The following is a 552,179-nucleotide window of genomic DNA, read 5'->3' as shown; positions in this document are numbered from 1 at the left end:
AGTGAATTCACCATCATTTTGATATGAAAACCACTAATCCACATGGAATATTATTTATTTATTTGCAACATTTATATCCTGCTCTTCTCACCCCGAAGGGGGACTCAGGGCGGTTTACAAGTATATATACATACAATATATTTTATTACATGACTATATTGCAATATTATTAATAATATTGCATGTAATATAAATATACAATTATAATAGTGAATTATAATTATTACATTGTATTACATCATAATATTATTATTAATATTACATGTATATACAATATATTATAATATTAGTATAGTATAATATTGTTATATATTATTATATCATTAATAGAATTTGAAAATACTGTTATGGCAAACTAATTGGACTTAGATACTTGTAAAGAAGGACTTTTCATATATGTTGTCAAAGGATTTCATGGCCAGAATCACTGGGTTGCTGTGAGTTTTCTGGCCAGTGTGAATGTTGCAATCGGCCAGCCTGATTAGCCTGGCAGCTTTAAAGCCTGGCTGCTTCCTGCCTGGGGGAATTCTTTGCTGGGAGATGTTAACTGCCTGGCCAGTTGCAACATTCACACTTGCCTCAGGCAGACAAGAGTTATTTCTCCCACCCTGAACATAACACAGATATATAAACCCCACTTGCCTAGTTTCCAACAGACCTCACAACGTCCTGAGGATGCCTGCCATAGATGTGGGAGAAACATCAGGAGAGAATGCTTCTGGAACACGGCCATACAGCCTGGAAAACTCACAGCAACTCAGACTTCTCATATACTTACAAAAAAAGTTGAACATTTACTTAACGGCCTCGTGACATCAGGTTTCCTCTGATGTTTCCATTTAGGTTTTAGTTTGTCTTTTTAAAAAAATAAAAAAAATAAACACTATATAAAGAAAGATGAATTGCGGTCAATTACTTTATAACTCCTTCTGGCAGCAGTACAGAACAGATGAATAGATAAGGCATGTAGCAGTCAGCATGGTACACAGAACACAAATCACAGCAGCTAGCACATGGTAAATATAAGAGAATATATTTTCAGGCATATGTACACTCTTAAGACCAAGCATAGTGCAGTGTTTGTAAAACTGGACTGAGTTCTAGGAGATCCAATTCACTTTCCCACTCAGACAAGAAACTCTCTATGTGACCATGAATCTGCCCTTTCTCCCCTGGCTTACCTCATAGGATTGCTATAGGGATGGGAACCAAGTATACTACTCTGATCTAATGGAAAGTTAGATATATATATTTGGGTAGTGGTTTGAGCATGGGACTACAACTCTAGATACCAGGATTTGGATTGCGTCCCGGCCACAGAAAGCTACTGGGTGACCTTAGACAAGTGACAAAACCACAGAAAATCCCATTATACGATTGCCATAAATTAGAAACTGCTTAAAAGCACACAACAGCAACAAAAGACTTTCCTGTGAGATTCATGGGGTCACAATAAAACAAGCAATTTGAACATGCGTAATATGGATGAAAATTGGGTATATGTCTGTTACACTCCTTTTTGTCTGTTGTTAATTATTGCTTTAAGGCTCCATTCTGCCTGGAATCTTATCTTATCTCTGTTGTAGCTCCTATCCTACACACATTTTTAATAGCAGGGGACATTTGTGTACAAACATAGAATCATAGAATCGTAGAATCGTAGAATCATAGAATAGTAGAGTTGGAAGAGACCTCATGGGCCATCCAGTCCAACCCCCTGCCAAGAAGCAGGAAATCGCATTCAAAGCACCCCCGACAGATGGCCATCCAGCCTCTGTTTAAAAGCCTCCAAAGAAGGAGCCTCCACCACAGTCCGGGGGAGAGAGTTCCACTGCCGAACAGCCCTCATAGTGAGGAAGTTCTTCCTAATGTTCAGGTGGAATCTTCTTTCCTGTAGTTTGAAGCCATACTCATATTCACAAATCTTTTCAGCCAAGTGATGACCTCTACATTTTCTCTAAGTGCGTATCTTTCAGTATTTCGCAGATGAAAACTGGGACATATAGGGCCAAGCAACATCAGATTGTGATCTACCTGACAAAAGTTTCAAGTGAAGAACTCATAAGTTAAGAGAGTCCGCAGCAGTTTGCTATTGCTTGAACCTAGAAGAAAGATACCTCGCTCCCTCCCTCTTCCTATCTCCTCTACTGAATTCATTGAGTGGAAGCTAATGTTGTACTTTGAATCATGTTGCAGAAGTTGAACTAAATTGAGGTTGAAAGAAGAAAGCAGAATGAGGCGAGAGAAATGGGAGCTTTTCAAAAACAATGGAAATGTGGGAACACAGAGGAGTCATAAAAACTGTGCCAAAAACTTTGGGAGAGTTCGACAGTATGCAAGCATTTCAAAGGCTGTTTTTAATTTTCTTTAAATGCAGCTTTGTGCAATTTTCTATTTTGGTGCACTTTTTACATTGGTTTCATATGCCACAATGCCTTTACTCTTCTTGTGCTGGTTTTATTTTGGTTTTGATACATGAACTCTCTGGTCATTGTTTCATTGTTTGCATTGTATACATCCTTTTCTTTCCAATATATTGTGTGCTGGCCAGAGAGCTCAGGTTGTTAGACAACCTGAAACAAAAACAAAATACACAACAAAAATAAACAGCCTTGTCCTACAATATGTTTTCCCAACAAAATAAGTTTTCTCAAAGCCTGGTGGTTGGAACAAGTTCTTATAAAATTGGAGGAAACAGCTAAATGTGTGTTGTTGTAGTTGTATATTTCCAAGTAAGTTCTGGCTAGTAGCAACGCAAGGTAAATTATCACAGGGTTTTCTGGAGCTGAGAGTTTATGATTCACCCAAGGTTACTCAGTGTTTCCATGTCTGAACGGGGATTTAAACCTCAGCCTTCAGAGCCCAGTGTTCAAACTACTACATCACACTGGCTAAAAGGCAGAATGCAGAGAAGTATTTAGAGGATCATGTCTGAAACAACCAGGATGCCTGGAAATGCTGATACTGGTATGAAACCAGTACAGGCTGAGTATTGTCTTATCTGTATTTGCACATAAATATATTAAAATCTTAGTGTGTCCCTGTTAGTTCTGCTGGACCTCTCAGTAGCCTTCGATACCATAGACCACAATATCTGTCACAGACAGAACGCCACCAAATAAGGTTCAACACAGTTTATTAAAGTTACAGAACCAAAAATGCCCGTAAGAAACAAGGGGCTAGGCAAACACTTGCCTTCGATGTGAAAAGATACAAAAAGACTTTGCTGGAACTAAAAAACGGTTCTAAAGATAAACCGGATTAAACAGGAGTTTAATCCGGGTTAAATAAAAAATGCTTACTTCAGCCTGGCACTTTAAACAAACAAAAGTTGATAAACAAAGATTCAATGAAACACAAATAACTGGTAGCAGATTCCTCTCTGCTACTCAAAAGCTACGATTGAGTAACTAAGTTGTTACTCCTCCGTGCAACGAGCGAACTCCGGGTCCAAACACATCAATCAGGGTAGCAGCGGTCAGCAGGGTCCCAATCTGGTCCAAAGTCGAAAGCCAGGTACAGAAGTCTTTAGTTCACCAGTTCCACCGATAGCCACAGAAGGGATAGTCCGAGGTCGAAGTCAGTCCAGCGTCAATCCAGAGTAGGCAATTAATGTCCGTCAAAAAGACGACGGAGGTCCAAGCTATCAAGATTAAACACAGGTTGCACAACAAAAGCCCACACAGTTCCTCCCGCCGTCTATGCCCAGTGTCCTTGGTAACTTACGTATTCAGCAAACGAATCACACCCGTCTTCAGGAATTTCCCCAACAAGAGCCCAAGCGTTCGTCCAGATTACCTTGCCCAACGCAATTAGCCATTGATTCTAAACCCCATTTTATGCCAGTTCATAACTCCTCATCACTATCAGCTGCTATCCTAATTCCAGGTGCCTCATCATCATCTTCCTCATCTGTGATGAGTCATGGGCCATGTAGTCCCGTTTCTGGCACTGTTGTGCCAGATGAGGAGGAGAACTTGGGTTTTTCGCCGTTTCAGTCAGAATTGGAACTTTCCCAGCCAGATTTGGAAACCTTGCACCTGCAAGAGATTTGTCTTCCAGAAGTCTGTCAAACAAGCCCTGAGCCTAAATCTCCTACGTTTTCTCGCCATGATTTTTGTAAACAACAGAGAGGAGTCGATCAGGCGTCTCGCAGGAGTGCTAGGATAGCTGCTAAGCATTCAGCTGATTAAGCCTGCTTCCCATGGGAAATTTTAGGGAGTCATGCATCTGGACTCAGAAAATAGCTTTCGTTTCTGGTTCTCCAGAGAACTGCTCTTGGGCGGGAAAACGGGACCCTATTTAGGTGTTTTACCCACAAAGGGATCTTGCGGAGTCAATTCGTCAGCAACCGGAGTAGCGTGTGTGGACAGCTACTCCGTTTCCAAGCCTCCGTTCCTGTCGCCAAGCCTTCGTTCCCAGCTTTGTTTACTCCACGATTCCTGCCTTGCTTTCTAAGACTCAGCCTCGTCTTGTTTCCTGGATTTTGCCAAGAAATTACCACGGATCTTGTTCTTGTTCCTTGTTTCCTTGTTGCCTTGAATCAAGCCTCGTTTTTCCAAGAATCAAGTTACTTCCTAGCCTCGCTCAAGTTTCATGGACTAAAAGACCTTGTCATCTCCCCTCACTTTGCCTGGCAAAGTGAGTGTTTCGGTTATTGGATTACAACTTTGGACCTTAATATTTCATATTGGACATTGTTTCTTTGGACTAATTTTGACCTTTCCTGAAAGGTCTATTTCTGGACTATTTCATACACTTGCTTTTATTAACTTTATATATTCCTTCAATAAAGATATTAGTTAGATTCTGGCCTCTGTGTATGGTTATTGGTGCTCTGCAGCCTGGGTCGTGACATCATCAGAGCTAAAACACCTTTGACTACGCCCCACAGCATCCCCAGCTGTGGATCCCGTTCCATCCCTCCAGCCCATCCACGGGTCTGATCCTGCAACCCGCCAGTCGCCTCCCATGCTATCATTGCCGGTGACACCCAAATCCTCCCTCACACGAGTCCATTCCATGTCATCCTCCTCTGAGCTAACCATCTCTTCCTCCATTCTCTCAGTAAAACCCTCAAAGGAGTCTTCGTCTGTTGGTTCTGCAAATAAGTCTCGGAGCCGTTTCCTTTCGCGCTCCTCAAGAGAGTCTGACTCTCGAGGAGTCTTACGACCTCGTCTCCCAGTATCGTAGCCATAAGGCTCAACCATAACACTATCCTTCTGAGATGCCTCTTGGGAATGGGGCTTGCAGGTACTGTCTTGCAGTGGTTCTGGTCCTCAGAAGGTGTTGCTGGGGGGCACTTGCTCGGCCCTGCAGCTATTGTCCTGTGGGGTCCCGCAGGGTTCAGTATTGCCCCCCATGTTGTTTAACATCTACATGAAGCTGCTGGGAGAGATCATCTGGAGTTTTGGAGTTTGATGTCATCTATATGCAGATGACATCCAACTCTATCACTTCTTTCCACCTGCTACTAAGGAGGCTGTTCAGGTCCTGAACCCGTGCTTGGCCACTGTGATGGTCTGAATGAGGACAAATAAATTGAAATTGAATCCAGACAAGATGGAGGTCCTCCTGGTCATTCATAAGACTGAGCAGGGTACAGGGTTACAGCCTGTGTTGGATGGGGTTCCATTCCCCCTGAAGATATAGGTTCACAGCTTGGGAGTTCTCCTGGGCTCATCATTGAGTCTGGAACCTCAGGTTTCAGCAGTGGCGAGGGGAGCTTTTGCACAATTAGAACTTGTGCACCAATTGTCCCCATACCTTGGGAAGTCTGACTTGGCCATGGTGGTCCACGCTCTTGTTACATCTCATATAGACTATTGTAACGCGTTCTATGTGGAATTGCCTTTGAAGACAGTCCGGAAGCTTCAATTAGTCCAATGTGTGGCAGCCAGATGTCTAACTGGGGTGGCATACAGGGAGCATGCTATTCCTCTGTTATGTCAGCTCCACTGGCTGCCAGTCTGCTACCAAGCCCAACTCAAAAGTGCTGGTCTTGGCCTATAAAGCCCTATATGGTTCAAGTCCAACTTACATGTCCGAACATATCTTTCTCTATAAGCCTACAAGAGCTTTAAGATCAGCTGGGGAGGCCCCGCTCTCTGTCCCAACCTCTTTGCAAGCACAATTGGCTGGGATAAGAGAAAGGACCTTCTCAATGGTGGCTCCTTGGTTGTGGAACTCCCTCCCTGGTTACATCAGGCAGGCCCCATCCCTCCTGGTTTTTAGGGGGGGGGGAAACCCTGGCTTTTTATGCAGGCATTTTGTGAATGGGAATAGGAAACTACGGAATGAGACTTTGACAGCTTGAATAATGGATTATGGATTTTGGAAAACAATTTGGACATGAGATCATGACTCGGCATTTTATATGGTTTTAATTCTGTTAAATGATTTATATGTGTTTTAATTGCTTATATATTTAGATTGTTTATATTTTGATGAGATGTGTTTTATTGTTTACCTATGCAACACTGAATTTTTGCCGGATATGTAAGCTGCCTTGAGTCCCCTCTGGGGTTGAGAAAGGTGGAGTAAAAATGAAGTAGATAAATAAATAAATAAATAAAGAATGAATTATCTAAACATGAAATTCATTGATATTTCATATACACTGTATACATATAGCATGAAAATAATTTCATAAAATCTTTTTAATAATTTGGGGCATGAAGCCTGTTGTGATGGAGTCTTCAAATAGAGATCCTACTACAGTAGAGTCTCACTTATCCAACATAAACGGGCCAGCAGAACGTTGGATAAGCGAATATGTTGGATAATAAGGAGAGATTAAGAAAAAGCCTATTAAACATAAAAATAGGTTATGATTTTACAAATTAAGCACCAAAACATCATGTTATACAACAAATTTGACAGAAAAAGTAGTTCAATACGCAGTAATGTTATGTTGTAATTACTGTATTTATGAAATTAGCACCAAAATATCACGTTATATTGAAAACATTGACTACAAAAATGTGTTGGATAATCCAGAACGTTGGATAAGCGAGTGTTGGATAAGTGAGACTCTACTGTAGTTGTATTAGAAGAGGCAGGAAAACTGCTCATGAGCAAGAATCTGATGAGGAGCAACAAAGGAAGAGAATCCGGGAAATACTTATGGAACCCACTGATGATGATACCTTTGAGGGTTTTGAAGGGGATTGTGGGACTGGGAGTCAGGAGGATGGGATGTCAGACTCTGGGAGTGAGGTGATGGATTGGACTAGGGTTCAGGAGATCTGGGAGATTCTTGAGGAGCCCACAAGCAGTGGTACATTTGAGGGATGGCACGGAGAAGATACAGATGGATCCTGGGGAGTTATGGGTTCGGATAGAAGGTGGTCTGGCTGGAGAGATCGTAGAAAGGCTGCAGCTGGAGGTGGGGCATTGGGTGAGTCCAGCTCTGATGAGGATTTGCAGCAACCAGCTGTGGATGGGGCATTGGCTGGCTCAAGTTCAGAGGAGGACTTGTAGATAAAATATGTTTGTTGCTAATGTAACTTTGCAATTGGCAAGGTGTTTTGTTGAGCGCTTTTCGGGATCTCTGTTTCAGAAGACATGTTTGGAAGACTGCTTTGGGATGTAAGTGTTAACCTGGGATTTTAGTGGCAACGGGGGCTGGCATTGTGTGGGTTAGCGCTGGATTGTCTTGTGTTGGTTTTATGCATTAGCTGCCGGCTTGCCTCTGTCGCTTTGGCTCTTTGTGTTTACCTTGGACTGGAATTCGGTGACTGTGACTTCTTCCTGACAACCTGGACTGGAATTCGGTGACTGTGATTTCTTCCTGACAACTTGGACTGGAACTCGACGCCTGTGACTTCTCCCTAACGACGCGGACCGGATGTGGCAGCTGTGACTTCTCCTTTACAATGTGGTTTTGCTTTAGCAACGTTTTGGGGGCATTGTGTGGCTGTTGGTCACTGTGGGTTACTGCTGGTAGCTTTCATGTGTTTGTTTAGCTCCAACCAGCAGGTGGAGCGAGTTTCCAGCCTTTTCAACTAAGTTTGTTTTAATCTGGATTATTTCCCAGGATAATCCAGATTATATCCCAAGTTTGGGTCTTTTGAGTTCTTCTTGGACATTGTTACCTCACACTGAAGAGAAAATGTTTTGAGCCTCCTTTTGGTTGTTTCTTAGGCTCTTTTGTGTTGTTTTTGCAATAAACTGAGTTGTTTATATTGGCTGGCGTCTGACTCGTAACAAAGCCCATTCCTATAGATGAGATCTTCACTAACACTATTGACTGAAGCTTTTCCCATTTATACATTTCTATTTAATTGATATATTTCCTCCTGACATTGAGACGTTCTTTTGGCTTTCGCTGATATCCACTGATGAACATCAGTGCACAAGTAGTGGCTGAGGTTTCATCCATTGTGCTGTTTATCACTCATAATTGCTCATTGTCTTTACTGGAGCCCCTCTTTTGTGTATACCCAAGCTGAATTGTTTAGTCGACCAAGAACTCATTTGCATGTTGCCACACCATATTCCTAATGACTGTTAAAATGAATAAATATGCTCTGTATTTCCCAGTGAGGCATGTCCAAAAATGTCAGAATAGTCAGAATAGAGTCTGTGCTCTTAAGGATCTGACATATTTTGGGGCCTGAAAAAATAAGCCTCTGTTCTTTTGCCTTCAACCCAGTTTGTGTCCTGATTTGGCCTTTGGTGTAGTGTAGTGCTCTCGGCTCCAGACCCACAATCTTAGCAGATATTGAAATCACTCAACAGGGAGGTTTCTGAATTTGTTGCTATAGTATATCCTCCAACTGGGACATTTGCAGCTGGACAAAATCCGGGTGTGGTTAGAATGGCAAATGTTATGAATGAGGAAGAACACATAAGCTAGGAGGGGCTGCAGGAGTTTTTCTTTATCTACTCCTCTCCCTCTTGCTGAGCTGACTTGAGCACAAACAACTTTTACAAACAGTTGAAAAACATAATCCACAAAGAAGAGTAGAATTAAGGGAGGGGAATTGGCTTAAGGCATTGTTTAATAACTTATAGGGCAATAGGTTGCTGAACTTTGTAAACTTGCCCATTGCAATGTTAAAGATTTCTGCATCTGGCTGTTTTGCAAATATGTTAAGTTAAATACCCTGCATATGTACATTCCTTCACGTTTCCTACTGACGTAAGATGACCCATGAGTTGCAGAATATTTAAAGGAAAAAAATATTAAGAGGTGGTTTTGCCAGTTCCTTCCCCTGAGATATAACCCACAGCACCTGGGATTCCTTAATAGTCTCCCATCCAAGTGGTAATCAGGGCTGCCTCTGCCTCAGACAAGTTATGGTGCCTTTAGATTATTTAGGCTCTGTGTTATATACCTTAACACTATCCAATGACCATGCTGACTGTGGTAAATGGAAATGGTTGTTTGAGACATGGAGAAGACTCAAATGGGCTACTATGTTGGTTGGCTTACATTGCTTGAATGGCTTATGAGTTCACTACACTATTGAGATTAAAATAGTAAAGGATAGCATGGAGAAGAACAGTGAGGAGAATTCACCTTACTGAATTAGTAAGAGTCAAAACAAAGCACAGCCACAGGAGAGGTTGAACAAGTGTATAAACAAGAATGATCTATCATAGTGGTTCTGAACCTTGGGTCTGGGGATCCCCTGCAACATCCTCACAAGGGGTCCAGATAGGACTAAATTATTACATTATTAACTATTATTAGTGTTGATACTACAATTTTACATTTTTATGGAATCATTATAATCAAAATATTACATTAAAATAGGAGTGGGTGCATAAATGATGTTCAGTACACCCTTATGTGGTATTTTCAACCCTGTGATAAGAGTGAGTCCTGACAATTTTCCAGAAGATTCAAGTGATGGAATAGGCTGAAAATCTCAGAATCAGTTGATCAGAGACCTTCTAAACAAAATAATCTAGATCTTAAATTTGTACAAATTATTTTAAGTTCTGTTGGTATTTCTGACTAGGGCAGACCCACTGAATCAATGGCATTTACCTATGTGTTGATTTTGCATTTAATGATTGACTGAATTAGACTTGTTAAGTGGGGACTGATCAAGAAGTTGCCTGGCACAGAAACTAAGGGCCCTTCCACACAGCTATATAACCCAGAATATCAGAAAATCCCACAATATCTGCTCTTAACTGGGTTATCTGAGTCCACACTGCCTTATATTCCAGTTCAAAGTGGGATTTTCTGCCTTGATATGGCTGTGAGGAAGGGCCTAGTTCTGGTAAATCAGTGGTTCCCAACCTTTTCTTCGCCACAAAAACCCTTTTAAATGCTTTTGTGGCCATGGACCTCAAGACTTCATTGAAGGACTCAGTGCATTGTAATTTCTATCATGTTTGGAGCATGTGGGCAATTCAGTTGTATTGTTTGCTAACCGTTAAGGACAAATGCATTATAGTGTAGTTTGGGGGGCAGTGGATACCAGTCTGTGGTTGTTGTTGTTGTTGTTGTTGTTGTTGTGTCTTCAAGACATTTCTGACTGAACATTGACCCTAAGGTGAACCTATCACAGGGTTCTCTTGACAAGATTTTTGGAGTGCGTGCTTGCCTTTGCCGTCCTCTGAGTTTGAGAGTGCGACTTACCCAAGATCACCTCGTGGGTTTCCATGGCCAAGCAGGGATTCAAACCATCAACTCCAGAGTCATGGACCAATGCTCAAATCACTACACAATGCTGGCTCTACAAACTATTATACAAGTAATCAATAAAATGGATTCATAACTCTTTTCATTTGTGATCTAGATGTCTCTCCCTGTGACCAAGCATTGAATAGTTCATTTCTGGGACCACAGCTCCCACAATCTATCAGGCTGGCCATGCTTCAATAGTCTTGGAGCCTTCCATTCAAATCAAAGGAAGTCCCACCATCTCTGATCACAGGCAGTGTTCTCTAGGTCTGATAGGAGTTTCAGTCCATCAATAGATGGAGTCATGTACTGGCTTTCCACTTGTTTAGGATCTTAAGATATGACTGATGGCTGGAATAGAGTGGAAGCCAAAACATAACTAGAGGAGTTGCAGGAAACAAAATCTCTTACGAAAGAGAATGGAGACAGAAAATCTAGTTCTATTTCTAAGCACACAATGCATCACTCTATATGAATGCAACACAGCAAGAGTATTAACAAATTAATCTGGGTGTGGGGAAAGACACAATAAACCTTAAGAGAAGAAGGAATGGACTGAGCGGATGCAGTTGAAACCGGTTCTAAAGTTTATGTATTCATTTATTTGAAGATTGGTATCTTCTACTTTCCAACTGAGACAAGTTCTCCAAAGAAAGGAGAACAAAATGTTTTTTTTAAAAAAACAGGGAGAAAGCATATGGAATGTCTAGGATAAATTAAATTAGCAATATTATTTCACTGGAAGGGAATATAATACACAACCTAAAGAAACACCATCATATTTAACAAACAGCTTTGCTATACCTTAAGAATCATGACATAAACCTACCAGGGCCTTAGCTGCCTTCATCAGCGACATGGAAGATTTTGCTATTGCCATCAGACAGATATGTTTATGCATCTGAGGACAATATTTCATGTTTGAAGGTGGTGTACTCTAAACTGTGAAAACTCAAGATGCAAAATTTTGGTCCTCAGATACTAACTGGTGGAGCCTCCAGTAGGGCAGCAGGTTAAACTGCTGAGCTGCTAAACTTCCTGACCAAAAGGTTGGCAGTTCGAATCTGGGGATCGGGGTGAGCTCCCACTGTTAGCCCCAACTTCTGCCAACCTAGCAGTTCGAAAACATGCAAATGTGAGTATATCAATAGGCACCGCTCCGGCAGGAAGATAATGGCGCTACATGCAGTCATGCTGGTCACATGACCTTGGAGACGTCTACGGACAATGCCAGCTCTTTGGCTTAGAAATGGAGATTACCACCAACCCCCAGAGTTGGACACAACTAGACTTAATGTCAGGGGGAAACCAAAAAAGCAGGGACCATAAGAAAATACCAGAAAAATGCCAGTGATAAAAAAGGAGGAAGTTTGTGAATAGCGCTTTTTGACATGGAAGAAGGAGCAACAGAACCTCTCTGTGGCAGGCATCGAGGACAACCTCCAGGACGCTGAAGATGGGAAATGCCTATGTAGTTCTATCTATACTGTTGTCTGTCCTTGTTTGTGTATAACGGCATTGAAAGTTTGCTGTATATGTGTTCTGTGATCTGCCTTGAGTCCCCTTTGAGGTGAGAAGGGTGAAATATAAATGCTATAAAAATAAATATCCTGGCTTTCCTGCAAGTTATTGAATAGAGTTTCACTCCTTGTAAAACGTTGGAAGATACGCTAGTCAGAGAGATGTTGACTGGCTCAAGATCAGCTTAAAAGTTTCATGTCTCAGTGAGAAGTTAAAGATGGATTTCCAACCTCCCAGCCAAACCAGTGGTCAAACTACTATACCAAACCAAATGGACAAAGCCATACTGGAACAATTTTACCCAGGTGTAAGCTGTGTGTAAACATCACCCACAATGAAAGTTCATGAACTGAGTCATCAGCTAGAGCTGAACTTCAGCAAGTTCTTGCAAGGATTACCAAGGTGTGTACAGAACAGCAATAACAATACTTAACATGTTTAATGCACATCTAAGAACACTTTGCTAACCTCAGTGATGTGGATCCTGTGGCTGTCTAGGTTTGGATGACTTCCAGCCTCATCAGTCACATAGTCAAACACTGTGGAGGTTGTATTCCTTTGACATCTCCACAGCTGGACACTCTGATCATGAATCTTTGCAATCGTGCCACATTATTAAGTGGTTTCATGTTGCAGACAGGAAACTGGAAATTTTGCCCAGCTACAGTCCATGCCGTATTGGTAGATCACAATTCCCACTATCCTTGACCTTTGATCCCATTGGCTGGGTGGTAGTGCAGCTGTACCAAGTTATGGAAACCCACGGTTGAGAAAGGTTATGACAGTAGTAGCTTAAGAATGGAAAAAGTGCCATGCTGTGTCAGACTGAAGGCCTAACTGGTGACCCATTTTTCTGTTTCACACAGTGGTCAACCTGATAGGAAAGCCCACAAAAAGGGCTATGAATGCTACTCCTAACTGTTACTCCGAAGCTGCCCAGATCTACTTTCTACCTGCTCCTTCCATGGAGTTCCCATCTCTGCTGAGTTTCAGTCCAAAGGCATGTGTGTGTATGTATGTGTTTGAGGATCCAGTTACTGACAAGGCTGGGGAGGGGACATATTTCTCACAAAACAGGTGAATTAGGCACTCAGGAAAGTCAATAGGATGGTGGAGAGAGTGGCCACAAAGAGCAAGGTGAGGTGAGTTCTTGAAGCAGCGTAGAATCTAGACATGCCGTTGTTGCAGTAATTGGTGTTGCAGCAGGAATAGGTGACCCGAAATGGGTTGCTGGAATGAATAATCTTCTCATCGCTGCTGCATTTTGTCTCTGTGACACAGCCCATTCCAAAGATAGGCTCATGGACTTTGGACTCTGCAAACCACAAGAGTGCGGGAAGTTAGGATGGAGTGAACACAAAACTGGGTACGTGTGCATATGAAGCATCACATCTTTCCATCTCTCTCTCTCTCTCCCCCACCCCTCTCTCACACACACATACCTGGTTTCTGTGGCTTCTCTTCAGATCATGTAAATCTTACGCCTTTTACACACCTTTCTATTTAATACATTTTTATCTCACTTTTCTTTAGCACAGCATTCAAGACATACATGATGGAGATGTTTGCACAGAATAATGCAGGTCCATATCCAGAACTTTTGTCTGGTATTGGAGGGGAGGGGAGGGAAGTAAAGAAGCTGAACATTACAGTGGAACAGCCCAATTGGGTGTAGATAACTAGAGAGCCTCCTATGTACCCCAATATGCTCAGAAGTCACACAGTATCACTGGTTCTAGAAACTCTCAATGTGGCTGACTATTTAATGGAGTTCGAAACTAGCTTCAGATTGTGGTGGCCAGAGAACAATAGATTCTCACAAACATGTGCAAAACAAAGCCCTTAGAGTATAACAGTGCTTTGTGGTTTGTGTAATCACCATCCAGGCTTCAAACTGGTTATAGGATTTTCTATGCAATTGTCTGGAGTCCCGGTGATGCAGTGGGTTAAACCGCTGAGCTGCTGAACTTCCTGACTGAAGGGTCGAATCTGGGAAGTGGGGTGTTAGCCAACCTAGCAACCATGCCAATGTGAGTAGATCAATAGTTACCGCTCCAGTGGGAAGGTAATGCACTTTATGCAGTCATACCCGCCACATGACCTTGGAGGTGTCTACAGACAACGGCAGCTGTTTGGCTTAAAAATGGAGATGAGCACCAACCCCCAGAGTCAGGCACGACTAGACGTAATGTCAGGGGAAAACCTTTATCTTTACCCTATGCAATTGTCTGCATATCAAACCCACTTTTTTCAATGATAGTTTGAAACTGCATTAAATGTTCAGTGTAGATGGGGCCTTGGAACCAACATCAGTTGTGAGATCAATACTATTGATCTATTATTTTATACACATGGGACAAGTGGCCCACATTTAGTGCCCGCCACCTCCAGTTTCTAATGAACCAGTACACTTCAATCTTCTGCTCCTTCCCTTTCCATTCTCTCTCTTGTAAGACCAAACCCTGTAATTAATAACAACATATTTGTTAAGCTTTATTAATTAGGAGGACTTTTACTAGGCAGGTTTTATTGATTTTTTAAAAAATTGATTTCAAGCTGTATTATGACATTATTTTAATTAAAAAATAAATTGTATGGTAGATATTTTCAACACATTGTTGTTGGAAAATGCCTTAGGCCCCATTGTGGGAGAAAGGTATCATATAAACAAATCAATAGTTACATCTTTGTCATTCTTTCCAAACTCTGTAAGTGAGTACTGCTTAGGTTAACTAACAAAATCAACATGCCATGTTTCCTTAAGTGGAGGGACTAGTAATTCCCAAACTAGTTATGTTTTCTTAGGGCCCTTTCACACAGCCATATAATTCGGAATATCAAGGCAGATAATCCACAGTAGCTGCTTTAAACTAGATTATCTGAGTCCACACTGCCAGATAATCCAGTTCAATGTGGATTTTATACAGTTTTGTGGAAGGACCCTTAATTCTTTCCCAGCTCTGGGTTTACCTAATAATTGCAAAGGGATAGAGATGTTTTCCTATTAATAGAAAGAGACTTCAGAGTAGGGACTGGAATACCAAAGGGGGGGGGGGGGGGGAGAGAGACAGAGTCAGTCAATTAAAACAAACCTGAGTTTCCCTTTATGAAGCCACAAACTTCTCCTTCTTGACAGTTCACCACAGATGATGCATCTGAGCAGGGCTGGTCGAACTTACATTTGTAACACTGGAGGCCTGTTTGCTGGCACAAAGCTGAAGGATGCAATGAGAAAAGGTCCCAGAATGAGCCCATGGAATTCTGTTAGGAGATCTTACTGCTGGAGTGGATGTCATAGAATTATAGAATTGAGAGAGACCCCAAGGACCATTCAGTTCAATCCCATCTTGCCATGAATGCACAATCAAAACACTCCTAACAGGTGGCCATCCAGCCTCTGCTTTAAAACCTCCAAAGAAGGAGGCCCCACCACCCTCTGAGGAAGACTATTTCCACTGTTGAACACCTCTTACCATCAGGAATTTCTTAACATTTAGGTAGAATATCTTTTCCTGTTGTTTGAGTATTAAAGCATTAGAACAGAGCCCGGTTCCACAAACAAGATGGGTATCAAGTATAATGCCAAATTTTTTTGCAATGTCAGGGGATTGGGTTTTAATCTTCAAAAGAACTAGCCAAGGGCTCAAATATTTGGCAGAGAGGGTTCAGCACCTTGAACAGTTCCTTTAAAATTCAGACTTGGAGTACACCTGCACTGTAGAATTAATGTTTTTGATATCATTTTAACTGCTGTGGCTCAATGCAATGAAGTTCTGAGAGTTGTAGTTATACAAGAAATGTAACTTTCTCTGCCAGAGGGCTGGTGTCTCACCAAACTACAATTCCCAAGATCACAAAGCAGTGAGCCACGGCAGTTAATCTGGACCAATTTACTGGACCAAATTTGGCACAAATACCCGATAGATATGCCCAAATTTAAATACTGGTGAGGATGATTTTGTCATTTGGGAGTTGGAATTGCTGGGATTTATAGTTAACATATGATCAAAGCACATTCTGAACTCCACCAACAATGGAACTGAACCAAACTTGGCACACAGAACTCCCATGACCAACAGAAAATACTGGAAGGGTTTGGTGGGCGTTGACCTTGAGTTTGGGAGTTTTAGTTCACCTACATCCAGAGAGCACTGTGGATTCCAACAAAAATAGATTTGGACCAAACTTGGCACAAATACTCATTATGCCCAAATGTGAACACTGCTGGAGTTTGGGGGAAATAGATCTTGACATTTGGGAGTTGTAGTTGTTGGGATTTATAGTTCACCTACAATCAAAGAGCCCTTTGAACCCCACCAATGATAGAATTGGGCCAAACTTCCCACATAGAACCCTCATAACCAACAGAAAATAATGTTGGCGACCCCTCTGACACCCAGGTTGAGAAACACTGATCTAGATTCTGACATACCAATGCAGCGAGTTTGGGCGGGTGCGCCAGACTGGTCTCAGATTTACCCACCAATGTCGATGTGGTCTATCTCCTTCATTCCCCTTTTGACTGTGAGTAATATGCATGTCAATTGATATCACAATCTTGTACATGTCTATTCATATTTAAGCCCCAACATTCCCTTTTTGGCTGTGAGTATGCATGCTAATTGATATCACAATCATGTAAATATCTACCCATATGTAAGCTCCAGTAAGATCCATGGATCTTACTCTCATAACTGAGCATAGCCAATGGTGAGGAATGCTGGGAATTGGCATTTAGCAATATCTGGAGGGCTGCATCAACTTCCATCCTTGGCATATAGGATTTAACTCCATAGAAGTGTAATGCCAGAGTTTGCAGTTCACAAATACAGTAGAGTCTCACTTATCCAAGCCTCGCTTATCCAAGCCTCTGGATAATCCAAGCCATTTTTGTAGTCAATGTTTTTTGTATATCATGATATTTTGGTGCTAAATTCGTAAATAATTACAACATAACATTACTGCGTATTGAACTACTTTTTCTGTCAAATTTGTTGTATAACATGATGTTTTGGTACTTAATTTGTAAAATCATAGCTTAATTTGATGTTTAATAGGCTTTTCCTTAATCCCTCCTTATTATCCAACATATTCACTTGTCCAAGCTTCTGCCGGCCCGTTTAGCTTGGATAAGTGACACTCTACTGTAATAGTAGATGTTTCAGACCAAGAGAAAGTTCAGCAAGCCAAAGACACACCCTTTCCCAAATCAATCCTTACCTATTTGAAAAAAAGACAATGTGAAGAACAGGGTGGCAGCAGCTTTTTTGTCCATATCTTGAGTTCTGAAATACGAGGACATCAGGCGTTGGAATAGAGAAAGATGACACCTTCCAAGACACTAAGCGAAGGAGTAGCGGCAGCTCTGCTGGAACACCTATCAGAGATTAACCAATGATTAATAGTACCACCTCTATATATTGCTGCTTGACTCAGCAGTCATGTGTCAAAACCTGCTGCCATCAAGCTGAGAATGGGAGGTGATCAGGTTGTTGTTCCAAGCACACCCATTTCAGTCTAAACTTGAGATGTCTCAACGACAGATGGGGAAAGCACGGTGCTGAAGTCATAGAATAATAGAGTTGAAAGAGACCCCAAGGGCCACCCAGCTCAACCCCATCCTGCCATGCCGGATGACACAATTAAAGCACTCCAGTTAAAGCAAACCAATCACCCTTTGTTTAAAGACTTTCAAAGGTTTTTGGAGAAGAATCTTTCAAACCCATGTCTTATTAAGGTTCGGGGGAAATTCAGTGGCTCTGGTGCCTTTGAGGCAATAAATTTGCTCCAGGTTTTAATTACCAGAGGAGTTGGACAGTCATTACCACACTGGTAAATTCAGCACCTTGGACTTTACAATTCAGACTAAAACCTTGAGTTGTTTCACTCCCTCCTCCATTGACTGAACTCGGTGACCTTGAGATCTAGTTTTGGGAGACTGTGGAGCAAGAGGGGGAGGGGAAGAAGGCTGGGGGTGAGGACTGAAAGAGAAATAATGATTTGCTGAGGCAATGAATTCTCCAGTTTGTGTTTCTGGGCAGGGTTAATAACAGTTTCCCACACCTCTCATTGTTTTGGAACTTGAAGCAACAAGTATCCAGGTGCTGATACATTATTGCATGAGTAAAGTGACACCCATTGGGATGGGAGCTGCTTCCCAGGTATAATAATAATAATAATAATAATAATCATCATCATCATCATCATCATCATCACCCCCCCCCCACCCCCCCACCCCCGGCAGGTGCACAACTACGTGGCCCAAATGATTCATTGGAACTTATGCCTCAAGTACCACCTCCCAGCAGCAAAGAACTGGTGGGATCACAAACCTGCAAAAGAATTGGAAAATGAGCACGCAAAAATACTGTGGGACTTCCGAATCCAGACTGACAAAGTTTTGGAAAACAACACACCAGACATCACAGTTGTGGAAAAGAAAAAAGTTTGGATCATTGTTGTTGCCATCCCAGGTGACAGTTGCATTGACGAAAAACAACAGGAAAAACTCAGCCGCTATCAGGACCTCAAGATTGAACTTCAAAGACTCTGGCAGAAACCAGTGCAGGTGGTCCCGGTGGTGATGGGCACACTGGGTGCCGTGCCAAAAGAACTCAGCCGGCATTTGGAAACAATAGACATTGACAAAATTACGATCTGCCAACTGCAAAAGGCCACCCTGCTGGGATCTGCACGTATCATCTGAAAATACATCACACAGTCCTAGACACTTGGGAAGTGTTCAACTTGTGATTTTGTGATACGAAATTCAGCATATCTATCTTGTTTGCTGTGTCATAATAAAATAATGATGATGATGATGTGACAGCAGGATTGATGAAAAGCAACTGGAAAACCTTACACGATACTAGGATTTAAGGATCGAACTGCAAAGACTCTGGCACAAGCCAGTAAAGGTGGTCCCAGTAGTGATTGGCGCACTGGGTGCAGTGCCTAAAGACTTTGGCCAGCACTTGTAAATAACTGGCGCTGACAAAATTACCATCTGTGTGTTGCTGGACAGAATTTCTCACACTGGGTAATGATGGTAGGAGCCGAAGTCTGGAGACCCATCAGTCACCCACCATCCTTGATGTAGATATTACATCTTTTAGGGAGGTATGTGTTGGAACTAGATATAAATACCCTGTCTGATCTTAGAAGCTATTGAGTATTGTTTGGGTATGTAGAAGAGACCTAAAACAGTGTAAAGGCATCAGAACTTGGCTGATCTTGGAAGCTAAGCAGGGTCAACTATGGTTAGCACTTGGATGGGAGACTGCCAATGAACAGCAGATACTGTAACCTTTGGTTCAGAAAAAGGCTCTGGCAAAACCACCTTTACTTGAGAAAAAATGATAACTGATTTGAAGGCTTGAACACACACATGATGGAACTCTTTCCCATCTATATCATTAATTCTCAAAAGTAAATGGAATCTTCTAGCATTATCATTGGAAATAAATCCACAAATATTAATCAGACATCTAGAATTCAGTGCTTCTCAGTTCTGTTCCAGAAGGCATAGCTTGTGATCCCAAAGGCTATCGACAGATTCAGAAGATGTAGAAGATACTGCTTGTCCTAGCTTTCTCCTGTAAAGACCACCCACAAGGACAACCAGAAGCTCAATAGCTGAAGTTAGTCTAGATCAGTAGGGATGTTACGAGATGAAACTTGGTGGTAGCTGGTTAAAACTGGCTTTTTTGCTAATTTCATGCTGTGTTGGGTTAGAATTAGTAGTATGTTTATAGCGAGGCAACATGTTATAGTGGTTTAAATGCTGAACTGGGACTCTAGAAGACCAATGTTCAGATCTCTGTTCAGCCCCGGAAACCACCTTGGGTAAGTGTCAGTTGTTCATCCTAAATGAATCACTCTTGCCAAGAGGACCCAAGGATAGAATGACCCTGTCCAGAACCAATATGGCACAGTGATTTCAGTGTTGATTGCTGAAGGTTCAACTGGACAGCCCTGGAGACCGCTTTAGGCAAGTCACAATCTCTCAATCATAGAATCATAGAATCATAGAATCATAGAATAGTAGAGTTGGAAGAGACCACATGGGCCATCTAGTCCAACCCCCTGCTAAGAAGCAGGAAATCGCATTCAAAGCACCCCCGACAGATGGCCATCCAGCCTCTGCTTAAAAGCCTCCAAGGAAGGAGCCTCCACCACGGCCCCGGGGAGAGAGTTCCACTGTCGAACAGCTCTCACAGTGAGGAAGTTCTTCCTGATGTTCAGGTGGAATCTCCTTTCCTGTAGTTTGAAGCCATTGTTCCGTGTCCTAGTCTGCAGGGCAGCAGAAAACAAGCTTGCTCCCTCTTCCCTATGACTTCCCTTCACATATTTGTACATGGCTATCATGTCTCCTCTCAGCCTTCTCTTCTGCAGGCTAAACATGCCCAGCTCTTTAAGCCGCTCCTCATAGGGCTTGTTCTCCAGACCCTTAATCATTTTAGTCGCCCTCCTCTGGACGCTTTCCAGCTTGTCAACATCTCCCTTCATCTGCGGTGCCCAAAATTGGACACAGTATTCCAGGTGTGGTCTGACCAAGGCAGAATAGAGGGGGAGCATAACTTCCCTGGATCTAGACGCTATTCCCCTATTGATGCAGGCCAGAATCCCATTGGCTTTTTTAGCAGCCGCATCACATTGTAGGCTCATGTTTAACTTGTTGTCCACGAGGACTCCAAGGTCTTTTTCGCACACACTGCTGTCAAGCCAGGCGTCCCCCATTCTGTATCTTTGCATTCCATTTTTTCTGCCGAAGTGAAGTATCTTGCATTTGTCCCTGTTGAACTTCATTTTGTTAGTTTCTGCCCATCTCTCTAGTCTGTCAAGATCGTTTTGAATTCTGCTCCTGTCTTCTGGAGTGTTAGCTATCCCTCCCAGTTTTGTGTCGTCTGCAAACTTGATGATCGTGCCTTCTAACCCTTCGTCTAAGTCGTTAATAAAGATGTTGAACAGAACCGGGCCCAGGACGGAGCCCTGAGGCACTCCACTTGTCACTTCTTTCCATGATGAAGACGACGCATTGGTGAGCACCCTTTGGGTTCGTTCGCTTAGCCAATTACAGATCCACCTAACCGTAGTTTTGTCTAGCCCACATTTTACTAGTTTGTTTGCCAGAAGGTCGTGGGGGACTTTGTCGAAGGCCTTAATGAAATCCAGGTACGCTACATCCACAGCATTCCCTGTATCGACCCAACTCGTAACTCTATCGAAAAAAGAGATCAGATTAGTCTGGCATGACTTGTTTTTGGTAAATCCGTGTTGACTATTAGCAATGACCGCATTTGTTTCTAAGTGTTCGCAGACCACTTCCTTAATGATCTTTTCCAGAATTTTGCCTGGTATTGATGTGAGGCTGACCGGACGGTAATTGTTTGGGTCGTTCTTTTTTCCCTTCTTGAAGATAGGGACCACATTCGCCCTCCTCCAATCTGCTGGGACTTCTCCCGTTCTCCAAGAACTCTCGAAGATAATTGCCAGTGGTTCTGAAATAACTTCCGCTAGTTCCTTCAGTACTCTTGGGTGTAGCTGATCTGGCCCTGGGGACTTGAATTCGTTTAGAGAGGCCAAGTGTTCCTGGACAACTTGTTTCCCTATTTGGGGTTGGATTTCCCCCAATCCTTCGTCCATTCCGTGTTGCTGAGGTTGAAGATGGCTTTCTTTTTCTGAGAAGACCGAGGCAAAGAAAGCATTAAGTAGTTCTGCCTTTTCCCTGTCCCCTGTCGCCATCACCCCATCTTCTCCTTGCAATGGCCCTGTCGCCTCCTTTTTCTTCCTTTTTCTACCAACGTAAGCAAAAAAGCCTTTTTTGTTGTTTTTTATGTCCCTGGCAAGCCTGAGCTCATTTTGCGCTTTAGCCTTGCGAACCTTTTCCCTACAGGTGTTGGCTATACGTTTGAATTCTTCTTTGGTGATTTCTCCCCTTTTCCACTTCTTGTGCATGTCACTTTTGAGCTTTAGCTCAGTTAGAAGTTCTTTGGACATCCATTCTGGCTTCTTTGCACTTGTCTTATTTTTCTTCTTTGTTGGCACTGTTTGCATTTGCGCCTTGAGTATTTCACTTTTGAAAAACTCCCATCCATCCTTAACTCCCTTGTTTTTTAATATTGGCGTCCATGGAATGCCGCTCAGTGATTCCTTCATTTTTTGGAAGTCAGCTCTCTTAAAGTCCAGAATGCGTGTTTGACTTGTCTTAGTTTCAGCATTCCTTTGTATTGCAAACTGCAGGAGCACATGGTCACTTGCCCCTAAGGATCCAACCACTTCAACTGTATTGATCAGGTCTTCCACATTTGTTAAGATTAGATCAAGAGTTGCGGATCCCCTTGTTGCCTCTTCTACCTTCTGGACCATAAAATTATCTGCAAGGCAAGTGAGGAATTTGTTGGACTTTGTACTCTTGGCTGAGTTTGTTTTCCAGCAGATATCGGGATAATTGAAATCGCCCATGACTACTATATCTCTTCTTTGTGCCTTCTTTGTGCCTGCAAAAAGGTGGCTATGGTGAACTTTCTAAAAATACATGCCAAGAAAACCCTAGGATAGGACCACCCTAACCCCAGAGTCATCACACTGTAGTGGTTTGAGAGTTGGACTAGGACTAGATCAGGTTTTGAACCTCCACTTAGCCATGGAAACCCACTGGGTGATCTTGTTCCACTTTCTCAGTCTCAGAAGAAGGCAAAGGTGAACCAATTCTGAATAAATCTCACCAAGAAAACTATGATAGGGTCACCATAAGTAATGTCAACTTGGAGGAAGATAACAAGAACAAGAGGTCTCTGAAGGATCCCATGTTCTCAGGGACTGTAAATATTGCAATAGCATTCTTGGAATAGCATTAGTACAATAAACATATTGTCCCTTCCTAGTTCTGAAATAAAGTTGATGGCGTGTAATTAGAAAAGGTAATTGCTAAATATGGTTACCATGCCATAATCCTCTTGGTGACAATCACAGAGAAAGGAAAACATTCTTTTATTCTAGTCTGGTGAGTTTCTACATGCCTCTCTCTCTATTGAAACAACTATTCAACAATGTGGAAAGACGGCATCAGGGCATTATTTCCACGGTTCTCATAATCCATGTGAGACACAAAACTCTGCTTCTTGAAAGGTGTTATGCCACACATTAATGCTTGGTATGTATCTGCGGTACACCAAGGGTGATCTGACTTTAGACATCATCATTGGTCCATTTCATTTTCCTTTATAGTTTAGAGTCCTAATACAGCATGTTTCAAAGTTGTGAAGGGAATGGCTACACATCTATTAAAAAATCTAGTTACATTATGCACATTTATGTTCTAATGGAAAATCTCTCCTCTTTGACTGATCAGTGGCACTGTGGAGAAAAAATTGTGGGCTGTATGGTTGTGTCCCACTAACTTTTTTGGTGGGGGCGGGGGTAAGAAGGAGCTGAGAGCCACAGGTAAAGTTTGCAATAGTATTTTACTGAAGTAATTAATTACAATTCTATCTATATATATAAAAGAGTGATGGCATCACGGCGACCCACAAAATAACCAAACTACAGGCCCCCCAACCTCAAAATTAGATAACACAACCCATCATCCATGCCTCTAGGTTGATATAACAAAAAGAAAAGAAAAATAAAGTCCTAATTAGAGGGAAAGCAATAATTGTTTTTATCCAATTGCTGCCAGTTTAGAGGGCTAATCTCTACCCACTTGGTCTCCTAGCAACCAACTCAGCCAAGGGACAGCCAGGGTTCAGTTAGGGGACAGGCAGATTTAAGCCTCACTTAGACTTCTTCCACAGATTATCTAATTTGCAATGGATTATATGGCAGTGTAGACTCAAGGCCCTTCCACTCAGCTACATAACCCATTTATAATCTTATATTATCTGCTTTGAACTGGATTATCTTGACTCCACACTGCCCTATAATCCACTTCAGTGTGCATTTTATACAGCTGTGAAGAAGGGGCCTCATATAATCCAGTTCTAAACAGATAATATAAGATTATCAATATACAATATACAATTCCTCAATACTTTATTTCCCATACCACCATACTTCGCCACAGCAAAGCGTGGCCGGGCACAGCTAGTCTTATAAATATTTGTGCACAAGTCAACCCCAGGCATAAACTGAGGGCAGGTTTGAGGGCCAAATGGAGGACTTTGATATGACCTGTGGATAAGTTGGATGTCATTCTACTGAGAAGGGAAAAATCCCACTTCTGTTTTAGGGCCCTTCCATGCTGCCCCTTTATCCCAGGATCTGGCCCCAGATTATCTTCTTATCCTAGGTTATCTGGCAGTGTAGACTGATATAATCCAGTTCAAAGCAGATAATCTGGGATCCGATCCTGGGATTAAGGAGCAGTGTGGAAGGGGCCTTAGGAGGCCAGCTGCTGTGGTCATCACCACCATTTTCCCACCGAGGCATTCAGAAAGGCTTTTCGCCACTCTGAAATTGATATGCCCCCCCCTTTTTTTAAAGTAAAAGTTAAGGTACAGTATTAACACTTATCAAAAATGGAACCATTCTCTTCTCCAAATAGAGTCGCTAAACGTGAGAGCTTACTACACTCCAGTGGCACTTTTAGCCTTTTTGAATATCTCCGTGGGAAAATGGAGATGGCTTTCTGGCACCTCCCCTCAAAGGAGCATCAAGGGAACGGTGTGTGTGTCAGTGTCACGGGTTTGCTCAGGTTTTCTTGGGAGTGGATGAAACTCTTGGCTTTCTCTGCTCTATTCAGATGATAGTCTCTCCCCTCCTTTTTCTGCTTATAGAGAAGCAGCTTTATTTGAATGTGGACTGAACATATAGGAGCTCCTCAAATAGCTTCCCCTTTCAAGTTGGGCCTAAAATAAACATGAGATATTTGCTTCAGTTCAGACCAACAGCTTAAACAAAACGATCAAGCAATGCAAAACATAATTTAAATGGTGAGGTCTTCAGCTGATTGTTACCATTCCAGGGAAGATCTTAAAATATCTGTATGGTTGCATAAGCAAATCATTCCCAAATGCTTTTATGTTGCCACATTTTTTTGCTATGGAGATGACATACATGCCACAACAGTATTGGCTTTTCTCATGTTAAGGTGCTACAATTTGTGACACCCTGTATACCTTTCCCAGCAATAGTAAAGCAAGTCTTAGGACTTCATCAGACAGAGCTGGGAAAAATGGGGGAAATCATCTTCTTTGCATGTGGAATTATCTTCTTTGTGTGGCATTCTGTTTTTAAAGAAGGTAGAGAATTTACTTACCCGTCACACAGCACTGCCTCCTCCCAGCTCAACCATCCACTTAGAGGAAAACTGCAAGTCACTTCTGGTGTGAGAGAATTGGCCGTCTGCAAGGACATTTCCCAGGAGACACCTGAATGTTTTGATGTTTTACCATCCTTGTGGGAGGCTTCTCTCATGTCCCCATATGGAGCTGGAGCTAATAGAGGGAGCTCATCCACACTCTCCCCGAGTTAGATTCAAACTGGTGGATGGTTGAGCTGGGAGGAGACAGTGCTATGTGATGGGGGTAAGTAAATTCTTCACCAATCATTTGGGAATGATTTGCTTATGCAACCATACAGATATTTTAAGACTTTCCCTGGAATGATAACTATAAGTTTAAGACCTCACCATTTAAATTACACTTTGAATTGCTTGATTGTTTTGTTTAAGATGAGAGGCATTGTTCTACACCATTTCTCTCCATGGGAACAGCTGTTCTCTCTCCCTCCCAATGCCCTTACTCCTGAGGAGACAGGAGGCATCCTTCTTAAGGCAGACCCCGATTCTCTGGGTGCCTCTCCTTTCCTCATAATCTTATTACTCTCAATCCCGGAAGTCCAAAACAAAATTTAAAAGATTAATGATTACAGTTATTTTAAAAAATTACCATGCTAGGCTCTTGAAGCAGGATTTTGGGAGATAAATGTCAATGCTCAGCAGGAGACTGACCACAGAAGTGCCCTTTACTCCACGCCACTGAAGTGATTCACCATGGTCAAATTTGACAGATGCCATGTGTTTTCCCCCACTTTCTTCTGTTTGCACACAAATAATAAGTTCAAAAGACAATCTCCTGTCCATCCGTCCCCCGTTTTTAACACTTTTAAAACAGTTTTCTGATTAAGAATCATGGATAACAGGTGGAAATCCTTCTGAGTTGTTTGATAGGCTCAGTGATGCTGTGATGCTTCAGGGAACTGAGGAGCATGAAAGGCACTGCAGAATAATTCAACCAGAAAGGTCATCCATAGCCTGATGAACCAACCTGGACACAGAATATTATTTGAGAACACAGAAATGCTGGACCACTCTAACAATCACCATGCCAGACTACACAGAGAAGCCATTGAAATCCACAAGCATGTGGACCATTTCAACAGAAACGAGGAAACCATGAAAATGAACAAAATCTGGCTACTAGTATTAAACAAAACTCTAAAATCAGGACAGTAAATAAAGAGCAATACTCAAGAAGCAGGGGAATTCTAATCAGGAAAAAGTTAGGGCCAGCTAACAAATTATTCCCCCAGGAAGGAATCAGCCAGGCTTTAAAGCTGCAAGGCCGTTCAGTGCTAATCAAGGTGGCCAATTAAAACATTCACACCTGCTTTAAACAGACAAGAGTTCTTTCTCCCACCCTGGGCGTTCCACAGATATATAAACTCCACTGGGCTAGTTTCCAACAGACCTCAAAACCTCTGAGGATGCCTGCCATGGATGTGGGCGAAATGTCAGGAGAGAATACTTCTGGAACATGGCTATACAGTCTGGAAAACTCACAGCAACCCAGTGATTCTGGACATGAAAGCCTTCGACAACACATCAGGGAGCTATTTTAGAAGTGTTTAAAAATGAAAGGGGGGATTGCATGTGATGAGGTCCCTAGATTACAGTGTTAATCATTTAAGAAAGTGAAATTTGGAACATTTTATAGACATACCAGCCACACTGTCCCTTTTTGATAAGGTTTTAGATACAGTACTTACTTGGCCTATGGATGAGTTGACTCAGTTATTTTTGGTCGCTTTTTGACTAAAGTTTCTAGACATACATAAGTATATACATTTCAATGCCCATAGAGAAATGGGTTACCATTATAGTTAGATGTTTTTTCCTAACTATAAATGCAATCCGTTTATCCCTATAATTATGTTTCTCAAAAATAATTAAATAGTTTATTTTTAATTTTTTTTAAATAAAACAGCTGGATGCAATATCGGAAGACACATTATGAACAGTATGCAACATTTCTAAACCACTGTTTAGCAAAGTTATCCCTCTCAAGTTGTAAAAGGTAAAGGTTTTCCCCTGACGTTAAGTCCAGTCGTGACCGACTCTGGGGGTTGGCGCTCATCTCCATTTCTAAGCCGAAGAGCTGGCGTTGTCCGTAGACACCTCCAGAACATGTGGCCGGCATGACTGCATGGAGCGCCGTTACTTTCCCGACGGAGTGGTACCTATTGATCTACTCACATTTGCATGTTTTCAAACTGCTTGGTTGGCAGGAGCTGGGGCTAACAGCGGGCGCTCATTCCACTCCTGGGATTTGAACCTGACACCTTTTGGTCCGCAAGTTCAGCAGCTCAGCACTTTAACACACTTCGCCACCAGGGGCCCCTAGTTGTAACCCTGACTAAAAATAATGACACTGCAAGAGGACTGATATTTGTGTGTCTTTTATTGGAATGAAGCAAATAGCAACAACAACAACAACAACAACAACAACAACAACAACAACAACAACAACACTTTATTTTCTGCCCTTCTTCCCGTGGGGATCAGAGTGGATTACAGTATAAACAGATAAAGGCAAACATTCAGTGCCTTGTTACAGTACAATGAGATACATATACAGACAAAAGCAAAGGCTTCTCCTTTCATTTCCAGCTTTGGAGGCCGTGCTAATCTCTGGATCTGGGGGAGGTACTCTTCTCCATTTCCAAGCCAAGGAGCCTGCATTGTCATATCCTGGTCGTGTGACCGGCATGATTGCTTAAATCATCTTATGCCTTTTCTGCTGAAACAGTACCTATTTATCTACCCATGTTTACATGTTTTTGAACTGCTAGGTTGGCAGGGGCTGGGGCTAACAGCGGAAGCTCATCCCATCCCACCGATCTGAACTGCCAGCCTGCATTTTAGCAGCACAAGGGTTTAACCCATTGCGCCACCATGGCCCAATATGCATATTTATTCAAGAAATGAACATAATGCAAGTAAATTGGGTTTTTATTAGTTATTTCAAAACTCTACCTTTAGAAAATGAAATAAAAAATGTGGAGCTATACAGTTTTGTTGCCATGCGCTTTCAAAATATGCCCAGAACATGCCTCTGGGAAGAATGGTCTGTGGCAATGTAGACCTGATTTTATAGATTGGAAACATTTTTCAAACAAATCGTAGAAGAGCTACCAAGTCCTATATCAAGGAAAATACCTCCCTTCCCCTCCTACCCACCTCCCAGTTTCCCAGTTTTATTCTTCAAAGGGAAAGTTTTTTGAGCTCTACACATTGGGGTTTTGTCATAGAGGGTTTGTTTTAGTGCAGTTTTATATCTGTTCTTTCACATAGTAGCTTTGTTTGTGGTTTGAGCATGGAGAAGTGTTTAACAAGTTTAACAACAAGAATCATAGAATCATAGAATAGTAGAGTTGGAAGAGACCTCATGGGCCATCCAGTCCAACCCCCTGCCAAGAAGCAGGAAATCACGTTCAAATCGTGTTCACCCCTGACAGATGGCTATCCAGCCTCTGCTTAAAAGCCTCCAAGGAAGGAGCCTCCACCACAGCCCGGGGGAGAGAGTTCCACTGTCGAACAACTCTCACAGTGAGGAAGTTCTTCCTGATGTTCAGGTGGAATCTCCTTTCCTGTAGTTTGAAGCCATTGTTCCGTGTCCTAGTCTGCAGGGCAGCAGAAAACAAGCTTGCTCCCTCCTCCCTATGACTTCCCTTCACGTATTTGTACATGGCTATCATGTCTCCTCTCAGCCTTCTCTTCTGCCCAGCTCTTTAAGCCGCTCCTCATAGGGCTTGTTCTCCAGACCCTTAATCATTTTAGTTGCCCTCCTCTGGATGCTTTCCAGCTTGTCAACATCTCCCTTCAATGAGGTGCCCAGAATTGGACACGGTATTCCAGGTGTGGTCTGACCAAGGCAGAATAGAGGGGGAGCATGACTTCCCTGGATCTAGACGCTATTCCCCTATTGATGCAGGCCAGAATCCCATTGGCTTTTTTTTAGCAGCCGCATCACATTGTAGGCTCATGTTTAACTTGTTGTCCACAAGGACTCCAAGATCTTTTTCACATGTACTGCTGTCGAGCCAGGCGTCCCCCATTCTGTATCTTTGCATTCCATTTTTTCTGCTGAAGTAAAGTATCTTGCATTTGTCCCAGTTGAACTTCATTTTGTTATTTTCGGCCCATCTCTCTAGTCTGTCAAGATCATTTTGAATTCTGCTCCTGTCTTCTGGAGTGTTAGCTACCCCTCCCAGTTTGGTGTCATCTGCAAACTTGATGATCGTGCCTTCTAACCCTTCGTCTAAGTCGTTAATAAAGATGTTGAACAAAACCGGGCCCAGGACAGAACCCTGCGGCACTCCACTCGTGACTTCTTTCCAAGATGAAGATGCATTGGTGAGCACCCTTCGGGTTTGTTCGCTTAGCCAATTACAGATCCACCTAACTGTAGTTTTGTCTAGCCCACATTTTACTAGTTTGTTTGCCAGAAGGTCGTGAGGGACTTTGTCGAAGGCCTTACTGAAATCCAGGTATGCTATATCCACAGCATTCCCTGTATCGACCCAACTCGTAACTCTATCAAAGCTGGACTCCACACTGAACATATATTTGGGGTCACTCTGTGTCCCTCTCGCCACCCTGTTTTTCCTTTACTGAAGAAACAGCTTAGGTTTTACATTCCTTTTCCTTCTCCTACCCAAAAGGAGGGGCAAAGTCAGACACCTACATAGTTTCAAGGCTTGACAGTGACAAGCAAATTGCTACTAATGTGTCTCCTTGCAGGGAAATTATTTTTGTCATTTATTATCATTGAAACAACTTTAAATACAAAGTCTATTAGGGACACAATGTATATACAGGCAGTCCCCATGGTGCATATTACAATTGTGGTATGCTTTGACATCCTTCTTTTTAAGAAAGCATTAGAAAACCAAAGCTTCCAGCAATTGATAGGAAAACCAGAAAAATAGGTAACCCTTCCCTCATGGAGCCTCTCCTGTTCATCCGGCCTCGGTTTTCTTGGGCGAACCTATGCTGTAGAATGAATGCAGCTTGACATTGCCTTGACTCAGTGCTATAGAATCCTGAAGGCTGTAGTTTTACAAGGCCTTCTCTGCCAAAGAATGCTGCCACCTCACCAAACTACAAATTCCAGAACTGCATATCATTGAGTCATGGCAATTAAAGTGGTATCAGACACAAAGGAAATGAAATGGGGGAAAGGATCCAGAAATGGAAAAGAAGAGGGGCGAGACTGAAGCAGGAAGCAATGGAAAAGGGTGCAGAGAGATCTGAGCAAGGTGCAATAGAAAGGGATGAAAAGAGATGGAGCAATGGATAGGAGTGAGGAGAGATTCTCATCACAGTAGAGCATTGATCCACTTTAAATCCAGTTTCTGCCTTCTGCAGAATTTTGTGGTTTGTAGTTTAGGGAGAGGCCTTTAAACAGCTCAGCCAGACATGTCTTGGGCCTCACATACAGTACACTTGTGGTTATAATAAAAATGTTGTGTTTGTGTCCCATCTGGCTGCATCATCATCAGCGTTTGTCATTTGGGATGTGAGCAAGCATACATTGCCAGCAGGGCCTCATTTGCTGCTTATATAAAAAAAGGTAAAGGTTTCCCCTGACGTTAAGTCCAGTCATGTCTGACTCTGGGGGTTGGTGCTCATCTTCATTTGTAAGTCGAAGAGCCAGCGTTGTCCGTAGACACCTCCAAGGTCATGTGGCCACTTCCTGCCGGAGCTGTACCTATTGATCTACTCACATTGGCATGTTTTTGAACTGCTAGGTTGGCAGAAGCTGGAGAAACAGCGGACGCTTACTCCGCTCCCGGGATTTGAACCTGGGACCTTTCAGGCTGCAAGTTCAGCATCTCAGTGCTTTAACACACTTCGCCACCGGGGCTCCTGCTGGTTATATAGAAACATAAAATAGTGGAAGAAACCTCATGGGACACCTAATCCAACCCTCTGTTATGCAGGAAAGGCACAATCAAAGCACTCTCAATAGGTGGCCATCCAGCCTCTGTTTAAAAGTTTTCAAGGAAGGAGCTTCAACCACACACTGAGGCAGAGAGTTCCACTGCTGAACAGCTCTTACAGTCAGGAAGTTCTTTCTAATATTCAGTTGGAATCTCCTTGCCTGCCATTTGAACCCATCGCTCTGAGTCCTAGGGCACTTCCATGCAGCCATAAAACCCAGAATATCAAGGAAAATAATCCACAATATCTGCTCTGAACTGGGTTATCTGAGTCCACACTGCCATATAATCTGGTTCAATGTGGATTTTATACAGCTGTGTGGAAGGGGCCTTAGTTTCCAGGGCATCAGAAAACAAGCCTGCTCCCTCTTCCTTATCAGAATTCAAAATGATCATAACAGATGAGAGATTTGGGTCAAAACTAACAAAATGGAGTTCAACAGGGAGAAATGTAAAGAAGGAAAGAAAAGAAAAGAAAAGAAAAAGAAATACACATGTATCGGATGCTTTACACCTGGCCTGGCAACAATCCATGTAATAGGGAGCTAGGAATCTTGGTAGACCAAAGGCTGAACATGAGTCACCAATGTGACGTGGCAGCTTAAAAAGCCAATGCTTTTTTATCAATAGAAGCATGGTGTCTAGATCAAAAGAAGTAATAATACCGCTCTATTCCACTTTGGTCAGATGTCACTGGAGTACTATTGTGTTCATTTCTGGGCTCCACAATTCAAGCAAAACATTGACAAGCCAGGCCCTATGTCCTGGAAACCAAGCAGCTAAGAAAGATATGGGTATGTTTCATTTGAAGAAAAGAAGGCTGATAGCAGACATGAAAGCTATGTTGAAATATTTGACAAGGGGTTATATTGAAGAAGGAGCAAGCTTGTTTTATGTTGCTCCAGAGGCTAGGGACTTTTATCATGTAAGGTTATTTTACTGCTAAACTAGCATTGTTTATAAAAGTGTCATGAGGCTGCTCTCTTCTCTATCATACTTCTGTAACTGTTCTGACATTACAAACTTCGTTTGTGCTAGAACTTTATCACACACAATACTTGGCATGACCCCCCGAGTGCCTTTCTGATATGTGCACCTTTTCCTAGTTTCACACATGAATTCATAGACATGCACACATGCACACAGATTTCACTTTAAAAGCAATGCTATGGCTAAAAAAAGACATTGTTTTCTTGTGTGTGTAACTTCCAAATTTTTGATAGATTTATTATTCACCAGTTAATGAAAGTGAGGCAGCTTTTTTGTGTGTCAGGAGCGACTTGAGAAACTGCAAGTCGCTTCTGGTGTGCGAGAATTTGCAGTCTGCAATAACATTACACAGGGAACGTCAGGATGTTTTACCATCCTGTGGGAGGCTTCTCTCATGTCCCAAAGTGGGTATCTGGAGCGGACAGATGGAAGCTCACCCCGTTCTGGATTCGAACCGCCAACCTTTCGGTCAGCAGTCCTGCCAGCACAAGGGTTTAACCCATTGCACTACCGGGGGCTCCTAGTGAGCAGCTAAAATAGTAATTAATCTGCTATCTATTAATTAAGCCTATTCTAGCAACAGGAACAGGCAGAATAATAACGTAAATGCTATATTTATAAAAACCTTTTAAATTTCCACAAGTGTGTCTGAGGCCCCTTGTACACCGTTATATAATGTAGTTTTAAACTACAGAGTTGACCCTAGAATGAGAGAAAGACTTGGGAACTGGCCTGCTCTGCTATAAAAGGAGGCAGAGTTGGATGGAGTGAGCAAAGTTTTCCCTCTTCAGTTTCTCTGACAAGCTCCAAAGAGGTCATTTGCCAATGCATTTTTTCCACAGAGAAAGAAGGTTTAACAGAAAGGAAATCAAATTGAGATTTCTGCCCCTTTTCCTTCTGTCAAATCACTGGTAAGCAAAGGGCACCTAAGACACACCTGCTGTGCACCCCAGCACCCATTAAAGCAGCATTGAAGCAGAATTTATATTTTTTTTCCACAGGAAATCATAGTACAATTGAAGTGGAAAAAGAGGTCATTAATGGGTTTTTTGTGTTAATAAAAAGAAACATTTTCCAAATGGTATCCCACATGATACCCTCCTCACAGAAAGATAAATTAAAAGCAGATTTATGTTTAACAGAATATGAATGCGTCACGTGATAAGCCCAAACAAGGGCACCATTATTCTGGTCTACTTATGATGCAAAAAAAAAATGCCTTAGGAGATTGAACAAAGGATTCAAACTGCTGGGAGAGATTTTATCTAAACATAAGGAACAACTTTCTGGCAGTCAAAGTCTGCCTTAGAGTGGGGTATTGTTGGGAATGCTTGGATTATGTGTTCCTGCATGGCCAAATGGGTTGGGCTAGGTCGCTGTTGTGATCTCTTCCACCTTTTTGATTCTATGATCCTTAGAGCAAGCTTTCCTAATTTTTGCATACTAGCAGATTTCACACAGTAAAATATATCTCCCCCCACTCCCAAACAGGAAGCTCTAATAACCAGTTATATGAATCTGTTGTAACAAAAATATATCACTCCTCCTTTCTTTTTCATCAGCATCAGTTTCATCATTACCTATGAAATGTTTCATGAGTATTGCAATATTTTGCACAAGCATAGCTGAGCATCTTCATAGATTTTGAGGGCAGTGGATCCTTCCTTACCTTCGATCAAGGTTAGACAATCCTCAATTCCATGGATGCCACCCTTTAGAGCAGTGATTACCAACCTGTGGTCCATGGACTACCAGTGGTCCCCAAGAACTAAAATATGGTTGGTGGCCTCACTGTTACTAGACTGTTGCAATGAGAGTGACAGGTCTCATGAAACCCTCTTATAGTGCTGAGGCAATGGGGATGTTGGGAGGGGAGAGGCTGACTAACCATGAAAGGCATAGCAACAAGCCTCCTGACTGCTGCTTCTCCTCCTCCTCTCTTCCTCTCCCTGAGCGGAGTCGTTCCATGTGGTGTCTGGAAGATCCCTTTTCAGCCAAGCAAACCTACCGCCTGACCTAGGGAAAGTCACACTCTCTGAGGAAGGCCTGAAAGGAAGGTAACCTAACATACACAGTACTGTTTTTTTAAATTGTGTCAGAAGCGACTTGAGAACATACTGCAAGTTGCTTCTGGTGTGAGAGAATTGGACATCTACAGAGACTTGCCCAGGAAATGCCTGGATGTGTTCCTGCTGGGAGGCTTCTCTCATGTCCCTGTAAGCTAGAGCTGATAGACAGGAGCTCACCCCATCTCATGGATTTGAACCGGCAACTTTCAGGTCAGCAACCCAACCTTCAGGTCAGCAGTGCAGCTGGCACAAGGGTTTAAACCACTGCCCCACTGCGGCTTCTACAGTATGGTTTATTTTTTTATATTTCCTTTGTTTTAAATTGATCAGAGTGTGTGGTTGTTAGCCATCTTGAGTCCCCTCAGGGAGAAAAGAGGGTTATAAGTAAAGTAAATAAATAAAATAAAGAATAATGACAAATCTCCTTGGAATAAACTGTTATCAACACACACCCTTCCAATATCTATCTATCTATCTATCTATCTATCTATCTATCTATCTATCTATCTATCTATCTCTCTATCTCTATCTCTATCTCTATCTCTATCTCTATCTCTATCTCTATCTCTATCTCTATCTCTATCTCTATCTCTATCTATCTATCTATCTATATCTCTATCTCTATCTCTATCTCTATCTCTATCTATCTATCTATCTATCTATCTATCTATCTATCTATCTATCTATCTATCTATCTATCTCAGGATCACCATTGGGGCCTAGATAGATGATCTAGGGAGTTCTCCCAGTCAACATTTCCTAAAAGACACCCACATTCTTTCCCAAGTCTTATCCATTCATCCATTATGTACTCACAAGCATTACACTTCCACTTGGCTCACATCTTCACAATAAACAAGAAATTGGCATTCAGCTATGTCATATGCCCATTAAGCCATTTTTACATCCATGTATCCTAATTTTGGGAACCAGAAAGGGGCCCAGCTGCCCATTGTCCCAATCTGGGGATCCCATGAGATCCACTGCCCTTTCTCTCCGATATCCAGCCCCACATTCTTTCCTAATCTTCCACTCATCCAGAGGCAGACACAAACAGACAGCAGATATCTTCAAATGCAACCAATAACAATTTATTCCATACTATGCACCAATCAAAAACTATAAATGGGTATACTTTTATCACAATGGGATTGGGGATCCCAATTTGCACCAACCACAAAATGTAAATGAATGTACTTTTAACCCAATGGGATTGCAGATCCAAAATCCACACCAATCCCTTCTGTTTTTAATGTTCTCTGATGTGTACCTTTTCTCTATATTGCCCATGCTTGTACCTGAAAAGCACATTGGATTTGAGATTGTCCCAAGTGTCCACTCAGGCCAGAGCTGAATAAATAGATTTCTATTTTCTTTTCGATTCCTGTGTGCTTAGTGATCCAATTAGGAGCTGCAGCACATCAGTAGGACATAAAATTTCAGACAGCAAGACCTTGCGAAGAAAACACCATGATACAGTTGCCATAAACTGGGTTCAAGCTAAAAGCACTTCACAGTGCTGCTCCAGAGACTAGAAAAGAGATTCGATTTAAACATTGAGAAGAATCTTTGTACTGTAAGAACTGTTTCCTTGGGCGGTAATGGGTTTTCCTCCATTGGAGGCCCTTGACTCGAAGTTGTACAAACATATTTCAGGACTGATTTAGTTGTTTATTCTTGCACAGCAGGGGTGTGGCCTAATTGGCCTTTTCAGCCCCTTCCAGCTCTCAGTTTCTATTATTCTAACCTCCTTTCCTTTGAAAAGAGAGAAAATTTGGTACCAATGGCCTTTGCTGGCATACCTGTCTCCAGTGTCTCTGGCACATTATTTGAATTACCTTCTGTCAAGGCAGGAGACAGACTGAATAATTTAACAGTGTCTTTCCCTATTTAAAAGGTTAGTCTTTAGAGCAGGCATGGGCAAATTTGGGCCCTCCAGGTGTTTTGGACTTCAACTCCCACAATTCCTAACAGCCTACTGGAGGGCCCAAGTTTGCCCATGCCTGTTTTAGGGGATACAGATTATACAAGAGATTTATGTGACCTCAGCCAAAAATTCCCTTCCCACCCGCTTCTATTTTCACTGTCCTTTCTTACTTTATCTCTTCATTGTCTGCATGCTCTTACATGTCCTAAGATGCATTCTTGTAATAAGCTTTGATCTAGCTGGGATGTCCTTTACCTGACTTTTCCTGCCTAAGCCTTACATTTATCTCTTTCAAAATTCATTGTAGTTCCTAACATTTATCTTTTTGTTAGTTTACAAAGGTCCTGCTTATCAATCTGCTAAGGTCATCTTAAATTCTTTCTCCCAAGGTATGAGCTATACCTCCCAGTTCGGTGTAACCTGCCAATTTGATGAGTATACCCTCTGCTTTGTCTTCCCACATATTTCCTGAATACGGCAGACCCAGGATAAAACTCTCAGGCACTTCTCATAGCGCTAAAGCATTGGTTCTCAACCTTCCTAATGCTGCGACTCCTTAATACAGTTCTTCATGTTGTGGTGACCCCCAACCATAAAATTATTTTCATTGCTACATCATAACTGTAATTTTGCTACTGTTATGAATCATGATATCTGATATGCAAGATGTATTTTCATTCACTGGACCAAATTTGACATAAATGCCCAATACCCCCAAATCTGAATACTGGTGGGGTTAGAGAGGATTGTTTTTGTCATTTGGGAGTTGTAGTTGCTAGGATTTATAGTTCACCTACAATCAAAGAGCATTCTGAACTCAACCCACAATGGAACTGAACCAAACTTGGCATACAGAACTTCTCTGGCCAACAGGAAATACTGGAAGGGTTTGGTGGGCATTGACCTGAGTTTTGGAGTTGTTGTTCACTTACATCCAGAGAGCACTGTGGACTTAAACAATGATGGATCTGGACCAAACTTGGCACAAATACTCAATATGCCCAAATGTGCACAATGGTGGAGTTTGGGGGAAATAGACCTTGACATCTGAGAGTTGTAGTTGCTGGTATTTATAGTTCACCTACAATCAAAGAGCCTTTTGAAACCCACCAACTATAGAATTGAACCAAACTTCATACACAGAACCCCCATAACCAGCAGAAAATATTGGTCTTTGGCGGCTCTTCTGAAGCCCCCTCACAACACCCAGGGGGTCCCGACCTCTGGGTTGAGAAATGCTGCTCTATAGGATGGCAAGGAACCATTGGGTTTAGTCCACCCACCAGCTAGGAATCCAATTAGTAGAAGAGGTTTTCTTTTAGAAAAAATAATACCTATAATAATATTAAAAATTAATAATACAGACAGGAAGCAGCCAGGCTTTGAAGCTACAAGGCTATTCAATGCTAATCAAGCTGGCCAGTTGCTACATTCACACTTGCCTCCGGCAGACAAGAGTTCTTTCTCGCACCTTGGACTTTCCACAGATAGATAAAACCCACTTGACTAATTTCCAACAGACCTCACAACCTCTGAGGATGCCTGCCGTAGATGTGGGCAAAACATCAGGAGAGAATGCTTCTGGAACATGGCCATACAGCCTGGAAAACTCACAGCAACCAAATTAATGCTTGATTAAAAATGTGAACTGATGTTTATAAAACTGGCTATATTTTCCACTTATACTAAGGCTTCATAATGGATGGTCCAAAGCCAGTAGTCTTTGACATGTATGCTTTATATACATGCACTCCAATCTACAGTTGTTGACAATGGAAAACTCAGACCAGTCCCAAGGTTGTCAGTAGAAACAGAATGTGTCAGTATTGTCAGTAGAAACAGAAATGCAAGCCATACAATTCAAAGTCGAACAAAACAAACAGTCCTGAGATGGGCTCAAAACTAAGAAATTTAGTGCCAGGAGGATTCGTCCAGAGGCAAGCCAAAGATCAGAACCAAGACTATCACATGAGGTTACCAGAAATTGTTGGCTCTATAATGTGTGATAATCTTGGCTGCATGTAACAGGAAATCTTGGCCTTGGCAGAGATAATTCATAGCCAACAGTGAATTAGCCCAGTTGGCATCATCAACTCATCATAGTTTATTTCAGCAGAATAGTAGTTCTGGCATTTCTGGTCCCTTTGTTTTTACTGTTGAGGCACAACAGGGTACAGGTTGTGTCTTCTCCAGATCTATCCAGGTGCTTCTGAAATGGACAGGATTTGCTTCTGTCACAACAGGGATACCAGTTTTGTCTATCTCCAGCTGAAAATCACCATCCTAGCGGTCCTTTTTAGATCTGAGAAGGCTTCCTTTAGGTAAAGCGCAATGCGGTGATCCATCTTGCACCTTAATGTTCCCAAATGCAGCAGAACAAAAGGCAGCCAGATTCTCTAGAAGTGTATTTACATCAAATTGTGCTCCACGGAGCCCTTGCTGTGGTTTCAACAATATGCATTTAATATATTTGAATGGTTTTTAACTGTGAATTTTGCAATACTGTTTATATTCAATGCTGTTTTAATGTTTGCATATTTGTATATTTTGAAATGTGTGCTAATGCTTTTATGTTAAGCTACTTTGAGTCCCCTTCGGGAGAGATAAAGCAAGGTATAAATAATAATAATAATAATAATAATAATAATAATAATAATAATAACAACAACAACAATAATAATAATAATGATGATGATGATGATGCCACCATGCCATGCTGCTTTCCATCTCCTCCTCTTTCCTCCTCCTGAGAAATGCAGGGAAATTAAAGTTTTGAGCTGCTGGAAACAACTGAAAAGGTTTGAGAACCCCTTATCTACAGCATAAAGTTATAGCAATTTGATAATTCTCACTCTGTACCCTTCCATTGGTGATCACAGTAACCTCCAGTGATCCTCAATAGATTACATGTGAGGAAATGAATGCTATCTAGGAGTGATTCAAGTTAGTGCCATGAGAGGTTCTGGGCTCCATTTCCAGTCAATTGTATTTACCAGAGTGGGAGAGAGAATGCTTCCTGGAAGAGTACACCTTCATCAACTTGCTGTCTGTAGCAGCCTTTATAGATCTTGTTACCCTGTGGAACTTTAAAAATAATATTTGGGTCTCAAATATTACATCTACTATTAAAAGAAAGTCTTTACTCCCAATTCTCTTATGGAACTCTGGCATTTTAGGAAACCATGGCTAAAAAACCTTGGACTAGAGGAAAAAAGGACAAAATGTCAGGGGAAGCTAGGGTAGACAATATTGGGCTAATTTTGAATTTGTATGTTTTCTGTGATCAGTGACTCTCAAAAAATTGACTCAGAAAGAGAATATTGTACTAGAGACACTGAAAATTGGATTGGACAACTGATTTTGCACATTCATAAATATAAGAATATTTGGCATCTACAGAATGGCCTCTTTATCTATGGAGGACTTGATGCAGATATGCAAAACTAAATAATAACCAACCCTATTGAAAATGAAGGACCTCTCCTCACAGAATACTATAGAATCACTCTGTAGAATCCAGAAAATGCTTAGAGAAAACATATTTTCTTATCATCAAATGAAATGGTTGATACTGCTTCCGCAGGATTGTACTATATATCAAATACTGAAGCAAAGCCAATATGAGCTCTGGGTAGGAAATAGGAGAAAATACTCCCAAAGTTCTTGTAAGGTACACACACAAAAAAGTGAAGGAAACTTTGTGTTTTACAAGGTCCATCTTGGCACAGAAGATAGATATAAGATGATTACCTAGATTTCAGTAGAAGGACTTCTTAGCTTGGCTCTCTCAGGGGCCATGAGACACGAGCCTCATGGATGCTTCCTTCTCAGAAAAACGGGAGACAAAGCACTAACTGGATTGCTGTATGGCCATGTTCCAGAAGCATTCTCTCCTGACGTTTTGCCCACATCCTGAAACATCAGGAGAGAATGCTTCTGGAACATGGCCATACAGCCTGGAAAACTCACAGCAACCCAGTGAGTCCGGCCATCAAAGCCTTCAACAACACAAAGCACTAACTTTTAGAAAAAGAGGGAAGTGGCCTCTGCAAACAGGCAGGAGCACATAGATTAAAGAAAGAGAGATGAAGCCGAAGGGCAAAGCTGGTTCTTTCGCATTTCCACCGATCACTTTTCACAAGTGTAGATGCCTCTTCCCTTCCAACAATAATGGTTTTTTAAAATTATTTTTTTGCAAATGTGGGCGTAATCATCTGGTTTCAATCACAGCCTTGGAAGTCATCATCATCTCAGCTAATTTTATGCTCTGAATTACACAGTCCCACCCTGAGATGCAACTGAATGACTGTTCCTTTGACAGACATGTTTGTATTCCCCTTATTCTTTTTTGTTTGTTTGGGGAGTTATTGCCTATCCCTTTGTCAAGAATGGGAAGTTTTTACAGCAGCTTAATGGGGATAACTCCCTAGCCTTCCCCACCCATTGGCTGACAAATGGGATCGCAGACACTTTAATCCCTGAACAAAGATGAGAAACATTGGCATCAAGAACTTCTTGGCTGAACCCAATTTGAGAAGAGAATTGCAGGCAAAATGAGGAAGAGCAGATAGGATACTTAGAGAAAAATATAAGGTAGTGGAAGTCTTTTGGAATATTTATTTATTTGGTTCACACATTTTTTTAACTTGAAGAGTTTCCAACAGTGACTGCAATGTGTGTTTGTGGGCAGGTAAAGGTAAAGGTTTTCCCCTGACATTAAGTCTAGTCATGTCTGACTCTGGGGGTTGATGCTCATCTCTATTTTTAAGCTGAAGAGCCGGCATTGTCCATAGACACCTCCAAGGTCATGTGGCTGACATGACTGCATGGAGTGCTGTTACCTTCCCGCTGGAGCAGTATCAATTGATGTACTCACATTTGCATGTTTTTGAACTGCTAGGTTGGCAGAAGCCGGAGCTAACAGTGGGAGCTCACCCCTCTCCCCAGATTTGAATCACCAACCTTTCAGTCAGCAAGTTCAGCAGCTCAGCAGTTTAACCCACTGCACCATCAGGGGTTTCCGGTGGGCAACCAGGCCTATAAAGAGTCAAAGAAAGATGAACATATTTATTTTAGCAGAAAATTTCCTGGTTTATTTTATCTATATATTAAAAAATCACATTGTACCACAAAAGTTCCTACATGGCTTGATGGATCTAGGCCAAACCTGACTCACCTACCCTTCATTACCCAACTTAAAATAATTTCAGGATTTGAACTACAAAATTCACTGCGTTTGGGTGGGGATGGCCACCAAAACAAAAACATATGAAAGTAATGCTTAGATGCAACTGGCAGAGGGCAGTATATAGATAGAAAATATTGTATGTATGTATGCATGCATGCATATATGTAGTGCTGAGATGCAACAACAAGAGGGCTTATTTACTGCTGGACATTATGGTGTCCAAACCATGAGAAATGGCACAAAGCAAAAAACACAGCTCCAAAGGCCACAGTTGGGACATCCACTCCATAAGGAAGTAAGAAATTTACTGAAGATCTATAAATTGTAAGATGTTTATGTGCCTGAGCCTTCCTTTGAGACTAAGAGATTGTGAGTTCCAAGAAAAGGACAGATGAAGGGAGGCAAAGGAAATGTATTTATTGCGTCATATGTGAATAGATATAAATACAGTTATGATGTATTTAAAAACACACACAAAGTTAAAAATTTGGCATTATCCTAAATGTCCTTTGACCAGAAATTGGCCACTTGTAGTGCCTCTGGTGTCACTGTAAGAAGGTCCTCCATTGTGGGTGTGGCAGGGCTCAGACTGCATTGTAGTAAGTGGTCTGTGGTTTGCTTTTGCTCACATTTGCATGTTGTGGACTCCACTTTGTAGTCCCTAAGGTTGGCTTTGCATCTTGTGGTGCCAGAGTGCAGTCTGTTCAGCGCCTCCCAAATTGCCCAGTCTTCTGTGTTCCCAGGAGGGAGTTTCTCATCCAGTCTCAGCCATGGATTGAGGTTCCGGGTTTTAACCTGCCCCTTTTGGACTTTCGTTGGCTGAGGTGTTGGGCAACAATAGCAGCACAATGTTGATGTCTATTGGAACCTACACAAACACAAGATGGTCTATTTACAAAGAAAATATAATGTCCAAATAGCAAATATTCTATTATTAAAGTTCCCCATACAAAGCTCAATTTGGTAGTACCAGACAAAATGAAAAGGAGCAACAGCTCTAACACAAAAGTTATCTAAGTCTGATATTGGTTCCAATGTATATAGGCTTCAGGGGTACATAATTGCGAAGACTTTTTTGAGAGCGGTGCTCCATCATTATTTTCTTCATTCTGTATACAGCAACATGACCAACCATCTGTTTACCTCGTTTGGAAGATATTTTCATTGATTATATATCCCTGAAGCATATATACATTGGAACCAATATCAGACTTAGATAACTTTTGTGTTAGAGCTGTTGCTCCTTTTCATTTTGTCTGGTACTACCGAATTGAGCTTTGTACGGGGAACTTTAATAATACCATATATACTATTTGGACATTCTTTGTACATAGACCATCTTGTGATTGTGTAGATACTTTACAAGTATTCTGGGATTTTGTATAGTAGTCTATTGGAACCTACCTGACATCAAGTCAGACCACTTCAGTAATGTCTATGCCGCTAGCATGACTTTCTGGATGCAGTTGGACTAAATCTACAATCATAACTGATGCTGATGGGAACTGCAGCCCAGTAACATCTACACAGATGCACTTTACCCCCTTCTGGATGACACTGAAATGGCAGAATATTAAGCAAGGACCTTTTGCCTCAGCCCTACTTGGAGTTGAATTTGGAACATTTTGAAAAGCTTATATGTAATAGTCTGGTCTGATTACAGAAACTAGATCTCTGTTCAAGTATTGCTGGCGTTGAAGGAAAAAGACCAGTAATGAATATGAGAACAACTGGAGAACACTGATAATAAACCTACTAAAGAAGGGGAAAGCTAGACAGACAGTCAGTTAGAAGGTCCTCTCCTGACATCTGGTGGCGGGAATGGAGAAATATCCATTAGTGGTGATGGATGGAAGGATCTAAATAGCCTAAATGCACATGATTCTATCTAATTCTGGAAACTAAGAGGCTCGTAGCCAAATAAATAAATAAATAAAAATTGGGAGGGATTGAAACTCTCCCCCCCCCCCCCCAAAGATGACTTTTCAGGCCAGTGTCTCCTGATCTGGCACGAGATCTCAGCAAGGCCCTGAAATGTCCTTCACAGGTAATAAGTCCTGAATCATTGCTCCCTCTTTAAGTCATTTCTTTTTGGCCACAAGGAACAATAGTTCCCACAATTGGCAAAAGTTTCTTTCTGCTTTCTTCTGCTTTCTTCTTATTTCCTTTATCATGATGATGAGTTACATCAACACGTTTTCCACTGTGAAGACGTTTTCAGCCAAGCACAAGTTGTTCTGATGGTACTCTGTTTTTTGGTGCTTATTGAAGACTTCTATTGCACTTTTCCATTGCAGAAATTGTTTAGCAACCAATGCACCAAGCTTCTGATGACCACCTTTACCCCCAACTTCTCCTCCAAACACCACACCGTACTTACAGAGTGCACCTTGTACATGAAATGAGTAGGCTAACCAGGGAAATCTGCTTGAACCATTTGGATTGAAATCTTAGATGCCTCTTCCTAGCCACAGGAAATACATACATATCCTGGCAATGGAGTTTGTGGATTTTGCACTAATTGAGCTATCACTTAGTCATCAGACACAGTTTTATTCATATAAAGACCAAGGTCTAACAATGACACAGCTTCTTCTCCTTGTTCTTGTTCCACTGTTTCTTTGGCAGATCTTGGATTAGATTAACCAGTGGTAGACACCACAGTTTTCACAGGTTCCTCCTTTTTCACCTACAGTCCAGGTCAAATCCCCGTCCCGTCCCGTCCATTCTGCATCTTAAACTTTGCCTGCTGGCTACCACATTTTGGTAGCTTCCACTATGGTCACTTCCAGTACATCAGCTATTGCTGTTATTGCAATGTAATTTTTTTTAAACCAGGAAATCATGTAATGGATTTTGGAACAGCTTTAGACCTTGTCTTTGGATGATATGTCTCATATTGGAATGTATTTTAATTATGTTTTATGTCTATTTTAATTTTTATAATTCTATTTCATGTCTGTGTTTTATGCCCAAGGCACTGTATAAGCACTGTTTGTAAGCCGCTTTGAGTTCCCGTCAGGGTTGAGAAAGGAGGGATATAAATATGCCAAATAAATAAATAAATAATTGGTAGAAAGGCAGGTATTGTTAGTGTGAATAATCAAAATTTGGTTGAGACAGTGCTTGTAGTTCCGGATAGACTCTAATTTTTGCTTCCCATAAACTTGGCATGGGGATTTGGTTAACCAGTTAAAATTCAGAAGTAAACAAGTTTTTTTAACTTGAAAATTGGGAGGGGGGAGGTTGAACCCCTAAACCACCCCCTTGGTTCTGGCCTTGTGTAGATGGGAGATTCTCCATTGAATATCAAGGGTTTCAGAGGAAGGATCTGGAAAAAAAATCTCTTGCCTAAGAAAATTGATGGATTAATACTTCTGAGTTAAAGTAGAAGAGTATAACATTTCAGGAAGGTAGATACTATAGATATATGCATTTGTATAAGAAGGTGTATTATGTGGTCTGTTCTTACTGTTGCTACTTGGTCGTTATACAGATTCCACAGGAGACGTGTATATTATTAATATTAGTATTAAGAAATATTTACTTATATATTATTAATCTACTAACAAAATAAATGAACTTTAAGATATGTAGATAATTGATTGCCATCAAGACTAGAAAAAATAGTTTGAATTAGTTAATTGACAAAATAAGAAGAAGAAATACTGTACAAAGATGGAAGAGAAGAAGGGACAATATAAAAGAAATAAACATGGACCCTGCGGGATAATCTGTTACTCTTGTTAGAGAAGATGTCACAGTTGGAACATTTTTTCTTTTACTCCCCCAGCATTGTTAATCACAGTGCCCGATGTATTGTTTCTTTGCCCTCTCTGTTGATAATAATTTTTTGCCTACGCCACTTCTGAATCTCCCAGTTAATACTGCAGCACTTTGTTATCTATCTTATTAGATTTTAATTACACACTCCTCACACTTTTGCCCAGTTCTCTTATTATTTTAAATCCCTGTTTTGCTTTTATATGGTGATTTTTATTTAATTATTACATTATTGTTTAAAATGGTATTTTATTCTGTTTAAACTGTCTCGTTGATGATGCTTGTTTTGTTCTATATATATTTTATCCCGTTTTATTGTGGTTATCTGGGCTTGGCCCCATGTTAGCTGCCTTGAATCCCTACGGGGAGATGGAGCGGGGGTATAAAAATAAAATTATTATTATTGTTATTATTATTATTATTATTATTATTATTATTATTATTATTATTATTATTCCTTTCTTAGTTGTCTACTTGTCTGATTTCTTCCTTGGCTGACTTCTTAACCTTTTAAAGAACTCTTTGTTGTTGCCCTAGGGCCCTTCCAGGCAGGCCCTACATCCCAGTATCTGATCCCAGGTTTTCTGCTTTAAACTGGATTGTATGAGTCCACACTGCCAGATAATCTGGGATAAACAGAAAACCTGGGATCAGATCCTGGGATGTAGGGCCTGTCTGGAAGGGCCCCTAGATACTGATGGTGATATGTTCCTCTAAATCAGACTAGATGAACTTCTAGTCTCTAGTGTAAACTAGGTTAATCCACATTACTACTATAACGGCGTTCCATGCAGTCATGCTGGCCACATGACCTTGGAGGCGTCTACGGACAATGCCGGCTCTTTGGCTTAGAAATGGAGATGAGCACCAACCCCCAGAGTCAGACACGACTGGACTTAACGTCAGGGGAAACCTTTACCTTTACTTTATACTATAGGTTAGGGATCCCCAAACCTTTTAAATGGTCCCTCAGACTGTTGGGGGGGGGGGCTGGACTTTAATTGGGTGCAGGTGTGTGTGCCAGGTGTGTGTGTGTACATTGTGCATGAATCAGGTATGCAAGATACCACATGCACTTGCAACCACACATCTGCGACTGCTGCTCACACTCAATCACACTCATGCACTTTGGGGTTGGTGTGCACCACCCATGTGCTGTGTGCTTGTGGCAGTAGCAGCAGGGACCAGGAAAAAGACCTCTGTGGGCCAGATTCCATCTGTGGGCCTTAGTTTGGGGACCCCGCTATAGGCCAAGTATGATTCCCTTCCAGTCTGTCTTCAACTTCCAGAAATCCCAGCCAGCTTACTGGTTATTAGGAATTATGGGACTTGGAAGTCCAAAACACCTGGAGGGTCAAAGTTTGCCCATGCCTGGTTCAGACTGTCTAGTTAGGCCAGAGTCCGTTTACTTCTGGATGGCCAACTTTCATCTAGGGGTCTTTCATTGTTGTGGCAGGCAGCAAGAGAGCTCCAGAGAGCTTTTGTTCCTTACTAAACACCTTTGCTGATAAAATCGGAGGCTTCATAACTCAGATGGGGATTTTTCCTGACCCACCTTACAAGACTGGTTGATGTTTGGCACCATAGCTAATTCCCTGTTGCATTGACTTCTTAAGCATCACTTCAACTAACCTGGAAACATTTCATTAACTCTACACAAAGCTAAGTTACCCTATGCTAGTTTAGTCTCTTTAAACATGGATGATTCCTGATCCTCTTGTCCTCCTTAAGATTGTCCTGAGTCTGAAGCGAAGTGGCACTATCTGTCCTAGAAACAGACATGAGCAACTATAACCCCGTGATCAGGAAATTGTTGATTGTTAACCATGTAACTTTGGATGCAACAATTTATAAGGGACAAGCCCTGAGAAAAGAATGATTCATACACATCTGCTGTGAAGTCTACTGTACTTCACTCCAAACTTGTGAAATTTCCCCAGTCAACTGTTCCTTTTGTCTTCAAGTAGCAGTTGGATTATTTGTTCTTGAAGGGTCCCTTAGATCACATATTACTTATCTTTCAAGGGTGATTAAGTGTCCTTCTGCAAGCCTCTTGCATACCTACTGGGTGATATGTGGCATATTTCATATTTTAGACATAAGCCACATAAGCCAAGGCACACTAGTGACATGTGGGAGAGGGGTGTTTCATCCCCTTTTCCCTGCACTTCAAAGCTGACATTGGTCTGTGTGGACAGTGGGCCACACCAACCCCAAAGTGCAAGCCTGCTTTGGGATTTCAGACAAACTCTGGAGCATTGACCAATGTCTGCTAATGTGTCAGTCTTGACTTCTGGAAAGATTCCATCAGCATTGCCTTTGAAAGATCTCTTGGGAAGACAGACAGACAAATGTCAACATTCTGGAAGAAGGAAAGGCCACCATCATTGAAGTGATGGTTTTCTGGCATCAACTTCACTGGACCGGCCACATTGTCCAAATGCCCCATTATCGTTTCCCAAAGCAGTTACTTTAAATAATTTCAGAAACCTGTAATATTGAGGGCCTTAAAACCATGGAGCCCCTGGTGGCGTAGCGGATTAAACTGCTGAGCTGCAAAAGATTGGCAGTTCGAATCCAGGGAGCGGGGTGGTCTCCCACTGTTAGCCCCAGCTTCTGCCAGCCTAGCAGTTCGAAAACATGCAAATGTGAGTAGATGAATAGGTACCACTCCAGCGGGAAGGTAACAGCACTCCATTCAGTCATGCCGGCCACATGACCTTGGAGGCATCCACGGACAATGCTGGCTCTTCGGCTTAGAAATGAAGATGGGCACCAACCCCAGAGTCAGACATGACTAGACTTAACGTCAGGGGAAAACCTTTACCTTTACCTAAGACCATTACCTCAGATTAGCTCCATCACATAGTGTTGTCACTATTTACTTTGATATTTCTGTGCTTTAAGATGTGACTAAATGACAATAATGAAATTTATAAAATAACCATGTCCAATAAAATATTTTATTGTTTTCCAAATACAGTATCTAAATATGCATTAAAAATCACTACAACATTGAAGATGTTATTTGTTGCAAACCTGTAAATCATTTGTGGATTGTAACAGTCTACTCAAACATTAGTTTGAAGATGAAGAAGTTGAAATTTACAGGTTCACCAAATTAGTAACTATGCCAAACACACACACACACATACACACACACATATGAGAATGACATGGGGAATCTTTTTGATGTATTACATTTTAAAAATTGACAGACATGTTGGGCCAGTGGCAGGTGGATTGAGAGTGTTTGTGTGAAGTAATTGAAGAAAAAAACATGAATAAATTCCTATGCACATTGCACATGTCTTGTTTGTAGTGCAAAAAAGGGAAGGAAATAAACAACAATGCAATATTTAAAATAAAGAACAATTTTAACCAACATAAAGTTAATGTTTCAGTGGAAGACCCAGGGGAAGAACTCCCTTTTGCCATGCAGTATAAGCACAATTAAAGCACTCCCAGAGTGGTGGGAGTGAAATAGGATTCTGGAACCAAGGAAGGCATGGTGGAAAGTATATGCATGGAAAAGGGGCATGGGGGAAATTCACATACTGAAAAAATAAAACCAATAACCGGCATTATCCAATATGTATAGAGGAAAATAAACACATTTGATCAGGAGCCAACATTAAAATGCTACAAGGAGGAGGATATATCCCAGGAGAAAGGCCAAGGATGCTATAATTACCAGGCAAAAAGTAGCCCTTAAAGATGTTTGGGGAAAAGAAGAAATGATGTCACATACAGCTGACAAACATGGAAGCTTTATTGTTGGGAACTCTTGACAATTTCCCAAATGACGTAGGATATATTAGCACTGCATATTAAAAGTCTCATCTTAGTAGCACCACATAGACTGACATTGGGAGAAAGGCAGGAGATAAACTAAATAAATATAATTCCAGGTAAACTCATATTAATTTGAACAAGTTTTGGACCTATGCTCTTAAACATGTTGCCAACAAGTTGTCTGCTGCCTTCATGAAATGACTTCTTCTTTTTTCTAAACTCTGTTAAAAAAATGCTTAAGTGATATTTCAATACACAAAAAGGTTTTCAAAATGTTTTACAGAGGGCACTATCTCCATTTACTAGCCCTTTAGGGGGCTGGTGAGGCAATAATAGGAAACCTACTCCACTAATGTTTGTGTATATTTATAATTATTTTATGTCCTGGCATGGAATGCTTGCCGTATATATGTTGTACTCTGCCCTGAGTCCCTTTCGGGGTGAGAAAAGCAAAATATAAATATTTAAAATAAATAAATAAACGACATGTAATCACAAGACAAGACAAGAGCAATTCAAAGGATTTAGTATTCGGCAGGGAGACCAACAGTCGTTCATTGTTTCTGAAAAGCTGCCCAGATTAATGTGTGTGCATTGGGGGGGGGGGGGGTATGGAGAAATATTATTTTAAAATATTTTTAAAGGGATTTTTTTTGTCATTTTATATAAGTGACAGTATTTTATTATGCCGTTCTATACAATGCGACTTGAGCTCTATAGAGTTTGGTCTCCACAAGGGTCCTCTACTGGATAAATTCATCTTAGTAGCTAACAATTAACCCCTTATTAAAGCAGCAGAAATACTTTCCAGTCAATTTTCAGGATATAGGCAGTACCTTCCTGTGTGAGACCCAGCTATAAGGTATATTAAGCAATAAATTTTATCTAACATAGCCATCACTTGAAGGATTGCTGAAATATAATTAAAATGTGGCAATGAGAAACAAGAAGTATGTATCACTGTGCTTAAAAGTGTCTTTATATTATTTTTCTTTAGCGCAAAAGAGTCTAAAGAAGGGGAAATATCCAAATCACAAAAACCTAACATGGAAGGAGCAAGCTCAGGCCCCTTCCACACAGCTGTATAATATCTGCATTGAACTGGATTATATGGCAATGTGGACTCAGATAACCCATTTCAAAGCAGATATTGTGGATTATCTGCCTTGATATTCTGGGTTATATGGCTATGTGGAAGGGCCCTCAATAGCTACAGCATGACTTTTGGAAAATAAAAATTAAAAATAGAGATCATGGAGTAGGAAAGGAAATGCTCTGTTCAGGCACTTTCTAACTTTAAAATGACTATGCTGGTTGGGGCCTCAAATAGCAGAAGAAAGACCAATTGGAGAAGTTTATAAAACCTAATGGGAAAATACAGCAGCAATATAAATAGAGGTAAAGCTATAATGCTTAAAAAGAGAAAAGGTAAATAGTGTCCGTGCACAAACCAACATTTCTCCTACTAACTTTGTAAGCCACAGAACAGAGCTTACTCCGCACAGTGAGAATGTGGCCTTCATTTTTAGGAGAAAGATCCCTGTTGTATCTTCTCTGTTTGTCCATTTCAGTTCCTTGCATTTCAGTTGCTTCAGTTCCATGCTGCAGAAATCCATTTTCAGAATCCTGCACTTTTATAGAGTGATGAGCAAATTCATTTCTGTTTTCTTCTCTTCTTTTCTTTTTGCGATATATAAAAGATCCCACACATAGTGCCAGAATTACTACTAGAATAAAAATACCAATAGATATTGCTGAACTGGTAGAATCACGGGTGGCTCCTGAACCTAAAATGGAGAAGGAAAAAAAGTCAGCTTGCACACACTTATAAAAGGGTGGTGGTGGCATGCCTTCAAGTTGACTCCAACTTCAGGCAGTATTTTCTTGGTAAGATTATACAGAGGAGGCCTGACACTGCATTCCCTTAAGGCTGAGAGATTAACTGCACCAAGATCACTCTTGGTTACATTCCATGACTAAGTGCACATTTGAACACAGGTCTCCATAGTCTTACTGCTCTTCAGCAACTGTTCTTAACAGCACTAGAATAACTGACAGCCATCACTAACATCAAGACACAGTAATATAATCAGCATGGGCTACATTTAGTGGGATGGGTCACATATTGGATAGGCTAGTTGCTTTTAAAGCTGATTTTTTCTTGTCCCAAGTTTAGAGAAGCATTCTAGCTCCTTTGTATACACAGGGTCCCTCAAAAGAAAGATGCTTAAAAGAAATAATAGCAAACACCCTTAAAAGGTAGCTCTCCGTTCTTTAGACCTGGGATACACAACCAATAATTTCTTCAGCTCTACTGTACTTTAGTTCCCAGAAGCCTTTGGTAACATGATAGATTCTTGGAGCAGAAGTACAAAACATCTGGAGAACCAATGGTGAAGAAACCCTGTATAAACATCCAGTAAGAAACAAAAAGAAATGTAAACTACATCTCCTTCCACTCTTACAATAGCCGAGATGTCAGAACAGTAGTTCCAGAATCTTACCTGTGACATTAAGGAAGAATTGCTGCACACAGGTCTTATTACCTTCCCCAACAAGCTGATACTCTCCAGTGAGCCCTTTGGTTGCATTCTTCAGAGTAAGGCCGTCCTCCGATAGCAAGAAATTGTTTTTATATTCCTCTCTAATGTAGCTCAGGTGTCCATCAGTTATGTTTAGAATGTGTTCCCAGTCAGAGCTAACATTAACTTTCTTATATAAAGCAAGATCAAAGGAGTTGGTGGATATGTTAGCAATGATCTTTTCAGAGGAACCTTCTGCTAAGGAGAAGCTATCAGAAGAACAATTCCATGGACCTGGGATGAATAAAAAATACATATTAATTCAAAATTGGGGAAAGTAGCTCTTAATCCATCATCCACAAATACAGGGATTGTATTGTGTGTGTTAGCACATATTTAATAATTTGACACTGATAAACAATGCAATGAAAAATAGAAGATTTTGACAAACTGGATGTGGACAGACTTAATTGAAATTTATTAGTATGTTAGAAACAGTAATCAAAGGGAAATCCTTGTGTAAGCAGATTAGTGCTTCAGATGGACCTATACATACTCATGTATTATCTGACCTCATTTGTAAAACAAGGACAGGTTTAAGGGCTGAGATTGTGGATTTTGATATGACCCATGATATGGGCTGGGATATGGGCTGAGAGGTCATGAGATCGAAGCCTAGTTCGGATTGAGCTCCCAACCATTTAATAGCCTAGCTCGCTGTTGACCTAAGCAGCTTGAAAGAACAGTTGCATTTGATGAGCAGAAAATTTAGGCACTGCTTTATGCGGGGAGACTAATTTAACTTATTTACGACACCATAAAAACTTTCAGCAGCATGCGGAAAGGAATGTGGAAGTACTCCATCAAGGACTCGGTATCACAAGTGGACAATGAAGTGGCAGCTCCTCCTGTGGCTGGAATCAAGCATACCCTCATGAAGCTGAAAAATGTTAAATTTCCTCTGTGTCTGTCTATTTGTTGTATGTCTAATGGCACTGAATGTTTGCCATGTATATTTACATTGTGATCCATCCTGAGTCCCCTTTGAGGTGAGAAAGGTGAAATATAAATACTGTAAATAAATAAATACAAATACTGCAGATAAATAAATACATAAATAAGTTGAGGGCTTTTCCCTTTTGGTAGCATAACTACCTGTTCCTAATCTTTCCATATTATTTCTACATATGCTATCAAATGACTTGAAGGCACACACAACACATAACCTAAGCCAAGCACAGTCCCATTAGGCCTTGGTCCATTGGCTGCTATGAAGCCTTTCTTCCATGTTCATCTGGCATTTTCTTTTTTCTTTTTTTTTTTGGCCTCTGAGAAAAAAGCAGCCAGCATACAAGGGACGGAATCCCCTTTCTCACTGCAATTCCCTTTTCCTTATGTGTTGTCTTATTTAGATCATAAGCCTGAGTACAGGGAACCATACATTGTTATTTGTAAGCAACCCTGTAGAAATGAAACAAATAAATATATAGTCTTACCTAGAATTGCAAGGCAAAATTGCTTCACACTAAGTTCGTTAAGTTGATAGGCAAGCTGGTAGCATCCAGTGAGCACTTCGTTTGCATTCTTGATAGCAAGATCATTTCCAGACATATAGAAATAGTCTGTCCATGCAGTCTCCACAAATTGTAGCTGACCTTTGTTTATGAACAGAATTTTTTCCAAACTAATAGGAGAATTGTTTTTATGCAGAACAAGCATTTTGGGATAGGCTGATACATTTGCAGCGATCACCTTGGATGAACCTTCAGGCACAGAGAAGTCATCACAATTTGGACAGGATGTGAGAGCTAGAAGTGGAAAGGGGGAAAATCCCCAAAGAATTGCAAATAAGATATCAAAGATCTCTTTATCTTTCTCTATTATCAAATTCATTGACTGGAGCCTGGAATTGGAAGGGATTTCATCAATATCCATTGTGTGTTTCACGAGCCTTTTAGTCACTCCATGGGTCCTCTTAGGCAAGGAATACTTGAAGATGGTTTTGCCAGTTCCTGCTTCTAAAATATAAGCAACAGCACTGTGCCTATGATGGCAGCCTCTCATCCAAATAGTAGCCAGGACTGACCCTGCTTTACATCCAAGATTAGACAGGATCTGGACTGTCTAATATGTATTTACCCACATTTATCAAACAGTCAGGATTCCCACACTCACTTAGCAATGATGGTTCTGATCATGGTCCATTTATGAGCAACTCTGATATTAATGACAAACAAGGAAGTACAGTGTAATATTTGAATTATTACCTACACATCCCCACTTATTGAAAACTGTTGTGCAACCCACACTTCTCATTACACAGATTGTGCCCATGGTTGTTGCTTTTTTAATATTAATCATATTGCACATGCCTTAATTTGTTCTATGCATTTATTTTACCTTTAGCACAGCACATTTCTATTTTCATATGTTTAGATTTCACCAGTGTCTTTAAATTTCCGATGCCAATGGCTCAATGCTGGGGAATCTTAGGTGTTGTAGCTCACCAAACTACTAATCCCAAGCTTCCATAGTATTGTTTAATGGCAAATTTTAAACTTCTATTCTATGTCTAAGGAACCCCGGTGGCAAAGTGTGTTAAAGCACTGAGCTGCTGAACTTGCGGACCAAAAGGTCCCAGGTTCAAACCCCGGGAGCAGCGTGAGCAGCCGCTGTTAGCTCCAGCTCCTGCCAACTTAGCAGTTCGAAAACATGCCAATGTGAGTAGATCAATAGGTACCGCTCCGGCGGGAAGGTAACGGCGCTCCATGCAGTCATGCCAGCCACATGACCTTGGAGGTGTCTACGGACAACGTCGACTCTTCGGCTTAAAAATGGAGATGAGCACCAACCCCCAGAGTCAGACATGACTGGACTTAACGTCAGGGGAAACCTTTACCTTTACCTTATTCTATGTCTAACTTTTGTGTATTTTAATTTGTATTTTATTATATGTTATTATTTGTTTTTGTTTTTTTTATGTATCTTATTGTATTTATTCATGATGCAAGCCATCCTGAGTCCCTTGAGGAGATGGGGCGGGGTACAGATAAAGATTATTATTATTATTAAGTTTATTATTTTATGGAAACACATTTTATTATGTGTATTCTACAAAAAAAATTAAATGATTATGTCTTTTTATTATGTTGTAACCCACCTCGAGCCATGAGGAGAGGCAGCTAAGAAATAAAATTATTATTATTGAGCTGGGGAAGTTCAAGTTATGTCAAACTGTATCCCTTCTACAATGCAGGTGCATCTTTTGATGGCCCTTCTGATGGGAGATTGGGCTCACCTTGCTCCTTTTAAAAGTGCATCTACACTCTTAGGAGTAGAATCCCAGAATTGGAAGAGATTGCAAGGGCCCTTTCTTTCAGGCAGAAAACACAATCGGAGCACCCCAGACAGAAGGCCATCCAGCTTCTACATAAAAACCTCCAGAAAACTTTGACCCCACTTGAACTGTCAGGGCTCAATGCTCTGGAATCCTGGGAGTTATTGTTTGCATCAGCACCCTTTGGAAGAGAAGGCTAAACATCATGCAAAACTACAATTCCCATGACTACAGAGCGCTGAGCCATGACAGTTTCAAAGGATTCTGACCCCTTCGACACTGCCGTATAATCCAGACTATCAAAGCAGACAATCCACATGGTCTGTTTTGAACAGGATTATCTGAGTCCACACTGCCATAAACCACAGTTCAAAACAGATAATCTGGATTTCATATGGCAGTGTAGAAGGGGCAAGATATGCACAGATGTCTATGTATCTGTGGAGGGTCAAATTGTGTAATATGGCATACTCGAATGTAGAGGTTTTTAAGAAAATAATACTAATAGTAAGTAACTTTATTTTTCTATCCCTCCACCATCTCCTGGCAGAGACTCGGGGCGGCTAACACGGGACAGAGGCCCGAAAAGCCACAGTACAGCAATTAAAACATATTACAATAAATAAAACACAATAAAATTATAATTACAATAAATAAAACACACTATAAAAACAATACATTACATACATTACATTAATCATAAAACTCATTAAAAGCATAAAATGACTTAAAATAAAATGAAGTGAAATGAAATGAACCACCAGGTTGATGGAGGGGGATGGTGTGGAAGGGAGATTTAAATTAAAGTGCAGTAATGGTGTGGAAGGGAGATTTAAATTAAAGTGCTGTGGGGCAAACGACAAGATGGAAACATTTCTTAACTGTTTGATGGGGATGGACGTCCGGTTAATTATAGAAAAGAGAACAGTGCGTGAGAAATATATTAATTTAATTTTGGACATGGGGACTGAATTATTCAAATGCTCAGCGAAAAAAACAGGTTTTTAATTGCTTTTTAAAAGATGCAAGGGTGCCTGACCTCCCTAGGGAGGGATTTCCATATCTGGAACTCTTTTATTATGGACATAGGTTTAGCGATTTTGTATGACATATATCAAGATTGTATTGTTATAATTTGATGTCTTTATAAGAGTCAGTACCTTGTCAGGACACTATATTAACAAGATACCCAATTTTCTTTTTACATTAAAAGAATCAGCAATACGTATAACACTATGGTAGTGTGAAGGCAAATACTTATATTAGTACTAGCTGTGCCCGGCCACGCGTTGCTGTAGCGAAGTCTGGTGGTATGGGAAATAAAGTATTGAGGAATTGGTGGTAGTTAAGGTCAAGGGTAAAGGTTTCCCCCTGACATTAAGTCCAGTTGTGTCCGACTGCACACTGAAGTGGATTATATGGCAGTGTGGAGTCAAGATAATCCAGTTCAAAGCAGATAATATAAGATTATAAATGGTTATATAGCTGTGTGGAAGGGCCTTGAGTCTACACTGCCATATAATCCAGTTCAAATATGATAATCTGTATTTTATAGGCCTAAGTGAGGCCTAACTCTGCCTGTCCCCTGGGCTGCGTGGGTTGCTAGGAGACCAAGTGGGCGGAGCTTAGCCTTCTAACTGGCAGTAATTGGATAAAAACAATTATTCCTCTCGCTCTAATTAGGATTTTCTTTTTCTTTTCTTTTTGTTGTATGAACGTAGAGGCATGGATGAGGGGTTGTGCTGCCAAGTTTAGTGTTTTTGGGATGTGTCGTTTTGTTGTTTTGTCCTAGGCCGAAATTTCATTACCCTTTTATATATACAGATTACAGTAGAGTCTCGCTTATCCAATGTAAACGGGCCGGCAGAATGTTGGATAAGCGAATATGTTGGATAATAAGGAGAGATTAAGGAGAAGCCTATTAAACATCAAATTAGGTTATAATTTTACAAATTAACTACCAAAACATCTATATATATAAAAGAGTGATGGAATTCGAGCGCCGAGCAAAACAACAAAATTAAACACCCCCCAACATAGAAATTTAACCACACAACCCATCATCCACGCCTTAAGGTTGAAACAACACAAAATCCCGTCACGCACCTCCACATGGGCAGAACCCACAACGCACCATCAGGAGGCATGATGCCAGGGAGGGAAAAGTGAAGCCCTCATGGCCGCTGGCTAGAGGGAAGGCAGGCAATGGGAAAAAGCTGTCCCCTGGGTCCTAGCGCCCACCCATCCTCAGAATTATTTACAGTAGGGTCTCACTTCCAAGCCTCTGGATTCTCCAGGCTGGCAGGGAAAAGGAAAGGCAGGCAATGGGGAAAAGCTGTCCCCTGGGTCCTAGCACCCGCCCATCATCAGAATTATTTACAGTAGAGTCTCACTTAGCCAAGCCTCGCTTATCCAAGTTTCTGGATTCTCCAGGCTGCCAGGGAAAAGGAAAGGCAAATAAAGAAATAAAGAAAGTAAATAAAGCTGGGAAATTGGAAATTCCACAAAGGAAACAATCAGGGCCAGCTAACACCTCCCAAGAAAGGATTCATCCAGAAAGGAAGCTGAGAAGGCAGTGAACCACTGTGTATTACCAAAGTCATTATTATTATTATTATTATTATTATTATTATTATTATTATTATTGTGTAGCGGTCAACCGTGAACATTAATACAATCTGGCTCCAAGTATTCAAAAAGACTAAAATCAGAATATATAAAAAATAATGTGGTATTATAAAACAGAACAATACAATCTCTAAAATCAGAACACTAAATAAACAACAACCCTCTGAAAACAGGGGAATTCCACACAGGAAACAATCAGGGCCAGCTAACACCTCCCAACAAAGTATTCCCATCATCAAAGTCTGGCAAATCCTCTGTTTTCTCAGGGCCACAGACAGTAGAAGCACATAAAATATTGCAAACAACACCACTCTGAAAACAAAGGAATTCCAGACAGGAAACAATCAGGGCCAGCTAACACATCCCAACAAAAAAATCACTCAGGGAGGAAACAGCCAGGCTTTAAAGCTGCAAGGCCATTACATCCTAATCATTTTTCCTAATTGCAGCATTCATACTTGCCTCCAACAAAAAAAAAACAATCAGAAATATTGTATATTCACAATCTTTAGGGAATAATATCCCCTGATGACGCAGCGTGTTAAAGGGCTGAGCTGCTGAACTTCTGGGCCGAATGGCAGCAGGTTTGAATTGGGGGAGCGGAGAGAGCCCCCACTGTTAGCCCCAGCTTCTGCCAACCCAGAAGTTCAAAAACATGCAAATGTTAGTGCATCAATAGGTACTGCTCCGGTGGGAAGGTAACACCGCTCCATGCAGTCATCCCACATGACCTTGGAGGAGTCTACGGACAACGACGGCTCTTCAGCTTAGAAATGGAGATGGGCACCAACCCCCAGAGTCAGACATGACTGGGCTTAATGCCAAGGGAAAACCTTTACCCTTTACCTTAACTACCACCAATTCCTCAATACTTTATTTCCCATACCACCAGACTTCGCCACAGCAACGCGTGGCCGGGCACAGCTAGTTATGTTATACAACACATTTGACAGAAAAAGTAGTTCAATATGCAGTAATGCTATGTAGTAATTACTGTATTTACAAATTTAGCACCAAAATATCACGATGTATTGAAAACATTGACTACAAAAATGTGTTGGATAATCCAGAACGTTGGATAAGCGAGTGTTGGATAACTGAGACTCTACTGTATTTTCTTAAAAGCCTTTACATTTGAGTATACCGTATTACACTACTTGACCCTGGGCTTCAATGATTCCCAAACATTTGGCTTCTAGCTGAGGCTTCTGGGAGTTAAAGTCCAAATCATTCCGAGGGGCAAAGTTTGGAAACTCCTTGTTAGAGAGGCACCCCTAAACCTTACTTTGGACCTGGCCAGAGGAAGAAATACAGAGCGCAACGAGCGCTAGCATCAAGTACCGGGACGCCACTTCCATAGCTTCTCCTCTTGCAAAGTTGTTTCTCCCTTAGTTTAGTTTTTCCCTTTCTGCAGGTACGCACCGGCCGCTTCCGCGCACTGATTGGTCGCGCCCACTGCTGACAGCAATCGGCGCGCTTTGCAATTTAGGCCCAGCTGTTGAGGCGCAGGTGTATCTCCCTTCCCTTGCAGTACAGACGAGGCGATTTTCCTGCGTCTCGGCAGGGGCGTCTGACTGGATGGCCTATGAGGTCACTTCCAACTCCATGATTCTATGACTCTATGAGTCAAAAAACAACCAGGTGAGACCAAACGAAACTAGGGATAAGGCAGAAATAAAAAAATCAGCCAGGATGGGGGGGGGGGGGAGGGGGGGTCTGAAGAGAGAAAGACAAGAGGGAACCTTGAAGTGGAAATTTACCAGCTGAAAAAAAAGGCAATGAGAAAGTTCAGACACAGGAAGCTGAATGCAGGCTGCTAGAAAGAAAAAAAAAACAAGACACATCCTTCCAGTAAGTAAGTAAGTAAGTAAGTAAAACTTTATTTATATACCGCCCTCTCTCCCCGAAGGGACTAAAGGCAGTTTCCAAGCATAAAAACAGCAACATACACCACATAACAAACACAATAAACACATTATTAAAACAAGATCAAAACCTCAGAGGATGCCTGCCATAGATGTGGGCAAAACGTCAGGAGAGAATACTTCTGGAACATGGCCACACAGCCCGAAAGACATACAACAACCCAGTAAAAACGATAAATAACAATTACAACATTTGCCTGAAAGAACAAGGATCAATAACCAGATGGGTTGACATGGTCCGTTATTAGGGATAGGTGATCCTTGTACAGCATATTACAGGGCCATGAGTCAGTGATATACCAGAGCAGATTATTCAAAAAACCTGCCAAAACCAGCAGGTTTTTCAACTCCTTATGAAAGGAGGCCAGAGTAGGGGCTTGCCTAATCTCCTTTGGCAGGATATTTCAGAGTGTGGTGGTATGGGAAATAAGGTTTTGAGGAATTGGTGGTAGTTAGTATGTTATTTCCTAAAGCTTGTGAATATACAATATTTCTGGTTGTTCCTTTTTTGTCTGTTGGAGGCAAGTATGAATGCTACAATTAGCCAGAATGATTAGCCTTTCAGTTTCAAAACCTGGCTACTTCCTCCCTGGGGGGAGTTTTTGTTGGGAGGTGTTAGCTGGCCATGATTGTTTCATGTCTGGAATTCCTCTGTTTTCAGAGTATCGTTCTTTATTTACTGTTCTGATTTTAAAGTTTTTGAATAGTTGGAACCAGATTGTGTTCATTTTCATGGTTCATAGCAACACAATAATAGTAATATCATTAATAATAGTAATAATAATGACTCTGATAATACACACTACTTTTCTCCCTCCTCAACCTCCTGTCTGGGAGAATCCTTGGTTGGGAGGTGTTAGCTGGCCCTGATCGTTTCCTCTCTGGAAACCCCCTGTTTTCTGAATGTTGTTCTTTATTTACTATCCTGATTTTAGAGATTATATTGTTCTGTTTTATTATACCACAGTAATTTTTTATATTTATAATCTTATATTATGTGCTTTGAACTGGATTATATGAGGTCCCTTCTACACAGTTGACAATTTAAATGGTGGCAATTTTCATTACTTCTACACTGTAGATAAATTAATGGTTTCTCTCTAAATCAGTGGTTCCCAACCATTGAGCCTCCAGATGCTTTGGACTTCAACTTCCAGAAATCCCAGCCAGCTTACCAGCTGTTAGGAAGTCCAAAACACCTGGAGGCCCAAAGGTTGGGAACCACACCTCTAAATTATTGTAAAAAATTGTAAATCCCATTCTGGGAGAAATTGGGTATAAATCCAATACATAAACTTGGAATTGGGAAGACAAGCCACACCAATCCCCTTACTATAGAGCCAAGGGCATCTCTTCAAATGATTTTTGTCTATATAGCATTGTATTCCCCCTTCCAACATATATAGTACATTTGCACATCTACCAGAACTTCCAAAATAGTTTTTATGGTTCATTTATCTGCCATTGTTTCGTATTCTACAGTGCATGCACACATTCATCAATGCTCACGTGTGCTTACATCCTCATCTGTGTTAGTCGGCCATCCCTTTTCCATTGGCATTACTAATGCTGATTAATCAGAATTTGCAAGGCTTGCTAAACACAGTCTGATTTTCCTTTTTATGAAGTACTGCTGTAAACACTTTGTTACTGATTTGTATGAATATTTAAAACAGTCACTAGGTGGTGTTCAGAGAACTTTTACTGTTGTCAGATTTTTTGGAACCCCCATTTTCAGTTACGGATACCCCATCTGGAGTCAGGCCCATCGTTTTAGAAATAGTAATATATAGCATATGGTAATGGTCTGGTCTCCCATTCCAGTACTAAACAAGGATCACCCTGAAACCTGTTATGAATCCTAAAGGGACATAGCAGCATGCTTCTCAAGTGCATTTCTTTTTTGGAAACCCACTCTTTCATTCATCGATTCTCAGTCACTCAGGGCCCATCCAGACAGCCCCTTTAATGTGGGATTTCCCACAACTAAAAGGGGGCTGTCCAGATGAATTTTCGGAAAACCCTGGTTTGTGGCAAATTAATTTGATAGTGGGTTTATTCTGCACCTTCCATGACTTCCGCTGTCTGGACTGCAGTCCTGCAGTTTTTCGGTTAAATTAGCCTGGAAAACTGCGAGGACACCTCCCCTCTCCCCAAAAGTCTCCAAAACCCCTTTTAAAAGTTTTTTAAAAACTTACGAGGCCTCCATTCAGGGCCAGTTTAACCTATGAGGCCTGTTAAGCCGTGGCCTCGGGCGCAGGCCGCTAGGGGGCGCTGTCGACACCTCGACAGCGCCCCGTAGCGCCACCACTGCTGCGCCGCGCCAAACGGCAAAGCGCGGAAGTTGCTGGACGCAGGCGCAGATCGGCTGGGCGATCTGCGCCTGCGTCCAGCAACTTAGGCCAGCTAGACCAGGGTGCCCCACCTCCCGCCCAGCGTGCCCTGGCCCCGCCTCCCACGCTGTGTGAGAGGCGGGGTCAGGGTGACCAGCGTGGGAGGCGGGGCCAGCCCTGGCCCCGCCTCCCGTGCTGGTCACCCTCGCCCATCTGGCCTTTCCCAGGTAGCCAGACTGCAGCGGAGGTTCCTCCAGGCCGCGATCGCGGCCTGGAGGAACCTTCGCTGCAGTCTGGCTACCTGGGAAAAAAGGCAAGGGCGCATGGGGCGGGAGGCAAGGCCTCGTCTAAGCAGAGCCCTGCCTCCCGGCCTGCGCGCCCTGGCCCCACCTCTCACGCTGCATGAGAGACGGGGTCAGGGTGACCAGCGCGGGAGGCGGGGCCAGCCCTGGCCCTGCCTCCCGGGCTGCTCACCCTGACCCCACCTCCCACGCTGCGCCAGAGGCGGGGTCAGGGTGAGCAGCGTGGGAGGCGGGGCCAACCCTGACCCCGCCTCCCACGCTGCGCCAGAGGCGGGGCCAAGGCGAGCAGTGTGGGAGGTGGGGCTAGGGCGCAGGAGGTGGGGCCAGGCCACACCTCCCGCAGCGCGGGGGGGGGTGCAATTTTCGCCCGCCGCTTAATCCTTAAAATTTTCTCCAGCCGGCCCTGCCTCCATTACAATGTTCCTGCACCTCTCTTGGCACGTCATTGCTACACACCAGGAGAGCTGAAGGAACACCGTAATCGAGGCTTGATAAGTTGTTTTTTTTTTTACTTTTTAAAGGGGTTTTGGGAGCTTTTGAGGAGGGGGTTACAGTGTTCAGGTGTTATCCCGGAAAGTTCTGGGAGAACATCTGGACACCCACTCCAGAAAGCACTTTCTGGGTTGTGTGTGGACAGGCACTCAGAAACATTCGTGTTTTTTAAACCCGAATGTTCCTGGGATAAATGCCTGTCTGGAAGCACCCGCAGAGGCAGAATCCCACATTTGCCACAGGGCTTGTATTCAGTACAATGCCTTTGGTTGAAAGAATGCATAAATATAATAAAATGTTGCATTTCCGTTGGTTCTGGTTGCAAGAGAAATCAACTAAGGCTGGATCAACATTACCAAGTAATGTAGTTTGAACTGCATTATATGGTCTGAACTGCATTATATGTTCAGTTTATTTATTTTGTGTCAAAAGCATTGCACAACAAATACATTTCAAAATGATGGAGGAAAAAAGGAAATCACAAGCAACTAAATAGTTTTGGACCAAAAGCGGGCAACAGCAACTGCATTGTCCGTAGCTTTAAACAACTCCTCCTCCGTACATGAGGCAGGACATTGTGGGCAAGCATACATATGCGGAGTTGTTTGTTCTGCTCCACAGTCACACAAGGTGGAGGATTCCTCCAGGTAGTGCCATCTTGCCAGGTTGTCTTTTGATCTGCCCACTCCGCTTCTCAGTCTGTTTAGGGACTTCCAAGTTGCCCATTCTTGGTTTGCCCCGGGAGGAAGACCCTCCTGGGGGGGGGGGCATCCAGTTAGAATTGCCAGGTTTAGCTGCCCAGAGAGACACCCTTGCTGCTGCTGGAGGAACATCAGGAGGAGTGGTGGTTCTCATGAAGCCCTTCCTTGATTTGAGTCTGGTGGGAGGAGGCTGATAGTCATGCAGTGGGTGGCTTTCACAATGTTCAACCTTATTTCTCTCGCAGTTAGCAGCAACTTCCCGTCGCACGTCAGGAGGGGCAATGCCAGCTAACTTGTAGAGTTTATCAACAGGTGTAGGTTTAAGGCATCCTGTGATGATTCTGCATGTTTCATTCAGTGCTATGTCCACCTGTTTTGCATGGGCAGACTTGTGCCAAACAGAACAGGCGTACTCTGCAGTTGAGAAAGACAAGGCCAGGGCTGATGTTCTTATTACTTGTGGGTCTGCACCCCATGCGTTGCCAGTCAGTTTCCGCGGGATGTTGTTGCGTGCAGCTATTTTGTGCTTGGTGTTCATGCAGTGGTTATATGGTCAGTGTGGACCCATATAATGTAGTCTGAAGTGAATGGAAGTGCATTTTATGTTCAAACTGCATTATTTGGCAGTGTGGGTCAAACCTAAGATGCAAATTTACCTGGAGCCTGGCATTGTTATGAATATCTTAGGAGGACTTGACCATAAAAAGGGTAAATCAGTCAGGATAATAATATAATAATAAGACTTTATTTTTACCCCACCCTATCTCCCCGAGACAACTCAGGATGGGGTAAAATAAACAATTGTGCTGAGAAACGGTTGACTGTAAAGATTGTAAGAAGGGCATTTTTCTAGGATCATCAGGATCCGTTGTTTCAAAAGCAGAATAGGACAGGACTATGACTTCCCTGGAAATGTCTATATTCTATTGGTTCATGATCATCTCCAAAGAATGGGTTGTAGAAAGGAACACTCGCCAGCCATTTCTGGATCCTCTGCTCTTCAGCAGGATTCCTATCTAGAAAGGATGTATCTTTTTCTTTTTTAAAGAAACAAAAATATATTGATAGGTATATTAGTTGTGTGATTTTGTGAAAATTTTCATGTGATCCTTTATCCTTCCCCCTCCCCACGTAAAACAATTTTTTTTCATAAAATTACACAACTGCTATACCTTTCAATACATTTTTTATATAAAAAAAGAATCAAGTAAGGAGCTTCATCACACTAGAGCTTGGATCCACTTTTTATCTACTTTAGGGAGGGGGCTTTAAACAGCTGAGCCAGACTACAAACCCTAGAATTCTTCAGGAGGCAGAAACTGGATTTAAAGTGGATTCATGCTCTAGTGTGATGAGGCAGTAAGACAGATTGCTCAGTGAGAAAACTGCTAAGGGCAGTCAGAGGGTTTTTTGGTTTTATACTTTCACTCTGACTCTGGTGTGTTAGAAATAGCCTGGGCTGTGGCGCAGGCTGATAAAGCAGTCAGCTGCAACAAATCACTCTGACCAAGAGGTCATGAGTTCGAGGCCAGCTCAGAGCTGCGTTTGTCTCTGTCTTTGTTCTATGTTAAGGCATTGAATGTTTGCCTTATATATGTGATGTGATCCGCCCTGAGTCCCCTTCAGGGTGAGAAGCGCGGAATATAAATACTGCAAAAAAATAAATAAATAAATAAATAGCAAAGCACTTCTAATCTATACACATAATAAAAATGAAAATATGTAAGTGTGTATGTGGCAGGGGTGTCCACATAGACTAGACTCCTGCTTCTACAAACTGCTTTAGCCCACAGTGCTGGGGAGCCACTTCCTCCACTGACATTGCAGGTTATAGTGAGCCACATCCCAGTGTTCCTTTCTCTCTCCATTGGTGTGGAATTTGCATGACCCTGCCCACTGCCTCTCGCTTAACCCTTTCCTATTCTTTTCTATGGCACACAGCAACTGAACATACTAGAGCGAGAGGTTCGGGGAGAATTCACCATGATTTATAGGAGTTGTAGGGACTGGAATGTATAGTTCACCTGCAATCTAAGAGCACTCTGAACCCCACCAATGATGGACTTGGAACTAACTTGGCACACAGACCCAACACAGTCAACTTTGCATGCTAGCGGGGTTTGGGGGTGATTGACGTTGACATCCAGGAATTATAGTTCATCCGTATTCAGAGAATACTGGACCCATCTGATGACGGATCTGGACCACAATTGTCACACAAATTCAACATGGCCAACTGGGAATACTAGTGGACTTTGGGGGCAATTGAAAGTGGGCAGTAGGTTAAATAATTTTGGGTACTTCAGTTCTAAATGAACCCTAAATTCTGGTGCTCAGAGCTGGGGCTCATAACATGCACAGGTCCCTGGTGCCATAACCCCTCTTCCCCAGCAGGCAGAGCTCTTACTCCATCCATAGAGAGCTGGATCCACTAAGTGTAATTAATAGTGATCTTTTTAGGAGATACAACAGTTACAATTCTCTTTATCTCAATAGGATTTCCTTCTCCTGACAATCCAGTCAGTTCTTCAGTAGTTTCTATAGTGGTTTTTTTTCCCTTCAGAATCATTATATTTGGGGAATCACTCCACATGAGGTCTTCCTCCACTCCCAGCCAGTGACTGTTTGAGGCTAATTTCTCTTCCTTTTTACTCTTCATTTTCCCCATCCCCCACAATCTATATTGTGGTCCCTCGGTATCTAATGAGATTTCCTTCCAAAATCCCTGGTGGAAATCAACATCAGTGAATGCTTAAGACTCATCATATACAAAGGCCGAACATCTGAAATGAGTTCTAGAGAGCGCCTTTTCATGTTCTTCCTCCCACAATACAAAGCCCTTTGAGATCACCTTTTCCCAAAATGTCTTGAGTTACCCCCCTTTCAGGATATTGCAGAACAGTTATGCCAGGCAGGTGGGGAATTAGCTCAAATGGTAGAGCGCTCGCTTAGCATGCGAGAGGTAGTGGGATCGATGCCCACATTCTCCAGCCAGGTTTTCATGTTTTCTTTTTCTTTCGCAATGCAAGCCCTTTTGTGGTCATTTCCTGCATAACATCATGGGTTTTCATGCTATCTTACAGAACAGCACTGCTAGGCAGGTGGAGAATTAGCTCAAGCTTTAGAGCACTTACTCAGCTTATGAGAGTTAATAAGATTGATGGCTACGTTCTCCAGATAAGGCCATCATTTTATTTTTTTGACATGTATTTTAAAAAGGTAGCCGTGTGTGTGTGTGTTCCACCTGGTTCTCTTATGTAAAGTATCTACAAAGGTGGTTTTGTCGAAGGCTTTCATAGCCTGAATCACTGGGTTGCTGAGAGCTTTTTGGGCTGTATGGCCATGTTCTGTATGGCCAGAAGTTAGATGCCTCTACAGCACCCCATGGTAGCAAGGAGAGGAGACCAAATATTTCTATGCCACCTGGTCTTTCCCCATGTTATTGCATAGGTTCTGGCTCAGTCTGGAGCAATGGGCTCACCAAACAAAACGTGGATTGGCCAATGCCATGATCCAAATCCATGTTTTGTTTGCCATTCTGCATTGTCAGCTGTAAGCAATGAAGTCATTGCAATATGTTGTTGAAGGCTTTCATGGCCGGAATCACTAGGTTGCTGTGAGTTTTTCAGGCTGTATGGCCATGTTCCAGCAGCATTCTCTCCAGACACTTCGCTCGCATCTGTGGCTGGCATCTTCAGAGGTTCTGAAGATGCCAGCCACTGAAGATGCCAGCCACAGATGCAGGTGAAACATCAGGAGAGTATGCTGCTGGAAGATAGCCATACAGCCCGAAAAACTCAGAGCAACCCAGAAGCCATGGCATTTTGCTATTTCAATATAGATATTTTATACGGGTGAATATTTTGGACAGAACAGTCTTTGCTTTTGGCACACAATATAACATACAACCATGCCTCCTTATTTCACTCCTTATGTGGCATCTTGGGGCACATCTACACCAACCACTTACCACGAAGAACCTTCAAATCTGCTCTGTGGTAACCAAATGCTACACAGGTCTAATACAGGAAAGCGCAAGGGAAGGCCACCTTAACACAGCCTTGATCCACGTTAACAAAATTTGCAGGATTCAGATTAGCCTTGTACCTATTTAAACAGTTGAGCCATAGAACTGGCCACAATGGTTCATACTGCCATCCCATATTTCTCAAACTCAGGCACCCAAAGATATGGGATGGAATTTACAATCCCGTTCCATTCTCCATATTGTGGCAGTCTTCACAAACGCAGGTCTTGCTGGTTGGCTATGGCCAGGAGTGACACTGGACAGGGCAATGGGCCAATTGAAGAAAGATTGACCATCCCTTGTCATCCTGTCACCTGGCTGACATCATTTCAGGCAATGGCTGACTGGCAGGATCAAAGAACGGAAGGGATGTTGAGGATTACAGTCCAGCAGCACCAAGCCAGATTTAGTGATGCTGGGCAGTTGGAACCTCCTCCCATTTCCACAGCAGCTGTGGGGTGGTTATGTCAACCATCCTGGGGTACAGCATGCTGGATTGGCCTTGGGATAACTGGTCAGTGTAGATTTGCCTTTGAGCAGTACTGGGAAGAGCAAAATTGTCATAGAAGCAATAGAGGGAAGTACCAAAAAAGATATGGGGCTCCCATTACCATCATAATGAATAGAGCAAAAACATTTTTAGGTCATTTCCTGCATGAACCTTTGGGATGGCTTTACTCAGGATATTGCTGAAGACTTCAGCCAAGCAGATGGGGAATTAGCTCAAATGGTAGAGCGCTCGCTTAGCATGTGAGAGGTAGTGGGATCGATGCCCACATTCTCCAGGTGGAGCATTCTTTTCTTCCCTTTGCCATGCATCTCTCCAAAATCTTGCTTCATGTTTTGATGCAGCATCTCAGGTTGCAGCTCACTTTGGATGTTTGGGGGCAGTGTTGCCAGATAGCCTGGAATTGACAAGAGTAAGATTTTCATATTAGTTTGTTTTTGTTTGTTTATAGAATTTACCCAAATCCATGCATTTATTCAAGTTGGGGATGGAAAGATTTATTTTAAAAAGTGAAAGTAGGAGAAAGAAAAAAATATATGTATCCAAGCAGAGGACTTTGGCCAGAATCCTATATTTGTGTATAGTGTTGTATTTGGAGCTCTGTCTACCCTCACCTCATAGAAATCTCAACTCCTAGAAGAACCTTTTGTAAGGATAGAAGAACGAAGAGTAGTTAATGGCTTCTATATCAGTGGGACAGTGAAACTACTCCTGGTTTTTCCAATCTACCCCTACTAAAAGTCAGATTTATCTTTGGCCATTGTTTTCTGCTTAATTTCTCAGAAGGCTGATGGATGGTAGAAATTAAATGAGACTGCATTGTTTTCATATCAGCTGGCAACACCAATTGAGTGAGCACAAACATGACTGCAGCTTGATTTTTTTTGTCTGAGGACCATGATCAGAGGGCAAATTACATTCAGTGTTCAGGTCAACTGCATATCTTGTCAATTTCCATTGCATGCTGAAAGTAAACACAGGTGTTTTAACTAATGGAGTAACCCACTGAGCCATTATGTAAGGGAAAGTGAATCTCCAGCTCATGTGTGGGGGAGTTCCTATCTACTCCAGATGTGTAAATAGTTGGAAAGAAAAAGAAGAAAGCCAACAGGAGGAAAATGAACCATTTGAAATGTGATGTTGAAGGAAAGTGTGATAGATACCCATGGACTGCTAAAAAGACAAATCAATGTGGCCTCATCACACTTGAGCATTTATCCACTTTAATCCACTTTAAATGCCATGACTGTCTCATGCAGAATTCTTTGGTTTGTAATTTAGGGAGGTTCATGGCTTCTCTGGGTGATCATTTTAAAGGCCCCTCCCTAAACTACAAACTCCAGGATTCTGCAGGAGGAAGTCACAGTATTTAAAGTGAATTAAAGTGGATAAATGCTCAAGTGCGATGAGGCCCCAAAAGAGCAAATCAGATCTAGAAGTGAAGATGACTAAACTGAGGCTTGTGTATGTTTGACATATCATGAGATGTCATGACACATTGGAAAATGCAATAGTGTTTGGCAAAGTGCAAGGCAGTAAGAAAAAGAGAGAAACTATATTGCAAGTTTGATCAAGGAATCCACAGCTCTATATTTTCAAGATCTGAGCAGAGAAGCTGATGAGCAGGGCTACTGGAGGTTTTTCATTTAAAGCAGTGGTTCTCAGCCTGTGGGTCCCCAGGTGTTTTGGCCTACAACTCCCAGAAACATCTGGGGACCCACAGGTTGAGAACCACTGTCTCAGGGGAAGGCAGTGTCAGACCTCCTCTATAAGGACCCGCAGTGGTGCAATGGATTAAACCCTTGTGCCAGCTGATCTGCTGTCATGGAATTATAGAATCATAGAGTTGGAAGAGAACTCATGGGCCATCCAGTCCATCCCCCTGCCAAGAAGCAGGAAAATTGCACTCAAAGCACCCATGACAGATGGCCATCCAGCCTCTGCTTAAAAGCCTCCAAAGAAGGAGCCTCCACCATACTCCAGGGCAGAGAGTTCCACTGCTAAACAGCTTTCACAGTGAGGATGTTCTTCCTAATGTTCAGGAGGAATCTCCTTTCCTGTAGTTTAATGCCATTGTTCTGTGTCCTAGTCCAGGGCAGCAGAAAAAAGCTTGCTCCCTCCTCCCTATGACTTCCCCTCACATATTTGTACGTGGCTATCATGTCCCCTTTCAGCCTTCTCTTCTGCAGGCTAAACATGCTGAGCTCTTTAAGCCGCTCCTCGTAGGGCTTGTTCTCCAGACCCTTGATCATTTTAGTCACCTTCCTCTGGACACCTTCCAGTCTGTCAACATCTCTTTCAATTGTGGTGCCCAGAATTGGACACAGTGTGATTCCAGGTGTGGTCTGACCAAGGCAGAGTAGAGGGGTAGCATGACTTCCCTGTCCTGTAAGTTGGGTTGCTGATCTGAAGATTACCAGTTCAAATCCGTGAGATGGGCTGAGCTCCCATCTGTCAGCTCTAGCTTGTGGGGACATGAGAGAAACCTCCCAGCTAACACATCCTGGCATCCCCTGGGTAATGTCTCTGTAGACGGCCAATTCTCTCACACCAGAAGCGACTTGCAGTATGTTCTCAAGTCGCTTCTGACACGATAAAAAGTGAGTCTTCTTAAGACAATACCAAGGAGAGGGTTGCCATAAATCATACTTGACTTAAAGATGCAGAACAGCAATGGCAATTCTACCCTTGAACCTATCCCACCAGATTCTAGAATACAACCACCTGAGGCCCATACAGAATTGAAATTTTGGCACCTGAACTGAAAAAGGTTTTCCCTCCTAGCCACCAAAAGACAAAAACTCACACAATATGCATTCCTCAAATGCTTTCCCCAGCAAAAACCGAATTCCCTTGCTTACTTGTGGATTGAAAGTATGTAGTGTGAGAGAAAAGTGTTTTAATGAAGATTATGGAGGTGAAATGCTCCAGAAAATTTTTGGACATGCAGTCCATCATCAACTGAAAAGCCACAAGTTGTCCAAATCAGTTGCAATTAGTTTTTGTTTTGTCTGCCTAAATCCGAGAGTTGATGCCCTGCCCTACTCCCGTGGGTGCTAATCTTTGTAGGTCTTTGACATTTTCAGACTCAATTTTTCTCCTTTTGCAGGCAGATTAAAATCTGCAGTGAGGGAATAAAGTAAGCAAATAGTAAATGATAAACCAGGAGTTGCAACATCTGTTTTCAGTCCGCTTATTTAAATAGCTTTTGATTTCATCTATATCCTGCTTGAGCAGTTTCCATGGTCAGCCTTTCCATACCTTTTTTAAATCAAATCCTTTGAAAGAAGTTATGCTGAAAAGGGCCAGTATCACCTGATATGTGTCATGACTAAACTTCTGACGACCTAATTATTGTGGATGATCAAAATGAGGCCATAGACTGCGACTTGGATAAAGGAAACTCCAAAAGAAGACAAAAACCAAAACTATGGGGACATTACCTCATCGTGTATAAATTTGAAACAACAATTCAATTTACAAGAAGTTTGGAGAATAAACTACCCAGAAGAAAGGAATTATACTTTTTACTCAAATAGACATCAGATGTGGTCAAGAATAGATATGATTTGGACCTTAAATGTAGTAACAACAAAGATTCAAAAGATAAAAATTCTTCAAAGAACAAATTCAGACCATTGCGCAGTAGAATTAGTCCAAGGAGAGAAGATAAGAAAATGGCATTCAAATGATAACTTCTTAAAATCAGAGAAAGATATAAAGAAAAATAAAGAAATTCTAAAAGAATTCTTCGAAATCAATATAACCCCAGAAGTTCTAGCCAGACGATATGGGATGCAAGCAAAGCAGTGATGAGAACTCATTTCATACAACAAAATGCAATAAGAAACAAAAGACAAAATAAAAACCTAATGAAAATATTAGAACAAATAGCAGCCACAGGAAAAAAAATCAAAATGAATCCAACATGCCACAAAAGTAAATATGAATTGGAATTACTTGGAAAACAAAGCAATTACTTAGATGCAGAACAGCTGGCCAAATAATTTAAATTCATAAAAGAGCAACATTTTTAGAACACCAATAAACCAGGTAAATGGTTGGCAAGAAAAATAAGAAAGAAAGGACTATGTCACCATATTAGTAAAATTAGGATGGATGGGAAATTATATACAAATGACCAAGACATAAATCAATTGAATAAACTTTTAAAAAACTATACTTGACAGAATAAAGAAAGAAGGACATTAGATATTACACAATATCTTGGAAAACAAAAAATTAAAATCTCTGATCAGCAAAGATAAACACGTAACAAGGAAATAACAGTTCAAGAAATACAAACAGCAATTTAAAAAATTAGACAACAGCAAAGCACCTGGTCTAGATGGAATAATGGCTATATATTACAAAACATTAGAAGAATTAACATTATACTTAAAAAAAAAAACAATGAATGAGGCCTTAACTCTAAAAAAATCCCAGATACATGGAAAACAGTGAATATAACAATGATACATAAAGAAAATTTAGACCCAACAGATGTCAAAAATTATAGACCAATCTCTCTACTGAATATTGTCTATAAAATATTTACAAACATTCTGGCAGAAAGACTAAAACTATTTTTGAATTGATGTATTAAAAAGGAACAAACCAGAATCTTACCACAAAGACATATAAAAGAAAATGTGAGTAACATATTGGATACAATTGAATACTACGAGACAAACATCCAATAAAGCAGCAGCACTGGTCTTTGAATATTCAGGTTTTTGAATAGGAAAATTACCTTCTGGGAGATGTTAAGCATTGGGTTCTCGTCTTTCTAAGCACTCCACCATCATGGTGATGAAGAGGTGGAGCAAGTCTTGGAGATGTACAGTGTATAATAAGGTTACCAGCCTAGAGATTTCAAGGCCTAACTGTGAGACCAGGAGCAATATCTGGTGATGTCATAGAGATAAGTCCCCAGTGATGTCATAGTGGATGGATCCTGATGATGTTGCTAAGCATTTGTATTAAGCACCAACCACACTTGTTCAGAACATGTTGCTTAGAATTGTAAAAAAGCAAAATTCTAACAAAGGAGAAAAGACATCCACTACATAGAATCCTCGAGTTGGAAGAGACCCTAGCGGTCATCCAGAATAATCTTCTGCCATGCAGGAAGACACAATCAAAGTACTCCTTTGTCATTCAGCCTCTGTTTTAAATTCCTCAGGAGCATCACAATCCAAAGAAACATCTCTTATCATCAAACACCTCCCACCATCAGAATTTTTTGTGTCATGTTTAGGTAGAATTTCTTTTCCTGCTGATTGAATTCATTGATCTGTGCACTAGTTTCTAGAGCAGCAGAAAACAATTTTGCTCTCTCAATATGATGTCTCCTCTTAACCTTCTCAAGTTAAACATACTCTACTCTCTAAGTTGAAAATGTTCATGTTGTTTTTCTAAAATACACCTTAAGGCAAATATGACAAAACAGCATTAAGGGTGAATGTATGTGAAAACTGATATGAACTGAAAACAAATGTGTTCGCTCATCTGATGGCTGGGGTCATGTCTTCATCTTACATATGTGTAAGTTCCTCTGTTAGAGCAGTGTGACATTTTTGGTGAGATGTGGAATATTTACATTTGGTTTAAGAATGTTTATGGGAGGTTCACCATATGGTGCGCATACAGACATCCTACCATAGATGCCAAAATCCATGGAAGCTAGAGTCCAGTGATACATAATGACATAGTGAAATGGTATCCCTTATATAATAAGGCAAAATCAAGATTAAGAAAATCAAGCTTTGAATGGTTGAATCCATGGATAAAAATGCCCAAAGGTATATAAAGACTTTAACTAAAACGTTGATAAAGTCAATGTGGGAGCTGCAGTGGTGCAGTGAGTTAAATCCTTGTGCTGGCTCAACTGCTGATCTGTAGATTGGGTTGCTGACTTGAAGGTTGCTGGTTCGAATCCGTGAGATGGGGTAAGCTCCCGTCTATCAGCTCTAGCCTCCCAGCAGGATGGTAATACATCCGGGCATCCCCTGGGCAACATCTCTGTAGACGGCTAATTCTCTCATACCAGAAGTGACTTGCAGTATGTCACTTCTGACATGATAAAAAAAACCTAAAACATTGTATCCTTCTAAAATAGAAATTTCAAATGTCAGTCTTTTCCATTTTTTCAAATTTTGATTTTTCTACTTTAAAGGGGAGAAATAGGAGAAAAATAATTTCCCCTATTTTTTTTGTTACCCTCTTCCTCCCTGTTCTTTGTATATCACAATTGAGTTTATGTTCCTGCTTGTCAGGGGGTTAGACTGGATGGCTCTTGTGGTCTCTTTCAACTCTATAGTTCTATAATACTGGCTCTACCACTTAGCAAAGGGAGACAAACCATCTAAAAGTTTTCAGGTAAAGGAAATTACTTTATTATCATTACCTTTTACTGCTGAAAAGGAGAGAACACCACTTTTAGATCCTGTGCCAAAATAACATGACAAGTTCCATGTGTTGTGCAGCTGAGGGTTGGGAATTGTGTTGCTCTGCCTCAGGCAGTGAAATTTCTTGAACCAGACCTGGTTTTGGCTAGATAATCTGCCAATATTTATTCCCAAAAGAAAATATTTGCACAGCTTTACCCTGTTTCTCATTGGCCATTTTTAGAGGCTAGGGAAACTTAATCTGTTAAAATAGAGATCACTTTTTGACATTTTCTCCAGTGCTCTTTTGATTTCTTAATATTCATTTAGGAGACTGGACTTTCACAAAAATTAATCAGGATGAATAAGATTCTTCTCCTTGGATTTTCAGCTCTGTTCTGCTGGACTGTTGGTAAGTGTGAGCGTATATATGTGTGGAAATGTAGAGAGAAAGGAACAGGGGAAATACGGACTCACAAGTGCTTTATTAGCATGGCTCTCAGGGCATGAGAATTGGAAAGAGTGAATGCATTTGTTGATGTTGTGTGTCTTCAAGTTGGATCTGAATTATGGCAGCCCTATCTCAATGTTTTCTTGGCAAGCTTTGTTCAGAGAGGGTTTACCCTTGCTTTCCTTTAAGGCTGAAAGGGAGTGACTCACCTGAGGTTTCCTTGGCTAAGCAACTACTAAAGATACAAAAACCTTTTTAGTTTTTTATCTGCAATTCAGAATCTAGGCCTTAGGAGTACAGTCATCCTTCCACATTTGTGGTTCTTTAATTTTTGGGTGTGTGATTGTTCATGGCTTTAGTTAAAATATTTTCTCTAGGAATCTCTAGATTCTTCAGTGTGATTCCATGTTCAACTCTCTCCAATCTCTCCAACCTAACTATGGTTAGGTGGATCTGTAATTGGCTAAGCAAACGAACCCAAAGGGTGCTTACCAATGCGTCGTCTTCATCTTGGAAAGGAGTGACAAGTGGAGTGCCTCAGGGCTCCGTCCTGGGCCCGGTTCTGTTCAACATCTTTATTAACGACTTAGACGAAGGGTTAGAAGGCACGATCATCAAATTTGCAGATGACACCAAACTGGGAGGGATAGCTAACACTCCAGAAGACAGGAGCAGAATTCAAAACGATCTTGACAGACTAGAGAGATGGGCCAAAACTAACAAAATGAAGTTCAACAGGGACAAATGCAAGATACTTCACTTTGGCAGAAAAAATGGAAATCAAAGATACAGAATGGGGGACGCCTGGCTTGACAGCAGTGTGTGCGAAAAAGACCTTGGAGTCGTCGTGGACAACAAGTTAGACATGAGTCAGCAATGTGATGCAGCAGCTAAAAAAGCCAATGGGATTCTGGCCTGCATCAATAGGGGAATAGCGTCTAGATCCAGGGAAGTCATGCTCCCCCTCTATTCTGCCTTGGTCAGACTACACCTGGAATCACACTGTGTCCAATTTTGGGCACCGCAGCTGAAAGGAGATGTTGACAAGCTGGAAAGCGTCCAGAGGAGGGCAACTAAAATGATTAACGGTCTGAAGAACAAGCCCTATGAGGAGCGTCTTAAAGAGCTTGGCATGTTTAGCCTGCAAAAGAGAAGGCTGAGAGGAGACATGATAGCCATGTATAAATATGTGAGGGGAAGTCATAGGGAGAAGGGAGCAAGCTCGTTTTCTGCTGCCCTGCAGACTAGGACGTGGAACAACGGCTTCAAACTACAGGAAAGGAGATTCCACCTGAACATCAGGAAGAACTTCCTGACTGTGAGAGCTGTTCGCAGTGGAACTCTCTGCTCTGGACTGTGGTGGAGGCTCCTTCTTTGGAGGCTTTTAAGCAGAGGCTGGATGGCCATATGTCGGGGGTGCTTTGAATGAGATTTCCTGCTTCTTAGCGGGGGGTTGGACTAGATGGCCCATGAGGTCTCTTCCAACTCTACTATTCTATGATTCTATGATTCCATGCCGAGGGACCCAGAGATTCCTAGAGAGGAACACTTGTCTACGAATCTATAGGTCAGAGCTTTCCAAACCTTTCATGTTGGCGAGGCACTTTTTAGACATGCATTGTTTCACAGCAGAACAATTCAGTTTTACTAGCAAACCATAGGTTAAACCAACCCCTTATAAGAGATGCAGACACATACATAAATTGTAATATCAAAATGTATGGGGACACAACATATTTCATGAAAATATTCCATTTATATACTGTGCCTACAATTTAAGAGAAATATTGACAAACTGGAAAGTGTCCAGAGGAGGGCAACTAAAATGATCAAAGGTCTGGAAACCATGAATCCCTCTGAAAATTGGCTTAAAGAACTGGGTCTGTTTAGCCTGCAGGTTTAGAAGAGACATGATAACATATATAAATATCTGAAATGATGTCATAAGAAAGAAGGAGTAGCCTTGTTTTCTGCTGCCCTGGAAACTAGGACTTGGAGCAATGGATTCAAATTACAGGAAAGGAGATTCCACCTGAACATTAGGAAGAACTTCCTCACTGTAAGAGCTGTTCAGCAGTGGAACTCTCTGCCTTAGAGTGTGGTGGAAGTTCCTTCCTTGGAAGCCTTTAAAGAGGTTGGATGGCCATCTATCAGGGATACTTTGTGTTTTTCCTGCATAGCAGCAAATTGGACTAGATGGCCTTTGGGGGTCTCTTCCAACTCTATGATTTTATTATTCTAGGCTCAGCTTTCTCCTTACGTTCATGTGACACACCAACAGCTGACACACAAACGTGTTGTGACATACATTTTGGAAAGATCGTCTTTATCAGGTGCGGTTTTGTGGTGCACTTCCAAGTGTTTTTTTGTGGTGCACTTCCAAGTGTTTTCAATTTCTTTATTTTTCACTTTCACAGGGAGTCCTGTTCTCCTAACTTCAGTTAATGTGGAGAAGTAATTGTAATTCTTGTGCTTATTTTGCAAGACAAGAGAAAACATAAGAAGGGAGATGTTTGTTATCTTCCTCTCTAGTGTATGAGGCAAAGGGCATATATATTTTTTGTTAAGCTGCAGATACCGTAACTAGAGTGCCAAAAATATCAAAACAACAAGCAAAAGAAAATGGGAAGTGGTCAAAAGTCGACCTTTGATTTTGAAAAACGAAGTTAATCTTGAATGTACATGTGTTCAGAGAGGGCAGGAAAAAGAGAGGGAAGAAGGCCTATTGAACAGCTGGTTTGGTATTTGTATCATATATAGGTAGGTATTAGTGTTAGGTTAATTGATATTCGTATTGGGCTTCTAGGGGTCCATCTACACTTTGGAAAGAATGCTGTTTGACATCCCTTTAACTGTCATTATACAGCGCTATGAGATGATGAGTTTGGTGGGCCACCAGCATCATTTGGCAGAGAAGGCAAAAAAAGAAAGAAAAAGAAAACAGGTAAAACTTCAACTCCCATGATTCTATAGCAGGCATGGGTAAACTTCAGCCCTCCAGATGTTTTGGACTTCAATTTTTAGAAATCCCAACCAGTTTACTGGCTGTTAGGAACTGTGGGAGTTGAAGTCCAAAACACTTGGAGGGCCAAAATGTGCCCATCCCTGTTCTATAGCATTGAGCCATGGAAGTTAAGGTTGTGTAAAGCTGCATTAAGATTCACCCTGAAAGAGACAATACACTTTCCTATCTTTTTTGGGTAAATCCTTGGGAATCTTGAGTTGCCAAAGACAATGCTAACTGACATGTATGTTTGTCAAACATAATTTCAGGGGCTTATTTTGTCTCTGTCTTCTTTTGAAATATATTAGATTAAATACATTTTATTTCTACACTAGCCAAAATGTCCTTTTATTTCTATAGTTGCTAATTTTATTAATAAATCTGCAGAGTCTTCTAGGTCAGTAGTTCTCAACCTATGGTTCCCCAGATGTTTTGGCTTTCAACTACCAGAAATCCTAACAGCTGGTAAACTGGCTGGGATTTCTGGGAGTTGAAGGCCAAACACCTGGGGACCCACAGGTTGAGAAACACTGTTCTAGGTGGAATGGGTTCAGAGGTGGAAAAGTCTTAAAAGCATGAGAAACAAAGTGGTTTCAGAAATAAGCTGTACTCTGAAGCAAAAGAACAATGATTTTCATTGAATTTTTGAAAACTCACCGGATTCCAAAATATTAAACTGTGGCTGCATTGTATTGTCAGGTCCTCATGCCAATTTCAGGCAATCTAATGTTGTAACCATTAGTCTCTTAAACTGTTCTTATTCTTTTTCAGCCCAAGGCATCATGTGTAAAGTCTGTCTAGCTGGAAATGAGAAAGGGTGCTATTCTCCAGTTGGTGTTTGCAAGAGTGATGTGGGACGATGTTATACGTATGCAGCCTACTTTGGTAAGATCTAGGGATTCAAAATCAGTGGGATTCGAAAATTCAAAGCCAATAATGTGTATTTTATCCAGCTGTGTACAAGGGGCTTGAGATGGAGGGACAGCCTGACAAATTCATACCACTTTTGGTAAAAATGGTGATAATTCTGTCTTTCTTGGCTTGGCTTCATGGAAGACGTTTGGAAATCTCAGAATGTCCCCACCACTTCATTTAGGACTGAAGTGTTGTAACATCTGTTGCCTCATTTTATGCATTGTGTTCCATGTCATGATGGTCTAAAATCTACAGTCAGAAACGTTACAGATGGAGCATCCCTTATTTGGAAGTCTAAAATCTGAAATTGGGTGAGTCAGATATTGAGATCTTTGCTTTCTGATTCACTAGCTGTGGCTTTCTTTGATGTACAAAAATATGAAAAACATTACTTGTGGTAGGAAGATGTGGTAGGAAGATTTGGTCTCCTTTCTGGTTGGATGGGCAGCTCTGCTGATGTCAGAACAGAGCACAGACAACAGCCAGGAGTTAACACAGAGCTCTATGGCCATCTGGAAGCAGCAACACAGAAGATAAAGTGAACATCTTGATCAGACTGGACTAAGGGCCTCATCACAAAGGCTAGGAGCAGCACCCCGCTTCATCTGGCTTCAGGGAGAAAAGAGGAGGACAGCAGAGAGAATCTGTTGCCCCACGCATAGCTCCCTCTCAGCAATGCTTTCCCCTTCCATGGAGGACCCGTTCTGGCTCCATTGGAGCCAGTGCAACACAATACGCTCCCTGTGTTGTGGGGTAAGCCTCAGATGATGCTTTCACCCTGGCTGGGGGTGAGCCCTCTGCCAGAAGTCACACAATGTTGTGAGCTAGCTGGTGTGGGGTTCTGTCCAGAAGACAGGGTGAAAGCATCCTAGGATGCTTTTTGGGGTGAGCATGATGAGGTTGTGACTTGACTCTGACCCACCCTGAGTACAGGTTCAGGATGGCGCATGTGGCCCACCACCAGTCTGCTCCAGGCTGGTCCTGGATTAACTGGCCTTGTCTATGAAAGCTTAGGCCACCAGCTTTGTTCTCTCAGCTTGTTTCTAAAATGCAACAAGGTCCTTTTTCACAATGTCTTTTCTACTGTTTATATTTCTCAAATGTTTTCTTGATGTTTCTTCTTTGCCAAAAGGCATCCCAAGCCCTGGAAAAAGGGCATATATTTCGGAGTTGGGATACTCTTCATTCTCCTGTGGATTGAAAAAATGCATGTGTTGTCCAAGGCTTTCATGGCCAGAATCACTGGGTCCCTGTGAGTTTTCCAGGCTGTATGGCCATGTTCCAGAAGCATTCTCTCTTGATGTTGTGCACACATCTATGGCAGGCACTCTCAGAGGCTGTGAGGTAATTGCAACATTCACATGTGCCTCAAACAGACAAGCGTTATTTCTCCCACCCTGGACATTCTACGGATATAGAAACCTCCTAGTTTCCAACAGACCTCACAACCTCTGAGGATGCCTGTCATAGATGTGGGCAAAACATCAGAAGAGAGTGCTTCTAGAACATGGCCATACAGCTCAGAAAACTCACAGCAACCCACTGAAAAAATGCATGTTTTCACTGGGAAATGTGAACTTGCCCTCTTTTTTCTATGCCAATCCCTAATTTTCATTCTTTTCTCTTTTTCCTCACAGGTGATGAGCCTTATTTCCTGACTTATGATTGTGTCAATGATAACTATTGGTCCTTTTATTGCAACAATACTGAAAAGGATGGAAAATATACACACATCGAAGTTTGTTGTAGCAAAGAAAAGTGTAATGGAGAACTCCCACCCCTGCCTCGAAGTTGGAATTAATGGATAGTAGAAAACTGCCAAAGGCTCATCTCATGCTAGAGGTAGGGCAATTTGCCCATTTCAGTTTTTCCAACATTAATTTTTTAAAATTTGGAAAGTTACTTTCAGAAAGTAATTCATTTCTGTAAATTGTTACGATGTTGGAAAACAGTCTACTGACACTACACACACATTACTCAACCAAGAACGTAATTCTTTGCATCACTTGCTGCATTCTTCATTACTTTTTTCCTTCGAAGATATGATTGAAAAAAGTTTGGCATAAAACTGGAAAAATTACTGTCCAAAGGCCTTTGAAGCACTCTCTAGTATGGCATTGAATGTTTGCCAATTTTCTTTTTGGAAGCCGCCCTGAGTCCATCCGGTGAGGGAGGGCAGGTTAAAAATAAAGTTTTGTTATTATTTTATTATAACTGTGACTCATTGCTCCAATAAAATAACTTCTTCCCCATTCAGTTGGTTCTGGAACATCACTTTGTTGAATTCTTGTTGTCAGGAAAAGGAACTCAAACCTCTCTTGCCATAGCCTTATCACAGTCTTGCTTGCTGTTTTGGATCCATTCAGGAGAAAGGTGAGATCTAAGTTAATAAATTAAATATACAATATTGTGCCATGCAGAATCTCAATCAAGAACTGCCCTGCAGGATCATACCAAAGCCCTACGGTGTACATAATCCTATTCCCAAATATTCCAGTCAGGTGCCTCTGGAAAATCAGTAGCTTTCAGCTGCTCTAAGGTAAAGGTAAAGGTAAAGGTTTTCCCCTGACATTAAGTCTAGTTGTGTCTGACTCTGGGGGTTGGTGCTCATCTCCATTTCTAAGCCGAAGAGCCGGCGTTGTCTGTAGACACCTCCAAGGTCTTGTGGCCAGCATGACTGCATGGAGTACAGTTATCTTCCCACCGGAGAGGTACCTATTAATCTATTCACATTGGCATGTTTTCGAACTGCTGGGTTGGCAGAAGCTGGGGCTAACAGCAGAAACTCCGCCTGCTTCCCCGATTTGAACTGCTGACCTTTCGGTCAGCAAGTTCAGCAGCTCAGCAGTTTAACTCACTGTACCACAGGGGATCTTCTAGTGCTCTAGTGTTCCCTTAACAACTGGCATGGGGTTTTGGACATCATCACCAGAGTCTCAGGGTGTGATCACGCTGCTTATCACCAGGTCCGGACCTAGGTAATTTTCAAGTGTAAGCAAACAGTATTTTTGGTGCCCCCCCCCAACCAATCACTGAAAAATAAAAAGTAGAAGTTAATAGAATATATATGTGTGATATATATACACACACACACACACACACACACACACACACACACACTCACATAGACATGCACATAATGTGGAGAATATGTGGCAAGGTAAATAGATAGGTAGGGAGCCACAGCGGAGAAAGGGAGCAAGGCCTAATAATAATAATAATAATAATAATAATAATAATAATAATAATAATAATAATAATAATAATAATAATAAATCATCCCAACAAAGGATTCCCCCAGGCAGGAAGCAGCCAAGCTTTGAAGCTGAAAAGCTATTTAATGCTAATCAAGGTGGGCAATTGAAACATTAACACCTGCCTCCAACAGACAAGAGTTCTTTCTTTCTCCCACCCTGGACCTTCTGCAGATATATAAATCCCACTTGACTAGTTTCCAACCTCTGAGGATTATCTGCCATAGATGCAGGCGAAATGTCAAGGGAGAATGCTTTTGGAACATGGCTATACAGCCTGTAAACTCACAGCAACCCATTCCCCTGTGTTTTGAGCGTTGCTCTTTATTTACTAGACCAAAGGTGGTACACAGATCCAACATGGCCAACTTTGAATACATACGGGGTTTGGGGATAATTGCCCTTGACATCTGGGAGCTGTAGTTGCTGGGACTTATAGTTCACCTACAATCAAAGAACACTCTGCACCCCACCAATGATGGACCTGGACCAAGCTTGGCACCTTGAATCCACATGACCAACAGAAAATACTGGAGCTGTTTGGATAAGGTTGCCCTTGATTTTGGGGAGTGGCAGTTCACCTACATCCAGAGAGCACTGTGAAGCCAAACAATGATGGATCCGAACCAAACTTGGCATACAGACCCAACTTGGCCAACTTTGAATACAGGCAGGGTTTGGGGGTGACTGACTGTGAACTCCAGGAGTTATAGTTCATCCATATTCAGAAAGCACTGAACCTAGCTGATGATGAATCAGGACCAAACTTGGCTCATAGACAGGCCCAACATGGCCAGTTGGAAATACTGTCAGAGTGTGGGGATGATTGGCCCTGGGAACCGGGGAGCAGAGCTGGCCCTAGGTATTTTTCAAGTGTAGGCGAACAGAATTTTGGTGTGCCCCCCCCCCTCCAAACCATTCACTGAAAAATAAAAGCGTTGGATAAGCAAAAATGTTGGATAATAAGGAGGGATTAAGGAAAAGCCTATTAAACATCAAATCACATTAAGATTTTACAAATTAAGCACCAAAACATCATGCTTTACAACAAATCAACAGAAAAAGGAGTCTCGACTGCGCCCCCGTATGTTTTGCACCCAAAGCGACCGCTTAATTCGCCTCATTGTTGGACCGGCTCTGCTTATCACATGAAGTCATTGTAAAGCAGTGGTTCTCAACCTGTGGGTCCCCAGGTGTTTTGGCCTTTAACTCCTAGAAATCCCAGCCAGTTTCCCAGCTGTTAGGATTTCTGGGTGTTGAAGGTCAAAACATCTGGAGACCCACAGGTTGAGAACCACTCAAGGTTCCCCCTGTAGTTTGGTCACAATTGTAGATGTAATAAGGACACAGGCTGACAGAAGTATCTTTTTCTTATTGGTTTTATTATCATCATTAATAAAACAGAGGAGGCTGTAACACCAGAGCTTTAGACAAAACTACCTGGATTTTCAAAAAGTGGTTCATTTGTGAATGGCAGCGAGTAAGAAGACAAGCCAAATCACTAATCGCAAGCCTGCAAATCTATAAGAAGCATTGATGACTCATAGCCATGCCAGACACGGGGCGTAAACTCTGCATAGAAACCTACTAGTGCTAGCCCAAAATAGCCATGGAAAACTGGAGATTTGTTCAATTTGATTAAAATTGTTGCCACACTTCATTTATATGGCACAGTTATTCCACTTTAAACTGCCCTGGAATTGTGGGATGTGTAATTTAAATGAGTCCCAAGGGTTCTCTGGCTAAAAATTCCAGCTGTCCCATCCCTAAACTGCAAGTCCTGTGATTCCATAGGATGTTGCCCTGGCAGTTAGAGTGGAATAATAGTACAGTGTGATAAGGACCTAAGTGAATTATGGAAGAAGTGGCAGTGTTTCCCTGTATAGAGCCCTGTAAGACCAAATGAGGTTGATTTCACAGGGTTTTGGGGAAGGGAGAAGAAGGAACAGTTGTGATAGCAATATTGTTGATATGGCTTGGAGCAGCAACCAGCTGGGCAGGTGAGTTAGTAAATTGAAAAGGGAGTCCATGACCCAATCATACTCAGCCAAGAGTGATAGCCGATGTCAGAGTTTCTCAAACTGTGCTCCTCCAGATGTTTTGGACTTCAGCTCCCATAATTCATAACAGCTAGTAAGATGACTAGGATTGCTGGGAGCTGAAATCCAAAATAACTGGAGGAGCACAGTTTGAGAAACACTGACCCATGTTGATGGTCATGACACATCTATACCTTGCCCAGTTTGGGTCAAAAGGATAAGAGGGAAAAGGCATCAATGCCAGCGTTAATGGGCTACCCACCAGCCCAATGCCATGCCGAGGCCAGCTAAGAGTGGGAAGCTAGGATTGCTGACCACTCCCCCGTTGCATAAGTCACTGTCACAGCAGGTGCGGTTGTAGGACATGTCAAAAACGTTGTCCCTCCGCTCAGTCGTGTTGCAAAGCTCTGCGCTTTTGGTGCAGCCATATTTTGTGAAGAGACGTATGTGGCCTAGGGTGAGAAAGCAAAAAAGGAAAGAGGAAAAATAGAAACATGAGACATCAATGCCTGATCCATAATACCTATTCCCCCCTTCAAAATGTATGTGACAAGTGGCCTGTTTTTGACAACCCATATGTTTGGAGCCTGTTTCACTCATCTCTGCAGGATGAAGAGCAGTTAGAGATGGGCAACTTGCGGGAGAGCATGTGTTCTAATGGCACAAGGCACAATATTTATTCATTTATTTCCTGCCTTTATCTCAAAATTGGGCCTCAAGGCAGGTAACAATGAATACAAAACAACACTAATTAAAATCAATACAAATACACTGAAATATAATGTTTTTTTTAAAAAAAAACTATGATATTAAAACCATTAAATATTAAAATGTTTTAAAATTAATACCCACTTTAAAATCCCAATCTCACTGCCTTTATTAATCTCATTGCCATTTTTAATCAGTTTTAAAGATTTTAAATGTTTGTTTTAATACCATGATTTCCATTTGTATATTTTTAGGTTTTAAAATTGCATTGCATTGGTTCTGTTGTAGAAAGAAAAAGTGGGATATAAATGAATATAATAATGATGACGATGATGATGATAATAATACTAATCCCCCCATCGGGTGCTGCCTTGTCGTTGGCGGGGGGCTTAACTGCTTCTATGATGTTGAGAGCTGTGCTGGCAGTAGTGTAAACTACCAGCAGGTTCAACCAAGCCAGAGTGGTCTCAACTGAGAAGTAAAACTAAGTGCACCCAACCCGTTTAAATATGGTGAAAGAAACTCTAAAGAAGTCTATACTGGCTCGGTAGTCGCCCAGGATAATAAGGACCACGGCGAGTGCTATTCCTGGGCACCCGTCAACAAATGGGCTACAGGAACCAGGACCCACTGCTGAGCAACCAGGGCATGGGCCTGTAGGGCAACTGGAAGCAAAACAACTAGAGAAGTGTCAGAAATTCTCAATGCCACAGAACAAAACTGTCATGAACTGCTATTACAGATCAGAACCACAAAAATAAATACTCTGGGACTTCCGAATTCAGACAGACAGAGTGTTGGAGCACAATACTCCTGACCTCACGATCGTGTTAAAAAACAAAGTATGATTGTCGATGTTGCAATCCCAGGTGACAGCAGGATTGAAGAGAAACAACTAGAAAAGCTGGCACGATATGAGGATTTAAAGATCAAATTGCAAAGACTGTGGCACGAGCCAGTCAAGGTGGTCCCAGTGGTGATCAGCACACTGGGTGCAGTGCCTAAAGACATGAGGGCAATGGCATAAGCTGACTTGAGATCCAGAAGAATTTGTGCATACATTCCCATAGTTAGCAAATAATGAAGATGCCTTCAGATTCATTCTAGAAAACAGTTGTTGTCACACTCTCTGCAGTACTAGAAAAAAGGAACACAGTACAACCGCCTTGAGTCCCCTTCGGGGTTGAGAAAAGTGGGATGGAAGTGTCGTAAATAAATAAATACATACATAAATACAACTGCCATATGTATGGGGGATACATTCTTGAACTTCCCATGAAAATAGGAAATCATTGGTAATATCAAACCTTAGTGGAATGAATGATTTTTGGCAAATGTTATCATAGAATCACCATGGAGGACCAAGAAAAGAGGTATTTATTTATTTATTTATTACATCATTTCTACCCCGCCCTTCTCACCCATCAGGGGACTCAGGGCGGCTTACAATATACATCAAAAACACAGTTTACCTCAGATTAAAAGTCAGGTATCCTGTCTAGAAATTTGCTAGGTCCTGAAACTTGACATTATGGTAATTTCCAGTAGAGGCATACCATAAGATCGCCAGGACAACACAAAAAATTTCTAGGGAGGACATATTTTGTCGGATGCAGGTAGGTGAAACTGTGAGTATTGGTCTTGCTGGTAAAGCAGTCATACTGTAGAAGGAAAATTTCATTTGAGGAGCAGAAAACTTCTTTGGGAACCAATGCACCCAGGACTCATATGTGTTCTCATTCTTTGGATCATACACAACCCAATAAAAATATATTGTTTTCTTAAAGTCTTGGTTTTTAGGCCTGTTCCTGGTGTTATTTGGGGCACCAATTCAGAAAGATTCATTGGATAGACCACATCAGTTCTATTTTCTTAGATATGGTTATCATGATTTTCAATGGATGAACATGAACTGGTAGATGACACATGTTCTGTAGCTCAAAAAGTTAAAGTGGAAAACTGGTGCCATTTTTGGAATCAAAAGGTCAAATATACCCAGAAACAGGCCTAACATTTGAGGCACCAAGGTGTGTTTTGGCCAGTAGTTTTGATTGCCCCCTCTTTTGAAATGCCTGTATTCCCAAATGCTCTGCTGAAGTTTAAATGGCTGGAATGCTAGAAATTTGGTGACCTAAGGAAATGTTTGTAAGGAGGTGGCCAAATCCCCATGAGAGCAATGGCATAATTTTGTCCCACAGCCCACAATGGGGAAAAGGAGCTTGGCCGAGCGCTGGATGCATGCATATCCTTTCCCTTCTGCGGTATCACCCACAATGGCACAACCAAGAAGTTCCCAGTACAGCAGAATCTTATCTTACCTGAGTAAACTTTGGTTGTCTCACAGAACTGGCCATGTTCAGCTCTACAAGGGTCATCAGAATTGTAGCAGACACCTCCAAATTTGAATTTGCATACTTTGCAAACCAGACCTTGTGCTGGAAAAGAAAATCAGAAAAATAAAATATTTATTAAGATGGAAAACCCCAAAACAAGTATGGTAATTCATGTTATTTGAAGGACATGAGAGTTTCTCAGACCCATCTGCATTGCCATATAATCCAGTTTCTAAATCCATATTATCTGCTTGTATGATAGTTTAGACAAATATCATCCAGTTCAAAGCAGATCCAGCCTTAAAGACCACTCTGCTCTGCCATCTTGTGGCCAAATGAAGTCTCCCTTTTAATGGTTACAAGTGGAATTTGTTAGGATTGTTCCTTAGTGCTCCTGGTTTTGAAGATGAGCTTATAATTTGCCAAATAGTCACTGTTGAATGTTTTTATGTTGAATGTTTTATATTGTGGAATGATTTTTAAATTGTAAGTCACTCTGAGCACTCTGGTGGAGAGCGACTAATTAAGAAATAAAGTGAAGAAGTGAAGAAGAAGTTATAAGAAGCAGAAGAGACGCTGGGGTGATTTCATGCCTGATGGTGAAGAGGACATGAATTTAAATTTTTGGCTCATGAGTGATGCTGAAATCTGCATTGTTGTATCTTCTGTTAATATTTTTTTATTTATCTTGTCAGAAGCGAACTGAGGGCACAGTTGTATTTTAAAACACAAAGTTAAAAGCTTGGCATTATACTAAGTGTCCTTTGACCAGTAGCTGGACACTTGGAGTGCCTCTGGTGTTGCTGCATTAAGGTCCTCCATTGTGCATGTGGCAGGGCTCAGGCTGCATTGTAATAAGTGGTCTGTGGTTTGCTCTTCGCCACATTCGCATGTCGTGGACTCCACTTTGTGGCCCCATTTCTTAAGGTTGACTCTGCACCTCATGGTACTAGAGCGCAGTCTGTTCAGCGCCTTCCAAGTCGCCCAGTCTTCTGTGTGCCCAGAAGGGAGTCTCTCATTCGGTATCAGCCATGGGTTGAGGTTCCAGGTTTTAGCCTGCCACTTTTGGACTCTCGCTTGCTGAGGTGTTCCTGCGAGTATCTCTGTAGATCTTAGAAAACTCTTTCTTGATTTAAGGCGTTGGCATGCTGGCTGATATCTGAACAGGGGATGGGCTGGAGATGTCACTGCCTTGGTCCTTTGATTGCTGGCTGCTACCTCCCAGGGAATGTCAGGTGGTGCAATGCCAGCTAAACAGTATAATTTCTCCAGTGGTGTGGGGTGTAGACATTCTGTGATATTGCGGCATGTGTCATTAAGAGCAACATCCACTGTTTTAATGTGGTGAGTTGTATTCCACACTAGGCATGCATATTCAGCAGCAGAGTAGCAAATCACAAGGACAGATGCCTCCACTGTATCTGGTTGTGATCCCCAGGTTGTGCCAGTCAGCTTTCGTATGATGTTATTCCTAGCACCCACTTTTTGCTTGATATTCAAGCAGTGGTTCTTGTAAGTCAGAGCATGGTCCAGGGAAACTCACAAGTATTTTGGTGTTAATATTAAAATGTTTTTAATGTGAAGATAAACACATACTAATATAAACATTAAAATCACATAATCCAGAAATCATGGTCCAAGGCCGTTCCAATGTCAAATATCAATTTCACATAATCCCAAATCATTTCTTGTTTTGCTTACTAGGCTTGGTCCCATAACCAAGTTTTTACTTTTTTCTGAAGGTCAGGAGGGAGAGCGCTGATCTAATTTCATTGGGGAGGGAGTTCCATAGTCGAGGAGCCACCACCGAGAAGGCCCTGTCTCTTATCCCCACCAGTCACACCTGCAAGGGAGATGGGACCGAGAGCAGGGCCTCTCTGGATGATCTTAACCTCCGAGATGGTTCATAGAGGGAGATACGTTCAGACAAGTAAGCTTTGTTTATGTTTGTTATGCATTTTTACCCTGGCAGGCAGATTTTGTATGCAGTTTTCCTATGAACAAGTGTGACCAGGCATGCTTTTGAAATGCATGCAGTTTTCACTCTTTAAAACGTATGCATGGTTTGGAGCATATTTTATTTCAGCATGAGACTCGGAAATTTGGAAACATAAGGTGTTTTTTGCACCCTTAGGAAGTGAAAATACTGATTTTTTAAAAGAGTTTTGCAATAATAAAATTCCTTTCCTGGGAAATGGCAGTGAGCTGGAATTATTCTCAAAACGCCTCCAGGAGAGGTGTTTTGACAAGTTGGGAATAACTTGCCACAGCACTTGACAGCATGCATTCCTTGTCAAGGTAGGATTAGCAGGAAAACAAAAACAAAGCAAGGGGGACTCATTTTATGCATGAAATCCAGGATATGGATGGAGGAGCAATATCATATTTTGGTTAAGTGGACTAAGGTTATTAATTAGAAAAAGGACACAAAAGGTTTTGCCCTCTTCTCCCTCACTTCCCCCGTGAATTAACTTACTGTAAGATACTTGGGTACCAAAATCTTATGCTGGATCTACACTGCTATACAATCCAAGCCAGAAACTGGATTGTATGGCAGTATAGGTGGCACCTAAATTTACAGAAATTGAAGTGTGCTGCTGGCAAAGGAGAAATGCAAAAACAAGAGAGAAAGTGGGATTTTCAAAAGCAGTTGAAAACATGGCACAGCAGGAGAAACAATCATGAGTGTGCCAACCAAATTGGGATCTACAGTGCAGAATTAATGCAGTTTGGCAACAGTTTAACTCCCATGTCTCAATATTATGGAATCATGGACATTGTAGTTTTATAAAATCTTTAGCATTCTCGACCAGAGTGCTGGTACTTTACCAAACTACAAGTCCCAGAATTCCATAGCACTGAGCCATGGCAGTTAAAGTGATGTCAAACTGCATTAATTCTATAGTGCAGGTGGACTATGACCGTGGGGATCAGGGTTCCAATCTCCAGAAAATCCATTGAGTGACCATGGGCAAGTCACATTTTCTCAGCCCCAGATAAATGCAATTGCAAACTTTTTCTGAAAGATTGGTTTTACATTGCTTTGAAAGCAACTTGAAGGCCCAGAACACCAACTGTTTTTGTTTCAAGTGTTTAATCTGGTTCCTGATCTTTTCTCATGACTCATTCTCTCTTCTCTGCAGTAAACCTTCTTGATGGGCACTAAGCAGTCATGAGAGAACACTTATGATGTAAGTCTTAATTAAGACATCAATACCTGTCAGGACCCAGGCTGCAGAGCACCAATAACCATGCACAGAGACCAGAATCTATCTAATATCTTTATTAAAGAAATATATAAAGTCAATAAAAACAAGTGAAGAATATAGTTCAGAAGCAGACCTTTCAGATGAGGTCAAATATAGTCCAGAAATATATTGTCCAATATAAGATATTAAAGTCCAAAGTTATAATCCACTTGACCGAAACACACACCTTGCCAAGCAATGGTGTGGGGAATGACAGGGTCTTTAAGGTCCAAGGTAGCTTGACAACAAGGCTGGAAAATAGGCTTGAATCTTGGATAGATCAAACTTGAAACGAGGCAAACATGAAACACGAACTGAGTCCATAGAAGTCCGTGAAACAAGGCAAGGCTGGAAACTTGATCCGTGAAACAAGGCTAGGTTGGAAACTCGATCCGGGAAACAAGGAACTGGGGTACGAAGTCCACACACGATCTCTCTCCTCAAGCTGAACAATTGACTCCGCAAGGTTCCCCTTGCGGCAAAATCCCTATATAGGGTCTTGTTTTCCCGCCAACAGAACACTTTCCCTGGAGAACAAGAAATGAAACCCAACTCTGTCCAGATGCATGACTCCTTAGAATTTCCCAAGGGAAGCAGACCTAATCAGCTAATTGTCTGGCAGCGATTCTGAGGCTCCGGCGATTAGCCTCCCTGGCTCCTCTATCTCTATTATAATTGTCCTTTCGGGAAAACGGGGGAGAATTCTGCCCAAGGCTTGTTTGGTGAACTTCCTGAGGACAAACATCCTCCAGGTGGCGAGGCTCCGATTCAAGCTGAACCGGTGGAAATCCCAAATTTTCCTCCTCATCTGCCACAATAGCACTAGGAACGGGACTACAAGGCCCATGAGACATCACAATACCTTTGCTCCACCCTTCCATATATTCAACTCTCTGCTTTCCTATATAGTTATAACATGTCTTGTAAAGTGCATTTGGGAGCATCTACACTGTAGAATTAATGCAGTTTGACACCACTTGAACATCATAGAATCATAGAATCATAGAATAGTAGAGTTGGAAGGGACCATGGGCCATCCAGTCCAACCCCCTGCTAAGAAGCAGGAAATCGCATTCAAAGCATCCCCGACAGATGGCCATCCAGCCTCTGCTTAAAAGCCTCCAAAGAAGGAGCCTCCACCACGGCCCCGGGGAGAGAGTTCCACTGTCGAACAGCTCTCACAGTGAGGAAGTTCTGCTGACTCAATGCTATGAAAACCTGCGAGTTGTAGTTTGATGAGGCAATAGTATGCTTTGGCCAAGAATTAACCCATGGGAGTTCAAGTGCTATCAAACTGTGTTTATTTATTTATTTATATTTACCTATTTAATTGATATATTGCTCTTCTCCCCAGGGGGATCCAGGGAGAATTGTGTTAATTCTGCAATGTAAAATGCACCTGGAGGCCCCTTCTACACTGCCATATAATTCAGATTATCAAAGCCGATAATCCACATTATCTGCTTTGAACTGGATTAGATGATTCTACACTGCCATATAATCCAACACAGAGCAGATAATCTGCATTTTGTATGGCAGTGTAGGTGGTGCCTTAGTTTGGAGTCTTCAAACTAGGTCCAAAATCATACTCTTCCAAATTGTTCCGATGTATTTTTCCCCATCCTAGCAGACTTCTTTCCTTAATGGAACTTGGCAAACATGCAACTAGAGAAAGATAAGAAATGATAACTTGATCACAACTGAAACAAGAAAATAAAAAAAACTAAATATGTAAAACCCCAACTCTTACATTCAGGTCTGGGTGTGGTGTGCTACTGAGTATGAAATGTTGGTTGGAAAGGAGTGAATCAGCATCTCCAAAGCCTCAAAAGACCCTTTTACACTGTCATATAATCCAGATTATCAAAGCAGATAATCTACATTATATGCTTTGAACTTGATTATATGAGTCTATACTGCCATATAATCCAGTTCAAAGCAGATAATCTGGAAAGTGTAAAAGGGGACACAGTATGCTTAATATGTAGAGCTATGAACAGCCTGGACAAATGCTTCATATCTGAGAGATTTCCAAAACTGCAGCAATGATATCTGTCATTCTTTGTCTCTTGTCGTAACCCTATCTCAGCATTCCTTGCCAAGATCAATTCAAATGAGAACTGAGAAAATGTGGCTAAAAAGTCATTCAGTTCATTTCTATAGTTAAGTCAGGGAGTGAAAGCAGATTTTCTGGAATTTTAGGGTGCATCTACATCAAGCTTAGGCAAACCTGGGCCCTCCAGGTGTTTTGGACTTTAACTCCCACAATTCCTAACAGCCTACCGGCTGTTAGGAATTGTGGGAGTTGAAGTCCAAAACACCTAGAGGGCCCAAGTTTGCCCATGCCTGATCTACACAATAGATGGAATGCAGCTTGAAACTACATTAATTGCCAGACTTCAATGATATGGGAATTGGAGTTTTCAGAGTCTGTAACTTTCTCTGCCAAAGAGTTCTGGTGCCTCACCAAGTGACAAATACCAGGATTCCATAGCAGATAAGTGAAAATGGCATTAAACTGCATTCATTCTACATTGTAAAGGTACCCATAGATAGCCATTCAAGTATCTTGAGGATTTAAACTAGAGGTCATTAGTAAATAATTAGAAATAATTAACCCAGCTACACACCACTGGCCTAACTTTCTTCATTTCACTTTCTTCATTTGCTCAAGATGTAATGCTATATGATTAATTCTCTAAATGTCCTATGGCAATAACTGCTCCACAAAACTGCTAACAAGTGAGTTGTCATTTAAAAATGATTAATGTAAGATTAATTTTCCACTTGTGTGGTCGTAATTTTAAGAATATATTGTGTCTGAAGTCTGGGACAGGTGTGCATGCAGGTTTTCCTTTCTTGGTGTACTATTTTCTGCAACATGCGATTTCATGGAACAAATCCATCTCATTGAACCACATGAGATGAAATGAAAAGCCAAAGGCTTGGTGAATGCATCTGTAGCCTAGCTATATTTGAGAAGCTCAGTGATGATGACGATGATGATAATTTTATTCTTATACCCCACCACCATCTCCCCGAAGGGGCCTGGGGTGGCTTACATAGAGCACAAAATGTCCACAGACACAAATGCAAACCGATCCATCAAAGCAAAAACACAATTAAAATAAAAGCATAGTTAAATATAGCAGTCCAGATAAAAGCACAATTTACTAAAACATAAGTGTATAAAACAGCAGCGTTAAAACTCAATTAAAACAATACTCAACAAAACCAATTGTTAGTAGTACTTTGGGTGTAACCAGGTTATAAAAGGGCTGGGCATGAGGTAGTACAAGCAGCGTATCATAGGGCTGGGTATTGGATGAAGTGCAGAAAACAAAACATGATTATGGAACCTACGGACTGGGCACGCTGAAACATTCAATATATAATCATGTAAAAATCCAGAAAGTTAGGTCAAATTTGATCCAAAACCTGGGTTGATTTATTAACTAGTCAAGGCAAGTACTGTACCTTAATTCTTATTTTAAAAGGAACCCATTTCTAAGGAGAATGATAAAAGATGAGAATTTAGTTCATCCTGGGGGAACCTAAAGGAAACACTATATTTTCTACTGTTTCCCCCTTGGCACTGTTTCTGGGTTGTTTTTTTAATACACATAGGCAGAAAAATAGTGGTAACAAGAGGCAGTTAACCTCCTGGAGCAGAGCTGGCACTTATTCAATAATTTTGGCCCCAGAGCTTCTCTTCAACTGATACATGAGGTCAGCTTGTACACAAATATACACAGTACTTGCTTTTGTTGCTACTAAAGGTCTACAATAGGCTTTTTCTAAGTAACAGGGAGAATCAGAATCTTTTCTGTTACAGCTACCACAAGTTAATTGGGTGTGTTATCAATGTCTGCATAAAACAAGGCACTAAGTTTGTAAGCTTTGAGCTTTGCATTTGGCTTAGCTTAATGGCTCATTGGGAGTGGTTATGCAGCGTCCTGAGCAAGAAGCCGTTTGGAGTGCCAAGGAAGGCAAGATAAGAACATTCTACAAAAACAAAGTTGCAGTTTGTTTGCATGCTGCCATTTGAAGATGAAGACTCACCAGAGATATTGTTGGTTATTGTTGAGAACAACTCTTCTGTTTTGTTTTGTGTTTTTGTGCAGTGAATAGAACTAAATTTTCTTTTCTACTTTAAAGCAACAGACTCATGTGTATTTTTTGAGTTCCTTTATGACACTAAGAGTTAAAAGGGGCTGAGATATTATGTGGGCTGCTATCATTATCCTGACAGTATTGTCCAATGCCACACCCTACTATTAAGGAGGGTAGTGGAATTACCCCAAGGAAGAGATGTCATTAAATCAGTAGTACCTTAATTTATTGTTATTTTAATTATTATTGTTATAATATTTTTTTACTTCAATATATCAGAAAGAAAAACTGTCTTAGGGATCTTCCTTTGGCCAAAATAACAACTAGACCAATTTGCAGCACCGTGCAGTGTCACTTGATAGATGTGTGGATTATTTGCTTCTCATCCACAGACAGAAATATATCTTAGAGGAGCCAAGTTTGCTAGGATCCCAGAAAAATTCAAGTGAGACCTGCCTGTGATCTAAACTTACCAGATAAATTCCTAAGAAGAAGAAGAAACAACAAATGTGGTTGTCTAATTCAAAAACATTCAACTTTAACCCAGGTTAAAGCTCATCCCTTCTTCCCATCTCAGTCTTTTGGATCTGGCCTATCAAACAACATGTACACATAGAGATACCCAATATCTAGGACAAATTTTTAGCGTTCCCCAGCCAGTATTTGCCAGGCAGTTTTCTCCAAACTTATCCTAAAATACTGATAAACTAAGGATAAGAAAACATCCCAATCTACCCTTCTTATTGCATTTAAATGTCAACATTAGGCTGATCGTTTTTAAGAAAACCTCCCCGTCCTTTCAGAAATATATCATTAAAATTTTTCAAATATACCCTTACTTTTTAGAATATGACACTTACCAACTGTTGATAAGACCAGAACGGAAAAGCCTAGAAGAAGACACTTGTTCATCTTGAAAATCTTTGGAAGAAAGCAGAACTATAGTCTGAAAGGAATGTGCCTGTGGAAAATGGCAAGGAGGCTATGAAGACTCGATGCCCAGCTCAGCAGCTCTTGAACAGGACTCTTTCTAAGCAGCCGTGAGCAGGGGAAGTTTTAGAGGGATTCACTTTTACTCATAAAGGCAATTGGGAAAGAGCCAACTGGGAACACACAGATGAGAACAGAGACACACCCAAATTTTGAAAGATGAAGAAGGAACATCTATAAGATTGCATGTAAATAAAAGTGCAGGAGAATTCCAAGACTGAGTGGGGAAAATCCACTCCCATCCACACTCTCAATCTGCAATATCTACTATCCAAGCCCTGGCATGTTTGTGAGTGACTTGGAGGAAAGGATTCATAGACATGAGTCAATATGGCGCTCTCTGTGTTTTTATAGTGTGGAAAACTAGGTGCTATAAAGTATGTCTATGGCCACCACACCTGACAAACACCAGATGATCTGCTTGCTGTTCTCGATTGTTTTACTGATATTGATGTTTTTATTGGTATAATTGTTTTATTGCTGTGTTATTGATATTTGATTGTTTTATCGGGCTAGGCCCCATGTAAGCCGCCCCGAGTCCCTTCGGGGAGATGGGGCGGGGTATAAAAATAACAATAACTTTATTATTATTATTATTATTATTATTATTATTATTATTATTATTATTCTCAGCACAGAAGTATACATTGTACACAGTGATGTCATTACCCTTGATGTCACCCAGTGTGACAGCTCATGGTGTCATCTCTCTGGCCTTCTCTAATACCAGACCATTCCACAATATTGCAGCTAAAATACCCAGAATCTGAAGGTATCCATACCCCCTGCCCTTTCTGCAACCCAAGATTGTGCATGTGTCTGTGCATAGATAAAGACACACTTGCAAACACACACAGTGCCCAATTCCTTGCTCCTGATGATGCCAATGAACTATAGTAGCAGTGAAGTGAGACAGGTCAGTGAAAGAGCAGGGATTCAGAAGTCCAAATGTATAGTTAGTTCATCCAGCAACATGAAATGTGCCTCTCAAAAAACAGAATTACAAATGAAACCCATAGTTATCTTCACAAAACGAAGCACACAGCACAAGAACACGTGCTTTGACATACACTGAGAAAAATACAAGTGGAAAACAAAATGTTGGTGGACAGGAAAAGAGATTTAAAGACGGGCTTAAAGTTAACCTTAAAAACTGTGGCATAGACATGGAGAACTGGGAAGCCCTGACCCTTGAGCGCTCCAGCTGGAGGTCAGCTGTGACTAGCAGTGCTGTGGAATTTGCAGAGGCACAAATGGAAGGACGAAAGGGAGAAATGTGCCAAGAGGAAGGGCCATCAAGTCAACCCTGATGGGGATGGCCTTCTACCTGGAAACTGATGCCCTCACTGTGGAAGAACATGCGGATCAAGAATAGGGCTCCACAGTCACCTACGTATCCACCGCCAAGACACTACACTTAGAAGGCCATCATACTCGGTCAACGAGGGATCGCCTAAATAAGTAAGGCTGTTGAAAGAGAATATTTTTAGGAATGTTAAAGGAGAGAAGGTGAGTCGGAATGTAAACATGTGGAAGAGAGAGGGAAGAATTAAGGACTGACCAAGTGCAATAAAAGGGCAAGGGTGAGTTGAATTGCTGTAAAGAGGACAAGGACAGAGCTCTCTCCAGCCAGTCTTCAGTGAGCCAAGGGAGCAGCATTATGCGGCTGCTTTTCCTCCCACTTTGCTGATTTTTCTCCCAACTCCCTTTATTGGTGTCACTTCTGTGATGATTACACCTGGTGCGGCCTGCACCCTCCCCAGTAACACCAGTAAGTATATGCAATAAGGTTCTGGAAATGAAAATGAAAAACTGATAACCTACAATTTGGCCAACATCAATATTTTCTATTCCTGGCAGGACATAGAAGTCAAGATGCATGAACAATGTACAATATAAAAGGTATAGGTTTTCCCTGATGTTATGTCCAGTCATGTCTGACTCTGGGGATTGGTGCTCATCTCCATTTCTAAGCCGAAGAGCCAGCGTTGTCCGTAGACACCTCCAAGGTCATGTGGCCGGCATGACTGCATGAGCGCCCTTACCTTCTCACCGGAGCGGTACCTATTGATCTACTCACATTGGCATGTTTTCAAACGGCTAGGTTGGCAGGAGCTGGAGCTAACAGTGGCTGCTCCCGCCGCTCCCGGGGTTTGAACCTGGGACCTTTCGGTCCACAAGTTCAGCAGCTCAGGGCTTTAACCCACTCCGCCAATGGGGCTCAATGTACAATATAGAAAGACAAAATATCCCTGAATGACTTTCTAGATCGATGAGATCTTCCTAAAGCTAGAAGTTCCCCAAACCATCAAAGCAATGAGAAAAATCATAAATGAGTTGTGCATAAACAGAAAAGGTATTCAATTTAATAAGCAACATAGCTCCAGATCCAGTCATCCATGTAGTATTTGTGATATAAAAAACCCCAACAAACCAATCAACAAACATGCATTTCATATAGAGAGAGGATTATGCTAGCTGTTTAATGTTATTGTTTAACCTTATAAAACACCATGTACACTGATAGCATAATAATGAAGGTGATGATGATGATGATGATGATGATGATGACAATGACAAAGTTTATATCAATTGTCTTCCCCCAACACATACATTCTGGTTGCTAGAACCCATGTATTAGTTAAAACCATCGATCATGTACAAAACTTGAACATGGAAACAAAACAAACATTCTTCTTGCACAAGATTATTCAATCAATGCCTAAGGAGATAGAAAACATATTGGAGAATATGGGCATCGATCCATTACTTATTGTATGTGAAGCAAGTGCTGAGCGCTCTACCATTTGAGCTAATTCCCCAGCTGCGTGGTATTGATGCACCTATAAAAATATGTAACTGAGTGTTTATTATATGGAATAAGGTATTATACGGCAAAGGGAGTAAGAACATGGAATGTTGAAGGTGAATGGTGATTGGCTGGGAGGCGTCTGAAAATCCTTGTGATAGAGAATGTTAGGACAGTTCATCAGTTGAGTCAGTTGAGTTCAGATTGGATCCATAACAGGGTCTGCCAGAATGGAAACTGACCACAGAGTCATCCTGGAAGATCTAGACCTTCCTAAAGAGACTATATTAATGAAATCCGTGAAGGATGAAATCTTCAGAAGTGAGACCTTTGGATATGGAAGAATGACTATAGTTTTCTCAAGGAAGTAAGTGTCAACTGTGATGGGATATTTAGGATAAACAAGTTACAATAACAAATAATCTAGAAGAATTGTTTCATAACCATACAGGTTAGTACCTGTTGCAGTGACGCAACAGGTTAAACCACTGAACTATTGAATCTGCTGACCTAAAGGTTGGCAGTTCGAAGCTGTGGGTCGGGTGAGCTCTCACTGTCAGCCCTAGCTGAAAGAGACCTTGTGGGCCATCCCATACAACCCCCTGCCAAGAAGCAGGAAAACCACATTCAAAGCACCCCTGACAGATGGCCATCCAGCCTCTGCTTAAAAGCTTCCAAGGAGCCTCCACCACACTCCGGGGCAGAGAGTTCCACCAAGCAAGTGCATCCCCATTTCAACTAATTCCTCATTGGTCAAATGTTTAGAAGCTGTTCCAATTAGACTTCTGAATAGAAAAGCGCCATCATGTGGCTTTCTGAGGCAAGGCTTCCATTTTCTTTCTTTTTTTCTTTTTGCGGCACAGATCTACTATTCAACTCTTTAAGTCCCCAAAGGCAACAGGACTGGTGTTAGCAGGGACCCTGGAACTATACACATGTATGAGCACACATGCTAGCTAAGAAATGTTTGTCTCACTGTCACACCAGCAATCTTGAACAAAACTGGTGGAATAGTGTGAGTGGCTGATTTTGTATTACTAAGTTTTGAGAATGCTAACACCATTTAGTACAGTGGTAGTTAGTGGTCTTTGTGTTGTTAAGGACAGTAAATAAAGAACAATATTCCGAAAACAGGGAAATTCCAGACAAAAACAATCAGGGCCAGCTAAAACTTCCCAACAAAGGATTTCCTCAGACAGGAAGCAGTCAGGCTTGAAGTTGCAAGGCCATTCAATGCTAATCAATGTGGCCATTTGCAACATTTACACTTTCCTCAAACAGACAAGAGTTCTTTCTCCCACCCTGGACATTATTCCACAGATATACAAACCTCACTTGCCTAGTTTCCAGCAGATCTCACAACCTCTAAGGATGACCTCTAAGGAGATGTGGGTGAAACATCAGGAGAAAATGCTTCTAGGACCTGGCCATACAGCCTGGAAAACTCTCAGCAACCCAGTGATTCCGGCCACGAAAGCCTTTGACAATGAATTCACTCTGGGAAAGGGTGGAGAATATGATTCAGGACCTTGGCTAGCTCCTAAAAGGGATATCGTCTTTGGGTGTATCTGTACTGTACTTACAGTAGAGTCTCACTTATCCAACATAAATGGGCCGGCAGAACGTTGGATAAGCGAATATGTTGGATAATAAGGAGAGATTAAGGAGAAGCCTATTAAACATCAAATTAAGTTATGATTTTACAAATTAAGCACCAAACATCATGTTATACAACAAATTTGACAGAAAAGGTAGTTCAATATGCAGTAATGCTATATAGTAATTACTGTATTTACGAATTTAGCACCAAAATATCACAATGTATTGAAAACATTGACTACAAAAATGCATTGGATAATCCAGAACTTTGGATAAGCGAGTGTTGGATAAGTGAGACTCTACTGTACTTACTTAGGCGATCCCTCGTAGTTCGAGGATGATGGTCCTCCATCTTTGCTATCTTGGGGATGGATCCGTAGATGGCTGACGAGACCTATTCTTGATCTGCATGTTCTCCCACAGTGAGGACATCGGTTTCCAGGTGGAAGGCGGTCTCAGTCAGGGTTGGCTTAACGGGCCTTCCTCTTGGCATGTTTCTCCCTTAAGCCCTCCATTCGTGCCACTTCGAACTCCGCAGCACTGCTAGTCACAGCTGACCTCCAATTAGAGCACTCAAGGGCCAGGGCTTCCCAGTTCTCAGTGTCTATGCCACAGTTTTTAAGGTTGGCTTTAAGCCCATCTTTAAATCTCTTTTCCTGTCCACCAACATTACGTTTCCCGTTCTTGAGTTCAGAGTAGAGTAGCTGCTTTGGGAGACGGTGATCACTGATCATCTGTACTGTAGAATTAGTGCAATTTGACACCACTAAGTGGCATAGCTCAATACTATGGACTCTTGGGATTTGTAGTGCAGTGAGGCACCAGCACCCTCTGTAGTTTCACAAGGCTAAAGACATTCTGAAACTACAACACCCATGACTCCATAGCATTGAGCCATGGCAGTGTCCAACAGCATTAATTCTATAGTGTAGGTGCACCTTTTGTCTGCTGTCACTAAATCACTGTGGCCTGGTTCCTCCCATATTAGTGAGGGCAGTGAATGCATTCTAAAATCTTATAATGTGGCGTGGTGGTGTCAGTTATATGGGGGATTCATTCAAATGCTACCCCGTTTGCTTTGGATACAACAGGCAGTGGAATGATGCTTCCATTTTCCTGGCATGATTTTCCTCTCCTCCTTCAGTTCACTTTTAGAGTGGATCTTGACTCTATTATTGTTGTGACATAGCAATGCCATGCAGCTGGGGAATTAGCTCAAATGGTAAAGCGCTGGCTTTGCATGTGAAAGTGGTGGGATCGATGCCCACATTCTCCACTGAGTTCTCTTTGTCCGTGTGCACTTATGCAGGAAAGAAATTGTTTTGTTTGTGTAACATCCAGTTTTGTACATGCAAAATAGATTAATGAATTACTGCTAGTTACTGAGGTGAGGGAGATATTTGGCAGTATCTTGTTACTGACAGTTTGGGCAAGTCATACTTTCTTAGACTCAGTGAAAGGCAATAGCAAAATCACCTCTGGATAAATTGTGCTGAGAAACCCACATTGTAGGGTTGCTATAGAGTTGCCATAAGTCAGAAGTGATGAAAGCACACAAAAACACATTTCTCTACTCTTCTGGGGCTCTTTTTATCTTCCAGTCACCTCTAGAAAAATATCCAGACCAGGAGTCTGGTGTTGATAGGATGATTCCACAGCCTCTTGTATGCTAAGATTGTGCCCTACAGTTTGAGCTAATCTCCCACTTGATTGGCAGCACTGCTTGATAGTATGCTGATAAAGAGATCAACTCAAGATGCCATGCAGAAAGTGGCTTGAAAAGGAATTGTTCTATGTATGACAGAAGGGAGGGCCAAAAAACCTAACTGGAGAATGTGGGCATCGATCCCACTACCTCTCACATGCTAAGCGAGCGCTCTACCATTTGAGCTAATTCCCCACTGAGCTATACTGATTATAACTACATATCACGATCTCCAACAGATATTTCTATGTGGCAGTACAATTTCACAAGATCCTAAAAACAGGGCAATCCAAAGTACCATAAAGAAAGTGATCTGAAAAAGTTTTATTGTAGGTACAACAAGGAAAAGATTGTGTCCATTTGGATGGAAAATGCACCACTATTCAAATTGATATAAGTGTTGTCTACCATTAGGATCAAAGAACATCTTAAAGAAATTGCATTATCCAGTAGATCATGAAAGATGAGAGTTGACTTTAAATTGGTTATTTGTTATATTACTGTTTATTGTTTGCATTGTCCACATTGTTGCTCGCCACTCCAAGTCCCCTCAGGGAAATGGTATGGGATATAAATAAAGATGATGATGATGATGATGATTATGATGATGATGATGATTATTATTATTATTTTATTATGACACAGCAAACAAGATAGATATGCTGGATTTCATATCACAAAATCACAAATCACATATCACAAAATCACAAAATCACAATTATTATTATTATTATTATTATTATTATTATTATTATTATTGGCACAAAGACAGAGTATGACACAGCAAATGAGATATATATGCTGGATTTCGTATCACAGAATAACAAGTCGAACACTTCCCAAGCATCCCAGTAAGGTGGCCTTTTGCAGTTGACGGATCGTAATTTTGTCAATGTTTATTGTTTTCAAATGCCAGCTGAGATCTTTTGGCACAGCACCCAGTGCACCATTTACCACTGGGACCACCTGTACTGGTTTATGCCAGAGCCTTTGCAGTTCCATTTTGAGGTCCTGGTAACAGTTAAATTTTTCTTGTTGTTTTTTGTCGATTTGACTGTCACCTGGTATGGCGACATCAATAATCCATTTTTTTTCTTTTCCAAAATCATGAGGTCTGGTGTGTTGTGTTCCAAAACTTTGTCGGTCTGGATGATGATGATGATGATGATGATGATGATGATGATGATGATGATGACAATGTATTATGTCAATGCAACTACATTGGGTACAAAGAGCCTTTCAGATCCATGGTGTGCCCATCCCTTTCCTGGTTTCAGTTTGTTGTTTTGGTAGTAGAAATACAGTCTGGGTCTTAGCCTGAGAGGAGATAGGGTTGGTTATTGAATTCAGCACCTTGGACAGATCCTGAAAATTGTGCGTGCCCTACCCTCTATCTCAGTGGTTCTCAACCTGTGGGTCCCCAGGTGTTTTGGCCTACAACTCCCAGAAATCCCAGCCAGTTTACCAGCTGTTAGGATTTCTGGGAGTTGAAGGCCAAAACATCTGGGAATCTACAGGTTGAGAACCACTGCTCTATCTCCTTTATTGGTACCCAGTTATTCCCATATCAGGGCTAATGGTGAAGCTTCTCCCAGGGATGAATTTGAAATTTTCAGTTCTGTCCAGGGTGCTGAATCCTATCCTCAACCATTTCTCCTTCAGAGTTCTGATGGAAATAGAGAACAATTCTACAATTCTGTTGCCATGAGAGCCATCAACTGCCACTGCACTGAATGCCAGGTTGTGATGTCAGCCTTCCCTTAACTCAGGACTCACCCATTGCATCCCGTCCCAATCACTGGGATGGCAGTAAGGATAAAGCTTCCTAATTAGTATGTCATTATGTGTGTACATATGTAGGCATGTGTAGTCTCAGGATCCCTGCCAACGAGTGACATTGCCTTGAAGGGTAAAAGGACTGAGCACCCTGCTCTTGACAGCAGACTTTGGCTACAAAAAGAAAGTGCAAGAGTGAAGGCTTTCCTTAGAATCTCATTTGATGGGGCTTTTTTACTCTGAGACCTCATCAGCACAGCTTCTGAAATTCTGACCAATAAGTAATTATCTCAGACAATAAAGCACTTGTATGATATATAAGAGATTGTGGGATGGATACTGTCACAAGTGTGCAGATTCTGATTCATAATACAAATGTGCTGAAAAGTCTAGAAACTATTATTTAAAGTTGTTCTCCGTACGAATTTGTTGTCAGGAGTAAATGATGAATTTATGGTTAAACCAATTCCTCTTTACATGGTTTTCCACCCCAATCATCAATTAATTAAAACATGCCAAGAGCTATCTCTCCCCCCTCTTTATATCACATCTTTCATGAGAATGTTCTCGTGTCTTCAGGCTGTTACTCATTTTCTGTGCAATTAAGTCTACCAACCTAGGATGAACATTTCCAAACTAATGAGAGAAAGTGGCATATCCCTTTAGTCCCAATGTGTAAGCAAATACAAACATGTTTAAAACTAAGATAACATCCAATATTCAGTACTCACATCCATAGAAAATACAAACGTTCTAAAATTAAAATGAAACAAATCATGAAGTGTACCCATATTATGTTGCTGAAGACTTTCATGGCCAGAATCACTGGGTTGTTGCTGTGAGTTTTCAGGGCTGTCTAGCCATGTTCCAGAAGCATTTTCTCCTGATATTTTGCCCACATCTATAGCAGAATGCCTGCCATAGACGTGGGCAAAATGTCAGGAGAGAATGCTTCTGGAACATGGCCAGTGTCAGGATCCCCAATCCTTGACATCTCTGGTCAGCTGACAAATAACAGATGCCAGCCATAAAAGCAGGCCGGCCATAAAACATCAATTACCCTCTGGTATGTGAGAGTCCCTACATATGTGGCACAAAAGAAGGTTCTGGCATTCGGTACAATAAAAACTTGTTGGAATCTACCCGCGTGTGTCTTGGTGCTTTCTTGGAAGACAGACCCACAGCACAACTGGGAGAAGAGAACCTAACAATTTGTACCGAATCACCTACTCTCTCTAGCCAGACAGCCCAGAAAACTCACAGCATCTTTGTACCCATATTCTCCACTTGCTCCATTTTTCCTTCAGTTTGCACACACGCAAGCTTACTCAGGTAATTTTCTTGACAGCACCCTGGGTCTGCCCTCTTCTTGCAATATTGTGAGGTGGTGCTACTAAGTAGTTGGTGAATTAGTTCAAATGGTAGATAGCTTATGTATGATATGAGAGATAGAGGGGCTGAAGCAAAATCTTTTCCAGTGATCCACCAGTGACACTCTGCTTTATTTTACTCTATAGAGGGCAAACTTTTCCCCAGACATATTGTCCATGGCAATGCCTGTCCTTAAGATAATATGGGGCCACACTGCCAAGAAACTGGGGAATTAGCTCAAATGGTAGAGCACTTGCTTTGCATGCAAGAGGTAGCGGGATCGATGCCCGCATTCTCCAGCCAAGTTTTTATACACTCTCTCTCTCTCTCTCTCTCTCTCTCTCTCCCTCTCTCTCTCTCTCTCTCTCTCTCTCTCTTTTGCCTAAATCTCAACCTAAATCTCCTTTAATGAATGTTCTTGGGTAGCAGCACCATGCAACTGGAGAATTAGCTTCAATGCAGGAACAAATGTGTTATATGTGATAACAAAACTGATACCTGCATTCCTCTTCAGCATATTTCTGTAGTCTTTAGTTTAATCCTTTCTATGAATATTATGAGCTAGTAATGCAATCCAGCTATTAAGTTGGCTCAAGTGTCAGAGTGCTTACTTTGCACGAGGAAGGTAATAGAAATGATGCCCACACTCTCTGTATACATATTCATTTTACCCATGCGTAATCCCCTCAAGTCATTATTTTCCCATACTTAGAACAAGAAATCCTTCAGTGACAGTGGCTTACCATCATCATTTATTTATATGCTACCTGCACCTAACACAACACTTTACAATTCAAAGAACAACAAAACAGTTCCCTGGCTTCAGGCTCACTTTGTATGTCAACGACACCAAAGTTTAGATGCACCAACCCAATCTTTCATTCATGCAACAAAGTCAAATCGCTTTCCCCCATAGCATAATGGGTCTGACCTCATTTTTTACATTGTGTGACAGTGTTTCTAGGCAATCGGGGAACAAACTCAAACAAGAGGTTGCTTCCTTTACATCAAGAGAAACTTTGGTCAACTCCCAGATTTTCCAACTATGCTTCTGAATCTCCTATGGATCATTGAGTTGGCTCTGGGTGGAGAAACCGTCAAAGAGAGCTTGAGAGGGAGAACCGGAGAGGAGCTACACTGCTTGATTATGCCCTTTTCACCCTATATAAGGTAGTTGAGTTTTCAATTATGCATTCAGGAAGGGACAATGTTTTACTGTAGCTGAATTTCTATGCTGTATTTACACTTAATTTCTATTTTTAAATTTAAAGCTTTAAAGTTTGCATCAGAAGCTGTTATAAAGCTGGTACGCAAATGTAGAAGAGTCTTATAGACAAGTCCTACATTGTCACCTAATTGCATAGAACTTTTGAGAGAGCTGGAATATCTTTAATTCAGAATCTTGCACTGTTCAACATACTGGATTGAAATTGTGATTGACAAGAAGACTGGTGCCATTCTTTTCCTCTCTTCCTTTTGCTGTGCATATAATGAAATTTCCTTGGGTTACTCCCAGGGTTTTTCCACACAGCCATATAACCCAGAATATCAAGGCAGAAAAACTCACAATATTTGCTTTGAGCTGAGTTATCTGAGTCCATACTGCCATATATTCCAATTCAAAGCAGATAATGTGGGATTTTATTCAGCTGTGTAGAAGGGGACTCAGTGTAACATTTTGTGTCTACCACTTTCTATAAATGATGAAGAATAGCAACAACAAATACCAGAGGAGTAGTAGCCTTCAAGAAAGACTTGAAGGCTACATTAGTAGCCTTCAAGAAAGACTTGAAAACATGGCTCTTCCATTGTGCTTTTGGAGAGTAACTACTTTATATTTCTTTTCTGTTGCTCCCTTCTAATATCTATCCTCTAGACTGCACCACTTTCTTATGACCCTGTTCTCTGTGGTTTTATTCTTATGTCTTTCTTACCCCGAGTTTTAACTTAATGTTCATGTGGCCCGCCCTTGTTTTTATTGTTTCCTTGAGTTTGCATTGTAATGGATATTATTATTTATTGTATTGTTCACTATGTTGTGATGTGTTGTTCTTTTATATGCTGTTTATATTGTATTGTTCTGGGCATGGCCCCATGTAAGCCACCCTGAGTCCCCGTTGGGGAGATGGTGGCGGGGTATAAATAAAGTATTATTATTATTATTATTATTATTATTATTATTATTATTATTATTATTATTATTATTATAGAGAGAAAAGATAGAGTGTTTGTTTAGCATGCAAAAGAGAGTGGGATTTTTCTGCTTTGAAGAGCAATGGATTCAAACTACAGAAAAAGAGATCTCACCTAACATGAGAAAGAACTTCCTCTCAGCAAGAGCTATTTCAGAGTGTAGAAGTCTTCTTTTTGGAAGTGGCAGGATGGCTTTTTGTCAGGAGTGCTTTGATTGTGTATTCTTTCATGGAAGAATGCAGTTGGAATGGATGGCTGATGTGGCATCTTGTATTTTCTTCCTATACTCTTCCTTTCAAAAGCGTCTATCTTCCTTCGCCCAGCCTTCCTTATGGTCGAGCTCTTGCATCCATAGGTTACTACGGGGAATACCTTTGCTTTAACTATGCGGCCCTTCATTGCCAATGTAATGTCTCTACTCTTCACTATGTTATCGAGATTGGTCATTGCTCGCCTCCCAAGAAACATCTTCTGATTCCCCGTAGTAACCTATGGATGCAAGAGCTGGACCATAAGGAAGGCTGAGCGAAGGAAGATAAACGCTTTTGAACTGTGGTGTTGGAGGAAAATTCTGACAGTGCCTTGGACCGCAGGAAGTTCCAACCGGTCCATATGCCAGGAAATAAAGTCCAACTGCTCAATGGAGGGAAGGATATTAAAGGCAAAGATGCAATACTTTGGCCACATAATGAGAAGACATGACAGCTTGGGGAAGACAATGATGCTGGGGAAAATTGAAGGAAAAAAGAAGAGGGGCCAACCAAGAGCACGATGGATGGATGGCATGACCTTGAAGGAACTGGGAGTGGCAACAGCTGTCAGGAAGCTTTTGTCTGGGCTGGTCCATGAGGTCACAAAGAGTCAGAAGTGACTGAATGAATAAACAACAACAACAACAAACACTCTTCATTTCACATGTCTGATCTGATTCAGTTTATCTTCTCCAAGGAGTCCTGGGCTTTCTCTCTTAGGATGTTTTGGTACAGTTTCCTGCCAGGCAGCTGTTGAATTAGCTCAGATGATACAGGACTTAATTAGGATGTGAGAGACAGTGGGACTGAACCAAAGCATTCTCTAGGTAAACTTCTATGCTATTTTGCCATACAGGGAACAATTAGTTTTCTTGTTAGTTCAGGATACCAGGACATATCTCTCACTGTGGAGCCCTGGAAAAATAAGGGTGCATGTTGTCATCGTGCACCAATAAAAATCTAATAAAAGCCTGAACGATGTGGAAGATTGAGAGGGAGGGAAATCAAGCCTAAGAGTATCAGTCTGCTTCCAAGAAACCAATTGATTTAGCATAAAAAGAAGGAACTTCCCAAGAAAGTCTCACAAGCTTGTCTTTATCTTAACTGACATCTGTAGGTCCTGAATGATGTAGCTGTCTCCACTCTTGGCAACAAAGGATCTCCCAAAGAGATTTAATAATAATAATAATAAAACTTTATTTATAACCCGCCACCATCTCCCCAATGGGGACTCGGGGCGGCTTACATGGGGCCATGCCCAGACACCATACAATATAACAAAATAAAACAATATATCATAACACAATATAATAGTACAAAAATAATCATATACATTACAACACAGATCAGAGCAGACAGGGCGGGCCACATGAACATTTAATTAAAAACTCGGGAGAGAGAGGCATATAAATAAAGAGAACAGGGGTATAAGATGGAACAGTCCAGACAGTCCAAAGAATAAAATCCAAGGGGAGTAATCAAAGGTATATAACATTTACTCCCCGAAGGCACATCGAAAAAGCCATGTTTTTAGATCTTTCTTAAAAGCCAATAAGGTGGGGGCTTGCCTGATCTCAGAGGGCAATGAATTCCACAGTCGGGGGGCCACAGCAGAAAAGGCCCTCTCTCTCGTTCCCACTAGACGGGCCTGGGATAAAGGCAGTGGCGAGATTTCTTATTTCCATCACTTCTACAAAAAAAATTTGGACTGAGAAGAATGATGATTCACTATCATGACTCAAGGTTTCCTCTCAGTAGCTCTCTGTTTTTTCATAAGCCAGCAAACTTCATTGTTCAGAGAATTATTTGACTCGTGTAAGGATCCAACAGTCAAGATGCTGATGCTGATAGTGACAGCAATGTTAAATCCTGAAACTAAAAAGATTAGTCTGTTGGTTCTGATGTCTCCCACACTGAATTTTTTTAAAGGTCATAGTCATTCCACCCCAAATGTTGGGGTGGAATGACTATAACATTTAAAAACATAGAAATAGAAATGCATTACTACATGTATGCAACCTTTAACCTGTGTTTTATTGTTACAGGTTGAGCATCCCTTATTCAGGATTCCAAAATCCAAAATAATACATAACCAAAATTGTCCACATGAGTGGCTGAGATAGGAACACCTTCGCTTTCTGATACTTCAATGTACACAAAGTTTATTTCATGCATAAAAATATTCCATACATTGCATATAAAATTACCTCCAGGCTGCATGTATATGAAACATACATTAATTTTGTATACTGAGACTTGGGATTTCATCTCCAAGATATCTCATTATGTTTGTATATGCAAATACTAGTAACCAACTTTAAAAAAAATTAAATCCTAAGCATTTCAGATAAAGGATACTCAACCTGCATTTCTGAAAATAAACTGTTCAAAAAAGACTTTATTTTTTAAAGCATAATTGTAGTCTATTGTAAGTTCAGACAGGAAATGAAACACAGATCATGTGCAATGGAAGCAGTTTAAGATGGGATCCTTTCTATAGAGAATGAAACAAAAGTCTACTCTGCACAAAGCACCCGTGTTTTCATCACTATAATGCTGGGAGGTATTGGAATTCTGCTCACTTTGACAACTTGCTGGCTCTCACTAGTGACTAATTTTGAGTACAGCTAATTAGCCTCACCCTTGCTAATAAACATTTTAATCAATATTGACTTGGTTGTCATGGGTAAAGCTATTACTCTTCTCATAGTGACTGCAGAAGAAATTAGGCCTTATGGGAGTAGGCCATTGCAACCTGCAACCTGGTTCAGCGCCACCTGGACCACTCCCTCTGGAGTTTCTGTGAATAGGTGGCCCTGCCCAGCAAAAAGTCAGGTAGGAGGCCCATGCTAAAAAGAAGCTGGAAAAAGCGCTCATTATCAAATTGGCAAGGTAATGTCTGGCAACTCAATACAACTTCAGCCCAACCTGTGTGTGTGTGGTGAAATGCAATCTGGAAGCAAGAATTTGAAATGCAAGGTGGAGCTGCCTGCCTTCCAGGGATGAAGAAACCTTGTTTGTTTCTGCTGCATTCAAGTTGGAACAAGATGCCTGCCTATCCCCAGAGGTTTCTGGCTTGCTCCATTGTGTTATTTAAATAAACTCTAATTACTTTTCTGAGACATGGATTTTTTTTTCTAACCCTGGGTATGTTTTTTTTCCTTTTTTTCAGAAAAGTTATCCTTTGAAGGTAAACTTTCAAAACAAAATCCAATCACAACCTCTGAGGATGCCTGCCATAGATGTGGGCGAAACGTCAGGAGAGAATGCTTCTGGAACATGGCCACACAGCCCGAAAGACATACAACAACCCTGAAAATCCAATCAGTTCATAGAATCCTAGAGCTGGAAGAGACCACAAGGGCCAACCAGTCCAACCCCATTCTGCCAGGCAGGAAAGTTCAACTTCTGAAATGTAGAACTTTGGCTTTTTATATGGATTTAGCCAAATAAACATTTGCAAACAATATTTCTTTTAGCAGAAGTTATGGTAAACACTTCTCCTTTGCTGCTGTTGAATTCAGATTCTCCATTCCTTAAGGCTAGAAATCTCTCTGTGGAACTCAAATCACTTTTTTCAAAAGCTATGTGTATCAATAGGAGTTAATTTTAAAAATATGACTTCTGGGTTGAAAGGACGTCATGTCACTTCATCCCATGACAGCTCTGATGTGGGAGAGGAACCCAACATGGCGATTGTTAGGCTAAGAAGACATCAGCTGGTGTAAATTGTCTTACTGATATGGGAGGATTTGAGGATCGCTCATAAGTGTCCATTTCTTGCTTTCTGTGGGCACACTCCAAATTTGCCAGGAGATGAGCAGAGGAGAGGAGACATTCTAGCCATCCAACACAATTTAAATGTCATGCATCCCAGTCTCTTAATTTTCCCAACTATGACTTGTAATTAAGCGAGCGTTTGAGCTGACGGAACAAATGTCTCTGCATCTACACTCCTACAGCAATTAAAATGCAGTGAGTAAATTACTTTGGGAATTCTATGCCTTTAAAGAAGTGTCCATGTTTGGGAGTGGAAGAGACTTCACGAACCAGCAATACAAATAGGAATTCCTATCTGATATGTTGTCTCCCCCCATTGGATTGTTTTCAACCTCAAGTACATACCTTAGTGTTTGTGAGAAAAAAAATAGGATTTTTAAAAATGTTGAAATTATTGGTATTTTTTGTTAAAAAACCATAATTTTTATACAAATGATTTTTTTTCGCACTGTGAAAAGTAATCTAAAATGTACCAACATGCTGATAGCCTCATGTAACAACATTCTTCTCCCTGAAATTACTTACAAGAATGAAGTAAGTGAGGAATTATATTCCTACCATTGAAACTCATCCTTCTGCCATATAAAATAAAATCTGCATGAGTGACAAAATTGCAGCACATTTGTCCTTTAAGGAAGGGGCCCCCGTGGAAACTGGAGTCATGTGTTCAGACATTGCATGGCACATCAGAGAGAAACAGGGAAACAATCCAATGTATCCACAAATGGGTGTCATCAAAATAGAGTACAGAGCATTCATTTCCAGAAGGGTTTGGTGTGCCTGATACCAGTTCCTTTTGGCTGTCCCTGGATGTCTTCATACAGGTTGGTTTGAAGAAACTTGTCCTGTAAATAAATACTGATTACACCCATAAGGAAAAACAAACGAATGTGCCTGGATTTTCCTTTGTGAAATCGATGAAAGGAATTGTGTGCAAAGAACTGATGGTTAAGTATTGACTAATCAGCTGGTTTTCTCATGCTCTTCAGTGAGTAGGAGGCTGCCTCTTGGAAAAACAGTATCCCTCACTCACACACTCACACACACACACTCACACACACACACACACACACGCACACACAGAGGGTGTAGCATACATGCAGAAGGCTATAAAGGTTTTGTAACCTGTAGGAGTCACACCAGGTTCCTGTAAACTCCTGTATTTATTAGGATGTGGGTGAATAAGGGAGGAATTCAGGGTTGGGAGTCACATGGGGTGATTTGCAAGTTAGGACTGTCTCAAGACCCCTTCGTACTATACGATTTTGACCCTATGGTTCATCTTTACTTCCATGAGAAAGTTCTGTGATGTTCTGGTGTTTGTTTCTTGGTAAGGGACTAGAGGTCTGTGGCTGAGAATACTAAGCACCCCTCCCTGAACTGCAAATCCCAGGATGATGCCATACCAATTAAAGTAGAATCATGCCACATATTTGAGATCATGATTGTCACAGGTGGACTAAAGGGCAACAAACCAAACTTTTGCAAAGATAGCAAAAATTGTTAGGTATATAAAGAAGTATCATGTACAGTAGAGTCTCGCTTATCCAACCTTCGCTTATCTAATGTTCTGTATTATCCAACTCAGTCTGCCTCCCACCCAGATCCACAGCTGTTTCTCTAAGCAGCAACGCATAGCGGGCCAGCATGTTGCACCTCAGCTTTGGTACACCTTGCTCTTAACACACACTCCACCACAGCAGGGTTTTTCAGTTTATTGATAAAAGATAGCCAAATCTTAATAAAAAGTAGTAAAGAAAGCAGTAATCCAATTGCAAAGGCAATCTGCAGAATACAGTTCAAAGTCTTTATAGAAGATAGTTCAAAGTCTCTAAAATAGCATATCAGTCCTGGAAAACAAGGTAACATGAACTCCAAAATACAATCCAAACACAGAATCTAGGCAGGAACTGAAGCAAGGATCTATTTCCATGAGCAGAAACAAGGCAGGACTTAAGCTTCCAAAATCAACGTTGCTCCATCTGAAATCTTTCCCTGTTTCACTCTTTTTAACCCTGCTTACAAGCTAGAAAAACATCCCTCTTACCTTGGGTTCCCTTGGGTTTATTAGCGATTCTCACAGAATGTCTGGGACAAACTCTTAACCTTAATCTTGTGTCTCTATCTAAGGAAGACTCCTCTGCCTGGCTGTCAGAGCCACATGGACTTTGTTGATGTTCAAAATCCTGTGAAAGGTCATCCTTATCACTTCAACTTCCCTGCTAGCCTGCAGCCTTTTAACAATTCAGAGCCTTCAACATTTCCTTGGTCAACTTGCTGAAACCCAAATCCCCTTCCATCATCAGACTGAACCACAACACAGCATGCCCAACAACAACACAAGTGCAACCACACTCCCAAACAATTGGCAGACTTGTTGTAAAACATGATGTTTTGGTGCTTAATTTGTAAAATCATAACATAATTTGATGTTTAATAGGCTGTTCCTTAATCACTCCTTATTATCCAACATTTTTGCTTATCCAACATTCTGCCAGCCCATTTATGTTGGATAAGTGAGACTCTACTGTATAAGTTGTTGGAAATAGCAACCACCTTCAAGCCTCCACTAGTTATTTGTTATGTATATAATTCAAATGGCTACTGTATTGTATATATGTGTATTGGCTTGCAGTTTTCCTTAGCTCTATGTTATGAGAGGGGCTGCAGATCATATGATCAGGTCTGGGCTTGTTGTGGACTCAGACTCCATTTTAGAAGAAGTATGCTTTAGGCACCAGTAGGAACTATATGCTTAGAGACTTCAGTAGAAACAGATGTTTGCTTTTAGAAGTTCATTGAAACAGACCAAGAGACTCTATTAGATTCTCAGAATGGAGAGATGCTTTAGATTATGGACTATTGATTCTAAGAAAGATGCCCTGTGAAAGAAGCAGTGCTACGGCAGGGACAGTAGAATGGTTGAGAAGCCACAGCCCTCAGTCTGTAAGGCCTAACAGGGCAGCGGAGGACCAGGAGTCTTGGAGCCGTTCAGAGAGCCATCGCAAGTCAAAGTTGATTTAATAGCAAAAAAAACCCAACATCAACAAATATATGTAAAGCAGGTGTTGGGGGCATGGTATAAACATACATGTCATGCATTTTGTGTGTGTGTGTGTGTGTGTGTGTATATACGCTGTATATATATATACATCATTCTATCACAAGCATATCATTCTCTGTTCACCATTAGATATGAGGATATCTGTCAGTTTTGGTTTAAGAATTACATACTCAGAACCTTGATCCTGAATGGCTGATTTTTTCTGTTTCACTTTTTTCCCATTTAAGATTCTTTTAACCTTAGTTTTGTTTAATGTGCATATGATTTTATTTGTATTTATGTTTCTCAAATGTTTGTAATTCTTGTAACAAACACATTTAGTTCCTACAGATTCTCTCCTCACACATTTTATTTATCTTCTTTGGACTATGGAGAGAATACACATACCCAAGGGCAGCCATGTTAGCCATGAAGCAAGATACAACAGAATCCAGAATCCAGTGAAACCTGGATTTTTTTTTCAAGTTCTACCCATAGTCCAGGCTGTCTAAAAATGCTGCTGTATCCATGGTATGGCCATTAGTGAGTGACTAGTGGCATCCTTGTGAATGAGGTCATGGGTCTTTCTCTGTTGTTATTTGGTTTGTTGGAGTGCTGGTCAAACTAGCCATCATGAACCCACCACAGGAACACAACCACAGATCCACATATAAGGGGTCACCTCTGAGGCTTATATACACAATCCAGAAAGGGATTAAGTGTGGGATGAAGGTAGGGTGAGTGACAAGATTCCCAGGATTGAAACTGCAGGGCTAGCCTGGAAAGGGCACCTGTTTCAACTTGTATAGGTCTTTCAAAGTTCACATTGAAAGCCACAATAGATTTGGGACCTCATCACATGGACCTTGAGAAGCATGAGGGACTGTCTGTCTAGTGAAGGGAATTGTCTCTTTCTATCCCCAGTCATGTAATTATAACTCCTTTGCAATGATGCCCTTTTGCAAGCCAGCACTCCACCCCCCCCCCCCCAAATTAGGCCAGGGTAATTATAAACCACTTTGCCATGATCCCCTCTTGCTAGGCTTTCCTTCCCTCCATTAGATCAGCATTATGTTAAAAAACTAAGAAGATCACAATTTTGAGCCTAGATTACTATCAAGGAGAAAATGCAGCAACAGAAAAATGGTGAAGAACTCCCATTCTTCCACATCACCAAAACGATTAAACATGGGCAAATCTGTTAGATCCAATCACATGTGCTTTTTGCATTAGCAACAGTTCTGCTGCATAACAGGGGCTCAGAACACGATTACCTACCCATGTAATGATTTCTATCCTTTCAGCACATTTCATCTCCATTTCAAGGACAAAGGGCGATATATGACAGGCTGAAGTAGACAAACATCATGTGATGGGCTCCGTGCCTCTTCGTCCTTGAAATGGAGATGAAGTGTCCTACAATGGGGAAAATGCTCCATGTCCTGAGGTCATTACTGATGCACTGACATGGGAGTCACCATGTTACCAGCCAACCCACTGATGGGCACCTAAGTAAAAGGAAGAATTGGCAGCAAATCACTTCGGTTGTGCTTCAATGGCTTCTTGAAATCCTCCCCCTTATTGTGGAGTAGAAAAACTGCAAAAAATCTTTCTATCACATTTCATGAAGGAATGGGTTAATTTCTTCAAAAATTTTAATAGATGGGCAGAAAGATAGGTGAGTCATCCTTTACAGTGCCTATGGCACATTTTCCTTTTTCCTCAGATTTGTTTATTGGTTGCTGTTTTTTAAGTAGCATAAGTGGCAACTTTCTGGGCAGCTTGGCCACTGTTTTCTTACCTTCTCAAGGTCCCCAGACTTAGGACCTCATCACATTGAGGTTCTTGATGTGGAGGACTCCATAGTGCTGCAGGACAAATAGTGGAACAACTGGGAGAATCTGTCACATAATGCCCCGCATTGTCCATACCACCTGCTTAGCGTAGCTTTCTGGTATGTGCCTGCATTGTCCCCATTATTCCTAACCTGAACATGGGCAATCTGCCATGTTCAGGTTTCCCCCTCCTACCATGCTTCCGCAACACAACCAACATGGAGCCCTACAGGAAGTAGATGTACATTGTGGAATGGGATCTGGCAGGGTCCATGCCAATTGCGTTGAAGAAGTCTCCTAAGATGAGGATTTTTTTGGTAATGTGATGTGTTTCATAGTCTGGATTATTGTGGTAAGGAAATAGCAGCCGCCCTTCCCGAAATAGTAGAAATATTGGAAGCAGCAAAATCTTCCAAATTATCCCTTTTTTCTAAAGCTGTAGAGGCAAATTAAGAATAGGAAAATTAGACATTTTCTCAAAAAGATATCTTTATGAAACTTAGTTCCATTTCCACTCAGTGCTTTACAGTAAGGCAAACTGTTTCACATCCTTGGAATATGGAAGCTTTTTGTGTTTCCTCAGAAGACTGAATCAATCTCGGGACATGGAGCATACCCCCAAAATGCCCCCTTCATCAAAAGTAGTCTTTTATGTTCAGAAATCTTTCATTTCCACTGTACTGTCCAGATCTAAGTAAGACCATTCCCACCTCACTTCAAGTTACCTTAAATTGGTGCCCTAAATTGCTATTTTTAATTGAGCATGTTGTTGGAATTCAATCAAGAGAGAGAGGAGAGCTAATTAACCCATAGGTGGTCCTTTTATGTGTGCTTATAGGGGATGCTCACTGCTCACACAACTCTGATGAACCTGTAGACTACATATTCCTGTCCATAATGTCTATGAGGTTACCTGTGTCCTCCTGGCATCATAGTGTTGAAAATACCACACATAGTGAAGTAGACTATCTCTTTTATGAATGACCATGAAAGAACAAGATGAGACACAAAAAACAAATATGGACCATTTTATTGACTTTTAGATTATTTATATAAGTCATGCCTGGGGATAGACAACTAAAGGAGGGAGTAACTTAATGTAGGTCTGCCTCAGGTCAGTTGTCATCCCGTGACCATCTCATTGGGCAAAACATCAAACTCTTTTGGTCAGTCCAGCTGGCCATTAAAAAGGAAGGCAAACCTAGGACATCCTCACCCCAAGTTGCAGGTCTCTAAAAGAGAGAGGACCACCACACAGAACCACTCCAAAGGCAAACCCTTTCACCATTCCCAGATATGATAAATGGGTGGAAAAGTGAGGTAAGGGAGAGAAAATTACTCCAAAGCACAAAGTAAAGCTCCAAGGGGGTTGGCTGAACTTAAATACCTTACAGCTCCACCCCGTTACATGAAACTGCTTGATGCCCTGTGACATGTTCACTGAATTTTGGCCTCAGCCATGTGTCAGTGGACCCACATGTTCAGGTATTCAAATGTGAAGGGAACATTCTCTAAAATGTTATGATCTTTTCTGATGTTATCATAATTTCCCACAGCAGTCGAGCATTTTCATACCATGTTGATTTGGATGCAGAAATTCATTTGAACGCTACACCTATTAATAGCAAGCAATCTCGTATGTTCAAGTGAAATATCCTCCAGTCCATCCCTTTTATAATTGCTTGTCTTGAAATAATTTGTTTTGCATCTGACAACTTAATGATATGTTTTTCTTTGTGGAATGGAAAATCTGCATGAAACCTGCAACATCTTTTGTTACAGAGAGTGTGGTTAGCTAATCACAAAATATCTCCGAGTTCCATCTGATGGGAAACATGTGGTTATAGGAATCTATTTCGAACAATGGCTTGGATCCAGACTAAAGTAATGTTTGCAGAGGAACATTTAAATAAATCTGTATGTACACCACAGAAATACAGCAGTTTGGCATCACATTAACTGCCATGGCTCAATGTTATGGAATTCTGTGCTTTATAGTTTTGTGAGATATTTACCCTACTCTCTCAGAGAGCTAAAATTTCACACAAAAAACTACAAAACCCAAGATTCCATAGGCTGGAACAATGGCAGTTAACCTGCTATAGTTCTGTAGTGTGGGTGATCCATTACGTATTCTGTAGCTAGTTCTGACTAATTGACATCCATAGGACTTAAATGTGTCTACTCTAAGTATGAGTAAACATAGATTCAATCCATTATATTCTATAACCTTGTACAACACTGGTTCTCTACTTTTGGGTTTCCAGAAGTTTTGGACTTCAGGTCTCAGAATTTGTAACTATTTTCTAAAATGACTGAGCTGTCGAGAGTTAACGTCCAAAATACTTAAAGAATCAAAGTTCAGGAGCAACAACTGTAGCAAAAAGGAAAAGGATTGGGAAAGGAAGTTTGGGGCTTCCCCAATATCCAAGCATCTCTATTGTCACACCAATAACTTTCTCCTTAGTTATTTGTTTCTTCATCACTCAGAATGTTTTGCCTCAGAGCATGTGTTCCTCAAAAACAGAATGAATATTCATATTCTTTATAAAAAATGACTTTGGGAAATATGGCACCACATTTAAAAAAAAGATGTATATAGTTAAACAGATTCAGAGAAGAGAAGAAGGACAGGGCTATGGTTAATACAGCTGCTATATTAGAAATATCCCACGCCCTGAGACTACAGCAACAAAACTTAAGCCTTTGTGATGTACACGGGGCAGTTCCTGGTGATACCACAGTTACATAGACTATAACATAAAAAAAAACACCACCCAGTTTCATAAATGAAAGAGAGCTATACAGGAGGTCCTCCACATTTGCTGAATTAGGGGCACAGGAACCCTGAAAAAACTGTGAATAAAAACATTGTATTTTTGTTTACCTGAAACAACACCTCTAGGAATTTTTAGATCCTGCAGTGTGACTCTGCTCAACCTCCACCAGAAGACTTAGAGTTTTTTGTTCTTGTTGTTTATTCGTTCAGTCGCTTCTGACTCTTCGTGACCTCATGGACCAGCAGAGGTGGTCCAACCGCCAAGCAATTTAGGCATTTGCCTGTGGGGCCATTGTCCTGGGGGCGCCATTGAGCCCCTGGGAGGGTGGCACCACCCCCACCTCCTTCACCTTCGGGACGGGCCTTCCTGCTGCAGCCTGAGCCTTGCCGCCGCGGCCTGGGCCTTGTTGCCATGTGGCCCGCCTCCACCATGTGGCCAGCACGGCCTGGCCATGCCTCCCGGCCCATGCGGCCTGGCCATGCCTACTGTGCGGCCTGGCCCTTCCCGCCGCAGCCTGGGCCTTGCTGCCAGACATTGAGCCACCAGAAAAGCTGGAAGCTCAGACACAGGAGCGGTTCTGACCATAAAATGACAACTGAGCAAAGGAGGAGGAAACTATTAGAGCAGCTACTGCTTCCATGTTGATGAGGCTATGAATGGTGTGATTCTATTAGAGAGTTAACTTTATTAATTTTCTTTTTGGAGTCATTATTTAATGCATTCCATGTTATTCTGTTTGTAATAAGTGAATTGACTAGAAATGCAGTCTCTCCTATTGTTCTACATGGCCAGAATAATTATGACAAATTAATTTTTGTCAAATATCGGAAAATATTGGCATATAGTCCCTGGATACAAGATGTGCCACGCTTTTTGTTAACAGAATCTCTAAATATCTGAATCCTGAAAAATGAATTAGTAAATTGGACATGCTTTTAAATTCTGATTGATCTTTCATTGATACATTGAGAGTTAATATATTGATTTATTAAATTTATTTTGATTTCTGTATGTAACAGTAACCTCATCTGCAAATAAATTTATTTTATGCTCAACGTTCTTAAATGTTATATCTTAATTTCCCCTTATTATTTCTGCTAATGATTCTATTGCTAAAGCAAAAAGGATAGGAAAAAGTTGGCACTTTTATCAAGTTCCCCTACAAACAGGAAATTGTTTGGAATTTATAACTTTTACATTTACTATTACTCATGTGTTTTTATAACTCTTTTATAATTGCTACAAACCTTTTTCCCATATTCATTTATTGTAGAAACTGTATCAAGTAACTTTGCTCAATATGGTTGAAAGCTTTCATTGTCTCTAGTGATATTATAATTATTGGATTCTTGTGGGATTGACTCTTATAAATTATGATTAATGTTCTCCTTATGTAATCCAGTAATGTATTGGCAGATTGTGATGATTATGTATCATTATAAATTTATTTATTCGTTGTGTCTTAATTGATTAAACACTTTTATTTTGATTGAGTAATGAGATAGAACTGATATAGGTCTGTAGGTAGATGATAGTCATATGCAATTATATAAACCATGCAATTGAAGGATTAGATCATCTGCAATTTTTATAGAAATTAGTATGAAGGGCACCCAAGCCTACTTTTTTATTCAATTTAAATTTATAAATTGTGTTTATTTCCTCAAGACCTATTTTGGCATTAAAGACATCTCAATGTTTATTTTGATATATTTAATAGGTAGTTTTCTTATAAAACCATTGACATTCATATTCCTATCTATATCTGAGGAATATAGCTTCTCATAGAAATCTTTGAATGTAGAACTGATTTTATTTGGATTCAAAATGAAAATATTATTTTGATCTTTAATTATATTTATGAATGAATAAATGAAAAAAAAAATTCTGTCCCGCCCTATCTCCCCTGCAATATCTCATGCAGCTAATTTCTTTTTAAGAGTATTGGACAGTAATTTTGTATTCTTGTTACATAATTCATGATCAGTCCTTTTCAAACATGGTAACACAGAATGAATTTTATTTATTTCTAAAGATGCTAATTCTGATCTTACTTGTCATAATGCTGCTATATTTCATTACTCTATTTTAATGCTCTTTTTATAATTCTTCAGTGCTTCTTCTGTATCTTCACCCTCACTTGTTATTTCTTCTTGTTCTCCTTGAGATTTCCTCATAACATTACCTTTTGTGATTGCTTTTACTGTATCCCACTTCCACTATTGCTCATTATTTCAATCAAAGAAATATTTTTTCTATCATCTGTTTATTGAAGAACAATGATTTATTTAACCTCCAAGTTATATTACTTATCCTTTTATTATTTGACTGTATTTTGTACTTATTAATAAACTATCAGAGCGACATTGTTTCAAGGTGTTTTAATATATGTGTAATATATGTTTTTATCTATGTATTTTAACAATGTTGTATTGTCCTTTGAGGAGACACAGACAAATTATTATTATGTGTTGTTGAAGGCTTTCATGGCCAGAATCACTGGATTGCTGTGAATTTTCCGGGCTGTATGGCCATGTTCCAGAAGCATTCTCTCCTGAAGCTTCACCCACATCTATGGCAGGCATCCTCAGATGTTGTGAGGTCCTCTCTGCATTTGCACAGTTGTGTCATGGTACAACATGCACACAACTACAGGATTCAGAAAAGGCATTATATTGTGCGATGCAAGCAGTGAAAGTATTTCATAAATGAATAAATTAAGTAAATAAGATATTGTGAAACATATTCATCTGAAATGCCATAGACAGAGAGAGAAAGAGGGGGAGAGAGAATGAGTGGGAGGTATATATAATAGGGAGAAAGGAAATGCATTATGCAATTTTAAATTTTGGGATTATTGCTGCCGCTCAACAGAATGAATATCCTAGACACTCCTTTGGGTGTTAATGGAAATCCCAGCATTCTTTGTGGTGGTTTTTGTATCATTATAAAAAAACTGGTTTTGAAATACAGGATTCATAACAGCCAGAATTTGTGGATTCCAACATTGATAAGTAGAAAATGGAAGACAGAAAAATGCTTTTCATGTATTGTCCTTTTGAATGCAGAACTGCAAACCACAATTAAATCTGATGTCGAAGGCTTTCATGGCCGGGATCACAGGGTTGTTGTATGTCTTTCGGGCTGTGTGGCCATGTTCCAGAAGTATTCTCTCCTGACGTTTCGTCCACATCTATGGCAGGCATCCCCAGAGGTTGTGAGGTATGGATAAACTAGGCAAGTTTTATTCCTTGCCTGGTTTATCCATACCTCATAACCTCTGGGGATGCCTGTCATAGATGTGGGTGAAGCGTCAGGAGAGAATACTTCTGGAACATGGCCATACAGCCTGAAAGACATACAACAACCCTACAATTAAATCCTTGCTAACCAAGTAATGCTGTTCCCATTTCAACACAGGAAAAAGTACATTTTTAAATACATTTAAGTGGCATATATTGCCTTGAAGGAAATGCTTTAGAAAATCAAGTAATAAAACAGATCAGCAAAATACCAACAGTTTGGCAGTGCAAAACTACACTAAATTAGAAAAAGAAATGGAAAAGCATACAAGTAAACAGAGCTTACTTTGAAATGCATCATGAGAACCTCTTTGAGTGCTCACCAGAAGTTGACTGGTTACATTATGGAAATAGGAGAGGATGAAAGTTATATCCACAGCACCATGTGGATTCCCCAGATGTTTGGTCAATACGAGGCTTGTGCATTTCAGCTGAACCTCAATCAATTTCTGCTGGCCAAATTCCAGGAGATCCGCAGATCCGTTTTTGCGTACCTCCTGAACACAGACGGGTTGCCGAATAGCCATTTTCAGTCTGCAGCTGAAAGATCTGGGAAGATCCGGCCCATTGGCGGGAATGGGGAACTTACGAGGCTCCCCTTCAAGAGTTAGAAGAACTGAGTTAATGAAGCATCCTTCCTTGGAACCTTTCCTATCTTCCTTTCAAGGGAGTCTGAGTTTGAAGAACAAGGTTAAGGAAGCACCCCTCCTGGAACCCTTTGCTATCTTCCTGTCAAGGGAGTCTGAGCTTGAAGAACTGGGTCAAGGAAGCACCGCTCCTGGGACCCTTTCCTTAGCTTGCGTAAGTCACATCACAGCATCCTTCTATTCTGATTGGCCCAACAGGCAGGGCTCACAGGGAAAGCCAGTGCGAGCAGCACACGGCAGTCTCTCTGTGTCGTGTGATGCTGAATAGGGGAGGAGGAGCCATGATCGGTTGCCACATGGTCTTGTAATGGATGAAAAAACATGATGGCTGAGTCCTTATCATTAAGACCATCTGAACAAGCTGGATTGGCCAAAAAGAACTGACCACTCTGAATCTATGCACAAGCCTAGTCAATACTGCTAGTGGTCTATGGCACAAGTGGCATTGTGTAAATGAAGTGCTATCGGGAATTTATTAACAGGTTTCTCTCAAGAATGAAAACATGTGGCAAAGTCACGAAGTGAAACCTGAACAGCGAAATACAGAAGTGATGTTTTGCAAAAAGTAGTACAATAAGGCATTGTCACACTGCCATGCCTTCGCTATAAAGCCCCTAGAGTTTCCTAGATAATAGTAACACCAACAACACAACAGTTTTTGTTATCTGCCTCTCCTCACTGCTTGAGAATATATTAATCAAAACCTCAAATAATCAAATCCACATATAATCAAATCTATATAAAAGTGGAAGACCTTACTTTTAAAAGCAATGCTCTTGCCCTGAGATTCCCCACTCTTAGGGCAAGAGTATCCCTGAGAGCTAGAAACATAAACAGGAAGACTGAATGCTCAGAAAAACATTTATTTATTTATTTATTTATTTATTTTATTTACAGTATATATATTCCGCCCTTCTCACCCCGAAGGGGACTCAGGGCGGATTACAATGAACACATATATGGCAAACATTCAATGCCAACAGACAAACAACATATATAGACAGACACAGAGGCATTTAACATTTTTTTCCAGCTTCACGATTCCGGCCACAGGGGGAGCTGTTGCTTCACTGTCCACTAGTGGCTGTACTTCCTCATTCCTTTCCTCGTGTTTTGCTGGCAGTTTTATGATGTTGTAAATTAGTTAAATTAGCCTCCCACATAAAGCGTACCTAAATTTCCCTAACTGACAGATGCAACTGTCTTTCGGGGCTGCATAGGTCAACAGCAAGCCGGGCTATTTAATGGTCGGGGGCTTAACTCGACCCGGGCTTCGAACTCATGACCTCTCGGTCAGTAGTGATTTATTGCAGCTGGTTACTAGCCCAAAGTAAGCCAAGTTGGACAATGGCACCAATTGCCTGGAATGGTGGGTTCTCTCTTATTGGATGGCCTCATAGTCCTCTGCTGGGGGTTGTTTGGCTCTGAAGTTCTGAATCAGAGGTTGAATTCAGTCTCTTCAAATGTTTGACTCTTGCCAAAACCTGTGCATAATGTCTTGAGCAGCTTTCTCATTCAGGTCCTGCCCATTACTCTGCCTTAGTTTGAAAGCATCCCAAGAATCTTTCTAGCTGTAGGGCACACCCAGACCGAGAGTCTGGTTGCTGCAGTAAGGTTTTTTAAATAGAAACTAGCATGGTCTCCACTGAGTTAATTCCTGGAATTGCAAATGAATACACATTGGCAAATACATGGATGACATACTTTTCATAACTCTGCTGTCCATCTATCCAGTAAGTCATATCATCATAGGTGATCCCTTGTGACCGAGTATAATTGTCTTCCAGAAGTAGTCTTGGCAATGCGTCCATAAGTGACTGTAGAGAAGAGCTCACTAACTCATGTGATACCAACACTGAAACTGAGGTATTACAAACTGTGTCCCTTGCTTTTTCTGTAATGTGTTGGAAATAGGGGTTCAGCAATGCTGACAAAAATAGACCCAATGCTAATATCTATTAAGGGTAAAAGGTAAAGGTAAAGATTTCCCCCTGACATTAAGCCTAGTCGTGTCTGACTCTGGGGGTTGGTGCTCATCTCCATTTCTAAGCTGAAGAGCCGGTGTTCTTAATCTTCTTAATCAAATCCGTAGGTAATCAAATCTGCAAAAGCCAAAATGGCAAGTGTGGAGGAATTACTGTATTAACTTACTACAAGCAGCCTTAGGTTCCATGCCAGGAGAAAAGCAAGATAATTGATTGGTTGGTCAGTTGATTGGTTGATTGATTGATTAATTGGTTGACTCTTCCTTTGCATCCAGGAGAAAAAAAGGATGCACCTGACCAATATTTGTAATACTAAAGGTGTATAATGAAGAAAGAAGGTTTTACTTTTGGATTACAAGTTATGCAGTCCAGATATATCCTCATTGCTATATCTTTAAAAATACATCAAACAGAAAAAAATATAATTCTGTCTGGAGTAAAGCATGTTCTATATACTACAAGATTTCTACTTTAGAGATTTCTAAGCATGATGCAATATGTGTTGATAATCCAAAATTTAATGATTATATACATGCAATTTTGATGTGTTGACATAGGACTAGAAAACACCATTCCTTGTTGTTTTCTAGTATATCAATTCAGCTGTTCAGTTGAAATGTCTATAACATAATTTGCAAAAAATATGGATACTGCTTAGCAGGGTTCTGTGGTAAGACAGCCCATTAAGAATGGAACTATAGTTCAACTGGATTGCACCTGGATTCATGTGCAATTATCTGCATTCACGTGGCATCATCTAGATACTTCTTTTTCGGTTTCTGTTGTCCTGGATCCTTCATCCCATTGGCTGTTCCCAGATCTAGATGGACATAAATTCTTGACTCTAAAACCTCCCATCTCTAAATCTGCTGGCAGGGCTGATCCTTCTTCTTCCTCCACCATTGTGTCATTGACACACACACACCTCTTCACTCTCTCTCTTCCTTAGGACAGTCCTCAAGATGAACAAATACCTTCTCCTGGGCTTCTCTGTTCTACTCTTCTGTGCAACTGGTAAGAAGTAAATTGTAAAGAAAATGGAAATATTTGCATGTTATTTTGCATGAAAGAGGAAAAATAAATAGATGGGCATCTGTTTGGATATGCCAGCCTAAATATTAAAGTTTTAGAAAACTGTTTTTTATGTTGTATCCACTTTATCTCCAGACTTAGTGTCCACCCTGAGATCTTCCCCTGTCTACAACTAACTCAGGTTTGCAGATTTGATCCATTGTAGGGTAGTTTAGAAATGATCCTCCATATAATGACTCTCTCTATGCATATTATTGTGGTAAGACAAATCCAAAAATTGTTGATGGGGAAAAGAGCCAGAATTATGTCAATGTGTTATGAAATTCAAAGTGTTGAATAAGAGATTATTTTTTTTCTTGTACCTGCCTGTTGATGTTAGTCTATAGTAGGGTTTCTTCAGCTTTTTCACTCATGGTATATAAAATAGAAACTAAAATTAAACATTTACTGATAATAAGTCATCAATTGCAATGGCTACTAAACAAGCTGATTTTCCTTTTTGTGAAATACAGCTGAAGAATTTTATGCAAAGTCCACTATAAACACTGGATGTCATTGCTAACAGATTTCCCTAAATGGATGGCATTCAGAAACCTTTCATGTTGCCAAATTTTTCGTGAACTCAACATTGAGCTAAGGACACCCTATTTGTTATCAGGATCCACAATTTAAAAACCAATGGGCAATTAAGTCAATTTTTAAAGCTGCCATGATCTGGAACTGTAAACACGGTAGAGATGTTAATAATATTTTTAAAATATTCAAAAAGTATTCCTAAAAGCCAGGTTTCTGCCAAGAAGAATCCTGGACTGACAAGAATATTTGCAGTTTGAGACTCATCGTTTTGCAAAATTTGCCAATGGTTTTGTGTGCGTGTGTGTGCAGAATACAGTATTGCAAAATAAATCCAAAATTGAAAACTTTTCTGAACCAGATTTCTTCCATAAAACAATATTTTGAGCTGATGCTTTTTCAGGGAGGAAAAGCAAGGTGTAATTTTTGCACAGAAAAGGTCCTGGACTGTGAATAGCTTTTAAAAACTGCATAATCTGGGTAAACTTTCTCTCAGTTTCGTCCCTTGAGGATGACATCAGCAAAGAATTACATCCCTAAAAGGCAGTCAGCAAACTCATGTTCCTGCTTTTGTCCTGTACAACTGAACAAGTTGAGTTCAGCTTTTCAAAACAGCCACCAAAAGTTAGTTGTGTTTATACCATGGTTCCATCTGATGGCCATTGAGGAAATCACTAATTTGATATACTATTCCAGTGTCTCCCAAGGTCTGCTTTTCCAGGTGTTTTGGAGTTCAGCTCTCAGAAATCCCAGTCAGCTTACTAGCTGTTAGGAATTGTGGGAGCTGAACTCCAAAACACCTGGAGGAGCACAGTTTGAGAAACACAGTCTAGTCATTCAACTAGTAAAGAACTCAGATTGCAATGCCAAGCCAAATCAATGCTTTAAAGGAAGCTTCATACAATAACTTCAAATTCTATATTTCATAGATATGATAGGGCATATCCAATACAGACTGAATAGTTGAAAGACATTACAGCCGGCTTGTGGTTATTAGATTCTCTGAGGAGTTTCAGCCGCTTTACCCCCTGTTACAATTCCTTGCATGGTTTCTACAATATCTTACTGTACAATTCTTGGTTGAAAAATTGAATAACGAATACTGTTGTATTGGGTTTTGGGGAACTCTTTCTCGGGCTCTAACTATATTGATGCATTAATCTGTGGCCAATCCAGAGAAGCAATATTTCAGGTCAACCTCAGAGGCTGCCACACACTCCATGACTAACCTACAGCAGTAGTGAAGTGGAGTTTATACAGTTCAGCTGGGCCAAATTGGTTTGTCCTTGCTGGACCATTATCTTGCCACCATTATTGGATGATGAGTGCAGAGACAAGAGATGGCGGCACCAGCCTGCATGGATAGTAGACCAATCCACATTGGAGCTGGTCTGTTCTCCACACTCTTCCTGCAGTGCAGGGCTGCTCTGAGATTCATCAAATCTCTGGAGCATTTCCAAACTTTCTTTAACACAGAGCTAAACTAGTTCACCCTGGTTCACCCCCATGTTAAGGACTGTAGGCCCTTGGATAGTCTTGTCCATTTTGATTTTTGGGCTGGTATAGTTGAGCCCTATGGATTAAGCATACCATTGCAAGTGTGGGTCCCCTTTCAGCTTAAAGGCTCTCAGCGTGGTATTTGGGCACATCCCCAGTTTACTTCCCAAAACACACAGTACAATAAACACCTGATGATGTGCTACCTCTCTTTGCTTCTTTGACAATTGGAAGAGATAGATCGGGGATAGGAAAGGTGCAGCCCCATGGCCTCATATGGCCCTCAAAATGTTTTTATGGCCTAAGACACCTCTAAAGACTCAAGAAAAGAGAGAAAAACAGTGGATTGTTTCTTCTGGAAACCTCTGGATGCAACAACATTTTAACCCTGGCTTTAAGGACCCCTTGCAATTTTAGACATCAAAAAAGACACATTTTTGGGAACCAGAAATGGACTTCCAAACATATCTTGTTTTTTGGGGAAATTCATATGGTTTCATGAAGCATTCTAGAGTCTCCCGGCTCTCCTGCAGTTGCTCACTCTTGAACTAGATGGGAGGATTATTGGTGGTCTTCCTTTCTTTTCTTTTCTTTTTTTACTGCCGCCGGACCTAAAGCCAAAATGGCTATTCACTGGCCTGCAAAGTTCACTGAAAAAGTACCAGTTGGATGTTGGATCTATCCAGTGCTACCACCAGGGTGACTTGTAGAACTTCTGCCTAATACCTTGGAAATACAAAAGCAGTTTCTGCAATAGCAGCTCTTCAGTAGGGACATGAGAGAAGCCTCCAAGTAACACATCCAGGCAGCCCCTGGGCAACGTCTCTGTAGATGGCCAATTCTCTCACACCAAAAATGACTTGCAGCATGTTCTCAAGTTGCTCCTGACATGATAAAAGGTAGAGATAAAAGCTTTCAGTTAAGCTATCCCTCCTTCTGTGAGGAAGCCCCTGAAAACTACACTGTTTTTGTGGAAATGTGGAAATGTGGAAATGTTTGTGTGGGTTTTTTTGGTGTTTTTTGCAGAAAACAGAATTTTTGTGCCAAAATCTTAGAGTAGAAAAAAATAAGATTTCTGCAAAGAAAATTCCATCCTGTTTCACACACAGAGAACACAATTTTCAAGCAGAATAAATCCCAAGCTATAAACAGACTTGTTGGTTTAGGACTTTTCCGTCTTGAATTTTCTCACTTGGGAACTTCCCTTTTCATCTAGTATTTGAATATTCATGAGTATTATTTGCATAGTCTTCACAGGATCTCAGCATAATGCTAATACTAATTATGTTGCACGCAACACTGCTTTACTTCAGAGACAGACCAGTTCCAAGTGGCAGTGTTTGACATTGTTTGGACCCACAGAGACAGAATCTTCACACTAGTAAAAAGCCCTTGTTCTTGCACTCCTGGTCCTCTTGATTTATTGCCAGTTATGACTGCATCTTTTTAAAAGTGCTATCTTCGGCTGTCTTAGAGCCCCAACAATGTTGACAAGGGGAAGTAAGGCCAAAGGAGAAATTCACTAGAATGCCACCCTCAGGCAGCAAGATGACTTTGCCCAAGCTTATTTGTCCTCCTCCATTTCAAAATCTGCATTTTATTTATTGATGCCATTATGGCAGCATTTCTCAACCTGGAGGATTACGAGCGGGTTGTCAAACTGTATTTCTGATGGTCTTGGGGAACCCCTTTGGCAGAAAAGGCTGAAGATCTCTCCACCTGTCCTTCTCTTCCTTTTTGGAAACAGAACTATAAATGTACCTTAGGTGAACTATAAATCCCAGAAAATACATCTTACAAATCCCACCAGTATTCAAATTTGGGCGTATCAGGAATGTGTGCCAAATTTGGTCCGGTAAACAAAAATACTCATAACAGTAGCAAAATTACAATTATGAAGTAGCAACGAAAACAATTTTTGGTTGGGGGTCACCACAACATGAGGAATTGTATTAGGAAGGTTGAGAACCACTATAATTGTCTCCTAACAGACTTATAAGAAGTAACAAACTATCAAAGAATAATATCAACTGCAAACTGAATTGCAGGCAGTCTGCAAGTTACAAATATCAGACTTACAAATGACTCATTGTTACAAATGGGGGTGAGACAACAGGAAGTGAGAGAAATTCACTACTTGAAGAGTTACATAGGGAAAAGTTGTCTCAGCTGCAGCTTTATCACCAATCCTTGTTTCCACAACAAGACAAATTTTCCAAAATGCAATTATCACAGGGACAGAAAGTGAGGTGAAATCTTTTGAACAGGAGCACAGACAGCAAAACAAACATCACAGGGGTGTTGACCATTTCCTATGCTATTCAAAGCGTGCGCACACACACACACACATATAAAATCGGGAGTTACACCTAAAATGTACCTGTTCTGACTAACATACTAATTTAGTCTAAGAACAAACCTACAGAGTTGTCGAAGGCTTTCATGGTCGAAATCAAAGGGTTGTTGTGTGTTTTCCGGGCTGTATGGCCATGTTCCAGAAGCATTCTCTCCTGAAGTTTCACCCACATCTATGGCAGGCACATTTATGGCATCCTCATACAGCCCAGAAAATATACAACAAACCTACAGAGCCTATCTTGTCCGTAACTTGGTACTAGTGTACTAACAGTATACACTGTAAACCACTGAAGGTTTTCAGATACAGTGATTACAAGCGCATGAAAATTGGACTAGAGTGCCTGCTGAAAGTGGTCCATACGTTGGGTGCTCCCTAAAAGACCAAACACAGCAAAATTTCTCAAGGCTCATTTTCCATGGCAATAAAGAACTGCAAGAGACCTTAATATGCAAGATAACTCCTGAAGGAGCCTACACTGACTCTTACTATTACAGTTTGCATTCCACATTTGCATGTTTGATTTGCAGATGTGATTAAAATGTTCTCTCTGCCTAAATTGACTATGGTCAATTTCTGCTGGATATTGACTATAAAGTCAAACTGGTGGACTTTGAGATTCCTAGTGGGAACAGCTCTCTAGGGATTTCTAGGTCCTCCAATGAGATTCTATTGTCAACTTGAGAATAGAGCTGTACAGGAGGACTGAAAGATTACAAGAGAGGTATTCTCTTGGACATTAAAAAATCTTTATTCTATCTGTGATTTTTCTAGTTTTGTCGGGACCCCTAACTCCAGCGAATGTGGAGGCCTCACTGTATTTTAAAATCTGAAAGGGGAAGGGTCTGAAGGAATTCCTCTTTACAGGATACCAGCCAGATCCCTGGTGTAAACAGAGAGCCCAGCCCAGGGTGCTGCAACCAACAGCTGGAATGCAGAGGCGACTGGATGGCAACTTTCTGTTGAGTCTGCCAGCAGGTGTTTTGTAATCTGAGTGATACCCAATTGTGATTCAGGGAAAAGGGAGAGTGGGAAAAGAGGGAACAATACCATATATTGTGGGAAGTGAGTCAAGGCACTCTTGATAGATCACTCCTTATCCAAAAATCTTGAGACTCAAACTTTTGTATGTTTTTGGAATCTAGAATGCCTATATTTGCATATATACATCCAGAATGACATATTTTGGAGAGAAGATCCCCAAATCTAAATACAAAATTCAGAGGATGTTTCATATACATGCAATAAAGGTTGTGGACAATCAGAAAGCAAATGTATCACTATCTCAGCCATCTGTGTGGACAATTTTCGATTTTGGAGTATTTCAGATTTCAGAATTCCAAATAAGGCAAGCTCAACCTATACTATCTCAATGTCTAAAATTGGGAGAGTAAATTCTACTCTGTTTAGATAGGACATATCCTGTCCTGGAAGTTCCCAATCCATTTATCAGATCAATGTAACAGATGGTTGTGGTTATTCTTAGATTCTTTGAACCTAATCAATAATTTTAACATTTTATCTTGTATGTGGTTTTTATGACTTGTTTTTATGGTTTGATTATTGGTTTTATTGGTTTTCTTGTCTTGTTTTTATTGTTCTGTTCGGGCTTGGCCCCATGTAAGCCACCCCGAGTCCCTTCGGGGAGATGGGGTGGGGTATAAGAATAAAATTATTATTATTATTATTATTATTATTATTATTATTATTATTATTATTATTATTATTATTATGTGTTACAAAGTAATAGTTAAGATGGCAGGCGAAGTTCCATTTTCTGATCTGGATTAAGCTTTCCTTGAACAGATGACCATGCCTGCAGAAAAAAAAAGATATAGCAATTATAGGAGATTTCTACTATTCTGACATTTGTTGGAGAACAAGTTCTACCAAGAGTCCAGCAAATTCCCCTCTTGCCTTGCAGACAATTGTATTGTCCAGCAGGTGGAAGAGGCAACAAAGGGACCAGCTATTCTGGATCTGATCCTAACCAACACTCAGAGGACAGCCTTTTCATGTTTACTGTATAGAACTCACTGCCACAAGATGAGGGCAATGGCCACTAAGGCTCCTGCCGCACAGCTGTATAAAATTCAGGTTGAACTGGATTATACGGCAGTGTGGACTCAGATAATTCAGTTCAAAGCAGATATTGTGGGTTATCTGCCTTGATATTCTGGGTTATATGGCTGTGTGGAAGGTTCCTAACTTAAACAGTTAATTCGATAGATTCAATGAATCTATCATCTATATAAATAAAAATGTAATGTCTGCCAGTTAGGGACATTATATCTCCCAAACTATTCAACCGATGGCTATGAAATTTGGACACAACATAGCATTCGATCTGCCGTGTATTTTAAGCCTACTCTCACAAACCTGACACACCTTAGAAAGGTAAAATCATACCCTAAGCAACTGCCAATCAGTCTCCTTCTCCCTTAGCTACCGTCCTAACAGATGGCTCCTCCCCTTAGCAACGACCAAGCACTTCCCTCCTCTCTTAGCAACTGTTGTGACAGATGGCCCCTCCCCTTATCAATGGCACAAGCAATGGCAAAGCAGTCTCCATCCTTCAACAAAGGGTGTGGATGGGGCCACACAGCGCAGGGGGAACTGATTCCTCAAGGCCTTTTTTCCCCACACAAAGGCCACTCCCAATGGAGAGAGAAGGCCATCAGCCACTTAAGTGGGGAAAAAAGAGAAAAGGAATAGGAAGGGGCCTGAAGCTTTTAGGAATGGTAGGAGTTGAAGTCCAAAAAACCTGGAGGGAGGGCCCAAGTTGACCCTGGCCTGTTGCGCTTCTTTATGTTATAGAGCAGGCCTGGCCCAACTTGAGCCCTCCCTTCAGGTGTTTTGGACTTCAACTCCCACCATTCCTAACAGCCACAGACCCCATCCTTTCTTCACACAGCCACTTAAGCGAAAAACGAAAGGGAAAAGGTATAGGCAGGGGCCTGAGGCTGTTAGGAATGGTGGGAGTTGAAGTCCAAGACATCTGGAGGGAGGGCCCAAGTTGGACCAGGCCTGTAAGAGAGAGAGCACTCTGCTCATGTTTAGAGGCACACTGGAACCCACCTCTTTGCCTCCCTCCCTCCAAAGATGTTGCCCAGGGGACTAACCAGACTGGGCCACAGCAACCCGTGGCCAGGTACAGCTGGTTATATCTCAATGTCCAGCATCTACCTTTACGAGAAGCAGCAGTAACCAAATGCCAGAGACAAATGGAAAGGGAGGTTGTCACTTTCATTCCTTTATTCAGGCAGGAGGAAAGCATGGAGGATATGTTACTGAACAATGTAGCCTATTTGGTCTGATCCTGCAGAGAAATTATCATATATTTAAGGAAAGCTTGGGGGGCATTTCATGCGTCTCTTCTCTTTCCTTCTACTGCTAGGTGCTACTTTTTATCATTGAAATATGTCAAATAGGCAGTGAGAGTGACGGTTCTGGCATGTTTAAGTCAAGGCACAATAAATAAAATACATCAACTCCACCCCTATGGTGGATGTGGCAAAACAAGAGGTAGGCCAGTATAGACAGTGGATGAGTCACCCACTTGAAACTGTTCCCATGCACTTGAAGTTGACGGCGCAATTGAAGATGTAAACAGCCTGAAGCAAAATATGTAATCCTGTTGAAATAAAGGAATTCCTAGAAGATTATGATGATGTGCAAGATACGTTAGAACTGCACACCCAGAATAGTCGGACACAAAGAAAAGGTTTGCTCTTCTAGCAGGCAACCTAGACAGTCCTCTAGAACTGCTGTAGGCACTAGGCAACAAGAGATGACAAAGTTGCAAGTAGCTCTGAAGCAATTGTGTTGTGGTTTCTGAAACCAAGATTTTATCACACAAATCCTCCCATCACAGTCATGTCATCACTGATAATAGCAACATACCAATATGAATATCCTTGCTATCCAATGTCTCTGGTTTCACGCAGCTGTGCTGCTTTGTTGATCTGTGGTCCTGCAGTTGTACTTCCGCATAAACTTATAAATCTGCCCTCCTGCACTTCTGCTGCCATGCAATTTTTAATAGCTTTTAAAAGCAATTTTGCACTTCCAGTTACATTTACTTTTTTAAATCAAATAAAACTTTAAATCCAGTCTTGATGCAATCTGCAGCTATTGATTGGTTTTCTCATCAATAGTAGGGAATGGGTTTATCGCATGGAGAAAGCAGACCAGCAATGAAATGAGCATGGCACTTGCAATAGGTACCTGCAACACAGGTGGTGGTCCTGTTTAAACACTGGCTTGCCTCCTTTATGCAATAAAGTCCCCAGCTACTTCTACATACCGCTATCTCCTAATCTACGTTAATATTAGATGGGACCTAATCTGCTGTCTGAAGAAGTCTTTGGATTATAGGGGGCCGGGCTGTGGCGCAGGCTGTTGAGCAGCTGCAATAAATCACTCTGACCATGAGGTCATGAGTTCGAGGCCAGCCCGTGGCGGGGTGAGCACCCGTCAATTAAAAATAAAAAATAGCCCCTGCTCGTTGCTGACCTAGCAATCCGAAAGATAATTGCATCTATCAAGTAGGAAATAAGGTACCACTTATAAAACTGGGAGGCAAGTTTAACTAATTTTTGACTTGGAATGAGGAAGTGCCATCAGAGTGGATGATGAAGCAGCTGCTCCCCCCTGTGGCCAGAATCGAACATCCCCTCAGGAGAAGGTTAAATTGCCTCTGCGTCTGTTTGTCTTGGTCTCTGTTTGATGTGTTTATGGGCATTGAATGTTTGCCCTATGTGTGTATAATGTGATCCGCCCTGAGTCCCCTTCGGGGTGAGAAGGGTGGAATATAAATACTGTAAATAAATAATAAATAAATAAATTATATGTTCTGTCCACAGCAAATAAGTTAGAATCTCATATGCAACAGGGTATTTTGTCATTTCTACCACAACAGTCACACACGGCATGGTATGACAACTGTCCCAGTTTGAAAGGGACAGTCCCACTTTTTTTCTTTTTGGAATGTCCCAATTTTCTCTTTTATCTCTCTCCACATTCCCACTTCATTCTCAGTTTACTTCAGTTGTTGCAAAGTTCAAATGTAATCTACATGTATTTAATTCTGCCGCTGGGAGAGCAACGGAAGAGGTAGAATTTTTGTCTTTTCCCTGTAAAATTTGACAAAAGCAACCTGCTGCAGCCTCTCCTGGCCTTACTTATTTACTTACTACACTTACTTTACTTAGGCGATCCCTTGTTGTATGATGACCTTCCACGTGTAGAGTCTTGGAGGTGGACGCTGTAGAGCCCTATTCTTGACCCACAGGTTCTTCCACAGACAGGAAGAAGTTGGAAGGCGGTCCTGACAAGAGTTGGCTCGACACACCTTCCTCTTGGAACTTTTCTCCCTTTTGCCCTCCATTCGTGCCTGTTTAAATTCCACAGAACTGTTGGTCACAGCTGACCTCCAGCTAAAGCTCTCAAGGGCCAGGGCTTCCCAGTTTTTGGTGTCTATGCCACAGTTTTTAAGATTAGCTTTAAGCCTATATTTAAATCTTTTTTCCTGCCCACCAACAATTCATTTTCTATTCTTGAGTTGGGAGTATAGTAACTGCTTTGAGAGATGGGGATCAGGAATTCGGTCGATGTGGCCAGTCCAGCGGAGTTGATGGTGGAGCATCACTTCAATGCTGGTGGTCTCTCATTTCTAACCAGACCTGATGATGCTGAACTTCTGAAATCTGATTATTAGACCAAATGAGGCTGGGATGGTGGCTAATGTATCATATAAACACAAAGTGCTTTGCTTAGATACGTTGGTATAATCACCCTTCTGTATCCATGGATTGTGCATCTCAAAACTCAACCATCTGCAAAAAATGCATTTTTTTAAAAAAAATATCCATTAGTCTACTTTGTGGCAGCAAATTTCATAGCCCGGCTCTGTGCCATATGAAGAAGTACTATGGTTCCCGTCCCCTTGATCAGGTTGTGTAAGTGTTATTTATTGCTATATAATTGTATTGTTTTACTTTGCTTAATAATGTGTTATTATGTTGCTATGTAATGTATGTGTTGTTTTTCTTATTGGAAACCGCCCTGAGATAGGGTGGTATATAAATAAAGTTTTGTTTATTATTATTATTATTATTATTATTATTATTATTATTATTATTATTAATTACTTGCCTCTTACCTTCCAATGCACTATTGTTATTTAACATGTATTGCTTATGAGTGGCATGAAGCAATATGGCAGTTCCCTGGGGCATGCTGGAAGAGGCATGTAATAATTGGCAAAGGACTGTGAATTCTGAAAGAAAACAACATTCCATTGCCAAAACATCACCAAGTTTGCAGCCCTAGTATAATCACTGTGTTATTCACTTTCGTCGACAGCCGAGATGACATAATCTCTCTGTTGGATATGACCCAGCAGCATTTCAATGCCTAGAGAAGTTTCAGAGTTGAGTCCTTTTCTTTTCTTTTAAGGCAGATTTTCTATGGGAGTGAACTCTTTAAAAATACCCATGTAAAAAACTGATCCCAGTTATAAGTCCAAGAAAATGGAGATGAGTTTTATCTCAAAGGGCATAGACAAGGCATGGGCAAACTTCAGCCCTCCAGGAGCTTTGGACTTCAACTCTCACAATTCCTAACAGCCAGTTGTCAGGATGTGTCAGTATCAGCTAAACTGAGCTGCTTCATCCACTCCATGCCATGATTGTTGGAAAAGGGAGGATGGCTACATTCTCTGATAAGAGCCACCTGGACTTGGGGGGAACTGTTAGCAGTAGAGTGTTTTGTGGGAAGTTCTTGGTGGCCCACGGCCTCTCCCACTATCTATTTCTAATGGGTACATTCCATTCCCACAGAACACTCTACAGCTCCTAGTTCCCCTCAAGTTCAGGTGGCTCTTATCAGAGAATGTAGCCATCCTCCCTTTTCCAACTATCATTACATGGGGTGGACGAAGCAGCTCAATGTAGCTGGTACTGACACATCCTGACACCAGTACGCCATTAGAAATTGTGGGAGTTGAAGTCAAAAACACCCCGAGGGCCGAAATTTGCCCATGCCTGGCATAAATTAGCTTTCCCTCTGTTGAGTCAGTGACATACATCCTTCTTTCTCCTTGTTATTGCTGAAAAGAAAATACTCATAAGCTGGTCCCAGAAATATTTCCCTCCTGTTTATAATTGATTCTCTGAAATATGTCTGTCCTCTGCCCAGGACTGCAATAAGGTGGAACATCATTTTAGAAACATTACACTGAAATCATATAGTCTGCTCACACAAACAAACAAGCTTACAGATAGCCACTGGCATCAAATATATTAAGAAATAGAGTTTTGTGGGTTTTTAAAAAGTTTGCATTTTGTCTGAATGCAAGGAAAGGTGTCTTCTTGATTCATTGACAGAAATAGAAATGAGGTAATATTTATTTACTGGTAAGCATACCTGATTTTTGCCAGGCATATTCTAGTTCAGATCTGATCCACATTTTGTCATTGGGTTTTCTGGCTGATAAGGGGCCAGTCTCATTCTCTCATTAATCTACGTAACAGGGTTGTTGAGAAAATGAAGCCTTAAGACAGTGGTTCTCAATCTGTGGATCTCCAAGTGTTTTGGCCTACAACTCCCAGAAATCCCAGCCAGTTTACTAGTTGTTAGGATTTCTGGGAGTTGAAGGCCAAAACATCTGGGGACCCACAGGTTTAGAACCACTATTTTAAGGGATTGAGAGAACCATGCACACCTGCTTCAGTGCCTTGGGGAAAAGGTTGGCATCTATATGTGTGTATTAAAAAACAGAAAACCATTATTTTTTCTGATACATTTTTGACTGTCTGTTTTTTTCCCTACAGCTCAATCTCTTGTGTGCAGAGTTTGCAAATATAAACTTGGTACTCTCTGTTTCAAGTCGGATGAGCCCTGCAGGGCCAAAGAAGGCCAGCTTTGTGAGACAACTGAGGTGTACTCGGGTAAGACCAAATACAATGGGCCCTTGGTATCCACTGGGTCTTGAGTCTAGAATCCTCATAGATGCCAAAATACATGGATTCTCAAGTCCTATTATAAACAGTGGTCAGGGCCGGTTGTTACTAGGCGGCCGCTGACGCGGCCGCCTCGGGCGCTGGCTGCTAGGGGCGCTGTCGAGGCGTCGACAGCGCCCCGTAGCGCCACCGACGCCTCCGGTGTTGGCGCGGGCCCGCGGGGCTTCAATCCCCGCGCCCACGCCAAACCGCGACAAGCACCTAGGCCATTTTGCCCTTAGTAACAAACTAAGGGCAAAAATGGCCTATCTGTGCTGTGCGCATGCGCACAGCCAGATAAGCCATTTTTGCCCTTAGTTTGTTACTAAGGGCAAAATGGCCTTACTTCCTGGTCGCGGCCGCCGATCGCCCGGGCGGCCGGCGGCCGCGACCAGGAAGTAAGGCCCAAATGGGCTATCTGCGCTGTGCGCACGGGCACAGCGCAGATAGCCCATTTGGCCCTTCCTGGTCGCGGCCGCCGGCCGCCCGGGCGATCGGCGGCCGCGACCAGGAAGTAAGGCCCGAATGGCCTAGCTGTGCTGTGCGCGTGCGCACAGCACACCTAGGCCATTTTGCCCTTAGTCAACAAACTAAGGGCAAAAATGGCTTATCTGGCTGTGCGCATGCGCACTGCCAGATAGGCCATTTTTGCCCTTAGTTTGTTGAATAAGGGCAAAATGGCCTAGCTGTGCTGTGCGCATGCGCACAGCACAGCTAGGCCATTCGGGCCTTACTTCCTGGTCGCGGCCAGGGCACGGGGGCGGGGCCAACTCTGGCCCCGCCCCCCGCACTATTCGCCCTGGCCCCGCCTCCCACACAGCGTGGGAGGCGGGGCCAGGGCGTGGGAGGCGGGGCCGGTGGCGGGGGCGCTTTTTAGCCCCCCGCTTAACATTTAAAAATATCTCCGGCCAGCCCTGACAGTGGTATATAAAATGCTGTCCCTTATATAAAATGGCAAAATCAAAGTTTGCTTTTTTTAAAAATCAAGCTGAATGATGGAATCTGTGGGTGCAGAATTTGTAGATATGGAAGGCCGACTTTGTTTAGTGGGATATTTAAAATTTCATGGACTGATGGCTACTAGGAATGTGTAATCCATTAAAAATGGTTCAAAAGTCATGGGGGATGTTAGCGCTTTGTTTCTAAAGGGTTTCTAAAGTATACCTAGTGAAAATTTCATTACTATAACAAGAATAAAAAAATTCTTTACTATTTCATTACAGTAATTGCGCATGCGCTTATTTCCTATAATTGGGGAAACTTCAGGGGCTCCTTTCTCCCTCATTTTTAAAGCTGTTGAAGTGAAACTTGCTACAATGGTAGAACACATTTACCATTGTTAGCTCACAAAATTTCCAAGTGTTTCACTTATCCATGGATTTTTGGCGAATTTTCAAATTTTTTATTTTTTTATTTATTTTTATTTATTTTTATTAATTTATCAATCCAAATGTACAAGCTCACATTTTCCTCATTCTACAATATCTCAAACACATCACGTTGCATACAATCCGACAACAACAACAACAAAAATCAAGAACATCCCCAAGCATATTTCCCATCAGTCTTTTAACTTTTCCATTACAACTTCACTATACATCTCTCCACTACACACCCTTCATCTACCTATACATGTTTTATTTTCAATATTATTATTATTAATTTATAATTCAAAATGTATAAGTATACATTCTTTCCTCATTTTACAGTATCCCAGACATATCACATTGTATGCAATCCAACAATAAAGAAAAATCAGAATCAAAACATCTTTATGCATATTTCTTATCAGTTTTAGACTTTTCCATTACAACTTTACTACATATCTCTCTACTACACCTTTTTATCTACTTATACATGTTTTATTTATTATTATTATTATCATTATTATTGTTATACCTTTTCCCCCTCTTCCCTTCCCCTTATTTTGTGCCACCTTCACCAGGACCAACCAACTCATATTGTTTCACAAGTCCAAAATTTCATTGTCTCTGTTGCTAGCTTATACCCCTTTCCCTCATAAACCCAATTTTTAATAATAAAGGAATCCTTCTCCTAGTTTCAAAGTGTTATTTTTTCTCATCCCCTCTTTTTTCTTTCCTCCAGATAGGGCATTGCTCTACAAAACACATGGCTGTGGCAAATACGCAGAGCTCTGCAACAAGACAGAGGAGCGGGAAAACGCCTTCAAGATGGCCTACAAGCGCACCTGCTGCGATGCTGACTTGTGCAATGTTTGATTTTGCCATGCCTCTTCTTCTTAGCTGGGCTCAGACTTGGAATTTGGGTGGCAGCTGACATGTTTGCTATAAAAGTTGACAGAAGTGCCTCCTTTCACACCAAGGGTATTATCATTTTTATTTAGCACTTTTATTTCACTTTCATTGCCATGGCTAGACCCCATGTTTACTAAGGCCAAGAATTCTCTGGCTGTGAATTCTAAGTGCCCTGCCTTGAAATGATTACCTCGGGATTCTATCGGATGCCATCAGGGCAGTTAAAGTAGAATCATAGCACTATAACAGTTTAGTTTACCAGGATCCCACAACATGCAATCAGTGTCTTCCCAATCCCATCCCTTCAACCTAATGTCCCCCAAAACCACACATGATACTAGAGGATGAGAATCATACACATAGCATGTGTTACTGTGTGTTTCCTGAAATGTGTGGGAAGCATTACTGGGAGCTTATTCACACTACACAATAGCGGTATTTCCCTTTAACTGCCATGGGACATGTCTACACAAATTTAAAAAACAATAGCTTGAATATGGGAAATAACTTTTTATAGAAACTTCTTGCATGACATACACGTTTTGCATTTGATATCTTCTTAATTCACATTGTATGAGACTGGGGCTTGTTTTTTTTTCCTCTTCCAAAAAATAGCTTAAGCTTAAACATACTCCATTGAGCCTCCAAATATCTAATATCACATTAGTTACCCTGTTTCCCTGAAAATAAGACATCCCCGGAAAATAAGACCTAGTAGAGGTTTTGCTGAATTGCTAAATATAAGGCCTCCCCCAAAAGTAAGACCTAGCAAAGTTTTTGTTTGGAACCATGTCTGCCAAACAGAACACCAGAGCATGCAGAATTGGTAAGTGTACATACCAGTTGTACATGGAAATAATGGTAGTAACAAGAAATTCTTGATAGGATTCACAGTTTGTCTGGTTATGTTGGTTTGTGATGACAACTACTGTATAGTATATAATGTTCATTTTTTTGTTCAACAATAAATGTGAATTCTTCTTCATTGAAAAATAAGACATCCCCTGTAAATAAGACCTAGCACATCTTTGGGAGCAAAAATTAATATAAGACACTGTCATATTTTCGGGGAAACACGGTATATGGAATGCAGTTGTACAGTGATATGGTCCTATGTTTTACATCCATGTTTCACTTTTTGTATGAAATGTTATGGCTTTCAAACAGTACTGTTTGCTAAAGTTTAGCTTGAAAGAATCAATAAAGTTGGTTGATGGATACAGTGTTTCCTCTGCTCAATGCCTTTCCTACTCAGCTCCACTGTAATTGGAAACTGCAGTATTTGCAGCTGTATTTCTTCGTTACTTAAAAATAATCATCATCCAACATGTTCTTACCTCCCAACATTTCACAGATAAAATGTGGGAGATGTGTGGCCAAGCAGCACCACAGAGTGATGAAGATGGGGAAAGTATTAGTGAGGAATAATATCACACAAGTTGGTGGAAGATGCTACAGTTTGCCTTTGCCTGAGGCTTGAAAATAGTACATGGGGAAGGGATCTAGGAGTCTTAGTAGATTAAAAGGACATGAGTCAACAAAGTGAAGTGGCAGCAAAAATAGGCAAGGATATTGGCAAACTGGAACATATCCGGGGGGGGGGGGGACCAATATGTTATGGAGCCCCAGGTGGTGCAGTGAGTTAAACCCTTGTGCCGGCAGGACTGATGACTTGAAGGCTAGGTTGCTGGCCTGAAGGTTGCTGGCTCGAATCCAACCTGGAGAGAGAGCAGATAAGCTCTCTCTATCAACTCCAGCTCCATGTGGAGACATGAGAGAAGTCTCCCACAAGGATGGTAAAATATCAAAACATCCAGGCGTCCCCTGGGCACTGTTCTTGCAGAGGGCCAATTCTCCCATGCCAGAAGTGACTTGTAGTTTCTCAAGTTGCTCCTGACATGAAAATATATATATATTAAAAGGTCTGGAAACCATGCCCTATGAGGAGCATCATAGGGAGCTGGGTATGTTTGGGATGAAGAAGAGAAGATTAAAAAAGATACAATAGCAATGTTGAAATATTTGAAAGGCTTTCATATTGAAGATGGACCCAGCATGTTTTCTTCTGCCCCAAAAGCACAGAGGAATAGATACAAACTACAGCAAAAGTGATTCCACTTAAACAATAGGCAGAACTTCTTGACAGTAAGAGCTGTCCAACGGTGGAATATATTGTCTTGAAATTTGGAGTTTCCTTTTGTAGATGTTTTTAAATGAAGGCTGGGGAGCTATCTGCCAGAGGTGCTTTGATTGTGGCTTCCTCCCTGGCAGAACAAGGTTGAACTGGGTGGCCCTTGTGGTCTCTTCCAACTCTGAGATTCTACGGTTTGAAGCTGTGGCCTCTCCTAGCCTGACCCTCCTTCCTCATTAATAAAGGTTCTCATCTTGACCCCATTATGACATGGCTGGCCTCACATAGCCCAGTATTCATCTGTGAAAAGTTGGAAGGCATAGGACCTATGAGCGGGGTCTCAAGATTTGCTCTCGCAGGGCCCTTTCACACAGCCAGAAGATCAAGGCAGATAATCCACAGTATCTGCTTTGAACTGGATTATTCGAGTCCACACTACCATATAACCCAGTTCAATGTGAGTTTTATAGAGCTGTGTGAAAGGGGCCTCCGTCTCAAGACACCCCACTCCCAGCCCCATTCTCCAATCTGCCTTTCATTCTACATGCTGCATGGTAGAACGAACGAACACACATGTACAGAAAAAGAGAGCATCAGTTGAATAATCAAATTAAATGCCTTTTTGAATACTGCTCATGACATTAATTAAATCCTCTTCCAGTGTCCATGTGGATTGTCCCAATATAGAGACTCAAGGTGAGTTTATTTGCTTGGATCCGTAGGATGGGCTCAGGAAAGAAAACAACTCTTCCTTTCCAGTTCTTAGTAGATCTTTGCATTGTATCTTGAATATCAGTGTTTGTCTACTGAACAAATTGGGATGAGATGGATGGAAGTATGGCTCAAGAGGGAATTACCATATCTGGGGGAAAAAACCTTACAATTTAACTAACCATATATCTGAGAAATACAAATGTAGAATCATGGGGTTTAGAAAATATCAATTCTGTTCTGAAAAATTAAGAATGAGGAGGATAAAGATCAGACTAACTGGGCTTCTTCCCCCAAATTAGAGAAGAAACCTGTTAGCGGCAAATTCTGTAACACAGAGAATTTGTTTTATTTGGCCACTACTACCCCAGCCAAGGTTAACATGGTCATTTTGGTTTTCTTTTGGTTTTCAATGTAGGTGATCACAATAGCTTTTTCCCATTTATCTTACTACAAAAGTACCAAAAATTGATTAATTGGCTAATGTATACAAACAAATAGTTGGATATTAGCTATCAATAATCAAGAGAGCTGACACCTACACTATAATAGAATTCCTCTTTGTAGACTGATGGTTCATTGGCTTCAAGCCTCACATGGACTTGACCCTATTTCCACTTACCTGCACATCAAAGTCCCCATTTCCTATTGAGCTGCTTTGATTGTGGCAATGGAGCCCTCAGTGGCGCAGAGGGTTAAACCCTTGTACTGGCAGGACTGATGACTTGAAAGTTGGGTTGCTGACCTAAAGGTTGCCGGTGCGAATCCAACCTGGGGAGAGCGTAGATGAGCTCCTTCTTTCAGCTCCAGCTCCATGCAGGGACATGAGAGAAGCCTCCCACAAGGATGGTAAAAAAAAAAACATTAAAAAACATCTGGGTGTCCCGTGGGTAATGTCCTTGCAGACAGCCAATTTTCTCACACCAGAAGCGACTTGCAGTTTCTCAAGTTGCTCCTGACACGAAAAAAATTGTGCCAATCAATCTAAAAACAGTAGCAAATCAGAGCTGAGCAGTTCCTTCTTTGCATTCATTAATTACATGACTTGTTGTGATGTTTGCATCAGTTCTACATTGTAGATGCACCTTAAGGCTTAAATTCAATTACTAATCTCAACTAGGGTAGACCTATCAAATCAATTAATTGGCCAACACACATTTTTGGTGCCTCAAACTTTAGCCCTGTTTCTGGGTATATCTGACTTGCTGATTTAAAAAATGTAACCAGTTTCTTCCTGTCAGCTCTAGTTTTTAGAGATACAGAACATATGCCATCTACCAGTCACCATCTGCTCATCTAAAGAAATCCACAATAATCTAATTGATGACATTTATCTGATGCAATTTTCTAAATCAGTGCCTCAAATAATCCCAGAAACAGGCCTGAAAACTAAAACATCAAGCAAAAAACGTTTTTTGTTGGGCTGTGTTATTAATGGTAAGGGTTTTTTTTTGTCATGTCAGAAGCAAGTTGCTTCTGGTGTGAGAGAATCGGCCGTCTACAGAGACCTTGCCCAGGGGATGCCTGGATGTGTTACCACCCTGCTGGGAGGCTTCTCTCATGTCCCCGCATGGGAATCTAGGGCTGACAGAGGGGCGCTCACCCTGTCTCATGGATTCAAACTGCCAACCTTCAGGTCAACAGTTCAGCCGGCACAAGGGTTTAACCCAGGCATCCTCCAACTGCGGTCCTCCAGCTGTTTTGGCCTCCAACACCCAGAAGCCCTTGCCTGCTTGTTCAATGGCCAGGAATTCTGGGAGTTGGAGGCCCAAACAGCTGGAGGGCCGCAGTTTGAGGATGCCTGGTTTAACCCATTGTGCCACCATGACCCTAGTGATAAGTGTATTTATTAATGAGCCTATTTATTTACAGCATTTATATTCCGCCCTTCTCACCCCGAAGGGGACTCAGGGCGGATCACATTGCACACATAAAGGCAAACATTCAATGCCATAACATAGAACAGAGACAGAGACAAGACACAGGCACGGGCTGGCCTCGAACTCATGACCTCTTGGTCAGAGTGATTTGTTGCAGCTGGCTTGCTATCCAGCCTGCGCCACAGCCCAGCCTACTGTAGTTTATACTTTAAACATTAATTTAGTGTAGTTTAAACCTTGCCAGCCTATTCCACTCTGGCTCCGATGTATTTGGCATACTTTTAGAGAACATCAGCAATGGACTAAACTTCACCCTAGCAGTTTTTCGGCTAAATGTACCAGAATGTACTCAAAATCCAAACTATCCTCTTTCTTTCTTTTTTTACATAGAAACCAATCACAATAGGATTCTCAGGCCATGGGGAAGGTGATTCAAAAGAGAAAGGCTTCAGGTCTATAGATCATTTATTTGGAATCCTTTCTTTCCTTTCATGGACCAGCCCCACAGCTACTTGATCTGGAAAAAATGTCTGTTCCTGGGAAAAATCCATCTCCATCCCAGTCCAAGAACTGGCTTTTGTCTTGCTCTGGAATGGCCACATCATGCTCCATCGCCCTCCAGATGAGTCACCTTTCTGGACCATCATCTCCCTGTTGACTATCTGAAGATATCTCTAATACATCTGGTGGGTCTCGTCCTGCCTCCTCTTCATTCTTTTGATTTGCTTTTTCTCTGTCACTTGATCTATTGGATGGCCCCACATCTTTCTCTGTTTCCTCACTCTTTCCATGGACCAATACTTCTTCTTTTGCTGTTTCACCGGATAAACTCAGTGGCCCAGAAAGTTCTCTTTCTTGTTCAACATCATTGGACAATTTTATCCTCTTATTAGATGACAATATAGTTGACCGAAGAAAAGAGTCTCTTTCCAGTACCCTGGAACTATTTGAGAGTTTTGTATCCGCCCATTTCCCGCTAGAAAATGTTCTCCCTCCAAATGATGTTGTTTCTTCCTCCCCTTTCCTTCTATTTGCTGCAAATTCCTCTATCCTAACCACATTGGAGGGCCATCTCTTAGACATTTTTTCATCCATCAGCTCATTTGACTTGTTGGAAGTTCTCCTTGCCTGAGTAGATGGACCTTCCTCTGCATCTCTTCTTCCTTCTGATCTTTTCGCACGAAATGCTGCTCCTTCTTTCCCACGTTTCCCACCGGAAGATGCTGTTACTCTGCTGGATGATCCTGTCTCTCCCAACGCCAGAACAACTTCTCTGCGGCAATGCTGATCTCCAAGAATGTTGAAGACAGAGATCCAGCTCTCTCCATGACCAGAAACCATCTTAAAGTTTTTCCCATCGCAGTCAATAAAGATGGTGGCATTACCCCGATGTTGTGGTGGCAAGGCATTAAACTCCTGCAAAGCTCGCTTGAGGCAGGCTCGGAGGTCCGCTGTACATCCTTTCAGGTTTTCTACTTCTTTCCACACCTTCAGCAAGTTCTCTGTTGTAAGTGGCATTGCACGGCACTTCAACCTGTCTAGGTAGACATCCACAGAGGCAACTCGGACTCTGTACCGTGGCAGCTTATCAGAAAACAGAATGTAAATATGAGACCTTCCCTTCCCAGAAATAAAATCCAAGCAGAAACCATTGCATTCAATGGTTAGTTCAGCATCATTCTTCACTGATGATGGTTCCTTCCCAACCTCTGTTATGGCAACATCCAGGCAAGCACGGAGTTCCTTCGTTGCATCAGACCATTTAATAAGTTCCTGTTTTACCTTTTCCAAGCTCTCAATGGTCAGTGAAGGTGGAGAGAATGACAATCGATCCAAGTACACCTCCAGATTACAGATCTCAGTGTTATAGTGAGTTTTTCTCTTGAACCAACAGACCGCTATCTTATTTTCTCCCCTACCAGAGACAAACTCCATCCTTTTCCTGCCCTTCACATGAATGGTCAAGGTGGCATTGTCACGGAGACCACGTGGTTCACGAGGGAACTCTTGGAGGGCATGGTCTAAGCAAGCTTTCAGCATTTCATCGGCTTCCCGGCTGTCAGTCTCCAAGCTGTTTTGTGCCGACAGTAAACTGTCTACACTCAGGGGTGCTGGAGATATCTCTTTAGGGATACAGGCACCCATACGAAGAAAGACCAAGCTGTATGGATGTAGCGCCAAACATATCTTCCTGTGCAGTGAGTGACATCAATGGCCCTTCAAGACCTGGAAAAGAAAACATTCATCTTAGAATCTAAGGTTATTATTCTTTATAGAAGTGATATCTGAATAACCATGTGATAATGGAGTAAATGTTTTTTTCTGTGGTAGAGACTGCCAGCTTCCAAACTACAGACCAAATCTAGGTTATAAAGCTCTTTAATCCAGCCCACAGTGCTCTCTTAGGTCATACCTTCTCTTTCTGTAATAAATAAATAAATAAATAAATGCTGTAAATAATTAAATAAAACTTTATTTATAACCCACTTCCATCTCCCCGAGGGGACTCAGATAGCCTTTGAGTAAAGCCATGCTCGGGCATGTCATCACATCAGTGTAGGATCTCTAGTTAAAGTATCCCTATTAGGTAGCTCTCTGGCCTCCTTTTTGAAGATATCCAGGGAAGGAGACTATATCAACAATCTAAGGAATTGGTTCCTGAGAAAGCTCTCAGGGCACACATTATAATAAATAATTAAATAAAACTTTATTTATAACCCGCTTCCATCTCCATACCATGTAACATAAGGTATATGTCCAGAAGAGAAACAGTGGGTTACCATCCAAAGGAAAATAGATATATCACCTGCTGTTTGAAGACCTTATAAGGGCCATACCTTGGCACTTGCCTCTTTTTGACATTTTTGCTACTTGGTGTTTCCTTTAGGGGTCTGACTAAATATGTTTACATGTTAGGTGCCCCCCAGTCCAAAATATAATTAGATAGTGTAATATTATGCAAGTCCTGCTTTATAACAGGTTGTTTAAATGCATTATTCACTTTTGGGGGACCTTTCCTTCCAAAAGATGTCTTAGAAATAAATGATAGCACAGCAATATTCAGTGGAGTAGAAAAGTTTAATTCCATTTTAATGTTGATCTTTAGTACATTTTCATTGCATTGAATCTCAGATTTTTGGGGAAAGTGGGATATGAATAAATATAACAACAGCAATAAGACTTTCAGACACACTTTTCTCAGCCTGTCTCATCTTAGATGATCAATGAAGATCAGCTGATCAGTTAAGCAGGAAGGGTAATATAATATCCTTCCCCGCTGCAGTGTGATATGTGAAGAAACTTACTTTCCAATCAATAGGGAAAAATCTTATTGCCATCTGGGGTTAAAAGACTGTGTAAGACAGTGGTTCCCAACCTTTGGGCCTCCAGATGTTTTGGACTTCAACTCCCAGAAATCCCAGCCAGCTTACCAGCTGTTAGGAACTGTGGGAACTGAAGTCCAAAACAGCTGGAGGCTTAGAGGCTGGGAACCACTGGTGTAAGACCAATTCCTTGAGTCACACAGGAACAGTGATGTTTTTGAGAGGGTGGCTGAGAAGATGAGGACAAAGAGGCAATGTGAGGACTGCAGAGGAGTCGATGTGACCATAAGGACAGCTGAGTGAAGAAAGATAGATGCTTTTGAACTGTGGTGTTGGAGGAAAATCCTGAGAGTGCCTTGGACCGCAAGAAGATCCAACCAGTCCATCCTCCAGGAAATAATGCCCAGCTGCTCACTGGAGGGAAGGATATTAGAGGCAAAGGTGAAGTAATTTGGCCACATAATGAGAAGACAGGAAAGCTTGGAGAAGAGAGTGATGCTGGGGAAAATGGAAGAAACAAAGAAGAGGGCCCGACCAAGGGCAAGATAGATGGATGTTATCCTTAAAGTGACTGGCTTGACCTTGAAGTAACTGGGGGTGGTGACGGCCAACAGGGAGCTCTGGTGTGGGCTGGTCCATAAAGTCACGAAGAGTCAGAAGTGATTGAACGAATAAACAACAACAACAAATGGACTGGATATCCATGAGGTTGGTTGCAGCTGTGACCACAGCAGTCTTAGTGGAGATCTTCAAACCCTGCTGCACATCTGTGGCTGCAGCCATCAAAACTCATCTGTGCAGCTGTTAGCTATACAAAGGCAGGTACCAGTTTGTAGCACAATTGAGAATGTGAGACACATGACCACCTGATACTCAGTGATGATGGCAGCTGATCTAAAGGTGGGCAAGAATGTCTAAATTTGGGTCAGTGTTTGACTGAATGGGGACAATTGTAAATTCATATTTTGCATAGTTGTCTGGCATCAACCAATAGGTCTTTAAAAGGGCTATAATAAAACTTTATATATATAACGCTCTATCTCCCTGAAGGGACTCAGGGTGGTTTCTATTGTAGGTAAAGCATTCAATTACCAACAGCATACAACATAACAGTAATAAAAAAAAAACATGAGCATATTACTATTAAAACAATCATAGACATTTAAAATTAGAAGCCAGTTCCAGTACTACTCCATTGGGTGAAATTCAACTACCAATGGTCAGAATTTCAGGGTGGCCAAGACAACTATGAGAGGCTGGGCCACGGCTAGTGCAATGAAGTAACATAGGGCCGAGGAGTGGGTAAAGTGCAAACTGATAGTCAGGATAGGCTACTAGATTCCAGGGCCTACTGAGCAGTTATAGGAGGTCTAGGCTAGTACGAGGTATCCTAGGGCCAGGGAAGTGGGTAAAGTGCAAAGCAGGGTTCTAACTGTTGGCCAGGGTAAGGTCCAAGACTAATCGTTTTCAAAGGGCTGCTGGAACCACCAGGTTTTTAGGTCCCTGAAGAAGGAGGATAGTGATGGAGCCTGTCTTATGCAGATTATGGTAGTACAGTTGATCACATATGCACATCCTGTACAAGTAAGAAAAAGAGGCTTAATACTGGCTATGTAGCAGCAATTCCACAAGCCAAAGCAGAGCCCATTGGACCCCTACATGTAAACAACCGCTAAGCTAGATATAGACCAACTGCAAATTCACTCAACCCACAGCAGCCCTGCATTATTTGGTCAGTGCAGATGGGCCCCAAGTGATCTAGGCCCTTTCTGAATCTATTATTAAAGTGTTAACTTGTGCATGGGCAAATTAAATATCTCTGCTCTTCTGCCATAGAGAATGGAGCAACACCACCCCCCTGTGGCTGAATCCAAGCACAACCTCCAAGGCACCAAAGCTGGACTTCAAACACAATATACCTCCTTTCTGTCTGTTCTGTTCTGTCTGTCCAAAGGACATTGAATGTTTCCCATGTATGTGTACTGTGGTCTGCCCTGATTCCTCTTGGGGAGATAGGGCAGAATATAAATAAATTATTATTATTATTATTATTATTGACACAACGACGTTGTATGACACAGAAAACTAGATAGATATGCTGGATTTCGTATTACAAAATCACAAGTCAAACACTTCCCAAGTGTTTAGGACTGTATGATGTATTTTTGGATGATGCATGCAGTTCCCAGTAAGGTGGCCTTTTGCAGTTGGCAGATCGTAATTTTGTCAATGTCTATTGTTTCCAAATGCCGGCTGAGATCTTTTGGCATGGCACCCAGTGTGCCTGTCACCACCGGGACCACCTATACTGGTTTCTGCCAGAGTCTTTGAAGTTCAATCTTGAAGTCCTAATAGCGGCTGAGTTTTTCCTGTTGTTTTTCATCAATCCGACTGTCACCTGGGATGGCGACATCAATTACTATTATTTTATTATGACACAGCAAACAAGATAGATATGCTGGATTTCATATCACAAAATCACAAGTCGAACACTTCCCAAGTGTCTAGGACTGTGTGATGTATTATTATTATTATTATTATTATTATTATTATTATTATTATTATTATTATTATTATTATTATTATTTTATGGCACAGCAAACAAGATAGATATGCTGGATTTCATATCACAAAATCACAAGTCGAACATTTCCCAAGTGTCTAGGACTGTGTGATGTATTTTCGGATGATGCGCGCAGATCCCAGCAGGGTGGCCTTTTGCAGTTGGCAGATCATAATTTTGTCAATGTCTATTGTTTCCAAATGCCGGCTGAGATCTTTTGGCACGGCACCCAGTGTACCGATCACCACCAGGACCACCTGCACCGGTTTCTGCCAGAGTCCTTGAAGTTCAGTTTTGAGGTCCTGATAGTGGCTGAGTTTTTCCTGTTGTTTTTCGTCAATGCGACTGTCACCTGGGATGGCAACATCAATGATCCAAACCTTTTTATTTTCGACAACTGTGATGTCTGGTGTGTTGTGTTCCAGAACTTTGTCAGTCTGGATTCAGAAGTCCCACAGTATCTTTGCATGTTCATTTTCCAATACTTTTGCAGGTTTGTGATCCCACCAGTTCTTTGCTGCTGGAGGTGGTACTTGAGGCATAAGTTCCAATGAATCATTTGGGCCACATAGTTGTGCCTCTGTTTGTAGTCTGTCTGTGCAATTTATTATTAATTATTATTAATTATTATTATTTATTATTATTAATTATTTAAGTATTTAAATGGAGAACGTCACCCCAAGAAGACTGTCTTCTAGCAGTACTTTCACATGGGGATGTCCTCTTTAAAAGAGGATAAGACAACCCATACATGAGAAAATAGAACATGGGTCAGTATTTGAAACTAATCAAGGGTGTAGTGCGGAGGCTAGGAAGACTGAATTATATACTAAGTCATCTTCAGTTTGATTATCACCTGTGCTATAAATGTACTAGTTGATATTTTTGGGCAAGCAATCTCAGTGGTAGCTGGATTTTACCTGATGAATAGTGATAGAACATATTCTCGGTTTTCTGCATGTGGGCTGGGAAGAGGTGTAGTTTTGTCTTCTACCTCTTGCTGTTGTTTCTTGCTGCTTTCCAGAAATGAGAAGCCTATTAGTTAGGGGAGGGGATTGTAGTGTCAAACCCATAGGAATGAACTTACCTCGTTGTCTGGGTTCATAGCATCCATGGAAGTTGGGAGGAGGCTGGGGACTAGAAAGAATGTGGCTTGATCCTTATTGGTCTTTTTAGCTGTGATGTCATAGAACTGTCACACGGAGTTCCACTCTGTTATGAATTCTATAGAAAGGGAAGCTTTAGAATGCCATTAGGATGGGAAAAGGGAGGAATCTGATCGTTTCACACCTTTCCAAAACTGCTCCTTTCTTTTTCAATTGCAGATTCTTTCTGCCCAATATTTAAAAACATTTGCAATGTGGGAAAACTTTTATTTTGGAAAAAAAAAATAGGGAAAGTTATTCTCCATATTGGCAGGACTATGCTGTGTGTTCACTTTCCTTATACAGCATCTGTTGAAAAGGAGGTTCCTCAAAGCCAGACATTTAAGAACTAAATGGAGATATGAAACAGTTGACTTTGGAGTCTCCCACATTCATTAAAAAAAGTAGGTTTTTTCTACAGGTTTAATATAGGTAAAGGTAAAGGTTTTCCCCTGACATTAAGACTAGTCGTGTCCGACTCTGCGGGTTGGTGCTCATCTCCATTTCTAGGCCAAAGAGCCGGTGTTGTCCGTAGACACCTCCAAGGTCATGTGGCCGGCATGACTGCATAGAGTGCCATTACCATCCCATTGTAGCAGTACCTATTGATCTACCCACATTTCTGTTTCCGAACTGCTAGGTTGGCAGAAGCTGGAGCTAACGGCAGGAGCTCACCCCACTCCCCAGATTCAAATCACTGTCCTTTCAGTCAGCAGGTTTAGCAGCTCAGTGATTTAACCCACTGTACCACTGTGGGCTCCTACAGGTTTAGTATACCTTATCCAAAATCCCCAAATCTGAAAGACTTCAAAATTCAAATTTTTCCACATAGGTGACTGAAATAGTGATATCTTTACTTTCTGATGGCATATATAAACATTGTTTTGTGCACAAAATTATTTTAAAATATTGTATAAAATTACCCCCAGACCATATCTATAAAGTGGATAAAACATAAACAAATATATCCACCTCCAAGATGTATATAATACAAGTATTCCAAAATCCAACACTTCTGGTTCCAAGCATTTTGGATAAAGGTTATTCAACCTCTATCACATTTATGGGGAAATGTGTGTGTGTGTGTGTGTGTATGTATGTGTATATACACATACATACATACATACATACATACATACATACATACACATATTAAAAATGACCAGAGCCGAGATAATAATAACATACTTTATTTATATTCTGCTCTATCTCCCCGAAGGGACTCAGAGTGGATTACAGGGTACATATATGGCAACACACTAAAGATTCCCTTTCAAAAGTGAAAATGAAGCATCTATTCTATAAAGAAGAGGATCGACTCTCCAGTTGATGGTCCTTCTCTTTTCAGATCCTGGTTTCTTTCTGAGATTTGGTACTCATGAGAAAAGGTACAGAACTTCCTTTGATCCATGAATCACTCAACCCAAATTTTCTGGATTTAATTGTTTAACAAAATATGAATATATGACCTAGTGACAGACCCCACCTGGACATGGAAAGCGCCTTAAATGTTTATTTAAATGTATAATTACGTATATTTTAATGTATATGTTTAATTTCATTGTAATTTTTAATCTTGATGGATTTTTAAATTTGATGAAAACTGTTTTTTGATGTGTATGTTTATATTGTAAGTCGCCCTGAGTCGCCTGATGGGTGAGAAGCGCGGGGTAGAAGTGATGTAATAATAAATAAATAAATAAATAAATAAATAAAATTTCTGGACTTATACATGAGCATATACAATACAATAAGTGTTAATATAAACAATGTCTCCACCACCCTCTGTCTCCAGGACAAAGTTATAAAATATTCCAAGCAACCTAAAAACATAGTGATTTAGTGATCACAATCCCCAAAGCTGTTCACACTGGCCTGAGGTGTAATTTTTAAATTGGCATGATTTATGTGTGATTTTTATGTTTCTATCTACATTTATGTAATCTGGGTTTACATAATTTGTTACTTATTGTCTATATGTAGGGTTATGGGGTGAAGGTTTTTATATTATGTAGATATGTGTTCTTGTTGTATGCCGCTTTGAATCCCATTCATGGGAGAAAAGTGGGATAGAAATAAATAAATAATAATAAAACACCCTCAAATAAGAAATACTACTGCTAGGTGTGTATATAAAAGAAAAAACGACCCCCTGTGATGGTTCCTTGTGTGGTAAGAGTGATATCACAGGACTTATTTATTTATTTCATATCAAAAGCATTGCATGAATTAATATAAAACTGATAAAAATAGAAGGAGCACAAGTGTTGCACCCCAAGGCAGCGTGAGCACTCGAAAACCAGACAAGAGCCAATATAACACACTATATCTTTATTAAAACAATTATAGATCCAAACGAAATTAGGTATAAAGTCTGAGTAAGGAATAGTTCTTGTCAGAAAGTCAATGACAGTTTCAATTGTGTGAAGGAAAAGGTCCGATATTATAATCCAAAATGAGAACTCGTTAGCCCTCCCAAGAAATCAAGTCCACAAAGTTAAACAGGGAAACAAAGCTGGTAAAAAACAGAGTTCTATCCACTGGAAATGCTTTGTAGCAATCAAGGTAAACAAGTGGTTAAAGCTGAGGCAAACTTGAATCAGGAACGAGGAATAACATCCGAAGTAAAGTCAGGGTCTACTTGAGAGTCCGACTGGAAACTGGAAACTTGGCTTGAACAGGAACTAGGAACGGAGAAACCTTTGTCCAGAAAGCATCGTTGACACTGCAAAGGAATCTACCGAACAACACACTTTTAACAGATTCTGGTCTGTTCAGAATTTGGGGAGTACAAACTCCCAAAACTTTCTCAAGGGAATGCTACCCATTTTCCTATCTGTTTGCCAGTCTCTGGCTGCGGAGAATTTCCTGTTTTGCACTTCTTTGTCTAGTCACAAAATCTCTACAATTAAACACCCCGTTCCCAGGCATTTCTTCCACATTTGGCTCTGTCTGTGAGGAAGGACTAGAAGAATCCTCCCCAATTAACAATTCTCCAACGTCAACATTTTCAGACACCTGCAGCTGTAAAGGCCCTCTGTGGAGGGTGCAATGTCAGTGAATCCCTCCTCATTATCTATGTCAAAGTGCAGGTCCTGAAACGCTGCAGACCTTGGTGCCCTAGCCGGCTAGGACCTAACAACAAGTGGCTAAATATCTTTTGATCAAAAATGGGCAACAGCGATTGCATTGTCTGTAGCCTCAAATAATTCTTCCTCAGTGCATGAGGCAAGGCATTGTGGACAAGCATACAGATGCGGAGTTGTCTGCTCTGCTCCACCATTGCACAAGGTGGAGGGTTCTTCTAGGTAGTGCCATTTTGCCAGGTTGTCTATTGATCTGCCCACTCCACCTTTGAGTTTGTTCAGGGATTTCCAGGTTGCTCATTTTTGGTTTGCCCCTGGAAGCAGACCCTCATGAGCATCCAAATGGGATTTCCTGGCTTACCTGCCCAGAGAGATATTGTTGCAGTTGCTGGGAGAACATTAAGAGGAGTGGTGATTCTCATGAAGTTTTTCCTTGATTTGAGTCTACTGGGAGGAGGCTGATAGCCATGTAGTGGATGGCTTTCATAGTGGACTGTATTTGTTGGTTGAATTCAGAAAGAAAGGGAGAGCTGCAGTTGCAGAGGAGCAACAGTTGCCAGGGCTAAGAAGCAGGTCCTTTTCACCTCACTGAAAGTTTGGCACTTTATGAATATGAATTAATATTTATTATGTTTGCACTATTCAATTATATTTGGCCCAACAGAACCCAGAAAGAGGTAGACTGGGCTTGACACTTTTGCAGGGATTAGAGGCACAGAACCCACACGGTAACCGAACAGCCATGAATTAGCTTAAAGGAATGTCTCTCTAGGAACATCTAGAGCAGGCATGGGCAAACTCTGGTCCTCCAGGAGTTTTGGACTTCAACTCCCACAATTCCTGACAGCCAGTAGGCTGTCCAAAACACCTGGAGGCCCGAAGTTTACTCATGCCTGATCTATATCCTCCAAGTTGACCAAGGAGTCACACTGGAGGAATTTGAAATTCTCAGAATCCACAAATAATCAAATCTACAAAATAATAATAATACTAATAACAACTTTATATCTTACTCGCTTTTCCTCATGGCTCAAGGCAGATTACAGAACAATTAAAACACATAAACACATAAGTCGAACCTGCAAATGTGGAGGGCCAACTGTACACTTGGAGAACATTTCTTTGCAGCAAGTAGCCAAAGGCTGTCTTTGTCAAGATGTGGCAAGCATTATTTGCTGTTTAAAGCACTGGGGTTATTTCCACTTTGCAGATGGTGTTTCAGGAGATTGGGGGCATTTTTGGGGTCTGGCAGACCACTTGAGGGCTACATGCCACATGATGTCCTTCCTGCTATGGAAATTAGCAATTTGCTTAAGGCAGTGGTTCTCAACCTGTGGGTCCCCAGGTGTTTTGGCCTACAACTCCCAGAAATCCCAGTGTTTACCAACCCCGGTGGCAAAGTGGGTTAAAGCACTGAGCTGCTGAACTTGCAGACCGAAAGGTCCCAGGTTCAAACCCCAGGAGCGGCGTGAGTAGCCGCTGTTAGCTCCAGCTCCAGCCAACCTAGCAGTTCGAAAACATGCCAATGTGAGTAGATCAATAGGTACCGCTCCGGCGGGAAGGTAACAGCGCTCCATGCAGTCATGCTGGCCACATGACCTTGGAGGTGTCTACGGACAACGCCGGCTCTTCGGCTTAGAAATGGAGATGAGCACCAACCCCCAGAGTCAGACATGACTGGACTTAACGTCAGGGGAAACCTTTACCTTTACCATCTGTAAGGATTTCTGGGAGTTGAAGACCAAAACATCTGGGGACCCATAGGTTGAGAACCACTGAACTAAATGAAGGACTTAAGACTTTTGTGCAGAATTTAGGGCTTCACACACACACACAGCCAAAACATGTTATTTAAACAGTGTATTTAAAATATTACTTATCTCAGAATGCATTTATACGATAGAGAGAATGCAGTCTGTCCCCATTTTAACTGGCGTGTCTCAATGCTATGGAATTGAAAGACTTGTAGTTTGGTGAGGCATCAATACTCTCAAGAGTTTATAAAACTAAAACTCCTAGGATGCCATTGCATTGAGCCATAGCAGTTAATGTGATGTGAAACAGAGGAAATTCACCAAAGTCATATAGGAGGATCTAGATTCCTAGGGAGAATACTGTAACCAAATAAATGAATAATCCAATCCACAAAAGTCTCAACTAAAAGATAAAAGTGTGATTATAAAAATGGTGATAGTGTTGTGGAGGGATGTCTGTACCACTAGGAACCATTTCAAATAATCTTTTCTGTTCCTTTGCTATTCGACTTTTTCTGCAATTGTGCACATAGGAGTATTTTTCTTATCATCATAAATTACAAGTATTTTATGTTTGCCTTTAGCAGAAAAGGACAGAACAATATCATCACAAAGTATTTGCACACCGCATAAAAGCTCTTTAGCCAACTGTAGCTTGGCCAGGTAAAAACAAGCATCCAATTTTTCATTCTGAGCCCCCAAAAACCTCAACTCATTTTGCACTCTCTGGAGATTTGACAGGCTGGCGTTGTCCACTTTTCTCCAGTTGAGGTAGATGTCAAGTGTTGCCACAACCCCATCTTGAATGATTTTACCTTCAGAATCCATGACAGAGATGTTACAATTCTTCCTGCCATAAACAAATTCAAGTGTTTCATTTCCACACTGATCTTGATCCCATTCACCATCCTGTAAAGAATTGGGTTCTTTGAGGAAACGTTTCAAGATCTGGTAAAACATTCGCTTTTGATCATCATTCAGCCGAAAGCGTTTTTGCAATTTCAGTGGCCGAATGCTGGTGTCCCCCTTTGGTTTGAAGGCATTCTCGCGCTTTCGTGGGTTTTCTGCCATTTTCTTACAATACTTCAGGTTCCTTTTTACCAGCAGCCTCTGGGGTTTTCCTTTATATTTGAGATCTTTTGGTTATCTGATCTCAAGCACTTGGGTGCGTTTGTCTAGAAGTCCTGGAGAAGCAGAGAAAGAGAAAGACATTATTTTAGCATTTGAAGCTATTCAGACAGTTCCAAGTGGTGAAAGTCCTATCCTGAACAACACTGAAATCACCCAGAAAGGAGGAAACCATGAAAATGAATAAAATCTGGCTATCAGTATTTTTAAAAAGTCTAAAATTAGTACAGTAAATAAAAAACAACACTCAAAAACAGTGGAATTCCAGACAAGAAACATTCAGGGCCAGCTAACACCTCCCAACAAAGGATTCCCCCAGGCAGGAAGCAGCTGGGCCTTGAAGCTGAAAGGCCTTTCTGTGCTAATCGAGGCAGTCAATTGCAACATTCACACTTGCCTTAAATAGACAAGAGTTCCACAGATATATAAATCCCACTTGCCTAGTTTCCAACAGACCTCACAACCTCTGAGAATGCCTGCCATAGATGTGGGTGAAACGTCAGGAGAGAATGCTTCTGGAAATCCAAAAGTCTTCTGTCCCCAATGATTTGGGGGATGGAACATGCCATACAATCTGGAAAACACAGCAACCAAGTGATTGCAGTCATGAAAGCCTTCAACAGGACAAAGATCAGCATCGTTTTAAGCAAGGCTGCAATGGGCAGGGAAAGGCAGTGTGTCTTAATGGTTCGAGCCCTGGATTATGGGTGCAATCGACACTGGAGAATTAATACACTTTGGGACCACATTAACTGCCCTCAATGAATGCTGCGGAATCCTTGCAGTTGTAGTTTCACAAGGTCTTGAGCTTTCTCTGCCAGAGAATGTGTGAGCCTCTCCAAACTACAATCTCCTTCTGCATGATATGGCAGTGTAGACTTATAGAATGGTGCTTTGAATGCGATTTCCTGCTTCTTGGCAGTTGGTTGGACTGGACGGCCCATGAGGTCTCTTCCAATTCTATTATTCTATGATTCTATGATAATGCAATCATTATGAAACTGCATTACATTATATGGCAATGTAGCTAGGACCCACATTGTTGTTTTTTAGAAAACATTTCATGGAGATTTAAAACTCGGTTGATAAATAATACCACCTGAAACACCTTGCAAGGCTTAACTTTGTGCTTCTGTTTAGCCAGAAATGAACTAAGGGTGAGTTTATGCTGTGGAATGAATGCCACTCGACCCCACTTGAGCTGCCCTGGCTGAATGGCTATGGAAATTTGGGAGTTGTAGCTTCACAAGGTCCTTAGCCTTCTCCGCCAAATAGTGTGTCAACACTGTAGAATTCATGCAGCTTAAGAGCACTTGAACTGCCCTTGCTCCATGCTATAGAAATCAGGGAGCTGTAGTTTTACAAGGTCTGAAACTACAGCTCCCAAGGTCCCATAGAATGGAGCCAGGGCGGTTCAAGTGCCTTCAAGCTGCATTAATTCCAATGTAGAAGCACCCAAACTACAACTCCCAGGATGCTACAGCCTTGAGCCATGGCAGTTGAAGGGACACCTTCCCTTTCTGATGGTTCAATGTAAGCACTAAGCCAGTGATGGCTAACCTATGACACGCGTGTCAGCACTGACATGCCTAGCCATTTTTGCTGACACGCTGCTGCCTGCAGATTGATTGGATGACTATGTCTTTTGTGGCCAAATTTGGTGTGATTTGGTCCCGTGGTATTGTTGTTTACTCCATGGGAATTATGCACATTATATATATATATATATAATATAAATATATATAAAATATCATTCTATTATTATTCTATTATTATTGTAGTATATTATCATATTATTACTATTATATTATTCATTATTAATGACTACATTGAAACTAGAATAGAGAGAAATCAGCGTGGAAACTGCAAGAGGTACCATAGATCGTTGTACATGGAAATAAGGGTAGTAAATAGTTTTTGATTTATTAAATACAGTTATATATTACAATTATAAATTTTGGTTATTTAAACTATACATATCGCAAAATTATGGGTGTTTCTCTCTCGAAGTGACACACCACCCAAGTCATGCTAGGTTTTTTGATGAATTTGTCACACCAAGCGCAAAAGGTTGCCCATCATTGTACTAAGCAGACATCAAGGGAACCACTGACCGTACAGGGAAGCTGATGAAGAAACACAACCTACAAACTATCTCCAACAAATGCTAGGTTCAGCAAAGTACAAGAGAGATCCTCTCACCTCTGCAGGAATTACCGTATGCAGCTGTGGACAAGTCTACATAGGGACCACCAAACGCAGCAGCATGGCTCAGACACGAATCAAGGAACATGAGCCTGCACAATAATTCAACCAGAGAAGTCAGCCATAGCAGAGCACGAACTCCAACTCCTAGCACAGCACCACACATACGATGTCATAGGCATCACTGAAACCTGGTGGGATGACTCCCATCACTGGAATTTAACCATTGAGGGCTATAACCTCTTTCACATAAATAGAACAAAGGGGAGAGGAGGGGGAGTAGCTTTATATGTCAAAAACAGTTACGTTGCAGAAGAAATGCAAGACTGTAATCCGGGAAACCAGCTTGAAAGCATCTGGATAAGAATCAAGGGAACCGGGACTCAAAAAGATCTTGTCGTGGGTGTCTACTACAGACCTCCGAGTCAGGATGAAGGACTTGATGAAGCCTTCTGTCAACAGCTGACCAAACAGGCACAAAGAAGAGATATAGTAGTCATGGGCGATTTCAATTATCCCGATATCTGCTGGAAAACAAACTCAGCCAAGAGTACAAAGTCCAACAAATTCCTCACTTGCCTTGCAGATAATTTTATGGTCCAGAAGGTAGAAGAGGCAACAAGGGGATCAGCAACTCTTGATCTAATCTTAACAAATGTGGAAGACCTGATCAATACAGTTGAAGTGGTTGGATCCTTAGGGGCAAGTGACCATGTGCTCCTGCAGTTTGCAATACAAAGGAATGCTGAAACTAAGACAAGTCAAACACGCATTCTGGACTTTAAGAGAGCTGACTTCCAAAAAATGAAGGAATTACTGAGCGGCATTCCATGGACGCCGATATTAAAAAACAAGGGAGTTAAGGATGGATGGGAGTTTTTCAAAAGTGAAATACTCAAGGCGCAAATGCAAACAGTGCCAACAAAGAAGAAAAATAAGACAAGTGCAAAGAAGCCAGAATGGATGTCCAAAGAACTTCTAACTGAGCTAAAGCTCAAAAGTGACATGCACAAGAAGTGGAAAAGGGGAGAAATCACCAAAGAAGAATTCAAACGTATAGCCAACTCCTGTAGGGAAAAGGTTCGCAAGGCTAAAGCGCAAAATGAGCTCAGGCTTGCCAGGGACATAAAAAACAACAAAAAAGGTTTTTTTGCTTATGTTGGTAGAAAAAGGAAGAAAAAGGAGGCGATAGGGCCACTGCAAGGAGTAGATGGGGTGATGGTGACAGGGGATAGGGAAAAGGCAGAACTGCTTAATGCCTTCTTTGCCTCGGTCTTCTCACAAAAAGAAAGCCATCTTCAACCTCAGCAACATGGAATGGACGAAGGATTGGGGGAAATCCAACCCCAAATAGGGAAACAAGTTGTCCAGGAACACCTGGCCACTCTAAACGAATTCAAGTCCCCAGGGCCAGATCAGCTACATCCAAGAGTATTGAAGGAACTAGCGGAAGTTATTTCAGAACCACTGGCAATCATCTTCGAGAGTTCTTGGAGAACAGGAGAAGTCCCAGCAGATTGGAGGAGGGCGAATGTGGTCCCTATCTTCAAGAAGGGAAAAAAGAACGACCCAAACAATTACCGTCCGGTCAGCCTCACATCAATACCAGGCAAGATTCTGGAAAAGATCATTAAGGAAGTGGTCTGCAAACACTTAGAAACAAATGCGGTCATTGCTAATAGTCAACACGGATTTACCAAAAACAAGTCATGCCAGACTAATCTGATCTCTTTTTTCGATAGAGTTACGAGTTGGGTCGATACAGGGAATGCCGTGGATGTAGCATATCTAGATTTCAGTAAGGCCTTCGACAAAGTCCCCCACGACCTTCTGGCAAACAAACTAGTAAAATGTGGGCTAGACAAAACTACGGTTAGGTGAATCTGTAATTGGCTAAGCGAACGAACCCAAAGGGTGCTCACCAATGCGTCGTCTTCATCATGGAAAGAAGTGACAAGTGGAGTGCCGCAGGGCTCCGTCCTGGGCCCGGTTCTGTTCAACATCTTTATTAACGACTTAGACGAAGGGTTAGAAGGCACGATCATCAAGTTTGCAGATGACACCAAACTCGGAGGGATAGCTAACACTCCAGAAGACAGGAGCAGAATTCAAAACGATCTTGACAGACTAGAGAGATGGGCCGAAACTAACAAAATGAAGTTCAACAGGGACAAATGCAAGATACTTCACTTCGGCAGAAAAAATGGAAATCAAAGATACAGAATGGGGGACGCCTGGCTTGACAGCAGTGTGTGCGAAAAAGATCTTGGAGTCCTCGTGGACAACAAGTTAAACATGAGCCTACAATGTGATGCGGCTGCTAAAAAAGCCAATGGGATTTTGGCCTGCATCAATAGGGGAATAACGTCTAGATCCAGGGAAGTCATGCTCCCCCTCTATTCTGCCTTGGTCAGACCACACCTGGAATACTGTGTCCAGTTTTGGGCACCGCAGATGAAGGGAGATGCTGACAAGCTGGAAAGCGTCCAGAGGAGGGCAACTAAAATGATTAAGGGTCTGGAGAACAAGCCCTATGAGGAGAGGCTTAAAGAGCTGGGCATGTTTAGCCTGCAGAAGAGAAGGCTGAGAGGAGACATGATAGCCATGTACAAATACGTGAGGGGAAGTCATAGGGAGGAGGGAGCAAGCTTATTTTCTGCTGCCCTGCAGACTAGGACACGGAACAATGGCTTCAAACTACAGGAAAGGAGATTCCACCTGAACATCAGGAAGAACTTCCTCACTGTGAGGGCTGTTCGGCAGTGGAACTCTCTCCCCCGGGCCGTGGTGGAGGCTCCTTCTTTGGAGGCTTTTAAGCAGAGGCTGGATGGCCATCTGTCGGGGGTGCTTTGAATGCGATTTCCTGCTTCTTAGCGGGGGGTTGGACTAGATGGCCCTTGAGGTCTCTTCCAACTCTACTATTCTATGATTCTATGATTCTATGATTCTATGACTTGGTGAACAAACCTGGACACAGCATATTATTTGAGAACACAGAAATGCTGGACCACTCTAACAACCACCATGTCAAACTACACAGAGAAGCCATTGAATTCCTCAAACATGTGGACAATTTCAACAGAAAGGAAGAAACCATGAAAATGAATAAAATCAGGATTTTAAAAACTCTAAAATCAGTACAGTAAATAAATAATAACACTCAGGAAACAGGGGAATTCCACAGGCATGAAACAATCAGGGCCAGCTAACATGTCCCAACAAAGGATCCTCCAGGAAGGAAGCAGCCTGGCTTTGAAACTGCAAGGCCATTCAGTGCTAATCAAGGTGGTCAAGAGTTCTTTCTCCCACCCTGAACGTTTCACGGATATATAAACCCCAATTGCCTAGTTTCCAACAGACCTCACAACCTCTGAGGGTGTCTGCCATAGATGTGGGTGAAATGTCAGGAGAGAATGCTTCTGGAAATCCAAAAGTCTTCTGTCCCCAAGGATTTGGGGGATGGAGATACTAACCTGTATGGTGGGGATGACAGAATGGAGCGATGCTCAGAACCTGGACTGGCACTTTTGCTCTGGGTCACTCTCCAACCAGATGGGCTGCAGTGGGAAAAAACCCGCCAAACCTCGGGTATTTATGTATCCCTTCTCTCCTTCCCTCCTTCCCATCCAAAGCTTTCAGTTTCTATTTCCTGAAGACGAATCCGCAAAAAAATTGGTTGGTGAACATACGGCCCACCTGACGTTTTGCCCACATCTGTGGCAGGCATCTTCAGAGGTTGTGAGGTATATTGTAAACTAGGCAAGTGGGGTTTATATATCTGTGGAAGGTCCAGGGTGGGAGAAAGAGCTCTTGTCTGTTGGAGGCAAGTGTGAATGTTGCAATTAATCACCTTGATTAGCATCAAAAAAAGCCTTGCAGCTTCAAAGCCTGACTGCTTCCTGCCTGGGGGAATCCTTTGATAGGAGGTGTTAACCGGAGCTGATTGTTTCCGGTCTGGAATTCCTGTTTTCCCAGCGTTGTTTATTTACTGTCCTGATTTTAGAGGGTTTTTTTTTAAAAAAAAAAATACTGCTAGCCAGATTTTGTTCATTTTCATGGTTTCCTCCTTTCTGTTGAAATTGTCCACATGCTTGTAGATTTCAATGATTAACTAAAATCAAGGTGATTAATTGCAACTTTAATTAAATGCTAATCAAAGTGATCAAGCAATGGGATGAGTTAGGAATGCCACCTAAATTTCTCACCATCTGCCCCAGCAAACTACAAATCCCAGGCTTTCAAAAGACGAAACCATGGTGGTGAAGAGTGGAATAGAAACGTAGAATCCTAGAGCTGGAAGAGATCCCGAGAAGAGATCCAGTCGGACCCCCTTCTGCCAAGCAGGAAGATGCCATCCAAGCATTCCCAAAAGGTGGCCACTAGGCTTGCTCAAATAATTCGTTTCCCCCGTTAACCGTTATTAATTCGTTATTTTCGTTTGTTTTGAAGCAATATACGGCATTGGTTGTCCACACGTCTGGATATCGCAGTTTCGAATCGCGAGAGGCCGTTTTTCGTTATGTCGTCGTTTTTTTCGTTAGGAAAAAAAAGCTTTTGCAAATCACCCAAACTCCCACCATTCAGGCCCTTTCCTTTTGCCCCTCAGCAAAAGGGGCGTCACGGGCTCAGCCAATGGGAGGGGGCGAGGGGGAAGGAGGCCGAGGAGGAGGAGGAAGACGGAGGGGGGAAATGGCCGCCGCCGCCGCCGCCTCGCCTCAGCTCAGGCCTGGTGTCTCTCTGTGAGGCGGGAAGGCGGCGGATGGAGCCGGGAATGGAGAGACCGAGAGAGACAGAGAGGGGCCCGGCGGTGAGGTTTTGACGTCTGTGCGAAGCTAGGCAAGTGGGGTTTATATATCTGTGGAAGGTCCAGGGTGGGAGAAAGAACTCTTGTCTGTGGGAGGCAAGTGTGAATGTTGCAATTGGTCACCTTGATTAGCATTGAATAGCCTTGCAGCTTCAAAGCCTGGCTGCTTCCTACCTGGGGGAATCCTTTGTTGGGAGGTATTAGCTGGCCCTGATTGTTTCCTGTCTGGAATTCCCATTTTCTGGGTGTTGTTCTTTTACTGTCCTGATTTTAGCTTTTCTGTAGCTAAAAATGCATATAAAATTGATTCTATAGGGAGGATAAATGATTGGATTTCAACTCCTACAGCTTGGCTTTCTCTGCCAATAATGGTACCCGTCTTGGATATTGTAAGGGATTTATTATTATTATTATTATTATTATTATTATTATTATTATTAGACCTTGCTCCCAGGAAGGTGCCTTCGCTGTGGCTCCCAACTTATCTATCTATCTACCTTTCCACATATTCTCCACATTGTGTGGATGTGTATGTATATTATATATATATACATGAGCCCCGATGGCGAAGTGTGTTAAAGCACTGAGCTGCTGAACTTGCAGACCGAAAGGTCCCAGGTTCAAATCCCGGGAGCAGAGTGAGTGCCCGCTGTTAGCTCCAGCTTCTGCCAACCTAGCAGCTTGAAAACATGCCAATGTGAGTAGATCAATAGGTACCACTCTGGCGGGAAGGTAATGGCACTCCATGTAGTCATGCCGGCCACATGACCTTGGAGGTGTCTATGGACAACACTGGCTCTTGGGCTTAGAAATGGAGATGAGCACCAACCCCCAGAGTCAGACATGACTGAACTTAACGTCAAGGGATACCTTTACCTTTACCTATACACACACACACACAAACACACACACACATATGCAGGGACTATATATATATACACAGTATATATCACACACACACCAATTTAACAAAGTTTCAGCCACAAAAACAAAGTTTCTGAAGTAGAACAATGACTTTCACAGTAAAGACAACCCAATTTAACAGGAAATAAGACTTTCAAACCAGGAACAGATTTCTGCAATTATTAAAAAATGGTTTATTATAAAAGCTATGAAAATTCGCCAAAAATCAGAGGATAAGGGAAACGTTCCAAATTTTGGTGAGCTATCAGTGTTAAATGTGTTCTACCACTGTACCAAGTTTGAAGAAGATCACTCAAAAAATGAGGGTGGGAGAGTCCTGTAAAGTCCTCTCCCTCTGTGCTGTTTTTGGGAATTGCGCATGCGCGTCCGCCATTAACGAATTAATTTAGAAAATAACGAATTTTCGTTAATTTCGAAATTTTTGGGGGGCAAAATTCGGAAATACCTTCAAAAACGAAACGCTGCCCCCCTCTACTTTTGCAACGAGTTTAGAATCAAATTTTTCGTGGATCGATCAAGCCTAGTGGCCACCCAGCCATATGAATCCGATAGAATCCTGGGACTTGTAGTTTGGTGAGCACCAGCGCATTCGGACATAAAAGGCTTGAAAACCACAACTCCCAGGATTCCATATCATTGAACAATGGGCATTAAAGCTGTGTCAGAATTAAAGTTGTGTATGCCTTCTACACTATAGATGCACCCGAAGCGTGAAGCGTTTCTGAGCAAGTCTAAAGGCAGACTTCCGTTGGCTCCTTCTATACTGCGGTATAATCCAGATTATTAAATCAAATAATCCACATTATCTGATTTGAACTGGATTATCTGACTCTACAATGCCATATAATCCAGTTCAAAGCAGATAATCTGGATTTTATATGGCAGTGTAGATGGGGCCTAAGAAATTCCTAGAAAACAGTTCTTTCAGGATTAAAAAATTAGCAATTTCTTTGTGGTTTTTCACTTTCCCGAGAATCGTGTGCCCCTCCCCCAAGTGAATCTGGAAGGCTGGCTGTACAGACAAGTCTTCTCATTTGATTAAAGTAGGAAAGGGGGGTTGGGGAAACAGTTGCTTTATCTCTGATGGGAGGAAACACAGGGATCCCCCTTCCTAGTCCAGTCCCAAAATGAAAAGGTCAAGGGGACACAGAAATCATCCAGACTGCAGATGGCATCAATGTTCTGGCTCTAGCACATACAGAAGGGGCACAGATAATAATAATAATAATAATAATAATAATAATAATAATAATAATAATAATAATAATAATAATAAAACTTTATTTATATACCGCCCTATCTCCTGGATGGGACTCAGAACAGTTTCCAATCATAAAAACAACACAAACATTACATAGCAAACATAATAACACATTATTAAGCAAAGTAAAAATACAATTATAGAAATAAATAACACTTACATGACCTGATCAAGGGGACGGGAACCATAAACCCAATATATTAAAATGTATCATTTTAAGTTAGAGAAATCTTGTGCAATACATTCAGGCCCAGAAATCGGCGGTAGTCCAATATAATTACTGAAAAAACCTGCCGACACCACCAGGTCTTCAGTTCCTTATGGAAATTAGATAATGTAGGGGATTGCCTGATCTCTTTTGGCAATGCATTCCAGAGCCGGGGGGCCATTGCCGAGAAGGTTCGTTCCCTCGTCCCCACCATCCGCACTTGAGACGGTGGTGGGAGTACGAGAAGAGCCTCCCCGGATGATCTCAAGGTCTGCACTGGCTCATAGGGGAAGATGCGATCACAGAGATAGATAGGGCCTGAGCCGTATAGGGCTTTATAGGTCAAAACCTGCACCTTGAATTGGGCCCGGCAGTTTATCGGTACAATTCCTCTGAGGCCCATTCTACATTGCCAAATAAAATCCAGATTATCTGCCTTGAACTGGATTATATGGCAGTGTAGAGGGTCCTGAGTTAAAGAAAGGTGGCAAACTCTCACAAAAGCGGGCAAAGAAAACCCTTAAGGCACATCTGTGTTCTGTGGTTTGTGCAATTGCCATCTGGGCCTCAAACTTTGTGTGTATGTGTGTCAGGGGTGACTTGAGAAACTGCAAGTCGCTTCTGGTGTGAGAGAATTGGCCATCTGCAAGGACGTTGCCCAGGGGATGCCCGGATGTTTTCATGTTTTTTATCATCCTTGTGGGAGGCTTCTCTCATGTCCCCGCATGGAGCTGGAGCTGATAGAGGGAGCTCATCCGTGCTCTTCCCGAGTGGGAGTCGAACCTGACAGCTTTCAGATCAGCAACCCAACCTTCAAGTCACAAGGCTTTAATCCACTACGCCACCAGGGGCTCTGGGCCTCAAACTGGTTCCATGTGACGCCCCTGGCTGCGAAAGCACTGGAAACCAATACACCGAGGCCAATAAACAATCTAATATCTTTATTAAGGAATTAAGTAATTAAAATGAAAACAGGTAGAAAATATAGTCCATCAATAGACCTTTCAGGAAAGGTCAAATATAGTCCAGTAATATATTGTCCAATATATAATATTAGAGTTCAAAGTTTGTAATCCCAAACCGAAACGCACTCAAACTTCCAAGCAGTTTGAGTGGGGAAAATGTCCAAGTCTTTCACTAGAGTTCAAAACAAGTCCAAAGGCAAGGAATTGAAGACAAGGCTGGATACACGGCACGACAGGACAAGACTGGATTCACGGCAAGACAAATCAAGGAACACGGCTTGGCAAAGCACGACAAGGCTGGAAGGCAGTGGACTTAACGCAGTCCACACTTGGCTGGAAACGAAGTTATTCCTCCAAACTCACACGTTGACTCCGCAATGACTAGCCAGTGTGGGGAACTTTTAAAGAATTTCAAATCTTTCTGCAAAGCAGGTATCCAAAGCTCCTTTTCCCAAGGGAAAAGAACTGAAACAACATCTTTGGCCAGATGCGATCCTCCCTAAGAACTCTCAGGGGAAACGAGCTAATTAGCATTCTGTCTGGCTGCTAATCGGGCACTTTTCCGTGTTTGCGCTTTCTCTGAGCGGCTAGTCTCCCAAAACTCCTTTCTTGCAAAGGGGGGAGAGGTGCTGGGAATAGGCACCTGTTCAAGGTCCTTTTTAATGAGCTCCGGACTAGAATTGTCAGCAGAAGGCATCTGGAAATGTTATCGAGAGGAGCAGCATCTTGCTGAAACGGCAGAAATCCCATTTCCTCATCACTTTGATCCATAATGGCACCAGGGTCACGACTCAGAGGCCCATGGGACATCACATTCCAGGATTTCCTTTGTGATCATTTGCAAAGCAAAACCACTTTCTTCAATACCGGTTTGAAACTGCAATAAATGATCTGTTAAATGCGCCCCTTGGCTGGATCTACACTGGCCACATAATGCAGTTTGAACTGTATTGAATTGCACTATATCATCAGTGTAGAATCATATGTAGGCAGTCCCCGAGTTACAAACATCTGAATTACATATGACTCCTAGTTGCAGATGGTGGTGAGACAACAGGAAATGAAAGGAAAGGTAAAGGTTTCCCCTGACGTTAAGTCCAGTCGTGTCCGACTCTGGGGGTTGGTGCTCATCTCTATTCTAAGCCAAAGAGCTGGTGTTGTCCATAGACACCGCCAAGGTCATGTGGCCGGCATAACTGCATGGAGCGCCATTACCTTCCCGTCAGAGCAGTACCTATTAATATACTCACATTTGCATGTTTTCAAACTGCTAAGATGGCAGAAGCTGAGGTTAACAATGGGAGCTCACTCCGCTCCCCAGATTCGAACCTGCGACCTTTCGCTCCACAAGTTCAGCAGCTCAGCTGTTTAACACACTGCCACACTGGGGGCTCCTACTCCTAAACTGGATCTACACTGCCATATAATCCAGATTATCAAAGCAGATAATCCCCATTATCTCCTTTGAACTGGATTATATGAGTCTACTCTGCCATATAATCCAATTCAAAGCAGATAATCTGGATTTTATATGGCAGTGTAGAAGGGGCCTCAGACCCTGTAGATCAGGGGTCCCCAAACTAAGGCCCGGGGGCCGGATGCGGCCCTCCAAGGTCATTTATCTGACCCTCGCCCTCAGTTTTATAATATTTTTATATCAGTTTTAATAATAATATACAGTAGAGTCTCACTTATCCATGATAAACGGGCTGGCAGAACCATGGATAAGCGAAAATCTTGGATAACAATGAGGGATTAAGAAAAAAGCCTATTAAACATAAAATTACATTATGATTTTACAAATTAAGCACCAAAGCATCATGTTTTACAAGAAATTGACAGAAAAAGCAGTTCAATACACAGTCATGTTATGTAGTAATTACTGTATTTACGAATTTAGCACCAAAACATTGCAACATTTACTGCAAAAACAATGACTACTAAAAGGCAGACTGCCTTGGATAATCCAGAGCATTGGATAAGTGAAGCTTGGATAAGTGAGACTCTACTGTATTGTATATAGATATAATATTGATAAAATATTATAATGTTATACAATAGAATACTAATAATAATAATACGATATAATAATATTAATTATATGTTATATATTACACATAATATTACAGTACAGTGGTACAGTGGTATCGTTCACTATAGTAATATATAATGCTAATATTGTGCTATGCTAATAATATAATATATTGTATGTATATACAACGTGTAAGCCACTCTGAGAAGGCCAGGATATAAATGTAGTAAATAAATAAATAATAAATACATGTTAGACTTAGGCTCACCCAGTCTGAAATGACTTGAAGGAACACAACAACAACAACGACAACAATCCTAATTAACTTGACTATCTCATTGGCCAGTAGCAGGCCCACACTTTCCATTGAAATCCTGATAGGTTTATGTTGGTTAAGATTGTTTTCATTTTTAAATATTGTATTGTTCTTTCATTGTTGTTGTTGTTGTTGTTGTTTTGCACTACAAATGTAGTTTTGTCCCCCATGTTGTTTAACATCTACATGAAGCCGTTGGGAGAGATCATCCAGAGTTTCGGGGTCCGGTGTCATCTGTATGCAGATGATGTCCAGCTCTGTCACTCCTTCCCACCTGTCATTAAGGAGGCTGTCCAGGTCCTGAACCGGTGTCTGGCCGCTGTGTCGGACTGGATGAGGGCTAACAAATCCAGACAAGACAGAGGTCCTCTTGGTCAGTTGCAGGGCTGAACAGGGAATAGGGTTACAGCCTGTGTTGGACGGGGTCGCACTCCCCCTGAAGACACAGGTTTGCAGTCTGGGGGTTCTCTTGGACTCATCGCTGAGCCTGGAGCCTCAGGTTTCAGCGGTGGCCAAGAGAGCCTTCGCACAACTCCGCCTTGTGCGCCAGCTGCGCCCGTTCCTTGGGAGGTCTGACTTGGCCACGGTGGTCCACGCTCTGGTTACAGCTCGTTTGGATTACTGCAACGCGCTCTACGTGGGGCTGCCTTTGAAGACGGCCCGGAAGCTCCAGCTAGTACAACGGGCGGCAGCCAGATTAATAACTGGGGCGGCTTACAGGGAGCGTACTACCCCCCTGCTAAGCCAGCTCCACTGGCTGTCAATATGCTACCGAGCCCAATTCAAAGTGCTGGTTTTGACCTACAAAGCCCTAAACGGTTCTGGTCCAATTTACCTGTCCGAACGCATCTCCTCCTATGAGCCCACGAGAACCTTAAGATCATCCGGGGAGGCCCTGCTCTCGATCCCACCGGCCTCACAAGCACGGCTGGTGGGGACGAGAGACAGGGACTTCTCGGTGGCGGCTCCTCGGCTGTGGAACTCCCTCCCCAGTGACATCCGGCAGGCTCCATCCCTTTTGGGGTTCAGGAAGAAGCTGAAGACCTGGCTATGCGCGCAAGCGTTTAATGAATGAACTCAGTTAGCATTGACATGGATCGGATTAAGGCTTTTGCACAAGGTCTGATGGATGATTGGTATATATATTTGGTGTTGCATTGTTTTAAATTTTTATATATTGTATTTTATTATGTTATTTAATTATTTTAACTGTTTTATTCTTATTTTATTGTATTATGATGTACTGGTAGTGATCCTACCAGTTGTGTAAGCCGCCCTGAGTCTCCTCGGGGAGAAGGGCGGGGTAGAAATATTGGAAATAAATAAAATAAAAATACAAATAAGACATATGCAATGCGAATAGGAATTTGTTCGGGTTTTTTTTTTTTCAAATGATAATTCGGCCCCTCAACAGTCTGAAGGATTGTGCACCGGCCCTTTGCTTTAAAAGTTTGAGGACCCCTGCTGTAGATTAAGCCTAACAAAGGAAATTCACATATGTAAGAGATATCATGGGGAAATGTGTCTCCGCTGAAGCTTTATCTTCAATCCTTCTTTCCACAAGCCAAAGTTTTCAAAATCCAATTCACAAAGGGACAGAAAATGAGGTTAAATCTTCTGAACGGGGCAAAGGTAAAAAATGTCTGGAGTTGTATTTAAAATTGTATCTGTTGAAACTTACATCTAAATTCAATACAAGAACAAATCTACAGAATTTAGGTATTTTGTCTGTAACCCAGCTGGGGCTGCCTGTAATGCAGTATGAACTGCATTGAACCACATTATATGGTTCCACATTGACCATATAATGCAGTTCAATGTTGTTTCAAACTACATTCTATGGTCAGTTGAGACCCAGCATACATATTGATTCATATATAATACAATTATGTGGAAAAGAACTGAACTTGTTTTGAAACCTGAGAACTGCCATCATGGAATACAAAACAAGGGCATTATTAACAGACCAAGCAGATTTATTTTCCGGCGGGGGGGGGGGAACATAAAATCAGACACCAATTCCATCTCATCTTGAGGTTCGGCAGGTTCTCTAATAGGTCTGTTGGGAAAAGCAGACAGGCTGTGAGAAAACTACTGAAATGGATGCCAATGCCATCCAGAACAATTGAAGTGGATGCCAATACCAAGGTCAGAACAATTTCATCAAAGATGCTCAGTGTCAGGTTGTGTCCATACCAGCTACAAGGAGCTGCTTTGTCCACCCCATGCCAATCCTGTTGGGAGAGGGAGGAAAGCTCTCTGATAAGTGCCATCTGGACTGGGTGTGTGTGAGAGAATGGCATGTATTCAATGTAGCCCTTAGGAATAGATAGCATGTGTAGAGTGAAACTTCTTGCAAGGCTTAACTTTGTGCTTCTGTTTAGCCATAAACAGAACTAAGGGTGAGTTTACGCTGTAGAATGAATGCCACTCTACCCCACTTGAGCTGCTCTGGCTGAATGTCTATGGAAATTTGGGAGTTGTAGCTTCACAAGGTCCTTAGTCTTCACCACCAAAGAGTGTGTCAACACTGCAGAATTCATGCAGCTTAAGAGCACTTGAACTGCCCTGGCTCCATGCTATAGAAACCAGGGAGCTATAGTTTTACAAGGTCTGAAAGTACAGCTTGGGAAGAGCAGACAGGCTGAGATACTGAAATAGATGCCAATGCCTTGGGCTTCAAATGTCTTGGGCATTATCATGCTATTAAATGTAATAGACAGCGGTACGCTCCTTTTCATCATACATAACTGTCATCATCTTCTGACGACCCTGACCAAAGGTCAGAATAATTTCATCAATTATGTTCAGGGTGCTATGATTCTTTACATATGGAGTTTCTTGAAGAAATCTATGCTTAGCCATAGAAAAACAAGCACACACACTTTCATCCTGAACTCCAAGGACCCTGAGTTCATTCTGCACAGTTTGGAGATTTTTCAGGTTTAGTTCTTCTCTATAGTCTCCACGCCACAGGAGGTAGATATCCAGCGCAGCCGCGACCATATCGCTTTTAATGTCTTTGCACTCACCACTAACCTTGCAGCCTTTTCTTCCATAAACCAGCTTGAATACTTTTCCATTCATTTCCTCTTCATCCCACATGCCATCCTGTAGAGTGTACGGTTCCTGGAGTAAACGTTTCAAGATACCAAAAAAAATACTCTTATCTTCATGCGACATGGAACAGTATTTCACAGAGGGCTCTGGGGGCTCCAATTTTGAGTTCTCATCAGTTTCCCAAACTGCTTTGCTGGCACTGTTTTGCTCTGCCATTTTTTTCCTGATTCTTTGGGCTGTCTTGACTTTTATCTCTTTGATTTGTGCAAATTTGTAGATAGTTAACCATAAGCTTCTTCCATAACACTCTTCAAGACACTAAAAAGAAAACCAGGGGGAAAATAATTGCATTATTATTGTTACTACTACTATTATTATTGACACAAAAACATAGTATGACACAGCAAACAAGATAGATATGCTGGCTTTCGTATCACAAAATCACAAGTCAAACACTTCCCATGTGTTTAGGACTGTGTTATGTATTTTCGGATGATGCGTGCAGATCCCAGTAAGGTACCATGGTGGTGGTGGTGGTGGTGGGGGGGGGCCTTAACTTTTCCAAGGACGCTGAGAGCGTCATAAAATACAGTCATAAAATACACTATACAAAGTTTAAAACAATGCAAAGTGCTTATGCCCCCAGTTTGCTTCTTTGGTCACATGCAGTAGAGCCTCTGGACAGACATTTATATCAGTTCGTCAGCTCACAAAAACTACACAATTCAATAATAATAATAATAATAATAATAATAATAATAATAATAATATCCCCCCCCCCCGTGGTGGGGGGGCTTAACTACTCCAATGATGACTGAGAGCTGTGCTGGCAGTAGTGTAACTACCGGCAGGTCCAACCACTCCAGAGAGGTCTCAGTTGAGGAGTGGAACTAAGAGCACCTAACCCATTAGCATTATTGAGAAACAAACCAAAACAAAGCCTATACTTGCTTGGTTGATGCCCTGGATAAAAAGGACCACGGTGGATGCTGCTGATTCTGGACTTCCATCGACAAGTGAGCTACAGAATCAAAATACAAATGAACAGTTACAGAAGCGGCAGAAATATACAATGCCAGAAAACCACACAGTTATTATTATGTTTACTGTGTTTATTTATACACCACTTTTTCACTCCACGAGGAGACTCAAAGCAGCTCATTTTATACACCTCTCTGAACAAAAAAATACAATCAAGCTAGCTTGGGCTTCTGGGAGCTGAAGTCCAACTTCCTGGAGGAATGAAGCACAGAACATGAATTTAAATGGAGAAATGCACGGTGCTACACTCAGGGAATAAAAACAAAATGCAAAGATACAGGATGCAGGGCACCTGGCTTGAAAACAGCACACACAAAAGGGATCTAGGATTAACGATTGTTTTATTGCTATTGATGTTTTACTGGTATAATTGTTTTATAGTCGTGTTACTGATATTGATTGTTTTATCGGGCTAGGCCCCATGTAAGCCGCCCTGAGTCCCTTCGGGGAGATGGGGCGGGGTATAAAAATAAAGTAGTAGTTGTTGTTGTTGTTGTTGTTGTTGTTATTATTATTATTATTATTATTATTATTATTATTATTATTATTATTATTATTATTATTGGAGTCATAGATCACACTAGAGTTAAAAGAGGAGACAAAGTGTATGCATCCTGCGGAATCCTAGGGGTTGTAGCTTAGTGAGACCCAGGACTTCTCTGGCTGAGCATTTTTAAGGACCTTCCCTAAACTAAAAGTCTCAGTTTACACTTGTGTGATCATAAACTGAGGCAGCTGTGTAATGCAGCAGCTTAAAAGGCCAATACAACCCTAGGCTGTACCAAGAGGAGTATGTCATGGTTTGCAAAGACACTGTGCTATGTGTGTGTTGGCTGAAAATGAAGTGCATGAAGCCGACTGGTGGAGCCTGCAAAGACCTGGGAATTTGATTTGCAACTGTTTCTGTTCTGCTGCTGAAGAACTAGTTGAACAAATTTTGTTCAGTGAGTTTGCTGGCTGAGTAACTGCTTGGAGAAGATGGCTGTTTACCCAGAATGGCCTTGCCATTTCCAAGGCCTGCTTGCTGCTGCATAAAGAGGGAGAAGAACCAGGACTGTATTCTTCTCAGAAGCAGATTTATGGACTGAGAAAAGGTTGTTCATAACTGAGGACTTCTGTAAGCACTGGTCTCTGAAATTAGTAAAGTTCCTGAATTACTTGTTCTAGTAACCTGAGTGGTACGTCATTGTCTGCAGGATGGCTCTGGTGTTCACTGCCTCACCTAAGATCTTCCATTCATCATCTACAATCTGTAACAGAGTATAGTGTCCAGATCAAGGAAAGTAACAATCCCACTATATTCTGCGTTGGTCAGACCCCACCTGGAATAACACTGGGTCAAATTCTGGGCACCACAATTCAAGGAGCACATTGAATTCTACAGAGAAAGGTGACCAAAGTAAACATAGGAGGTTTGGAAGCCAAGTCCTTCTGGGTTTGTGAGGGAGGAAACCCTTAGTCAATCTTCTAAAATTCCCACCGGGTCTAAAAATTCACGGACTTCAGCAGTGAAAGGTAGCACCTCCCATCTCAAATGGTGAACCTAGTTTTACTCTAAACTTTACAAAACTGACCCAATTTATGAACTAGGTTGGTTCGTTGGATAGGTCTGAGCATCTTGGATGCCTCCTTTAAAGCCCAGAGGAAACCCCAGAATGGATTCATTGCCTTCTTGGCAAAGACTTTGCCAGGCACCACTGGACCACTGAGCATGTGCAGAGTGAAACACCTTGCAAGGCTTAACTTTGTGCTTCTGTTTAGCCATAAACAGAACTAAGGATGAGTTTACGCTGCCACTTGACCCCACTTGAGCTGCCCTAGTTGAATGGCTCTGGAAATTTGGGAGTTGTAGCTTCACAAGGTCCTTAGCCTTCTCCGCCAAAGAGTGTGTCTACACTGTAGATTTCATGCAGCTTAAGAGCACCTGAACTGCCCTGGCTTTATGATATAGAAACCAGGGAGCTGTAGTTTTACAAGGTCTGAAAATGCAGTTCCCAAGGTTCCATAGCATGGAGCCAGGGAAGTTCACATGCCCTCAAGCTCCATTAATTCCAGTGGAGAAGCACCCAAACTACAACTCCTAGGATCCCAGGGCCTAAAGCCAGGGCAGTTTAAGGGACATCTTCCCTTTCTGATGGTTCAATGTAAACACTAAGCAGACATCAAGGGAACCACTGACCGCACAGGGAAACTGATGAAGAAACACAACCTACAAATGATCTCAAGGCCCACTAAGAAAATCCAACAAATGCTGCATTCAGCAAAGGACAAGAGGGATCCTCTCACCTCTGCAGGAGTCTACCGTATACCATGCAGCTGTGGACAAGTCTACATAGGGACCACCAAATGCGGCATTGCCCAGACACGAATCAAAAAACATGAAAGGCACTGCAGACTAACTCAACCAGAGAAGTCAGCCATAGCAGAGCTCCTGATGAACCAACCTGGACTCAGCATATTATTTGAGAAGACAGAAATGCTGGACCACTCTCACAACCACCATGTCAGACTACACAGAGAAGCCATTGAAATCCACAAGCACGTGGACCATTTCAACAGAAAGGAGGAAACCATGAAAATGAACAAAATCTGGCTACCAGTATTATTATTTTTAAAAACCCTCTAAAATCAGGACAGTAAATAAAAAACACCACTTAGAAAACAGGGGAATTTCAGACAGGAAACATTCAGGGCCAGCTAACACCTCCCAACAAAGGATCCCCCCTGGTAGGAAGCAGCCAGGCTTTGAAGCTGCAAGGCCATTCAATGTTAATTGAAGAGGCCAATTGCAACATTCACACTTTCTTCCAGCAGACAAGAGTTCTTTCTCCCACCCTGGACCTTCCACCACAGATACATAAACCTCACTAGTCTAGTTTCCAATATACCTCCCAACCTCCGATGATGCCTGCCATCGATGTGGGCAAAATGTCAGGTGAGAATGCTTCTGGAACATGGTCAGACAGCCCGGAAAACTCACAGCAACTCACTAAGCCAGTGGTTCTCAACTGGTGGGCCGCGGCCCAGCAGTGGGCCGCTAGAAAGAAAGTCTGTTCCGCAAGCCTCCTTCCTCTTTATTTATTTTATTTCCACTCCTTTCTGCAGAGCTGACCATTGCATTGGATAGACCACATCAGCTCTAGATTATTAAATACGGTTTTCTGTGGACATGCTGATGGCAACTACTGGATGGCATATGTTCTATATCAGAAAGTAGAACTGATGTGGTCTAACCAATGCAGTTTTCTGAATTAGTACTCCAAATAACCAAACCAAATCTAAAGTTGACCAAAAACTGATTCCTAACCCCTTTGGTCCTAATGTTGGAGAGTGGTCCCTGGTCAAAATGGGCCCTGGTCAAAAAAGGTTGGGAACCACTGCACTAAACAGACCATTTGTTTCACACAGGATATTTTCTTATACAATTACATAAACCAGTGGTTCTCAACCTGTGTGTTCCCAGATATTTTGGCCTTCAACTCCCAGAAGTCCTAACAGCTGGTAAACTGGCTGGGATTTCTGGGAGTTGTAGGCCCAAAACATCTGGGATCCACAAGTTGAAAACAACTGACATAAAGATTCCTTTGTCCAAAAGATACAGATGAATCCCAAATGAATGTTGTCATAAAGACTTGGGTCTCATCTCCAAGGTACTCCTTGTGTACATATAAATACAGGTATGGCACAATAAATAAACCTGAAATTCAAAAGCCTTCTTTCCCCAAGGATTTGGGGGAAAGGGATACTAACTAACCTGTACTTGAATGGAAGCTGCAGGGCAGGGAAGACAGGATGGAGAGATGCTCAGAAACTGGACTGGCACCGATTTACTCAAAGCGGATCCAGCAATTGCCTCTTGCTCGCCTTTTGCTCTGGGCCACTCTCTAACAAGACGCTTCCATGAAAAGCTTTTAAGATTCGATTTCCTGAAGATGAATCCGCAAAAAAACTTGGTTGGTGCACTTACGCCACTATGTCGGTAGAGGGAGCCAGAGAGCAGGACAAGAACATCAACAAGCAAGGCTGTCATGGGAAGGGAGAGGCAGCCTGGCCTAATGGTTTAAGCCAGGGGTCCTCAAACTTTTTAAGCCGAGGGCCGGTCCACAATCCCTCAGGCTGTTGAGGGGCCGAATTATCATTTGAAAAAAAAATATATGAACAAATTCCTATGCACACTGCACATGTCTTATTTGTAGTGCAAAAACAAAAAACTAAAAACCCAACAACTATTTATTATTTATTTACTACATTTATACCCCACCCTCTCTCACCCTGAAGGGGACTCAGAGCGGCTTACAAGTTGTATGTTCATACAATATTTCAGGGGTCCCTAAACTTTTTAAACGGGGCCAGTTCACGATCCTTCGGACCGTTGGAGGGCCGGACTATAGTTGGCCACCGAGCAATAATAATTAACAACAACAACAACAACAACAACAACAACAACAAAGAGTTTTGGAAGAGACCCCTTGGGCCATTTAGTCCTATCCCTTTCTGCCTTTGTGCACCGAAAGCACAAGTAAAGCACCCCTGACAGATGGCCACCCAGCCTCAATGTTAATAATAATAATAATAATAATAATAATAATAATAATAATAATAATAATAATAATAATAATAATAATAATAAGCACGCAAAGATACTATGGGACTTCCGAATCCAGACTGACAAAGTTCTGGAACACAACACACCAGACATCACAGTTGTGGAAAAGAAAAAGGTTTGGATCATTGATGTCGCCATCCCAGGTGACAGTCGCATTGACGAAAAACAACAGGAAAAACTCAGCCGCTATCAGGACCTCAAGATTGAACTTCAAAGACTCTGGCAGAAACCAGTACAGGTGGTCCCGGTGGTGATGGGCACATTGGGTGCCGTGCCAAAAGATCTCAGCCGGCATTTGGAAACAATAGACATTGACAAAATTACGATCTGACAACTGCAAAAGGCCACCCTGCTGGGATCTGCACACATCATCCAAAAATACATCACACAGTCCTAGACACTTGGGAAGTGTTCGACTTGTGGTTTTGCGAAACAAAATCCAGCATATCTATCTTGTTTGCTGTGCCATACAACGTCGTTGTGTTGATAATAATAATAATAATGGTTGTAAGAGAAGAAGAGACCCCTTGGGTCATTTAGCCCAACCCCCTTCTGCCCTTGTGCCATGTGGGCCGGATAAATGGCTTCGATGGGCTGCATCCGACCCCTGGGCCTTAGTTTGGGGACCCCTGGTTTAAGCCCTGGGCTATGGGTGCAATGAATATACACTGGAGAATTAATGTAGTTTGATCCCACTTGAACTACCAAGGCCCAGTGCTATAGAATACTGGGGCTTGTAGATTGGTGAGGGACCAAGATTCTGATCTAAAAGATTAAGGACTTTGTAAAACTACAACTCCCAAGATCCCTTAGCATGGATCCATGGCAGGGAAAGTGGTAGCATGCTGCCTTATTTCGACAGGGTTTTTTTTGGGGGGGGGGGGAGGGGGGGAGTTGATGAAAGCCGACATTAAACAATAGGATGAATTGTAAAAGGCCATCCAAATTTCTCACCATCTGCCCCAGCCAACTACAAATACCAGGCTTCCAAAAGATGGAACCACGGTGGTTAAGGGTGGCATAGAATCATAGAATCCTATTGCTGAGAGAGATCCCAAGAAGACACCCAGTCGGACCCCATTCTGCCAAGCTGGAAGATGCCATCCAAGCATTCCCAACAGGCCAGCCACCCAGCCATATGGCCTCCTATACAATCCTGGGACTTGTCGTTTGGTGAGGCACCAGCACTTTTTGACATAAAAGGCTTGAGATGTTGGAAAACTACAACTTCCAGGATTCTGTATCATTGAGCAATGGGCAGTAAACTTGTGTCAGACTGTATTTCTTCTACACTGTGGTTGTATCCTAAGAGTCTAAAGACACAGATTTTTTTAAAGGCCATATAAGAGCAGACTGTAGATTGGCCTGTATGCAATGTGCCATCTCCCAGATAAAGAGGCAGATATTCAATTTTTCTCTTGCTATTCCTCCCCTTCCTGTGGCCCTGAAGACGCAGCTCCTTGTAGCTACAAATAGAGAACTTCACATTTCAAAACTTGAGTCAGCTAAATCCAAAAGTCACCGATATAGAAAGCGAGGGGAAATCTTCTTAACAGGGGGACAGACACTTTAAAAAGTGTTACGGGGGTGTTCTCCTGACATTAAGCCCAGTTGTGTACGACTCTGGGGGTTGGTGCTCATCCCCATTTCTAAGCCGAAGAGCCGGTGTTGTCCATAGACACCTCAAAGGTGATGTGGCCGGCATGACTGCATGGTACTGCCAGAGCGGTACCTATTGATCTACTCACAGCAGTTTTCGAACTGCTAGGTTGGCAGAAGCTGGAACTGACAGCTGGCTCTTACTCTGCTCCCCCGGGGACAATGGAACTGGTGCCCCACAAATCAGAAATGAGCACCTGGCCATGGCAGTTAAAGTGATGTCAAAGTGCATCCATTCTGCAGTGTGAATGGACTCTTTGGCAGAGAAGGCTAAAGACCTTGCAAAGCTTTAACTCCCATGATTCCACAACACGGGGCCAGGGCAGTTAAAGTGCTGCCAATCTACATTCATTCTACAGTGTAGAGGTGTTCACAGGCTGCCTCCACACCAGGACCACACACTGGTCAGGACCCCTGGGAGGTCGCAAGTGGGGTGTCAGAGGGGTCGCCAAAGACCATCAGAAAACACATTTCTTATGGTCCTAGGAACCCCTTGAACCCCTATTGGTGGAGTTCCAGGAGCCTTTTGATTGTATGTGAATGATAAATCCCAGCAACTACAACTCCCAAATGTCAAGGTCTATTTTCGTCAAACACCACCAGTGTACACATTTGGGCATATTAAGTATTTGTGCCAAGTTTGGTCCATATCCATCATTGTTCGAGTCCACAGTGCTTTCTTGTTGTAGGTGAACTACAACTCCAAAACTCAAAGTCAATGCCCACCAAACTCTTCCAGTATTTTCTGCTGATCATGGAAGTTCTGTGTGCCAAGTTTGGTTCAATTCCATTGTTGGTGACATTCAGAATGCTCTTTGATTGTAGGTGAACTATAAATCCCAGCAACTACAACTCCCAGATGACTAAATCAATACCCCCAACACCACCAGTATTCAAATTTGGGCATATCGAGTAGGTATTGTGCTAAATTTGGTCCAGTGAATGAAAATACATCCCGGATATCAGATATGATTCATAAGAGTAGCAAAATTAGTTATGAAGTAGCAACAAAAATAATTTTATGATTGGGGGCCACCGCAACATGTATTAACTGTATTAAGGAACTGTATTAAGGGGTCGCGGCATTAGGAACATTGAGAATCACTGCCCTTGTGTTGCACTGAAGGAATAAAAACGAAATGCAGAGATATAGGATGGAGGACCCCTGGCTTGACACGTGAAAAGCACACGTGAAAAGGATCTAGGGTCCCCTCCACACAGCTGAATAAAATCCCAAATTATCTGCTTTGAACTGGGATATAGGGCAGTGTGGGCTCAGATAACCCAGTTCAAAGCAGATATTGTGGATTATCTGCCTTGATATTCTGGGTTAGATGGCAGTGTGGACCCAGCCCAGAAGGCATGAGACAGGGAGAAAAGAGACCTCTCTCCGCCCCTACCGTCCGCCTGGCGTATCTGCATGCAAGTGACTTCTGGCCTTCCAGAAAGAGCATCAAGGAGGGGGAAACGAAACTCAAACTCACTCAGATTGCAGGAAAAGGGTGGGGTGTAGGCTGTTGCCAGGCCAGATGTAAACCATGCAGATTGTATCCTTCCATACTGTTTCATGATCATGTTGTCGACCGCACTTTAGGGGATCGGGCCCTTTAAGGAGAAACCCGACCCGGTCCTGAGGGAACGGACCTTGGCGAAGCCAAAAGGAGAATATAAGCCGCAATACAACCTGAAGCCTGAAATGAAGAAGGTCCGCCAAAGATGAAGGAAAATCCGCCAAGGAGTTTTTATTGAGCAATTCAGCTGAAAAGGACGCTAATAGCGATCATTCAATCTACTAGCGTAACATATGTTTCAAATAAAGCCATATTTATACAATGTTTCGGTCTGACAGCCCTTTGAATTTCCCGCCCCGCTCCCCCGCCCATCTGATCGCGGATAGGCTGGGAGGTTGAACGAGGCGGGCTTTCGTTTCCCGCCTCGCTCTGCTGGCCCAATGGGGAGCCGCTTTTTGTCCCCCCTCGGGCCAATCAGAGAGGAGGAGGCGGGAGCTATTGAAACAATGAGGTGACCGGACGGGAAATATCAGATTAATTCTGGCCCAGCCGATTTCTAAAGGAATTAATGACACCCATCAAGGATGTCCGGGGTCCTGTCACGTTCACAGATTTTAGATATATCTTTGGGGTGTCAGACGGGAAGTGGTGATGGGTGGTGATGAGCCGTTATTGACGGCCCCACAGGGTGCCTTCCTGCGGCGTCCTGGCCTGGGATATGACAATGTTTGCCTTGGGGGCGAGTCACCTTTAGGAATTTGGTGACTCGCCCTATATTGTCCATGCGATCGGAATGAGATTGGATTAAACTGTGGCAGATTATCCTTTTGTTTTTGGGAAGGGAGGTCTGGGTCATAGGGCTAGAGTTCATGTTGGGGTCATAATATTTCCCATTAGATTTCATGATTTGACAATTATATGGGATAGAATGAAAATTAAAATAAAGTTGGAACATAAACCCAGCTGGGAAAAACACATATTTTCCGGGGATCCCAAAGAGTACAAATACATATAGGCAGATAGATAGATTTCAAGGAAATAAAGGAGAATCCATAAAGGTGGGTGACATTGCATAAAGGGGAATCATGAATGATATAAGCAATAGAAAACATTTGATAAGGACGAAGTTCACATCATCTGGGGAACCCAATATGGAAATTCATAACACAACAGTGGGTCATGAGAGTGTCCAAGTACATAGAATATGAAAATTCACAAACACATGAGGGAAAAAGAGTTAATCTGTGATGGGAGGAATTCGTAGAGATGGCATGGGGAAGAGGCACATGTGGGTTGCAGTCTTTGGAAGTATAGGATTTCATAAGTCCAGGGGTAGGTCTGGGGAAGAGTGTTCTTCTCCTTCATAAAATCATGAAAAGTATGAATGAAACATGGAGGGCACCCGTCCGGGCATCCCCTGGCAGCTGTAGAGGGTGAGGGTCCTTGGAGAACTATGTCTCCCCAGCGAGAGAGCGATCCCCCATCCCCAGGTCACAGAAAGGGGGGTAGGTATCTCTTAAACCCATTCCGCGGGCCGCGGGGAGAGGAAAATCCGGGATAAGGCAGCATTTTAGCTTGGAAGGAGCCGTCGGTCTCGTTTGACAGTCAGCTGTTGAGGTGCCGAAAACTGGACCGATTCCGGTTCTGCTGGTTGTCTTCGAGTCAGGAGCCTTAGAAAGGGTTAGGACTAAAAGAGGAGCGTTCTAGGGGTAATTTTGATAGAGATATGAGCCAATTTATATCGACCGCCATGTTAATCTATGGCTGAGAAACCTCATCCGGAGTTAAAGGGACGGGAGGGAGAGAGAGATTGCATGCAAAGGAAAGGAGTCAGAGAAAAGATACAAAATAACCAGATAGAGAGTGTTATTGTTAAAATAAATGCTACTTTTATTGGGGGATTTTGTTACATAGTTCAGGGAAGGGGAAAGTGAAATAAAAAAGATCTCTTAATAATAGTCTGCTGCGGTCCCGTTCCGTTCCTTTTGTGAGCGATCTACGGAACTCTCCGCTGCGTTTTTTAAATCAATTTGAAAACTGGGGTGACGGTCATCAATCAAGGCCAGGATTCCTCATGGAGTAGAAAAATAAGGTACTAGGGATGCTCAACCTAGAATCATAGAATCATAGAATAGTAGAGTTGGAAGAGACCTCATGGGCCATCCAGTCCAACCCCCTGCTAAGAAGCAGGAAATCGCATTCAAAGCACCCCCGACAGATGGCCATCCAGCCTCTGCTTAAAAGCCTCCAAAGAAGGAGCCTCCACCACGGCCCGGGGGAGAGAGTTCCACTGTTGAACACCTCTCACAGTGAGGAAGTTCTTCCTGATGTTCAGGTGGAATCTCCTTTCCTGTAGTTTGAAGCCATTGTTCCATGTCCTAGTCTGCAGGGCAGCAGAAAACAAGCTTGCTCCCTCCTCCCTATGACTTCCCTTCCACTTTGCAGAGGGTGTTTCAGGAGCTTGGGGACATTTTTGGGGTCTGGCAGGCCAAATGATGGTTACAGACCACATGTTGTCCTTCCTGCTATAGAAATTAGCAATTTGCCAAAGGCAGTGGTTCTCAACCTATGGGTCCCCAGGTGTTTTGGCCTACAACTCCCAGCCAGTTTACCATCGGTTAGGATTAATGGAAGTTGAAGGTCGAAACATCTGGGGACCCACAGGTTGAGAACCATTGGCCTAAGGAAGGCCTTAAGGCTTTTGCGCAGAATTTAGGTCTTCACACACACACACACACAAATCCAAAAGATGTTATTATTTAATCTCTGTCTTTAAAATGTTACTTCCCTCAGAATGCATCTATACTGCACAGAGTATGCAATCTAGCCCCATTTTAACCAGCATATCTCAATGCTATGGAATTGAAAGACTCATAGTGTGGTGAAGCATTAACACTGTCAGAGTTTATATATATATATATAAAAAACTCATAGGATGCCATAGCATTGAGCCATAGCAGTTAATGTGATGTCAAACAGCACTGGAGGAAGTTCACCAGAGTCACACGGGAGGACCTAGAGTCCTAAAGAAAATATTGTAACCAAAGAAATGAATAATCCAATCCACAAAAGTCTCATTTAAAAGTGTGATTGTAAAAATGGTGATGGTGATGTGGAGGAATGACCCTACCATTAGGAACTTCATCTGATTACGCTGGGAAGTGTTCAGAAGTGTTCAGAAGAAGAGAATTCAGTCTACCTCCATTCCATAATGAAAAGGAGTTTTTCCCTACCTCGGGATCACACTGTTTGGTATACTCAGTTGTCTTGCATATTTTTCAATGAAGAGGTTTCCACAATGCAGACATTTGCCCCCCTCCCCCCCCCCCAACCATCCCTCTCGGTGCTTTTTGGTACTTCAATTCCCACAATTCCCAAAAGCAGAGAAGGAGAGGGAGAGAAAAGGGGGAGAATCCCCTTTGGAACGCAGCAACATTGGCTCAGCTGGCGTTTTGGACTACAACTCCCACAATTCCAAACTGCAGAGAGAGAGGGAGAGAAAAGTGAGGGTGGGAGGGAGGATTCCCGTTTGGAACGCAACCCAGGCTGACAAATCATGACACAGACAAATCATGGAAGGAAGAAATAAAGGTACCCTAAAAGTTTATTTTATTTTTTGGCAAAGTGGAAGTGTTATGACATAGCTTATAACCAAACCATCCTGCTTGGGGAGCAAAAAGAAATGATGAAAATTGCCCAAAAAAGTTTATTTTGACTCCTCCCCCAAATTGGGTGATCCTAACCGGAGAGTAACGAGTGCCACTTCATTAGAAATTTGGCCAAACATCTGGAGTTTGAGAAAAATCCATGTCCTCACCTCTTCCTGATAATGCTGAAAAAAATTGCTGCCTTCAACATTTAATAGACTAAAAAAAACTGCACTTTAACTAAAACGAATGTAGTGGACCAGTGGATTAGCAGATTTTAAGTATAGAACTCGGTGGAATTTAAGTTATGTGATGAAGTGGTAGGAATCATTTCAAACATCTTTTCTGTTCCTTTGCTATTCTACCTTTTCTGAAATGGAAGATATAGGAGTATTTTTCTTATCATCATACATTACAAGTATTTTATGTTTGCCTTTCCCAGAAAAGTACAGAGCAACATCATCACAAAGTATTTGCACACTGCATGAAGGCTCTTTAGCCAACTGTTGCTTGGCTAGGAAAAAACAAGGATCTACTTTTCCATTCCTAACCCCCAAAACCTTCAACTCATTTTGCACTCTCTGGAGATTTGACAGGCTGGCGATCTCCACTCCCCTCCATTTGAGGTAGATGTCAAGTGTTGCCACAACCCCATCTTGAATGATTTTACCTTGGGAATTCATGACAGAGATGTTACAATTCTTCCTGCCATAAACAAATTCAAGTGTTTCATTTCCACACTGATCTTGATCCCACTGACCATCCTGTAAAGAACTGGGTTCTTCGAGGAAACGCTTCAAGATCTGGTAGAACATCCGCTTTTGATCACTGTCCAGCCGAAAGCGTTTTTGCAATTTCTGTAGCCGATTGCTGGTGTCCCCCTTCTCAAGCTTTCATAGGTTTTCTGCCATTTCCTTGCAATACTTCAGGTTCTTTTTAACCAGCAATCTCTGGCACTTTATACTTGAGATCTTTTGGTGATCTGGTCTCAAGCACTTGGGTGTGTTTGCCTAGAAGTCCTGGAGAAGCAGAGAAAGACATTATTTTAGCATTTGGAGCTATTCAGACAGTTCCAAGTGGTGAAAATCCTATCCTGAATAACACTGAAAACACCCAGAGTGCTCAAATATAGAGCTACATAACACTGGCAAATACACATTTGGGTGCCCCAAATATTAGACCTGTTTCTGGATGTATTTGACCAGCTGATTCCAAAAATAGCACCAGTCTTCCTCTATGGGATCTGATTTTTCAGACACAGAACATATGCCATTTACCGGTCACTATCTGCTCTTCCATGGAAAACCATGATAACCATATCTAAGAAACTAGAGCTGAACCATCAATCCAGCGCAATTTTCTGAATCATTAAAACCATCAAAACAGGCCTAAAAACAAGGCACCAATAATTAGTGTGTGTGTGTCGGGCTGTTATAATGCTTATAGCCTGAAAGAATAGGATCTTGGGCTCAGGAAGAAATAATATGGCCTGATATGACCAAAAGGACAAAGGCCTGAGATATGGGCCATGGCCTGGCATTATAAAAAATAAGGCAGCCCATCCCCGGACTTCTATGTTCAGCCTTCCGCTCCTTCCCATTCGCTCACTCTCGGCTTCTAAGGAAAAAGATTATGAGCTTCCAATCCCAGTGTGTGGTCCTGATTTGGAGGCAGCCTGTGGGCACCTCTACACTGTAGAATGAAAGCAGATTGGTATCACTTTAACTGCCCTGGCTCCGTGCTGTGGAATCCTGGGAGTCGAAGCTTTGCAAGGTCTTTAGCCTTCTCTGCCAAAGAGTCCATTCACAATGCAGAATGGATCCACTTTACATCACTTTAACTGCCATGGCCAGGGGCTCATTGGTGATTTGTGGGGCATCAGGGCTATTGCCCCTGGTGGCGCAGCATGCTAAAGCGCTGAGCTGCTGAACTTGCAGACCAAAAGGTCACAGGTTCAAATCTGGAGAGTGGAGTGAGAGTCCACTGTCAGCTCCTGCCTCGGCCAACCTAGCAGTTTGAAAACAGGCAAATGTGAGTAGATCAATAGGTACCGCTCCAGCAGGAAGGTAACGGCGCTCCATGCAGTCATGCCGGCCACATGACCTAGGAGGTGTCTACGGACAACGGCGGCTCTTCGGCTTAGAAATGGAGATGAGCACCACCCCCCAGAGTCGGACATGACTGGACAATGTCAGGGGAAAACCTTTACCTAGTGCTATTGCTCAGATAAGGTTTAAGACTCCGCAAAACTATAACTCCAGGGATTCCATACCATTGAGCCAGGACAGTGCAAGTAGCATCAAACTGCATTCATTCTACAGTGTAGTGACATCTTTTCCCCATTATGCTCTGAATGAGAAATCAGTCTATCCTAATTCACTCTTCAGTCTGACCATCCCCAAACTCCAAATTCTCTGGGGCTGCTGTAGAAGAAACACTCCAGACCCCTGGGATTTATCCCTCTCCCTCGAATCAAAGCTGTAAACTTCGATTTCCTGAGGATAACAATCATCTGCAGCAATCTGCAAACAAATTTCGTTGGTGAACATATGCCACTCGGACGCTAGAGGTAGCCGGAGATCATGCCAAGAAGATCAACATTCAACCAGAGAACTAAACCATAGCAGAGCACCTGATGAACCAACCAGGACACAGTATACTATTCGAGAATACAGAAATGCTGGACCACTCTCACAACCACCATGTCAGACTACACTGAGAAGACATTGAAATCCACAAGCATGTCAACAATTTCAACAGAAAGGGGAAAAAACTAGGAAAAGGAACAGAATCTGGCTACCAGTCCTTAAAACCCAAAAATCAGGACAGTAGATAAAGCGCAACACTCAGAAAACAGAGGAATCCCAGATAAGAAAGAATTATGGCCAGTAGGCTTGAGCGATCCATGAAAAAATTGATTCTAAACTCGTTTCAAAAGTAGGGGGCACCAGCGTTTCGTTTCTGATGTCATTTCCGAATTTTGCCCCCCCAAAAAAATTTGAAATTAACAAAAATTCGTTAGTTTCAAAAGTAATTCGTTAATGGCGGACGCGCATGCGCAGTGGCCAAAAAAAACAGCACGAGGGGAGATTTTACAGGACTCTCCCGCCCTCATTTTTTGAGTGATCTTCTTCAAACTTGGTACAGTGGTAGAACACATTTAACACTGATAGCTCACCAAAATTTGGAATGTTTCCCATATCCTCTGATTTTTGGCGAATTTTCATAGCTTTTATAATAAACCATTTTTTAATAATTGCAGAAATCTGTTCCTGGTTTGAAAGTCTTATTTCCTGTTAAATTGGGTTGTCTTTACTGTGAAAGTCATTGTTCTACTTCAGAAACTTTGTTTTTGTGGCTGAAACTTTGTTAAATTGGTGTGTGTGTGATATATACTTGTCAAGACCCAGGCTGCAGAGCACCAATAACCATACACAGAGGCCAGAATCTATCTAATATCTTTATTGAAGGAGTATATAAAGTTAATAAAAACAAGTGTAGAAAATAGTCCAGAATTAGACCTTTCAGGAAAGGTCAAAATTAGTCCAAAGAAACAATGTCCAATATGAAATATTAAGGTCCAAAGTTGTAATCCAATAACCAAAACACTCACTTTGCCAGGCAAAGTGAGGGGAGATGACAAGGTCCCTTAGTCCATGAAACTTGAGCGAGGCTATGGAGTAACTTGAAACAAGGCTTGGTACAAGGCAGCAAGGAACGAGAAGCAAGGACAAGATCCGTGGAATTACTTGGCAAAATCCGGGAAACAAGGCAAGGCTGAGTCCTGGAAAAACAAGGCTAAGTCCTAGGAAACAAGGCAAGATCCGTGGAGGTAAACAAGGCTGAAAACGGGAACGAAGGCTTGGAAACAGGAGCGCGCTGTCCACAGACAACTTACTCCCGTAGCTGACGAATTGACTCCGCAAGAACCCTTTGTGGGCAAAACACCTAAATAGGGTCTAGTTTTCCCACCAAAGAGCAGTTCTCTGGGGAACCAGAAATGAAAGCTAATCTCTGAGTCCAGATGCATGACTCCTTAAAGTTTCCCATGGAAAGCAGGCTTAATCAGCTGAATACTTAGCAGCTATCCTAGCACTCCTGCGAGACGCTGCTTGAACTCCCCTCTGTTGTTTACAAAACTCGTGGCGAGAAAACACAGGAGATTTAGGCTCAGGGCTTGTTTGACAGACTTCTGGAAGACAAATCTCTTGCAGGTGCAAGGTTCCCAAATCTGGCTGGGAAAGTTCCAAATCTGACTGAGACGGTGAAAAACCCAAGTTTTCCTCTTCATCTGGCACTACAGTGCCAGGAATGGGACTACATGGCCCATGACTCATCACACTATCCCCCTCCTCAAGCCCCCTCTCAAACTGGGACTCTCTCCCCGAGGCGCGAGGCCGCGGCTTGGCGGGATAGGTCTGATGGAAGCGGCGGGTTAGATCAGGAGCATGGACTGTGGAAGCGTCTTCCCAAGAGCGTTCTTCGGGGCCAAAACCCACCCAGTCAATGAGATATTGTAGGCGGCGGCGGTGAAAGCGAGAATCCAAAATGTCCTGAACCTCAAACTCCTCCTCCCCATCCACCCAAACAGGAGGGGGGGCCGGCCGGTCTGTATCAGGGCGCACACCATCCGCCGGAAGGAGCAGGGAGCGATGGAACACTGGATGAATGCGCATAGAGCGTGGAAGTTGGAGTTTGAAAGTCACGGGGTTAAGTTGCGCCACCACTGGATAGGGACCAATGAAACGGGCATCTAACTTCCGGCAAGGGCGATGGGAGGGCAAAAAGCGAGTGGACAGAAGAACCCGGTCTCCTACCTTGATTTCGGGGCCCGGCTGGCGATGTTTGTCCGCGTGACGTTTATAGTCCTCCTTGGCTTGGTCTAGTTGCTGGAGCAAGAGTTGTTGCACCGCTGCGAGTTCCTGCAGCCAGTCCTCTGCTGCGGGAACTTCTGAGGTTTCAATGACAGGAGGAAAGAAACGTGGATGGAAGCCGTAGTTTGCAAAGAACGGGGTTTCTTTAGTAGAAGCCTGGACCCCATTGTTGTAGGCAAACTCTGACAGCGATAACAGGGAAGCCCAATTGTCCTGCTGGTAGTTCACATAATAGCGAAGGTATTGTTCCAAAGTGGCATTGGTGCGCTCAGTTTGCCCATCTGTTTGGGGATGATGAGCCGAAGATAAACGAGAGTCTATGCCCAATAGTTTTTGTAGTGCTTTCCAGAAACGAGAGGTGAATTGGGACCCACGGTCTGTGACCAAACTCTTGGTCCATGCAATCCATGCAATCTGAAAACATGTTGGAGGAATAGATCTGCAGTCTCTTTGGCCGTGGGAAGGCCTTCACAGGGAATAAAATGGGCTAACTTGGTGAAAAGGTCCACCACCACTAGGATCGTGGTGAATCCACAGGAAGGTGGTAGATCAGTTATAAAATCCGCAGAGATTATTTCCCATGGGTGGGATGGAGTAGGGAGGGGATGTAGAAGCCCTGAGGGCTTTTCCCTTCTTGTCTTGGAGCGCTGGCATACTGGGCAGGTGTTGACATATTTTTCCACATCCTTGCGGATCTTGGGCCTCCAGAAATCTCTTAGGATCAAATGCATAGTTTTAAATAGCCCGAAATGCCCTGCTGGCTTGCAGTCATGACACAAACGAAGTGCCTTTTCCCTGCCCGGCCCTGGGGGGATGTAAACATGATTTCTATAGCAAAGTAGCCCATCCTTAAGCGAAAAGGGAAAATGTAGTCCTTGGCGAAGTTGGTCCTGCGCCCAGGCATCTACTTGCTGACTAGCCCTGATTTCTTGAGCACAAAGGGGCCCTGGAGTAGAGGGAGTTGATTCAATGGGAGTGGATTTGGTGTTTCCCACTGTGAGCGTGGCAAAGTTCTCGGGTTGTAGCAGCTGGGACTCAAAGGTCTCCTTGCGCCCTGCAGCGTATTCCGGTTTCCGTGACAGAGCATCTGCTTGTTTGGTCTGGGCTGGGGTTACATAATGAATTTGGAAGTTAAAACGTTCAAAGAATAAAGCCCAGCGTTGTTGTCTCTGATTTAGCTTGCGGGCAGTTCTTAGATGCTCTAGATTCCGATGATCAGTATGGACTTCAATGGGAAATTTGGCCCCTTCTAACCAATGTCTCCAAGTTTCAAAGGCTGCCTTTATGGCCAATAGTTCCTTTTCCCAAATGGTGTAGTTTCTCTCTGGTGCGGTCAATTGACGGGAATAAAAGGCACAAGGATGAAGATGATCTCCCACCGGTTGTAGGAGTACAGCCCCAATTGCCACATCGGAGGCGTCCGCCTGCACGACAAAAAGGGTTTCAGGATCTGGATGCTGAAGGATTGGCTGGGACGTGAATAATTTCTTTAGTTGCTGGAACCCTTTCTCTGCTTGATCTGTCCAGCGGAAGGGCTGTTTCCCACGGATGCAGCTGGTGATTGGGTCAGACCAGCGGGCAAAGTCTGGAATGAACTTGCGGTAGTAGTTCGCGAACCCCAAGAATTGTTGCACCTCTTTCTTGTTGGTGGGCGCCCGCCATTCCAATACTGCTGAAACCTTTGCCGGGTCCATGGAGAGCCCTAGTGGCGAGACGCGGTACCCCAGGAAATCTACCTCTTGTAGATCAAAAGCACATTTTTCCAGCTTGGCATAAAGTCCATGATCCCGCAATCGTTGTAACACCATTCTGACGTGGTTCTCATGTTCTGATTGTGATCTAGAAAACACCAAAAAATCGTCCAGGTAGATGATCAAGAACCGATCTAGATAATCCTGAAAGATGTCATTGACAAAATGCTGGAACGTTGCGGGAGCTCCACATAATCCATAATTCATAACTCGGGACTCGAATAATCCGAATTTAGTCTGGAAGGCGGTCTTCCACTCGTCCCCTTCTCTGATGCGAACTAGATTATACGCCCCCCGAAGATCCAGCTTGGTGTAGACCTTGGCTCCTCGAAGTCGGTCTAGTAGGTCCGAGATTAAGGGCAGGGGATAGCTGTTCCGCTTAGTGATATTGTTCAATGCTCTATAGTCCACCACCAAGCGTAATTCCCCTGACTTCTTTTTCACAAACATCACTGGGGAAGCGGCTGGGGATTGAGAGGGTCTGATGAATCCCTTGCGAAGGTTTGACTCTATGAACTCCCTGAGAGCTTCTTGCTCCGGTTCAGTCAGGGAGTAGAGATGTCCTCGCGGGATCGGGGCCCCCTCCACCAAGTCAATGGCACAGTCATAAGGTCTATGTGGGGGTAATCTCTCGGCCTCTTTTTCATTGAATACATCCCAATATTCTGAGTACTTCTTGGGCAAGGTGATAATGGGTTCAGTGTCTGTGGCATGGCAGACCTTGGCTACAAGGCAATGGTTTTGGCAATATTTTGAAGCAAACTGCAGTTCCCTGTTGGACCAGGAGATGCTTGGGTCGTGAAGTGTCAGCCATGGAATACCCAAAATCACAGGGAAATGGGGAACCTCGGTAACAAAGAAGGAAATCTCTTCCATATGTTCCCTTATCCACATTCTGGTGGGTTCCGACCACTGGCTTACGGGGCCCGTCTTGAGGGGGCGGCCATCGATGGCTTGCACCACACGGGCGTTCTTGAAGTCATGATATTGTAATCCCAGAGAGTCGGCATACTCTCTATCAATGAAATTGTTTGTGGCTCCTGAGTCTATCATGGCATGGACCATGACGGGTCCTTTTTTTGCTGACCACAAGGTGACCACTAGAAGAAACAGGACCCCAGTTGGCGGCTCTTGAGTGGGTTTTTTGACCGGGTTGGCGAGCCTCTCTACTCCCGGTCGCTGGCTTCCCCCGCCGGCTGTGCGCCAGCCGCCTCAGACGTCTTCGTCTCCGTGGAGGACGCCGCCGCCAGACGGGCGGCGGGCTTCCCTTTGGCTGGGCACTCTCTGGCGAAGTGGCCCCCGTTTCCGCAGTACCAACAGAGATTTAGGCGTTGGCGGCGGGCCTTCTCGGCGGCGTCTAACCTGGGACGCACATTGCCCAACTGCATCGGCACCTCCTCGCTCCCTCTGGGGTATGGGGCTGGTGGTGGGGGTCTCCATGCTGGACGCGGCTGGACGCTGGTGGGAGCGGGAGGTTTCACCCCAGCTCTACCACTCTGGCCTCGGACCCATTGTTTTCTGTTGGCCAGCATGACTTCAGCTCGTAAACATTGATCAATGAGTGCTTCAAGAGAGTGGGGGGGATCCACCTTGGAAATTTCCTCCAACATCTCGATGTTGAGACCCTCCCGGAATTGTCCTCTGAGGGCTATATCATTCCATCCGGTGCTGTGGGCCAGCACTCGGAACTCGGCTATGTACTGGGACAAGGGTCTGTCCCCCTGAGAGAGGCGCCGGAGTTTATGGCCGGCTGCCTCCAAATTGTCTTCGATCCCCCAAGTCGCCTTAATGTGATCCAAGAAGTGTTGCGCTGATCTTAGATGCGGGGAAACTTGGTCGAACAGTGCCGTCGCCCAGTTGGCCGCTGGCCCGTCTAAAAGGCTGTAGATCCACGCCACTTTGATGTCTTCTTGGGGGAACTCGGCATTGCGGGCCTCTAGATAAGCCTGGCATTGGCGACGGAAAACATGAACCTTAGAAGCTTCTCCAGAAAACTTGGTTGGCAATGCCAAGGCCGGGAGACGGATTCCGCGTTCCTTCAACCCTTTTATTTCTCCCTCCTGCGCATTGAGCTTATCACGGATGCGGTCCACTTCCTCCTTGTCGATGGTGTAGCTGAGTGGCTGACCTCCCGGTCCGGCTCCGGTAGACATTCTGGCCTAGGTTAATTGGTGCTTAGGGTGGCGGAGTCAAACTGTCAAGACCCAGGCTGCAGAGCACCAATAACCATACACAGAGGCCAGAATCTATCTAATATCTTTATTGAAGGAGTATATAAAGTTAATAAAAACAAGTGTAGAAAATAGTCCAGAATTAGACCTTTCAGGAAAGGTCAAAATTAGTCCAAAGAAACAATGTCCAATATGAAATATTAAGGTCCAAAGTTGTAATCCAATAACCGAAACACTCACTTTGCCAGGCAAAGTGAGGGGAGATGACAAGGTCCCTTAGTCCATGAAACTTGAGCGAGGCTATGGAGTAACTTGAAACAAGGCTTGGTACAAGGCAGCAAGGAACGAGAAGCAAGGACAAGATCCGTGGAATTACTTGGCAAAATCCGGGAAACAAGGCAAGGCTGAGTCCTGGAAAAACAAGGCTAAGTCCTAGGAAACAAGGCAAGATCCGTGGAGGTAAACAAGGCTGAAAACGGGAACGAAGGCTTGGAAACAGGAGTGCGCTGTCCACACACAACTTACTCCCGTAGCTGACGAATTGACTCCGCAAGAACCCTTTGTGGGCAAAACACCTAAATAGGGTCTAGTTTTCCCACCAAAGAGCAGTTCTCTGGGGAACCAGAAACGAAAGCTAATCTCTGAGTCCAGATGCATGACTCCTTAAAGTTTCCCATGGAAAGCAGGCTTAATCAGCTGAATACTTAGCAGCTATCCTAGCACTCCTGCGAGACGCTGCTTGAACTCCCCTCTGTTGTTTACAAAACTCGTGGCGAGAAAACACAGGAGATTTAGGCTCAGGGCTTGTTTGACAGACTTCTGGAAGACAAATCTCTTGCAGGTGCAAGGTTCCCAAATCTGGCTGGGAAAGTTCCAAATCTGACTGAGACGGTGAAAAACCCAAGTTTTCCTCTTCATCTGGCACTACAGTGCCAGGAATGGGACTACATGGCCCATGACTCATCACAATACTGTATATATGTGTGTGTGTGTATGTGTATATAAAAATATATATATATATATATATATATATATATATATATAGTCCCTGCATATGTGTGTGTGTGTGTGTGTGTGTGTGTATAGGTAAAGGTATCCCTTGACGTTAAGTTCAGTCATGTCTGACTCTGGGGGTTGGTGCTCATCTCCATTTCTAAGCCCAAGAGCCAGTGTTGTCCATAGACACCTCCAAGGTCATGTGGCCGGCATGACTACATGGAGTGCCATTACCTTCCCACCAGAGCGGTACCTATTGATCTACTCACATTGGCATGTTTTCAAGCTGCTAGGTTGGCAGAAGCTGGAGCTAACAGCGGGCACTCACTCTGCTCCCGGGATTTGAACCTGGGACCTTTTGGTTTGCAAGTTCAGCAGCTCAGTGCTTTAACACACTTCGCCATCGGGGCTCATGTATATATAATATACATACACATACACACAATGTGGAGAATATGTGGAAAGGTAGATAGATAAGTTGGGAGCCACAGCGAAGGCACCTTCCTGGGAGCAAGGTCTAATAATAATAATAATAATAATAATAATAATAATAATAATAATAATAATAAATCCCTTACAATATCCAAGATGGCTCACTGCTACAGAATCTTGGGAGCTTTAGTTTGGTATGGTACCATTATTGGCAGAGAAAGCTAAGCTGTAGGAGTTGAAATCCAATCATTTATCCTCCCTATAGAATCAATTTTATATGCATTTTTAGCTACAGAAAAGCTAAAATCAGGACAGTAAAAGAACAACACCCAGAAAATGGGAATTCCAGACAGGAAACAATCAGGGCCAGCTAATACCTCCCAACAAAGGATTCCCCCAGGTAGGAAGCAGCCAGGCTTTGAAGCTGCAAGGCTATTCAATGCTAATCAAGGTGACCAATTGCAATATTCACACTTGCCTCCCACAGACAAGAGTTCTTTCTCCCACCCTGGACCTTCCACAGATATAAACCCCACTTGCCTAGCTTCGCAGAGACGTAATATTCGTAATATTTGTAAGGCAGTGAGCAGATGGTTCAATATCAATTCAAAAGTAATTATGAAACGAATTTTAAACGAATTTAACGAACTAACGAAAAATTTGCTCAAGCCTAATGGCCAGTTAACACCTCCCAACAAAGAATCCCCCAGGCAGGAAGCAGCCAGGCTTTGAAGCTGCAAAGCCATTCAATGCTAATCAAGGTGGCCAACGGCAACATTCACACTTGCCTCAAACAGACAAGAGCTCTTTCTCTCACCCTGGACATTATTCCACAGATATATAAACCCCACTTGCCTTGTCTCCAACAGACTCCATAACTGAGGATGCCTGCCATAGATGTGAGCGAAACGTCAGGAGAGAATGCTTCTGGAACATGGTCAGACAGCCTGGAAAACTCACAGTAACCCACTAAGCCAATGGTTCTCAACCTGTGGGCTGTGACCCAGCAATGGGCTGCTAGAAAGAAAATCTGGTCCGCAAGCCTCCTTCCTCTTTATTTATTTTATTTCCACTCCTTTCCGCAGAGCTGACCATTGCACTGGATAGACCACATCAGCTCTAGATTATTAAATATAGTTTTCTGTGGGCATGCAGATGGCAACTACTGGATGGCATATGTTCTGTATCAGAAACTAGAGCTGATGTGGTCTTTCCAATGTAATTTTCTGAATCAGAAAACCAAAAAACCCCATAAAACCAAACCAAATCTAAAGTTGACCAAAAACTGATTCAGTACTAATGTTGGAGAGTGATCCCTGGTCAAGTGGTCCCTGTTTACGTGGGCTCTGGTCGAAGTGGGCACTGGTCAAAAAAAAGTTGGGAACCACTGCACTAAAAAGACCATTTGTTTCATGCAGGATATTTTGTTATACAAATATTGCATGAACCAGTGTTTCTTTACCTGTGGGTCCCCAGACGTTTGTGCTTTCAACTTTCAGAAATCCTAACAGCTGGTAAACTGGCTGGGATTTCTGGGGGTTGTAGGCTCAAAACATCTGGGGACCCAAAGGTTGAGAACCACTGACATAAAGATTCCTGTGTCTGAAAGGTACAGATGGCTTATACCCCTTTCCCTCATTAAAAATATACTCAATTTTCTCCATATTTTCCAAAACTCTGTTTGTTTCGATATTCCCTTTTTAATTTTAATACTGCAAATCAGCTTATCATTGATTGCTATGTTCCAAATTTTTATTTTTATTTTTAATGAGGGAAAGGGGTATAAGCCAGCAACAGAGACAATGAAATTTTGGACTTGTGAAACAGTATGAGTTGGTTGGTCCTGGTGAAGGTGGCACAAAATAAGGGGAAGGGAAGAGGGGGAGAAGGTATAACAATTATAACGATAATAATATTAAATAAAACATGTATAAGTAGATAAAAAGGTGTAGTAGAGAGATATGTAGTAAAGTTGTAATGCAAAACTGATAAGAAATATGCATAAAGATGTTTTGAGTCTGATTTTTCTTTATTGTTGGATTGCATACAATGTGATATGTCTGGGATACTGTAAAATGAGGAAAGAATGTATACTTATACATTTTGAATTATAAATTAATAATAATAATATTGAAAATAAAGCATGTATAGGTAGATGAAGGGTGTGTATTGGAGAGATGTATAGTGAAGTTGTAATGGAAAAGTTAAAAGACTGATGGGAAATATGCTTGGGGATGTTCTTGATTTTTGTTGGATTGTATGCAACGTGATGTGTTTGAGATATTGTAGAATGAGGAAAATGTGAGCTTGTACATTTGGATTGATAAATTAATAAAAAAAATTAATAAAATATATATATTGAAAGGTACAGATGAATCCCAAATGAATGTTGTCAGTAAGACTTGGGTCCCATCTCCAAGGTACCTCGTTTTGTACCTACAAATACAGGTATGGCACAAAAAACTCAAAATCCTAAAGCCTTCTGTCCCAAAGGATTTGGGGGAAAGGGATACTAACTAACCTGTACTTGAATGGAAGCTGCAGGGCAGGAAGGACAGGATGGAGTGATGCTCAGAAACTGGACTGGCACCGATTTCCTCAAAGCGGATCCAGCAGTTGCTTCTTGCTCGCCTTTTGCTCTGGGCCACTCCCCAACCAGACGCTCTCCAAACTCCAGGCTCTCTGGGGCTGCATTGGAGGAAACTGGACCTTTTGGTATTTATTTATTTATACCTCCCCACCCTTCCATGAAAAGCTTTTAAGTTTCGATTTCCTGAAGATGAATCCGCAAAAAAACTTGGTTGATGCACATACGCCACTATGTCGGTAGAGGGAGCGAGAGAGCACGCCAAGAACATAAGCAAGCAAGGCTGTCATGGGAAGGGAGAGGCAGCCTGGCCTAATGCTTTGAGCCCTGGGCTATGGGTGCAATGAATCTATACTGGAGAATTAATGCAGTTTGATCCCACTTGCACTACTAAAGCCTAATGCTATAGAATCCTGCGACTTGTAGTCTGGTGAGGCTAAGGACTATAAAACTACAGCTCCCAAGATCCCTTAGCATGGAGCCATGGCAGGGAAAGTGGTGGCAAACAGAATTTGCTGTGGCACAGCTGGTTAAGTAGCCAGCTACAATAAATCACTCTGACCAGCCAGCCTGTGTCAGAGTGAGCACCTGACAATTAAAATAAAAAATAGCCCCTGATCGTTGTTGACCTAAGCAACTGAAAGATAGTTGCATCTATCAAGTAGGAATTTAGGTACCGCTTACGGGGAGGCAAATTTAACTAATTTACGACACCATAAAAATCGTCCAGTGGCCGTTTGGAATAAGGAAGTATCCATCAAGATATCACAGTGGATGATGAAGCAGCTGCTCCTCCTGTGGCTGGAATCGAGCATCCCCTCAGGAAGCTGGAAGCTGGAGAAGGTTAAATTGCCTCTGCGTCTCTATCTCTGTCTAGGTCTCTATGTTCATACGGCATTGAATGTTTGCCTAATATGTGTACATTGTGATCCACCCTGAGTCCCCTTCGGGGTGAGAAGGGCGGAATATAAATACTGTAAATAAATAAATAAATAAATAAATATCTTCTAAAGCTTTTTTTTGGAGGGGGGGAGGGAAGCTGGCAAAAGCCAGCATCAAGCAATGGGATGAATTGAAAAGGTCATTCAAATTTCTCACCATTTGCCCAGGTTTCCAAAAGATGGAACCACGGTGGTTAAGAGTAGAATAGAATCGTAGAATCCTATGCTGGAAGAGACCCCAAGAAGCCACCCAGTTGAATCCCATTCTGCCAAGCTGGAAGAGTCCATTCAAGCATTCCCAAAAGGTGGCCACCCAGCCAGATGGACTCCTATACAATCCTGGGACCTGTCGTTTGGTGAGGCACTAGCACTTTTTGACATAAAAGGCTTGCGATGTTGGAAAACTACATCTTCCAGGATTTCATATCATTGAGCAAGGGGATTAAAGTTGTGTCAGACTGTATTCCTTCTACACTGTGGATGCATCCTAAGAGTGAAGTCTTTCTAAGCAAGTCTAAGTAAAGGTAAAGGTTTCCCCTGACGTTAAGACCAGTCATGTCTGACTCTGGGGGTTGGTGCTCATCTCCATTTCTAAGCTGAAGAGCCGGAGTTGTCCGTAGATACCTCCAAGGTCATGTGGCTGGCATGACTGCATGGAGCGCCGTTACTTTCCTGCCGGAGCGGTACCTATTGATCTACTCACACTGGCATGTTTTCGAACTGCTAGGTTGGCAGAAGCTGGAGCAAACAGCGGCCGCTCACACCGCTCCCAGCACTTTTTTTAAAAAGCCATATAAAAGCAGACTGTAGACCAGCCTGTATGCAATGTGCCATCTCCCAGATAAAGGGGCAGATATTCCATTTTTCTATTGCTATTCCTCCCTTTCCTTTACTTGGTATTCGGCCCTGAAGGCACAGCTCCTTCTACAGGAGCCCCCAATGGCGTAGTGTGTTAAAGCGCTGAGCTGCTCAACTTGTGAAATGAAAGTTCGCAGGTTCGAATCCAGGGAGCAGAGTGAGTACCCGCTGTTAGCCTCAGCTTCTGCCAACCTAGCAGTTCGAAAACATGAAAATGTGAGATCAATAGATACCACTCCAGCTGAAAGGTAACAGCACTCCATGTAGTCATGCCGGCCACATGACCTTGGAGGTGTCTACAGACAACTGTGGCTCTTCGGCTTAGAAATGGAGATGAGCACCAACCCCCAAAGTTGGACACGACTGGACTTAACGTCAGGGGAAACCTTTACCTTTATTATATGGCTCTATAAATCAGTTCAATGCAGTTTCAAACTATGTTCATTGGCCCCTTCCACACAGCTGAATAAAATCCCACATTATCTGCTTTGAACTGGAATATATGGCAATGTGATCTCAGGGCCCTTCCACACAGCCATATAATCCAGAATATCAAGGTAGAAAATTCCTCCATATCTGCTTTGAATTGGGGTATCTGAGCCCACACTGACACACATTCCACTTGAAAGCAGAAAATATGGGATTTTATTCAGCTGTGTAGAAGGGGCCTCAAATAACCCACTTCAAAGCAGATATTATGGGATTTTCTGCCTCTACCATCATAGACATAAAATAAGGGCATTATTAACAGACCAAGCAGATTTTTGTTCTGGGTTATATGGCTGTGTGAAAGAGCCCACTGTATGGTCAGTTTAGACCCAGCCTTAGATACTGACTCATATATAATCCATTTATGTGGAAAACAGAGCCTATGGCTTGTCAGAGTCTTTCAGGGCCAGAATCACTGGGTTGCTGTGAGTTTTCTGGGCCATGTTCCAGAAGCATTCTGTCCTGACATTTCGCTCACATCTATGGCAGGCACCTTTAGTGGTTATGAGGTATATTGGAAACTAGACTAGTGAGGTTTATGTATCTTGAAGATCCAGAATGAGAGAAAGAATTCTTGTCTGCTGGAGAAAAGTGTGAATATTGCAATTAATCACCTTGATTAGCATTTAATGGCCTTGCAGCTTCAAGGTCTGGCTGATTCCTGCACGGGGGAATCCTTTGTTGGGAAATATTAGCTAGCCCTGATTGATTCATGTCTGGAATTCCTCTGTTTTCTGAGTGTTCTTTATTTACTGTCCTTATTTTAAAGTTTTTTGAATACTGTTAGCCATATTTTGTTCATTTTCATGGTTCTCTCCTTTCTGTTGATATTGTCTGCATGCTTGTGGATTTCAATGGCTTCTCTCTGTATATGATACGGTGGTTGTTAGAGTGGTCCAGCATTTCTCTATTCTCAAATAATATTCTGTGTCCAGATTGGTTCATCAAGTGCTCTGCTATGGCTGACCTCTCTGGTTGAGTTAGTCTGCAGGTCCTTTATATTATATTTATATATATTATATTATTCCACAGATACATAAACCTCACTAGCCTAGTTTCCAATATACCTCACAACCACTGTGTATGCCTGCCATATATGTGGGCGAAACATCAGGAGAAAATGCTTCTGGAACATGGCCATACAGTCCGAAAAACTCGCAGCAACCCAAAACTAAATCTGTTTGGAATCCTGAAAAGAACCATCATGGACACAAAATAAGGGCATTATTAACAGACCAAGCAGTTTTATTTTCAGAAAAAAACATAAAACCAAACACCAATTCCACCTCATCTTGAGGATTAGAAGGTTAACAAATAAGTCTGTTGGGAAGAGCAGACAGAGAGGTGGCTGTAAGAGAACAGTGGAAATGGACTCAAATGCCTTGGGCATTGTCATGCTATTTACAGTAACAGACAGGGGTACTCTCCTTTTCATCATACATAACTATAATCTCTTTCAAGCAACCCCGACCAAAGTTCAGAATAACTTCATCAAATATGCTCAGGGTGGCATTTTTCTGAATGTCTGGACTTTCTTGAACAAATCTATGCTTCGCCATAGAAAAACAAGCATGCACTTTTTCATCCTGAACTCCAAGGGCCTTGAGTTCATTCTGCACAGTTTGGAGATTTTTCAGGCTTAGCTCTTCTCTATAGTCTCCACGCCATAGGAGGTAGATATCCAGCGAAGCCACTACCATACTACTTTTAATGCCTTTGCACTCACAACTAACCTTGCAGCCTTTTCTCCCATAAATCAGCTTGAATACTTTTCCATTCTTTTCTGTTTCATCCCATAGGCCATCCTGCAGAGTGTACGGTACCTGGAGTAAACGTTTCAAGATACCAAAAAAGACATTCTTGTCTTCATCTGATAGGTGACAGTATTTCGCAGATGGCGCTGGGGGCTCCCATGATGAGTTTTCATCATTTTCCCAAACTGATTTGCTGGCATTGTTTTGCTTTGCCATATTTTTTGTGATTTTTTGGGCTGCCTTGAATTTTCTCTTTGATTTGAGCAATTTTGCAGATAGTTAACCATAAGTTTCTTCAATACCACTCTTCAAGACGCTAAAAAGAAAACCAGGGGGAAAATAATTGCATTATTATTATTAGTATGTTTATTTATATGCCACTTTTTCACTCCACAAGGAGACTCAAAGCATCTCATTTTAAACAAAGAAATACAATCAAGCTAGCTGGGGCTTCTGGTATCTGAAATCCAACCCCCCTAGAGCAGTGTTTCCCAACCTAGTGTCGGGACCCCTGGGGGGGGGGGTCACAGGTGGGGTGTCAGAGGGGTTGCCAAAGATCATCAGAAAACATATTTCTTATGGTCCTAGGAACCCCTTGAACCCCTATCATTGGTGGAGTTCAAGGGGCCCTTTGCTTGCATGTGAACTATAAATCCCAGCAACTACAACTTCCAAATGTCAAGGTCCATTTTCCCTCAAACCCCACCAGTGTTCACTTTTGGGCATATTGAGTATTTGTGCCAAGTTTGGTCCAGATCCATCATTGTTTGAGTCCACAGTGCTCTCTTGTTGTAGGTGAACTACAACTCCAAAACTCAAAGTCAATGCCCACCAAACCCTTCCAGTATTTTCTGCTGATCATGGAAGTTCTGTGTGCCAAGCTTGGATTTAATTCCATCATTGGTAGAGTTCAGAATACTCTTTGATTGTAGCTGAACTATAAAGCCCAACAACTACAACTCCCAAATGACAAATTTGGGCATATCGGGTAGGTATTTGTGCCAAATTTGGTCCAGTGAATGAAAACGCATCCTGCATATCAGATATGTTCATTGTGATTCATAACAGTAGAAAAAACAACAGTTATGAAGTAGCAACGAAAATAATTTTATGGTTGGGGGACACCACAACATGAGGAACTGGATTAAGGGGTCGTGGTATCAGGAAGGTTGAGAACCACTGCCCTAGAGGAACAAAGCACACAGAATGAATTCAAACAGGGAGAAATGGAGTGTGCTGCACTTGGAATAAAAACGAAATGCAGAGATATAGGATGGAGGACCCCCTGGTTTGAAAACAGCACACCTGAAAAGGATCTAGGACGCCTTCCACACAGCTGAATAAAATCCCACGTTATCTGCTTTGAACTGGGATATATGGCAGTATGGACTCAGATATCCCAGTTCAAGCAGATATTATTGGATTTTCTGCCTTGATATTCTGGGTTATATGGCTGTGTGGAAGGGCCCCTACAGATCACAGTAGAGTTGAAAGAGGAGACAAAGAGTATGCATCCCATTTGAAATCTTGTGGCTGCCTCTTGCAGGATTCTAGGGGTTGTAGTTTCGTGAGACCCAGGACTTCTCTGGCCGAGCATTTTAAAGGACCCTCCCTAAATTTCAAATCCCAGTTTAAACTTGTGTGATCATAAACTGAAACAGCTGTGTAATGCAGCAGCTTATAAAGCCAATGCAATCCTAGGCTGCACCAAGAGGAGTATAGGTCCACAAGAATAATAGTGTGACTGGGCAGGCACCACAATTCAAGGTGCATATTGACTTTTTCAGAGACAGGGGACCAAAATAAACATAGGAGGTTTGGAAGTCAAGTCCTTCTATGATTCTCTGAAGATTGAGCATCCCTAGTACCTTATATTTCCACTCCAAGAGGAATCCTGGTCTTGATAATCACACAATATAGAAGGATACAATCTGCACGGTATACAGCCTACACCCCTCCCTTTTCCTGCAACCTGAGCGAGCTTGAGTTTCGTTTTCCCTTCCTTGATGCTCTTTCTGGAAGGCTGAATCACTTGCATGCAGATACGCCAGGAGGACGCTAGGGGGCGCAAAGAGGTCTCTCTTCTCGCTATCTCATGCCTTCTGGGCTGGATCCACATTGCTGTCTAACCCAGGGTCCTTCCACACGACCATATAACCCAGAATATCAGGCGGATAATCCACAATATCTGCTTTGAACTGGGTGATCTGAGTCCACACTGCCCTATATTCCACTTCAAAGCAGATAATGTGGGATTTTATTCAGCTGTGTAGAAGAGGACCCAGATAAAGCAAATAATCCACAATAGTTTTTTTGTTGCTTTTTTTCCCCGTGTCAGGAGCAACTTGAGTCACTTCTGGAGTGGGAGAATTGACCGTCTGCAAGGACGTTGCCCAGGGAATGCCAGGATGTTTTTGATGTTTTTACCATCCTTATGGGAGGCTTCTCTCATGTCCCCGCATGGAGCTGGAGCTGATAGAGGGAGCTCATCCGTACTCTCCCCGGGTGGGATTTGAACGTGGCAGCTTTCAGGTCGGCAACCCAACCTTCAAGTCACTTAGTCCACTATGCCACCAGGGCGCTCCACATTAGTAAAGGTAAAGGTTTTCCCCTGACATTAAGTCCAGTTGTGTCTGACTCTGCGGGTTGGTACGTATCTCCATTTCTAAGCCGAAGAGCCAGCATTGTCTGTAGACACCTCCAAGGTTTGTGGCTGGCAGGACTGCATGGAGTGCTGTTATCTTTCTGCCGGAGCGGTACCTATTGATCTACTCACATTTGCATGTTTTCAAACTGCTAGGTTGGCAGAAGCTGGGGCTAACGGAGTGCTCACTCTGCTCACCGGATTCAAACCTACGACTTTTCGGTCCGCAAGTTGAGCAGCTCAGCGCTTTAATCTGCTGCACCACCAGGGGCTCCTGGTCCACATTATCTGCTTTGAACGGGATTATATTATTTTTATTTACAGTATTTATATTCCGCCCTTCTCACCCTGAAGGGGACTCAGGGCGGATCACATTATGCACACATAGGGCAAACATTCAATGCCCATAAGTCTACATAATATATATATAAATTATATAAGTCTACACTGCCACATAATCCAGTTCAAAGTAGATAATCTGGATTTTATGTGGGAGTGTAGATCCAGCCCTAGTTGCAGCTGGTCAGCATTTAATCACATCAAATTTTTGAGAGGAGGGAAGTGTTAGGATAGAATCATAGGATCATGGAGCTAGCAGAAACACCAAGGGCCAACACACAGCCCAAGCATTTTTTTCAAGAATGGCCTGCGTTTTTTCAAGACACCCAAACAGTGTACATTTTCCATCCAGAGGAACATCTGCACAGTTGCAGGTCTTCTTCCAGCCATGGCTGTTAGTTGTGCGCTACTTTTTGACAAACAGGCATAAGGAAGCATGAGAACAGATGGGTTAGATATCAGGATTAATAAATAGAAGTGTGCTGTATTTTGGAGCTTTGGGGCTGATTTACTAGTCTTGCGAGCTAAAATGGCCAGGGCACACAAGAAAAATTATCATCCATCCCCTATCATCTGTTGTCTCAGGAATCTCCAAACAACAGATGCGAGGTTCTGAGGTCCCATCTACACTGCCATATAAAATCCAGATTATTTGCTTTGAGCTGGATTATATGGCAGTGTGTGTTGTTTATTTGTTCAGTTGCTTCCAACTCTTCATGACCTCATGGCCCAGCCCACGCCAGAGCTCCCTGTTAGCCCTGTCACCACTCTCAGTTCCTTCAAGGTCAAGCCAGTCACTTCAAGGATACCATCCATCCATCTTGCCCTTGGTCGGCTCCTCTTCCTTTTTCTTTCCATTTTCCCCAGCATCATTATCATCCCCAAGCCTTCCTGTCTTTTCATGATGTAGCCAAAGTACTTCATCTTTGCCTCTAATATCCTTCCCTTCAGTGAGCAGTTGGGCATTATTTCCTGGATGATGGACTGGTCCGCATAGTCAAAGCAATGGTATTCCCCGTAGTAACCTATGGATGCGAGAGCTGGACCATAAGGAAGGCTGAGCGAAGGAAGAGAGACGCTTTTGAACTCTGGTGCTGGAGGAAAATCCTGAGAGTGCATTGGACTGCAAGAAGATCCAACCAGTCCATCCTCCAGGAAATAACGCCTGTCTGCTCACAGGAGGGAATGATACCAGAGGCAAAGATGAAGTACTTTGGCCACATCATGAGAAGACAGGAAAGCTTGGAAAAGATCATGATGCTGGGAAAAATGGAAGGAAAAAGGAAGAGAGGTCGACCAAGGGTAAGATGGATGGACCATATCCTTGAAGTGACTGGCTTGAACTTGAAGGAACTGGGGACGGTGACAGCCGACAGGGAGCTCTGGCGTGGACTGGTCCATGAGGTCACGAAGAGTCAAAAACCACTGTGTGAATGAAGAAGAAAGAATGGACTGGTTGGATCTTCTTGTGGTCCAAGGGACTCTCAGCATTTTCCTCCACTTTGGATTTGGGTGGATTACACTTTTACATTAACAACAGAGCATGTTGCTCCATTACAAGTTGCTTTTGTTTGTATAGTAGGGCACAGGTACCTCTGGTTTGGTGAGGAACCAGCAATCTTTAGCAGAGAAGATTAAGATCCTGTTTGTTTTTCATTCTTCTGGATGATATTGCTGTCAACAGGGGGCCCTTCCACACCACCACATACTAGTAACCAAGAATATCAAGTCAGAAAATCCTACAGTCTCCGCTTTGAACTGGGTTATCTGAGTCTACACTGCCATATATTCCAGTTCAAAGTAGATAATGCTGGATTTTATTCAGCTGTGTGGAAGGGGTCTGAGTCAATGAAAATCTATGAAATCTGTTCAGTCAATGAAATCCACAAGCATGTGGACAATTTCAAAAGAAAAGAGGAAACCATGAAAAGGAACAAAATCTGGCTACCAGTATTCTTTTTAAAAAAACAAAAAACCTCTAAAATCAGGACAGTGAATAAAGAACAACTTTCAGAAAACAGAGGAATTCCAGACAAGACACAACCAGGGCCAGCTAACACCTCCCAACAAAGGATCCCACAGGCAGTAAGCAGCCAGACCTTGAAGTTGAAAGGCTATTTAATGCTAATCCAGGTGGCCAATTGCAACATTCACACCTGCCTTAAGCAGACAAGTGTTCTTTCTCCCACCCTGGACCTTCCACAGATATATAAACCTCACTGGCCTAGTTTCCAACAGACCTCACAACCTCTGAGGATGCTTGTCATAGATGCGGGTGAAACGTCAGGAGGAAATGCTTATAGAACATGGCCATACAGCCCGGAAAACTCACAGCAACCCTCTGTTCAGTCATTTTAATCTTTGTGAGGGGAGAGCAGAGAGGGGATGTTCAAGAAAAATCTTAAAGAGGCACCAATCCCCTGTACGCACTTGGCACTCCCTCAAAGAGAAGCACCAAAGAGCTGTCACTGCCGTCTTCCTGCCCAAACATTCAAAAAGTTCAGAAGTGACACTGCAGTGGAGAGGGTAGAGTGGGTTGGTGGTTTTAAAGGTCCTCCAAAGACAGTTTAAGCCTTACCAGTCTACTCCGGCTGGAACTTCACTGTCATGTAATCCAGTTTTTGACCCCCAATTTGTACTGGATTATATGGCAGTGTAGATTCATAAAAATCCAGTTCAAAGAAGATAATCTGGGATTAGATACTGGATTATATGCCAGCGCTGATCCAGCCTCAGAGATGATTTCTGTTTGTAAAAGTTAAGATACAGACCCATGAATAAGTCAGCATAGGTTTTTGCAGTGAACTTTATATCCAAAATTCCTAGTGAAAGCTTCCCACAGTGTTGGTTGGAATTTTCCCAATGCTATTATGCAAAACAGATGTTAGAAAAAGCATTCAGTTGTTCCCCTCCCTCTTATTATTTCTCTCAGAAAAAAAAACTTTCAGAAGCAGGGTCCTTCTGCTTTTGGGGTGGAGTTTCCTCTAAGCTGGTTTCCACCTCCATCTCCATGGCAGAGTTTTATCAGAAAGAAAACAAAATTATCCATCTTTGCTTGAGCAGAATGAAAGTGAAAGTACCCACACATAGACACTGTTATGTATTGGCAGAAACATATTTTCTCACAGTCTGGGCTCCAGGAGGGGTTTTGGGGAGACTGTGCCTTTCTGAACTGGGTGGTGCAGTTCATGGAAATCCAGGTGCCTCAACCTTATGTTGATTCAAGGTAAGTCAGAGTGTGGTGGAGTCAACTTCTCTGGGAGGGTTGGCCATCTGTCAGGAGTGCTTGGATTGGGTGTCCCTGCATAGCAAAATGGGGTTGGACTGGATGACCCATGGGGTCTATTCCAACTCTGTGATTCTATAATTCCATGCCTTCCTTCGTTCCTTCCCCAACTCTCCTTCTCTTCATTTCTTCAAGGGTCTTCTTTCTTACAAAACTGCACAGCACAAAACTTGCACTTCCCTTTTAAGAGGCAAGCTCTTATTTTTTTTTCCAGAGATTTTTGATTTGCCCTGAAGCTGAGAACGTGTGACTTGATCAAGGACATCCAGTAGGTTTCCATGGCCGAAAGAGGATTCGAACTTTGGTCACCCAACATCCTAATTTGTCTCTATACTGTAAAAGGAATGCAGTTTGACACAACGTTCACTGCTATGGCTCAATATTATGGAATAATGGGAGTTGTAGTTGGCAAGGTCTTTAGCCTTCGTTTCCAAAGAGTACAGATGCCTCCCTAAACTACAAATCCCAGGATTCTAGAGCATTGAGCCATAGCAGTGAATGTTGGGCCAAACTGCATTAATTATACTGTGTAGATGCACTCTTGGTCCAACCACTACAGCATGTAGGCTTTCTGCAAAAAGCTACCGTGTTTCCCTGAAAATAAGACAGTGTCTTATATTAATTTTTGCTCCCAAAGATGCTCTTATTTACAGGGGATGTCTTATTTTCCATGAAGAAGAATTCACATTTATTGTTGAACAAAAAAATGAACATTTATTATATACTATACAGTAGTCATCATAAACTAGCATAACCAGACAAACTGTGAAACCTATCAAGAATTTCTTGTTACTACCAATATTTCTATGTACAACACTTTATGGTACGTATATTTACCGATCCTGCATGTTTTGGTGTTCTGTTTGTTGGGCATGCTTCCAAACAAAAGCTTTGCTAGGTCTTACTTTCAGGGGAGGCCTTCTATTTAGCAATTCAGCAAAACCTCTACTAGGTCTTATTTTCTGGGGCTGTCTTATTTTAGGGGAAACAGGGTACCAAACAGTGGGTTGCTTTGAGTTTTCTGAGCTGTATGGCCATGTTCCAGAAGCATTCTCTCCTGACATTTCACCCATATCTATGGCAGGCATTCTCAGAGGTACCTCACAACCTCGGAAGATGCCTGCCATAGATGTGGGTGAAACATCAGGAGAGAACACTTCTGGAACATGGCCATAGAGCCCGGAAAACTCACAGCAACCCAGTGATTCCGGCCATGAAAGCCTCTCAACAGCACATTGTGTTGCTTTCTTTGCTAATGTTTCTTTCTTTAAAAAGGAAACAGGAAAGGAGTCAACAAATAAAAAGGAAAGCATGGTTCCTTTAGAACAGGACTTCAACTTTTCCCACTCAAGACCCTCTTCCAGCCAAGATATTTTTATGTGGCCCTAAGTGTGAAGGAATATAAAATAGGTGCAAAAGTCAAACATTTACTGAAAAGAAATCACCATTTGCAAGACTTGCTAAAGAGGCTTATTTTTTGTGAAGCATTTTCTGCAGAGTCCAGTAATTCTCAAGCAACCAGCAAAAAAATTAAATGAATTTCCTGTTTCAAAACACTACTCTGCTGGATCTGAAACAGCCCAGTGGGGGCAAAATGTTGTGTAAATGTACCACACACTCATTCAGAAGGCATCCTGGAGCCTTTTCTTTTTGGTTTCTTTGTGTTTTGAAAAATAATACTTTTGTGTAATTCTAGGCTGCATCAATAGGAATTAATGTCTAGATCGAGGGAAGTCGTAGTTCCACTCTATTCTGCTTTGGTCAGACCTCACCTGGAATAACACTGTGTCCAGTTCTGGGCACGGCAATTCAAGTCAGATATTCGACAAGCTGGAACATGTTCAGAGAAAAGCAACTAAAATGGTAACATGGAACAAAGCCCAGCTCTATAAGGGACAGGTTAGGGCCCTTCCACACAGCCATATCACCCAGAATATCAAGGCAGAAAATCCCACAATATCAGCTTTGAACTGCCTTATCTGAGTCCACACTGCTATATATAATCAGAAAGAAAGAAGAAAAAAGTAGGGAAAGGCAAAAAGAACAAGAAGAAAGGAGGGAATGCAGGGAAGCTCCACGAGGGAAAGGAAGAGAAGAAATAAATAACAAAAAAGAGAGAGAAAAGAAAGGAAAGGAAAAAAGGGAGGGAGGCAAAAAACACAAGCAAGGGAAGAGGAGGAAGAAGAAAGAGGAAAGGAAAGGAGAGAAGAGAAAGGAATGAAATAAAGGAGGGAACAAAGATAAACAAGGGAGGGGAAAGAAAGGAAGGGAGGCAAGAAAGGGAAAGGAAAGAAAGGTAAAGGTTTTCCCTTGATGTTAAGTCCAACTCTGGGGGTTGGTGCTCATCTCCATTTCTAAGCCGAAGAGCCAGCGTTGTCCGTAGACACCTCCAAGGTCATGTGGCCGGCATGACTGCATGGAGCTTCGTTACCTTACCGCTGGAGCGGTGCCTATTGATCTAGTCACATTTGCATGTTTTTAACTGCTAGGTTGGCAGAAGCTGGGGCTAACAGCGGGAGCTCACCCCACTCCCCGGACCTCTGATCTTTTGTTCAGCAAGTTCAGCAGCTCAGTGGCTTTAGTTGCTGCGTCACTGGGAGTTCCAAGAAGAAAAGGAACAAAGAAAAACAAAGAAAGAGAAACCAAGGAAAGAAAGATAGAAAAAAAATACAAAACAGAGTGGTGGGATGGTGGGGAAAGAAATGAAGAAAGGGAAAACACAGAGAGAAAGGGAGACAAGGAAATAAAGAGAGCAATAAAGAAAGGGATGGAGGGAAGTAAGGAACAAAGCAGGGAAGGGAAAAAGAAAGGGGAGAAATCAAAGAAAAGCAGTAAGTTTTTTTTTTCTATTGTGTCAGAAGCAAATATACTGCAAGTCGCTTCTGCTGTGAGAGAATTGGTCATCTCCAGAGATGTTGCCCAGGGGACGCCCAGACGTGTTACCATCCTGCTGGGAGGCTTCTGTCAGGTCCCCGTACGAGAAGCTAGAGCTGACATACGGGAGCTCACCCTGTCTTGTGGATTTGAACTGCCGACCTTCAGGTCAGCAGTTCAGCCAGCACAAGGGTTTAACCCATTGCGCCACCATGGCAAGGTGTATGCGGCAATGGAAGGGATTTAACAAAAAGGAAAGAAAAAATGGAGAAGAAAATAAAAGAGGAAGGCAAGAAATAAAAACAGGGTGAAAGAAAGGAAAAAGGAAGGCAGGCAGGCAGGCAGGAAGGAAGGAAAAGGAAAAGGGAAAGGGAAAGGTGTGAGATGAAGAAAGGAAACAAACAAACAAGGGAGCAAAAAAGAAAGAGGAAAAAGAGGAAAATCAGGATAGTTTTCTGAAAAACCATGGCAACTGTTTACACTGGCCCAAAATGTCAGTAGAAAGAATATGCATATAGATGATCCAAAATTTTAAAAGATCTTAAATCCAAAACAGTTCTGGTCCCAGGAGAACATGTAATTATCTAATTTATTTATTTATTTGACATATTTGTATCCTGCCTTTCTTGAGCTAAAAAGGGGAGTCAGGGAGGCCTTACAACAGGTAGCAATTTGATACCAATACATATAAATATAAACAGATACAATTAAAGCCATACAATTAAACATTGATTAAAACGTCAATTAAAATCACGCAGTCCAGATCGAAGTCCGAGGCCTGTACCATTGTCAATTCCATTAATCTATTTTCATTATTGCATTTACTGGTTGAATGCTTGGTCCCACAGCCACATCTTAAGTTTTTTCCTGAAAGACAGGGAGTGGGCTGACCTGATTTCATTGGGGAGAGAGTTCCATAGACGAGGGGCCACCACTGAGAAGGTCCTGTCTCTCATACTCACCAATAGCGCCTGCGAAGGTGGTGGGACTGAGAGCAGGGCGTCTCCTAATCTTGCTCCCATTCTCACATTATATTTTAGTATGGTTCTCTCCTCCCCCTCTCTCTCTTTGAGGTAGAAACCCATATCAGTCTGAGAGAGAGAGAATGAACAATAGTAAATCCCAACATCATCCATTAACTCTATTTTAATATTTAATTATTATTTAATATTTAAATGCTTTATTTTGCTTTTTATATTACTGTACCGTTTTAACTCAGGCTGTTATTTTCCTTGTCATTATTTGATATACAGTTTTATAAACCTGCCAGTTTTTGGTGATAGAGACATCCTTATCAGGCCGGGCTGTGGCACAGGCTGGTTAGCAGCCAGCTGCAACAAACCACTCTGACCAAGAGGTCTTGATCTCGAGGCCAGCCCATGCCTGCGTCTGTCTCTGTCTCTGTTCTATGTTATGGCATTGAATGTTTGCCTTATATGTGTGCAATGTGATCCGCCCTGAGTCCCCTTCAGGGTGAGAAGGGCAGAATATAAATACTGTAAATAAATAAATAAATAAATTATCACAGTTAGAAATATGTGTTATAAGAAATTCATTGTTGTTGGTTTGTTTTTGTTTTTTTACAGATTTCCATCAAAACATGATGCACTACAGATTTCCACCCAAACCAGGAGCAAGTCCACAGCCAGTAGACATGGCGAAGGAGGGAAGATCAGTCACTAGAACCTAATGCATTTAAGTAGGGAATGAACTGCTTGAAAAGAACTGACCAACAATAGTAACTTCTGTGAAAGATCCTGGGTAGGGCACTCAGCTAAGGTATTCCAAATACATCTAAAATTTGGAGCTTTCTTGGACAATGATCACAGTGGTTTGGGTGTTGATCCTAGCAGTTTCAGTCTATTCTGCCTTCATTTGGAAGAACCGGCAGAACCCGGTACATCAACTGACTCTTGAGACCCTGGAGAGAGTTAGAGACATATTGGAGCGTTCAACATCAATGGATGAGGGCATGAGAACAGGCTTCCAAGTGCTCTTACAGAAATTTTATGAAGAACCCCCATGGGTGATGAAAAACGCTCATGTGATCCTCAAAGGGAATGATGGAAAAGAAGTGGAGTTTGCAGCAGGGAAGAGAGAATGGAAGATCGTCATCTGTGCTGGTGGTATCCATTATCAGGTAACAGGCCCATCCGCAGAGCTGGATGAGGCCAGAAGAGGTTTTCTGCATCAACCCCTAAGCGTTGAAAACCTAGAGAGAGTGAGGAGCACATTGGAAGATCATGGATTGTTGGATGAAGGGCTGAGAGTCTGCTTTCTTGTGGCCATTCAGAACTTCCCCAAAGAACCCTCGTATGTGAAGAACAATGCCCAGATGGTCCTCAAGGGCAATGATGGGAAGGAATTTGAGTTTGGCTCTGGGAACCAAGAGTGGAAGATCAGTATTTTTGCTGGTGACTGGAACTACCATGTGACAGCCCCATCTGCACGCATGTATCTGACCAGATTACGCTCTCAGCCACAGCCACTCAGCATCCAAACTTTAGAAGAAGTGAGAGATGGCTTGGCGAAATGGAAGGTGTTAACTCCCACCCTGAACGACTGCTTCGAGTTGGCCATTCGAGAGTTCTCCAGAGAACCTAATGCCATAAAAAACAATGCCCAGATGGTCATTCATTTTGATGAGAATTGGAGGAACCTGGAATTTAAAGCAGGGAATGGAGATAACAAGTTCTGTGTTACCAGTAGTAATGGGGATCCTCACTACCAGGTGATGGAGATGGCCTCAGATACATGTTTGGAGCGATTATGTCATGTGCCAGTGGCAATGCGAGCTGAGAAAGTTATAGAAGTGCGCAACACATTGGCCGGACAAAGCTTGCTATCTGAGAATCTAAACTTGTGTTTTGAGCACATGGTGAGTGAATTGCCAAAGTATCCAAAGCTCTTCTCTAAGAGACCCGAAATGTACATCATGTGGAATGAATCAAGTTTACTTCTTGTCTCACCCCAAGGAGACTGTGAGATCTCAGTACATTGTGATAAGGGAACAGCAAAGTGCATAGTCAATGTGAACAGCTTGGAGCTCAACAACAACTGGGAGATATTCTGGGAGAGAATCAAGCACCAGACACATCCACTATCCATTAAAACACTGGAAGAAATGAGAACCAAAGTCAGAAGTATGCCAGGAATCCCAAATCACATTGTGGAAAAATTCAACATAGCCTTCCAAGGTTAAGTGAGATTAAGTGCTTGCAAAATAATGCCCGGCTTGTCATTGAGTGTGATGACGGGGAGATAGTTTTCCTGTCTGGTAAAGGAAAAAACAAAATTGATATATGCTTTAAAAATGGAACAATCACTTACTCTGTACAGTCATCCAATTTGAAAGTGCAGGCAATCAAGATGTTTCGTAAAATTCATGGTGCTATTTTACCACTTCTGCCACATCTTCTTAAATTGGCATTTACGTTACTTTGAAATGTAATTATCTTTCACCCTGTATTAGTTCTAACAAAAATAACTATAATCATATTTCTACTGAATCATCAGCTCTACACTATTGCTATCCCAATCCTTGTTCAACTTATTAACCCATAATCCAACACTGAAACCCTACCCTGTTTCCCTGAAAATAAGACAGGGTCTTATATTAATTTTTTACTTCCAAAGATGCACTAGGTCTTATTTTCAAGGGATGTCTTATTTTTCCATGAAAAAGAGCTCACATTTATTGTTGAACAACAAAATGAACATTTATTATATACTGTACTGTAGTTGTCATCACAAACCAGCATAACCAGACAAACTGTGAATCCTATCAAAAATTTCTTGTTACTACCATTATTTACATGTACAACAATCTATGGTATCTCTTGCAGTTTAGGTTTCACAAGGTTTCCACGCTGATTTCTCTCTATTCTAGTTTCATAGTCATGAATGATGAATAATATAATATACAATAATAATAATAATAATAATAATAATAATAATAATAATAATAGAATAATAATAGAATAGAATAGAATAATAATAGAATAATAATATAATGATATACAATATATTAATGGGATAGCATAATAGGATATAATAATAACACAATATGATAATAATGTGGTATTAATAGGATAATATAATAATGGGATATAATAACAGAATAGCATAATCTATATATATAAAAGAGTGATGGCATCAGGGCAGCGGACGAAACAACAAAACTACTGGCCCCCCAACCTCGAAATTTGACAACACAACCCATCATCCACGGCTCTAGGTTGATACAACAAAAAGAAAAGAAAAATAAAGTCCTAATTAGAGGGAGAGGAATAATTGTTTTTATCCAATTGCTGCCAGTTAGAGGGCTAAGCTCCGCCCACTTGGTCTCCTAGCAACACACTCAGCCCAGGGGACAGGCACAAGAGTTTGGAGAGACTCCTAAGGGCCATCCAGCCCAACCCTTTCTACTATGCAGCAGGACACAATCCAAGCATTCCCAACACATGGACAACGTATAAATACTATACAATACTACACAGGGACATAGACCCCCTCTACCCTCATCACTTTCACAGTACACAAACAACCAAATGCATGCTAAACATAAAGACAACCATACAACAGACATTCAATACCACCACTACCTCAACAAGTTCTCACCAACACCACCAGACAACGCCACAGCAACGCGTGGCTGGGCATAGCTAGTATATAATAATAGGATAATATAATAGAATAGAATATAATGATACAAAATATATTAATAGGATAATATAAAATGGAATATAATATCAGAATAATAATAATATTATAATAATATGATAATAGAATAATAATAGAATGATATAATAATATAATAATGTAATATGATATAAAATATATTAATAGGATAATATAATAATAGGATATAATAATAATAACAGAATATGATGATAATAATATGGTAATAGAATAATAGTATAAAATAATAAGTTTCATGGCATAGGATAGGAATAAGAATGGGAGGAGAATCCCAATGCGTACTGTGCCTTTAAGAAGCAGAAGGACAAGTGGAAAGGGTGTTCTCTGCCCCGTACAAGACTTCCACAAATCTACAGGACTGCCAAAAGATCTATGGAAGAGGCCAGAAGCATTCCCTTGGTTTGTAAAATGGTGGCTAGAATTCTATTTTTAAATGTGAAATGGCTCAGAATCATCTGTCATCTACATAAAAGGTTCTTCTGCAGCTTATGAAAGTTTTCACATGAGGAAACCATTCATTCTTTTTCCTTAAAAAAAGAATGTGTGTGCATCCATTCCATTCATCCAGCAACTTATGGTGACTCGATGAATTTCATATGGTTTTCTTAAACAAGGAAAACTTAGGGGAGGTTTTCTAGTTCTTTCCTCTTAAAGAAGCCTACAGTACTATTGGAAATAGCAACCTTCTTCACAACTCCAATAGTTATTTGTTGTATGTAATTCAGATTGCTTACTGTATTGTATATGTGTATATTAGTTTGCAGTTTTCTTTAACTCCATGCTGTGGGAGAGGCTGCAGACCATGTGATCAAATCTGGGCTTGTTCAAGACTCAGACTCCATTTCAGAAACAGTGCAGTTTGGAAGACTGTAGAACAGTGGTTCTCAACCTTTGGGTCCCCAGATGTTTTGGCCTTCAACTTCCAGAAATCCTAACAGCTGGTAAACTGGCTGGGATTTCTGGGAGTTGTAGGCCAAAACACCTGGGTACCCACAGGTTGAGAACCACTGATGTAGAAGATGTATGCTTAAAGCAATGTTTCTCAATCTGTGGGTCCCCCGGTGTTTTGGTCCACAGCACCCAGATATCCCAGCCAGTTTACCAGCTGTTAGGATTTCTGGGAGTTGAATGCCAAAACATCTGGAGACCCAGAGGTTGAGAACGACTGGTTTAGAAGTTAGTTGAAACACACTACAGAGACTGTATTAGACTCTCAAACCAGAGAGATGCTTTGGACTATGGACTGTTGATTATAAGAAAAATGCCTTGTGTTACCTACACAGAGAAACAACTTCAAAACGGTTTGGGACCAGCCTATCTTTGTGATCACATCTTTACAAACCCGTGCGGGCTCTAAGATCTCAAGCTCTAAGATCTCAAGCACCTCCGTCTCAAGCACGTTTGGTGGCGACGAGGGAGAGGGCCGGGCTGTGGCGCAGGCTGGTTAGCAGCCAGCTGCAACAAATCACTCTGACCAAGAGGTCATGAGTTCGAGGCCAGCCCGGTGCCGGTGTCTATCTCTGTCTCTGTTGTATGTTATGGCATTGAATGTTTGCCTTATATGTGTACTGTGATCCGCCCTGAGTCCCCTTCGGGGTGAGAAGGGCGGAATATAAACACTGTAAATAAATAAATAATTCTCTCTGGTGGCCCCCCAGCTCTGGAACTCTCTCCCAGGGGGATTAGATTGACACCCATACTGTCCATGTTCTGTAAAGAGCTAAATGTGGATGTTCGGTTGTGCTTTCGATTAAGCAGTTCACAAGATATTCGGCCCCCAACTATATCTACCAGCAGTTCCTGCACTTTATCCCTGTCCTTCCTCCTATAGGTTTAGCTTTTTGAACTGACATTGCTCTTTAACTTCTAATTTATTATTGGCCCTTGCATTTTTGTCCACCAGCCCTGTTCTGAAATTCTATTGCACAATTCCCTTCCCCGCGAATTTCAATACCCATTACTGCTCAGACTATTGGCTGTTGATGATGTTTTTATGTTATTGTCTTGTTGTAATGTTGTTGATTCTATTGAGATATGTTTTAATCTGTTTGATTTTAATTTTTGTTGGATCAGGCTTGTCCCCATGTAAGCCACTCTGAGTCCCTTCGGGGAGATGGAGGCGGGATATAAAAATAAAGTTGTTGTTGTTGTTGTTTTTGTTGTTGTTGTTGTTATCCTATCTGTAACTGGACTGATATACAAAGTACCTGTATGCTGAATACATGAAGTTTGTGAGTAAACCAACCATGTTACTTTTAAAGAAGTCTGCTTATTTTTGTCTCTTGAGAGCATGACTTAAAGGCAAATATATTTTGCGGGAGAATAGATGTTTTTTGGTCAACTACAAGAACGCTTCTGGTATCTATCTATCTATCTATCTATCTATCTATCTATCTATCTATCTATCTATCTATCTATGTTTGTGTTTTGTGCACTGGCATATCTTTGTACCTAACAGTTCAAAGAAATATCTAGGGACATCAGTTTGACAGCTGAGAAACCTAATTGCCTTGCATGAATGCCATTTTCCCAAAAGGCTATGATATCATTTTTCAAAAGGTTGTGACTTCTAACAACGTCATGCCTCAAGGAAAACATGGGGGTGGTTTTCTAGTTCTTTCCTCTTAAATAAACCTACCGTACTTGGTCTTTCTTGGTGGTTTCATATCCAAGTACAGTAGAGTCTCGATTATCCAACATTCGCTTATCCAACATTCTGGATTATCCAACGCAGTCTACCTTTTAGTAGTCAATGTTTTTGTAGTCAATGTTTTCAATACATTGCAATGTTTTGGTGCTAAATTTGTAAATACAGTAATTACTACATAACGTTACAGTGTACTGAATTGCTTTTTCTGTCAATTTGTTGTAAAACATGTTTTGGTGCTTAATTTGTAAAGTTATAACATAATTTAACATTTAATAGGCTTTCCCTTAAACCCTTCTTATTATCCAACAAATTCGCTTATCCAACGTTTTGCTGGCCCGTTTATGTTGGATAAGCGAGACTCTACTGTATTAACCAGAAGTGCCCTGATTAGTTTCCAAGATCAGGCAGGATATGCTTCATTTCAGGTTTTAGACTAAGAAGAAAAACCAGGCCAGGGGTGTTTGGAGGAATTTAGAAGGGAACCACAAACATCCATGTTGGTCTCTATGTGGACTCAAGTCTTCACTTTGTTCCATAGAGTATACTTTTGGGGAGCTAGAGATAGTAGTTTGAACTCCATCAGGGAAAGGAAAGGATCTTGGATCTTGACACTGACAAATGAGATATGTTCCTTAACCACACAACCATAGTCAGAGATAGCAGGCACACACAACATTGATGATTTGCCTCCCTTGTGTGTTATCCAATCTGGACAACAGACAACAGCAGCACAGATGCTGAACGACTCCAAGTAATATAATTTATATTCTAGCTTTGAAAGATGGAAAAGTCATCACACACTCTCACACACCCATCTTGACCACTAAGGAGAATGTTACAGGGACCATCGACATGACTTTCCTTCTGGAAGCCCCCCCCCCCCATGGTACTTGATAGAGCAAATATCATGCCACAGTACCCACATCATGTCTTATCATCATACACCCCATAATCCTTTCTCCTTCTCCCAATCTCACATTACCGAAGAGTCATCTGGGAAAGCCTGGGAGGCATAACCATTCACAGGGAATCTAAAATGGGCAGCAAACAAAATAAAATCAGCTCTCCATAGCCATGGAGATTTTACTTTCAACCATTCATGGCTTGAAAATGTTTTTTTTAAAAAAAAAAATTCTAAAAAGCAAAAATGATTTGCCATTTTATATAAGGGGCATTTATATAAGGGGCATATAATGGGATTTGAGCATGGGATACTCAGGGGATTCAAAAATTATCCTCAGTGGATACCAAGGGTCTATAATGTATATACTGCAATCAAATCAGTCAAGCTCTCACAGGCCAGCTAAAGTGACATTGCACTATGTAACAAAATTTCAAAAAAAATTATGTTCCTGCTTTGAAAGCACCATTTTCTGTTTAATTGTGTGGTATGGTACTTTGAAAATAGTTGCTATACTCTTGTTATACTCTATTGACTTGGTCCTTGTAGCCCTAACTAATATCTGGCTTTTGCACTTTACTACCAACCCCAGCCTTGCAGTTGTATTGCACGAGCCCTTGCCCTGCCCTCTCAGCTCAGAACATGTCCACTGGCTACTGATTGTTGATTGTTGATGGTTTATGTGTTATGATGCTTTATATTTTTTTAAATTTAATTTAATTTAATTTAATGCAATTTATTGTATTGTGCTATATTTTAATTCTGTTTTATCGGGCCTGGTCCCTGTGTAAGCTGCCTCAAGTCCCTTCAGGGAGATAGTGACAGGATATATTATTATTATTATTATTATTATTATTACTCCTGAAATTTCATTTTTGTGGTTGCCACAGACTATGTTGAATTAGTTGAGACTCTACGAGATATTCATTGAAAAACTATAGCAAAATATGCTGCGGTATGTAATGCAAAAACAATTTCTTTTGCAGTTGAATAAACCTTTCCCATGTTTTTATGATAGAACCAATTAGGAAATGATTTTTTGACCCCAAAACAAAAACCGTGTTATGTAGTGTTATAGTGGGTTGGAGAGAAATTGTATTTTTCTAGCATTCCTTAGCAAAAAATTATGTTTCCTATATTCCTTATATATGCATGAAACAAAATTTGTGTGCATTGAATTTTCAGAAAGCATAGGTGTCCCTGTCAGCCACTTGTGGGGACATTTTTAGATTTGGTTGCTATATTAATTGTTGTGGGGCTGGGCTTAGCACAGCGGGTTAAACTGCTAAACCACAGAAAATCCTGCTGATCGAAAGATTGGCAGTTTGAGCCCAGGTCGGGGTGAGCATCCACAATCAGCCCCAGCTCCCTGCCCACCTAGCAGATTGAAAACAGAAATGTGAGTAGATAAATAGGCGCCACTTTAAGCGGGGAAGTAATTTTTTAAAAGGCACCCATACGGACATTCAATTGGGAGGATGTCTAAGGACAACAAAATTCCTTGGTATGGAAGATGGAGTGACAGAACACACACACACACACACACCGTGGCCATAATCTAGCATAGCCTCCAGATGCCAGAAATGGAAAAGATGGAAAAAGCCTTTACCTCTGTTTATGTATTGTCTGTCTTTGTTAATTGTATAATGGCATTTAATGTTTGCAGAATATAAATAAAGATTATTATTATTATTATTATTATTATTATTATTATTATTATTATTATTCTTGAACAAAGGGAGAAGTTTGCTTAGCTGTTTTGCCACTCAATAGGTAACATTTTAAAGACAAAATGGAAGGAGCAAAAAAAAAAAATCAAATAAATGTTTGGGGAACCTTTACGTCCGAACATTTGGAAATGGACCAAAATGCCAACATGATTTACAATTTTCAGAGATCAACACTTTATTGTTGTGAGCTAGAGAAGGTATTACAAATCACAAATGCATGCAATTCCGAAAACAATAAAACTTGTCTTTTTCTCTGATTGTGTCACTAGTCTCTTTTATGGATAGTTTACAAGAGAATTAATTCATCAAACCCACATAGAGACAGATTTATAATGGAAAATGATTATACCATATTACATTCCACCCTCAGGGACTTCCCTGACAATAATTCTACACCATGGAATTAATGCAGTTTAATATCATGTAAAATTCCATCTTTTTGGGTTGCCTGAGAAAAGATTTCCCTCATTTATTCTTTTTAATGACATTAAAGACAAACATCCCCTCTGGACTTCATCACATAAAACTGTTATTCCACTTCAACTGTGCTGTCATTGATAGCAGATTCATGTTGAATTAATCACTTTTGATATGGCATTACTCTTTGTTTGTGAAATAGCAGGTTTTGGCCATTCATAGTCCCATGATCCAACTTCCAAATAACCCCAATTTCTTTCAGTTTCGCAGTTCTGTAATATTTTTTACCTTAGAGTAATATCACAATTTCAGCTTTGAAAAGCAAACAAAAAAGCAAATACAGCTGTAAAATATAAAATAATCAGAAAATGGATAGGTGGAAGAGAGCAGAATCCAACTGTATCTTGCTTGTACTGGTGCACACAAGAAACAAACAGAAATTCCAAATGAGAACTGATGCTGCTTTTTATATTTCTTGAATTGCAATTTAATTTTCCTTCCAAAGTGGAGTATGAATGAATAGAGCCCTGGTTATATTCAGAATGTTATTGGTTATAATAAAGAACTTATTTCTAAGCAATTATACATTTGTAATAGCAAATGTACTAAGAGCAAAAAAATTAGTACCAACTGGGTTGCTGTGAGTTTTCTGGACTCTATGGGCATGTTCCAGAAGCATTCTCTCCTGATGTTTCACCCACATTTATGGCAGGCATCCTCAGAGGTTGTGAGGTTTGAGACCACACAACCTCTGAAGATGTCTGCCATAGATATGAATGAAACGTTGATAGCTGAGACCCCCGCTTTTAAATTCATCTGACCTGCTGCGGGGAGTTCCACAGATCCGGATCACCAGCGGAGCGGGAGAGTGCACGGACCACATCGAATTATTATTGATTTCTTTTATCATTTTCCCCCCCAACCCTAACATTGTAACTAATCCCCCAATAAAAGTATCCTCTTTTGTCTTGAAACTCTCTCTTCAGTGGCTACTTTGTATCCCTTTCTCTGACTCCTGCATGGAAAAACCTCTCTCCTTCCTTCCACTAACCTAACCACCATTGAGTGGAATGACAGACGGGACAATCTAACCCATAACTTTATCAAAAACACTCCAAGCATGCCTATCTTTTATATTTAACACTCTTTGAGGTCCCTGGTTCAAATACAACCAACAGCGCCCGAATGGGTCCAGTTTGAAGCTCCAAATCAGCTGACTGTCAAAAACCCGGTTCCGTTTCTCTCTTTCTCCGCAACAGCCGCTTCTCGGCTCTCACGGCTGGCGGGCTGTTTCCAGGGGACTTGGGCTTCTCTCCAAGGCTGCTGGTGGCAGACAGCCATTCCCTGGGAAAGAAATGTAGTTTCCTCAAGGACCAGCCGCGATCCTCCTCCGTTCATCCATTCATCTTCATTTTTATGAATGACCGGACTTCTCATTCATATGTTTGCCTTCAGTTCTATGAATCGCCGGGCTACCAGGAACTGGAATTAACATGAATCCCTTCGCATTATTATTGTCTGAACTGCTTATGAACTTTCCATGAATTGCATGCTTATATATTTATGAAATATTGGGATCAATTCTTTATTAGCTGATTAACCAAAGGTAACTTGGTCTATAGGTTCCCTAGAAAACCCCTAAACCCACATATTTCTCTCTTATATATATTATAGAAAAACCTGGGCTCCTTCCTTTGCTTTAAAACCGGAGGGAATCTGAATCTCCTCCCGGTTCTCAGGATATCCCATACCCCCCCCCCCCCCAGCCTATACTTTCACTCAGAACTCACTCAATTTCGCACCAAAAAACACCCTAATTCATATTTATGTCTAAAATCACCTAACCTTTAAAAGACAACCAACAGAGATCATTTTTTTCCATTTCTTCTTCAATCATCAGCTGATTGTCAAACCTGCGTTCCTTGCCTAAGGCGCCTCCCGCCGTGCGCTCTTAGCGCAGGAAAGGAAAAATAAGCTATAAACGCTAATATTTAGTATATTTTTCGGCAATTTTGGGTGGAAATTGATAAGATATGATTTTCTATATTCCCTAGTATATTTCAATCAAAGAAGGCACAGTCTGAACTCTAGCTGACCCGGAAATCCCTACCTTTCCTCACCCTAGATTCTGGGCTTCGCACAAAAGAGGATAAACTGTCACCATGAAATCTTATCTATTTGCATCTGCATGACCCATAGCTAGAGATTGTCACCTTAGATCGGAGCAGCCCCATGGGTGATTGTATCTCATATGGTAATGTTGACCACAATCCCATCCTGGACCCCTGGGGAGCCAAAGGAAGACTCCCCACTGGTCCTGTTTCTGTAATCCCATAGTGTCAATATAAACTGACATCTCCGCCATACCACAAGGTATTCATGAACTGTGTACGTGTGTAATGGACCCCGGACATCCCAAATGACCCTATTCAAAAACAGCAATAATCTTAAGATTATTTTGGAAGGCGCTAGCCTCAGGTGATCGCTTTTGCATAAGATAACTCCAATGATTCATTCACCAGAACCCATTGTCTAGTTGACTCCCGCCTTCCCCAACCTGATTGGCCCTGGCAGAGGCGAAGGTTGTCCCTCATTGGCTGAGACACAGAGCGGGAATCCTAGCTCCCGCCTAGTGTGACACTCTCGACCTATCAGCAGCAGATGAGCAAAGGGACGGGGCGGGAAGTTCAAATAGACTTCAAACTTGAAAAATGTATAAAATGGCTTTATTTTCCAATGTATCGTTACATCTTGCATGTCGATCTATCGCTGCTGGATGTCCGTTCAGCTGAATTGCTAAATAAACACTTTGGCAGTTTTTTTTCCTTCAACTTGGCAGAGTCTTTTCCTTTCGGTCTCAGGTAAATTTATATTCCGGGTTATTTTCTGCCACCCTAACGGCTCGCCAAGGCTCGTTCTCTCATAGATCTCCCTCATAGGGCAGATCTGGGCTAATTGCGGTCTCGATAACAACGCCAGGAGAAAATGCTTCCGGAACATGGCCATACAGCCCAGAATACTCAAACCTCATAACATCAGAGGATGCCTGCCACAGATGTGGACAAAACGTCAGGAGACAATGCTTCTGGAACATGGCCATACAGCCCAGAAAACTCTCAGCAACCCAGTGATTTCGGCCATGAAAGCCTTCCACAACACACTTAACCAATTTATTTTCATCAATAAACTATGCAAACATAGGAGGAAAAATTGTATCAGTAGAGACAACTTATGAACAAATTGAAACAGAGCATGGAGATTGTTTAACATTTGCAAAATCTTATCTAGAAAACAATATAACTGTGTTAAGAGATGTATTGTGATTTTTTGCTATTGATTAGGTTACAAATTACACCACATCTATTTCACCGCAACCATGAGCCGGCAATCCAAAGGGAAGTTATCTTGTCTGACACTGTGTGAAATCTACATAGCAGGGCTCATCCAAGACATCATGGTTGATTCCTTCCATTAATTCCATGGACAGAACCCTAATTGACTGAAAAGTGAAACTTCAGATACATTTGAACTGTCAAATTAATGCAGTTTGGCACCACTTTCACTGTCATGGGTCTCTACTATGGACTCATGGCTACTGTCTAGTGTTTTGTGCCAAAGAGTGCTGATACCTCAACAAAGTGCAAATCCCAGACTTCCATAGCATTGAAACATGGCAGTAAACGTGGTTTCAAACTGCATTAATTTGACAATGTACTGTAGATGTACCTTCTCCTCTGAAAATGACCCCAGGACAGGATCTTCCCCCACAGCTACTATCTATGCTAAAATAGAAACTAGCCATACTAACTTGAGAATTTTGGAGGACCTAGTCCAGAACAGCAAGGTTTCTGAGGCCTGGCTTGTGGAACAATCTTGGCATTTTAAGTTCCTCTGTATAAAATATATGACATATCTCTGTTCTTAGAGAGGAGTAATGAAAATTACAGTATCATTCAGAGACAGCTGTCCAATGCTTCTAAAATAGCATTTTGTTATTTCTTGTGTTGTTTTTTTTGCAAAGAAGCCACCAGGTTTTACTGTTACATTCTTCTGAAACTCCAGATAAAACTGGTTGACAAGTAGCGGTCATTTTCTAGAGATCAGGATGTAAAGATAAAAGGTAGTTGCAACACCAGGATCAACAGAAAGTTATGTTCAACAGCTGAAAGATGATGATTAGAAGGGTCAAAATATTACCAGTTCAGGTCAACTTAACAACACCAGCAAATGCAATGTCAAAGCCAGGCAAGGTTCACAACCCAAAGAAAATTGTTGAATCAGAATCAAGTAAAATCAAGGAGATTAGGCATCATACGGTACTGCAGATAAATGGTGCTCACTGCTCATGAATCGCAGAAGTTTGTAGATTAATCCTGCTGTTAGTGCTGATAGTAGTGCTGATAGAGAATGAAGTGCTACTGATGTTGGAAGTGCTGTATTGAAAATCAGTTGCTGAAAACTTGGTTTGGAGATTCTCTCCCATGCTCAGCAATTTGGTAATTGTATTGGTAACTTACTTCCCCAGCAAAACAAGTCACATCAATGGCATTCTCTCCCTTTCCAGAGATCAACTCAATCTCTCCTCCTTTGATTTCAATCACCATCCGGGCATTGTGCCTCACAGGCCCAGGTTTTTTGCAGAACCTGTTCAGGGCAATATTAAGACTTTTCAGGACCTCTGGTGGCGTTCCCTTGATTAGCATTTAATGGCCTTGTAGATTCAAAGCCTGGCTGCTTCCTCCCTGGGGGCATCCTTGGTTGGGAGGTGTTAGCTGGCCCTGATTGTTTCCTGTCTGGATTTCCCGTTTTCGGAGTGTTGTTCTTTATTTAGGCTTTTCCTTAATCCCTCCTTATTATCCAACATTTTCGCTTATCTAATGCTTTTATTTTTCAGTGATTGGGGTTTTTTTTTGGGGGGGGGGGTGTGCTAAAAGTCTGTTCGCCTATACTTGAAAATTACCTTGAGCCTGCCCTGACCAGACTTCATCTGCTTGCCCATGGAAAATCATGATGACCATATCTAGGAAATTAGTGCTGATGTAATCTATCCAATGCACTTTTCTGAATCAACTCCCCAAATAACCCAGGAACAGGCCTAAACACCAAGACTCCAATATTTTTTTGTTGGACTGTGTATTTTGTGCCTCTTTATGTTCCTCTGAAGGGATCCCGATTTCCAGCTCAGTTGAAAGACATTGAAACTTCTCAATGAAGTTTCACATGACTCTGGTTTTTATGCAATGCAAACAAAAAGAAAGCGGCTCGGTTTGTTAGTCTTAGGTGCAGAATGCCATTCAAAGCAAACAACACATTTTAAAGACAAAAATAAACCAATACCTTTTGTTTGGGTCTGTGTGAAGTTCCCTTGCTAGGAGAGCATTGAGGAGGATTTAAACAAGTGGTTCTCAACCTGTGGGTCCCCAGATGTTTTGGCCATCAACTCCCAGAAATCCTAACAGCTGGTAAACTGACTGGGATTTCTGGGAGTTGTAGGCCAAAACACCTAGGGACCCACAGGTTGAGAACCACTGATTTAAACCAAATGAGCAGCCTCTTTCTAGAAGAAAAAGGTATCAGTTTTCTCCCAAGGGCTGACCCACCATCCAAACCTGAACACTCAATGTATGTGTGCCTTCCAGTTGCATGCCGATTTATGACAACCCCCTGAATGTTACAGAGTTTTCTTGGGCAAATGTCATGTTGATGATCAAGTAGAACCTTGAGATTCACCATGTACAGCCAAGTATAGAATGGTGATTTGGGGAACAGAATATATTCCAGCATTTGTACATTCTGTCTTGGGTGTGTGTGCTCGGGTGACCAACTTTCACCCATGAATTCGAGGGAGAGTAATTTTGTGCTCTGTGTACCAACGTCAACCCAGTAAATGAAATGGATAGTATCAAGCAAAAATTGAGGATGAAAAGAACTGGCAGAATATCCCTTCCTTGGACCAGCACATACACCTGGATGTGGAGCATGTTAAAGACTGAAAAAAGAAAAGCAAGGGAAGTATTCATTATGAAAAGAAGTTGGATTATACTGATCACGAGCACCTTCTAGTGTCCAACAATGGAGGAGACAGTACTTTTCCCCATCTTGTTGGTATTGTCAACCTTCAAGATTTCCAACTTATAATGGCTCTGATGTGGAACGATCAGGGGGTATTCTGTGGCAGAGGTTATGTGAATTGCAAATGAATATTTAATGCTGATTAGGGATTTGGTCCCTAATATCCAGAGTCCAACGCTGAAACCACTATGTCCCTTCATTTATTACCCAGAAGAAATAGTTCTGGTTCAAAAATGTGAAAATAAATGTAGCACAAAATTTCTTCATCAGGAGATGCAAGCTTCTAGATCACTTTTGAAGTTAGTTTAAATGCAAAACTATTTTTTCCCATCCTTTTCCCTTGGTCCCATAGTATCATTTTGAAAATCCTTCTTAAGCCCTCTGAATTCTTTCTCTCCCGGAAATTATCTGTCTGTATGTAGAAAAGACCTCTCTGCATGACAGAGCCCAAACTGCCCAGGTTCTTAGCCAGCAACATTGTCTTCTTCTGTCCCCCTGCCTGATAGGGGATATAAATGCCTGCTTGAATGGCATGCCCACTACTTTAGGGGTGAAACGGGGACAAGTTATCCTTTGGAGAAGACCCTGGTATTGCTGTTGCTGTGATTAATGGCACTGTGTGAGATCAACCAAGTTTTATATTCTCAACACTCTATTTCAGTTATGACATCCCCACTTTAAAGTGCTAAACAATGGTAGCTTCTTTTCTCTATTTTGCCAAATTATTACTGTTTGTGCCCTTGGAATTTGTTCATTCTTTTGTTTACTCTTGGTTAAAATCCTGTTATTTAAGACAAATGGCTGAATATAATAGTTGAAATAAAAAAACTCAATAAGGTACCTGGCAAATCATTTAATCCCCTTTTGTCCTGTCAAAGGGCTGCATTGCTTTTTCCAAAAATATGTTCTCTACCAAAACTACTGTAAAAAAAAACCCAAGAATCAGGTAGCATTCAATACATTTATTGTTAGCTAATGTCCATGTCAAAGGAATTTACAATTTACAGAATATTGAACAAAAAAACACAAAGGATATTAACCTAAACCATTACTGCCCTCATATTAAGAATAACAACATTTCAAATTATAGATACATTTCTAAATTGCCAACATGAAAATGAACTTAATAATTTGGGCCTCCGTGGCAATCTGTGGCAGTTTTATCCAGATCTCTTTTTATGTATTTATTTATGTATTTATTTATATTTATTCATTTATAGACTGCTTTTCTCACCCCTAAGGGGGCTCAAAGCAATTATACAGCAATTATACAGACTCTCAGAATGTAAAGATGTTGCTGTTGATTATAAGAAGGATGTCCTGTGTTATCTGTACAGAGAAACTACTTCAAACCTATCTGTAACTGGATTGATAAGCAATGTACCTATATGCTGAATACATGAAGTTTGTAGGTAAATCAACTATATTACTTTTAAGAAAGACTAATCATTTTGTCTCTTGAGAGCATGATATAAAACCAAATATATTTTATGGGAGATAGTTGTTTTTGGGCAACTGAAATAACACTTCTGAAGATCCGTTGTATATTTTTGTGCATTGGCATAAACTTTGTTCCCAACAGTTCAAAGAAATATCAGTCTAATAGCTGAGAAATCTAAATGGCCTTGCATGGATACTAGTGAATAATTACCACTAAAGAGAGGATTGACTCAAATGAGTTGTTAGCTCTTCTCAGGAAGATCACACTTTACAAAAAAGGTTTTGATTATTCCAAATAGTGTGAATGCCAATTAATTTCCAAAAGGTCACGTTTCCAGAAGGCTATGGAGATTCTGGTTTTTCCAAACGCTTATGCTCTAAGGAATCAAGAAATCCAAAAAATCCATAGTTGTGTATCATTTGCACACTACGAACTGGTATTGGGGAGTTCTTGCTAGATCCTCCTTGCTCTGGAGTCGGTGAAAATATAGTGGCTGGAGAAGATAAGGACGAAGAGAAACAATTAATATTAATGTCTACAGATTCAAGAAGCAATATCTGATGTTTCAGACTGCTATGTGTTAAACAATGTTTGGAAGTTCAGAATTCATTATTATTTACCTTTGAATGTATTGATGGCAGTTTGCAAACTATCATGGATTTTACCAAAATGTTCAATATGCTTCCTTTGATGAAGAAATAAAGTTTGGGGCACCTCAAATTTTTCCTTCTTATACCTGTGGGGAAGCAACTGGACATTATTTTTTTCAGATAGTTGTTTTAGCAAGAAAGTTGTAGGAAAAGGTAGGGACATTAGGGCTAGACATGGCAGAGAACATAATCAGTTAATCAATTTATTGTCAAAGCTGGCTGTTACGAAGACCAACAATAATTTGGAAATATTACCATTTCATAAAATGGGGGAAAAGGAAACATGTACACTACATATTTTTAATGCACAGACTATTGTGGTGTGCCTCCAAGTCACTTTCGACTTATGGGAACCCATGGCCATAGAAATGTATTGTTAGCCAAGTTCAAGGCAACCTTTCAATCTGAAACCCAATTTGAGCTAACCCCCCACAGATGACTTTTAGCCTGGAAATAATAATAATAATAAAATAATAATAAAACTTTATTTATATCCCGCCACCATCTCCCCAATGGGGACTCGGGGCGGCTTACATGGGGCCATGCCCAGACGCCATACAATATAACAAAATAAACAGCAAATCATAACACAATATAACAGTACAAAATCATCGTATATATATTACAACCCAAATCGGAGAAAACAATGAAAACCAGGGCAGGCCACATGAACACTTAATTAAAACTCGGGAGAGAGAGACATAGGGACAAGAGGAAACAGGGAAATAAAATGGTAAAGCAGTCTAAAGGATAAAGGATAAAATCCAAGGGGAATAGCCAGAGTAATATATTACATTTACTCCCCAAAGGCACATCGGAAAAGCCATGTTTTTAGATCTTTCTTAAAGGCTAACAAGGTGGATACAAGTATCACAGCCACTCAATGGGGGAATATAGGAAAACCCCATCACCCTTTAGGCAGCAGTGATAATCCCCTAACAATGCCTCCACACAGCTAACAATGGAGCCAAGCCAAAGGTCACAGAAGCTGTTCCAACTATGTCCTTCTCCTAGGAACCCATTCGGGCCGGCAAACACCCTTTGTTTCACCAGCACAAACCATTGTCCTCATCCAAGCTGGGGAAACTACCATCTTTGGCATCCATTACCTCAAACCTCAAACATTCTTTCCCTTCCCACAGCCATGAGAGGCAGAACAAGCAACAGCTACAAATCTTCAAACTAAGTAATTTATTAAATTTCCCACCATGCCTGGGCCAATCAACAGCGATGACAGACATCGTTCCTGCACCTATCACAATCTACCTATCAGCAACCAGGGCAGCAAAGCCCTTTGTTTCAAATTGCTTTCAGAGGGATATAAATATTTCTGTAAGTTTGCACTGAGCTATATCAGTTTTTGGAGCAAAGACTCTGATGTCCACTTTGGTCAAGAGGAATAAATGCCTCTGTTCTTTGCCTTCATCTCATCTAAATGAGCTGTCAGAATTTAAAAAAAAAATCTGAAGACTTATCACTTTTGGTAGGCCTACCCAGTCTGTTTTAATCATGAATTTAAACTTCTGTCTTGTGTTTTAATCTTTGATCTGTGTATTTTAATATGCATTTTATAGAAATACATTTAATATGTATATTTTATAAAATGTTTAAAATGATTATGTGTTTTTAACTATGTTGCAACCCATCTTGAGCCACAAGGAGATGCAGGTAAGAAATTTAATAATAATAATAATTTATTTATTTATTTACAGCATTTATATTCCGCTCTTCTCACCCCGAAGGGGACTCAGGGCGGATCACATTACACATATAGGCAAACATTCAATGCCTTTAAGGTAGAACAAAGACAAGACAAACATAGGCTCCGAGCGGGCCTCAAACTCATGACTTCCTGGTCAGAGTGATTCATTGCAGCTGGTTGCAACTTGGCTGCTCTCCAGCCTGCACCACAGCCCGGGCCTAATAATAATAACAACAACAACAACAATAAAGTGCCTTATTCAGTCCTTTGGGGAGCTTGGCAGGCTAAAAGGATGAATTCATTCCCTATCATGAATAAATTTCCCTTTATGAATGAGCATGGGCAATGCAATCCAAAAATATCATTTTATGCCTTCTTATGAACTCTCAAGGTTTAAGAGACCCCCTTTCCCCCTCCTGCATGAACCCATTTGTATCCCTTCCACCTTCTCCTAATTCTAGGGGAACTCCAAAGGCCTCTTGCTTGCTCGGCTGCGGGGAACTTCTAGGATCCCTTGGTGTGTCCCCTATGGTAAAAAAAAAAACAAAAAAAACACAGGGGAGATTGAAGCCCCCTGAAAGCCCCATGGATGAAACTTGTGTATGTCTCCCAACACAATGAGGACGATGGATCTCCTTTCCTCCCCCACTGTGAGTCCCACATGTGTCTCCTATCAATTTTATATTTTTTATTATTGTATTTTATGATATCTTGTCCCCATATAAAATGAAGCACAGTGACCCCATTGTGAACATTGGCCAGCATTCCATCCTGACCTGCATGCCACCAGCCTGCCCCAGGCCCATATCCTGACTCAATGGACTTATCATGATCATCATCTGGAAATAACACAATGGACTCTTTCTTAAGCCTCGGAGGGCAAAGCCAGACCACTTAAGAATGGAGCAACCTTTGGACATTCTAATCATTTCACATGAATGGCATATCTCCTCTGCAGAGAGACAAGGTATGCCACAGCTGTTCAAGGACAATGCTATTTCCCCTTCCTGGATTATGAATCACCTAATCTCATCAGGACCACCGATACTGCCGACTCTGGGACAATGTAACTGACATCTAAGTGTCAGATCCCCATTCAAGAGACTTGTTATCCAATCTTCTTCTCGATAGAACAGGTCCGGCTTGCAGGACCCGAGGACTCTCGCTGGACCACTTGACAATAGACCCAGTATAGGATCACTCATTAACCCTTTCATCAACATAAGTTCCCTTTGTTTTTTCCCTGCTACTGCACCTCTATCTCCCCCATTGGCTGACCAGGGGAAAACGTCACAAGTGATGCTTGCGCTCTTATTGGCTGAGATGCGCAAGCTCCTGGACCACTCCTCCTGGCCTCTGACATCAAGGATTCCTCTGACCAATCAGAGTGAAGCCGGTCGGGTGGGCAGGAGTGGGAAATTCAAAATGTAAAAAGTATAAAATATGGATTGTCTTGTGTAACTTATTGCAACCGTCATCCTGCTCCAGCTGAACCAGAATAAACTTGGTGGCCTCTGCTTCAAACTTGGTGAGACTTTTATTGGAAATTAGGAAAATCTTTATTTTGCTTCTCGGGAGCTAGCTAGGTATTGTGCAACCCTCCTTTTGGGGTCTTGTGCTGGTCTCTGCTTTCAGCGAAACCCCCAAATCTTTGATCACCATATCAATGGGACTAGCCTGCTGGCCCAGTGGGAACATAAACATATCTGAGCTAACAGGGACTTCAAGGGAAGTTGGAAGTATATTAGGGCGGATTAGCGGAATGGGAGTTAGAAGTGGCTTTCTTTGTTTCCTGTAAAAATCTGAATAAAGTTGTATATCCTGGAACTCCTGCCTGTGAGCCATCTTTAATTCTTAAGAGCCTGAAGTACTGACAGAATTACAAAATTACACATTTGAAATGGCCCTAAAGATTCTTTATTGAGTCAAGGAGAGGCAGGATATTCCCCATGTCCTCCAGCATTTTTTAAAAAATCTACATACCTTTTCAATGATCCTTTGATGTCCTAGAAAATAAAGAAAGAGAAATTCAGTCAAATGCACCAGATGACCCAAAGACTATTAAAGGGACATATCCTGTAATATTTCCCACATTTTGACATAACTTCACTGTTTTTGCTGGACTCTAAGAATTCATACTATTCAAGAACTTCGCATGTTTATTGAACACCTGCAAAGTGGCTGTGCCCCACCATTAAAGAGCCCCTACAATTTTGAACAATGGTGAATAAAAAATGCATGTGCTTCTTATTGAATTCTCAAATCCCCTTCTGTTCTCAATTGAATACACCAAATGACAATTCGGACATTCAGATAACATGCACTGTCACATGAGATTGATTTGTACAACAGCATACACAGTAGTTTTAGACTGAATTTTTTTAACTCAGTGCATCAGGATATTTAGAGTTTTAGAAGGAAAAGAATGCTAAATTTAGTCTACACACAAACTGATAAGGAATACAAGTAACACAAAACAGAAACAAAAGGATTTTTAAAAAAAATCAGAATATTTAAGAAAACCATTATTTTATTATCATAATTTAGCCTCTGGTGCAGGCAAATGTAGCACTCTCTGAACCAATCTTGCCAAGAAAACTCCATAAAAAGGTACATCTTAAGGTTGCCATAAGTTGAAGACACACAATTGCAAGAAGAAGCATCAAATTAGTGCATTTGCTTAGTAAAAGCAAGGGCCTATTCTCAGGTAGCAAAAGCCATCTGTTCATCATAGCACATACTTTTCCTCAGTGACATTCCTTGCATTTAACTTTGCTTTATTTTGTGACTGATAAACATGTGGCTAATTTGCAAGCCTGATTGGTGGGGCATATGCTTCTGAAGATCTAGAGATATATTTTTTTTCTATCAAAGCTTACCTGCAACAATTCATTTTCTGGCTGGTTATGTTTTTCTTCCATCTTCTTGATATCTGTCTCCATAGAGGACATTTTCTCAGAAAGTCTGGCAGTTTTTTCATTACAGATGTTTTGAATCTCTTTATTCAGAACTTGCAATTGAGTCAGCAAGTCCTGTTCTTTTTCGTCTAGGAATTCACGCAGTTGCTTAAATTCAGTTACTATTTTTGGTCTCTCTGTTTCAATGTTTTCCTGTAGTGAAAACGAAAATAGGGAGAAAGACCCTCAGGAGTTTCACTCTACACATTCACATTTCTGAACCATAGAGTAGGGAACATACAATCACTGCAACAAAACAAAACAAAAAATAAAATCCTGGATAACCTAGAATCACATTGGAGGACATTAATTAAATTCATGAATAATCAAACCTGAAAAAGTAAATGTACAAATGTGTGTGTGTGTGGGGGGGGGGGGGGGGGAGTGACTCTATTGTCTCCATCTTGTCTCCTTGCTCCAGCTGAAGGCCCCTCCTACCAGTAACATGCTTTGTGTGTGTGTGTGTGTGTGTGTGTATATATATATATATATGTACACACACACACACATGAATATCTATATATATAAAAGAGTGATGGCATCAGGGCAGCGGACAAAACAACAAAACTACAGGCCCCCCAACCTTGAAATTTGACAACACAACCCATCATTCACGGCTCTAGGTTGATACAACAAAAAGAAAAGAAAAATAAAGTCCTAATTACAGGGAGAGGAATAATAGCTTTTATCCAATTGCTGCCAGTTAGAAGGCTAAGCTCCGCCCACTTGGTCTCCTAGCAACCTACTCAGCCCAGGGGACAGGCACAGTTTGGCCTCACTTAGGCCTCTTCCACAGATTATCAGATTTTAACTGGATTATATGGCAGTGTAGACTCAAGGCCCTTCCACACAGCTATATAACCCATTTAGAATCTTATATTATCTGCTTTGAACTGGATTATCTTGACTCAACACTGCCATATAATCCACTTCAGTGTGCATACTAAACATAAAGACAACCATACAACAGACATTCAATACCACCACTACCTCAACAATTTCTCACCAACACCACCAGACAACGCCACAGCAACGCATGGCCGGGCACAGCTAGTATACATATATAATATAATTTACAATAATATATTATAATATTATATATTATTGTAAATTATATTATATATGTATATATTCATGTGTGTGTGTGTACATATACACACACACACACACACACACACACACACACACACAAAGCATGTTACTGGTAGGAGGGGCCTTCAGCTGGAGCAAGGAGACAAGATGGAGACTGTCTTTGCACATAATATTAATGCACATAATATTAATATTATTTTATAATACCATATAATACTAATAATACAATATAATAATATTAATGATAAATTATATATTACATGTAATATTATTAATAATATTACAATATATAGATATAGTACAATATGGTAATTTATTGCCAGTATTGTGGTATGCTAATAATATGATATTGTATGTAAATTTAATTTGTAAGCTGCTCTGAGTCCCCTTCAGGGTGAGAAGGGCAAGATATAAATGTATTAAATAAATAAATAAATAAATAAATAAATAATATTGTCATTATAATAATGGTCATAGTTATAATTATTCTGCTTTCCTCACAATAATGGGACCTAAGGCAGCTAACAATACATTTAGAAGCAAAAGTATGAGTCACTGTTTTTATAAATGATTAAAATGATTAAAGAATGTATAAACATTAATAATGTAAAACATTCATTAAAACATCATATACAAATATTAAAACACTATTGTCTATGAGAACCAAACACAGTGCTTCAATAGTGATCACTGGTGGATGTCTGGGAATAGGGTTCAATGTCTTAAAGATCAAATTGTAAACCTGAATGTTTTCACCACCCCGACACTAAAGCGATTAACTGCTGTCAACTATCAAACCAAATATTGGTTTGAATACTTACAAAACATGAGACTTTTACAAGTCTAACCTATGCATTACTTATCCAAAATGCTTGAGACCAGAAATGCTTTATATTTTGGATTTCTCCCCAGATTTTAGAATATCTGTATTAGCATATACTGTACATATAGCATGAGATATCTTGGAGAAGGGATCCATGTCTAAACACAAAATATATTTTTGTTTCATATATATCTTACATACATAGCCTGAAATTAGTTTTCTAAACATGTTTTGATAATTTTGTACATGAAACAAAGTTTATGTGCACTCAACCATCAGAAAGCAAAGGTGTCACTATCTGTTTCCCATGAAGACAATTTAAGACTTTCGAGTATTCCGGACTTCAGAATTCTGGAAAAGAGATGCTCAGCTTGTATTTGCAAAGCTGAGCAAACAGGTGAAATATCTTACCTCTGTGATCTTCTCAAAATTGCCTCTTCTGTATGGAGTGCTTGCACTCGATCACTTTTTCTGGTCTAGAGCTATGGCTCCACTCTGGAAGCTACAACTCTACCTTGCAGAGGCAATGTATCAATTAGCTTAAGAAATGTTGTTATTGACTTAAATACCCACCAACAGATTCTGCATTTCAGTCTCCACACTCTGTTTGTAAGTCGAAATTTCTTCACTCTCTTTCTTCAGAGTTTTCAGATGATCCCAAATTTTATTCTAGAGGTAAAAAATGAAGACTTTTATTTATTTATTTATTTATTTACAGTATTTATATTCCGCCCTTCTCACCCCGAAGGGGACTCAGGGCGGATCACATTATAACACACATAGGGCAAACATTCAATGCCCATAAACACATCAAACAGAGACTGAGAGACACACACGCAGAGGCAAGTTAACCTTCTTCTGAGGGGATGTTCGATTCTGGCCACAGGGGGGAGCAGCTGCTTCATCATCCACACTGACGGCACTTCCTCATTCCAGGTCGTAAATTAGTTAATCTTGCCTCCCCACTTTATAAGTGGTACCTTATCTCCTACTTGATAGATGCAACTATCTTTCGGGTTGCTAGGTCAGCAACGAGCAGGGGCTATTTTTTATTTTTAATTGACGGGTGCTCACCTCGCCACGGGCTGGCCTCGAACTCATGACCTCATGGTCAGAGTGATTTAAGGCAGCTGCTCAACAGCTGCGCCACAGCCCGGCCCCTTTTCAATTACTTCTGGGCATGCGCAACAATGGCAGGGTCTTCTGAAAGTCCCAACAAGACAGGGATCAAGGAGACTTTTCTATCGGGTGGCAGAAGGAGGAGGAAACACTTGTATTCTTCATGAAGCCTTCTATATTTGTTTAAACCTTTTTTGCTTTTTTATCGTAATGAGTTCATGTGCAGATGCCTTTGCAAACCCTTGCAGTTATTGCTTTGCTCCAATGGTTGGGGAAACCTTAAGGAAGGTACAGCTGGTCCTCCAAATTTGTAGCTTTTACTTTGGCAGATTTGATTATTCACATGTTTGCTTAACCTGTTCTCTCTAGGAATATCTAGATCCTCCAGCATGACTGCACTGAGTCATGCGGAAGACCCAGACATCCTGAGAGGTATTTTTTCAGATTAAAAAATAGTTATTTTAATGTATGGTTTCCCCATTTTTGCATTTCCCCCAAACCCTAGCATAGAATCATAGAGTTGGAAGAGACCACAAATAACAACTTTAATTGGAGAGCTGGCTGTACCTGCATTCCCAATGAGAGGAAAAGTGGGAGCTGGAACATACAGAATGAAGGCAGTCTGACACCACTATAACTGTCATGGTTAAATACTATCAAATCATAGGAGTTGTAGTTGTACAAGGCTACAAGGCCTTCTCAGGCAAAAAATGCTTATGCCTCACAACACTACAGATTTATTTATTATATTTATATTGCACTCTCTCTCACTCTAAGGGGGACTCACAGTGGCTTAGGTAAAGATAAAGTTTCCCCTGACATTAAGTCCAGTCGTGTCTGACTCTGGAGGTTGGTACTCATCTCCATTTCTAAGCCGAAGAGCCAGCATTGTCCATAGATAGCTCCAAGGTCATGTGGCTGGCATAACTGCATGGAGCACCGTTACCTTCTTGCTGGAGTGGTACCTATTGATCTACTCATATTTGCATGTTTTCGAACTGCTAGGTTGGCAGAAGCTGGAGCTAACAGCGGGAACTCACTCCTCTCCCCGGATTCGAACCTGCGACCTTTCGGTCTGGAAGTTCGGCAGCTCAGCGCTTTAACACACTGTGCCACCAGGGACTCCTGAGCACCTTACAACATGGCAATTATTCATTGCCACATATACAATAAATGAACATACAATTCATCATATACACCAATACAAATAAAAACATATGCTTCTTGGCAAGGGGTTGGACTGGATGGCCCATAAGGTCTCTCTCAACTCCATGATTCTATATAAACACCGCAAAACTGTTAAAACCATGATACCAAATCCAGAAACTGACATTTATGTTGCTACAGTTGTGCTAGTTCTATATTGCACTATCCAATGTCTGTCCAAACGCCTAATCCCATTAGCAGGTTTCCACACTTTTCCTGAAAACCAGGAGGGAGGGGGCCAGCTTGATATCACTGGGAGGGAGTTCCACAGCCTAGGAGCCATCACTGAAAATGCCCTGTTTCTCGTCCCCACCAGTTGCACTTGCAAAGGGGGTGGGACCAAGAACAGGACCTAGGATCTTAACTTTTTAGCCGGTTCATAGAGATAGATACGTTCAGACAGGTAAGTTGGACTAGAGTCATTTAGAGCTTTATAGGCCAAAGCCAGGACTTTGAATTGTGCTCGGTAGCTGTCACGACCCAGGCTGCAGAGCACCAATAACCATACACAGAGGCCAGGATCTATCTAATATCTTTATTGAGGAAATATATAAAGTTAATAAAAGCAAGTGAAGGAAATAGTTCAGAAGTAGACCTTTCAGGAAAGGTCAAAATTAGTCCAGGGAAACAATGTCCAATATGAAATATTAAGGTCCAAAGTTGTAATCCAGTAACCGAAACACTCACTTTGCCAAGCAAAGTGAGGGGAGATGACAAGGTCCTTTAGTCCATGAAACTTAGGCAAGGCAAGGAAATAACTTGATTCTTGGATGCAAGGCTTAATTCAAGGCAACAAAGAACAAGGAGCAAAAACAGGATCCGTGGTAAATTCGTGGCGAGGTCCAGAAGGCAAGGCTGGGTCCGTGAAGCAAAACAAGGTCCTGGGAAGCAAAGCAAGGCTGGAAACGGGAGCGTAGTCCACACACAACCTACTCCCGTAGTTGACGAATTGACTCCGCAAGATTCCTACGAGGGCAAAACACCTAAGTAGGGTCTCGTTTTCCCGCCAGAGAACAATTCTCTGGGGAACCAGAACCGAAAGCCATTCTCTGAGTCCAGATGCATGACTCCCTAAAGATTCCCATGGGAAGCAGGTTTAATCAACCATTTGTTTGGCCGCGATTCTCAGGCTTCTGCGATTAGCCTGTTGAGCTCCTCTCTGTTGTTGACAATAATCACGGTGAGAAAAAGGGGGAGATTTCGGCTCAGGGCTTGTTTGGGAAACTTCTGGGAGGCAAATCTCCTGCAGGTGCAGGGGCTCCATCTCTGGCTGTGAAAGCTCCAATTCTGGCTGAAACGGTGGGAAACCTAAGTTTTCCTCTTCATCTGTCACAACAGTGCTAGGAACGGGACTACATGGCCCATGAGTCATCACAGTAGCAAACTGGCAGCCATCTATTCGAGATGTAATGTAAGTGTGGACCACCATGGCCCAATCTGACTTCCCAAGGTATGGGCGCAGATGGCGCAAGTTTAATTGTGTGAAAGCTCCCCTGGCCACCGCCAAAACCTGAGATTCCAGGCTCAGCAATTAATTCAGGAGAACTCCCAAGCTGCAAACCTGTGTCTTCAGAAGGAGTGTAACCCCATCCATCACAGGTGTTATACCCCAGCCAGCCATGGCTTCAGAGCCTGATCAGGAACTGAACTCTGACACAGATGAGGCTTATTATGACTTTTCACCCAGTTCTGAGAACGCTTTGCAGCTCCAGGTGCCTGGAGAAATCAGCCAGGAAGAGCAGTTAATTGGAAGGGAGTCTCCTACTCTTCCTCCCTTGTCTGGGCCAGATGTTATCAGCTCGCCTGAGAATGCGGATTTTAATAGAAGTGAATTTCTGAATCGTGAGAGAAATGTTAAACAAGGCGTCTGGCGTCCCGAGGGGATAATGGTTAGAGTTCCCATGGGAACTTTTTGGAAGTATTACTCTCCCTACTTGGGATTCAGTTTAGGATCCATAAAAGTGTTTTGCACTGTAGATTCCTTGCAGTCAACGTTGCTTTCTTGGAGAAAGGTTTCTCCATCTCTAGCTCCAGTTTCTAAGCCAAGTATTTCCAGTTCCAGTTGGGCCGAGCTGTGCCACGACTCTCGAGTAGACCTTGACTTTACTTCAGTTGTTATTTCCTTGTTCCTGTTTCAAGTCTGCCTCTGCTTTGACAACTTTGCTGCCTTGATCACTATGAAGTATCGCCAGTGGATTGAACTCTGTTTCCTGCCAGCCTTGTTTCCTTGTTGCAATTCATGGACTTTCATTTCTTGGGAGAGCTAACGAGTTCTCATTGTGTATTATAATACTGGACCTTTTCTTTTACCCATCTGGAATCATTATTTACTTTTCAAAAAGAAATATTTCCTCCTCAAACTCTATAACTATTTTCATCTGGATTTATATTTGCTTTAATAAAGATATTATATGTTATATTGACTCCTGTCTGGTTTTCGAGTGCTCACGCTGCCTTGGGGTGTAACAACAGGCTGTAATCCTATATCCTGTTTGGCTTTCTGACTGACTAGGAGTACCTCTGTCTTGTCTGGATTCAATTTCTATTTGTTTGCCCTCATTCAGATCATCACAGCCACCAAGAACCGATTCAGGACCTGAACAGCCTCCTTAGCAGCAGGTGGAAGGAGTGGTAGAGCTGGATGTCATCTGCGTACAGATGGCATCGAACTCCAAAACTCCGGATGATCCCCCCCCCCAGTGGCTTCATGTAGATGTTAAACAACATGGGGGACAATATTGAACCTTGTGGGACCGCACAGAACAAAGACTGTGGGGCCGAGCTGGATGTAATCTGCATACAGATGGCATCGAACTCCAAAACTCCGGATGATCCCCCCCCCCCCCAGTGGCTTCATGTAGATGTTAAACAACATGGGGACAATACTAAACCTTGTGGGACCTCACAAAACAAAGACTGTGGGACAGAGCAGGTGTTCCCCAACAACACCTTCTGAGAGCAACCCTTCAGGAAGGACTGGAGCCACTGCAGAACAGTGCCTCCGAGTCCCATTCCTGCTAGGAGTCCCAGAAGGATACTGTGGTCTATGGTACTGAAGGCTGCTGAAAGTTCCAGGAAAACCAACACAGACACACTTCCCCGTCAAGTTCCCTGCCAGACTGTGCCGGGTCCAGATAATCAGTTTCTTCCAAGAACATCTGGAGTTGCGAGGCAACCATATGTCTCGAGATTTTGCCCAAGAAAGGAAGATTGGAAATTAGTCAAAAAGGGTTGTTGTGCATTTTTCAAGCTGTATGGCAATGTTCCAGAGGTATTCTCTCCTGATGTTTCACCCACATCTATGGCAGCCACCCTCAGAGGTTGTGATACCTCACAACCTCTGAGGATGCCTGCCATAGATGTGGAACATGGCCATGCAACCCAAAAAACACACAACAGCCCTGTGATTCCGGCCATGAAAGCCTTCGACAAGAAATTGGTTGAAAGTTATTCACTTGAGTTGGGACATTGCACTGCATTGCATTGGCTCCGCTCCTTCCTAGATCACACTCAGTTGCTGAAGTTGAGGGAACCCGCTCGGATTCCTGACCATTGACCTGTGGGTTCCCGCAAGGTTTCATTCTATCTCCCATGCTTTTCCATATCTACATGAAACCGCTGGGAGTTTTGGAGTTCAGTGCCTGGCAGCTGTGATGGACTGGATGAGGTCTAACAAGCTGAAGCTTAATCCACACAATACAGAGGTCCTCCTGGTTAGTCATGAGGCCGATCGGGGCGTAGGGTGGTGCTTGATGGGGTTACACTCCTCCTGAGGATACAGGTCCACAGTCTGGGGATTCTCCTGGACTTAGCGCTGATGCTTGAAGCTCAGGTGTTGGTGGTGGTCAGGAGGGCCTTTGCACAGTTAAAGCTAGCAACCATACCTCAAAAAGCTTGACTTAGCCATGGTGGTCCATGCCTTAGTTGCATCTAGACTGGATTACTGCAATGCACTCTACGTGGGGTTGCCTTTGAAGATGGCTCAGAAACTGAAGTTGGTGCAGAGATCAGCAGCCAGACTATTAACTGGAACCAACTATAGGGAGCACACGATGTCCCTACTAAAGATGCTCAATTGCCTGTTGATAAGTTTCTGATCCCAATTCAAAGTGCGGGTTATTACCTATACAACCCTAAACAGTTTGGGTCCTGCTTATCTTTGTGACTGCATCACCCCCATGAACCAGCACAGGCTATAAGATATACCAGGGAGGCCCGCCTCTCACAAGCACAGTTGGTGGAGACAAGGAAGAGGGCCTTCTCAGTAGTGGCCCCCTGGCTTTGGAACTTTCTCCCCAGGGAGATTAGGCAATCCCCACACACTCCTCCTTTCATAGAGCCAAAAAAATTGCCATATCATATGCGGGGATTCCAGTGGGACTCACAATGAGTCTGAGCGGGGGTGGGGAGGCCTTATGGATATTTGGGAGTCTAGGTGGCAATGCTTCTGATCTGCACAGTTGTTGCAAATTGCTGATTCGACATTGGCAATGATGTTAGTAGAAAACATGAGAAACAGTGAGGATCCTGAGAAAGGCAAAACTTCCCCCCCAGCAACATAACAAGGAAAAAAAGACAAGCCATCAAAGATCTCAACTCAGATCCAGAAATCATCATTCTCCCAGCAGACAAGGGGAATGCCACACTAATCATGGAAACAGAAAAATACAAGGAAAAGATAAGACAACTCCTGAGAACCTTCAAATCTCCTCCATGCCTTAGGCTTTGCCTGCCAGTTATGGGTAGGCCAACTTGGTTGCTTCCACTATATCAGTTATTGCTGCAAGTAATGACGGTGTAGATAAAGTGTTAAAATTTGCTTAAGATAATACTTGTGGTTCTGGAGGGGCCCATTTAATTTTTGCTTCTCATAAACTTATCATGGGTATTTGGTTAACCAGTTAAAATTAATGAGCAAACCAGGGTTTTTTAACCTAAAAAATTGGGAGGGAGAGTTTGAACCTCTAACCCCCCCCCCCCCCCCCCCCAGCCCTGGAGGAAGTTATTTTTTAAGATGACCACCACCACTCTGTTTTACTTCCAAGCACCCAAAATGGTCTTTTTAACATTGCTGCTTAACTCCATTTCTTCTGAAAAAAAATTGCGAAGGAGGAGAAGGCTGCCTTTCACTTCTCCATTTTGGGCAAGTCAAGAATAATGGTGGGAACATTTCTTGCCTCTTCTCTTGTCACTTCCTTCCTCATAGAAGCTGGTTGCTTTTCTTGATCTTCTCCCTCCACTGCCCTTCATTTTTTCCAGAGCACATTCTTATTCTTTTCCCTATTTATATTCTTTTATCTATCTGTATTTTTATAGATGCAGATATTATAAGATCAGCAATGTAATTTTACTCTCCTCACCTGCAATGTAACCCCATAAATAATTGAGTTCCTCTCTGTCTCTTTAGCTATGTCTAAATACAGTAAAGTCTCACTTATCCAACATAAACGGGCTGGTAGAATGTTGGATAAGCAAAAATGTTGGATAATGAGGAGGGATTAAGAAAAAGCCTATTAAACATAAAATTACATTATGATTTTACAAATTCAGCAGCAAAACATCATATTTTACAACAACTTGACAGAAAAAACAGTTCAATACACAGTAACGTTATGTAGCATTACTGGATTTACGTATTTAGCACCAAAATATCACAACATTTACTACAAAAGCATTGATTACTAAAAGGCAGACTGTGTTGGATAATACAGAACATTGGGTAAGCAATGGTTGGATAAGCAAGACTCCACTGTATGTTGCCTTCATGCATTTTTAAAAGCAGAGGAAAAGATTTGTTTGTAACCTCTAAGTTTTATCTACAGATCAAAGCAAAATCCATACTTTTAGCTCCCAAAGTTGCCCTCAAATTATACATTAGGTTAACTTATATATGAGCATATGCAGTATTTCAAAGTATTATTGTGAACATACAGGAAAGAGAATGTGGAAATCCAGGCATTCTGCATTTAGCTCCCTAGCAGAAAAGAAGTGTAAAACAAAACAAAAAACTCCAGGATAAGCACAGGTAGAGCAAACTTTTATATCCGAGATTTCCCATAGGGGAATTCAAATAACCACGGCATATCCACTGACCCACTTTGTTGTTTGATTAAAGGAAGTTTTACAATACCAGATTCCTTTAACAGTAATCAAACAGAAAACCCTAAAAAGCCACAGGCAAATTTCTTCATCACCTTCCCCCATTACTGCTTACCTTATACTCCTCAAAAGCCTCCTCCTTTGGAATCACTTTGTGTTGCCTGTGTTGTTTGGATTTGTCACATACCACACAGATTAGAATTTGATCATCATCACAGAACAATTTCAAAGGCTCCTGGTGGTGTTCACACATGTCCTTCGATATTTCGGCCCCTCTGAGTGTCTGAAGACTGGATTTCTTGATGATTTCAACAATACTTGCCAGTTGTCGGATTGGTCTGATGTTTCTTTGTTGGCAAGGCTCTCTGCATTGAGGGCAAGATGTATTTGTGTCAGGCTCATTCCAACACTGGGCAATGCAATTTTGGCAGAAAATGTGCCCACAGTCTATGTTCACTGGATCTTTGAAGTACTCCAGGCAAATTGGACAAGTTGTTTCTTTACACAGATTCTGGACTGGGCTTGCGTCTGCCATTGTGTCTGCCAGAACTGTAACGAAAGCCTTACTTTCGTTCCTCAGCTTTGAAGCACAACTGGGCGTGTCTGTTCTTTCTGCTGACCCAGGCTGAGCTTCCTTTGCATGAGAACTGGTAGCAAAAAGAATCACAAACTAGAATGGTTTTTTTTAAAGCGCCCCCCCCCCCCAAAAAAACCAGCATTTATTGTAAACCCTTGTTTAAAAAAGAGAACAAATTGACACACCGATAGAAGTTTGGAAGTTCTGGGAGAATTGGCAAGTAGTGGAGCTAAACACATAACATGATATGTTTATCTTGCATTCAAATTAAACATAGGGTCCTGCTTCTTAGCAGGGGGTTGGACTAGATGGCCCATGTGGTCTCTTCCAACTCTACTATTCTATGATTCTATGATTCTATGGTTGCTGTGGGTTTTCAGGGGTGTGTGGCTATGTTCCAGAAGCATTCTCTCCTGATGTTTCTCCCACATTTATGGCAGGCATCCTCAGAGGTTGTGAGGTATATTGGGAACTAGTCAAGTGGGGTTTGTATATCTGTGGAAGGTCCAGAGTGGGAGAAAGAACTCTTGTCTGTTGGAGGCAAGGGTGAATGTTGCAATTGATTAGCATTGAATAGCCTTGCAGCTTCAAAGCCTGGCTGTTTCCTGCCTGGGGGAACCCTTTGTTGAGAGGTGTTAGCTGGCCCTGATTGTTTCTTGTCTGGAATTCCCCCCATCTTCGGGTTGTTCTTTATTTGCTGTCCTGATTTTAAAGATAAAGGTAAAGGGTTTCCCCTGACGTTAAGTCCAGTCATGTCTGGTGCTCATCTCCATTTCTAAGCCGAAGAGCCGGCATTGTCCGTAGACACCTCCAAGGTCATGTGGCCGGCATGACTGCATGGAGCACCGTTACCTTCCCACCCGAGCGGTACCTATTGATCTACTCACATTTGCATGTTTTCGAACTACTAGGTTGGCAGAAGCTGGAGCAACAGCGGGCGCTCATTCCGCTCCCGGGATTTGAACCTGGGACCTTTTGGTCTGCAAGTTCAGCAGCTCAGTGCTTTAACACACTGCGCCACCAGAGTTTTTTAATACCAGTAGCCAGATTTTGTTCATGATCATAGCTTCCTCCTTTCTGTTGAAATTGTCCACATGCTTGTGGATTTCAGTGGCTTCCCTGCATTGTCTGACATGGTGGGTTGTTAGAGTGGCCCAGCATTTCTATGTTCTCAAATAATACACTGTGTCCTGGTTGGTTCATCAAGTGCTCTGCTATGGCTGACGTCTCTGGTTGAGTTAGTCTGCAGTGCCTTTCATGTTGATTTGTGTTTGGGTGCTGTGTTTGGTGGTCAATATTGCCACTGAAATCCACAAGTATGTGGACAATTTCAACAGGAAGGAGAAACCATAATAATGAACAAAATCTAAAAACTCTAAAATCAGGACAGTAAAGAACAACACTCAGGAGACAGGGGAATTCCAGACAAAAAACAATCAGGGCCAGTTAACACCTGCCAACAAAGGCTGCAAGGCTATTCAGTGCTAACATTCACACTTCCCTCAGGCAGACAAGGGTTCTTTCTCCCACCCTTGACATTCCACAGATATGTAAACCCCACTTATCTAGTTTCCAACAGATCTCCAAACCTCTGAGGATGCTTGCCATAGATGTGGGTGAAACCTCAGGAGAGAATGCTTCTGGAACATGGCCATACAGCCCAGAAAAATCATAGCAACCCAGTATTTCTGGCCATGAAGGCCTTCAACAACATATATGACATATGTTTATCTTGCATCAAAGCTAAACATATGCTTTATCTATAGGAAATAATCTTACAGCCCCTGCAGGACTGATAAAAAAGTTTGTAAGAAGACTTGGTCTACTTCACCTGGTGCTTATGATATAAACCTTTTTCACTGTTTGTCTGGTTACAACCTATTTTCAAAATAACTAATATGCATTGTACATGGAATTGTATATGTACATATTGCTTTCAGGGTATCATGGTACCTATCTCATGCCATCCATCTAACAGCCCTCCAGACACAGAGAGCACATGGCCATGGGCCAAAAGGGAGGACAGGACATATGAACCTGCCATAAAACTCAATTGCTCTGAGTTGGGGACGGATGGGCTCTGGAATGTGGAAATGGGCAAGCTTCAGGCGCTAGGACTCTGGAGTGATTTATGATACTGTGGCTAGGCCTATATACACAGGCAGTAGAGCAGACTCTTGTATTCCGAATAATAAAGACGTATCGTATCTTCAGCCCTTGTGTGTCTTGGCGTATTCCTTCAAAGAAGACTAATACACAGCAACACAATTGGAACTGACAAACCTTACACAGAGGAAAACTGCCTCCAAACTTTAATTGGGTCCAACTGAAATTGGTATAAGCTTCTTACTCATTTTGTGCTGGAGTGACTGGACAAGGAATCTCATCCCGCCATTTCCCTTCCCACCTCACCCTATTTCAGGCATGTTTCAAAAATATTGATTTTAAAAAATAAAATATAAAGAAATAAATACAAACTAAACTAGGTTTGTTTGTTTTTCACCCTTTTGTTGGCAACCACCCCTAGAGTGTGAAATGACCTGCGGGAAGAGATTCAACAGCTAAATGGTCTGTTTGGATTTTAGAAACCATGATATGTTTAATGTGTTGTCGAAGGCTTTCATGGCCGGGATCGCATAAGAAGCAACACTCTGAAAACAGAAGAGTTCCAGGGGCAGCTAATGACTCTGAACAAAGGATGCCCCCAGACAGGAAAAGCCAGGAGATGAACCTTTTCAATGCTAATTAAGGTGATTAACTACAACATTCACACTGGCCTCCAATTGACAAAGAGTTCTTCTCTCACCCTGGACTTTCCACAGATATATATAAACCTCCCTTGCTTAGTTTCTCCATACCTCACAACCACTGAGGATGTCTGCCATAGATGTGGGCAAAACGTCAGGAGAGAATACTTCTCGAACATGACCATACAGCCCTGAAAACTTACATCAATCCCATTATATGTTTATTTATTTACAGTATTTATATCCCCCCTTCTTACCCTGAAGGGGACTCAAGGCAGATCACAGAACATACTTATGCGGCAAACATTCAATGCCATTTATATACTGACAAGAAAGTGCATCCAATCCAGGTAGGGTTGCAGAGTGACTGTACCTTTAATGGTGAGGCAGAAGAGGGAACTTCTGCAGGTGTTGCTTGCTTTCTGCTTGCATGATAAACTTTAGAATCTGACCTTTAATGGAATTCATCCAGGTGTTGAACACTATCCCCTTTAATGAGTTCAGCACCATAGATACCTGTCTTAAAGTTCAATCTAAAATTTAAAGGATCTGCCGTAAAGGTGCAAACGGAAACTAAAGCCCTATCTTTGGTTTATAACCATAGTGATAGCCATGTATAAATATGTGAGGGGGAGTCATAGGGAGGAGAGAGCAAGCTGGTTTTCTGCTGCCCTGGAGACTGGGAGACGGAACAACGGCTTCAAACTACAGGAAAGGAGATTCCGCCTAAACATTAGGAAGAACTTCCTCACTGTGAGAGCTGTTCAGCAGTGGAACTCTCTGCCACAGAATATGATGGAGGCTCCTTCTTTGGAGGCTTTTAAGCAGAGGCTGGATGGCTATCTGTCATGGGTGCTTTGAATGCTTTTTGGCAGGGGGTTGGACTGGATGGCCCGTGAGGTCAATTCCAACTCTATTCTTTCTACACTGCCATATAATGCAGTTTGAAATTGCAGTTCAATTGAGTTAAACTACATAATATGAGTCTACATCAGTGGTTCCCAACCTTTTTTTTTGACCAGGACCCACTTTGATCAGGGTCCACTCGCACAGGGACCACTTTGACCAGGGACAACATTAGTATCAAAAGGGTTATGAATCAGTTTTTGGTCAACTTTAGATTCAGTTTAGTTATTTGGGGTGCTGATTCAGAAAATTACATTGAATAGACCACATCAGCTCTAGTTTCTGAACATATGCCATCAAGTAGTCACCATCTGCTCCCCCACAGAAAACCATATTAATAATCTAGAGCTGATGTGGTCTATCCAATGCAATGGTTAGCTCTGCCACTAGTCTACACTGACCATATGATGCAGTTTCGACCTGCATTATATGGCAGTGCAAATAGGGCCTAAATCTCTGTTCCACTATCATGAGAGCCGCACCGCCTACTGCCCATTAGTAAATCAATGGATCTAAGGAGAGATGCCACTTTCTCTTACTTGCCCTTCAGAAGAACTTACAAGTTGCAAAACCCATAATAATAATAATAATAATAATAATAATAATAATAATAATAATCTTTATTTATACCCCGCCACCATCTCCCCAACGGGGATTCGGGGCGGCTTACATGGGGCCATGCCCAGAACAATACAATATAACAAAATATAATAGAACAACAAATCATAGCACATTAAACAACAATAAAACAACAACAATAAAAGAAAATATACACTACATTAAACAAGATCAAAAGAACAATAAAACCAAGGGCAGGCCACATGAACACTAGGTTAAAACTCAGGGTGAGAAAGGAAGTAGGAGTAAAAACCACAGAGGACAGGGTCATAAAGTGGCGGTGCAATCTGGAGGACAAATATTGAAGGAGAGCAGCAAAAGGGATTTATCTAGTGATTACTCTCCAAAGGCATAACGGAAGAGCCATGTTTTCAGGTCTTTCTTAAAGGCTGCTAATGTGGGGGCTTGCCTAATCTCACCGGGCAGTGAATTCCACAGTCGGGGGGCCACAGCAGAGAAGGCCCTCTCCCTTGTTCCCACAAGGCGGGCCTGAGATATAGGCAGTGGCGACAGGAGAGCCTCCCCTGACGATCGAAGGGATCGGGCAGGTTTATGATAGGAGATACGGTCAAGAAGGTAGGTGGGTCATGGTTACAGAAAGAAATGTGTGATTGCAGCTACATATAAGACTGGCCAACACACATTTAGATAATAAAGTTAAACCTTTATTAGGCCAGAGGGTGCAAAAATTCTGTGCCTTTTAGCGGCAGTCTGGAAAGGAGAATTTCAGCCCATATAGCTTGTCATGCAAACTACATCTGTTGAGATCCCATAGTTTATCTGACCATTGGACAAGAGTTTTAAAATATTGCCATTCTCACCTGCAGATAGTTAAATGTCTCTTGACAAGCCAAGAATTCCAAAAATATGGGTTTGGTGGGGGGGGGGGATATGGAAGTTATTGGTGTTATCTCTTTGCAAGCAAAGGGAGGACAAATACTTTCCACATCAACACTAAAACATCATTAAATATGGACTCTTACAAAGACAGTCTGTAATTTAAGGATTTCAATGTAACACAGTCCCAAATAAGTTTACATAGGATCCATAACATTATTCGCAAGAGGCCAAAACTTATGATTGAGAATGCCAGTGGAAGACCAAATATAGAGAAGTCTGGGTAGTTGAGTTCTCTCTGGTGACAGGGAGAATGTTTAACTCTTCTAGCAAGTCTACCCAGTCAATTTTAAATAATGGATTAAATTGACATGTTTTAGTTTAGGTGTAGACTATTCTCATGTGTACTTGTTTGTCTTTTGATTTGTTTTTAGTTATGTATTTTTTTTATTCTGTATCTACTCTGAGCCTTAGGAGGAGGCAGGTAAGAAAATAATAATAATAATAAATACTCTGTAACAAAATTTGAAAAAAGAAATTTGTTCCTGGTTTGAAAGTGTTTTTTTCTGTTTGATTGTGCAGTACTTACTTTGAAAGTAGTTGTTATACTCCAGAAACTTCAACTAGGTTGAATTAATTGAGACTCTATGAAATATTCATTGAAAAGCTATAGCAAAATGTGCTGCAGGATGTCTTTCAAAAACAAAGTTTTTGCAGTTTAGTAAACTTTTTCCATGTTTTTATGATAGAACCAATTAGAAAATGACATTTATAACCCAGGAATAAAAATGGCTTTAGATAGTGTAACTTCTGGGAGTTTCACTAATAATAATAATAATAATAATAATAATAATAATAATAATAATAATAATAATAATAATACACTACAAACTATCTACAGACCCACTAAGAAAATCCAATAAATGCTACATTCAGTGAATGACAAGGGGGATCTTCTCACCTCTGCAGAGGTTTACTGCATATCTTGCTGCTGTGGACAATCTACATAGGGACCACCAAAAGCAGCATTTCCCATACACGAATCAAGGAACATGAAAGGCACTGCAGACTATTTCAACCAGAGAAGTCAGCCATAGCAGAGCACTTGATGAACAACCTGGACACAGCATATTATTTGAGAACACAGAAATGCTGGACAACTCTAACAACTATCATGTCAGACCACACAGAGAAGCCACTGAAATCCACAAGCATGTGGATGATTTCAACAAAAGGAGGAAACCCTGAAAATGAACAAAATCTGGCTACCAGTATAAAAAAACTCTAAAATCAGGACAGTAAATAAAAAACAACACTCAGAAAAGAGGGGAATTCCAGATAGGAAACAATCAGGGCCAGCTAACACCTCCCAACAAAGGATTCCTCCAGGCAGGAAGAAGCCAGGCCTTGAAGCTGACAAGGCCATTAATGCTAATCCAGATGATTACAACATTCACACTGGCCTCCAACAGACAAGAGTTCTTTCTCCCACCCTGGACCTTCCACAGATATATAAACCTCCCTTGCTTAGTTTCCAATATACCTCACAACCTCTGAGGATGCCTGCCATAGATGTGGGTGAAACATCAGGAGAGAATGCTTCTGGAACATAGCCATGCAGCCCGGAAGACTCAAAACTACCCAGTGAAAGCCTTTGACAACATCATAATAATAAACTTGATTTATACCATGCCACATCTCCCTGAAAGGACTTGAGGTGGCTTACAACATAAATAAATATAATGAATAATATATGCAAAATAAAATAAAGCAGATAATAACATAAGAATAATTACAGCATAATTGTATTCAGAATCCACATGGACTTTCTCCTAGGTATGTTTGTGTGAGATTATGAGGTTAATTATCTAATTTAAGCATTTTTAACCTTGCTATTCAAACACAAAACACACCGAGGAAAATTAATTGTACTGCCATAAACAGTGGTTTCTGTTCCTTCTTCCTGTTTCTCCTGAAGAAATAAATATGTATCATGCTCTGTTTGTCATAATAGAGAGGGGGGGAATGTAAAAAGTGTATATAAACTTTTCAGTTTCAGAGGGACTCAATATCGAGAGGGTTAAAAAAATACAGGCTGGGCTAAAGGATTTTATCAGAAAGGCAATACAGGATTCTCAGCCAGCTAAACAATTTGCAAGTCAGCACGCCTTTGCCTGTAATGTTCCTTTGAAATCAAAAGTGAAAATAAAGGCTTGTGGTCACAAGAAAGAAAGAAAGCAACTGGAGTTTTTGCTGCCATGGACCTCAGCTACGAATGGACCTGTCCCATCTGCCTGGAAACCTTCAAAAATCCTGTGACCATCGATTGTGGGCACAACTTCTGCCAGGCCTGCCTCAGCCAATACTGGGGGTCAGCAAACAGGAGCAGCTCATGTCCCCAATGCCGGCAGATGGTGCCACAGAGGAGCTTCCAGCCCAACCGGCTGCTGGTCAGCATGATAGAAAGAGTCCAAAAACTTGAAGAGGAGAAAAGGACCTAGTGGAAGAAGACGGGCACATGTGCCAAGCACTGGCTGCCCCTGAACCGCTTCTGCAAAGAGGACGAGACACTCCTTTGCTCTGTATGCGAACGGTCCAAGGAGCACCTGGATCATGTTGTGGTCTCCTGGGAAGATGTTGCCCCAGAGTACAAGGTAGGAAAACACCCATCACTACAGGGATGCAGGGCAGCTTTTTGGTTCTCCCAAATGCTTGGAAACTGTTATATCCTTATCTAAGAGCATATACTCCAGGAAATAATGCCTGACTGTTCACTGGAGGGAAGGATATTAGAGGCAAATATGAAGTAATGAGAAAACAGGAAAGCTTGGAGAAGACAGTGATGCTGGGGAAAATAGAAGGAAAAAGCAAGAGAGGACAACCAAGGGCAAGATGGATGGATGGATGGTATCCTTGAAGTGACTGGCTTGATCTTGAAGGAACTGGGGGTGACGATGGCCGACAGGGAGCTCTGGCGTGGGCTGGTCCATGAGGTCACTAAGAGTCGGAAGCAACTGAATGAATAAACAACAAGGGCCCTTCTACACTGCCATATAATCCAGAATATCAATGCAGATAATCCACATTGTCTGCTTGAACTGGACTATCTGAGGGCCCTTCCACACTGTCCCTATATCCCAGGATCTGATCCCAGATTATCTGGCAGTGGAGACTCAGTTTAAAGCAGATAATCTGGGATCGGATCCTAGAATATAAAGCAGTGTGGAATGTTCCTGAGTCTACATTGCCATATAATCCAATTCACATCAGATAATCTGGATTTTATACAGCTGCATAGAAGGGGCTTCAGATTTCTCGTTCTCTGGAATACTTGGACTTCTCTAGCAGAGAGATCTAATGGTGTAGTCCAATGATGGGCAACCTTTTGTGCTTGGTGTGTCAAAACTCACCAAAAAACAAAAACAAAACCTAGCATGACTTGGGTGGTGTGTCACTTCGAGAAAAAAACCATAATTTTGCAATATGTATAGTTTAAATAACAAAAATGTATAATTGTAATATATAACTGTATTTAATAAATCAAAAACTATTTACTGCCATTATTTCCATGTACAACAATCTATGGTACCTCTTGCAGTTTCCACGCTGATTTCTCTATTCTAGTTTCAATGTAGTCATGAATAATGAATAATATAATAATAATGTAATAGTAATAATATGATAATATACTACAATAATCATAGAATAATAATAGAATGATATAATGATAATGTAATGTGCATAATTCCCATGGAGTAAACAACAAAAACAAAGGACCAAATCACACCGAATTTGGCCACAAAAGACATAGTCATCCAATCAATCTGCATGCAACAGTGTGTCAGCAAAAGTGGCTAGGCGTGTCAGTGCTGACACGCGTGTCATAGGTTGGCCATAACTGGTGTAGTCCAAGGGTGCATTTACGTTACAGAATGAATGCAGCTTGAAACCACTTTAACTGCCCCGGCTCAATGCTATGGAACTCCGGGATTTGTAGTTTTACAAGGTTTTTAGGCTTTTCTGCTAAGGAGTGCTGGTTCCTCACCAAACTACCATTCCCAATATTCCTAAACCTTCTTCCTTCAATGCAAACTGTTGTTGTATTATTTTTCAAACTAAGAAACATAAGAAAACTTTTACCTAAGGTGATTTCCACTATTCCTCTACTATTCTGCCATCTGACTGTGCTTTTCCTGCATAGCAGGGGTTGGACTAGATGGCCCATGTGGTCTCCTCCAGTTCTGTTATTCTGTCATTCTATTCTGCTATAGTGGGAGTTATTGTGCACTAAACTCTGGGAATGCTGAGGAATGGAATCTACCAATTAATCTGATTCATGCATGTTGCAATGAATCTAAAACAGTAAAGAAGCCTACCTTGGAGTAGAGATAATACATGTTCTAAATTTGGAGGGTGGGAGCGGGAACCTCTAGGCTTGCCAAGTGTAATACATTTAGGATACCCGCACCTTTAAAGGTTTTATAGAAGACGGAATTTCAGCAAGTGTTATTAAGCATAACAAACAACACTAGCGAAAATTCTTTCTTTTATACTGTTCTTAGCAGTACAAGAGCCCAGTCTTGTATTTCATTAGACAACACTGGGCCCTTCCACACAGCTCTATATCCCAGAATATCAAGTCAGAAAATCCCACATTATCTGAGTGTGGACTCGGATAACCCAGTTCAAAGCAGATATTGTGGGATTTTCTGCCTTGATATTCTGGGATATAGGGCTGTGTGGAAGAGCCCACAGTCTACCTCCCGCTTGCCAAGACATTGTTGATGGAAGATGACTCTCAATGCAGTGTTCTAAGGAGGCCGCTTTTGCTTTGAACCCTACTGATAGTTTTTGTTTTGTTTTTTTTGTGTCAGGAGCAACTTGAGTTGCTTCTGGAGTGAGAGAATTGGCCGTCTGCAAGGACGTTGCCCAGGGGACGCCCGGATGATTTGATGTTTTTACCATCCTTGTGGGAGGCTTCTCTCATGTCCCCGCATGGAGCTGGAGCTGATAGAGGGAGCTCATCCGCGCTCTCCCCAAGTGGGATTCGAACCTGGCAGCTTTCAGGTCAGCAACCCAACCTTCAAGTCACTTAGTCCACTACGCCATCTGGGGGCTCCTAGTTTAAACATATTGTAAGTTTTGTATGATGTTAACCTTTATCTATGTCCTGTTTTAACTTCTGTGACCTGCCTTGAATCCCAGAGCAGTAGAAGGGGAAGACAGGAAGGGGAACAATAACGCTGGTGGTAATAATAATAATAATAATAATAATAATAATAATAATAATAATAATAATAATAAATTTATACCCCACCACCATCTCCTGGAAGGACTCAGGGTGGCTTACAGAAGCACATACAAGTGCCATAACACATCAAAATAGAGGTTAAATTACATCACATATTAAACAATGATGACATCATTAAAGATAAAAACAACACATTTCAAAAAGTCCCAATTTAAAGCATCAATAAAACACAATACAAATTGCCATATAAATGAATAATACAGCATCCCAGCCGCAGCCCAATTCAACTATTAAAATGCTAGTGACAATATAAGATTGTTTTGTCCTTAGATTAGCAATGTCTTAATGATTTCCAAAGGCCTGCCTGAAGAACCATGTTTTTGGCTCCTTGCGAAAATATTGTAATGTGGGGGAGAGCCTAATATCCCTGGGGAGGGCATTCCAAAGCTGGCGGACCACCACCGAGAAGGCCCTATCTCTTGTCCCCACCAGCTGCACTTGAGATGGAGGTGGGACTGAGATCCCCGGCAGATCTTAGAGCCCCCGCCGGTTCATAGAGGGAGATGCAGTCACAAAGATAGATGAGACCTGAACCATGTAGGGCTTTGTTGGTGATAACTTGCACTTTGAATTGGGACTGGAAACTTTTTGGGGGCCAAGAGAGCTGCTTCAATAGGAACGTGGTGTGCTCCCTATGGCTGTCTCCTGTGAGCAATCTGGCTGCCAACCTTTGCACTAATTGCAGTTTCCAAGCCGTCTTCAAAGGCAGCCCCATGTAATCCATTATAGATGTAACAAAGGCGTGGACCACCACAGCCAAGTCAGGCTTTTCAAAGTATGGTCACAGCTGGGGCACATGTTTTAACTGTGCAAAGGTTCTCCCAGCCACTGCCGACACCTCAGATTCAAGTGTCAGCGCTGAGTTCAAGAGGACCCCCAGACTGCGGACCTATGTCCTCAGGGGAAGTGTAACCCCTGTTGAGCACAGGTTCCCACCCTATACCCCGATTGGCCTCACGACTGACTAGGAGAACCTCTGTCTTGTCTGGATTAAGCCTCAGCTTGTTAGCCCTCATTCAGTCCATCACAGCTGCCAGGCAGCGGTCCTTGTATTGTGGTAGAAAAGAGTAGTAAAGTTGTGTGTCATCTGCGTAGAGATGACACCCAATTCCAAAACTCTGGATGAGCTCACCCTGCGGTTTGATGTAGATATTGAAAAGCATAGGGGATAGAATTGAACCTTGCGGGACCCCACAAGTCAATGGCCAGGGGTCAGAGCAGATTTCCCTCAGTATCACCATCTGGGTATGATCCTCCAGGAAGGAGTGAGGGAACAGAGAGCCGACCCAGTCGGATACCATAATCGATGGCATCGAAAGTCACTGAAAGATCCAAGAGAACCAGCAGGTGATTATGATGATAATAATAATATCGGTTGGTATCAGGGGATCATTTCCTGCCTCAGCAACAACTTTTTCTGTTTTTACAGGAACAAATTGAGGCCAGCATGAAATCTCTGCAGAAAAGAAGAATGCTTGTTTTGAAGCAGATGTCCATTGAGGCCCATGGGAAGAAAGAATGTTTAGTAGGTGTTTCTTCTTGTTATGACTTATACATTAAAAGATTCCTGTTGACCCAGACCCCATCTACACTGCAATATAATCCAGTTTCTGAATCCATAATATTTGCTTTGAATTGGATTATATGGCAGTTTAGATTTATATAATCAAGTTCAAAGCAGATAATCTGGATTCAGAAACTGGATTATATGGCAGTGTAGATCCAGTGTCAGGCCCAGTCTACACTGCCAAATAATCCGGTTTCTGAATTCAGATTATCTGCTTTAAACCAGGTAATATGGCAGTGGGGACTCGTATAATCCAAAGCAGATAATCTGGATTCAGAAAATTAATTATATGGCAATGTAAATTTACCGTGGATCTCTACACTGTCATATAATCCGTTTTTGAATCCAGGTTATCTGCTTTGTACTGGATTATATGGCAGTGTAGGTAAAGGTAAAGGTTTCCCCTGACGTTAAGTCCAGTCGTGTCCGACTCTGGGATTTGGTGCTCATCTCCATTTCTAAGCCAAAGAGCTGGCTTGTCCTCCAATGTCATGTGGCTGGTATGACTGTATAGAGCACCATTACCTTCCTGCCAGAGTGGCACCTATTGATCTACTCACAGTTGCATGTTTTGGAACTGCTAGGTTGGCAGAAGCATATGGCAGTATAGACTCATATAATTCAGTTCAAAGTAGATGATCTGGATCCAGAAACTGAATTATATGGCAGAGTAGATCCAACCTCAGGGTATCCACATAGTCCAGACCAGCTGAGACTGCATTGACTTCACTGGACTGTTACCTCACCTTCCATGTCACCATAGAGCCTGTACCTTATCAGCCACAAAGCTCCATGAAAGCTCCTGGCCGTCATGGCTGCTCCATTCTGACCACTATCTGGAACGGTCTTCCTTCCACATACATCACCACTACCCTTATACTTTCTATGCTCCCACAGGTGCAAGGAAAGTGGGAGCTCCTGTCAGTCATGCATGGAGTGGGTTCTGTCTCCCCTCTGCTTCTTGACTGTGCAGGTATTTCTGCTGATGGTATTTGGAAAGAGCTTGACATTATATGCCAAATCCATTTTGGTCATAGGCTAGTAGCTCATCCCTCTTGTTTAATCTTCTTGATCAAAAGACATTTAGTATAATGCCTTGTTATTGTTGTTGTTTTAAAAAACTTTGTGTTTTCAAATACATTACAACTTGTACCTTCGGTTTGCTTCTGACACAATAAATAAATAAATTTTCTTCATCTAGTTCTGCCCGCTCTCCAGTTTCACTCTTTATTTCTCTGTGGATTTTCCCCTTAGAAACAAATAGAACTTGAGAATCAGAAGATCAGTTCTGCTTTCGACCTAATGCAGAACTTCCTTAAAGAAAAAAGTGTTTCTGGCTCAGTCAGCTGCAAGACCTCGAGAGCAGTGTCAAGGAAAAGCATGAAAAAAACATCTCAACCCTTTCAAAAGAGGTGTTGTATCTCGGCAATCTCATCGCAGTGATGAATGAGAAGTTCCAGCAACCAGGAGATGAATTCCTGCAGGTAAGTCAAAGAATAGACCTTCCAGTTCCCTCAGAGAATTCTCTGAATTTGTAATTAGGAATAAATGAGACACAGTCCTACCAATAATGACTGGAATTCAGTATAGCAGTTATGGATTCTTAATCCAGAATTATGGATCTGTAACTTTTTATTTATTTTGTGTCAAAAGCATTGCATAAATAAGTATAAAACTGATAAAATAGAGGGAACACAAGCGGTTAAATGATTTTTGACCAAAAATGGGAAACAGCTACCGCACTGTCTGTGGCTTTAAACAATTCTTCTTCTGTGCATGAATTAGATATGTAACTAATTTGTATTTATGAAGGCTATGTGTTGCCAATTGTGACACACTTGTCAGACTGCGATTGATGGAAGTTCTCCTACCAGTTGAGACACAACAGATGGATGTTTCCACTCCATCTCCTGTCACTAATCTCTGGTGCAAGGAAGAACTGCAAGAGGGATCTTGCTTCTGATTGTCACACCAAAGATCAGTGGTGGCAAGCAGGTGGAAACAGTCTGCTGTGGTCCCAACTGATAACAGAACAGATCTCTATTGCTCTTAGCAGCTGATGCTTGGTCAAGCAGGATGAGGTTTTGGCCATGAGAGGCTACTTAGGACATTATCATTCATGTCTCCTAAAATGGGTTCTCCCGTGGTAAATTGGTCTTAGCAGAGACAGAAGCAATTCTTCTTAGCACAGAATTCCTTTTTATAGGTGCTTTGAGGTTTTTCTGGGTAATTAAATAAGCCATTTGGGGGAAGGTATGGGGGATGTGATGTCCGTTATGGGCTGTGCTTCCCTGCCTGGCTACCAAAAAAAAATAACCCTTTCTCCCCTGATTGCTAGATTGCTCTGCTCAGCTACAAAAACAAAACTGGACTTTTAAACTGCCATGATATGGAATCCTGGGAGTTGTGGTTTTGCAAGGCCTTTAGCCTTCTCTGGCAAAGAGTCCAGACACCTCCCTAGAGCTCCCATAACCATTGAGCCATGCCAATTAGAGTGGTATCAACCTTCATGAACTCTAGGATTCCAGAGTGTTGAACTATGGCAGTTTAAAATCAAACTATTACAGTGTAGATCAGTGGTTCTCAACCTGTGGACCGCGAGAACAAAAATCTGGTCCACTAACCTCCTTCCTCTTTATGCATTTATTTTATTTATTTATTTCCACTCATTTCCGCAGAGCTGACCATTCCATTGGATAGACAACATCAGTTCTAGATTATCCACCGTTTTCTGTGGGGGAGCAGATGGAAACTACTGGATGGCATATGTTCTGTGTCAGAAACTAGAGCTGATGTAGTCTATCCAATGTAATTTTCTGAATCAGCACCCCAAATAACCAAACTAAATCTAAAGTTGACTAAAAACTGATTTGTAACCCTTTTGGTACTAATGTTGGAGACTGGTCCCTGGTCAAGGTGGTCCCTGTGAAGTGGTCCCTGGTAAAAGTGGTCAAAAAACATTGGGAACCACTGATGTATTTATTTATTTATTTATTTATTTATTTATTTACAGTATTTATATTCCGCCCTTCTCACCCCGAAGGGGACTCAGGGCGGATCATATTATAAACACATAGGGCAAACTTTCAATGCCCATAAACATATCAAACAGAGACCGAGATAGACAGACGCAGAGGCAAGTTAACCTTCTTTTGAGGGGCTGTTCGATTCTGGCCATGGGGGGAGCAGCTGCTTCATCATCCACTCTGAGGGCACTTCCTCATTCCAGGTCATAAATTAGTTAAACTTGCCTCCCCACTTTTATAAGTGGTACCTTATTTCCTACTTGATAGATGCAACTATCTTTCGGGTTGCTAGGTCAGCAATGAGCAGGGGCTATTTTTTATTTTTAATTGACGGGTGCTCACCCCGCCACGGGCTGGCCTTGAACTCATGACCTCATGGTCAGAGTGATTTATTGCAGCTGCTCAACAGCCTGCGCCACAGCCTGGCCCCTACGAATGTAGATGCATTCGTAATCATTGAATATTCCAGGTTTTGCCATTTTAAACAAATGAACACATAGCTTGAAAAGTTAGTTTGGAAGTAACCACAGAGAGGGAAGAAAAAGCCAACATTATCTCCACTTAAAGAAGAAAATCTATGTTTTATGTCTGTATAGCAGTTTAAACCTGCTTGTTGTGTTTCTTTCAGGACATCAAAAGCACTTTGAACAGGTAAGTAGCTCAACTTCACTCAATGTTGGGTGTACCCCTGGACTCAACATTAACCTGGAGGCCCAGGTTTTCCACTTCCGGCAGGACTTTGGCATTTTTTTAAAAAGGTGGGCCATGGTTGAAGGGCAGGGGAGATAACTCAGGCCAAAATAGTGGAATGGGATTTAGTAATGGTTGGAGTATTTAGGAATTCCATATAAAAGATGCTCAATTTATACCATTTTCTGATTTACTTGAATTCAAACCACAGGAAAGGGGTGTAGCCCAATATTTAAATATTTACTTTAGTCCAAGATCTATTGGTAACACAGCAGAATGTAAAGTTCGACCAGAAATGCTATAGTAGTCTTCACCATTCGGCAGTTACATGAACCTCTTTTGTGGCACAAGGTTATAACTTCATAGCTAGTTTGTAACCAAAAGGATGGGGGAAATAAGAAACCACTGACCTAGGGGCTGTGTGCTGCATTCAGACCTCACTTTACCTGCTTCAGTTTAAATGGTGAGTTTCTTCTTTGGGAGAAGAATCCCAGCCTTGTAGTGCCTTTTGTAAACTTTGTGGTTATTGCTTCCAGGTTTCAGAAGAGGGAACATGATCAGACACTGTACCTATTCCCTGAATTGGAAGGGAGACTCCAGACTTTCTCACAAAAAGTAACTGCTGTAGCAATGACTATGAAACAATATACAGGTATTTTTGTTGTTGTTGTGTACTTCCAACTTATGGCATCCTTAAGGCAAACTACTCATGGGGTTGGAAGTTAGGGCATGGCTAACTTTCAAGTACATAAAAATCAAACTTCTCAAGTACAATACAGTCACCCTCAATATCTTCTTGGTTTTGGTTCCAGGACTTACAATGGATACCAAAATCTGTGGATGCCCAAATACCATGATATACAAGGGCATAGCAAAATGATGTAGCTTGCATAAAATTGCAAAGTCAAGATTTAAGATAGATGCAGATATTTAAGGTGTAAATGGTTGAATTGTGAATGCAGAGGACCCATCGTATTGCAAGCCAAATTCTGCTGGAAGATTAAGGTGCAATCTTTAAAAAACAATATAAAATCAGATTTCCTTCAAGCAAGGGAGTACTGTTAGGGAGTAAAAGGGGCACTAAATGTCTGGAGCCCCGGTGGCAAAGTGCGTTAAAGCACTGAGCTGGAGACCTAAAGGTCCCAGGTTCAAACCCCGGGAGCAGCGGGAGCGGCCACTGTTAGCTCCAGCTTCTGCCAACCTAGCAGTTCAAAAACATGCCAATGTGAGTAGATCAACAGGTACCGCTCCAGCGGGAAGGTAATGATGCTCCATGCAGTCATGCCAGCCACATGACCTTGGAGGTGTCTACGGACAACGGCGGCTCTTCGGCTTAGAAATGGAGATGAGCACCACCCCCCAGAGTCAGACATGACTGGACTTGACATCAGGGGAAACCTTTACCTTTACCTTTAAATGTCTGGAGAAGCTGACAGGGTTCCCCCTCCTCCGCCTTTACAGACTTACTTTCCCTTTCCTCATCCAGCTTCTCCGCAGTTAAGAGCTGTTCAGTAGTGGAATTTGCTGACTCTGGTTGTGTTGGAGTCTCCTACTTTGGAAAGTGGGTAGCTATACGTTGGTAGTGCTTAGATTGTGTATTACTGCATGGCAGAATGATGTTGGACTGGATAGCCTTTAAAGCCTCTCCCAACTCTTTGATTCTCCTATCGATTCCAGTCTTCCTCATAAATAGACTTGTTGTATAAGGTGCAGAGAGAGGACAGGGATGCTTCGCTCCATCCACTTTTTCCACACCTGAATTTTGTGTTTAGAAATAGCCATGCTCACTTCAGCTCTGATCCTATTTCATGAGTGCTTCCAAGTCTTCCTTTCACTTCTGAACTTCTAAAACTATTCCTCACATGTTAGATTAATATTTGCCCTGATCATGCAAGAACGACAAATGAAGTCATTATCAATTCTCCTGGGAATTTCAAGGATGAATGAAAGTGCAACACCAAAAGGCCAAACACAACTGCCTCCCAGCATTTCACCATGCAAATGGTGAATTGGGAAATACAGTGAGCCTTCTATATCCGTGGATTCTGTATTTCTATATTCAACTGTTTATGCCTTGGAAATATTTTTTGTTTAATTTCACAAAGGGAACCTTGGTGTTGTCATTTTATGTCAATGCAGAATGTGTGTATATATATAACATACATGGAGTTTGTGTTTATACCCGGGTCCCATTTTGAAGAGATCACATTGTGTATGTGCAAGCATTCCAAAACCCAAAAGAAAAATCTGAAATAAAGAACATTTCTGGTTCCAAGCATTTTGTAAAAGGGATACTCACCCTTATTACCGGATATGCTGAGCTTTAAGAGGCTCTTTCTGTGGGTACATAAGAGGGTGATGTTGTAGTTTCTTTTTTCTTGTTTTTAAATGACATCCAAATGCAATGTGCTTTTATGTGAATTACACTGATTAAATTTGTAATTTTTCCCCTTTGTGACAGATTCCCTGGAGCGTGCGCTGACCAAAGGTAAAATTATGAGGCAGAATACCAAATGAAATATTGGTGGGAGGAATGTTTGTAGAAGAGACAGTAGCACTTAGAGGCTTTCATGCCTGGAATCACAGGGTTGTTGTGTGTTTTCCGGGCTGTATGGCCATATTCGGAAGCATTCTCTCCTGACGTTTTGCCCACATCTATGGCAGACATCCTCAGAGGAACTATGGAGAAACTAACCAAGGAAGGTTTATATAGCTGTGGAAGGTCCAGAGTGGGAGAACTTGTCTGTTGGAGGCCAGTGTGAATGTTTTAATTAATCACCTTGATTAGCATTAATGGCCTTGTGTTTCTTCATTGGCTTGCCTATGCAGTCAGTGGTTCACTTGATGTATGGCAAGAACATTTTCCCTCTGGGTGGATCTTTATCGTTACTCTCATGGCTTGTTCTTGGCCTTACAAGAACAAGCCATGGCCTTGGCCATTCAATATAATTTGATATATGTTGCGCTCGGGCTGTGGCGCAAGCTGGAGAGCAGCCAGCTGAGACCAATCACTCTGACCAAGAGGTCATGAGTTCGAGGCCAGCTCAGAGCCTGCATTTGTCTTGTGTTTGTTCTATGTCTATGTGTAATGTGATCCGCCCTGAGTCCCCTTCGGGGTAAGAAGGGCGGAATATAAATGCTGTAAATAATAAATAAATAAATAAATTAACCTAAATCATCCTCATTATTTTGGGACAGACCATGAAAAACATTAGGTAGCACATTGTATGTACAAAAGCTTAGCTTTCAATTTGCCGTTCTTCCTTCCATGCAGCATGGTCTCCAAAACAAATGGCGAACAAAGGTAACTATCTATCTAGAAACAACGTAAGGGGGTGTGTGTAATGTATGTGTGGGAGAGGGCATATAATGTGAGATATAATGCTCATTGATTAGGGAATTTATAAGTCATTCAGCATTTTCCTAAACAGGAAAATCAGCACTTGACTTAGTTGTCTTGGCATGAGCTTTCTCCTCATCTATGCTTCCTATACATACATTATGTAATATGTACAAAGATTCAGTTTCAAACTAGGCTCTTGGTGTATAAATTAGTCTGCTATAGAAATAAATTTCAATTTCCCCAATTCTCATCAAATGTCAGAAATTGTGAAACAGGTTTTTTTTTTGTCCCATAGCTTTGGGATGCTTAGGAATTTTTCTCCCCACAATGGCAGGAAAATAACTGCACAGCTTTCTAGTAACTTGATAGCTTTAATCAGAATGATACATTTCTCCCATGAGAATTGGGGGGTTTAGTCACAAAGTGTTTCCAGGCAGCAATAGAAGTGTTTTGTGTAAGTTTGTTTTTTCCCCTGTATAACCTCCCTGCAATTCTGAACAACAAAACTGTTGTGCAGTAAACAGCGATCTTACCCAAAAACCTATGTGGCTATTTTTGTGCAAAATTACTGCTTTCTGTGCACGATTTCTGCTGTGAAATATGTTGTACAAGAGTTTTACTGGAAAGCTGCAGAGTTTCTGAAACTGTTGGCATATCTTTCAATAAGTATGGCATTTATGTTGTGTTTAGAGCAAAAAAAATGCCTGCAAAGTTATGGGGATTTTGAATGTGCTATTTTTCTTCCCGCATAACATTCTCACAGGGTCAGAAAATTCAATAATAGTCGCAACATTGACTATTTTCCTTATACAGTAGAGTCTCACTTATCCAAGCTAAACAGGCCGGCAGAAGCTTGGATAAGCAAATATCTTGGATAATAAGGAGGGATTAAGGAAAAGCCTATTAAACATCAAATTAGTTTTTGATTTTACAAATTAAGCGCCAAAACATCATGTTATACAACAAATTTGACAGAAAAAGTAGTTCAATACGCAGTAATGCTATGTAATAATTACTGTATTTACGAATTTAGCACCAAAATATCATGATATATTGAAAACATTGACTATAAAAATGCCTTGGATTATCCAGAAGCTTGGATAAGCGAGGCTTGGATAAGTGAGACTCTACTGTATTACTAGTCTGCTGTTGAAAGGAGGTGATACAAATATCCTTCCTGTTGAGTTTTAATGGTATTTTAATGGCTGTGTTTCCTCATAAATGTATTGGCTAAAACCTTTTTATTCAGACAGGCATTTAAGGATGAAAGTGTTTACGATCAAGACAGAGCGTGCTGTGGCTTCAATGGATTTTAACTGTGAATTTTAATAGTGTTTTATTTTTAATTCTTTTTTAATGTTTGCATATTTGTATGCTAATGCTTTTGTTATGCCACTTAGAGTCTCCTTTGAGAAATAATGATGATGATTATGATGATAAGTGCTTATATCAAGTAGTGTTGTTTCCTTTCCTTTCTTTTCATTTCCTTTCCTTTCTTTGCTTCTGCATACCCCACCTTTTCTTCTTCTGCATCTGCTTTAAAAAGTAATGGTGTGTCCTTTACAGACAATCCAAGTCTCTTTTGAATAAAACTGAAGCACATTAGAATAACCACACTTATTACCTTATCTTTAAGAAGTCTAAAAAGCATTTTCAGGTCATCGCAAATGCTGGGATTTGTCTCCTCTCAAACTGTGCATTGACCCTCCCTCTCCCCTCTAAAGAATTGTGTAACTCCATGACTTCAACATTTCTTGAGATTGGAGCTTCATTACTTTTTAATTAATATTTAAAGTGTTTAATTAATTACTTTTAACTTTTCTAACAAGTTCACAACTGTCCCTGCCGTTTCCTCTTTAAACCCCTTCAATATTAATTAAAAAGTAAAGATGCATTTTGGGATCTCCCCGTTTTCTGCATTCTGCAATTAGGTACTGTGCCTTTGATTGCCAAACCTTCCTTAGGCTTGAGGTTTGCATGAGCTGGCTATTTTGCCAAATGGATTATAATAAAGAAGCAAAGATGCATTTTGTGATGACAAGCCTTTTCTGGTTTCCGCTGTTCAGCGGCTGATACTGATCTTTCCATTGAAACCAACTATTCAGCCCTTTTCTCTCTCTTTCTCCTGCAGTGGATGTCACTCTGGACCCAAACACAGCAAATGCCTTCCTCATTCTGTCTGGAGATCTGAAGAGTGTGATCTGTGGGACTGAAGAACAGAAAGTGCCCAATGTCCCTGAGAGATTTGATTGGGAGCTTTGTGTGTTGGGTTGTGACAGATTCACTTCAGGAAATTCATGGTGGGAAGTTGAGGTGAAAAAAGAAGGGGAAATGTGGGTCCTGGGTGTTGCAAAAGAGACCATCAGAAGAAAAAGGTCTTTCATCCCAAATCCTAGTGAGGACACCTGGGCTATAGGAAAGCCTTCAGGGAAATCCTTCTCATCGAATGAGCTCTGGGCTTTCACTTCTCCCAAGCCAACCCTTTTGATCCTAAGGCATAGCCCACGGAAAATCTTGGTGTCCCTCAATTATGAAGAGGGACGCGTGGAATTTTTTGATGCAGATTCTGATGAACTGATCTTTACTTTCTTAGCTGCCTCATTCCGTGGGGAGACAATCCGTCCCTTTTTCTGGGTGACTCCAGGAGTCTGGCTAAAGTGTTGAGTCTTAAAGGAAATTCACCAATGCTCCAGCTTCCACCTTTAAAAGAGGTAGCACTTTCAGATTGTGTTCAAGTGGTAGAAATATTTAAAATATAGAAAGAAAAGGGGGAAAATATATCATTAATACCTCTTTCTCTAAAAACAATAGCATGTTACAGTCTTTCAATAAACTATTCTAACTAATAATCAAAATGAGAAATTATCTTTTTCTTTTCTCTCTTTTTTCACACAAAGTTAGTAAGGAATTTCAGATCTTTAAGAAACTTCAGATTGTAGATAGGAATATCTTGATAGAAACCACTGGTTTCTGAATCAGAGGCCACTGATTTTGATCTTGAACTGACTTGTTTTGATGAAATGGCTCTGGCTGCTAATACACTAATACAGTGATGACATCTGAAGTCCTAAGCATCGCAAGACCTCAATCCTGGAAGGAATGTCTCTTTCTATATGTGATTCTGCTCCATGCAGTCATGCCGGCCACATGACCTTGGAGGTGTCTTCGGCTTAGAAATGGAGATGAGCACCACCCCCCAGAGTCGGACACGACTGGACTTAACATCATAGAATCATAGAATAGTAGAGTTGGAAGAGACCTCATGGGGAAACCTTTACTATATGTGATTCTACTGTACTTCTGCTGGAAAGACCTTCTCCAGTGCCTACAATATATTGTGTAAAAATGTAAGAGGGCCTTCTTTGTTGTAGCACTTCAGTAATGGAATACCCTGCCACTGAAGGCACTGAGCCAGTCACAAAATCACTCATAAAAGACTGTCATTAAGATAAGAGATTCCTTGTATCCATTACACGTCAATTACTTTGCTTCTACAGTTGGATGCAGGTTGCCTTTGAAGACTGCCCAGAAGCTCCAATTAGAACAAGCGGCAGCCAGATTAATAACTGGGATGGCATACAGGGAGCGTACTACCCCCCTGCTAAGCCAGCTCCACTGGCTGCTGATATGCTACGGAGCCCAATTCAAAGTGCTGATCTTGACCTATAAAGCCCAAAACAGTTCTGGCCCTATCTATTTGTCCGAACGCATCTCCTCCTATGAGCCATCAAGATCCTTAAGATCATCTGGAGAGGCCCTGCTCTCAGTCCCACCTGCCTCACAAGCACGGCTGCTACAACTTCTCCTGCTACAACTTTCCATTATTGCCACACCAGGCTTGAGGAGAGAAATAAAAATACAGCATGATGCTATGGAGGAAGAACACTTTCTCTCTATTTCTTTGGGGGAAGCCAAATCATAGAGATGGAAAAGACCACAAGGGCCATCCAGTCCAACCCCCTGCCAGGCTATTGTGGCTTTCTACTTTAACATGAAGTATGGAAGAAAGCCAAAATACATGCCATATTCCTTTTATATGAAATCCAGACTTAACTTTGCCAGCTTAGAAAACAATGCTTTGAGTTATAATGCATGGTGCATCTACATCACATAATTATTGCTGCTTGTAGTTTGATGAGACACCAGCACTCTGGCAAAGAACACTACAGACCTTCTAAAATTACAATTCCTAGATTTCCATAGCATTAAGGTAAAGGTAAAGGTTTTCCCCTGACGTTAATTCCAGTCGCAACTGACTCGGGGTTGGTGCTTATCTCCATTTCTAAGCCGAAGAGCCAGCGTTGTCCGTAGACACCTCCAAGGTCATATGGCCAGCATGACCGCATGGAGCACCGTTACCTTCCCGCCGGAGCGGTACCTATTGATCTACTCACATTGGCATGTTTTCGAAGTGCTAGGTTGGCATTAAGCCATAGTAATTAAAGTGGTGTCAAATTGCATAAATGGTTTTTAACTGGGAATTTTAAAATACTGTTTATATTTAATCCTGTTTTAATGTTTACATATTTGTATATTTTAAATTGTATGCTGGTGCTTTTATGTTAAGCTGCTTTGAGTCTGCTTCAGGAGAGATAAAGTGGGGTATACATAATATGAGAGCCATGCGCGAGTTAGGGCCTTTTACCCTAGCACTCAAGACCTGGCTCTTTACTAGAGCTTTTAATCTATGTTAATTTTATTAATATTTGTATGTATGTATTTTTATCCTTTACAACTTTATCTTGTAAATCGCCTAGAGCATCTTGGATGGAGGGCAATTAATAAATAATTAAATGATGATGATGATGATGATAAAAACTATTCTACCATGCAGATGCACTCTTACTTATATAAAATCATACAAGTTGATATATTTACAACATGTACATGATTGAAAGCAAATCAACGCTTCTCCCAAGACAGAAGCTTCCGTTCTACACAAGAAAAATTGTGAATATAATGTTACAGTAAAAACAGAGCCACAAACTTCAGGACCCTCTTCTGCCTTTAGGAAACCACAACAGAAATATGGTTTTTTTATTATTTAAACAGGTACAGAAAAAAACATAGTTACAAATACTTTTCATTCTGAGGTATAACTTGATTTCCACATAATCTCCACATCAAAACCCTCCGTGTCGACTTTCCTGGTGAACTCATTATAGTCTGTTTCACTAATACCTGGGCATTTCAGCAGACACAAGTAGCTCAGTTCATTCTCAGAGGACAAAATCAGGTTAACAACCTGCACAGAAACCCTGATTTGAGAGAACACCAGCTCATCAATGTGCCTCAAAGCTGTGCTCGGAGATTTCAGCACCCTCTCAAACACCCTGTCCAGGGAAAAAGGCAGCCGGCGCAGTGTCAGGTATTTCAGACCAGGAGACTCTTTTAGCACATTTACAAGGCTTTGTCTCAGCACCATGGCATGACGGAAAGGCAAGGGAATCTCTGCATCAGGGTACTCCAGGGTAAACAAAGAAAGCTGAGGAAATTCAAAGCAGGGTAGGCTGAAATCCCAGTCCAAGGTGTCAATGTCTTCCTGTCGGCCACAGACAGATGTCCTGGGAGGGAGGAATAAACCTTCAAATTCCTGGAGGTTTGTGCAATAGCTCAGCAGAACATGGAAAGAGGACTCTTCAGCCAAGAAGAAGTGACGGATTATGAGGCCATGAAGCTGAGCCCCAAGGCTTGCCATCATTGGCAAAAGGTCACTCAGATTTCTGTGTTTGTCACAGATGATGGTCAAGTGTGTGAGGTGGCGCCAAGAGAGGAAGCTGTAGGCCAAGAGAGGTCGGTCGTCTAGAAAGACCGTCGCTTTTTCCATATAGGGGCACATTATGTTGATTACAGACAAGACAGATTCACGCACCACAATTATTTCCCTGAGGAGCAGAGTAAGTCTGGAGATGTCCTCTTCTCTGCGGGCTTTCATTCTGTGTTGGAATAGTTCTGCTAGAGAGGGAAATCCAGGAGGCAACCGGGAATGGTCGAACTGCTGCTTGTAGATCAGATGCAACACACTTGAGATGGAACTGTTCAACAAAAACATGAGCCTGGGCAATGCCATCAGCACAAAGAGGAGAGCCCATAAGTGGCCTTTGGGAGCCTTTAGCCCAAAAATGCAGAGTTTCTGCAATGACTGGCAGCCAAACAATCTCCGGCGGGGGTCATAAGCCAAGTAGAGGAGGGATGTCAAAGACAAGGTCCTGCACTGGGAGAGGTTCAGTTCACGGAGCTGTCTACAAGAAGAGCCTATGGCGGATAACACTTGCGTGTCACATAGGGTCTTTGAAAGGTCTAGTCTGATGAGTCGTGGCAAACTTTCCACCAGGCGAGCCAGAGCATCTGCAGGAAGTTGCTTGCAGCCATGGAGATTTAGTGACAACAGATTCTGCCCCAGGGACCAGAAAGAGTACAGGTCAGCAAAGGTAAAATCTATTTTTAGCTTATGCTATTCATGGATGCGTCTTAACCCCACACATATGGCCATGCAAAGGGCACAAATAGACCCTCACAATTCCTTATAGTTTTCACCAAATTCTTGCCCTGCATTTATTTCTGTCCCCAGAATGATGTCTTTTGCTCTTTAGGAAAAGGTAAGAATTTGAGACAACAGTTCCTAGCCCCAAGTTTCTCTCCATACCTCCATAATTAAAAAAACAAACAAACAAACAAACCTGTGAGGCACAATAGGAAGGCAGTATCTAACAAAGAAGAATCCTTTGGCATCTTGTAGACTCACAGATTTGTCATGGGATGTCACAGGTGCCTTCTCATAACTGATAATTAATTGTCCATGCGCTTTACCTAGGCCTTGGCCATTCCATGCACTTTCATTACCTTTAGTTGCTCCCATCCCTAGTTTCCATTTCCCCTTAAAATAGCCCATGTCCTATGGTGCTTGATTATATATATATGTCTTATTGATGTGAAAAATGTTTTACTGTTTTATTGCTGTGATTGTATTTTTATGTCGGGCATGGCCCTATGTTAGCCGCTCCGAGTCCCTCCAGGGAGATGGGGCGGGGTATAAAAATAAAGTTTTTATTATTATTATATTATTATTGATTGGGATTACTGTCTATGTTTTAAGTTATTTTAACTTTTGTAAGATGTGTTATTATACTGTGATTTTATTGTGTTACTGTTTTTATTGATGTAATACTGTTTTGGGTTTGTCCTAGTGTAAGCCGCCCTGAGTCCTTCGGGAGATGAAGTGGGGTATAAATACAGTTTTATATTATTATTATTATTATTACTTTTGCTATGTGCTTTAAAGTCTGTTCTGACCCTAAGGCAAACATCTCATGAGGCTTTCTTGATAAAGTTTATTCAGAGGAGGTTGCCTTTGCCCTCCTCCTCTGAGGCTGAGAGTGGGACTCTCCAAAGGTCATCTAGAGGGTTTCCAGGGCCAAGCAGTGATTCAAACCCTGTTCTCCAGAGTCCTAGTCCAACACAATGTTTTAAGACACTCTTAAAAGGTGAAATTAACAAATCATTAAACAACTTGAAGTGGCTCTCATAGCTCCTGGAGTGATAGGAGAGGTAGATAGTTTTCATATCCTGCTTGTAAGCTTTCCAAAATCAACGAGTATGTTTCCATGGTTGAACAGAAAATTTCAAGCCAACTACATCAGTGGTCTTCAACCACTGGACCTCCAGGTGTTTTGGACTTCAGCTCCCAGAATTCCTGAGCATTGGACACGCTAGCTAGGGCTTCTGGGAGTCGAAGTCTCAAACACCTGGAGGTCCAAAGGTTGGATGCGACTTCACTACACCATTCTGGCTCTCTTTTCATAAAATTAGCCTTTGTGAATTAAGAATCAATTTCACATTCCGTGCATCCAGGTAAGAACAACACTTGTGATATATGCTCAGGTCACATGTAATCATCCTTTAAGAGGCCATACAGCTATTGGCTGTTTGGCAAGAAAAGTAACACTATGCTCCTTTAGCTATAGAAAGCACCCTTCCAAACCTATTTCTATGTCATTCTCAATCCTTGATCTGCTTAAATTACCCAACAGTGGATCATGAGGTCTCTCTTTATTCTACATTCCCCATCTAACTGTATTATGAGACATATATGCTTTAGTACTGGGAAAAATCTCTCACCAGGTACTGAGCCTCATCCTTTTGTCTACTCTCCTTTCAAAAACATTTATGTTGGCAGTCACTACATCTTGTGTAAGTACACTGCTTTGTTATGCATCATCTGACAAAAGGTCTTCCTCTTATCCAGCCTAAATCTTTCACCAGTCTGTTTCAGTGGATGATCTCAGATTATAATGAAGGCTGAATATTCCTTATCTAAAATGCTTGCAAGCAGAAGTGTCTGGTTTTCCCCCAGATTTTGGAGTAACTGAATTTATGTATACATACATAATGTGATATCTTGGACATAGAACCCTATACTGCTCCAGGGCATTGAACATGTTTTAATTGTTTTTAAATGGTTGTTGTTATATGCTTTTCCTCGATGTATTTATTGCTGTGTTTGGATTTGTTTTTACTATTGCATTTTTATATTGTTTGGGCATGGTCCCTTTGTAAGCTGCCCCGAGTCCCCTTGGGGAGATTGGGTGGGATATAAGAATAAAGTATTATTATTATTATTATTTAAAAAAATATGAAATTTATTTATGTTTCATATACAGTACAGTTTATATGCATAGCCTGCAGGTAATTTTATACAAAATGCAGTGGAACCTCTGCTTATGAGTTAAATTTGTTCTGTGATGAAGTTCTGATCTTAACTCAAATTGCTCTTATTTCAAATCAATTTTTCCAATTGAAATGCTATTAATCCATTCCAGGCCCCCCAAAACCACACCGATTTTTGGCTGGCCGGCCCTTGTGCCCTGTCTTCAATGTCTCATCTGCCAATCCCCAGCTATCACTAACAGCAGCAGCAGCAATGCTGCTGCCTCAACCACCGCTGGAAGCAGGCCCTAGACCCAAGCCCCCAGCGCCACCCTCAACCCCACCCCCACAGCCTCTCCCGACGGTGACTTCTACTTGCACTGTCTGGACAAGAACAACCTCCCTCCTTCCTTCACTCCATGCCCCTTTTCCCTGCAGCATGCTTTTTGAGTTTGGGCAGGGGAGGATGGAACATAAACACTGGCTGGCTGGCTCTCGTGCCCTGTTTTCACTGCCTCCAGCACTGCCCACAATCCCACCTCCATGGCCACCTCCTGCTTCTCTTCCTCTAAGGAACAAAGCAGGAATCAGGAGAACTTCAGAGCCAGGGTGAGTGCACTTTCCAACCTGCCTCAGCACCTGGTGCTAAACCTGGAATCTCTTCACTTTCTGCCCGACTTTCTTACTCATTCAAACTACCAGAGCTGCATACTTGACCCAACCAGGGACCTCATGAACTTCAGTGCTCCCTCTGCCATGAGTGCACAAGCACGAGGCAGGGAGGCACACAAGGCTCAGAGGCTGCTCCCCGAAGCCCTGCCTGTGCTCTTGTGTGAGCCCTCCCTCTGCCGTGAGTGCGTCCCCGGGCTGCTCATTTTAGAGTGGTGCTCGTAAGTTAAAACAAAAGTCCCGGATGAGGAATGGCTCGCAAATCAAAAAGTATGTATGTAGGGACACTTGTAGTGGTTCCACTGTATTCCAAATTTTGTGCATGAAACAAAATTTGTATGCATTGCACCAAGTGAAAGCTATCACTTTCGCAGTCATGGTGTAAATGATTTCGGAGTATTTCAGATTCCAGGAAAGGGATGCTCAACCTGTATTAGCGTCTCCTTGTCCACTTCTTCAGTTCCACACATTATGTTATTATTTCCAAGAAATCCCTATCCACTTTGATCATTTCTCCCCTCTGCTTACCCTGCATTGCACCCTCATTGTCAAGGCGATACTCCTAGTGACGATATTTTGGCAAGTTGACAGATTGATGTCTCTCAGTTGAGGCACAAGGAGCAAATGCAACATTGGAGGGATGAAATTCTTGTTCTGCCCCAGTAAACAGATTAGATCCTGGACATGGAAGAAAGCTGTGGAAGGAAACAAATATCCTATTTATTAACGTAATTTTTGCTATTGTTTTTGATATTGTTTACCCCATTAAAGACATCTTTGACTTAAGCCAACACAATGAATGAGAGATCTCCAGTTTACCCTGCTATCAACCTGCTCAGACTCAAGGCCATGGAATTATTGATTGTATTTAAGCATCTGTAATGTGGTCTTCCTTCTGCCCTACCACCTTTCAGTTTCCCAAGCATTGTTTTTAATAATGAGAAATATTATTTAATGGCATATCCAAGGTACAATAGTCTCAGCTTAGTCATTTTGGCTTTACTAATGATAATTCAGGTTTGATTTGCTCTAAGACTCCTCTAATACAACATACAACACTTTCAATGAGCTGATTTTCTTCCTATCATTTTTTTTCACTGTGAAGCTTTCAAACCCCAATTTGGTATTCAATGAAGGCAGAGGGTAAATATAAGTTGACACTTCTGTTGAGAAAAGGCAATCTAGGATGTATGGGGGGGGGGGCTGGGGATCTGAGGAGTCATTAGGACAATTTCTTCCAATCAGTATCTTTATAACCTGCCTTTCCTCCATGGAGCTCCAATTGGCATACATGGTTCTCCCAAATCCTCACTCCACATTATCACTTTATCCTCACAATGATCATATTGAATTATGCTAGCCTGCAAAACACGGATCACATCTCCATTTGCATCCACATTTTTCAAGAACTAATCTAACAGTAATCTATCTTTAATCAAAATCATGCGTTCCAGATACACTGAATTGGTCTCCTCAGTATTCTTGTCTTTTTTATTAGTATTATTATTATTAACATTTTTATTTATTTATTTATTTTTGATACATCATAACAATTAACTATTTTTGCCATACATAACTTATTTCAGTATACATTGTTCCAAAGGTAACTATTTCTTAAATGACATTTTAAACAATTCTTAGAAATGTATTCTCAGTATTCTTGTCCACTATGATTCATGGGAGTTAAGGAGGTCCAAACCACAAGGTAGGTGCTCGAGTTAAGAACACTGCTATAACTACAACACCATTTTTTTTTACCATAATCTATTTGCAGTTTTTTAAGTTGTCTGGAATCCTGAGTCTGGGGAAAATGTAGGATATATATGCATGCGTGAGTGCGTGCATGCATACATACAGTTGATCCTCCATGTTCATGGGAGTCAACCATCCACAGCTTTAAAATATATTTTTAAATCCACAAAATGATATTTTATTTTTCCATTGTACATCATTATATATAATGGAACATATCTATCTATCTATCTATATATCTATATACAGTAGAGTCTCACTTATCCAAGCTAAACGGGCCGGCAGAAGCTTGGATAAGCGAATAACTTGGATGATAAGGAGGGATTAAGGAAAAGTCTATTAAACATCCAATTAGGTTATGATTTTACAAATTAAGCACCAAAACTTCATGTTATACAACAAATTTGACAGAAAAAGTAGTTCAATACGCAGTAATGTCATGTAGTAATTACTGTATTTACGAATTTAGCACCAAAATATCACGATATATTGAAAACATTGACTACAAAAATGGCTTGGATTATCCAGAGGCTTGGATAAGTGAGGCTTGGATTAGTGAGACTCTACTGTACACACACACACACACATATACATATATGGATGCATACATTTGTTTGTGCCTTCCAACTTAAGGTCACCCTCAGGTGAACCTATCACAGGATTTTCTTGGCAAGATTTGTTCAGAGAGTATTTGCCTTTGCCTTCCTCTGAGGCGGAAAGAATGAAACGTGTCCAAGGTCACATAGTAGATTTCCATGGGTGAGCATGGAATCAAACCCCATTCTCCAGACTCCTTGAACCAGCACAGCATTATATATCTACAACAGTAATAATGAGTCAGAACTGACAGCTTTGGGGAAACTAGGGTTGGGAGGGAAATCCTGTTGCATTCTCTTCCTTTGTGCAGAGAATAACAATTACCAAAGGTTGCTTGAGGTATGGAACTATGTTCTCTGGTCATTCCCTACTGGGAAAAATAAAAACAATGATGGAGACCAAGGAAATAGGAAAGAGAAGGTGTGCTCCCTTTCACCACCCTTTACACACCAAACTCACTTATGAAACTTCTTTAGACAGAAGCAAGCAAGAAACAGAGGGAGGAAAGATCTCTCCACTTTCCTCTTTTTCTCATATCCCCAACAAAGATATTTCCCATAAAAAACAGGGCCAAAGGAGGAAGCATAGAGGCAATATACATAGGGTCAGAACAGGTGGGAAGGGTGGTGGAATCAGAATTTGAAGGTATCGGGCATTAAGAATCTAGTTGGTGAGTTATATTTCTCCCACTGGATATTAAAAACACTGCTTTGCATGTTTTTTAATATGCAGATTTCTCAAAATGACCTAGCTGCACATAGGTAATATTCTTTAATAAATTAGCCTTCCCAGATGTGAAGACCACTCAGCTCTGTTGCCTATCAAAGGGGCAGAAAAAACTATTTTCCATGTGCCTTTCACCAGGACTCCACAGTGTAGAAAGAGTGGTAAAGGAACACTACCCATAAACATGGGAACCACATCCATAGTTTCACTTATGCATGCCTGCTTACATGTGCATGATAGTCTCCTTACGAATAGTCTCTCTAGGACCTCCAGGCGATTCCATGGTATACTTCCCTTGGAGGTGAAGTGAAGGACCTTGCAAAATCCTAGAGAGGAATATCTGGGTCCTCTAATGCACTTATTTGGTATGCTAACACTGGAAGTGAAGTAATTCAGCGGCATTTGGTAATAATAATAATAATACTAATAATAATAATACTAATAATAATAATAATAATAATAATAATAATAAGATGATACTGTGGGACTTCCGAATCCAGACTGACAAAGTTTTGGAACACAACACACCAGCTATCACAGTTGTGGAAAAGAAAAAGGTTTGGATCATTGATGTTGCCATCCCAGGTGACAGTCGCATTGACAAAAAACCGGAAAAATTCAGCCGCTATCAGGAGCTCAAGATTGAACTTCAAAGACTCTGGCAGAAACCAGTGCAGGTGGTCCCGGTGGTGATCGGCACACTGGGTGCCGTGCCAAAAGATCTCAGCCGGCATTGGGAAACAATAGACATTGACAAAATTATGATCTGCCAACTGCAAAAGGCCACCCTACTGGGATCTGCGTGCATCATCCGAAAATACACTTGGGAAGTGTTTGACTTCTGATTTTGTGAAATGAAACCCAGCATATCGATCTTGGTTGCTGTATCATACTTATAATAATTGTACCCTGAGTTGTGTGTTTTACAGGCTTTATGGCCATGTTCCAGAAGTATTCTCTCCTGACGTTTCACCCACATTTATGGTAGGCATCCTCAGAGGTTGTGAGGTATGAGGATGCCTGCCATAGATGTGGGTGAAACGTCCGGAGAGAATACTTCTGGAACATGGCCATACAGCCCGGAAACACACACAACAACCCTGTGATCCCGGCCATGAAAAGACTTTGACAACACAATTGTACTTAGGCAATCCCTCGTAGCTTGAGGACGATTGTCTTCCATCCTTGGTGTCTTGAGGGTGGGTTCTTAGGTGGCTGAAGAGACCTATTCTTGACCCGCATATTCTCCCGCAGTGAGGACATCGGTTTCCAGGTGGAAGGCGGTCCCAGTCGGGGTTAGCTTGACGCGCCTTCCTCTTGGCACGTTTCTCCCTTAAGCCCTCCGTTCGTGCCTCTTTGAACTCCGCAGCACTGTTGGTCACAGCTGACCTCCAATTAGAGTGCTCAAGGGCCAGGACTTCCCAGTTCTCAGTGTCTATGCCAGAGTTTTTAAGTTTGGCTTTGAGCCCATCTTTAAATCTCTTTACCTGCCCACCAACATTCCGTTTCCCATTCTTGAGTTCAGAGTAGAGTAGCTGCTTTGGGAGACGGTGATCGGGCATTCGGACAACGTGGCCAGTCCAGCGGAGTTGATGGTGTAGGAGCATCACTTCAATGCTGGTGGTCTTTGCTTCTTCCAGCACGCTGACATTTGTCCGCCTGTCTTCCCAAGAGATTTGCAGGATTTTTCTGAGGCAACGCTGATAGAAACGCTCCAGGAGTTTGGTGTGACGTCTATAGACAGTCCACGTTTCGCAGGCATAGAGCAGGGTTGGGAGGACAATGGCTTTGTAAACAAGCACCTTGGTATCTCTATGGATGTCCCAGTCATCAAACACTCTCTGCTTCATACGGAAAAATGCTGCACTCGCAGAGCTCAGGCGGTGTTGTATTTCAGTGTCGATGTTGACTTTTGTGGAGAGGTGGCTGCCAAGGTAGCGGAAATGGTCAACATTTTCTAATGTGACACCATTAAGCTGTATTCCTGGCTTTGCAGAGGGATTAGCTGGTGCCTGTCGGAAGAGCACTTTGGTTTTCTCGATGTTCAATGAGAGGCCGAGCTTCTCGTATGCTTCTGCGAAGGTGTTTAGAGTGGCTTGTAGGTCTTCTGAATGAGCACAGACTACGTTGCCATCAGCATATTGGAGTTCTAGAACAGATGCTGTGGTAACCTTGGTTTTGGCTTTCAGTCTGCTGAGGTTAAATAGCTTGCCATCTGTCCGATAGATGATTTTCACTCCAGTGGGAAGCTTCCCATCAACAAGGTGAAGTATCATAGCGATGAAGATGGAAAATAAGGTAGGGGCAATAACACATTCCTGCTTGACACCTGATTCCACCTTAAATGGGTCACTTTGGGAGCCGTTGCTGTCCAAGACTGTTGCCTTCATGTCATCATGGAGGAGCCACAGGATGTTCACAAATTTGTCAGGGCACCCGATTTTTTGGAGGATGGTCCAGTGAGCGCTGCGATTCACTGTGTCGAATGCCTTTGCAAAGTCAATGAATGCCATGTACAGAGGTTGGTTTTGTTCCCTGCATTTTTCTTGCAGCTGTTGAGCAGTGAAGATCATGTCCATCCTGCTGAAATCTTCAAAGAGGGTGGACCTGAGCTGATACAACAACTCCACCAGCTCATTGAAAAGGTGTGGATGACCGAGAAAATCCTAGCAGACTTCAAGGATGCCAACATCATCACCCTTTTCAAGAAAGGGGCCAGAACACACTGCGGGAACTATCGTGGTATCTCCCTTCTAACCTCCGCCGGGAAAATCCTCGCAAGAATCCTTGCAAACCGCCTTCTCCCTGTCTCAGAAGACACCCTCCCAGAATCCCAGGATGGCTTCCGCCCCTCCAGAGGAACAGTGGAACACAATTGTATCCTGCCCCAACTCCCCAAAGGGGCTCGGAGAGGCTTACATCAAGGGTCATATTCACATTGTCTCATAGCTACAGTCCAATCAAGAATAGCCCCAGTGAATATGGAGATCTTACTGTACTTGCCCAGGTCATCCTGTTTATAGTCTATGATCCAGTAAGGACTTGTCCTCCAAGCCAGCTCCTGCAGGCACAGCTTCTCCAGTGGGAGGATTTTCCATCTCTTCGGCATGGAGTTCCTAGACCCCAAGAAAGAGAAATAGAGGAGAGAAAATGTTGGAAATACCATTTTGCTGTAGATACCTTCATGTCATGCTCCTGGGTTTCCAATAGACAATTCACTGGGCATGATATGCAAATAATGTTGCGCTAGATCAAACTTTGGCTTGCTCTTCGCATGTTCCTAAACAAAACATCTTTCATTTATAGCTGGACTTACTGGTACCATCTCCTAACAAGCCTAGCAACCAGTGTAATGTGGTGGTTTAAGCTCCGGATGATGAGTCTGAAGACCAAGGGTTCAAATTGCCACTCAGCCATGAAACTGACTGGGTGGAATTTGGCAAGTCACATTCTCTCAGCCTCAAAAGAAGGCAATGCCAAGCTTCTTATGAACAAATCATAACAAGGAAATGCTGTGATGAGGTCACTTTTGTGTTGAGAGAAGCCTCCCAGCAGGATGGTAACACATTGCTGTCCCCTGGGCAACCTCTCTGCAAATTCCTAATTTTCTCATACCAGAAGTGACTTGCAGTATGTTCTCAAGTCGTTTCTGACATGATAGAGCTGATGCTTTCTATCTAAAGCAATTTTCTGAATCAACCCCCCAAATGAATCCAGGAGCAGGACTAAAAACCAAGACACCAAGAAAAAAAAATGCTTGGGCTGTATGTTGTCGAAGGCTTTCATGGCCAGAATAATTAGTTTACTGTGAGTTTTCTGGGCTGTATTACCATGTTCCAGAAGCATTCTCTCCTGATGTTTCACCCACATCTATGGCAGGCAGCCTCAGATGTTTTGAGGTCTGTTGGAAACTCAGCAAGGGAGATTTATATATCTGTGGAAGATTCAGGGTGGGAGGAAGAACTCTTGTCTTCAAGAGTCTACTGTATACCATGCAGCTGTGGACAAGTCAACATAGGGACCACCAAACTCAAATCAAGGAACATGAAAGGGACTGCAGACTGATTCAACCAGAAAAGTCAGCCACAGTAGAGCACTTGATGAACCATTCTAACAACCACCATGTCAGACTACACAGAGAAGCCACTGAAATCCACAAGCATGTGGAAATTTTTAACAGAAAGAAGGAAACCATGAAAATGAACAAAATCTGGCTACTGGTATTAAAAAGCTCTAAAATCAGGATAGTAAATAAAGAACGACACTCAGAAAATAGAAGAATTGCAGAAAAGAAACAATCAGGGAAAGCTAACACCTCCCAACAAAGGATTCCCCCAGGCAGGAATTAGCCTGGTCTTGAGCTGCAAGGCCATTAAATGCTAATCAAGGTGATTAATTACAACATTCACACTTGCCTCAGGCAGACAAAGTGTTCTTTCTCCCACCCTGAACCTTCCACAGATATATAAATCTCCCTTGCTTACTTTCCAACAGACTGCACAACCTCAGAGGATGCCTGCCATAGATGTGGTAGAAAGGTCAGGATAGAATGCTTCTGGAACATGGCCATACAGTCCGGAAAACTCACAGAGACCCACTGCTTGGGCTTTGTTATCATGGTAGACTGGTGACTCTGGCTGCATTTATCAGGTGGCTCAAGGCCAAGCCTTCAACTTTAAACTGACTAGAATCATCCGGATGAAAGAGACCACAAGGGCCATCCAAGCCAGTCCCACTTTGCCATGCAAAAACAAACAATCTAAGCATCCCCTTAGTATGTTGTTGAAGGCTTTCATGGCTAAAATCACTGGGTTGCTGTGAGTTTCCTGAGCTGTATGGCCATGTTCCAGAAGCATTCTCTCCTGACGTTTCGCCCACATCTATGACAGGCATCCTCAGAGGTTGTGAGTTCTGTTGGAAAATAGTCAAGTCCACAGATATATAAGCCTCTCTTACTTAGTTTCCAATACAGTAGAGTCTCACTTATCCAACATTTGATTATCCAACATTCTGGATTATCCAACACATTTTTGTAGTTAATGTTTTCAATACACCGTGATATTTTGGTGCTAAATTTGTAAATACAGTAATTACTACATAGCATTACTGAGCATTGAATGACATTTTCTGTCAAATTTGTTGTATAACATGATGTTTTGGTGCTCAATTTGTAAAATCATAACCTAATTTGATGTCTAATGGGCTTCCCCTTAACCTTTCCTTATTATCCAACATATTCGCTTATCCAATGTTCTGCCAGCCTGTTTATGTTGGATAAGTGAGACTCTACTGTATATTTCGCAACCTCTGAGGATGCCTGTCATAGATGTGGGTGAAACGTCAGGAGAGAATGCTTCTGAAACATGGCATACAGCCCAGAAAACTCACAGCAACTCCTTTAGAAGTTTGAGAGTTGAACTACAACTCTGGAGATGTGGGTTCACATCCCCATTCCACCATATAATCCCACTGGATAATCTTAGAAAAGTCCTGCTCTTTTAGCCACCAAGTGAGACAAAGGAAAACTCTCACTGAACAAACATGGCCAAGAAAACCCTGTGATTAGTGAGTCACCAGAAAATGGGAATAACTTGAAGCCACATAACAACAAACCTTGGCCAAAGGAAGAAGAGATAGGGTTTGTGTGTGTGTGGATAAACAAAAGGATGGGCCTAAATACCTTAAAGGCATCTGATTCTGTTTGATCTTTGATGTTAAGCAGAGTTAATACTTAAGATTGGAGACTTCCAACAATGCATTTGAGAGGAAGGAAGTGGCAAAACCACTTGGCTCAAGGCTATGGAATATTTGTAAGCTTCATAGGCTTGAGTTAGGGAAGTTAAAGTAAGGTCAAACTGCATGAATTCTACAGGGTAGATCAGGCATGGTCCAACTTGGTCCCTCCAGGTGTTTTGGACTTCAACTCCCACCATTCCTAACAGCCTCAGGCCCTTTCCTTTTCCCCCTCAGCCGCTTAAGCGGCTGAGGGGGAAAAGGAAGGGGCCTGAGGCTGTTAGGAATGGTGGGAGTTGAAGTCCAAAACACCTGGAGAGACCAAGTTTGGCCATGCCTGGTGTAGATGCCTCCAGGTTCTCCAAGATACAAGTCTACTCCAGGGCAAGCATGGGAAATAAATACTACGCATCCCAAGACATGCCTGCCTTTTGGCCTCCTTACACATCCTCCTCCACAGCCTTTACTCAAGAGTAAAAGGGAAAGAGCCCATCTAGACCAGTGGTTCTCAACCTGTGGGTCCCCAGATGTTTTGGCCTTCAACTCCCAGAAATCCTAACAGCTGGTCAACTGGCTGGGATTTCTGGGAGTTGTAGGCCAAAACACCAGGGGACCCACAGGCTGAGAACCACTGGTCTAGACTAGAAATAACACATCTGACACCACTTTGGACTGCCATGGCTCAATGCAATGGAAACCTGGGAGTTGTAGTTTGTATATTTGGGCAGAGAAAGCTAAAACATGGATTCTGTGTAGATCATTGAGGAATGGCACTTAAAAGTGGTGTCAAACTGAACTATTTCTACAGTGTAGATGCAGTCCACAACAAGAATCTCTCACACATACCCACGTTGCAGGGAACAATACACACAAGCCCAATCTTCTCTCTTGGGACAAAGAGGCTCAAGTCAACGTGGGTGCTCCAGCTTCCTCCCAAGCTCTTCACTCTCTGCTTTCCACGTGGAAAATGGAAGAAGATTCCTGCTCAGGAAAAAAAAAGAAAATCCCCCGGGCTCTTCTGATTGGTTGTTTGGGTTCCATTGTCCCCGCCCACAGAACGCAGGTAGAGGGGCGTTTGGGAAGGTCCAGATTTCACCTTGGCCCTCTTAGGAGCTGAATCTGCGCATGCGCAAAAGCCCTAAAGGCTCAAATGGGCTCAGTGCGTGGGGAAAAGTATGCAAAGACTTGGCTGACTTGGTTGCTGTGAGTTTTCCAGTCTGCATGGCCATGTTCCAGAAGCATTCTCTCCTGGCGTTTCGCCCACGTCTATGGCAGGCATCCTCAGAGGTTGTGAGGTCTGTTGGAAACTAGGCAAGTGGGGTTTGTACATCTGTAGACTTGCCTAGTTTCCAATAGACCTCATAACCTCTGAGGCAAAGGGTTTATATATCTGGAAGGTCCAGGGTGGGAGAAATAATTCTTGTCTGTTTGAGGCAAGTATGAATGTTACAATTAGCCAGTTTGATTAGCATTGAATAGCCTTTCAGCTTCAAAGCCTGGCTGCTTCTTGCCTGGGAAAATCCTTTGTTGGGAGTTATTAGCTGGCCCTGATTGTTCAACCCCACTTGCCAACAGGCCTCACAACCTCAGAGGATGCCTGCCATAGACTTGAGTGAAACGCCAGGAACTAATGTTTCCTGTAATGTCATACAGCCCGGAAAACACAGCAACCCAGTGATTCCGGTCATGAAAGCCTTTGACAACACTTGGCTGATTTACTTGTCTATTTGCTGTATTCTATATATTATTATATATTGTATTGTTTAATTGTGTTATGATGTGTTGTTTTATATTTTGTTATATTGTATTGTTCTGGGCATGGCCCCATGTAAGCCGCTCGAGTCCCCGTTGGGGAGATGGTGGTGTGGTATAAATAAAGTTTTATTATTATTATCATTATTATTATTATTACATACAATAGGGGCCATTTGTTGGGAGACAGTGGAAGCCAAGGCAATTGTGGTTTAGTGAGGCACACGTTTTATTTGAAAGAGAAGGCTAAAGACCTTGCAAAGCTACAACTCCTATTATTCCATGGCATTGAGGCATGGGAGTTAAAGTGGGATCAAGCTGCATTAATTCTACAGTGCAATGCACGCCTAGATATCCACATCCCTGAGCTAGAGAATGCTGGAGACTAATATTGAGAATTAAACTGGGTCAGGGATGTGAGGCATCTAGGGTTGCATCTACACCAGTGGTTTTCAACCTGTGGGTCCCCAGATGTTTTTTGGCCTTCAGCTTCCAGAAATCCTAACAGCTGGTCTGGGATTTCTGGGAGTTGTAAGGCAAAACACCTGGGGACTCACAGGTTTATTTATTTTGTGTCAAAAGCATTGCATAACAGATACATTTTAAAAATGATGAAAAAAATAGAGGAAATCCCAAACAACTAAATAGTTTTAGACCAAAAGCGGGCAACAGCAACCGCATTGTCCGTAGCTTTAAACAACTCCTCCTCCGTGCATGAGGCAGGACATTGTGGGCAAGCATACATATGCGGAGTTGTTTGTTCTGCTCCACAGTCACACAAGGTGGAGGATTCCTCCAGGTAGTGCCACCTCGCCAAGTTGTCTTTAGATCTGCCCAGTCCGCTTCTGAGTCTGTTCAGGGACTTCCAAGTTGCCCATTCTTGGTTTGCCCCTGGAGGAAGACCCTCTTGGGGGGCCATCCAGTTGGAATTGCCAGGTTTAGCTGCCCAGAGAGACACCCTTGCTGCTGCTGGAGGAACATCAAGAAGAGTGGTGGTTCTCATGAAGCCTTTCCTTGATTTGAGTCTGGTGGGAGGAGGCTGATAGTCATTGTCACTCACAGGTTGAGAACCACCGATCTACATTCTAGAATTAATACATTTTAACACCACTAACTGCCATGGCACAACCATACGGAATCCTAGGAGTTGTAGTTCAGTGAGGCACTAGCACTCTCGCAGAGAAGACTAAAAGGCCCTTTAAAAGGACATCTCTCAATATTCCATAACATTGAGCTATGGCAGCTCACGTGGTGTCATAACTCTGTTTATACTGCAGTGTAAATGCAACCAATGGTAGCAGCAACATGAGTATTTCTTAGATGTTGTGTGCTTTGTTATTGTTATATTTGTTCATTTGTACACTGCTTTGTCTCTTCACTTTACTGTTCCATTTTCTGGACGAAGGCCAAACAGGGCACTAGACAGAGAAGGAAAGATGCATCTTGAGATCATACTGCAAGTCACTCCTGGTGTGAGAGAATTGGCTGTCTACAGAGACGTTGCTCAGGGGATGCCTGGATTTGTTACCGTCTTGCTGGGAGGCCTCTCTCACGTCCCCGAAAGCTTACAATTTAAAATCTGCAAACAAACATTTCCGCTTAATGGGAAGTTTCCTGGCAAGATTTCTTAACTATATAAACAATGATGGCAACAGCAACAGGGACAGTTCACAATATCCTTCACAAAGAAGGATAATACAAGGCAACTAAAAAATAAATGCAGTGAATGCAACATTCTAGCCAAAGGGGATTTATTTATTCCTAAAAGAAGCAACAGAATTTCAAATACATTTGACACAGTGGCCTAACTACTTTTGAGTCTGCTGAATGCATTAGATCAGTTGTCTCAACCTGGAGTTCCCAGATGTTTTTTGCCTTCAACTCCTAGAAATCCTAACAGCTGGTAAACTGGCTGGGATTTCTGGGAGTTGTAGGCCAAAAACATCTGGGGACCCCAGTTTGAGAACCACTGCATTAGATTTACTTATTCATAGTCACATGAGGTGCACCTACATTGTAGAATGAATGCACTTTAACTGCCATGGATCAATGCTACAGAATCTCGGGATCTGTAGTTTTACAAGGTCTTTTTGCCTTCAAGAGATAGGAAGAAAAAGCAATATGTATGCACAGATACAGGATGGGTGACACCTAGCTTGAAATCAGTCCATGTGAGAGGGATATAGAAATTTTAGTAGACCACAAGCTGAACATGTCAAGGGTGTGATGCAGCAGCTAAAAAAGCCAATGTGATTTTGGCTACCTCACTAGGAGTCTTGATTGAGGGAACAGACCAATCTATTCTGCTTAGGTCAGACTTTGCCAGGAATACTGTATCCTGTTCATCGTACCTTAATTCAAAAAGAGTATTGACAAGTTTGACTGTGGGGTTGTTGTATGTTTTCCAGGCTGTATGGCCATGTTCCAGAAGTATTCTCTCCAGACATTTCACCCACATCTATGACAGACAACCTCTAAGGATGCCTGCCATAGATGTGGGCAAAACGTCAGGAGAGAATACTTCTGGAACATGGCCATACAGCCCAGAAAACATACAACAACCCTGTGATCCCAGCCATGAAAGCCTTCAACAACACAATTTTGACTGTGTCTAGAGGGAGACCAAAAAAGAGTAAATGGTTTGGAAACCAAGCCCTACAAAGAGCAGGGTATGTTTAGCTCAGAGAAGAGAAGGTTAAGAACAGACATGATAATAAAGGTAAAGATTTTCCCCTGACATTAAGTCTAGTCATTTCCAACTCTGGGGGTTGGTGCTCATCTCCATTTCTAAGTCAAAGAGCCAGCATTGTCCATAGACACCTCCAAGATCATGTGGCCAGCATGACTGCATGAAGTGTTACCTTCCCGCCAGAGCAGTACCTATTCATCTATTCACATTTGCATGTTTTTAAACTGCTAGGTTGGCAGAAGCTGGGGCTAGCAGTGGGCGCTCACTCCGCTCCCCACATTTGAACCTGTGACCTTTTGGTCCGCAAGTTGAGCAGCTCAGCGTTTTTACACACTGTGCCACTGGGGGGCCTGGTTCCTGACTTATACATGAGTATATATGATAATGTATTTCAGTCTCTGTAACCACATTTTTTGTTGTACATAATTACAAAGACTTTGAAAATCATCTGCTTGAATCATCCCCCAATTCATTTTTCCATTAAAGTAATATTTGGAAACTTCTCCTAGCCTGAAGTGTTTTTATTTATTCCAACAGACAACTTAATATAAATTACCTTTTAATGTAGTATTCATATTATCAACTGAAAACATTAAAATAAGACAAATTTCTTCTCTGTCCCTTGATTGCTTTTCCATCCTCTTGTCTTTAAATGCCAGATTAGATAAATGGGCAAGGATTGGGCAAAGGTTGTTACCTTTTGTCCCTCCAAAACCAAAAAGCTTTGTTTTCTAGGAAGTTTGGAGCACCAAACACATCCTTTCATTCTCCTTTTCAACACTGGCAAAGCAGCCCCTAACTGCCTGTCCTCTCCTGTACTTGGATATCAGTAAAAATGGTTGCATTCTCAAACTGAAATGGCAAGTAAAATGTGATGAAAGTAATACAGAATGAAAGAGACAGGTACTGGGAACATTGGGAAGTGTTCAAGATCCCTAAAATGATTTCCTTTACTGTACTCTTATCTCTGTGACAAAATATGCACTCTCTAAATAAAACTTTATTAAAACTCACAGTCGGCACAACTCAAGCTGTTTTCTCACTACTTTCATATCCACTTAATATCCAGTTTCAGGCCCTCAGTGCTGACCATATGGAGAAGCCCGGCATATTCCTTCCAGTGGATCCCTGAGCATAAAAACAATTCAAGAAAGCACAGCTCATTGTCTAAAGACAGCAGCTTATAAATGGTGCCGAGGGAGACACTGGTTTTTGCCAACGTGAGCTGCTGTAGGGATGCCAAGGCAGCACCAGGTGGTTCCAGGATCTTCTCAAAGACCTCATCCAAAGAAAAAGGCAGGCCAGCCAATTGCAATTTCACCAGGGATGGGGAATGTTTCAGGAGGTATTGCAGGCTTTCCTTCAAAAGCACAATATTCTGGGAAGCTAAGGGGATCATGGTGTCCAAGTGCTTCAAAGAAAAGTCGTGCAGCCAAGGGAATTCGTGGGGGGAGAGGCTAAAGTCCAAGTCCAAAGCCTCAAGCTTTGGGTCAGTGCCTGGGCCATGCATCACCGGTGAGCGGAAGTGAATTCTCAGTTTCTGAAGATTCAGGCAATGGCTTAGTAAGGCATGGAAAGAGAACTTTTCTCGGAAGGAGAAGCCATTGACAGAGAGGGATTGGAGCTGGGATCCTAGGTGTGTCACCACAGGCAAAAGTTCCCTCATGTCCCTCCTTTCTCTGCAGCTTATAGTCAAGTGGGAAAGATGGCGGCATGACCAGATATTTAAGTCCAAGACAGCCCTGGTTGCGAAATTCACAGATACTTTTTCCAAGCGTGGGCATACAGCTTGGGCCATAGGCCAGGAATAGTCATCCACACGGAATATTTCCTTGAGGCCAAGCATGATTCGGGAGTTCTCCTGATTTGGGAAGTTGGCCATCTTGTCCCACGTCATATCTTGCAGAGCAGGGAATCCAACAGGAATCTGGGCGTCATCAAACTGCTGCATGTATATGAGACACAAGGCCTCAGCAATGTCATTGTGAAACAATGTTTCCAACCTGGGCAGTGCCAATAGCACAAAGACCAGGGCCCAGATTACATCATGCCTGTTCATGCCCGGACCCTGTGGACCAGTCTCGAGGACCTGTAAGTCCTGGCTGCAGAAAGACTGTGAAAGAGGATTGTAGGTCAGGTAGAAGAGGGAATCTGCAGACAGTTTCACACATTCCTTGATGTCCAGCTTGCAAAGCTTTGGGCAGCAGGAGCCCACTGCCGACAAAACTTGAGTGTCACATTGGGTCTGGGAGAGGCACAGTTTTTTGAGACATGGCAAGGATGTCACCAAGTTGACCAGAGCGTCTGCAGGGATCTGATCACAGCCATGGAGGTCTAATGAGGACAGATTCTGTCTCAGAAAACCAAGGGTGAGGGGAGAGAAATTGTTTCAATGATCATGCATAAAAGGAAGTCCTTTTCCACCATGACCACCCAGAGATTGTTCTCCTAAGCAGGCATTTATGTCACAGAGCCATCTATATATATAAAAGGGTAATGAAATTTCAGCCTAGGACAAAACAACAAAACTACACATTACAGAAACACTAAACTTGGCAGCACAGTCCCTCATCCATGCCTCTACGTTCTGACAACAAAAAGAAAAGAAAAATAAAGTCCTAATTAGAGGGAGAGGAAGAATTGTTTTTATCCAATTGCTGCCAGTTAAAAGGCTAAGCTCCACCCACTTGGTCTCCTAGCAACCCACTCAGTCCAGGGGACAGGCAGAGTTAGGCCTCACTTAGGCCTCTTCCACACTGCCTATCAAATACAGATTATCTGATTTGAACTGGATTATATGGCAGTGTAGACTCAAGGCCCTTCCACACAGCTATATAACCCATTTATAATCTTATATTATCTGCTTTGCACTGAATTATCTTGACTCCACACTGCCATATAATCCACTTCAGTGTGCAGTCGGACACAACTGGACTTAATGTCAGGAGAAAACCTTTACCCTTTACCTTAACTACCACCAATTCCTCAATACTTTATTTCCCATACCACCAGACTTTGCCACAGCAATGCATGGCCGGGCACAGCTAGTTCTAGTATAATAGTTTGAGTGTTGGACTAGCACTTTGGGAGACAGGAGTTTAAATCCATGCTCAGCCATGGAAACCCACTGGCTGAGATCACATTCTTTCAGCCTTAGAATAAGGCAGTGGCAAGCTTCTCTGAAAAATTCTTGCCAAACAAACACTAGAATATGGACAATATGAGTCAGAGTTAACTTGAAGTACAGAGAGCCATAAGCCCTTCCGAACCGAAGGTAACTTCAAATGGCAGACAGCACTGTATGCATCTAATGGTATGAGTGCATGCTACAATTTAGCCAGTGGTTGTTAAGATTGCATGGAGCTATTGTTTGCTTCAGTGACACTGAGTAAAATACCTCATCTTACTAGGGCAGTGGTTCTCAACCTGTGGGTCCCCAGGTGTTTTGGCCTACAACCCCCAGAAATCCCAGCCAGTTTACCAGCTGATAGGATTTCTGGGAGTTGAAGGTCAAAATATCTGGGAACCCACAGGTTGAGAACCACTGTACTAGGGGGAACTGCCAAAGAATATCAAGTTTGGAAGACTTTATTTCAGAGCAATGGTTCTCAATCTGTGATCCATGGACCACCAATGGTCCCCAAGAACTAAAATATGGTCTGCAGCCATACCGTTACTGCACCATTGCAACGAGAGCTACTGAAACCCTCGTGAAACGAGGCAATGGGAATTTATTTACTTATTTACAGTATTTATACAGGGATATTGGGAGGGGAGAGGCCGACTACCCATGAAAAGCATAACAACAAGCCTCCTGACTGCTGCTTCTCCTCCTACTCCATCCACCTGAGGGGAGCTGTTCCATGTGGCACCTGGAAGCAGGGGCACCTAGGTGTCTTCATTTTTAGGCCTGTTCCTGGGATTATTTAGGGTGCTGATTCAGAAAATTGCATTGGATAGACCACATCAGCTCTAGATTATTAAATATTGTTTTCTGTAGGCAAGCAGATAGCGACTACTGGGTGGCATATGTTCTGTATCAGAAACTAGAGCTGATGTGGTCTATCTGATGCAATTTTCTGAATCAGCACCTCAAATAACTAACCCAAATCTAAAGTTGACCAAAAACCGATTTGTAACCCTTTTGGTATTAATGCTGAGAGCAGTCCCTGGTCAAAGTGGTCCCTGGTCAAAAAAGGTTGGGAACCATGATTTCAGAACAAGGCTTGCTTACCTAAGAAAGCCTCATGAAATGAATGGGGTTGTCATACTTCAACAGACAACTTGAAAGCAAAGACAGCAGGTGGGGGAGAAGGAAAAGAAAGATTTCCATGATGTTATTTTAGGCTTCCATTTCTGACTTATGGCAAAATGGGGTTTTCTAAGGTGAAGAGTGTGTGACTTACTGAAATCCCTGCTCCATCATGGAAACCAACTTGATAGCCCTGGGTGCGTTTACATAACTGAGCAGGGATTCAAATCCTGGTCTTTAATGCTCAAACTATTTCACCATGTTGGCTCTATAGTTCTAACACTCCTTTCCTCTTTCACTGTGATTATCACTTCTTGGTTTTCATTGTGAACTATTCTATGCCATTTTGATCAAAGGAAATCATTTAGTACTAAACAAGAAGCTAGTTGAAGCAGAACGGGAGCTTCATTTGGAGACAGAATCTCCCCAAAAGCATCAGTCCAGGTCACACATACAACTTACCTTGCATTTCACTGTGATCAAGTGGAGGAGTGAACCTCTGACCTGCTGTGGGCAGGAGCTCATGTCCAGCTCCGTCAGCTGTGGCACCAAGAGCAAGTGCAGCACGGCAGAGGTCAGGCGGCCCCTCCTTCTCATTAAGCGGAAGAGCTCCTGGACCTGTGGGCCAACTGGATGGAAAGAAGATAGCCCAAGTGTTAACTAGAGGTTCTACATGTTCTGGAATCAGGTGTAGTCTCAGAGGATGGGAGCCAAGCACCCAACCAGAGTGAGTGAATGCAGCAAAAAAAGAGACGGTCACCAAAACATTCTATTCATTCCTACAATACATCACTTAGGAATTGTGGGAGTTGAAGTCCAAAACACCTGGAGGGCCAAAGTTTGGCCATGCCTGGTGTAGCCTCTACTGACTGCAAGGAGATGCAGGGATGCAGACTGTCAATGGCCATATAGCCAATTGTCTACTTGATGTCTTCAGATCTTGCCCAGATTGCTTCCTATAGAATCCCGGGATTTGTAGTTTAGTGAGGAACTCTTCTGCCAAAAAGGCTAAAATCTTGTAAAACTACAACTTCCAGGATTCCTTATCATTAAGACATGGCAGTTAAAGGAGCATGAACTGCAGTAATTCTACTGTTTATGCAATGTATCCACAACATATATTTCCTGTCATTCATTCATCAGATGTACATACTTCAGAGCCTTACTCTTTGCAAAATATACACAAAATATAATATCCACTCTAGACTTTTAACACCCACACCACCAATTCAGTTGCAATAGTAGAAATCCCCTTTGACTCTTTCCTTCTGCTACTTTTGTTGCCTCTTACCCAATATGCTGAAGGGTCCCACAGTGTCATTTAAATGGTTGCTGTCCAGATTGTCATCTGCGCTATAAACCTTGGCCCAGATGTCTTCCATGTTATCAGCAACATACTCCAAGCACAAACTTTGTAGTGAAGCCACGGTCTTTTTCTTAGGCATGAAGGTCCTGCATGTGAAAAATAAAATAAAATAGGACAACACAGTAGAAGAATAGAACACTCCAATGTCCAGAACCTCAGAATGTATTAGATACTTTGGAGCCCCATATTTTAGAACTGTCTGTCACCTTCCAATATTGTATATTAATTAATCACACAAATGCAAGATGTATTCTGGATCATAAATCAATGTTGTAGAATGCCTCCTAAAGAAACAACATTCTGATCCAAACTAGGGGTGGAATGTATTTAGCCCTCCACATCTAGAAGTTTGACTTTTGCAGATTTTATTATCCACAGTTTTCATTAATGTATTTTCTCTAAGAATCTTGTGTCAGTGTTACTCATAGTGAACTTCCTCCAGAGGTTGACTATACTGAAAAGGCACCGGATCTAGAGTTTCCTAGACAGAACAACTTTCTAGGAGTTGCTAGGCCCGCCCGTGCAATTATATGGTCAGTTTTCAGCTTCTGGGTCTTTATTTGATTTTTTTCACATTGATGAGGCTCCTGTGCCCCTAACCCCAGGAAAAGAGGGATGACTTTATTCCAAAAAGCAACCCCAAACTTCAACTTCTAAGCAAACCCAACCAACCAAATTCATCAGTCCTGCATAACAAAGAGTCAAGCATTGGAGGCCATTGATTAGGATGCATTTTTTTTCCTGGGCAAGATTCTGGAATGTGAAAGTTTTGCAGCCCATGTCCACTTCAGTTTCAAGATTATTTTTAGTCACTCTGACAGTGTGTGTTCTGGAACATTGTGTTCTCCTAACCTCCGTTTCACCAAGGCCTAAATTGGGGGTGCATCTACACCAGGCATGGGCAAACTTTGGCCTTCTGGGTGTTTTGGACTTAAACTCCCATAATTCCTAACACTCTGCCATCTGTTAGGAATTGTGGGAGTTGGAGTCCAAAACACCTGGAGTTTGCCCATGCCTAATTTACACTGTAGAATTAATGAAGTTTGACGCCACTTTAGCTGTCATGGCTCAATGCTATGAAATCATAGATGTTGTAGTTTGATGCAGTGCCATCCCACTTTGGCAGAGAAGGCTAAAGACTTTGTAAAACTATAAAACACAAGATGTCTTAGCTGTTAAAGTGGTGCATAAATAGTGCAGATGTCCCCAGGACTGGTCAGTAAAGTGGCTTCATTCTCTTGTATTTCTTCACCAGTCCATTAAATCTCAAGGTGGACACCATGCCAGGGTGTTAGGTGAACGCGAAGCTGCAAGCAATACTCATCTGGGTTGGAAAATCCAGCCAGAAACCACCAAACCGAGGCCAATTTCTCACATCACAATTATATCAGAATGATTCAGTTTTAACTGCGATGACAACATCCTATGCAAATCCTTGGATCTACAGTTTATGGACAGACATTTAGAAGTAGCTGCCAGAGACCTCGAGTGTAGTAGTTCCCAAAATTTGATCCTCCAGATGCTTTGGACTCCAGCTCCCAGAATTCCTGACTGCTGGCCAAGATAGCTGGGGCTTCTGGGAGTTGAAGTCTGAAGGACTGGCATTTGGGAACCACTGAAAACTCCATGATAGGGTCATCTTAGGTCGGAAATGACTTGAAAGTTCACAACAATAAAAATTAGCCAATCACTTAGGCCCTTTCTACACAGCTATATACAATCCAGATTATTTGCCTTTAATTGGATTACATGGCAATTAAGACACAGATAATCCAGTCCAAAACAAATAATGTGGATTATCTGCTTTGATATTCTGGATTACATGGCAGTGTAAAGTAAAGGTAAAGGTTTCCCCTGACATTACATCTAGTTGTGTCCAACTCTGGGGGTTGGTGCTCATCTCCATTTCTAAACCGAAGAGCCAGTGTTGTCCATAGACACCTCCTAGGTCATGTGGCCAGCATGACTTCATGGAGCGCTGTTACCTTCCTGCAGAAGCGGTACCTATTGATCTACTCACATTTGTATGTTTTCGAACTGCTAGGTCAGCAGAAGCTAGGGCTAATAGCACAAGCTAACTCCTCTCCTCACATTCTGACAACCTTTCAGTCTGCAAGTTCAGCAACTCAGTGGTTTATCCTGCTGGCAGTGTAAAAGGGCCCTAAGATTCTGAAAACTCACCTGTCAAAAGAGAAAAGGAAAGTGTTGCTTTGCTCCTTTTGAGAAGGTGAGAAATTCTTCCCAGCCTTGGTTATGTGATCCTGATTGTTCCGTTTCTGTTTGATCTGAACTGCATCTTACACTCATCTTCACACCTGAGATAATCTACCAAGTGCAAGGTTTCCTTCTAGGATTTTTCTTTGCTGGATCTCCTTGACTTTATGGCCAGCAGAACCTGCTTTTGGAAATCTCTTGAGTTCAATGCCCTCCTGGTCAGGACCTATGAAATAAAACTAGCCCCATGGAGTTAAACAGAGGGAAGGTTTGATGGTGTGGAAATTGTGGAAAGCAACACAAAGCTAACGGGCTTGATCTACACTGTCTTCTATCCCAGGATCTAATCCCAGATTATCTGGCACTGCAGACTCATATAATCCAGTTGTCTGTGAACAGATCCTGGAATAAAGGGCAGTGTAGATCCAGCCAAGATGCAAAGTGTGAGACTTCAGGTGCATCTACACTTTATAATTATTGCAGTTTGGCACCATCTTAACTGGCACAGTTCAATATTATGAAATCCTGGGTAGTTTGCTGAGCCCCAGCACTCTTTTGGCAAAGACGACCTGGTAAAACAACAGCTCCCAACCATAGCATTGAGTCATGGCAGTTAAAGTGGTATCAAACTGCATTACTTCTGCAGTGTAGAAGTATTGTTCTGAGTATTGCTGAGTGGGATCTTACCTAGTATTTTCCTTAAACTTGCAGAAATCAGCTTTCTTGAATTCCAGGATGTACCACAAAAACCACAGGGAGATATTGTTCTGAATCTTCCAGCTCTCATACAGAGTATACTGGGCTGATCTTGAAGGGCTATGTAAGATCCTTTAGCTGCACAAAAGATCTGCTCCTGCTAAGAATGAACACTGTTTGAACTGTTTGGCTGATAAGGATCAACACAGCTGCCTCCACTTCTGCATTGTTCTTGGGAGCGTTTACATTCAATCACTACACCCATCTTTTGTAATTACAGTCTCATCACAGTGTACAAAAAGCAGGTCTTGCTCTCAGGGGAGAGAAAGAAAGTATTTAGCCCCAAATCTTTAAGGTAGAAAATTGCCAATATGCGTTTGAATAGCAGTTACTGTGAACAGAATACTCATGTAAAAATGAAACAGAAACAGAGTTTAATTTTCTTAGGAAACGGAGAGGCATTTCTTTCAAAAATATTTTTTTCAGCTCTGTCCCTCCTAGCTGTATATTGCCTTTTCACAGAATATTTGTCTCTCTTCCCTATATTGGGTTTTTAATTGTCCTGGAGCCAAATCTTGTTTTGTTTTCCTTGGTTGCATCTATGCTGTAGAATTAATGCAGTGGGCCATCTCAACAGCATCCACCCAAACATCCAATTCACCATGGAAAAAAGAACATGAAGGAAAACTGCCATTTCTAGATATCCTAGTCATCCATAAACCAAATCAACAATTGGGCCATGCAGTTTACAGAAAACCTATACACACAGATAGCTACCTAAACAAAAACTCCAACAGCCCAAGTCAAAAAAAGAAGCGCAACTAAAACCCTGGCATAAAGAATCTGCGAACCTCACCCCCTCCAAGGTTAACTGAACCATCTAAACTGGGCTCTACAGGAGCGGCAAGACCAAGAACAAGCCACAAGAGTAAAGGCAAAAATCCACCCACACATCAAGGGAACCACTGGCCGCATAGGGAAGCTGGTAAAGAAACACAAACTACAAATTATCTCCAGATCCACTAAGAAAATCCAACAAATGCTACGTTCAGCAAAGGATAAGAGGGATCCTCTCGCCTCTGCAGGAGTCTACCATATACCATGCAGATGTGGACAAGTCTACAGAGGGACAACAAAACACAGCGCCCTAACATGAATCAAGGAACATGAAAGGCACTGCAGACTAGTCTAACCAGAGAAGTCAGCCATAAGCAGAGCACTTAATGAACCAACCTAGACGCAATATATTATTTGAGAACACGGAAATGCTGGACCACTCTAACAACTACCCTGTTTCCCCGAAAATAAGACATCCCCAAAAAATAAGACCTAGCAGTGGTTTTGCTGAATTGCTAAATATAAGTCCTCCCCCGAAAGTAAGACCTAGCAAAGTTTTTGTTTGGAAGCATGCCCGGCGCCCACCAAACAAAACACCAGAGCATGCAGGATTGGTAAATGCACATACAAATTGTACATGGAAATAATGGTAATAACAAGAAATTCTTGACAGGAGTCACAGTTTGTCTGGTTTGGTTATGTTGTTTTGTGATGAAAACTACTGTACAGTATATAATGTTTATTTTTTTGTTCAACAATAAATGTGAATTCTTCTTCATGGAAAAATAAGACATCCCCTGAAAATAAGACCTAGCACATCTTTGGGAGCAAAAAATAATATAAGACAGTGTCTTATTTTCGGGGAAACACGGTATCACATCAGACTACACAGAGAAGCCATTGAAATCCACAGGCATGTGGACAAATTCAACAGAAAGGAGGAAACTATGAAAAAAAAACTGGCTACCAGTATTAAAAACAACTCTAAAATCAGGACAGTAAATAAAAAATAACACTCAGAAGACAGGGGAATTCCAGACAGAAAACAATCAGGGCCAGCTAACACCTCCCAACAAAGGATCCCCCAGGCAGGAAGCAGCCAGGCTTTGAAGCTGCAAGACTAATCAAGGTGGCTAATTGCAACATTCACACTTGCCTCAAACAGACAAGAGTCCTTTCTCCCATCCTGGATATTCCACAGATATATAAACCCCACTTGCCTAATTTCCAACAGAACTCACAACCTCTGAGGATGCCTGCCATAGATGTAGGAGAAACGTCAGGAGAGAATGCTTCTGGAACATGGCCACTCATGAAAGCCTTTGAATAACACATTAATGCAGTTCAATTGTACTTTTAACTGCATGGTGTTTTGTTATGGGATCCTGGGATTGGTAGTTTGTTGGAATCTCAGCACTCTTTGGCAGAGAAGGCTAAAGACCTTGTAAAACTACAGCTTCTGAGATTCCATAGCATGGCAGATAAAGTGGTTTCATATCACATTCATTTTAGAGTTTAGATGCACTTATGGTTTTAGTGGCCTCAATAATTATTTAACAGCTTGCCCAAAGCCATAAAAACCGCATTTGGGGTTTCTTCTTCCATCAAGAATACAGGTAAAAATCCTGGAGTAAAATTATTTCAGAAGTCCAGACAATTGCAGTGCGGCAGACCTTGTTGTTCCAAGTGGTTTTGTCTTTGCCTTCCTGTGAAGTTGGGAGAGTTCTAACTTTCTATATCTCAAATAATGTCCTTGTTATCTATTTGTTCTTTCATCAATATGGTTTTATTCTCCAACAACTATGATAGTTTGTTGCAGCAAGATTAAAGAGTTCTGTAGCAACTTTAACACTGATATGTTATTGTTATAACATGAGCTTTTTGTGAATTATAGCTCACTTCCTCAGATGCTTAAAACATGTTACTCAGAATTTCTGGCATTTACGACTGATCTTGTGAAAGCCTCTTATAACGCCGAGGCAACAGGAATGTCAGGAGGTGAGAGGCTGACGACCAACGAAACATTACTACTACCCAATCATCTCTATAATGTGATTTTTTTTGTGGGTGATCAATTGGCAACTACTGCATAGCATATGTTCTGTACCAGAAACTAGAGCTGATGTGGTCTATCCAATGCAATTTTCTGAATCAGCACCCCAAATAACCAAAGCTGAATCTAAATTTGACCAAAAACTGATTCGTAACCATTTTGATACTAATATTGGAGAGTGGTCCCTGTTCAAAGTGGCCTCTAGTTAAAAAAAAAAGTTGGGAACCACTGCTTTAAGCCATGCCAACCTTCCCTGCCCTTGTGCATTCAACAAAACCCACTGACAAAAATTTCTAGATACGAGAGGTTGAGCATCCCTTGTTTGGAATTCCAATACCTGAAATATTCTCAAATCATCGACATGGAGGACTGAGGCAAATACATCTTTGCTATCTTTGTCTGTGCCCCTGTTTAGAAGTTTTCAACTCACTTTATATCCCTATGATAATTAGATTTTGAAAATTTTGGGTCTATGTGGAAACAAGGATTGATTAGAAAGGTTCAACGGAGACACTTTTTTCCATAACTCTTTCAGAAGTAAATCTTCCAATAAGATGATTTACTCTTCCTAACCCAAACCCTAACCCTATTGTCTCAGTATTGTCCTAAGTATAAATCATATGTAAGTTGGATGTCTGTAACTTGGGGACTGCCTATATTCCAAACCTCTACTAGTCCCAAGCATTTTGGATAAGGGATACTTCAAGCTGCATCACTCTTGAATGTCAGTTACTTGAGAGCAACTGGTGAACAGGGAAATTGTCCAACATTAAAAAATGTGGCATAGACACTGAGAACTGGGAAGCTCTGGCCCTTGATCTCTCTAACTAGAGGTCAACTGTGACCAGCAGTACTGTGGAATTTGAAGAGGCACAAATGGAGGGCAAAAGGGAGAAACATGCCAAGATGAAGGCATGTCAAGCCAACCCTGACCGAAACCACTTTCCATTTGGAAACTGATGTCCTCACTATGGAAGAACATGTGGGTCAAGAATAGGTCTCTTCAGCCACCTACGTACCCACCACCAAGACACTACACTTGGAGGACCATCATCCTCAGGCTACGCGGGATTGTCTAAGTAAGTAAATAAATAAGTGTCTATGGGAAGTTCATGAGCAAGGCATGAGCTCAAATAATTTAGTACTTCATGAAAGAAGATGGTTGACCAAAGCAACATCAACATGATTTTATTCCTGTTTTAAAGCCAGGGGGAGGAGATAATAAGAATGTAGGTGAGAGTAGCAAACAAACCCATTTTGATCCTCCACATGTTGTTTCGGTCCCTCTGGAACACTCAATTCTTCCTGTGTTTTGAACACAATATAATTCAGAGACAAAAAATTGAATAGTATAAAACAAGCTTTATTAAAAAAAATAAACATCCTGTCCTGGCCCTATGAGCAATGGAGCTGCCATTCCGAGCAAGTGGAGAGGGTTGGGGTTTTTTTCATTCCCTTGTAATAACTACTTCCAAGTTCTCTTTCCTGACTCTTTGGAGGAGCTCATTATAGTCCACCCGGCTTATATGGAAACATTTTTCCAAGGAGATGAGACTCAGCTGATTCTCAGAGAAAACCAGCAAGTTGATGGTGTGAATTGATATCCGGGCCCGAACCAGTTCAAGCTCCCGAAGACTTTGCAAGGCAGTACTAGGCGGTGTTAGTGCTTTCTGAAATGCCTCATCCAGAGAGAAAGGCAGGCAGAATAGATGCAAGATCTCCAGGCATGGAGAATATTTGAACACTGATTCAATGATATTTCCCAAAACCACTTTATACAGAGAAGGCAGTGGATTACCTAAATCATTGTACACCAGGCAAATGCTTACAAGCTCAGGGAACTGGAGAGGAGGAAAGCACAAGTTCCTTGCTCTGGCTTCATTCTGTTGCTGACTCTGACGATCATTTCTCTCTGGAGAGGGGAGGAATAACATACATTTCAAGAGATTTGGGCAATGGCTCAGCAAGGTGTGGAGGGTCAGCTCATCTTTAAAGATAAATCCATCCACTGCAAGATATTTAAATTGAGGCCCAATGTTAGCTGTCACAGGTAAGAGCTCCTTCAAGTCCATCCTTTCATCGGAACAAAAAGTGACATGGGTAAGATTGTGCCATGGCAAGACGTGTGGATCCAAGTCCCAGCTGTCTCTAAGAATCATGGTGATTTCCAAGAGGTGAGGGCACACAGCACCGATCTTAGGCAACAAGGAAAACAGCATCCAATCAATTTTCCTGAGGGCAAGTGTGAATCTGCCACTTTCCTCATTTGGGTGAGTAGATGTCCTGTACCGTGCCACTTCCTCCAGGGATGGAAACCCAGCAGGCATCTGGGCACCATGAAATTCCTGGTCATAGATCAGACATACAGCTTTTGGAACAAAATTATGAAAAAAATATTTCAGCTTGGGCAATGCTAGAAGCACAAAGACCAGAACCGAAAGCAAGCTCTGCAAGTCAGTGGTGGGCGTCAGTCCTTCAGCTCTGAGCCTCTGCAATGACTGGCAACAGTACGATCTTGCAACAGGGTCATAGACCAAGTGAAGGAGGGAATCTGCAGATAGTTTCTTACAGCTGATGATGTCCAGTTCATTAATTTCAGGACAGAAAGAGCGAATAGCGGAAAGTACTTGTGTGTTGCACTGGGTGGATGAAAGGTGTAGTTTGGTGAGGCATGGCAGAGCTTTCACAAGCTCAACCAAAGTATCCGCAGGGATCTGGTCGCAGTGACAAAGAGTCAGCGAGGAAAGATTCTATTTCCAAAACAAAAAGAGCATGAAGTTAGAAAAAACAGATTCATTTGGGTGTCAACACTGGTTATCTCTCAATGTATGCTCTCCCCAACACAACCTCTCAGGCCAAGAGAAGGAACATCCTTTCCTTTTCTCCTATTCCCTCTCGCCCTTCCGCCCTTTCTTCTTCCTGCCTTTTCATTTTTGCATCTCTATTCTCTTTTACTCTCTCTGCCTTTTCTTTCTCCCTGTCCTTCTTGCACCTTTTCCCGTTCTCTTTCCTCTTCCAGTAAATCCTTTTTTTGTCTCAGAGTCTTGAAAATTGATGGGCACATTAGATTTGATGGTGCATTATTTGAGTAAATACGGTATCTTTAAAAGGTATCTTAAGGAACTAGTAATGCCTCCATTTGGCCATAGGAAAGAGCTCCTCTCTTGAAAGGTTTTCCAAAGTCTGGTCTTCTAGATGTTTTGGTCTTCAGCTCAAAGAATTCCTGGTCATTGGCCAATGCATCCTAGACTCCTGGGTGTTAAAGTCCAAAGCACCTGAAGGACTAGAAATAGGAAACCACAGGTCTAGTGTAATATCCTCTTGGTTACCACAAGCAGGAGGCTGTTACAGGAGAATCGTGGCCTAGGATGAACTAGGCCATCCTTCTCACAGATTTTCTGAGACATTAACTTAGAGAACTACCACTCTCAGAGCCCTCCTAACTCCAATCCTGGAGGCAATATGTGCACAAGAGATTTTTCTCTCCAGTTCATCCCATACCACTTACGTACCTTGCAGCGTACTGTGATGGTGTGAGCAAGAGTGTTGTCAACATAAGATGAGCAATAATTCAAATTCAGTGACTTTAGTTGTGGCAAAAGGAGATTGTGAAGTATAAATGGGGTCAGAAGTCTTCTCTCTCGCATGATCTCAAGCAGTTCCTGGAGAAGGGAGCCGGCTGGGGTGAAGAAGGGGAAAACCTTACTCAGATATTATGTTGCCCAGAAGGAGGGAGTCAAAAGATAGCATAGGGACTAGTAGTGCCACACAGGTTACACTATACCACGTATGGGTAAACTTTTTTGCCTTGGGGCCGCATTATGGGTCCAACTGAGATGGATGGTCCAGGAGGGAGCGGAGTTGTGTACGCACTGGATGGGGCAGGCTTGGGAGGGGTAGGGCTCGGGAGAGGGCAGGGCAGGGCAGGGTCATCCTCAGGTTGTCCTCCCAGCATAAGGACGGGGCTGCTTGCCCCATCCTTATACCGAGAGAAAGGCAGGACTTGCGGCTACTGCCCTGATCCTCCTCCCCTGATCCTTGGGCTGTACTCTTGGCATTATGCCAAGAGGAGGATGACACAGGTGGTGGCTGAGAGGGCTCTGGAGGGCTCTCAGCCCCCACATGCCTTCCTTCAGTTCGCACCATCCTTATTCCAGGAGGAGTGCAAGACATACGGCGGCTGACAGCACTCCAGAGGGCTCTCAGCTGCTGTGTGCCTTCCTTCTCCATCTTTTTTTTTGTTGTTGTAAGGACGCAGCAGCCACCATGTCTTATGCCAAAAGGACAGGGAAAAGGAGGAGGGCCTGAGGTAAGCACCCAGAGAGCCATATCTGGCCTCTGGACCTTAGTTTGCTCGTGCCTACACTATATCCTCTCATACCAAAAGGACCTCTACCTGCAGTTTCATTCTCCCTAATCATTTTCTAGGTCCCTCTTATGGTATCCTTCCAACAGGCAGTACAATGGAGTTTTTCCAGAGGACCTTGCAAATTCCTAGACAGGATACCTCTCTAGGGATTTTCAAGATCCTCCAGGGTCTCTCACATTTCAATTGGGGTTGTTGTTGTTGCTGTGTTTATAAATATGTATAGGTCTGTGATTTTACATTTCGATTTGATAAAATGAGGGTAAGTCTGGATCATCCATGAGGTTACCATTTGGAAAACGAACACAGAGGAGAAAGCGGTTTTCTCAAAGGCAATTTATTGGTGCAAAGTAGCCTGGAAGACACTGGCCCTATCTACACTGCCATATAATCCAGTTTCTGAATCCAGATTATCTGGTTTGAAATGAATTATATGAGTCTGGCAGTATAGATCCTGACATTTCTTTCTTACTGACCAATACTAGTTTGGGGAAAAGAAAATTCTGCTTGGTACAAACCAGCTAAAGAAAAAAAGAATTTTCATTGCATTATATTACATATTCACACCTACTTCTATGTTTAATGTAGTGATTAACCAATAATGTAATGCTATTTATCATAGTCAATCAACAGAGTTTTTATATAAATACTAGACATGTGTGATCGTTAAAAAATGTTTCAAAGTCATTACAAAACTGGCAGGCACTGGCATTTCATTTCTAAAGTGTTTCTAAAGCAGTGGTTCTCAACCTGTGGGCCACGGCCCAGCATTGGGCTGTGAGAACAAAAATCTGGTCCGCAACCCTCCTTCCTCTTTATCTATTTATTTTATTTTGTTATTTTTATTTCTGCTCCTTTCTGCAGAGTTGACCATTGCATTGGATAGCCCACATCAGTTTTGAATATAGTTTTCTGTGGGCAAGCAGATGACAACTACTGGATGGCATATGTTCTGTATCAGAAAGTAGAGCTGATGTGGTCTATCCAATGCAATTTTCTGAATTAGCACCCCAAATAACCAAACCAAGTCTAAAGTTGACCAAAAACTAATTCCTTTGGTACTAATGGCGGAGGACTGGTCACTGGTCAAAATGGGCCCTGGTCAAAAAAAGTTGGGAACTACTGTTCTAAAGTATTATAGGTGAAATTTTTGTTACTATAATGGGAGTAACGAAATTTCATTACTTTTTCGTTATAGTAATTACGCAAGGGGGGAAGCATCAGGGGCTCCTATCTCCCTCATTGTTACAGCTATTGGGGTGAAACTTGCTACAATGGTAGAGCACATTTACTGTTCTTGGCCCACCAAATTTCAGAGCATTTCACTTATTCATGGAATTTTGGAAAATTGTCATTTTTTTGTAAACTATTATAAAAAAAAACTACAAGAGCAATCTCTTTGAATTTTCTGTACAATGACATAATATAACAGGGGATCATGCCCCCAAACTTCTGAAACATGAATACATCTTCTGATTTTATGGAATTTTTTTAAAGTTTTGCTAAAAATCTTTTTTAAGCCACAACATTTCATTGAATGTATCCCATATTCAGGACCAGCCCGAGGAAATTTAAAGGGGTACGCAAATATTTTTTTGCGCCCCCTCCCCTGCGCCACAGGAGGCGTGGCCAGGACTGGCCCCGCCTCCCGTGTCCTAACCCCACCTCCCATGCTGGGTGGCCACGCCGCCCATGGCACGGGCGGCGTGGGAGGCGGGGCCAGGGTGCGCGGCGCGGGAGGCGGGGCCAGACGTGTCCTAACCCCACCTCCCATGCTGGGTGGCCACGCCGCCCATGGCACGGGCGGCGTGGGAGGCGGGGCCAGGGTGCGCGGCGCGGGAGGCGGGGCCAGACGTGGGCGCGCCCTGGCGCCTCCCACGGGGCACGCCCTGGCGCAGCCAAACTGCGGCAGGAGTTCTTCCGCGTCACACGGCCCCGCCTCCGCCAGGTGTGGCCCTGCCTCCCAGGGGCTCAATAGCGCCCCTGGGAAGGTGGCGCCCAACGCGGGGGCGTGGCCAGCGTGCCGTGTTGGGCTGGGCCTACCCATATTAACCAATAAAAACCAATATTAAGCAATTCTACATATTGGTGCTATAATATTAAACTCAAAATAATATCAATTAGTTGGTGTTGCCCTTTTGTGCAAGTGACTAATGAAGCAGCCAGCAATAACTCAAATGGCTAAAGTTAGCCCACTAGCCAGCCAACAGTGATCTCCTCCTTCTCTTCTCCTGACTTCAACTGTCAGAAGGGCTTGGTTGCTCTGTGAATTCTTTACTTCATCGCAGAGATCCAAAGGAACCAACATTTAAGAAATGAAGCCCACTTAAGTTTTGATTCTTTAATTTGTAATTAATAATATGTGCATCGGATATCTCATCGTGAGTACTAAACTAATGAATTAGTTCTGATTTACAATGAGATATTATTTTTTTGCACAAGCCTTGTGAAGAGAACTGTGGCAGGGAAGAATCCTTTTCTATCCCACCGCTGCCACCAATTGAGGAGAGCCCAATTTGTGGTACTCAACTCAGGCAGGGGAAATCTTTGTCTAAATCCCACTGCTGCCTCCAATTCAGGAGATGTGCGCGCATGTGAGAGGGAGGGATGGAGGATGTGTGAATGTATGACAGGGATGATTTAGTGGATAAGGAAGGATAATGGAACTGATTGGGTTTAAATGAGTAAAGATGGTAACTTATATAGAAAAGTACGGTAACTTATATAGATAGGTACGGTAACTGCCACCAACGTGAGGTAACAGGCTTACAGAGAGGCAAGGAGACTTATCTTTATGAACAATAACAAAATTCAAGTTTATTTTTGGTACATAAGCGTATGGTTCCAATACATAACGTTTCAGGATCTTAAGTTACAATGTAGTCTTTCTTGAATGGATATTTCTTAAATAACTTCTCTTCAAAACAGTATACTAAACTCCCCCGGTCAACTTATATTCCCAGCCTTTCCCCTGAGTGACCATAAGCTGCCGTCCTTAGCTGATTTCCACAGCTCCTAATCTTTTCAAAACCTAACCGCAACTGTCCTTTTTAAACCCTCACAGCAACTGAACTTTTAAAAGGGAATATGCTCCAACTGTCATCTTAGCCACGCCCCTTTTCTCCCAAGGGAAGCTGTGTTACCATGGCAACCTACCAAATGCTGCTTCCAGCTAGTTTCCATGTTAGGCTTTTCCTTGCTAATATATAACTCCCTTTTCCCTTAACAAACAAATAAATAAAATCATATCAATAGTCTCTGTTTAACACATAACTTCTCTACGCCTTGTAAATACACAAGGTGAAAAATTCTTGTCACTGTGCTTTAGAATAAAAATGCCAGTTCAGAAACCTTTTTTCAAGGGTTTTTTTCTCCATTATGCATAATGCTAAGAATTAAAGACAGAATGCTTTCCCATATTTGTAAGTGTGTTTTGTATTCAAAAATTATCTGTAACATTATTGTTATTATTATTATTATTATTGTTTATTATGTTTATTTATATTATACTTTTTTATGAAATAATGTCTAATGGTTTACAGTAAAACCAATGCAATACATTTTAAAACATAAAAATATACAAACATTAACCATATTATCCATGGTTTCCTGCTTCCGCAGTAAGATCAGGAACTTAATCTCCCTGGAAATAGCAATCATATTTTATATGGTACATTTGTAATTCCTAGTATCCAAGATACATTTATAACTCTCTCTTCCTGTTGGGAGCTCAAGGTGGCAGATATAGCTTTCCCCAACCACTACCTCAGAGTAAGAATTGTTTGAGGCTGCAGACAATGCAGTAACTGTTGCCCGTTTTTGGGCAAAGGATATTTAGATGCTTGTGTGCCTTCTATTTTTATCAGTTTTATTCTAATTTATGCAATGCTTTTGATACAAAATACACTGAAGAATTAATGCTGTTCAATGCCACTTTAAATGCCATGCCACAATGCTTTGGAATCCTGGAATTTGTAATTTGTGAACACCAGCACTCTTTAGCAGGGAAAACTAATCATCTTGTAAAACTACAACTCTCATGATTTTGGCCACTTCTGTCATATTATCAAAACAGATAACACACATTATCTGCTTCGACCTGGATCATAATGAGTTTGCACTGCTATATAATAGAGTTCAAAGCAGATAATCTGGATTTCATATGGCAGTGTACGTAGAGGGCGTTGGCATAGCATTGAGCCTTGGGAGTTGTCAAATTGCATTAATTTTGTAGAGTAGATGAACTCCAAGGATTATACTTGGTTAACCAGGATGCTAAAATAGGGCCCAAGGTTCTATGGAATGGATGATGTTTTGGCTAAGACTACTAATTTTGATATGTCAAGACAATGAAAAGAACCTTTGCAGAAGCTGCTCAGTGACTGGTACAACACCCCCCTAAGGAAAATACAATCTATTCGCTGTCTTTTTTTCCTACATACAAAGATCCTGTTCCAAGAAAAGCCAATCACAAAAACGTGGTTGGGAGTAAAACAAAGGGGGGAAACAGAGAGCACAATTATGGTGTGACTTCTCACCCAGCATGCTGAAGGGTCCTGTGATAGTGTCATGGTCGCGATTCCTGGGATCAAGTAACTTCATCAAGTAAACCTTAACCCATAGCCTTTTCATATTTGTAACCACATTCTCCAGGCATAGTTTCTCCAACAAGGGAATGACTTTCCTTTTGGGCATGGGTTTTCTGGAATCACAAAGAAGAAATAATTCAGAGAGAGTTGCTGGAAACACTTTTCCTTGCATTTGCCACCGACAGCAGAGAAGAGTTTGACCAAGGCCCTTGAAACCTGACTAGTGGCTTCTTCCAGAGGAATGTATCAGGAGTTATTCCTTGGAGCATCAGGTAAATGCAAGCAAGAAGACATGGTTTGGCTCTCAGTTGAAAAGACAGAGAAGCCAGGTTGAGAAAATGACACGGGTATCTCTAGAGCCATCTCAAGGAATCAATTTGGCTCTCCCTTTGGGCCCCTTCTACATTGCCATATAGGATCCAGATTATCTGTTTTGAAATTGATTATATGGCAGTGTAGACTCATAATCCAGTTCAAAATAGATAATGTGGATTATTTGATATGATAACCTGGATTATATGGCATTGTAGAAAGGGTGTTTGTTAAGGGCAGACAGATTTTCTAGGAATATCTGTCAAACGTATCAGGGTTTGGAGAAGAGTAGGAAAGTGGATGGAAGCCACGCTGATAGAGGGGAAGAAATTGTAAGCCTTCTCCATCAATGTAGGAAAATTAAGAACAATGGTTTTGGGCTACAACTCCCAGATGTCCCAACAAGACTATTGGTAGTTGAGGTCCAAGGGTGCCTCTAGTCCAGAGGTTCTCAACCTCTGGTTCCCCAGATGCTTTGGCCTTCAACTGCCAGAAATCATAACAGCTGGTAAACTGGCTGGGATTTCTGGGAGTTGTAAGCCAAAACATCTGTGGAACCACAGGTTGACAATCATTGCGCTACACTGTCCAATTAATGTACTTTGATATGACTTTAAGTGCCATGGCTCACTGCTATGGAATCATAGAATTGTGGTCTTACAAAATTTTTAGCTTCTCTGTTAAAGAATAGTGGTGTTTCACCAAACTCCAAGTCAAAAGATGCCACAACATTGAGCCATGGCAGTCAAAGTGGTGTCACAGTACATTACTTCAACAGATAATGCACCCAAAAATATCTGGAGGACCATAGATTGGTGCTTTAGCCTGCCCAGATTTCCAGCCGTTCCCTGCTTGGTGCAAATCCTCTTGAAATCTGCACTCCACAGGACAAGCTCTCGTCCTCCCATAGATAAATAAAACACACAAGCAAGTTTTTGTATATAATACTAACCTCTGCAAGACTATAACTAAATGACTATTGAAAATAATAACACCAACAACAAAGAACACACCCATACATGTTTCTGCTTTTGACAACACTCTGCTAATTCTTGAATCACTGTTATGGAAAGGTAATGAATAGGTCCCAAACATTCTTAAAGTTTCTCCTTTATCAGCAAAGTCCATTTTTCCATCCCAGCTAATTCTACAAGTTTCTATTTAAGCCAGATGTTGTTGGTAACATTGAGCAACCTTGTTTATCAAAGTGAGAAATGGCAAAGCTGAAGGACAACATCTGAACTTTTCCCTATGATTCAGATATATCTGCATGACCACTTTATTAGAGTTTGCCCCAAAGTGTGCATGAGGTGTGTGCCTCTTCTCTTCTATAAGTACTAAACACTATCCTGGATCATCTCATTCACAGTGGATGCTTAGATTCCTCTTCAACATAATTTTATTCTGTGATATAGGCTTATCAGAGTGAAAACTGGATAGGGAACCTGTGTCTTTAGGTTGTGAAGAAGAGAGAATATTAGCAAGGGTATTTGCCAGGCAGACCACACCTGTTGACATTTCCTTTCCAATTTAACTATTAAAGGGACAGGAGCTTTCTCCACTTTTCATAGACTCAGAGATGGAAGAGACTCCAAGGGAGAGCCAGTCCAACCCCCGCCAGTGCCATGCAGGAGTACACATTCAAAGCACTCCCAGACTCTTTCTTGCAAACCTCCAGAGCAGGCGATTCCACCATATTCAGCATATTCCACTATCAAAAAGCTCTTACTTTCAAGGATACTTTTCCTAATGTCAAGGTGGGATCTCTTTTCCTGTAGTTGAAAGCCATAGGTTTTGGAGGAGCAGAAAACAAGCTCGCTCCCTCCTCAATATGGTATCCTTTCAAAGATTTTAACATGGCTATCATGTCATCACTTAACCTTCTCCAGGCTAAATATGTTTAGCTCCCCAAGGCACTTCTCATAGGCTTTGACTTCTAGACCATGTGGGTTGCCCTTGTCTAGACAAGCCCCGTTTACCCATATTTTTTAAATCTAGTACCTCTAATCATCATTTAATGTCAGCTACCAGCTTCCTTTCTGGTCTCGTGGGAATATTAAAAGAGACTTCAAAGGTCAACTGGGTTCTGACATTCAGAAGATACAACCAATACCTTCCTGACAGATGGCCATCCAGCCCCCTGTTTAAACACCTTCCGAGAAGGTCTCAGGAGAGATAGGTGAATGTGGGAAGCAATGCTGCCATTAGGAAACCTGAGAACTCCAATAAACAATATTTGTGCAGCGCCTAACTTAACAAACCAATACAGCTTCCCCAGAAATAAACCAACCCAAGCCTGCCCCGTTTGGTCATTCCTCTGGGGGAGTCTGCCTTGCTCCAAGGTGAGAAGAGCAGGCAAACTCTCCAGGGTACTCACTTGGGGGTATCTCCTCTCAGCACTTTCTATAGGGTGAGGGCTCCAGCTGGCCTCTCAAATACCTGCACAGTATGGCCGGGAGCCTCCAAAATGGGATGAAGCAGCCTTCCTGTCCTCCCTCACCTCCTCTATTTATGGGGAGGGCCTGACGCTTGGAGACAGCTGGGAAGAGATGCTCTAGCCAGGGAGGAAGTTGCTGGGAGGGAACTTCTCCTTCTGGGGTTTCAGGTGAAAGCAGGTGGTTTTTTTAAAAATGAGATTTATCCTCCATTTCTTTCTTACTTATGGTGACAACTAACACCCTTAAGGATTTTCCTGTTTAAAGGTGGTTACTTTTGATTTGTTCTGTGTTGTGTTGTTAGTTGTGTTGTAGTTGTGTTGGAGCCCCCGGTGGCATAGTGGGTTAAAGCCTTTTGGCATGAAGGTTGGGTTGCTGACCTGAAGGCTGCCAGGTTCAAATCCAACCTGGGGAGAGCGCGGATGAGCTCCCTCTATCAGCTCCAGCTCCATATGGGGACATGAGAGAAGCCTCCCAAAAGGATGGTAAAAACATCAAACATCCGGGCATCCCCTGGGCAACGTCCTTGCAGACCGTCAATTCTCTCACACCAGAAGTGACTTGCAGTTTCTCACCTGACATGAAAAAAAGTTGTGTTGTAGAGACCAAAATAATGAAAAATAGGGAAGGGGATTCACATACAGGTGTGCAGTGGGCTCTTTAATTCTTAGGCTTGAATGGAGACAGGAACAGACCTATTTAATTAAAAGAGGATATAGAAATATCTCCAAGCCATGATGCCAGCATAGTGATAGATGCCATCTTCTCAGTACCATTCATGTTAGAGTTCAGAAGAACAGGACAACATCCTCTCAGAAGAGCAAGCCATTAGGACAGTGTTTCTCAAACTGTGCTTTTCCGGGTGTTTTGGACTTCAGATCCCAGAAATCCCAGCCAGCTTACCAGCTGTTAGGAATTGTGGGAGCTGATGTCCAAAACATCTGGAGGAGCAGGGTTTGAGAAACACTGTATTAGATGATTTGCCACTCTGTGAAATGTAATAGTGGAGCAGATGGAATATTTGTTTGGTCCAAATATTTTAGGCTGCTATGCAGAGAAGGGAAGAAGAAAGAAGTTAACAAGCGTAGCATATAAGCGTACCATTATTGATCTCTGGACACGAACACACTTTCTTGACCTGTAGTCAATGTGGACCCCATTAAGCACACAACCTTTGTGCACTCCTGTCTCAATACACTTCAGAAACAACACATGCATTATGTAAACTCAACTTTATTAAAATATGAAACTAGAAACACTATTTTGCTCACACCAGAAGTGGACCTGCCATTGCAGGCTGGAGGGGAGGTTTTTTTGTTTTGTTCTGAGGACATAAATACCTCCATGTAATCTGTCTAAGCACATGTTCAACTTGAAAGATTTCAAATGATTCTTTGAGGACAACAGGAAACTACTACAATTTCAAACAAAGAATAGGTTCCAAAACTGCAGTAGGGCAGTTCCAAGAGATGTTACATCTTCTGAAAAGCTTCATCTAGGAAGAACATTTAAAAACAAACTTAAGGTTTCTAGGTATTGGGAACTGGGATATGAATATAAGAGAAGACCTGGATTTTCATTCCCACACAACATTCAGATCAAGGTTTTCCTTGACTACTTTCTGGAGGACCTTCTCCAAATCTGTCTCAGATTTTTGAGCAGGTGATTATCTTGAGAAAATTCAATTCATCCTTGGAGGACAGCAGAAGGTCAATAGTGTCCATGGATATGTCATCTTGTACCAAGGAAAGCTTTTGGAGTTGTATGAGAGAACCATCAGACCAGATCCAAGCTTTGCAGGGAAAGAATTCTCCACATTGTCCTGCATCAGGTAAAAGCTAGAAAGATGAGGGAATATGAGGGGAGAAGGCTGAAGTTGAAGGCATCAGTGTTTTTGAGCTGGATATGACCACCTTGCACTGGGGAAAAAATTGTAACTCTCAGATTCTGGCAGTCATTCAGTAGGATGTGAAAAGACAGCTAATCATCCAAGGAGAATGCCAAGAATATGAAGCTGGCCCCCAAGGTTTCTTTTCACAGGCCAAAATTCTTTCAAGTCTTTCCTTTGCCTGCAGTTGATAGTGAGATGAACAAGAGAGCCCCATGACATGAAACTTTGACCCAAATCAGGACTGTCTTATAGGAACAATTATACTTCTGGGTTGTTGTGTGTTTTCTGGGCTGTATGGCCATGTTCTAGAAGGATTCTCTCCTGATGTTTTACCACATCTATGGCAGGCATCCTAAGATGTTGTAAGGTACATGTGCCTCACAACCTTTGAGGATGCCTGCCATAAATGTGGAAGAAACATCAGGAGAGAATACTTCTAGAACATGGCCATACAGCCTGGAAAACTCACAATAACCCTCCGATTCCAGCCATGAAAGCCTTTGACAATGATACTTCTTCCAAGTGGGAGCACACAGCATAAGCCATTGGCCAGGAATACTCATCCAGTACATAAGATTTCCTTGAGCGCCAGTGGGAGTCCAGAAGCACCCACATCAAAACAGTCAGACACCCTAAATCTTGCTGGCTCTGCCAGAGAAGGAAACCCAGGGAATATGTGGACACTGCTCAAGTGCTGGTAGTAGATCAGACGCACAGCATCTAACACTGAATCCTGAATCAGGTACTTCAGGCTGGGCAATGCAAACAGCACAAAGACCAAGACCCAAACCAACTCATGTTCATTAGTGGTGGACTTTAGGGTACAAAGCTGAAGGGTTTGCAATTCTTGGCAACAGAGAGCACCAGTGGCAGGATCACAGACGAGGGGAAGCAGTGATTTCTGGGTCACCTCCTCACACACAGAGATGTCAAGCTCACGAAACCCTAAACAGCAGGAGCCCACAGCTGATAATACTGTGTCTTTGAGAGATCTAGTTTTGTGAGATGTTGCAAACTTTTAAACTAGAGCATCTGCAGGAATCTGGATACAGCCACTGTCTGTGGGACCAAGCCTTTGGGGCAGTGCAATGGGGCAATGATACGAAACCTACTCTGCTGACTGGAGCCTGCATGGTGTCCTGAGTTGGTTTAAACAGCTGATTTTTAAAGTAGATATAACTGATTTATTGTTTAATGTTTTTAATGTTTTAGTGTTTGTGTATATTTATCATTCTTTTATGTCCCGGCATGAATTGCCCTGAGTCTCCTTTGGGGTGAGAAGGGCAGAATATAATATAAAATAAATAATAAATAAACCCATTTGGGTCCTCCAAATGTTGTTCGAGTCCCTCTGGAACACCCAATTCTTCCTGTGTTTTTATCACAATATAATTCAGAGACAAAAATTTGAGTAGTATAAAAAAAGCTTTATTAAAAAATAAACATACTGTCCTGGCCCTATGAGCAATGGAGCTGCCATTCCGAGCAAGTGGAGAGGGTTGGGTTTTTTCATTCCCGCATAATAATTACTTCCAAGTTCTCTTTCCTGACTCTTCGGAGGAGCTCATTGTAGTCTACCCGGCTTATGTGGAAGCATTTCTCCAAGGAGAGTAATCTCAGCTGATTCTCAGAGAAAATCAGCAAATCGATGGTGCGAATTGATATCTGAGCCCGAGCTAATTCAAGCTCCTGAAGACATTGCAGGGCAGTACTAGGTGGTTTTAGTGCTTTCTGAAATGCCTCATCCAGAGAGAATGGCAGGCAGAATAGATGCAAGACCTCTAGGCATGGGGAATTTTTGAACACTGATTCCAGGATATTTTCCAAAACCACTTTATACAGGGAAGGCAGTGGAGTACCGAATTCATGGTACACCAGGCAAAAGTTAACAAGCTCAGGGAACTGGAGAGGAGGCAAGCACAAGTTCCTTGCTCTGCCTTCATTCTGTGGCCGACTCTGCTGACCATTCCTCCTGGGAGAGGGGAAGAGAAATAGAAATTTCAGGAGATTTGGGCAGTGGCTTAGAAAAGTGTGGAAGGTCAGCTCATCTTTAAAGATAAATCCATCAAGTTTAAGACACTTAAGCTGGGTCCCAATGTTAGCTGTCACAGGTAAAAGCTCCTTCAAGTCCATCCTTTGATCGGTACCAAGACCAAGATGGGTAAGACCGTGCCATGGCAAGACATGCTGATCCAAGTCCCAGCTCTCTCTAAGAATCAGGGAGATTTCCAAGAGGTGAGGGCACACAGCACCAATCTTAGGCAACAAGGAAAGTGGAATGAAATTAATTTCTCTGAGGGCAAATGTGAATCTGCCACTTCCCTCGTTTGGGTGAGTAGATGTCCTATATCGTGCCGCTTCATCCAGGGATGGAAACCCAGCAGGCATACGGGCACTATGAAATTCCTGGTCATAGATCAGACATACAGCTTGTGGAACAAACTTATGATACAAATATGTCAGCTTGGGCAATGCTAGAAGCAAAAAGACCAGAGCTGAAAGCAAGCTCTGCACGTCAGTGGTGGGCATCAGTCCATCAGCTCTGAGCCTCTGCAATGACTGGCAACCGTACGATCCTGCAACAGGGTTATAGACCAAGTGAAGGAGGGACTCTGCGGATAGTTTCTTACAGCTGATGATGTCCAGTTCATTAATTTCAGGACAGAAAGAGCGAATGGTGGAAAGTACTTGTGTGTTGCACTGGGTGGATGAAAGGTGTAGTTTGGTGAGGCATGGCAAAGCTTTCACAAGCTCAACCAAAGCATCCGCAGGGAGCTGATCGCAGTGACAAAGAGTCAGTGAGGAAAGATTCTGTCTCCAGAAACAAAAAGAGCATGAAGTGAGCAAAAACAGATTCATTTGGCTTTCAGCACTGGTAATCTCTCAATGTATGCTCTCCCCAACACAACCTCTCAGGCCAAGAGAAGGAACATCCTTAAATTTTTTCCCTCTCCCTCTCTCCCTTCTGCCCCTTACTTCTACCTGCCTTTTCATTTTTGCGTCTCTTTCTATTCTCTCTCCCTCTGCCTTTTCTTTCTCCCTTTCCTTCTTGCACCTTTTTCTGTTCTCTTTCCTCTTCCAGCAAATCCTTTTTTTTCTCACAGGTCTTGAAAATTGAGGGGCACATTAGATTTGATGGTGCTTTATTCGAGTAAATACAGTATTTTAAAGAGGTATCTTAAGGAACTAATAATGCCTCTATTTTACCACAAGAAAGATTTCTCCTCTTGCAGGGTTTTCCAAAGTCTGGTCTTCTAGGTGTTTTGGACTTCAGCTCAAGAATCCCTGGCCATTAACCAATACATCCTAGACTTCTGGATGTTAAGTCCAAAGCAGCTGGAGGACTAGAGATAGAATCACAGGTCTAACACAACACCCTCCTGCTTACCAGAAGGAGTAGGCTTTCACAAGAGAGGGGTGGCGTAGGATGAACTAGCCCATCCTCCTCCCAGATTTTTGTGAACTACAATTCTCAGAACCTTCCCAACCCCAATCCTGGAGACTGTATGCCCACAAGATATTTCTCTCTCCAGTTCATCCCATCCCACTTACGTACCTTGCAGCGTACTGTGATGGTTTGGACAAGAGTGTTGTCAACATAATATGAGCAGTAATTCAAATTCAGTGACTTTAGTTGTGGCAAAAGGAGAATGTGAAGTATGGATGGGGTCAGAAGTCTTCTCTCTCGCATGATCTCAAGCAGATCCTGGAGAAGGGAGCCAGCTGGGGTGAGGAAGGGAAAGACCTTACTCAGATATTATGTTGCCCAGAAGGGAAGAGTCAAAAATAACATAAAGACTAGGAGTGCCACAAAGAGGTTACATTATAGCCTCCCATACTGAAAGGACCTCTATCTGCAGTTCATTCTCCCTAGGAATTTTCTAAGTCCTTTTTATGGTATTCTTCCACCAGGCATTACAATGGAGCTGTTTCAGAGGACCTTGCAAATTCCTAGACAGGATACCTCTCTAGGGATTTTCAAGATCCTCCAGGGTATCTCTCAAAAGGAGGGTGAATCTGGATTATCCAGGAGGTTACCATTTGGAAAAAGGAACACAGAGGAGAAAGTTGTTGGAAGACACTGGCTCCATCTACACTGTCATATAATCCAGTTTCTGAATCCAGATTATCTGCTTTGGACTGGATTATATGACTCTGGCTGACCAATACCAATTAGGGGGGAAAGATTTCTGCTTGGTACAAACCAGCTAAAGAAAAAAAGAGTTTTCATTACATTACATAACATATTCACACCTATTTCTATGTTTAACTTATTGATTAATCAATAATGTAATGCTGTTTATCATAGTCAATCAACATAGTTATATACTAGGCATGTGCAATCTATAAAAAAAATGTTTCAAAGTCATTACAAAACTGGGAAGCACTGGCGTTTCATTTCTATAGTGTTTCTAAAGCAGTTGTTCTCAACCAGTGGGCTGTAGCCCAGCAGTGGGCCACGAGAATGAAAATCCGGTCCAAGATCTTCCTCTTTATTATTATTATTATTATTATTATTATTATTATTATTATTATTATTATTATTTCTGTTCTTTTCCACAGAGTTGACCATTGCATTGGATAGACTACATCAGCTCTAGATTATTGAATGTGGTTTTATGTGGGTGTGAAGATGGCGGGGACGAGAGACAGGGCCTTCTCGGTGGTGGCCCCCAGGCTGTGGAACTCCCTCCCCAGTGAAATCAGATCTGCGCCCTCCCTCATGGTCTTTAGGAAGAAATTAATCTTTCTGAAACATTCAAACATCTACTGATTTTATATAATTTAAAAAAGTTTTGATAAAAATATTTTTTCATAGAATCATAGAATCATAGAATAGTAGAGTTGGAAGAGACCACATGGGCCATCTAGTCCAACCCCCTGCTAAGAAGCAGGAAATCGCTTTCAAAGCACCCCCGACAGATGGCCATCCAGCCTCTGCTTAAAAGCCTCCAAGGAAGGAGCCTCCACCACGGCCCCGGGGAGAGAGTTCCACTGTCGAACAGTTCTCACAGTGAGGAAGTTCTTCCTGATGTTCAGGTGGAATCTCCTTTCCTGTAGTTTGAAGCCATTGTTCCGTGTCCTAGTCTGCAGGGCAGCAGAAAACAAGCTTGCTCCCTCCTCCCTATGACTTCCCCTCACGTATTTGTACATGGCTATCATGTCTCCTCTCAGCCTTCTCTTCTGCAGGCTAAACATGCCCAGCTCTTTAAGCCGCTCCTCATAGGGCTTGTTCTCCAGACCCTTAATCATTTTAGTCGCCCTCCTCTGGACACTTTCCAGCTTGTCAACATCTCCCTTCAACTGTGGTGCCCAAAGTTGGACACAGTATTCCAGGTGTGGTCTGACCAAGGCAGAATAGAGGGGGAGCATAACTTCCCTGGATCTAGACGCTATTCCCCTATTGATGCAGGCCAGAATCCCATTGGCTTTTTTAGCAGCCGCATCACATTGTTGGCTCATGTTTAACTTGTTGTCCACGAGGACTCCAAGGTCTTTTTCGCACACACTGCTGTCAAGCCAGGCGTCCCCCATTCTGTATCTTTGATTTCCATTTTTTCTGCCGAAGTGAAGTATCTTGCATTTGTCCCTGTTGAACTTCATTTTGTTAGTTTTGGCCCATCTCTCTAGTCTGTCAAGATCGTTTTGAATTCTGCTCCTGTCTTCTGGAGTGTTAGCTATCCCTCCCAGTTTTGTGTCGTCTGCAAACTTGATGATCGTGCCTTCTAACCCTTCGTCTAAGTCGTTAATAAAGATGTTGAACAGAACTGGGCCCAGTTTTTTAAGTCACAGCATCTATTTTATTGAATGTCTCCCATGTTAAGCAATAGAAACCAATATTAACCAATTCTATATTTTCATGTTATAATATTAAACTCAAAATAATATCAATTTCAAAGTAGGCTTGCCCCTTTATGCAGGTGTGTCAAATGCAGCAGGCAACAGCCCAGCCAGAGACTGTGTCCATTGTCCAAGGCAGCCAGCTATTAATGCTATGTTATAATATTAAACAAATAATATCAAAGTAGTAGTAGTTGGTGTTGCCCCTTTGTGCAAGTGACTAATGCAGCAGCCAGCAAGAACTAAAACAGCTAAGGTTAGCGCAGCTGCCAGCCAACAATGGTCTCCTCCTGCTCTTCTCCTGACTTCACCTCTCAGAAGGGCTTGGTTGTGATGTGAATTCTTTACTGCATCACAGAGACCTCCAAAGTAACCAAAATTTAAGAAACAAAGCCCTCTTAAGTTTCTTAAACGCCCATGCATTGGATATCTTGTTGTAAGTACAAAACTAACAAATTAGTTCTGACTTACAATGAGATACAATATTTTTTTTCTGCACAGGCCTAGTAAATACACAAAGTTGAAAATTCTTGTTCACGTTGCTTTACTTTAGAAAAAAATGCCACTTCAGAAACTTTTTTTGCAAGGGCTTTTTCTCCATTATGCAAACTTACAAGAACAGCCAACCACAATACTGTAAAGCAAGGGGGGAAAACAGGGGCACGAGTATGGTGTGACTCCTCACCCAGCATGCTGAAGGGTCCTGTGATGGTGTCATGGTGACGACTCGTAGGGTCAAGTAACTTCATCAAGTAAACTCTAACCCATAGCCTTTTCATATTTGTAACCACATTCTCCAGGCATAGTTTCTCCAACAAGGGAATGATTTTCCTTTTGGGCATGGGTTTTCTGGAATCACAAAGAAGAAATAATTCAGAGAGAGTTGTTGGAAACACAAAGGACTTTTCCTTGCATTTGCCACTGATAGGAGAGAAGAGTTTGGACAAGGCCCTTGAAACCTGACAAGTGGCTTCTTCCAGGGGAATGCATCAGGAGTTATTCCATGGAGCATCAGGTAAATGCAAGCAAGAAGACATGGCTTGGCTCTCAGTTGGAAAGACTGGGATACAGGGCTGAGAATATGGTCCAGATATATCTAGGTATATCTTGTTTATCAAAGTGAAGAATGGCAAAGCTGCAGGACAATCTCTGAACTTTTTGCCTGTGATTCAGATATATCTGCATGACCACTGTGTTAGAGTTTGCCCCAAGGTGTGTGCCTCTTCCCTTCTATATGTACTAAACACTATCCTGGATCATCTCATTCACAGTGGATGCCGAGATTCCTCTGCAACACAATTTTATTGTGTGACATAGGCCTATCAGAGTGAAAACCGGATAGGGAACCTGTGTCTTTAAAGCAGTGGTTTCCAACCTTTGGACCTCCAGGTATTTTGGACTTCAGCACCCACAGTTCCCAACAATTGGTAAGCTGGCTGGGATTTCTGGGAGTTAAGACCAAAACACCTGGAAGCCCAAAGATTGGGAACCACTGCTTTAAAGGTTGTGTAGAAGAAGGAACATCAGCAAGCGTGTTTGCAAGGCAGGGCACACCTGGTGAAATTTCCTCTTCAATGTAACTACTATTAAAGGGATGGGATCTCTTTCCACTTTTCATAGAATCAGATTTGGAGGAGACTCCAAGGGACATCCAGTCCATCCCCCACCACTGCCATGCAGGAGAACATATTCAAATAACTCCCAACAAATGGACATCCAGACACTATCTTGAAACCTCCAGAGCAGGTGATTCCACCATGCTCAGCATATTCTACTGTCAAAAAGTTCTTACATGCAGGATCCTAATGTCGAGGTGGGATAATAATAATAATAATAATAATAAAACTTTATTTATAACCCGCCACCATCTCCCCAATGGGGACTCGGGGCGGCTTACATGGGGCCATGCCCAGACACCATACAATATAACAAAATAAAACAATATATCATAACACAATATAATAGTACAAAAATAATCATATACATTACAACACAGATCAGAGCAGACAGGGCGGGCCACATGAACATTTAATTAAAAACTCGGGAGAGAGAGGCATATAAATAAAGAGAACAGGGGTATAAGATGGAACAGTCCAAACAGTCCAAAGAATAAAATCCAAGGGGAGTAATCAAAGGTATATAACATTTACTCCCCGAAGGCACATCGAAAAAGCCATGTTTTTAGATCTTTCTTAAAAGCCAATAAGGTGGGGGCTTGCCTGATCTCAGAGGGCAATGAATTCCACAGTCGGGGGGCCACAGCAGATCTCTTTCCCTGTAGTTTAAAGCTATCCTAGGCTTTGAAGGTGCAGAAAACAAGCTCACTCCCTTCTCAATATGGCATCCTTTAAAAAGTTTCAACATAGCTATCATGTCATCTCTTAACCTTCTCCAGGCTAAATATGTCTAGCTCCCCAATCCACTTCTCATAGGGTTTGGCTTCTAGACCATGTGGGTTGCCCTTATCTAAACAAGCCCAGTTTATCTGTATTTTTTTTTAATCTAGCACCCCTAATTTTCCCTGAGTGTCAGCTACCAGCTTCTCTTCTGGTCTTGTAGGAGAGTTAAAAGAGACTTCAAAGGCCAACGTGAAGACTACACAACCAATGTCTTCCTGACAGCAGGCCATCCAGCCCTCTGTTTAAACACCTCCCAAGGAGGTCTCAGGAGAGATAGGAAGGTGAATGTGGAAACCTGTGAACTCTAATAATGTGTGTGCAGTCCCAAACATAACCAACCAATACAGCTGCCCCAGAAATAAATCAACCCACGCCTGCCCCCTTTGGTCATTCCTCTGGGATAGGCTGCCTTACTCCAAGGTGAGAAGAGCAGGCAAACTCTCCAGGGTACTCACTTGGGGTTATCTCCTCTCAGCTTTATCTATAGGATGAGGGCTCCAGCTGGCCTCTCAACTACCTGCACAGTATGGCCTGGAGCCTCTAAAATGGGATGAAGCAGCCTTCCTGCCCTCTCTTACCTCCTCTATTTATGGGGAGGGCCTGATGCTTGGAGACAGCTGGGAAGAGATGCTCTAACCAGGGAGGAAGTTGCTGGGAGGGAACTCCCCTTCTGGGAACAAGGAGCAAGGAGGAATTTTTTAAAATGAGAATTTACCTTCCATTTCTTTCTTGCATGTAGTGACCCTAACACCTTTATGGATTTTGCTGGCACGATGTGTTTAAAGGAGGTTACTTTTGCTTTGTTCTGTGTTGTGTTGTTCAACAATTTTTGTGTAGAGACCAAAATAATGGAAAAGAGGGAAAGGGATTCACATCCAGGTGTGCAGTGGGCTCTTTCATTCTTAGGCTTGAATGGAGGCAGGAACAGACCTATTTATTTAAAAGAGAATGTAACAGTAGCTCCAAGCCATGATGCAGGCATAGTGATAGAGGCCAATTTCTCAGTACCATTCATGTTCGAGTTCAGAAGAACAGGACAACATCCTCTCAGAGGAGCAAGCCATTGGACTTCAGATCCCAGAAATTCCAGCCAGCTTACCAGCTGTTGGGAATTGTGGGAGCTGAAGTCCAAAACATCTGGAGGAACAGGATTTGAGAAACTCTGAATTAGATCATTTGGCACTCTATCAAATGTAATAGTGGACTGGATTGAATTTTTGTTTGGTCCAAATGTTTTAGGCTGCTATGCAGAGAAGGGAAGAAGAAAGAAGTTAGCAAGCATAGCATACAAGCGTACCATTACTGATCTCTGGACACGAACACACTTTCTTGACCTGTAGTCAATATGGACCCATTAAGCACCCAACCTTTCTGCACTCTTATCGCAGTACACTTCAGAAACCACACATGCATTATGTAAAATCAACTTTATTAAAAAATAAAACAAGAAACACTATTTTGCTCACATCAGAAGTGGACCTGCCACTGCATGCTGGAGGGGAGGGTTTTTTGTTCTAAAGACATAAAAACAAAAGGCTTCCTTGCTTACTCTTCGGAGGACCTCCATGTAATCCGTCTCTTACACATCTAGGCACATGTTCAACTTGAAAGATTTCAAATGATTTTTTCAGGACAACAGGAAACTACTACAATTTCAAACAAAAAAGAGGTTCCAAAACTGCAGTAGGGCAGTTCCAGGAGTTGCCAGAGCCTTCTGAAAAGCTTCATCTAGGCAGACCATTTAAAAAACAGACGTAAGGTTTCTAGGTTTTGGGAATGCTGGGATAGGAATATAAGAGAAGACCTGGACGTGCCAGGAAGGCAGGGGATTCTCAGAGGTGGACCTGCCACCACAAACTGAAAGAGGGATTTTCATTCCCACACAACATTCAGATCAAGGTTTTCCTTGACTACTTTCTGGAGGAACTTCTCAGAATCTGTCTCACAGATTTTTGAACAGGTGTCTATCTTGAGACAATTTAACTTATTATTGGAGGACAGCAGAAGGTCAATAGTGTCCATGGATATGTCATCATCTTGTACCAAGGAAAGCTTTTGGAGTTGTAGGAGAGAACAGTCCGGGATTGTCAATACCATTTGAAAGACTTCACCCAGAGAGATGGTTAAGCATCTCCAGACCCAGATCCAAGCTTTGCAGGTTTGGGGGATATTTAAGAAGCTGCCCCCCCAAAGTTTCTTGTCACAGGCCAAAGCTCTTTCAAGTCCCTCCTTTTTTTGCAGTTGATAGTGACATGAACAAGAGAGCCCCATGATATGAAATTTTGACCCAAATCAGGACTGTCTCTTAGGAACAATGATTTATTTATTTCGTGTCAAAAGCATTGCATAATAAATAAGTTTAAAAGTGATAAAATAAAGGAATCACAAACAGCTAAATAGTTTTGGACCAAAAGCGGGCAACAGCAATCGCATTGTCTGTAGCTTTAAACAACTCCTCCTCCGTGCATGAGGCAGGGCATTGTGGGCAAGCATACATATGAGGAGTTGTTTGTTCAGCTCCACAGTCACACAAGGTGGAAGATTCCTCCAGGTAGTGCCACCTTGCTAAGTTGTCTTTAGATCTGCCCACTCCGCTTCTCAGTCTTTTTAGGGACTTCCAAGTTGCCCATTCTTGGTTTGCCCCTGGAGGCAGTCCCTCATGGAGGGCAATCCAGTCGGGCGTCCCCTGGGCAACGTTTCTTGTAAACGGCTGATCTTTCCAACCCAAAAGCACTGCATTGCTTTTAAACAGGAACAATGATACTTCTTCCACACAGCACAGGCCATAGGCCAGGAATAATAATCCACTGCATAAATTTCCTTGAGAGTTAGTGAGAGGCTAGAACCACCCTCATTCATATCAGGCACCCTGAATCTTGCTAGTTCTGCCAGAGAAGGAAACCCAGGGAATATGCGGGTACTGCTCAAGTGCTGGTAGTAGATTAGACACACAGCATCTGCAACTGAGTTGTGAATCAGGTACTTCAGGCTGGGCAATGCAAGCAGCACAAAGACCAAGACCCAAATCAACTCATGTTCATTAGTGTTGGACTTTAAGGTACAAAGTTGAAGGGTTTGAAATTCTTTAACACCAGTGGCAGGATCACAGACAAGATGAAGCAGTGCCTCCAGGAACACCTCCTCACACACAGAGATGTCAATCTCATCTGCAGGAATCTGGGTACAGCCACTGAGATTCAGCAAAGACAAATTTTATGACAAGGAACAGAAAGAGCACCAGTGAACAAATCCAAGTGATCTTCATTGGATGTATAAGTTGGTGACGCATGAATAAGATGCCATCCCAACATCTCCCAGAAATAAAACAGGACTTTTAGAAATAGATTTATAGGAATAAAAGTGGAATGACATATAGTTGGTAAAAGAGAGAGAGGTCTAGGAGAGATGGGGTAGCTTGGGAGCTTTATGTGAAAAGAGGACACGGCTGTATCTTATTCTGACATGTTGCCCTTGGAAAGTCCCTTAATATAAATCCTTGTTTATTTGGGGGGGGGGGGGTAGTACTACATGATTTTATCTGTTTTAATGCCAGGGGGAGCAGATGGTAAGAATGTAGGTGAGAGTAGCTAACAAACCCATTTAGGTCCTCCAAATGTTGTTCCAGTCCCTCTGGAACACCCAATTCTTTCTGAACATGATTCAGAGTCAAAAGTTTGAGTAATATAAAACATGCTTTATTTAAAAAATAAAGATACTGTCCTGGCCCTATGAGCAATGGAGCTGAGATTCCGAGCAAGTGGAGAGGCTTCAGTTTTTTTCATTCCCGTGTAATATCTACTTCCAAGTTCTCCTTCCTGACTCTTCGTAGGAGCTCTTTGTACTCTGCCCGGTTTATGTGGCCACATTGCTCCAAGAAGAGGTCACACAGCCTATTCTCAGAGAAAACCAGCAAATCGATGGTGCGAATTGATATCTGAGCACAAGACAGTTCGAGCACCTGAAGACTTTGCAGGGCAGTACTAGGTGGTTTTAGTGCTTTTTGAAACGTGTCATCCAGAGGGAATGGCAGGGAAAAAAGACGCAAGATCTCCAGGCATGGGGAATATTTGAACACTGATTCCAGGATATTTCCCAAAACCACTTTATGCAGGAAAGGCAGTGGAGTATCAAACTTTTGGAACATCAGGCAAAATTTAACAAGCTCAGGGAACTGGAGAGGAGGCAAGCACAAGTTCCTTGCTCTGGCTTCATTCTGTGGCCAACTCTGAAGGCCATTACTCCATGGGGAGGGGAATGAGAATTGAAGTGTCAGGAGATTTGGGCAGTGGCTCAGGAAGGTGTAGATGGTCAGCTCATCTTCAAATATAAATCCATCAAGACTAAGACCTTCAAGCTGGGTCCCAATGTTAGCTGTCACAGGTAAAAGCTCCTTCAAGTCCATCCTTTCATCTGTATCAAGACAGAGATGGGTAAGATCGCGCCATGGCAAGACATGCTGATCCAAGTCCCAGCTATCTCTAAGAATCATAGAGATTTCCAAGAGGTGAGGGCACACAGCACCAATCTTAGGCAACAAGGAAAGTGGAATGAAATTAACTTTCCTGAGGGCAAGTGTGAATCTGCCACTTCCCTCATTTGGGTGAGTAGATGTCCTGTACCGTGTCACTTCCTCCAGGGATGGAAACCCAGCAGGCATCCGGGCACCCTGAAATTCCTGGTCATAGATCAGACATACAGCTTGTGGAACCAAATTATGATACAAATATTTCAGCTTGGGCAATGCTAGAAGCACAAAGACCAGAACCGAAAGCAAGCTCTGCAAGTCAGTGGTGGGCGTCAGTTCTACAGTTCTGAGCATCTTCAATGACTGGCAACCGTACGATCCTGCAACAGGGTCATAGACCAAGTGAAGGAGGGAATCTGGGGATAGTTTCCTACACTTATCGATATCCAGTTCTTCAATTTTCAGACAGAAAGAGCGAATGGTGGAAAGTACTTGTGTGTTACACTGGGTGGATGCAAGGTTTAGATCGGTGAGGCACGGCAAAGCTTTCACAAGCTCGACCAAAGCATCTGGGTGAATCCGGTCACAGAAACGAAGAGTCAGCGAGGAAAGATTCTGTCTCCAGAAACAGAAAGAGCATGAAGTGAGGAAAAACAGGCTCATTTGGGTTTCAACGCTGGTCATCCCTAATTGAATGCTCTCCCCAACACATCCTCGGGTCAAGAGAAGGAACATCTATGGGTCCTGACCCTGATTTCTATATTCTGAAATACACAGGTGCCATGAAGATGCTTATGTCATAGGCACATGGACTGTCCTCTTTTGTTAAAATCTGAAGATTGTGTGCAAGATGTCATTTCCGACAATATCAGAATGGGAATATGACAAAGTAGAATCCAGACACAGTACAGTAGGTCCTCCACTTTTGCAGATCCCTGAGAAAGTGGGGGAAAGGCAAATATAAAACGCACAATTCTTTAGGCTTTCTAGTACAACTGTACAGTCCACCGGACATTGTCCATAGAATCTTAATGGAGAACCAAAAAAATCCTATAGATGTGTTCTCTACAGGAATTTCCAGGTCCTCCAGCAAGACTCTGGTCAACTACTATCAGATATTGGCCATATAACCATACTGGAGAACTCTGAGGGAATTTCTCTCTGGGAATCTTTAGGCCTTCTAGCATGACGCTGTGGGTAGCTTGGAGGAAGTTGCTCATGGAGTTAAGAGTGGCTGACCCATAACAGAACACTTTAATCAAATCCATGAACAACCAAATCTGCAAAAGTCAAACCCACAAATGTGGCATGTTAACCACAGTCATCTTTTCTGTTTATTGCTGCCCCATTCTAAATAAAAAGGTATCTTAAGGAATTAATAATGCCTCTATTTGGCCATAGGAAAGATCTCCTCTCTTGCAGGGTTTTCCAAAGTCTGGTCTTCCAGGGGTATTGGACTTCAGCTTACAGAACCCCTAGTCATTGGCCAATGCATCCTAGACTATTAAAGTCCAAAGCACCTGGAGGACTAGAGATAGGAAATCACAGGTCTAGCATAACATCCTCCTGCTTGCCACAAGCAAGCGTCTGTTAAGGGAGAAGGGTGGCCTAGGATGAACTAGGCCATCCTACTTCCAGTTTTGCAAGATAAAAATATTATTTATATACTGCTCCATCTCCCCAAAGAGACTCAGGGTGGTTTCCAACCTAAGTAAAGCATTCAATTACCAACATAAAACATACAACAGAAGCATATTAAAACATCAACATAATTACTATTAGCACAACACCCCAACATACTCATTTAAATTAAAACCAGTTTCAGTGCTAAGCCATTGGGTGACATTCAGCTCCCAATGGACAAATTCCAGGATGGGCCTATACAACTTTGAGATGCTGGGCCAGGGCTAGTGCAGCCAAGTGACATAGAGATGGGGGTGGGTAAAGTGCAAACTGGTGGCCAGGATAGAGCCTGCGTACCGATGGAACTGAACTCCAAAACTTCAAATGAGCTTACCCAGCAGCTCCATGTAGATGTTAAAAAGATGTTTTTTGAGAACCACAACTCTCAGAACCTTCCCAACCCCAATCCTAGACACAGTATGTCCACAAGAGATTTCTTTCTCCAGTTCATCCCATCCCATTTACCTTGCAGCGTACTGTGATGGTGTGGGCAAGATTATTGCCAACATAAGATGCACACTCAGTAAAATTCAGTGAACTTAGTTGTGGCAAAAGGAGAACGCGAAGTATGGATGGGGACAGAAGTCTTCTTACTTGCAGGATCACAAACAATTGCTCAAGAAGGGGACCAGCTGGAATGAGGAAGGGAGAGTCTTTACTCAGATGTTAAGTGGCCCAGAAGGTGGGAGTCAAAAAACAACAGAGACTAGGAGTGCCACAAAGAGGTTACACTACATTCTCCCATGTCGAAAGGACCTTTACCTGCAGTTTCATTCTCCCTAGGAGTTTTCTAGGTCCTCTAGTTCCATTTTATGGTATCCATCCACCAGGCATTACAATGGAGTCATTCCAGAAACCTTGCGAATATCTAGAGAGTATACCTCTCTAGGCAGGCCCATAGCCAGGATTTTGTTTCGGGAGGGGCTGGGATTTTGGTTCAGGGGGGGGGGGGCTGAGTCTGAGCGGGAGAGGGTCTACCCTAGCAAACCTTTTGTATCGTTATCCCAAGACCCCCATGCATATGGGGTATATTGAGCATGGTGATCAGATCATGATATGAATAAACATAACAGTTTAAATAATAAATGTAAGGCCTTCTCGCGGACCACCCTGAGAATTTCGGGGGGGGGGGGGGCTGAAGCCCCTCAAGGCCCCCCCCCTCCTGGCTACATGCCTGTCTCTAGGGATCCTCAAGATCCTCCAGGGTACATCTCATTTCAATAGGGGTTGTTCAAAATGGCTTACAGTAAAGACCTTGTAAAATTTTCATGATTCTGGCCCCTTCTATACTGCCATATAATCTAGATTATCAAAGCGGATAATCCACATTATCTTCTTTGAACTGAATTATATGAGACTACACTGCCATATAAACTGGTTCAAAGCAGATAATCTGGATTTGATATGGCAGTGTAGATGGGGCCTCCATAGGGAGTCAAAGTGGTGTCAAATTGCATTAATTTTACAGTGTTGATGTTCCCCAAGTTCTATACTTGGTAAACTAGGATGCTAAATATAGGGCCCAAGGATCTATGGAATTTATGATAATTTGGTTAAGACTACTATTTTGACAGGTCAAGACAAGGGAGAGAACCTTTGCAGTAGCTGCTCATAGGCTTTTACAACCTCTGGAAAATACAATCTAGTTGCTGTCTTTTTTTGTACATACAAAGTCCTTGTTCCAAGAAGAGCCAATAAAAAAAATTGTGATTGGGAGTAAAGCAAGGGGGGAAACAGAGGACAGGAGTATGGTGTGACTTCTCACCCAGCATGCTGAAGGGTCCTGTGATGGTGTCATGGTCACGATTCCTGGCCCGCTTGGCATACATTGAGTAAACCCTAACCCAGAGCCTTTTCATATTCTCAGCCACATTATACAGGCATAGCTTCTCCAACGAGCGAATGATTCTCCTTTGGGGCATGGTTTTTCTGGAATCACAAACAAGAAATAATTCAGAGAGCTTTACTGGAAAGACAGATTTTCCTTTCATTTGTCACTGATAGGAGAGAAGAGTTTGAACAAGGCCCTTGAAACCTGACTAGTGGTTTCTTCCGGGGGAATGTATCAGGAGTTTGCCCATGGAGCATCAGGCCAAGCAGGAAGACATGGCTCGGCTGTCAGTTGGAAAGGCAGGGAAACAGATTATCTGCTTTGGACTGGATTATATGGCAGTGTAGACTCCTATAATCCAATTCAAAGAAGATAATCTGGATTATCTGATTTGATAATATGGATTATGTGACAGTGTAGTTAAGGGCAGACTGATTTGCTAGCAGCATCTGTCAAATGGATCAGGATTTGGAGAAGAGTAGGAAAGCGGACAGAAGCCAAGTTGATGGAAATGTTGAGATTGTAAGCCTTCTCCATAAATGTAGGAAATGTAGGAAATTTAAAAGCAGTGATTTTGAGCTACAACTCCCAGATGTACCAGCAAGATTGTAGTACCGGAATTCTGGGAGCTGAAGTCTACATTGTCAAATTAATGCATTTTGACACAACTTTAACTGCTATGGTTCAATGCTATGGAATCATAGAATTGTGGTTTTACAAGGTTTTTGGCCTTCTCTGCCAAAGAGTAATGATGTTTCACCAAACTACAATTCCCAGGATTACATAGAATTCAGCCATGGTAGTTAAAATGGTGTCAAAGTACATTACTTTGACAGATAATGCACCCCAAAATATCTGGAGGACTGTAGATTGGCCCTGATTCCCAGCCATTCCCTGCTTGGTGCAAATCCTATCGAAACCTGCACCTCACAGGACAAGCTTTAAAGGTTGTGGAGAAGAGGTTTATCAGGATGTTTGCAAGGCAAACCACATCTGTTGACAATTCCTCTTCAATGTAATTCATATTAAAGGGACAGGAGCTCTCTCCACTTTTCATAGAATCAGAGTTGAAGGAGACTCCAAGGGACATCCAGTCCATCCCCTCCCCAACTCCAGCTGCTGCCATGTAGGGATACACATTCAAATAAATCCCAACAGATGGACATCCAGACTCTATTTTCAAACCTCCAGAGCAAGTGATTCCACCATACTCAGTATATTCCACTATCAAAGAGCTCTTACATTCAGGACTCTTTTCCTTATGCTGAGGTGGGATCTCTTTCCCTGTAGTTTAAAGCCATAATAGGTTTTGGAGAAGCAGAAAACAAGCTCACTCCCTCCTCAATATGGCATCCTTTCAAAGATTTTAACATGGCTATCATGTCATCTCTTAACCTTCTCTAGGCTAAATATGTCTAGCTCCCAAAGACACTTCTCATAGGGTTTGGCTTCTAGACCATGTGGGTTGCCCTTGTCTAGACAAGTCCCGTTTATCCATATTTTTTTTAAATCTAGCACCTCTAACCCTGAGTGTCAGCTACCAGCTTCCCTTCTGGTCTCATAAGAGAGTAAAAAGAGACCTCAAAGGGCAAAGCAAAGAATACACAACCAACGTCTTCCTGACAGGAGGCCATCCAGCCCTCTGTTTAAACACCTCCCGAGAAGGTCTCAAGAGAGATAGGAAGGTGAATGTGGGACATAATGCTGCCTTGTAGGAAACCTGGGAACTCCAATAATATTTGTGCAGTCCCAAACATAACCACCCAATATAGCTGCCCCAGAAATAAACCAACCCAAGCCTGCGCCCTTTGGTCATCCCTCTGGGGGAGTCTGCCTTGCTCCAAGGTGAGAAGAGCAGGCAAACCCTCCAGGGCACTCACTTGAGGGTATCTTCTCTCAGCACTTTCTATAGGATGAGGGCTCCAGCTGGCCTCGAGCCTCCAAAATGGGATGAAGCAGCCTTCCTGTCCTCCCTCACCTCCTCTATTTATGGGGAGGGCCTGATGCTTGGAGACAGCTGGGAAGAGATGCTCTAGCCAGGGAGGAAGTTGCTGGGAGGGAACCTCCCTTCTGGGGTTTCAGGTGCATGCAGGGGTTTTTATACAATGAGAATTTACCTTCCATTTCTGTCTTACTTATGGTGACCCTAACACCCTTATGGATTTTCCTGGCAAGATGAGTTTAAAGGAGGTTACTTTTGCTTTGTTCTGTACTGTGTTTATTTATTTACTAAATTTATGCTGCGCCCTCTCTCACCCCGAAGAGGACTCAGAGCGGCTTACAAATTATATGTACATATAATATATTATATTATTAGTGTTGCACAATATTAGCATTATATATTACTATATTATACTATACCACTATACTGCAATATTATTAGTAATATTACATTTAATATATAATGCATAATTAATATAATTATATTGTATTATTATTAGTATTAAATTGCATTATATTATAATATTGTTATCAATATTATATGTATATACAAATTATTTTATTATTGCCATAGTAGTACTATATTGTTGCTGGCGGGAAGCGCCCCCAACTGATGGCAAGTCTTGATAGTGAACATTAATTTGTTGGTAAAAGCAGCAAAATTTGATGGTAACGACAACACAACCCAAACACAAAAGGCTCTTCTGATTGGTAGACTGGCTCCCTCCCACTCAGGGGTCGGTGGGTGGAATGCCAGTTAAAGATGTTGGACCATTTTTGTGTAGAGGCCAAAATAATGGAAAAGAAGGAAAGGGATTCACATCCAGGTGTGTATTGGGCTCTTTCATTCTTAGGCTTGAATGGAGGCAGGAACAGACCTATTTAACAGGATATAGCAATAGCTACAAGCCATGATGCCAGCATAGTGATTGATGACAACTTCTCAGTACCATTCATGTTAGAGTTCAGAAGAACAGGACAACATCCTCTCAGAGGAGCAAGCCATTAGGACAGTGTTTCTCAAACTGTTCTGTTCCAGGAGTTTTGGACTTCAGATCCCAGAAATCCCAGTCAGCTTACCAGCTGTTAGGAATTGAGGAAGCTGAAGTACAAAACATCTGGAGGAGCAGGGTTTGAGAAACACTGTATTAGATGATTTGGCACTTTGTGAAATGTAACAGTGGACTAATTGGAATATTTGTTTGGTCCAAATGTTTGAGGGCTGCTATGCAGAGGAGAGAAGAAAGAAGTTAGCAAGCATAGCAAAATGTCAATAGTGTCCATGGATATGTCATCTTGTATCAAGGAAAGCTTTTGGAGTCATAGAAGAGAACAGTCAGGGGTTGTCAATACCATTGAAAGACTTCATCCAGGGAGATGGTTAAGCACACCAGATCCAAGCTTTGGGGGTGTGGGGAATCTTTAAGAAGATATGTAAGGCTAGTTTTCAAAATCAACCCATGCTCTGCAGGCAAAGGGTCCTCCACGTTGGCCTGCATCAGGTAAAAGCTAGAAAGCCGAGGTCATTTGAGGGGATGGAGGCTGGAGTTGAAGGCATCAGTGTTTTTCATCTGGATATGACCACAATGCGCTGGAGGAAATAAAGTGACTCTCAGATATTTAAGATTTTGGCAATCTTTCAGCAGGGTGTAAAAAGACAGCTCATCGTCCAAGGAGAATCCTTTGGTGGCAAGAATACGAAGCTGGCCCCCAACGTTTCTTGTCACAGGCCAAAGCTCCTTCAAGTCCCTCCTTTCCTTGCAGTTGATAGTGAGATGAACAAAAGAGTGCTACGGCATGAAACTTGGACCCAAATCGGGGTTGTCTCTTAGGAACAATGATACTTCTTCCAAGTGGGGGCACACAGTACAAGCCATAGGCCAGGAATACTCATCCAGTACATAGGTTTCCTTGATAACTAGTGAGAATTAGAATCAGGCTGGGCAATGCAAGCAGCACAAAGACCAAGACCCAAACCAACCCCTGTTCATTAGTGGTGGACTTTAGGGTACAGAGCTGAAGAGTTTGCAATTTTTGGCAACAGAGAGCACCAGTGGAAGGATCACAGACGAGGGGAAGCAGTGATTCCTGGGTCACCTCCTCACATACAGAGATGTCAAGCTCACAAAGCCCCAAACAGCAGGAGCCCACAGCTGATAATACTTCTGTATTGCACTGAGTCTTTGAGAGGTCTAGTTTTGTGAGATGTGGCAAACGTTTCAACTAGAGCACCTGCAGGGATCTAGGTGCAGCCGCTGAGATTCAGTGAAGACAATTTCTATGACAAGGAACAAAAAGATCATCGGTGAACATAAGCAAGTCACCTTCTTTGTATTGATAGGTTGGTGACGCATGCGCAAGATGCCATCCCAACATCTCACAGAAGTAAAACAGTACTTTTAAAAATAGATTTATAGGAATAAAAGTGGAATAACATATAGTTTGTAGAGGAGAGATAAAGGTCTGGGGTGATGGGGAGGCCTGGGAGCTTTATGTGAAAGAGAGGACATGGCTGTATCTCATTCTGACTTGTGCTGTTGGAAAACTCTAAATCTCTAGCTATAAATCCTTGTTTATTAGAGGCGGGGGTAGCTCTACTCACTAGCAGAATAAGGTGGTAGACCAAAGCAACTTCATCCTGATTTTATTCCTGTTTTAATACCAGGGGAAGCAGATGGCAAGAATGTCGGTGAGAGTACCTAACAGGAAGCACACAACTTGCATGTTGCCTCAGCTCCATTGTCTGTCAGTCTGCACAATTCAAAGTGCTGACTTTAGCCTATAAAGCCCTAAACGGCGCCAGCCCAGTTTACCTGTCGGAACGCATCTCCCTCTATGAACCACCACGGAGACGAAGATCTTCTGAGGAGGCCCTGTTCTCGGTCCAGCCACCGTCACAGGCGTGATTGGTGGGGACGAGACAAGGCCTTCTCGGTGATTGTCCCTCGGCTATGGAACTCCCTCCCTGGCAAGATTAGATCAGCCCCCTCCCTCCTGTCCCTTAGAAAGAGGGGAAAAACCTGTCTGTGGAACCAAGCCTTTGGAGCAGTGAAATGAGGCAATAATAGGAAACCTATTCTGCTGACTGGATCCAGCATGGTGTCCTGAGTTGGTTTAAACAGCCGATTTTAAAATAGATATAACTCATTTTAATGTTTAATGTTTTTATGTTTCTGTAGATTTATAATTATTTTATGGCCCGGAATGGAATGTATGCCATATATATGTTGTGTTCTGCCCTGAGTCTCCTTCGGGGTGAGAAGGGCAGAATATAAATGTTTTAAATAATAAATAAACAAACCCATTTAGGTCCTCCAAATGTTGTTCCAGTCCCTCTGGAACACCCAATTCTTCTTGTGTTTTTATCACAATATAATTCAGAGACAAAGGTTTTAGTAGTATAAAATAAGCTTTATTGAAAAAAATTACGTACTGTCCTGGCCCTATGAGCAATGGAGCTGCCATTCTGAGCAAGTGGAGCGAGTTGGGTTTTTTTCATTCCCGCATAATCATTACTTCCAAGTTCTCTTTCCTGGCTCTTTGGGAGAGCTCATTGTAGTCTGCCCGGCTTATATGGAAACATTTCTCCAAGGAGAGTAAACTCAGCTGATTCTCAGACAAAATCAGCAAATCGATGGTGCGAACTGATATCTGAACCCGAATCAGTTCGAGCTCCTGAAGACATTGCAGGGCAGTACTAGGTGGTTTTAGTGCTTTCTGAAATGCCTCATCCAGAGAGCAGGGCAGACAGAATAGATGCAAGATCTCCAGGCATGGGGAATATTTGAACACTGATTCCAGGATATTTCCCAAAACCAGTTTATACAGGGAAGGCAACGGGGTAACGAATTCATGGGACTCCAGGCAAAAGTTAACAAGCTCAGGGAACTGGAGAGGAGGCAGGCACAAGTTCCTTGCTCTGGCTTCATTCTGTGGCTGACTCTGATGACCATTGCTCTCTGGAGAGGGAAGGAACAACACACATGTCAGGAGATTTGGGCAGTGGCTCAGCAAGGTGTGGAGGGTGAACTCATCTTTAAAGATAAATCCATTAAGTTTAAGAAATTTAAGCTGGGTCCCAATGTTAGCTGTCACAGGTAAAAGCTCCTTCAAGTCCATCCTTTGATCGGTACCAAGACTGAGATGGGTGAGACCGTGCCATGGCAAGACATGCTGATCCAAGTTCCAGATATCTCTAAGAATCATAGAGATTTCCAAGAGGTGAGGGCACACAGCACCAATCTTAGGCAACAAGGAAAGTGGAATGAAATTAATTTTCCTGAGGGGAAGTGTGAATCTGCCACTTTCCTCATTTGGGTGAGTAGATGTCCTGTACCGTGCCACTTCCTCCAGGGATGGAAACCCAGCAGGCATCCGGGCACCATGAAATTCCTGGTCATAGATCAGACATATAGCTTGTGGAACCAAATTATGAAAAAAATATTTCAGCTTGGGCAATGCTAGAAGCACAAAGACCAGAAGCAAAAGCGAGCTCTGAAAGTCAGTGGTGGGCGTCAGTCCTTCAGCTCTGAGCCTCTGCAATGACTGGCAACCGTACGATCCTGCAACAGGGTCATAGACCAAGTGAAGGAGGGACTCTGAGGATAGTTTCCTACACTTATCGATATCCAATCCTTCAATTTTAAGACAGAAAGTGCGAATGGTGGAAAGTACTTGTGTGTTGCACTGGGTGGATGAAAGGTTTAGTTTGGTGAGGCACGGCAAAGCTTTCACAAGCTCGATCAAAGCATCCGCATGAATCCGGTAGCAGTAACGAAGTGTCAGCGAGGAAAGATTCTGTCTCCAGAAAGAGAAAGAGCATGAAGTGAGGAAGAACAGGCTCATTTGGATTTCAACGCTGGTCATCCCTGAACGTATGCTCTACCCAACATATCTTTGGGTCAAGAGAAGGAACATCTATGGGTCCTAACCCTGATTTTTATATTCTGAAATACGCAGGTGCCATGAAGATCCTTATGTCATAGGCACACGGCCTGTCCTCTTTTGTTAAAATCTGAAGATTGTGTGCAAGATGTCATTTCCCACAATATCAGAATGGGAATATGACAAAGTAGAATCCAGACACAGTACAGTAGGTCCTCCACTTTTGCAGATCTCTAAGAAAGTGGGGGAAAGGTAAAGACAAAACTCAATTCTTTAGGCTCTCAACTGTACAGTCCACTGGACATTGTCCACAGAATCTTAATGGAGAACCTAAAAAATCCTATAGAGGTATTCCCTACAGGAATTTCCAGGTCCTCCAGCAAGACTCTGGTCAACTACTATCAGATATTGGCCATATAATCATACTGGAGAACTCTGAGGGAATTTCTCTCTGGGAATCTCTAGGCCTTCTAGCATGGCTCTGTGGGCAGCTTGGAAGAAGTTGCTCATAGAGTTAGTGTGTCTGACCCATAACAGAACATTTTAATCAAATCCATGAACAACCAAAACTGCAAAAGTCAAACCCACAAATGTGGCATGTTAACCGCAGTCATCTTTTCTGTTCATTGCTGCCCTGTTCTAAATAAAAAGGTATCTTAACGAATAAATAATGTCTCTATTTGGCCATAGGAAAGAGCTCCTCTCTTGCAGGGTTTTCCAAAGTCTAGTATTCCAGGTGTTTTGGACTTCAGCTCACAGAATCCCTGGTCATTGGCCAATGCATCCCATACTACTGGGTGTTAAAGTCCAAAGCACCTGGAGGACTAGAGATAGGAAATCACAGGTATAGCATAACATCCTCCTGTTTCCGCAAGCAGGAGGCTGTTAAGGGAGAAGGGTGCCCTAGGATGAACTAGGCCATCCTGCTTCCAGATTTTGCAAGTTAATAATAATAATAAAACTTTATATACCGCTCTATCTCTCCGAAGGGACTCAGGGTGGTTTCCAACATAGTTAAGGCTCTCAGTTACCAACACAAAACATACAACACAACCATATTAAAACAGATTTTCCAAGATGTTACTTTAGAGAACTACAACTGTCAGAACCCTCCCAACCCCAATCCTAGAGACAGTGTGTCCAAAAGAGATTTCTCTCTCCAGTTCATCCCATCCCACTTACCTTGCAGCGTACTGTGATGGTGTGGGCAAGAGTGTTGCCAACATAAGATGAGCAGTAATTCAAATTCAGTGACTTTAGTTGTGGCAAAAGGAGAATGTGAAGTATGGATGGGGTCAGAAATTTTCTCTCTCGCATGATCTCAAGCAGTTCCTGGAGAAGAGAGCCAGCTGGAATGAGGAAGGGAGAGATCTTACTCATATGTTAAGTGGCCCAAGAGGTGGGAGTCAATTAACAACATAGAGACTAGGAGTGCCACAAAGAGGTTACAATACACCCTCCCATGTTGAAAGGACCTATACCTGCAGTTTCATTCTCCCTAGGAATTTTCTAGGTCCTCCAGCTCCACTTTATGGCCTTACAATTGAGTCATCCCAGATGACATTGCATATTTCTACAGAGTATACCTCTCTAGGGATCCTCCAGGGTATCTCTCATTTCAATGGGGGTTGTTCAAAATGGCTTACAGTAAAGGCCTTGTAAAACTTTCATGATTCTGGCCCATTCTACACTGCCATATAATCTAGATAATCAAAGCATATAATCCACATTATCATCTTTGAACTGGATTGTATGAGAATACACTGCCATATTATCCGGATAATCTGGATTTTACATGGCAGAGTGTAGATGGGGCTTCACAGGGAGTTAAAGTGGTGTCAAATTGCATTAATTTTACAGTGTAGATGTACTCTAAGTTCTGTATTTTGTAAACTAAGATGCTAAATATGGGGCCCAAGGATCTATGGAATGGATGATGATTTGGTTATGACTACTAATTTTGACAGGTCGAGACAAGGGAGAGAACCTTTGCAGTGGCTGCTCATAGGCTTTTACACCCTCTGGAAAATACAGTCTAGTTGTTGTCTTTTTTTCCCTTGTTCCAAGAAGATCCAACCACAAAACTGTGGTTGGGAGTAAAACAAGGGGGGGGGGGGGAACAGAGGGCACAGGTATGGTTTGACTTCTCACCCAGCATGCTGAAGGGTCCTGTGATGGCGTCATGGTCACGATTCCTGGCCAGCTTGGCATACCTCGAGTAAACCTTAACCCATAGCCTTTTCATATGCATAGCCACATTCTCCAGGCATAGTTTCTCCAATGAGCGAATGATTCTCCTTTTGCGCATGGGTTTTCTGGAATCACAAACAAGAAATAATTCAGAGAGTGTTACTGGAAAGACAGATTTTCCTTTTATTTGACACTAATAGGAGAGAAGACCCTTGAAACCTGACTAGTGGCTTCTTCCAGAGGAATGTATCAGTAGTTTGCCCATATAGCATCAGGTAAATACAAGCAAGAAGACATGGCTTGGCTCTCAGTTGGAAAGGCAGGGAAGCAGGGCTGAGAAAATGACCCAGGTATCTCTAGTCCCACCTCAAGGATCTATTTGGCCCTCTCTTTGGGCCCCTTCTACACTGCATATAGAATCCAGATTATCTGCTTGGGCTGGATTATATGGCAGTGTAGACTCATATAATCCAATTCAAAGCAGATAATCTGGATTATCTGATTTGATAATATGGATTATGTGACAGTGCAGAATGGACCTTAGTTAAGGGTAGACTGATTTGCTATAAGCATCTGTCAAATGGATCAGGATTTGGAGAAGAGTAGGAAAGAAGACAGAAGCCAAGTTGATGGAAATGTTGAGATTGTAAACCTTCTCCATAAATATAGGAAATGTAGGAAATTTAAAAGCAGTGATTTTGAGCTACAACTCCTAGATGTACCATCAAGATTGAAGATAATAAACAGCTCCCTTGAGCAAGGAGTCTTTCTAGAGGGTTTAAAAGAGGCGGTGGTCTCTCCCCTGCTGAAGAAACCAGATTTAGATCGTTCGGTTCCCTCCAGCTATCGCCCAGTTTTGAACCTCTCGTTCGTGGGCAAGGTGATTGAGAGGGCAGTAGCGGACCAGTTGCAACAGTTCCTAGACGACACAGCCGGATTAGATCCCTTCCTGTCCGGCTTTCGTGTGGGGGCATGGGACAGAGACTGTACTGGTCTCCATCACAGATCATCTTCGATGCCAGCTCAATCAGGGCGGGTCGGTGCTGCTCGTGTTATTGGACCTCACTGCAGCATTTGACACAGTCGATTATAATCTTTTGACCCACTGCCTTGCCGTTGCTGGAGTCAGGGGGACAGCTGGCCCCCTATCTGTAAAGGGACGACCTAGCTACGGTGATCCAGGCCATGGTCATCTCAAGGCTGGACTACTGTAACGCCCTCTATATTGGCCTTCCTTTGTCGGTGATCCGGAAGCTCAAGTTGGTACAAAATGCAGCTGCTCGACTTCTTGCAGGAGTCCCGATGAGATGTCATATAACACCTATCTTACTACAGCTGCATGGGTTACCAATTGAGCACCGGATAACTTTCAAAGTGATGGTGCTTACCTTTAAGGCCTTACATGGTCTAGGGCCAAAGTACCTGAGGGACTGCCTCACCCCCTACCAACCCCAGAGATCCCTCCACTCTGAGGACCAAGATCTATTGGAAGTTCCCAGTTTTAAGACCTTGCGTCTAACAGCAACTAGACGTAGAGCTTTTACATCAGTGGCGCCATCACTCTGGAAGTCTCTGCCGCCTGAAGTTCGTGCCTTGCGGGACTTATCAGTCTTCCGCAGGGCATGTAAGACACGCCTGTTTCGGCAGGCTTTTGACCTCTGTTATTGCTGTTTTTAAATTGCTTAGATTTTAGCTTGTTTTTGAAAGCCACTCTGAGCCCTGGGGGAGTGTTTTTAAGATTTTTTTAAAAGATATTTTAAAGATGTTTTTAAATTGTTAGATTTTAGCCTTTCTTGTAAGCCGCCCCGAGCCCTAAGGGAGTGGCGGCATATAAATTTAAATAATAAATAAATAAATAAATAAATAAATAAGATTGTGGTACCGGAATTCTGGGAGCTGAAGTTAACATTGTCAAATTAATGCATTTTGATACAACTTTAACTGCCATGGTTCAATGCTATGGAATCATAGAATTGTGGTCTTACAAGGTTGTTGGCCTTCTCTGCTAAAGAGTAGTAATGTTTCACCAAACTACAATTCCCAAGATTATATAGCATATATAGATTGGTGCTTTACAGAATTTTCTGTTCTAGAACTCCAATATGCTGATGATAATGTAGTCTGTGCGCATTCAGAAGACGACCTACAAGCTACTCTAAACACCTTTGCAGAAGCATACGAGAAGCTCGGCCTCTCATTGAACATCGAGAAAACCAAAGTGCTCTTTGAGCAGTCACCAGCCAATCCCTCTGCAATGCCAGGAATACAGCCTAATGGTGTAACATTAGAAAATGTTGACCATTTCCGCTACCTTGGCAGTCACCTCTCCACAAAAGTCAACATTGACACTGAAATACAACATCACCTGAGCTCTGCGAGTGCAGCATTTCTGCAAATGAAGCAGAGAGTGTTCGAGGATCAGGACTTCCGTAGGGATACCAAGGTGCTTGTTTATAACGCTATTGTTCTCCCAACCCTGCTCTACGCCTGTGAAATGTGGACTGTCTACAGACATCACATTCAACTCCTGGAAAGATCCCATCAGCGTTGCCTCCAAAGAAATCCTGCAAATCTCCTGGGAAGACAGGTTGACAAATATCAGCGTGCTGGAAAAAGCAAAAACCACCAGTATTGACGCGATGCTCCTATGCCATCAACTCCACTAGACTGGCCACATTACCGGAATGCCTGATCATCGTCTCCCAAAGCAGTTTCTATACTCCCAACTCAAGAATGGAAAACGGAAAGTTGGTGGACAAGAAAAGAGATTTAAAAATTGGCTTAAAGCAAACCTTAAAAATCTGTGGCATAGACACCGGGAACTGGGAAGTACTGGCCCTTGAGAGCTCTATCTGGAGGTCAGCTGTGACCAGCAGTGCTGTAGAATTCGAAGAGGCACGAATGGAGGGCTTAAGGAAGAAACATGCCAAGAGGAAGGCATTATAAGCCAACCCTGACTTGGCCCACCTTCCACCTGGAAACCAATGTCCTCACTGCGGAAAAACATGTGGGTCAAGAATAGGGCTCTACAGACACCTACACATCCACTGCCAAGACACTAAAATTGGAGGACCATCATCCTTGAGGTACAAGGGATCACCTAAGTAGTAAGTAAGTAAGAGGAAAGCCTGGTCCTAATTCCCAACCACTCCCTGCTTGGTGCAAATCCTCTTGAAACCTGCGCTACACAGGACAAGTTCTCGTCCTTCAACAGATGTGTTGGGTATTCTACGGGTTTCTTACAAAAACAAAATAAAACACAGAATCAACTTTTTATATATAATACTAATCTGTACTCTCTACTACAAGACCATAACTAAATGGCTATTAAAAACTATTACTATTGCTACTACAAAACACACACACACACACACACATTTTTTAAAATAACAGATCTACAAACTTCCTACTTCCTATAGGATGGTTTTTATACTTTATCAGTCTACTTCCTTTAGTGATATCATGTTGTGTTGATTGGACAAAAGTGCTTTTACTTTTGGCAAGACTCTGCTAATTCATAAATCTTACAGTTGAGAAATGCCCCCAACACAAGTCACAAACATTCTTAGTTTCTCCTTTATCAGCAAAGTCCATTTTTCCATCCCGGCTAATTCTGCAAGTTTCTGTCTAAGCCAGATGTTGTTGGTAACTTCTAGCAACCTGGTTCATCATAGTGAGGAATGGCAAAGCTGCAGAATAACACCTGAAGAATCCTACAAACTTCTTGCCCATGATATCTGTATGACCATTGTGTTAGTGGACAGCAAAGTGTTTGCCCAAAGCATATGTGAGGTGTTTTCCTGTATCTGTAGAAGGGAAGAGGCAAAACACTATCCTGGATCATCTCATTCATGGTGGCTGCCAAGATTTGTATTCAAACAGAATTTTATCCTGTGACATAGGCCTATCAGAGTGAAAATCAGAAAGGGATCCTGTGTCTTTAAGGGTTGCACAGAAGAGGGAAAATTAGCAGGGTGTTTGCAAGGCAAGCCACATCTGTTGACAATTCCTCTTCAATGTAATTAATATTAAAGGGACAGGAGCTCTCTCCACTTATCACAGAATCAGAGTTGGAAGATAGTCAAGGGACATCCAGTCCAACCTTCTCCTCTTATGCAGGAATACACAATCAAAGAACTCCCAACAGATGGACGTCCATACTCTATCCTCAAACCTCCAGAGCAGGTGATTCCACCATGCTCAGCATATTCCACTATCAAAACACTCTTACATTCAGGAAGCTTTTCCTAATGTTAAGGTGGGATCTCTTTCCCTGTAGTTTGAAGCCATCCTAGACTTTGGAGCTGAAGAAAAAAACCTTGTTCCTTCCTCAATATGACATCTTTTTGAATATTTAAACATGGCTATCATGTCATCTCTTAGCCTTCTACAGGCTAAAAATATCCATCTCCCCAAGCTACTCTTCACAGGGTTTGGCTTTCAGACCATATGCCCTTGTCTAGACAAGCCCCGGTTTAATCCTATTCCTTAATCTAGCACCCCTAATCTTCCCTGAGTGTCAGCTACCTGCCTCCCTTCTGGTCTCATAAGAGAATAAAAAGAGACCTCAAAGGCCAGCAGGGTCTGGCCATGCAGAAGACACAACCAACATCTTCCTACGGATGGTCATCCAGCCCTCTATTGAAACATCTCCCACAAAGGTCTCTGGAGAGATAGGAAGTTGAATGTGGGAAGCAATGGTGCCATTTAGGAAATCTGGGGACTCCAACAATCACTTTTAATGCAACCCCAAACATAACCACCCAATACAGCTGCCCCAGAAATAAACCAACCCAAGCCTGCGCCCTTTTGTCATCCCTCTGGGGGAGTTTGCCTTGCTCCAAGGTGAGAAGAGCAGGCAAAGCCTCCAGGGCACTCACTTGAGGGTATCTTCTCTCGGTTAGATAAGGGCTCAAGCTGGCCTCTCACACCCCTGCACAGTATCAGCTGGAGCCTCCAACCTGGGATGAAGCAGCCTTCCTTCCCTCCCTCCCCTTCTCTATTTATGGGGAGGGCCTGACCCTTGGAGACAGCTGGAGAGAGATGCTCTAGCCAGGGAGGAAGTTACTGGAAGGGAGAGGAGTCCTTCCACCCCTTTGAGTCTTGCCCTAAGGCTGTGTTTGGTCCTCCTCTCTCTTCTGGGGTCTCAGGTGCAAGCAAGTGCTCTTTTCTCAATGAGAATTTGAATTTATATCTCCTCCTCCTCCTCCTCCTGTACTTTCGATTTCTTTCTTATTATTACCTTAACATACGTTGCTTTTGCTTTGTTCTGTGTTGTTGATTGGACAATTCTTCTTAATGAGAATTTTAATTTGTATCTCCTCCACCTCCTTCTTTTGTACTTTCGATTTCTTTCTTACTTATGGTGACCTTAACACCCTAAAGGATTTTCTTCTCAAGATATGTTCAAAGGGGGGGGGGGGTTGCTTTTGCTTTTTTCTGTGTTGTGTTGATTGGACAGTTTTTGTGTGAAGGCCAAAAGAATGAAAAGGAAGGAAAGAGACATACAGGTGTGCATTGTGCTCTTTGGCCCCTTCTACACTGCCAGATAATTTGGGTTATCAAGCCAGAAAATCCACATTCTCTGATTTGATCTTTTCACACGTCTCTTTTGTGCCATGCAGTTGTGCCTATAGTTGCTGGTGAAAGAGAAAAAGCACCGGGCGGCTCATGGCATCCCGCGTGCCCTCCCTCCTCCCCTCATCACATGGCGGGGCAGAGAAAGTGCTTTGGCCCCCCTTTCCCTCTCTCCATCACATGGCAAAAAGGGTCCCAACACGTGTTGCCCTGCCGCCCTTTCTGCCATCAAACAGCAAAAGGGGGAGAAAACTGGATAACTCCGTCTTAGCTACCCAAACATTTTCCTCCCTGTAGCTGAAGTATTTTGGCCACATCATGAGGAGACAGGAAAGCTTGGAAAAGATCACGATGCTGGGTAAATTGGAAGGAAAAAGAGAGGCCGACCAAGGGCAAGATGGATGGACGGTATCCTTGAAGTGACTGGCTTGACCTTGAAGGAACTGGGGGCGGTGATGGCTGACAGGGAGCTCTGGCGTGGACTGGTCCATGAGGTCACAAAGAGTCGGAGACGACTAAACGACTGAGCAGCAGCAGCAGTGGAGGAAATACCTTTCGGTGCTTCCACCCCACTTTGGGAGGAATGTGAGCAGGACCTGCCATGCAGCACATGATGGTGCATGGCAGGCCCCATCCAAACCATGCATAGAAGTCATTTTTTGCCCCATGTGAAGAGATCCTAAGTCTACATAGCCAATTCAAAGCATATAATGTGGATTTCATACAGATGTGTAGAAGTGGCCTATTTTCTCATTTGGTAGTACGTGCTTTGTCTCACTTGCCTGGTTTATGCCAAACTGAAGAGGTCCTGAAAGTATCTTGCAACATTTGATATCCTTGGAATAACAGATGGAGATTATGTAAAACCAGCTGCATATATAGGACAAAACAAATATTATCCATAACAGTAATGATAAGAGCTCCAGTAGGTCTAGCTTTCTGAGTCTGGACTTGTGACAAAACTCTGAGGCTGAGAGTGTGTGTCTTAACCATATTAACCTGCAGTTAATGTGGACCCCATTAAGCTGCCAATTTTTCTGCAGTCTTATCTCAATACACTCCAGAGACAACACATGCATTATGTAAACTCAACTTTATTAAAATATAAAACAAGAAACACTATTTTGATCACAGCAGAAGTGGACCTGCCACTATAGGCTGGAGGGGAGGGTTTTTTGTTCTGAGGACATAAAAACAAAAGGCTTCCTTGCTTACTCTTTGGAGGACCTCCATGTAATCCGTCTCTTTGATATCTAGGCACATGTCCAACTTGAACGCTTTCAAATGGTTCAAAGAGGTTCCAAAAGTGCAGTAGGGCAGTTCCAGAAGATGCCAGACCCTTCTGAAAACCTTCATCTAGGAAGACCATTTTTAAAAACAAGACTTAAGGTTTCTAGGCATTGGGAATGCTGGGATAGGAATATAAGAGAAGACCTGGACATGCCAGGAAGGCAGGGGATTCTCAGAGGTGGACCTGCCACCACAAACTGAAAGAGGGATTTTCATTCCCACACAACATTCAGATCAAGGTTTTCCTTGACTACTTTCTGAAGGACCTTCTCCAAATCTGTCTCACAGATTTTTGAGCAGGTGTCTATCTTGAGGCAATTCAACTCATTCTTGGAGGACAGCAGAAGGTCAATAGTGTTCATGGATATGTCGTCATCTTGTATCAAGTAAAGCTTTTGGAGTTGTAGGAGAGAACTGTTGGGGGTTGTCAATACCATTTGAAAGACTTCATCCAGAGAGATGGTTAAGCAGACCAGATCCAAGCTCTGCAGGTTTGGGGAATTTTTAAGAAGATATGTAAGGCTAGTTTTCAAAATCAAGCCATGCTCTGCAGGCAAAGGGTCCTCCACGTCAGCCTGCATCAGGTAAAGGCTAGAAAGCCGAGGGAATTTGAGGGGAGGGAGGCTGGAGCTGAAGGCATCAATGTTTTTCATTCGGATATTACCACTTTGCACTGGAGGAAAAAAAGTAACTCTCAGATGTTTAAGCTTCTGGCAATCGTTCAGCAGGGTGTAAAAAGACAACTCATCATCCAAGGAGAATCCTTCAATGGCAAGAATACGAAGCTGGCCCCCAAGGTTTCTTGTCACAGGCCAAAGCTCCTTCAAGTCCCTCCTTTCCTTGCAGTTGATAGTGAGATGAACAAGAGAGCCCCATGACGTGAAACTTTGACCCAAATCAGGACTGTCTCTTAGGAACAATGATACTTCTTCCAAATGGGGGCACACGGCACAGGCCATAGGCCAGGAGTACTCATCCACTGCATAGATTTCCTTGAGAGCTAGTGAGAGGCTAGAACCACCCTCATTCATATAGTCAGGCACCCTGAATCTTGCTAACTCTGCCAGAGAAGGAAACCCAGGGAATATGCGGGTACTGCTCAAGTGCTGGTAATAGATCAGACACACAGCATCTACCACTGAATCGTGAATCAGGTACTTCAGGTTGGGCAATGCGAGCAGCACAAAGACCAAGACCCAAACCAACTCATGTTCATTAGTGGTGGACTTTAGGGTACAAAGCTGAAGGGTTTGCAATTCTTGGCAACAGAGAGCACCAGTGGCAGGATCACAGACAAGGTGAAGCAGTGATTCCTGGGTCACCTCCTCACACAGAGAGATGTCAAGCTCACGAAGCCCACAACAGCAGGAGCCCAAAGCTGATAATACTTCTGTATTGCACTGAGTCTTTGAGAGGTCTAGTTTTGTGAGATGTGGCAAACTTTTCACCAGGTCAATTAGAGCTTCTGCAGGGATCTGGATACAGCCGCTGAGATTCAGCGAAGACAAATTCTATGACAAGGAACAGAAAGAGCATTGATGAACAAATGCATGTCACCTTCTTTGGATATATAGGTTGATGACATCCCAACACCTCCCCTCCAGACTGAGGAAATAACATCTATGTACTTTCTGTTGGAAAAAAAACAGCATTCTTTCTTGCTGTTAGAACAACAGGTGTCCTAGACAGGACAGAATTTTTTTGCATGTAAAATCCTTCTGTTTGTTCCTCTCATAAACCCACATACTTGCTCTTCCTATCCTTTGAAATGTATGTCACAAATGCTTTTTATGTAGGCCATGTGACCCTGATCAGTGGTTACTTCCTCGGGGACTTTCTGTTATACAAAGTCTCCCCCTTCTCAATCTCTCTGCTCTTCTGCTCCTTCACTTTGCCCCTAGCTGTGTTTTTGCTCCTCCAGGTCAAGAACTAAGACTTTCCTTAATCTTTTTGTTAGTTAGTTAGGATATAATATTCCGTGCATATGTAATGAAGCCATTACATAAGTCTGTAATCTACACCTGCCTGCCTGATTTATTTTTGGAGTCACAGGGAACACAGGAAAGCTCAAAAATGAGATTGCAGCACACTTTGTCTACTACTACTTTACTAACCATTTTAGTTTCTATACTTTTCCCAAAGGGATTAAAACTCAATGAAAAACTAAACTAGAAGTGCAATCATCCATCCACATTTACTGGGATTAGGAGTGCAGGACCCCCAAGAAAGTAGAAAAAATGCAAATGAAAACTCTGCATTTAAAAAAAAAATCTGAGAGAACACCTTTCTAGGAATCTCTTGGTCCTCTGGTACACTTCTGTGTTCAACCTCTGGCAGAGTCTCACTTTACACAGAGAAGTGTTTTCATTAGGTGGAAAGAAATCTTATGGTGGAAGTTGACTACAGAATCACACTGGAGAACCTACAGCAGACATCCTTTAACTCCAGATATTTGGGCCTCTAACTCCCAGAATTCCTTACCACTGAACAAGCTGGCGAGGGCTTCTGGGAGTTGGAGGTCCAAACAGCTGGAGGGCTGTAGTTTGAGGATGCCTGACCTAGAGATTCAATTATAATCAAACCTGCAAAAGTCAAGCCCACAAATACAAAGGGCCAAGTGTTCCTCTCTCTATCAGTCCTCAATCTCCCACCTTCCATGCATGACCTGAGTTATAGGATTGTTAGGATTATTGTAGTGTGATGACCCTTGAGGAATCCCTGCAACTCCCACACTCAACTTACCTTGCAACACACTGTGGTAATTTGGATACTGGACTCTGTGACCAACTCTGGGCAGATGCCCAAGTCCAGTTCAGACAGCTGGGGCAAGAGGAGGGAGTGCAGCACACTTGAGGTCAGGAGATCTTCTTCACACATTAACTGGAGCAGTTCTTTGACAAAGGAGCTGGCTGGTGGGGAGAATATGTCCAGGTGTTTATTTGAGCAAGAGAATTGAGGGTGAACAGAAAATACACAGCTTGGCCACTCTGCATGGCCTAAATGTTGGGATCAGATGTTTCGAAGTCCTACACATCCCAACTCCCCTCTGTCTTTCAAGTCCTTATTTCTCTTTGCTGAGAAAGTGCTACTCTAGAAGTAATCTTCTAGAGCAGGCATGGGCAAACTTTGGTACTCCAGGTTTTTTGGCCTTCAGTTGTGGAAGCTGAAGTCCAAAACACCGAAAGGACCAAAGTTTCCTGTACCTGCTTTAGAAGATTCCTTGGGGAAGTTGTTCAGAAAGTCTTGTCTGCAGATCTAGAGATTCTTAAAATGTTATCTCAGGTTAAAAAAATAACTATTTTTAAATTTTATGGGGGATCATGCAAAAGGTTGACTGTATACAGGCTGTCCCCATGTTATGAACAATATAGGTTCTGGGGCTGTAGCATGTTTTCCAGGCTGTAAGGCCATGTTCCAGAAGCATTCTCTCTGAAGTTTTGCCCATATCTATGGCAGGCATCTTCAGAGGTTGTGAGGTATATATGTCTGATTCTGGGGGTTGGTGCTCATCTCCATTTGTAAGCCAAAGAGCCGGCATTGTCTGTAGACACCTCCAAGGTCATGTGGCCGGCATGACTGCATGGAGCGCCGTTACCTTCCCGCCGGAGTGGTACCTATTGATCTACTCACATTGGCATGTTTTCAAACTGCTAGGTTGGCAGGAGCCGGGGCTAACAGTGGGCGTTCACTCCCCTCCCAGGATTTGAACCTGGGACCTTTTGGTCTGCAAGTTCAGCAGCTCAGTGCTTTAACACACTTTGCCACCGGGACTGTCGTAATTCCTCCTTCATGCTCTGTGTTAATGTGGATACACATATATTGTACATTGCACACCTTTGGCAGGACCCAGTTATTTTGGTTCTGTGCTAAAGCACAATATACAATATAAACAAAATATAAAAAATACAAAATAACATAAATAAATAAAATATAAAATACAAAATAACATAAACCAAAAGATAAAACCCAATTTACATTTACACAAGCAACAAAGACAATTAAACAATTGAACACAAACCAAAGAATTCACATTATAACCATTTCATATTTAACAGGTTTTTAAAACTTAGAGTTTAGGTAAAGGTTTTCCCCTGGCGTTAAGTCTAGTCATGTCCGACTCTGGAGGTTGGTGCTCATCTCCATTTCTAAGACAAAGAGCCGGCATTGTCTGTAGACACATCCAAGGTCATTTGGCCAGCATGACTGCTGGGGGCGCCATTACCTTCCCACTGGAGCGGTATCTATTGATCTACTCACATTTGCATGTTTTCGAACTGCTAGGTTGGCAGAAGCTGGGGCTAACAGCAGTAGCTCACCCCGCTCCCTGGATTAGAACTGCGGACCTTTTGGTCAGCAAGTTCAGCAGCTCAGTGGTTTAATCCACTGCGCCACCAGCAGCTCTAATTTAGAGTTTTAAATATCATAGTAAAAGCATTTAAAATACCTGAAATACCTCGATATAGAAATTGAGCAGTTAATAGATCTACTTGAATAGAAAAGAACAGTTCCTGCTCGTGTTCACCAGATGTGAAGGCTGAAAATTCATGGTTTGTAGCAAACTGTCCAGAAAGTCACTCTGATGTACTAATTTGAGCATTAAACTATAACTTTGGACACCAGGATTCAAATTCCCTCTTGGCCATGGAAACACACTGGGTGACTTTAGACAAGTCAATATATGATAGGTTCTTCTTGGTGTCCTATATATTGGGAACAAGCTGAAAGCAAACAACTATCCACCTATCAAGAGGTACCTCTACTGCAGAATGAATGCAGTTTGACACTGTAACTGCCATGGCTCCATGCTATGGAATCATGGGAGTTGCAGTTAGGTAAGGTACCAGCACTCATAGCATTGAGCCAAAGCAGTTAAAATGTTATCAAACTGCATTAATTTTACAGTGACAAAATGCTCAAGGAGACAGATAAGAGAGGAAGTTGTTCATTCTGCAGCTGTTGGCTTCTGTGCTGAAGACCAAAGTCCAGCAACAACAGTGGTACTTACCCAAGCGGTTGATAATGTAATCTCCAGCCCAGATGTACCTCATGTTTAGAGCCACTTTCTCCAAGCACATCCTCCTCAGCAAGGGGGCACTCCTTTTCTTGGGCATTGAGCTCCCAAAGTCACAAGCAAAAGAAAAATCCAAGGCAAGTCCTGAAAGGATAAGATTTTGAATACTTAACAAAGCTACTTGGGTCTTGTCTCTGCAACACAAGAATTGACATTCTCCCCAGAAGCATGGTGCAACTCACCAGGTACAGTTGAACTACAGCTGCCAAAGAGCTCTAGGATGCATCTTCATTGTAGAATGAATGCAGTTTGACATCACTTTCACTACCACAGTTCAATATTTGGGAATCCTAAGCATTGTTGTTTTAAAGGCCTTCAGCCTTCTCTGCCAAAGAGAACTGGTGCCTCATCAATTATAAGTCCCAGGATTCATGCACTGAGGCATGACAGTGAAGGTGATGTCAAACTCTATTCTTCAGTAGATGCACCCCTGGCCCAATGCTGTGGAATCCTGGCAGTTGTAGTTTGGGGGTTCTGAGACCTTGTAAAACTACAACTCTTGCAATTCTTAGCATTGAGCCATGGCAGTTCAAGAGGTATCAAGCTGCATTCATTCTGCAGTTGAGATGCACCCTAGTCTCAAACAACATCTAACTGACTCTCAAGATAACTGATTTTAGACACACAACTAGCTTGGGACTGTAAAATTCAATTATTTTTCATGGTCCTAAATTGAATGAATAGCTAAATAGCAATTCCAGAATCAGGTAGCTGCTAAAAAAATTTAATTGTTAAAAAAAGGCTTAACTCAATCCTTTCCTATTTTAACATTAAGTTGACCCTTTTCATCTTCTACTTAACTTCATTTAATTCAATGTTTTCTAGCTCAGCCCAAAATCAACCACATTATTATTATTATTATTATATGCACAACAGGATTAATGCACAGCTAACAAGATCACTATGCTGGCTTTTGTATTGGATCACATTTTAGACATTTCTCAAGTGTCTAGGACAGGGGTCCCCAAACTAAGGCCCGGGGGCCGGATGCGGCCCATCAAAGCCATTTATCCGGCCCCCCATGGCACAAGGGCAGAAGGGGGTTGGGCTAAATGACCTAAGGGGTCTCTTCTTCTCTTACAACCATTATTATTATTATTATTATTATTATTATTATTATTATTATTATTATCAGTGCCGATTGTGTTTAAGTGCAGGCCAAGGTCTTTAGGCACTGCAGCCGGTGTGCCGATCACCACTGGGACCACCTTGACTGGCTTGTGCCAGAGTCTTTGCAGTTCGATCTTTAAATCCTCATACTGTGTCAGCTTTTCCAATTGTTTCTCCTCAATCTTGCTGTACCCTGGGATTGCAATATCAACCATCCATACTTTGTCTTTTAATTGAGAATTATTATTATTATTATTATTATTATTATTATTATTATTATTATTATTATTATTATTATTACCATTGAGGCTGGGTGGCCATCTGTCAGGGATGCTTTGCTTGTGCTTTTGATGCACGAGGCTGAAGGGGGTTGGACTAAATGGCCCAAGAGGTCTCTTCCAACCCTCTTTTTTATTATTATTATTATTATTATTATTATTACCATTATTATTAACATTGAGGCTGGGTGACCATCTGTCAGGGGTGCTTTGCTTGTGCTTTCGGTGCACAAAGGCAGAAGGGGATTGGACTCAATGGCCCAAAGGGTCTCTTCCAACCCTCCTTTTATTGTTGTTGTTATTATTGTTGTTATTATTCATTATTATTATTATTGCTCGGCCCACTATAGTCCGGCCCTCCAATGGTCCGAAGGATCATGAACTGGCCCCCTGTTTTAAAAGTTTGGGGACCCCTGGTCTAGGACTATGTGATGTATCGGCAAATAATGCATTCAGATCCAAATAGGGTAGCCTTTTGCAGCTGACAGATTGTAATTTTGTCAGCGCCAATCATTTTCAAGTGCAGGCCAAGGTCTTTAGGCACTGCACCCCAGTGTGCCGATCACCACTGGGACCACCTTGACTGTCTTGTGCCAGAATCTTTGCTGCTCGATCTTTAAATCCTCATATTGTGTAAGCTTTTCCCGTTGCTTCTCATCTATTGTTGTTGTTGTTGTTATTTATACCCCACTTCTTCTCTCCACAAGGAAACTCAAAGTGGCTCTTGCACCCTTTTCATTCAAGCAAGCTTTTAAGAATGGGCCAGGTAATGCAGTGTAGTTTTAGAGATTGTTTTTAACAGCTTTTTACTTGTTTTAGTAAGTGTAATACTTAAAATTTAATTCTATTTTAACATTTATATTGTGCAGGTTTTTAAAACTGTATAGTTTTTTGATTGGGAGCCAGTTCTGGGTCCCAGTCCTGGGGGAAAAAAGGTGGGACATAAGTAATTCATAATGGGCTTGCCTTTGAATTAATGCAGTTTGACACCACTTTAACTGATAAGGCTCCATGCTATCAAAATATGGGAGTTGTAATACTTTTGCAAGGTCCAGAACCTTCTTTCCCAAAGGGATGCTGGTGCCTCACCAAATCATATAATTCCATAGCACTGAGCCTTGGCAGTTATAGAGAGCAATAGTTTATCTCTCATTTGGGATGCATCTACACTGTAGAATGAATGCAGTTTGACACCGCTTTAACTGCCATGGCATAATGCTAATGCAATCTTGAGAGTTGTAGTCTTGGGGGCCACCAACACTCTTTGGCAGAAAAAGCTCTTTGAAAACCACAGCTTCCAAGATGAATAACACTGAGCCATGGCAGTTAAAGGGGTTTCAAACTGCATTTATTCTACAGTGTAGATGCACCCCAGGAATGAGTGCACAGGCAAAAACCAAACAAATGCAGAAAGCACCAAAATGTGTTAGAATTGCAGGACATCTAGAACTTTCACCATGTACCCCAGCAAACTACAAATCCCAAGATTCTAAAAAGCGGAACCAAAGCATTTAAGAGTAAAATAGAATTGTAAAATACTAGAGCTGGAAGAGATCCCAAGAAGCCATCCAGTCCAACCCCATTCTGTCAGGAGGAAGACACCATCAAAGCACTCCAAACAGATGGCCATCCAAGCACTGTTAGAAAACCTCCAGAGATGGAGAATTCAAAGAACAACAATAATTCGCCCCTAATAAAATAGCAGGAGGTATCATTTGTACCTACCTGCTGAACTTCTGTCTTCTTCTGACAGAAGGGCAGAAGAAATTGCAAAATATCCCCAACGATGGTACTTTTTGTCACACTCCTGGGCTCCTTTGGGTGCCACTTCACCCCAGAAGTACCAAACTTAGGTAGCAAAGAAGTTAAGCTCTGTCAAAACCAATGGTACCCCTTCCTCTTCTTTCGGTTGGAGCCCCCCTCCCTCCAACCAACCCACACCCAATGAAGCCCTTTCAAAACTTACCTTCCCAGAGGAAGGGCAGAGGTTGACTTTAAAGACCTGCCTACCTTTGCAGGTGCAGTAGCCCAATGCCCTGGCTCAGGACAGGTGGGAGGTAGAGTAACTCAATGGGCAAAGGGGATTTACTCCAGGTGTAGGGTTAACATTTGGAAAGGAACCAGGTGAGGGGGAGCTACAGCAAACCTCATTCAGGTGTCTTGTATTTGGGGCTGGGTTATCTAGGGTACATCTACATGCAGTTTGACACCATTTTATCTGTTATAGAATCCTAGGATTTGCAGTTTCATGGGGTACCAGTACTCTTTGGGCAAAGGCAAAAGACTTTGTAAAACAAGTATTACAATGTAGATGCACTCTTGCTCTTGACAAAGAGGATGCAATTCATGCTACTTTATTTGCAGATACAAATAAATTTTGAGAAGTAACACCTTTGTCTCAGATGTGAACTGGCGTTTTGTAGAATCCTTGGATTTGAACTTTGCCGTTATTGTCATGTGCCTTCAAGTTGTTGTTTCTTCTTCCTCTTCTAATTGCTCCATGGATGGATAATCTGGGGACAGAGAGGGACAAATATAATATTGTTTTAAATAGTGATTGGTACTCTTTAGCTTTTGCTCATGTTGGGTCCCCAGGTGTTCTTGAATGAGAACTCCTTTCACTTTTGATTATCCGCCATGCAGGCTAAGGATAATGGGAATTGCAATCCAACAGCCTTTGTGGCTCTGAGGTTGGGAAAAGTTTGAAATACATTTTAAAGTGCAGCTGTACCGTAGAGGGAATGCAGCTTGACACCACTTTAACTGCCATGGCTTAATGCTATGGAATTCTGGGAGTTGTAGTTTTATTTATTTATTTACAGTATTTATATTCTGCCCTTCTCACCCCGAAGGGGACTCAGGGCGGATCACATTGTACACATATAAGGCAAACATTCAATGCCATATAACATGAGACAGAGACAGACGCAGAGGCAATTTAAACCTTCTCCAGCTTCCAGCTTCCTGAGGGTATGCTTGATTCCGGCCACAGGGGGAGCAGCTGCTTCATCATCCACTGTGATGGCACTTCCTCATTCCAACGGCGGCTGGATGATTTTTATGGTGTCATAAATTACCCTCCCCACATATAAGTGGTACCTAAATTTCCTACTTGATAGATGCAACTATCTTTCGGGTTGCATAGGTCAGCAACGAGCAGGGGCTATATTTTATTTTTAATTGTCGAGTGCTCACCTCGACAGGGCTGGCCTCGAACTCATGACCTCTTGGTCAGAGTGATTTATTGCAGCTGGTTGCTAACCAGCCTGTGCCACAGCCCGGCCCCTTTTAGAAGGTCTTTAGCTTTCTTTGCCAGAGTGCTGGTTTCCCATTAAACTTCCACTTTTAGAATTCCATAGCATTAAGCCATGGAATTTTCCCCATTATTTCAGTGGTCAAACATTTGCAAGAGGAGAACTGTTTTTATGCAAAAACCATTGTATGCAGATGCTATTGTATAACACTAGAATAAAAATGTGATTTTGCTATTTTTTGCTACTAAACATCAAAGGAATGCCATGCCACTTCGGAGGCTAATGGGTTTATAATGGTATTAATGTTCTTGGATGGCAACCCACTATCAGTTCCTGATGGGATACTTACCACTCCCTTCCTGAGGAAGAGATAATCCTGAAACAATCTCTGTATTGTCATAGCTTAGAGGTTTACCAGCTGTTTAAGTATTTCCATCAAAAAAGAGGAGGCAATGTCCCATTACTGTTGACTTAGGGGGTGATTGACAGCCATTGTTTCTGCCTCTGAAAGGCTCTTGGGCAGTTAATTTATTTCAGGGTGCATTTGTATGATACACTTAGCACAGTTTGACACCGCTTTAATTGTAATGGCTCAATGCTATGGAATTCATGAAAGTTTTCAGACTTCTCTGCCAGAGTGTTGGTGCCTTCCCAAACTACAACTCCCAGGATTTCACAGCATTGTGCTATGGCAGTTAAAATTGTAACTGTTAATTCTAGAAGGAGATGCAACCTCAGATTCGAGTCTTACTGGGATAAATGCAAAGCCCTATGGCACCACAATGGCACCCCGCTCAAAGATCTATGGTTCGTCAAGTGTTCCATAATCTATATATATAAAAGAGTGATGGCATCACAGCAATTCACAAAACAACAAAAGTACAGGCCCCCCAACCTCAAAATTTGACAACACAACCCATCATCCACGCCTCAAGGTTGATACAACAAAAAGAAAAGAAAAATAAAGTCCTAATTAGAGGGAGAGCAATAATTTTTTTTATACAATTGCTGCCAGTTTAGAGGGCTAATCTCTGCCCACTTGGTTGCCTAGCAACCAAGGGACAGCCAGGGTTCAGTTAGGGGACAGGCAGATATAGGCCTCACTTAGACTTCTTCCACAGATTATCTAATTTGCACTGGATTATATGGCAGTGTAGACTCAAGGCCCTTCAACACAGCTATATAACCCATTTATGATCTTATATTATCTGCTTTGCACTGAATTATCTTGACTCCACACTGCCATATAATCCACTTCAGTGTGCATTTTATACAGCTGTGAAGAAGGGGCCTCAGATAATCCAGTTCTGAGCAGATAATATAAGATTAGAAATATACAGTAGAGTCTCACTTATCCAACGTAAACAGGCCGGCAGGATAAGTGAATATGTTGGATAATAAGAAGGGATTAAGGAAAAGCCAATTAAACATCAAATTAGGTAATCGTTATACAAATTAAGCACCAAAACATCATATTATACAACAAATTTGACAGAAAAAGTAGTTCCATGCGCAGTAATGCTATGTAGTATTTACAGTAGAGTCTCACTTATCCAACACTCGCTTATCCAACGTTCTGGATTATCCAATGCATTTTTGTAGTCAATGCTTTCAATATATCGTGATATTTTGGTGCTAAATTCATAAATACAGTAATTACTATATAGCATTACTGTGTACTGAACTACTTTTTCTGACAAATTTGTTGTCTAACATGATGTTTTGGTGCTTAATTTGTAAAATCATAACTTAATTTGATGTTTAATAGGGTTATCCTTAATTCCTCATTATCCAACATATTCGCTTATCCAACGTTCTGCCGGCCCGTTTATGTTGGATAAGTGAGACTCTACTGTACTGTATTTACAAATTTACCACTAAAATATCACAATGAATTTAAAACACTGACTACAAAAACATTGATTATGAAAAGGCAGACTGCGTTGGATAATCCAGAACATTGTATAAGCGAATGTTGGATAAGTGAGATTCTTCTTTAATATGAAATAATTACTGGGATAGAATAATGCAGAACAATATAATCTCTAAAACCAGGACAGTAAATAAATAGGGGAATTCCACACAGGAAACAATCAGGGCCAGCTAACACCTCCCAACAAAGTATTCCCATCATCAAAGTCTGGAAAAACCTCTGTTTTCTCAGGGCCACAGACAGTAGAAGCACATAAAATATCGCAAACAACACCACTCTGAAAACAAGGGAATTCCAGACAGGAAACAATCAGGGCCAGCTAACACCTCCCAACAAAAAATTCACTCAGGGAGGAAACAGCCAGGCTTTAAAGCTGCAAGGCCATTACATCCTAATCATTTTTCCTAATTGCAGCATTCATACTTGCCTCCAACAAACAAAAAAAACCAATCAGAAATATTGTATATTCACAACCTTTAGGAAATAATATCCCCTGATGGCGCAGCATGTTAAAGCGCTGAGCTGCTGAACTTCTGGACTGAAAGGCCACAGGTTTGAATTGGGGGAGCGGAGAGAGCCCCCACTGTTAGCTCCAGCTTCTGCCAACCCAGATGTTCGAAAACATGCAAATGTGAGTGCATCAATAGGTACTGCTCCGGCGGGAAGGTAACGCCGCTCCATGTAGTCATCCCACATGACCTTGGAGGAGTCTACGGACAACGCCGGCTCTTCGGCTTAGAAATGGAGATGAGCACCAACCTCCAGAGTAAGACACGACTGGACTTAATGTCTGGGGAAAACCTTTACCCTTGACCTTAACTACCACCAATTCCTCAATACTTTATTTCCCATACCACCATACTTCGCCACAGCAACGCGTGGCCGGGCACAGCTAGTAAATATACTATTTTTAATTATGATTAAAATCTCTTTTCAAAGTTTCACAAGTTTGAATTATCGGACATCAAGAGAGGACTGAGGGCAGCTTCATCTCCCCCCCCCCAAAGACTTTATCATTTTTAACCCTTTAATAAATTGTATTTGCAGGAGCCTACTTTATACCATGCAGCTGTGAACAAGTCTACATAGGGACCATCAAATGCAGCACCCAAAACATGAATCAAGGGACATGAAAGGCACTGCAGACTAACTCAACCAGAGAAGTCAGCCATAAGCAGAGCACTTAATGAACCAACCTGGACACAGCATATTATTGGAGAACACAGAAATGCTGGACCATTTTAACAACCACCATGTCAAACTACACAGAGAAGCCAGTGAAATCCACAAGCATGTAGATAACTTCAACAGAAAGGAGGAAACCATGAAAATGAACAAAATCTGGCTAACAGTACTTTAAAAACTCTCAATTCAGGATAGTAAATAAAGAACAACACTCAAAAATGGGAATTCTAGAAAGAAAACAATCAGGGCCACCTTCTAGCAGAAGCAGAGGCAGCAGGAGGACATTTTTGCTCCCTGGCTTCAGGTAGGATTTGGCTAAGATTTGGCTAAGATTCTAAACTGAGTGTGGGCTTGGCTCCTGTGGTCAAAGTCTAACTGTTGTGTGACTGTTGTGTTGAAAGAGAGCCAGGTACTTAAGTTGATTGACAGCAGGCATTGTCCCCTGTTAATTGAGTTTCTGGGAAAGCTTTATTTGCCAGTGTGAGTTTCTGCCAGAGCCTGATCCCAGAAGGGCACCTTTACTAACTATCCTTTGCAGTACATACAGGAAACAAAGCAACATAAACAAATACACAAAGAGGTGGTTTGTTGCAGTCTGCACATAAAGTGCGTGCATATTACTTAACTGTACAAAGATCCCACTTGGCCACCACGCTCACCAAGAGATGCAACAAAAGCAAAACATTCCCATCACATGCACCAGCTGTGGCATGTTCCGCTTTTTCACACAAAAACTAGACAACTACATCTGCTCCAAATGCAAACAGATGACTCTGATGGAGCAGAGGATCCAACAGCTCGAGCACCGTATTAAGACCCTTAAGGACATTCAGGCACTCGAGCTCTTCTTGGACACTGCACAACACGCTGCTGTAGATCTGCAGCCTGCATCACACCAACACCACCAAGACCATGATCAGGAACCTTATGGGGAGATCAACTCAAAGGTAGACAACCCTCAGGCTTGGAAGGAGGTCACCCATAGAAGGAGACGCAGGACCAGGCAGCCTCCGCAGAACTCCTCTGCTCAGCTGCATTTACACAACAGATTTGAAATTCTTACATCATTAACATACAATCAGGAAACACATCTTGTGGAGGACCACAGTTTCTTAGATACCACTCAGTGGACCACCCTGGATCAATGCGCAGGGGATAGCCCTGACGGGGACAGTGCATCACCACAGTCACACTTATGTAATCATGCAAATGCTCCATCCCCAATCATAGACCAGGAGCAACAGGAACATCCTTGGGAGAGTAATGGGCTCTCGGATGTATCTCAATGGATTGTCATTGATGAATGCACTGGGGATGTTGAGGAGGAGGACAACACTTTACACCTACATGATTCACTTCAACAGGAACACTCTTCAGGGGACATACACACTGTCTTGCACAAAAGGGACCCTGTCAATCCTCAAAGGAAACAGGTCTTGGTAGTAGGTGACTCCCTCCTTAGAGGAATGGAAGCCATCATTTCCAGACCGGATGGGATGGCTCGAGAAACATGCTGCCTCCCGGGGGCAAAAATACACCATATCACTCAGAGGCTCAGCAGGCTCCTAAAGCCCCATCACCCTCCCCACCTTATGTTGATTCATGTAGGTACCAATGACACCGCTAGGCATACTTTTCAAAAGATCACAAATGATTTTCAAGCTTTGGGAACAAAGCTAAAACTGTATAATGTACATGTGATCTTTTCATCCCTCCTCCCCGTTGTAGGACACGGCTCTACAAGGGCCGGAAAAATAGTACAGGTCAATAACTGGCTCAGAAAATGGTGTCAAGAGGAGCATTTTGGCTTCCTTGACCATGGTCTACTCTTCCAAGAGGATGGACTACTGGCAAGCGATGGGGTGCATCTCACACAAGTAGGAAAACATCTTTTTGCACACAGACTCACAAACCTCATCAGGCGCACTTTAAACTAGATCCACTGGGGGAGGGGAACAACAGCCTGGCGAACACTATATTACCCACAACCACAGGGAACCGCCAAAAGGCTAAACGGAGGGCTGCACAAACACAGCAAGGACCAAGTACAGAGAGCACAATAATCCCAAATAAACAGTTCGAGGGGAGGTCACAGGGGCTTACATGTCTTTACACTAATGCTCAGAGCATGGGAAATAAGCAAGACGAACTCCAACTCCTAGCACAGCACCACACATACGATGTCATAGGCATCACTGAAACCTGGTGGGATGACTCCCATCACTGGAATTTAACCATTGACTATAACCTCTTTCACAGAAATAGAACAAAGGGGAGAGGAGGGGGAGTAGCTTTATATGTCAAAAACAGTTACGTTGCAGAAGAAATGCAAGACTGTAATCCGGGAAACCAGCTTGAAAGCATCTGGATAAGAATCAAGGGAACCGGGACTCAAAAAGATCTTGTCGTGGGTGTCTACTACAGACCTCTGAGTCAGGATGAAGGACTTGATGAAGCCTTCTGTCAACAGCTGACCAAACAGGCACAAAGAAGAGATATAGTAGTCATGGGCGATTTCAATTATCCCGATATCTGCTGGAAAACAAACTCAGCCAAGAGTACAAAGTCCAACAAATTCCTCACTTGCCTTGCAGATAATTTTATGGTCCAGAAGGTAGAAGAGGCAACAAGGGGATCAGCAACTCTTGATCTAATCTTAACAAATGTGGAAGACCTGATCAATACAGTTGAAGTGGTTGGATCCTTAGGGGCAAGTGACCATGTGCTCCTGCAGTTTGCAATACAAAGGAATGCTGAAACTAAGACAAGTCAAACACGCATTCTGGACTTTAAGAGAGCTGACTTCCAAAAAATGAAGGAATTACTGAGCGGCATTCCATGGACGCCGATATTAAAAAACAAGGGAGTTAAGGATGGATGGGAGTTTTTCAAAAGTGAAATACTCAAGGCGCAAATGCAAACAGTGCCAACAAAGAAGAAAAATAAGACAAGTGCAAAGAAGCCAGAATGGATGTCCAAAGAACTTCTAACTGAGCTAAAGCTCAAAAGTGACATGCACAAGAAGTGGAAAAGGGGAGAAATCACGAAAGAAGAATTCAAACGTATAGCCAACACCTGTAGGGAAAAGGTTCGCAAGGCTAAAGCGCAAAATGAGCTCAGGCTTGCCAGGGACATAAAAAACAACAAAAAAGGCTTTTTTTGCTTACGTTGGTAGAAAAAGGAAGAAAAAGGAGGCGATAGGGCCATTGCAAGGAGAAGATGGGGTGATGACGACAGGGGACAGGGAAAAGGCAGAACTACTTAATGCCTTCTTTGCCTCGGTCTTCTCACAAAAAGAAAGCCATCTTCAACCTCAGCAACATGGAATGGACGAAGGATTGGGGGAAATCCAACCCCAAATAGGGAAACAAGTTGTCCAGGAACACCTGGCCACTCTAAACGAATTCAAGTCCCCAGGGCCAGATCAGCTACATCCAAGAGTACTGAAGGAACTAGCGGAAGTTATTTCAGAACCACTGGCAATTATCTTTGAGAGTTCTTGGAGAACGGGAGAAGTCCCAGCAGATTGGAGGAGGGCGAATGTGGTCCCTATCTTCAAGAAGGGAAAAAAGAACGACCCAAACAATTACCGTCCGGTCAGCCTCACATCAATACCAGGCAAAATTCTGGAAAAGATCATTAAGGAAGTGGTCTGCGAACACTTAGAAACAAATGCGGTCATTGCTAATAGTCAACACGGATTTACCAAAAACAAGTCATGCCAGACTAATCTGATCTCTTTTTTCGATAGAGTTACAAGTTGGGTCGATACAGGGAATGCTGTGGATGTAGCGTACCTGGATTTCAGTAAGGCCTTCGACAAAGTCCCCCACGACCTTCTGGCAAACAAACTAGTAAAATGTGGGCTAGACAAAACTACAGTTAGGTGGATCTGTAATTGGCTAAGCGAACGAACCCAAAGGGTGCTCACCAATGCGTCGTCTTCATCATGGAAAGAAGTGACAAGTGGAGTGCCGCAGGGCTCCGTCCTGGGCCCGGTTCTGTTCAACATCTTTATTAACGACTCAGACGAAGGGTTAGAAGGCACGATCATCAAGTTTGCAGATGACACAAAACTGGGAGGGATAGCTAACACTCCAGAAGACAGGAGCAGAATTCAAAACGATCTTGACAGACTAGAGAGATGGGCCAAAACTAACAAAATGAAGTTCAACAGGGACAAATGCAAGATACTTCACTTCGGCAGAAAAAAATGGAAATCAAAGATACAGAATGGGGGACGCCTGGCTTGACAGCAGTGTGTGCGAAAAAGACCTTGGAGTCCTTGTGGACAACAAGTTAAACATGAGCCAACAATGTGATGCGGCTGCTAAAAAAGCCAACGGGATTCTGGCCTGCATCAATAGGGGAATAGCGTCTAGATCCAGGGAAGTTATGCTCCCCCTCTATTCTGCCTTGGTCAGACCACACCTGGAATACTGTGTCCAATTTTGGGCACCACAGTTGAAGGGAGACGTTGACAAGCTGGAATGCATCCAGAGGAGGGCGACTAAAATGATTAAGGGTCTGGAGAACAAGCCCTATGAGGAGCGGCTTAAAGAACTAGGCATGTTTAGCCTGCAGAAGAGAAGGCTGAGAGGAGACATGATAGCCATGTACAAATACGTGAAGGGAAGTCATAGGGAGGAGGGAGCAAGCTTGTTTTCTGCTGCCCTGCAGACTAGGACACGGAACAATGGCTTCAAATTACAGGAAAGGAGATTCCATCTGAACATCAGGAAGAACTTCCTCACTGTGAGAGCTGTTCGACAGTGGAACTCTCTCCCCGGGGCCGTGGTGGAGGCTCCTTCTTTGGAGGCTTTTAAGCAGAGGCTGGATGGCCATCTGTCGGGGGTGCTTTGAATGCGATTTCCTGCTTCTTAGCAGGGGGTTGGACTGGATGGCCCATGTGGTCTCTTCCAACTCTACTATTCTATGATTCTATGATTCTATGACCTAATCAGCAACAAAGGATTCCCCCAGGCAGGAAGCAGCCAAGCTTTGAAGCTGCAAGGCTATTCAATGTTAATCAAGGTGGCCAACTGCAACATTCACACTTTCCTTAAACAGGCAAGAGTTCTTTCTCCCACCCTGGACATTCTACAGATACATAAACACCACTTGCCTAGTTTCCAGCATACCTCTCATAATTCCGAAATGGCTTAAAGACACACAACACCAGTTTTGTGAACCAGCATGGTGGTTTGATCGTTAGAAATCTGGAAACTAGGGTTCAAATGCCCATTCAGCCATAGAAACCCACTGAGTGACTAAGGGCACATCTGCACTGTAGAAGGACTGCAGTTTGACACCATACCTTAATATTATGGAGTTGTAGTTTTACAAGGTATTTAGCCTTCTTTGCCAAATATCTCACAAAAGGACAAATCTGAGGATACCAGAATATTGAACCATGGCAGTGGTTTTGATGTCACACTCATAATTCTGTACTGCAGATACAACCTAGGTTTTCCGTGCAACTGTATGGCCAACATCTGCCGGGTGTTGACCACCTAGAAATTTCTAGAGAAAACATATTAAGAAAATCCATGAAAAATCAAATCCGAAAAATCAAACCAACAAATGTAAATGGTCAACTGTACGAAACTTATTTAGGATTGAAAATAAAGTAATAATGTGTACATAAGGTTTTGGTTTCCTTTCTATTATTAGCGGCCACAATCGTCATTGGCAGTAATGGGAGATTAGTTTTTTTAAAAGTCAGCCTTTGTCTTATGTTGGCTACGCAAGAGATACTTCCAAGAGCTTTAGTCATCAAAAATCCTACCTTGTCTTTCAAGCTCAGGGTGTAGCCTATCTTCCTCTTTTCCTCATTCTTTGCACTCTTTGCCCAGTGAGCCATGTCATTTCATGGTTTGTCCAAATGCAATAGCATTGGCTTCTAGGGAAAATTCAGGCTTGGTTTATCTTTTGACAGTCAACCTTTTCCATAAAAGCCCTACATACGAAAATGAAGTGAGACAATACGTTGCCTTTCTTTTCTTCTGTATTTTCATTTTGTGTCATGTTCTTTCCATCCACTTTTTGAAGAAATCTTCAAGTTTTGGTAACTCCAAAAGCAACGAAACAAAATTCATACCAGTCTTTTATTATGAATGATGAAACCCCATTCTTTAAGTATGGTACTGGAGTTTGGTTCACGGTATAGCAGGCATGGGCAAACTTTAATCCTCCGGGTGTTTTGGACATCAACTCCCATAAATCCCAGCCGGCTTACCAACTGTTAGGAATGTTGGTGCTTTCTGGAGGTAGGTGAACTACATCTACCCTAAATCGCTGTCAGTTCCTCTTAAATCCCTCCAGTATTTTCTGTTGGTCATGGAGGTTCTGTGTGGGAAGTTTAGCCCATTCTATTTTGGTGGGGTTCAAAGGGCTCTTTGATTGTAGGTGAACTATAAATCCAAGCAACTACAACTCCCAAATGTTAAAGTATATTTTTCCCAAACTCCACCAATGTTCACATTTGGGCATATTGAGTTTGGTCCGGATCCATCATTGTTTGAGTCCACAGTGCTCTCTGGATGTAGGTGAACTACAACTCCAAAGCTCAAGACCAAGGCCCACCAAACCCTTCCAAGTATTTTCTGTTGGTCATGAGAGTTTTGTATGCCAAGTTTGGTACAATTCCATCATTGGTGGGGTTCAGAATGCTCTTTGATTGCAGGTTTACTATAAATCCCTGGAACTACAACTCCCAAATGACAAAATCAATCCCCCTATCCCATCAGTATTCAAATTTGGGTGTATCAGGTATTTGTGCCAAATTTGGTCCCGTTAATGAAAATACATCCTACATATCAGATATTTACATTACAATTCATAACAGTAGCAAAATTACATTTATGAAGTAGCAATGAAAATAATTTTATGGTTGGGGGTCACCACAACATGAGGAACTGTATTATTTATTTATTTATTTATTTATCAAACTTATATGCCACCACTCCCCTAGGGCTCAAGGCGGCTTACAAGAACCGGCTAAAATCAACAATTTAAAAACATCTTAAAACATCTTTAAAACATCTTTAAAAATATCTTTAAAACATCCTAAAAGCACCTTTTAAAACATCTAACAGAACTCAAAGGCCTGCCGAAACAGGTGTGCCTTACATGCCCTGCGGAAAGCCGACAAGTCCCGCAAGGCACGGACTTCAGGTGGCAAGGTGTTCCAGAGAGATGGTGCCACTGCTGAAAAGGCTCTGCGTCTAGTTGCTGTTAGACGCAAGGCCTTAAAACTGGGGACTTCCAACAGGTCTTGGTCCTCAGAACGGAGGGATCTCTGGGGTTTGTAGGGAGTGAGGCGGTCCCTCAGGTACATCGGCCCTAGACCATGTAAGGCCTTAAAGGTAAGTACCATCACTTTGAAAGTGATCCGGTGCTCAATTGGTAACCAGTGCAGCTGCCGTAAGATTGGTGTTATGTGGCATCTCATTGGGACTCCCGCAAGAAGCCGGGCAGCTGCATTTTGCACCAATTTGAGCTTCCGGATCACCGACACAGGAAGGCCGATGTAAAGGGCATTACAGTAGTCCAGTCTCGAGATGACCGTAGCCTGGATCACCGTAGCCAGGTTGTCCCTAGACAGATAGGGGGCTAGCCGTCTAGCCTGCCGAAGATGAAAAAAGGCGGTTTTGCTAACGGCAGAGACCTGGGCCTCCATCGTCACTGAAGGGTCCAAGAGGACTCCCAGACTCTTTACTAGTGAAGACGGGCGTAGCGCTTCACCATCCAGGATTGGCAACTGGATATCCCCACTGCCCGGTCGGCCCAGCCATAGGATCTCCGTCTTTGCTGGATTCACCCTTAACCTACTGGAACGTAACCATCCAATAATGGCCTTAAGGCACTGATGAAAATTGTCGGGTACAGAATCCGGTCGGCCTTCCATCTTTAACACAAGCTGAGTGTCGTCAGCATATTGATAACACTCGAGCCCGAAATCTCGGACCAACTGAGCAAGTGGTCGCATATAGATGTTAAACAACAGAGGGGAGAGAATGGCCCCTTGAGGCACCCCACAAAGTAGAGGGGACCTCTCAGAGACCAGGCCTCCCCTCTCCACTCGCTGTCCACGGTTGTGAAGAAAGGAGGCCAGCCAATTTAAAGCTGTCCCCCTGACTCCAACAACGGCAAGGTGGTGGGTCAAAAGATTATGATCGACTGTGTCAAATGCTGCAGTGAGGTCTAATAACACGAGCAACACCGACCCGCCCTGATCAAGCTGGCATCGAAGGTGATCCGTGATGGAGACCAGCACAGTCTCTGTCCCGTGTCCCGCACGAAAGCCGGACTGGAAGGGATCTAATTCGGCTGTGTTGTCTAGGAACTGTTGCAACTGCTCCGCTACTGCCCTCTCAATCACCTTGCCCACGAACGAGAGGTTCGAAACTGGGCGATAGCTGGAGGGAACCAAACGATCTAAATCTGGTTTCTTCAGCAGGGGAGAGACCACCGCCTCTTTTAAACCCTCTGGAAAGACTCCTTGCTCTAGGGAGCTGTTTATTATCTTCAACAGAGGATCACGTAATCCCTCCATGCAGGATTTTACCAACCAGGAGGGACATGGATCGAGGGAGCAAGTGGTCGGTCTAGCTGCAGCTATGAGCCTATCGACAGCCTCTGCGTCCAGTGGGATGAACCGGTCGAGGGTAGGCCCAGCAAGTGGCCATGGAGTCTCAAGTTCTCTCCTTGTATCAATTGTGGCAGGGAGGTCCCGGCGTAGTAGTGAGATCTTGTCAACAAAATAGCTTTGGAAGGCCTCGGCTGAAGGGGCCTGATCATCACTTTTTGGGACAGTAGGAACCGTCGTTAGAGATCTAATTATTTTGAACAATTTTGCCGGTCGTGAACTGGCGGATGCTATCAAAGGGGTTGCGGTATTAGGAAGGTTGACAACCGCTACTCTAGAGGCTACTTAAACTTGACTGTCTCTTGTTCGTGAAATCTCCAGAAGTCAAAGTCAATTTGAAGACTTGAAGTCAACAATAACAACACTTCATCACCTACCAGACTGGCTTTACTTAATATTTGGCTGTTAACAGGAGAGGATATAAGATAACATACTAGCTCCTGAAACAGCTGCTTTGACTCCCAATTAGTTTTCGGCCCAATTCAAAGTGTTGGTTTTGACCTTTAAAGCCTCCATGATATCGGTCCAGATTACCTGAGACAACGGGTTCCTTTGTACATACCGGGGAAATGCTGGTATCCTCAAGCATCCATAACACTCTCCATTTGAAGATTGCTAGAGAGGGGTCCTTCTCGGGAATGCCCTCCCAGGAGAGATTAGATCTGCACCCTCTTTGTTAGCATTCAGGAAGAACCTAAAAATCTTCCTTTTCAGGGAAGTCTTCAGAGGAAACTAGTAATATCTGAAGATTAGGAAGACCCTTTGACTTTGTTACATATTATCAGGGTAGTTTTAATGTATTTATTGGGGTTTTAATTAGTGTTTTACAGTATTTGCTAATATTTATGGTTTTGACTTCTAAATTTTTTATATTGTATGTTTTTACTGGCTGTAAGCCACCTTGGGCCCTTGACTGGGGAAAGGTGGGATATAAATTCCATAAATAAAATAAAATAATTTTCCCCCACCCGGTTTTGTGAGCTGCAAATGCCATCCTCATCTCCTAGAGGCTTATTAACAGTCCCACCCATTTTTTAATCAAACACAAACATACATAAAATGTTGTTTGATGACTGCTTCCAGCTCATTCTAAATACTGAAAATAGTTCCTCCACGCAAGCAGATTGAAGCTCCTCCTTTCCTGCAATGCATTAAAACTAGAAACGAAACTAACACCGAGATTTGTTTCCTTCGGTTTCTGGAAAAGGCAGCCATGGCACATGAGACTCCCCTACAAGATCTCTATGAGGAGATCACCTGTCCTGTCTGCCTGGAATACTATGTGGATCCCATGACCCCCCGCTGTGGGCACAGCCTCTGTCGAAGCTGTGTGGCCAGGCTCTATGGGCAGCCAAGAAAAGCCTTCCCTTGCCCCCAGTGTCGGGTGTTGGTTCCACCAAAGGGCCTCAGACTGAACCGGCACTTGGCCAACATCGTGGAATGTGCCAGAGGTCTGCAGATGGAACGAGGAGAAAAGGGCACCCACGTGATTTGGCCAGCTTGCCCACGGCACCAAAAACTCCTCTTGCTCTTCTGCCGGAATGATGAAACCCTCATCTGTATGGTCTGCAACTGGGCCATGGAGCATAGAGGCCACTGGGTGCTCCCCATTGACGAAGTGGCCCCGGAGTACCAGGTAAGGACACTGGGCAGGGATTAAGGGCTGGTTGGTCATCCCTTATCAGAAATGGACTAGAAGTGTTCCATCTTTCAGATTTTTTAAAAAGAAAATTATTTTGGAATATTTGTGTTATGTTCATGCATGCCCAGTAAGCATGTACAGCCAATGAACAAGTTGAATAGCCAGATTCAAGCCACAAGAGAAGGCTTCATTTTTTAGATTTCTCTCACCCTGATTCAACTAATTGACTGCCAACATACCATTCCCATTAAGGCTTTCTAAATACTGTAACATGCTCTACTTGGGGCTGCCTTTGAAGAGGGTTCGGAAACTTCATCTGGTGCAAAAAGGAGTGATCAGATTGTTAACCGAGAGAAGCAAATCCCCTTGTTGCAATAGACCCACTGGCTGCCAATTTGTTTCCAGGAACAATTTAAAGTGATGGTTAGAACCCATAAAGCCCTGTATGGCTCAGGTCTGGGCTACTTCTTTGTATGAGCTGGCTTGGGCTTTAAGAGCTTCAGGAGATGTCCTTCTCTCAGTCCCACCATCATTGGAATCACAGTTGGTGGGATGCAAGAGAGGGCCTTCATTGGTGGCAGCTCCCTTCCCAAGGAGACTAGAATGCCCTCTTCATTGCTGTTCTTCATGCAGCAGGTGAAAACCTATTATTCAGGAAGACCTTTATAACAGAAAGCTTTCAAAGCATGGACTAGAAGGTGCTACGTTGTTTACGTTGACTTATTTTAACATATTGTTAAATGAATTGTTTCAGTGGTAACTAATATTTCTATTAAGAAGAAAAGGACAGTGTGCCAGGTCCAATCCACCCCACCCATCCTTGTTTACACAGCTGAAAATGTTTTCCCATTGCTTTTGACTCTCTGATTGGTTCCACAGCCCTGGAGACAAAGCCAAGAGAGCAAACATTTTGTTGGTAGTTAAAATCAGAAACGAAACTTAAGACTGACATTTTAATATTTGCTAATCACAGATAGGCATCAAAAACGAAACTTCAGGCTGACATTTCAATTTTTGATAATCAGGGATAGGCAAGCATGGCATTTGGAGGTCCCAAGAAACAGCTGTACAGTGAAACAATTTGTTCTCTCTGCCTGAATTTATTCCAAGACCCAGTGCTAACCCATTGTAGGCACAATTTTTGTCGAGTTTGTATAATCCGGCACTGCCAGGAGTCTCCGGCGCCAGCTTTGTGTCCCCTGTGCAGAGCCACTGTCAAGTTGAGGAACTTGAGGCCAAACCAACAACTAGCAAACATTGTGGAAACTATCAGGAAAGCCAAGAGGGGGGAAAAGGCAGAGGGAAGAATAGGAGTTTGTAAGAAATTCTTCTGTAAGAATGACCAAGTCCTGATTTGTGTGGTGTGTGACACCTCCATGGAGCACTGGGGACATGATGTGGTTCCCATGGAGGAGGCTGCCCAAGAATATAAGGTAGAAAGTCATTGTTTGTGTTCTGCTCTGTCATTGGCAGAAAGGGGTTCAGTTTAGGATGTTGAGTATCCTACATCCTAAAAGCTTCGAATCAGAACTGTCGTAGAAGTTTGAGAGGATGTCAAATGGAAGAGTGAGCAAGCTTGCTTTCTGCAGATTCAGAGATTAAAACATGGATAACAGATTCCAGCTAAACATTAGGAACAACTTCCTGTTCATTACAGCTATCTCACAGTAGAACACATCGCCATAGAGAGTGGTGAAGTTTTAGGTAAAGACTGGGTGGCCATCTACTGGGAGTGCTTGGATCATGTATTCCTGCATGGGAGAATTGAGTTGAACTGGATGGTCCTGTGGTCTCTTCCAGCTCTATGATTATCTGATCATAGCTCCGTGTCCTGTTAAATAAAGAAGATAGCAAAGGTCCAGTTTCTTATTCAATTCTAATATACCTATAGTTTGGAGATTCAAGGCAGAAAGGTTAACAGAGGAAAAATTCTATAGGTGCCCCCAATTTCCTCAGCAGCTGACTGCAGGAAGCCTGAGAGGACAACATTTACTCTTCATCCTTCTACTGCCAGATCAGATAATGGCTTCCTAGGAAATCCTGTCAGATATTAGTTTGGCTAACATTTCCCCTAAAGGAAATGTTTTATCCACAGACATAATTGTGTCAGTCTCTATTATACAAGGGGATCTTGTAGTACCTTTGAGACTAAATGAAACATGTGTATTGCACCTATTTTTGCAGACTGCATACTTCATGGAATACATGGAGCGAAGCATCTCTAAATAGACATTTATCCCAATGGACGGCAAAGGAGAATATGAATACAGTAGTAATAGAAATGCAAAATTTGTGATCGTCATGATGGGATTTGTTTTGTTTGTATAGGACAAGTTTGAGGCCCTCCAACAATCTCTGGAGAAAAAGAGAACAACTGCCATTGAGCGGAAATTGGCTGAAGAGGAGAAGAAGCAAACATTTCTGGTGAGTCTTTGTTCTTCCAGTTAACATATTAGGGATTTGTTTATTCGGTCAGTCATTTCTGACTCTTTGTGCTCATGGACCAGCTCATGCCAGAGCTCCCTGTTGGCCGTCCCGTCCCTCCCTTCAGGGTCAAGCCAGTTACTTGATGACGTCCGGCTTACCCTTGGTCAGCCCCTCTTTCTTTTTCCTTCTATTTTCCCCAGATATAAAGGATTACAGAAAGTAAACTACCTCATCAGATGGGCTATTTGGCCTGTCATCTGCCACTTGTTCTCCCCTTTCAGGACAAAGCCCATTACATTATATACACATACTTCGAGCCGGGCTCTATTCATAAAGGGAAGAGCAAGTGGCATATGCCGCTGACACAGCAACACAGGAACCTTCTCGTGTTGCTTTACCAGCAATGTGATGTGAGGCGTGGAGGGCCAGGTTCTCCATACACCCCTATGAGTAATGCACAAATGAAAACTGTTTACAACATTACATCAAACATTATATTCATGCTTGTATGTTTTTTCAGTAACAGATAAGTATATTCAGTGACTGAGTTCAACACTTTGAATTTCAGTATTGTCCCACGCAGATAAAGTCTTAGGAATGCAGGGTCAATGCAATAAACAACTGATAATTTCTTCTGTAAATTGTGGTTCACACTTTAGATAAATTCATCATTGTCCCATGCAAGTTAATGTTTGATGTAATGTTGTAAACAGTTTTCATTTGTGCATTATTCATGCGCCTGTAACAATTATATTTTGTTTCTTACCATTGTTCTATTCTGTATATAAGCTAGTGATAGGACAACTGTATCTCTACACGTATCTATAGATTTCTGTGTACTTCAATGTCTCCATACGCCCACCAGGAGCCCATCAATTTTCCACAATGTGTGATGAATCCACAGGCCTTTGGAATTAGGTCCTATGGGCTTATTTTAGGTTATTCGCCCAGAGACTAAGAGACCTCATTGTTTGACATGAGTATGTTTGTTTGATGATGTCTGCATGCTGAATATTGCATGCTGTAGCAAGTGAGTTGTACAGACCTGTTCAGCTTGGCAGTAGTAAGGGGCCAAAATTAAACAGGCTAAACCTCTTTGGGCTGCAGATAAATTTTGTCACTTGATCTCACTTACTGTTGGCACAGAAATGGAATGGACTCTATGCACAAAGTAGGTGGTGGAAATATGATAGAGCTGCAAGGTATTGATGGATTTTTCCCATTAATAGCAGGAGTTGGATTAATCACAGGAAAGCAGCATATCATACTGTAGCGGAAGCCAGATTTCCCCTCTTCTCGGCTTCTCGTGTGTCTGTGCGGATGCAGTGGAAGTAGGAGACAGACAACTGGAGTTTTTTCCAAAGAAAGCAGTTTACTAAAGTTCATGCAGCTGCAGAGGTTCATCCCACGCACAACTAGGTGCTGAAAAGGGAGAACCCCGCCGACAGGGTCAAGTGTCTATTTATACAATTCAATGGGTTCGGTTTACGACCGCCCACATATCAAACCATTGGTGCATATTTGTGGTGCAGTATTACATTTCATCATTACTTTCGTTTCTCTCAAAACACATGATTTCAGGGAAATCATGTGATAACCCATCGGCTGTGTACCTGGCCTGCTCGTACCTCCTTATATGGCCATTTCCTCCTACCCCTTCATTCCTGCCTTATTCCCCCCCCCCTTTTTTTTTTTTGCGAAGCGTGTATACAAAAGCTGAAGCAAACCAAATGAACAGACTTAGGGGTCCCTCCAATCCCTTCTAGCTTGCAGCCGAGCTATCTTTTCAGTGGAAAATGAGCGCAGAATAGCATTTGTACATAGTTTCATCACCAGAGGTAAACAACACATGAGGATTAAAAATATTAATCAGGTTTTAGAAAGGATATAGTCCACAGTAGAATTCTGATCTAGCCCAGTCATTTGGCTTCTTCCGATGATGGATTTGTTGCTATGGCCAGAGGTGGCCATTCACATACATGTCCAACTTTCAGGTCTTTTCAGTCTTTGGCATAAGGTCAAACTGGGGGTGTGTTTCCTCTTCCTTGATCAAAGGAATAATGTTCAGTTAATTTGAAGAAAGTCTCTTTTCGTCCAATCAAGTCTCTAGTCTCTAAGAATAGTCTCTGTGTAAAGAAAAGTCTGTAAAGAAAATCTCCATCTCTCACAGGGCTTTAGCTGTCATACCCAGTATACCCAGCGTGTGGTGTGGGGTAGACTCAACCCCTGCGGGTTTTGGATTCCAAAACAGGCCTTCCAGTAATAATGCCTTATGGATCTCCATTTTGGAAAACAGGCCTCTCAGTAACAATGCCTTATGGATCTCCAATTTAGGAACAGGAGTCCAAAAAGCTGAAAAAGAAAGCAGGAAGATAGTGAGAGAGAAGGGGGGGGAACGGATTACCCATCTGTCGATCATCCTGTTCGGCATCACTTTTGTCTCAGCCAATCTTGTTGAAATCCCTTGTCTCTCCACGGGTGGGGCAGGTAGGCCACTATTCAGCTCCCAAACGACCCCTCCATGGCCTCTTGAGAAACGATTCCTCCATGGGCCTTCTTTCGCGATCTGCAGCAATCCTTTTTACTCTGGTCCTGCTGCAATGGTTAACTTATTTTATTCTTTGTCACATTGTCTCCGTGCTATATCCTCCTTTTGGCTTAAAAAGCAAGGTTGTTAGATGGCATATGAAAAAGTCCCTCACTGTCTCTCAAATCCGGCAAAAATCCGAATTATTTGCAATGTCCCGTTACAAAAGGTCCTAACCAGGAGAGTTGGGTCAAAATAGAAAATTGTATGTTGTTGAGTTGGTCAGCCCTTACAGCCTCCAGCCTGATGCCACACTCCATCACAGCCTTAGCACTCAGCAACACCTATAGGCCTTCCCAGGCCTCTCAATAAACATGTCTCATAGACTTCTGGTTTTATCCCATACAGGAGTTCAGGACCTGTAAGAGACTAGCAAAAAACAATGAGAGGGAAAAGAAGGGGAGGGAAATACTCATCCTTCCAGGCTGTATGGCTCTTGAAGCACTCTCTCTAGTCGTTTCGCTCACATCCACGGCAGGCCTCCTCAGAGGTTGTGCCTTCGACAACACACTCATCTATCTTGAAATCCAACAAAATCTTTCTTCTCCGCATCTTTTTCTTTTCTTTTCCGCAAACAATTTAACAATCGTCTATCCACTTGCTGCAATGCAATCTTCCACTCCAGTCCTGCTGCAGTGTTAAACTTACTCAACTCCCCTTTTACACCGACTTGTTGCTACATTCTTATTCTTCAGCTTTAACAGATCAAAATTTGTTAGTAACACACGTTGAAAAGCCTCCTGCCGCTTCTCAAATCTGGCAAAATCCAGGCTGGGGGCGATGGAAAAAATGCCCCTATTTGCATGATCTAATGTCCCGTTTACAAAAGTCCTAGTCCTCCCTTTCCGTAACCTTTAGAAAGAGCTGGGCCAAAATCACAAAGTCCAGAATCCAAATCTCACAAAATTATTATGAAGCAACATGAGACGTAGCCAATTATATCATGCCTTTGGTTCTCAAAAGGATAACTTTTTATCACTTGGGCACTAGCTCCCTTTTTGAATAAAATGTCAATCAAAAATTTAAAAATCAATGTCAGTTCTTAATCCTTCTGTGTCAGGAATATGGGATCAATTTTTTTTTCAAAAATAAATATTTTTTTGCACTGCCACCTTGTGACAGTTCTCCATACAAAGTCTCCACAACTAATAACTCCTCTCCTTGTTCTCTCTTTTCAGTATCCATCTCCTCTCCAAAACATTCATTCACATTCTTTCTCCTTCTTCTTGACTTACCAAGATTACTTGTATTCCAAAGTGCTGCAAAAAAGAACTTTTAACATTTCCCTATAACCTGTAAGGGGTTTAAACAGTCTGTCGAACAGAAAAAGGGGGAAGTAGCCCACAGAGGCTTGAGTTTTCAAAAGTACACTTGTTCAGGCTCATTTTTTTTTCCTTGAGATTCAATTTCTGGGCAAATGTCCAGCTCTTATCTGTTGTATCACCATGTTCTCCAAAAACACTGAAGCATTGTTCTTTCAAAACAAGGAATTTTTCTTTTTTTTTCTTTTCAAGCCTAAGACCATTTGTTTTTCAAAAAAAAAAAAAAGATATCTACAGCTTCCGAATTGCTTCTGAACAAACATGTTGGCTTTTTCTCAAGACATTTTCCCAGGTCAGAATGCACAGCACACAGAAACCAGGATTTTTTCTCATTTCAAGAAATAGCAGATATTTACACACAGAATGATTTAACCACAATCACTCTACATCTCTTATTTAGAATGACATCACTCAATTGTCATCTTTTTTCATTAAATTCACATGTCCAACATACATTTTAAAATCTACTAACATTGTTTATAACTCTTTATGCATTTTGAATTCAACACGTACATCTCATTCACACAAGGTCAACAGGAATTCTGATTAGTGGTTAGTTGTTTAGATAAAGTCACACTCTCTCTCTCAGCTCATGAAACATTCTCACCCAGTTGTCTCAAAACAAGTCCAAAGCAAGGATTTAAGATCCAGGTGAAAGACAGAACCCCAATATATATATATATATATATATATATATATATATATATATATATATACATTTACATCATCACTCATTTATCATCATTTTTCTTTCTTTTTTTCATATTAAATTCACATTACATTTTTAAAACTTCACTAGTTCACAGCGGCTTTCATTGACCTTGGCTGTCCACTGGAATTCCATTATCTTTCTCTGGGCATTTCGCCTGAGTTTAACAAGTTCATAACTTATCGTTTTTACCTTGGACTGTCTGCCAAGATTTTCCCACTATCTTTTTTGGCATGAGGCAAAGAAAACTTTTTAAGAAAACAGCCGTTGTTTCTCAGAAATAACAAGGAAAACTCTTTTGAAACACAATTTAACCTTTTAAACATTTCTCATAGAAATTATATGCTTAGTTTCCATTTATGTCAAGTAACTCAAAATAATTCCAGTTTTCTTGCACACACAAAGTCCTCATCAAAGGCTCTCTTTTGAAAGACAGTCTCTGAACCTCAACACAATTTTAACAGCCTCCCTCCCTTTTCCCTGGATCCTTTCCTCCCGTCTGGTTTCTTTGGAACCTCGCTGTCGTTGCGGCTCCCACCGTCGGCCGGCGTTGGCATCAGAGGCAAGTACCGCAGCCGGTCTTGCAATATTCAGGGGCCCCTTCTCGTCTCACGGTAGTTGCCTCCGGCCCCCACCGCCGAGTTGGGACCGTCCCACCAACGGGATCCGTCTCCGACCTCCTGGCCCATCTTATTGTGGGATCACGTCGGGGTCACCAGAAAATGTAGCGGAAGCCAGACTTCCCCTCTTCTCGGCTTCTCGTGTGTCTGTGCGGACGCAGTGGAAGTAGGAGACAGACAACTGGAGTTTTTTCCAAAGAAAGCAGTTTACTAAAGTTCATGCAGCTGCAGAGGTTCATCCCACGCACAACTAGGTGCTGAAAAGGGAGAACCCCGCCGACAGGGTCAAGTGTCTATTTATACAATTCAATGGGTTTGGTTTATGACCGCCCACATATCAAACCATTGGTGCATATTTGTGGTGCAGTATTACATTTCATCATTACTTTCGTTTCTCTCAAAACACATGATTTCGGGGAAATCATGTGATAACCCATCGGCTGTGTACCTGGCCTGCTCGTACCTCCTTATATGGCCATTTCCTCCTAAACCTTCATTCCTGCCTTAATACATGGCATTGTATGATAGGGATCATCTCCAAATATGACAGTCCAACTTCAGTGCCAGCTTGCCTGCCTCATGCAATAAAATCCTCATTCTCTCTTTTCTCACCGCAGACACAGATAAAGTTGGAGAAGGATGAGATCACGTCTGTTTTCAAGGAAATGCAGAAATTTATTAAGGCAAAAGAACGCCTTTGGCTAGACCAGCTGGGAGAAATGGAGAAAGAGACTGAGAAAAGCTGGGAAGAAAATATCACCAGTCTGACAAAGGAAATTGGTCGTCTCAGTACATTGATCTCAGAGATGGCGAAAAAGCGTCAGCAGCCACCAATCAGATTGCTGCAAGTGAGTGTTAATTCCAGCTTTGTTTCTTGGTTTATGGAAAATAAGGAAGATTTAAATCTTAAAATAATATTTTTATGAATAACAAAGGGATAAATAAATAACATAGAACAAAATAGTGGCCCAGCATATGTTCTGATTCTCTAGTTTGGATTCATTTCTCCTTTTTTTTTCCAGGACATTGGAAGTACTTTGAAAAGGTAGGTGGATTTTTCTCTTTTCCTCTTTTGGTTGTCTAGTAATAATAATAATAATAATAATAATAATAATAATAATAATAATAATAATAATAATAATAACAATAATTATTATTATTATTATTATAAAACTTTATACCCCGCCACCATCTCCCCGTGGGGACTCGGAGCAGCTTACAATGTTACAAAAGAACAACACACATACATTAACACAATATGCAAAGGATAAAACACAATATGGTAATAAAATCAAAAGTTAAAACAAAAGTTAATACAACAGTAATAGTATCAAACAACCACCAATACAATTGCAGGGACTGTAGCAGAAATATAAATATAAAAATACAATTAAAATACCCAAATAAAAGGAACCTAGTAGAATTCAGAATAGAATTATAGTAAGGCTGGTCATCCAATGGCTGTCTCTCCAAAAGCCAGCCTAAACATCCAAGTTTTCAGTTGTTTCTTCTGTTGAAGAGCTCCCGACCCATTTTTCAAACTGCAAGACCAGTCAAAGGAGTAATGTCTGCAAATAGCTTCATATATCCTTTATATTGGGGACAGTATGCCAAACATTGAAAATATATCTCGCATACAGGTGGAAACAATCTAGGTTTTTGAGATCTGATTTCCTTCTGGTTTTGGGGAGGGATGAGTCCAAAATAAGAAAAAATATTTTGTGAGTTATTGATATTCCCAGAATTCCCTAGTGATCATAATCCATATGTGGACCCCTAAAGATAACTTTGCTGAACTCTTAGGCCCCTTCTACACTGCCATATAAAATCAAGATTATCTTCTCTGAACTGGATTATATGTCAATGTAGACTCATATCATCTAGTTCAAAGCAGATAATGTGGATTATCTGCTTTGATAATCTGGACTATATGGCAGTGTAGAAAGGGCCTAAATTAGGGCTAATGTGAGAGACAGCAGAAATAAACATATCAAAGCAATGGTTGCTTGTCCTTGGTGTATAGCACTATAGTCTAAAGAACTCATACTGATTTCTGCTGAAATGGGGCAATTGTTGTTTGACACAGAATATAATAATTCCTCCACATTCACTGGGGTTAGAGATTCAGGATTCTCACGAAAGTGGAAAAACAGCAAATCTGGAAAACACTTCTATGGGCATCTCTAGGGCCCCTTCCACACAGCCATATAACCCAGAATTTCAAGGCAGAAAACTGTACAATATCTGCTTTGAACTGGGTTATCTGAGTCCACACTGCCATATATTCCAGTTCAAAGCAGATAATGTGGGATTTTACTCAGCTGTGTGGAAGAGGGCCTAGAGACTCCTTGAGAGAACATATTAATCAAATATTGGATAATCAATTTTGCAGATGTGGAGGAATGACTGTCCTATAACTTCCAATTTCTGTTTTCAATAGTCCTTCCTAATAGAAAATAAGGGCCAAGAGGCTGTGGCTATTGTATTTCTTTTAACCTTTTTAAGGAATAAATATGGATAAAAACAGGACTAAATTGGGTGGAGGAGCATCCATTCTGAAATTGTCATGCAAAGCTCTTCTCATGAGTGAGGGTGCATCTGCTCCACAGAATTAATGCAGTTTGACTCATCTGCCATGACTCAATGTTATGGAATCCTGAGAGTTGTAATTTGCAAGATCTTTATTAGCCCTTTTTGCCAAATTGTGGTGGTGCTTCCCAAAGCTACAAACCCCAGGATTCCATACTATTGAACCATAGCAGCTAAAGTGGTGTCAAACTGCATTAATTCTATAGCATAGATGTAAGTTTGGTCACAGAGTTCTAGTCCATGTTGCAAGACTGCAGGGAGGTAATGGTTTTTGATCATCTCTTTTCCAATCTATCTTCTTTCCAGGTACCAGGAGGGACTACTGAGACAGGTGGTTGAGCTTTCTCCAAGGCCTGAAAAGAGACTTAGAAGTTACTCCCAGAAAAGGCCAGTTCTATTAAAAGCCATGGAAAATTTTGAAGGTATGGTGGGATAGCAGCACTGAAACGCCAATGGATCTAGATCTTCTGAATACTGTACTTCCAGATTGTTTGTTTGGAAAGTAAAGTCTTTCCTTAAGGAAGGACTTTGGGAGACATTTCATAAACAAACCATTCTCACATACTCTCCCATAGTCCTGCTTCTTGGTCTGTTTCCTTAAAGGGGGGTCAGGTTGTCTGATGTACTGTTGGCTCTCCACATTTATGGATTTGATTATTTACAGATTTGATTAATATATTCTAAGAATCTCTAAGTCCTCCAGTACAAGTGTTTGGTCAACCATTGATCATATAGTCATGCAGAATCCCGTTGGCTTTTTTAGCTGCCGCATCACATTGTTGGCTCATGTTTAACTTGTTGTCAAAGACCTTGGAGTTGTCGTGGACAACAAGTTAAACATGAGCCAACAATGTGATGCGGCAGCTAAAAAAGCCAATGGGATTCTGGCCTGCATCAATAGGGGAATAGCGTCTAGATCCAGGGAAGTCCTGCTCCCCCTCTATTCTGCCTTGGTCAGACCACACCTGGAATACTGTGTCCAATTTTGGGCACCACAGTTGAAGGGAGATGTTGACAAGCTGGAAAGCGTCCAGAGGAGGGCGACTAAAATGATTAAGGGTCTGGAGAACAAGCCCTATGAGGAGAGGCTTAAAGAGCTGGGCATGTTTAGCCTGCAGAAGAGAAGGCTGAGAGGAGACATGATAGCCATGTACAAATATGTGAGGGGAAGTCATAGGGAGGAGGGAGCAACGTTGTTTTCTGCGGCCCTGCAGACTAGGACACGGAACAATGGCTTCAAACTACAGGAAAGGAGATTCCACCTGAACATCAGGAAGAACTTCCTCACTGTGAGAGCTGTTCGACAGTGGAACGCTCTCCCCCGGGCCGTGGTAGAGGCTCATTCTTTGGAGGCTTTTAAACAGAGGCTGGATGGCCATCTGTCGGGGGTGCTTTGAATGCGAATTCCTGCTTCTTAGCAGGGGGTTGGACTGGATGGCCCATGAGGTCTCTTCCAACTCTACTATTCTATGATTCTATGATTCTATGATTCTATGCTGGAGGGACCTAGAGATTCCTAGAAATACAGTAGTCTTGCTTATCCAACGTAAACGGGCCAGCAGAACGTTGGATAAGCGAATATGTTGGATAATAAGGAGAGATTAAGGAAAAGCCTATTAAACATTAAATTAGGTTATGATTTTACAAATTAAGCACCAAAACATCATGTTATACAACAAATTTGACAGAAAAAGTAGTTCAGTGCACAGTAATGCTATGTAGTAATTACTGTATTTACGAATTTAGCACCAAAATATCATGATATATTGAAAACATTGGCTACAAAAATGCATTGGATAATCCAGAATGTTGGATAAGCAAGTGTTGGATAAGTGAGACTCTACTGTAATAACAACTCTAGGAATCTTTAGGTCTTCCAGTACAATCCAAAGATGTTGACCATAGCATCATATTAGAAATCTAGATGTTCCTAAAGAGGTTTTCTTAGGTTAAAAAAAACTGCAACAGTTTATTATTTGCGGCTTTTCACTTTTGTGCAGGTTCTGTTCCCCCAACACCAGTGAATGTGGAGGGATGACTGTAGTTGTTAATTGTACCCTCGCTGATAAATTGACAGAATCTTCTATGGCTACTTGCTGGAACAGCAACATATTACACACACTATCACAACACTATGCCATTATATGTTGATTGTTGGGGGAATTTATGGGATGTCTTTCTGTCCTTTCCTTGTGCAATTCCCTGACCACAGTGTGAACAGAAGGCTAAATTATATATGCCTATGGTCTGATTCAGCTTATTCTTATCAGTTTCTATCATCAACTTCTTCTGTCATGACTTTCTTTGCATCCACCCTGTCGGCTGCAATTTTTGCGTATAAATGCCCCAGCAAAATGTTTACTTACAGTATGTATTATTTTTGATCTTTTAAAAAATCATGTGTATAATAATTATGCTGATAATTAATAATAATAATGATGATGATGATGATGTTCATTTGTTACCCACCTCTCCTCACAGCTTGAGGCAGGGCACAGCAGTTAAAACACATGGACATGAAATATGTACCATAAACACACCATCACAAGATGCATATATTAAAATGCATAGTGAAAGGATTAAAATCCAGCACAAATAAATATATTTAAAATACAAAGAAAGTATACATTTAAAAAATCACAATTTAAAATTGACTGGTAGGCTTGGTGGAAGAGATAGGTCTTCACTTCTGCCTTGGATCCTGACAGCTGCCACAGCTCTTATGGCAGGTCATTCCAGAGTCTTAGGGTGGCTGATGAAAAAGTCCTTTGGGTAATGGTCTCCAGTTGGGTTCTGGCCGGCTGGAGTAATCACCCCACAAAGCATCTCAGTGTCCAGGGCAGATTATACAGGAGAAGGCAATCCTGTAGGTAACCAGGACTCACATCATGTAGGGCTTTAAGGGTCAGCCGCCCCATGTTAGCCGCCCCGAGTCCCTGCCAGGAGATGGTGGTGGGATAGGAAAATAAAGTTACTTACTTACTTACTTATTTACTTACTTACTTACTTACTATATGTGGGTGTCTGAACTCATTCAATATCACCTTAATTTCAGTATTTGTTTTAGATGATTTATTAGAATGTGCTGTCATTTAAGTAAATGTGTCATTTTTCCCTCTCCTTAACAGAGTTCCTGGAGGAAACATTTCCCAAAGGTAAATGTCATGGCAGTGTGAATGGGAAGGGAAACTTCAGTGGTAGATTTTAGGACAGTGGTTCCCAACCTTTCAGCCTTTAGGTGTTTTGGACTTCAGTTCCCACTGTTCCTAACACCTGGTAAGCTGGCTGGGATTTCTGGCAGTTGAAGTCAAAAACACCTAGAGGCCCAAAGGTTGGGAACCACTGTTTTAGAAGGAGCCTACCTGCTAACTTGTAAGAAGAGCTCACCCAATGTTTCCAAACGTTAATTCATTCAGTGTGGTGCTCATATCTAATATGATAATGTTGTATGTGAATGCTTGTAATATTTCCATGTGGCTAGAGAAGACCTCACCCATGTGAAAAGACAATAATGCTTCAAAAAGGAAATAACAGTAAGAAAAAAAGATCACATTACAGATGGATGGTCACAATCAAAGAAGCCATGGCCCTGTATCTGCAAGACCTGAGCAGGGCTATTGGATAGAGTGATCTGGAGTTCTCTCATTAATAGGGCCACCATAGGTTCAAATTGGTTTGATGGCAGTTAACAATAAGTAGAGGTAGTACACTACTATAGGCAGTGCCCAAGTTACAAACAAGAGGTTCTCTAGGTTTGTTGTTAAGTTGAATGTATATGTAAGTCAGAACAGGTACATTTTCTAAGTGTACACTCCAGCCAAATACTTATTGACTGACTGACTGTCTATCTTTGAATATCATTGGGAAAGGTTAATATCCCTGTGGGGTTTGTTTTGCTGTCTTTGCCCATTTAGAGATTTCACCTCACTTGCTGTCCCTGTGATAATTGGATTTTGAAAAATTTGGCTTGTTGTGGAAACAAGGATTGGTGCTAAAGCTTCAGTGGAGACACCTTTTTGCTATGATAACTCTTCCATGAGGGTATTTCCCTTCCTAGGGGTGGATTTTTCTCACTTCCTGTTATCTCACTCAAAGAACTATGAGTCATTTGTAAGTTGGATGTTTGTAACTCAGGGACTGCCTGTATAATATATCAGTTGCTGGGAAATTTGGGTGGAAAGGGTATGGTTGCTTTCAAGTCTGGACCATGGGCTTCACATCAAGGTCTGGCTAGCCACTGTGGAAGCACAATGCTAGAGTTGGTAAGTCTTTGGTCTCATCATTGGTTGAAGGTTATTAAGTTCTTAAATGTATTTCTGTATTGTGTATATTTGAATATATATATGATGCTCTGACGTTCACTTTGTTTCCCTTTCTTCCATACAGATTCAGCAAAGGAAATACAGAACAAAGGTAATACACTGAGTGAAAGGAGATGGGAAACTCTACAACAACGGAGGGACATGGCTAATGGAGGGAAATGTCTCTCTTTCCAAATCAAACACAGTTATGGAACTGGTTGAGGGCTGATATGTGAACAACTCACATTTAAGTCACTAATCACAGTTGTTGTGGTATGTCTTCACATTACAGGGTTTTCTTGGGCTAGTTCACTCAGGCCTTTTCCACACAGCTGAATAAAGTCCCACTTTATCTGCTTTGAACTAGAATATATGGCAGTGTGGACTCAAAACAACCCAGTTCAAAGCAGATTTTGTGGGATTTTCTGCCTTGATATTCTGGGTTATATGACTGTGTGGAAGGGCCCTCAAAGAGGATTTGCCATTGCCTTTTTCAAGGACTGAAAGAGTGTGACTTCCTCAAGGTTTCACGGGGTGCAGCTACACTGTAAAATTAATGCACCACTTAAATTTGACTTTCAAGTGTTTTGGAATCATGGGAGTTGTACTTTCACAAGGTCTTTAGCCTCACAAAACTACTATTCTCAAAATTCCATAGTATTGAGTCACAGCAGTTAAAGTGGTGTCAATCTGCATTATTTCTAGTGTATAGATGTACTGGCTCTTTGGCTTAGAAATGGAGATGAGCACCAATCCCCAGAGTCGGACACGGCTGGACTTAATGTCAGGGGAAAACCTTTGTTACCTATAGATGTACCCCTAGTATATTTCTTTGGCAAATCAGGGATTCAAACCCTGGTCTCTAGAGTCCAAGTCCTAAGAAAATAATATAAAATACCGCCTCATTCATGAGCTCATTACCCTTAATTCAAGCTACTTTTTCCCACCCACATCTGCATTTTAGACCTGAGTAATTTGGCTTACTCTGCAAGATTGATATAGTTCAGGGGAGGTAACTGTTGTGAGTTAAGGACCATGTTGGTCTTCAGGACATCTTAGGTCTCATCTACACAGTCATATAAAATCCAGATTATCTGCTTTGAACTGGATTCTGTTAGTCTATCCTGCAATATAATTCAGTTCAAAGCAGATAATCTGGATTTTATAATGCAGTGTAGAAGGAGCCTCAGGCAATGCTCAAGAAATTCAATATTTTGGCACCTAAAAGCCCATGAATGTCCTTAGGAAGACAATATCACAATGTTTTGGACCCTGGATTGATTTAGATACAAGAAAAGTATTTTTTTGCAACAGGAAATGAACTGAAAGTCTAAGTTCACTTCACTTATTTTTGGGAAAAATATCTTCCCCGAGCTTTAAATGGTTTAGGAATGCCCCAAAATTTGGCAATACCACCTAGAGGACACCTGGGGAGCAAAAACACTTCTTGGGTTCTAGGAGCCATTTGCAACTCATGGGTCTCATTTTCCCATTCAACCAATGCTAGATTTTTTTCCATGTCAGGAGCAACTTGAGAAAGTGCAAGTTGCTTCTGGTATGAGAGAATTGGCCGTCTGCAAGGATATTGCTGGGGGACACCTGGATGTTTGATGTTTTACGATCTTTGTGGGAGGCTTCTCTCATGTTCCTGCATGGGGAGCTGGAGCTGAGAGGGAGCTCATCCATGCTCTCACTGGGTTAGATTTGAACCAGCAACCTTCATGTCAACAACCTAATCTTCAAGTCAGCAGTCCTGCTGGCATGAGGGTTTGACCTATTGCGCCACCGAGGCTGTAATTCTAGAATTAATAAAGGGGTAAGGATCATGTCCTTTTTCAAATGTTGTTACAATTATCAGCATCCTTGCTGGGCCACTAAATTTAATAACATTTGTGAAGCTATATAGTTGTCAGCACTTAAATACATGTTGTACACATACTAAAGAGGCAATGTGGTGCAATTGCTTGAATGTAAAAGGTTTCCTGTAGGCTCATCATAAGTTGGAAATGACTTTATAGCAGACAAGTAATTTTCACACCAAGGCAAATCTAAAGCAAACCTTTTACAGGTTAAGCAACTCTTATCCAGAATCCCAAAATACTTTAGTAGGGATCTTCTCATGCATCCTGAATTCATGGTTTGCCACAGTCTTGGAGACCTAGGCCTCTTCTACACTGCCCTATATCCCAGGATCTGATCCCAGATTATCTGATTTCAACTGAAGTATATGAGTCTCCATATAATCCAGTTTAAATCAGATAATTCTGGGAGTCTCTGGATTAATATATGAGATTATATTATTATATATGAGATTACTATAGGAGTCTCCTGAGCCCCCGATGGCGCAGCGGATTAAACTGCTGAGCTGCTGAACTTGCTGATCGAAAAGTTGGTGGTTCGAATCCGGGGAGTGTGGTGAGCTCCTGCTGTTAGCCACAGCTTCTGCCAACCTAGCAGCTTGAAAACATGCAAATGTGAGTAGATCAATAGGTACCATTCCAACGGGAAGGTAATGGTGCTCCATGCAGTCATGCTGGCCACATGACCTTGGAGGTGTCTACAGACAACACTGGCTCTTTCGCTTAGAAATGGAGATGAGCACCAACCCCCAGAGTTGGACACGACTAGATTTAACGTCAGGGGAAACCTTTACCTTTACCTTTATATGAGTCTCCACTGCAAGATAATCTGAGACAAGAAGATAATCTGGGATCAGATCCTTGCATATAGGGGCAGTGTGGAAGGGGCCCTAGTGACTACATTCAGGTGAAGCCTGAAGCAATTGTTTTTAAGATCCGGTCTTGCAACTGCTGTCAATGTTTCTTTAACAGCATCTGCCATCAAAGTACTTCTCTGTTTTCTCCTTTGACTGTTCTGTAGTGAACGTGATTTTGGATCCAGACACAGCACATCCCTTCCTCATCCTGACTGAGGGTTTGACCAGTGTGAAATGGGAGGACAGATATCAAGACCTGCCTGACTGGCATACAAGATTCAACCGGGAATTCTGTGTGTTGGGCCAAGAGAGATTTGCTTCAGGGAGACATTGGTGGGAGGTGGAGGTGGATGAGGAGAAGGGGGCAATGTGGGCCCTGGGGGTCGCTCGAGAATCTGTCAGGAGGAAGGGGATTTTCAAATTTACTCCTAATGAAGGAATCTGGGCTGTGGGGAAGAAGCCATATAACTCACCTTCACCTTGTCGGCTCTCCGTCTTAAATTCCCCTGAGTGGGTCCCTTTAAACTTGAGCCATGAACCCAGAAACATCCGTGTGTCCCTGGATTATGAGGAAAGCCGGCTGGTATTTTTTGATGCGGATACCAACAAGTTGATCTTTGCTTTCTCTTCAGTTTCCTTCCATGATGAAAGGATCCAACCCTTTTTCTGGGTGGGGTCAGGGGTCCGGTTGAACCTCTGAATAGTGAGGATAATCTGTGTCATTGTCACTCTCTTTCTCCTTCAAATTCAGCTCTGTATCCTATGCATCAACAATTATTTAACTGTGTAGATTCAGATTCATATTTTCCTTTTTTAAACTTTTGCAGATGTGATTATTCATGGATGTGAATCAAATGTTTTCTCTAGGAACCTTTAGGTCTGCCAGTGTGACTATATGAGCAAAGTCTTCTGGTTAGGTTCGAGTATCTAGAGCAGGGGTCCCCAAACTAAGGTCCAGGGGCCGGATGCAGCCCTCCAAGGTCATTTACCTGGCCCCTGCCCTCAGTTTTATAATGTAATATTTTTATATCAGTTTTAATAATATAATATTGTATATACATATAATATTGATAGAAATATTACAATGTAATACTAATAATAATACCATATAATAATATTAATTATATATTATATGTAATATTACTAATAATATTACAATATAGTGGTATAATTCAATATAGTAATATATAATGCTAATATTGTTCTATGCTAATAATATAATATATTGTATATAGATATAAATTGTAAGCCGCTCTGAGTCCCCTTCGGGGTGAGAAGGACAGGATATAAATGTAGTAAATAAATAAATAATAAATAAATAAATTTTGACTCGCCCAAAATCTGAAATGACTTGAAGGCACACAACAACAATAATCCTAATTAACTTGACTATCTTGTTGGCCAGAAGCAGGTCCACACTTCCCATTGAAATCCTGATCAGTTTGAGTTGGTTAAAATTGTTTTTATTTTTAAATATTGTATTTTTCTTTCGTTGTTGTTGTATGCATAGGAATTTGTTCATTTTTTTTCTTCAAATGATCATTCGGCCCCTCAACAGTCTGAAGGATTGGGGACCGGCCCTCTACTTTAAAAGTTTGAGGACCGCTGATCTAGAGATTTCTAGAGAGAACACCTTTCTAAGAATCTCTAGGTCCTCAAATGCCATTCTGTGGTCAGCTTCCAGTGGAACCAAAACATACCTAGAAGGATGCTCTCTTGATACAAAAAATACCAATGTCTTTGTCTGCACTGTTTCACTTTCACAGGGTTCCTGTGCCCCTAACCCAGGCATGGGCAAACTTTGGCCCTCCAGGTGTTTTGGACTTCAACTCCCACAATTCCTAACAGCCTACCAGCTGTTAGGAATTGTGGGATTTGAAGTCCAAAATACCTGGGGGGGCGAAGTTTGCCCATGCCTGCCCTAACCCCAGCAAATGTGGAGGGTTGGCTGGATGCCTAACACTTGACTATTGCATTTTATCATGCGTCTGAAGAAGTGCATGGTACAATAGTAATATCATATGAGTTCATATTATGTGGTTTCACTTATCCACAAAGACTACATCCATTGATGAAGGCAAGTTGAGTGGGGGACCAGGCTGTGTGCAGTAGGGTCCTGAAAGCAGACTCTGCTTTGGGTGCCTCTCTCTGTCAATAAAGGAGCTTGTCATTGTGAAGAGAAGAGATGTAAGTCAGGCTGTGCTTCTTCCACTGAGAGAGGAGTCCATCTCCTTCCTCTGCAGAGAGAAACAACAGAAATACCTGCTACGTTCCCCTTCCTGGTGGACAAAAACACAGTTGGGCTTTCACCACTTGTCTCATTGTAGGCACCAAATCTCATCTAAACCGGGAAGCTAAGCAGGGTCAGTCCTAGTTAGTATTTAGATGAGCGGTCACCAACAAAGACTACAGTAGAATCTCACTTATCCAACATAAATGGGCTGGCAGAACGTTGGATAAGCGAATATGTTGGATAATATGGAGGGATTAAGGAAAAACCTTATTACACATCAAATTAGGTTATGATTTTACAAATTATGCACGAAAACATCATATTATACAACAAATTTGAGAGAGAAAAGTAGCTCAATACGCAGTAATGCTATGTAGTAATTACTGTATTTATGAATTTAGCACCAAAATATCACGATGTATTGAAAACATTGACTACAAAAATGCGTTGGATAATCCATAACGTTGGCTAAGCGAGTCTTGGGTAAACAAGACTCTACTGTAGTTATATTTGAGGGGAAAATGGCAAAACAATTTCTGAGGATTCCTTGATTAAGGAAAACCCATAACCTTCTCAGAGTTGTCATAAGTTGACATGCAATTTTCTTGCGCACACAGAAATGTACACAAAGTTCAAGTAGGTTAGTAGGTGAACATCTCCCGGACCAGCACTTTCTCTGACATTTTCTGACAGCTAGGCAAGAGCAGTAGGTGTACCAACAGCTACTAGCCACATTAAACCCAGCCTCCATGTTCAGAGACAGTATGCCAGATTGTGCCATAGATGGCTAATGTTGAAATACTGTTGGTGTGGTTCATGGTGCCTCCAAAGTACTTTGTATGTTACAAGTTAATCTGCTCACATTCCACCAAAATGCCTGGGATTCAGGGCTCCCAAATGGCAATTTGGCCAGCTAAGTGAGATAAAAAGCATCTTTTAAAATGTTTGACTTTTGTTGTGAACATCCAACTAAAATTAATTATTTTATTAGGCACATTCCATCATCCACTCATCATACCAGCTTTTGGTTTCATCTTTGTGATTTATTTACATTTGTACTCTTGTTTATGCCAATGGACAATACATGGCTATTTTGATAGATTTTAAAAGACAGTCAATCACTTTTTTTGTTGTTTGAAAGGTCAAATTACATGCATCGAGAATAAGTTAGCAAAGCAAGTTGATTTTACTGACATTATTGGAAAAATTGTGTTGACTAAAGCTAAAACATATACTTTGACATAATGTTTGATATTGTGTTTATTATGTAAATCCATATAGGTTTTTAAAATAAATATAAATGTTACAGTTGTGTCATCATTTAACTTGGCTTTATTTTATCCTAAATCCTGTGGAACATCACCCTGCCCTTAATCTTAATAGTAGGTAGAGTGTCCCTCCAAAAATCCTAACCTGGCACCACTTTGGGATATGGGGGCAATATTGTAATAACTTAGCATGAGATGGAGTGGTCCCCAAACAGACCACTAGTGCCTGTGTGTGTGTGTGTGTGTGTGTGCCTTCCACTATTGATGAAAATGTGCGTGAGTTTGACTATTCATCATCGCATTTGTTGCACACAAAACTGGATGGGGAAAACTGCATTGTTTCAATTCTTTCCCCTTATATCTCCCAATGAGCAGCAAACCCGTACAAGGGACACAAACAGGTGGACTTTTTAAGGCTTGTTACAGCCCATGCTGGGTTGTTACAATGCTCTTTCCCCTATCCGGTTTTGCCGCCACATCTCCCAATGTCCAGCAAATCTGACAGAGTGGACTGTTTTCTGAGGACCACTTTAACTCATGCTAGTTTGTTACAGTACTATTTTTCCCATCCAGTTTTGTGTGCCACAACCACCAGCCGTGTCTCCCAATGGCTAGTTAATCCCACACATGTTTTTAACACACCCGTCAACAGGTGTCTACACTGTATAACAAAAGCAGTGAGACACCACTTGAATTGCTTAGTGCTGTGGAATCATGGGCTTTGTAGTTTGTTGGGGCACAGGGACTCCTTGGCAGAGAAGGCTAAAAACTTCGTAAAAACTCAACTCCTGTGATTCCAAAGCATTAAGCAATTAAAGCATTAAGCCATGGCAGTTAAAGAGGCATCAGATTGCACTCATTCTATACATGTAGATGCCCCCAGAGATGCACAAAAACATATAGACTGAGGACTGCTTCAGAACATGCTAAGTTGTTAAAATACATCCAGTTTTGTGTGCTACAGTTGTTACCATCCTCTCCTAATGGCCCACATTTTAATCACACACTAGCTGTGCCCGGCCACACGTTGCTGTGGCTTATGGGAATCATTTGTTGACCAGGTGGAATAGCAGTGAATAGCCTTGCAGCCTCAAAGCCTGGCCGTTTTCTTCTTATGTGAATCCTTGTTTGGTGAGCTGGAATACAATGGAATAAGATTGCTGCTTGGAAGGCTGGGTACTTGCGTTCTAGGGGAATGGTTTTTTGGCCAATTTGAATTGCACTGAATAGCCTTACTGCTTCAAAGCCTGGCCACTTTCTAGATAGGGGCATCCTTCCTTGGGCAGGTTGAATGGGACGGAGTAGTCTCATGGCTTCAAAACCGTACACATGAAAGGGATTTTGGAGTCTTAGGCCCCTTCTACACTGTCCTTATATCCCAGGATCTGATCCCAGGCTATCTGCTTTGAACTTGATTATATGTGTCTCCACTTCCATATAATCTGGTATAAACCGATATTCTGGGATCATATCCTGGGATATAGGACAGTGTAGAAGGGGCCTTAGTAGACCACAAACTGAACATGGGTCAACAGTGTGATGCTTCAACTAAAAAACCCAATGCCATTCTAGGCTGCATCGATAGGGGTATAGTGTCAAGATTGAGGGAAGTCATAGGTCCCGTCTACACTGCCATATACAATCCACATTATCTGCTTTGAACTGGATTATATCAGTCTAAAATACCATATAATCCAGTTCAAAGTAGATAATCTGGATGTTATATGTCAATGTAGATGGGGTCTTAGTCCCACTCTCGTCTGCTTGGTCAGACCTCACCTAGAATATCACTATGTCCAGTTCTGGGCAGCACAATTCAAGGCTATGGACAAGCTGGAATATGTCCAGTAGAGGGCGATTGAAATGAAACCAAGCCCTAGGAGGAAAGGCTTAGGGAATTTGGAGAAAAGATGTCTTAAGATGTGACAGGATAGCTATGTTTATATATTTGAAAGGATGTCACATTGAGGAGGGGCCAGACTCTATAGGAGGGTTGTAAACCTCATTTTCATTGAGCACCACATCCGCCTTATGGTTATCTTCAAAGGGCCATTGAATCCACAGATAGACAATCCATAATGGCCAGTCTCTAGTTTTTGCCAAGATCCCCAGCTTTCCGATCGCTCTTCCTCGATCGCTCTTTTGTTTTGCAGATGCTTGCAAAGAAGGTGCTCTTTTCAGGTTTTTCAAGAAGCACACCTTTCCTGTCCCAAAAAACCTTCCTTGCAAGCATCTGCAAAACAAAAGAGCGATCGGAAAGCTGAGCGCACCATTTGACAGCTGAGTGAAGGGAAAACAGCCTGGTTCAGGACGCAAGCCAGGCGGAAATCTTGGGGGGGGGGGGGGGCTTTTCAAACACTTTTATCGCTATGATAACTACCTAGATTTCAGTGGGGACTATGGTGAAAACTAGTATTTGGGTCTGGCTTTCAACTGAATATGGTAAATGTTTTCTCCTATACTTTGTTTATTTTTAATTCCAAAACGTACTGAACTTTCTGGATAGCCCTTGTATAATGCAGGCTGAGGATAATGCAAACTGCAACCCAACAGCACTTATGGCTCTGAGGTTGGGAAAAGATTAAAGGACATTCTGAAGTCAGACATCATATCCACAAGCCTTGTATCTAAATTCAGACCCCATTCTCCTGACTAAAAAGAACAAACTGCAACTTTCCAGATATTACTGTAACACAATTCCAATGGTGTTATTGTCTAATAAGACAGGAGTTGCAATCCAGCATCTGGAGGGCCACATGAAATGATATGGTGTAGTGAGGTTTGCGTTTTTCAAACATGCTTTAGAGACTAGGACACAGAGCAGTGGATTCAAATCACAGGACAAGAAATTCCATCTTGAACGTGAGCACTGCTTGATTAACGCCATGTAACAACATTTGAAAAAGTTTCTGTTCCTGGTTTGAAAGTGTCATTTCTATTTACAGTAGAGTCTCACTTATCCAACATAAACGGGCCAGCAGAACGTTGGATAAGTGAATATGTTGGATAATAAGGAGGGATTAAGAAAAAGCCTATTACACATCAAATTAGGTTATGATTTTACAAATTAAACACCAAAACATCATGTTTAACAACAAATTTGACAGAAAAAGTAGTTCAATACGCAGTAATGCTATGTAGTAATTACTGTATTTACGAATTTAGCACCAAAATATCACGATGTATTGAAAACATTGACTACAAAAATGTGTTGGATAATCCAGAACGTTGGATAAGCGAGTGTTGGATAAGTGAGACTCTACTGTAATTGTGTGGTACTTAGAATAATTGAGTCAGAGAATAATAGAGTTGGAAGAGACCACGTGAGCCATCTAGTCCAACCCCCCACCATGCAGGAAAAGCACAATCAAAGTATTCCTGACAGATGGCCATTCAGCCAATGATATCCACAAGTATGTGGACCATTTCAACAGAAAGGAGGAAAGCATGGAAATGAACAAAATCTGGCTAACGAAATTAAACAAAACTCTAAAATCAGGACAGTAAATAAATGAGAGCATTCTGAAAACAGAGGAAGTCCAGACATGAATCAATGAGAACCAGCTAACACCTCCCAACAAAGGATTCCCCCAGGCAGTAAACAACCAGACCTTGAAGCTGAAAGGCTATTCAATGCTAATCAAGGTGGCCAATTGCAACATTCACACTGGCTCCAACAAACAAGAGTTCTTTCTCCCACCCACAGATATATAAACTTCACTTGCCTAGTTTCCAACAGACCTCACAGCCACTGAGGATGCCAGCCATAGATGTAGGCGAAACGTTAGGAAAGAATGCTTCTGGAAGATGGCCATACAGCCAGGAAAACTCACAGCAACCCAGATATTGTGGGATTTTTCTGCCTTGATATTCTGAGTTATATGGCTGTGTGGAAGGGCCCGGGGAGAGCTTTGATTGTTTCTGTTCGTTCCTGCCTGGGTTGGAGTGGATGGCTCTTAGGGGACCCTTCCAAGCCTTACCATTCAGTCACGCCTTGCTCGACTTGAGGACCTCTTCCAGCCTCTCCTGATGCGCGTCTCTCCTCCCACGAGCGGCGCCTGGTTTCCTCCTTCCTCTGCTGAAACGAAAGTAACCCCACGCACTTCGCTTCCTTCTGCGGCTCCCTTCCTGGCGGGGCTGCCATGGCTTGCGGGGCTCCTTTGCGGGGTCTCTGCGAGGAGACCACTTGCCCGGTTTGCCTGGAATACTATGCGAACCCCGTGACCACCCACTGCGGGCACAGCTTCTGCCGGGGCTGCGTGGCCCCTCTCTGCGGGGGCCCACGGGGGGCCTTCCCCTGCCCACAGTGCAGGGCGTCGGTTTCCCCGAAGAGCCTCAGGCCGAACCGACACCTGGCCAACATTGTCGAGATCGCCAAGAGCTTGCAAACTGGAGGCGGAGGAGGAGGAGGGACGTGGAAGGCTTGCCAGCGTCACCAGGAGCCCTTCAAGCTCTTCTGCAGGGATGATGAGGCTCCCATCTGCGTGGTCTGTGACCGATCCACGGAGCACAGGGGCCACCGGGTGATCCCCATCGACGAAGTGGCCCAGGAGTACCAGGTAAGCACCCCGGGCAGGGAAAGAGGCGCACCGGGCAGGACATGGCTCTCAGCTAGGGCAGGGCTTCGGAATCATAGAATATTAGAGTTGGAAGAGACCTCATGGGCCATCCAGTCCAACCCCCTGCCAAGGAAATCACATTCAAAACACCCCCAACAGATGGCCATCCAGCTTCTGCTTTAAAGCCTCCAAAGAAGGAACCTCCACCACAGCCCGGGGTAGAGAGTTCCACTGCTGAACAGCTCTCACAGTGAGGAAGTTCTTCCAGAAGTTCAGGTGGAATCTCCTTTCCTGAAGTTTGAAGCCATTGTTCTGCGTCCTAGTCTGCAGGGCAGGAGAAAACAAGCTTGCTCCCTCCCCGCTATGACTTCTCCTCAAATATTTATACATGGTTAATGTCTCCTCTCAGCCTTCCCTGCTGCAGGCTAAACATGCCCAGTTCTTTAAGCCGCTCCTCATAAGGCTTGTTCTCCAGACCTTGGATCATTTTAGTTGCCCTCCTCTGGACAACGCCTGGTATTTCTGGGCAGTCTCCCATCCATGTTCTTACCAGGGCTGCCTCTCCTTAGCTTCCAAGACCAAATGGAATCTGATGTCTTTAGGGTGTTTGTACTACATGATAAAATGGGAATGTTTGTCAGATCAGAAGGCGTATTTCTAAGAAAAACACTGATGAGTATCAACTGGAGCAAGCAAGGGCCTCTTATGTTTGTTTGTTTTTTTTTCAGGATAAAATCAAGGCCCACCTGAAGTCCCTGAAGGCTGAGCGAAAAAACCTTGAAGACCAGAAATTGGCAAGACAACTGAGAGTGCAAGACCACTTGGTAGGTGGTTGCTGTGGATGTATGATGTTTGGATTATGTGTCAAAAGTAAGATACATAGAATCACAGATTGATAAGTTGGAAGAGACCACATGGGCCATCCAGGCCAACCCCCTGCCATGTTTTATCCCCCTCTTCAGATAGCGAAAATGCCACGCACAAAGCTCTAAGATCTGCAAGGGCGGACTTTCTTTTGCTCCCACCTCTGGTTGATGGGGACGAGGGAGAGGACCTTCTCGGTGGTGGCCCCCCGGCTCTAGAACTCTCTCCCCAGGGAGATTAAACTGGCACGCACACTGTCCACGTTCTGTAAAATGTGTATGTTCTGTTGTGCTTTTGATTAAACAGTTCACAACATATTTGGCCACCAACTATATCTACAAGCAGTTCCCGCACTTTATCCCTGACCTTCCTCCTATAGGTTTAGCGTTTTAAACTTACATTGCTCTTTTACTTCTAATTTATTATTGGCTCTTGCATTTTTGTCCACCAGCCCTGTTCTGAAATTCTATTGCACAATTCCCTTCCTGCCGAATTACAGTAGCCATTACTGCTCAGTTTGTTGATGATGCTGTTTTTATGTTATTGTCTTGTTGTGATGTTGTTGATTCTATTGAGATATGTTTTAGTATATGTTTGGTTTTAATTTTTGTTGGATCAGGCTTATCCTCATGTAAGCTGCCCTGAGTCCCTTTGGGAAGATGGAGGGGGGATATAAAAATAAAGTTGTTGTTGTTGTTGTTGTTGTTGTTGTTGTTGTATCTGTACAACTGGACTGATATCCAAAGTACCTGTATCCTGAACACATGAAGTTTATGAGTAACCCAACTTTTACTTTTAAAGAAGTCTGCTTATTTATGTCTCTTGAAAGCATGACTTAAAGGCAAATATATTTTGAGGGAGAGTTGTTGTTGTTGCTGTTGCTGTTGTTGTTATTGTTGTTATTCTTTTCCACCCCCAAAAGCATGTTAAGTCCTTACTAAAAATAGAAAAGCCCTTCCTCAAAGAAAGTCTCTGAACTTGCTTCAACATTTGAATTATTTATATTTATATTTATATCAGATCAGGGTATAGGGTGGCAACCTGTGTTGGACGGGGTTACACTCCCCCTGAAGACTCAGGTCCACAGTTTGGGTGTCCTTCTGGACTCATTGCTAACCCTGGAAGCCCAGATGTTGGCAGTGGCCAGGAGCGCCTTTGCACAATTAAAACTTGTGCGTCAACTGTGTCCATACCTTGAGGAGCCAGACTTGGCCATAATGGTTACATTCTTGGTTACATCCCACTTAGATTAGTATAATGGGCTCTACAAGAGTCTGCCCCCCAGAAGAGTGCCCAGAAACTTCAATTGGTTCAAAGAGCTGCAACCAGGCAACTTACAGGTCCTGGATCCAGATAGTGCACAATCCCCTGCACTGGCTGCCAATTTGCTTCCAAGCCCAATTCAAGGTACTGGTTTTGACCTTTAAAACCTTTAACCAGTGATTCCCAAAGTGGGCGCTACCGCCCCCTGGTGGGCGCTGTAGCGATCCAGGGGGGCGGTGATGGCAATAGGTGCATTTTTTTTGTATTACCTTTCTATTCTGAGTTCAAAAAATAGTTTCATAATTTCAAACTTCAATGTTTCTAATTTACACCTTTCTTTACTATATTTTACGAAAAAGATAGAAACATTAATACATATATCTTTCTGTTTAATTGCTATTAAAAATTTTAAAAAATTAATTTTCAGGGGGCACTGAGTAATATTTTTTCTGGAAAGGGGCGGTAGGCAAAATACACTTGGGAACCACTGCCTTAAACGGATCAGGTCCAACTTACTTATCTGACCTCATCTACTCGTACTAATCGGCCCAATCTTTAAGATCTTCTGGAGAGGCCCTGCTCTCACTTCCACCACCATTGCAAATGCAACTGACCTTGACAAGGGAGAGGGCATTTTCGGTGGTCGCTCTGGACCTGTGGAAAACCTTCCCAAAAGAAGTTAAAATAGCTCCCTCCCTTTCTTCTTTCAAGAACCAATTAAAAACCTTCCTGTTTAGACAGTCCTTTAGTGAAGGAAACTAATCTGGAGTGATAAGAAACACCATAATATAAATATAAATACTGTAAATAAATAAATAAATAATGTTATGGACTGGAACAAAGTGCAATACAATGTTCCCTCACTTATCGCGGGGGTTACATTCCAGGACTACCCGCGATAAGTGAAAATCCACGAAGTAGGGACACCATATTTATTTCAATATTTATACTTTATTTTAGCAGTTACAATATACAGTACACTGGCAGAGAATAAGAATGGAAGCTAAATAACCCTTTTTATTTTATTAAGGGTTTTAAAAATAAAAAACATTAATAAAATATTATTAAGGGGTAGCCGCATGCACACACCGCAAAAACCCGCAAAACAGTGAAAATACCAAGATAAATGGTGTACATTAATATTTATTCAAACCTGCAAAACAGCGAGGGCATGAAAAGCGAACCACAAAGTAGCAAGGGAACACTATAGCCTGACATGATTCCACAAGAATGTGAATGTATATTACTGTTGTTTTAAATTGTTTATTTTATGATGTTGTATACTTATTATTGGTGTATTTAGATTGTTGTTTACGTGATTTTAATATGTTGTGAGCCGGTTTGGGTCCCATGAGGGGAAAAAGTGGGATATAAATAAAGGTTATTATTATATCAATGAATCACAAACTTTGGTCATCCAGATGTTTGGACATCATTTCCTAGCAACCCATTGGCCAAGCTGGAAGTCTAAGAGTGGATCTGTATTCTGGAATCAATGCAGCTTGACACCACTTTAACTTTCCAGACTGAATGCTATCGAATCATGGGAGTTATAGGTTTGCAAAGTCTTCCACCTTCTCTCCTGAAGTGTGCTGGTATCTCACCAAACCATAACTCCCTGGATTTCACAGCATTGAGCCATAGCGGTTAAAGTGGTGTCAAACTGCATTAATTGTTCACAGTCTAGCTGCACCCTGAAGGGTCTTCCAGCACCCTGAAGGCATTGACAATTTGGATAATTCTCCCCTCATGATGATTTTGACAAACTAGCACTTTGGCCCAGGTTTTTCTAGATTTTATCCATGATTTTACCTTTTGTTCTTGAATGTGATTTTTGACTGGTTTTTATTGTTATTATTTGTTTTTATTGTGGACTGGGCTTGGCCCCATGTAAGCTGCTCCGAGTCCCTTCGGAGAGATGGGGCGGAGTATAAAAATAAAATAATAATAATAATAATGATAATTATTATTATTATTATTATTATTATTATTATTATTATTATGCGCCCTAAGTGTACTACTCATCACGTAATCAAACTTTATCATCAATCATACCATCAGCTGAGACTGTTGTAGGTTCTTCTCTACCTTCTCTTTTCTAAATCTCACATACTGTCTCTGACCCTCTTTTAATGTTTATGTATTCCAGAATCAGATAGAAACAGAAAGGCAGATGGTTGCCTCTTTTTTTGAGAAAATGCAGGCGTTTCTGGAAGAAAAAAAGCATGTCTGCCTTGGTCAGCTGGGAGAGTTGGAGGAAAAAATAAAGAAAGGAGAGGAAGAAAGCCTCACTGAAGTGTCTGCAGAGATTTCCCGACTCAGTCAGAGGATTACAGAGATAGAAAAGAAGTGCCAGCTGCCTGCAAGTGAATACCTCCAGGTGAGAATTAAACCGGAAACAACTTTGAGATTTCCTGAAATTCAGCATGTGGCTGATGGGTTCACTGATTATTTGGATTCAGAAGGGCTTGTGGGCTTTCCTGGGTTTCAAAGTGATACAAGCCAAGGGAATGAAATTGTTTCAGACAGTGATGCAGCTCAAGAGAATGCAGTCACTTCAGGCAGTGAGCTCCAAGGTCAGTCACAGGAGCCAGAAGCAACATCTTTAGATAAGGGGCCAAGTGAAGAGGAATTACAGTAGAGTCTCACTTATCCAAGCTAAACGGGCTGGCAGAACCTTGGATGAGCAAATATCTTGGATAATAAGGAGGGATTAAGGAAAAGCCTATTAAACATCAAATTAGGTTATGATTTTACAAATTAAGCACCAAAACATCATGTTATACAACACATTTGACAGAAGAAGTAGTTCAATACGCAGTAATGTTATGTTGTAATTACTGTATTTACGAATTTAGCACCAAAATATCATGATATTGAAAACATTGACTACAAAAATGCGTTGGATAATCCAGAATGTTGGATAAGCGCGTCTTGGATTAGACTATACTGTAATAGACAATTCTCAAGGGAAAGCATGTGGCAGTACGGATCTTCATTTGCAGATGAGGGCAGAGAGCCAGCTCCATAGATCAACACACCCTGTTTTTTTTATTTAAGTATCTTGGAGGGGTTTTGCATTGTTTCACGATTCTTGCTCAAGTTTTCTAAGGAGATCTGTTGCTTTTGGATTTATGCTACATTTGTGACTTTTTGCTGTTGTTGGACTGTGTGATCTTTGGATTTTCATGAGACATTTGAATTCCTGTGTGAATATCACTTTCTACTAAACCTGTTTTGGATTATTCCTCTCCTTTCTTTATTACTGCTCTTTTTCATATATTTTTGTGTGTTTTTACAATAATCTGTTTGCTTATATTCTGGACTCTTGTGTGGTGCTGTGGTCATAGGTGGCTCCAGGCCTTGAGTGCAACACATTTTCCCCCATTTCTGGGGGTCTTGTGCCATTAGAAAGTGGAGGGCCTACTGTATAATGCGTGAAAATGTCTTTTCAATAAACAGATAAAATGCTGGTTGATTAAGAAAATGACTATTAAGTCTATGAGTCTCATTTCTCCCTTTCTTTCAGGACATCAGAAATACCTTAAGCAGGTATGTGCCTTTTTTCCATCTTCTCCTGATTTTTCTATTGTTCTGATGTAGGGATTTTGGGCGAAAAGTTTCATTCTTTTCAACACTGTATGAGCTCATTTTGTTTTGCATTGCTTTTGTTTCAAATTGCTTACTATGAGTCTCTTTGGGAAGATAATACAGGGTGTAAATAAATATATTAATAATAATTCAACCGAAAGCAATAAGTGACACTTCATTTTAATACCCATGACTCTCTTTACATTTACATGCAGATGACATTCGCTCCCAATTCTAAGTAGTGTATGAATGCAAATATTTAGTGTGCATATTTGTGTTTCTACGTTTATCTGTATTTATTATGATTATTCACAGATTACACTATGTAACAAAAAAATTTTAAAATTCTGTTACTGGTTTAAAAGTGTTATTTCCTGTTTAGTTATGTGTTACTTATTTGAAAGTAATTGTTATACTCCAGAAACTTCATTTTTGTGGCTGCCACAAACTATGTTGAATTGGTTCAGAACCTATGAGATATTTATTGAAAAACTATAGCAAAATGTGCTGCAGGATGTCCCCCCAGAAACAAAGTTTTTGCAGTTTAATATATGTTTTCCATGTTTTTAAGATAGAACAAATTAGGAAATTACGTTTATAATCCAGGAACAAAAATCCTGCTACATAGTGTTAACTATCATCTTCTTCTATACACATAATAAAAATGAAAATATGTATGTGTGTGTGTGTGGTTGGAGTGTCCACTTAGACAGACAAGCTCCATAGTGTTATCTGGTGCTGCCCTATGAATTTTTATAGGGATTTAAATAACACTAGTATCCACATTATAAAAATATTTAAATGCATCAAATACATAAAATATCCAAAGCTAATAATATTGTTGACATCTAACAAAACCATATGAATCTTTAATAAATGCTTAGCCTGCTGTTGAATGATGTCAGTATCTGGAGAACTACATTCTATTGCTATATCCAAAATTTGAATATATTCACTTCTAGGTACAAAAATAATTTACCTGCACATGGGCCAGACCTTTCTCCCCAATTTGAAGAGAATCTCAGAATTTATTTCGAGAAGAACTTTGATCTAAGAGAGGCTATGAAAGAGTCTCAAGGTAATTGGGGCAACCTAAGGAGAGGCTTGACTATAAACCTAGAAGTGGGTTGCAGTTGTGATGGTCCTTATAGACACTGGGTGTGTCTACACCAGGAATGGGCAAACTTTGGCCCTCCAGGTGAAATGTAGATATGAAAGCAATTTGTATATGACAATCTCAAACGTTTTGTGCATGACCCAAGTTGATTTTATCATCTTTTCTTCCATCTAAACAGAATCTCTGGAGCAAGCTCTGAAAACAGCCAGCTGGGAACACAATCTCTTCATGGGTAATTTTGAATGATTGAAATAATAGGGATTTTTTAATGGGAAAAGGAATTGAATTTGAATCTAAGGTTGCAGCTACACTGTAAAATGACTCCAGTTCAACACCACATTGAGTTATTTATTTATTTATGTACAGTATTTATATTCCACCCTTCTCACCCCGAAGGGAACTCAGGGCGGATCATAGAACATACATATGCGGCAAACATTCAATGCCATTTATACACAGTCAGGAAAGACAATTGTACATAGAAGGGGTATATATAGGCTTTTTCGATCTTGGAAGCTTGAGCTCGGTTCCGGCCATGGGGTGCTGTTGCTTCATGACCCTGCCGAAGAGATTAGATCTTCCTTGATCTAATCACCAGCATTTTTCTAGCTTTCCTTATGAGTTCCTTAAAATACCTTCCCACTTTTAAGCAGTATCTGTTTATCTACTCACATTTTGCTTTCGAACCGCTAGGTAGGTAAAAACTGGGCTAAAGGCCAGGAGCTCACCCTGACCTGGGCTTCGAACTGTCAACCTGTCAACTGACAAGATTGACTGCAGTTTATGCCTTAACCTGTTGTGCTAAAGTCTGGCCCTTGAATGGCTCAATACTATGGAATTTTGGGAACTGTAGTTTTATAAAATCTTTGGTCTTCTCTGCCAAAGAGTACTGGTGCTTCATCAAACTCCCAACTCCCATAATCCTATCACATTGGGCCATGGAAGTTAAAGTGCACCTTAGCACCTATGACTCTGTAGATGAGTGTTCAATTTTCCACTCAGCCATGAGATACACTAGGTGATCTTGAGCAGGCCACTGGCCCTGAGTCCAAAAAATACTATGATAGGGTCACCATAAGTCAGAAATGTTATAATAACAGTAACAACAGCACTAATAATATTTCTCCACAAACTGGAAAAGGATTGCTAGCATTTTTTTTCATACACTCAAGATGACTGTGAGTTCAAAGCTGTCCAAACTATCAGACGCTCCCAAATGTCACACCTCTTCTGAAATCGCAATTCCATAAAAGTAGAATGGATTTTTCAGTCTCATTTTTCTTCAAAAGTGGGGAGGGGGTGAAAAAAGTGGGGGGATGGAAAGGACTTCCCCACACAAGAGCCTATGTACAATGAATCCAGTTATGCCAAGGATGTGTTGGAATTTCTTCATCATCAACAACTTCATCTTTATATCGTGCCTTTCTCCCAAGACTGGATTCAAGGAGGTTCATGAGAAACCTATGGCATAGAAATTCAATCCGGCCCATCTCCCCTTGGTTTTAGTTTCTCACCCTCCTCCAAAGCAAAGATAATTTCCCAAGGTCTGGATTTGGTGAAAAGAGGTAGATTTGATGGAAAATTGTGTTTTACTGAGATAGGATCAACATATGATAAATCCAGACCAATCCCTTGAAAAGGGATCTCTGTTAGCACTCGGAAACCATGTATCGGAATAATGAATTCGGGAGAAGATTGGCTTTTTGCTGCTTTTTCTTAGGCTTTAATTTGCTGCTTTTTTCTTCATTATTACAGATTCTCTGAAACAAGGCATGAATCAAGGTAATGGGATGAAAGGAACACATAGATGTAGAGAACTGCTTCAAAAGATACAAAACACAGTCACAGTGTTGGAAAAGAACCTAAGGGACATCTAGTCCAACCATTCTTAATGCTCGCATACATAATGTTTTAATGTTAATGGGTATCTTTGTGTTTAATTCTGCATGCCTTTGTTTCAACCTTTGTTCCATTTCCTTCCCCTTTTTTGGGAAGGGGGTGTATTGGTGGTTTACAAATACATACCTAACTGGGTCTTAAATTTTTTCTTTAGCCAGTAGTTTCACTAACCTTCACTTGTTTTTGCTTAGAGAAAGATTAAAATCATAAAGTTAGAAGAGATTGCAAGGGCCATCCAGTCCAACTCCATTCCGCCATGCAGGAAGACACAATCTAAGCATTTCCTACAGATGGCCATTTAGCCTCTGTGCGAAATCCTCTAGAGAAGGAGATACCACCACATTCCCAGGCATCGTATTCCACTATTAAGCAGTTTTTACCATCTTCATGTTCTAGACTATGGATCTGCAGAAAACAAGCTGGTTCCATCTTCAATATAGTATCATTTCCAATAGTTTGAATGAGGAGTAAAGCCAGATTATAATGCCTTTGGTTAAAGTGTAAACAGAGGTCACCCTTTAACCTTTTTTACTAGAGAGGAAAAGAGGGTGAAAAACTTTGCCGTCTTCCATGCTTAATTTCCATATACAGTAGAGTCTCACTTATCAAACATAAACAGGCCGGCAGAATGTTAGATAAGTGAAAATATTGGATAATAAGGAGAGATTAAGAAAAAGCCTGTTAAATGTCAAATTACGTTATGATTTTACAAATTAAGCACCAAAACATCATGTTTTACAACAAGTCTGCCACTTGTTTAGAAGTGTGGCTGCACTTGTGCTGTTGTTGGGCATGTTGGCCCAGTGCGCGATGCTGCCTAGAAAAATCACTGTGTATCCAGGACGGAGGCAGATAACGTTGGATAATACAGAACGTTGGATAAGTGAAGGTTAGATAAGCGAGACTCTACTGTATTCTGTTCTCTCAAAATCCATCTCTTTTTGGACCAGATTTACTTCTGGTATTGGTATCAGATAGGGAGCTAAATTGGGGAGCCATGGTGGTGCAGCGGATTAAACTGCTAAGCTGCAGAACTTGCTGACCAGAAAGTTGGCAGTTCGAACCCACAAGACTGGGTGACCTCCCATTGTTACCCCCAGCTTCTGCCAACCTAGCAGTTTGAAAACATACAAATATGAGTAGATCAATAGATACTTCTTTGGTGGGAAAGTAACAGAACTTCATGCAGTTATGCCAGCCACATGACCTAGGAGGCATCTACAGACAACACCGGCTCTTTGATTTAGAAATGGAGATGAGCACCACCCCCTATATTTGGACTTAACTATACTTAATATCAAGGGGAACTCTTTACCTTTACCTAGGGACCTAAATATCCTTAAAGCACCAGCTCCCATCCAATGCTGCAACTAAGTAGGGTAAGCTCTGGTTAGCAACTGGATAGGAGACCAACAACTACCCGGCTATATTCCAGGGTTGTACACTGTATTTTAGAGGAAGGAACCAGCAAAATATTCCTTGCCTAAGAAATTTCAATGAAATGTATGAAGTCACAATAAGTCAACAGATAATTTGCAGGGATACAAACTCTGGTATTCTTATGTTTATTTGTACCCCACTTTATCTCTCCACAAGGAGATGCAAAAGGTACTCATAGATACCAAGTTAAAATATTAGATGTTAAACCATAGAATGGCACCGGAGGACCTATAAATGCCTAGAGAAGTATTATCTCTAGTTTCTCCAGTGCAAATGTGGAAGGCAGACTATAAGTCCAGGAGCTGGATAAATAAATACATAAATAAGGTGGTTTGGAGATTATAATCTACTTTTGTTGCAACCAATTCTAGATTATTATTTTTTTCATGTCAGGAGCGACTTGAGAAACTGCAAGTCACTTCTGGTGTGGGAGAATTGGCTGTCTGCAAGGATATTGTCCAGGGGATGCCCAAATGTTTGATGTTTTACCATCCTTGTGGGAGGCTTTTATTGTGTTCCCACATGGGGAGCTGGAGCTGACAGAGGGAGCTCCCCCGCTCCCTCTGGATTCAGACCGCTGACCTGTCACTCAGCAGTTCTGTTGGCACAAAGGTTTAACCCACTGCACCACCAGGAGCTCCGGTTTGGAGAATGACTGTTCATCAGTAGAGACTGCAGAGTCTTCATTTAGTTGATCCAATGTGGGTAGATTCAGATGAGGTCTGGGAAAAGATGAGTTCTGGAAGTGATTCCTCAGGAGCTGAAACAGCTTTTCTGAAAATCCACCACTTAGTTCCCTGTTTTATTTTCCTTCTTTCTCCCTGCTACAGTAAGCGTGACTCTGGATCCTATCACAGCACATCCTCGACTCTTTGTGTCAGAGAATCTGAAGGCTTTGAGATGGGACAGGGTTCCTCAAGATCTGCCTTACCATCCGGAGAGGTTCAAGAAACAGCCCTGCATTTTGGGTCAGGAGAAGTTCACCTCGGGAAAGCATTGTTGGGAGGTGGAGATCCTGGAGGGGGAAATGGTGGAAGAAGATCTGGGGGGAGAAGCAGCATGGGCAATCGGGATAGCAAGAGATTCTGTCGAGCGGAAGGAATATTTCAACCTTCATCTTGATGAAGGGATCTGGGCTGTGGGGAAGGCATGTGAGGACATATCTGTGCCTTGCCAAATCTCAGCTTTTACTGCTGAGCCAATGACTTTGGTCTTGAAGAACGAACCCAAGAGGATCCGTGTCAGCCTGGATTGTGAAGCAGGTCAAGTGGATTTTCATGACGCTGATACCGACGACCTTATCTTCTTTTTCAGCTCAGCATCATTCTTTGGGCATCAGATCCGACCCTTTTTCTACACAAGAGGGTGGGAGTTCAACTTGAAGTGCTGACTCAAGAGGAGAACCACCTCTTTCATTAATTTCCCCCAATATTGGTAGCTTGTGACTTCACTGTAGAATGTAAACAGTTTGGCAACACTTGAACTGCCATGGCTCAATGCTGTGGAGTCTTGGGACTTGTATTTTTAACTAGGTCTTTAGCCTTCTCTGCCAATAGGGCTGGCTGGTACCTCACCAAGCTACATCACTTGTGATTTCTTAGCATTGATCCATGGCAGTTAAAGTGGTGTCAAACTTCATTCTTTCTGCAGTGTAGATGCACCCTTAGTGCTTTATCACACTAGAGCAGTGGTTCTCAACCTGTGGGTCCCCAGATGTTTTTGCCTTCAACTCCCAGAAATCCTAATAGCTGGTAAACTGGCTGGGATTTCTGGGAGTTGTGGGCCAAGACACCTGGGGATCCACAGGCTGAGAACCACTGCACTAGAGCTGAAAGAGTAGCAAAGATCATGCATCCCATCTGGAATCCTGTGGCTGCCTCCTATAGAATTATTGGGCTTATAGTTTAGTGAGACCTTGGACTTCTGTGACTGAGCATTCTAAAGTCCGTCCCCCCCCCCAAAAAAAACCCTGCAATCCCCAGATTTCTGCAGGAAGCAGTCACAGGATTTCAGATGGGATATATACTCTTTAACTACTCTTTCAGCTCCTGTGTGATGCCGGCCCAAGTCTGTAGAGGCAAAAAGTGAAGACAAGAGGCCATGAACTGCAAAGCCACAGTAGGATCCCCATGTCAGTGGGATCTGTACCTAACTGCATCTGTCAAAATGTCATATCTGGGAATGTTTTAGGTCTTTCATGTAATCACATGGTACCTCTGGAATACCTCTCTGGAGACACTCTTTTAAGGAGAATCTGATCTGGAGCACCTATTTGGTAGCATGGTGAAGAGGGCCCAGAAGAGACTATTACGTGAGACTTCTAAGGAACCAACAACTGAATGAAAAACTGCTGGGGACTTTCTACCACTGTGGTATACAGAGTGTCCTAACCTACTGCATCTGCACATGGTTTGGTAACTGCACAGTGGCAGATAGGAAGGAGTTCCAAAGGGTCACAGCTTCTGCAGAAAGAATAATTGGTTGCCCTCTCCCCTCTTTGGAAGAACTTTATAGGTCCCGCTGCTTTAAGAAAGCTCAGAGTATTCTTGGAGATCCATCTTATCCAGCATATCTTTTTTAAAAAAAAAATTATTGCCATCTGGCAGACAGTACATGGTGGCAAAGATGAAGACAAACAGATTGAGATACAGCTTTTATCCTAGAGCTCTGTTGAAATCCATAATTTTGCATAGATGTGGCATTGAGGGCTGTGTGGTAGTGGTTGGGGTGTGGAGGGATGGCTGTTTTGTGATGTGTACTGGGGAAGGAATTTAATTTGTTGTGCAATAGCACAATGACAATAAAACTGTTCTATTGTCTTCTAGTAATTGCGTAGAGATATTATCTCTCTAGGAATTGCATATATCATCCAGAGCAGCGTTTCTCAAGCTCTGCTCCAGGTATTGGACTTTGGCTCCCAGAAATCTAGCCAGTTTACCAGTTAAGAATTGTGGGAGCTGAAGTCCAAATCATGGAGGAGCAGAGTTTGAGAAACATTTATCCAGAGCATCTCTGTGTTAACCTCTTGCAAAAAACTTTCATTTCTAGAGCGTTTCATATTATCCATGTTTCCTGTTCCCATGACAAGTTCAGGAATGTGTTGTCAAAGGCTTTCATGGCCGGAATCACTGGGTTGCTGTGAGTTTTCCAGGCTGTATGGCCATGTTCCAGAAGCATTCTCTCCTGACATTTTGCCCACATTGCCATAGCAGAGTACTTGATGAACCAACCTGGACACAGCATATTATTTGAGAACAGAAGAATGCTGGACCACTCTTAACAACCACCATGTCAGACTACACAAAGAATCCATTGAAATTCACAAGCATGTGGACAATTTCAACAGAAAGGAGGAAACCATGTAAATAAACAAAATCTGGCTACCAGTATTTTAAAAACTCTAAAATCAGGACAATAAATAAAGAACAACACTCAGAAGATGGGAATTCCAAACAAGAAACAATCGGGGCCAGCGAACACCAACAAAGGATTCCCTAAGGCAAAAACCAGCCCAGCTTCGAGGCTGCAAGGCCATTAAGTGTTTAATCAAGATGGCCAATTGCAACATTCACACTTTCCTCAAGCAGACAAGCGTTCTTTCTCCTACCCTGGACATTTCACAGATATATAAACCTCGCTTGCCTAGTTTCCAACAGACTTCACAACCTCTGAGGATGCCTGCCATAGATGTGAGCGAAACATCAGGAGAGAATGCTTCTGGAACATGGCCATACAGCCTGGAAAACCCACAGCAACCCAAGTTCAGGGATGTTTCATCTGCTGTTATGGCATTCACATTACATCTAATTTTCTATTTTTAGACATCTTTTCTTGCTTGAAAGATTCAGGTTCCAATGTTGGGGGGAAATAATATTAATAACAACAACAACAACAGTGCTCTTTTAAATATGGAGTTTGTGAGATTTGAACTGTATAATAACAGTTTTTGAAGTTTAATAGGAAAAATACACCGTATACTAAAAATTAAAAGAACCAAAATGTCTAGTTCTACTGTTATCTTTCCACTTCTAGGCAAGGCTGAGGCAATTGAGTATAGTCTTCAGAGACTAATATTCCAGACTTCATTTCTGTCATTTTAAAATACAGTGCAGGCAATTTTGTGTGCAAATGGACATCCAGTTCTAGCTTTTGATAGAAAATGGGCACATGTCATTTGATCAGTGAAACAATATGATTCTTCTGTTTTAATGCATTCTACAAGTGAGTACAAATCAGAAATAAAAATACATACCCATTGTAATTGGAGATCAGTTGTTTGTTTTTATTATTTTGGATATTTTTCAGTGGTGGATAGGATAATTAAAAATGCTAGGATATTAATATGTTTGAATGTATTGCAGTTCTATATTGATTACTTCCTTTCTAAATACAAAATCAGTGTAAGCAAAATTTTAATCCTAGGATTGTATCGTCGAGAAGTTTCTGCATATGAATGTTCTGAATATTAGAATTGATGTCCAGTTAGATTTTCTTGAGAATGCTTTTTCCTCATGTAAAAATACTTCTGCTGACCTTTTTGTATAAACCTTGTGCATTTTGTGTCGTTGAAGGCTTTCATGGTTGGAATCACAGGGCTGTTGTGTATTTTCCAGGCTGTATGGCCATGTTCAAGAAGTATTCTCTCCTGACATTTTGCCCACATCTATGGCAGGCATCCTCAGAGGTTGTGAGGTATACAACATATACCTCACATACATATACCTCACAACCTCTGAGGATGGCCTGCCATAGATGTGGGAGAAACGTCAGGAGAGAATACTTCTGGAACATGGCCATACAGCCTGGAAAACACACAACAACCTTGTGCATTTTTGTTGGCTTAATGAATATGTGATCATATTGTTGTTTCTGAGATCTAGTGTGGTGTAATAGTTTGAGTGCTGGACTATGAATCTGAAGAACCCGGTTTGAATTCCTACTCGGCCCAACCATTCTCTCCTGTTTGGCCATGAAAATTCATTAGGTAACATTGAACAAGTCACCCTCTCTCAGCTTCAGAAGGAAGTCAAAGCCAAATCCCTTCTGAACACATCTGGCCAAGAAAACCCTGTGTTAGGTTTGCCTCAGAGGTCTCCATAAAATGGAAACAACCTGAAGGCAACAACTCAACGTAGACTTAAAAGAATTGGGTGTGCCCATGCTTTTGATTGAATCTATCCATCTGAAGTGAGCTCTTCCTCTTTTTCTATTTACTGCCTTTACTTTACAAAACATTGTGGTTTCTTCTAGTGAGTCATGTCTTCTTCTATCTCCATGGACTTTAGTATCAGTGGAGAGATCCTGGAATCAAACACATGTGGATCCTGAGCCATTGTATGAAGGAACTGTGTAGTTTGAATGTTGGACTCCAGAAGAACAGGGTTTAAATCAATGCTAGACCACAGAATCATAGAATAGGTTGGAAGAGACTCATGGGCCATCCAGTCCAACCAGGAAATCGCATGCAAAGCACCCCCGACAGATGGCCATCCAGCCTCTGCTTAAAAGTCTCCAAAGAAGGAACCTCCACAGTCCGGGGGAGAGAATTCCACTACCGAACAGCCCTCACAGTGAAGAAGTTCTTCCAAATATTCTGGTGGAATCTCCTTTCCTGTAGTTTGAAGCCAGCATTGAACTGGGTTATCTGAGTCCACACTGCCATATATTCCAGTTCAAAGCAGATAATGTGGGATTTTATTGAGCTGTGTGGAAGGTGCCTCACTCCCTATATGGGCTCCTCTATATTAGTCAAGTAATACAATTGCTCTTGTACTCAGTTATCCCTCCAACTACTTAATCAGGTAAAGGTAAAGGTTTTCCCCTGACATTAAGTCCAGTTGTGTCCGACTCTGGGGGTTGGTGCTCATCTCCATTTCTAAGTCGGAGAGCCGCCGTTGTCCCTAGACACCTCCAAGGTCATGTGGCCAGCATGACTGCATGGATCACCGTTACCTTCCCGCAGGAGCGGTACCTATTGATCTACTCACATTTGCATGTTTTCGAACTGCTAGGTTGACAGAAGCTGGGGCTAACAGTGAGAGCTCACTCCACTCCCCGAATTCAAACTGCTGACCTTTCAGTCAGCAAGTTCAGCAGCTCAGCAGTTTAACCTGCTGTGCCACTGAAAACCTACTTATTTATAAACCATTTAATTTAAATATAAATACTGATGTGGAACTGTGATGATCACTGCTTCTTAAACTGAGTCCTGAGCTCAAATAAGGAGTTCCCTTGCTCAATGTTAGGGTCATACAAATTTGGTAAGAGCAAAAGATTTTTAAACACCACCTCTTTGCACAAATCTGTTAGCAAAATGTGTTTATAGCAGATTCTGCAGAAAATGTTTCAGCTGTGCTCCATAAAAAAGGTAAATCAGCCTGTTTATGAAGTTTCACAAATACTGATTTATTATCATTAATATCTGATTTTTATACTTATTATATACACCTACATATATATCTGGGATCACATATAAATTTCTTGGGCTGAAAGGGGTCCTGAGTAGAAAAAGTCCTGATCTAGATAGTATCCTTCCCATGCAGCCATAACACAAAACCAGTTATTGGTGGCAATATTGAATTTGTCTTTGTCTAAAATGTATAGTCCAGATATGAAATCTTTCCTTCCCACATTACAGGGCTGGGGTGGGAATCATGCAGGACTGCAATGCCCATCATCCTTCACCATTGACTAGGCCACCCAGAGTTTTTGAGAATTGTGGTTTAGCAACATTTGTCCCTAGGAATGTAATTTCCTAGGAGTGAAGGTGGAAGAAAATGTGTTATGAAGGCTTTCATGGCCAGGATCACTTGGTTGCTGTGAGTTTTCTGGGCTGTATGGCCATATTCCAGAAGCATTCTCTCCTGACGTTCACCCACTTCTATAACAGGCATCCTCAGAGGTCGGGAGGTATATTGGAAACTAGTTAAAGGAGGTTTATATATTTGTGGAAGGTCCAGGGTGGGAGAAAGAACTCTTGTCTGTTGGAGGCAAGTGTGAATGTTGCAATTAATCACCTTGATTAGCATTGAAAAGCCTTGCAGCTTCAAGAACTGACTAATTCCTTTGTTGATGGTGTTAGCTGGCCTTGATTGTTTTATGTCTGGAATTCCTGTTTTTGAGTGTAGTGTAGATTTACTATCCTGATCTTAGAGGAGTTTTTTTAATAGTGGTAGCCAGATTTTGTTCATTTTCATGGATTCCTCATTTCTGATGAAATTGATGCTTGTGGATTTCAACGGGTTCTTCAAAAGAAAGCTTTTGAAGAGAGAAGATGCTCTCTTGAATCAGAGCTAAAATATGGCAAGCTATCTGCTTGGACATGGTAATTACATAACAAAACAGTAAGACTGTTTAAGGCTATCTCAATTTAAACATACATTTGACTGATAGGATTGTTTTTTGGTTTTGAATGCTGAAGCTCATCAACAACAGGACATAAGCCCTGAAGCAAAGGTAACTGCCTTTTCTGACTATGGTGACCCTAAGGCAAACCTATTAAAGGTTTTCTTTGCAAGATTTACTCAGAAGGGTTTTGCAACTGCCCTTCCACTGGGGCTTGGAGATAACGTTTTTGGGGCTGGGCAGATAGCAAAAGCAATGGAGAATCTTCTGACACTTTCAAGCCCAATAAGCATTATAGTCAACTATTTTATTGTCAGTTATCCACATTGACTGTGATTAGAGCACAGGAGTCCATACCAAAATTAACTATGGATAAAGAATGGTTTATCAAGATCACTCCATGGCAGTGGAAGGATTCAAACCCTGATCTCCAGAGTTCAGTGTTCAAATCACGATGGTACACTGACACTCCCTACAGAAAAGCCATGAGTAAATCTTGCAAAACAAAAGAAAACCAAACCCTCCACATAGTATTGTTTGATTGTTCAAACAAGTATTCCTTGGGAGGAAACAGACCAACTTGGTCTTCTTATTTCTTAGATAAACTGGCTCACAACTGTATGGTGATTAAAAGCCTTTGTGCAATCTGGTATAAAAGAGAGAGATTGACTTCCAGATGAACTCTGTTTAGGATTTGTATATAGAAATGCAAAATCTGCAAGCAATAAAAGAGGAATATTTTTTAAATAGTCAGGATTTTCAGTAGCAGACCCCTTCTTTCAAGGATTTCATCAGTAAGCATGAGTGAAATTGCAGACTAGAGCCCTGGAAAACAGAGTTTGTTAAATGCAGATCCTACATTAGCTCTGCAAATAGCACCTTAACAAGGTTCATCTATGGGCCCTTCCACACAGCCATATAACCCAGAATATCAAGGCAGAAAATCCCACAAAATCTGCTTTGAACTGGGTTATCTGAGTCCACACTGCCATATACTACAGTTCAAAGCAGATAATGTGGGGTTTTATTCAGCTGTGTGGAAGGGGCCTCTGAAATAGTCTAAACCCCAGTTTAGTCCAGTTAGCTGTGCTTTTTTAAAATGGCAACAATTTGTATCATTTATAACAATAATAGTAAATGAAAAAAATGCTGGTTTTGAAGATCAAGTAAAATATTGTGACAATAAGATAGAATAATTAAGTTTTTAAAGATAATAAGTTAGTGGAAAAATATTGACTTTACAGATTGTATAACGACACTTACATTGCTGGAAAAATACTAAATACATAGAATAAAATTATTTTTGATCTGTGGTGATCCTACCATGGGGTTTTCTTGGCAAGACTTGCTATTGCCTTTTTCTGAGGCTGAGAGTCTGACTTGCTCAAGCTCAGCTAGTATGTATTCAAGGCCAGGCTAGGATTCAATCACTGTTCTCTATTGCTCTAGCAACCACATCTTGCTGGTCTTCTACACATTGGACAGCCAAAGAAAAATGGGGACATTTACCTCTACTACAGTATTGTTATGTGTATTTATATCCCACTTTCCCAAAAACACTGGGACTCAAAAAAGCTCATAACTTGAAAAAACAAGAAAATTAAAAAAAAAACACGCAGAAGTAAATGCTCAAAGAGAATCCAACTTGTGTTGTCGAAGGCTTTCATGACAGACAAGAGTTCCTTCTCCTACCCTGGAGATCATTCCATAGATATATAAACCCCTCTTGCCTATTTTCCAACAAACCTCATAACCTCAGAGGATGCTTGCCATAGATGTGGGTGAAACGTCAGGAGGGAATGCTTCTGGAACATGGCCATGCAGCCCAGAAAACTCACATACAGACCTTGGAAAACTAGAGTTCTCAGGATTCCATAGCATTGCGCCAAGGCAGTTAAAGTGGTGGCAAATTGCATCCATTCAGGGTAAATTCACAATTAGAGAGAGAACTCTCCCACTTCTGTTTCTGATTGGATCGGTAATCTGACCAATCAGAGAGGAGAAACTTTTCCAACTTTTTTCGGGGCAGAAAGGGGACTTTCTTTTCCTTTGGGATAGAGCTGCAGCAGCAACAAACTGAGGGTTGTTGGAGTGGCATCGCACAAAGATCAAGGTTCGTTTCATAAGGCTTTGGGGGGCAGTTGCCTTGCAATTCATGTACCATATTGTAAGTAGGAAGGATAGAAGTGAAGAAAAAGTCTCTTTGGGTGCATCCACACTGGAGTATGAATGCAGTTCGACTCCACTTGAACTGCCATGGCTCAAGGTTATGGAACCATTGGAGTTGTAATATCCCATAGCATTGATCCATGGCAAATAGCGCCAAAATACATTAAATCTAGTATGTGGATCCAGCCTTCCTCAGAATCATTTAATTTGAGGACTATGGAGAAAGGAGAATTCAAACTAAATGTAGCCTGCCCCTCCAAATTCCATTCACCCTTTGATGTGGTTGATTTCTAATGGTTTCCAACTGATAGTGACTATATCTTGCTAGATTTATTCAGAGAAGGGATTTGCTATTGCCTTCCACTGAGGCTGAGAGAGTCACCAGTGGGTTTCCTTGACCAAGCATGGTTGGCTATCTGTTGGGGGTGTTTTGTTTGTGCTTTTCCTGCATGGCAGGGGTTGGTCTAGATTGCCCTTGAGGTTTCTTCCAGCTCTATGATTTCAGACACACAAAAAAGGAAAAATGTAACAGGCTTAACAATACAGTAGAGAGAAGAGCAGTACTACTAAAAGGCAGATTGTGTTGGATAATACAGAATGTTGGATAAGCAAAGGTTGGATAAGCAAGACTCTACTGTACTTTCAACATTGATTTCTATTTATACATGAGCTTTGGTGGCTATTAGTCCACTTCTTTAGATGTGCTGATAAGAGCAGAATTACAGCCACAGGGTTTTAAGGAGAGTTACATAGATTTGGGAGCAGAGTAAAAGGTAATAGGATGCCAAAAGGTAACCCTTGGCCGTACATTTTTCAAACAACCATATCAGGTGACCAGATATTTAAGAATTTACAAAAGAACACTACTCTTATTTGCTGACCAGAATAATAATAATAATTTATTTGTAGACCGCCCTATCTCTGCGAAGGGACTCAAGGCGGTTTCCAGCACATAAAGCAAACATTCAGTGCCTACAAAGAACATATAAACAAGTTACATCAAAATATATCAAACAATATACAAACAGACTAACAATAAACTTAATACCAAATACAGTAGATTAATAAAAAATACAACTTAAAAACCCCATGCATAAAATGCATCATTTCCTGGATTTTGTCAGCCCTCTGTATGCACTGATTTTGTATCCATGGATTCAACCATCCATGGCTTGGAAATATTTCTTAAAAATCCAAGGAAGCAAACCATTTTATATCCAGGACACCACTTTACTTCATTATTGTATATGATGGGACTTGAACATCCATGGATTTCGGTATGCAGAAGGGGAGCTGAAAACAAACCAGAGTGCACATTTTTGACTATGCTTGAATATTTTCCCAAGGATTTCAAAACTGGTGTTATTAGTAATGATGTATGAAAGAAATCAGTCATTTTTCAAAAATTAGATCTTTCTCTGAAGAGATTCCTTTGATTATATGCGAGGCCCCTGTGTGTGTGTGTCTGTGTCTGTGTGTGTGTGTGCATGTAAGTATGTGTGTGTATTTCATGGCAAAAGCATTGCATAAATAAGTATAAAACAGATAAAATATAGGAAGCACAAGTGGCCAAGTAATTTTAGACCACTGTCTGTTGTTTTAAACAGTTCTTCCTTTGTGCATGAGGCAGGGCACTGTGGGTAAGCATACAGATGTGGGATTGTGTTGTCAAAGGCATTCATGGCCAGAATCACAGGGCTGTTGTGTTTTCCGGGCTGTATGGCCATGTTCCAGAAGCATTCTCCCCTGACGTTTAGCCCCTAATGTTTTGTATACACACACACACACACACACACACACACACACACACACACTTATAGACACACACATATATACCATGGGAGCCCCGGTGGCGAAGTGTGTTAAAGCGCTGAGCTGCTGAACTTGCAGACCGAAAGGTCCCAGGTTCAATCCCCAGGAGCCAACCTAGCAGTTCGAAAACATGCCAATGTGAGTAGATCAATAGATACTGCTTTGGCGGGAAGGTAACGGCACTCCATGCAGTCATGCCGGCTACATGACCTTGGAGGTGTCTACGGACAATGCCGGCTCTTCGGCTTAGAAATGGAGATGAGCACCAACCCCCAGACTCAGACATGACTGGACTTAACGTCAGGGGAAAACCTTTATCTTACCATGGGTCCTTGGTATCCACTGGGGTTTGGTTCCAAGAATTGTAGATACCCAAATCCATAGATTCTCAAGTCCTATGATATACAACGGCAGAATAAAATGGGTGCCTGTTATACAAAATTATATTTAATGTGTGATAGTGGTATTGAACTTTAATGTGCATGATCTATATGCCAATTTTGTGAAGACGCATCCTAAATAGAGAGTTCTAGAATCCCTCATGCGCTCTCCTTTGTTAAGGGTTCATCTACACCAGGGGTCCTCAAACCAAGGCCTGTGGGCCGGATGCGGCCCTCCAAGGTCATTTACCTGGCCCCTGCCCTCAGTTTTAGACTTAGGCTCGCCCAAAGTTCAAAATGACTTGAAGGCACACAACAACAACAATCCTAATTAACTTGACTATCTCCTTGGCCAGAAGCAGGCCCACACTTCCCATTGAAATCCTGATAGATTTATGTAGGTTAAAATTGTTCTTATTTTTAAATATTGTATTGTTCTTTCATTGTTGTTGTTGTTGCACTACAAATAAGACATGTGCAGTGTGCATAGGAATTTGTTCGTAGTTTTTTTTTTTCAAATGATAATTCAGCCCCTCAACCGTCTGAAGGGTTAAAAAGTTTGAGGACCCCTGATCTTCACTGTAGAATGAATGCAATTTGCCATGGCACAATCATAAGAGGTGTAGTTTTACAAGGTTTTCAGCCTTTCCTGCCAAAGAATGCTGGTGCCCCACCAAAACTATAAAGCCCAGGATTCCATGGCATTGAGCTGTGCCAGTTAAAAAGGTGTCAGACTGCATTAATTCTAAAGTGTAAATGTATTTCCAAGGGTGGAGGGAGAGATGGAAGGGGGCAAGTCTGAAATTTATATGTCACCAATTGCCTACCCCTGATGCTAGTCAAGGGTCTGAAATTAAAGATAAAATTAACTATCATCATCATAATTCTCTTGCTTCAGGAATAAACAGCCATGGCGACAGATGTTCCAATCCAAGCTCTCTGCACAGAAATTACTTGCCCCATTTGCCTGGACTACCTCAGTGTTCCCATGACTACTGCCTGTGGGCATAACTACTGCCAAGCCTGTCTCTTGAAATACTGGACCGAGTCTAGAGGACCATTTCCATGCCCTCAGTGCAGACAAATAATCCTGCAGGACACGTTCAGGGTGAACCGACATCTGGCTCGTATGGTGGAGCACATTAAGGACCTTCGGGAGAAGCAAAAGGCCAAAAGGAAGAAGGGAGAATGCGAGAAGCACGAGGAGCCTTTCAAGCTTTTCTGCAAGGATGACGAAGCCCCCATCTGTGTGGTGTGCGACAGGTCCGTGGAGCACCGACATCACAATGTGGTCCCTGTACATGAAGTTTCTGAAGGGTACAAGGTAGGACATTATTAGGATGGATAGGAGTTACAGTTGGCCCTTCCTTCACTTAGTTTGATTTCTGTGGATTTCGTTGCACTATGTAATATAATTTTTGCTTTTGAGTTAAAAATCTTATTTTCTAATTGGTTCTATCATAAAAACCAAACTTTGTTTTTGCGAGATATCCTGCAGCATGGGGTTGTTGTATGTTTTCCGGGCTGTATGGCCATGTTCCAGAAGTATTCTCTCCTGACTTTTGCCCACATCTATGGCAAGCATCCTCAGAGGTCGTGAGGTACCTCACAACCTCTGAGGATGCCTGCCATAGATGTGGGCAAAATGTCAGGAGAGAATGCTTCTGGAACATGGCCATACAGCCTGGAAAACATAGAACAACCTTGTGATCCCAGCCATGAAAGCCTTCAACAACATATCCTGCAGCATATTTTGCTATAGTTTTTCAATCTCATTGAATCTCATCCAAGGGTCCTTCCACACAGCCCTATATCCCAGAATATCAAGGCAGAAAATCCCACAGTGTCTACTCTGAACTGCGTTATCTGAGTCCACATGGCCATATATTCCAGGTCAAAGCAGATAATGTGGGATTTTCTGCCTTGATATTCTGGGATATGGGGCTGTGTGGAAGGGCCCCAATTTAACATTGTTTTTGGAAGTCACAATAATGAAGTTTCTGGAGTATAACAACTTCTTTCAAAGTATGTACTGCACAATTAAACAGGAATAACACTTTAATCCATGGTGGTGGCACAGTGGGTTAAACTGCTAAGCTGTTGAACTTGGTGAGCAAAAGGTCGGCAGTTCAAATGTGAGGAGTGAGGTGAGTTCCCGCTGTTAGCCCCAGCTTCTGCCAACCTAACAGTTTGAAAACATGCAAATGTGAGTAGATAAATACGTACCGCTCCGGCAGGAAGGTAATGGTGCTCCATGTAGTCATGCCAACCACATGACCTTGGAGGTGTCTACGGACAATGCTGGCTCTTCAGCTTAGAACTGGAGATGGGCACCAACCCCCAGAATCTGACATGACTAGATTTAATATCAGGGGAAAACATTTACCTTTACCTAACATTTTCAAACTAGGCACAGTTACATAGTTACATAGTATTGTTGATGGATTTGCTTTAAATGTTCTCGTTTAGGCTGGATTCACACTGTCCCTATATCCTAGGATCTGATCCCAGATTATCTATCCCGGATTATCTGGAAGTGTAGTCATATGATCCAATTCAAAGCAGATAATCTGGATTTTATATGCACTGTAGAAATGACCTAGAATTGACCTGGTTTGCCTTCAAGATCAGATAGGATCTGGTGACTTTGGGATATTTAGGCAGCTTTTTATAGTCTATCCTTTCATTATTATAACATGTAAAATAAGAAGTAAAAAACAGATCTTAAAAACAGAAAGTTCCTAGGTTCAAATCTCATTTGTGTCTTAACTTTAGGTTCTAACAGGGACAGTTTTAACAATGATTCTAGTTCTATAATGCATTCAAATAATGCACACTCAATACCTCAGCAGTTCAAAGCATTATAAAACTTTGTGTGACACATTCGCAAGTCAGATTCTTTTAACATGTTCTCAGAATATCAGGGCTTCAAGAAAGGAAAACAGAAAGAGTGAAAGGGAAGAAAGATGTCAGCAGAGTTTTTTTTTTGTTTAAGGGATGAATGATCTGCCCATATTTTTTCAGCTATTCACTTTAATGTAGATTTTTTTTTTGTAAGTTTCAGGTTGGCCCCAAATGGATTGAGTGAAATTATTTTTCTGTTTTTGCAGGAAAAGCTCAAAGAATATGTGAATTCTTTGAAAAATTATCGAGAGGAGTTTTCCTCCCTGAAAGAAACAAAAGAGAGAAGAATGCAGAGCTTTCTGGTGAGTATTGTTAATGAAGGGCAGGTGAAATGGGATCTTAGGTAGGTTAAGACCTCCCTATGCATCTGTATCAGTGATGCAAGATATCATTGCTATTACTGTAATCATTAGTTTTATAGCCTGGCCTTTCTCCCAAAGACTTAGGGTACATCTGTAGGTTAAAATTAATAGAATAATTTACATGACAAGTTGCTTTGGCTGAACTCCATCTTCCTCTGCTTAATTTCTATGTGGCTTTCCACCCATAGCATCAGTTACAAACAGAGAAGCAGAAGATCACCTCTGCCTTTGAGAGAAAGCAGAAGTTACTTGAAGAAAGGAAGTGTTTTTGGCTGGGTAAACTACAAGATCTGGAGAAAGCAATGAAGGAGGAGGAGAAAGGAGGCCTCGACAAACTTTGTGCAGAGATTTCTGAACTGAGTCAACTGATCAGAGAGATGGAGGAAAAGTGCCTGCAGCCACCGAATGAGCTCCTTCAGGTGAGACTTAAGACTGTTGGAAGTAGCAACCTTCTTCAAGCCTCCACTAGTTATTGGTTATGTATATAATTGCTTGCTGTACTGTAGGTCCATTTATTGGTATGCAGTTTTCCTTAACTCTTTGTTGTGGGAGGGGCTGCAGACCATGTGATCAGATCTGGGCTTGTTCAGGACTTAGACTCCATTTTAGAAATTGTATTCTTAGAGGCTTCAGTATGCTGCTAGTAGAAGCAGAAGCCATTAGATTTTTAAATGTAGAAATAGAGACTCTATTAGACTCACAGAACAGAGAGATGCTTTCGACTTTGGATTGTTAATTATAAGAACGATGCCCAGTGATATCCACACAGAGAAACTACTTCAAACCCTATTTGTAACTGGATTGATATGTAAAGTACCTGTATGCTGAATACATGAAGTTTGTGAGTAAACCAACTATGTTACTTTTAAAGAAGTCTATTTATTTTTGTCCTCTGAGAGCATGATTTAAAAATCAATATATTTTAAGGGAGAGTAGGTGTTTTGGGGCAACTGAAAGAACACTTCTTAAACTCTACTATATATGTGTGTGTGCTTTTTGTGCATTGGCATATATTTGTCCCTAACAATTCAAAGAGATCTCTAGGTACATCAGTTTAATAGCTGAGGAACCTAATTGCCTTGCATGAATGCCATTTTTCCAATATGTTATGGCAGCATTTTTCAAAAGGTTATGACTTCTAACAAGGTCGTCCCTTTTCAAAGATCATGATTTCTCTAAAAGGTTAAGATTTCCATTTCCAAAAAAACAGAGGCTCCACTGAAACCTCTTCTAACAAATAAAGAAGGTCTGATCCTACAAATGGCAATTTGAGTCTCTTTTATGAGAGGAAAAGCGTGATTGCTTATTATTATGCCACTGAAAGGCAACGAGTAAAAAAAATCATCACTGGAATAGTGAGGAAGAAACATTGTTTATTCATTCTTTTGAAAAACAATTCTCTTCTTCTTTCAGGACATCAAAAACACCTTATGCAGGTATGTGCTTCTTTCTACCTTCCTTCCTTTTTCTTTTGTTGGGAAATCACTTTCCTTCCAATATGAGAGATAGCCCCCCATTTTCTTTCTCTCTATTAATAATGTCCAGAGGAGAAGCTGTTTGTTCAAAAGATCTCAGGTCTTAATGTGTGGTGTAGAGACATTTACCCATCAGAAAATCTTCGAAAAGAGCCTATCTTATTGAATCACACAAGTTTATAGGAGCATGACAGTCAATAACTGTTCCTTACAGTTGATGGTGTTTCTTTCCAGCTATGAGAAAGATTCAGGAAACCAATATGTGGACCTTTCACCCAAGTGGGAAGAAAAACTCCGAATGTACTCCCAGAAGAACTCTGATCTAAGAAAAGCTGTGGAGAGCCGCAAAGGTAATTGATTGGGAGAGTTCAAGGAGAGGAAGGCTTAGATGTAAATCTCCAGGGGTTATTACAGTTCCAAACTGATTGCAAAGAGCAGAAAGGTAAAGGTAGAAGTCATTGTTATTATTATTATTGTTATTATTACAATACATTAGTAGTATTAATAATATCCACTTTTCTCTCTGGAACCAAAACTCATAGTGGCTCACAACCTTTAAAAAGCCTAGGTCAAGAAGGAACCATATCCTTCTCTGAGTAAAGTAACAAAAGGTGAGAATTTAGTGCATCTCTCTCCTTTCTCTGTCCTGTCACTGTTTCTGGGTCTTTTGGGAAATGGTCCCCTGGTGCTTTGAGGCTTTATTCACTTTGAAGAATGACCCTTGACTTATCCACAAGTCATAATTTTGCCCCCAAAACATAAGCTCAATGGATACACAAACTTGATTGATACATGAGTATATATGAATAGTTTTTACTTCATTTCTACTTTGGGGCGGAATGGTGTCAGTGACAAAATGCTAGACAGGAATGTCCTCTTTCTCTGTTCAGTGGGAGGACTCATTGGGTTTATACAGCTGAAACTATTCCATAATTGAAACTATGAATCTACATATTTAGTTAGTTAGTATCCTGCCTGATGTGGGAACCAAGGCAGATTACGACAGGAATTAAAAAGATAGGTTTTTCTTTTTTTTAAAAAAATAGTGATAAATGTTTTGTTTTTCAAAATTAATCAAATGTATTTATTTATTTTATTTATTTATTTACAGTATTTATATTCCACCCTTCTCACCCCAAAGGGGACTCAGGGCGGATCACATTACACATATAAGGCAAATATTCAATGCCTTAACATAGAACAAAGACAAGACAAACGTGGGGCTCCGAGCTGGCCTCGAACTCATGACCTCTTGGTCAGAGTGATTTGTTGCAGCTGGCTGCAGCTGGTTACTCAACAGCCTGCACCACAGCCTGGCCCAGCACTTGGAATCAGTGTATAATCATGACAATTACAGTTCTTACTACATCTTAATTATATAGCAGAGCCAAGGGCATGGCAACGGATTGAAAATAAATAAATATATCCAGAGAGAGCCTGGATAATATAGTGTTTGGAGAATTCGACTAGCACTCTGGAGGACAGAGTTTGAATTTCTGCTTGGCCATAAAAATGCACTAGGGTTTTTTTCTGTGTCAGGAGTGACTTGAAACTGCAAGTCACTTCTGGTGTCTGCAAGGACGTAGCCCAGGGGAGGCCCGGATGTTTGATGTTTTACCATCCTGTGGGAGGCTTCTCTCATGTCCTCGCATGGGAAGCCGGAGCTGACAGGCGGGAGATCACCCTGCTCCCCGGATTCGAACTTTGACCTTTCGGTCAGCAGTCCTGCCGGCACAAGACTTTACCCATTGCACCACTGGGGGCAATATTCACTAGGTGTACATTATTCACTAGGTGTACCAAGTCACACTCTTGGTCTCCAAAGAACCGCCCTCTGAAAAAATGTAATCAAGAAAGCCCCAGTAATAGGGTTGTTTCAGGATTGCCATAAGCTGGAAAATTCACACAGAGAAACTGTTAAAAGCGTATATTCATTGTGTGTGTGTGTGTGTATGTATATGTGTATGTGTGTGTGTGTGTGTGTGTGTGTGTGTATGTGTATGTATATATATATATATATATATATATATATATATATATATATATGCTTCTGTGTCCCTCAGCATTGGATCTTATTGGTGTCCTGGCATGGCTTCTTAAGAGATGAGTTCAATGATGCCTTCTAGCATCTTATTTTAAGTCAGCTTTGCACAGGTTGTCATTCTGTACTTCTGCCGTAGCCAGTGAAACCCAAAAATGGGGGCGGGGGGCAATTGTAGTTGGCTTAGGAATTCCCTGTTCCATAAATAACTTGTAATAATATAATCATGGAATTGGAAGAAACCACATGGGCTACCCAGTCCAACCCCCTGCCATGCAGGAAAAGCACAATGAAAGCACCCCCGGCAGATGGCCATCTGGCCTCTGTTTAAAATCCTCCAAGGAAGGACCTTCCACCACACTCTGCTGAACAGGGTTGTTGTGTGTTTTCCGGGCTGTATGGCCATGTTCTGGAACATGACCATACAGCCTAGAAAACACAACAACCCTGTGATCTCGGCCATCAAAGCCTTCGATAACTCTCTGCTCTTACAGTCAGGAAGTTCTTCCTAACGTGCAAGTGGAATCTCTTTTCCTGTAATTTGAACCCATTGCTCCAAGTCCTAGTCTCCAGGATAACAGTATGGATTTTGAAGAACCACATGCTTCAGATGTAATAATAATTCTATTCCTAAGAGTTTGAGATGCTCAGCATTGTTTACTTACTTGGTTTGGATAGCAAATATAAAACGTGATGGAGATTCCTGGAGTATATTAAAATAACTATGGGGCTATCTATATGTCAAAGTATTACAATTTGTTAATGACTTGCTGATAAGTAATTTTATCACCTTTCCCTCTGTTTAATAGAGTCCCTGGAGCATGCACTGGACAAAGTCAATCTGGATCAAGCTTTGGACATAGGTAATTCTCCGATAGGAATCTTCAGGTGTTAATCCCCATGCTAATTGTGTGACTTCTTCCCACTATTTATGGCACACAACCTTGATATAAATGTTGAACTTGGTATGCAGTCCTGAAGGCTGACATCGTGTGCAGTTTCCGCAGAGGAAATCCCATGGAAGGCTTGAGGGTACCACTATAGAGGTAATGTATTTTGACACCACTTGGCTCAATGCTATGGCTCAATGGTATGGAACCATGTGAGAATCCCATAGCATAAAGCCTTGGCGGTTCAAGTGGTTATCAAACTGCATTCAGACTACAGTGTAGATGCACCCTGAGTCTACTTTTGAGTCAACAAAGCTACACTACTAGTGCAAGAATTGTTTCCCCTTTATTATTGTAACAATGTGATTAGATGTATGTATTAAAGAACTTCAACATTTGTACCCCATCTTTCTAGAACAGTGGTTCTCAACCTGTGGGTCTCCTGATATTTTGGCCTACAACTCCCAGAACTCCTAATTTACCAGCTATTAGGATTTCTGGGAGTTGAAAGCCAAAACATCTGGGGACCCACAGGTTGAGAACCACTGCTCTAGAATGATAGACTACCAGTAATAATTAGAGACTAACGGCTACAAGTTTTATAGATAGCTTAGAGTTGTGCATTCAAATCAGACGTCTTTGGAATAGTTCTTGGGGCTTTCCAAGGTGATGTAGATTCATTTCTGGCTTGAAGTAGAGGTTCTGTTCACAAAATGGACTCTTGTTAGGTTTAAAGGGGAAATTACCAGGTTAAAAATATATGGGAAGAAGGGAGCTATGGGAACAGCTGTTCTCCCTCTTAATCCAAGAGCACCTTTCACCTTATTCTTGGGGGAAAGGACTGGATGAGGCTGTGTTTCCAATGCGATCATACTTCGATAATTGAAAAGCTTTTCAAGACTAGAACCTTTTAATCCATTACTCTGTCTTTCTGAAAATGGTCACCTTTTCTAGTGTTACATCCATGATCAAGTTCAGTAAGTTGAAAAAAATCATGGGAAGCAAAATGTTCATTTAAAAAAAATGATATTCTTGCTGTGAGAAGATGTGTGGATTGTTTTCATTGTCATTTCCCTTTATAAGTTTGTCACTCTTCTTTTTCTTTATAATAGATACACTGAAGAAAACAATGAACAAAGGTAATTATTAGAAAGATTAGTACCGGAGAGAATGTTTGTTGGAGGATAGACTTCAAAGAGAAGACTTTCATTTGACTAATTAATTTGGAGGCATTTGGAGAATTGCTGGATACAAATTAAAATGCTCTTGGAAAGTAGTGTTTCCCAGGATTTTAGCCTTTTTGGGGGAAAGTATAATAACTAAAATTGTTAGGATCTATTTATTTATTTGTGTCAGGACCCAGGCTGCAAGGCACCAATAACCATACACAGAGGCCAGAATCTATCTAATATCTTTATTGAAGGAGTATATAAAGTTAATAAAAACAAGTGTAGAAAATAGTCCAGAAATAGACCTTTCAGGAAAGGTCAGAATTAGTCCAAAGAAACAATGTCCAATATGAAATATTAAGGTCCAAAGTTGTAATCCAATAACCGAAACACTCACTTTGCCAGGCAAAGTGAGGGGAGATGACAAGGTCCTTTAGTCCATGAACTTGAGCAAGGCTAGGAATTATCTTGATACTTGAAAACAAGGCTTGAATCGTGGCACAAGGTAACGAGGAATAAGAACAAGGTCCGTGGAATTACTTGGCAAAATCCGTGAAACAAGGCAAGGTTTAGTCCTGGAAAGCGAGGCAAGGTCCGTAGGTAAACAAGGCTGGGAAATAGGAGCAAGGCTTGAGAACAAGGACAAGGCTTGAACAGGAACGAGGCTTGGAACGGAGCGCGCTGTCCAGACACAACTCGCTCCGGAGGCTGACGAATTGACTCCGCGAAGTTACTTCGCGGGTAAAACACCTATATAGAGTCTAACTTTCCCGCCGAGAGCAGTTCTCTGGGAACCAGAAACGAAAGCTAATCTCTGAGACCAGATGTTTGACTCCTTAAAGATTCTCATGGAAAGCAGGCTTAATTGGCTAAATTCTTAGCAGCTATCCTAGCACTCCTGCGCGAGGCCGCTTCCAAACCTCTCTGTTGTTTACAAAACTCATGGCGAGAAAACACAGGAGATGTAGGCTCAGCGTTTGTTTGACATACTTCTGGAACACAACTCTCTTGCAGGTGCAAGGTTCCCAGATCTGGCTGGGAAGAATCTGACTGGGAAAATTCCAGTTCTGACTGGGAAGGTAAAAAACCCAAGTTTTCTTCATCATCAGGCATCACAATGTCATGAGCAGGACTACAAGGCCCATGAGTCATCACACTATCCCCCTCCTCAAGCCCCCTCCCAAACTGGGACTCTCTCCCCGAGGCGCGAGGTCGTGGCTTGGCGGGATAGATCTGATGAAAGCGACGGGTTAGATCAGGAGCATGGACTGTGGAGGCGTCTTCCCAAGAGCGTTCCTCAGGGCCAAAACCCACCCAGTCAATGAGATATTGCAGGCGGCGGCGGTGAAAGCGAGAATCCAAAATGTCCTGAACCTCGAACTCTTCTTCGCCGTCCACCAGAACAGGGGCGGGGGCCGGCCGGTCTGCATCAGGGCGCACACCATCCGCCGGAAGGAGCAGGGAGCGATGGAACACTGGATGAATGCGCATAGAGCGCGGAAGTTGGAGTTTGAAAGTCACGGGGTTAAGTTGCGCCACTACTGGATAGGGACCAATGAAACGGGCATCTAGCTTCCGGCAGGGACGGTGGGAGGGCAAAAAGCGAGTGGACAGAAGAACCCGGTCTCCTACCTTGATTTCGGGGCCCGGCTGGCGATGCTTGTCAGCGTGGCGTTTATAGTCCTCCTTGGCTTGGTCCAGTTGCTGGAGCAAAAGTTGTTGCACCGCTGTGAGTTCCTGCAGCCAGTCCTCTGCTGCGGGAACTTCTGAGGTTTCAATGACAGGAGGAAAGAAACGTGGGTGGAAGCCGTAGTTTGCAAAGAACGGGGTTTCTTTAGTTGAAGCCTGGACCCCATTGTTGTAGGCAAACTCTGACAGTGGTAACAGGGAAGCCCAATTGTCCTGTTGGTAGTTCACATAACAGCGGAGGTATTGTTCCAAGGTGGCATTGGTGCGCTCAGTTTGTCCATCTGTTTGGGGATGATGAGCCGATGATAAACGAGAGTCTATGCCCAATAGTTTTTGTAGTGCTTTCCAGAAACGAGAAGTGAATTGGGACCCACGGTCTGTGACCAAACTCTTGGGCAGTCCATGCAATCTGAAGACATGTTGGAGGAATAGATCTGCAGTCTCTTTGGCCGTGGGAAGGCCAACACAGGGAATGAAATGGGCTAACTTGGTGAAAAGGTCCACCACCACTAGGATCGTGGTGAATCCACAGGAAGGTGGTAGGTCAGTGATAAAATCCGCAGAAATTATTTCCCATGGGCAAGATGGGGTAGGGAGAGGATGCAGAAGCCCTGAGGGCTTTTCTCTCCTTGTCTTGGAGCGCTGGCATACTGGGCAGGTGTTGACATATTTTTCCACGTCCTTGCGGATCTTGGGCCACCAGAAATCTCTTAGGATCAAATGCATGGTTTTAAACAGTCCGAAATGTCCTGCTGGCTTGCAGTCATGACACAGACGAAGTGCTTTTTCCCTACCCGGTCCTGGGGGTATGTAAACACGATTTCTATAGCAAAGTAGCCCATCTTTAAGCGAAAAGGGAAAATGTAGTCCTTGGCGAAGTTGGTCCTGTGCCCAGGCATCTGTTTGCTGGCTAGCCCTGATTTCCTGGGCACAAAGGGGTCCTGGAGTAGGGGGAGTTGATTCGATGGGAGTGGATTTGGTGTTTCCCACTGTGAGCGTGGCAAAGTTCTCGGGTTGTAGTAGTTGGGATTCAAAGGTCTCCTTGCGTCCTGCAGCGTATTCCGGTTTACGTGACAGGGCGTCTGCTTGCTTGGTCTGGGCTGGGGTTACATAATGAATCTGGAAGTTAAAACGTTCAAAGAATAAAGCCCAACGTTGTTGCCTCTGATTTAGCTTACGGGCAGTTCTTAGATGTTCTAGATTCCGATGATCAGTATGAACTTCAATGGGAAATTTGGCCCCTTCTAGCCAATGCCTCCAAGTTTCAAAGGCTGCCTTTATGGCTAATAGTTCTTTTTCCCAAATGGTGTAGTTTCTCTCTGGTGCGGTTAGTTGACGAGAATAAAAGGCACAAGGATGAAGGTGATCTCCCACCGGTTGTAGGAGTACAGCTCCAATTGCCACATCAGAGGCGTCCGCTTGCACAACAAAAAGGGTTTCAGGATCTGGATGCTGAAGGATTGGCTGGGACGTGAATAATTTCTTTAGTTGCTGGAACCCTTTCTCTGCTTGATCTGTCCAGCGGAAGGGCTGTTTCCCACGGATGCAGCTGGTGATTGGGTCAGACCAGCGGGCAAAATCTGGAATGAACTTGCGGTAATAGTTCGCGAACCCCAAGAATCGTTGCACCTCTTTCTTGTTAGTTGGCGCCCGCCATTCCAATACTGCTGAAACCTTTGCCGGGTCCATGGAGAGCCCTAGAGGCGAGATGCGGTATCCGAGGAAATCTACCTCTTGTAGATCAAAAGCGCATTTTTCTAGCTTGGCATAAAGTCCATGATCCCGCAATCGTTGTAACACCATTTTGACGTGGTTCTCATGCTCTGATTGTGATCTAGAAAACACCAAAAAATCGTCCAGGTAGATTATCAAGAACCGATCTAGATAATCCTGAAAGATGTCATTGACAAAATGCTGGAACGTTGCGGGAGCTCCACATAAACCATAATTCATAACTCGGGACTCAAATAATCCGAATTTAGTCTGGAAGGCGGTCTTCCACTCGTCCCCTTCTCTGATGCGAACTAGATTATAAGCCCCCCGAAGATCCAGCTTGGTGTAGACCTTGGCTCCTCGAAGTCGGTCTAGAAGGTCCGAGATTAAAGGCAGGGGATAGCTGTTTCGCTTAGTGATATTGTTCAATGCTCTATAGTCCACCACCAAGCGTAATTCCCCTGACTTCTTTTTCACAAACATCACCGGGGAGGCGGCTGGGGATTGAGAGGGTCTGATGAATCCCTTGCGGAGGTTTGACTCTATGAACTCCCTGAGAGCTTCTTGCTCCGGTTCAGTCAGGGAGTATAGATGCCCTCGCGGGATCGGGGCCCCCTCCACCAAGTCAATGGCACAGTCATAAGGTCTATGTGGGGGTAGTCTCTCGGCTTCTTTTTCGTTGAATACATCCCAATACTCTGAGTACTTCTTGGGCAAGGTGATGATGGGTTCAGCGTCTGTGGCATGGCAGACCTTGGCTACGAGGCAATGGTTTTGGCAGTACTTTGAAGCAAACTGCAGTTCTCTGTTGGACCAGGAGATGCTTGGGTCGTGAAGTGTCAGCCATGGAATCCCCAAAATCACAGGGAAGTGGGGAACCTCAGTAACAAAGAAGGAAATCTCTTCCATATGTTCCCTTATCCACATCCTGGTGGGTTCCGACCACTGGCTTACGGGGCCCGTCTTGAGAGGGCGGCCATCGATGGCTTGCACCACACGGGCATTCTTGAAGTCATGATATTGTAATCCCAGAGAGTCGGCATACTCTCTATCAATGAAATTGTTGGTGGCTCCTGAGTCTATCATGGCGTGGATCATGACGGGTCCCTTTTTTGCTGACCATAAGGTGACCACTAGAAGGAACAGGACCCCGGTTGGCGGCTCTTGAATGGGTTTTTTGACCGGGTTGGCGAGCCTCTCTACGCCCGGTCGTTGGCTTCCCCCGCCGGCTGTGTGCCAGCCGCCTCAGACGCCTTCGTCTCCGTGGAGGACGCCGCCGCAAGACGGGCGGCGGGCTTCCCTTTGGCTGGGCACTCTCTGGCGAAGTGGCCCCCGTTCCCGCAATACCAACAGAGGTTTAGGCGTTGGCGGCGGGCCTTCTCGGCGGCATCTAATCTGGGACGCACATTGCCCAACTGCATCGGTACCTCCTCGCTCCCTCTGGGGTATGGGGATGGTGGTGGGGGTCTCCACACTGGACGCGGCTGAACGCTGGCGGGAGCGGGGGGTTTTGCCCCAGCTCTACCGCTCTGGCCTCGAACCCACTGTTTCCTGTTGGCAATCATGACTTCAGCCCATAAACATTGATCAATGAGTGCTTCAAGAGTGTGGGGAGGATCCACCTTGGAGATTTCCTCCAGCATTTCAATGTTGAGACCCTCCCGGAATTGTCCTCTGAGGGCTACATCGTTCCAGCCGGTGTTGTGGGCCAGTACTCGGAACTCGGCTATGTACTGAGACATGGGTCTGTCTCCTTGAAAGAGGCGCCGGAGTTTGTGACCGGCTGCCTCCAAATTGTCCTCGATTCCCCAGGTCTCCTTAAGGTGGTCCAAGAAGTGTTGCGCTGATCTTAGGTGTGGAGAGGCTTGGTCGAACAGTGCCGTCGCCCAGTTGGCCGCTGGCCCGTCTAGAAGACTGTAAACCCACGCCACCTTGATGTCTTCTTGGGGAAACTCGGCGGCACGGGCCTCTAGGTAAGCCTGGCACTGGCGGCGGAAAACTTGGACCTTGGAGGCTTCTCCAGAAAATTTAGTTGGCAACGCCATGGCCGGGAGGCGGATTCCGCGCTCCCTCAACCCTTTTATTTCTCCATCCTGCGCGTTGAGTCTGTCACGGATGCGGTCCACTTCGTCCTTGCTGATGGTGTAGCTAAGCGGCTGCCCACCCGGCACGGCTCCGGTAGACATTCTGGCCTTGGTTAATTGGTGCTTATGGGTGGCGGAGTCAAACTGTCAGGACCCAGGCTGCAAGGCACCAATAACCATACACAGAGGCCAGAATCTATCTAATATCTTTATTGAAGGAGTATATAAAGTTAATAAAAACAAGTGTAGAAAATAGTCCAGAAATAGACCTTTCAGGAAAGGTCAGAATTAGTCCAAAGAAACAATGTCCAATATGAAATATTAAGGTCCAAAGTTGTAATCCAATAACCGAAACACTCACTTTGCCAGGCAAAGTGAGGGGAGATGACAAGGTCCTTTAGTCCATGAACTTGAGCAAGGCTAGGAATTATCTTGATACTTGAAAACAAGGCTTGAATCGTGGCACAAGGTAACGAGGAATAAGAACAAGGTCCGTGGAATTACTTGGCAAAATCCGTGAAACAAGGCAAGGTTTAGTCCTGGAAAGCGAGGCAACGTCCGTAGGTAAACAAGGCTGGGAAATAGGAGCAAGGCTTGAGAACAAGGACAAGGCTTGAACAGGAACGAGGCTTGGAACGGAGCGCGCTGTCCAGACACAACTCGCTCCGGAGGCTGACGAATTGACTCCGCGAAGTTACTTCGCGGGTAAAACACCTATATAGAGTCTAACTTTCCCGCCGAGAGCAGTTCTCTGGGAACCAGAAACGAAAGCTAATCTCTGAGACCAGATGTTTGACTCCTTAAAGATTCTCATGGAAAGCAGGCTTAATTGGCTAAATTCTTAGCAGCTATCCTAGCACTCCTGCGCGAGGCCGCTTCCAAACCTCTCTGTTATTTACAAAACTCATGGCGAGAAAACACAGGAGATGTAGGCTCAGGGTTTGTTTGACATACTTCTGGAACACAACTCTCTTGCAGGTGCAAGGTTCCCAGATCTGGCTGGGAAGAATCTGACTGGGAAAATTCCAGTTCTGACTGGGAAGGTAAAAAACCCAAGTTTTCTTCATCATCAGGCATCACAATGTCATGAGCAGGACTACAAGGCCCATGAGTCATCACAATTTGCACTATTTATATTCCACCCTTCTCACCCCAAAGGGGGCTCAGGAAGGATCGCAATGCACATTCAATGCAATTTTTAGACATGCAACACATACAGACACAAATAGAGGTAATTCAACATTTTCCAGCTTCTGGCTTCAGGAGGTTATGCTTGATTCTGGCCACATGGGGAGCTGTCGCTTCATCCACTATGATGCTGAGTCCTTTTTTGATTGTAGTATTTCCTCCTTGCTCTTCAATCGCCTGCAGTTTTATGGTGTTATAAATTAAATTAAATTAAATTAAGAGGCTTTGTTTAGTTAAGTAGTAGACAAAGTGTGCCTCAATTTCTCTATGTTGCTTTCCCAAGTTCCCTTATTGACTCCAGCAGTTGTAGATTACACACTTTAAAAATTTAGTAATGACTTTGCATTAACATGGGCATGGGGAACCTACATCCTAATTTAAATATTGAAAAGATTAGGCAAAGTCTTCATTCTGAGCTCACCACCTTTCTGTTGAAGAGCAAAATTTGCTGGAATTAGAAGAGAATCATGCCCTTTCTACACTGCCATATAAAATCCAAATTATCTGCTTTGAACTGGATTATATGGCAGTCTAGACTCATAATCCAGTTCAAAGCAGATAATGTAGATTATCTGCTTTGATAATCCCGATTATATGGCATGTTTTCTTAGCTTGTTGTTTAAGCAAGATAGGGTGATCAGTCCTGGTCAAGACAATTTATTAGTATAGACAATTAAAAACCAACTCTCTTATCACTTCTATCACATGGTTTAGATTCCCACACTTGCTCCATGTGGCACTTTTTCTGGGCCTTCTGACCAGAATGCAGATTTTTCAAAAAAGTAGCAACTCTATAATGGGTCAAACTTTCTGAAACCATCTACAACACAGACTTTTCTTTCTTTCTTTCTCTCTCCCTTTCAGTGAGTGTGACACTGGACCCCAGCACAGCACATCCTGAAATGTTGGTGTCAAAGGATCTGAAGGCTGTGAGATACATTCCAAAATCCCAGGAACTAGCCTCAAACCTGCAAGGATTTAACTGGGAGCAATGTGTGCTGGGCTGTGAAAGATTCCTTTCCGGAAGACATTGGTGGGAGGTTGAGATGAATATGGAGGAGAAGAAGGCACCCGAGGGACATCTGCTTGAGAATCCAGCATGGGTCATTGGAGTTGCAATAGACTTTGTCAAGAGGAAAGGGCCTGTTGACTTTAACCCTAGTGACGGGATCTGGGCTGTAGGGGAATCTGTTGGTGATTTATCCTCACCTGGTCAAGTCACTGCTTTTACTTCTCCAAAGCCCACCCCTCTGATCTTGAGACAAAAGCCCAAGAAGATCTGGGTGGCCCTGGATTGTGAAGAAGGCTGGGTGGACTTCTTTGATGCAGATACCAATGAATTTATCTATACTTTCTACTTGGGAACATTAACTGGGGAGACAATCCGACCTTTTTTCTGCACAAACGTTGCACTGTCCATCTGATGTGTTAACTACTGAGAAGGCCTTCCAACTCTGTCCCAATGCCTTGAAAGGAGGTGACTTTCTACAGTAGTGTTTCTCAAACTCTTCTCCTCCAGGTTTTTGGACTTCAGTTCCCAGAAATTCCAGCCAGTTTACCAACTGTTAGGAATTGTTGGAAGTGAAGTCCAAAACATCTGTAGGAGCAGAGTGAGAAACACTACAGTGGCATCCAATATTGGACCTCCAAATGTTTTGGACTCCATTCCCAGGAGGCTCTCAGTTAAAAAATAGAAATTTAAAAATTTGCTGTTTTTCCACATTTATGAGCATTCTTCGCTTCTAATCTATCAAATGTGGAGAATTGACTATCCTCCATCTATGTTCCACCTTTCCTCCAGAAAGCCTGAGGGCGTTTAAATGACGTTTTCATTTTTCTACTTTTAATGTGTTGTCGAAGGCTTTCATGGCCGAATCACTGGGTTGTTGTGAGTATTCCAAGCTGTGTGGCCATGTTCCAGAAGCATTACTCCTGACATTTTGCCCACATCTATGGCAGGCATCTTCAGAGGTTCTGAGGTCTGTTGGAAATTATACATCTATGGAATGTTATTATTTGAGAACACAGAAATGCTGGACCACTCTAACAGCCACCAGGTCAGACTGCACAGACAAGCCACTGAAATCTACAAGCATGTGGACAATTTCAACAGGAAGGAGGAAACTATGAAAATGGGAAAAAAATCTGGCTACCAGTATTAAAAATCTCTAAAATCAGGACAGTAAATAAAGAACAACACTCAGAAATCATGGAAATTCCAGACAGGAAACAATCAGGGCCAGCGAACACCTTCCAACAAAGGATTCTCTCAGGCAGGAAAGAGCCAGGCTTTGAAGCTGCAAGGCTATTCAATGCTAATCAAGGTGGCCAATTGCAACATTCATAGTTTCCTCAAACAGGCAATAGCTCTTTTCCACACCCTGGACCTTCCAACAGACCTCACAACCTCAGGATGCCTGCCATAGATGTCGGCAAAACGTCAGGAGATAATGCTTCTGGAACATGATCATACAGCTTATCTTTTACAACTTTTATTCACAACAATCCTGAGATTGGTTTGAGTAAGAAATATTTGCCCTGTGACTCAGAAAGGGATCTCCCCAATTTTACTCAGGTCCTGTTAGTTATTAAAATGCCATATATCAGATTACTAATAATGTATCAAGTATCAACATATACTTACTGAATCGATTTTCAGGTTTGGAGGCTTACCCAGGGGTTTGGAAAATTGCTTAAAATGCACTGGATTCTTCGGAGCCTGAGTCTTACAGCTAGTCTGTTAGGAGACTTTGTCATATCCATGAGGGGAAGACAACTTTGCAAACTGGATGGGATGCAAGAGCAGAAAATCAATTTGATTTCATGGAGAGCCTTCTTTTGCCAGTTTTCTCTTCTGCTCTGTATTGTATTTTTACGGTATTCACTCTTTGTCTTTTGCACTTTAAGCAGTTTTCTATTATTGACTTGCATCAATGTTGGTTTCTGACTACCTTTCGTATAATCTGCCAGTGCATGTTTATCTTCTTCTACTGTTTGTTTCACCTGCAGAAGTCTCATCTCCTTTTTGTCATCAGTTTTCTTGTTTTTCTGTCCAGATAATCCAGCTCACAATTTCAGCAGTGTATCTGATTATGGAGATGGCCCTATTATTATTATTATTATTATTATTTTATGACACAGCAAACATGCTGGATTTCGTATCACAAAATCACAAGTCGAACACTGCCCAAGTGTCTAGGACTGTGATGTATTTTCGGATGATGCGTGCAGATCCCAGTAGGGTGGCCTTTTGCAGTTGGCAGATCGTGATTTTGTCAATGTCTATTGTTTCCAAATGCCGGCTGAGATCTTTTGGCACGGCACCCAATGCGCTGATTACCACCGGGACCACCTGCACTGGTTTCTGCCAGAGTCTTTGAAGTTCAATCTTGAGGTCCTGATAGCGGCTGAGTTTTTCTTGTTGTTTTTTGTCAATGCGACTGTCACCTGGGAGGGCAACGTCAATGATCCAAACCTTTTTCTTTTCCACAACTGGAAAAGAAACTTTTCCACAAAATTATTATTATTATTATTACTACTACTATTACTACTACTATTATTACTAGATGAGACTGGATTTGCTGCAATGGGGTCTTCGGAGATCCCACTGATTTCATAGTGTTTTCTTAGACAAGGAATATTCAGAAGTGATTTTTTGCGTGCCTTCCTCTGAAACACAGCCTACAACACTGTTGCTCTCCCATCTATCTACCAACCAGTGCCAACTCTGATTGCTGTATTTTTCAAGAACGAATGCAATTTGATTCGGAAACTCCATGGATTTCATAGGGTTTTCTGAGGCAAGAAATACTCCAAGGGTGGCTATTTGAGTTCCTTCCTCTGAAATGCAGCCCACAGCATGAGGGATCCCTTGTCAACCTCCCATCCAAGCATCAACCAGGGCCGACCCTGCTTAGCTTCGAAGAATAGGCGGGATCTGGTGCCTTTAAGGATCCTTCCAGCATTTGCTCTGGGGCTGCGCCAAAGCCAGGCTCCGCCTCTGCTTCTTGGAAAGCAAACACCCAGAACAGAGAATCGAAACTTCTCTGCCTGTTTACTTTCCTGGTTCAGAGGAAGGCAGCCATGGAAGCGGAGGGTCCAGCCAAAGGGCTCTGCGAGGAGGCTACTTGCCCCCTTTGCCTGGACTTCTTCAAAGACCCAGTGATCATAGACTGTGGGCACAATTTCTGCAGAAGTTGCCTGGCCAAGTACTGGGGGGAGCCTGGCCCAGAGGCTTCCTGCCCCCAATGCAGAGAAAAGATTCCCCAGAGGACCCTCAGGCCCAACAGGCAGCTGGCCAACATGGCAGAACTGGTGCAGAAACTCCAGGAAGGAAGAAAGAAGGAAGAAGGGCGGAGAGATGCTTGCAAAATGCACCAGGAGCCCCTGAAGCTCTTCTGCCGAGAGGACGAGGCCCCCATCTGCACGGTCTGCGACAGAGCCAAGGAGCACCGAGGCCACAACGTGATTCCCCTGGAAGAAGCCTTCCAAGAGTACAAGGTTGGGAATCCCAGCCACATGAAAAATGTAGAACGAAGGCAGCTTGGCACCACTTTATCTGCCTTGGCTCCATGCTGTTGAACCCAGGAATTGCAGTTTTACAAGGTCTTCTGCCTTCTCTGCCCAATAATGCTCCTGCTTCACCAAACTACAACTCACAGGATACCATAGCATTGAGCCATGGCAGTTAAAGTGGTGTCAATCTGCATTCATTCTGCTGTGTAGATGCAGCTCTAGGAGTTGAATTTTGTCAATTCTCTTTCTCTTTTTGTTTTCCTGCATGGTTTCCTTGGAATACATATGATGGCCAAATGTGCTGCTGCTGTGAGAAAAAGAAATTGCAATAATAATACAGTAGAGTCTCACTTATCCAAGCCTCACTTATCCAAGCATCTGGATTATCTAAGCCATTTTTGTAGTCAATGTTTTCAATATATCATGATATTTTGGGCTAAATTCGTAAATACAGTAATTACAACATAATATTACTGCGTATTGAACTACTTTTTCTGTCAAATTTGTTGTATAACATGATGTTTTCGTGCTTAATTTGTAAAATCATAACCTAATTTGATGTTTAATGGGCTTTTCCTTAATCCCTCCTTATTATCCAAGATATTCACTTATCCAAGCTTCTGCTGGCCTGTTTAGCTTGGATAAGTGAGACTTTACTGTACATTGGAAAAAGAATTCATAATAAATCTTTCAGTATGATACAGTGTTGCCTTATATAAAATTGTGGCATAGTTGTGGCTGAGATCCTGGGTACAGAGTTCTCACTTCATCTGAAACATACTTACAAAGCTAGAGACTACAGGCCCTTCTACACTGCCATTAAAATCCCGATTTGAACTGGATTATATGGCACTGTAGTAAAGATGATAATCTGAATTTTATATGGCAGTATAGAAGGGGCCTAAGTAACTAGTAGGAAAAGTCTTTCCACACAGCCCTATATCAAGGCAGAAATTCCCACATTATCTTCTTTGACCTGAAATATATGGCAGTGTGGACTCAAGATAACCCAGTTCAAAGCAGATATTGTGGGTTTTCTGCCTTGATATTGTGGGATATAGGGCTGTGTGGAAGGGCCCTATATCTGGAGCTGCTCACTTGATGAGAGCACTGTATACAGACAGTCCCCAAGTTATGAACAAAATAGGTTCTGTAAGTTTGTTCTTAAATTAAATGTAAATCAGAACAGGTAATTTTAAAAAGTGGGACTCCAGCCATACACACAGAGAGACACACAAGCTTTGGATAGCATAGGGAAGAGTTAACTCCACTTTGGTTTGTTTTGCTGTTCAGAAGATTGCACCACACTTTCTGTCCCTGTGAGAATTGAACTTTGAAAAATTTGTCTTGTTATGGAAAGTTTCAGTGGAAACACCTTTTCTCCATGAAAACACTCTCAGGAGTGAATTTCCCTTCCAAGGGATAGATTTCTCGCATTTCCTGTTGTCTCACCCTGTTCTTAACTATGAGTCATTTGTAAGTCAGATGTTTGTGCCACCTCTGTTACACACAACTCTATTACAGGCAGCTCTACTATTCTTTTCCACCTCATTCCAAGGAAGCTCCCCAGATTCTGGACCACTGCCTGACAGCTGTAATGGACTTGAAGAGGGCCAACAAACTGAGACTTAATCCAGACAATATAGATCGGGGTATAGGGTGGCAGCCTGTGCTCAATTGGGTTAAACTCCCCCTGAGGACACAGGTCCACAGTCTGAGAGTCCTCCTGAACTCTTCATCGACGGTGGTCGGGAGGGTCTTTGCACAGGTAAAACTTGTACACCAGCTGCGACTGTACCTCAAAAAGCCACCAAACTTGGTCACCATTGGCCAAAATGGACTACTGTAAAGCACTCTATGTGGGGTTGCCCTTGAAGACAATTTGGAAACTGCAGCTAGTGCAAAGTTTGGCTGCCAGATAAGTAACTGGAGCTAGCATTAGGGAACATACCACACCAGCTCCACTGGCTGAGTTTCCTGGCTCAATTCAAGGTGCAGGTTATTACCTGTAATGCCCTAAATGCTTTGGGCCCAACCTATCTCTGAGAGACCGCATCTCTTTCTATGAACCAGCACAGGCTTTAAGATAGGTGGAGAGGCCCTTCTCTTGGCCCCACTACCATTTCAAGTGTGGTTGGTGCGGACAACTCTGTGGTGGCTCCCCGGCTCTGGAATACCCTTCTAAAGGAGATTAGATTAGCCCCCGCCCTCCACGTTGGCACTTTAGTTATGAACAGATGTTCTGTGTTTCTAAATTGTGTGTTTCTAGGCCAGGCTGTGGCGCAGGCTGGTTAGCAGCCGGCTGCAACAAATCACTCAGAACAATGAGTTCGAGGCCCACCCGTGCCTGCATCTGTCTCTGTCTCTGTTCTATGTTGTGCCATTGAATGTTTGCCTTATATGTGCAATGTGATCCACCCTGAGTCCCCTTCGGGGTGAGAAGGGTGGAATATAAATACTGTAAATAAATACATAAATAAATGTTGCCATTTTCATCTTATGTTATATGTGTTGACTGTGGGTGCTATTATATTTTTAAATTAATAATCTCTATAATTTTATGATACTGTTTTATATTCATGTACCATTTTATATTGTATGCTGTACCTCATGATGCTTTTGTAATCCGCCCTGAGTCCCTTTGGGGAGATGGTGGCAGGATACAAATAAAGTTTATTATTCTTTTGTATGTCGGGGACTGCCTCTATAGTCCAGTCTCCGAGTACACTACAGTTAGCATAGGAACCCTGCAAAAATGGGGAAACCACAAATAATTTTTTTAATCAGACAGAACACTTTGCTATGAATCCCTTAAAACTAGTCCTCCAGAAAAACTATGGTCAGCCTCAGGAGGTTGAATATCAACTTGCATTGGAGGACCTTGAGATTCCTCAAGACACCATGTTATCAAATCTGCAAATAATCAGATCCACAAAAGTTAACCCTAGTGAGTTCCTATCTTAGAGAAAGGTGGGATAAAAATAAATAAATCTGCAAATCTGGAATGATGGCTATAAAATTATGCAAGGCATGAAGAATGGAGACATAAACTTTCCCTCCTGGGCCATATTGTTTGGGAATCTGAGTGATAGGAGATTACTGTTGTGGGCCAGCAGCATGGGAAAGGAATGAGGAAGTACAGTACTCGGTGTCACTAGTGGACGGTGAAGCAACAGCTCCCCTTGTGGCCGGAATCGAGCATACCCTCATGAAGCTGGAAATGTTAATTTGCCTCTGTGTGTGCCTATACTGTTTGTGTTCGTCTGATGGCACTGAATGTTTGCCATATATATGTGCATTGTAATCCGCCCTGATTCCACTGTACTGTAAGTAAATAAATGAATAAATAAAAACCATGTAAGAAAGTAATTCTCCAAATGACACATGGTTTAACTATGGAAGTCATGCTCCACGTGAGCAGACTATTTATCGAGGTGGTCTGTTATTCTGGTCCAGTCTGGTTCTTTTTATGATTTTACGGTGACCTTGAGCCAATGTGGAATCGCGCTTTGTGTGCCAACTCTGAAGACCTCACTGGAGCATGGAAATAAACTATGTGACCTTGAGGCAAGTTACACTTTCTTGGCTTCAGAGGATGGCAAAGGCAACCCCCTCTGAACAAAGCTTGCCAAGAAAAAAAATGTAATAATGCCACAGGGTTGTCAGAATGACTTGAAGGCACACAGCAATAGTCATAATATTAGAGCTAGTTTCAAGTAACAGTGTGAGTGTCAAATTAGAAGTATAAGTGACCAGGGTTTGAAGCCTTACTCAGCCATGGAAACTCAGCTTTGGGTGCCTTGTGCATAAGAATGGTCTAAATATTCCTTGATGTTAGAACAGAACTCTGGTTTTATTTCCATATACAGTATATCTACATCTATCTCTTTTGTGTATGTATGAAGGCAATGCTGTATGCTCCCCTGTGCCATGATGGAATACTGTATGCCTCTCAGTGGGGTCTCATAGATTTGGGATGGGTTTGTCAAGTAATAAGGTTTTGTTTTACCGTATATGAAGCCATCCCTCCATATTTGCTATGTTGAGAGATGCAGAACCTCTTCAAAAATGGGGGAACTCTAATTAAAACCTCCCGTGTTTTTTAAACTTAAGAAACACCTCTTTAGGAAATTGAGAGAATGCTTTAATTGGACCCACAAATAATCAAATCCACAGAAGTCAAACCCACAAATGTTTAGGGCCAACCTATGTCCCATGCTCTTCATTCAAAAGTGACTAATAATTCAGATGGACCACTCTGAACCCTTTGTACAGTGATTAAGTGTCTGTATGTTCTCCATTTACTCCACTGACAGAGCTCTTAAGAAAGTATAACTTTTTCCCCTATTTTATAGGAAAAAATCAAGTTTCATCTGGAATCTCTAAGGAAAAAGAGGGAAGAGTTTAAGGACCAGCAATATGTTCAAGAATTAAGAAGGAAAGACTATCAGGTAGACAATTGTTCTTGGGACTGATGTGGTGAGACTGTGTTTATTAAAAGGCAGCCACTCAATCCACTCCTTCAATGTGGAATGTTTTTTCTTAGATTGGACATCCTTCAGAAGATTCTGTTACAGCCTCAGTTTTCCTGCTCTAAGTACTGTACCACTGAGGAAACATCACAGTTGTACATGTCCAGACTTTTATGAGCAGTCCATTAAAATGGAAACTGTAGCTCCCAAGATTTCATATCATTAAGCCATGGCATTTAAAATGGTGTCAAACTTTATTACATTTACAGTGTAGTTGCACCCTTCTACTGTGGCCCTTCCTTTACTCTGGATATATTTTTCCTCAGACACAGTTAGACCTAGAGAAGATGAAGATCAAATCCCTCTTTGAGGGAATGCAGAGATTTCTTGAGGAGAAACAGCATTTCTGCTTAACTCAGTTGGAAGATCTGGAGAAAGAGATGGAGAAAAAGCAAGACAAAACCCTCGCCAAACTCACTGAAGAGATTTCCCAACTCAGTTTGCTGATCACAGAGATGGAAGAGAAGTGTCTGCAGCCAGCCAGCGACTTCCTGCAGGTGAGGTTTGACACACAGATTCCTTCCAGGTCTTGAAATTAAATGAATCCTTGGAAACTCCGATTCCCTCTATTCCAGTAGTTCTCAACCTTCTTAATGCTGCGACCCCTTAATACAGTTCCTCATGCTGTGGTGACCCCCAACCATAAAATTATGGTCGTCTCTACTTCATAACTCTAATTTGGTACTGTTATGAATTGTAATGTAAATAACTGATATGCAGGATGTATTTCCATTCATTGGACCAAATTTGGCACGAATGCCTGATATGCCCAAATTTAAATACTGTTGGGCTTGTGTGTGTGTGTGTGGGGGGGGGTTGATTTTGTCATTTGGGAATTGTAGTTGCTGGGATTTATAGTTAACCTACAATCAAAGAGCATTCTGAACTCCACCAACGATTGAATTGAACCAATCTTGGCACACAAAACTCCAATGACCAACAGAAAATACTGGAGGGATTTGAGAGGAATTTACAGTGAATTAGGGGAGATATAGTTCACCTACATCTGGACAGCACTGTGAACCTAAACAACAATGGATCTGGACCAAATCCAGCACAAATTTAGGATGCGGTCTCTCAGAGATAGGTTGGGTCCAAAGCATTTAGGGCATTACAGGTAATAACCTGCACCATTGTTTCCTAAAAAGAAGAGAAAGACAAGCAGAGGGATCTTCAGCCTTCTCTGCCAAAGGGGTCCCTAAGACCATCAGAAATATGTGAGTTGGCACTGGTGCTTTCCCCTTTGTGGGGAAATGAACCTTGACTTATCCATGGTTCATATCATCCATAATTTTGGCCCCAAAACCTGACCTCAACTTATACAAGAGCATATAGGGCATTCCTTTAACTCCCTCTTGGCTAAAGAGAAAAGGTTTTCTTTTAGTGCCTCTTGTGATGGAGTAAATTGTCCCCCTTTCCCCTTCTACTCAGAAAAGGAGATGGTTCCTTTTTATATATGAGTTAAGGTCCAGTATTTGCAATGACCCATGGACAAGTTGAGCCAAGCTTTTTGGGTTGATGTCTTAACTAAAATTTCTAGACTTAAACATAGGTATATAGGATATTTATTTTAATCAAATCCAACGTAAATTCCAGATTCCATTTTATTATTCATGTACTAATCACTAGGGCTCTGTCTTCAGCTAGTTTGGATACACGTAACTACATAGGCTCTGCTGCCATTTTTTTTCGGGCCACAATAGAACCGTGGCTGTCGAAAACTGGCTGCTTACAGTTTCTTTCAGTTACATGTGGAGTGCAGGGAGGGAGGCAGCAGCTAGAAGGGGAAGGATTCCAGAAAGGGTGGTTTCTTAAGCCGGTTGCCCTAAACCCAGATCTCCTCTAAAGACATAAAGGAAAGGATTGAAGGAAACAGGATTTCTTAAGCCCTTGCCTTAAACCTGGGAAGTCCCCCCCCCCCTTTTGCTGATAATGGGCCGGATTGAAAACTAATCTTTCGGGTTCCAGGGTCGAAAACGGATTTCTGTCCTCTCGAATTCAGGAGACTATGTAAAAATGGATCTGGACCTCCACCAAAATCCAGGATACCAAAATGGATTGCAGTTTACCCAAATTGCACAACCCTAATATCTAAACCCTACAATGTGGAGAAAAGGTTTAAAACTTACTTTGCTAAGATTTAAAAGAAATTTTAAGATAATATATAGGTGATATTTAACGGTCCAACTAACAAATATCCAACAAAGAGCTCATCACCACTTGCCTTTTTCTGTGCAGCCAATCCAGAGCAGAAATAATCCATACTCATCTTGTAGGTCAGAGGTGTAAAACTTGTGACCCTTCAGATGTTTGGGCCTCCAACTCCCAGAAGCCCTAGCCAGCTTGTCCAATGGCCAGGAATTCTTGGAGCTGAAGTCCAAAACACTTTGAAGGCCATCAGTTTGACACCACTGTTGTAGATAGTATCTCAACCTGCAGCAGTGATGGGTTGGAGTCTACATGGTTCAGTTGGGCCAAAACTGTTGCCTTATTGCCATCGCCAGCTGGCCCCAAAGTTCTGCTTCTGTCCACCATGAGCATCCTGTGCTGGCATCAACACAGTTGTCTACACAACCAGAGAAAGAGGAATGACCACGGGAAAAATGGAGTGGTGGCAGCAGACAAAATTGAAAGTGAACTAATTCGTATCTGACCCGGTCTTGCTCTCCAAGTTGTGCCCTAAATGCAAGTTTGCTCCAAAATTTCAGCAAAACTGGAGTATTCCCTTAATGCAGGGATAAACTGCATAACCTGTTTCTTCCCACAATAAGGACCAAATGTCCCCAGATGTCATGAAGACAGCCAGGAGCAACTTAACACACTAAGTGTGGGTTGTTGAGCCTATGTAGACAGGCCCTCAGGTGAGAACAAAAGTATGTTTATTAAATCTGTGAGTGACCTATTTCTCTCTTCTCTTTTAGGACATCAGAAATTCCTTTGTCAGGTATGGATATGACAGTTTCTCTACTCACTTTTGGTTTCAACTGCTATTTCAGGGAGAAGTTCAGTCACATTGGAGTGTATTTGTAAAATTTCCTTTAGCCCCCCCAGTCTTTTCTTACATGTTCATCCTGTTCCAACAAACAGAAGCCGAGAACCTCCTGAGAAATAGGAGAATAACCCAATGTCAGTTTTGCTTCCTGTGTTTCAGATGTTACTGTTTTTTTCTTAAAATGAACAGAAATTGATTTCTTATCCTTTCAGTGCCAGGGAAAGACTTGTTTATTTGCTCAGGACTTCTTGCATTTTTGCTGCTATGCTGCATTCTTACTAATTTTTTCTAGAGCATATTTCTCTGTTAAGTTGCTTGCTGTTTTTCATTTATGTTTTGTATTCTGTTCTGGGCTTTGGAGTTCATTTGCATTTTTTTGTAAGTCACCATGACAACTAAGCAGTATAAGGGCAACTAATGTTTGAAATTAATAAATAAGATCTTTATTCAAAAGACCTCAAACTGTGAAAAGGCAGATTGGGGCATCATTCCAGAATTTACCCTAGTCTAATGTCTGGTATTGCTAAAAGACGGATGGAAACGGAGGTTTGGTTAATTTTCCTTAAACTTCACCATGTTCACTTCCAGATGTGAGAAGAATTTAGGGGGATACGTGCCTGATGCTTCTCCAAATTTGAATGAGAGACTCAAAATGACCTCTCAGAAGATCTCTGCTTTACAAAAAGCCACAGAGTCCTACAAAGGTACAAAGAATGGTATAATTTCTTCAAAAATATAACAAAGGAAGTTTTTAAGATCTACCGTGTTTCCCCGAAAATAAGACATCCCCATAAAATAAGACCTAGTAGAGGTATGGGGGATTGGCCAAATATAAGACACCCCCCAAAAGTAAGACCTAGGAAGAGGGAGCCAAAGAAGGAGAAGGGAAGGTGTGCCTTCCCCGGCTGCGACGGTAAGATAAAGGAGGCACCCTCCTTCGCCTTCCCCAGTGGCGATGGCCCCCTTTCCCGCCCGGGAATGCGAAGGAGGAGAGGAGTGACGGCCTCCTCTCCCGCCCAGGAAAGCAATGGAGGAGCCTCCTTTGCCTTCCATAGTGACGACAACCCCCTTCCCTGCCCGGGAAGACAAAGGAGAAGCCCTCCTTCCCCTTCCCCAGCGGCGACAGCACCCTTTCCCACCTGGGGAGGTGAAGGAGGGCTCCCCCTTCACCATCCCAGGCAAGAAAGAGGGCTGTTGCTGCCCGGAAGGCGATGGAGAAGCCCTCCTTCCCCTTCCCCTTCCCCAGCGGCGACGGCCCCCTTCCCTGCCCGGGAAGGCAAAGGAGAATCCCTCCTTCACCTTCACCGGCGGCAACTGCTCTTTCCTCTTTCGCTGAGGAAGACGAAGGAGAGGAGGGAAAGGCACTCACCTTTCCCTCCTCCTTCACACCTCACGCATCTTCCTTGGTGGAGAAGAGAGCGAAATAAGACATCCCCTGAAAGTAAGACCTAGCATGTCTTTAGGAGTAAAAAATAATATAAGACACTGTCTTATTTTTGGGGAAACGGGGTAGTCAGGGCATGCTGTGTATTTTTTTTGGCAGGTTTTTATATTCTTTGAATGGCTTCAGCTGTGTATTTTTAAGAAGTCTTGCAATTAATTCCATTTTAACTTGTATGCCTTGGTATTTAATTTGTATGATTTTAGTATTAACCGCTTTGTGTCTCCATTGGGAGAGAAGAAGCGGAATATAAATACTAGAATAGAAGAGTAGAGTTGGAAGAGACCTCATGGGCCATCCAGTCCAACTCTCTGCCAAGAAGCAGGAAATCGCATTCAAAGCACCCCCGACAGATGGCCATCCAGCCTCTGTTTAAAAGCCTCCAAAGAAGGAGCCTCCACCACAGTCCGGGGGAGAGAGTTCCACTGCCGAACAGCCCTCACAGTGAGGAAGTTCTTCCTGATGTTCAGGTGGAATCTCCTTTCCTGTAGTTTGAAGCCGTTGTTCCGCGTCCTAGTCTGCAGGGCAGTAGAAAACAAGCTTGCTCCCTCCTAATAATAATACTCATAATAATAATTTTCTGTAGCATAATTTTGATGTTCCATTATGGGTCCTATGGAAGTTGAGTAGATAATAACAATACAAACAGATAATTATCAATGTGAAACAGTAGGAACTGTGATGATGCAGACACAGCAAACAGAGTCCATCTATACCACAATGGTATTTTTTAATGAAAAAATGTGGAGTATAAATATTCAATACTGCTATCTCTTCCTTTGCTAGTAAAAAGGACATTTTAAATTATTTATTTTGAAGTTTTGTTTCACCTTTTATAATGTTTTGATTTTTAATTGTTTGATTGCCATCAAATTTGTCTGCATTTATAAGAAGAATTTTGTGTAAGTTCTGAGAGTATGCTTTTGTCCAGAAAATGACTGCAATAATTGTTTCTTTTCTTTTCTTCTCTGTGCAATAGAAGGTCTGGAGGAAGGTCTGATCAAGGCTGTTTGGGAGCAAACTGTCAACACAGGTAATGTTCTCAGACAGAAAGAGAATTTACCTGAATTAAGGCATTGGGGAGATTTGTCTGCTAACCCTGGAAGGGGAATTATGGAAGTCAAAATTTCATGATAATCCTAGTTATAATGCTGAGTTTAATGGGAAAATGTTTTATTATTAATGTTAATGTTATACTTAATGTTATACATATTGAGTTTTCATTTTGTTTTCCAGTAGAAACCTCAAGGTGACTTACAAAAAGTATAAACCCCAAAATGACAGAGTAGACCGAAGTAAAGTGTACAATTAGGAAGGAATATAGGAGACACATATGAGTCAGCCCTCCACAATTATTGGAGTGAGGGGTAAAAGACCCCGCAAAAGTGTTCCTTATGAGCAACCCTTTACAACAAGGTGGAATCTCCCCTTCTGTTGGGAAGCAATTGTTATTTTCAGGATCAAGGACACATCTACACTGACTGTTTAGGTCATTTCAAACTGGTATTGAAGAAAGTGGTTTTGTTGTACATACTGGAATCGAGTCAAGGGCCTGATGGTGATGACACAAACTGGCCTCAAACTGGTTCCAGGATCCATGGCTCAACTGCCAACAAAAATGTGTTTCAAAAAATATCCCAGAGCAGAATGCACATGTGTCAGCACAGTGATTCATATTCAACAGAGCCACTTTTGCTTTGTAATGTGGCTTACATTGAGGCAAGCTGCAGTTTTAAGCTTGCCCAATCAACATTGATCATTTATTGCAGTTTTAAGCTTGCTTAAAACTGCAATAAATGGTCAATTTTGATTGGGCCCAAGGCAATCAATCCTGTCTAAAAGTGAATAGCCAAAAAAAGTGATTTGGAGGTCATGTGGCAGGCACCATTTATCACTGTGCTGTCTGCATCCTTTGCTCAGTGGAGCAGGCCAGGCCACATCATGTTTGATTGAGCAGGTTCAAGGGAGCTTCAAAAGAAAGCCACTATTTGAGGGGGGGGAATCAAATTATACGCTGTCATATTGAATTTAATATTGTTTATATTTAATCCTGTTTAATGTTCGCATATTTGTGTATATTTAAATGGGTGTGCTGATGCTTTTATGTTAAGCCACTTTGAGTCCTCTTCTGGAGAGAAAAAGCAGGTATAAATATATATAATAATGATGATGGTGATGGTGATGAATTACTTTCAGGATTTGCTTGGTATAAGATAGCTGTGTTGCTGTTTGGCAATCTGATTTATCATTTTGTCACTTTTCTCTCCTTATAACAGATTCTTGCATTCAAGCCCCAAAGAAAGGTAAATTTCTGAAACAACCAGGGAGGGTACTGACAGAGGGTCATGTTCAAGCTGTCCCTAGATTGCTTTTAGGAGTTTTTAAAAAAAAAGTATTTTATGTATTTTTAGAATGTTTTTCTCATTGTATTGGTACATCGGTCAGATTATCAAATTATAATTTAATATGATTAATATGTTCTCTCTAGGAATCTCTGACATCAAACTGCATTCATTCCTCAATGTAGTAGATGCACCCCAGAACTTACATTTTCATTTCCAAACTGTTCTGCATACTTTATGTCTGCTCCATGAACATTGTTACTTGCATTCTACTTAAGAGATCTGGTATCTGAAGAACAAGGCAATTTCGAATCACACATTTCAGTTCCATGTCACACAATTATCACCTTTCCCTCCTAACAGATTCTCAGACAAGACCTAAACAGAGGTAAGCGCCTGCAATAATAACAGTAATACAAATAATCGTGCCTTTCAACCAACACAACTAAATCAGCAACAAAGATGAAGCCCATTAAAAACATACACTGGTACAAATAGTAACAACAAAGAAAAGTCCAGCGCATTATAAATGTTCCATTTCCCCCTGCATAATGGTCTGCTTCCCCCTGCAATTCAATTTTTGGAGGGCTTCTAAAATAAAACAATCCTGCTTGCAGAAAGATAGTTAGGTTGGTGCTTATCCAGCCTCTCTAGGTGCATCTATACTGGAGAATTAATGCAGTTTGGCACCACTGCCATGGCTCAAGGCTATGGAATCATGGGAATTGTAGTTTGGTGAGTCACCATCACTTTTGGTGGAAAAACCATGTGAAATTACAACTGCCATGATTCCATATAATTGAGCCAGGATATTTAAAGTGGTGTCAAACCTCCTTCAGTGTTGCCCAAACTCTGGTCTTCGGAGTATTTTGGACTTCATTTCCCAGAATTGGTGACCATTGACGAAACCAGTTTCTCCTGGCCATGGCTAAAGAAAAGCCTTTGGTCCTTTGTCCAGTTTTTCAGATTAAAGAAAATGGTTCCAATGATCTGGGAAGGGTGGAGGAGGTCTGGCCTACAGGTGAGAGCTTGTGTGATGTGGAGGTGAAATGTGTGATTCGAAATTGCCTTGTCCTTCAGCCACCAGATCTCTCAGGTAGAATGCCAGTAATAATGTTCATGGAGCAGAACAGTTTGGAAATGGAATGTCAGTTCTGCCGTGGATCTACTACACTGTAGAATGAATGCAGTTTGACACAAGAGATTCCTAGAAAGAACATATTAATCAAATCTGCAAAATTCGCAAATGTGGAGGAGAGACTGTATTTGAACACTGGAAGGATGTGAGTAGTGACATTCCTTAGGGATCTGTCTTAAGAGTATTGCGTTTTGATATGGTCACAAATGACCTGGGTTTAGGGGTGACTTGTAAAGTGGCCAAATGTCAAATTGTTGAATGGCAGGGAGGGAATGGTTCCTTTGCCACAGAATGTTGTTGCACCCATGCCCTGCCTCTGGATTCCCCACAGGCTTCTCATATAATGCTTGGACCCAGTAGGGATTCATATACAGCCTAACCCTATACAGTCATCTTCCGCTTTCGTGGGAGTTAGGAGTGCAAGACACTTGTGAAAATAGGAAAATATGAATATGAACAAACCTTACAAATGCTATTTTATTCACATAGGGATCTGTGGGTTCTTCAGTGCAACTGTGGTCTACTTCTGTTGGAAGTGGACCATAGAATCACTCTGGAGAACCTATTTATTCCTAGATAAATGTTCCCTCTAGGGATCTCGTAAGTCCTCCAGCACAATTTGGTATTGCATTTCTGCTGTACGTAGGCCATGTGGTAGCACAAGGGGACTTACGGATTCCAAGACTGACTATATTAATCTAATCCATTAGTCATCCACCCTTGTGAAAGGGAAACCAATGAATGCAGTAGGTGGGTCGTATATTTATCGTTCCTTCCTTTTCTTTGTAGTGAATGTAATTTTGGACCCAGAGACAGCATGTTCCAGGCTTATTCTGTCTCAAGACAAGAAAAATGTGAGAATGTTAAAATATACTTCATATTCATATGATAACATTTATACAATTTGCCAGGAGTCCTTTGTGTTGGGTCATCAGAGATTCACTTCTGGAAGATATTATTGGGAAGTAGAAGTTTTCACAGATTACTGGGCTGTTGGGATCTCCAAAGATTCTGTCAGAAAGAAGGAAAGTATTAACCCAGTTACAGATGGCTCAGTCTGGGCTGTAGGAATTAAACCATATAACAAGGTCAGTTTTGAAGTTGTAATTTCAACTAAAATAGACCCTTTTTATTTAACAAAGAATATCAGTAAGATATCTGTTGTCTTGGATTATGAAGAGGGTCGGGTGGAATTTTTTGATCCTAATTCCAAAGAATTCATCTATGCTTTTAGTTCAATATCATTCTCTGGTGAGGAAATCCGACCCTTTTTCTTCATACCCAGCACTGGATACCTAAAGTGCTAATCATTGGGGAGAACCAACCCACATCCAGTGTCCCATCAAAGGGGAGCTCCAAGGGGCTTCCATTTCTCAATCATGAGGGCTGAGAATCTTTTATCTGCAAAATGCAAATAAGAAGAGGTAGGGCAAGGAGGCCCCTTTGATTATAGATTCTTTTCTTTTTTCTTTTCTTTTTTAAAAACCCCTTTCCCTCAAAAGAAGTTGAAGGAGGTTAACCATTTGAGAGCTTGGCTTACCAGATACATTGAACATCCCCATCTTCTTTTTTATTTTTGCCTCATGATGTTTTAAAAGGCACAGGGCCCTCCACTGGGTTTGAAAAAAAATAAAACCAAAGAAGGAGAAAATATAGCTTCTCTTTTGCAATAAAGAGAATGATGTGTATACTGAAACAAGTAACAGTTGCAATGTTTTGATATAAAGGGCATGGTTACTTTACAGCATTGCCACCAAATTGTACTTGCTTGAGTTAATATCTTTATTCCCATAACTTCCTGTTTATCTTCTTTTCTGTTTATCTTGATCACTGCCCTTGGTTTTTATTTACCTGATCTTAAGTCATGTAATTATATTATAAACTTCTTTGAAAATGGTTTTCTATTCTGAGTTTTTGTTTTTATGGATATTTACTTCTTAGGCCTGAACCCCACCATCCTCTCAGCTTACAGTAATTGAAAACAACCTGTTAACATTTGGTTTTACAAAGTAAATGGTATTGTTAAAATGCTCCTAAAAACTAATTCCAATATATTATATAATTTATTTATACACATAATAAAAGTGAAAGTGTGTGTGTGTGTGTGGCTGGGGTGCCCACTTCCAGTGAACAGCTTTAACCCACAGTGCGGAGGAGCCACCAAAAGCCCTCCCTCCAATGACATTTCAGGTTATAACAAGCGCCATGAACATTTCGACCAACGCCTGCCAATGCCTTCCCCAAACACCATATTGCCCACGACCCAAGGAATGTTTTCATTCGGGGACAATTTTATCCTAGATTTTATGTGTTTCCTCTACCAAAGACATCCCAGTGTTTCTTAGTCTCTCCATTGGTATGGAATTTGCATGATCCCGTCCACTGCCTCTCCCTTAACCCTTTCCTACCCTTTTCAACTCTGCCTGCACAACAGACAGAGCAGAACTAATGAGCAACTAAACATAATGGAGGAGTTTGGGGAATTGACTCCACATGATGGAAGTTGTAGTTCACCTTGCATCGAGTCAGAGCAAGTGACCCCCACTGGCAATGGACCTGGACCACATTTGGCACACAGAACCCCCATGACCAAAGAAAAATACTAGAGAGGTTTGAGGGGAATTCACCTTGATTTATAGCCATTGTAGGTACTGGGATTTATAGTTCACTTGCAATCAAAGAGCACTTTGGACCTCGGGCACTTAAGTGGTTGAGGGGGGAAAGAAAGGGGTCTTAGGCTGTTAGGGATGGTGGGAGTTGAAGTCCCAAACATCTGGAGGGCCAAGGTTTGCCCATGTCTACTCTATAAGCTAGCTGGCACTGCCCCTCCTGATGTGCGACGGGAAGTTAACTGTGAGAGGTTGAACACCATGAAAGCCATCTATTACAGTGTCCTCCCAGTAGACTCAAATCAAGGAAAAGCTTCATGAGAACCAACACTCCTCTTAATATTCCCCCAGCAGTATCCCTCTGGGCAGCTAAACCAGGAAACCCCAACTGGATGGCCAGCCATGAGGGTCTGCTTCCAGGGGAAAACCTAGAATGGGCAACTTGGAAGTCCCTGAACAGACTCAGAAGCAGAGTGGCAAATTAAAAGACATCCTGGCAAAATGGCACTTCCTAAAAGAATCCTCCACCTTGTATGACTGGAGCAGAACAAACAACTCATATGTATGCTTACCAACAACGCCCTGTCTCATGCACAGAGGAAGAACTGTTTGCTGCAGACAATGTGGTCACTGTTGCCTGTTTTTGGTCTTAAATTATTTATCCGTTTGTGCTCCCTCTACTTTATCAGTTTTATACCTATTTATGCAATGCTTTTGACATGAAATAAAGAAATGGTGTTTTAGACAAGGAATTCTCAGAAGTGACTTTTTGCAGGCCTTCCTCTGAAATACAGCATACAATACTAGTTTTTCCCTGTTGCTCTCCCATCTACCAACCAGTGCCAACTCTGATTGCTGTACAGTGTTCCCTCACTAATTTGCGGTTCACTTTTCACGGATTCACTGTCTCGTGGTTTTTCAATAAACTCTAAAACACTATTATAAATCATAAAAATTACTATTTACAGCCTAAGGAAGGGTGGAAGGAAAAGCCAAAGGGAGAGAAAAAGCCCAAGCAGCAACGGGAGGAGAAGGAGGTGATTTATCAACACACGATTGGTTGATAAAGACTTAAAATAGTGTATAACTACTAAAATAATTTATAAATATTAAAATAAACAGTGTCCCTACTTCACAGATTTTCACTTATTGCGGGTGGTCCTGGAACCTAGGTAAAGGTAAAGGTTTCCCCTGAAGTTAAGTCCAGTCGTGACCAACTCTGGGGGTTGGTGCTCATCTCCATTTCTAAGCCAAAGAGCCGGCGTTGTCCATAGACACATCCAAGGTCATGTGGCCGGCATGACTGCATGGCGCGCAGTTACCTTCCCACCGGAGCGGTACCTATTGATCTCATATCAATAGGTTGGCAGGATCTGGGGCTAACAGCGGGAGCTCATTCCGCTCCCAGGATTTGAACCTGGAACCTAACCCCCATGAAAAGTGAGGGAACACTGTATTTTCCAAGAACTAATGGAATTTGATTTGGAAACTCCATGGATTTCATAGGGTTTTCTGAGGCAAGAAATACCCAGAGGTGGCTATTTGAGTTCCTTCCTCTGAAATGCAGTCCACAGCATGAGGGATCCCTTATTGACCTCCCATCCAAACATCAACCAAGGCCGACTTCTTAGCTTCCAAGACCAGGCGGGATCTGGTGCCTTTAAGGCTCCTTCCAGCATTTGCTCTGGGGCTGCCCCACAGCCAGGTTCCACCTCTTACTTAAAATTCAAACACCCAGAACTAAGAATCCAAACTTACCTGCCTTTTTTCTTTCCTGGCTCAGACGTAGGCAGCCATGGAAGCGGAGGGTCCAGCCAAAGGGCTCTGCGAGGAGGCTACTTGTCCCCTTTGCCTGGATTTCTTCAAAGACCCAGTGACCATAGACTGTGGGCACAATTTCTGCAGCAGCTGCCTGGCCAAGTGCTGGGGGGAGCCTGGCCCAGAGGCTTCCTGCCCCCAATGCAGAGAAATGATTCCCCAGAGGACCCTCAGGCCCAATAGGCAGCTGGCCAATGTGGCAGAACTAGTGAAGAAACTCCAGGAAGGAAGGAAGAAGAAAGAAGGGAGGAGAGATGCTTGCAAAATGCACCAGGAGCCCCTGAAGCTCTTCTGCCGAGAGGACGAGGCCCCCATCTGCACGGTCTGCGACAGAGCCAAGGAGCACCGAGGCCACAACGTGATTCCCCTGGAAGAAGCCTTCCAAGAGTACAAGGTTGGAAATCCCACCCACATGAAAAATGTAGAACAAATGCAGTTTGGCAGCACTTTATCTGCCATGGTTCCATGCTGTTGAACCCAGGAGTTGTAGTTTTACAAGGTCTTCAGCCTTCTCTGCCCAATAATGCTCCTGCCTCACCAAACTACTACTCACAGGATACCATAGCATGGAACCATAGCAGTTAAATTATTTTGTGGGATTCATTTTCTTTTCCTCCATGGCCACCTTTGAATACTGTATGAAAGCCAAATGTGCTGCTGCTGTGAGAAATGGAAGAAATTGCAGTAATAATAAATTGGAAAAAGAAATCACAAGAAAAAAATGTAATAATTCTACAGGGTTGTCAGTATAACTTGAAGGCATACTTCCATAACCACTATAATATTAGAGCTAGTTTCGTGTATCAGTGTGAGCATCAGATTAGAACTATAGTATAGTCGACCAGGTTTTGAATCCTTACTCAGCCATGGAAACCCAGCTTTGGGTGCCTTGAGCATATGAACAGACTAAATATTCCTTGATATTAGAGCAGAACTCTGGTTTTATTTCCATATACAGTATATCTACATCTACCGCTTATCTATGTGTATGTATGTACACAATGCTGTATGCTCACTTGTGCTATGATGAAATTCTGTAGGCATCTCAGTGGGGTCTCATAGATGTGGGGATGGTTTTGTCAAGTAATAGGTATTGCACACAAAAACACAATCTTCTATTGTCTGTCTTCTATCTATACACATTATCTATATCTATATAGCTATACACATAATAAATCTATACACATAATAAAAGTGAAAATGTATATGTGTGTAAATGGCAGGGATGTCTGCTTACACAGACAGAGTCCCACCTCCACAAACAGCTATAGCTCCCACTAAGCAGGAGACACTCATGGACATTTAAAGGACATTTCAGGTTATAGAGAGCACCATGAACATCTCCAAGAGCCCTGCCAATGTCCTCCACAAATGCCATCTGAAGTGAAGTCTTTCATACGGGGACAATCTCCTCCTTGATTTTCTGTTTTTCCTCAATGAAAGAGACCTCCCAATGTTCCTTTCTCTCTGCATTGTTGTGGAATTTGCATGACCCTGCCCACTGCCTCTTTCTTAAACGTTTCCTATGACACACAGCAAACAGAGGAATTGATCAGCAACTGAACATTCTGTAGGGGGTTGGACTGACTCCACAGGATGGAAGTTGTAGTTCTCCCTGCATCAAGACACAGTACTATGAACCCCACTAGACAATGAATCTAGACCACACTTCTAAGAGCACTCTGAACTCTACCAATGATGGACCTGGAACTCACTTGGCACACAGAACCCCCAGGACCAACAAAAAATACTGAAGGTTTTCGGAGGCGTTTATAGGAGTTATGGTTCACCTACACCCAGAGCACACTATGAACCCAAATTATGATGGATCTGGACCAAACTTGGCATGCATACCCGATATGCCCAAATTTGAATACTGAAGGGTTTTGATGGACCTTGACCAAACTTGGCATAAAGAACCCCCATGACTAACTCAACCTACTGGAGGGGTTTGAAGGGACTGATTCACCAAACTGGGAGTTGTAGTTTACCCTACAGCCAGAACCCCACTGATGATGAATCCAGAGCAAACTTGCTAAATATAACAAACTTTAAGTACTGATGGAGTATCTTGGGGTTAATCTGGCATGTAGTTTACCTACAACCTTATACATTTTGTACAATTTAAAAAATGACTTTTTAAAATAACCTGGACAATGCTGGGTACCCAAGCTAATATATATCCCTCCATTTTTGCTATGTTGAGAGATGCAGGATCTCTTCAAAAATGGAGGAACTGAATTAAAAACCTCAGGGTTTTTTAAACCTAAGAAACATCTCTTTAGGAATCTCTATGTCCTCCCAGTGGCCAGAAATTGAGAGAACAGTTTAAGTGGACCCACAAAAGTCAAACCCACAAATGTTTTAAGTTTAAGGCCAACCTATGTCCCATGCTCTTCATTCAAAAGTGACTAATAATTCAGATGGACCACTCTGAACCCTTTGTACAGTGATTAAGTGACTGTATGTTCTCCACTTATTCCACTGACCGAGCTCTTAAGAAAACATAACTTTTTTCTGTTTTATAGGAAAAAACCAAGCTCCAACTGAAATCTCTAAAGAAAAAGAGGGAAGAGTTTAAGGACCAGCAATATGTTCAAGAACTAAGAAGGAAAGACTATCAGGTAGACAATTGTTTTGGGGGCCAATGCAGTGAGACTCTGTTTTTTAAGGGGCAGCCACCCAATCCACCCCTTCAATGAGGAATGTTTTTTTTCTTAGATTTCACATCCTTCAGGAGGTTCTGTTTTTATCAGACATACAATCTGACTGTTCCATGTTTAAAGGTTTCAGGTGGAACCTTATATGGAGGAAGGTTGGTTTTCCTCCTCTAGGTAGTACTCAAAAAGCATCCTAGCTGTGCACGTCCAGACTTTTCTCAGGAGTCCATTAAAATTTTAAATGTGCTGCTGTTTTTATTGATCTGTTTGGCATTGAATTTTGCCAGTTGTTGTGAGCCGCCCTGAGTCGTCTCGGGTGAGAAGGGCGGGGTAGAAATGTTGTAAATAAATAAATAAAATGGAAAGTGCAGCTCCCAGGATTTCATAGCATTGAGCCATGGCACTTAAAATGGTGCCAAACTTAATTGAATCTACAGTGTAGATGTACCCTTTTACTGCGGCCCTTCCTTTATTCTGAATATATTTTTCCTCAGACACAGTTAGACCTAGAGAAGATGAAGATCAAATCCCTATTTGAGGGAATGCAGAGATTTCTTGAGGAGAAACAGCATTTCTGCTTAGCTCAGCTGGAAAATCTAGAGAAAGAGATGGAGAAAAGGCAAGACAAAACCCTCGCCAAACTCACTGAAGAGATTTCCCAACTCAGTTTGCTGATCACAGAGATGGAAGAGAAGTGTCTGCAGCCAGCCAGTGGTTTCCTGCAGGTGAGGTTTGACACACAGATTCCTTCCAGGTCTCGAAATTAAATAAATCATTGGAAACCCTTTTCTTTTTAGTTAAAAAAAATACCTTATATGCTCCTGTATAAATTGAGGCTAGGTGTTGGGGCCAAAATTGCTGATCTTGATTTGAACCATGAATGAATCTAGGATCATTCGCCACAGAGGGGAAAGCACCAATGTTAGCTCAGGGGGCCATCCACCCTTGGCCACCGCCATCATTTCCCAGCTCGGTATTTCAAGAATCAGAAACATGGTGGAGAGAATAGAGGGAGTCGGTGCTTCTTTTAGTGTCTCCTGGGATGGAGGAAATTGTCCCCTTTACCTCTTCTACTCAGAAAAGGAGATGGTCCTTTTTTATATATGAGTTAAGGTACGGTATTCACAATGATCCACGGACAAGTTCAGCCAAGCTATTTGGGTTGATGTTTTAGTTAAAATCTTTAGACTCATACATAAGTGTATAGGATATTTATTTTAATCAAATCCAACATAAATTCCAGAGTCCATTTATTTTTTGTGTACTAATCACTAGGGTTGTGCATGGATCTGTTTTCAAAAATGGCATTCAGCTGGTTTGGATGCACATAACGGCATAGGATCCGGCACTGTTTTTTTCCCGGCCACAGCAGAACAGTAGCTGTCATAAACTGGCTGCTTTCAGTTTCTTTCAGTTACATGTGGGGTACAGAGAGGGAGGCAGCCGCTAGAAAGGGAAGGGTCCCAGAAAGGATCGTTTCTTAAGCCTGTTGCCTTAAACCCAGGTCTCTAAGGACAAATGGGAACATTATCATAGGAAGCATGGTTTCTTAAGCCCTTGCTTTAAACCTTGGAAGTCTTCCCCATTGCTGCCAATGGGCTGGATTGAAAATGAATCTTTTGGCTTCCCAGATTGATAACAGATTTTTGTCCTCCTGAATTCAGGAGGTTCCTGAAAAATGGATTGGGGGCCCCACCAAAATCTGTGACAGCGAAATTGATCGTGGTTTACCCGAATTGCGCAACCTTGCTAATACATAAACTCCACAATAAACTCCAATTGTATCTGTACTTCTGATGTGTTTTACTTTGGTTTGTTGTTTTTACCTGGGCTTGGCCCCATGTAAGCTGCCCTGAGGCTCTTTGGGAAGATGGAGGCAGGGTACAAAAATAAAGTACAGTAGAGTCTCACTTATCCAAGGTAAACGGGCCGGCAGAACCTTGGATAAGCGAATATCTTGGATAATAAGGAGAGATTAAGGAAAAGCCTATTAAACATCAAATTAAGTTATGATTTTACAAATTAAGCACCAAAACATCCTGTTATACAACAAATTTGACAGAAAAAGTAGTTTAATACACAGTAATGTTATGTTGTAATTACTTTACAAATTTAGCACCAAAATATCATGATATATTGAAAACATTGACTGCAAAAATAGCTTGGATAATCCAGATACTTGGATAAGCGAGGCTTGGATAAGTGAGAGTCTACTGTATTATTATTATTAATAATAATAAGAGGAATAATAATAATAATAATAATAATAATAATGTTGAGAAAAGGTTTAAAATTAATTTCCTATGATTTCAAACAAATTTTAAGATAATAAATAGGTGGTATTTAACTGTCCAACTAATAAGTATGCAATGAAGGGCTCATCACCACTTGCTGCTTATTGTGTGGAAAATCCAGAGCAGAAATGGTCCATACTAACCTTGTAGGTCAGAAGTGTCAAACTTGTGGCCCTCCAGGTGTTTGGCCCTCCAACTCCCACAAGCCCTATCCAGCTTGTCCAATGGCCAGGAATCCTGGGAGCTGAAGTTCAAAACACTTGGAAGGTCATAAGTTTGACAGAACTCTTGTATATAGTATCAATCTGCAGTAGTGATGGGTTGGAGTTTACATTGTTTAGTACGGTTACCTTATTGCTGTCACTTTATCGCTGTTGCGATAAAGATGGCCACAAATCTCTTTTCCTGGCCACTGTGAGCATCCTGTGCTGACATCAGCAGAGGTGCCCACACAACCAGGGAGAAAGAGGGGGATGAACATGGGAAAATGGATTGGTGGCGGCAGACAAAATGGACAGTGGACTAATTTGCATCCGGCCTGGTCTTGCTCTCCAAGTTGTGCCCAAAATGCAAGTTTGCTCCAAAGTTTCAGCAAAACTGGAGTATTCCCTGACTTTCCCAGGGGATAAACTACATAACTTGTTTCATTTCACAGTAAGGACCAAATATCCCCAGATGTCATAAAAGATAGCCAGGAGCGATTTAACACACTAAATGTGGGCTATTGTGTAGACAGGCCCTCAGATGAGAACAAAACTGTGTTTATTGAGTCTGTGAGTGATCTTTTTCTCTCTTATTCCCTTTTAGGACATTAGAAATTCCTTGGTCAGGTATGGATATGATGGTTTCTCTATCCACTTTTGGTTTCACCTGCTATTTCAGGGAGAGGTTCAGTCACAATGGAGTGCAATTGCTATTTTTTTCTCATCCTTCTATTATCTTTTTAATGCCAGGGAAATACTTGTTTATTTGCTCAGGATTTCTTATATACAGTAGAGTCTCACTTATCCAACATAAACGGGCCGGCAGCATGTTGGATAAGCGAATATGTTGGATAATAAGGAGGGATGAAGGAAAAGCCTATTAAACATCAAATTAGGTTATGATTTTACAAATTAAGCACCCAAACATCATGTTATACAACAAATTTGACAGAAAAAGTAGTTCAATACGCAGTAATGCTATGTAGTAATTACTATATTTACGAATTTAGCACCAAAATATCATGATGTATTGAAAACATTGACTACAAAAATGCGTTGGATAATCTAGAATGTTGGATAAGTGAGACTCTACTGTATTTGCACCTATGGTGCATTTTAGCAGTTTTTTTCTTGAGCATATTTCTCTGTTCTTGCTGTTTTTCATTTCTTTTTTTTCTACTCTATTCTGGACTTTACATTTGCAATTTTTCTTGTAAGTCACTATGACGGCTAAGCAGTACAAGGGCACCTAATGTTTGAAATAAATAAGATCTTTATTCAAAAGTCTTCAAGCTGTGAAATGGCAGATTGGGGCATCATCCCTGGTCTAATATCCAGTATTGCCAGAAGATTGATGGAAATTGAGGTTTGGTTAATTTTTCTTAAACTTGACCATGTTCACTTCCAGATGTGAGAAGAATTTAGGAGCATATGTGCCAGATGCTTCTCCAAATTTGAACGAAAGACTCAAAATCACCTCTCAGGAGATTTCTGCTTTACAAAAGGTCACAGACTCCTACAAAGGTACTAGTTTTTAAGAGCAAGTCAGGGCATGCTGTGTCTTATGTTTTTTGACAGGTTTTTAAAATTCTTTGAATGGTTTCAATTGTGCATTTTTAAAAAGTCTAGTGTAATTCCATTTTAACATCTGCATGCTTTAGGATTTAATTTACTTGATTTTGAGTGTTAACTACTTTGAGTCTCCCTTGGGAGACAAGAAGTGAGATATAGTAATAGTAGTAGTATTTATATCCAGCATCTTGTCTCCTAAAAGAGACTTACAATGGTTAACACTAAAAATTCTAATAATAATCCTCTGCAGCATAATTTTGATGTTTTATTTTGGATCCTGTGGATGAGTAAATAATAACACCATTAATAAATAATTGAAGCAGTAGGAACTGGGATGATGCATAGTACACCTATACACATAATAAAAGTGAAAACGTGAGTCCCCTTTGGGGTGAGAAGGGCGGTATATAAATGTCGCAAATAAATAAATAAATAAATAAATAAATATATGTTGTATGTGTCAGGGGTGTTCGCTCACACAGACAGTCTCCAGCTCTCACAAACAGCTTTAACCCACAGTGCTGGGGAGCCACCAAAGCACTCCCTCCAAGGACATTGCAGGTTACAGTGAACACCGAGGAGTTCCTTTCTCTCTCCATTGGTGTGGAATTTGCATGACCCCGCCCACTGACTCTCCCTTAAACCTTTCTTATTCTTTTCTATGGCACACAGGAAATGAACAGATTAGAGAGAAAGGGTTGGGGAGAATTCACCATGATTTATAGGAGTTGTAGGGACTGGGATGATTGCTCACCAGCAATCTAAGAGCACTCTGAACCCCACCAACAATAGACCTGGAACCAACTTGCCACACAGACCCAACACGGGCAACTTCACATACTGATAGACTTTGGGATAATTGGCCTTGGCGTGACAAGAGTTGTAGTTCACCCGTATCCAGAAAATACTAAACCCAGCAAGTGACGGATTTGGACCAAACTTGGCACACAGACCCAATATGGCCAACTGTGAATACTGGCAAGCTTCATGGGTGACTGACCTTGGCATCAGAGAATTATAGACCAACACTGCCAACTTCGCATACTAGTGGACTTTGGGGTGATTGACCTTGGCCTCACAAAATTATAGTTCACCCATATTCAGAGAATACTGAATCCAGCAATGAGGGATCTTGACCAAACTTGGCACTAAGACCCAGCATGGCTAAGTGTGCATACTGACAGGTATTTCGGGAAGATTGCCCTAGGAATCTGGGAGTTGTAGTTCACCCTTATCCAGAGGGCCCTGAACCCAGCCAATGACGGATCTGGACTAAACTTGGCACACAGACCCAACATGGCCAACTTTGTATACTGGTGGGGTTTGAGGGTGATTGAACTTGGCATCTGGGAGTTACAGTTTACCCGTATTCAGTAAATACTGAACCCAGCAAATGATGGATCTGTTGGAGGTTGTAGATGTAAATAAATAGAAGCTTTACTACTGTCTTTGAATCAAAATATACCCTGCAGTGTAATAACATGTCTCTCAGATTTGTGTAATAAATAACAGTAACTTTACTTCAGTTCAAAAGGTCAAACAGAGCAAAACATGTAACATATGACCAAACTGATATTACCTAACATCTAAAACCAAGCAATGCCCTTTTCAAATAACCTGGGCATCACCAGGTACCCAAGCTAGTAGCAAATAAGGTCCATCTATATCACATTGGGATTTCTTTTAATGAAAAAAAACCTGTATGAGTATTCTGGCATCCCAGTACTGCTATCTTATCCTATGCTAGTAAATAGGAAATGTTTTTAAATAATTTAGTTCACAATTTTGTTTCACTCTTTAACTGTTTTATAATGTTTTGATTTTTTAATTGTCTGATTGCAAACAAATTGGTCTGATTTTATAAGGGGAATTTTGTGTAAGTTCTGAGAGTTTGTTTTTGACTGCAGTCATTGTTTCTTTTCTTCTCTATGCAATAGAAAGTCTGGAGGAAGCTCTGATCAAGGCTGTTTGGGAGCAAAAAGTCAATACAGGTAATGTTCTCAGACAGAAAGAGAATTTGCCAGAATTAAGGCATTGGAGAGGTTTGTCTGCTAATCCTGGAATTTACTGGAGTGAGGGATGCAAGACCCCGCAAAAGTGTTCCATATGAGCAACCTTTTAAAAACTGCTGATGTGCATTAAGGACTTTCTTTCAGACTTTTCCCAGACTTCCCTATGTTGGTTTAAAGTTATTAAAGCATGGATTGTCTTGCTGTCACAGTTTGAAGCTTCCTTCAAACTGCAATAACTGGTCAGTGTAAGTTGGGCTGAAGGCAATCAATCCTCTGGCAAAACGTGAATAGCCAAAAAGTGTCATATTGAATTACTTTCAGAATTTGTTTGTTGTAAGATAGCTGTGTTGTTTGACAATCTGATTTATCGTTTTGTCACCTTTCTCTCCTCATAACAGATTCTTGCATTCAAGCCCCAAAGAAAGGTAAATATCTCAAACAACCAAGGAAGGTACTGACAGATGGTCATATGAGTTCTAGCTGTCCCTAGATTGCTTTAAAGATTTTTCAAAGAGTACTTTATGTATTTTTGTAATGTTTTTTTTCTTTGTCTTGCTTTAATTGGTTTTAGTTGATCACTGCCTTGGGAGATCTTTTGGGTTGCGAGGCGATGCAGAAAATGTTTCTACAAAACAGCCGAAGTCTCTTATTCAGTGAATGGATTAGAGAGATGGTGGAAATGATTTGGGGAGGGTGAGGAGGTCTGGCATGCAGATAGAGACTTCTTCTACACTGCCATATAAAATCCAAATTATTTGCTTTGAACTGGATTATTTGACATCAGATAGATGACAAGATATTTAACCTCAGCACACTCATTGAACATCGAGAAAACCAAAGTGCTCTTCCAGCAGTCACCATCCAATACAGCTTAATGGTGTAACGTTAGAAAATGTTGACCCTCTCCGCTACCTTGGCAGCCATCTCTCCAAAAAAAGTCAACATTGACACTGAAATATAACACTGCCTGAGCCCTGCAAGTGCAGCATTCTTCCGAATGAAGCAGAGAGTGTTTGAGGATTGAGAGATCTGCAGGGATGCCAAGGTGGTTGTTTATAAAGCAGTCATCCTCCCAACCCTGTTATACACTTGCGAAACGTGGAGCCAGACCAGGACCACCTTCCTCCTGGAAACCGATGTCCTTACTGTGGAAGAACATGCAGATCAAGAATAAGGCTCTGCAGTCACCTATGTATCCAAAACAACTGGAATGCTGAAGTTTGCCCATGCCTGATTTACCAACAATTGAATAATAAATAATTGCCTTCAATACTGAATTCATTTGATGGGAGCATTACTGTTATTTCTCTGAAAGTTGGTCAGATTATCAAATTATAATTTGATAATTATCACTTTATAATTATTACCACCTTTCTCTCCTAACAGATTCTCTCAGTCAAGCCCCAAACAGAGGTAAGTACCTGCAGTAATAACAGTAATACAAATAATAGTCCCTTTCCCTTATTTGAAACTCAAGACGGTTTATAGTAGTTAAAGAGTTAAAAAGAGTTAAAAATTTCAGCATGCAAAAATTAAAATGCAACTGAATTAGCAACAAAGATTAAACCGGTTTAAAACATGCGCTGGTACAAGTAGTAACAACAAACAAAAGTCCAGCGCATTGTAAATGATCTGCTTCCTGCTGGAATTCAATTTTCAAAGGGCTTTTAGAATAAAAAGATCATTATGGTGAATATCCTGGCAGTGTGTTTTAGGGCAGTGCTTTTGTCTTATGCCAAGCCTCATCCATTTGGGGGATTGTAATCCCGAAAAACATCATAAGAAAAATTTAAGTTTAAATATACGTTATGATGTTTTCAATAATATAACAACTGTGATAACTTGTGCTTGCTTTATACTTTTTTCCCTCTTAAACTATCAAGTAATTTTTGAATAATTAGGTACCAGGTTAAAGTTATTTTATGTAGTTTCTAAAAAATTGATAATATGCATGGGTCATTGATCTTGATATTTAGATATGGCAATTTATAGTGTGTGTGGGTGTATAGACAGGGGGGTTATTTTCAACTCTCAAACGTAAGAAGCACAATGTGGCAAGAAAGATTGACTGGACTTGCACTCTTGAGTGTCCACTGAATTTTATTGATCATAGCCAGAAAAAAAAATGCGGGGTGTGCATGTGACACCTTTTTAAGCGAATCACGGAGAGTAGTTCCATAACACAAAATAATTCTGAAATCAGGCTCCATCGATAAACTTCAGTGGACACTCATGGGATTTCGTTAACTTGTTATAATTCATGAGTAAACCAGATTTTTAAAAAAAACTGAAAAAAATGGGGGGGGGGGTTTGAACCCCTAACCCCCTCCCCCCTTTTGACTACAGCCCTGATATTGGAGTCTGATTTCTGTCAAAGTGTATTGACACAGTTTTCAAGTGTTTCCAACAGATGTATTCTTTTGTAACTATAAATGACCAATTAACAGTCATTTTCAGTTATTTGAAGACTTGAAACTTTGTAACTAAAGTAGAAATTTGAATTAATTAAGTTTATATAAAAAATATAGAATGAACCATACTATTTAAATTATTTTGTGTTATGGAAGTGCTCTTCATGAATCACTAAAAAAAGGTTTCACCCTCTCCCCCCACCCCAAAAGTTTTTCTGGCTACGGCCCTGGGTACATCTATACAGGAGAATTAATGCAGTTTGACACCATTGCTATAGCACAAGGCTATGGAATTATGGAAGTTGTACCAGCACTTTTGGCAGACAAGCCATGTGAAACTACAACTCCCACAATTCCATATCATTGAGCCAGGGTATTTAAAGTGGTGTCAAACCTCATTTGGTGTTGCCAAAACTCTGGTTTTCCAAATACAGTATTTTGGACTTCAGCTCCCAGAATAAGTAATCATTGACCAAAACAGCACAGGTTTCTGGGATTGAAATCGAAAATACCTGTAGGACCAGATTTTGGGAATCACTAGTGTTGATGAACCATCTGAGAATAGAGTTCTAGATCCGGAACAGACACAGAGAAATGACCTGGGAAAGCAGTGACAGTTTCTTCTGGACATGGCTAAAGAAAAGCCTTTAGTCCTACTGTAGATAGGCCATAGGCCATATAGTAGCTCAAGGGAGCCTACAAATTCCAAGACTGACTATATTCATAATCCATGAATCATCCACACTTATGAAAGGGAAACCAATGAATGTGGTAGGTGGGCCGACTATTTAACGTTCCTTCTTTCTCCTCTGTAGTGAATGTGACTCTGGACCCAGAGACAGCATGTTCCAGGCTTATTCTGTCTCGGGACCTGAAGAATGTGAGAATGTTAGGATGTACTCCTCATTCGTCTAACGTATTTCCCCGGGGGGCCTTTGTGTTGGGCCGTGAGAGATTCACTTCTGGAAGACATTGCTGGGGAGTAAAAGTTTCCTCAGACCATTGGGCTGTTGGGGTCTCAAGAGACTCTGTCAGAAAGAAGGAAAGTATCAACCCAAATACCGATGACTCGATCTGGGCTGTAGGGGTAAAACGAAATAAAAACTTTGATTCTGTAGTGTGCATTTTCCCTGAAGTTGACTCTTTTTGTTTAAAAAGGTATATCCATAAGTTTATTGTGGTCCTGAATTACGAAGAGGGTCAGGTGGAATTTTATGATGACAATGCCAAAGAATTCATCTATGCTTTTAGTTCAATATCATTATCTGGTGAGAAAATCCGACCCTTTTTCTTCGTACCCAATGATGGGTCCCTGAAGTGCTAATCATTGGAGAGAACCAACCCTCATCCACAGTCCCATCAAAGGGCTTGCTAAAACCATGCTTCCATTTCGCGATCTTGAGGATGAGCATCTTTTTATCTGCAAAAATGCAAATAAGAAGAAGTTAGGAGACCCCTTTGGTTACAGATACTTTTCTTTCCATTTGAGGGTTTGACTTCCCATCTTCTGCTTTTCTATTTTTGCCTCATGATGTTTTCAAAGGCACAGGGCCCTCCACTGGGTTTGGGGGGGGAAATCAGAACCAAAGAAGGAGAAAATATAGCTGCTCTTTTGCAATAAAGGGAATGATGTGCATAATAAAACAAGTAACAGTTGCAATGTTTTGATATAAAGGGTATTGCTCCTCCCAGCTTTCAGTAATTAAAAACAACATGTTAACATTAAGTTTTACAAATTGAATAGTGTTGTTAAAATGCTCCTGCAAACTAATTCAATATACTGTATAATTACTAATAAAAATTAATAAATACAGCATACCACTCTGCACAGAGTGCTGTTTCATGATTTAAATCTCCAAAGCCTGTCTGCGCACAAAAAACCTTCTCCTACCATCAGAAAGAAAGAAAGAAGGAAAGATGACAAAAAGACTGGAAAATGCCAACCCCTAATGATCTTAGCTGAAACCAAATGCCTTGTGGCTGTGCATCAAATTCAAGAAGAAAGTGGGAATAAAAAAAGAACAGAGAAAAGACAAATCATCAAGGAGGAGTATGTACACACACACACACACACATATATATATAGCCTAAGGTTGCAGGAACAGCATAAGGAAAGCTAAAGCTGAGAATGAATGGGAGCAACAAAAAAAAGCCCCACGGGGAGATGGTGGCGGGGTATAAATAAAGTTGTTGTTGTTGTTGTTATTATTATTATTATTATTGACACAACGACTTTGTATGACACAGCAAACAAGATAGATATGCTGGATTTCGTTTCACAAAACCACAAGTCGAACACTTCCCAAGTGTCTAGGACTGTGTGATGTATTTTCGGATGATGCGTGCAGATCCCAGCAGGGTGGCCTTTTGCAGTTGGCAGATCGTAATTTTGTCAATGTCTATTGTTTCCAAATGCCGGCTGAGATCTTTTGGCACGGCACCCAAATAATAATAATAATAATAATAATAATAATAATAATAATTATTATTATTATTATTATTATTATTATTATTATAAAAACATTTTTCAGGTTGCATCCACAGTGTAGAATTATTGCAGGGTGACACCATTTTAACTGAGTGCTTTGGGGTCTCGGAAATAGTTTTACAAGCCTTCTCAGCCAGGAGTGCTGGTGCCTCTCCAAACTACATCTCCCACAATTCAATAGTACTGAGTCACGGCAGTTAAAGTGGGATCAAGTGGCACTCATTCTACAGTGTAGTGATGCAACCTAACAGATACATTTGAAGAAGAAGAATTGTTAAGGAAATGGTAAGAGATGGTAAAATGCTATCAGATTATAACAAAAAGGTTGTTGAATTTTTCCAGGCTGTATGGCCATGTTCCAGAAGTATTCTCTTCTGATATTTCACCCACATCTATGGCAGGCATCCTCAGAGGTTGTGAGGCCAAATGCAACATTCACACTTGCCTCAGGCAGACAAGAGTTCTTTCTCCCACCCTGGACATTTCAGAGATGTAGAAACCCCACTTGTCTAGTTTCCAGCAGACCTCACAAGCTGCCATGGATGCCTGCCATAGATGTGGGCGAAACGTCAGGAGAGAATATTTCTGGAACATGGCCATACAGCCCAGAAAACATAAAACAATCTTGTGATCCCAGCCATGACAGCCTTTGACAACACATATAACAAAAAGAGCTGCCTTTTAGGGTACCCAGTTCCTTTGAGCTTTTGCTATGGTCTTCATTGGTGGTCTCCCACCCAACACCAACCAGGACTGATCCTCCTTAGCTTCCAAGGTGGATGCATTGAGGCCTTTGGAGACCCCACTTACTCTATAAAGATGGCTTCTTTTTAAGTTCCCTCTGAAATACACACTTCTCTTGGCATGTGGTCTCCCATTTAAGCACCAACCAAGGCTTTCCCTGCTTAGCTTTCAAAATCAGACAGAGATCCCATGGGTTTCCTAGGGTTTTCTTAGGAAATAAATGCTCAGAGGTGGCTATTAGAGTCCCTTACTCTGAAAAGGAGCCTAAGGCACCTGCCATTCCTTGGCGGTCTCCCATTGAAGCACCAACCAGAGCCAACCCTACTTAGCATCCAAAATCAGACCGGATCTGGTGCCTTGGGTCCAGTTCCTTCCAGCTTTGCTCTGGTTTTTCTTGGTGGTCTCTCATCCAAACACCAACCAGTTCTGACCCTGCTTAGCTTCCTAGATGAGACTGGTTTTGGTGTATTGGAGTATTTGGAGACTCCACTGATTTCGTAGAGTTTTCTTACAATTTTACAAAAACTGTCCAGACCCTCCTAGAAAACAGCAACTTTTACTTTCAAGGCAGGAAAAATAGATGGAGGAGGCAAAAGAATGGTTTACCCCAAGGCAGCGTTCTTGCACTGACCTTGTTTTAACTATCAGCCACAGCCACCACTGTGCTGATGACCTTGGCCTAACAACACAAGCAAAAGACTTTGAATCAGTTGAAAACCAATTTACTAATGCCCTGAAAGATCTCTCCAGATACTGCAAAGATAACCACCTGAAGCCTAATCCTGCCAAGACACAAGTATGTGCTTTACACCTATGTAACTGTGAAGAGTGTGTTATAGTGCTGAGCTGCTGAACTTGTGGACCAAAAGGTCCCAGGTTCAAATCCCGGGAGCGGAATGAGCGCCCGCTGTTAGCCCCAGCTCCTGCCAACCTAGCAGTTTGAAAACATGCAAATGTGAGTAGATCAATAGGTACCACTCCGGCGGGAAGGTAACGGCGCTCCAAGCAAGCATTCCACATGACCTTAAAGGTGTCTACAGACAACGCCGGCTCTTCGGCATAGAAATGGAAATGAGCACCAACCCCCAGAGTCGCTTACGACTGGACTTAAAGTCAGGGAAAACCTATACCTTAACCGTGAAGCCAACAGGAAATTGAAAGTTACCTGGGAGGCAGGCCTGGAGGCAGGGGGTTCACCCCCCCTCCCCCCGAAATTTTTCAGGTTAAAAAAAAAACATGGTTTACTCATGAATTTTAACTGGTTAACCAAATCCTAATGCTAAGTCTATGAGACGCAAAAAAATTAAGAGTCCCTCCAGGCACTATCTCAAGCAGATATTGACAGGTCTGTAGCGGGGGCGGGATTAGGGGTTCAACCTCCCCTTGAAATTTAAAAAAAAAAAAACCCTATTTTTTTCTGGCTACGGTCTTGTTGGGAAGGCCAAAAGCTCAAACACTGTTCTCATCCTAAATATCTTGGTGACACCTTAGATTGAACACTAACATTTAGGAAACACTGCATGAACACCAAGCACAAAGTAGCTGCACGCAATAACATCCTGCGGAAACTTACTGGCAGCACATGAGGTGTAAACCCAAAATTAAGAAGAACATCAGCCCTGGCCTTGGGGTTGTTGTATGTTTTCCGGGATGTGTGGCCATGTCCCAGTGAGGCGGGGGGGGTTAAGGAACCCCAGGAAATACCATATATGGGCAGAGATGGCGACAGCTAGCGACCCGGGTGCATAAACTCACAGAAACATGTGACTTCTGGGAAATCATGTGTTTCTGAAGAAATGAAAGCTATAGATAAACAAACAGAGCATGCGTACGCAGGCGCTCTGAAAGATTTGTGAGCACGGCACAAAAAGGGTGCAGCCGGCCTGCTGGTCAGCACAGATTGGGCAGCGTCACAACTCTAAGCCAATGAATTTGCTTGTGGGCGGGCATAACCCGAACCCTGTAGTGTGTATAAATGTTCACTCAGCATGTCACTGGGCGGTTCCCCTGGAGAAGCACTTACTTTGTGCTAGGGGGACCCCTAGTGGCCATTAGCGAAATAAAACTGCTTTCTGGGAAATTCCTTCAGTTGTCCGTCTTCAAAATTCCTCCACTGCGCCAACAAGAACCGTAGCACGAAGGTTCCGCTACATTTTCTGGTGACCCCGACGTGATTTTTTCCTATAAGACGGGCCAGGAGATTTGGAGACGGATCCCGTTGGCGGGACGGCCTCAACTCAGCGGTGGGGGCCTGAGGCAACTACCGTGAGACGAGAAGGGGCCCCTGAATACTACACGACCGGCTGCGGTGCTTGCCTCTGATTGCCAACGCCGACTGACGGTGAGAGCTGCAACATCAGCGAGGTTCCACAGAAACCGGCTAGGAGGAAAAGGATCCAGGGGAAAAAGCCCAGGGGCGAAGGTTGGTCCGACGTCTACAGAAATCTGGCAAGTATAGGGGTTTGCATGAGATATTAAGGGAACGCCAGCGCTGGGAGGGACAAAAAAAAAAAAAAGTTCCCAGGGAGGTAGAAAGGGGTTCTGTCTTGTGTTTCCTGACGCATGCCGTGAGTGGCCGGGTGCCCAGGCCAGGACAGTCCCCTCTATTAGGCAGGATGGGAGGGAAAAATTCAAAGAGCTCCACTCCCTTACAATGCATCTTAGATAATTTTGGCTCTTTTGCTAGCAGAGCCGTAGCAGGGAATCCAAGGGACCTAAGAGATTATAGACTGAGAAATTTGTGTCAGGGAGAATGGCCAGATTTTGGTTTAGGTTGGCAAGTAGAAGGAACGTGGGATCTGAAACTGATCCGAACAGTGGAAGAATATTGTGCTGTGAATCATCCGAACCAGTGGGTCTATATTGCTACGTGGGAACGGGTAGTTAGAGAAGATCCAGGTTGGGTTCGACAGTGCAGGAATGGCAAATGTATGGTGGTGAAGAAGGAGGGGAAAAAGAAGGAAGTTTTCCAATCCAATGAGGAGGACTACCCAGATTTACAGTTGAGTGTACAGGCTAGACAACAGGAATTATTGCCGCCACCCTTGCCACCGCCCCCCCCACCCCAGGGAACAGCCCCCACACTAGGAACGAGACCCCCACCCTACTCTTCGGAGTCAACCGAAGCGGCCAAGAAACACTATCCTAGCCTAGAAAAATATCAGGAGGAAACAAAGGAAAAGAAGAAGTCACAACGGATGCCCAGTGGTGCTTCTCCGGCACAAACTCGGAGACATGGAGCTCCGGTGTGGTCTGGTGATTCACCGACCGGACCGGCCCTCCAGATGCCCTTGAGAACGGTGCCTGTGATAAACAACAGGAATGAGATAGTTCAAGCATACCAGGTAGTGCCTTTCAGTAGTAGTGACATTTTGAATTGGAAAAATAATACTCCACCTTATAGTGAAGAACCCCAAGCTATGGCTAGGCTATTGGAAGGGATTATGGCAACCCATAATCCCACCTGGCAAGATTGCAGACAATTGTTGAATATGTTGTTCACATCAGAGGAGAGAAGAGCAGTGTTGAATAATGGGGTAGCCATAGCCCAGGTTGGTGCCCCACAAGATGGTGATGCAGCCGAGTGGGGAGCACAGAGGTTTCCTGTGGAAATAGATCCCCAATGGGACACCGCAGAAGAAGGACATTTGCAGAGACTGAGAGGATTCCAGCGTATATTGGTAGAAGCGGTAAAGAGGGGCCCGCCGCGACCCGTCAACATTGTAAAAATTCAGGGAGTGGTACAGGAAAAATCTGAGTCACCAACAGCCTTTTTGGAAAGGCTGGAGGCAGCATATAGAAAGTATAGCCCGTATAATTTGGAGGATGAAAACGGTAGGAGGGCGATTCAACAGTCTTTTATCAGTCAAGCGGCTCCTGACATCCGGAGAAAGATTCAAAAGCAACCAGGATTTCTAGGAAAGACTATGAATGAATTGTTGGCACTCGCAGATCAAGTTTATATGGCGAGGGACCAGGTAGAAGAAGAGAAGAAGGACAGGAAGAAGAAGCAGGAATACCAAGCATTAGTTACCATGATGGAACAAAGTGCAAGTGGACAGAGAGGAAGAGGAGGATATGCCAGAGGGGGACAAGGAGGAAGAAGGGGGCCCCCTCGGAGGTTAGGTCGAGACCAATGTGCTAAATGTAAGAAGTTTGGACACTGGAAAGGTGAATGCCCAGAAGGAAGAGAAGGAAGAGAAGGAAGTCAGGAAGGACCGAGAGAAAGAGGAAGGCCTGAGAGAGGAAGAAACCCAGGAAGGGGAAGAGGGCGTGGGAACTACGTACCTTTTCCTGCAAGAGAGGTGATAGCTGCAGCAGCTGTGATGGAAGAAGAATGGGAAGATATGGATGGAGGAGAGGAATGAGGAAGCCAGGCTCTTGTTTTGTTGGACCCCGGGGAGCCGATGGTCACACTTGAAATCGGGGACCAACAATTGGACTTTTTAGTGGACACAGGTGCCGAAAAATCAGTAGTAAATACAAAAATTAGTCCACCAACTCGGGAAACTACGAAAGTAATAGGGGTGTCTGGGAAGACCCAGAAGTGCCCCTTCCTTAAGGAACGCACCTGCAATCTGGCCGGACATCAGGTCAAGCATAAGATGTTATATCTCCCAGACTGCCCAGTCCCTTTATTGGGAAGGGACATTTTATCAAAATTACAAGCTCAACTCCAGTTCATGAAGAATGGACAAGTGGAGCTATCATTTCCCATGGAAGAGGAATGGAGACTGTTTCAAGTTAGGATTTTTACTGAAGAAATACAATGGCCATGGCATGAGACTCCTTTAGTGTGGGCAGAAGATAATCCTCCAGGATTAGCTAAATATGTTCCACCGGTGGTGGTGGAAGTGAAAAGAGGAATGGGGCCCATATGCAAGCCACAGTATCCCGTCAGTCGAGAGGCAGTGCAGGGGATCAGAAAGCATCTAGAGCGACTTCTGCAGCATGGGATATTGGTACCATGCAGTTCCCCATGGAACACGCCCCTGCTCCCAGTCAAGAAACCAGGAGGACAAGGAGAATATCGCCCAGTTCAAGATTTGCGGGCTGTAAATCAAGTCACCGTTCCCCTAACCCCGGTAGTGCCAAATCCATACATCATGATGAGTCTAGTACCAGCATTTGCCAAATGGTTTACTGTATTGGATTTAAAGGATGCATTCTTTTGTATTCGATTGGCCCCTGTATCCCAACCGATCTTTGCTTTCCAGTGGGAATCTCAGCAGTCAGGGCAAAGGACCCAGTATGTTTGGACACGCCTTCCTCAGGGGTTCCGGGATAGCCCGACCATTTTTGGTCAAGCCCTGGCCAAAGACTTACAGGATTTTGTAATACCTAAGGAAGAGGGAATTTGGCTTCAATATGCAGATGACCTGCTTATCGCTTGCCGGACACTAGGGGGCTGTAAAGAGCATACTTTGAGATTTCTCAAGACATTGGAAGAAAAGGGTTACAAAGTGTCAAAGAAAAAGGCCCAGTTGTGCTGTCCCACGGTGAAATATTTGGGGTTCCATCTGACCGAAGGAAAGAAGATGTTAGGAGCTGAAAGAAAGGAAGTTGTTTGTGCCATCCCCACTCCCAGTACCCGGCGACAGGTGCGGGAATTTTTGGGATCAGCAGGATATTGTAGACAGTGGATCCCCAACTACGCCGTGTTGGCTAAGCCACTGTACCAGGCTACGAGAGGTGGAAGAGAAGATCCATTTGAGTGGACAGAAGAATGTCAACAGGCATTTAAGGCATTAAAAGAAGCATTGATGTCATCTCCAGCATTAGGACTGCCCGATTTGGAAAAACCATTCACTCTGTTCGCTGCAGAGCGGGAAGGAACAGCGGTTGGAGTATTGACCCAACCACTAGGTTCATGGCAAAGGCCGATTGCCTACTTGTCAAAGCAATTGGACACAGTGGCTCGTGGATTGCCACCTTGCCTGAGGGCTGTGGCAGCATCAGTAGATTTAATCAAAGAAGCGAATAAATTGACCCTAGGACAGCCACTGACAGTTAAGGTGCCCCATAGCGTTAAGGCACTGTTAGACATTAAGGGACCGCGCTGGCTCACAAGTGAGAGGTTAATGAAATATGAGGGATTGTTGTGTGACAACCCACTGGTGACCCTGGAGACTTGCTCCACTCTGAATCCGGCCACCTTGCTCCCGACTCCAGGAGACACCACGATCCATCAGTGTGCCCAGGTGATGGATGAGGTATTCTCCAGTCGACCGGATTTGAAGGATGTGCCACTAACTAAGGTGGACGACACTCTGTTCACAGATGGAAGCTCCTTTATGGAAAATAATCAAAGACACTCAGGTTATGCGGTTGTTCGGTGGGGGGGAGAGACGCTGGAAGCAGAGTCACTGCCCCCGGGGACTTCTGCCCAGAAGGCCGAATTGATTGCCCTGACCCGAGCGTTGGAATTGTCAAGCGGAAAGCGGGTTAACGTCTACACAGACTCAAAATATGCCTTCACCACCCTCCACGCACATGGAGCACTGTACAAGGAGCGCGGGCTCCTCACGTCTGGAGGAAAGTGCGTGAAACATGCTGGAGAGATTGTGGATCTCCTGGAGGCGGTTTGGAAGCCAAGGCAGGTGGCTGTGATGCATTGTAAAGGGCACCAACGTGGAGACGATCCCGTAGTGCAAGGAAATAGGCAGGCTGATCTGGCAGCCAAAGAGGCAGCTAGGCTGCCCTATATTGAACATCAGGTAATGGCCCTACAGGTAGAATTAACTGAACATAACATTACATATACACCAGAGGAAGAAGAATGGGCCTTAAAGGAGAAGGGTCAGTGGTCAGGAGAACTCATAGTGATGCCAGACGCCCGTGTCTACGTCCCTAAGGACTTGGCATGGCACTTAGTCCAACACATGCACCAAAACACACATTTAGGAAAAATGGCATTGGCAAATCTGCTAGGACGACAGTTGTATATCGATGGATTACATAGCCTAACGGCAGCAGCAGCCCGAAGATGCTGGACATGTATCAAAAATAACCCCAGAGAAGGACCCCTCAAGCCACCAGGAGTCCAACATGTGGGTGGGGTACCCTTTGAAGCTTTAGTCACTGACTTTACAGAAATGCCCCCATACAAAGGATACAAATATTTACTGGTGTTCGTGGACACATACACAGGATGGGTGGAAGCTTACCCTACAAGAACTGAGAAGGCTGTAGAGGTGTCAAGAGCTCTAATGAAAGATGTTATTCCCAGATTTGGCATACCCTTAGAAATTGGATCAGATAATGGCCCCGCATATATTCAACAGGCTGTGCAAGGATTATGTAGAATTTTGGGCATAAAGTGGAAGTTACATTGTGCATATAGACCCCAATCTTCTGGAAAAGTGGAAAGAATGAATAGGACATTAAAGGCTCAGCTTGGGAAACTTTGCCAAGAGACAGGATTGCCGTGGACGGTGGTTTTGCCCATGGCATTATTAGGAATCAGATGTACACCACACAAACGGACAGGACTCTCCCCTTTTGAAAGACTCTATGGACGACCCCCTTTGAACTTGAAGGGAGCCTTAGAGACAGGAGCTGAGCAGCACCTCATAGGAGAGAAACAGACATTGGCCCAGGTTCAGGCTTTGGGCAGACAAATGCAGCAGTTAGAAAAATACATTTCTGAATTGAACCCACCATTCCCTACCACACCTCTACATTGTTTTTCACCAGGTGACGAGGTTCTGGTCAAGGATTGGAAGATTGAGCCATTGGGACCCAAGTGGCGAGGACCCTATGTTGTGCTCCTGTCTACCCCCACTGCAGTGAAGGTGAAGGAGATTAAGCCGTGGATACATTACACCCGTGTAAAATTAGCACCTGAGGAGTGGCGGACGGAGCGAGTTCCTGGTGAGGACCTGAGACTCAGGATCATCCGGCAACTCCCTAAGGGGTCAACAAGGCCATGAAGCTGATCCCTTCGGGTGCAACGGAGCGTCGGTGGTCAAGTATGTCGCAGCATGGCCCAACAAAGGCGCTCTCCGGGAGATGGTGGCTAGACATTTTGAGAGGAAAAAGTGGGAGACAAGCTATGAGGAGGGGAGGAAAGCGCACTGTGTTTGGTATATTATTTGTGCTGAGTTTTATTCTCTCTTTTGGAAAAAGAGCACATGGGAATTGGATAAAAGAACATGCCAATTATATGTTTGAGCAGCACGGGAAAGAGGTAGCATTAATATATGAACACCCCCTCACCGTAGGAGATTTTTCATTTCTTCCCGATTTAATTGATGAACCACAGATTGTGTTGGAGGGATTGTCCAAGGCTCAGGAGGGTCCACCTACCGTGTTTTCTAGCATACCGCAAAGGATAAATAAAACTCGGTTTCGACGGTTTAGATACCATACCTCCACCAGGGGTTTGTGCTTCTGTTGTGGAGGATCGGGAATATGGAATTCTGAGTGGAAACACTGGGGAACTAGGCAGGCGTTCTTTTCCCGATTAGGCAATTATTCCCATTGTCGAGACCGGTTCTATCTACATGGACGATTTAATACATCTTATGTCTCACGATTAAATCTAACCGCAACCGAGTGGGCTAGCATGTATCCAGATTATCCCACATTTAGTGTGAATGATTCTATTGAGGGCCTAAAATCTTATATGAACATACTGCAACAATTAACCCAACTGAGCCTAGGTAAAAGCCTCTGTCCGTTATGGCAAATTAGGGATCCAAATCTATGGTTTTTCTTTGATAAATGGGCCACAAATTATCACCCCGGCAACTACCAGTGTGTCGGTGTGGGTTATTTGACATTCCCAGTTCAGGTCTTACACAAAGGGCATCAGCGCCTGAAACGGGACATTGTGCAAACAGGCCCTCTAGGACCAGAATGCTCGGATGAGGTCATTATCAACAAGGCCCTGTCAGGTTCAGAAGCCTCCCGTGTAGGAGGAGGCCTGATCACAGGCTTGTTGACACTGGGTGCTTACCCAGGGATTGTAGCTCAAGCAAACCGTAGAAGTGTTCTAGGCCTGACTTGCCGCCTTGAAAAGTCCATAAATGCCACTGGTAAAATTTTCCGGGAAATCCAGTCTGAAGTAGAAGAAATCAGCCAGATGGCCCTACAGCATAAGTTGGCCCTTGACTACCTACTGGCGGCCAGAGGGGGGTTATGCGCCATGGTTAGAGGACGTTGTGTAGTGAAATTTCATAACTTGAATAATACTATTGAAGATGACATCGAGTCATTACAAAAGTTAATTTACAATAATGTCCAGGAGATAGAAGGTTGGTCTCCCTTCTCCTGGGTGACTAGCTGGTTACCCTCAATAGAATGGTTGAAGAACATATTGTTGGTAGGGATTTTAGGATTGTTCATTGTTCTCATAGTTATGTGTTGCACTCCAATAATGATGCAAATGTGTACTAGGTGTGTCACACAATCTTTACCTGAAAAAAAGATAGCCATACTCCAAGCCAAGCGGGATTGGATGGAACCATAATGCTTTGCTTCAGCTTTTGTACATGCGCTTCGCAAAAAGAAAATGGGGGAGTGAGGCGGGGGGGGTTAAGGAACCCCAGGAAATACCATATATGGGCAGAGATGGCGACAGCTAGCGACCCGGGTGCATAAACTCACAGAAACATGTGACTTCTGGGAAATCATGTGTTTCTGAAGAAATGAAAGCTATAGATAAACAAACAGAGCATGCGTACGCAGGCGCTCTGAAAGATTTGTGAGCACGGCACAAAAAGGGTGCAGCCGGCCTGCTGGTCAGCACAGATTGGGCAGCGTCACAACTCTAAGCCAATGAATTTGCTTGTGGGCGGGCATAACCCGAACCCTGTAGTGTGTATAAATGTTCACTCAGCATGTCACTGGGCGGTTCCCCTGGAGAAGCACTTACTTTGTGCTAGGGGGACCCCTAGTGGCCATTAGCGAAATAAAACTGCTTTCTGGGAAATTCCTTCAGTTGTCCGTCTTCAAAATTCCTCCACTGCGCCAACAAGAACCGTAGCACGAAGGTTCCGCTACACCAGAAGTATTCTGTCCTAACGTTTCGCCCACATCTATGGTAGGCATCCTCAGAGGTTGTGAGGTATGGAGAAACTAAGCAAGGAAAGTTTATATATATTTCTGCAAAGTCCAGGGTGAGAGAAGAACTCTTGTTGATAGGAGGCCAGTGTGAATGTTGTAGTTGATCACCTAAATTAGCATGGATTTCATAGGGTTTTCTGAGGCAAGAAATACTCCAAGGGTGGCTATTTGAGTTCCTTCCTCTGAAATGCAGCCCACAGCATGAGGGATCCCTTGTTGACCTCCCATCCAAGCATCAACCAAGGCCGAATCTGCTTAGCTTCCAAGACCAGGCGGGATCTGGTGCCTTTAAGGCTCCTTCCAGCATTTGCTCTGGGGCTGCCCCACAGCCAGGCTCCACCTCTGTTACTTAAAAAGCAAACACCCAGAACTCAGAATCCAAACTTACCTGCCTTTTTTTCTTTCCTGGTTCCGAGGAAGACAGCCATGGATGCAGAGGGTCCAGCCAACAGGCTCTGCGAGGAAGCGACTTGTCCCCTTTGCCTGGACTTCTTCAAAGACCCAGTGATCATAGATTGTGGGCACAATTTCTGCAGCAGCTGCCTGGCCAAGTGCTGGGGGGAGCCTGTCCCAGAGGCTTCTTGTCCCCAATGCAGAGAAAAGATTCCCCAGAGGACCTTCAGGCCCAACAGGCAGCTGGCCAACATGGCAGAACTGGTGCAGAAACTGCAGGAAGGAAGGAAGAAGGAAGAAGGGAGGAGAGATGCTTGCAAAATGCACCAGGAGCCCCTGAAGCTCTTCTGCCGAGAGGACGAGGCCCCCATCTGCACGGTCTGCGACAGAGCCAAGGAGCACCGAGGCCACAACGTGATTCCCCTGGAAGAAGCCTTCCAAGAGTACAAGGTTGGAAATCCCATCCACATATTTGGAGGGGAGGGGAGGGGTGGAGAGAGTGCATCTAACTCCAGCCATATACAATAGAGTCTCACTTATCCAAGACTCGCATATTCAAGGTTCTGGATTATCCAAGCCATTTTTTTAAAATAATTTTTTATTAAAGAAGAAAAAAAAGAAAAAAACGATTTATATACATAAAAGTGGGGTAACAATATAAGTATAGGAAAGTAGGGAGAACAACACTTACTCCACTGATTGAGCTCATCATGAAGCATAACTTTTTTTCTTTTATAGGAAAAAACCAAGCTCCAGCTGGAATCTCTAAAGAAAAAGAGGGAAGAGTTTAAGGGCCAGCGATATGTTCAAGAACTAAGAAGGAAAGACTATCAGGTAGACAATTGTTTTGGGGGCTGATGCAGTAAGGCTGTGTTTATTAAGGGGCAGCCACCTAATCCACTCTTTCAATGAGGAATGTTTTTTTCTTAGATTTGACATCATCATCATCATTTAATTACTTATTAATCGCCCTCCATCCACGATGCTCTAGGCGATTTACAAGATAACATTGTAAAGGATAAAAATACATACATACAAATATTGATAAAATTAACATAGATTAAAAGCTCTAGTAAAGAGCCAGGTCTTGAGTGCTAGGGTAAAAGGCCCTAACTCACGCATGGCTCTCATATAGGGCGGCAAGGCATTCCATAAGGCAGGGGCAGAAATAGAAAAAGCTCTGTGCCTGGTCCTTTCCAAGTGCACTTCTCTAGGACCTGGTATATAAAGTAAGTCTCGTTGGGATGGTCGTTGCGACCTCCGATGATGGGAGAAGGAGAGACGGTCCCTAAGGTACGATGGGCCCTGGCCGTAAAGAATTTTAAAGGTCAGAACTAGCATCTTATATTAGACCACGGGAATCAGTTGGAAGCCAATGCAGATGCTGCAGCACTGGTGTTATATGGCATTTCATGGGTGTTCTTGTGAGTAGCCTGGCTGCCGCATTCTGAACAATATGGAACTTTCGGGTCGTGGACATCGGAAGGCCAACATACAGGGCGTTGCAATAGTCCAGCCTAGACGTGACCGTAGCATGGATGAATGTTGCCAGAGCCTCATCAGATAGGGTGCCAGTTGCCTCGCTTGTCATAGGTGGAAAAAGGCCTGTTTGCTGGCAGCAGCGACCTGAGCTTCCATTGTCAGCTGCGAATCCAAAACGACACCCAGGCTCTTAACGGTAGGCGAAGGAGATAGGGCAGCACCATCGAAGGTGGGTTCTGTTACAGCCTCTGTTTTTATCAAATATACAAGTAGAGAGTCCATGTTTTAAGGTTTCAGCTGGAACCTTGTACAGAGGAAGGTTGGTTTTCCTACTCTAGAGAGCACTCAAAAAGCATCCTCGCTGTGCATGTCCAGTCTTTTCTCAAGAGTCCATTAAAATGAAAAGTGCAGCTCCCAGGATTTTATACCGTTGAGCCATGGCGCTTAAAATGGTGCCAAACTTTATTAAATCTACAGTGTAGATGCATCCTTCTACTGTGGGCCTTCCTTTACACTAAATATATTTTTCCTCAGACACAGTTAGACCTAGAGAAGATGATGATCAAATCCCTCTTTGAGGGAATGCAGAGATTTCTTGAGGAGAAACAGCATTTCTGCTTAGCTCAGCTGGAAGATCTGGAGAAAGAGATGGAGAAAAGGCAAGACAAAACCCTTGCCAAACTCACTGAAGAGATTTCCCAACTCACTTTGCTGATCAGAGAGATGGAAGAGAAGTGTCTGCAGCCAGCCAGTGATTTCCTGCAGGTGAGGTTTGACACACAGATTTCTTCCAGATCTTGAGATTAAATAAATCCTTGGAAAACCTTTTCTCTTTAGCCAAGAGGGAGGTAAAAATATACCTGGTATGCTCATGTATAAGACGAGGTCAGGTTTTAGGTCCAAATTTATGGATCATTCCCTATAGAGGGGAAAGCACGAGTGCCAACTCAGGGTGCCATCCACCCTTGGCCACCACCATCATTTCCCAATTCAGTATTCAAAAAGGCCAGAAGTAGCACCATGGTGGAGAGAATAGAGGCAGTCGGTGCTTCTTTTAGTGTCTCCTGGGATAGAGTAAATTGTCCCCCTTTGCCCTTCTACTCAGAAGACGAGATGGTTCCTTTTTATATATGAGTTAAGGTACAGTATTTGCAATGACCCATGGACAAGTTGAGCCAAGCCTTTTGGGTTGATGTTTAACTAAAATTTCTAGACTCAGACATAAGTATATAGGATATTTATTTTAGTCAAAGCCAATGTAAATTCCAGACTCCATTTATTCTTCATGAACTAATCCCTAAACTCCACAATGTAGAGAAAAGATTTAAAACTTACTTTACTATGATTTAAAATAATTTTATACGATAATATATAGGTGGCATTTAACTGCTGAACTAATAAATATCCAACTAAATTGCTGTTTATTGTGTGGCCAATCCAGAACAGGAATGGTCCAGACTCACCTTGTACGTCAGAGGTGTCTAACTTGTGGCCTTCCAGGTGTTTGGGCCTCTAGCTCCCAGAAGCCCTAGCCAGCTTGTCCAATGGCCAGGAATTCTGAGACTGAAGTCCAAAAACACTTGGAAGGCCACAAGTTTGACAGCACTCTTGTAGAAAGTATCAACCTGCAGTAGTGATGAGTTGGAGGTTACATTGTTTAGTTGGGCCAAAACAGTCACCTTATCATATCTCCAGATGTCCATAAATCTCTTTTCCTGGCCACCATGAGAATCCTGCGCTGACATCAGCAGAGGTGCTCACACAACCAGGGAGAAAGAGAGTGATGAACATGGGGAAACAGATTGGTGGCAGCAGACAAAATGGACAGTGGACTAATTTGCATCCGACCCAGTCTTGTTCTCCAAGTTGTGCCCAAAATGCAAGTTTGCTACAAAGTTTCAGCAAAACTAGAGTATTCCCCAACTTTCCTTAATGTAGGGATAAACTACATAACCTGCTTCATTCCACAATAAGGACCAAATGTCCCCAGATGTCATAAAAGACAACCAGGAGCGACTTAACACACTAAGTGTGGGCTATTGAGCCTATGTAGATAAGCCCTCAGATGAGAACAAAACTGTGTTTATTGGGTTTGTGAGTGACCTATTTTTCTCTTGTTCCCTTTTAGGGCATCAAAAATTCCTTGGTCAGGTACGGTTATGACGGTTTCTCTACTCACCTGCTATTTCAGGGAAAAGTTCAGTCACATTGGAATCTATTTGGAAAGTTTCCCCTAGTCCTTTAGCCCCCCAGTCTTTTGTTACATGTTCATCATGTTCCAATAAATTTGGGCTTTGGTGTTCATTTGCATTTTTGTAAGTCACCATGACAGCTAACCAGTATAAGGGCAATTAATATTTGAAATTAATAAATAAGATCTTTATTCAAAAGACCTCAAGTTGTGAAATAGCAGATTGAGGCATCATTCCAAAATTTACCCTGGTCTCACATCCAGTATTGCCAAAAGACTAATGGAAACTGAGGTTTGGTTATTTTTTCTTAAACTTGACCATGTTCACTTCCAGATGTGAGAAGAATTTAGGAGGATACGTGCTTGATGTTTCTCCAAATTTGAACGAAAGACTCAAAATGACCTCTCAGAAGATCTCTGCTTTACAAAAAGCTACAGAGTCCTACAAAGGTACAAAGAATGGTATAATTTCTTCAAAAGTGTAACAAAGAAAGTTTTTAAGATCTAGTCAGGGCATGCTGTATATTATATTTTTGGACAGGTTTTTAAATTCTTTGAATGGTTCAATTGTGTATTTTTAAGAAGTCTTTTGTTTAATTCCATTTTAACTTTTGTATGCTTTGGGATTTAATTTGTATGATTTCTAGTGTTAACCACTCTGAGTTTCCTTTGGGAGAGAAGAAGCGGTCTATCAATACTAATAATAATAACACTAATAATAATAATTCTCTGTAGCATAATTTTAATGTTCCATTATGGATCCTGTGGAATTTGATTACATAATAACAATATAAATAGATAATTATCAGTGTGAAACAGTAGGAACTGTGATAATGCAGACACAGCAAATAGGGTCCATCTATACCACATTGGTATTTCCTTTATGAAAAAATGTGGGGTATAAATATTCCATACTGCTATCTTTTCCTTTGCTAGTAAAAAGGACATTTTAAATGGTTTGTTTTGCAATTTTGTTTCACATTTTTACTGTTTGTATAATGTTTTGATTTTTTAAATGTTTTAATTGCAAACGAATTGGTCTGAATTCATAAGAGGAATTTTGTGTAAGTTCTGAGAGTTTGTTTTTGTTCAGAAAATAATTGCTATAATTGTTTCCTTTCTTCTCCATGCAATAGAAAGTCTGGAGGAAGCTCTGATCAAGGCTGTTTGGGAGCAAAACGTCAACACAGGTGATGTTCTCAGACAGAAAGAGAATTTGCCTGAATTAAGGCATTGGAAAAGTTTGTCTGTTAATCCTGGAAGGCGAATTATGGAAATCATAATTTCACAACAATCCAGGTTATAATGCTGAGTTTAGTGTGGAAGCGTTTTCTGAGTATAAGACTTAACGTTATATATTTTGAGGCCTAAAGAAGTTTTCTAGCTGCCACAATCTGAAGCTCACTTAAAACTGCAATAAATGGTTAGTGTAGATTGGGCCCAAGGCAATCAAACCTCTGGCTAAAAGCAAATAACAAAAGTGTGATTTGGAGGTCATGTGACAGGCACCATTTATCACTGTGCTATCTCTGCATCCTTTGCTCAGTGGAGCAGGCCATTGATTGAGCAGGTTCAAAAGAAAGCCGCTATTTAAAAAAAAAAAAACGACACTGTTATATTGAATTTAATACTGTTAATATTTAATCCTCTTTTAATGTTCGCCTATTTGTATATATTAAATGATTATGCTGATGCTTTTATGTTAGGCTGCTTTGAGTCCCCTTCGGGGGAGATAAATAAATATAATAATAACAACAACAACAACATTGATGCATTACTTTCAGGATTTGCTTGGTATAAGATGGTCGTGTTGTTGTTTGGCAATCTGATTTATCATTTTGCTACCTTTCTCTCCTTATAACAGATTCTTGCATTCAAGCCCCAAAGAAAGGTAAATATCTGAAACAACCAAGGAGGGTACTGATGTTCAAGTTGTCCCAAGATTGCTTTTAGGAATTTTTAAAAAGTATTTTATGTGCTTTTAAAATGTTTTTCTCATTGTATTGGTAACTTGGTCAGAATTTCAAATTATAATTTGATAATTATCTAATTATAATTATCACCTTTCCCTCCTAACAGACTCTCTCAGTCAAGCCCCAAACAGAGGTAAGTACCTGCAATAATAACAGTAATACAAATAATAGTGCCTTTCTCTTATTTGAAACTACTAAATTAGCAACAAATGCAACTAAATTAGCAACAATTATTATGCGGGCCCTTGGGAAAACAACATTTTCTTTCTCCCCCAACCTTTGCCTTCCCTTGTTTCTTTTCACACCCTTTGTGCATCACTTCTCTCCACTATAATATAATAGCAGCCTTTCTCTGGGTGGGTGGGCAATAGGGGTCCCGTGTCCCCTTAAAGGGAGTCTGGCCACGCTGGGTCAGACTTCCTAAGTTACATTGTGGCATGAAACTCGGCCCATGTGTGGGCACTGAGAGCATTTTAAGTTTAGATTTTGTCTTACAGCTAAAAATAGCAGTATCCTAATGACTGGATACTGTTAAAGGTAAAGGTAAAGGTTTCCCCTGACGTTAAGTCCAGTCATGTCTGACTCTGGGGGTTGGTGCTCATCTCCATTTCTGAGCCAAAGAGCCGGCGTTGTCCGTAGTCACCTCCAAGGTCATGTGGCCGGCATGACTGCATGGAGCGCTGTTACCTTCCTGCTGGAGCGGTACCTATTGATCTACTCACACTGGCATGTTTTCAAACTGCTAAGTTGTCAGAAGCTGGAGCAACAGTGGGCGCTCACTCCACTCCTGGGATTTGAACCTGGGACCTTTCTTCCCCATCCCTCTCTATTCCCTCTGGGGGAATGAGTTGTTGCCTTGGCAAGCTCTGGCTGCTTATGCCATGTGTCCTGGGGGTCTTTTATCCTTATTGAAGTTTTTGTTTCTCATTTATTTATTTACAGTATTTATATTCCGCCCTTCTCACCCCGAAGCGGACTCGGGGAGGATCACATTGTATACATATAAGGCAAACATTCAATGGCATATACACATAGAACAAAGACAGAGGCAATTGAACCTTCTCCTAAGGGGATGTTCTGTTCTGGCCACAGGGGGAGCAACTGCTTCATCATCCACTGCGACAGCACTTCCTCATTCCAACAGTGGCTGGATGATTTTTATGGAGTCGTAAATTAGTTAAATTAGCCTCCCTACTTTCTCATTTGTTTGTGTCCCGCTTTTCTCCCTTCCCCTGATGTCTCTGGAAAAAAATGATCCAAATATTTCAGAGTATGGAAATGGGGAGTTGCTTGCTACGAACAGCATTATGACTGATCAGGAATAAGTTACATCATTTTCCTATATAGGAGGACCTACTGCTTGCCTCTGGGGGCTATAGCTCTTTGCATGGCGAGGTGGCCTGGCTCCCTTTGAGGGGACACGGGACCCCTATTGCCCACCCACACAGAGAAAGTTGGTGGTCTAAAAGGGGTTGATATGCCCTCCATGCATGGCAATTTTCACACCTACAGCCCTAAAGCTGAGGGGATGGTGAGCTTAGAAAGTCCTCCCATTGCCGCCAATGGTCCAAAAATTTTTGTTCTTTCCGACACGGGATAAAACTTCCATTTGGATAGGTGCCCCATTTCAGAAGCAGCAAACAAAAAATGAAAACAGGGCAAAACGGATAGTGATTCCATACAAATGCAGAAGACTACTACCTAGGTGCATCTATACTGTAGAATTGATGCAGTTTGACACCACTGCCATGGCACAAGGCTATAAAATCATGTGAGTTATAGTTTGATTAGTCACCAGCACTTTTGGCAGAGAAACCATGTGAAACTACAACTCCCACGATTCCATGTCATTGAGCCATGTTAGTTAAAAGTGGTGTCAAACCTCATTCGATGTTTCCCAAATTTTGGTTTTCCAAATATTTTAGACTTCAGTTCCCAGAATCACGGATCATTGGCCAAAGCACCTGAGGCTTCTCGGGTTGAAGCCCAAAATACCTGTAGGACAGGATTTTGAAAATCACTTGTGTAGATGAACTATCTGACAAAGGAGTTTTAGGTTTGGAGCAGATAAAGAAATGAGCTGGGAAAGTGGTGACATCACTCCTGAACAGGTTAAAGAAGATAGTTCCAATGATCTGGGAAGGGTGGAGGAGGTCGGGCCTACAAGTGAGAGCTTGTGTGATGTGGACGTGAAACGTGTGATTTGAAATTGTCTTGTCATTCAGCCAGAATGCCAGTAACAATGTTCATGGAGCATACATGAAGTATGCAGAAAATGGAATGTCAATTCTGAGGTGCATCTACTACACTGTAGAATGAATGCAGCTTGATTCCAGAGATACCTTGAAATAGCATATTAATCAAATCTGCAAAAATAAAATTGGCAAATGTGGAGGAGCGATTGTATTTGACCACTAGAAGAATGTGAGAGAATGGCCTCAAACTCATTGACAATGATTGAGAGGATGGAGCTAGAGTGTGTCCAGACACAAGTGTTTGTACATTGCTGATCGCGTTCAGTTCTGAGTCGAGTGCTGTTTGCTTAGAGTGAGAGTCAAGTCCTGTGTTCGTCTGCAAGTCTGTTTACTGCTTACAGTAAAACTTTGTATATAGTTTACTAACGTCTCTGGGTGTCACTTCGTTCTGCGTTCCACTGATTCCATCCAACTACTGCTGCGCTGCAATTACTCTGACAGTTGTTATACCCATGTTCTGCCTCTGGATTCCCCACAGGCCTTTCATATGATGCTCGGCTAGAAAGGTCCATGGTTGGACCCAGTAGAGATTCATATACAGGCTTGCCCTATACGGTCAGCCCTCCGCTTTCATAGGAGTTAGGAGTACAAGACACTTGTAAAAATGGGGAAAATATGAATATGAGGAAACCTTATAAATTCTACTTGTTTCACTTAGGGATTTGTGAGTCCTCCAGTGCAACTGTGGTCTCCTTCTGTTGGAAGTGGACCATAGAATCACGCTGGAGGACCTATGTATTCCTAGATAAATCTCTAGGTCCTCTAGCACAATTCTGTGTTGCACTTCTGCTCTAGGTAGGTCATATAGTAGCACAAGGGGACCTGTGGATTCCATTGATCATCCACATTTATGAAAGTGAAACCAATGAATGCGGTAGGTGGGCTGTATATTTAACACTCCCTCTTTCTCCTTCATAGTGTATGTGACTCTGGACCCAGAGACAGCATGTTCCAGGCTTATTCTGTCTGAGGACCTGAAGAATGCGAGAATATTAGGATGTACTCCTCGTCAGTACAATGATTTTCCCAATAAGTGTAATATATTTCCCCAGGAGGCCTTTGTGTTGGGTCGTGAGAGATTCACTTCCGGAAGACATTGTTGGGAAGTATATGTTTTCTCAGACCAGTGGGCTGTTGGGATCTCAAGAGACTCTGTCAGAAAAAAGGGAAATATCAACCCAAATACAGATGACTCAATCTGGGCTGTAGGGGTAAAACCAGGTAGACTCTGTGGTTCTGAAGTTTGCATTTTCCCTGCAGTAGGCTCTTCTTCTTTTAAAAAAAATATCAATAAGTTATATGTGGTCCTGAATTACGAAGTGGGTCGGGTGGAATTTTATAGCTATAAAGAATTTATCTATGCTTTCAGTTCAATATCGTTCTCTGGTGAGGAAATTCGACCCTTTTTCTGGGTACCCAATGATGGATACCTGATATGCTGCTAATCATTGGGGAGAACCAACCCTCATCCACAGTCATATCAAAGTGCTGGCCAAGGCTCTCTTTGGGGCACCCCACTGTCCAAACCAAAAGCAGGGGGAAGAGCTTCTATTTCTTCATCTTGAGGACAAGGATCTTTTATCTGCAAAAATGCAAATAAGATGTTAGAAGACCCCTTTGGTTACAGATAATTTTCTTTCCATTTGAGAGTTTGACTTCCCATCTTCTGCTTTTTTAAGGAGAAAATATAGCTGCTCTTTTGCAATAAAGAAAATGATATGTATATTTAAACATGTAACATTTGCAATGTTTTGGTATAAAGGGCATGGTTACTTTACAGCATTGCAACCAAATTGTACTTGCTTGAGTTAATATCTTTATTCCCATAACTTCCTGTTAATCTTCTTTCCTGTTTATCTTGATCACTGCCCTTGGTCATTATTTCCCTGATCTTAAGTCATGTGTTTTCTATTCCAAGTTGTTGTTTGTTGTTATGGATATTTACTTCTTGGGTCTGTACCTCACCTTCCTCCCAGCTTATGGTAATTGAAAACAAGATGTTAACATTTGGTTTTTAAAATTGAATTGTATTGTGAAAATGCTTCTGAAAACTAATTCCAATATACTGTTTAAAAGTTAATAAATATGGCATACCATTCTGCACAGACTGCTGTTTCATGATTTAAATCTGAAAGGCCTGTCTTCTGCCATCAGGAAGAAAGACAAAAGGAAAGGTGACAAAAGACTGGAAAATGCCATCCCCTAATGATCTTAACTGAAGCCAAAAGCCTTGTGGCTGTGCATCAAATTCAAGGAGAAAGTAGGAATAAAAAAATGACAGAAGCTAGGACAATTTGTTAAGGTGGAGTACACACACACACACACACACACACATATATAAAAGGTAAAGGTTTCCCCTGACGTTAAGTCCAGTCATGTCTGACTCTGGGGGTTGGTGCTCATCTCCATTTCTAAGCCAAAGAGCCAGTGTTGTCCGTAGACACCTCCAAGGTCATGTGGCCGGCATGACTGCATGGAGCACCATTACCTTCCCACCGGAGCGGTACCAATTGATCTAGTCACATTTGCATGTTTTCAAACTGCTAGGTTGCCAGAAGCTGGGGCTAACAGCAGGTGCTCACTCCGTTTCCTGAATTCAATTCTGCGACCTTTTGGTCTGCAAGTTCAGCAGCTCAGCACTTTAACGCGCTGCGCCACCGGAGTTTCCTTAGGGTAAGGATAAGTTGGAAATGACTGGAGGCACACAACAGCAACATGAAAGAGGAAGAGCTATTTACCGGGAAAATAAACTCTTGAGAGGAAAAAGTCTGTAATCCTTTACCGTTACATGGGACTCAGTCTGAAATGAGTTTCAATTCCAGGTTTCAGCTCCTGGTTTTCAAGTTGCATCTCCTGATCAAATTGTGAGGCAGACATAAAAGGAAGAGAATGTCTCTTCAGAATGAAGTTCACTGCCATCAAAAAGTAGAACTATAGACCAAAAAAAGCCCATTTTTTATTCAGCTGCAAAACTAAACACCCATTAAAGCTTCCCTCTCAACAGGTACAATTTGACATGCAATTCAGCTGAGTCCTTGGGTCTATCCTTTCTCCTGGAGAAATCCAATGGATACCACAATTTTTGTTCCTGGTTTATAAATTTTGTTTCCCAATTGCTTCTATCATAAAGATATGGAAAAGTTTATTAAACTGCAAAAACTTTTAACAAAAGGTTAAAAAAGGCACATTGAAAGGTTAAAAATGGCAGCCATAAAAACGATGCTTCTGCAGTATAACAACTACTTTAAAAAAAGTAAAAGGTAAAAGTTTTCCCCTGACATTAAGTCCAGTTGTGTCTGACTCTGAGGGTTCGTGCTCACCTCCATTTCTAAGCCAAAGAGCCAGCGTTGTCCGTAGACACCTCCAAGGTTGTGTGGCCGGCATTACTGCATGGAGCACTGTTACCTTCCTGCTGGAGCGGTACCTATTGATCTACTCACATTTGCATGTTTTCGAACTGCTAGGTTGGCAGAAGCTGGAGCTAACAGCGGGTGCTCATTCCGCTCCCTGGATTTGAACCTGCGACCTTTCAGTCCACAGGTTGAGCAACTCAGCGCTTTACATGCTGTTCCACCGGGGGCTCCAGAATAAATACTGCACAATTTAATAGGAAATGACACTTCCAAACCAGCAACAGAACATTTTTTTCAAATTTTGTTACATAGTAAAATCAAAAAAGTACAGACAACAAAAGAGGATTATCTGAAGCAATGGGAGATGCATCCACACTGTAGAATTAATGCAGTTTGATGCCGCTTTGACTGCCGTGGCTCAATGCTAGGGAATTATAAGTTTGGTGAAGCACCAGAAGTTTTTCAGAGAAAAGGTGAAAGGCCTTGTAAAACTACAGCTCCTGGGATTTCATAGCATCGAGCTAGGGCTGTTCAAGTGGTGCCAAACTGCATCAATTCTACAGTGTAGAATTAAACGTTGTGGAGAAGAGTGGACACTGACAAGCATCACCTGCTGAAAGCATCACTCTCCTTACACAGCTCTTAAAGAGACAGAGGCACTGTGTGTACATCCAAAGGCTGTCATTCTAAATCAGGCATAGACAAGCTTGGGCCCTCCAGGTGTTTTGGACTTCAACTCCCACCATTCCTAACAGCCTGCCGGCTGTTAGGAATGGTGGGAGTTGAAGTCCACAACACCTGGAGGGCCCAGGTTTGCCCATGCCTGTTCTCAACCCATCTGATGAAAAGGTCCCACTCATCAAGAAGAAATCAAGTTGCCCCGCCCACCACTTCCCGCATCTCTTTCTGATTGGTCGAAAGGGAGTCTTTAGAACCCTCGGAAGCCCGGTATTTGCATTTTCGGCGCGACTCTGGTGGAGTTTTCCTATTGGTCTCCTGGCTCTTGTTTATAGCAAAGGTAGTTGGCAAAAGGCATTTTGTTGGCGTTTTATTTGGGTTCAAGGAAAAGGGAGGGAGACTATGGGTGCATCCTTACACTAAAAAAAGTGATGCAGTTTGACACCGCTTTAATTGGCATGGCTCAATGCAATGGTGGGGCACCAATAAGTACTCTTTGGCAGAGAAGTTTGCAAACTTTGCAAAACTACAGCTCCCAGGAACCCACAGCGTTGAGTCATGGCAGTTAAAAGTGGTGTCAAACTGCATAGATTCTGCAGTGTAGCTGCTGTAATTTGGGATGCCTCCTTCTTTGTTTTTCTTCTGGTAGAAAGTGATTTTAATTTTTGGGTTGCTGTGAGTTTTCCAGGCTGTATGGCCATGTTCCAGAAGCATTCTCTCCTGACGTTTCGCCCACATCTATGGCAGGCTTCCTCTGAGGTTGCGAGGTGTTGGAAACTAGGCAAGTGGGGTTTATATATCTGTGGAATAACGTCTAGGGTGGGAGAAGCAAGTGTGAATTGGCTACCTTGCTTGACATTGAATGGCCTTGCAGCTTCAAAGCCTGGCTGCTTCCTGCCTGGGAGAATCCTTTGTTGGGAGGTGATTAGCTGGGCCTGATTACTTCCTACCTGAGTGTTTTCCAACTGTTGTTCTTTATTTACTGTCCTGATTTTAGAATTTTTTTTAATACTGGTATCCAGATTTTGTTCATTTCCATGATTTAAATGTTGCAATTCATCACCTTGATTAGCATTTAATGGCCTTGCAGCATTCATACTTGCCTCAAATAGACAAGAGTTCTTTCTCCCACCCTAGACCTTCCACAGATATATAAACCCCACTTGCCAAGTTTCCTGCAGACCTCACAACCTCTGTGGATGTCTGCCATAGATGTGGGTGAAATGTCAGGAGAGAATGCTTCTGGAACATGGCCATACAGCCCAGAAAACTCAACAGCCCAATGAAAGCCTTTAACAACACAAGATAGGTTCTGCAGGTCTGGTCAAGTTGAATTTGTATGTAAATCAAAACAGGTACATTTTTGAAGTGTAATTCCAGCCAAAACTTTATATTTTAAAACTTTGGATAGCATGGGAAACACCCCTATGGTGTTTATTTTGCTGTCTGTGCTCCTGTTAAGAATATTTCCCTTCACTTTCTATCCCTGTAATAATTCAATTATGAAACATTTGGCTTGTTGTGGAAACATGGATGGGTGATAATGCTTCAGTGGGGACACCTTTTCCCCATGACGAAGTTTTCAGGGGTGAATTTCTCTTCTAAGGGGTACATTTCTCTCACTTCCTGGTGTCTCAACCTGTTCTTAACTATGTGCCGTTTGTAAGTCAGATGTTTGTAAATCAAGGACTGCCTGTTATTCTATTGTAGTGTTTATCTTGTAAGTTTTAAGTTGTAAATTGTGCGCTTTGTAGCATTGTTTGCTGCTTGGAGTCCCTTCAGGAGATGAAGATGGGCTATATGTAAAGAAATAATGATAACACAAAACTAAACAAAAATCAACCAATAACAAAAACAAATCTAACAACCACAAATAAAACAAACTCTAGTCTGTGTCCACCCATCAAAACCTAATGATTGATTTCCCACTATCCAAACCAAAGACTTGGGTATAAGGTAGACAAATGTCCCCACAAGAAAAAGCCCCCAGAAGTAAAAAGGGCATACAAATAAATTTTAAAAGTGTTGTTGAAGGTTTTCATGGCCTGAATCACTGGGTTGCTGTGAGTTTTCCGGGCTGTATGGCCGTGTTCCAGAAAAATGCTTCTGGAACATGACCATACAGCCCTGAAAACTCACAGCAACCCACAAATTTAAAAAGGCAAAAGTTCAGGAAAAAAAACTAAAGGCATTCAGAACATTCGCTTTGTGGTTTTTACATGGTTTTTCCATCAGATGGCACTTGCTACTAAGTTACAGTGCTTATGCAGTAATATACAGTAGAGTCTCACTTATCCAACATCCGCTTATCCAACGTTCTGGATTATCCAACACAGTTTGCCACCTGCCCCGACCCAAAACTGTTTCTCTAGACAGCAACGATTGAACTTTTTATGGATTTATTTTCAGACAATGTTGCTACTGTAGGTTCATTTTATGCAATTCTAACTTTATTTGTAGTCAATTCGTTAGTAGCCAATGTTTTGTAGTAATGTTTGCAATTTATTTATTTATTTACAGTACAGTAGAGTCTCACTTCTCCAAGCTAAACGGGCCAGCAGAAGCTTGGATAAGTGATTACCTTGGATAATAAAGGGGTTAAGGAAAAGCCTATTAAACATCAAATTAGGTTATGATTTTACACATTAAGCACCAAAACATCATGTTATACAACAAATTTGACAGAAAAAGTAGTTCAATACACAGTAATGTTATGTTGTAATTACTGTATTTACAAATTTAGCACCAAATTATTATTATTATTATTATTATTATTATTATTAATAATAATCTTTATTTATACCCCGCCACCATCTCCCCAACGGGGACTCGGGGCGGCTTACATGGGGCCATGCCCAGAACAATACAATATAACAGAATATAATAGAATGTTTATATATAATTATATAAATATCACGATATATTGAAAACATTGACTACAAAAATAGCTTGGATAATCCAGAGGCTTGGATAAGCGAGGCTTGGATAAGTGAGACTCTACTGTATTTATATTCTGCCCTTCTCACCCTGAAGGGGACTCTGGGCGGATCACATTGCACATATAAGGCAAACATTCAATGCCATAATATAGAACAGAGAGAGAGACACCAGCTGGCCTCAAACTCATCACCTCTTGGTCAGAGTGATTTGTTGCAGCTGGCTGCTAACCAGCCTGTGCCACAGTCCGGCCTATATTGCGATGTTTTGGTGCTAAATTAATAAAGACAGTAATTACTACATAACGTTACCATGTTTTGGACTGCTTTTTCTGTCAATTTGTTGTAAAACATGATGTTTTTGGTGCTTAATTTGTAAAATCATAACATAATTTTACGTTTAATAGGCGTTTACTTAATCCCTCCTTATTATCCAGCATTTTTGCTTATCCAATGTTCTGCCGACCCGTTTATGTGATAAGTGAGACTCTACTGTACTAAGACAACAGCTCAGTCTTGTTCCAGCCACTCTGTTAAATTAATGTAGTTTGGTACTGCTTTATAGTGTGTGTATGGGGATGAGGGACTTTCCAGTAGTTTTAGTACACCAGCACCGATGATCATCATGTTCTGCATCTCTCACACAGCCACGCACTGTTTTGGTGATCTGAAGTCTCAAACCACCAGCCTTTCTGAGTTTGTCCTCCTCGGGCAGTTTTGAGAAAAGAGACGCCTTATTTGCCTTGCATGGCTTTAAAATAAAGTTATACAGATCCACAGAGGATGCAATCACGATGGGTTACTACTTATGACGTGACACCCTTTCACATATTTAAACATGGCTATAATGTCTCCTCTCAGCCTCCTTTTCTGCTAGCTCCAGGTCCCTGATAGAGCTTGGTCACAACACCAAAATATATGCACAGATATACACATTCACCATCAAGAAGAATACTGAACACATTGGTTGGGATGAGGGCTCAGGGAGCAACTCACTTTCCCCATAAACCTGCCACCTTATTTAACCATTAAACTATATAAAAATCTAGAAATCAAAGTCAAAAATCAACTCAAAAAAAACGGGGGTGACTTATCTATGGGTCAATGTGACATTGTAATTTCTATCAAGAACAGAACCCTTCCCTTCTCTGAGGAGAGTAGTGAAAAGCAAGATCTCAGTCCAGGCATGGGCAAACTTCGGCCCTCCAGGTGTTTTGGATTTCTACTCCCCAAAATCCCAACCAGCTTATTGGCTGTTAGGAATTGTGGGAGTTGAAGTCCCAAACACTTGGAGGGATGAAATTTGCCCATGCCTGGCTTAGTTCGTCCTGAAACAACCTAGAAGAAGCAAGAGCCCTTCTAGTCTCTCAATTGTGGTGCTGTTTCTGAGCTTTTTTTATTGCCTGGGAGGGGAAAAGAAGGCTTCCCAATAGTGAATGGCTCCTTGAGTTGGCATGGGTGCCTTCTACTTTCTATAGAATGACCCCAAATATCCACAGGTTGGATCAAAATCCAAAACATTTGCCTCTTAATCCGCCCTCGATGTATACATGAAGTTGGCTTATATACTCTGTTTCCCCTAAAATAAGACATCCCCAGAAAATAAGACCTAGTATTCCGCCCTTCTCACATCGAAGGGGACTCAGGGCGGATCACATTATACACACATAGGGCAAACATTCAATGCCCATAAACACATCAAACAGAGACTGAGACAGAGACAGACGCAGAGGCAATTTAACCTTCTCCTGAGGGGATGTTCGATTCTGGCCACAGAAGGTGAGCAACGAGCAGGGGCCGGGCTGTGGCACAGGGGGGCTGGGCTGTGGCGCAGGCTGTTGAGCAGCTGCAATAAATCACTCTGACCATGAGGTAATGAGTTCGAGGCCAGCCCGTGGCGGGGTGAGCACCCGTCAATTAAAAATAAAAAATAGCCCCTGCTCATTGCTGACCTAGCAACCCGAAAGATAGTTGCATCTATCAAGTAGGAAATAAGGTACCACTTATAAAAGTGGGGAGGCAAGTTTAAGTAATTTACAACCTGGAATGAGGAAGTGCCGTCAGAGTGGATGATGAAGCAGCTGCTCCCCCTGTGGCCAGAATCGAACATCCCCTCAGGAGAAGGTTAAATTGCCTCTACGTCTGTCTCTGTCTCAGTCTCTGTTTGATGTGTTTATGGGTATTGAATATTTGCCTTATGTGTGTATAATGTGATCCGCCCTGAATCCCCTTCGGGGTGAGAAGGGCGGAATATAAATACTGTAAGTAAGTAAATAAATAAATAAATAGTAGAGGTTTTGCTGATTTGCTAAATATAAGGCCTCCTCCGAAAGTAAGACCCAGCAAAGTTTTTGTCTGGAAGCATGCCCACCGAATAGAACACCAGAGCATGCAGGATTGGTAAATGTACGTACCATAAAGTGTTGTACATGGAAATATTGGTAGTAACAAATTATTGATAGGATTCACAGTTTGTCTGGTTATGCTGGTTTATGATGACAACTACTGTACAGTATATAATAAATGTTAATTTTTTTGTTCAACAATAAATATGAATTCTTCATGGAAAAATAAGACATCCCCTGAAAATAAGACCTAGAGCATCTTTGGGAGCAAAAATTAATATAAGACACTGTCTTATTTTTGGGGAAACATGGTAGGGATATATGTGGCATACAACTTTTACCCCAAACTGGGACTTAAGGCTTTTGATTTGACCCTGTTGAGCTCCTCACTAAGTGGCTTCTTATGCCTTCAGGACCGTAGCCACCATGGCATCTGAGAGCATCCTTAACGAATTCTCTGATGAAACGACATGCACCATCTGCCTGGAGTGCTTCCGGGACCCCGTGACGATCGACTGTGGGCACAATTTCTGCCAGGCCTGCCTCAGCCAGTACTGGGAGGAAGCGGGCAAAGAGGTGTCCTGCCCTCAGTGCAGAGAAACGATTCAGCATAAGCAGTTTCGGCCAAACCGGCAACTGGCCAATGTGGCCAATCTGGTCAAGAAGCTTCAAAAGAAAAAAGATTTAGAAGCGAGGATGGGCATGTGTGAGAAACACCAAGGCTTGCTCACCCTCTTCTGCAAGGACGACGGAGCCCCCATCTGTATAGTATGCAAGAAGTTCCTGCACCGCAATCACAATGTGGTCCCTGTTGAGGAGGCTGTCCAAAGCTACAAGGTATGTGAGGACATAGTGACACGGCATTTACCCCTTGCCTTTCCTCCAAAGCTGGGACTCATTGTTTCCCCATGAAATGTGGTATGGGAATCATGATGGCTTCAGGTGTTGGACTTTCTAACATCCCCCTTCTTGGTCAGCTTGACCAACGTCTACACTTGTGGCGTATATATGTTTTGGTCCCTGAAAAGTCATTTTCCAACCTCTGGCTTTACTTGATTGACCATCCAGTTTCTCTGGGAAAGTTCATAAGGAGGACATGAAAACAGAAACCACCTGTTTTATGACTCTACAACCCAACAAAATCTGGGGGACTATGTGTCACCCACCCTTGGTCAGTAACCAACTTGAGGAACCTGGGCATGCAGATACTGGTATCTAATACCTCTTTCCTTTAGACTACTTGACAAAGGCAATTTAACTCCTGCCATTGGTTCATATCTGTTATCTTCAGTATGGGGAAATAACACCAGTGGCCTATTTTTAAAAGGTATAATCAGGCTAAAAAAAAAACCTAATAGTGACAGTTTCATAAAGCCCCCTTATCCATGGGGAATTCATTTCAGGACGTTGCAAGGATGCCTTTGGAAAACAGGCAGTGCAATAGGCGGCAATGAAATTGGAATTGTCCCTGGACTGTGACTTTGGATTTGTGTGGTTTTAATTGCTGATTTTAATTTAATAATGTAATGTTTTAATATGTTATGATTTTTATTGTTAATGTTTGTATTTGTCTGTTGTTGTTTGAATGGCATTGAATATTGCCCTCTTGGAAGCCACTCTTGAGTCCCCTTTGGGGTGAGAAGAGCGGGGTATAAATATAGTAAATAAAATAAATAAATGCCTAAAATTCCAGATAGTATCAAAACCTACCAGTAATATTGTTGGAAATTGGTTAACTGCAGGTGACTCAAACCACGGACAGTAAAACTGTGGATGAGGGGACAGGACTGCATAATTTTTTAAGATAATTTCCCTGGGATAATTGAAATCGTTTAAAACAAACTCACTGATCAGGGAGGATGCTGTAATCAATACTTCACTGTTTGTTCCCAAACAGAGAAAAGTGAGAGAAAAGCTACCTGGTCTTTCTCAAGGCATAAAATAATTTTGTGTAGTGTGTCTGTGTGTGAGAGAAATGGAAACAAACTTTTTTCCAATCTCAAATTAGGCAGGGGTAAATCAGGGAGCCCCCAATGGTGCAGCGGGTTAAAACGTTGAGCTCCTGAATTTGCTGACCAAAAGGTCAGCAGTTTGAATCCAGGGAGTGGAGTGAGCTCCCATTGTTAACCTCAGCTTCTGCCAACCTAGCAGTTTAAAAACATGCAAATGTGAGTAGATCAATAGGTACCACTCCAGTGGGAAGGTAACAGCGCTCCATGCAGTCATGCTGGCCAAATCACGTTTGAGGTGTCTATGGACAGCACCGGCTCTTCAGCTTAGAAATGGAGATGAGCACCAACCCCCAGGGTCGGACACAACTAGACTTCATGTCAGGGGAAAACCTTTACCTTTACCTTAATTCAGGTAGGGGTGCAATCATAGACCACTTATTGGAAGAAACACCTTTTAAAAAATGTTTCTGCAGGAAGAATTCAAAGTCTTTTTGGAACGCCTGAAGAAAGAAAAAGAGACACTGAAGCGTCTGAAATCTCTTGAAGAGCTGCGGAGACAGGAATTTCGGGTAGGTTTTCTTTCATTTTGATTCACATGTTGTGGTCCTACATGTCTACTAACAGTGAAACGGACAATTCTTCTATTTCCCCTGATTTGTGGAATGTAAAAAAGTTAATGTTTTGGATTTTAATTTCCTGACTCTTCCAGCCACTGTGATCATGTCCAATTTTGATATTTCCATTCCAGTTTGCCATTAGCACCTTTGTCTTTCCTAGTGAAATACAATAAATTCTCTGTATGCACCACTTTCACTAGTAGCCCCAGTGGCACATTGGGTTAAATCCTTGTGCTAACAGGACTGCTGACCGAAAGGTCAGCAGTTCAAATCCGGGGAGGGGGTGAGCTCTCATCTGTCAGCTCCAGCTTCCTATGAGGGGACATGAGAGAAGCCTCCCACAGAATATTAAAACATCCGGGCGTCCCCTGGGCAATGTCCTTGCAGACGGCCAATTCTCTCACACCAGAAGCAACTTGCAGTTTCTCAAGTCTCTCCTGACACGAAAAAAGCCACTTTCACTGCCATGGCTCAATGTTACAGAATCAGGGGATTTGGAGTTTGGTGAGATGCCAGCACTCTCTGGCAAAGAAGGCTAAAGATCTTGTAAAACTACAGTTCCCATGATTCCATAGCATTGAGCCATGGCACTTAAAAGTGGTGTCAAACTGTATTAATTCTGTACCATAGATGCAACCCTAGTCCAACACTCAAACTACTGTGATACATTGGCTCTCATTCTAGCTGTGTTTCTTCTTTAATTTCTGCATGTATTCTCTCCAGAAAATGTTAGAACTGGAGTACAAGAAGGCCAGAGTTGCCTTTGATAAAATGCGGCAGTATCTTGAAGAGAATCAGCGCTTATGGATGGTTCATCTGGAAGAGATGGTGAAAGAGACAGAGAAGAGATCTGATGAAAATGTCACCAAACTCTCCGAAGGGATTGCCCAAGTCTGCCGGCTGACCTCTGAAATAGAGGAGAGATTTGAGCAGCCAGAAAATAAATTCTTACAGGTGAGATTTAGCAGGAGGACGCTTTTCATGAGACCTTAATTGTGGGAGCAGCTATTTTTTTTTCCTCCCGCAGACAAGGAAAGCGGGAAAGGAACTCACCATTAGAATAGCAAGGATTGCAAAGCTTTCTCTGTGTATCTAAAACCATCTCTCTCTTTTTCAGAACGTCAACAAAGCTTTAGACAGGTACATGGTTGTATTCACTCTTATTCCTATCAGGCTTGGAAAGCTCTGTTCTTGGTGGGGCAGCTTTTGAAATCTAAGGAGATATTCAGCACTCTTTCTGGTTCACATTGTGTGTTGGGATTTTTTCTTCTTCATATGGGTTGGCACTTCCCATGTGTTCCTCATCTTCCCCATCCCACTTTCTTTCATTTCTGTTGTGAATCAACTTCAGTCCTATTTTAAGAAAAGAAATCAAGCTCTAAACATCCTTGGGTAAAAGCAATAATTAGAAATGGATTGTATACAATATGGCACACTCCCTAGTCTAAGGTATTGACATTTTGATTGATAAATCTGTAAATAAAAAGTATAAGGAAGAGAGATAAATAGATAAAAGCACCCACAAATCTCATTATTGCACACATTGCTTCCCAGGCTCTGCAATATCATTTTACCTAAATGTGCCTTTGATAGCAAATGTAAAGTTACCTGAGCAGTCAGAGCCCCCGGTAGCGCAATGGGTTAAACCTTTCTGCCGATAGGACTGCTGACCAAAATTTTAGCAGTTTGAATCCGGGGAGTGGGGTGAGCTCCTGCCTGTCAGCTCCAGCTTCCCATGCAGGAACATGAGAGAAGCCTCTCGCAGCTAAACATCTGGGCGTCCCCTGCAACGTCCTTGCAGTCATCCAGTTCTCTCATACCAGAAGTGACTTGCAGTTTCTCAAGTCACTCCTGACACTGAAAAAAAAAATCCTGAGCAGTGAGATGCTTTCAGCCATCAAAAGTTCTCAGCTTTCTGCATGGTCCCCTTGTTTCAATAATGAATAAGAAAAGGACAGTATAGACACAAGGAACTCAGAGTGGCTGTCCCAGAATGAGAAGGATAATGCAACATTTGACTCAGAAATCCTAATCCTTTCCAGAGACTGGCTTCTGAATCCAGTCAGTTTAGTTCCATTTGTTGGGAGGAGATGAATCTACATAGGTTTCAAGCCCTGGCTTTATCATTAAATGAGCAGAGTAAGTTGCCCTACCAGGTAGCAAATTTGGATGATATCTTGAAAAATGGGGAAATTATTAATTATTTAACGTGTTACCATATTTTTGATATTATGGATGAAAGAAATGCTTGGGAATAGATTCACTTTTATGTGTCAAAATAACATGCCCAAGTTGTATGTCTATATTGCTTGACTTGGGATGCCTCTACACTGTAGAACTGTTGCAATTTGACACCACTTTATTTGTCATGGCTCAATGCTGTAGAATCATGGGAACTTGCAAGGTCGTGATCCTTCTCTGACAAATTGTGATGTATCCTCACCAAGCTACAACTCCCATTGCTCTATAGTGTTGAGCTACATTAGTTAAACTGGGATCAAACTGCATTAATTTTACAGAGTAGTGGTACCCCTGGAGAAGAGGCTGCCCTTTGCTGCTGTGCCTCAGACAGCAAAACACTTTGTATTGGCTCTAAATTATTTCAGATTGTTTTTTACCATCTTTAATGAAATTGATGGAAATAGGAGCTGTTTCTTCAAAGTTCTTAAACTTCAAAAGGTGGGCTGGGCTTCCTGTGTTATTTCTGATCCTTAAACTGCACCATATTCCTTTCCAGGTCTCGGGAGAACATAGAAGAATACATCCGTGATATTTCTTCCCAACTGGAAGATAGACTCAAATTTGCCTGTCTTAAAAATTCTATCTTAGACAATGCGGTGCAGAATTATAAAGGTATTTGCAACTTTCGGGTTCTTTCCACATTATGGTGACCTGAAGAAAAAGCCATTGTGGGGGTTTCTTGGCCAATGTCATTTAGAGGAGGTTTGCCTTTGCCTTCCTCTCAGTCTTAGAGAGCATGGTTTGCCGAAAGTAACCAGTGGGTTTCCATGGTTATAAATATGTGAATAAATCGATTCCATAAATCCGTAAGGTTTATCTTAGGCAAGGAACACTCAGAGATGGTTTTGCCAGTTCCTTTCTCTGAAATCTAGCCTTTGGCACCTGGTATTTCTTGGTAACCTCCAATCCTAGTATCAACCAGGGATTAGCCTGCATAGCTTCCAATATAAGGTGGCTCCTGGAAGGAAATTGAGTGAAGTAGATTCTGACCAAGATCTGGTTCAGGGTTAGGGTTAGTCTGAACTATGCAGGAAAGAGTTGGACTGCTTGGTCTTTGGGGTCCCTTCCCACTCAATAATACTGTGATCTGTTGTATGATTCTGTGATCTTAAGATTTTGAGAGAAAACTATCATGTCACGCTTCTATGGTTTGTATGAGAGTGTGAAGCTATTGTTGATTATGTTTCCTGGATATAAAATGTCTTCTTGGTGTCTCGGCAAGAATGTAACTAACTTAATCATTTTGTCAACCTTTTCCTTTCTGTAACAGAGTATGTGGACAAAGCTCTGAGTCCAGCCATTTTGGAGCGAACCATGGATGCAGGTAATTTTCTGGGATTAATTTTGTTGGGAAATTATGCTTTAGCTCTATTACAGGAGAGATGTGAATGGTAATCCGGAGAGGTTATTCTTTCCCTGTCTTTTCTGCCATCCATTCATTCTGCATCAGTCATTTAAATCAGGGTTTAGGAACTGTTGGAAGTTCAGGGTTGCATTGGCTTCCTGCAGAATTGTGGAGAACTAGACCCTTCTCACAGTATTTTTTTATTTATTTCCCATGCAGTATTTTGTTTTTGTTTTTTGCACTTTGAATCTTCTTGTTATTATCATATAGGACTTTTTCTCTTAAAGAGACTCAAAGCAGTGAACAGCAGAGGCAGTTTCCCAACAGAAAGTGAGATTTCCACTTCCAAGTCACTTCCTTTTGACAAAAAGAAAAACAACTCCAGTGTAGGCTTAAAAGAGTACAGGACAGAGATTTTTTAACTCTAGAAGTTGCAAAATGTTTTCCCCATCCCTAATTTAAATACTTATCTTAAACTGAGAACATATACTCTTGGTACCATTGCATTCTATGAGACTGACTACTTGAAAAGACAAGTATTGAATAGATGTAAGCTATCGTATGAGAGGGTATATTTTGGTGTAGCAGGACATGTTGGCTCTCCACATTAACAATATAACTCAATGTATGTATCAAACATTTTTTTTACTTTGTTAACTTGGGATTTCTTAACGAGAGTTCCTTAGAACCTTAACGTTCCATGAGAGATTGTGATTTCTTTTTAAAAAACATTTTTGAGAAATAGATAAAAGCTGATAATCCCTTAACTGGAAATGTAAAACCTGACAAAATTGCCCAGTTAGGTCGCTGAGATAGAGACACTTTTGCTTTCTGGTGGTTCAATGGGCCGGGCTGTGGCGCAGCTGGCTAGTAACCAGCTGCAATAAATCACTACTGACCGAGAGGTCATGAGTTCGAAGCCCGGGTCGGGTTAAGCCCCCGACCATTAAATAGCCTGGCTTGCTGTTGACCTATGCAGCCCCGAAAGACAGTTGCATCTGTCAATTAGGGAAATTTAGGTACGCTTTATGCGGGAGGCTAATTTAACTAATTTACAACATCATAAAAACTGCCAGCAAAACATGAGGAAAGGAATGAGGAAGTACAGCCACCAGTGGACAGTGAAGCAACAGCTCCCCCTGTGGCTGGAATCGTGAAGCTGGAAAAAAAGTTAAATGCCTCTGTGTCTGTCTGTCTATATATGTTGTTTGTCTGTTGGCATTGAATGTTTGCCATATATGTGTTTATTGTAATCAGCCCTGAGTCCCCTTCGGGGTGAGAAGGGCGGAATATAAATACTTTAAATAAATAAATACACAGATTTTCATTAATGCATAAAATTATATAAAATGCTCTTCAAGCTGCACATAGAAGGTGTCTATGAAACATCAATGCATTTTATGCTCAGACTTTTCCAAGATACTTGGAAGTTGGTTTGACTTACATTTTGTCCTCTTTTTTTGTTTTGTTTGCCTAACAGGGAATCTGAAGAAATTGGCAAATAAAGGTTAGTGTCAGAAAGAAACTCAAGAGCATGGGAAATATTTAATGGTGTTTTAGCTGTGTCCTTTTACTAAGTGGTGGAATCAGGTGTTCTTAGGGCTGATTGGAGTTCCACGGTGTCACTCAAAGAGGTTGCCTCAGTGGCGAGATGTCGGACAACGAAGGCACTGAGCGAATGCTTGAACTTCTTTAACAGAATGTAGTTGATGTTTTCTTTTCCAGTCATCAAATACTTGGATAGGAAAAAAGTATGTTCCTCAGACAGGATTGTTAGCTGAGATGAGCTGGGATGGGAGGAAGAGGTAGTATGGTATAGTGGTTATAGTGTGAGGTTGCAAATTGGGACATCTTGGTTCTAGTTTATATTAAAAAAAACTCAGGGAGCGATTTGGGCTAATCTTTATACTAACTATTAAATGTAGTTTCTAACTGGTATTGAAGAAAGTGTTTTCAGTGTGCAGGTGATTGCATAAGAAAACCTGGAACCACTTTGAGGCTCAGATAGTTATTACACAAACAACCACACATTTCTATGGGAGTTTGTTATCTGACCATTGCAGTTTGAAGCTCACTTCATACTTTATTAAATGGTTGTGTAAAAGTCAGATCTACCATGAAGGCTGGTTGTGAGAGTAAAGTGAGGAGGATCCTTGAGGTTTCCAGCTCTAGTTGCTTAGGTATGGTTATCGTGATTTTTGATGGGCAAGCAAATGGTGATTGGTAGATGGCATATGTTCTGCATCTCAAAAACTAGAGTGGATAGGGGAAAACTGGTGTCGAATATGTCGAATATATCCAGATACAGATCTAACATTTGAAGCACCAAAATGTGTGATGGCCAGTGATTTGGAGATTCCCTTCTTTCAGTCTCATCACCATCATAAGCTACTGGGGATACAAGAGAGGGCCTTCTTGATGGTTGCCTCTTCAGTGGCTTCCAAATCTTGGTCATCTAGGTGTTTTGAACTTCAGGTTCCAGAAGCTTCAGCCAGCTTGGCCAATGATCAAGAATTCTGGTGACTGAAATCCAAACACCTGGAAGACCAAATTTTGAGAAACACTGCTCTAGATTTTGGAAATCTTTTTCCAAAGAAGTCAGAATGACTCCTTCCTTGCACTTTTTAAGTTTAAAGCTACTTTGATCCTAGTTTTGGGAGAAAAGCATGATGATGATAAATTCTATAACAATGGTCACTTCTTGCCTTGGTTATAGTATCAAATAGTTTGACTCCAGAGATGTTAGCCACCTTGAATCTCCACGAGGAAAAAGATAGGGTATAAATAAAGTAACTAAATATTGGAGATTCCATAACCTATTGGAAAATAACTGCACCCAGTCTCTGGGCACATATACTTTTGGCAAATGTGAATCTCCATGGATATGTGGAGACCACATTTTGAAAATCACTAGTCAAGAAAAGCATGACCTTGTTAGAAGTTAACTCTTCGAACATGTGATATTCATGTAATGACACACAGGTAACTCAGCTGTTAAACTAAAGAACCATTTCTTTAAACTGCCAAGGATAAAGACATGCCACTACACATATCTTTGGTTGGAAGAGTTTTAAAGATGTTGCTTTGCAGTTGCAGTTGCCCAAAAAATAAACACTCCCTTGAAACTTCTTAGTTTAAAATATGCACTCAGAGATTTAAAAACCCCAAGTCTTAAAATAACATATCTTGTTTACTTCCAAACTTCTTGTATTAATTCACCATACAGGCACATTTCTTATTGAAGTTCAGTTACAGATAGAATGCAGGTTTCTCTCTGTTAAGTACACAGGGTATCATTTTTAATCAATAGTCTATAGTAGGGGTCCCCAAACTAAGGCCCGGGGGCCGGATGCGGCCCTCCAAGGTCATTTACTTGGCCCCCGCTCTTAGTTTTAGACTTCGCCTTGCCCAAAGTCTGAAATGACTTGAAGGCACACAATACCAACAATCCTACTTAACTTGACTATCTCATTGGCCAGAAGCAGGCCCACACTTCCCATTGAAATCCTGATAGATTTATGTTGGTTAAAATTGTTTTTATTTTTAAATATTGTATTGTTCTTTCATTTACTAATACTGTGCTATGGTAATAATTGAATATATTGTGTATACATATAATATTGATACTAATATTATAATGTAATACAATATAATACTAATAATTATACAATATAATAATATTAATTATATATTATATATTAAATGTAATATTACTAATAATATTACGGTATAGTGGTATAGGACAATATAGTAATATATAATGCTAACATTGTGCTATGCCAATAATATAATATATTGTATGTACCTACAACTTGTGTGCCGCTCTGAGTTCCCTTCGGGGTGAGAGAGGGTGGGGTATAAATGTAGTAAATAAATAAATAGTTGTTGGTTTTTTGTTTGTTTTTTTGCATTACAAATAAGACATGTGCAGTGTGCATAGGAATTTGTTCGTATTTTTTTTTCAAATGATAATTCGGCCCCTCAACAGCGTGAGGGACTATGAACTGGCCCTCCACTTAAAAAGTTTGAGGACCCCTGGTCTATAGTCTTTAAGTATACTTGTACTCACTGAAGTCCATAAGCATACTTCTATACTGAAGTCCAAACAGCAACATACATACATACACCTCCACTGAGGTCAGATGCAAAAGTGAATTCAAAATGGAGTCCTAAGTCTGAACATGCTCAGTACAATTACATGTTTATAGCTCCTCCCACACCAAAGAGGCCAGTCAAACTGGCAAATCAACATATTCATAGAATGCAGGTTAGCAAATATATACATTAACAAATAAATATTAAAAAGCTTGGGAGGCTGCTATTTCCAACATTAAATCAAACATTGAAGGCAACCATAAGGGTGATGTGGCCCTTGATAAAAATGAGTTTGACTCCTCTGTTCTAGAAAAAGACAGTTGCTTACATGGCTGCTGGAACTCAATCCACCCAGGTGTGTATGTCACATTTCCTTGTTTTCACCTTCCTGCAGTGAGTGTGACTCTTGATCCGGACACAGCCCATCCTTACCTCAATCTGTCTGAGGATCAGAAGGTCGTAACATGGGAATCCAAGAAGAAGAAAAGGGAATATTTGAAGAAGACCATGCCGAACAACTCAGAGAGATTTAGCTGGGAGACCTGTGCCCTTGGCTGTCAGAAGTTTACCTCTGGGATCCATTGGTGGGTTGTGGAAACATTAGGGCCGGGAAGTTGGACGATCGGCATTGCAAGGGAGTCCATGAAGAGAAAGGGGGTTTTGCAGTTAAGCCCTCAAGAAGGGGTCTGGTCTTTGAGGAAGCCGTTCAGGGGTGCTGCGTACTTTGCTTGTGAGATCTTGGCAGTCGTCTTACCCGAACCAATTGTTTTGACCTTGGCTCAAGAGCCCACCAAGATTCTTGTGGCCCTGGATTATGAGGGTGGCCGGGTGGATTTCTTTGATGGTGATACCAACGCATTCATCTTCTCTTTTCGTATAGAATCTCTCTCCGGGGAAGCGATCCGACCCTTTTTCGAACTGAGGGAATGGGGTTTCTCTTTGCAGTGCTTAAGCTGAGCTCAGGAAAAAGTTAGGCATGGCTTTTTTTGGACAGCAACTCCCAGAACCATCCAGCCAAGGATGCTGGGAGGTCCGGAGTCACAAAACCTGACTTCCCAAGTTCTGAATTAGAATTAGACAAGATCAGGCTGTCAGCATGGAGTTGTAAAATACTAATAGGAAAGAATGGTCACTTGTTAAATCAATTTCTTTTAATTTAGATTTTTTTTAATCATAACTATTTATTGCCTTGCAGATGTGTCACTTTGCTGCTGCTGATGTTTTTGATGGTATTTGATCATTTTATACATGTTTTTAATAGGGAAATAAAGTTTTGTTTGGAAGATTCTTCAAGATTGTTGCCTTGTTCGTTTTGCTACCAGGACAGAACCTTGTTATCGCAAAGTACTAAATTGTTTGAGAACGTTTCCTATTTTTTCCCAAACCCTTTGGTTTTAAGCACACATCTCCTTCTGAACGAATGTGGTGGTAATGGGATAGTAAGGAGACCTTTGGACATAAAGCCCTTATAAAGGAAATTGCTAAGCTAAGGTCACATTATAGGTTGAATAGGAAGATCTGGTACTATCATTTCTTTATTTATTTACAACATTTATATTCCACCCTTCTCACCCCAAAGGGGATTCAGGGCAGATCACAGAACACATATATGGCAAACATTCAATGCCATTATACATAGATAGGACAGACAACAGTATAGATAGAGGTATATAGGCATTTCCCATCTTTGGCGTCCTGGAGGTTATGTTCGATTCCGGCTACAAGGGGTGGTGTGTTTGCTGTCACTCCATCCTCCATTTTGAAGAGCCCTGCTCACAGACCAGACTTCTTCCTTTTTTTTAGCGCCGGCATTTTTCTGGTATTTTCTTATGGTGCCATTAAAATACAAAATACCTCCCCACGTAAGTGGTACCTATTTATCTACTCACAGCTGTTTTCGATCTGCTAGGTTGGAAGTGAGCTGCGTGAAAATCGGGCAGTCACCTCCAACCCATGCTTTGAACTGCGAACCTTTTGACTGGTAAGATTTATGCAGCTGGTGGTTAACCTGCTGTACTAAAGCCTGGCCTTATGTGCATTATATAAAAAAAGCTAAAGGTTTTCCCCTGACGTTAAGTCCAGTCGTGACTGACTCTACGGGTTGGTGCTCATCTCCATTTCCAAGCCGAAGAGCCGCCGTCGTCCGTAGACACCTCCAAGGTTATGTGGCCGGCATGACTGCATGGAGCGCTGTTACCTTCCCGCCGGAGCGGTACCTATTGATCTACTCACATTTGCATGTTTCGAACTGCTAGGTTGGCAGGAGCTGGGGCTAACAGCGGGCGCTCATTCGGCTCCCGGGATTTGAACCTGGCACCTTTTGGTTCGCAAGTTTAGCAGCTCAGGGCTTTAACGCACTGTGCCACCAGGGCCCCAATGTGTATTATATACTAACCAAATATAATGCACATATATCTACACATAGATTAGCCATTGATCTAATTAGCCCAGTAAATTATTTTTTAAAAAATCGTATAGTAATGATAATAATAAACACAATGACAATATTGGGTATATTATCCTATCATTTGAAATGTACAGTTATAACTAATATTTAAAAAGAATAATCATATAGTCATATCCAGAAGAATATAAGTTCATCAGAAAATTAGATCTACACCCCATTTTAAATATCAGGTATACATTTAAGATTAAATTTAGGAGGCATAAAGTCCTTGAACCTTTTAAAACAATGGAATTAGAAGCCCTTGAATTTAGAAGAGACAGATATTCTCTGGGCCCACTGGGCCCTTACAATAAATTTATGAAATTTTCACCATTCTTTAACACTTCTTTTAAAAAATCAATCTGTTACGCTTTGATCTATCTATAAAGTAACAATGCATTACATAAATGGGAACATGGGATATACCTCACAACCTCTGAGGTTGCCTGCCATAGATGTGGGCAAAGCGTCAGGAGAGAATGCTTCTGGAACATGGCCATACAGCCTGGAAAACACACAACAACTTCATTAGTTTAGTTTATATCAGTCTGAAGAACTGCCAAAAATAAATAGGCCTATACAAAAAATCTGGTACTCTCATTATCAATGGACTTTGATAATAAATCTAACCCTAATGGATATCAAGGGCCTATTGTATAAGTTTGTTATCTATAGTCACCTTGAAGAGAGCTGCTTTGTTTTGAAAGTCTGATTGATCATAGGACAGTCTGGGATTGGAACAAAACTATTGTGAGTGTTGAACTGTCTTCGTATTTTTTCTACATAACTTCCCTCTGACTGTGTTGTCGAAGGCTTTCATGGCCGGAATCACTGGGTTGCTGTGAGTTTTATGGCTATGTTGCAGAAGCATTCTCTCCTGACGTTTCACCCACATCTATGGCAGGCATCTCCTGAGGTTGTGAGGTCTGTTGGAAACTAGGCAAGTGGAATTTATATATCTCTGGAATGTCCAGGGTGGGAGGCAGGAAGCAGCCAGGCTTTGAAGCTGCAAGGCCATTCAATGCTAATCAAGATGGCCAATTGCAACATTCCCCTTTTCAAAATGCAGGAGCACAGATCTTGCAAAGGTCACAACTATTTAGCGCATTGTACCAGCTTGGTCTGTGTAACATGGCAATTTTTATGAAACACAAATCAGTTTTATTTCTTATGTGAACAATCACAATGTTTGTCACTTCATATCCTAACTGTAAGAATAAAACTTAAGGTCTATTGTTAGAAGTATTTACCAACTGAACCAGGTTTTGAGTATTGGATTCGGACCCTGGAAGACCAAGGTTTAAATTCCTACTTGGTCATGGAAGCCAAATGGGTGATCTTGCATAAATCACACTCTCAGACTCAGAAGACATATCAAGAAACCACTGTGATAGATTTACCTTAGGGTCACAATTAGTTTAAAAAAAAAAACCCTTGAAGGCACACAAAAACAACTGAGTTCGTGACTGCATAATTTAAGATTGAAATTGTTTCCTGGAATGCTTTACAGATTTACTGAAAATTATATTTTCTCAATAAGATGAATCAATCATTTTACATCCTACTGTTCTATTCCTACAATACATTCATTTTTATATCTCATTATATTATTTTCTTTCATAATGCATATGAAAAGAAGAGATATATATTTTAACAGCATTCGATAGTTTACTCATAAGGGAAGATGTGAGTACCATTACATTCAGTGGACAAACCAGTGCTTAATAAAGAGCAAATTAGGATGAAGAATCAAGTGCCGTCTTGAGTTTTCAGCACCAGAAAGTTCTTTGTATTCAAGTGAGGTCTAAATAGTATAATGTAGCATTTGGGGATAAATATGCAACCCAGTAACCCCAGACTGGAAGACAAAATAGAGAAGAGCTGCACAGCTACCATGTATTTCCCTTTGGTGCTGAAATAGGTGGGCACAAAGGAGATCCAAACACTACAAAAAACCAGCATGCTAAAGGTGATCAGCTTGGCCTCATTGAAAGCTCCTGGCAACTTCCTAGCAAGGAAAGCCACTGTGAAACAGATGGCAGCCAGAAAACCCATGTAGCCGAGGGCACCGTAAAACATGACCATAGACCCTTCATTGCATTGCAATACGATCTGTCCAGGCTGGGAGTTCAGGTCAGAATCTGGAAACGGAGGAGAGACCCCCAGCCAGACCATACAGATGCCCACTTGAACACCAGAGCAAGAAATGGCAATGGAGTTGGCCAAACTCTTCCCCAACCATTTCCTCATTCTGCTTCCTGGTTTAGTGGCCATAAAGGCCACCACCACGGTGATGGTTTTTGCCAACAAGGATGAGACAGCCACTGAGAAGATGGTGCTGAAAGCAGTTTGACGAAGAAGGCAGGTTGCCATCCGCGGTTGGCCAATGAAGAGAAAGGAGGACAAGAAGGAAAGCAGGAGGGAGACGAGAAGCATGTAGGTGAGATCACGGTTGTTGGCTTTGACCATGGCTGTTTCCTGGTATTTAAAGAAGATGCCTAAGATAAATCCTGTGATTAAGGTAAAGAACAGGGCAAAGAAAGCTATGCTGATTCCCAAAGGGTCTTTGTAGGAGAGGTAATTGATAACCTTGGCAATACATTCTGTGTGATCCTTGTTGGAGTAATCTTCATCTGGACACTTAATGCAGTGATTAGCATCTGAAAAAAACAACAGCAAATGTAGCATTACCATAAAGTAATGTGACATATGATCTGTAGTCTATACAATAAGCTTGTGGTAGGGAAGTTCAACACTATCTAGCAAGCTACTTATCCCTCAGGTTCAGTGGCATTATGCCAATTCGAGCACAACCTCCAAAGCTGGACATTGACAAACATACCTCCTTACTGTCTGTCTGCTGTCTGTCCAAACAGCATTGAATGTTTGCCGTGTATGTGTACTGTGACGTGCCCTGAGTACCCTTGGGGAGAAATGGCAGAATATAAATAAACGGGCTGTGGCGCAGGCGGGAGAGCAAACAGTTGCAATTAACTGCAATGAATCACTCTGACCAGGAGGTCATGAGTTCGAGGCCCGCTCGGAACCTATGTTTGTTTGTCTTTGTTCTAGGCATTGCATGTTTGCCTATATGTGTAATGTGATCCACCCTGAGTCCCCTTCGGGGTGAGAAGGGCGGAATATAAATGCTGTAAATAAATAAATAAATAAATAAATAAACGTTGTTATTAATATTATATTGTTTCTTGACCTTGGGGTGTAGGTTACATCCGTTGCTACAACTTGTGGATTCTGAGCAGTCCAAATTATTGTTTTATTATTGAGAAAAGGACACTCTGAGGTTGCCTACCTTCCTGGTTGGAGATGGTTCCTTCTGCACACAGAGCACAATCGTAGCAGCAGTCCGGCTCTCCTTCCCTCTTCAACTTGGCATATCCAGGGCAACAATGTTGAACACATTTAGAGATGGGCACAGTCTAATCACAGAGAGAAGAAGTATCCAAGAGAGTGTATTAATTAGGAGGTTTAGCAGAAGGAATATGTTTAAAGGACAGAATATGTTTAAAGGACAGAATTGATCACCTGAAGATTCAGCCATACAAAAGGCCCAAAGATGTCCCAAATCTGGTCTGCACAATTAAAACACAGTAACAATATCTTCTGATATCACTACAAGAACCAGTTTAGATCTTACCACTCTGATCCTGAAAATGCTGCAGCCGGATTACAACTCTTACCTGCAGGAAGATGCTTTGCACCATAGAAATACATCCCATGCCTTAAGGAGACTGAGCCTCTAGAAGTTGGCTATATAATACTGGCAGTCCCCCAGTTACAAACATCCTATTTACAAATGACTCCTAGTTACAAATGGGAGTGTCTTGAGTGATATACGTAATTGTCTTTTTTGCCTTTTTGTTTGCCTGCGGAGCCCTGCCAGATCTAGACCTTGGCAGGGCTATCAGAGCCGGCCCTAGGTATTTTTCAAGTGTAGGCGAACAGAATTTTGGTGCCCCCCCAAACCAATCACTGAAAAATAAAAGCGTTGGATAAGTGAAAATGTTGGATAATAAGGAAGTATAAAGGAAAAGCCTATAAAACATCAAATTACATTATTATTTTAAAAATTAAGCACCAAAACATCATGTTTTACAACAAATCAATAGAAAAAGCAGTTCAATACATGGTAATGTTATGTAGGAATTACTATATTTGCAAATTTAGCACTAAACATTGAACAGGGATATAGGGCAGTGTGGACTTAGATAACCCAGATAGCCCTCAGTATTTAAAAAAAACCTCTAAAATCAGGACAATAAATAAAGAACAACACTCTGAAAACAGAAGAAATCCAGACAGTAAACAATCAGGGACAGCTAACTCCTCCCAAAAAAGATTCTCCCAGGCAAGAAGAAGCCAGGCCTTGAAGCCACAGGGCCATTAAATGCTAATCAAGGTGATTAATTACAACATTCACACCTGCTTCAAAGAAAAGTTCTTTCTCCCACCCTGGACCTTCTACAGATATATAAACCCCACATACCTAGCTTCCAAGTTCCTACAGACCTCACAATCTCTGAAGGCCCCAAAGGTGGGCTTGCGTGGTGCGAAGGTGGGTCTGCGCTGGCCGGAAGGCCCGAAAGAGAAGGAGGTGGAGAGTGGTGCCCTCCTCCCAGGACGATGGTGCCCCCGGGATGATGGCGCCACAGGCAAATGCCTATTTCGCCTTATGGTTGGACCGCTTCTGAGGGCTATGCAGGCCCAAAAGTAAATGAACCAAAGCTTTTCTCCAGTTGGCAGTAGCATTGGGCAGGCAGGTAGCAAGGGAGCCTGTTGTACATTAGGTTTTAAGAAACCATTTTGTATATAATGTATATATAAGTTGGGTTGTTACATTAAAATTCTATGTTTCTACTTACATACAAATTCAACTTAAGAAAAAACCTGCAGAACTTTTTGTAACCTGGGAACTGCCTGAAGTGAGAAAATGTTCATTGTAATAATTGAGCTAATAATTGAATGGCCGAACAGTTTCTATAGGAAAATGATATAAAGGTATATAAAAGAACAAAGGAAATGGATAAGAATAAAAATAAACCCCAATTATAGATTGAATATCCCTCATCTGGAATTTCAAACTTGTTTACATGGGTACTGAATTAGTGACCTTTGCTTTCCAAAAGTTCAGGCTACGCAAATTTCATTCCATGCACAAACTTATGACAACTATTGTGTATAAATAAATAACGTCATACTATGTGTATAGAGCTCTGGTGGCAAAGTGTGTTAAAGCACCGAGCTGCTGAACTTGCAGACCGAAAGGTCCCAGGTTCAAATCCTGGGAGCGGAGTGAGCGGCCGCTGTTGCTCCAGCTTCTGCCAACCTAGCAGTTCGAAAACATGCCAATGTGAGTAGATCAATAGGTACCGCTCTGGCGGGAAGATAACAGCGCTGCATGCAGTTATGCCAGCCACATGACCTTGGAGGTGTCTACGGACAACGCCGGCTCTTTGGCTTAGAAATGGAGATGAGCACCAACCCCCAGAGTCAGACACGACTGGACTTAACGTCAGGGGAAACCTTTACCTTTTTATGTGTATAGAGTGCATATAAAATATTAAGGAACTTTATGTATGGACTTTAAGGCTGTGTTCTAATATCCATATTGAAGTCAGAAGGCTTGACCTAAGAGTAGATAGGGCAAGCATTGTCTGATAACAGCCATCAACAGAAGTACAAAGGAAGATATTATTTGCCCCACCTGATTAAACCACGCTGCCCATACAATGGCATTCTGGTCAACTGTGAACTTGAACTTTGAGGAGTTCCATCGCTCTATACTTCCGATTTCAATTCCAGCAGAGGATTTGTTGGGGAAAGCCACCCAGTGCATGATATGAAAGTCAGCTGCCGGATCACCATTCTCATCTAAATAAATCCCACCCCTGGAAGTGTTATAAAGCTCAAAGTTTCTCAGGAAAGGATGGAGCTAGAATGACACAGAAGAAAAGGTATGTATTTGAGACAGAAATACGGTAGAGTCTCACTTATCCAGGCCGGCAGAACATTGGATAAGTGAAAATGTTGGATAATAAGGAGGGGTTAAGGAAAAGCCTATTAAACATCAAATTACGTTATGATTTTACAAATTAAGCACCAAAACATCATATTTTACAACAAATCAACAGAAAAAGCAGTTTAATACTATGTAGTAATTACTGTATTTACAAATTTAGCACCAAAATTTCACAATGTATTGAAAAATTGACTACAAAAACATTGACTAGTACTAAAAGGCAAACTGCGTTGGATAATACAGAACGTTGGATAAGCACATGTTGGATAAGCAAGACTCTACTGTACTGTTATTCATGTTGACCCAGCTGTTTTGAAGGTTTCATATCGAGCAATCTTTTGAGGTCTACAGGAGCTACAGTAGAGTCTCACTTATCCAACATAAATGGGCCGGCAGAATGTTGGATAAGCAAATATGTTGGATAATAAGGAGGGATTAAGGAAAAGCCTATTAAACATCAAATTAGGTTATAATTTTACAAATTAAGCACCAAAACATCATGTTATACAACAAATTTGACAGAAAAAGTAGTTCAATGCAGTAGTTTAATACACAGTAATGCTATGTAGTAATTACTGTATTTACAAATTTAGCACCAAAATATCATGATGTTTTGAAAACATTGACTACAAAAATGTGTTGGATAATCCAGAATGTTGGATAAGTGAAACTCTACTGTATTAATGTTTCACCTAAAACAGTAATCCCAAGCAGTTGAAACATTTTGGAAACCGGTTCACCTTTTACAGAATGGGTGCAATATGATCCTTGAGGTGAATGGCCATTAATCCCTTCTGTCGCATTCTATATTTAATGAAAACTGCTTATTACTAGCCTAATATAGAGCATATTATAACAACCAGTTCTGGGTCCCAGTTGCTGCTCAGTCTGATCAGGAACAAATATGATTGTTGCTAGAATCACAGAATCATAGAGTTGGAAGAGACCTCATGGGCCATCCAGTCAAACCCCCTTGCTAAGAAGCAGGAAATCGCATTCAAAGCACCCCCGACAGATGGCCATCCAGCCTCTGCTTAAAAGCCTCCAAAGAAGGAGCCTCCACCACAGCTCGGGGCAGAGAGTTCCACTGCCGAACAGCCCTCACTGTGAGGAAGTATTTCCTGATGTTCAGGTGGAATCTCCTTCGTCTTGCTGGTCTCTTACTGGCCTAAACTAGGATCTATCTCTACATTAAACTAATGTTTGGATTAATTTTCACATTAGGGTCCCCTGTAAATCAGGCATACCACCAACACCATCACAAGAATAATATCAACGGCATAGGTAATGGGAGCAGAAAAGAAGAGCCCACTGTAAGCCCATTGACTGACAAAGACAAATTGCACTGCATGGGAAATTTCAGTTCACTAATGACTCCTTACCTGAACCTGAACAAGAAAACAGACAACTTCCTCTATGTCTACACCACACACAAGACTACACCATGAAGGGCTACACCAGGAGGAGAGAACGGTTGTCAGTGGGTTGGTTGCTACACCAATAGTATGCCATGTCCTCTTGAGGGCTCTAGATTTTTTTAAAAAATAAAATGCCTAATATTTAAGGAACACTTCTGTTGTCCCAGTACTTTCTAGTAATTCCCAGAACCAGCTGCAACACTTTAGATACATTGGGGGGGGGGGGGGGGGACATTAACAGGCAGCTTTAAAAAAGGTAAAGGTTTCCCCTGACATTAAGTCCAGTCATGTCTGACTCTGGGAGTTGGTGCTCATCTCCATTTCTAAGCTGAAGCGCCCGCGTTGTCTGTAGACACCTCCAAGGTCATGTGGTCAGCATGTCTGCATGGAGCGCCGTTACCTTCCCGCTGGAGCGGTACCTATTGATCTACTCACATTTGCATGTTTTGAAACTGCTAGGTTGGCAGGAGCTGGGGCTAACAGCGGGTACTCATTCCGCTCCCGGGATTTGAACCTGGGACCTTTTGGTCCGCAAGTTCAGCAGCTCAGCACTTTAACACACTTCGCCACCAGGGCTCCCAACAGGCAGCTTTACATGGAGCAAATTGCATTAATCCAATCTATGCACAAATTTCTGTCTGACTTCCCAGGAATTGTCACAGTTAGTGCACTATTCTGAAATGCAATAATGCACAGTTACTGAAAGAATATATTTAATCAAAGGACAGATTGCATGGCTGGGGTGTTGGTGTGGATGGAGTTTGTGATCTCTTTGCTGGCTTTCAGATTATATTCCTGGCTTTTTAAAAATCTGAAAGCTAGTGATATATAACCACAGAGCATCCAGGCACGTGCCTTACCTGTTTTCAGCAGATGACTCAGGTTGGATCTAGACTGCCATATAATCCAGTCTCTAATTGCATTATATAGTCAGTGTAGACTCACATCATGCAGTTTAGTTAAATTGAACTACAGTTCAGACCCATAACATGCAGTTCCAAACTACATTATATGGCAGTATAGATCCAGCTTCAGACAGCACCTGTGTGAAGGCAGATTGGAAGTACCAAGTTTTCGAACTTGGTACAAAGGTAGTCCAGTGTACAGCACATGATTGCAGTAGTCCAACCTTGAGGTTACCCATGTGTGCACTACCATCTTTAGGTCTTCTAATTCTATGTTTCCAACAAACTGGAATCTCATTCAGCTCTCCAGAAGGGAGGAGACACTTATAAGTAACTAGCTGTGCCCGGCCACGCGTTGCTGTGGCGAAGTATGGTGGTATGGGAAATAAAGTATTGAGGAATTGGTGGTAGTTAAGGTAAAGGGTCCCCTGGGCTGAGTGGGTTGCTAGGAGACCAAGTGAGTGGAGCTTAGTCTTCTAACTGGCAGCAATTGGATAAAAACAATTATTCCTCTCCCTCTAATTAGGACTTTATTTTTCTTTCTTTTTGTTGTTGTATCAACCTAGAGGCATGAATGAGGGGTTGTGCTGTCAATTTTTGAGGTTGTGGAGTGTTTACTTTTGTTGTTTTGTTTGCTGCCGTGATACCATCACTCTTTTATATATATAGATAAAGGTACTGTCTCAGAAAATCAACCATGACTCCTGCAAAGGGTTTCATCAGCAGAATAGCTAATAACTCTTCAACAGCTGACCATTTATGGCAGGGGTCCTCAAACCTTTCATGGTTCACGGTCCCTTAGACTGTTGGGTGGCTAGACTATGATAAAATAGTCCAAAATTAGGTTTGTTGTTGTGTGCCCTCAAGTTGTTTCAGACTTAAGTCAACCCTGAGTCTAAAGTTTAGGACAGGAGCCAGGTAAATGATCTTGGAGGGCTGCATCTGGCCCACAGGCCTTGAGTTTGCGGACCCCTGATTTATTGGGTAATGGCAGAGTGGAGGAGGCAGTTCCAAAATACAATTCCCTGCTGCCTTCCATCACAAAACAGAATGAGTGAGTGACTTCTAATGGGACTGTATATAAAGGAAAACAAATACCTTCCATGAAGGGACCGTTTGAGGAGTCAACCTGTCTCCACCCGTAATTCTCATCCACTTCAATTGGGAGGAGGAGGCAACATGCAAGGTCCATGCCACAGCCTGGATGGCATTATAAATACTATAAGTGTCTTGAGAAAGGATTCTCTCCATCACATCCTGAGGCACCTCCTTCATGGTGTCTTGTTCTACACATCTCTTCCAGATTTTCACAGAGGGTGATGGCCTTGAAAAGAAACAATGAAATGCTGCTTTACCAAACACTCCAAGATAAACCAGATATTGGTCAAAGTCATCATAGTGTCTCCTTTTATTCATCTGGACAGAGAAGGACAAATAAACATGTTTACGCTGGAGATTAGACATTCTGAATAGCAATCTCAGGTGGAGGTCCGACAAAGCTGTTGCAATCCAAACTTTCCCCACAGTTGAGCTTCTGGTCTTTTCAACATACTCTATAAATACTCCTTGTAATATCAGAGTCAAAGGGTCTGCTTGATAAACAACTACGTTGACTTTTGTATTCTCAAGAAACGTAATCATGGCGAATTTCAAGAACTTTTTAGGCATTTGGTGAACATTCAGTGGAGGGAGCGTCTCTGAGAAAGCAATGCAAACACCATTCTTTGTGGCCACAGAACTGAACATACTCAGGAATATTACACCAGTGTCATTTTCAGGAGCAAAAAGACCAATCCAAGTCCAGCTGAAATGCAGGAGCAGTTTGACAATTTCCAGATAAGGGGGTTCCTGCTTTGGGGCCATTCGATACAAAAAGGGTGCCTGGCTTTTCCCACTAAATGCATGACTACGGAAGCCATAGCTGATCTAGGAAAGAAAGGAAAGGTATAGTGCTTGTAGTCTGATTTTAAGACTTTTTTTCCATGTCAGGAGCAACTTGAGAAACTGCTTCTGGTATGAGAGAATTGGCCATCTGCAAGGATGTTGCCCAGGGGATGCCTGGATGTTTGGTTGTTTTTACAATCCTTGTAGTAGGCTTCTCTCATATCCCTACATGGAGCTGGAGCTGAGAGAGGGAGCTCATCCATGCTCTCCTCAGGTTGGATTCAAAGCGGCAACCTTTCAGGTCAGCAACCCAACCTTCAAGTCATCAGTCCTGCCGGCACAAGAGTTTAACCTACTGCGCCACCAGGGGCTCTGACTTCAAAATGAACCTAAAGTATTTGTAATTGAAGAATATAATTTGCTATCTTTAACACTTTCACTCTTTCTTAAGCTTTGTGTGCTTTATACAAAGCCAGGATTGGTACTCACTCTTGCTTTCAAATATAAAACTCAATTGTTAATTTAAAATTACTATTTTATGAAGGAAGGCTAAACCTGGAGTTCTCCTGGAAGTTGTTATGGTATTTATTTTCCTCCCTTCGTGCTTTGCAGTTCTCTGTACACTTCAAAATCAGGTCCAGATTGTTTTATGCTGAGCACATTTAAGGGTAAACATGTTTAACAGGTAACTGCATATAATCTATGCAGTCACTGCCATATAATCCAGTTCAAATCAAAGTATCTGTATTTTGTAGACAGTGTGGAAGAGGCCTTAGCAATACTGTAGTTACTGCAGTGGTTTGTTTTCACCAGAGAACAATATTTCAGTGTAACCGAGATGGAGCATTCAAGGCAGAGGAAAAGCTCCAGAGATAACAGTTCCAAGAAAACCTGTGATTCTGAGGAAATCTAGATAAATATCCCAAAAAGTTGTTATACTTTTGATAGTATTGGCATGCCACACTGACATAAACTACTTTAAAAGCATTTGCTACCTGGGATATAATTTTTTTCAAGACTATAAAATTTTCCCTCACCCCCAACACGATATCTTTCCAATCAGATCCAAATATTTTTATTTATTTATTTATTTACAGTATTTATATTCCGCCCTTCTCACCCCGAAGGGGACTCAGGGCGGATTACAATGAACACATATATGGCAAACATTCAATGCCAACAGTCAAACAACATACATTAGACAGACTCAGAGGCATTTTTAACATTTTTCCAGCTTCACGATTCCGGCCACAGGGGGAGCTGTTGCTTCACCATCCAGTAGTGGCTGTACTTCCTCATTCCTTCCCTTGTGTTTTGCTGGCAGTTTTATGGTGTTGTAAATTAGCCTCCTGCATAAAGCGTCCCTAAATTTCCCTAATTGACAGGTGCAACTGTCTTTCGGGGCTGCATAGGTCAACAGCAAGCCAGGGCTTTTAATGGTCGGAGGCTTAACCCGACCCGGGCTTTGAACTCATGACCTCTGGGACAATAGTGATTTATAGCAGCTGGTTACTAGCCAGCTGCGCCACATATCACAATAATCTGTGAATTCAAATCCTATAATAAACTGTTAATCAATAAACCATGACAAACCAAAATACAACTGTATTAATACTGTATTAATATTAACTGTATTAATTAACTGTATTGCAACTGTATTAATAAATGACCTAGCTGTTCAAACCATGAAGAAAACAAAAGTTATTATGTGTTGTCGAAGGCTTTCCATGGCCAGAATCACTGGGTTGCTTTGAGCCTTTCGGGCTGAGTGGCCATGTTCTAGAAGTTTTCTCTCCTGATGTTTCGCCCACAGCTGTGGCAGGCATCCTCAGAGGTTGTGTGGTATCACCCACATCTGTGGCAGACATCCTCAGAGGTTGTGAGGTATATATCTCACAACCTTTGAGGATGCCTGCCACAGATGTGGGCAAAACGTCAGGAGAGAAAACTTCTGGAACATGGCCATACAGACCAAAACTGATTATGTCATACATAAACCTGAACAACAAACACAATATTACCTTTCAATAGTAAAAATCAGGGGAAAGAACATCAACCATACTACTAGAAGAAAATATCAAAATCTGGAAAGTGCAAAAGCTGAGCTAAATTGAATATTAAGGGAGAAAATATCATCCACAGTTGTTTTACATATCATTAAAGTGAATGATGAAAACATCAAAATAGTTAAAGATGTCATTTACCTTGATTCTGTTATTAATTAAAATGGAGATTACTATCAAAAATAGGAAAGGAAAGGCTTGAACAGCAACTCTGAAAGAACTATAGGATCTTCAAGTTTAAGGGCATATGAAAGTCAGATTATTCTGTACCATACTATTTCCTTCCCTACATGTGGTTGTGTAAACTGGGCAATAAATAATGTTGTTCGGGAGAACAGGGAGGGGGATAAACTAATTTGGAAGGTTGTGGTGAAAGAGAGTTCTGAGGGTACCACAGATTGCTAAAAAGAGAAATGAATGGCAAATCAAGTATGAACAATTCCGGGAAGCCAAATACCTAAATTCAGGTCAGCACAATTTGTATATATCATAAGACAACATGACTCACTGAAAGACAGTAATGCCCAGTGAAGCAGAGACCCTAGGAAAAGAGAAAGCCCCTATCACAAATTGATTCAATAAAGAAAGCTGTGGTTTGAACTGATCAGGGCTAATGATAGGAGCTGTTGCAAATCCCTCATTCATATGTTGCACAACATGACACCAACATGACAATGACTGGGATCAGAAGTATTCCGTATTTTGGATATATATGTACATATATTTTGGTTGTTCAAATACTTTCATATACACAATCAAGTATTAGAGATGGGATCCAAGTCTAGACATGGAATATACATATTTTTCATAAACACCTCAAGCACAAAGCCTGACGGTAATTCTATAAACATATTTTAAATAATTGGGTTTATGAAACAAATTTTGTATACAATGAGCCATCAAAAGCAAAGGTCCCACTAGCGTGACCACCTTAAACAGACAATTTTGGATTCTCAAGTATTTTGTATTTTGGAATCATAGAATTGTGGAAACGGTAAATACCAAATACCACTATATGTGTGTATGTGTATATCTGTATCTATAACTCCTACTATTTCCCTAAGGGAAAGATGCTTTCTGGCCCAGAGTGGAAGCAATGCAGAAGGTCCTACCTTGAGTGACAATCAGAGAAGGATGCTACTTGCAATTGATATTAACACCATAAAATGACATGCTTCAGTTGACCCCGAGTCCAGCCCTGCTTTTTGAAGTCCTTTATATAAACCCATCCTATAGCCACCCAGCCCCATTCATACCTGTGGGATTTTGTAGATGTCCAAGATCGTTGAAATCAGGCTAGAAATTTTAGTGTCGCCTCCTTCAAGAACCACCAAGAGATTACTCTGCTTCCCACAGCTATAATTTGGAACGCTCTGTTGTCCGGTCGATAGCAGGTCTGTCATGTCGTCATAAGTCATTCGTTCATTGAAATAGTTCTCATGGATGTTGTAGCCCAATGTGATGTTGGGTAAGAGCAATGGATCTTGGTTGATCTCACGAATGGCAAACAAGAATGGCAGGATCTGCCAGAACGCCATATTCGCTGCACTGCAACAAAATCAAAACCGTGAAATTTTCAACCTATGTTTGGTAAAAATACATGAAGTGCTGGAGAAGGAGAGAAGGAGGGGAGGCAGGAGGGAAAGAAGGAATATACACAAACAGCAGGTATTTCCAGGCAGCAGGAGGTTTGCAGCTGCCCAAAGATGCCAGGTCTTAATGGCATCTTAGCAATTCTTTTCTCTGGAAAAAAGAAACAATGGAAGAATATGAAATATCCTGATTTCTTACCTTGTAAAAACCAACTGAGGAGGTTTTGAAAAAACATCCTGTTTATTTAAAATATTTGTTGTGGCTGTGATCCCACCAATTGTGTAGTTTCCGGGTTTGTAATAATTGAATTCGGTATTTCGATCCGCTATCCATTTCATTCGACATTTGGTCTTCAGCCTCCCGTCCACATCACCACGCTGAAGCAAAATTATTAACAGCAACCACCATGGCATGATAGACATGTCTACTACTGCTGGTCACTCACCCTCAAATTTTCTCTTTCCTTCACACCAGAAATACTTTGGATCAAGCCTCAGAACAGAATAATTAAGATGCCAAACCCTCTCAGAAAAGCAGGTCTGCAGCATGCATTTTTAAAACTAATATAGACGTTCAAATGCCAAGGGAGCAATTGCTAGTCAACTTCACATTGGCATAGTCCCTGCCTTCCTTTAGTCTCAGCCCAAGGCTCTCAATGAGAGACAGGACATTTATAATTTATGTGCTCTATTTTGTCAGATTTGATAGCTGCAGCATTAGCAGGTGTTATTGTTTAAAGGTTTCTTGTGATCCTTGGACAAACACCCCTTGAGATGTAAAATTAGTCACCATCATTTTGATAATTCCTGCACAGCAAACATCACTTCTATGACATAATAAGCAGATTGGTCATAAAGGATTCCAAGTGGAGATGTATCTCCAAGAAAAACATGTTTGTTCAACTCAGCAGTGTCGTTCTTTTTCATGGTTTAGAAAAGTTTTGTTTGTCTTTGGTTAAGAAAATAAACCTTGACATATACAATGTCATAACATGTCAATACTGACAGTACACCTATTGTAATACAGTCAGCTCCACATTTGCAGATTTGATGTAAATTCAAAAGGAGGATTAAAAAAATTAGATTCATGAAAAATTGGGAGAAGTATTTATTTCAGCAGGACTTTAAAAGACCCATGGTGTTGTGTTATATATCCAACTGCAATTGAATCCAAAATTGATATTTTCTGATGAAAAATATAGATATGTAGGGGTTGAAATACCTGTGCAAGGGTTTAATAGTTGGGGTTTATGCTCAAAATGACAATAAAATCAGATTTTGTAAAGAAGTCTTAACAAAGTTATTAGACTTTCATTATGAAAAACTGGTGCCTTATGGGAAACTGGAATGGAGTGATATCACCAAAGAAAGACAAACTATCTGGAAAAATAGTTAAAGTAACAAAAGATAAGATATCAAAAGTTTTATTTGGAATTCCCCTGCAGTGAAATGTGTATTATGCCCATGTGGTTCATTTCCATCGTATCTAGGTTTCCAGCAATGGGCTGAAATATTGGACTCGTTGTTGTTGTTGTTGTTGTTGTTGTTGTTGTTGTTGTTGTTGTTCCTTTATTTTATCGCTTTTAAACTTATTTATTATGCAATGCTTTTGACATGAAATAAAAATTATTATTATTATTATTATTATTATTATTATTATTATTATTATTATTATTATATTTATCACTTCCGAAGGAGACTCAAAGTGGCTTGACATAAAAGCATTAACATACAATTTAAAATACTGTATTCCAATATGAAAACATTTAAACACAATTAAATATAAACAGTATTTTAAAAATCCCAATTAAAAACCATTTAAACATATTCAAACTTGAAAACCACAGCAGGCCCTGAATTGATCTTTAAAAATCTTCTTTAAAAGCCTGTCTGAATAAAAACGTTTTAGCCTGTCACTGGAAGGACAGCAGGGAGGGGGCTGTTGTGGCTTCCCTGGGAAGAAGAGTTTCAAAGGGGCATTTGACATCGAGAAGGATGGCCCGCTTGAGATGGAGGTGGGACCGAGAGAAGGAAGGGTCTCTCTCCTGAAGATCTTGTTATCGACTGCGATTTGGTATGGATCAGCCCTGTGAGGGAGATCCGATCCATTTCTCAGAGGAGGGAACGAACCTTGGCGAGCTGACCGAAGAAGTAGAAAATAACCCGGAATATAATTTACTTGAGACCGAAAGAAAAAGGCTCTGCCAAGTTGAAGGAAAAACCGTCAAAGCGTTTTATTAAAGCGATTCAGCTGAAAAGGACATCAAGCCGCGATAATTCGACATGCGAGATGTAACAATTCGGTGAAAATAAAGCCATTTTATACATTTCCAAGTTTGAAGTCTGCTTGAACTTCCCGCCCCGTCACTCCGCCCATCTGGCTGCTGATAGGTCGAGGGCACCGCACTAGGCGGGAGCTTTGTTTCCCGCTCTGCGCCTTGGCCAATGAGGAACAACCTTCGTCTCTGTCAGGGCCAATCAGGTTGGGGAGGCGGGAGTCAGCTAGACAATGGATTTTGATAAATGAATCATTGGAGTTATCTTATGCAAATTGATTACCTGAGGCTAGCGCCTTCCAAGATAATCTTAAGATTATTGCTGTTTTGAATAGGGCCATTTGGAATGTCCGGGGTTTTACACACATACACAGTTCATGAACACCTAAGGTATGATGGAGATGACAGCAAACATTGATAATATGGGGTTATGGTGGCAGGACCAGCGGGAGGCCTTCCTATGGCTCTCCAGGGGTCCAGGTGATTTAGTGGTCAACATTACCATATGAGATTTAATCACCCGGGGGACTGCTCTGATCTGGGGTGGCTCAATCTCTCGCTATGGGCCATGCAGATGCAAAATAGATTAAATTTTATGGTGACAGTTTATTCTCTTTTGTGTGTGAAGCCCAGAATCTAGGGTGAGGGAAGGCGGGAATTTTCGGGGTTAACTGGAGTTCAGGCTATGCCTTCATTGATTAAAATATACCAGGGAATGATATCTAAAGTAACAATTAAAATAATATCTAAGATATGCCATACATTCACCGAGGGGAAGCTTATGTAGAGTATTTGGGGAATTCAGTGTGCGTGTACCAGCAATTCATAATATAATCAAAGTTCATGCACAGAGTTCATAGATAATAGAGGAAGTTTACAGACATGTGGTTCATGGTTCATGGAAAGTTCATAAGCAGCTCAGGCACTTGGGAGTTCATAAAAATAATAAAGTGAAAGAATTCAAGTTGATTTCTGTCCTTGGGAGCCCAGCAATTCATGAAACTGTAGGTAGGTATATGAATGAAGAATCCGTTCATTCATAAAAATGAATGAACGAACAGAAGAAATTCATCCGGGAGCTCTTGCCGCCGTAGAGATCACAGCTGGTCCTTGGAGAAACTACACCTCTCTCCCAGGGGGAATGGCAGTCCACCAGCAGCAGCCCTGGAAAAGACCCCACGTTCTTGCGGAGGCAACCCGCCAGCCGCGAGAGCCGAGGAGCAGCTGCAGCTGAGAAAGAAGCAAGCGGAACCGGCTTTTTGACAGTCAGCTGATTCGGAGCTTTAAAATGGACCAATTCTGGCGCTGTTGGTTGTCCCGGAACCAGGAGCCTCAAAAAGTGTTAGATATAAAAGATAGGCATGCTTGGAATGTTTTTGATGAAGTTATGGGTCAAATTGTCCCATCTGCCATGTTACTCAATGGCAGGGAGAGCCCGGAAGGTTAGTGGAGGAAAAGAGAGAAGTTTCCTATGCAGAGGAATCAGAAAAAGGGATACAAAATAACCACTTGAGAGAATTTCAAGTTAAAAGAAAGGATACTTTTATTTAGGGATTAGTTACAATGTCAGGGCAGGGGAAAGTAATGAAAAGAACTTAATAATAATTTGTTGCGGTCAGAACATTTTCCCACTTTGTTGGCGATCCGGATCTGTGGAACTCCCCACTGCAGGTCAGATGAGTTTAAAAGCGGGGGTCTCCGCTATCAATCTCAGGGCCCTGGCAGGTTCGTACAAGGGGATACGGCCGGCCAAATAGTCTGGACCTGAATCATCTAGGGCAGTGGTTCTCAACCTGTGGGTACTCAGATATTTTGGCCTTCAATTCCCAGAAATCCTAACAGCTGGTAAACTGGCTGGGATTTCTGGGAGTTGTAGGCCAAAACACCTGGGGACCCACAAATTGAGAACCACTGGTCTAGGGCTTTAAAGGTCATAATCAGCCCTTTGAATTGTGCCTGGAGACAGACTGGCAGCCAGCCAGTGGAGCTGCTGCAACTGGAGAGTTGTTCGCTCCCTGTAGCCAGTCCCAATACGTAACCTGGCTGCAGCTCTTTGGACGAGCCAAAGTCTCTGAGCACTCTTCAGGGGCAGCCCCACATAGAGTGCATTACAGTAATCGTGATGGGATCTAAATAAAGGCATGTACCACCGTGGCCAGATCTGGCTTCTCAAGAGATGGGCACAGTTGGCATATAAGTTTTTATTGTGCAAAGGCCCTCCTGGACAATGGCGATACTTGGGCCTCCAGGGTCAGCACTAAGTCCAGGAGTACACATAAACTGCAGACTTGGGTCTTCAGAGGTAGTGTGGCTCCATCTAGCATAGGCTGAATCCCTATTCCCTGATCTACCTTCTGACTGACCAGGAGTGCCTCTGTCTTGTCTGGATAAAGTTTCAATTTGTTTGCCCTCATCCGGTCTACTACTGATGACAGGCACTGGCTTAGGGTCAGGACAGCTTCCTTGGCATTAGGTGGGAAGGAGTAGTAGAGTTGGGTGGCACCAGACTCCAAAACTGGATGACTTAGCGGTTTTATGTATATGTTAAACAGCATGAGAGACAAAATGGAACCCTGAGGAATCCCATAAGTCAACAGCCAGAGGTTCAAACAGGAGTCCCCCAGCACCACCTTTTGGGTATGGCCCTCCAAAAAGGACCAGAGCCACTGTAAGACAGTGCCTCCCAGTCCCATAGCAAGATATGGGACTGGGAGGTATCCCAGAAGAATACCATGGTCAATGGGATCAAAAGCTACCAAGAGGTCCAGGAGAACCAACAGGAACACACTTCCCCGTCAGAAAATTGACCCCATTCAGCTCAAAAATGTTTTATGTTACCCCAGGTATATAGATATATAAAATAAAAATAGTTATACAAATCAAAGAGCTATTGATAATAAACCAGCATTTGCAAGGCTTGTTAAACAGATTGCATTTCTTTTTTGTGAAGCAATTTCTTCGCTGTATCTTTGGATTCCTGAACAAACTGACTTTTCACCAAACCAGAGAACATGTGCCTGTCTGTGTCTTCAGCCAAATCTGTGCCCCTTCGAACTGCTATTGATTACCCCCTTCTTAGATAGAAACATGGTTGCCAAGGTTTTCAAGGCATGTGCTGCTTTACCTATTTAACTGACTATTCTATACTGATGGAAACTGAAATTAAAACTCTACATGACCTTGTTTCATGTTTCCCAATTCACAGAGCTGGATTTTTCCTGGATAATAATAATAATAATAATAATAATAATAATAATAATAATAATAATAATACTTTATTTATGTCCTGCCACCATCTCCCAGAGGGACTCGGGGCAGCTCACAGAACACTCAAGGTGTGACATACAAAATACAAGTGCAAAACAAAACATAGACAATAAACAGTAAACACAACATCATAAATTCACAGCCCCCCCCCCCCCCCGGTAGAAACAATAAAATACACAATTGCTGTCAATAAAACAGCAGTATTTGACCTCAAAATTGTAAAGGGCTAATAAAGAGTCTATAGGTCCTCATATGTATTATTAGAGAGTCAGAACAGGATCAAAGGTTTATTTCATGGCTTCCTAATTTGGCCTGGTTAAGACAGATTATTCTTGATCCCTGAAGATTGTTTATAAGTTATATAGTTGTTTATAAGTTATATTGAGTTTATTTTAGCTACTTTGTTGTTCATTTGTTTTTGGATATTGAATGTTTGCCATTGTTATTTTTGTAAATTGCCCTGAGTCCCTCTGGGGAGAGAGGGTGGGTTATAAATAAAGTTATTATTATTATTATTATTATTATTATTATTATTATTATTATTGACACAAAGACACAGTATGACACAGCAAACGAGATCTATATGTTGGATTTCGTATCACAGAATCACAAGTTGAACACTTCCCAAGTGTTTAGGACTGTGTGATGTATTTTCGGATGATGCACGCAGATCCCAGTAAGGTGGCCTTTTGCAATTGACAGATCATAATTTTGTCAATCTTTATTGTTTTTAAATGCCGGCTGAGATGTTTTGGCACAGCACCCAGTGCACCAATTACCACCGAGACCACCTGTACTGGTTTATGCCAGAGCCTTTGCCGTTTGATTTTGAAGTCTTGATAATGGTTGATTTTTTCTTGTTGTTTTTCATCAATCTGACTGTCACCTGGTATGGCGACATCAATAATCCAAACCTTTTTCTTTTCTACAACCGTGAGGTCTGGTGTGTTGTGTTCCAGAACTTTGTCAGTCTGGGGACCCATAGGTTGAGAACTACTGTTCCAGAAGGTACCATCTATTCCTCATATAATAAATAATGGACATCACACACATGCGAATTTCAGCCCTTTCTTCTGAATCCTGAATAAATCTTTTCCCCCCTCTTGATATAAGAAAAACCAGTATCCATTTTGCCTTTCTTTGAGTCCGCCAAACTGATTGCCCTAGATGTGGAGGTGACAAGAACAAATTCTGTCGTAGGGTTGCATAAAGGTGACATAAAGTCACACAAGCACAACTAAATTCTGGTCACTTCGTCTAAGCTTGAATTTGCTTTCTGGAAAGTCTATAGATTTCTGTGTTTTGCTTGTTTATTTTTCCAATTATATTTTCTCTGTAAACCAATAAGGAAAATCAAGTCGTCATCATCATCATCATCATCATCATCATCATCATCATCATCATCATCATCTAATTACTTATTAATCGCCCTCCATCCACGATGCTCTAGGCGATTTACAAGATAAAAAAGGATAAAAATACATACATACAAATATTGATTAAAAATATTAAAAAAAATTAAAAGCTCTAGTAAAGAGCTAGGTCTTGAGTGCGAGGGTAAAAGGCCCCAACTCACGCATGGCTCTCATATAGGGCGGCAAGGCATTCCATAAGGCAGGGGCAGAAACAGAAAAAGCTCTGCACCTGGTCCTTTCCAAGTGCACTTCTCTAGGACCTGGTACATAGAGTAAGTCTCGTTGGGATGGTCGTTGCGACCTCCGATGATGGGAGAAGGAGAGACGGTCCCTAAGATATGATGGGCCCTGGCCGTAAAGAGTTTTAAAAGTCAGGACTAGCATCTTATATAGACCACGGTAATCAGTTGGAAGCCAATGCAGATGCTGCAGCACTGGTGTTATGTGGCATTTCATGGGTGTTCTTGTGAGTAGCCTGGCTGCCGCATTTTGAACAATACGGAGCTTCCGGGTCGTGGACATCGGAAGCCCAACATACAGGGCGTTGCAATAGTCCAGCCTAGATGTGACCGTGGCATGAATGACTGTTGCCAGCGCCTCATCAGATAGATAGGGTGCCAGTTGCCTCGCTTGTTGTAGGTGGAACAAGGCCTGTTTGCTGGCAGCAGCGACCTGAGCTTCCATTGTCAGCTGCGAATCTAAAACGACACCCAGGCTCTTAACGGTGGGCGAAGGAGATAGGGCAGCACCATCGAAGGTGGGTAGCAAGTGGGTCAGACCAGTTGAACGGCCATGCCAGAGAATCTCAGTCTTTGCCGGGTTCACCTTCAATCTACTAGCACGTAGCCAGTTCGACAGAGCCTCCAGACATAACGTGAAATTTTCTGGTATTGACGTTGCTCCAGGCTCCAAGTGCAGAAGGAGTTGGGTGTCGTCCGCATATTGATAACAGTCTAGGCCGAAACTCCGAACCAAGCTAGCAAGGGGTCTAACGTAGATGTTGAAGAGAAGAGGGGAGAGAATGGCACCTTGGGGTACCCCACATAGGAGGGGAGATCTGTCAGAGACTTGATCCATATACTCCACGCATTGGCTCCGGTTTCGCAGAAATGAGTTGAACCAATTGAGGGCCTGACCGCGAACTCCGGACATGGCGAGATGGTGAATCATTAGATCGTAGTCAACGGTGTCAAACGCTGCGGTAAGGTCGAGAAGTACCAGTAGCGCTGATCCACCGCTATCAGACTGGCGACGAAGTTCATCTGTAATGGCAACCAGGACTGTCTCCGTCCCATGGCCAGGGCGGAAGCCTGACTGGAAAGGGTCCAGGCCGGCTGTATCATCCAGAAATTGTTGCAATTGTCCCAGCACAGCCCGCTCTATCATCTTACCCAAAAATGGGAGGTTGGAGACAGGACGATAGTTGGCAAGGGTCATGGGATCCAAGCTAGGCTTCTTTGGCAGGGGACGAACCCTTGCCTCTTTTAGGTTGTCCGGGAAGACCCCCTGTTCAAGAGAGCCATTGATGATATTACTCAACGGATCGAGTAGACCTTCCAAGCAGCTCTTCACCAGCCAGGAGGGACACGGATCAAGGGAACAGGTGGTTGGTTTTGCAACAGTCAGGATTCTAGCGACATCTTCCTTGTCAAGCAGAGTAAATCGGTCAAAGATAGGCCCACTAAGCGGCCACAAAGTCTCAAGCTCACTTAAGGTATCAACTGTAGGGGGCAGTTCCTGTCGAAACACGGTGATTTTATCAGTGAAAAACTTCTGGAATGCCTCTGCTGTCAATCATTTTACATCTTGTTGTTCAGCTGTTACAATGCATTCATATTTATATCTCAGTCCTGTTAGTTTCTTTCAGATTACTGTTATATCCCAGCTACCTTTGGCCCCTGTACCCAACCCTGGGTTCGCCTTTGACCAGGATGAAGAATATGTTGATATTTCTCTGAGTCAGCAAGACCTGATGAGTTTGCAGCTGCCACTTGTTGACGATACACAGCCAGCTCTAATTGAAAGGGAAAGTGTTGTGGATAACTCTACTCCCTTGCCAGATGTCTCTAGCTCACCGGAGTCTGTGTCCTTCAACCGGAGAGAGTATCTAAACAAGCAGAGATCTGAGAAACAAGCAGGGGAGGAGAAGTGCCCGCTTGGCTGAGCGTGGAGACTCTCTCTAGAAGCCTTTCCCTTGGGAACTTTGGGGAGGAAGGCCCCCCTTTTTGGGGGAGACTCTACAATTCAATAAAAGTTTTGCTCCCAGTAGTTTCACTTGCGATGTCAACGTTGCTTACCACTAAGAACGTGCATTGTCTCCAGTTTCCAGCTCCTAGACTTAAGCGTCCAACAGGTGCCACGGCTCACGAGTAGACCCGGACATAAGTCTACTTTCCTGTCTTTTCGCGAACCAAGATTTATTTCCATGATCTCAAGTTTCTGCCTTGCTTCTAAGAACTATTCTTGAACATTTGGACCTTGTTCATCTGCCTAGCTTGCTGACTTTATTCCCCACTCAAAGGCTAACTTCAGTTTTGAGTGTGTTTCGGTTTCCGGACTTTGGACTCTAATAGCGGACATATTCCTCGACTTTTCTGGACTATCTTATACCTTTTCTTAAAGGGCTACTGCTTGATCAACTTTTCCACCATTTCATTTTGGGATTATTATTTGCTTTAATAAAGATATTAAAAGATTATTGGTCTCTGTGTTGGTTTTCGGTGCTCTGGCTACCTGGGCTGCAACAAATACATATAAAAAGAATACATACATATATTACACAGCACAGATAGTTTATGCATAAAATAAGATGTTGAGCTCCTTCACATGGACACATGACAAACCAGTGTCAAATAAACACCAAATTGAGATAAAGAATCAATTGCCATCTTGGGTTTTCAGCACTAGAAAGTTTTTTGTATTCAAGTGAGGTCTAAATAGTATAATGTAACATTTGGGGATAAATATGCAACCCAGTAACCCCAAACTGGAGGATAACATAGAGAAGAGCTGCACAGCTACCATGTATTTCCCTTTGGTGCTCAGATAGGTGGGCACAAAGGAGATCCAAACACTGCAAAATACCAGCATGCTGAAGGTGATCAGCTTGGCCTCATTGAAAGCCCCTGGCAACTTTCTGGCAAGGAAAGCCACCGTGAAACAGACGGCAGCCAGAAAGCCCATGTAGCCGAGGGCACTGTAAAACATGACCATAGACCCTTCATTACATTGCAATATGATCTGCTCAGGTTGAGAGTGCATGTCGGCATCTGGGAAAGGAGGAGAGACTCCCAGCCAGACCATACAGATGCCCACTTGAGCACCAGAGCAAGAAATGACAATGGAGTTGGCCAAACTCTTCCTCAACCATTTCCTCATCCTGCTTCCTGGTTTAGTGGCCATAAAGGCCACCACTACGGTGATGGTTTTTGCCAACAAGGATGAGACAGCCACTGAGAAGATGGTGATGAAAGCGGTTTGACGAAGAAGACAAGTTGCCATCTGTGGTTGGCCAATGAAGAGAAAGGAGGACAAGAAGGAAAGCAGGAGGGAGACGAGAAGCATGTAGGTGAGATCACGGTTGTTGGCTTTGACCATGGCTGTTTCCTGGTATTTGAGGAAGATACCTAAGACAAACCCTGTGATTAGAGAAAAGAACAGGGCAAAGAAAGCTATGCTGATTCCCAAAGGGTCTTTGTAGGAGAGGTAGCTGATAGACTTGGCAAGACATTCTGTGTGATCCTTGTTGGAGTAATCTTCATCTGGACACTTAATGCAGTGATCAGCATCTAAAAAGAACAGTAGATGTAGAGTTACCACAAAGCAATGTAACATCTGATCTGTATGAAATAGGTATACAAATCTAAAATTTACTGATAATAAACAGATTTGCAAGTCTTCCCCAGCAAGGCTCTCAGCAAGTAGGGCTGGAACATTTCAGTCAAAGCAGACAAGACAGACATCCCTCCATATTTGTGGGATTAACTTCTGCAGATTTGATTTACAGACTTTATTAGGATGTTCTTCAGGAATTTCTAGGTTCTGCACTTTGACTCTGTTTTTCACCAGATGCTGACATTAAATTTCCACAGCAGGACCTGGAGATTTCTAGAGTAGGATTCTCTATGAAGAAAAAGTATTTTTCTTCTTAGTTTTTCTACTTTTGTAGGGACTCTGTGCCTCCAATCCCCGTGAAAATGAACGTAAAGATAAAAGAGCAAGTAGAGGGGTTTTAGAAAAGAAAAGAACTGTATCAGGGTAATATAATTCCTCAAGTCTGACCATAATTCAGCATGATTGGTAGCTCCTTGTCCTTTTTATTAAGCATAGGAAATAACTTCATAACTTTATAATAATAGTAATAATAATAATAATTATAATAATTATAATTACTTTATTCTTATACCCCGCTACCATCTTCCCGAAGGGACTTGGAGCAGCTTACATATGGGGCAAAATGCCCACAAAACACTAATACAAATACAGTAGAGTCTCACTTATCCAACATAAACGGGCCAGCAGAACGTTTGAAAAGCAAATATGTTGGATAATAAGGAGGGATTAAGGAAAAGCCTATTAAACATCAAATTACATTAAGAATTTACAAATTAAGCACCAAAATATCATGTTTTACAACAAATCAACAGAAAAAGCAGTCTCGACTGCGCCCCTGTATGTTTTGCGCCCTAAGCGACCGCTTAATTCGCCTCATTGTTGGGCCGGCTCTGATTGGAGTAAAAACTGAGCTATCTGTCTCTATATGCACGGTACTTCCTCCAGTTAAACTACTGGAAACAAACTGTTTACCAGACTTGGGTATTGCAAATAGTGGATATGTGACCCTTTTGACTACAGTATTTTCCTGGACTGTGTTCTAATTTACAATTTCTTGACCTTGGACTCTTTGTGTTGTCGAAGGCTTTCATGGCCGGGATCACAGGGTTGTTGTATGTCTTTCGGGCTGTGTGGCCATGTTCCAGAAGTATTCTCTCCTGATGTTTCGCCCACATCTATGGCAGGCATCCTCAGAGGTTGTGAGGTATGGATAAACTAAGTAAGGAAAACCCTTTTCCTTACTTAGTTTATCCATACCTCACAACCTCTGAGGATGCCTGCCATAGATGTGGGCGAAACGTCAGGAGAGAATACTTCTGGAACATGGCCACACAGCCCAAAAGACATACAACAACCTTGGACTCTTTGTTGCCCACTTTTGCTACGACCTCTGGACTCTGATCAGGTGAGATCCTTGTTCAGTATTGAAAGCGGGACACCTACCTTCCCGGGTGGAGATGGTTCCTTCCGCACAAAGGGCACAATCATAGCAGCAAGCCTGCTCTCCTTCCCTCATCAGTTTGGCATATCCAGATTGACAACTTTCAGTACATCTAGATATGGGCACAATCTAAGGAACCCCAAGAGAATGTATTAATTAAGAGGTTTGTCAGCAGGAATTGAATGGAGAAAGAGAAAGAAGTCTCAGGACAATGCTTGACCATACCGGTTGATCACCTGAAGATTCAATCATGCAAAAGGCCCAAAGATGTGCCAAGTCCAGTCTGCAATTTAAAACACCAACAATATTCAATCTCCCAGGATCACTGTGGTAACCTGGTCAAGATCTTACCACTCCGATCCAGGAAAGGCTGCAGCTGCATTACAAATCTTACCTACCAGAAGATCCTTTGTGCCATGGATATATTTCTGGTGCATTAAGGGGAATGACCCCTCTAGAATAGGTTGACTATATAATAGTGAGAAAACATTCATTGTGAAAATAGAGATAGTAATGGAAGGGCAGAAAAGTTTCTGAAAGTAATATAAAAGTTAAATAAAAGAAGAAAAGGCAAAATATATCCCATTTACAGATTGAGTGTAGCTTATCCAAAATTCCAAAATCAAAATTATTTACATGTGTACTTGAATAGTGACACCTTTGCTTTTTGATAGTTTAGTGTAAATTGTACATTTTGTTTCATAAGCAAAATTATTGCAATTGTTGTGCACAAAATTACTTTCATATCCATATAAGGTGCATATGAAACATTAATGAATTTTGTATACAGAGGGATGTTGTATGTCTTTCAGGCTGTGTGGCCATGTTCCAGAAATATTCTCTCCTGACGTTTCGCCCACATCTATGGCAGGCATCCAGTTAGTTATGGATGCCTGCCATAGATGTGGGCGAAACGTCAGGAGAGAATACTTCTGGAACATGGCCACACAGCCCGAAAGACATACAACATCCCTGTGATCCCGGCCATGAAAGCCTTCGACAGCACATTTGTATACAGAGTTTACAGCTGTACTCTTGCATCTATATAAAGTCTATTAAAATCAGAAGGGTTGACCTAAGAATAGATAGAAGGATTGCCTGAGAACAGCCATTAGAAGAAATACATAGAAATATCTTATTTGCCCACCTGATTAAACCACTCGGCCCATACAATGGCACTCTGATCTATGGTGAACTTGACCTTTGAGGAGTTCCATCTCTCTATACTTCCGACCTCGATTCCAGCAGTGGATTTGTTGGGGGAAACCACCCAGTTCATGATATGAAAGTCAGCTGCCAGATCACCATTCTCATCTAAATACATACCATGCCTGGAAGTATTATAAAGTTCAAAGTTTCTAAGGAAAGGATGAAGCTAGAATGATGTGGGGGAAGAAGTAAATGTATTACCATCTTTAGGTCTTCTAATTCTAGGACTCCAACAAACTAAACCTCATCTAGCTCCCCAGCAAGGAGGAGACACCTACAAGTAATTGTTTCCATGACCTGGACAAATGTACTGTTCAACAAAATGAACCAGGATGCCTGCACAGTGTTTCATCAACAGAGTATATCTAATAACATAAGCAGATAAGTTGTGGGGTAATGAACAAATGGAGGAGGCACCTCCAAAATATAATTCCCTGCTCCATTCCAGAACAGAATGACTGGGGACTTTCCTATGGAACTTTCCTTTGGGTCTTTATACGTAGAAAAAGAAATACCTTCCATGAAGGGACCTTTTGAGGAGTCATCCTGTCTCCACCTGTCATTCTCATTCCCTTCAGTTGGGAAAAGTGTGCCTCGTGCAAGGTCCGTGCCACAGCCTTGAGAGCATTATAAATGCTATAGGTGTCTTGAGAAAGGATTCTCTCAATCACATCTTGAGGTAGCTCCTTCACAGCATTTTTTTCTACACATCTTTTCCTGATTTTCACAGATGGAAATGGCAATGAAAAGGAACAACGAAATGTCGCTTCTCCAAACTGTTCAAGATAAATCATATTGTGGTCAAAGTCATTATAGTGTCTCCTTTTATTCATCTGGACAGAGAAGGACAAAGAGACATGTTTGTGCTGGAGATCAACCACTCTGTGCAGCAATCTCATGGTGTGGTCCTGAAAAGCTGTTGAAATCCAAACTTTCCCCACAGTTGAGTTTCTGGTCTTTTCAACATGTCTTATAAGTAGCCCTTGCGTATACACAATAAAAGTGTCCAGTTGATAAACAGCTACATTGACTATTTTATCCAAAAGAAATGAAAGCATATTGAACTTGGTGCTGGTTGGGAATTGCTCTCCGAAATTCAGCACAGGAAGCGTTTCTGAGAATGCAATGCAAACACCATTCTTGGTGGCCACAGATCTGAAGGTACTCAGGAACTTTTCACCAGTGTCATTCTCGGGAGCAAAAAGGCCAATCCAAGTCCATTTAAAATGCAGGAGCAGTTTGACAATGCCAAGATATGGGGGTTCCTGCTTTGGGGCCATTCGGTACAGGAACGGTAACAGGCTTTTTCCACCAAAAGCATTACTAAGGAAGCCATAGCTGACCTGATAAAGAAAGGAAAAGTTTGGTGCTATGTTTTGATTTTGAAGATGAACTCCAAATTTGTGTAATGAACTATGTACTTTAGTTTAGCTTTAACAACTTCACCCTTTCTTAGGGTTAATGTGCTTTATACAAATATAGGTTTGGCATTCTCTTGCTTTCAAATATAAAACTGAATTGTTCATTTTAAAATATCATTAAAAGAAGTAAGTTAAACGCCAGCTTCTGCCGGAAGCTGCCACAGGATTTTGTTCTCTTCCTTTCTCACTTTACAGCTCTCTGCAATCTCCAAAAGCAGGTATAGGTAACTGCTTAGCCATTTTGAACTCATTTAAGGATAAACAAATGATCACAATAACAAACAGGTTCAACCCTTTTGAGTCCTGCCAGGAGGAGTCCAGCGTTGGATAGTCTCCTCACTCAATGACAGAAAGCTTTAAAATTGCCATGTTGCCCTTTTCCCCATCAGATGGGGGAAAGAGGAGAAAAAATGTGGGTAGCTCAATTGGAGCTACCCAAAACACGCCTTACCTAGAGATCAATGGGGTGGGGCCAAACTAGCGTCATCTGATGTGCTCACCAGACTCGATCCCCAAAGAGGAGAAAGGGGTCAAAAGCCCCAAGTGTGATGAGGTCCATAGAGTCTGAACCAATTCAACATAATTTGCAACAGCCACAAAAACAAAGTTTCTGGAGTATAACAACTGCTTTCAAAGTACATTCAATTGGAGCTACCCAAAACACATCTTACATGGAGATCAATGGGGTGGGGCCAAGCCAGTGTCGTCTGATGGCACTCACCAGACTCGATCTCCAAAGAGGAGAAAGGGGTCAAAAAGCCCCAAGTGTGATAAGAATCATAGAATCATAGAATAGTAGAGTTGGAAGAGACCTCATGGGCCATCCAGTCCAACCCCCTGCCAAGAAGCAGGAAATCGCATTCAAAGCACCCCTGATAATGTCCATAGAGTCTAAACCAATTCAATTACTTTTACTTGAGGCATCCAAACAACAGCTCAGGTAAAAGCGAATTGGATACCTGGTAAAACCCAGATCCGGGCCGTACCAGGTATGGACCAAGTGTGGATTGGGCCTGGGGACTGCACCAGGCGATCCCCAGGCCTAATCCATACAGCCCTCTTTGCTATCTAAAAATAAGAAAGGGAAGACTTGAAGAGCAACTATGAAGAAACTACCAATAGATAGGTAAACACATATAATCTACCAAAGTCAGATACGTTTTTCCTTTTCTACATATGTGAAAACTGTGTGGTATAATCATGATGAGGGAAATGCACTCATTTGAAATGTTGTGGTGCATAAGACTGCTAAAAAGACAAATGAAGAACAAGATATGAATCATTTCAAGAAGCCCAAATAGCTAAACTGAGGTGAGCACACTTGGTGCATATCATAAGACAACATGACTCACTGGAAGACAGTAATGCCCAGTGAAGTAAACACCGTAGGAAAAGAGGAAGACTGAGTACCCCTTATCAAAAATGCCTGTGACTAGAAGTGTTTTCTATTTAGGCTTCTTTTGGTTATTAAAATACCTGCACATGAGATATATAAGAGAGGGACCCCAAGTCTAAACAGGAAAACCACTTACTTTTCACATACACCTTAAACACATAGCCCGAAGGCAATTCAATAAACAATATTTGAAACAAAGTTTGTATACCGTGAACCATCAAAAAGCAAAAGAACAACTAGCTCATTAACTAATGAGATAATTTTTCATTTTGCAGTATTTTGGATTTCAGAATCATAAAATCATCGAACTGGAATAGACCATAACTAAAGAAATTTTACCACACTCACACACACACATATATACATATACAGTGTTCCCTCACTACTTTGTGGTTCACTTTTTGCGGATTTGCTGTTTTGCGGTTTTTCAATAAACTCTAAAAGACTATTATAAATAATAAAAAATACAATTTACAACCTAAGGAAGGGAGGAAGGAAAAGCCAGAGGGAGAGAAAAGCAGCCCAAGTGGCAATGGGAGGAGAAGAAGGTGATTTATCAACACACGATTGGTTGAGAAAGACTTAAAATAGTGTATAACTACTAAAATAACGTATAAATATTAAAATAAATATAGTGTCTGTACTTTGCGGATTTTCACTTATCGCGGGTGGTCCTGGAACCTAACCCCAGCGATAAGCGAGGGAACACTGTACATACACATACACATGGGGTTTGTTTTCAAAAGACAGCATTAAAACAAATTTTACAAGAATAATAATATGCAGAAGGTGTGCATTCTTTTGCTTTAAAATGTAATTTTCCAAGCCTAGTACTGAAGTGATCTGATACATTTTAGTATTTTTAATCTGTACATAATATCTACTCTTGGCCAACAATATGCTGCCCCCATAACTCAATTTTTCAAGTTTTATGGATTTGGTATTAATAAAAATGGTTTCTGTCCCAGGGGTGGAAGGAACACAGAAGGTCCTAGATGTGGTGTATTTTTAGGAATGACCAAGGAAGGATGCTATTTGTTAATGATATTAACATCCATGAAATGACATGTGTTCGTTTCACCCCGAGTCCAACCCTACTTTTTGAAGGCTGTTATATAAACCCATCCTGCAACCATTCATACCTGTGGAGTTTTGTAGATGTCCAAGATGCTTGAGATGTGTCTGGAAATTTCAGTGTTGGCCCCTTCAAGAACCACCAAGAGGTTGCTCTGCTTCCCACAGCTATAATTTGGAACGCTCTGTTGTCCAGTTGATAGCAGGTCTATCATGGCGTCATAAGTTATCTTTTCATTGAAATAGTTCTCATAGACATTATAGCCCAGTGTGATGTTGGGTAAGAGCAATGGATCTTGGTTGATCTCATGAATGGCAAACAAGAAAGGTAGGATCTGCCAGTATTCCATATTCGCTGTACTGCAATGAAATGAAAGCCATGAGATTTTCATCCTCTGCTTGGCAAAAATATATGAAGAGGAGGAGAAGGAGAAGAGTGGGAAGGGGGAGAAGGAATATAGATGAGCAGCATGTACATATTACCAGAAAAGTGGAAGGTTTGCAGCTGCCCAAAGATGCCAGGTCTTGATGACACCTTAGCCATTCTTTTCTCTGGAAAAATGGAAGCCATTTCTGTCCAAAAGGAACCATAGAAGAGCATGACATGTTTTGGTTTCTTACCTGAAAGAACGTATCTGAGGAGGTCTGAAAAACACATATGGATAAAGCATGCGATTTGCTGTCTCTGTGATCCCACCAATTGTGTAATCTCCAGGCCTGTAATAATTAAATGGGCTAATTCGATCTGAGATCAATTTCATTTGGCATTTTGCCTTCACCATCCCATAGACATCTCTGTGTAGCAGCATAAGCAGCATCAGCCACCACCATATCATGATGGAGATGCCTATTAGCATTGATCCCTCAAATTTTCTCTCTCCTTCACAATTTCTCATATGCAGACACCACAAATACTTTGGTTCAAGCCTCGGAGCAGAATAATTAGATGCCAAACTAACATAGTCTAACCGTGGCCTCAAATGTGAAGGGAGAGATCACTATTCAACATCACACTGGCATCGTCTCTACCTTTCTTTAGTCCCAGTCCAAATTCTCAATGGAAGAGAAGATATTTATAATTTATTTGCTCCAGCTTGTCAGATTCCGCAGCTGCAGCATTACTAAGCATTGTTATTGTTTTGAGGTTTCTCCTGTTAGTTTCAAGGATGATCTTTAGACAAATAGCCCCTGAGAAGTAGAAAAAATCACCATCATTTTGATAATCCCCAAACAGCAAAAATATAATAACTCCTGTCCTGTGGCATAATAAGTAGATAGGTCATAAGTGATTCCAGGTAGAGATGTTCCACCAGGGGAAAAAAAACACGTCTCTTCAACTTAGAAGTGTTGTTCTTTTTCAAGGGTTAGAAAAGTTTTGTTTGTTTTTGGTCAAGAAAATAAACCTTGACATATACAATGTTATGACATGTCAGTGCTTCCAGTACACCTGTTGTAGTATGGTTGGCTCCACGTTTGTGGATTTGAGTTCTTAAGATTTGATTATTCATCGATGTGATTAAAATGTGCTTGCTAGAAAACTTGTGGTCATCCAGTGTCAATTTATGGTCAGTTTCTACTACAAATTGATCATAGAGTCATGTTGGATGACCTAAAGATTACTAGAGTAATGGAATATTTCTCTAGAAATCTCTAAATACCCAGTACAAATATAGAGTCAAATTGTGCACTGGTCCGTTTTTGGATTATTGAATTATGTTTTATGTTTTTTATATATTTATGTATTAATTTTGAAATGTAATTTTATGCCATGTAACATTGTGTTTTTAGGGCTTGATCACCATGTAAGTCACCCCGAGTCCCTTCGGGGAGATGGGGCAGGATATACTAATAAAGTTGTTGCTGTTGTTGTTGTTGTCGTTGTTATTATTATTATTATTATTATTATTATTATTATTATTATTATTATTAAATTCATGTAGAGTTGTGCTGAAGAACCTAGACATTTCTAGAGAAGTGTTTTCTCATGTTAAAAAATAGCAATTTTACTATTACTTTGTGTGTGTTTTTAGGAACAGCTCTATATCCTTAACCCCAATGACAGCAGATTTGACTTTACAGATTTGATTAAATATGAACTTGTTTAAAAGGTTCTTCTTAAGAAATTCTGGGTTCTCCAGTGTGAGTTTATCTCGATGCCATTGAAACGGCAAAGGTTTGAGGTAATGAGACAAAGAGAGTTCTGAGTGCTGAAGGAAAATGATGTTTATTTTCAGTGGTCACAGAGAATAAGCATAGGAAGGACCCTCTCCTGTAATCAGGAAAGCAAGGGTAACAAACAAAGAAACACAGGGCTTTTTATACCATTTTGCACCCTTCTGCATACGTCATATGGGCATCATCCATCATCAATTAGTGTCACTTTACTAAAACATAGGCTACTTTCAAGACCTCTGACCCTTCCATTAGGCCTTATCTAAGGAATTCTTATCTTGGCTTTTAGGGGTCCCACTTAGTGAGGAATTCCCTCCATCTAAGCTTTTAAGGTGTCATTAGCACCCCTTCATGGCGCCAGGTTACCTTAAGCTTATTTTGACATCCCAAACCCTTGATTAATTTCCCGTTGCCTGGTACGGAAGCTTATCTGGTCTTGTTGACACTTTAACATATGTCTCTGCTACTTAGGGTGAACTTTGGTCTCTGCTATGAGAAGACTAGGCAGAAGGTATTTTGGAGAATATATGCACACATTCTGCTTGTGATTATATATATTTTCTATTCCCATTTCTAATATGATTACATTCAATATATAGTTTCCAATACAAGCATTATATTTTCCCAATACACCTTCATCACCATCTCTATACAGATGACACTCAACTCTATCACTCTTTTCCCCCAAGCTCCAAGGAAGCCTCCCATGTCCTGACCGCTGTGGTGGACTGGATGAGAGCTAACAAGCTGAAGCTGAATCCAGACAAGACAGAGGTCCTCCTGGTCAGTCGCGGGAACGATCGGGGTATCAGGTGGCTACCTGTGTTCGATGGAGTTACACTCCCTGTGAGGACCCAGGTCCTCAGTCTGGGGGTCCTCCTGGACTCAATGTTGGCACTTGATTCTTAGGTCTCGGCGGTGGCCAGGAGGGCCTTTACACAAACTTGTGCACCAGCTGCAACCGTACCTTGAGAAATCTGACTTGGCCATGGTGGTCCTCGCCTTGGTTACATCTAGACTGGATTATTGCAATGTGCTCTATATGGGGCTGCCTTTGAAGATGGCCCAGAAATTACAATTGGTGCAAAGATCGGCAGCCAGGTTGTTAACAGGAGCCAGCTACAGGGAGCTCCATTGGCTGCCGATAATTTTCTGGTCCCAATTCTAAGTGCAGGCTATGACCTACAAAGCCCTCAACAATTTGGGTTCTGCTTATCTTCATGAGTGTATCTCTCCCTACAAACCAGTGTGGGCTCTTAGATTTTCCGGGAAGGCCCTTCTCTCACTCCTGCCTCTGTCACAAGCACGGTTGGTGGGGATGAGAGAGAGGGCCTTCTCAGAGGTGGCCCCCCGACTCTGGGACTCTCTCCCCAGGGAGATCAGATTAGCCCCCACCCTGTCCACTTGCCGCAAAGTCTTGAAGATGTGGATGTTTCAACATGCTTTTGAACAAAAGGTTAATTTGTAATTTATTACTGCCCAGTCTTAATTGTTTACTGCCCTGATCTTCAGCACTTTATTTATTTATTTATTTATTTATTTATTTACAGTATTTATATTCCACCCTTCTCACCCCGAAGGGGACTCAGGGCGGATCACATTATATAAATATAGGGCAAACATTCAATACACATAGAACCGAGACAGAGATAGACGCAGAGGCAATTTAACCTTCTCCTGAGGGGATATTCGATTCTGGTCATAGGGGGGAGCAGCTGCTTCATTATCCACTGTGACAGCCCTTCCTCATTCCAACGTCGTAAATTAGTTAAATTTACCTCCCCACTTTATAAGTGGTACCTTATTTCCTACTTAATAGATGCAACTATGTTTCGGGTTGCTAGGTCAGCAACGAGCAGGGGCTATTTTTTATTTTTTAATTGACGGGTGCTCACCCCGCCACGGGCTGGCCTCGAACTCATCACTTCATGGTCAGAGTGATTTATTGCAGCCACTTTACTCCCACTCCTGATTTTACTGTCTTCCGTTTTGCACATGCCTGCCTCTCCCTTGTAATTTTTAATAACCCCACCTTTCAGTTTCGATACTCTCTGATGTATTTTATGATGTTTTATTTTATTGCTCAACTATTTTAATTATATTGTTCTTGTGTTTTTAACTTTTATCTGTTTTGACAATACATATAAAACCATTGTTCTAGAAGACACAATTTGTTTCTCCTATAATAAATAGTGCCAGCAGGACTGCTGACCTAGAGGTCAGTAGTTCAAATCCAGGGAGAGTGCAGATGAGCTTCCTCTGTCAGCTCCAACTCCCCATGAAGGGACATGAGAGAGGCCGTCCAAAAGGATGATAAAACATCAAACATCCGCTCGTCCCCTGGGCAACGTCAACAGGTCAATTCTCTCACACCAGAAGCAAATCGCAGTTTCTCAAGTCACTCCTGACACGAAAAAAGCACACACACATATGACTTTCAGCATTTTATTCTGAATCTTTTGAGTACATTTTTTTTGTCTTCCTATAAAAAACATCTGTGTCTATTTTGCCTCTCTTTGAACCTGCCAAGCAGGTTGCCCTAGACTTGTGGGTAACAAGAAAGAATTATCCCTTACAGTTTTAAAAAATTAAAGCTGGCATAAAGATACGTAAACACAACGATGTTCCTGACCACTTAGTCTAAACATTAAACTGTTATCTGGAAAATGTACAGAATGTTGCCTATTTTGTCTTCCAATTATATTTTCTCTACATACCAAGAAGAAAAATAAAATCAATCATTTTACATCCTGTGGTTCTACTGTTCCAATACATTCATATTAATATCTCAGTCCTATTAGTTTCTTTCACAATGCACAGAAAAAGATGAGATAAATAGTTCCTAAAAGAAGATGTGAGTTCCTTGACATGCCTGATAAGACAGTGCCAAATTAAGAGCAAATTAAGATGAAGTATCAAGTGCTATCTTGGGCTTTCAGCATCATAAAGTTCTTTGTATTCAAGTGAGGTCTAAACAGTATAATGTAGCATTTGGGGATAAAAATGCAACCCAGTAACCCCAGACTGGAGGACAAAATAGAGAAGAGCTGCACAGCTACCATGTATTTCCCTTTGGTGCTCAGATAGGTGGGCACAAAGGAGATCCAAACGCTACAAAATACCAGCATGCTAAAGGTGATCAGCTTGGCTTCATTGAAAGCGCCTGGCAACTTCCTAGCAAGGAAAGCCACCGTGAAACAGACAGCAGCCAGAAAGCCCATGTAGCCGAGGGCACTGTAAAACATGACCATAGACCCTTCATTGCATTGCAAGATGATCTGTCCAGGTTGAGAGTGCATGTCGGCATCTGGGAAAGGAGGAGAGACTCCCAGCCAGACCATACAGATTCCCACTTGAACACCAGAGCAAGAAATGACAACAGAGTTGGCCAAACTCTTCCCCAGCCATTTCCTCATCCCGCTTCCTGGTTTAGTGGCCATAAAGGCCACCACTACGGTGATGGTTTTTGCCAACAAAGATGAGACAGCCACTGAGAAGATGGTGATGAAAGCGGTTTGACGAAGAAGACAAGTTGCCATCTGTGGTTGGCCAATGAAGAGAAAGGAGGACAAGAAGGAAAGCAGGAGGGAGACGAGAAGCATGTAGGTGAGATCACGGTTGTTGGCTTTGACCATGGCTGTTTCCTGGTATTTAAAGAAGATGCCTAAGACAAATCCTGTGATTAGTGAAAAGAACAAGGCAAAGAAAGCTATGCTGAATCCCAAAGGGTCTTTGTAGGAGAGGTAATTGATAACCTTGGCAATACATTCTGTGTGATCCTTGTTGGAATAATCTTCATCTGGACACTTAATGCAGTGATCAGCATCTAAAAAGAACAACAAGAGATGCAGTTACCATAAAGCAGTGGTTCCCAAACTTATTTGGCCTACTGCCCCCTTTCTAGAAAAAATATTATTCAGCGCCCCCTGGAAATTAATTTAATTTTTTAAAAATAGCAATTAAACTGAAATATATATATACAGTATATTAATGTTTCTACCTCTTTCGTAAAATATATTAAAGAAAGGTGTAAATTAGAAACATTGAAGTTTGAAATTATGAAACTATTTTTTGAATTCAGAATAGAAAGGTAATACAGTTATTCGTTGCCCCCAAATGTACCTGTGGCCATCACCGCCCCCCTGGATCACTGCAGTGCCCACCAGGGGGCGGTAGCGCCCACTTTGGGAATCACTGCCATAAAGCAACGTAACACTTGATCTGTAGTCTATAATAGATATCCTTAAACTTTTCTACTCAAGACCCCTTTTGGCTCAAGGACATTTATGCGACCTAGAGCATATAGGCATATAAAACCAATATAAAAATCCAAGTATTTGCTGATAGTAAACAGATTTTCAAGGCTTGTTAAATAGGCTGAATTTCCCTTTTATGAAGCACAGCTGAAGCATCTTCCGCAGAGTCCATTGTAAATACTGCTCAACAGTTTCATATAAATGTCGAAAACAGCCAATAGGTGAGGTTTAGAAAACTTTTATTGCTGCCAAATGTTTTGGGGCCCCAGCATCGATTTTAAAACACCTCATTTGACCCACAGTTTAAGAAGCAGTGGTCTATATAATAAGACACAGGAAGGAGAGATGAGATCCTGCATATGTTGTTGGATTACAATTGTTCTAGCCATTACAGCCAATGGTAAGGAAATACTGAAGTTGATTGACAGCTCCTTGTCCTTATCCTTTTGTTTGTTTGTTTGTTTGGTGTATGCAATAACGTCATGATTTTATATACTTCTAGGCTGTCCCCGATGGTGCAGGAGATTAAACCACTGAGCTGCTGAACTTGCAGACTGAAAAGTTGATGGTTCGAATCTGGGGAGCGGAGTGAGCTCCTGCTATTAGTCCCAGCTTCTGCCAACCTAGCAGTTTGAAAACATGCAAATGTGAGTAGATCAATAGGTACCGCTTCGGCACAAAGGTAACTGCACTCCATGCAGTCATGCTGGCCACATGACCTAGGAGGTGTCTACGGAGAACGGCGGCTCTTTGGCTTAGAGATTGAGATGAGCACCAGCCCCCAGAGTTGGGCACACCTTATATCAGGGCAAACCTTTACCTTTACCTTAGGCTGTCCCCTTTCCTTCATACAGTAAAAGACTATGTGTAGATAGCATTTCGGATATGAATCATTGCTATCTAGAATGGGGGCAAAAACTGAGATATAAAACCCAATGTATTCTTTGGATTAATGTGAAGTTGAATACAGACTGACTCTGACTTTTGGCCCAGTGCTACTGGCCCTATTGTAACGGTCACACAAAGTTTTACTGTTTTAATTGGGTATGATATTGGTTTTTAAGTATGTTTTACGATTGTTGGTTTTTACTATATTTTGTATTATATGTGGCATTAATCTTGCCATTAGGAGCCCGGATGGCAAAGTGTGTTAAAGCACTGAGCTGCTGAACTTGCAGACCGAAAGGTCCCAGGTTCAAATCCCGGGAGTGGAGTAAGCGCCTGCTGTTAGCTCCAGCTTCTGCCAGCCTAGCAGTTCGAAAACATGCCAATGTGAGTAGATCAATAGGTACCGCTCCGGCGGGAAGGTAACGGCGCTCCATGCAGTCATGCTGGCCACATGACCTTGGAGGTGTCTACAGAAAACGCCAGCTCTTCGGCTTAGAAATGGAGATAAGCACCAACCCCCAGAGTCAGAGATAACTAGACTTAATGTCAGGGAAAACCTTTACCTTTACCTAATCTTGCCATTATGTAAGACTGCTCTGGGTCCCCCTGGGGGAGAAGAGTGGTATATAAATTAAATAAATAAACAAACAAACAAACAAACAAACAAATTATCTGTCTTTATATGCAGGGTACTTTCTCTAGTTAAACTACTGGAAGCAAACTTTCAGTTTATCAAATTTTGCTATTGCAAATAGTGGATTTATGTTTTTTAACTACAGTATTTTGTTTGAACTGCCTGGACTGAGCTCTGATTTAAAACTTCTTGACGTTAGACTCTTTGTTGCCTTCTGTAGCTACAGCCTCTGGACTCTGATCAGGCAAAATCTTTGTTCAGCATTGAGAGTAGGACACTCTGGGATCCAGGGCTGTAGCCAGAAAAATTTTAGGGGGGCTGGTTTGAACCCCTAGCCCCCCCCCCCCCCAAAGCTAGAGGCCTGTCAATATCTGCTTGAGATAGTGGCTGGAGGGACTCTTAATTTTTTTGCATCTCATAGACTTAGCATGGGGATTTGGTTAACCAGTTACAATTCATGAGTAAACCAGGCCTGCTGGGATCACCTACCTTCCCGGGTGGAGATGGTTCCTTCCGCACAAAGGGCACAATCATAGCAGCAAGCCTGCTCTCCTTCCCTCATCAGTTTGGCATATCCAGAGCGACAACTTTCAGTACATCTAGATATGGGCACAATCTAAGGAATCCCAAGAAAATGTATTAAGAGGCTTGTCAGCGGGAACTGAATGGAGGAAGAGAAAGGAGTCTCAGGACAATGCTTGACCATATCAGTTGATCACCTGAAGATTTAGTCATGCAAAAGACCGAAAGATGTGCCAAGTCCTGTCTGCAATTTATAACACCAACAATATTCAATCTCCCAGGATCACTGTGGTAACCTGGTCAAGATCTTACTACTCCGATACCTACTGGAAGATCCTTCATGCCATGGATATGTTTCTGGTGCATTAAGGGGAGTGAGCCCTCTAAAATAGGTGGACTATATAATAGTGAGAAAATATTCATTGTGGGGATAGAGATAGTAATGGAAAGGTAGGAAAGTTTTTGAAAATAATATAAAAAGCAAATAAGAGAAGAAAAGGTATTAACAAAAATATACCCCAGTTGAGCCTCCCTTATCCAGAATTTCAAAATCCAAAATACCCCAAAATCCTGAATATTGAGATACTGACAACTTTACTGTTCAATGTGCATACATTTTGTTTCATCCTCAAAATTATTACAACTATTGTTGTAAACAACTATTATGTGCTTTTCCTGCATCGCAGGGGGTTGGACTAGATTGCTCGTGTTGTCTCTTCCAACTCTATGATTTTATGATTGTGTATAAAATTACCTTCATACTATGTAAGTAAGATGCATATGAAACATTAATGAACATTATGTACAGTTTAAAGCTGCACTCTTGCATCTATGTGGAGCCCATTAACGTTAGTAGAGTTAAGAGTAGAGTAGATTGGAGAAAGATTGCTTGATAACATCCATTAGCAGAAATATAAAGAAATATCTTATTTGCCCCACCTGATTAAACCACTTGGCCCATACAATGGCACTCTGATCTATAGTGAACTTGACCTTTGAGGAGTTCCATCTCTCAATACTTCCAACTTTGATTCCAGCAGTGGATTTGTTGGGGAAAACCACCCAGTTCATGATATGAAAGTCAGCTGTCAGATCTCCATTCTCATCTAGATAAATACCATCCTTGGAAGTATTGTAAAGCTCAAAGTTTCTCAGGAAAGGATGAAGCTAGAACGAGATTTTATTTATCATGTCAGAAGCGAATTGAGGGTATAGTTATAATGTATTTTTTTTAAAAAACACAAACAAAGTTAAACACTTGACATTATACTAGATTTCCTTTGACAAGAAACTGGCCACTTGGAGCACCTCTGGTGTCGCTGTGAGAAGGTCCTCCATTGTGCATGTGGCAGGGCTCAGGCTGCATTTTTGTAAATGGTCTGTGGTTTGCTCTTCTCCACACTCGCCATACCGTGGACTCCACTTTGTAGCCCCATTTCTTAAGATTAGTGCTGCATCTTGTGATCCCAAAGCAGAGTCTGTTCAGCGCCTTCCAAGTCGCCCAGTCTTCTGTGTGCCCAGGAAGGAGTTTCTCATCCAGTATCAGCCACGGATGGAGGTTCTGGGTTTTAACTTGCCACTTTTGGACTCTTGCTTGCGGAGGTGTTCCTTGCAGAATGAGATAGGAAAAGCGGTATATATTTGAGATAGGAAATCCTTTTTCACGTCTTGGACCTGCCATTTGAATAGATGGCTATCCAGCCTCACCTTAAAAACCTCAAGTTGGTGCACAATTCTTAATTCTTAACTGTGATAATGCATGTCTATTGAATGCATAGCTTTTAAATGAGCATCCAGGGACCTGCCAGGGAACAGGATAAGTCCCACTAGATTGGAGGAAAACAAATGTGTTCCCTATCTTCAAGAAGGGACAAAAAAAGGACAACCCAAACATTTGCAGTTTGATAAGGCACTAGTAGCAACCCTTGGAAGAGAAAGTTAAAGATGTTGAAAAACTCCAAGATTTCATAGCATTTAGCAATGGCAGTGAAAGTGGGAACAAACTTCATTAATTTTACAGCATTTCATTGCCTTAATGTGATGAAGTCCACAGATAAATATGTTATATGCCTGACTTGAACAATTCAATGGATGCAATCAATTATGATGTCTGGCAAAACAGTCACACCTTGATGAAGGATCTCCTTCTTCCCCAATTTACCAGGTCCTTGAGAGGATACTCCTTGGCTGTTCAGCAACTTGTTCTGGTGGACAATTCAGGACCAATGCCATTGTGACAGAAAGGTAATCTAACATTGCTGTCATAATCATCACAGATCTTAGCAGCCATTTGTGTTTGAATGAAGCTGCTTTGGAGATCTCCCTCACTGCAATTCTCGCCACTATCTGTACTTTTTCATCATCCTCAAGAACCTTGGAAAATAAGGACATCTGTCTCATTCCACCAGATGAAAAACAAGCTGTTATGTCAACATAATAATAATAATAATAATACAACTTTATTTTTGTATCCCGCCTCCATGTCCTCGAAGGGACTTGGGGCGGCTCACATGGGGACAAGCCCAACAACAACATAGGTTAAAAACACAGATTCATAAATTAAAACATTGTAATGACATAAAACAACATAAAACACATCAACAGCCTAACATTTTATCAAGTACTCTAGCCAGTCATGATAAATGCAATGGTGGTAGAAAAGAAAAATTACTTTGCAAGGGTCAGAATCAGAAAACAGATTTTCAGAGATGCTTCCAGATATGTTTGGTTGCAACTTGTTTAGAGATCTCCCCCCATGGACACTTTAGTATTCCACTACCATTTTGTCACCATTACTATTATTGTTATCATCATTATCATTTACTACCTGCCTCTCCCTATGGTTCAAGGCAGGTTTAAAACAGAAAAATACACCACCATTAAAATGCATATATCAAAATACAACAGTCTGAAACCAATATTAATAAAATGCAGATTAGAATTCATAGTTTAATATTGATTGGGTAGTTATTGTTTGTACTTGTCTATTTATTGTCTGTACTGAAAGTAGAAGTATACAGGGGCATCCAGATGTGGATTTTTTTGCCATTGGTTTCGAACTCTCCTCCATGGACACTGCATTCCACAGGTGCCAAACCTGCTGCGCTCCTGATGTTTGGGCCTCCAACTCCCAGAAGCCCCAACAAGCTTGTTCAATGGCCAGGAATTATGTGAGCTGAAGTCCAAAACGCCTGTCCACAAGTTTGACACCACTGTTCTAATCTATAAATGCCATTTTATCACAATAATTTTGATTTTACCCTTCTCTCCCTATAGTTTAACGTGGGGTACAACATCTTAAACATACAAATGCATATATTAAAATTCACATAATAAAGACTTATATTAAACATGCATGGGGTGGATTATATGGGAGAAGGTGATCCTGTAGGTCAGTGGTTCGTAAAGTGTGCTCTGTGGAGCCCTTGGGGCTTTGCAAAGCATACTGAGGGGCTCTGTAAAATATTGTTAAGTTTATGTTGGTCAAAAAGTTTGCCCATGCATGATATAAATATATATAAATATAAATATATATAATAAAATATATACATAATATACATAAACATTTATTGGGGCTCCACTAGAAAATCAAACACTTCATGATTATCACCAAAACTAAATGGCAACCAATGGAGTGACTTTCATAAGTGTGTAATATGTTCCTGTAGTCCGTCTGATGACAAATTTTGAACTAATTTGAGATTCTGAACTTGCTACAAAAGTAGGCCAATCTGCAGCACCATGCAGTAGTCCAACCTTGAGGATCATCTTTAGGTTTTCTAATTCGAGGACTCCATCAAACTAGAAGCTCATCTAGCTCCCCAACAAGGAGGAGACGCCTACAAGTAGTTGTATCAATGAGCTGGAAAAATGTTCTGTCCTACAAAATAAACCAGAATGTCTGTACAAGATTTCATCAACAAATTAACTAATAGCTCTTCAAGAGCAGACCATTTGTGGGGTAATGGACGAGCGGAGGAGGCAGCTCTGAAATGCAATTTCCTGTTCCGTACCATCCCAGAAAAGAATGACTACATCCTTTCCGATGGGACTGTATATGAAGGAAACGTAATACCTTCCAGGAAGGGACCCTTCGAGGAGGCAGCCTGTCTCCACCTGTCATTCTCATTCCCTCCAATTGGGAAGAGTGTGCCTCGTGCAAGGTCCGTGCCACAGCCTGGATAGCATTATAAATACTATAGCTGTCTTGAGAAAAGATTTCCTCAATCACATCCTGAGGCAGCTCTTTCACTATGTTTTTTTCTACACATCTTTTCCAAATTTTCACTGATGGCATTGGTCTTGAGAAGAAACAACTAAATGCCGCTTTCCCAAACTCTTCAAGATAAACTATATTTTGGTCAAAATCATTGTAGCGTTGCCTTTTATTCATCCAGATGGAGAAGGACAAAGAGACATGTTTGTGCTGGAGATCAACCACTCTGTGCAGCAATCTCATGGTGAGGTCCTGAAAAGCTGTTGCAATCCAAACTTTCCCCACAGTTGAGTTTCTGATGTTTTCAACATGATTTATAAGTAGTCCTTGTATATACACAGTCCAAGCATCCACTTGATAAACAGCTACATTGATTTTTGTATCCACAAGAAACGAAAACATATCTAACTTGGTGCTGGTTGGGACTTGCTCTCCATACTTCACCACAGGAACCGTTGCTGAGAATGCAATGCAAACGCCATTCTTGGTGGCCACAGATCTGAAAGTACTAAAGAACTTTTCACCAGAGTCATTCTCTGGAGCAAAAAGACCAATCCAAGTCCATTTAAAATGTAGGAGCAGTTTGATAATGCCCAGATACGGAGGTTCTTGCTTTGGGGTCATTCGGTACAGGAACGGTAACAGGCTTTCCCCACTGAATGCATTACTAAGAAAGCCATAGCTGACCTAATAAAGGAAGGAAGGGTTTGGTGCTCTGTTTTGATTTGGAAGATGAACTTCAAATTTGTATAATGGAATTATATAATTTGCTAGCTTTAACAACTTCACCCTTTCTTAGGGTTAATGTGGTTTATACAAAGCTAGGTTTGGTATTTTCTTGCTTTCAAATATAAAAGTGAACTGTTCATTTGAAAGCATAATTCAAAAAAGCAAGTTAAATGCCAGCTTCTGCTATAAGTTCCCACAAGATTTTATTCCTTTCTTTTCCCACCTTGCAGCTCTCTGCAATCTCCAAAATCAGATTTAGATTCTTTTTAACCATCTTGACCTCACTTAAGGGCAAACAAGTGACCACAATAGTGAACAGAGACAACTTCTTTCAGATCTGTTAGGGGAAGTCCAGTATTGGATATTCTTCTCACTCAATAACTGAGAATTTTAAAATTCAAACCAATACACTATGAGTACAACTCCTGTTTCCTTGAAAGATACATTCCCAGATTTCATGTGGATATACAGAACTGCAGTTAATAGCACACTGTATTGAAATGAAAGACATCTGGCCCAAGAGTGCCATAAAGTTGCACTGAAGGATCTTGGA

At 41.9% G+C, this 552,179-nt stretch overlaps 25 protein-coding genes, 3 long non-coding RNA genes and 2 other non-coding genes across 59 annotated transcripts in view; 14 read left to right on the top strand and 16 right to left on the bottom strand.

Annotated features, from left to right (window-relative positions):
- Window positions 1–12,586: 12,586 nt before the first annotated feature.
- LOC103281048 (uncharacterized) lies at window positions 12,587–26,032 on the bottom strand. Of its 2 annotated transcripts, XM_008121717.3 has the most exons (4): window positions 25,425–26,032; window positions 17,387–17,543; window positions 15,259–15,381; window positions 12,587–13,481 (listed from the first exon to the last, which is right to left on the bottom strand). In XM_008121717.3, the coding sequence occupies exons 2-4, from the start codon at window positions 17,466–17,468 to the stop codon at window positions 13,249–13,251; spliced, it is 438 nt and encodes a 145-aa protein (XP_008119924.1). In that variant the 5' UTR covers window positions 17,469–17,543; window positions 25,425–26,032; the 3' UTR covers window positions 12,587–13,248. The 2 variants fall into 2 exon arrangements, with proteins under 2 accessions (XP_008119924.1, XP_016853299.1); XM_016997810.2 differs by lacking the exon at window positions 25,425–26,032 and having other exon boundaries at window positions 17,387–18,328.
- A 23,318-nt stretch (window positions 26,033–49,350) lies between these two features.
- LOC103281050 (uncharacterized) lies at window positions 49,351–59,107 on the bottom strand. The gene is made up of 4 exons (XM_008121720.3): window positions 58,915–59,107; window positions 53,161–53,472; window positions 51,647–51,958; window positions 49,351–50,929 (listed from the first exon to the last, which is right to left on the bottom strand). The coding sequence occupies exons 1-4, from the start codon at window positions 58,985–58,987 to the stop codon at window positions 50,556–50,558; spliced, it is 1,071 nt and encodes a 356-aa protein (XP_008119927.2). The 5' UTR covers window positions 58,988–59,107; the 3' UTR covers window positions 49,351–50,555.
- Window positions 59,108–59,343: 236 nt separating this feature from the next.
- Window positions 59,344–80,932, top strand: LOC100553738 (uncharacterized). 3 transcript variants are annotated; one of them, XM_062969513.1, is made up of 4 exons: window positions 73,027–73,062; window positions 77,000–77,090; window positions 78,533–78,646; window positions 80,314–80,932. In XM_062969513.1, exons 1-4 carry the CDS (start codon window positions 73,042–73,044, stop codon window positions 80,475–80,477), a joined length of 390 nt encoding a protein of 129 aa, XP_062825583.1. In that variant the 5' UTR covers window positions 73,027–73,041; the 3' UTR covers window positions 80,478–80,932. The 3 variants fall into 3 exon arrangements, with proteins under 3 accessions (XP_062825584.1, XP_062825583.1, XP_003228199.1); XM_062969514.1 differs by lacking the exons at window positions 73,027–73,062; window positions 77,000–77,090 and adding an exon at window positions 59,344–59,484; XM_003228151.3 differs by lacking the exons at window positions 73,027–73,062; window positions 77,000–77,090 and adding an exon at window positions 74,559–74,718.
- trnaa-agc (transfer RNA alanine (anticodon AGC)) lies at window positions 66,300–66,372 on the top strand. Its single transcript has one exon. It is a non-coding gene; the product is annotated as a tRNA-Ala (tRNA).
- On the bottom strand, window positions 68,068–72,847 carry LOC134295946 (uncharacterized). Its single transcript, XR_010002469.1, has 2 exons — window positions 72,671–72,847; window positions 68,068–68,314 (listed from the first exon to the last, which is right to left on the bottom strand). It is a non-coding gene; the product is annotated as an uncharacterized LOC134295946 (long non-coding RNA).
- A 2,361-nt stretch (window positions 80,933–83,293) lies between the features above and the next one.
- Window positions 83,294–95,454, bottom strand: LOC100554070 (lymphocyte antigen 6 complex locus protein G6c). Its single transcript, XM_008121721.3, has 3 exons — window positions 95,232–95,454; window positions 86,996–87,112; window positions 83,294–84,421 (listed from the first exon to the last, which is right to left on the bottom strand). Exons 1-3 carry the CDS (start codon window positions 95,281–95,283, stop codon window positions 84,216–84,218), a joined length of 375 nt encoding a protein of 124 aa, XP_008119928.1. The 5' UTR covers window positions 95,284–95,454; the 3' UTR covers window positions 83,294–84,215.
- A 2,074-nt stretch (window positions 95,455–97,528) lies between these two features.
- Window positions 97,529–109,284, top strand: LOC134295945 (uncharacterized). Of its 2 annotated transcripts, none has more exons than XR_010002468.1 (3): window positions 97,529–98,537; window positions 105,577–105,791; window positions 109,111–109,284. It is a non-coding gene; the product is annotated as an uncharacterized LOC134295945 (long non-coding RNA). The 2 variants fall into 2 exon arrangements; XR_010002467.1 differs by lacking the exon at window positions 97,529–98,537 and adding an exon at window positions 103,191–103,531.
- trnaa-ugc (transfer RNA alanine (anticodon UGC)) lies at window positions 104,848–104,920 on the top strand. Its single transcript has one exon. It is a non-coding gene; the product is annotated as a tRNA-Ala (tRNA).
- A 15,969-nt stretch (window positions 109,285–125,253) lies between the features above and the next one.
- Window positions 125,254–141,392, top strand: pate4 (prostate and testis expressed 4). Its single transcript, XM_003228154.4, has 3 exons — window positions 125,254–125,451; window positions 137,731–137,847; window positions 140,005–141,392. The coding sequence occupies exons 1-3, from the start codon at window positions 125,400–125,402 to the stop codon at window positions 140,136–140,138; spliced, it is 303 nt and encodes a 100-aa protein (XP_003228202.2). The 5' UTR covers window positions 125,254–125,399; the 3' UTR covers window positions 140,139–141,392.
- A 3,951-nt stretch (window positions 141,393–145,343) lies between these two features.
- Window positions 145,344–151,973, bottom strand: LOC134295944 (uncharacterized). 2 transcript variants are annotated; one of them, XM_062969511.1, is made up of 2 exons: window positions 151,870–151,973; window positions 145,344–147,122 (listed from the first exon to the last, which is right to left on the bottom strand). In XM_062969511.1, exon 2 carries the CDS (start codon window positions 147,039–147,041, stop codon window positions 145,524–145,526), a length of 1,518 nt encoding a protein of 505 aa, XP_062825581.1. In that variant the 5' UTR covers window positions 147,042–147,122; window positions 151,870–151,973; the 3' UTR covers window positions 145,344–145,523. The 2 variants fall into 2 exon arrangements, with proteins under 2 accessions (XP_062825581.1, XP_062825582.1); XM_062969512.1 differs by lacking the exon at window positions 151,870–151,973 and adding an exon at window positions 151,703–151,822.
- A 50,480-nt stretch (window positions 151,974–202,453) lies between these two features.
- Window positions 202,454–205,016, bottom strand: LOC134297172 (uncharacterized). Its single transcript, XR_010003937.1, has 2 exons — window positions 204,856–205,016; window positions 202,454–203,303 (listed from the first exon to the last, which is right to left on the bottom strand). It is a non-coding gene; the product is annotated as an uncharacterized LOC134297172 (long non-coding RNA).
- A 4,034-nt stretch (window positions 205,017–209,050) lies between these two features.
- On the top strand, window positions 209,051–216,071 carry LOC100554454 (uncharacterized). Its single transcript, XM_008121722.3, has 2 exons — window positions 209,051–209,196; window positions 213,717–216,071. Exon 2 carries the CDS (start codon window positions 213,950–213,952, stop codon window positions 215,330–215,332), a length of 1,383 nt encoding a protein of 460 aa, XP_008119929.2. The 5' UTR covers window positions 209,051–209,196; window positions 213,717–213,949; the 3' UTR covers window positions 215,333–216,071.
- Window positions 216,072–229,548: 13,477 nt separating this feature from the next.
- LOC100554646 (zinc finger protein RFP) lies at window positions 229,549–246,309 on the bottom strand. Its single transcript, XM_003228156.4, has 6 exons — window positions 245,806–246,309; window positions 237,840–237,935; window positions 235,274–235,504; window positions 234,378–234,400; window positions 230,663–230,778; window positions 229,549–230,535 (listed from the first exon to the last, which is right to left on the bottom strand). Exons 1-6 carry the CDS (start codon window positions 246,223–246,225, stop codon window positions 230,384–230,386), a joined length of 1,038 nt encoding a protein of 345 aa, XP_003228204.3. The 5' UTR covers window positions 246,226–246,309; the 3' UTR covers window positions 229,549–230,383.
- A 3,238-nt stretch (window positions 246,310–249,547) lies between these two features.
- Window positions 249,548–268,174, top strand: LOC100563443 (zinc finger protein RFP). Of its 5 annotated transcripts, none has more exons than XM_062969510.1 (8): window positions 249,548–249,574; window positions 258,116–258,211; window positions 259,508–259,737; window positions 261,908–261,930; window positions 262,506–262,621; window positions 264,431–264,457; window positions 265,244–265,273; window positions 267,444–268,174. In XM_062969510.1, the coding sequence occupies exons 3-8, from the start codon at window positions 259,696–259,698 to the stop codon at window positions 267,974–267,976; spliced, it is 771 nt and encodes a 256-aa protein (XP_062825580.1). In that variant the 5' UTR covers window positions 249,548–249,574; window positions 258,116–258,211; window positions 259,508–259,695; the 3' UTR covers window positions 267,977–268,174. The 5 variants fall into 5 exon arrangements, with proteins under 5 accessions (XP_062825580.1, XP_062825578.1, XP_062825577.1 ...); XM_062969508.1 differs by lacking the exon at window positions 249,548–249,574 and adding an exon at window positions 251,663–251,859; XM_062969507.1 differs by lacking the exon at window positions 249,548–249,574 and adding an exon at window positions 252,960–254,029.
- A 2,137-nt stretch (window positions 268,175–270,311) lies between these two features.
- On the bottom strand, window positions 270,312–284,471 carry LOC103281871 (uncharacterized). The gene is made up of 4 exons (XM_062969506.1): window positions 284,282–284,471; window positions 280,706–280,818; window positions 275,156–275,322; window positions 270,312–271,706 (listed from the first exon to the last, which is right to left on the bottom strand). The coding sequence occupies exons 2-4, from the start codon at window positions 280,809–280,811 to the stop codon at window positions 270,396–270,398; spliced, it is 1,584 nt and encodes a 527-aa protein (XP_062825576.1). The 5' UTR covers window positions 280,812–280,818; window positions 284,282–284,471; the 3' UTR covers window positions 270,312–270,395.
- Window positions 284,472–288,860: 4,389 nt separating this feature from the next.
- LOC100552956 (uncharacterized) lies at window positions 288,861–293,588 on the bottom strand. Its single transcript, XM_003229540.4, has 3 exons — window positions 293,420–293,588; window positions 292,591–292,757; window positions 288,861–290,226 (listed from the first exon to the last, which is right to left on the bottom strand). Exons 1-3 carry the CDS (start codon window positions 293,571–293,573, stop codon window positions 288,925–288,927), a joined length of 1,623 nt encoding a protein of 540 aa, XP_003229588.2. The 5' UTR covers window positions 293,574–293,588; the 3' UTR covers window positions 288,861–288,924.
- Window positions 293,589–300,636: 7,048 nt separating this feature from the next.
- On the bottom strand, window positions 300,637–311,181 carry LOC103281661 (uncharacterized). The gene is made up of 4 exons (XM_008123691.3): window positions 311,001–311,181; window positions 308,199–308,362; window positions 302,807–302,973; window positions 300,637–302,044 (listed from the first exon to the last, which is right to left on the bottom strand). The coding sequence occupies exons 2-4, from the start codon at window positions 308,353–308,355 to the stop codon at window positions 300,743–300,745; spliced, it is 1,626 nt and encodes a 541-aa protein (XP_008121898.2). The 5' UTR covers window positions 308,356–308,362; window positions 311,001–311,181; the 3' UTR covers window positions 300,637–300,742.
- Window positions 311,182–314,293: 3,112 nt separating this feature from the next.
- LOC100552755 (uncharacterized) lies at window positions 314,294–331,163 on the bottom strand. Of its 5 annotated transcripts, XM_062969505.1 has the most exons (6): window positions 330,987–331,159; window positions 329,041–329,204; window positions 327,741–327,907; window positions 319,414–319,577; window positions 316,444–316,610; window positions 314,294–314,859 (listed from the first exon to the last, which is right to left on the bottom strand). In XM_062969505.1, exons 3-6 carry the CDS (start codon window positions 327,782–327,784, stop codon window positions 314,827–314,829), a joined length of 408 nt encoding a protein of 135 aa, XP_062825575.1. In that variant the 5' UTR covers window positions 327,785–327,907; window positions 329,041–329,204; window positions 330,987–331,159; the 3' UTR covers window positions 314,294–314,826. The 5 variants fall into 5 exon arrangements, with proteins under 5 accessions (XP_062825575.1, XP_008121897.2, XP_062825573.1 ...); XM_008123690.3 differs by lacking the exons at window positions 327,741–327,907; window positions 329,041–329,204; window positions 330,987–331,159 and adding an exon at window positions 321,645–321,749 and having other exon boundaries at window positions 314,294–315,698; XM_062969503.1 differs by lacking the exons at window positions 327,741–327,907; window positions 329,041–329,204; window positions 330,987–331,159 and adding an exon at window positions 321,583–321,646 and having other exon boundaries at window positions 314,294–315,698.
- Window positions 331,164–334,437: 3,274 nt separating this feature from the next.
- LOC100553151 (uncharacterized) lies at window positions 334,438–343,098 on the bottom strand. Of its 2 annotated transcripts, none has more exons than XM_062969500.1 (4): window positions 343,002–343,098; window positions 338,083–338,246; window positions 337,114–337,280; window positions 334,438–335,844 (listed from the first exon to the last, which is right to left on the bottom strand). In XM_062969500.1, the coding sequence occupies exons 2-4, from the start codon at window positions 338,237–338,239 to the stop codon at window positions 334,543–334,545; spliced, it is 1,626 nt and encodes a 541-aa protein (XP_062825570.1). In that variant the 5' UTR covers window positions 338,240–338,246; window positions 343,002–343,098; the 3' UTR covers window positions 334,438–334,542. The 2 variants fall into 2 exon arrangements, with proteins under 2 accessions (XP_062825570.1, XP_062825571.1); XM_062969501.1 differs by lacking the exon at window positions 343,002–343,098 and adding an exon at window positions 340,487–340,700.
- A 1,674-nt stretch (window positions 343,099–344,772) lies between these two features.
- Window positions 344,773–353,421, bottom strand: LOC103281662 (uncharacterized). Its single transcript, XM_008123692.3, has 4 exons — window positions 353,173–353,421; window positions 349,994–350,143; window positions 347,731–347,897; window positions 344,773–346,499 (listed from the first exon to the last, which is right to left on the bottom strand). The coding sequence occupies exons 2-4, from the start codon at window positions 350,097–350,099 to the stop codon at window positions 345,201–345,203; spliced, it is 1,572 nt and encodes a 523-aa protein (XP_008121899.2). The 5' UTR covers window positions 350,100–350,143; window positions 353,173–353,421; the 3' UTR covers window positions 344,773–345,200.
- Window positions 353,422–367,635: 14,214 nt separating this feature from the next.
- Window positions 367,636–388,929, top strand: LOC103281663 (tripartite motif-containing protein 10). 2 transcript variants are annotated; one of them, XM_062969497.1, is made up of 8 exons: window positions 367,636–368,105; window positions 370,440–370,535; window positions 376,394–376,624; window positions 376,799–376,821; window positions 378,672–378,787; window positions 381,494–381,520; window positions 382,752–382,778; window positions 385,547–388,929. In XM_062969497.1, exons 1-8 carry the CDS (start codon window positions 367,683–367,685, stop codon window positions 386,080–386,082), a joined length of 1,479 nt encoding a protein of 492 aa, XP_062825567.1. In that variant the 5' UTR covers window positions 367,636–367,682; the 3' UTR covers window positions 386,083–388,929. The 2 variants fall into 2 exon arrangements, with proteins under 2 accessions (XP_062825567.1, XP_062825568.1); XM_062969498.1 differs by lacking the exon at window positions 367,636–368,105 and adding an exon at window positions 369,040–369,544.
- A 4,008-nt stretch (window positions 388,930–392,937) lies between these two features.
- Window positions 392,938–405,814, top strand: LOC100553809 (zinc finger protein RFP). 2 transcript variants are annotated; one of them, XM_062969496.1, is made up of 8 exons: window positions 392,941–393,442; window positions 394,171–394,266; window positions 397,719–397,949; window positions 399,099–399,121; window positions 400,123–400,238; window positions 400,456–400,509; window positions 402,033–402,059; window positions 404,447–405,814. In XM_062969496.1, exons 1-8 carry the CDS (start codon window positions 393,026–393,028, stop codon window positions 405,004–405,006), a joined length of 1,524 nt encoding a protein of 507 aa, XP_062825566.1. In that variant the 5' UTR covers window positions 392,941–393,025; the 3' UTR covers window positions 405,007–405,814. The 2 variants fall into 2 exon arrangements, with proteins under 2 accessions (XP_008122324.3, XP_062825566.1); XM_008124117.3 differs by lacking the exon at window positions 402,033–402,059 and having other exon boundaries at window positions 392,938–393,442.
- Window positions 405,815–412,986: 7,172 nt separating this feature from the next.
- Window positions 412,987–432,508, top strand: LOC103281843 (zinc finger protein RFP). Of its 2 annotated transcripts, XM_062969494.1 has the most exons (9): window positions 412,987–413,073; window positions 416,220–416,645; window positions 418,432–418,527; window positions 418,776–419,006; window positions 420,001–420,023; window positions 420,297–420,412; window positions 422,913–422,966; window positions 424,106–424,132; window positions 431,701–432,508. In XM_062969494.1, the coding sequence occupies exons 2-9, from the start codon at window positions 416,232–416,234 to the stop codon at window positions 432,258–432,260; spliced, it is 1,521 nt and encodes a 506-aa protein (XP_062825564.1). In that variant the 5' UTR covers window positions 412,987–413,073; window positions 416,220–416,231; the 3' UTR covers window positions 432,261–432,508. The 2 variants fall into 2 exon arrangements, with proteins under 2 accessions (XP_062825564.1, XP_062825565.1); XM_062969495.1 differs by lacking the exon at window positions 412,987–413,073 and having other exon boundaries at window positions 415,986–416,645.
- A 2,335-nt stretch (window positions 432,509–434,843) lies between these two features.
- Window positions 434,844–465,201, top strand: LOC100552254 (zinc finger protein RFP). Of its 13 annotated transcripts, XM_062969482.1 has the most exons (11): window positions 445,356–446,619; window positions 448,586–448,650; window positions 452,189–452,617; window positions 454,752–454,847; window positions 455,378–455,608; window positions 457,985–458,007; window positions 458,789–458,904; window positions 460,890–460,943; window positions 461,363–461,389; window positions 462,351–462,377; window positions 464,191–465,201. In XM_062969482.1, exons 3-11 carry the CDS (start codon window positions 452,201–452,203, stop codon window positions 464,697–464,699), a joined length of 1,500 nt encoding a protein of 499 aa, XP_062825552.1. In that variant the 5' UTR covers window positions 445,356–446,619; window positions 448,586–448,650; window positions 452,189–452,200; the 3' UTR covers window positions 464,700–465,201. The 13 variants fall into 13 exon arrangements, with proteins under 13 accessions (XP_062825551.1, XP_062825550.1, XP_062825554.1 ...); XM_062969485.1 differs by lacking the exon at window positions 462,351–462,377; XM_062969481.1 differs by lacking the exons at window positions 445,356–446,619; window positions 448,586–448,650; window positions 452,189–452,617; ... (2 more) ...; window positions 457,985–458,007; window positions 458,789–458,904 and adding exons at window positions 434,844–435,336; window positions 439,707–439,802; window positions 440,150–440,380; window positions 442,805–442,827; window positions 443,464–443,579.
- A 3,099-nt stretch (window positions 465,202–468,300) lies between these two features.
- LOC134295943 (uncharacterized) lies at window positions 468,301–476,544 on the top strand. Its single transcript, XM_062969493.1, is given in 1 exon segment — window positions 468,301–476,544. A coding segment is annotated over 1 exon segment (5,316 nt). The 5' UTR covers window positions 468,301–469,222; the 3' UTR covers window positions 474,539–476,544.
- Window positions 476,545–477,041: 497 nt separating this feature from the next.
- LOC103278046 (zinc finger protein RFP) lies at window positions 477,042–487,076 on the top strand. Its single transcript, XM_008105674.3, has 9 exons — window positions 477,042–477,518; window positions 477,807–477,902; window positions 479,085–479,315; window positions 480,679–480,701; window positions 481,076–481,191; window positions 481,878–481,931; window positions 482,606–482,632; window positions 482,821–482,847; window positions 485,888–487,076. The coding sequence occupies exons 1-9, from the start codon at window positions 477,102–477,104 to the stop codon at window positions 486,412–486,414; spliced, it is 1,518 nt and encodes a 505-aa protein (XP_008103881.2). The 5' UTR covers window positions 477,042–477,101; the 3' UTR covers window positions 486,415–487,076.
- A 7,597-nt stretch (window positions 487,077–494,673) lies between these two features.
- Window positions 494,674–505,824, top strand: LOC103282563 (zinc finger protein RFP). The gene is made up of 8 exons (XM_062969331.1): window positions 494,674–495,118; window positions 496,707–496,802; window positions 497,574–497,814; window positions 497,945–497,990; window positions 499,588–499,703; window positions 500,362–500,415; window positions 501,917–501,943; window positions 504,926–505,824. Exons 1-8 carry the CDS (start codon window positions 494,708–494,710, stop codon window positions 505,486–505,488), a joined length of 1,554 nt encoding a protein of 517 aa, XP_062825401.1. The 5' UTR covers window positions 494,674–494,707; the 3' UTR covers window positions 505,489–505,824.
- Window positions 505,825–508,637: 2,813 nt separating this feature from the next.
- LOC100556873 (vomeronasal type-2 receptor 26-like) lies at window positions 508,638–509,719 on the bottom strand. Its single transcript, XM_003230595.4, has one exon. It carries the CDS (start codon window positions 509,684–509,686, stop codon window positions 508,727–508,729), a length of 960 nt encoding a protein of 319 aa, XP_003230643.3. The 5' UTR covers window positions 509,687–509,719; the 3' UTR covers window positions 508,638–508,726.
- Window positions 509,720–530,711: 20,992 nt separating this feature from the next.
- Window positions 530,712–538,559, bottom strand: LOC100552059 (vomeronasal type-2 receptor 26-like). Its single transcript, XM_008105680.3, has 3 exons — window positions 538,278–538,559; window positions 533,112–533,238; window positions 530,712–531,622 (listed from the first exon to the last, which is right to left on the bottom strand). The coding sequence occupies exons 1-3, from the start codon at window positions 538,557–538,559 to the stop codon at window positions 530,712–530,714; spliced, it is 1,320 nt and encodes a 439-aa protein (XP_008103887.3).
- A 4,283-nt stretch (window positions 538,560–542,842) lies between these two features.
- Window positions 542,843–552,179, bottom strand: part of LOC100551863 (vomeronasal type-2 receptor 26-like) — a 16,844-nt gene continuing 7,507 nt past the window's right edge. The window contains exons 3-4 of the mRNA XM_062969330.1: window positions 546,649–546,775; window positions 542,843–544,207 (exon numbers count right to left, since the gene is read on the bottom strand). Coding sequence (XP_062825400.1) covers window positions 543,297–544,207; window positions 546,649–546,775 — 1,038 coding nt within the window. The 3' untranslated portion in view covers window positions 542,843–543,296. The remainder of the gene's footprint in view (window positions 544,208–546,648; window positions 546,776–552,179) is intronic.

This window comes from Anolis carolinensis, chromosome 2, assembly GCF_035594765.1.
Source record: "Anolis carolinensis isolate JA03-04 chromosome 2, rAnoCar3.1.pri, whole genome shotgun sequence".
NCBI classification, from domain to species: domain Eukaryota; kingdom Metazoa; phylum Chordata; class Lepidosauria; order Squamata; family Dactyloidae; genus Anolis; species Anolis carolinensis.
This window is presented reverse-complemented; position numbering and strand designations above follow the sequence as displayed.

Coding starts and splice junctions, on each gene's coding strand:
- LOC103281048 (XM_008121717.3), bottom strand. CDS start 17,468: ATGTCCTCGTATTTCAGAACTCAAGATATGGACAAAAAAGCTGCTGCC. Junction 15,382..17,386: donor ATTGTCTTTTTTTCAAATAG/GTAAGGATTGAT, acceptor TGCATCCTTCAG/CTTTGTGCCAGCAAACAGGC. Junction 13,482..15,258: donor CTTCATAAAGGGAAACTCAG/GTTTGTTTTAAT, acceptor TGTGGTTTGCAG/AGTCCAAAGTCCATGAGCCT.
- LOC103281050 (XM_008121720.3), bottom strand. CDS start 58,987: ATGGAAGTGGCGTCCCGGTACTTGATGCTAGCGCTCGTTGCGCTCTGT. Junction 51,959..53,160: donor ATTTTGCCTTGCAATTCTAG/GTAAGACTATAT, acceptor TATTCATCCCAG/GTCCATGGAATTGTTCTTCT. Junction 50,930..51,646: donor ATTCTTCCTTAATGTCACAG/GTAAGATTCTGG, acceptor TCTCCATTTTAG/GTTCAGGAGCCACCCGTGAT.
- LOC100553738 (XM_062969513.1), top strand. CDS start 73,042: ATGCAGGAAGACACAATCAAA. Junction 73,063..76,999: donor TGCAGGAAGACACAATCAAA/GTACTCCTTTGT, acceptor TTATTATTCTAG/GCTCAGCTTTCTCCTTACGT. Junction 77,091..78,532: donor GGAAAGATCGTCTTTATCAG/GTGCGGTTTTGT, acceptor ATTCTTTTTCAG/CCCAAGGCATCATGTGTAAA.
- LOC100554070 (XM_008121721.3), bottom strand. CDS start 95,283: ATGAACAAGTGTCTTCTTCTAGGCTTTTCCGTTCTGGTCTTATCAACA. Junction 87,113..95,231: donor TCTGGTCTTATCAACAGTTG/GTAAGTGTCATA, acceptor TTTCTTTTCCAG/CACAAGGTCTGGTTTGCAAA. Junction 84,422..86,995: donor GACAACCAAAGTTTACTCAG/GTAAGATAAGAT, acceptor TTCTCACCCTAG/GCCACATACGTCTCTTCACA.
- pate4 (XM_003228154.4), top strand. CDS start 125,400: ATGAACAAATACCTTCTCCTGGGCTTCTCTGTTCTACTCTTCTGTGCA. Junction 125,452..137,730: donor TCTACTCTTCTGTGCAACTG/GTAAGAAGTAAA, acceptor TTTTCCCTACAG/CTCAATCTCTTGTGTGCAGA. Junction 137,848..140,004: donor GACAACTGAGGTGTACTCGG/GTAAGACCAAAT, acceptor TCTTTCCTCCAG/ATAGGGCATTGCTCTACAAA.
- LOC134295944 (XM_062969511.1), bottom strand. CDS start 147,041: ATGGGTGCCTGTATCCCTAAAGAGATATCTCCAGCACCCCTGAGTGTA.
- LOC100554454 (XM_008121722.3), top strand. CDS start 213,950: ATGATCACAGTGGTTTGGGTGTTGATCCTAGCAGTTTCAGTCTATTCT.
- LOC100554646 (XM_003228156.4), bottom strand. CDS start 246,225: ATGGCAGACGCAAGCCCAGTCCAGAATCTGTGTAAAGAAACAACTTGT. Junction 230,779..234,377: donor ATCAAAGGATCATTGAAAAG/GTATGTAGATTT, acceptor GCTTCCCCACAG/GTATAAGAAGGAAAAATTTG. Junction 230,536..230,662: donor TGCCATCAATACATTCAAAG/GTAAATAATAAT, acceptor TATCTTCTCCAG/CCACTATATTTTCACCGACT.
- LOC100563443 (XM_062969510.1), top strand. CDS start 259,696: ATGAATGAGAAGTTCCAGCAACCAGGAGATGAATTCCTGCAG. Junction 262,622..264,430: donor GACTATGAAACAATATACAG/GTATTTTTGTTG, acceptor CCTTTGTGACAG/ATTCCCTGGAGCGTGCGCTG. Junction 265,274..267,443: donor AAAACAAATGGCGAACAAAG/GTAACTATCTAT, acceptor TTTCTCCTGCAG/TGGATGTCACTCTGGACCCA.
- LOC103281871 (XM_062969506.1), bottom strand. CDS start 280,811: ATGCCGAAGAGATGGAAAATCCTCCCACTGGAGAAGCTGTGCCTGCAG. Junction 275,323..280,705: donor CTATAAACAGGATGACCTGG/GCAAGTACAGTA, acceptor TTCCTTCCACAG/CTTTCTTCCATGTCCAGGAT. Junction 271,707..275,155: donor CAATGAGGGTGCAATGCAGG/GTAAGCAGAGGG, acceptor TCCCTGGGGCAG/AATCTGTTGTCACTAAATCT.
- LOC100552956 (XM_003229540.4), bottom strand. CDS start 293,573: ATGCCTAAGAAAAAGACCGTGGCTTCACTACAAAGTTTGTGCTTGGAG. Junction 292,758..293,419: donor GGGACCCTTCAGCATATTGG/GTAAGAGGCAAC, acceptor CTTTCCATCCAG/TTGGCCCACAGGTCCAGGAG. Junction 290,227..292,590: donor TGATCACAGTGAAATGCAAG/GTAAGTTGTATG, acceptor TTTCTGAGACAG/AATCTGTCCTCATTAGACCT.
- LOC103281661 (XM_008123691.3), bottom strand. CDS start 308,355: ATGCCCAAAAGGAAAGTCATTCCCTTGTTGGAGAAACTATGCCTGGAG. Junction 302,974..308,198: donor AGGACCCTTCAGCATGCTGG/GTGAGAAGTCAC, acceptor TCTTCACCCCAG/CCGGCTCCCTTCTCCAGGAA. Junction 302,045..302,806: donor CCATCACAGTACGCTGCAAG/GTACGTAAGTGG, acceptor TTTTGGAAATAG/AATCTTTCCTCGCTGACTCT.
- LOC100552755 (XM_062969502.1), bottom strand. CDS start 329,197: ATGCCCCAAAGGAGAATCATTCGCTCGTTGGAGAAGCTATGCCTGTAT. Junction 327,908..329,040: donor AGGACCCTTCAGCATGCTGG/GTGAGAAGTCAC, acceptor TCCTCATTCCAG/CTGGTCCCCTTCTTGAGCAA. Junction 326,208..327,740: donor CCATCACAGTACGCTGCAAG/GTAAATGGGATG, acceptor TTCTGGAGACAG/AATCTTTCCTCGCTGACTCT.
- LOC100553151 (XM_062969500.1), bottom strand. CDS start 338,239: ATGCGCAAAAGGAGAATCATTCGCTCATTGGAGAAACTATGCCTGGAG. Junction 337,281..338,082: donor AGGACCCTTCAGCATGCTGG/GTGAGAAGTCAA, acceptor TCCTCATTCCAG/CTGGCTCTCTTCTCCAGGAA. Junction 335,845..337,113: donor CCATCACAGTACGCTGCAAG/GTAAGTGGGATG, acceptor TTCTGGAGACAG/AATCTTTCCTCGCTGACACT.
- LOC103281662 (XM_008123692.3), bottom strand. CDS start 350,099: ATGCCCAAGAAAAGGAGTGCCCCCTTGCTGAGGAGGATGTGCTTGGAG. Junction 347,898..349,993: donor TTACATTATCAACCGCTTGG/GTAAGTACCACT, acceptor TCTCCCCACCAG/CCAGCTCCTTTGTCAAAGAA. Junction 346,500..347,730: donor TTACCACAGTGTGTTGCAAG/GTAAGTTGAGTG, acceptor TCCTTGTCATAG/AATTTGTCTTCGCTGAATCT.
- LOC103281663 (XM_062969497.1), top strand. CDS start 367,683: ATGGCACATGAGACTCCCCTACAAGATCTCTATGAGGAGATCACCTGT. Junction 368,106..370,439: donor AAGTGGCCCCGGAGTACCAG/GTAAGGACACTG, acceptor TTGTTTGTATAG/GACAAGTTTGAGGCCCTCCA. Junction 381,521..382,751: donor GGAGGAAACATTTCCCAAAG/GTAAATGTCATG, acceptor TCTTCCATACAG/ATTCAGCAAAGGAAATACAG.
- LOC100553809 (XM_062969496.1), top strand. CDS start 393,026: ATGGCTTGCGGGGCTCCTTTGCGGGGTCTCTGCGAGGAGACCACTTGC. Junction 397,950..399,098: donor CTGCAAGTGAATACCTCCAG/GTGAGAATTAAA, acceptor CCTTTCTTTCAG/GACATCAGAAATACCTTAAG. Junction 399,122..400,122: donor ATCAGAAATACCTTAAGCAG/GTATGTGCCTTT, acceptor ATTCACTTCTAG/GTACAAAAATAATTTACCTG.
- LOC103281843 (XM_062969494.1), top strand. CDS start 416,232: ATGGCGACAGATGTTCCAATCCAAGCTCTCTGCACAGAAATTACTTGC. Junction 422,967..424,105: donor GGATCAAGCTTTGGACATAG/GTAATTCTCCGA, acceptor TCTTTATAATAG/ATACACTGAAGAAAACAATG. Junction 424,133..431,700: donor GAAGAAAACAATGAACAAAG/GTAATTATTAGA, acceptor TCTCCCTTTCAG/TGAGTGTGACACTGGACCCC.
- LOC100552254 (XM_062969481.1), top strand. CDS start 434,920: ATGGAAGCGGAGGGTCCAGCCAAAGGGCTCTGCGAGGAGGCTACTTGC. Junction 435,337..439,706: donor AAGCCTTCCAAGAGTACAAG/GTTGGGAATCCC, acceptor CCTATTTTATAG/GAAAAAATCAAGTTTCATCT. Junction 462,378..464,190: donor CAGTCAAGCCCCAAACAGAG/GTAAGTACCTGC, acceptor TCTCCTCTGTAG/TGAATGTGACTCTGGACCCA.
- LOC103278046 (XM_008105674.3), top strand. CDS start 477,102: ATGGATGCAGAGGGTCCAGCCAACAGGCTCTGCGAGGAAGCGACTTGT. Junction 477,519..477,806: donor AAGCCTTCCAAGAGTACAAG/GTTGGAAATCCC, acceptor TTTCTTTTATAG/GAAAAAACCAAGCTCCAGCT. Junction 479,316..480,678: donor CAGCCAGTGATTTCCTGCAG/GTGAGGTTTGAC, acceptor GTTCCCTTTTAG/GGCATCAAAAATTCCTTGGT.
- LOC103282563 (XM_062969331.1), top strand. CDS start 494,708: ATGGCATCTGAGAGCATCCTTAACGAATTCTCTGATGAAACGACATGC. Junction 497,815..497,944: donor ATTCTTACAGGTGAGATTTA/GCAGGAGGACGC, acceptor CTCTGTGTATCT/AAAACCATCTCTCTCTTTTT. Junction 501,944..504,925: donor GAAGAAATTGGCAAATAAAG/GTTAGTGTCAGA, acceptor ACCTTCCTGCAG/TGAGTGTGACTCTTGATCCG.
- LOC100556873 (XM_003230595.4), bottom strand. CDS start 509,686: ATGTCACATTACTTTATGGTAATGCTACATTTGCTGTTGTTTTTTTCA.
- LOC100552059 (XM_008105680.3), bottom strand. CDS start 538,559: ATGGAATACTGGCAGATCCTACCTTTCTTGTTTGCCATTCATGAGATC. Junction 533,239..538,277: donor ACATCTACAAAACTCCACAG/GTATGAATGGTT, acceptor GGGGTTCCTTAG/ATTGTGCCCATATCTAGATG. Junction 531,623..533,111: donor AACCATCTCCACCCGGGAAG/GTAGGTGTCCCG, acceptor TGTTCTTTTTAG/ATGCTGATCACTGCATTAAG.